General features: G+C 43.7%; 6 protein-coding genes and 1 long non-coding RNA gene across 14 annotated transcripts; 2 read left to right on the forward strand and 5 right to left on the reverse strand.

Moving 5' to 3' along the window:
• Positions 1-328: 328 nt before the first annotated feature.
• On the reverse strand, positions 329-329606 carry ADAMTS12 (ADAM metallopeptidase with thrombospondin type 1 motif 12). Its single transcript, XM_073343691.1, has 24 exons — positions 329356-329606; positions 317465-317826; positions 221613-221787; positions 164431-164624; positions 152660-152743; positions 149016-149140; positions 144361-144510; positions 142351-142494; positions 141251-141395; positions 134929-135021; positions 125729-125874; positions 124484-124653; positions 103716-103849; positions 85112-85232; positions 80514-80758; positions 79041-79182; positions 58254-58380; positions 39599-39809; positions 33244-34395; positions 30857-31009; positions 29064-29237; positions 10259-10405; positions 3758-3911; positions 329-1782 (listed from the first exon to the last, which is right to left on the reverse strand). The coding sequence occupies exons 1-24, from the start codon at positions 329480-329482 to the stop codon at positions 1568-1570; spliced, it is 4890 nt and encodes a 1629-aa protein (XP_073199792.1). The 5' UTR covers positions 329483-329606; the 3' UTR covers positions 329-1567.
• Positions 216323-218558, reverse strand: LOC140911189 (myb/SANT-like DNA-binding domain-containing protein 2). The gene is made up of 2 exons (XM_073343690.1): positions 217469-218558; positions 216323-216879 (listed from the first exon to the last, which is right to left on the reverse strand). Exons 1-2 carry the CDS (start codon positions 218025-218027, stop codon positions 216728-216730), a joined length of 711 nt encoding a protein of 236 aa, XP_073199791.1. The 5' UTR covers positions 218028-218558; the 3' UTR covers positions 216323-216727.
• A 14831-nt stretch (positions 329607-344437) lies between the features above and the next one.
• On the forward strand, positions 344438-346869 carry RXFP3 (relaxin family peptide receptor 3). The gene has a single exon (XM_073346162.1). It carries the CDS (start codon positions 345122-345124, stop codon positions 346394-346396), a length of 1275 nt encoding a protein of 424 aa, XP_073202263.1. The 5' UTR covers positions 344438-345121; the 3' UTR covers positions 346397-346869.
• Positions 346870-366906: 20037 nt separating this feature from the next.
• On the reverse strand, positions 366907-398232 carry SLC45A2 (solute carrier family 45 member 2). Its single transcript, XM_073343692.1, has 7 exons — positions 397793-398232; positions 396745-396921; positions 388842-389164; positions 383463-383606; positions 381730-381853; positions 379072-379277; positions 366907-368384 (listed from the first exon to the last, which is right to left on the reverse strand). The coding sequence occupies exons 1-7, from the start codon at positions 398172-398174 to the stop codon at positions 368157-368159; spliced, it is 1584 nt and encodes a 527-aa protein (XP_073199793.1). The 5' UTR covers positions 398175-398232; the 3' UTR covers positions 366907-368156.
• A 1073-nt stretch (positions 398233-399305) lies between these two features.
• Positions 399306-424016, reverse strand: AMACR (alpha-methylacyl-CoA racemase). Of its 4 annotated transcripts, XM_073343695.1 has the most exons (7): positions 423671-424016; positions 418537-418680; positions 416676-416836; positions 409895-410081; positions 404801-404916; positions 403689-403735; positions 403139-403298 (listed from the first exon to the last, which is right to left on the reverse strand). In XM_073343695.1, the coding sequence occupies exons 1-6, from the start codon at positions 423918-423920 to the stop codon at positions 403718-403720; spliced, it is 876 nt and encodes a 291-aa protein (XP_073199796.1). In that variant the 5' UTR covers positions 423921-424016; the 3' UTR covers positions 403139-403298; positions 403689-403717. The 4 variants fall into 4 exon arrangements, with proteins under 4 accessions (XP_073199795.1, XP_073199797.1, XP_073199798.1 ...); XM_073343696.1 differs by lacking the exon at positions 403689-403735 and having other exon boundaries at positions 403101-403298; XM_073343697.1 differs by lacking the exon at positions 404801-404916 and having other exon boundaries at positions 403101-403298; positions 423671-424015.
• Positions 424017-429687: 5671 nt separating this feature from the next.
• LOC140911194 (uncharacterized) lies at positions 429688-475832 on the forward strand. Of its 2 annotated transcripts, none has more exons than XR_012158861.1 (4): positions 429688-429873; positions 438913-438963; positions 439568-439748; positions 475766-475832. It is a non-coding gene; the product is annotated as an uncharacterized lncRNA (long non-coding RNA). The 2 variants fall into 2 exon arrangements; XR_012158860.1 differs by lacking the exon at positions 429688-429873 and adding an exon at positions 434090-434513.
• Positions 453765-475968, reverse strand: C1QTNF3 (C1q and TNF related 3). Of its 4 annotated transcripts, none has more exons than XM_073343700.1 (6): positions 475574-475968; positions 469330-469441; positions 465094-465248; positions 461642-461771; positions 459771-459870; positions 453765-456294 (listed from the first exon to the last, which is right to left on the reverse strand). In XM_073343700.1, exons 1-6 carry the CDS (start codon positions 475823-475825, stop codon positions 456135-456137), a joined length of 909 nt encoding a protein of 302 aa, XP_073199801.1. In that variant the 5' UTR covers positions 475826-475968; the 3' UTR covers positions 453765-456134. The 4 variants fall into 4 exon arrangements, with proteins under 4 accessions (XP_073199801.1, XP_073199800.1, XP_073199803.1 ...); XM_073343699.1 differs by having other exon boundaries at positions 475535-475968; XM_073343702.1 differs by having other exon boundaries at positions 475742-475965.
• Positions 475969-576716: the final 100748 nt, after the last annotated feature.

Raw genomic sequence — 576716 nt, forward strand, 5'->3', positions numbered from 1 at the left:
ATTGTTTAATTGGGTTCAGTAGGTGCTGAAAGCTTGGTTTTAAAAAAGGTTGAATACTGCATCATGAGAGCATAAAATATCTGGTATAATTTTAATCCTGAACATTTGTTCTTTAGGTCGTTCCAAGATATTTGCACCAACAGAACCATGCTCAGAACTGTGTACTTAGGAGGTCTCCTTCAGAGAGTCAGTCGAGTGTTTAACTTTTTTTCTTTTAATAAAACATGCTGACTAAACTGAGTCTTTGAATACAAGTTCATAGCTACCTATGAGAAAACTCCACTAGTAATTTTAGGTTAATAGCCTTTTAAAGAGACAGCAATAAACTAGCAGTTTTAAGAGACGTTGTCAACTCAAACAGATTTAAAAAAAAAAAAACAAGTTTGTACAAAACCTAAGGGCCCATGGTGAGGATCTTCAGCTGTCCCTTTGGGGGCGTCAGCTTTACAGTCACTTTGTACCACTCTGGCAGTGCAAAGTGACTAATATAAAGAAGGAGCTGGCTCAAAACATGCTGTAGAGCTCTGTGTTATAGTGTGATGGATTTGCTAAGAAGGAGACTACAACTCCCATTTGCTCTCTCCCCATTCCCTCCTGGCCAGGTAAGAGAAAAGCTCCTGAACCAGGAAGTAGTCGAACTCTGTTTGGAAATGGTGGCTGCCTGGCAAGCAAGTTGCTGCAGGGAAGCTGATTTCAGAGCAAAATCCCCAGGAACCATTTGCAGAACAGGCTGTGAATGTCAGATGATACAGCTGAATGCAGCTCTGTATGCAGAGACTGATGGGGGAACAACCGTGGCTGGGCAGGGAGCCAGAGCAAAGGGGCCCCAATGTGGAACACTAACTCATCCTGGCCTAGAAATCTCTAGGTGCCTATTTACTTGACTAGAGATTGGACTGGAGACAGCACCCCAGGCAAGTAGACCTGAAGAGCCCTAACTGTCCATTGGGCTGTCCCAGGGAGCCAAACAAGAACCGCGATTGCTCACTTTGAACTATAACTGGTTATGCTTCTGTACCTAGGGTATTTGCAACCTTTCCCTTTCCTGCCAGCCCTTTTCCTTGGCCATGTGTCTGAGTAGTTATTGGGGTCCACTATGGCTAGCACCAGTGAGGCCTAGCTGATGAAGCACCTACAGTGCTTGCCTCCAGGTTGCAGTATACTCAGCATGCTACTGGCATCCTAGGAGGTTGTGTACAGGGAAGCCCCAGTAATTACAACAGACAGGATAGAATAACTTTGCCCTTTGGAATCTGGGACTAAATAGTGCTATGTACAAGTGCCAGTTATTATTTTAATACTGTTTTGGGGGAACAACAGTTTGTTCTTCCACTGTAAATGGAGAAAAACAAAAAGCACAACATTTATTTAAAGACCAAATTAATCCTGTACGCATGTCCTGAACCTGTGTTCCATACATGCATAAGAAGTACCAGGAACAGGTGTACATTGCAAATCACAATGACAAATTTGTGGCTGTCTTAAAGAGAAGGCTGGAGAAGCATATTGGGATTGATTGCCCTAAAGGATGTATTTTCCCAATTTTGATAGTTCTTTAGGTTTCCATCTATAAAGAATGGATCGGACGCAATTTTCTTCTGGGTTTGGTGTAATTTTGTTCTTTGAAGTGCTGTTGATTTCCAGATCTTGTTTTGTTAGGAATTCGGGGCCTGTTACATGTGATGCAGCACTGAGTCTGCATTGATGGCACCAAACATTTGCCAATCTGCTTCAGTCTCTGGCAGAAATGAATGGACAGCTTGTCCTTGTGGCACGGCAGGCCTATGGTGAAAAACATGATGAAAGTTAGTTATAGTCTGAGCGTCTAGATGAGAGTAACCTATGTCCATGTCTAGATCTGTGTGAATGCATGGACAGAATAGCAGGGAAGCAGAGTATCTGAGCTCCAAGGCAGCACCTGCACCAAGGACCTTTGATGAACAAGGCCCAAACCACAGTGTGTTACACCACTCTCAAAGATACCACATTTACAGATATGCATTGCCTCCCTGTCCCACTGCACTACCAGTGATTGCTGGCTAGCTTGGGGAGGGGACTTCTGAAGAAGCTGTAGGAACTTACTTTTCTAAGAGGCCGTGTTGACTGGGAGGAGCTGGTGGTAGCTTTCGAATAAGGCAGGAGGGAGCAGATACTCGAGTGCAGCAGTTCAGACCCCATTCTGCCCCCTCACTTTCTGTAAAGAACACACTGACCCATTCCTGTGTATTATCTTGCCATCTACCTGTGCTCTGCTCAGCATTCTCAGTCCCACATTACTTGTGGCCTCTTCAGCCTACCCATATCCGGTGTTTGATTACAGTAGAACAATGTCCAGTAAAAGGCCCATGTATCAGCATGCAGCCACCTGACTGGAGGATCATACCCAGAATCTTGATGCAGCTTTGGGCCTGTGCAAGCAAACCCCATGATAGCTCCTCAAAGAGGAACCTCAACCTGTACCATGGTATATCTAAGCAGCTGCTGGCCAATCATGGGACCAGGAAACCAGGCAGCAGCGCAGGGAGAAGATAAAGGAGCTCAAGGTGACGTACCAAAAGACCAAGGATAAGAATTCCAAATCTGATACTGCCCCACCCACCTGTATGTTTTATGGTGAACTGGACTATGTTCTGAGCAGTGCCCCGAGCACAGAGTTTGTGGAGAAGAGGCACCGAACAGCCAGCCCAGAGAGGGGTGGCCCCAGGTTTGGGAGAGGACTGGCCCTGAATCATAGAATCTCTTCCTCGATCTGGGCCAGTAAGAGCACAGCAGATGGAAAAGAAGCAGGGGAGGACACAGTATCTAAACTGGTTAATATTGGCCCAGCCCTCTCTGTTAGTATTACGAAAGATATGATGAAATATTTGGGCAGGTTTTACCCTATAATCCTAGCTGCTGCTTCCATTATGAGTGGATGCTGTGCCGTCATACACATCTAACTCACCCGCATCCCCTTTGCTCTCTCCCTGCAAGACTATTTAAAATGGCAGAGGAGTGGAGACCTACTTGAAGAGTGACTGTCTCACTATCAGTGCTAAGGTGGGTAGTTGGTGATGACCTCTCCTTAGCTTCTGAAGGCGAATCCAGTACCGGTCTCTGATAGAAAATTCTGTCGGTGCGTATGGTAGCGGCGCTGGCAAAGGGAGTTTGTGTGCTATCAGAACCAAGGACTCCAATAGTGCCAAAGGAGGTGGTCGGTGCCAGGTTTCTTGGGGCAGGCACATATGGTGCTGCTGTTCCCCGTGTTGGAATGGATGATGTTGAGGTGCTTAGTACTGGCATGCTCAGTGCTGAAAACGAAGACTTCCTTGGATTTTGATACTGTGGCGTCAGCACAGGACTCCACTTTAAGACTGTGGGAGGAGAGAGTCTTAGGAGACACTTGCAGTCCTTGTACTGCGGCGGAGAATCAGTGCGGTCCCTGGAGCAGAACTCCTTGTGCCCCTGTATGGATTTGTCACTGGTGTGGCTGGCAGGAGGGTCTTATTTAAAGCAGCCAAGAAGCTCAGGGCACTGGTCACGTGAGACTGAACCGGTACCTGACACTTCTATGAAGGTCTGTCCAGAGTTGATGCTGCCATTGTGGATCTTTCCAAGAGGAAGCACATCAGCTTTGCCTCCCTCACCATTCAGGCATAGTTTTCAAAAGAGGTTAGCACTTGCAAATGGGGACAGATTTTCAAGAGAGCTCAGCATGTTGGATGCATGTTGGGTGCTGAGCTATTTTGAAAAATTTCACCCAAGGGTATTAACTTACCTGCACTTTTCCTGCATTCTTGCGTATTGCATTTCTGAGATTCTGGAGGCTTGAACTCATGCTCACACATAGTTTGATCTTCGGCTTTGTTATCTTCTGTATTGATGCACTTTACTGTTCTTTGCTGAATGCCCCCTCCACAAGAAGCAGTGCACTGAAAGAGATACAATTAATTTATCCCAAAGCCTTCTGAATGGGGATTGTGTAGTATGCTTTTAGCATGTTCATCAATTAGCGCAAAGCAGCTCTAATCTTTGAGTTGCTAAGCAAGGGATGCATGACCAAGATCTAAAGTACTATGTACCTTTCAAGGATTCCCAAAGATTTGCGAATATTTTCTACTTGTATTATTATAAGAGCAATAAGGATATCAACTTCAGACAAAAGGAAAGCAAGGCAAAGAAAAGGTTTATCTATATACTCTACATACACATTCAGATCTTTTCCACCTGTTTTTTCCCATGAGATTGCCCACTAATAGATTTGTGAACTGCATGCCCAAAATGCCATCTTCCTGTATAACTAGATGTTAATGCTATACTGTTGTCTGACAAATCCATGACATCACTGGACCTGCTATTACAGTCGCCTTGCTGTTTAGTCCGAGTCTGTGTACCTATGGTAAAATGGTATGGGTTTCAAATCAAAATAAGCATCTGATACCTTGCTGTTACCTTGTTCTCTATTTATTATTAATGTTCCCTTTTATGGCACTGTACAGCACTGTGGAAATCTACAAAGAAAATGTTTAGAGTAGACCCTCAAGAATAATAGACTGTACTTTATCTTACAGCCAGTAAAAAACAGAACAAAATCTCTAAAAGGTTGTAACCATCTGTAGAGCACTAATAGAAGATATAAGCTAAACCAAATATATGAGGCAAATTTCAGCTCCAAACACAGAGCCATCTAAGGCTACTCCTACACTAGGAGCTAGAGTTGTGATTCCCCTGCTCATGTGCATATATACTCACACTAACTCTCACTGAGATAATGTGAGCATAAATAGTGTAGTCACCGCTAAGGCACAGCAGAGATGTGCTGAGTACAAACGCCGGGTGGGTATATACTCGGCATGGCTCAGCCGAGCCTCCGGTGCTGCTACCCTTGCTCCTGTGGCTACCCTGCTATTTATACTGATACTAGCTCGATGAGAGTTAGCTTGGGTACATGTACACAAGCAGGGGAACCACGTCCCTAGCTCCTAGTAGAGATGTAGCCTAATGCAGCTAGTGAGCGTAAGGAGAAACTACACACGACTAGCAGCCTCATCAGACAAACCATGTTAATCCTTGAGCATGTTAGGCATTCTGATCAGGAGAGACTGACTGCTGTAGCATTTTGGAGTGGGCCAGTGAAATAATTTTCTAGGTGGTCCTTCCCTAAAAATTGGTGTTGGTTGGAAGTTTTCTCTCTAAACTGTTTTTGATGGAAAATTGGGGTTTTGACAAAATGAGATTTTTTTTGGTGAAAAGGATCTGCTTTTTGTGGAAAATTTTGACTCTTGGTTGAAAACAGAACACTCTAAAACTGAAGAGATTTTGATTCAGAGACATCAACACGGTGCCTCATGGGAGTTGTAGTGCAGATGCCTCATGCCCCCATTCTTCTCTATAGGCCAAGTTTCCCAGCCAGGCTACGGCCAGGTCTACACTACAGACCTATATCAGCATAACTACTTCGCTCAGGGGTGTTTAAAACCCACATCACTGAGCGACATAGTTATACCGACCTAACCTCCACACATAGCGCGTTTAGACAGCTATGTCAACAGGAGAGCTTCTCTCGTCAACATAGCTATCACCTCTCTGAAAAGTGGATTAACTATGCTGACAGAAGAAGCTCTCCAATCGGCACAGGTTCATCTTCACTTAAGTGCTACAATGTTTTAAGTGTAGACCTGCCCTACATCTCCCAAATTGCACTATGGACAAGCACTTCCACAGGGGCTCAACAACAAGGGGGATGGTGGTGCATCATGGGAGATATAGTCTTGCTGGGGAACCTGGGTCCTAAAGGAGAATCCATGAGGGTCTGAACTACCACTCCCATGAGGCATGGCGGTGGCATTTCTGAGTCAACATCTTTGGCTTTTAGCTAAAAGTTTTCAGTTTCAATTTTTTAATGCAACATCAACATTTTCAGAGGGGAAAAATAACCATTCTCCAACCAGCTGTACTAAACATAACTAAATCTACCGTGATCGCACCACTATGGAAAGGCCTGGCCTTAAGGTTTTGGAAAAGCTGAATGAGTGGCTTCCTTGAAGATATTTAGGCTGCCAGTATCTTTCTTTGCTCCAGGACAACTCCAGCCCAACTCTTTCTCTTTATCCAGATGCCAATATAGAAAAATGTCTTCAAGATACAATTCTCCAAGTAACTGGGGTATAAAATAATCTACAACTATTCATCCGTCAAGGGGTTTTGTGTGCATTCTGGTCAATTTTAGAGGTGTTTCCCCCCTCTTCTCTTTGAATATACAGTAGCTAGCAAGATAAATCATAAATCTTGAAAATTACCACTTCATGTCTTTTCCCTAAAACTTACAGAGCTATAGAATGTCCGCCAAGGCTGTACAATTATTAAAAGTGGGATGTGTACCTCTATTCAATTCTGCAAAGTATCCTCTTTCTAGTCTCTCTCTCTGTCCATAAAGGATTTTGTTGTAATTAGTATAAAGTATATAAACGAGGCCCTAGACATTCAGTGGCAACTTCCAAAATTTTTAAAATTGAGGTTTTTATTGAATTAAATAAAATTAAATTGAATAATACAGTCAGTACAGTAGCCCAGTGTTATTTTGATATTAAGTTCAGTTTATTTTATCCTGTTCCCCACATTTTCAGTATAACTCAGATGTCATCTTTACATTTTAGCATTAAACCTCATTTAGATGAATAGGGCAGTTCATACTTCTCATCTATTGTTTCACGTGGTCTGCAAACTCAGGAAGATAACATTGGTCTATTAAATTCAGGGTTTGTCTACAATTTAAACACTGGAGTGGTGGAGTGGGAGAGGTTCTGCTCCTGGCCCAGGTAATCTACCTCTCCAAAAGGTGGTAGCTAATTCTCCCATTGACTTGGTGCTGTCTACACTGGGGGTTAGGGTGGTATAACTGTAGATCAGGCCTCAGTTATGTTCAGACATGGGGGCTAGAAATATAGAAAATGAAAGCTGAGGTTCTGGATCCCAATTCTGCAGCAAGGGATGAATTTCTTGACAGTGAAATCATGCAATATGTGAACAAAGTCTATATGCTGCAGAAAACACCCCCTCACTGAAAAGACAACCTACTTGGCATTCTCCATCTCTAAATTTTTATTAATCTATAAAGGTTTCTATTTTATACAAAAATTAACTAGTATTCTGATAATCATTTAAAATGTGTATCATCTTGAAGGAGCTCCAGAAGAAGTCTTTATATTAGAGTTAGGAAACATCATTTGAATTGCTAGAATTTTTCTAAATGGTAGAAGTTCATAAGTGGTCCCCCATTCTTTATTGTTACATTTCACTCCAGAAGTACTATTCTACAGCTAATCCTTATTCCAGTGTCTCACCTTATGTTATTTTAGGGGGTTTTTTTAGATGAAGCCTTTTTATTTTGCTACACGTGATTTTTTTTGTCAAATTCCCATTTACTAGAATTTGTTTTGAGCCAGTATAAATGTAAAACTAGATTGAAAAAGTTAAGGCAATTTTTGCTTGACTGAGCTTGTAATGAACAGTTAAAAAGATCAAAGCCACAGCAGTATTACTTTGTAAATCCTGCCATAAAAAGCTGAATTACTGTACATTTTGAAAACAAAACATCTATTTGATTGACTGCTTTGTATGATATCTTCTCCCGTACTAAGAATGCTGCATCTTAGCTTTGGAAGATTTATTTCATGGTTATGTAGCAGAAAACTTAAAGTGGAACAAAAACAGAACATACCATGAGTTGACTTTAATAAACCAATTACTTTCTGTTACATGAATTTGATGTCTGGAACAATGTTAATGGAAAAACCTACCAATAAATAAGACTCATAGAATATTCAGGTTCCATTTTATGGCCTTCTGCTGAAAAATTAATGTATCATTTGCTTTTTTTCTCTTAGCATCAATGAAACATCAGTTGGAGATTTGTATTGCACACTGCCCCTCATGGCTTGCCATTTACTATTGTAATTTATATTTAAGATTCTGTTTTTAAAAATTTTTTAAAACAGTTGGTGGGATGTTTATGCAACATACCTTCTACTTTGAAAAATATTTGTAAAGTAGTATTAGGATATAAGAACATAGGAGAGAAAGGGTTATTGTGCATATGCCCCTTCTCCAGGATTGCACATATAATGTACATATATACGTACCTAATATTTGAGTCTTTATTATAGTTTCAATCTATTTGCCTGGTACTAAAGTTAGGTTTACTGGCCTGTAATTGCCAGGATTGCCTCTGGAGCCAAAGTTAGCACATGTGACTCCATTTTGGTTTGGGGCCCACCATTGTCTAAAAGCAAGCACATCATGCACCAGGAGGAGTGTTCCTTAGATACTGCATTCCTGTGAAAATCCTCCTCCTTGTTTCCAGCCTGCCTTGACTCCCGGTATCTGTTCTTTGTCTGTCCCTAACTCCCTATCTCCTGGCCTTTGATGTGAGGCCTCCCATCCTGATAATAAAAGTTACTGATGCATGGCTTTAGGACCATGCTCTGTAATTAACATACTAGTTTAGCACGAGGAATGCACCAAGCAGGGATTGGTGGTAGATAAGAAAAGGGTGTGTTTATTGGCTAAGGTTTCCGATGCACGAGGGCAACATGCTTTGCTAAGAGGTATATAACCTTTGTATAATCTGTATTTGGGGTCCCCTCCTGGCTAGCAGGTGGGCACCACGCTCGAGCATAATAAACTTGGTGTTTTTTGGGAACTCTGCAGTTGTGGACTTTGTTTATGTGCCTCAGCTAGATTCGAACTGTGCGTGGCCTATCAGGTATAATTCGCAGCATTTGTGTGCGTGTCCTACCAGGTGTAATTCGTAACAAGCCTTTAAAACAAAAAACTGCTAATATTAGCTATCCTCCAGTAATCTGGTAGAGGGGCTGATTTAAGAAATAGATTACCCACCAGAGTTAGTAATTCTGCAATTTCTTATCTGAGTTCCTGCAGAGCTCTTGGGTGAATGCCATCTGGTCCTGGTGACTTATTACTATTTAATTTATCAATTTGTTCCAAAACCTTCTCTACTGACACCTCAGTCTGGGTCTGCTCCTTAGATTTGTGCCCTAAAAAGAGTGGCTTAGGGTGGGGATCTCCTTCACATCCTCTGCACTGAAGACCAAAGGACTGACATACTCACAAGAAGGGGTGAGCAGAGACTTAGGGGAGAGAGCATATAAGGCTTTTAACTGTGTTTCCTAAAGATCTGTGAGTTGTGTATGCTTTGACAGTAAAAGTTACAGTGGTATCAGAAACTCCTGTGCAAAGACCTGTGCGCCTTATTTTATCTGCCGTATGGTCCCTGAGGAGTTAAATTATGAACCAGAGCATCCACGGATATGGTGCTCTGGGGGAGTATGCATATGTGACTGGAGAGACCTGGGAGGTCTGAGCCACTGGCCTACGGAGTTGGATGGAGGAGTCCCATATCCCAAGGAAAGGGGTTAGACAGGGTATCTGCACCCATGAGTATACCAATGGGCCCAGAGCTAGAAACAGTGACCAGATGCTGCCTAGGCCCAGATGGCTTGGACACATGCGATCCAAAGACTGGGTCCAATTACAACAGACTGGTGACTCTCCACCAAGGGGACTCAGCCAGGTCTGTAACAGAGTGTGTGCTTTACACAAAGAAGCAGAACTCTTTTTTTCCTTTACTGCTTTGCTCTTCTCTTGAGACTACCTGAATCCATATCTAGATTTGCTGCTTCTACTACCCATGGAGCTTCCCTATATAGTTAACCTGCAGTTTTTGCCTACAGTGCTTTTAAAGCAAATATCATGTGGATGAGAATAGGTGGAAAATGATAAATCTTCAAACAGATACAATTACAGTATCACAACTGTGGTAAATTCACTCCACAACACAGCAACTAAAAATATAAATATATCTGCATGGTGAGCTGGCCTTTCAGTACTTTTTGAGAAGACCCTTGTTCTAGTTTTATCACTAACTGTGCACTAAGAACTGGCTTGCCATGTATACTGTACCTCACAAACACTGTACATAATTATTAAAGGGCCTGACTTTGCTACCCTTGTTCTCATTGACTAGTTCCTTACTCCTTGAGCAGTACCACTGATTTTAATGTGAACAAGGGTAGCAGATTTAGGCTTTAATTTATCAAATAGATTCTTATTGATTCATTTTAACCAGATAACATTGGAGAATTGGAGTTAATTAGCCAAATCAGGTTCTGTGTCTGAAGTGGATGACTTTTTAGTTGTGGTGGTGTATATTTTACTATGCATTTCTCAAAAGCCAAAAAAACCAAGGATTGAATCCTACCGAATTCCACGTCCCATTTATCCACTGAGTACAAGGCTGCCCATTGCAGCGTGCCGTGGAGTTAGGCTTTTTCGTCCAGTCACAATAGTCCTCTTCTGGGCAGTAGATGTATCGTTCTTGCAGACCACCGCCACATGTTCTCGAACACTAAAATAAAACAGCACACCAGAAAAGAGTAAAGTGAAAGCAATTTTGGGTGGTCAAAAAAATATAAACAGGCTGCAAAGGAAGTAGAGAACATATTTATTTGAGAAATGCATGATCATTGAACAGTTAGTAAGAAGCATTTATCTGAAATAATTTAGGACATTAGCAAGTATAGTTTAGCACATACATCAAGTCTGATGACCCAAAGTTGAAGATAATGACTGCATAATGTATTTCTTTAATCTTTTTTAATGACACAGATGGGAAGGGGCTGTTATTAATCTGGAGTAGGAGGCAGAATGTTATTAATAAATTCACTCCTAACATTCATAATGAAAGCAACATAATATTACTCAGATTTAGTGTAGGGACAATGATTCATGTCATAATGTCAGAAAGCAAGTCATGTTTCTGCAGGTTTAATCTGCAATATTAATGTAAGACTTTTGCTCACTGGGACAAATTTACAAGATGCAACCTCTCACTTTCATGAGGCTGCTTGGGGATATTGAAAATCCACACGGCACATACTAAACCTTTAGCTACAAAAATGGCAATAATCAACCATCATACAGAAATATGGACTGAGGATATTTTTAAAACTTTCTTTCCAAACCTGTTTTAAAAAGTGATCATGGTTGTGACGTCTTGAAATGCACCAAAGGCTTGATACACGGCTGGGAATATAATGGGCCAAAAATATTTTGGATAAAATTTTGTTCTTGGGCTTTCCTGAAACTTCCCCTATCTGATGATCTGCTTTCTGTAAAAGGAGCTGCTCTCTCCCTTTAGGATAAGCAGAATATCAGAGTTGAGGACCAACTTGCAGGTCTGAATCAGAATGTTATCCTTAAATCACAATTTGGAGTGATGTGTCACAATATCCTCAGTGTGAAAAGAGAAGCCATGGATGAACAAGAGGGTTTAGTAGATTTATTACATAGGCTAATGTTGAAAACTTTTTGCCAACCCTTACCTCCCCCAAAACAAAACAAAACACACAACTTTGGTGGTATAAATAAATAGAAATTGTATTCAAACCACACATTGGATTTGGTTTTGCAAAAGTAAATCCAGCAAATGAGATTTTTACAAAACTAAAACCAAACCTCTGCAGCTCCTCTCTTATTTTAGGCATGGATTTTCAACAGATCCTACGGCAGTTAGATACTCCATTTCAATATTGTTCTCAATGTTATTGTAGCTGTGTAGGTCACAGGATATTACAGAGAGATGGTAGGTGAGGTAATGTCTTTTATTGGAGCAACTTCTCTTGGTGAAAGAGACAAGCTATCAAAGAGTGTAAGCTTGAAAGCTTTTCTCTTTCACCAGCACAAATTGGTCCAATAAAATGATCTCACCCACCTTGTCCCACTGAATTTCAATGGAATTTAGGAAAGTCCCATATGCATGTTTGAAAATCCCAATGTTGAAGCTTAAAGGAAAATTCTAAACTGGTCATGGCAGAAAGACCAAACAGAATGGCAGGAGAAGGTAACAAACAGAGTGAGTCTTGTTTCCTGGTCCAATATGGTACCCGAAACAAACCCTGTTGAGGCTTCTCTAAGATGATCTCTTCTGCTGTACATCAGGGTATGGAAATTTGGGGTGTTCTGCATTGCATAGTACCCGCAGGCCCACGTGACGGATGCCAGCACATCAGTTCTCTCCATGCTCATGCTTGAGTGTTCACGCTGCATTGTTATGTCAGGCTCCTATCTGTGCCAACGTGTCCATACTGCGCTATGTAGACATGAGTCAGGTGCTGTGGCTTTCGGGGGTGTATCCCAGGGACCTTAGCAGCCTTGCTAGCTGTAGAAGCTCTAGGGCTTGCTTGGTTCATGATGTATTGAGGGAGAACATGTCTGTCCATCCCATAGCACTTGACCAGGAGTGTGCTTAGCCCACCAGCACATCTAGCTGAGCCATTTTTTGGGTCTGCAGGCTCTCTGCAACTGGAGTCAGTAACATGGTGTAAGACCTTTTCCTGATCGTGCTTTCACTGCTATTTTGGGAATCAGGCAGAGCATCTGTGAAATGCTGGTGGACATTTTGGTGGCAGTATTTGGCCTATTGAAGGCGCTGTCACAGTTCAGGACAAATGCACTTGTATTTCACCTCAGTGGCACAGCAAGGACACCCACTCTTGACTTTCAGCTCCCCAGCTGTTGTCTCTCTGGAGTGGAGACATGCATCTCTCTCCTTTCTGACAGGGTATTCCCAGGCTAGACAGTTTCCTTGCCTTCGCTGTGCATTCCCAGCACAGAAGAATACTCTAGGACACCTGCTTGCTCTCTCTTCAGAGACTGATAACAGTGTAATTGCTACAGATATAAAATACCACACAGATGTTTCTAAGCAAGCCGACATTCTTTTTAAGATACAAAGCATTACAGGGAAAACATATTAAAAACCTACACACATGCTAATAAGCTTACTAGCATTCATCCCATCTCTCACATGGTATAGCCCATAAGATTACTTTGCTAGCTATTATATCCTACTAATCCAGCAAGCTGTATTAAATAATATGTTTCTCTTTCTGAATTAATCCATTTCATATATGATTCTTATATTTTATCAGTATTAATTCCTATGAAATTAGGATGTGTTGAGGCATGTGATATGTGTTTCCTAATAATTATATATAGAATAAGTTTTGCTGAAATGCAAGAAGCCTGCCTGCCTGTATCCAGCTAAATAGCTAAAAGTATGATTAGTTAAGAGTAAGTCAGCATAAAGGCGGACAACCTGTGGCACAAATGAAAATGGTCCCTGAACTTTGGGGAACCGAAGGGAGGAACTACATACAACACTGAACAGGTTTATCTGGCGTCTGCAACCGGTTGGTAACTGCAGGGCACACCACAAACCTGGAAGTCGCCAAAAAAGCCTACGTTGGAGTGAGATAATCCTTATTAATATGCAAAGAGTAAGTGTCATAATCCACTAATGTATAGGATAAGGGTACCCAAAAATTTCTTAAGGTACGAAAACAAGATTTGGGTATAGTACGTTGGGCCTGAATTAAACAGTGTAGGGATCTTATAAAATACCATGTAAGAATATCTTAGGAAGCTTTTTCTTTTCTTTGTTCTACCATATTCTACATCTTCTATCATGCTATCAGCTCAGCTTGTGTAGTATAGTATAACTACTCAACATTCCTAACTATTGGGGAAGCCAGATCCATCGTGTTATGGGATATGCCAGGAGTAAGGCTGGTCCTTCACCTCCTATTACCGGGTCCCCAAGGAAGGGTGTGAGTATGTTAGGTTAAGGTACTTATAATATGAATGTTACCACCAGGAGTTTTGGAATTCTTTTACTGTTTTGCAGTCATAAGTTTCACAGCATTTATTATTCTTCTGTTAATCTCACTAAAGCTTTTGTCAATTTGGTATTGTCCTCACTGTAAGTGTTTTTGCCAAGCACCCTGAGAGTCCTCTCCCGATATAGAATTCTCTGAGTTCTTGGACCCTGTAGTCTGAATTGGACAAGAACTTATAAATCTTCTGGTCGGATGTGAGCAGCGGCGAACCATAACAACTAACCCATAAAATTCAGGTCAACAGGTTGGCGAGCCAGCAAGAGTTTCAAGGTGTGCATGGCAAACACTTATTTAAGAGGTTAAAAAAAACTTATTTAAGAAATTAAAAAGCAAAACTCTTTGTGACTTAGTCACTGGGCACAGTCTGGTAGCAGTTTCCTTTGATAACAGATGAATTCTGGGCACCGATCCCAGAGAACTTATAATACTTCCTTTTTTTCCCTCTTGCAGCTTGTGAGTCAAATGGTTTAACTGTTTCATGTCTGTTTGTCTGTTTTATATGGCCAAATATTGGGAGTAATGGTATTGCGTGATAAGGGGTGGGGTTTTTTGCGTATTGAGCAGGCAGTCGCATTGGGCCCAATGAGCCATACTCGTGGTGGCGTTGGAGTTGATTAATATTTTAAGGGCCGTGGTAGCTCAGAACTTGTATGGTTCCAGTTACCCCTTTGTAGTCCCCTCAACTCCCCTGGGTTGCCCCCTTGAGCTGTCTCTGAGCAGTATTTGCCCCTCTGTTCAGTAGGTCCCGCCAGGACCTCTCGATCTGCTAATACACATTGGCCATCAAAGGAAGGGAGAGATCCTACTCCTATCCTTTCTTTTTGGGACTTGTTTGAAGTATTGTTGGACTGGTCTGGGGTATATATAATTTTTTATTACTATTATTAGTTTTGTAAGGCATCTTTAGATCTCTTTAGATTTAAGATTTAGAGTTAAGTTACAGTGTTAAGTTTTTCTCCTTGTTATTTGAAAGGTTAAGTATAGTCAGTGTAAAAAGCAAAAATGAGTGAGGGAAAGGCGGCAGAGCCTGTAGAGGCTGCCTGGGATATAGCCTTAGAGATTTTTGTTAGAAGATGCATTGGGGAACATGGAGGCGGTTTGGAGGAATTGAAAGATAGGGAAGTTCTCTCCAAGCATAGTAACCTGTGGGGTTTTGTAAGTCAGGTGATTGAAACTGAAACTGAGAGAAAGAAAAGAAAAGATAGTGAAGTGAAAGGGATTGCAATGGAGTGTTTGTTGACAGCGTGTGGTCTTCTGGGACGGAAGTTAAATGTGAGAAAGGAGCTGCTCAGGAAGGCACATAAAGCTGTGAAGAAGGATAAGGAAATTCAGGAGTTAAAGGAACAGTTATGCACTGCTTCTGAAGAGCAGTTCTCTCTTTTCTGTAAAGGAAAAGAGTTGGAAAGGAAGTTAGAATGAAGTCAGCATCACGCCCATGAGGTGTGTGAGGAAGTGTATGGGTGGCAGAAATGAGCAGCTGCCAGTTTAAAAATAACTGGAAGGTTATAAACCGACCGTGGTCAGTTGTTGAACTTAAATACCTATGCCCTTTTAGAACCACTTCTCCATATGTTAGTGCTCACACACATATTTTCTCAATTTACACATAGAATGCCACTAACACTAGTGAAAGCTTTTGTAACAATCATATCTTATTGCTCATGCCTTAATGCCAGACAGTTAGAAGGCAGCTGTGATTCACTCTGAAAGGATAAGGCAAGGTGTATGGCGTCGAGCTATATGGGAGAGACAGGAGATGAGTCAGCAGTGGTTTCTATTCCTATCGGGTTAGTGGAACCAACAGAAATTGATCAGCCCGTGGAGCCAGTAACAAGAAGGGGAACGAGAGAGCTAGCTAGTGCAGAGATGGCTTCTGAAGCCGCTAACGCAGAGAAACAGCCCGGTGAGTTACAAGAGGAAGGTAACAGTGAAGTAATGGGAGCCAGTGTGCCAGCAGAAAAGGGAAGTCCTCCGGCCATAGTGCTAAAAGAGGAATTAAGTGAACCAGACACTGTCATCCTAGAAAAGCAAGTGGATGTTGCAGAGGGAGAGAGAAGGAGATTCTGAAGAAAAGACTGTCTCAGCTCCTGGCAGAGCAGGAGAAGCGCCTTTGGAGGTTCAAATTGCCTAGAAAATGAGGCGTGCTGTATAAGAAGTGGTTCAGGTATCTAATACATGTGATACAATCATCACCAGGATTCAGGGGAAAGAGAGAGAGAGCAGCTTAGAGATGTAATTCCCCCACCTAATGTGGTAGCACCATCCAGTTCAGGAGGCTTTTCAGGATCCTCTGATGGGGGCGGTCCTTTGTCATGGCAACCAGGCCAGTCACCAGCACCGCCCAGGTTCCTGGAATATCTAGGAACTCCGACTCCAATAGCCCTGTGGTATGTGTTAATGTCACTATGTGTGCCAGCGGAACTTCAATCCGTAACTTTCACTGGTATAAGGAATATGTCAGCACGGTATGAGAGTGCCCTCCATAGAAGTTATTCAGAACACTACACTAACCATATATTTCCTAGGTTCCACTCAAGGGATATATCTGATCGTTCTGATGAAGGAAGTATTGACTCGGATAGGAGAAGGCCCCCAGGTTTTGGGGGAGACACTTCAAATACTAAGTATCTTCAGATACTGATTCCAGTGGCTGCCCAAACTCTCCAGATGTAATTCCTGACTGTCCCATAGCAGTGATTATAGATATTAGAACTCTGGATTTAGTAGCTAAACAAGTAGGAATGATGGAGGATTCCTCCGTAGCAGTACAGGCACAGCGTGTTCAGGAAACAGGACAAATATTTGGTTTGCCAAGTGATGATTGGGTTAAAATCTTACAGCTCACAGTAAATCGAGCCTTATAGAGCACCTTGCTCCCAGAGTATAGGAAGGGTGAGAAGTCTTTTTCAGAGACAGTGCTGTGCTTGAGCATAATCAGCATCCTGGACAAAAGCCAAATGAGTCTTCCCACCAATTTCATCTACGGTTAAGTCCAGCCTGGCGCAGTCACATGAAAGAGGACACAAATGAACCACAGTATGTTAGCTTGTTGGTTAATAATTCTCTTCCCTACCTACAGGAAAGGGTTAACATGCATATCCATGATGGGACCTTCCTGGATGAGGCCCTGGTTCTTCTAGCCAAGGCCCATACCCAGGGAAACCCTAAAGCAGGTTGGCGTGGAGACCCAGTTGCAACCCTACAAAAGCCACAGGCTACTACCATAGTGAGGATTGAGGGTCCTACCAGGACATCTCAAGGGCAGAACCAGACTAATCCTAGGTCCCCTCAATCTCAGTGCTGGGCCAATAATTTCAATTCACCGAACAATCAACAAGGATATGCATTCGGGCCCCAAGGGGGCCTCGAGATCGTGTTCCTTTTCTTGCAGGTGCTGCGCAGAACTCTTCTCATCCTCAGGGTTCTAGATTACCACCGTCTTATCAGGAGGAGGATCTCTCAGTAGTGTCAATGTTCAAGACAGTGCAGCAAATCCTGGAGACCCAACAGCAGGATATCCGAGAACTCTGGACATGCCTAAATGAGTTGGTGTTGGGAGATCAACGTCAAAATCCTTTAAACCAACCAGTGGCCTCTGTGGACTCAACCCCTCCTCCCAATTGAGTGGCTTATTCTCATGCAGGGTTACCCCTGAGGAGGTGGAAGAGCCTGAAGGCTACCCGCCTATCTATCCTATAGATTACTCCGCATGATGCCAGCAGGCCCCAAGGAGTGTCATAACCCCTTTGGGAAGAGATGCAAGTGGAAGACCCATGGTATCTATAGTGGTAGGGAACCGCCACCTAAATTTTATTGTAGACACCGGAGCAGCAATCAGTATCATCCATGTGAAGGATCCTAGATCCTCTGTTTTGGCATCTGGAAAAACAAAGATGCTATCAACGTTTGTAAACTACCAAGTTATGGCCATGCTATCTAAACCTATCAAAGTACAAATTGGTCACCTGCACAAGACCCATGTCTTTGCGATGCTCACATTGTCAGACCCAAAAGGTAATCTGTTGGGGTCTGATTTCCTAGGTAGGCAGGAATGCGTTACTGATTTGACTAATCAGTTGTTGTGTCTTACTGGAGGACAAGAGTTGGGTTGCCTGCTAGTGGTCATACTGGAGTGTGGTATGGTCACTCCAGCAGAGGGGCCAGAAACAGATGAATACCACCTGGACACGTTAATAGCCAAACGCACTCTATCCAGAGTTACAGGCCATACTTCGCAAACATGCTGATGCCTTTGCTAAACACAAACACGACTGTGGGTGCATGGCAGTCACTATTGTTGTGGAAGGGGGAGATACACCTGCTCAAAAACAATATTCCTTTCCAGACCAGACCACACCTTACGTAGCCAAGGCTATCAAGTCATTGCTGGCCTGGAGAGTCCTGCGTAGATGCACTTCTACAGCCAACTCCCCGATTTGGCTTGTTAAGAAACCAGATGGTTCTTGGTGCCTCACCTTCGATTACAGATGGTTAAATCAGGTCACCCCTACTTGTGCCCCTACTGTGGCAAAGATGCCAGACCTCATACAGTCCTTTGACCCGGAGGCTAAGTGGTTCTCTGAGCTAGATATCAGTAACAACTTTTGGACTTTACCAGTGGCCCGGGAGTCGCAATACAGGTTTGCATTTAGCTTCCAGGGGGTCCAATGTTCCTGGACCCGATTACCACAGGGATATAAAATAGCCTGGCATTGTTCCACGCTCAAATGCGTCAAGTCCTGGCACGATTTTCTAAATCGTCTATATTATTCCAGTACATAGACGACCTTTGCTTAGCAACTCGCACCAAGGAGGAGTATTTGGCAAAGCTGGACGAGATCCTGCAAATTCTTAAGGAAGCGAAATTAAAGTGCAACCCTGCCAAGGTGCGAGTAATGAAAACCATTATCTCTTTCTTAGGTCTTACTCTGACAAAATGGGGTCAAACTCCCTCACAGCAAAAGGTGGAGGCAGTCCAAAAGTTGCTGATACCGGAGGACCTAACAGTGTTAAGATCCTTTTTGGGCTTAACTGGGTTCCACAGGGGTTTCATTGCTAATTTTGCTTCCATTGCAGGTCCCTTGTACCAACTGCTAAAGAAGGATGTTCCGTGTGTGGTTCAGTCCATTCCCACTGAAGCAGTGCTCCAGCTGACACAGGCCCTTGTCATGGCTCCTGTGTTGATCACTCCAAATCCTGAGACACCTTATCACCTGGAGGTGGCGTGAGTGTTAATGCATTAGTGGCTGTTGCTTCCCAAGAGAGGCATGGGAAATTCATATGCCTATGCCTCATGTTTAATGTCTCCAGTAAAACTTAAATACAACAACTGTGAGAAGTACTTAGTGGCCACTAGTTGGGCCATACAGCATTTTGCTTTCCTAACTGGCCTCAGCCCAATCATATTATACTCATTGCACACACCCCTTCAGTTTCTGCTATCTAATCAGGTTAAAGACGGACAGGTTTCAAATGCCTCCCTAGTCCTTTGGGCATTGTTGTTACTGGGGAATGATATCACAGTAAAACTTGTTAGGATGCCATTTTTGCTGCCCACAGCCTTACTGTATCAAGGAGAGCCCCATGACTGTCCAGACACAAACAGAGTCCAAAGGGAATGGTAGAAAGTCTTCTTCCTGCCTCTAATCCAAGAGATAGATTCCTTTAAAGGAAACCACTTCTTTGTGGATGGATCAAGCTGTCATGATCCTCAAGGGAATTCATGCACTGGCTTTGGGATTTATATCATTCCTCCCAAAGGAGAGCCTTGGGAAAAAGCATACTCATGTACCCCACATTCAGCCCAATATGCTGAGTTAGCGGCGGTGGCTTGTGTACTGAAGTACTGTGTACAGGACTCCCTTAAAACCTTGTACCAGCGTATTGGTCTGTTTTCAGACTCCACTATGCGATTGAGAATGAAAAGGCCAACAGACTAGTCAGAGAGGGAGCTCGATCAGGGGAACCATGGAAAGAAAAGGACTTAGAACATTCCTTCATAACCCTTGGTTCGAAGTGTTTAATTGCTGCTGCCAAGGTGGTAGAGACTGACATTCCTGACTTAAAGGAGATGCAAGCATTAGACAGAAATATAGTGGAGATAATTTGAGAACTCTCCAAGACAGAAGGAGAATGGTCATCTATATTAAACCCTGTATATGGGAAATACAAACAATATCTACAAGTGGTGGATAAAATCCTCATGTACACGGGAGGCCTTTTTCCAGTGTGGGTGGTTCCAACCTCCCTAAGAAGGGAAATGATATACATGGTCCATGATACTCTAACAGGAGGACATCAGGGAGTAGACGAAACTGTCCAATGTCTCTTAACCGTGTGATGGTGGCCTCTTCTTAAATTAGATGTACAACAGTACCGTAACAACTGTTTGACTTGTGCCCAAGTCAACCCAACTCCTTCCAAACGTAATGCACCATTACAATCTCAGGTGTATGAAAGTCCATGAATGGCTTTGCAGATTGATCTCATAGGCCCTCTACCGCGAACCCAAAGAGACAACCAATACCTCTTGGTGACTGTTGATCCTTTCTCAAAATGGGTGGAGGCCTTTCCTTTGAAGACCAGTACTGCAAAGGCCACAGCCAAGGTCCTGGTAGAACAAGTCTTCTCTCACTGGGGGATCCCTCCGAAAGTGGAATCAGACCAGGGATCACATTTCACAGGGCAGTTCTTCAAAGACTGTCTTAAATGAATGGAAGTCCCACAGAGACTACACATCTCATACAGACCACAGTCATCTGGGATGGTGGAACATACAAATCGGACCATAAAGGTAATGTTGAGGAAACTGGTGGATGCCAATGGATGCAGCTGGGATTCCCTCATGCCTCTAATTCTCATGGCACTAAGGGCAACTCCTGCTGCATCGACCGATAAGACACCCTTTGAAGTAATGACAGGCCGAAGTATAAGGTTGCCAGAACACCTAATTTGGCACACAAGTGGTACTCAATTGGAGGGAATCAAAATGGACACCTATCTGCAAAATCTGCAGGCACATTTAAAACATCCATCTTTAGGTAGCCACTAAATTGGGGAAATCAAAATGAAAGGCTAAGGCCTACTCTGATAAAACCCAAAAAGAAAATACTTGTGATCTAGTAATGCTGTTATCCTACAAAGCACCAGAGCACAGACTGTGTAATTGGTGGATTGGACCTTTCCGAATCATTGATAAACTCAGTTCAGCAGTGTACAAGATTAAAGTAACAGGAGGCAAGCATACTAAAGATAAAATCTACCACGCTTAATCAGTTAAAACTGTAATGATCATCCAGGTCCCAGGAGCAGCTTGCTTCCCAGGAGCTAGCCGAATTGTCTCCTGAAAACCCACCATAGTTGGAGTTCAAAGGATTGCAGTCATGAAATGGACATTGAGATTTCTGATCTGCTACTCCTTCATCTTTGCCCTGAGGGTAGGACTAAGCCAAAATCAAGACTTTGGGACTAGACTCCTGCATCAAGTACGCCAAGCTGCCCAGGACCATAATACCCGACAATGCCTCCACACTCAGGTGTTTGAACATTGAAAATGTATTGCCCTGCCAAAGAGACTGAACAAATCATTATCACCAGTCAAGGCAATGAACTTACTTTGAAGCTATATGCCAAGTTGCTGGCAAATGACTCTATGGATTCATTCCCACATCTTGTAAACATCTTACGTGTTAATGTGATGGTGAATATTATTTGTGGTTGGAAAGAGGAGACCAAGGCTAAATCTTCACCTTCACAGGATTCAAAGTCAGAAGAATATGAGGTAATCATAAATTGGCAATACACACAAAATCAGGGAAAACTGGTCATAGCAATAAAACGGCGGACCAAACTATCCGCCTGGACTAATGACGCTCATAATAATGATCAACAAAAGAACCAATCATTAGGAAAGGAAATTATTTGCTCTGCACATGGGGACTGTGTCATTAACACAATCACTGAGGCATTGCAATCCCTAGAATTGGGAAGAATCCCCAATCTAATCAAAGATAAGCAATTAGTTAATTGGTATTGCCCTAAATGTTTTGAAAGGCCTGAAGGAGAGATCTGTATGTTTGAATGTATGTCCATGTATCCATTGGAATTATGAGACAAATGGGGTCTGTGACACCACATCCTAACCGAGACAGTTGTTTATTTTCTCAAAATTGTGTTGTAGCATGATCCTGGTATGTTTCATTCACAGCCTCTTTACCTGTGTTTAACTCAGACAAGGATGTATAAGCGGTTGGCTGCAGTACAGTCCATAGGTCACCTCAAAGACTGCATCTACCAGGAACGTGCCAGTGTGCCTCCCTTGGTAGTCTATCACACTCTAACCCAAACATGGAAAGTTCTGCAGATGGCCTGTTGCTCTAAAAAGGGGCCTCAGTATATATGCAGATGGAATGTGTTTCAGGCAAATACTATCTTGTGTGGACTGCAGGGAGAGCTCCAGAATCAATCATTGTTACAGTGTATGGTCCAACTGACCAGATGGAAGACTCCTACGGAGAGGATGACCTATGCTGGAAATAGCCAATTTTGCATAGTAACCAACTAGGAAAGGTTCCTACATGGTTCCTTGGAATGTCAGGTCACAGATCCAAACTTCTGTTTTACTCCTAAGCAGTTTACCTCAATTGGAAATCAAGTGATTTCCCCTATTCCTGCCTTTGAAAATACAACTGTTCTATCTGATCCCTCCTATCAGGATTTGACTATCCAATATACCTCAACATTTTTAGTACATATTCCCCCTCTGGGACTACAATTAAAACAATTGGTATCCCAAAAGGAAACCCACCTTATCCAAATTACAAATGACGTGGATAAGGCTAAACAAGCAATTGTCCAGTTATTAGCTGAGGAAGGCCAAGAAGTAGATTCTCCCTGGGAGGAAATTGGATTAAAGGGATGGATTATTATCCAAGGTATTGCAACCAGAATTGTTTTCATCTCTTTAGAATGTATGCAGTGTAAACTCAATAAGTTACAAAGGCAAACATCTCTGGTACAACCAACTGAATATGCCTCCATAATGCCCATGATAGAGATATATCAAGAAATAGAACCTATTCCCACACATGAACTATCTGTCCCTTCATCAGTGTGATGGGGTTTCTTAGTAATCACCCCATCAAAGGGGGGATTTGTAGCCCATAAGATTACTTTGCTAGCTATTATATCCTACTAATCCAGCCAGCCGTATCAATTAGTCATGCACCAGGAACTGCGTTGCCAATCTCTCCTCATGCTGGGCTGACTCCCTTTCTTTCTAGCCTTCTGTCTTTCTTCTCTGTCTGATAAACAAGCTGTTCATCAGTCTTGGCCAAAATGTCCTGCATCATTTCATCCCCCACTCTCTTCTAACCTGCATGGCAGTTGATAGTCTGCTCCCCAGGGTCCTGGTTCCATGTTTCTGTCCAGCAGACAAGGAAGGGCCTGCCAAGGAAACTGAAAGAGCAGACTGTCTGATCATTTGAGCAGGGTGGGGGTGGGGGAGGGAAGAGGAGGGAGAAAGAGATTTCTACATTTCTCCAGAGGCTGCATCCCTTCAAGGTCAAAGAATGATAATTTCTATCATTCAATTCTGTTTTATTCACACAAAATTCACTGTTCAGAAGTTCTTGCAAGCTATGCTTCAAGCCAACACACATTATGGTAAGAGTCACATACCCAAATCAATTACAATGATTTATAAATCCCCACAATTTTCCCTCAAGCAGGTAGTTCCTATGAAGGATCCTATTGCTAGCTATGGTTTTACAAACCTTGCAGTCAGGTCAAGCTCTGGAGGTCATTGTTATCTTGGAAGTGCCTGAGTGGAGATGAGAATGGAAGCTAGTGAATAGGGGTCAGCTAATGGTAGTTTGAAAGGGAGAAAGGGAAGAAGGAGTAGCACTAATTCTTAAGGTGAGTCAGTTTAATTTAGGTTTCAGAGTAGCAGCTGTGTTAGTCTGTATCTGTAAAAAGAAAAGGAGTACTTGTGGCACCTTAGAGACTAACGAATTTATTAGAGCATGAGCTTTCGCGAACTACACGTCACTTCGTCGGATGCATCCGACGAAGTGAGCTGTAGCTCATGAAAGCTTATGCTCTAATAAATTGGTTAGTCTCTAAGGTGCCACAAGTACTCCTTTTCTTTTTTTCAGTTTAATTTAGTTTTTCTTTTGGCTTGTTTAAATTTTACAGTGTGGTCTGTTGGGAATTGTGTGTTTGGGGACTGTGTGGGAGTGCGGGATCAGAGGCCTACTAGCTATTAGCTGAGTGTGCACTAGCAAGGCCTTTGATCCTTGATCATTCTTGATAACTGTGTTGAGCTAGGAGCAAAAGCCTTATAAACCAGATGCTAAGTGACCAAGGGGCACTAGCAAACAGGGGAGTTTGAGAAGGAGTTTGTAGGAGGGAAAAAGGATAAAATCAACATGGTTCAGAAAATTTACATCGCCAGTGCCAACACTGCTCCTAGCTGCTCCACCTGTACCTGTGTGCAGACAGAGAACCCAACCATGGATGCCTGTACCCAGGTCCTGGGGTGGATTTGCAGAGACTGTGGCCTGCATTTCCTAGTCATAGAAAGCCATGTTAGGGAGACCATCCAGCGTGAGAGGTGCCAACAGATAAATCTCTCAGGAAGCAGGTGGGAGAGCTATAGGAGGAGGGGCTAGGCTGAGAAGGATCCGAAAAGCCATGTACCACTTGCAAGAGGAAACAAAGGGTGGTGGTGGTTGATGACATGACTCCCTTCTAAGGGGGATGGAAGCATCCATCTGCCGACCTGACCAGGCATCCCGGGAGGTGGGCTGCCTGCCATGGGCCAGTATCCGGGACATACAGAGGACTGCAGAGGATCATCCGGCCCTCTGATTACTATCCCATGCTGCTCATCCAAGTGGGCATGAGTGATGCTGCAAGATATGACCCTAAGCAGATCAGAAGTGACTGCAGGGCTCTGGCAGTGAGGATGAAGGAGTTGAGGATACAGGTTGTGTTCTCATCGATCCTTCCCATCGAGGGTAGGGCCCCAGGCAGAGAGACACATCCTGGAGATGAATGAATGGCTGCATGGATGGTACCATCAGGAGGGCTTCAGTTTCTTCAACAATGGGATGCTGTTCTGAGAAGAACTGCTGAGCAGACATGGGGTCCATGTATGAAAGAAGGGGAGGAGTATCTTTGGATACAGACTAACCTAGTGAGGTGGCTTTAAACTAGGTTTGATCCGATCAGGAGACAAAATCCCACAGGTGAGTCCTGAACATGGAGACCTGGGTGGAGGGTTGAAATCTGGGAGGAATATGGGCAATAATAGCAGAGAGACAGAACAACAAGAGGGAATATAGATGGGAACTCTAATGAACACCTTAGATGTCTGTATATTAATGTAAGAAGTATGGGGAATAAACAGAAAGAACTAAAAATAGCAGTGAATAATCACAATGATGAAATCATTGGTGTCATAGAAACTTCATATAATTCATATGACTGGAATATTGATATAGAAAAGTATAGCTTGTTCAGGAAGGGGAGGCCAGGGGAAAAGGGAGAAGGTGATGTCTTTGATATCAAACATATATACACTTGCACTAAGGCTGAGATAGAAGTGAGAGGCAGATCTGTTGAAAGTCTCTGGGTAGGGATACAAGGGGTAAAGAACAAAGGTGATGTTATGGTAGGACTTTACAGACCACCTAACCAGGAAGAAGACGTGGATGAGGCTTTTTAAAAACAACTAACAAAATAATTGAAAACACAGGACTTGGTGCTGATGGGGGACTTCAACTACCCAGATATTTGTTGGGAAAATAACACAGCAGGGCACAGATTATCCAACAAGTTCTTGGAGTGCACTGGAGACAACTTTGTGTTACAGAAGGTGGAGAAAGCGACTAGGGGAGAGGCTGTTTTAGATTTGATTCTGACAAATAGGAACTGGTTGAGAATTTGAAAGTGGAAGGCAGAAGGTGGGTGAAAGTAATCATGAGACGATAGCGCTCATGATTCTAAGGAATGGTAGGAGGGAAAGCAGTAGAATAAAGACAAGGGACTTCAAGAAGGCAGACTTTAGAAGACTCTGAGAATTAGTAGGTAAAATCCCATGGGAAGCAAGTCAAAGGGAAAAAAGTTCATGAGAGTTGGCAGTTTAAGGAGATGTTATTAAGGTCACCAGAGCAAACTATCCCAATGCGTAGGAAAGATAGGAAGTATGGTAAGAGACCATCATGGCTTAATCAGGAGATCTTCAGTGACCTAAAATTCAAAAAATAGTCATACAAATAGTGAAAATTAAGTCAACTTATGAAGTATTAATATATAAAAAACAAAAAACCCCACAAGCATGCAGGGACAAAATTAGAAAGGCTACGGCCCACCATGAGGTTAAACTAGCTAGGGACATAAAGGGTAACAATAAAACAAATACATTAGAAGTAATTTTACAAATACATTAGAAGTAAGAGAAAGACCAATGACAGAATAGGCCCATTACTCAATAAGGAGGGAAAGACAATAATAGAAAATGCAGCAATGTCTGAAGTGTTAAATGCCTTTTTTGTTTCAGTTTTTACCAGAAAGGTTAGCTGTGATCAGATGGCTAACATAGTGAACATCGGTATAAATGGGGTAGGCTCTGCGGCTAGACTAGGGAAAGAACAAGTTAAGAAATATTTAGACAAGTTAGATATCTTCAAGTTGTCAGGTCCTGGTGAAATACATTCTAGAATACTACAAGAACTGGCTGAAGAGATCTCTGAGAACTCATGGAGGATGAAAGAGATCCCAGAGGAGTGGAAAAGGACAAATATAGTACTGATCTATAATAAGGGGAATAAAGATGACCCAGGGAACTATAGATCAGTCAGCTTAACTTTGATACCCAAAAAGATAAAGAGCAAATAAACAGAAAATCAATTTGTAGGCACCTAGCAGATAATAAGTTTATAAGTAACAGTCAACATGGATTTGTCAATAACAAATCATGAGACAAGGTGGGTGAGGTGTGATGTGAAGGTGATTTTTTAGCATTTGATGAATGACCAACACATTTACGAATGGAGGGGGCTCCTGAGCTGCAGAAGGGGCCCGTCTGAATTTAACTAGCTGTCTGGAATTCCTATTCCTTGAGAAGTTCACATGCATCACCAGCCAGAAATGGGTGAAAATGAAAAAAAAAAAATCGAAAGACTGATTCAGGATGAAGACACATTATAGCTTCCTTACAAGCATCCTGCATGCCTGCACTGGGACCAAGTAAATCCACCGCTACCATTTGGAGTGTACTAAATACATCCTCCACTACCATTTGGGCTAACAATACAGGTGGCCAGGGACACTTCTACTGAGGCAGATGGTTTGATGTGGCTGAGTTATAAACTGTGCTGTACTTGCAGGAAAAGGAATGTAAGCTCCATAAATGTTTCATACCCCAGCCATCTTTCTAACAGTAAGCATGTACCTAGTAAAACATTAATGCTAATTGCTTAACTTTTTATTCCATTTCTGTTTTGAATTGCACATGGTGCTGAGGAGCTGAGGCGCTAGAGAAATGGCACGGCTTATGCCCCCAGTGGGAGCACACTACAATGCCCTGCTCGGAATAAATAATTGTATAGAGAGTAATCCTGAAGTCCCTCCCACTCTTAATATTAATAACATAAAATGGCAGCCGAAACATACCAACCTCCAGCTCCAGAGCTTGTTGTACTGCTGTTTCAACTATGGGCTGTTCCCCTGAGCTGTCCCCAAACAGGTCCTCCGAATATGGACCCAGGATGTGATGTAGCTGCTCCAGCAGCGTAGTCTGATCCGGGAATGGCCTCAGCAGCAGGGTTACTTTAGAGTTTTGGTCTGGCGGCTGCAGGCTCTCCTCCGGTGCTGCCTGCGCTTCTGGGGTCATAAGCATGCCATTCCTGCTCAGGAGATTGTCATGCACCACTGGAGGCTGCGTGCTTGGCGTGGTTCCCAGCACCTGATCAAATTCCTCACAGAGGAGGCAAGTAGACAGGGTGTTCCCTAAGGTGTGGTTCTCATCCTTGGTTTGATAGGCAGTCTTGAGATGCTTGACCTGCTCCTGGCATTGATTGGTGGCCTGGTGAATCCCCAATGCTACCAGCCTCTCAGGGTATGTCCAAACTGCACACTAAACCTGGGCTCTGACTCAAGTTTGAGCCCAAGTCCCATTTCCAGCCACACAAAGATCAGTCTGATTCATGTGAGCAAGCACTCTGGAGCCAGGTCCTAGGTCCCTGCTCGGGGGTGGGTCATAGCCAGAGTTCCATTATGACTCGGGTCCAAACCCTGTCATTTTGCAGTGTGGATGCAGGTCAAACTACAGATCCGAGTCAGAAGGTCTGTGTAATGCAGTATGGACGAATTAGCATGGCTGCAAGACCCGAGTGCAGCAATGGTGAACCCATGTTTACAATGCAGTGTAGACACTCAAGCACATGCGGAGTCCACAAGCCAAGTTCCACAGACAGAGGCTAACTGTGCAATGTAGACAGACCCTTGAAGATTCTTGCATACATATGCTCATTTCTTGTGCACTTCCGCAAATCATAGGCCTTGCTCTCCTCACACCACAGATTTACCAGAATCCCGCTGCGTTCCTCTGGCCAGCTAGCAGCATGCTGGATGTGGGGCTTCTTCTTAGTGATGGTCATCGCTAACACAAGACAGAGTTGAGCAGTCCATGTGGAAAGGAAAGGTTAAATGCCAAACAGCTGTATTAGACCCAGGAGAGTGCTTCCCATTCCTGGGAACAGAGTAGGAAGTTTGGGTATAGAAGGGCTAGGTCACACAAGTCTAAGGAATTATGGGATAACATTGGCAGACTCTCCAAACATAAGCCTGGCAACCTGGACTTCCACTACATCCAGGCTGCAAAATAAGTTGGTTTGGATCAGTCCCAGAGCGAGACATGGGCTCAGACCTATACCCCTGGATGTGTCTACAGGCCTGCATCCTGAGAGGTTTCTGATGTGTGTCAAAAAGCCTTGTGTGTGGGGGGGGGGGGTGGGGGGGGTGGGATGGGGGGGTAGGGTTCTGTTTAAACCTGAATCTGAGCCAGGGTTTACTATGCAGTGTAGACATACAATATATACCCAGATCCTGTAAGGGTATGCCAATTTATGAGTATTTCAGATGTGGTTTACATTTATTATAAGTGATCTGAGATCATAAGCAGAAGCTGCAGATCCTGTGATTAGATAATAGCTGCATCTCGTCCTTTGAGAGTAAATTCACATAATAGCATGAGCAATAATAGCCACTTTAATAATTGACAGTTATTGGCTCACTCTAATTGCTTGTTTTATAGGCCAATACCTCATTCCAAGGCTCCACACGCCATTCCAAGCAGGGCTCTGTATTACAGCTAATGCTCACTTGTGGTTTATGTTCTAATAATTGGCAGTGAAAAGGCCGTAGAATTCGCTTATCACGAACATCAGTACAGTGAACGTCACGGGTTCTGAAACCACCACCGCAGTTTGTAGAGCACTGTGCACAGAATAGAAAGAAGCACATCTTTAAACCACAGACCTCTGACAGGCTAACATTTCCACATTCAGGGGGATGAATGCAAATGTTTGCCTCATGAAACATGACTGGAATTTCCTGTTCTTCTTAGGAGCAATGTATCATTAGGATGAAAAACTGTTTCTCATTGCAGCAGATCTGAATATGCCAAAATTATTTCCTACCATCACTGGAATGTTTGAAACATCCACCAGTAATACAAATGCCTTGTTAATTAAGAAGCCCTGACAGTTGGTTCCAAAAAGTCTCATAATAAGAGAGTAATAATACATCATAAAAACCATCCCCACAATTAAACATGCAATAGATTCTAAACTGCTTTGTTTATCAAGTAAGAAATAAGCCAATCACCATTCAGGGTTTGGAGGAAATTCCCACCATCATGTAATGAAAAACAAGGGCATTGTGGGGATACTACATGTTTCTCTGGAATGTCTGGTAACAGTGATAAATGCTGGAGGCAGGATGGACCACTGCTCTGGTACCTTATATTAAAATCCTAGAAACTTGTAGGTTCAAGTCCCCAAACAATGAAGCATACGCCTTTAAAAAAAACTGATTTAATCCAGCCTTCTTTATACTGCCCTGCAGTGAAATGCAGCAATATTATTGTGATGGGTTCTTTATAAATGTTTCTAATAATAAATAACAACAACAATAATAATGAGTAATGGGAATAATAACCGCCACTCTCAAAAATCCACATAGCAAACACATATTTTTATATACGAGAGAGTAATTTGGTTTGTAGCACTAGATTCCAAAAATAACAGGGTGGCTAATATGGCAGGAATTTTTATTACGAAGAGATTTTTACCTCAAATTAGCCACATGACATGTCTCATAATCCCTAAAATGTCTCTTGGTTACAGTACTTTATCACTAGCCTTCATTTTTAGTTTCTTTCTGTGATATAAACATAATCCACTTGTCACAGAACCAGTGACATTTATGGAGTGGAAAAAAGGGTGAAATTCACCCCTGCACAGAGGACTTGAAGGCTCTGGTAAGACTGAGGGCTGGGCGGCTGAGAGCCCTCTGCACATCTCCCTGCCTAGAACCCAGCTGCCTCCCAGAAGTGAGGGCCAGCTGCCTGGGCTTTTCGCCTCCCTAAGTGGGAGCCTCCTACTAGTGGGAGCCTCCTCCTGCAGACTAGTCAGGAAATGCCACTGCAGACACAAGAAAAATGAGAGAAAGCATGCATACAGCAGGTGGTAGTTTTGCCTCATGAGATCTCTGTGAAATACGTTGTAAAATACAAGAAGTGATCATTGCTATATTTCTACATGCAAGATGTAACCAACATGTCCCCCAAGTTCTGCAATTAAGAAAGAACAGAATTTGCAACATATGTTTAGCAAAGGTTACCCAGACCATAAACACAAAATGAAATTAGCTGTAAATAAGCTAGCAAGGAAATTATCAAATGAATGCTGAAAGATCAACCAGGAATCATGTGTGCATTCACTCGGTAAATTATTATTTTAAATAGTGAGACATTTTAAATCTAAGTATAAAACTGCATGGTTTCTGAATTTAGTTAATTTACTGCTAACATATATAGTGCTGAATGATGTTACCTTGCTCCATGATCCTGTTTTCCAGTTAGCACATGGACGGAGATGACATCTTCTTGCAGGGTCAGGTTTTTTAATGTGCTGACAGTCAGAGTCATTCTTACTGTTACATTCCACATGTCTCCAAAAAGCCCCCACACCACAGGTGGTAGAACACTGTACAGTTAAGAGATGAAAGGCAGAAGTCAGTTGCAGATTAATAAATCATTTGATAACTATGAAAGCAGGAAATGAATGAAACCAGATGTTGCATGTGATTTGAAACATCAATCATATTCACTGCAGAGAGCAATTAACAAAAGGTAATGCTCAGAGATGGGCATGGAATGAAGTACCTGCTGCCCACCCAGAAGCAGCATTAACTTTTCGGGCATGGCGAACAGTGCAGTGGTTTTCCAGCTTTTTCATATTGCTTAACACAAAGATCCTCTTGTGGATGACTTTTTCATTGTCCTGATTCCATAATGATTGGCCTCTGTCTTGCAAAAGGTCAGGATATTCAGGAGGCAGATTTCAAGTTACAGAAGCTGCCTCAGTTAACATTACATATAGCTTTTCTGCTTGGCTATGAAAATGAAGAGGAACAATCTTCTGATTTATAGCATGCACCACAGGCGCTGACTTCCCCGCTTTTCCCTGGGTGCTTGACCCCCGCAATCTGCCCCCGGTCCCGCCCCCACTCCACCCCTTCTATGAGGCCCTGCCCCGCCTCTTTCCACCCCTGCCCGGCCCCCATTCCAACCCCTTCCCCAAAGTCCCCACCCCAACTCTGCCGCCTCCCTGCCCCTATTCCAACTCCTTCCCCAAATCCCTACCTCAGCCCTGCTTCTTCCCCACCTCCTCTCCTGAGTGTGCCACGTTCCCGCTCCTCCCTCCTTCCTCCCAGAGCTTGCTATGTCACCAAACAGCTGTTTGGTGGTGGCTGGGAGGTAGGTGGAGGAGCGGGGATGCGGCACACTCATGGGGGGAGGAGGAGGTGGGTTGAGGGGGCGGGGAGCTTGGCTGACGGTGGGTGCAGAGCACCTACTAATTTTTCCCCGTGGGTGCTTCAGCCTTGGAGCACCCATGGAGTTGGCGCCTATGGCACTATTCTTCTCTGGCAAACTCCTCCCACTTAACTAGCCATTCCAAATCTGTAAGGGCAGCCCAGCATTTCTTTTGTAATTGTTCAGCCCTTCATTGGACCTCCAACTTCTGTTTTTCTAGGGTCAGTTGTCAACATGCCTACCCTCACTCTATTTCTCCTCTTGATTGCCAATACTGCTGGTGACTGAAGGAGATAATTAACAATTAGAATTGATTGTTTGATGTTGAAAAATTTGTAACTAGTGAATAACCAAACAGGAAGATGCGGCTGATTATAAAGATGACAAATTGCAATAGTGACCAAAAATCTCCATCATGTTGCATCTTTGGTGTCCTACATGGAATGAATTTGGTCATCCCAGTCCAGTTTCCAGGGGACATGAGTCCTCATCATCCACCAAAAAGCCAAATTTTGCACCTTGCAGAGAGTCCCAAGACTGAGTTGACAGGAAGCTAGAATTACTTGCTCACTGCTTGCTCACCCTCTATACCAAGGCTGAAGCACAATGGCAGGCCAACATGAGGAAGTTTCCACTGTCGCTGCCCGAACTGTAGCTGATCCGTGCTAAAAACAGTCAGTGAGAGGTGTGGGTTCAGGTGCCCAAATCTTAATGTAGGTGACATACTTCAGGCACCATTGTTTGAAAATATTGATATCAATTGATGCAAAAAAAAAAACAAAGGGGAAAATTCCTTTCTGACCCCAAATATGGTGATCAGTTAGACCGGAGCCACCAGCCAGACAGCTGGGAAAGAGCCCTCCCCATTTAGTGTCCCTTCTCTAGTCGTTGGAGATATTTGCTAATAGCAAACACATTGGCCATGTGCCATTGTAGATAAGTTTATTGAGAGGACGGTATGATGAGGTTATCAAGTCACGTTTTTTGTCCCCACTACTTCCCTTGGAAGTCTGTTCCAGACCTTCACTCATCTGATGGTTCAAAACCTTCAACTAATTTCAAGCCTAAAGGTATTGATGGCCAGTTTATATTCATTTGTTCTTATGTCAGCACTAGGCCTTAACTTAAATAACTCCACTCCCTCCTTAGTGTTTATCCTTCTGATGTATTTATAGAGACCAATCATATCTCCCCTCATCCTTCATTTGGTTAAACTAAACAAGCCAAGCTCCTTAAGTCTCCTCTCATAAGGAAGGTTGTCCAGTCATCTGATCATCTTAGTAGCCCTTCTCTGCATCTGTTCCAGTTTGAATTCATCTTTCTTAAACACGAGAGACCAGAATTGCACACAGCATCAGACTAATGAGTTAAGTCTCCACATCTTATGAGTTACAAATCACTTACCTCACTCCAGTTCCCCACTATCCAGTACACATCACCATGCAAAATATTGGAGATTCTTGCATAATCCAGTTCTGTGGCATTGGATAATTTCCCCTCAGAAACTGTACTGTGGTTCTTTGGAGCATCTTCAAGACTTGGAGATTTTGTGCTTTGGGTATAATCTATCTCGTCAGAGGGCTCCATTTCTGTTCCATTTTCAAACGGGACTCTTGATACGTTATCAAACATTGCTGGCTTTATTGTAACAAGCTCTTCTGTGGTGGCCTTTTCTGTGACAGGTGTATCTATTTGCACACGGATACTTTTTAGGTTCACTGTTGTTGAAGATGACAGTCTTTCTGCTGCTATGCTACTAGTAGACTGGGTAGAAGATTCATGTTGATAAAATGTTGGTGAGATTTTGGGAGTCGTAATGACATGAGACCTGATGTTTGGAGTTTTGCTCCTGGTTTTGACTGCAGGACTGCTTTCGCCTTTGTCACTAGGGATGTCATTGGGTTTGTCATTGCCTTCTATGGACCGATCAGTATTGTCAGTCTCTTCAGTTAAATAATGATAGCCTGGATTTACTTCTGGACTTCTGGTTAATGAGGTGATGCAACTAGCACCTCCTGTCTGAACAATGCCCTCTTCTGAAGCAGAGTCCAGATCTATGTTAGACACATTTTTGACTTTTCTTATATTTTCAATACTTGAACTATTCCTGACAGTACTATCTTGGTGTGACCTGTTTCCATTAAACACAAAGGGATAATTATAATCATTATTTGATCTGTTAGAATTATTTTGTAATGTTCTTTTTTCCATGTTGTCCTTTTTGGAAGAGTGGACAGGACTGGAGGAAGTAGAGTCTAAAGCAGTTGTGCTTTGGGACTCAGGTATTTTTGTTGTTGTCTGGTGTCTTTGGCCTAGTTTAGGGATGGGTATTCTGCCTGATGGGCCTCTTTTGGGATTAACTGCTGTCTTCCTGATTATGATCTTTCCTCTGTTGGGTTTCACTGGGGGTATCAATAGTCGTCTGGTGGAAGGACACTGCTGTAGGCCACACAGAGCCTTAGCATTTGGTCTCTTGAACATATCACACGGTTCATCATTGTTTTTGGCACAACTGATTTTACGAGTCCGTACCCCACCGCCACACGTAACTGTACACTGCAAAATGAATAGTCAGTTTTCAGTCCCTATCTCTTGATTCTCCTCCACATATTCATACACATCATTACCAAACGTGCATCTATCTATAAAAATCAATGTTCTTATCAAAATCAACAACAAAGTTTTCCCCTAGAAATAAGCATTTTGATTTTTACTAGGGGGGAGTTCTTCATGGAAGGGAGATTTGTAATACTTTCCCACATACTGTACACAGTGAATGTCACCCAAGGTGGACAGAAATGATACAGATTAAATGATAAAGACAGCATCTCAAAGTGGGATCATTCCATTGCACAGAAAGTCTTAGAGCACACTATTTTAAAGTCCTGTTTGCACAATCCCCACACGAAGTTTAAGAAATGTCAGAGACTTAAAAGGTCACCACCCAAAACATGCCTGGCCCGCTCAACTTTGGTTGCTCCCTGTCTCCCAGAGCTGCATTTTCATGTAATGTCCTTCAGCCTCCTCCAACTCCAGAAGCTAACCTGTGTTTCAAACTCCCCTACATACTCTTTGCTTCAATCACTGTCAGTCAGCATATTTTGTAAACGTTCTGCCTCAGTCCCTACCTTATTCTTAGTTTTCTAGATTCTTCTGCTCCCTTACGCCCTATGAGGAGAACCAGAAGGGGAAGGAGGAGTGTGGAGAGTTCCCTAAAACCTGCTGAATAGGAAATGGAGCCAAAACGGCATTCTCTCAATTTGCCAATAAATGCCCCATTAGCATGCTGAGCTAGCCCTGCTGTTCTGTTTTTTGTAGCATGGATTCATGAAGAACGGATGCCAAATTAATGGAATTGCATGAATACTTTGTTAATACTTTATGAGGAAACCTGTGTAAGTTATAACTTATTTTCTTTATCAGTCCAGTATGCCAGTTGAAGGGCACACTCTATGGCCTAATACAGAAAGATCCGTGAAAGGCCACGGGACCATTCCATCCAGCATATTATATGGGGAGCAGTCCCTGTGTTCTAATGAGTTCAGGGTCTGCAATTGTGCCTGGCCCTTATGCAAAGGGAGAAGAATACTCCTTCTACCTTCCTCCCATACCCACAGGCACAATTTGGTCCTCAGTGACTGTAGCTATGCTGCGGTTTTTCTGAAATTTCCCCACATTTCTCTAGCTCTACAGGTGCGAGCAATGGTGCTAGTGAAGACTGACAATTGGCAGTTTAACCACTGGTTCATCTAGCCCTGTTCAAAGCAGGTTGAGGTGGCATGATGGTAGAAACACCAGTGGCCAGGTTACAGAATCATAGAAATGTAGAATTGGAAAGCACGTTGAAAAGTCATCAAGTCCAGCCCCATGCGCTAAGACAAGATCAAGTAAAACTAGGAAAAACTCTGACAGGTGTTTGTCTAATCTGTCCTTAAAAACCTCCAGTGATGGGGACCTAACAATCTCCCTAGGTAACTTATTCCAGAGCTTAACTACCCTTATAGTTAGAAGGTTTTTCCTAATAACTAACCTAAGTATCGCTTGCTGCAGATTAAGTCCATTACTTCTTGTCCTACCTTCAGTGGACATGGAGAACAATTGATTAATATCCTCTTTATAACAGCCCTTAGCATATTTGAAGACTTATCAGGTCCCCCTCAAGTCTTCTTTTCTCAAGACTAAACATGCCCAGATTTTTTTCAGAACTTTCCTTATAGGTCAGCTTTTCTAAACTTTTTATCATTTTTGTTGCTCTCCTCTGGACACTCTCCAATTTGTCCACCGCTTCCCTAAAGTGTAGCACCCAGAATTGGATGCTGTATTCCAGCTGAGGCCTCACCAATGCAGAGTAGAGCAAGACAATTACTTCCTTTGTTTTACATATGACAAACCTGTTAAATACTCTGGAATCATATTAGATTTTTTGGCAACGGCATCACATTGTTGACTCATTCAATTTGTGATCCACTATAACCCCCAGATTCTTTTCAGCAGGACTACCATCTAACCAGTTATTCCTCGTTTTGTACTTGTGCCTTTGATTTTTCCTTCCTACATGACATGTTCATAAGCAAACTAGGGAAATGTGGCCTAGATGAAATTACTATAAGATGGGTGCAATACTGGTTAAAAAACTGTACACAAATTTTATAAGCATATTCTTCACTCTATTATCCAAGTCATTAATGAAAATATTGACTAGTACCAGTCCCAGGATTGACCTTGGCAGGACCCGACTAGATACACCCTTGACTCTTGATAACTAGTAGCATTTTGGAGGATAGGATTAGAATAGAAAACTACTCTTTGAGTAGTCTTTCAACCAGTTGTACACCCATCTTATAGTTATTTCATCTGAGCCCTACTGACTTGAATACATCTAACTTACCTAAATATTATTTTAAACTGTTCTTTCCCTATTCTGGCTTGCATTCCTTCCCTCTTGTTGTTAATATGAATTGTGTGGAGTACCTGGTCAACTTTTACCTTTTTAGTGAAGACTAAAGCAAAATAAACATTAATACCTCAGACTTTTTGATGCCATCCTTTCTTAGTTCTTCTTCCTCACTATATATAGGACCTGATGGAGCCATATGGGCCTCTTTCTAGTCTTCCTAACTTCCCTTCACATTAGGTAGTTTGCAGTTATGCCTTTAATATTGTCTCCTTGAGAAACTGTCAGCTCTCCTGAACAAATTTAATCCTGTGGTAGGTCACCTACCAGTTCTCAGAGTTTGTTGTTCTGCTTTTCTGAAATCCATTGTCCTTACTCTGCTGCTTTCACTTCTTCCTTTCCTTAGAATCATAAAATCTATTATTTCATGATCACTTTCGACCAAATTGTCTTGCACCTTCAGATTCACAACCAATTCCTCCCTGTGCATCAGAATCAAACCTAAAATAGCAAGTCCTCTGCTTAACTTCATTCCCTTTCTGAAACAAAAAGGTTGTCCCCAATAAATTCCAACAGCTTAAAGGAAATTTTGTGTTTTGCCATATTACTTTTCCAACAGATGTCGGGGTAGTTAAAATCACCCATTACTCCTTGATCTTGTGTTTTGGATATTTCTGTTGGTTTGCTCTAGAAATGCCTCATCCACCTCTTCTTCCTGATTTGGTGGTCTATAGTAGACCCTTACCATGATGTCACCCCTATTTTCCTCCCTTCTCTTTTTCCCCCAAATTCTTTCAGTTGGTCTGCCTGTCACCTCCTTCCAGACCTCAGAACCTGCATACACATTCTCCCTTTTTTCCCCTGCCTGTCCTTCCTGAACAAGCTATACTCTCTCTACACCAATAAAGCCATAATTTAGCTTATGTTCCACTACTTCCACTCCTTTCTGTTTATTACCCACACTCCTTGCATTTGTACAAAGACATCTAAGATGTTGAGCAGATTCCCCCACTCTATACAAGCACTATTCCCATTGCTAGCACCTGCTGAGCTGTACCATTACTGGAACTTTGGAATTTTTGGAATTTCCAAAAATCCTGAGTAAATAAGGCCAGTGAGCTTGATAAATGTCTACATATTTTCTCTGTAGATCACAGCTGCAACAATACATTTAATCTATAACTCTTTCTTTAAAGAACTTTGAAGATTACGTGTGGGACCAGATCCTGAGCTATGCTCATTTACTTCTGTTGAGGTTCTGTCCCTTTTAATTAATTTAAATGGCTAGCACAAGATTTTGATTAAGGATGAAGATGACAACTATTGGCATTGTATTCCTGGCTTCTGAAGAAACTAACTAGTCTCATTCTAGCCTTCTTACCAGTCTGACCCAGACATTTTGGCTGTGATTTTCAAAAGTTCAGATTATTTGGATCCTAATTCCTATTAGTTTTAATGGGAATTGGACGTTCCAAATTCAATTATTTTAATGGGAAATGGGACTCAATATATCCCATAAGTGGCTTTGAAGATCTCACCCTTAAACTGTGGTTGACACTCAAAAAGAATTTAGAATGACACGGTAGCTGTCCATATTTCTGTGTGCCTCTTTGAATGCTCTAGTCCTGTATTAAAATTAAAGTGTTCCCATTGATTTTAGTAGGATGAGAAGGTGTTGAACACCTTGCAGGATCAGGGTTGTGGATCTGCAGAGTTCTAAGGAGCGTGAAGTCCTTTGAGAGATGAAAGGCTCTAATAATGTAGATATCAAATGAGTTTAATGGAGTCACACATTGCAGATATGCTCTACTATTTTAAAACAAATTTGATAGAGCAATTTTTTGATGACCTCATTCTATGGTTCAACATCTGCCACTAAAAAAACTGTACATTATTTACTGACCACTTTAAGGATGTGCAGACAGTCTGGAGTTCTGACAGACAACTGTAGTCAAGGGAAACATAACAAGGTCAAATGTTGTTGCAATACAAGAGATACGGCTTACAAACGAGAATTAGAGCTTCGTGTGCCAATATAAGATGCTACAAAATCTCCCAGATCTGCTCCATAGCAGTGCTGATGTCTGGACTCTGAAAGGGTTTGAATATGCAGATGCTTGGAAGGCTCTTGCTACTTAGCTAGTCAATGTTTGTTAAGCGTGGCAAATATGAAAAGCACTATGTAAATGCTAAAGTTGAAATAGAAACAAGCCTCAAAGTTAAGAACTGGATTTGGATAGAAAGTTTGGCATGTCTATATCAAGTATTTGGTCAGGCTCATTTTTGGAGGTATTGTTATTGTTGTTATGGCTGATGTTACCACTAAGAAGCCAGCCTGCAAGACCCTAGAGATTTCTGCTACTGCTCAGCACAGGGGTGACACTAGTGTCTGAATGGCAACCTGGTGTCAGAAGAAGGGGCATCATTATCATTGCTTTTATCCATCACTCCTTTATTGTAGAGACAGGCCTGAAACAAATATCTAGAGCTATCTTTTTTTCTAGAGCTATCTTTTTTTCAGAGCCAACCCCCCCATCTTACTACTTCCAAACTCGAAATTCAAATTCCAAGTCTTTCGCCATGATTAAAATGTTCAGATTTTGAGTTAGGATTTGGCCCATTGTAGAGACAGATTTCAACTCAGAACTATTAATTGAACCTGGGTATAGACCAAGGCTTTGGTTTAGGTGTATAGCTGGTTATATAGGTTCATTATCAATTCTGGAGAGATGGGAACACTGGTAACTTGCGTCTCTTTCTTACATCTCCCTTCTGATTCCTTCTGAAGAGACGTTCCACCTTGAAATTTTAAGTCAGGTGGAGACAGAACAGAAGCGTTAGTTCTTTCGACTGCCATGCATTTACCTCAGTCCAGTTGCTCACTGTCCAGTCAGATGGGCATAGAACATCTCTGTTGCATGAAAAGTGGGTCTTTGGTTTAAGCAGATGCTGGCAGTCTTTAGCAGCCAATACCTGCTCATCAGATCCCACTGTTTGGAGGCAAAGGACAGTTCGTTTCTTCTCTCCTGTTGGGCCACAGGTGGTTGAACACTTCTGCCATTCTCCTGCCCACCATCTGCAATCCAAGTCAAAGGGAATGCAGAACATCAGAAGGACAAAAACATTAATCCATTGCAGGCACGCTAGATAAAGGTAGCTTTGGGGAAGCTCAGACAATACAGAAGAAGTAACATAATGAAGAGTTCTGGGCTTGTATTTAAGTTCTTCATAGAAAATATTAAGCACCTAACTTTCCCGCTCCGTTGTATGCCAAGTATCTGATGGGCAGTTCAGACACTGATCCTGTATCAGCAGTAGACTCTGAAGATTATTTTTCTAGAATACCTAAGAATATAAGCCATATTCAGGGGATTCTTCCAAACCTAACTATGACTGATATCTGTGCTGTCCAGGAAGTTTTGTATTTTGTTTATTCATTCCTATTGTTCACTTGATCATTGTTTATTCATTCCTATTGTTCACTTGCTCATTATGATCTTACTGAAAGCAAATGAGAACAAATCATTAGGTCCATAGTAATGCCAATAATTAGAACTGGAAGAGACTGAACAGGTCATCTCATTTGTTCCTCTTTCAAAGGATTGTTCATTATAGAACATTGTCCTGTGCTTTGTTTAGTTTTAAATGACAACATTCAGGCTTCCACTGCTTCCTTTAGGGCAATACTTCACATTGTAATAGACCTCACAATTAGATTTTTCTTTAGAGTCACCCTGCTTTATCCTTTCCTCAATTTCATCCAATTATTTCCTGTTATGTTTTCTGGGGCCATTCTATACGATCAGATACCTGCATGGCTGGCTTGCATTATAAGAGAGGGCAAAGGCCATCTGAGAAGCATTGACATTTTGTGATTCACCTTGAAGTACCTTTATTTGGTTTTGCAAAATGTATCTAATGAGCTCTGGGTGGCTTTACCATTTGCAGGGACCCAGGCAAGAAGGGGGCCACAAGTTGCTGAAATGGACATTTGGCCCAGCTGTGAACTACAAGTTAATGAAGGCATCATAAACAATGGCATGTGCTTCTTGGGCTCCAGGCATGCCCTCTGAAGCCTCACATTGGCAACTAAACAGATGCTTGCAAAGTCACAGGGACTGATTTAGAGGTGTAAGTAAATGCAACTCTACTGGAGTCAGTACACTTCAATGAGCCCTGGTTTTGACCTAAAATCTATACCATATGTTCGATTTCTTTCTTCTTAGTAATAGTTTCATAGTAAGACAATCACACCATTTTTCTACAATTGTCCTTTAATTTACAGACGTAGGAGGTCCCATATCTTCTCCTGGGTCTCTTTCCCTGACTATATGAGTTGCCACCGTCACTACCAATGAATAGCTACTAGGCCAGGGAAAAAGAGTGAGAATGGCTCTATAGCCTGATGGTTAGACTGCTCATCTAGGATAGGGGAGACCCAAGTACAATTCCTGCTCCAATGACTATTTAATTATTTATATATGGTAGAACACATTCAATAGGAGATATTGAGAGAGTCCCACACCAGGCTCGCTCCAGAGCCCTAGGGTGCTCTCCTGCAGCGTAGAAGACTGAAATGCAAATCCCTTCTCCACATCAGGCAGAGGGGGGAACTGAACCCAGATCTCCCACACCCCAGGTGAGTACCCGGGACTCAAGGTTGTAAGAAAGGCATAAAACATTGTGTGTCAACATGACCAAAACATTTTGATTTTTCTGTTTTGTTGAAGCTATGCAGCAAATTGAACGTGACCTGAAAAAAATCTGTGAATAGGTTTGGGTTGACAAGAACTTCATTTTTTGATGAATCAACTATTCACTGGGGAAAAAAAATCACCCAGCTCTCTACCCATCACATTAAAATATCTTCTTTCTTCACCCTAGGCTTCCCTTTCTGATTGTTTGCTTTCTGAATCAAATTAAAAGCTAAAATAAAATAGAAGTACAGCTCAGAACATGAACCAAGGAGTTACATTTTGTTCTAGATCATACAGATTTATATCTGGAATAATTCCAATGAAGTTAATACATTTGGAGTTACACTGGTTTAATCATGAATTTGACCTATTACTTGTTAAACTGACAGTACTACACAAGAAATGCTAAGAAAGAAATAAGGGCTTATTATCCTAGCATTTCCTGGTTTATCGTCTACCTGATTTTAAGACATGAGCAGGTATATTTAAGGACTAACACAATTCCAAAATCTGTAGGATTCATTGGTCTGTAGGTTTGTGAAGAATTATGCAGGCTTTGGTAGTGATACAGGTGTGCAGTACTGACTACATTTCAAAATAGCCATGTCCTGAGTCCCCAAAATAGCCAAGACTCAACAAGGAGGGTTAAGCTCTGGCTACCAATGTGGGAGCTCTCATTGACCCTCTGGGCAAAATGTAAAAGGATCCAAACTCATGGATGCAACTCCATTGGCTTCAGTGGATGAGCACATGCTTATACAAGGTCTAAATTTTCAGTAAGAGTGCATTATAGCCCGAAAGAAACATGCCTAGCTCATAAGAGATGGAATCTAAATGTACACTGAAATCTTTGAGAACAGCAACTGAGAGTGAATCACTAAGTACCAACATTAATTATTTGGGACAGAATTCAGCGAGTACCAAAATAATGCCATTTCCCACATACTGTGTAGTGAGGAGGCGTGGCCTCCTTCAGAGAGTAACAGAGAGGGACCACTACATGCCCCCTGGTGAGCTGAACCAGGAAAGCCATGTCCACCCTGCCGGAAGTGGAAAGGTGGGACAGGAAGGGGAAGTACAAAAGGCGGGCCATATAGCTCAGTTGTGGTGGAGCCACCAAAAGAGACGACGCATCCCGCTTGCTGCAGGAGCCTGCAGAGGCGCTACCGAGGCTGCCTTCTGAGGACTGGCTGGATCTCCCCGGACCTATGGTCGACCAAGACGCTGAGGAGTTGCCAGGGCTGCTGCCTGAGGACTAGCTGGATCTCCCTGGGCTGCCGGCCGACCGAGACGCTGAGGAGCTGCTGGGGCTGCCACCTGAGGACTGGCCAGAGCTCCCTGAGATGACAGATGCAGGTACACCAAAGGGGGACAGTAGGAAGCAGCCCAGGGAAGCCAGGCAACAGTCTGGTTGAGAGCTGGCCTGCTACAAGATCAGCTTGTTGCAGGCGGATCCCCTCCTCCCCCTCCTTAGGCCTGGAGACCTGCGCTCCTCAGGCAACCCTACCTGAGCCCCATAGACTCTCTTGGTGCTCACCCTTACCCGAGTCTCTAGACTTTATGGAGCTCACTCCTACTGGGGCTCATAGACGGCATTGTTGCTCTGCCCTGATTGCAGGCCAGAGCCCACTCATTGCTTTGCTGCCCTGCCCTGACTGGGCTTGGGGGCTCATAGACTGCCGCACTGTTCTGCCCAGCCAGAGGACCAGAGCACTAGATGAAGCTAATTCCCCACGTTGAGCACCTTTACAGGTACGCAACAGCAATGAGGTGTGGCCTCCCTCAGAGACTGAAAGAGAGGGACGACCACCCAGCCTACAACTGAAAAAGCAAAACTACTCAAATGAAGTTTAAAAGTACTTTAAACAAGATCATTAGGTGTACCTGAATAACTATCTGTGGTTTAAGAAAATGTTCCCACAATTCCACTTTTAATCTTGTTTTTAAACAAAAACAAAACAAAATAAAACCAAGCACCTCTATTCAAAAAAACCTTGGCTGCTTCATATGGACACAGAATTAATATTTTGAATTCTAGTATACAATATGAAACAGAACCAATGTCTACTATACTAATTTAATTACTGTGTTCTACCTTTGATATTTCTGTACACACTGCTGACTGTATTAAATGTCATTCTGAAAGCACTTCAATTCACTCTGACTGAACATCTGACTTATTCAATTACCTGATCAGGAGATTTCAGCTGTGTCACCAAAAAGCGATAATGTGCCTCTCTGCTGTCACTTCTTACCATTTCCTCTGTTAGTCACAGGACAAATATTTGTATCAGTTCATTACCTCTGGGAAGCTAGCTATTACTTTTTACATCACTGTGGGCAAAATATTGCTTAACACAAAAGCAGATTAAAGGTAAAATAAATACTCCCATGTTAATAAATACATAATAAATGATTATGGTGTCAGGTTTCATTCTTTTTCTGCCATGCATCCTATTCTGCAATACATCATTCTTTGCATTTCTTACCTCCCCCATCCTAATCTTTTTCTCTAATTTGGCTCTTCAGTTTCCACTCCCATCCTCTATCCCCTGATAGGTTTCAGAGTAACAGCCGTGTTAGTCTGTATTCGCAAAAAGAAAAGGAGTACTTGTGGCACCTTAGAGACTAACCAATTTATTTGAGCATGAGCTTTCGTGAGCTACAGCTCACTTCAAAGTCTGCTACAGTGTCCACGGCATGCATCCGATGAAGTGAGCTGTAGCTCACGAAAGCTCATGCTCAAATAAATTGGTTAGTCTCTAAGGTGCCACAAGTACTCCTTTTCTTTTTATCCCCTGATAGTTTCACTCAACTGCAAAAGGGCTGTCACTGATATGGGGGTGGCTGACAGCTATTTATTTATAATCATACAATTAAAAAAAGACTCTGAGCCATCAAGCTGTGCACACTTCTAATTTATGTAACCATCTGTTCTCATCACTGGTCCTCCTATGTTCCCTTTCCCATTCCCATCAATTGTTTGGTGCATTTTCTCTTAAATTAGATAGTAAGGCTTTGGGGCAGGAACTCTTTTCCTACATGTTTGTACAGTACACTGGGACCCCAATCCTGACTGAGGCCTCTGGATCTTACCACTTCTGTGCTCCTGCATCTTGTCTCTAGGAGCTTCATTTCCCCTCCATGCAGGTACAAACAGCAAAGTGAAATTGACAAGTTGTTGAGAAGACGCTGCCAAATCTTCTCAGTGGAGCACAGCAGTAAAGTAAAGAAAAATACTGAATCAATTCACTTTGTACGATGCTCTCACTTCCCAGATCTTCTTTCCAGCTCTTTTTTGTAACCTCTACTGTAAGGCCCTGATCCAGCTAGGCACTTCAGCACCTGTGCAACTTCAAGCATGTGAACAGTCCTATTTACTTTAATGGAACATCTTGAATGCTTCACGTTACTTATGTGAAGTGCTGAGTGCCCTTCATTCCCACAGACCTCAGCAGTATTCAGCACCTTGAGGGAGCGCTTAGCAGCTTGCAGGATGAAGCCCTAAATTCTTAGTGTCCATCTTTCCCTTCTCACATACACACATTCTATTGCTGATACTTCTTCTTTACTGGGTGGCTCTTGCCACCACATGTTATCAGCTTTCAATATAAAGCAAAAAACGTCACCCATATTCCATAAACTGATACATTGTCAAAGGACATAGCTAGATGTGGACTAGTAACATGTAAGTAATAAGGTGTTACACATAAAAAGCTAGGTTAAAAGAACATTATGGTTGCAAAGTCAAGCACTCCAGTTAGGAAATGTCAGAATGAAGGTTGCTGGTGCATCCTCAGTTTGGCTCCCTTGTACATATGCAGGACAACATAGTCTTTAATTACATCGAGTCATACAGTCAGAGTTCAAGGACAGAAGGGACCACTAGATCAGCTAGTCTGACATCCTGTATATCACAGGCCACCAACACCACCCAGCACCCACACACTAAACCCAACAATGGAAATTAGACCAAAGTATTACAGCCCACAGAGGACTAGACTATTATGTACCATGGGGAGAGAATAGGAGGGACCAAGGTGCACCAGTGTCTGAGGCCGGAAATGATTAAATGAGATATACCCAGATAATCCTGGCAAGTGACCAACACCCACATGCTGCAGAGGAAGGCGAAACCGCTTCCCAAAGTCACTGCCAGTCTGATTGCGGGGGGGAATTGCTTCCTGACTCCACAGTGATCAATTAGACCCCGAGCATGTGAGCAAGAACCAGCCAGCAAGCACCTGAAAGAGAAAACTCTCAGTGTCACTCAGAGACCTGGCCCACCCTGCCCAGTGTCCCATCTCCACCCGTGGCCATCCCAAATACTTTAGAGGAAAGAAATAAAAAAACCCAGAATACACTGGTGGTGGTGAGGAATCGCTTTCTGACCCCAGGAGGTGGCTGACTGAAACCTTGAAGGATGAGCTTTCAGGAACATAAAACATAAATCAGAAGGAAGCCCCAGGGCTGCTGAGCTCTGACCCCCAACATCACAAGCAACCTCATCACACAATAGCACTCATGAATTTGTCCAGCTCTCTCCTAAAACTAATTAAGTTGTTTTTTGATTTTATACTATTTTTCCTGTGCATTGGTTTAAATGATTTTCCTGCCATCACATAGGTACTCTGTGGCAGCGGCCTGGATAGAATCCAGCTCTCCAGTGCATCAACCAACTGCCTTGGTCTTGAGACCCACCCTTTCTTTTCCTGCAATCCCCTGCCTCATTCACTACACACCTTCCAAATTTTGCAAGAAATGAGACCGGGGTCCTACCAACAACAGCCTCACTCACTACACGACCCTGATCCAGTTCCATCCAGTGCACTGAATGAGGCGGGGTCCTGTGGAATAATAGTATTGGGCCTGTGTCTAATGTATCATAATGCATATGCACAAGAGGGCCGAATTAAGGTTGCACAGGCAATTTTCTGCTTCCACAAACTGAGTAATGATGGCCATGTTAAGACACTACACTGGGACGTTGACAATCTGAGTTCTATTCTTGTGTGACCCTCAGAAATCACTTAATTTCTCTGTGCCTCATTCCTCACCCAAAAAAAAATATTGAAAATAATAATGCTTCCTTTTTTTTAGCATTTGACTGTCTCATGTGTTTAGATTGTAAGCACGTTGACGGAGAGATTGTCTCTGATGGTGTCACGGATAGCACACTAGACTAGAGTGCAGGAGGTCTGGGTTCAATTCACATTGACATTGGATAAGTCACTTTCCTCCCTGTGCCTCAGGGATACTGCCCTCCTTTGTAAAGCATTTTGAGATCTACTGATGAAAAGGCATAGGTATTACTATTACCATGTTTTTGTACAGCACCCAGGACAATAGGGCCCCAATCTTGGCTGTGACCTCTAGGGATTATTGAATCCAAATCATAACAATACTCTCTGTCCTTTACAATTGCTGGAATTTACTAAGCAAACTGTTAGCAGTGGTTAAAAAAGTTTTTCTCCTAAAAGCAGCAGCAAGCTTCCCTGAGAATGTCAGAACACCGCTGAGATGGCGGGAAATTGAAGACTTCAAATTATCTATTTATGGGCATTCTGTCTGAGCAGGTATTCATGTCAAAAAAGGGCCAGGGGAAATTTTCTTTAGACAGAAGGAAAAAAATTTCTGTTCACTTGGTATCATAGAATCATAGAATATCAAGATTGGAAGAGACCTCAGGAGGTCATCTAGTCCAAACCCCTGCTCAAAGCAGGACCAATCCCCAACTAAATCATCCCAGCCAGGGCTTTGTCAAGCCTGACCTTAAAAACTTCAAGGGAAGGAGATTCCACCACCTCCCTAGGTAACGCATTCCAGTGCTTCACCACCCTCCTAGTGTAAAAGGTACAGAAGAGAAGAAAGTAAAGAAAATACATTGTTCTTTCCTTTCAGGACAATACAATGAATTTTATACTGAGCATCTATAAAGATAAACACCTGCTTACCAACCAAGCAATATAATTGTAAGTTACATTGGTTCATACCAGTATCTTTCTGTGCTGATGCCTGTCAATATCACTCTAGTTAATGGGGCTGTCATAACTGCATTTCCATCAAATGCTACCTCCCCATTGTAGGAGTCAACCATTTCTGTTCTACTCTGATTTGACACTTTACATATTTGTGTGCAATAAAATATTTTAGAAATGTCTTATGTAGCTCCAGATTATTTAACTAGAGAATGGGCAAAAGAGTTTTATCACATGCTCCCAGTCACCTAAGCAACATGAATGTTTGGACTCTGACTTCTCAGAAACCTGTGAGTTAACCAGTTTCCAACTTCCTGGAGTCTATTAGCTGAGAAGGTGGAAGTCAAGACATGACCCTGAGCGACTTGCAGCCATGCTGGTGATTATGTACATTTTATCAAAGGTAAGCTGCACAGCTATAGAATGGAATGTCTTCCAGTTCCTGTATGATTCAGTTTGAATTCATAGTCTGATGGCTAATCTTGTGCTCACGTGTTTTCAGTCCATGGGATCCAATAGATGGTAAGGAAGTTATCTAAAAAAACTTCCTCATGACTGCTTTAGATAATATATTTCCATTGAGAAATTGATCTGCATGTTGGAAGGTGGATGACCAGCTAATAAAAGCATTGCCTTTGATGGTAACTTAGTTTCGGGGGCCAGGAAACCCAGGGGTATGGTTACATAGCCAACCAAAGGTCCATCCATGACTGCATTGTGTTTGACCCTCCAAATCCCTTCTCAGTTCTTAACAAGGATTGAGTATAGTCAGGCCTGTATCCCTAGAATCTCTGACAGATTCAGCAAGTGAATACTTCCCTGTGCACCCTATTTTCAAGGGCAGAAATGCCATCTCTCTCTGTCACTCTGATTTTCTTCAAAACAAAGAAACTGCTTTACTCCTACTTTACTTTCCTACTTTGAACTGCTGTCATGCCTGCCATAGGCGGATCCAGAAGAACTGCATCACGCCACTGAAGATGCCATCCATCGCCTGGCTAGATGACTATGCACATGCTAAACAAATAAATACTCTGCAGAGAGGAATCTCAGCTATCCTTCTGGATTGCAGATGACACAGCTGTAGGGGCCGAGCTGTAGGTTTCAAAGCTTTAGAAAATAATTGCAATAGCTCACTATGAGTTCATGGCTAGTGTGTGTGCGCGCATGTGCATGCATCACTGGCCATTGTGGAATGAAATGTTAGCACTAACTCAGTCTGTGATCATACTGCCTTGTCACTACATATTGCTATAAGGCTTGATAGGGAACAGCAATCCCCCATTCGCTCAAGGAGCAGAGCTCTGTGTTTTTAGAACAGGGGCTCCTAAGTTCCATGTTTCATGTGGTGTGTGTGTGCTTTAAATGCAGCTACAGATTTATTATTCTGTTTCTTACTTATTCTTTTTTAATCATCAGAAATCATGGCTACTCTATGATTTTGTGCTGATTTTCCAGGAGCTCCTGTACATCACAGGCAACTAATTACCACAACTAAGAAGAGATAAATAAACAACCAAACCCCTATCACTATGTTTTATGACTCTCCTGCATTTTACTTTATCAATATTTTACTATTATCACTATTACTCTATAAAGGACATTTACCAAAGGAGACAGAAAGAACTGTAAATGGTTTTAGAATAGTCAGTCAGACTGGGATTAAGCTAGATCATTGCTTCAGCAGTGTGCAAAAAACTAGGCACAACAAGGCATATTTAACATAATTCTATAATCACTGAGAGACGATTTACAGCAATCTAATTTCCTACAGCAGGTTCTGACTGCTATTGAAGAGAAACAGTGATTTCCAAATGAAAGCAGCAGAAGCTAGATAATATGGTATTTAAGGATCTTTTAACTTCTGAATAACCCAATCATTTCTCTTTGGGACTTTGGAATAAAGAGCTTAATTTATATTTTTTATAAATATAAATGCTCCTGTGTGTTCAGTTTAGCCTCAGCTATTATGGAAGCCATTAGTTAATAAGTTTCATTCTACTGTCAATTGACTTCCTTGGCAATTTGCACAGATTTACAACCAAGCTGCGTGCTTTATACTTTTAAAATGATTTACATAGGCTGTAACAGCATTCCCCCTAGATATTTCCCCAAAGAGACATCATACATAACTGTGAACTGCAGGAACAAGTAATAAAACTATTAATCCCCCTAACATCTGTACATTATTTACTATATAAAAGCAGCAATATCCATCATGCAATTCAGTGCTGACAAATGCAAAGTTATACATAGCAGAAGGAATAATTTTGACTACTCCAGCCATGGCTTGGGTTCTAAATTCACTGGAACCACTAAAGAAAAAGCCTTAAGAATCATTACAGTCAGCTCAATGAAAACATTTGCTTAGTTACAGACCGTTGTCAAAAATAAATAAATAAAGCAAAAAAATATTTGGGTATGTAAACAGTGAGATAGAAAACAGTACTAAAAATTATGCATTACATATAAATCAATAGTCTGCTCTCACCTAGAATACTGTATTCAATTCTGGTTGCCCCATCCCACAAAGAGATGTAGCAGAAAGGGGGGTGCTCCAGAGACAGACAACAACAACGCTGAGTAAGAATTAACATAATGCAGTAGGGACATGGGAAAACTTCCATATGAGTAGAGAATGAAAAGATCAGGACTGTTTAGTTTAGAGAGAGTAGACATATAAGTAGGGACATGTCATAAATATAAAGGGAAGGGTAAAACCCTTTGAAATCCCTCCTGGCCAGGGGAAAGCTCCTCTCACCTGTAAAGGGTTAAGAAGCTAAAGGTAACCTCGCTGGCACCTGACCAAAATGACCAATGAGGAGACAAGATACTTTCAAAAGCTGGGAGGAGGGAGAGGAACAAAGGGTTTGGGGGTCTGTCTGTAGTCGTCTTGGCCGGGGACAGAACAGGAATGGAGTCTTAGAACTTTTAGTAAGTAATCTAGCTAGGTATGTGTTAGATTATGATTTCTTTAAATGGCTGAGAAAAGAATTGTGCTGAATAGAATAACTATTTCTGTCTGTGTATCTTTTTTGTAACTTAAGGTTTTGCCTAGAGGGGTTCTCTATGTTTTTGAATCTAATTACCCTGTAAGATATATACCATCCTGATTTTACAGGGGGGATTTCTTTATTTCTATTTACTTCTATTTTTTATTAAAAGTCTTCTTGTAAAACACTGAATGCTTTTTCATTGTTCTCAGATCCAAGGGTTTGGGTTTGTGGTCACCTATGCAAATTGGTGAGGCTTTTTATCCAACATTTCCCAGGAAAGGGGGGGTGCAAGTGTTGGGAGGATTGTTCATTGTTCTTAAGATCCAAGGGTCTGGGTCTGTAGTCACCTAGGCAAATTGGTGAGGCTTTTTACCAAACCTTGTCCAGGAAGTGGGGTGCAAGGTTTTGGGAAGTATTTTGGGGGGAAGGACGCGTCCAAACAGCTCTCCCCCAGTAACCAGTATTAGTTTGGTGGTGGTAGCGGCCTGTCCAAGGGGTAATATTTTGTACCTTGGGGAAGTTTTGACCTAAGCTGGTAAAGATAAGCTTAGGAGGTTTTTCATGCAGGTCCCCACATCTGTACCCTAGAGTTCAGAGTGGGGGAGGAACCTTGACATGGTGGCACAGTGGTGGGATTAACCTGAAATCATTTTGAGATCCAGTTGAGATTTTTTGAACTAGAAATACAGATTTTAAAAAGGAATTTTTAGGAAGTCCAGAAGGCAGCTTTGAAACTGAAAGCAGCTTGGTTTCTCTCTGCTTTGTGGCCAAGCAGAGACAAAAGGGGATTATCTTGTGAATTGCAGATTTTCTTTGCCTGGAGGCAGGGTACTTAACTCCTGCAGGGAAATTCACAGTCTTCCAACCCAGAGGTTTTTTTTTTTTTTTTTTTCTTTTCTTCCTAAAAGTAAATAGGGGGTGTGTGCTCTACCCATTTGCCTGGAGACAAAAGTGGCAGGGTTTTTTTTTTAGGATTTTGATTTTTTTTTTTGTTTGTTTTACAAGGAGCACAGGTTTGAAAAGAAATTTTTTTTTCTTCGTTGGGCTGGGTAAGCAGGTTTCCAAGTAGTTGGAGGTTTTTTGCTTTAATTTGGGCCCAGAGCAGAGACAAGGGAATTGTCTTTTTCTGTAGGCTGACAATCACTATCAGAGAATAGGTATTCTATTCCAGCACAGCAAAATTTTACAGCCAAGTTTTGTTTGTTTATTTCTAAACCTCAGGTGTAAAGTTAGTTAAAAACAGAGAGGTTAGAATGACCAAATCCTCAGCTCGACTACAGCTGGAATTAGCCAAATTTCAGGCTGAGGAAAAACAAAGGGAACATGAAAGACAGATAGAACTCATGCAGCTGAAGAAGGAACAAGAAAGGGAGGCAGAACAACACCAAGAGGCTGCCCACAAGAGGGAAATGGAGGCAAGGAAGCATGTGGAGGAGGAGAGGGAAAAAGAGAGGAAGCATGTGGAGGAGGAGAAGGAAAAAGAGAGGAAGCATGTGGAGGAGGAGAGGGAAAAAGAGAGGAAGCATGTGGAGGAGATGGAGAGGATAAAGGCCCAGCAGAATATACCAACAAACCCTAGCAATCCTTCTCCAGGTACCACTTCCCATCCCAGAAAGTTCCCCACCTACAAGGCAGGTGATGATACTGAGGCCTTCTTAGAAAACTTCGAAAGGGCCTGCCTTGGGTACAACATCTCTACTGACCAATACATGGTAGAGCTGAGGCCGCAGCTCAGTGGACCCTTAGCTGAGGTGGCAGCTGAAATGCCTAAAGAACACATGAACAAGTATGAACTGTTTAAATCCAAGGCGAGAGTCAGAATGGGGATAACACCCGAGCAGTCTCGTCGGAGGTTCAGAGCCCTAAGGTGGAAACCAGACATGTCATTTACCCGACATGCCTACCACATTGTAAAACATTGGGATGCCTGGATATCAGGAGCAAGTGTTGAATCTCCAGTAAATTTGCCCTTCCTAATGCAAATGGAACAATTCTTAGAGGGTGTTCCTGAGGAAATAGAAAGATACATCCTAGATGGGAAACCCAAAACTGTAATTGAGGCAGGAGAGATTGGAGCCAGATGGGTGGAGGTGGCAGAGAAGAAGAAAACTGGTCGCAGTTGGAGCGGAGACCAGAAGGGACCACCCCAGACCACACCCTATTACCGGGGGCCGCCCAAAGCCCCACCTACCTCCCAAAGAACCCTCCAGACCCCTTATCGTCCCACCACCCCGTTCTCCAGCAACCCTCCTCGCCCCGGTGACCCGTCAGCTGGACGATGTTTTAAATGTAACGAGCTGGGGCATGTAAAGGCCAACTGCCCCAAGAACCCCAACAGATTACAGTTCATTGCACCGGAATCACACCAGAGGTCCACAGGCCCAGATACCTCCCAGATACCCTTGGAGCGGAGGGAAACTGTGAGTGTGGGTGGGAAGAAGGTCACCGCGTGGAGGGACACCGGAGCACAAGTGTCAGCTATCCATGCTTCCTTAGTGGACCCCAATTTAATCAACCCAGAGATCCAAGTGACGATTCAACCCTTCAAGTCCAACTCTTTCAATTTGCCTACAGCCAAGTTGCCTGTCCAGTACAAGGGCTGGTCAGGAATGTGGACTTTTGCAGTCTATGATGATTATCCCATCCCCATGCTGTTGGGGGAAGACTTGGCCAATCATGTGAAGCAGGCCAAGAGGGTGGGAATGGTCACCCGCAACCAGGCTAAACAAGCCGTGAGGCCTAGCTCTGTTCCGGAAACTTCTATCAGGACCCAGTCAGAGGTGATGGACCTGGACCCCAGGCCAATGTCTGCAACAGCAGTAGTGGATCCAGTCCCAGAGACCCAGACGGAACCAGTCCCAGAACCGGAACCAGCCAAACAACCAACACCAGACCCCGTGTCAGCACTGAATCCAGTACTTGCAACCTCAACACCAGAGGGCCCCACCGAACCTGAACTGGCAGCAGCCGATAACCCTACACAAGAGGCTCAGCCGGAGCCTGAATCCCAACATAGTGCACCAGCGGAGAGCGGTTCACAGTCAACAGAAACAGCTCCATCCCCTATATCGCTTCCACAGGGACCAAGCCTAGGTCCACAATCCCATGAGGAACTGATGTCTCCAGCATCAAGGGAACAGTTCCAGACCGAACAGGAAGCAGATGAAAGCCTCCAGAGAGCTTGGACGGCGGCACGGAGCAACCCACCGCCTCTCAGCTCTTCTAATAGATCCAGGTTTGTTGTAGAAAGAGGACTTTTATACAAGGAAACTCTTTCTGGGGGACACCAGGAAGACTGGCATCCTCAGAGACAGTTGGTAGTTCCAACTAAATACCGGGCCAAGCTCTTGAGCTTAGCCCATGATCACCCTAGTGGCCATGCTGGGGTGAACAGGACCAAAGACCGTTTGGGGGGGTCATTCCACTGGGAGGGAATGGGCAAGGATGTTTCTACCTATGTCCAGTCTTGTGAGGTGTGCCAAAGAGTGGGAAAACCCCAAGACCAGGTCAAAGCTCCTCTCCAGCCACTCCCCATCATTGAAGTTCCATTTCAGCGAGTAGCTGTGGATATTCTGGGTCCTTTTCCGAAAAAGACACCCAGAGGAAAGCAGTACATACTGACTTTCATGGATTTTGCCACCCGATGGCCGGAAGCAGTAGCTCTAAGCAACACCAGGGCTAAAAGTGTGTGCCAGGCACTAGCAGACATTTTTGCCAGGGTAGGTTGGCCCTCCGACATCCTCACAGATGCAGGGACTAATTTCCTGGCAGGAACTATGAAAAACCTTTGGGAAGCTCATGGGGTAAATCACTTGGTTGCCACTCCTTACCATCATCAAACAAATGGCATGGTGGAGAAGTTTAATGGAACTTTGGGGGCCATGATACGTAAATTCGTAAATGAGCACTCCAATGATTGGGACCTAGTATTGCAGCAGTTGCTCTTTGCCTACAGAGCTGTACCACATCCCAGTTTAGGGTTTTCCCCATTTGAACTTGTATATGGCCGTGAGGTTAAGGGGCCATTGCAGTTGGTGAAGCAGCAATGGGAGGGATTTACACCTTCTCCAGGAACTAACATTCTGGACTTTGTAACCAACCTACAAAACACCCTCCGAACCTCTTTAGCCCTTGCTAGAGAAAACTTACAGGATGCTCAAAAAGAGCAAAAAGCCTGGTATGATAAACATGCCAGAGAGCGTTCCTTCAAAGTAGGAGACCAGGTCATGGTCTTAAAGGCGCTCCAGGCCCATAAAATGGAAGCATCGTGGGAAGGGCCATTCGTGGTCCAGGAGCGCCTGGGAGCTGTTAATTATCTCATAGCATTCCCCACCTCCAACCGAAAGCCTAAGGTGTATCATATTAATTCTCTAAAGCCCTTTTATTCCAGAGAATTAAAGGTTTGTCAGTTTACAGCCCAGGGAGGAGACGACGCTGAGTGGCCTGAAGGTGTCTATTACGAAGGGAAATGTGCTGGTGGTGTGGAAGAGGTGAACCTCTCCATGACCCTTGGGCGTATGCAGCGACAGCAGATCCAGGAGCTGTGCACTAGCTACGCGCCAACGTTCTCAGCCACCCCAGGACTGACTGAACGGGCATACCACTCCATTGACACAGGTAATGCTCACCCAATTAGGGTCCAACCTTACCGGGTGTCTCCTCAAGCTAAAACTGCTATAGAACGGGAGATCCAGGATATGTTACAGATGGGTGTAATCCGCCCCTCTGAAAGTGCATGGGCATCTCCAGTGGTTCTAGTTCCCAAACCAGATGGGGAAATACGTTTTTGCGTGGACTACCGTAAGCTAAATGCTGTAACTCGCCCAGACAACTATCCCATGCCACGCACAGATGAACTATTAGAGAAACTGGGAAGGGCCCAGTTCATCTCTACCTTGGACTTAACCAAGGGGTACTGGCAGGTACCGCTAGATGAATCTGCCAAGGAAAGGTCAGCCTTCATCACACATCTCGGGCTGTATGAATTTAATGTACTCCCTTTCGGGCTGCGAAATGCACCCGCCACTTTCCAAAGACTTGTAGATGGTCTCCTAGCGGGATTAGGAGAATATGCAGTCGCCTACCTTGACGATGTGGCCATATTTTCGGATTCCTGGGCAGACCACCTGGAACATCTACAAAAAGTCCTTGAGCGCATAAGGGAGGCAGGACTAACTGTTAAGGCTAAGAAGTGTCAAATAGGCCTAAACCGAGTGACTTACCTTGGACACCAGGTGGGTCAAGGAACTATCAGCCCCCTACAGGCCAAAGTGGATGCTATCCAAAAGTGGCCTGTCCCAAAGTCAAAGAAACAGGTTCAATCCTTCTTAGGCTTGGCCGGTTATTACAGACGATTTGTACCGCACTACAGCCAAATCGCTGCCCCACTGACAGACCTAACCAAAAAGAAACAGCCAAATGCTGTTCAGTGGACCGGAAAGTGTCAGAAGGCCTTTAACAAGCTTAAAGCGACACTCATGTCTGACCCTGTACTAAGGGCCCCAGACTTTGACAAACCGTTCCTAGTAACCACAGATGCATCCGAGCGTGGTGTGGGAGCAGTTTTAATGCAGAAAGGACCTGATCAAGAATTCCACCCTGTAGTGTTTCTCAGCAAAAAACTGTCTGAGAGGGAAAGCAACTGGTCAGTCACTGAAAAAGAATGTTATGCCATTGTCTACGCTCTGGAAAAGCTACGCCCATATGTTTGGGGACGGCGTTTCCACCTGCAAACCGACCATGCTGCACTAAAGTGGCTTCACACCGTCAAAGAAACTAACAGAAAACTTCTTCGGTGGAGTTTAGCTCTCCAAGATTTTGATTTCGACATCCAACACATCTCAGGAGCTTCTAACAAAGTGGCTGATGCACTCTCCCGTGAAAGTTTCCCAGAATCAACTGGTTAAAATCGTCCTTGAGATGTGGAAAATATTGTTAGTCTTTATGTACTTGGTAGTATATTTAGAGATGCATGTGTCTTATTAACTCTGTTTTCCTAGAGCTCCAGGAAGAAATCCCAGCCAGTGTTTCACCCTAGCTGAGATTTGGGGGGCGTGTCATAAATATAAAGGGAAGGGTAAAACCCTTTGAAATCCCTCCTGGCCAGGGGAAAGCTCCTCTCACCTGTAAAGGGTTAAGAAGCTAAAGGTAACCTCGCTGGCACCTGACCAAAATGACCAATGAGGAGACAAGATACTTTCAAAAGCTGGGAGGAGGGAGAGGAACAAAGGGTTTGGGGGTCTGTCTGTAGTCGTCTTGGCCGGGGACAGAACAGGAATGGAGTCTTAGAACTTTTAGTAAGTAATCTAGCTAGGTATGTGTTAGATTATGATTTCTTTAAATGGCTGAGAAAAGAATTGTGCTGAATAGAATAACTATTTCTGTCTGTGTATCTTTTTTGTAACTTAAGGTTTTGCCTAGAGGGGTTCTCTATGTTTTTGAATCTAATTACCCTGTAAGATATATACCATCCTGATTTTACAGGGGGGATTTCTTTATTTCTATTTACTTCTATTTTTTATTAAAAGTCTTCTTGTAAAACACTGAATGCTTTTTCATTGTTCTCAGATCCAAGGGTTTGGGTTTGTGGTCACCTATGCAAATTGGTGAGGCTTTTTATCCAACATTTCCCAGGAAAGGGGGGGTGCAAGTGTTGGGAGGATTGTTCATTGTTCTTAAGATCCAAGGGTCTGGGTCTGTAGTCACCTAGGCAAATTGGTGAGGCTTTTTACCAAACCTTGTCCAGGAAGTGGGGTGCAAGGTTTTGGGAAGTATTTTGGGGGGAAGGACGCGTCCAAACAGCTCTTCCCCAGTAACCAGTATTAGTTTGGTGGTGGTAGCGGCCTGTCCAAGGGGTAATATTTTGTACCTTGGGGAAGTTTTGACCTAAGCTGGTAAAGATAAGCTTAGGAGGTTTTTCATGCAGGTCCCCACATCTGTACCCTAGAGTTCAGAGTGGGGGAGGAACCTTGACAGGACATGATAAGGATATTAAACAATAAACAGTACAGAGGAGGTAAATTGGGCATTCCCATTTACCCTCGCTCATAATACCAGAACAAGGGAACATTCAATATAACTGAAAAGCACAAGATTTAAAACTGTTGAAAAGAAATACTTGTTTCAAACACACAGTGAGAAATTAATCTTCATCACAAGATATCAAGACTAAGATTCACAAAATTTTTTAAATGGTTAGATATTTATAAGCATTACGTGTACATCAGTGGTCCCCAAATGTTTTCTGTTGCACCCCCACTCCACCCGTAATGGAACCTGTCCGCACTCCATGGGGATCCATGGTTGGAGTCTGGGGCCGGGAGCCACAGTTGGGGCTGGGGACTGCAGTCTGAGCTGCCGCTGGGGCCACAAGTGGAGCAGCAGCTGGGGCCGGGGTGGAGCTGGGGGCAGAGCCGGGCTTGGTGGCGCTCCCTTCCTGCCCCTGTGGGGGCTAGCCTGGACCCCACTACACTCCCCGCAAATGTTCTTCCGTGCCCCTCTAGGGGGGCATGCCCCACAGTTTGGGAACCACTGGTATACATCTACAGCTTTATTAGATAGGATAAAATATTTGAGATATACACATAATCATGCTTCATTTCATAGACTATCGATTAACTGATAGTAAGAAACTTCTCTTAAGGGCAAATAATTCTGAAATTGTCCTTTACAGGGTTTCTTTCACTCTCCCCTAAAACACCTGGTAGTGGCCACTATTGGAGACCACTGCTCTGAACTGTTGTTGCAATTCCTGTGTTCTTTGCCTCCCCTGAATACTATGTTTGAATTAGAATACAACACACTGAATAGTGCTCCTGTACAGTATCCTAGTATTCACAGCATTTGTTACCTGGGTGGACAATCCTTTTCATTGCATTTCTTTTGTCGTCCGTTTGGCTGCATTTCTGGGTCACAGAAGGAGTTTTTGATCACACTTCCCCCCCTTTTCACACATTGGGCTGTTTGTCGCTGAACACCTGTGAGAATAATAATTTCTCCGTGCATATTAAATCCTTACACCTTTGTGTTTAATTCCAAATGGACACTGATCAGGTTGGCGTACCAGGCCCACCCCACTTCGTGGCAGAGTCTGTGGTGTTCAAAACAAAAAGGAAATGGCAGTAGTGGTTGTTTGAAAAGCAACACTTGTGCTGTACTAGTTTTGTTTTCAAAAGGAGAGGACTATTCCCTCCTAATTTAATATTCTTGGTCACATTAGAAGCATAAAAAGCATATAGCAGCACTTGGAGTATCTTAGCCAATACACAACAGGCCACATCTCAGAAAGTTGGAAAAAATATTTCCATCTTTTTTAAAAAAAAGAGATACAGCTAAAACAGATACCAAAGGCTCAAACACCCACTGGGAAGATAAACACGGTCATTGCTTTGATTGTGTGCTCTGCATTTGTTACTTGCACTCCATTCCTCTGTACTGGAATAAAGGATTGTTAGGATATAGATATTCAGGCCTGTCTGTAAAGGCCTATACTCTAAGAATGTAGGTGTATTCTTATCACTTGGCTAGTGATAGAGGTATAAAAGAAAGAATCAAAATCACTGTCTGCCAGTGTAAGGTCTTTCTCTTACTGTGACAGTCTGAGGCCCTGTTCTTAGGCTAAGGCCTTTGGCTGAGCAACAGAGGCAGCCATAAACTGGGAAGCGACCGGTCGCATCCTCACATTCCAAACTAGTCACATTGAAATAAGGTGCTATTGGGCTGTTAGGAATACAATCCTGTCCTGATAGTGCCTATCACCTCCAGAGAAAGGGATGTGCCTAGAAAATGTAAAAGGAAACTTAGTTTGATAGCATCCTGTCTGGCAAGACCTCACTTATCAATAGCTGGGATGTGAAATCCTCACTTCTGTATTGTTTTGTCATTATAGTTCCCATTTTGCTATTTGGCTGTATAATCTCTGTCTGGTTTTGTGATTGTACCTGTCTGCTGTATAATTAATTTTGCTGGGTGTAAACTAATTAAGGTGGTGGGATATAATTGGTTACATGATCATGTTACAATATGTTAGGATTGGTTAGTTGAATTTCAGGAAAATGATTGGTTAAGGTATAGCAAAGCAGAACTCAAGTTTGACTGCAGACTATATAGTAAATCAGGAAGTGGGTGGGTGTGGGGGGGAAATGGGAACAGGGAATGGGGGTGGGGAAATTGGAATCATGTTTGGCTAAGGGCAGGAATGGGAACAGGGATACAGGTGTAAGGCTCTGTGGTGTCAGAGCTGGGAAGGGGGACACTAAGGAAGGAAACTGGAATCATGCTTGCTGGAAGTTCACACCAATAAACATTGAATTGTTTGCACCTTTGGACTTCGGGTATTGTTACCAGGGAAGTAAGTGGGTAAAGGAATAAGCCCCCTAACAAGGATGAACAAACACAAGATACTCTCTCTCCATTGACCCACAGAGGAAATGCAGTGTTATTGTAGCGGTGTCAGTCCTAGGATAGCAGAGAAATACTGGATTAATGGCTTATTACAACAAGCTATAACCCACTAACAACTCCCTCTCAGCTGCTTCCCTGCCACTTCCTTTCACCCCCTGTGGGCATGTCTACACTACATTACTACAGGGGTTCATGTTCATCCCCTCCTTCTGTCGCTGATGCGCATCCTCACCAGGAGCACTTGCACTCACTTAAGAGGGGTAGTGTGGGGGCTGAAAGCCCAAGTTTCTCAGCTTGGTGCTGAGATCCCAGCTGCAGCCAGGCTGCCGACTGGGCTCTCAGCTCCACACTCTGCATGGAGCTTGCTCCGTGGGGAGTGAGAACCTGGGTAGCAGCCAGGCTCCAGCTGGGAGCTCCATGCGGAGCAGGGAGCTGAGAGCCTGGGCTGAAGCCAGGCTCCAGCTGGGAGCTCAGAGGGGAGCCCACAGCCCAGGCCCTCAGTGTTGGGCAGTGAGGCTCCAGCTGTCAGCACTACTGGGACTCACAGCTGGAATACCCTTCCCCCCACTTTCAAAAAAGAGATCCTATCAGCAGTGAAATCATCAGCCGTGCTGACAGCCAACAGGCGATGTAAGAAATGCAGTGTCTATACAGACACTGCGTCATCTGACCTTCATCCACTTAAGCCTCATGCATCTTGTCCAGGTGGATTTATTAGGTCGACATAGCGGATGAGTTACAGTGGCAGCAGGAATACTGTAGTGTGTACGCCTACTTACTTTGATGTAAGGTGCCTTACGTCAACTTCACTTTGTAGTGTAGACATGCCTTATGACTGGAGGGCTCTGAATGGGCCACTTCACCTTGAATGGACCCTTGGAATGTGTGTTAACTACTTATGCTAAACAATCTGTTCCACCTTGTATTTAGCTGTGACACTGCATACTCTTCCCAGACCTGAAGAAAAAACTCTGTGAAAGCTTGTTTCTTTCACCAACAGAAGTTGGTCCAATACAAGAAATTACCTCACCCACCTTTCCCCCCAGAGGAAATGAAAGTTTTGTGGCATGGGGATGAACTGCATAGACCCACTGGTATAAATGCCTACATGGGGATTAGAGAGATAAGGCGAGTGAGGTAATTATCTTTCACTGGACCAACTTCTGTTGGTCAGAGAGAGAAGCATTCAAGCTACACAGAGCTCTTCCTCAGGTTCAGGAAAGGAACTGAGGGCAGGCCTACATTTAAATGCTGCAGCGGCTGCTACCTATGCCTCTGGGAGGGCTTCTCCCATCAGTGCAGGTACTCCACCTCCGTGAGAGGCGATAGCTATGTTGAAGAGAGAAGCCCTCCTGTTGACACGGAGCTGTCTACACCAGGGGTTAGGTTGGTATAACTACGTCACTCAGGGCTGAGTAATGTAGTTATATCAGTTTAAGTTTCAAGTGCAGACCTGGCCTAAGGTTGCCACACTGGAATACCAGGTTGAACAGATAGTTTAGCATAAGCAGTTAGCATGCATTTTAAAAGCGACTTGTTAACACCCCTAAAGTCATAGAACGAAAAGGAGTTAGTGGGCTACAGATTGTTGTAATAAGCCATAAATCTAGTGTCTTTATTAAGACCATGATTTTTAGTGTCTAGCAAAGTTATGAATTTAAGCTTCTAGGCTCATCTTTTGAAAGTGTTGAGCAGGTTTACTTTGAGGATTATAGAATCATAGAATATCAGGGTTGGAAGGGACCTCAGGAGGTCATCTAATCCAACTCCCTGCTCAAAGCAGGACCAATCCCCAACTAAATCATCCCAGCCAGGGCTTTATCAAGCCTGACCTTAAAAACTTCTAAGGAAGGAGATTCCACCACCTCCCTCGTGAACCCATTCCAGTGTTTCACTACCATTCTAGTGAAAAAGTTTTTCCTAATATCCAACCTAAACCTCCCCCACTGCAACTTGAGACCATTAGTCCTTGTTCTGTCATCAGCTACCACTGAGAACAGTCTAGAGCCATCCTCTTTGGAACCCCCTTTCAGGTAGTTGAAAGCAGCTATCAAATCCCCCCTCATTCTTCTCTTCCGCAGACTAAACAATCCCAGTTCCCTCAGCCTCTCCTCATAACTCATGTGTTCCAGACCCCTAATAATTTTCGTTGCCCTCCACTGGACTCTTTCCAATTTTTCTACATCCTTCTTTTAGTGTGGAGCCCAAAACTGGACACAGTACCCCAGATGAGGCCTCACCAATGTCCAATAGAGGGGAACGATCACGTCCTTCGATCTGCTGGCAATGCCCCTACATATACATCCCAAAATGCCATTGGCCTTCTTGGCAACAAGGGCACACTGTTGACTCATATCCAGCTTCTTGTCCACTGTAACCCCTAGGTCCTTTTCTGCAGAACTGCTGCCGAGCCATTCGGTCCCTAGTCTGTAGTGGTGCATGGGATTCTCCCGTTCTAAGTGCAGGACTCTGCACTTGTCCTTGTTGAACCTCATCAGATTTCTTTTGGCCCAATCCTCTAATTCGTCTAGGGCCCTCTGTATCCTATCCCTACCCTCCAGCGTATCTACCTCTCCTCCCAGTTTAGTGTCATGAGGATGAGGACTGATAGGTCTGATATAGAGTGATCGCTTTGTGTTCACCCACAGGTGATATGGTGTTTTTGTCTTTTTTCATTTTCATGTGTGAAAGAGCGTACTGATTGTCTGGTTTCACCCACATAGTTGTTACTGGGGCTTTTAGTGCACTGGATGAGGTACATCACATGTTGTGATAGGCACATATAGGACCCATGGATCTTGAAAGCTTAGTAGTGGGGGGTGTTGACCATGGTAGTAGTGGAGATATGTCTGCAGGTTTTGCATGTGTTGATGTGGCAGGGTCGAGTGCCACTTTGAATTGGTGTGTCCTGGTTTGTGGGGAGCTTGCTTCTGATGATGAGCTTGGAGAGATTGGGGGGTTGCTTGAAGGCCAGAAGAGGGTGTTTAGGAAAGACTTCTTTCAGGATGGAGTCCCCATCGAGTAGGAGTTGTAGCTGTTTGACGATACCCCATCTGGGTTCCAGTGTGGGGTGGTAGGTGACAACTATTCATGTGAAGTCACAGGGGGTTTTATTTCTAAAAGCAGATTCTCTTACGGTATTTGGATGGCCCATTCCATGATGTGATCTACTTCTCCGGTGGAGTGTCCCTGTTTAGTGAAGGTAGTTTTGCGTGTGTTAAGGTGTATATCCCAGATTTTCTCCTCGGTGTATATTCTGCAATATCTGAGTGCCTGGCTGTAGATAACAGATTTCTTGGTGTGTTAGCGTGGTTACTGGATCTATGAAGGTCGGTGTTGTGATCCATGGGGTTCTTGTATATAGTTGTCTGGAGGTTTCATTGTTGAAGCCGATGGTCGTTTCCATGAAGTTGATGCTAGTGTGGGAGTGTTCCAGACAGAGTTTTATGGACAGATATTGGTTGTTCAAGTTGTGGTGGAAATCTATGAAGAAGATTAAGTCATCTGTCCAGAGGATGAAAATATCACACATGTATCTCAGGTATATCATTGGTTTCGCATTTGTCCAGAAATTCTTCTTCAAGTTGGCCCATGAAGAGGTTGGCATATTGGGGAGCCATCCTAATACTCATGGCTATTCCCATGGTTTGGGCAAGATGTTTGTTGTTGAATGTAAAATTGTTATGGGTGAAGATAAAATGGATGAGTTTGATGATGTCTTTGGGGTGGATATCTGAGGTCATCCATTTTCTTGTAAATATTTGAGGCAAGCAGCTATGCCATCATTGTGAGGCACGTTGGTGTATAAGGAAGTGACATCCATGGTAAGGATGGAGTTCTGAGGCAGGCTCTTAATGTTGTGGAGTTTGTGGAAGAAGTCGGTTGTGCACTGAAGGAAGCTGGCCCTTTGTATGGTGAGCGGTTTGAGGATGGTTTCTATGAGTCCTGATATTCTTCAGTAAGAGTGCTATGGCCAGATATTATGGGTCTGCCTAGGTTCCCTTGTTTGTGGATTTATAGCTTATTCCAACAATTTGTACCATGCTAACCCCCCTTTTTGTCATATGGCAACAAACTGAGCGTTTCACGTTGAATGGTCCCTTAGAATATGTGCTAACAACTTATGCTAAACTGAACTTAGACTATAGCTTAGGCTATGGCTACACTACTACTTATGTCAGCATAAGTTATATCGCTCAGGCGTGTGAATTTGCCACTCCTCTGAGCGATGTAATTTACACTGACCTAAGTGCTGGTGTGGACAGCACTATGTCAGCTTTCAAGCTTTACACAAAGCTTTTCTTCAGGTCTGGGAAGAGTGCTACTCAGAGTAGTGTCTCACTTTGTGTACATTTCCCAGACCAGCAGAAGAGCTCTGGGTAGCTCAAAAGCTTGTCTCTCTCACCAACAGAAGTTGGTCCAATAAAAGATATTACCTCACCCACAGGTATGCTAAATGAAGAGAGCAATTAAGCCCCTTTATGTAGTGAAGTAGCTGGAAACAACAGAAACTGCTGCCGAAGGCAAAGCACTGGATGTTAATGCCTGCTAAACTAGGTGCATTGAAGAGTTTCCTGATTGCAAAAAGCTGGGTTAGGGAATTGGTTGACAAGCTGTATGAGTGTGAGAGGCAGAGAGCCAGAGAGGCAAAAGTGAGCAGTCAGCGAAAGATGCAAGGATGAGCATGGCCTTCAGAGGGAGCAGAGAGCCAGAGTTCCTTGGATCATAAATGAGAGGAGAGGCAGACTTGAAAATTGTGAGCAAAGAAACTATCTACTGTAATGTGTTTCTATTGTATTCAGGAAAACACAATTTTGTGTAAACAAATAGGATTGCTAACCTCTTGGGCCAAAAGAGCAATAATATTGTATCACTGTGATTTTTATCCTACCCCTATATAGGCTGTTGAAGGGGTCAAAACAGAATATGCTACTCTGGGGTCAGGGATAACTGTTGTATTTTAGATAAAGAGGTGTCAAGTTTGCACAGATTCTTTAGCAGGTTTCAAGAAAATAAATTTAAATAGAAATCTATTAGTAACGCATAATAAACAACCCATAAGCTTTGGGAAACAGATTAGTTTTTCCTAATATTTCACACTTTCCCCAATATAACCATTGCACATATAAACACAATTTAAATATTTGTTTCCTAATATTTCACATAAGAATTCTAGTTATTTTTTTCATGGAATACCAGAGCCCTTCCATTTCACTTATCCATGAAGTTACGCAAAAGGGCTTAAAAAGATGGACATAGAGAAGATAGGATGCAACTGGAAAATCCAAAGAAGGAAATTAAAGTAGGTTTTGATGGTGGCAATGGTAGCAGTAGATTGGAGGAGGGTTGACCATTGTTGAAAAATGCCAAGAGAATTTAACAGAAAATGATACACTTTCTAGCAGTATTTGTGTCATGTTATAGTATTTAATGGACAACTGTAATTATTTTTATACAATTCTATAGGATGGCTAAATAAGGCCTACGGCAACACTATTAAATTCAATTTTTTATAGATAAGTTTCTATAGAACCCTCTTGGTTTCCTCCCTAATCTGTTCTATGCAACTTTTCCATTATGATGTTTGTTTTTTGCTTTGGAAATCTAATCTGAGAGTTTGGCAAATGTCACTGCCAGTTGTAAAATGAGGGACGTTATCAGAAATGCTTCTCTGCTCCTTTTCAAACTCAGACATGAATTATTCCCCTATGATGAATTATTTAGCATAGTTTCAGCTGCTGTAATGCATTACAAAGCAGAAGTCTGGTGATAAGGTAGCCTCTTCAAACATGTACAGAAGCCTTGTTTACAGTGTGTGTGCTCTTATCCCTGCCCTGACCACATGACATCATCTATTTGAGTCTGGTCAGTTGTTTCAAGATGTAATCACACAAATACCATTCTTAATAGGGGCCTTAAGTGGATTCACTTTATTTGCAGAATCTCAGAAAGTTCTGGGATTGTTCAGAAATTAAAGGTGGATAGGTCCCTAATTTTTCCATTATGGATGTGCATAACTCACTTCAAAGCCAGAGGTACAGAGTAACGTGCACATCAAGATGCAAATAGATTCAATGAAACAGTCTTTAAAACAAAACAAACAAATATTGTCATATTTGGCAACTATAAATATCCAATGTTCTGTATGAAGCAAGTCAGAAATATCTCACACTGGCCCTGACCTATTCCACACTTAAGCACATTCGTAATTTAAAACACAAGCCCCACTGAAGTCACACATAATAAACATACTTAAATGCTTCTTTCAACGGAGGCCTCTAACAATTTTTATATGGTGGTCCTGATTGCACCCAGCTATTTCTCCCTGATCACAGTGTTGTAGCCCTGCTCCTTGTCAGCAACGATTTGATGTGGCACTGGTGGACACCCATGTAGCTGCCGGGCTGTATGTGTGTGTGACAGCAGTCCATGGGATGAGATCCCTACTGCAGAGACCTTGCTCTATGTTCAGAAGCTAGAACATGTGTGGGAGTGTCTCCAGGAAAGAGACCTTTCTGCTGGTGAAGCAGCCTCCCTCCTACACCTGACCTCTCACTGCTGGTCCCACTGAGTGATCACTTAAGCCAGGTCTACACTAGGAAATTAGTTTGCTATAACTGCGTTGCTCAGGGGTGTGAAAAATCCACACCTAAGAGAGACACAGTTAAACCGACCTAATCCCCTGTGTAGACAGCACTAAGTCAATGGGAGAATTCCCCCACTGACATAGCTACTGCTTCTTGGGGATGTGGATTATCTATGCCATCAAGGAAGCCCTCCTATCAGCATAGGCAGAATCTTCACTGAAGCTCTACAGAAGTATATCTGCAGCATTTTAAGCATAGACTTGCAGTCAGCTGCTTGAAAATCATTCAGTTTCTCATTCTCCCAATCCTTCCATGCCTGACAGTCTCTCTCAAATAAACAAAACCACTATATACAGAAGTGGCTGAGCTCGCACTTCCAGTGCAATTGAGCTTTTTTGCATGCAAATACACTCATAGGGGCATGAATACCCAACATTTGTGCAAACAGAACGTGTCTGCACAAATGTTCACGAAAAAGCAAACAAACAGTATCAACATGGCCAGGTCAAATAGTGATTTTTCCACAAACAATTTCCCCTGCTCTTTGCCTATCTCAGATCAACCGTGAGCTGGAAGGACTATTTTTGATGGCAGAGTCCAGTTCATCTTCCATGTCCATTCAATTCTTGATTCCTCTGGTAAATTTACCAACAAAAATGCCAGTTAGAACATGGTTGGGTTGAGCTTTTTCGGCTATTGACTCAGAGGCTGAACACTTCCATTGACAGTGTCATCAAAACTAAAAACTGAAAATGTAGATCAGAAGGGTCAGTGTTGGAAAAAATCAGACGTACAAAGTGTGTGTGTGTGTGTGTGTGTGTAAAAGTATGTGTGTGATTGTGTCTCTTTGCAACAGACTTGAAATTGATTGTGTGCATGAGTGCATGCGCGCACACACTCACGGTGTTTTACCTTGCCCTTTGAATGCACAAATAATCATATTAATTATATGCACAAATTATATACACAATTATGAAGGCAACTGTATGTCCCTAACTTTTTGAAAATCAGCATCTAAATCCAGACAGAAAAACACAGTGACCACTAGTTTGTAAAATTAATACCACAACTTTTGGATTAAACTAGTACATATGGAATTAAATTTGCCATGCTGAAGCTGAAAAGGGATTTAGTGGGTATACACTAATTAGTCCCAATAGGAATCTTGTGGCTAAATCCTTTTATTAGCTTTGAAAATTTACCACTTGCTTGTTATTTCTACAGAGAGATCAACTTTTGCATTCTGCTTAATGCTATCTTTCAACCAAGAGGCTGCCCTCTATTAGACAGATTATGTTCAATGCCACTTTAATCTAATTCTGAGAAACATGATTACGGCCTTTAGAAAGGACTGAATGTATTTGCAATTTTTTTTATCAACAATTATTTAAAGAATGATATGCAAGAAAAAGCAAAGTAAAGGTTTATGCATCTTTACATCTCAGAAGTACAAGTAAACCTTCATTTTAAACACGTTTTATCCCATCTCACACTCAAGGGGATGAACCCTGTCTGGAAGTCTCTCAAATGACATCAAGTGTTGTAGCCCCTGAATTTGACATTCCTTCGTGTACCCCAGAATTTGACAGTGCTGCAGTCAGCCATCTTGTGTGTTCAGCCTTGCCAGTGTATGGGGAGATTTTGGCAAACCAGTAAAGGCCTGAAACCACTACTGCTTATTGCTAATGGTAGCCAAGTCAGCAGACCGTACTGAACCACTATTGCTTGTTGCTAAAAGAAGCCAAGTCAGCAGGCTATAAATTGGTCATGCAGTGGCCTTAGCATAACCAAGGCAGGAGGGGAGGGGGTTGTGGGTGCCACAGACAGGACAGCTTGACCTCGCGACCTTCCTGCTAAGAATGTTGAATTGCTGATATATGTGTTTTAGAAAAACAGGAAGTCTGTCTATATGTGCCCCCGGGAATGTTTGTCAGGGCCCCAAGGCATGGAGACTCTGAAAAAAAGCAAAACAAAACCCATATCTGGTTAAATTGATGATCGGAAGGAAATCTCTTGCTTGACCTTTAAAAACTGCTTGCTTAGCAAGCTTTCTTTATGTCATTGTATTACTAATGTATAAATAAGAGGGGAAAGTCTGAGGTAGTGGGACTTCTGAGAAGGGGCTCTTCAAGGATGCTCCCTCTGGACGCATCTTGGGGTCCCCACTGGCAAACGGAAGGTTGGCCAGCTGAAGCCTGTCATGGTGCCACTCAAAGGTCACACTCAGCTTCAGTAATTATCAAGTGTTGGGGGTATTTTACTAACCTGTTGTGGACGTTTGTAAGTGTTTGAGACTAAATAAAGTTTAGCTTTAAGTGAAAGCACTCTTGTGTTATCCTGTTTGTGCCAGCCATCTATCGGTCAGACGGCTGTGTCTCCCTTGATTTATTTCCTGACACCACAACGCACAGAGTAAAAGTTACCAAGAGCTTTGGGTTTAAAGAAACCCAGGTAACATTAGCTGAAAACCAAAGATCACGTAGCTAGGAATAATCCACGCAGCTGCATGTTTGCAGCTCTACTAATCAGAATAGGAGGTTGGGACAGGGAGTTAATGTTCCACAAAAATAGAAAGAATGTTTAGACAGCCAACCTTGGTTTTAGGTGCCTCTGACATGTAAGTTTTATTGTTGTTATGACTAGAAATGCTTTGCTAAGAAGAAAGAAGAAAAAGCAGCAGCAGCAGAAGAAATTGATATTGGCTGTTGCTAGGCAAATTGATAGCCTATGAGAGGCTGTCATCAATTATGGGCTTTGTCCAAATAAAATTTATAAAAAAATTAGTTTAAACATGTGCTTTAAAGCAGTCTGAGGAAGCTTGTCTTTGAGCAAGGATCTGACATGTAAAATTCCCCATCAGCTGGATGGAAGGAAGGCCCCCGGAAGCCCCGATGGTAATCACTCCAAAACATTTCAGATTTTGGTAAATATAAATGTTTTGAATGCTCTGAACCTATTGCTGTGGCGTGTGTGTGTGTGTGTGAGAGAAAGAGTGTGTAAGACCTAGTGAAAAAATAGTTTTAGGTAAAAGCACTCTGATTTGTATCAATCATATATCAGACAGAGTAACTGTGTCCCTATTGATTTATTCTTGACATCTCCTGGAGAGAAACAGTAAAGTTACCACTGCTTTGGGTTCTGAAAACCTGGTAACAGATTTGGTGAGCCAGCCACGAGTGATAGGGAGGAAGGGGATGATTGGTACAAATGGTTTGCTGTGCTGTGTAAGAGGAGAGGACTGTGGGGCAGAGTAGCCACCTGGAATTTCCCTGTGTTGTGGTCTGTGAGTCAATTTATGGATACATTCCGTTACTGGGGCTCAGGGCTCAGGCTGGTAGCCTGATCGACTGAGAAAATATGTCAGAAGGAAAGGAAAAATCTGGGAGAAAAGCACAGTTGAAAATAATTTTGGAAAACAGCCTGACTGATTTGTAAGGAGCATGGTAATGGTTTTTAGAAGCCTGGATGCTTTACCAGCCCTGGGGAGTTCCTGCAGCTCTGTAAGCAGATGGTAGCGATGGTAGTAAATAAAGAGATGAGTTAAAGGCAAAAAAAAAAATCCAATCTAAAGGCAGCATCAAATACCCTCCGCACCACCAGCTTGATTCAGGCCTCACAGATAGTGGCACTGCAGAAGGAGGGGTGTGACGGTGAGCGAGAAAGTAACAAGCTGGAGCAGGAGGTATTTGGATTGAAACAGCAGACAGTGGAGATGGAAAGAACTGTTAGAGCCTTACTGAAGGATTCCCAGGATAAGAACCAGGTAGACCATGGGGACTGTAAGACATTATTTGACCTATATGGATGCATCAAACCTTTATTATGCTTTTTCTTGCACATCATACTTTAAATAATTGTTGATAAAAAATTGCAAATACAATCAATCCTTCCAAAAGGCTATAGTCATGTTTCTCAGAAAGCCTTCTAGAGTTTTTGTACCATAACATAAGAGGAAATGCCAATTATTTATTTTTATTTTATATTTTATAAGTATATATTTATATAATATAAGCATATATTATTTATAATATCATTAATTAAAATAATTATAAATTATATATTTATAAATATCATTATACATTAGTCTACTTTTATATAATTATATTATATATAAGTATATATAGTATATATTTACATAATTTTATATTATTTATTTAATTTATATGGGGGCGGGGGAAGTCAATTTCAGGGTATAGCTCTTATCTCTCAGGTTCTGTTGTTGCAGTCTAATCTGATCCAGTTTCCTTTTTTAGACTAACCAAGATAAATCCATACAAAGGAGAGAAGAAAAATAACTAGAACAATACATGAAAATGCAGTTTCTGTTTCTAGTTTGTAGTTTTGTTGCTGGAAGCCCACAGCATACGACTTCTTTAGCCATTTATGAACCCCCAGCTCCGCTTCCTTGGCTCCAGAAAATATCTGGTTGGATTGTTCTGATTTTCCTCTAACCGGGCTGTAGGAGGCAGAACAGATTAAGGCCACTTGATGTTGATTGATTGTGATAACGATTATTATTATGGGTCTGATCCAACGCCCACTGAAGTCAATTGGAGTCTTCCCACTAACTTTAGATGGGCCTTGAATGAGGCCCTGAGTTACCAATTGATCCCAGGAAAGAAAATATTCATAAGTGGTGGCAAACTTATCCCACTGGATAGGCCAATCAGATAATTTGATAGTGCCTATATAAATAATTGGCACTTCCTCTTATATTATGGAATAACTAGTCCTTCATGAAAGCAAACTATGACCACAAAATCCTTGAAGGTCATTTTACCACCACATTTTAGTCAAAACAAACCTAACTCCCATCATTTCTTTGACTCCATTTTGGACACCACTTGTTACACCACTTGTAACTTGTTACAAACACCACTTGTTATATAATATGTTTATTAGTATACTATGATCTTTTAGTCAACTTTAACCCACTGCAACATAGCAACACCTGTTTCAAAAATACCAAGATGGCTTGGATGTAGCACAACATCTCTGTTCTTGTCAAGGACATTCAATTCTGAGTCTAAAAAGTGCTAAAAAATAATCATGGTCTAAACCAAGAAACTAGTTTTATGGACGCTCAGAGAATTGTGGTATTTAACACAGTTTGGAAATAGTATTTCATACTGGCCTATCGAACCCACTGACGGAAGAAAAAAGAGTGTCACATTAGCTTCATGTGTAATAGGTCAATTCTTTTTGGTCTAGAAGGTCAACAATTAATATAATTCCTATTATAGGTAATACGTGTTTAGAGTAACAATTTCCAGTTTTCTACACTGAGAGCGCGCTGGCATTTCCCAAGTACACCAACAATGGTGCTGCCATCTAATTCTAGAAAACAACATCACAATCCGCCCTAAGTAAGGGGGCAGAGCAGAGAAGTGCCATCACGGGAGCAGAGGAGGGTTGGAATTGTGATTCTCGTTTTCTCTTTGCTACAGAGGTGTGGTAGTGGGAACAACTGGCATAGATAAGCAGCAGTTTACTTCCTGCTTTGTGCCAAGGCTCCACTGCCTCTGGCTGCCCACCTGCATATGGCAAAACTAGTGGTCCTGCTCAAGTTTCTTTCCCCACATATCATGACCTATTATGACTCACCCCCTATGTTAGGATATAGATTTCAGGCCTGTCTATAAAAGGCCTATACTCTAATTTAGGTGTATTCTTATCACTTAGCTAGTCATAGAGGTATAAAAGAAAGAATCAAAATCACTGTCTGCCAGTGTAAGGTCTTTCTCTTACTGTGACAGTCTGAGGCCCTGTTCTTAGGCTAAGGCCTTTGGCTAAGCAGCAGAGGCAGCCATAAGCTGGGAAGGAAACGGTCACATCCTCACATTCCAAACCAGTCACATTGAAATAAGGTGCTATTGGGCTGTTAGGAATACAATCCTGTCCTGATAATGCCTATTTCCTCCAGAGAAAGGGAAGTGCCTAGAAAACGTAAAAGGAAGTTTAGTTTGATAGCTTTCTGTTCGGTAAGAACTCACTTATCAATAGACACAGCTGGGAAACCCTTATGTCTTTATACATATAGTTGTGAAATCCTCTCTTCTGTACGGTTTTGTCATTATAGTTCCCGCTTTGCTATTGTTTATTTGCATGGTCTCGGTCTGGTTCTGGGATCGTTTCTGTCTGCTGTATAATTAATTTTGCTGGGTGCAAACTAATTAAGGTGGTGGGATATAATTGGTTAAATAATTATGTTACAATGTGTTAGGATTGGTTAGTTACATTTCAGAGAAATGATTGGTTAAGGTATAGCTAAGCAGAACTCAAGTTTTACTACATAGTCTGCAGTCAATCAGGAAGTAAGGGGGTGGGAGGAGTGGGAACAGGGAATGGGGCTGGGGAATTGGAATAATGTTTTGCTAAGGGGGGGAATGGGAACAGGGACACAGGTAAGGCTCTGTGCTGTCAGAGCTGGGAAGGGGGACGCTAAGGAAGGAAACTGGAATCATGCTTGCTGAAAGTTCACCCCAATAAACATTGAATTGTTTGCACCTTTGGACTTTGGGTTTTGTTGCTCTCTGGTCATGCGAGAAGGACCGGGGAAGTAAGTGGGTGAAGGAATAAGCCCCCTAACACCCTAACTGCCCTGATCAGCCATATAGTGGCAGAACCCACCCTATATTTCAGTTTCCACCTTTGCAGAGAACTAGAAGTGAACTCTAGTAGTTGAAAAAAGACAAATAGTAAGTGGGGATACCATTTGTTTGTTAGAAATCAACAAACAAAAGTAGCCTGGAGTCATCTATTTCAGTGATCCAGCCTGTAGTCCAAAAAGCAAAGTCAAAGAGCACAGGTGTTATCCAACCAGCTTTTCAGAAGGTGTTTCCCAGGATTATAATATTTTTGCAGGAAACACTTAAGAAAACAGTTCTGCTAATGTTAAAGAAAACAAATCAAGCAGTTCAATAAAACATTAATCTCATTTCATTGTCATGCCATTCATTAAATTAATCAAACATCAAACATTATCAGCACTTACATACTACGGTGATTGATGGGGGTTATACAAGCACACTGCATAACATTTAATCCAAGGGATTTAATTGTTTCAGATAACCCCTCAAATTTAATTATTTTTTTTCTGCTAACAGGAAAAGAATACTGTGATTTATTGATTGACAATACCCCAGTGTTCTGAGAAAAGTAGGAGCACATAATTAGCATGGAAAAAAATATCACATTGACCCCAGGCATTAATTACCTAAAATGAAAGTTGTAACAAGCCAGTTCTTCAAACTATGGAAAACAAATAACCATAGTTGTTTTCTTCATAGGGAAGATTTAAACACTAGTACTAATGTTTGTCTTTGCTGCCTTAATACATTTGACTTCACTCTAAATTTGTTACAAGGTTTTTTGTTTGTTCATTTAATACCAAAATCTCACAGAATGAAATTAAAGTAACCAATAATTACCTCCCAGCACTTAAAAAAACATAAAAATTAGAAATGGAAAAGGCCAATATCCTCTTAGCAATCCCCTTGCAGGTGCAAGTTTGTTCCGCCACTACTTAATGTAGTCTAGTTATTAATGACGTAGGCTATGGGATTCCTACCACATCGCTCAGACTTTTCTGCTATCTAATAGATCTTATTGAAATCAACAAATCCAAATACAAACTTCTTTAAAGACCATTACAAATCTACTGAAAAATCAACTGACTTTTTACCATTCATAACATTCTTCTCCAAAAATGTATTTTGTGTTTCAAAGAAAAGACTTGAAGCCTCTGTTTTGTAGAACTCCCCTGGGATCTTCACTATTTTATGCTCAGTTTCACTTATCACTGCCTTCGGTTCATTAATCTGTTTAAGATGATATTCCTTACGCTTTACTTTTCTTATCAAAGAAATTTCTGCATCTCCTTATGTTTCTTATTCTACTTTCTACACCAAACAATTTTTTGTCTGATTTACAATTCTATACAGAACTAAAACAACACTGTGATTTTTTTAAGTCACGATAACGTATAAAGAATTAAACAGATACAAGTTCTACAAAATGATTTCACATTAGCTGATTACTAAGAAATGTTTGGGAAAACACTGATTCCTATTAGTGCAGTACAAAACCGAAGTAAAAAAAATTACTTAAATGTATTAAAAAAACCAATCGGTTCTGGTAATACAAAAAACCCTGTATACTTTTAATAGACTCCGTTGGTGGTATACAGGATCACTACAAGTGCTAGCAATTGCTTCAGTGGAAAACACTGTAAAAATGCATTTTCAGCTTGGTTTGTAGAAAAGGATGAAGTTCAGGCTAGATGTTATAAAAACCCATTTGCTGCCCCCTAAGCAATTTTAATAGATTTTAAGGCCACAATGGACCATTGTCATTATCTAGCCTGACCTCCTATATCACGGAGACTAAAGAACCTCACCTCAATTTGGCTCTTTGATAATTAGAATGCTGTTAGGATAACATCCTTGGAATTTCTGAATATTATAGATGACAATTTTCTAACAGTACAACAGTCCAAGGGAAGTGACAGGAATCTGATTGCTTGAGTCCTTTATAACTAGAGTACATAAACTCGGAGGGAACAAACTTATGCCAACCAAGTAACATCAGCATTTTCCATTTCTACTTGTTATGGTTTTATGAGTGCAGTGTGATAATTATTGGTTTCTTTAATTACATTCCAAAACAGGGAAACTCTATATTAACCCTCCTCTTAACACATTAAGAAGAACTTATCACAGACCTACAAATTAATGGTAGCTTAGGTACAAGTGATCATAATTTGATCACATTTGTGAGGTGCCATACAATGAAGGCCAAATCAGAGAGATTTCAGAGTAACAGCCATGTTAGTCTGTATTCGCAAAAAGAAAAGGAGTACTTGTGGCACCTTAGAGACGAACCAATTTATTTGAGCATAAGCTTTCGTGAGCTACAGCTCACTTCATCGGATGCATACCGTGGATACTGCAGTAGACATTATATACACACAGAGACCATGAAACAATACCCCTCCCACCCCACTGTCCTGCTGGTAATAGCTTATCTAAAGTGATCATCAAGTTGGGCCATTTCCAGCACAAATCCAGGTTTTCTCAAGCCTAGATCTGTGCTGGAAATGACCCACCTTGATTACCATGCACATTGTAGGGAGAGTGGTCACTTTGGATGAGCTATTACCAGCAGGAGAGTGAGTTTGTGTGTGTATGGGGGTGGGGGGGGGTGAGAAAACCTGGATTTATGCTGGAAATGGCCCACCTTGATTATCATGCACATTGTAGGGAGAGTGGTCACTTTGGATAAGCTATTACCAGCAGGAGAGTGAGTTTGTGTGTGGGGGGGTGGAGGGTGAGAAAACCTGGATTTGTGCTGGAAATGGCCCAACTTGATGATCACTTTAGATAAGCTATTACCAGCAGGACAGTGGGGTGGGAGGGGGTATTGTTTCATGGTCTCTGTGTGTATATAACGTCTACTGCAGTTTCCACAGTATGCATCCGATGAAGTGAGCTGTAGCTCACGAAAGCTCATGCTCAAATAAATTGGTTAGTCTCTAAGGTGCCACAAGTACTCCTTTTCTTATTATATACACAGAGACCATGAAACAATACCTCCTCCCATCCCACTCTCACAGCCCCCCAACCTGAAGTAAATATTCACCAACAACCACATACCACACAACAGAACCACTAACCCAGGAACCTATCCTTGCAACAAAGCCCGTTGCCAACTGTGCCCACATATCTATTCAGGGGACACCATCACAGGGCCTAATAACATCAGCCACACTATCAGAGGCTCGTTCACCTGCACATCCACCAATGTGATATATGCCATCATGTGCCAGCAATGCCCCTCTGCCATGTACATTGGTCAAACTGGACAGTCTCTACGTAAAAGAATAAATGGACACAAATCAGATGTCAAGAATTATAACATTCATAAACCAGTCGGAGAACACTTCAGTCTCTCTGGTCACGCAATTACAGACATGAAGGTCGCTATCTTAAAACAAAAAAAACTTCAAATCCAGACTCCAGCGAGAAACTGCTGAATTGGAATTCATTTGCAAATTGGATACTATTAATTTAGGCTTAAATAGAGACTGGGAGTGGCTAAGTCATTATGCAAGGTAACCTATTTCCCCTTGTTTTTTCCTACCCCTGCCCCCCAGACGTTCTGGTTAAACTTGGATTTATGCTGGAAATGGCCCACCTTGATTATCATACACATTGTAAGGAGAGTGGTCAGTTTGGATGAGCTACTACCAGCAGGAGAGTGAGTTTGTGTGTGTGTGTGGGGGGGGGGTGAGAAAACCTGGATTTGTGCTGGAAATGGCCCACCTTGATTATCATACACATTGTAAGGAGAGTGATCACTTTAGATAAGCTATTACCAGCAGGAGAGTGGGATGGGAGGAGGTATTGTTTCATGGTCTCTGTGTATATAATGTCTTCTGCAGTTTCCACAGTATGCATCCGATGAAGTGAGCTGTAGCTCACGAAAGCTTATGCTCAAATAAATTGGTTAGTCTCTAAGGTGCCACAAGTAAATCAGAGAGAGTGAGTTTGTGTGTGTGTGTGTGTGAGAGAGAAAGATAATAGAGATAATTAATGTACTTAGACTTCTGTAAGACATTCGATTTGGTACTGCATGATATTTTGATTAAAACACTAGAAGATACAAAATTAACATGATGACACACATTACGTGGATTAAAACCGGGCTAAATGATAGGTTTCAAACTGTAATTGTAAACAGGGAATCATCATTCAGCCAGTGTGTTTCTAGTGAAGTCCTGCAGCGATCAGTACTTGGCCCTATGCTATTTAACATTATCATCAATGACTTGGAAGAAAAAATAAAATCAATGATAAAGTTTGCAGATGACTCAAAGACTGAGGGGGTGATATATAATGGAGACGACACATCAATGATGTAGAGCAATCTGGGTTCCTTGGTAAACTGTGTGTAATACATTTGATATGGCCGAGTGTAAAGCTATACATCTCGAAGCAAAGAATGTGGGACATACTTACAAGATGTAGGACTCTATCCTGGGAAGCCGTGACTCTTAATAAGACTTGGGGGTGGATCATAATCAGCTGAACATGAGCTCCTAGTGCAATGCTGTGACCAAATGGGCAAATGTGAACCTTGGATGTATTAACGGGGAAATAGGCAGGAGTAGGAAGGTTATATTACCTCTGTATTTGGCACAGACGCACATGGTGGTCAGAGGAAATGCTACAAAGACACACTGAAAGCGTATCTTAAGAAAACTGATGTGGACATCACAAGCTGGGAAAAGCAAGCCACCAACCCACCGCAATGGCGCCATATCCTCCATCAGGCAGTGGCCCGCTTTGAGGAGAAGCGCCTTGTCCTCAAAGCTGAAAAGAGAGAGGGGAGGAAGGAAAAAGAAATAACTTTCTCCCAGCAGGCCGTTGGCCTGCCACAAAATGTCTGTACCTACTGCAGGCAGATTTGCGGTTCCAGGATTGGACTCCTGAGTCATCTCAGGACCCATATGTAAATCCAAGGTAGAGATCATCCTCAAATTGAGGGATCGCCAATCAATCAATTTGGCACAGATGCAACCGCTGCTGGAATACTGGTGTTCACAATTCAAGAAGGTTGTTGGTACATTGGAGAGGGTTCAGAGAAGAGCCAAGAGAATGATTAAAGGATTAGAAAACATGGCTTGTAGTGACAGACTCAAACTAAACAGACTGAGGTCCTTAACATAAAGAAGGTTAAGGGGTGACTGGATCACAGTTTCTAAATATCTACACTGGGAACAAAAATTTGATAATGGGCTCTTCAGACTAGCAGACATAGGACTAACAGGACTGAATGGCTGGAAGTTGAAGCTAAAGAAATTCAGATTGGAAATAAGGTGCAACATTGATTACCCTCACTGTTAAACTCATTTTTTCAGCCTGGTTTTTAGAAGAGGATGAAATTCAGGCTAGATGTTATAAAAACCCATTTGCTGCCCCCTAAGCAATTTTAACAAAGGATTATGGTGGATTCTCCATCACTGGCAATTTTTAAAATCAACATTAGATTTAGACATGTTCTAGTTCAACAGGAATTAATTCAGGGCAGTTCTATGGCCTGTGTTACACATAGGCTTGGAAAGATTAGAAATGTATCAGTAAACATTGATTTCACCATACAAACAAAAACCTACGAAAAAATATTTCCATTGATGATAACTGAAATCTATAGATAAAAAAGTAAGAAAATGCTACTTGTGAACTTATTACAGTCCCATCTGAATGTATATAAAACATGCAATGAATACTGCATAAAACATATTTACAGCTCTGTTAAAACAGCCAGTTTATAAATCTTTAACTTTTTGAATCTCAAGTATATCGTCATTATATACCTATTGTGTGACACTCCCACCCCCAACCAGTAATTTCCCACAACTGTGAAAATTAACTCTATACAAATGGGGGGAGGGGATTCTTAAACACATCAATATTATCTGTCAAATTATTTTAAAAAATAAGTCAAATTCTGCCAAACCTAGCTGTGCAAGAGGTCAGACTAGATAATCACAGTGGTCCCTTCATAATCTATTAATCTATAATAAACAGAGTAAATCAGATGTCAGAGAATGAAAAGGATGATAGAAAAAAAGCATGTTTTTTAACCTCTTCCACATGTCACACTGCAATCCGTCCAGCCTCCATATTGCCAAAAATATTCTGGGTCCCCTACTTCATTCTCAAGGCTTCCTTCTTTACGTATAGTATATTCATACTTTATTCCCGGGTTATTTTCCTGAAAGAGTAGCTAAAAAAAATAGATGTGATTAAATTATGTATTGGCTGTGATTATAACACCCTGGCCCACATCTTCAAGAGTAGAGTTCAAAGTGTCTGCAGATATTTACAGGCACCCAACCTGGGAACATATGACTCTTGAAGGATGCCTGCCCTTGAGAAATGTATACATCAAACCCTCACTTGTGTACAGGTATGGGGAGGGAGTAGGTGCATTTAAATGTGGGGTGCGCTAAAGCAAGCAAATACTTTTGCAAGCATACTTGTGAAAATTTGGGTCAGAGTATATGGTATCCTATCAACTAAAAGACAAGGCTATGCAAAATAACCAAACTGAGATAATTGAAAATGGACATTTTATTAACACCTATATTTATATGCAAATTTTATAAACGATAGTGTCCCAACCATATGGCAGCTGTTCCTTCTAGTAGCTCAGCAGATAGCAGCATATTTATCAAAACATTTCTTTAACATTGTTTTTTAACATGTCTCCTTAAATAAAGAGGAAAATTCTTAGCAGAAACAGGCAGTAAGCAAGTCAAATAAATTGTTCATTTACTTTTGGCAGATAACAGAGGCGGGGAAGGAGTTAATCTTTAGGGGATAAAATACTGAAACAATTCCATAAAATGGTTTACTCCTACCTAACCAGGCAACATTGAACACTGACAGAAATCTTATTTCCCTGCTCTAAGTCCCCTCTCTGTGCACTGAACATGGATCATCCATTAAAATCACTTGGATACATCCTTCCCATAAATTCAAGATGTGGGAGTCGTGCACAAGTAGGTTCCATTCCTTCCTCCCGTTTTTCTATGGTCTTATGTTTAATATATATCTATGACATACTAAGTAAACAGGAAAAAAAGAGCAGGATGGATACATTCAGAGAGACAGACAGCAAAAGGGAATACAAGTACCTTCCCCAAGGTAAATATTAGTTTGATATATTTAAAGCTAGACTGGATAAATCAACAGAACATATATCGTCGGAGCACTTTTAGGTAGCGGGGATTGAATGATTAAATAGGTCTTTCCCTCTCTGGATTTTTGGCCCCAGTTCATCAAGGTACTCAAGCACATAGCTAATTTTAAGTAGAGTAAATGGGAGTACTCATGTTCTTAACGGTAGGCATGTGCTTAAGTAACTATTGAATCAAGGCCTTCAGTCATATGACTACATTCAATGCCAAACCAAGATAATGAAGGATTTTTTGTTGGAAAATTAATGGAGTAAGTTATAAAAGTAGAGTTATTTTTTCCTGCCTTGTTTTCAAAGCTCCAGATCATTCTGCTTCCAGCCAGTTATCAGCTTCTGCTGCTGATCCTTTACTGTACCTGTATCCACACTGACTCATTGGTGGGTCCAGATGCTGTCAGATTTTCGAGATCTCCTTTTCTCTCATATTGAAATGTTGTTCCTGCCACTTTGTATGCTCCATTCCACTGAATAATAAATCCCCCATTTAGGTAATACTTTTCTGGGTCTTCGCTCCGCACTGCGAGGAAATTTCCTGCTTCTGCCACTTCTACTACTCTTATGTCCCTTGCTCCTTTTGGAATCAGTTCAATGTCAACATAGCCTATGGAGACAAGACAGATTCATTTAAATGATTATTGTTACAATAGAAAGTGATTATGCATTACTTATCTTTTTAAAATACAAACATCAGCCACACTTGCAAATATGTAAGATGAGCATACTATCATACGGTTTAAGTTTCAGTGTCTCTTTTTAAATCTAGTTAACAGTGCCTTTCAATGCAAAGTTTTCCTAGGTTGCAAGAATCAATTAGAGGACAGGAATACGCTTATTATTTCGGCTATTAGAAGACATATTGAGATTCATTCTTCTCTGAAGTACATCAGAGTAAATCTAGAGGAACTCCATTGAGGACGGAATAGGTGGCAACATCTACCACATATACTGGGACATGGGTATACGTCAGCGGAGAAAATCTGTGGCAGTTGCATTACGTCATGATGCCTCCTATGGGGAAGGATTTTTGAAAGTTGCAGGGAACGTTATCAGCTGTCATCAGTGTATGAGAGAAGGGATACAGTGCTTTGGGCACTAGCCTGAGACTTGTGAGATCTGGATTCAAGTCCCTGTTGTACCACGAACTTCTTGTGTGACCTTGTGAAAGTCACTTAGCATCTCTGTCCCTTCGTTCTCCCTCTGTCAAATAGGGGCAACAACACTTTCCTGCCTCACAGGGGTGTTGTGAGGGTAAATCCATGAAAGACAGTCACTCAGACACTGCAGCGATGGGGGCCAAGTAGAGAGGTTTGTTTTCAGCCAACAACAGAAAGTCCAGTTTTTACTGACAGTACTCAAAATTGAGTGTGGTCATGTGCTGAAATAAGGCAAATTTTACCAGTAAAACTTCCTAGTGTAGACCAGGATTTAGAATTAAATTCTGCTTGCCTTACTCACACAAATAGTCTTAATGGCCTCAGCAGGTCTACTCATGTGAGTTAGGCAAGCAGGATTTGGCTCTAAGCCATACTGAGCAATCTTTAATATCTATCTTAGGTGCTTATCTGACACCCATTACCGTGGTATCGGAGCACTTCAGTCTCTAATGTATTTATCCTCGCAACACCTCTGTGAAGTATGGAAGTGCCACACAGTAAGTTTGGATTCAAGCTTCTTTAGAATAATGTTTGTTAAAATTAGTGTTAAAAATAAAAATTTAACAAAAATCTGTCAAGCAACAACTCAACAGATACAATTATTTGGGATGACCCTTCCAGTGTAGCTCAAAAACTTGGTTTTAAAGTATACTGGGACAGCTTGATAATGTATTTTTGCATTCTGATCTTTGTATTACATTCATTTTCTTTTGACCAGCTGAATTATCTCCTGATTTCCCACTGGGTTCTGCTAGGTTCTTTGGGTTTGGCTCCTCCTTCACTGGGAGCAGGGGAAAAGTGGTGCTTTCTTTCAAGCCCGCTTGCTCATGGTACCAAATTGAGCAGATCTTCATAAAATAATCGTCCCTCTCCTTTTTTACATGCACCTGGTGAGCAGTGAAATAGTTCACTGCTGGCACAGGGTATCTGAACTAGCACTCTCTGAGATGAATGAGAATAACATAGAACATCCAGGGAACAGCTCAGGCATCCTCTATGGACCATTACATTATCCAGAGATCAACCCAGCCACACCCCTTCCTGCTGCCTACATGGGGAAATGGGCTGCAAATGGGCAGATAAAACTGATATACCTGGATCTATGGCCACCCAGGGAATGAATCCCCAAGTTTCCCTTTATCTAGGGCCTTGGTTTTCTGGCCCGCCATAGCACTTCTTCAAACTCTCCTCTGCTTCCCTCCAAACTGCTCTCCTTCAAACTGCTCTCTGCTCTAACACCAAACCACTCTGCTTCAACTCCTCCAACTGTCTGATTGAAGCTGGGTTTTTTTTTTTATCAGGTGACTGGCTTCAGGTGCTCTAATTAATCTATAGCAACCTCTCTTCCCTCTACGGGGAATAAGGCTCTCATCATCCTGGGGCTTACATATCTCCTCTCTATCACCCTCCTGCTGACCTCTGGGCCATGCTGTATCACATATTCTCCCCCCGCAACCCACGCTCAATGCCATGGGGTTGGGCTACTTGAGACCAGAGGCAGTGCTGTCGTGACAGGCCATCAGTGTTGCCGTGTTGGCTTCCGGCTCTATGCTGTACCTGGAAATGGAAGGGTTGCAGGGATAGGAACCGCCTAGTCACTCTTGCGTTCTTCTCCTTGTTTCTGTGCATCCACTGGAGCGGGGAATGGTCTGTCATGAGGGTAAACCGTCACCCCAGTAGGTAGTAGCGGAGAGTCTCCATGGCCCATTTTACTGCCAGACATTCCTTTTCAATGATGGCATACTTTTGTTCCCTGGGGAGGAGTTTCCAGCTGAGGTACAGGATCGGGTGTTCCTCCTTCTCTACCATCTTTGAAAGGACGGCTCCTAGCCCTACCTCCGAGGCATCTGTTTGTAGGACGAATTCCTTCTCAAAGTCTGGGGCTATGATTACTGGATGACAGCAAAGGGCTGTCCTTAAATCTGCGAATGCTCCTTCTGCCACATCAGTCCACTTTACTACCTTGGGGCCCCGGGCTTTTATCTGGTCAGTCAAGGGCCCTGCTCTTGTGGCAAAATGAGGGATGAATCTCCGATAGTACCCTACTATCCCTAGAAATGCTCTGACCCGCTTTTTTGCAGAATGGTCAAGGCCAACCCTGTACTGCCTCCACTTTGTTCCATTGGGGTTTCACCAAGCCTCTCCCTACTACATGCCCGAGGTATCTGGCCTCAGCTAGCCCTATCATGCACTTGGGAGGGTTGGCAGTGAGGCCGGCCTTCCGCAGGGTGTCTAGCACCGCTTCTACTTTTCCTAGGTGCATTTCCCAGTCAGGGTTATGGATGACTATGTCTTCTAAATAGGCGGTGGCATACTTGGCATGGAGTCGCAGCAATTTGTCCAGTCTGGGGGTAATCTGCTGTAGTCTCCGCGGCCATATCGTAGTAGACCTTCTGGGCCTTCCCACACAGGAACGGGGCAAGGATACCAGACCACTGATCTTGGGGCCAGGCCTCCCACAGGCTGCTCTTTCAAAAGCCTGGAGGTATGCCTCCACATCATCCTCCCATGTTATTTTCTGTAGGCAGTGGCTGGTCCATATGGTCCGGGTCCCATCGCAGTTGCGATTCAGCTCCATAAGGGCCTTCATCTGGTTCACCAGCTCCTGCAGCAGGGCTCGGTCCTGGGCAGCCTGACTCATCAACAGATGATTAGTCTCCTGCTGTATCCGAGTTGCCTCCTGTTGGGTGGTTGCTTGGACCCAGGTAGCCTTCTGCTGGGCCGCAGTGGCTTGTATTAGGGCCTGGACCACACGGTCCATCTTAGGGATGGGATGGTTTTGGCTAACCCTGGTTTAAGTGCACAGCACGGCAATCCCACCCCGACACCACGTGTGGCAAATTGCCAGCACTACTATGAGGGGTCCCGCGCTTTCTCTTCTTGTGGGGGGCATTCAGGGCACCATTTCTCACCCCTGAGAAACTCTGGGGTATTAACTGTCCCACTAGTATCCCAAAAAAGGGGAGTGGAGAGGGAGGAACCCGGGCCCACCCTCTACTCTGGGTCCCAGCCCAGGGGCCCTAGGGATAGCAGCAAACCACTTGAACTAGTGATTCCTTCCCCTGAGCTACTTCCCTCTTCAGCCCTTCAGCTTGTGGGGCTTCCTGCCCTCTCTCTGCTTGGGCCAGGTTTCTCCCAACCCCTTGTGTCTGTGAAGAACCTCTGCTCTGCAGAAGCCGGGTTTTCCTTTACCTAGGGTCTTGGTCTTCTGGCCTGCCACAGCACTTCTTCAAACTTTCCTCTGCTTCCCTCCAAACTGCTCTCTGCTCCAACACCAAACCACTCTGCTTCAACCCCTCCAACTGTCTGATTGAAGCAGGGGGGTTTTATCAGGTGACTAGCTTCAGGTGCTCTAATTGGCTTCAGGTGCTCTAATTAATTTATAGCAACCTCTCTTCCCTCTACAGGGAATAAGGCTCTCATCATCCTGGGGCTTACATATCTCCCCTCTATCACCTTCCTGATGCCCTCTGGCCATGCTGTATCACAATACCTTTTGCAAATGAGCTTGCTGGCTATTTATTATCTGGGTAATTTGCAGTGAAGGCTGTTGACATCCAACATCCAGGAGGCAAAACTGGTATTTAATTGGTCAAGGTGCACTCAAAGCCATTTCACAGTACAGGCTAAAGAATCGTCTTTGATCCAAAACAGACTACGCAAAGCCTTCAGTGAGGAGTCTCCACTGGTAATTTGCCATTCAGATTACTCACCAACTTGAAATGAGAAGAATTTTTCAAGCCTCATTATTTGCAGAAACAGTCTCAGCAAGAAAAGAAGAAAAAAAAGCCCCTCTTTACCTAATCCTTCACTCTGATTGAACATCATCTTCACCGTCTGACAAGCAGATCCATCTCCTAGGCAAACTCCACATTGATCTTCAGTTGCATTGGAATTTATCTCATAATCACAGCCAACAGTCTAAAAGGAAAGACATTTTCAAAATAAATATTCTATCTATAATGAATTGCTCCAGACCTAATGTATCACTGACTCCGGTGTCAGCTTCTAATCAGCTGCTTCAGAAGGGGAAATGAACTGATTTCACTGAATACAACATATTTTATGTGCACACACTTAATACCAGAGACTGTCACATCTTATTTAAGTATAAAATCATGCACAGTGGACAAGAGTGACAGCCATTATTTGCACTGTACATGCTATGAACCATGCAATGGTTACAAGAAGTCATTATTTTAACAGAAACACACCTCTCAATTGACCTTCATTGTCCAGCATGTCCTGGATTCTTCTCTACTTTTGTATGGCATACAGATATCCCAGATTTCCCAAGCAAGTGTTTTGCCCATTGGTCTAAAAAGTAGCAGTGTTAGTGGCCTAATTTTTATCTACTAACCTTTGCAAGTATATCACTAACATGAACATTTTTTGACAGACTTGAAAGACACACTCATTATAATGAATGCTTGGAACTTGTACGAACATTGGTACCCAATGGCAGTTTAATGCATATTTTGGGGATTCAGTTGTAGAAAATGCTGAGTTTATGCAAGCATGGCCACAGAACAGCTCTAGAAAGAATAGGTCAGATGCTGGTTTCTGCTTCAGATTCTTTGTGCCACTCAGGTGGTACGAAGTGACTGGATTCTGGCTATAGCTGCCCAGCAGAGAAATCTGCTAATGGAGAATAGCTCACCTTACCTGATCACTCTTGTTTCAGTGTGTATGGTAAATCTCCCCACTGTATTTTCCACTGCATGCATCCAATGAAGTGAGCTGTAGCTCATGAAAGCTTATGCTCAAATAAATTGGTTAGTCTCCAAGGTGCCACAAGTCCTCCTTTTCTTTTTGCGGATACAGACTAACACGGCTGCTACTCTGAAACCTGCTAATGGAGAGGAATTCTCTGCTGGCATAAAGCTTTACACCAGTGAAGCCAGCCTCTGCACCTCCCCAACACAGAGGAGCATGTCAGAGGGCCTGGAGGTGAGGTATGGTGGAATTATGCCCAGCCAATCATCCATCCATATATAGTCCCTTAGGACCATATTCCAGTGACAGAAGGTAGAACAATCCAGTTTGCTTTAGATCAGCTTTGGGGTAGTGCAGGGCAGCTCACAGGTTCAAAGAGCTGGAACTTCTTTCTCTTGCACGGAGCAGAACTTGGATGCAGGAGAAAATCTGACCCTATGCGCCTCTAATGGCCATAAGAAAAGGATCCTAAAATATATTTAAATAGACTATCTCAGAAACAGAGGAAAGAATTTAGTACTAAAGAAAAGCTAGAATGTAAGATACGAAGGATGCAATGCTTTGGAAACATGGACTATTCAAAGACCTATATTAAGATATGACAGATGCTAAGGACCCATAGAGTATTCAAATGCTACTGTATCAAATTTATAAGTGTTATGTGTAAATGTATAGGTTGGCTAGTGATTGTAGCCTGGCTCAACAGATGAACTAAAGGATATTTCCTGCAGGAACTAAAGCCATTAGGGGTAACAAGTCTGTGGAATGTTCACCTTCTGTGGGAAATAGCACAGAGTAGTTTGATCTGGTTCAAGAAGTCTTGCAGACAAAGAACTGGAAACTCTATAAAGAGACAATCATGATCTGGGAGACAGGACACTCACAGTAGGTTCAAAAATTGATGTGAAACTGGGACCAAGACAGAGATCCTGAGGAAAGAACCTGCAGTACTTTAACCCCATGTGGAAGATGAGTGACTGCATGATATGTTAGAATTGCATATAAATAGTTTATTGTTTTCTAAGATAGGTTTTCTCTGTAACTTTTTTTATTCTGAATAAATCGTACTTTGCTTTATGAAAGCTGGCTGGTCACTGGTTAATCCTGTCAATGGTTAACAGTGGTGAACCTGAAGCTGGTCAGACCTGCTGAATAATCACAATGAATTGTGGGTGTCTGAATCCCAAATCCCCTGTCTGGAGGGACTGGATTGCAAACTCCTGTTCTGAGAAAAGGTAATAGCTAGAGACCTGAGACCTTAGTGTGGTGCCCATCCAGAGGCCACAAAGGGGTCAAAGATATAGTTATCTCAGGAACTGTGACTTAATGTAACATTTAACTTTAAACTTTTATTTTGTATAGACAATTACTTCTGAAGATGCAGAGCCTGCCACCTTAACTGTGGCACAGGGAATTTAAGATATTTGTTATTACCAGAGATTTAAAAAAGAACTGAATTTTACATACCATTGTCACAAGTCATTTTAACAAATGTTAAAACATATCAATAGTGCTTCGCTACCACAGTCAGATGTAATCATTATAGAAGGGCTGGTGGCACGTAAAACAAGGATTCAACCTCTTTATGTATGAAGAATACAGTGTGTATCCTCCCCAAAATTACTGTACAGCACTTCCCCTCTGGGCACAAAATGAATTTTGGGGAGTCTGGTAGCATGCAGAACATGCAGAAAATTTCCATTTCTGGTCTCCTGAAGTTGAACTTTTTTTACATTCTTCCCCTCCTGTGAAAACCTGTGAATTACTCACCTTTCAGCCTGATTCGGGATGAAAGCTTTTTCATTTAAAAAAAAAAAAGAGAGGGAAAGATTTTTTTCCGGACAGCTCTAGGGGCTATTTTGAAAGAGGGCATCTTAGCTGAGGGCAACTTGTTTTCTCAATCCCAATGAGAACATTGGGAGATGGCAGCCAATTTCAACGGGCATGTCAACTTAGGGCACCTAAAATGCTCTCAATGCTGCCCGAACCATGCATTGCCATAACTTAATGTGCTTGGATTTCTTTAAAGACTAACCTTAACTCTGAATGTCCTTGGTTAATAATGTTTGTTTGGGAATTACTACAACATACCAGTAATATAGTTCACTCTACATTGCTGATATGTACTCTCAATCTTAATGTGGTTGTGCCTGGAAATATAAAGAGAACTACTATTGTAACATGGTTCTGTTCAAGACAGATTTTCAGACAGCAAATAAAATTTTGTAAGGATTAAAAAATCTGATTAACAGGCCAAATTCATCCCGGACATAACTAAACCAAGATCAATTTTACTTGACATAGTGGAAGCATTTTGCCCAATGTTGAAACTTATTCTGTATCTTGAAAAGCTAAACCTTAATTGTTCATTAAAATACTATCAGCTAGATTAATATAAAGGGAGTTTTCCATACCAATAGCTTCCATGGGTAAGCACAAATAGACAGTGCCATGCTCAAGAGCACTCATTTCTGTCTGGCCTACCTGCCTAGTGCTCATCCCTGTGGTATCTGAGCATCTGCAGTAGCACTGTCCTTTCACTCCTCAGAGTTTGTACACTCTGTTTAAGAGGGCCCCTTGAAAAACGATTAGTCATTTCACGTCATGAAATTCCAACACTGGGTTGCCAAAGGAGGCAAGAGAGAAAAGTTGCAACAATTTGTTTTCTATTCAAATTATTCAGAAATGAAGGGCTACATTATGCCTTCCCCATAGGAGGAAGAGAGTATATAGGGTGCCATTCCCCCTCCTAGCAATAAAACGGCTCCTGGTGTGTTTTTGTGTGCAAGGGACAGAGGAGAGAGGCTAATTTCTGATCAGAGTCACCTTCACTGCCTGCCTACTGGGATGAATGTGCTGGAAGAAGCGCTTGCCGCGCCATTTAAAAAAGTGTAGCAAGAGTCACTTCACACCGTGTTCCTCCCCAGCGCTCAGAAGATATTATGCCTTACAGGGTTAATTCTTGGGGCTCCTCCTTCCTATCCTTGTGTGACTCAGCATCATGAAACTGTGCTCAGGCTCTGTGCCACATAGTCTGTCACTTTCTAGAAGCTCAACCACCAGGAGGCCCTGAAATGCTGATTGTAATTCAAGAAGATGGGCTAAAGTTACAGAAAGTAAACCTGCCGCCAACATGCTTTGATGATAGTAATGGTTTTAAATTATTTTTGTTAAGGTAGCTGGAGGCCTTCGGCCAGGCCCCACCCACACATTAAAATAGATTATTGTAATGTTGATGTGTTATTTTCTCTCATTGTTCTACTCATGTAAAACACCCTTTCAGTTGTGGTACTAGCTAACTTCTCTAACACTATCTTGCTGTATGAGATTGTAACCGAGTTCACTCATCGCTAAGTGCCCCCTCATGGCCAGGTGTGGTATAGCAGCTCCCTTGAAGAGCTAGTGCCCCCTGCTGACAGTCACTCTGCTGCTGTGGCGATTTTTCTGTCAGAAACTCAGCTGGGCAGCCAGGTCACCATCTTAAGTCCACGCTTTCTGGGGTCACAGTTTCCAAACTAAGAGTCCCCAGAATATCTTTAATACAAACAAAAATCCTTTCCCCTCTCTGGGGGCTCTTCCACAACCTGTTGTCCCCTGGCTGGGCTCAATAACTCTTGCAGTGGGCTTGTACACCCCCTTCTTGGGGGCCAGCAGGAGTATCCAGTCCCAGCCCCTACTCTGGGTTCCAGTCCTGGGCCTTGTACTGAACAACTAGTTCTGCTCCTCTACCTGTGCTGCAGTTTTCCCCAGGGCCACTTCCCACACAACCTTTAAATACTCCTCCAGATCTCTGTCTCTTCTTTGCTTAATCAGGGTTCCTCTCAGGCCTCCTTGCATGGAGATATTTTCCCAGTCTCTTCCCTCTTTCATCAGGGTCTCACCCAGGCCTTGAGAGTTTTCCTTACTCTCTCATCTTACAGCCTGTCTCTCCCTCCAGCCCTTTCCCCAGTTGGTCCTTATCACCAACCAGGCCATTCAGGCCTGGCTCTTGTTCCCATTACTGCAGCCAGCTTCTCCTCTTTATGGGGAATTGCTTGATCCTGCTCAAGTAGGGCTTAGTCTGTAATCAGGGTTGGCTTAGCCCCAGGCTCTCCAGTCCAGAGGCAAGCCACCCCGTTATAGGGATATTGTGTTCCCTTTTGTTCTGTTTTTTATTTTTATTTCGATCTAGCACTAGCTACCATCAGATAATCAGAGAATCATAGATGTGTAGGACTAGAGAGATCTCATTAGGTCATCTAGCCAAGTCCCTGCACTAAGGCAGGACTATGTAATAACTAGACCATTGCTGCCAGGTGTTTATCTAACCTGTTCTTAAAAACCTCCTATGATGGAGATTTCACAAACTCCCTAGGCAATTTATTCCAGTGCTTAACCACCCTGACAGTTAGGAAGTTTTTCCTAATGTCCAACCTAAATCTTCCTTGCTGCAATTTAAGCCCATTGCTATTTGTCCTATCCTCAGATTAGCGAGAACAATTTTTCACTCTCCTCCTTGTAACAACCTTTCAACCACCTTGAAAACTGTTATGTCCCCCCTCAGTCTTCTCTTCTCCAGGGTAAACAAACCCAGTTTTTTCAATCATCCGTCATAGGTCATGTTTTCTGGACCTTTAATCATTTTTGTTGCTCTTCTCTGGACTTTCTCCAATTTGTCCACATCTTCCCTGAAATGTGGCGCCTAGAACTGGACACAATACTCCATCTGAGGCTTTATAATCTACAGCTTCCTGATAAGATGATCCATCTGTCAAATTAATCTAGACGGAGAGGGACTTTCCCTCAAATTTTCCTCTAGCCCTTAATGTCTAGAAACACCTTTCCTCCAGGCACCAACTATTAAAAAAGCCATTACAGTATTTGCAGTAGTTATGCCGTGGCAGTGGAAAGTCCCAGATTGAATAATTATGTTAGACTATTAGGCTTGGTCCACACTACTGAGGTAGATTGACGTAAGGCAGCTTACATCGACCTAATTATGTCACTGTACATAACAGTCTTGCTCCCACCAATGTAAGTGCCCTACTACACCGACATAATTACTCCACCTCCACAAGAGGCATAAGGCTTATGTCAGTGTTGTTAAGGTAACACAGTGTCTGTGTAGGTACTGCATTACTTACATGGGCTGTTGGCTGTCATTCTTGTCAATTTCAGGACTCCATGCTGGAGCCCTGAAATTGACAAAGCCCAGCTGTCCCTGGGTTGGGTGGGGGTCTCCAGCTGCTACCTGGGCTGCCCGCTCGAAGCTAGGCAGTACCTGCCTACTCCCCACTTCCAGCCAGGCTACTGCCCGGAGGCTTCCAGCTCCCCGCCAACTGCCCAGGAGCCACCTGGACTCCAGGCATGGCATTTGCAGCCAGGAGCCCAGCTTGCAGTGGGGAGAGGGGAGCTGAGAGCCCGGGGGACAGCCTGGCGCCCAGTGGGGAGCTGGGTGTGGAACTGAAAGCTCAGGTTCTCAGCCCCATCCACTGCCCCTCTTCAGTCAATGGAAGCACTTCTGGTGAGGACGCGCACCATCGATAAAAGGAGGGTAGTGTGGACATGAATCACTGCAGTAATTACAGCGGTGGTTGTAAGTAGACCCAACATAGGTTGACTTTTTTAATGTAGACATGCCCTTAGACAGACAAGGTGGGTGAGGTAGTATCTTTTATTGGACCAACTTCTGTTGGTGAAAGAGAGAAGTTTTTGAACAACACAGAGCTCTTCTTTAAGTCTGGGAAAGGTATTCCATATCACAGCTAAATACAAGGTGGAACAGATTGTTTAGCATAAGTAGTTAACACACATTGTAAGAGACCTTTTAAGATGAAGTGGCCAGTTAACACCTCTGCAGTCACAGGACAAAAAGGCATAAGTGTGTTACAGATTGTTTCAATAAGCCATAAATCCAGTGTCTTTCTTAAAACCATGATTTTTAGTGTCTAGCAAAGTTATGAATTTGTGAACAGTGTTTGCCCCCGGATGTTAGGGTGTTTTTGTCTTTTATCCATTTTCTGTGCGAGTTCATTCAAGAGCATAGTGTTTGTCTCGTTTTACCCACATAATTGTTATTGGGGCATTTAGCGTATTGGGTGGGGTACACCACATGTTGTGACCCATGGATCTTGAAAGGCGTGCGGTGAAGGGTATTGATCACAGAAGCAGTGTTTGCAGGTTTTGAATCTGTTACGGCAGCGTCTAGTGCCACTTTGAGTTACTGGGTACTGGTCTGTGGGGATCCTGTTTCTGATGATGAGCTTGGCAAGGCTGGGGGGCTGTTTGAAGGTCTCAGAATACGTGTTAACTACTTATGCTAAACAATCTGGTGCACCTTGTATTTAGCTGTGATATGGAGTACTTTTCCCAGACCTGAGGAAGAGCTCGGGTATAGCTCAAAAGCTTGTCTCTTTCACCAACAGAAGTTGGTCCCATAAAAGATATTACCTCACTCACCTTGTCTCTCTAGTATCATGGGACCAACATGGTTACACCAACATGGCAAACAAGTATATTAAACTATGTCTGTGATACCTTGACATTAAATGACTAACCTGTGCAAAACAAGGTTTGTGTCAAGAAGTTCTGCAGTAACCTTGGCTTCTCTTTCTCTCTTTGGAGAAGATTAAATTTTTTTTAAAAAAAGCAAAAATTCTCTTCACTGCTATTTAAGGCCTTTTAACACAAAAATACCTTAGCATTCAGAGTGCCAGGCTTAAGTTTATGAGCAGTGCAATGTGTTGCAGAGAGATACGCAAATGCAGTGGGTAGCTCACGACCCCACTCTTGCCTCCCTGCATTATAGTTGTTCTGTCAAAGGTAGTGCTAATAAGGTGTAGGAAGAGCTTAGATACCACAATGATAAGCCCAGTATTGCCCTTATCCTCTGAGGTGCTGAGAACTTACGACTACAACTGGAAGCAAAGGGAGTGGAGGACGCTCAGTACTTCATATTTAGCACACCTTCAATAGATAGAGTTGGACCATGCACCTAAGTCTATCAGAGGACATATTTATTGCATTCTAGGCACCTTGAATAACTAACTATCTGTTCAAGGTTAGCCAAATCAAAGTTACCAAGTTTACCAGGCGGGGACCAGATTTTACATTTTGCAGGCAATGCCATGTGTTCCAAAGTTTTATTTACTGTTCAAAACTGAAGCAAAAAAATTTGAGATTTCCTGCTACACGGTATTTTTTTTAATTTATAATTTCAGGTTAATTGGAATGTTTTGTTTTATAAAAAGAAAACATTTCATTCCAATTTTGACTTTCAAAAAATTCATAATAGAATATAATTTATTTTAAACATTAAAATGAACATTTATTTCAAAGAGGAAAATGGAAATGTTCCTCTCTGAAAAGTTTATTGAAACATTCATATTTCTTTTGAAATCAACTTTTGTCAAAAGCTGCACATTTCACAAAATGTTTCATTTTTAAGGAATCAGCATTTTCTGACATTCCATCCAAATATTTCCAAGCAGCCCTAATTGCTATTCATTGTAAATTGAGTGGCTAAGCAGCAGTTCTGCAGAAAAGGACCTGGGGATTACAGTGGATGAGAAGCTGGATATGAGTCAGCAGTGTGCCCTAGTTGCCAAGAAGACCAACGGCTTATTGGGCAGTATTAGTAGGAGCATTGCCAGCAGATTTAAGGCCCGGCTTGACAAAGCCTTGGCTGGGATGATTTAGTTGTTGTTGGTCCTGCTTTGAGCAGGGGATTGGACTAGATGACTTCCTGAGGTCCCTTCCAACCTTAATATTCTATGATTCTACCGGGAACACGTTTCTTGTTTCGCTGTTTCAGCTGCTGCTGCCCAGAAAGGATGTATTCAACTCCTGCTTTTTAATCAGTGGTTCAAAATCAGACATCACTGTCAGCTATTGTAACACTAATGGAGTCCCTGTGCCTTCTCAGTTATCATACTAGGAGCCCACATTCCAGTTTCCCCCGTCACTGAAAATGCAGTTCATAGCTCCAGATAGTTATTCCAAAGTGGTCAATCTTCTGTCTCTCATTAAATAAAACCTTCATTTTAGTCTCCTCTTCCTATGCCCCACCCAAATTCTGCCAGACTGATATCTTCATGATGGCTTTGGACATTTCAGCTATTAAAGGTACAACTTCCTTTATAGCTGCCACTAGGCTGCCATGTTACAACTGCTGCACTCCAAGTTAGCTCAGTTGGTGGCATAAGTTTACATGCATGCAGCATGCCATATTCACCAGAATAAGAGGAAGTGTTTGCACCAAAAAGCTTGATAACAGACGTTCCAAGACAGTGCAATATATTAGACCAACTTTAAATTAGTAGTTCCCAGGCCATGTTTTACTTTCCCCAGAGAGTATCAGAGCACTTCCTTTTATTTTTGTCATTAATCACTTTTATTTCTAAATCCTTCATCCTGTCTTTTAGCTGCTGTCCTCATGTTTTCGATCAAAAAAAAAAACAGATAAAAGCCAAATTTTCTAAAATAACTTAATTTCGTGCCTGAAATTTTGTGCCCAAAATTTTGTGCCCACCATTGATTGTGGCAGGAAATTTCGAGGTCAGGCCCAGGTTATTAAAAAATTTAAAAAACCCACCACACAATACACTAGTAATTATGTTCAGCTCCTGGCACACTCTTGCTTCCCTTTGCAGTACTTGGCCAGTGCAAAGTGGGACTTAAAACTACCTAGGACAGGCATCTAAGAGTTCTCCCACACTAGTGGAATCCTTGGTTGGCTCTATGCCACCCAATGTAAGTGGTGTACCAAAGGTTGGCAAAGATTACCAGAAGGTTCTGTGCTCCAACAATCCCTCATCTGGCAGAGAAGTGCTTTGAGGGCCATAACAAATTGGCATAATTCCAAGCAGCCCTTCAAGCTTCGCTAAATTCCATGGCTAAGCAAACTAGCTCTCAGCCAGCCCCAGCAAAAGGGATGAGGACAAAGAGTTATATGAAGTCCGCCTTGTCCCTCAAGTGCTACTTTTACACACCTCAGGGTTCAGCCCTTGATGTTTAATATCACTGTTTTATTACTTGCCTCACCACATGGCATAACATGTGTGTAATCAGATATACATGTGACTGTAATCTGAAAGCCTTTCTACAGGAAGGAAAAACAATTGATGTCCTGCTGCTCAGTGTTTAAAAAGAAAACAGCCTGGAGTGTTTTCCTTTTGTTTCCTGCTGCCATTTCCACAAGACGAGACCTGGATGTCTGCCTGGCAGCAGAAGGCCAAAATGAAAAATTCCTTCTTTAGTTGAGATGTGGTCACAAAAACTAACTGAATTTTAACATTGCTTGGGCGGTACATTGTGCCTTTAAAGCTTCTCCTTTCACTTGTGTCTCCTACTGCTACTCCAACAAGGAACTCATGATCCAGTCATCGTGGCTACAGTATTGTCCTGAATGGAGAAAGAGACATATCCTGATGTGTCTATTTATCTTGTTACATATTTAGCCTGGGTTGAACTGATGTCTTATTGGACTGTCAGTGGAAGGGTAAAATGTGGGGGCAGTAGCATTAAAGAACTGTGTTGCTATAGTAAGATTGAAACATGCGACCTGATGTCTGACAAGTTAAAACTGAAAACAGACCAACCAACCAAAAACCAAAAACGAAGCCTACTTTCCTTTTCCATTCCACACAGTATTATTATTCTCCAACACGATGGTATTAATAATTCATCTATGGTAGCAATGCCTTTTTATTACTAGTAATAAATATTTATGTTATGGTAGCACCCAGACGTTCCAATAAGGATCAGAGCCCATTGTGATATGCACTTTAATAACAACATAAACACTTGCCTACCTCACAGGGGTGTTGTGAGGATTAAAAATTGTGAAGTGCTTTGACATCTAGTGATGAAAAGCACTATGTACAAGTTATGTTTCATAATAAAACATAACTTGTACATAGTGCTTTTCATCATTAGATATCAAAGCACTTCACAATATTATCAGCATCATCCACTCATTTGTCAACTGCTTATATAAGCATTTATGTCTTCAAACCTGCCCTTACACTTAAGATGTCCTCCTTGAACAGATGTCTTCCGTCAGATTTCACCTTAAGACCCACCTCTGCTGTGATGCCTGCCAGAAACCAGACAATAAATAATAGCTTGGGTGGAAGTTGGGGAAAATTGGCACTTTTTTTCCCATAGTTACACTTAGAAAAAATGAAAAATGTATCTCACAATTGTATACATTTGACCATGTCCCCCTACCGCCAGCCTTCACACACTTTTCTTTGTGGATTATAAACTGCATGGAGCAGGCTTCCCAATGCTTATAGGAGAAGTTGACAAATGAGTGGATGACGCTGGCAATACTGTTTTGGAATCAGCACGAACAGATTACTGACATCACATTTACATGGCTTCACTGGGAGCAGCTGCATGAGTGGCACTTTAGAAAAATCAGTCACATATGGGCATGCTGGATAAACAGTGTGTATCGGGAATTGTTAGTGAATTGCTGTGATACTAGCACCAACGCTGGTGTGCGTTTGTTTTGCCTTTGTACTAGATACTGACCCTGGCAAGGTAAGAGAATTCAACATATTTTTCAAATGTAGATGACTAAATGTAGGCATCTAAATCCATGTTTAGGCATCTAGATAAAAGTGATTTCCATGGGAGTTGTGTATTCACAGTAAAATCAGATAAGTTTCATTTAGGTGCCTAATATATGGATGTAGGAGTGGGAGAAGGCAGCCCCTTCATGGGGTGCCTTGCTGCGGCAGGCCACAGCATAATCTGCTTCAGTTTCCCCTTTCTTTTGGGGTACACACACTCTTTCAGACTATACATAGCCCTTTGCAGGTTTAATTTATTACTAAAGGATCCAGAACCACCATCCAGAATTCCCAAGTCCAGTCCAAACAGCACATTCACTCTTTCAAGCCCCAATAGTCCATCAACACATCAAGTACAGCTCCAGCATCTCTCACCGTGCTGCAACTCTCAAGTATGGCATCCAGCACACCTCACCTCAGCTGCTGTAGCTGGGGTGCTTTTCCACCCGGTTTCATTCTCAAGTCTGGCTCTAGTTCTCACCTGGTGAACTCACTCTCCATCAATCATTCCCCTGCTTTCAGCTCTCTATGGTCCTCTAGCTTCAGCTCCCCACCTCAGAGAGCCAGCAGGCATCCTGCTGCTACTCTCAGCCCTACCTGGCTGTGGCTCTTTGGCCTGGGGACGGACCTCCCGACCACCTTCCTCTTTCACCAGCCTGATCTGGCTCCACTGCTCAACTAGGAAACTCTCATTGCTCCCTCCTTCAGTGGCATCCTCTCCTTGCAGCTCTCAGCCCAGCTCTGCTCTTCTTCTGAGTTCTCTCCATTGTCAAGACTCCAGACTCTCTCCCTTGCCTTTGGGCTGTTTCTCATTTACAGCTCTCTGGGGCCACGCCACCCTCCTCATTACACCAAAACTAGGGCACACCTGGAGTGGAACAGTTAACCTATTACAAAGTCCTTGGCCTTAGGTACCTACATTTGAAAACACTGGCCTTGGTCTTTAGCCTTGTGCCTCAATACACACCAAATACACATGGGTAACAGATACAACATCACAGAGTACCTTGCCACTGTTACCTCTTATTATTTTGGCCAAAAGAAAATAAACCAGAAGCATTTCTGTGAGAAATTCAGTTCCTAAAATGTATTTCAGTACCTAAAATGTCTGATTAAAAACTTGAGTAGAGCTTGATCGGGGCTTACTATTTACCTGTAATGTTTAAGGACTCCTTTTTCAAGTTAGCAACCACAATATTCATCTATTATTACAGTACCAGAATTAGCTGTGTAGAAATAATTAAGTGTATTTTCTAATTCACTTGCCGAGAACCATACAATATGTACTGCATTCACTTGGACAGAACTAACACCGTGCTAAATTATTCTGAGAGATGTTTGAAAAGGTTTTTTCCCCAAGTGGGTATGCTGTGTACACATTTTATATAAAAGTATGCTACCATTCAGAGAAGAAGCCTACTTTAGTTACCTATTAATCATTTCTTCTAGTCCTTTGGACTGCCAGATTACATTGTTCATCACATGATCCTGGCTTCGATTCATTCTGTTTGTTGGATGAACTGAAACTATAGCCTGAATGTAAATGGACTGCCAGCTTTATTCACGATAGCACAAGTACACTAATTTAAAAACAACCTTGATTCTCCTTAATTGTTTATGATAATACATATTGTTGAAAGGAGAAAAATTGTTCTTGTTAACCTCTGAGAATAGGACAAGAAGCAATGAGCTTAAATTGAAATAAGAGAGGTTCAGGCTGGATATTAAGAAAAACTTCCTGTCACGGTGGTTAACCACTGGAACAAATTGTCCAGGGAGGTTGTGGAGTCTCCATCATTGGAGATTTTTAAGAGCAGGTTAGACTATATGGTCTAGATAATACTTAGTCCTGCCATGAGTGCAGGAGACTGGACTAGATGACCTCTTGAGGTCCCTTCCAGTCCTTTGATTCTATGACTAATACCTACAAAATGGCCCTTGAAAACAATCATATACATGAACAATTCAGAACTTCATTGGTTCATGTACCATCCTCTGAAAAAAATTGAGGTTTGAAGTATGTGAAAAATGGCCAAAGCTTTTATGGTGGGTCCCATGCTTTTCCTTTGTGTGATGGGTCAGGTCACTGCCTCTTGCCCCTATTCTTGGGCTTCCTGCCCTCTCTTCCCTTGGGCAGGGTTTCTCTCCATCCTCTGCACCTGGGGAGTCCCTCTGCTCTGCTTGAGCAGGGTTTCCCTTCCCCTGGTACTCTAGTCAACAAGAGTACTCCTCCAAACCACAGTCCCTCTCCTTCCCTCCTGGCAGCTGACTGAAGCTGGGTTTTATATTAGGTCTCTGGAAAGGCCTTAATTGGCTCCAGGTGGTCTAATTAACCTGTAGTAACCTCTCCTCAGTCCACAGGGAATAAGGCTCTGATCATCCTTGGGCTTATATACCTCCCACCCATCACTCTCCTGATGCATCACAAGTACCATATGCACATTTTTACTGTTTATACACATTTATTTTAGGCCTTAATAGACTTAAGTATTGAATTTGCCTGGCTGACATCTGCCTGGGGGAAATTAGACAAGATGGTAGTTTGGAGGGGAAGTCTGAGTTGGAGGGTTGGAGGATAGGAAGTTAAGAGCTGATTGGGAATTTTAAAACAAAACAGGGTTTTCATCAGAAATGTGTCAAAACTGAAATTGTGTGAGAACCTGTTGGTTTGGATGAAACTTTCATTAGGAAATGTTTCTTAGGTGCAGGATGGAATTTCTGGTCAAAACCAGAGACATCAGAATACCCTGGTGGTCAGCACACTCACCTGGGTTGTGGGAAACTCACATTCAAGTCCCTGAAGAAGAGCTCTGTGTACACTGAAAGCTTGTGTCTCTGGTCCAATAAAAGCTATTACCTCACCCATCTAGTCCCTTCTCTGTCTCATTCAGTTGAGTGTGCAGACTAGACTGATCGTGACTACTCTGGGAAAGGTGGGCCTCTCTTGCTGTGTTGTTGTGAAAATGTTGAGTGGTCTCCCTTTTATCTGGATGCACAAAGGGAATTTTTTTGAAATTACAAGAAGTTTCACAAGATGGGAAAACAGAATCCATCTCAGCACTAATGAAGTTAGACAGAGTAGGGATTCTGGATGGAGTGAAGGGGGGATTCCCGTGGTGTCTGCAGGAGTGTAAGTATAAAAAAAGGCGAGGAAGGGCTCTGGAGGTATGGCGGGGGGGGGGAAGAAGGGCAGAGAGGGCTCTAGTGTGTGTGTTGGGGGAGAAGCAGGGAGGGCTCTGGTGGTGGGGGTGGAGAGGAGAAGCACAGGGGGGGCTCTGCTGGTGTGTGTGTGTGTGTGGGGGAAGTAGGGAAGGCTCCGGTGGTGTGGAGGGGAGGAGGAGGACAGGGAGGGCTCCGGTGGGGTGTGTGTGTGGGGAGGAGGACAGGGAGGGCTCCGGTGGTGTGGGGGGGAGGAGGAGGACAGGGAGGGCTACGGTGGTGTGTGGGGGGGGTAGGGAGGGCTCCGGTGGTGTGGGGGGGAGGAGGAGGACAGGGAGGGCTACGGTGGTGTGTGGGAGGGGGTAGGGAGGGCTCCGGTGGTGTGGGGGGAGGAGGAGGACAGGGAGGGCTACGGTGGGGTGAGTGTGTGTGTGTGTGTGTGAGTGAGAGAGAGAGAACATGGAGGCTCTGGTGGTGTGGGGAGAGAAGGACAGGGAGGGCTCTGGTGGTGTGTGTGTGGGGGGAAGTAGGGAGGGCTCTGGTGGCGTGGGGCGGGAGAAGGAGGACTACGGTGGTGGTGCGGGGAGGGGGAAAGCAGGGGAGGTGGGCAGGGGAGGACAGGAGGGGTGTGTGTGTGTGTGTGTGTGTGTGTGTGTGTGTGTGTGTGTGTGAGAGAGAGAGAGAGAAGGGAGGGCTCAGGTTGGGGGGGAGAAGCAGGGGAGTTCCGGTGGTGTATGGGGGGAGGGGGAAGGGTAGGGAGGGCTCTGGTGGTGTGTGAGGGAGGAGAAAGAATGGGAGGGCTCTAGTGTGTGAGGGGGAGTGGGAAAGCAGCGGGGGCTCTGGTGTGTGTGTGAGGGGGAGCAGGAAAGCAGCGGAGGCCCTGGTGTGTGTGGGGGGGAGAAGGGTAGGGAGGGCTCTGGAGTGTGTTGGAGGAAGGAGGAAAGGCAGGGAGGGCTCTGCTGGTGCTGGGCTGTGTGCGTGTGGAAAAGAAAGGCAGAGTGGGTTCAGAGGGGAGAGGCAGAGTGGTAATGAGCCTTGACTGGAATTTCATGGCATATTCAACTGCAACTCACCTTGCTTGAGGGCTTCAGGTTTCTGAATCTCCTCCAGTTTCCTTTGAACCAGGGTGCTTTGCTAGTCCCACTGCAATCTCTGGCCTCTCTGGGAAGTCTTTTCTGCTGGTCTCCTCCCCCTCAGACTCACAACTCCTTCCTCATAATTAAGGGATTCCACAGCCCCCTTCCACGGGGTTGTGACATGATTTAAGCAGGCTTCCCTGGCCCACCAGAATCCGGGTTCCAGTCCCACTGCACAGAGCCTCCTTTGGTCCCTGAACTCACAACTCTTTCCTCTTGGGGAAAGAATTCCACAGCCCTCCTTCTTGATTCAGGAAGGTTCCCCAGCCCACCTGTCTCCCTTCTGGTTCCTCTCTCAGGGAGCCTCTTTTCTGACTCAATGTTCCCCTGCAATTCTGCCCTCTTGGCGGTCTCTCCTCTCCCTCTTAATCTTCCTGTAAGCTACCAAACAGCTGGATTTTATCATTCTAAGGAGGCAGCTACCTGATTAACATCTGGATCCCATTCCTCTGTTAGCCTGCTGCTCTCCCCACCCCCTTTCTTTTTGAAAGGTTTTGTCATGGAATAGGGGTTGGCTTGCTCCAGGCCCCCCTGTCCCTTCAAGGAGACACAGTAACCTTTTGCCACAGACCACTTCTCACATGCTCACGTACCACAGTTTGGGAATCTCTGATCTACATGGCAGAGCTTGCTTTCAGCAGAGATGTATCAATTCATCCTCACTGATTCAAATGCATTTTTAAAAAACCCGCTTTTGTATAAAATAGATGTACATTTGTAGTGATGTGTGAACTGCCAAAGCTTGTGGGATTCAATATGAATAAATATTCAAAAGCCTGAAGTTTAGTCATCCTAATCTCAATCTTTTTGGTTTAGAAATCAGAGTGAAACTCTCATGAGATGAGTGCTCTTATAAAATTGCAGATACTATTGGAGCTGGATCAAATATACCATGAAAATAGCCCTCTTAATTCAGTATTCTGCCTCTCTTAGATCATTCCTGCCTGAAGCCAAGAAGCATAGAGATGAGCAAAAATTAGGGTGACCACATATCCCATTTTGGCTGGCACTGTCCCTTTTTTAAGCCCTGACCTGGATGCCCTGACTTTTTTTTGGGGGGGGGGTGAAAGTGGGCATGTGTCCCACTTGCTTTTGCTAACTTGATCAGTTGGCAAGAGCAAATGGGACAAATGCCCACTTTTGTCAAAAAAGTAGGGTGTGGAGAAACATACGGGGGGGGGGGGCAAGTGGCAATGCCAGCCCCATGCAAGGGGGGGAGGCAGGGCTTGAGTGATCAGTGACGCCAGCCCCAGCCTTTGGGAAATATGGTCATTCTAACTAGCGTGTGTGTCACTGCTTGCTCAAGCCTTGCTAGCCCCCGGTGTGGGGAGGTGGGCTCAGGCAAGCGGCTTCGGCCAGCCCTGTGCCAGGGGACGGAGGCTTGGGCCAGCCCTGTGTGGTGTTCCGTTTTCCCTTTGGGAAACATGGTCACCGAAGCAAAAATATACATTTGAAAAATTTACCAAACATGTTCATATCTTAAAAGGTTTGTTTCAGTATATCTTCAAGTATGACTATTCATAGCAGTTTCCCCTGCCCGTCCCAGCTCCCACTGAAGCCAACGGGAATATTTTCACTGACTTCAATGGGAGTTGGATCAGGAACTCCAGCTTATCCAAAGAATTCACTAGTTCAACTGTAGGTACTGTATAAAAAATTAAGAATTAACCATTTTGTTGCTGTTCTTTGATGCACCAACAATTCCACTGGAAAGTTAAATCTTCGGAGTGGACACATAGCAAGTACATGACTTGATATTCAGGTGGTTAAAGTATGCAGCTATCAAATGGCCCTCCAGGAAGATGATAAATTAATTTCTACCAGCAACTAACTAAGTGTTTTCTAGTCCTGCTTTTGCTCCCAATGTCATCAGTGGCCAAATTTCCTTTGGGCGTCAACAGGAACAGGCTCTGAACCTCATATTTTCAAAAAAATAAAACTATAGATAAAGCTATTCCATACCACAAAAACATACTCCAATGCATTGCTATCCTATTGGAAAACAAACCATCGACTATGGGATTTCCTTATCTTATAACTATGTAACCATAACCCAATATTGCAGGAACTGCATGTATTTTCAGAACACACACAGAATGTTGTGAATGCTGGGCACGCTCTAGGTGTAGTAAGGGTGACCAGACAGTAAGTATGAAAAATCGGGACAGGGGGTGGGGAGGTAATTGGCGCCTATATAACACAAAGCCCCAAATATCGGGACTGTCCCTATAAAATCAGGACATCTGGTCACCCTAGGTGTAGTGGAGAATTATGTCAAAAGAGTAATGTTGTTATAATTAAAATACACATTGTTACATGTATTCTCATTTGTTTGCTTTGGTTACGTACAGTAAATTTCATGCAGATTCACTGCTTCTAAGTCTGAATGTCCTTCTGTATGTGATTAAATATTACAAGTACAATGGATTTAATTCTAAGCCGATGAAGAACATGTGGTTTCATAAAATTAGGATCATGTTTTCAAAATGTAGCTGTATGAAATGGTTATATCTAATTGTGGCCCCAAAACCATATAATCCTCTGTGAAAACAATATCGCCATAGGAATAGAGCAAATAGACATTCTTTAATTGGTTCTGATAACAAAAGAAACGACAACAACCAGGCCAATCTGTTCTGTAGAAAGGGTCAAAGTTATTCTAATATCCATTTAGAAAAGCAGTTCCACTTTAACTTGTTTCTACTATAATTTAAAATACAATTAAATCAAATGCCCCGGGCTGGCATCTTCTTAAATAAGTTGGTAAACAGTTTCCCCTGATAATACAGTCCCATGAAATTTTAGAGAAGGAAACATACAAACATACCCAATACCTTACACATGCCATTAATACAGATATCTCGGATGTTTCTGCCTTCAAAGCAAGGAGTACCATCATTAACTGCATCCAGCATTTTCTCTGAAAACTGGCCATCTACAGGACGGCAGTGGAGCTCACAAGGATTAGCTGAAGGAAAAAAACAAACACACTTTCTCACTGTAGCAATTATAATATGTAGTAACCAAAGTTCTGAAGTAAAATATGCAGAACTCTGACAATCTGTGGTACATCAAGGAATTTGCAAGATGAAACACATGGAGAATATCTTACATCTCAAAAAAGTGTATTAGAGTCAGCTATGGACTTGAAAATATTTAAAATGAATTTAGTACTCATGAAAAAATATCAAATTGACAGTTCCACTGCTGAACAACAGTGGCTATTGTACTTCAGATTTGATCTAAGGCCCCAGTCAAGAAAGCTTCAACTTCCAGCCATTGGATCATGTTATACCTTTCTCTGCTTGATTGAAGAGCCCATTATTAAATATTTGTTCTCCATGGAGATACTTATAGACTGATCAAGTCACTCCTTAATCTTCACTTTATTAAACTACATAGATTGAGCTTCTTAAAACATAATTTCTAATCCTTTAATCATCCTCATGGCTCTTCTTGGAACATGCTGAAGTTTATAAAATTTCTTGAATTGTGCACTCCAGAACTAGGGTGACCAGATGTCCTGATTTTATAGGGATACCCCCGATTTTTGGAGCTTTTTCTTACACAGGCACTTATTACCCCCCCAACCCCGTGTCCCGATTGTTCACACTTGCTGTCTGGTCACCCTATCCAGAACTGAACACAGTCCAGTGCCAAATACAGAGGTAAAATAATCTCTCTATTCCTACTTGAGGTTCCCCTGTTTATACACCCAATGATCATGTTAGCTCTTTTGGCAATACTGTTGCACTAGGACCTTTGCTGGATTGGGGGTTTAAATGTGTTATTGACAGGCCCATAAGAAGTAAGTCAACCAAGACATCAAGATATTTATGTAGTTTACATATACATTTATTAAATATTTTAAGGAATATTCAACTGTGCTATATACCCATCTCTGCTGAGTGAGGGCCTGAACCAATGCCTATTGAAGTCAATGACAATCCTTCCCTTGACTAAAATGGGGAATTGAGTCAGGCCCTTCCTGCATAATTTTATTGTTGTGACCACTGTCTTTCTTTCCCACCTCACTGTTTTGTTGCACCTTCATTGTGTCATATATGCAGCTGTATTCAAACTTGGCAGGGCAGGGCGTTTGTGCACTTACATGTAATGTGAGCAGTGCAATTTTTGGCACTGTTTAAAAACAAAAAATATTGTACTTATAAATGATAAAAGAGCAAGAGGGTAGCCCAGTCTCTATTGTTGTTTGAACAGCATGGGTAATATGTTTGGCTCTGTGTAGCACACAAAATAAAAGCTGTCCCTTCCCCCAAAGAGCTGCAAGGTCCTAGTCTTGCAAAAACTCAACTTTGGGCACTTGAGAAGTCCCACTCAAGTCAATACAGTCTTTGGAGAATTGGGGTCTCAAAGACAAAAACAGAAGATGGGACATTCTGGGAAACCCAGAAACTTAGCTGTTTTTTGGCTAACTGTACACAAAGGTAAAAGTTGATTTTTAAGAGGGACTTGAGTGAAAAGAAGGCGGTGGCTTGGCAAATTGGGATGAAGGAGAGCATTCCACTTATAATGGGCAGCATGGAGACAGGCGTATGCAGACGGTAGATGGAATTGGGCTTTGAAACTGGCATCATTCAAGGAGGTAAGTGGTAGGAGTTAAGGTCTGAGATGTAGACGGGTGGAATTATGAATGACTTTGAAGGCTAGGATGAAAAAATGAATCCCCATTCAATCCTTATCCAGTCTGTAAAGTTTGCTAACTGGGGCAATCAATCAATTTCCATTTTGATAGCGTTTTTTGTGATATACAAAAGAGGTATGATTTTTATTTTATTTCATTTAAATTCATGTGGGAGATTTCTGCCTGCTGTGGTTAATTTCAGTATCTGGTGTTAAAATTAATTTAGTACTTATTTCTGCCCCCCTGCACAATTTTTCAATAAAAAGAACCACGTTTTCTAGGAAGCAAGGATTCCAGAATTCCACCTAGTATTTGCCTCCTGCTCTAAACTGATCCTGTCTAACACGAAAATTGTGCAAAACCGTTTTTCTACTTTCAAGCAGTTCCTAATGTGTAGAACAGAAGTTTGACTTCCCAATGGAGAAGTGCATGGGATTGTGTAAAAGTCACCATGGTGTCCAATTTCATTTCTGGAAGCGCTGAGCATGAAAGAAAGCACAGTGGCAACTGCTAAAAAAATGAAGCAGCCCTAGTGGGCATGAACAGAAAAATTGCCAGTTTGCCACTGAACTTCACTGAAAATAAGAGCAATTCCTGCTCCTACCCCACGGTGTCAATTCATTATTCAACAGACAGGCACATTAACTCCAGGAATGATGTAAGTATTAGGCTTTGGACTTTCACATACAGACAACTGATTATGGGATGGATCACTGCAGCCATTGAGGAAATTGCCTATTATCCCAGCCACCTTACTAGCCATTTGTTTTCCAGATTATTATGTGTATTACTGTTGTGTCCAGAGGCCCTAACCAAGATCAGGGCCCCTGACAGGGTTCACTCCCCATTCTGAATTCTAGGGTACAGATGTGGGGACCCGCATAAAAGATCCCCTAAGCTTATTTCTACCAGCTTAGGTCAAAAACTTCCCCAAGGCACAAATCCTTCCTTGTCCTTGGGTGAGTACTGCTGCCACCACCAAGTGAGTTAGACAAAGATTCAGGAAAAGGACCACTTGGAGTTCCTGTTTCCCTAAAATATCTCCCCAAGCCTCTTCACCCCCTTTCCTGGGGAGGCTTGAGAATAATATACTAACCAAATAGGTAAACCAGATTCTTAAAAAACAGAACTTTATAATAAAGAAAAAAAAGTAAAAGAAGCACCTCTGTAAAATCAGGATGGAAGGTAACTTTACAGGGTAATCAGATTCAAAACACAGAGGATTCTCCTCTAGGCAAAACTTTAAAGCTACAAAAAACAGGGATAAACCTCCCTCTTAGCACAGGGAAAATTCACAAGCTAAAAACAAAAAGATAACATAACGTGCCTTGCCTTATTTACTTATTCTTTTTGCAATACTGAGACTCATTTTAGGATGATTTTAGGAGAAGGAGTTTTCTGACCCGATGCTTCTCTGCTTCCCCAGAGAACACACGAAACAAAGCACAAACAAAGCCTCTCCCTCCGCCCCACACATATTTTAAAGTATCTTCTTTACCCATTTGTCCTTTTGGTCAGGTGCCAACCTGGTTATTTGAGCTTCTTAACCCCTTACAGGTAAGGAGGAATTCTAGGCTACCCTTAACTGTATGGTTATGACAGCCCCATTATGCCAGTGTTTCTCAAATGCAGCCACCAGGGCCTTTTCTTGTGGCCACAACCTCCTGGATGGTGATGGCTGCCAGCGGGGATTGGGCCTTGCCCCTTCTGGAGACACAAACACTGGAGGAGCAGGCAGCCAGTGAGTTCTCCAGCTTCCCAGGGCAGAGGGGTCGGGATCAGCTCTGGCCTAGCAGGCAGCTGGCTCCAGCTGTGGGACTTCAGGCTCCATCTTCAGGCTCTGGGGTCCGTCACCCAGGCCCTATCCCCTGGGTGCAGGGCTTCGGACTCTGGCCCTGTGCACACCCCTGGTACCTGATGCCTCCCCCAGCCCCCGATACATCGCTCATGGCCCTGCTGCCTCCCTACGCACCACCCCATCCAGGGCTTAATTTGTCCCCCAGCATCCTGGGGCCGAGTAAGTCTGCTGTGAAAAGTGATGTTTGTTCATATCATTTGTCATAGTAGACTTGGTAGTTAGCTGGGAAGCTGTGAAAAGTGATATTAACATACAAGTATCACTTTTCACAACATCAGACTTACTCGCCAGCAAGTCTAAAATAAAAAAAGCAACCAGAAAAGCAAAAGAAACAACAAAAAAAAGACAAGAATGTGCAAAGCACCTTATTTGTGTTTCTATTTTATTTAGGTCCAGTAAAGAATAGAGACAACTGTACATTATTTTTATTATTGAGTCTGCAAAACCCCCCACACAAATAAATTACAATGATTTGGACATGCATTTATGCATATTTATTTGTTTTTCCTAAAGTTAATTTAAGTATTTTAGGAAAAATTGTCAGAGTGGCCATCAGCAAGAGTTGGTGGCTGCACTTTGAGGCCACCAAAAAAATGTGTTATGAGAACCCCTGTGCTAGACTCTCCACACAGACTTCATAAAAGATAATCACTGTCCCCAAAGAGCTTATATTTTAAATAGGATAGAAGAAAGTAAGTACTATTACCCTCCTTTTGTAAATGGGGAACTGAGGCACAAGGAGATTAAGAGACTGCCCAGGTCACACAGAAAACACACAGAAAAGCCAGATATTGAACCAACATTTCTCAAGGCTCAATCCAATGATTTAGCCATAAGATCATTTTTTCGCTCAGTAAGAACATGAACATTGTTCGAAAGAGCATTTTTCCTTAAAGCAATTTTCTGCCTAGGTGAATTTCACTAATTAATAATGACACTTTACCAAAGAAGCTGCCATCTTAAGTATTGATAGGCCAGTATATACACAGCGATTCTTGTAATGCAAAATATTCATAAAATAACAGATCTGATCCTGAAACATAGACCTTAATTTTGCAAAAGACCTTTCCTTTGACTTTCTGTAGGAGTTTTGCCTGAGAAAGAACTGAAGGATCAGGCCTTAAATGTATTCCCTCAAGCTGAATGGAGATTATATCACAGACTTCAATGGGAACAAGACTGAGTCCTTAATACAGAGGCAGAATGGATGTAATGGAATTCCAAGTAGAGCAATCTATTAAGAAAAGTATCTCTTTTACTGCAACTAGTTAACAATAAATTAAAAAACAAGAACTTTCAAAATATTAACACTATAAGCAGAAGAGAAGCAGCAAATACCAAGAGGTACAACCCAGCCAATATTCCTATTTCAGGTCATAAAAAACATCAGAGGGTCTGATTGTGTTTTTTCCATAGGAAAGGTGCAAAGAGACGGTCCTGGTGGCAGGAAAACTTCAAAAAAATTTCTCCAAATAATTTTAGGGGAGATAGGAATTTCCCTCCTCAGAATCTGTGGGTCTCAGGGGTTCTGCAGAAGGAGTGAGTGATCTGCCAGGAGGTTCTGCTTTCGCTCCTACAGTGGGGCATCCCATTTCAATGTAGCTCCTCAGCAGCTTGTCTTCAAAGGGCACCCAGTGACAACAATGGGGTTTCTCTGAAAGTAATCATGGCTTGTTACATAAGGACTACGCAAAAACCGACAAAATTTGGCCCTGTGGGGTAGTCCCCCCCCGTATGTGCACACAGGAATATCTACTCAGGCAGTGTAAATTGAACTAAATGAAGCTAATCACAGGGAAAACAAATTCTTTCTCAATAGCAGAAATATTAATAAAGAGGTTTCAAGTGTTTTCTTCAAAGTTTACTCCATTAATTTACATCAAAGTACATCTACACTCTTGAGCTGGAGGTGTAATGTACATTTGCTAGTTTTGATCAGATCAGTGCACTAAAAATAACAGTGTAGCCATGGTGGCACAATCAGTGCGACAGGCTAGTCGCCTGAGTAATTACCTAAGGTTGCAGGTGCAATGTTACTCAGGACAGCTAGCCTATTCCACCACCCAGCCTTGCCACGGCTCTAGTTCTATTTTTAGTGCACTAGCTTGATCAAAGCTAGCATGTGTATGTCTACCTGAGCAGGAAATTATACCTCCAATGTAGACAGACTCTTAAATAAAGGATGTACTCTCACCTGATTAAGTTGGTGTTTGACCAATGTGTGCTGCTGCCTAAAGACAGGATTGCAATATTTTTTCCTACTACACAAGGAGTGATTCTGTTGAACTCCTGGTTCCATTGAACCAGGATTTGGCTAAGGGAAGGCTGTAGCAGAAAAATCAACCAAATAACCCCTTCCCCTACCCCAAGCACCCTAGTCATAAGAAGGGGGCAAAAAAGGGAAAGAATAAGAAGGCGAGCAGGTGCTTTATAACATCAAGCAATCCTTGCAACTTTAGTTTCTGCCTGATTTCAAACTAATGGCAATAGGAGGTTCTGACAGCTCAGCTCCAGAAAATGTAGCTGTACAGATCTGATCTGAAACAGAGACATATTGCCTTCTGAAGACATATGAGATCCATCACAGTTTAGTTACGTAACCCCTATCCTCCAATATATGAGAGGAGGATAAACAGACAGGTGAGCCCATCACTGTCACAGACTGATTAAATATAATGTATCCATATAGGATTATTTCTCTTTCTAGCCTTTATTCCATAAACTCAGTGTAGGCCTCACATTGAAATACTGTTCTCCAAGAAACTAGCAGATTTAGATAAGCTAAACTGTACTCCCTTGAAGAAAATAAATTAATAAAGTAAGCAAGCCTGAGTATCTCTCCCTTATCACAGCTCAGTAGATTTAATACCATAAGGATTAACATTTTATCCTGGTTTAATTACCTCTGTCACAGCGGCACTAGTCTGCCAGTTTCAAAGAGAATTGTCTGTGGAAAATGAATAAGGCTTTTTTAACTTATTTTTTTCTTCAGTGTAGGGTCAGATATTTCTGTATTTGTACTTCTTTTTTATATAATGCTGGAGAAACTGTAACTAGATGCCCAGTACTAAGAGAAACAATCTCTGCTGGGTTTCCTGTCTCTCTTCAAATCCTGGAATCATCGGAGCGCTGAACCGAAGGCGGAATTGGATGAATTTTCTCACATAAAGATGAAGGCTTAAGACTAGTGAACAATCTAACAGCTAGGCAACTATATGCTCCTTCAGTGTACAGTAATGAGCCACCTGATACTTTTCAAATCCCGTCTCTTGTCCCCTTTCTTCCTCATGGCCCATACCCTCTGACCCTCCCATCAAAACACTTGGCCCACAATTTTCAAACTAGAATATCTAAAGTTAGGCATCTGCTACTTGATTTTCAGAGGTGTTGAACCCCCACAAACCCAGTGAAGTAAATGAGAGCTAGTGCGGTTCAGTGCCTTTTAAAATCAGGTTACTGTGGTTTCTGTTCCTAATTATGGATTTGGAAGCCTAATTTCAGGCCTCCAAATTGGAAAATTTGAGCCTAAAATCCTCTTTCCACGGCTATTCAGTTGCTCCAGGCTCAGTTATTCTTCCTGAAATTTACCCATTATATCTTTTTTCACTTCTGCCTATGCCCAACTAGAGAGGCCTACCGCCACAAAATTAATCTGTACCATACAGTACCCCCTTACTATACCGGGGTCTGCACTGATAGATTGGAACGGAGTCTGAAGCATTTAGTTTAAAAGATGCAATTCAAAAATAAATCATTGTATTATTTTCCCCCTCTTTGTTCACATCTGAAGAAATCTAGATAGTGAGCTTCATATTGTGCAACATCTCCTTTCACAGTAGATCTTATTTATAAATTTACACCCAATAGACACTTTAGTTCTGATTGGTTCCAATTGTAAACATTTTAGGCAAAAGCCTCCCATGTTGCACACTGCTGGTGGGGAAGAAGACATAGCAGCAAGGAACTGCCTCAGTCCCAGCAGCACTAGTCTGCCAGTTCCTGTATTTCATTCAGGTGTTGTTTTTGGAATAGTAGCAACATTCATCCACCAAGCCTGCCCCTTCTTGCCCAGCCCTGGTAGTATGGGGCAAGAAAACTCCATAAGCCTAGCACCACTACACTCCCTAGCTTCCTTCCTGGCTCATGAAGATAGCAGCTGGATTTTGCATTTTGTCATCCATCCTTCCTTTCTTCAGCTCCCCTTCCTCCCTCTCTCCTGAACGTCCCTCTGCCAAGGATGACCAAACATCCCATTTTAGCCAGGACAGTCCATTTTTTAAGCCCTGTCCCAACCTTTTTTTTTTTTTGGCAAAACTAGGCATTTGTCCCCATTGGCTCTTGCCAACTGATCATCAGTTGGCAAGAGAAAACTGGACAAATGCCCAGTTTTGCCAAAAAAGTGGAGTGCGACCCCTAGCAGAGCGTGGAGGAACGTGTGCGGGGAGGGAGGGCAAGCAGCAATGCCAACCCTGCATGGGAGGGAGGGTTCAGGAGAGTGGCTCGGGCCGGGCCAGCCCCATGTGGGCAGGACCCATGCAGTGTCCCGTTTTCCCATTGGGAAAATATGGTTACCCTGATCTCTACCCCTTCTTTCCTTTTCCTATGTCCTTCCTCATGTTAACTCCCCTCCCTTCCTGCTATTCCCCACACATCCCACCTCTGTCTCCATCATTCAATTTAAAATGTGTGTGTGTTGAGGGGAGAGGGAAGCAAAATGATTTGGAACCATCAAGTTGTGCATAGTAGCCTTTGTAACCACGGGATCTCATTACCATTGCTACCCTTCTCTTTTTCCTCTTATTATTTATGTCAGTTTTCTTAAATTAGATTGCAAACTCTTTAAGGCAGAGTCTGTGTCTTCCTCTGAATTTGTATAGTGCCTAGCACAGTAGGTCCTCCAACCTAATTAGAACCTGTGGGCTCTATAACAAATAAATAAATAAATTAAATAATTATTAATCAGCACAGGAGTCCAGAAGCTCTAGACCGTTTCTTTTGTTCACAGTTTTAAGGACAGAAGGAACTATTAGGATCACCTTGTCTCCTTCAATATTTAAAATGCTTCCTTCAGGGTGGAACCTAAAAAAGATGACAGAAATCCACAAAGATTCTGGCTCTGGATTTCATCTCACTGACAAAGGGTTTCCACAGAAAGCTGCATTTAGTATTTGGGAAAGCTTCATGATAGGAAATGGGGATTTTTTCACCTAAGCCATATATGCCAATGGAGAGTTTTGAAAATACCTGTTGATAAAACAATAAACTAAACTCTTAAGGACTATTCTCTTGGCAGCAAGCTAAAATGAGGCTGAAATTCCTTTGAAATGAAAAGAAAAGAAACTGAATTTGATTAGTCTCATAGTCCTGCGAAAGGAAAGATAAGGGATTTGACACTCATCTGATGTAAACTGAGACAGTTCCTTAGACTTCAATGGATCTACACCCATTTATACCAGCTGAGGATTTGGTCCAAGAAGACTTGTTACATCAGCACTTTATTAATCCTTTGTTTAGAATTGTTTTGTTCTGGGTCATGCAGTAATTAGGAAGGTAAGTAACTAGCGAACTGCCTCATCGCCTCTCATCTGATTTTGCACACAAGTCATGAAAGAAATACATGAAATTACCCAGAGAATTGTGTTATAAACCACAGGAGAGCTGACACTCTTGTTTAAGCAATGCATGTAGTTAAAGTTTCATGAGTATTCCTTCACATAAAGGTTGTTGTTTGTAACTTTCTCAAAGTTACTTTTTTAGCTGCTGTCACAGCTCCTGGTATGTGGCTCACAACTTAGAGCCCAATTTCAGGACAGACTGTCAGAAAACAGTCAGAAAACAAGGCAGACGCCCCAAACTGGTGGCATATTCTATAATTAGATTTAACCAAACCAGAAACAAATGTGTGCTCCTGGACGGCTATACTAGCTTACCATGGAGACACAAAAGTCCCCTTAGACACTCCAGCTATACTACAACTCAGACAAACTGGACTTCTGTGATGAAAGGTTATTAAAACCAAAACTCACCACATATTAGGTACTTCCTGCCCTAAAGGGCCAGTCACTTATGCCCGGTTCAATGGATGCTCAGGATCTCACAGCAAAGACAACGCTGCCAGCCAATTTCTTTAGTAAACTAACTAAAGTTTTATTAGCTAAGAAAAAGAAATGAGAATTAGAGGTTAAAGCAGGTAAAATATGTTAAAGGTGAATTTGAGTTTGCACGTTCAAAATGATAGCAGGGATGTTAAATCTGCTAGTTTTCTGTAAGTCTCTCTGGGTTGCCCAAATAGTTTTTGCGGATCTCAGTCCTTTTGTTCAACATTTCCCCTTTCAGAATTCACTAGTCCAAAGATGGAGTAGGAAAGAGGTGGCCAGGAGCCCTTGTTCTGCCTTTTTTATATCTTGACTATTTTGGCTGGAAATATCCTTGGTGTGACATGGGGTCAAGCAATTCCCTGGCGTATGTGGCTTTGCCATCAGTTCTTCAGACGAACTGCAAATTTTTGCTTGCAACTTCTGTGTACGTGCCGTTTGCGGTGTCTTCGGGAATGGCATGCAGCAGCTCGTTCATAGTTCCATTGTTATTCCTGAAGAGCTCACCTGTGGGTGTTTCTCAGCCTCACAGCATGTTGGAGTTACATACATATGCCACAATTTCATGGCTCCACACACACACAGTGTCGATACACACATCATAACAAGATAATAATACTCAGCAGATTATAACTTTTCCAGTGATACCTCCCAAGACATACGTTGTACACGATTTATCACAATTTTGTGAAAGTGGTGCCCATATTAAAGTAGACGATCACCTTCCCCTTTAGACAACGCAAAACAGATGTAGGAATGGACACCACTGACACTCCTGAACACAATTCAGGGTTCCTCCATTCTCAACAATGCATCAGCAACTACATTTTCCTTTGCCTTGTTATGAACTTTGTCCATGTCAAACTCTTGCAAGGCTAAACTCCAGTGGAGTAACCTTGATTTGGTTCCCTTAGCTTTGTGCAGCAAAATCAAAGGGGCATGGTCACGTAATACAGTGAATTTTTTGTTACCCAGATAGGGTTTAAGGTGTTTAACAACCCAGACTACGGTGTAGCATTCTCTCTCAATCGTGGCATATTTTTGCTCAGTTGGGATCAATTTTTCACATAAGTATGCAATGGGGTGTCTTTTACCCCCTTCTGCATCTTGCATTAGTACAGCACCCAAACCAATATTAGAAGCACCTGTACACAGCAGGAATGGTTTATTAAAATCAGGACTGGCTAAAACAGGCTCCTTAGACAAAGCATCTTTTATATTTTGGAAGCCTCTCTCACAGGCCTCTGTCCATACCACCTTGTCCAGTTTTCCTTTTATAAGGTCTGTGATGGGAGGTCACAACAACATTTACAAACCTACAGTAATAGTTGCCCAGACCAATAAAGGATTGGACCTGCTTCTTTGTTTTAGGGCCAGACCAGCTTTCAACGGCCTCTACTTTTAAGGTGTCAGGGCAGACCAGCCCACTGCCCACCTGCGTCCCAGATAAGATACCTCTGCAGCCCCCATTTTGCATTTGGAGACTTTAACAGTGAGGTTGACTTCTTTTAGTGTTTGCAGCACAACACCTACATCGGGGTGGGCAAACTACGGCCCAGGGACCACATCCAGCCCTCCAGACATTTTAATCTGGTCCTTGAGCTCCCACCAGGGAGTGGGGTCAGGGACTTGCTCCACTCTGTGCAGCTCCCACAAGCAGTGGCATGTCCCCGCTCTGGTGCCTATGCACAGGGGCAGCCAGGGGGCTCCGCACACTCCCACTGCCCCAAGCGCTGCCTCTGCAGCTCCCATTGGCCAGGAACCTGGCTGCGCCTCCACATAGGAGCCAGAGTGAGGATATGCCGCTGCTTCTGGGAGCTGCTTGAGGTAAGCGCTGCCCGGAGCCTCCACCCCTGCCCTCTCCCATGCCCCAACCCCAGCCCTGATCCCCCTCCCACCCTCCGAACCCCTCAGTCCCAGCTCTGAGCACCCTACTGCACCCCAACCCCTCATCCCCAGCCTCACCCCAGAGCCCACATCCCCATTCAGAGCCCTCAATCCCCCCCACACTCCAACCCCCCACCTCAGTCTGGAAACCCCCCTCCTCGCACCCTGAACTCCTCATTTCTGGCCCCACCACATAGCCTGCCCCCCCAGCTAGAGCCCTCACCCCCTCTCACTCCCCAACCCCCAATTTCATGAGCATTCATGGCCTGCCATACAATTTTCATACCCAGATGTGGCCCTCGGGCCAAAAAGTTTGCCCACCCCTGGTTTGCCCACCTACATGGTACAGGTGGTCTTGCCAGGTGCTACAGAAAATGGTCAAGTCATCTACTTCGGCTTGAGCAAACGTTTGTAACCTATGCAGCGCCTCATTAATAAACTGCATAAAGATCACTCTGGAATTCATCAATCCAAAAGGCAAAAACTTTAAATTCATACAGTCCAGATTCCACAAGGAAAGTGGATCTAAGGGAATTTGCAAATACCCACAAGTTATGAATTTTGTAACACCCCCCCCACTGGTCCAATTTGGGGTATGGGATATGGATCAGGCTAGGTGATAACATTTTTTCCCTATAATCCATGTAAAACCTCATGGTTTTATCCCTTTTAGCTACCACTACAAGAAGGGAAACCCATGGGCTTTTTGATTCAGTGATTATTCCCATTTTTAGCATGCTTTCCACCTCTTCTTTGATCGGTCTCTGCAGTTCCCCCTTGGCCTGGTATGCCCCGCTAGGAGCTGGGTGAGGCCCTATGGTGTAAATGGAATGCACAATCTTGTTAGTTAAACATGTGGCCATGTTTACACTAGCGAGTTTATAGCAGCACAGCTGTACTATGCAGCTGCCCTGCTGTAAGATCGCTCATGTAATCACTCTATGCTGACAGGAGAGAGCCTTCCGCTGACATAATAAAACCACCTCAACGAGCAGCAGTAGCTATGTTGGTGGGAGAGGTGCTGTGCACACTACCACTTATGTTGGTGAAACTAACGTTGCTCAGAGATGTGTTTTTTCACACCCCCGAGTGATGTAAGTTTTGCCAGCATAACTGGTAGTGTAGTCCTGGCCAGCATTTCCTGCCTTTGGGATAGAGTTAAGCTCTCCCAAAATTCAATGCTCCCTAGTGGAGTTTCCTCCTGGCTTTCCCTGACCAAATCAATTAAGGGAATAGACAACCTCTCTTCATAAGCACAACAAATCATATTGACTGCTAACTCCCTTTCATGGTAAGTCTGCGACCTATTGATGTGTACTGTCTCCATGGCTCCCCTGCCATGGGGCTTTCTGACATTATATGCAACCTCATTTACTTCTTCAAAGAGCCCTTTCCAGAAATCTTAAATTTTGTTCTTCCTCACAGGAATTAGTAGGAGCACCATATCTCCAATTTCAACCTCTCTTTTATATGTCTGTCACATCAAGCTTTCTGACTTTCCTGACTTTTCTTAAGATTTTGTTGCACCAAATCCATCATAACTTGCAAATTTCCCTTAAACGGGGAAACACATTCTCCTACTGGCTGTTCGGTTTCCTCAGTACTGCCCTCCTAAGAATCACAAATTAAATTTAAGGGTCCTCTGACCTGCCTCTAATACAGGAGATCAAAGAGACCAAAGCCAATAGATTCTTGGGGTACACTTCTGTATGCACACAGTAACAAGGGGACCAACAGATCCCAGTTGCCCTCATGCCTGGATACATACATCCTAAGCATGGCTTTTAATGCTCCATTAGTTTCTGAGTGGTAGGACGCAGCTTTTATATGCTTCACCCTGCATAACTTCCACAACTTCTTAAAGACAACAGACATAAAATTTGTACCACGGTCTGTTAAATTCTCTCTGGGAAAAGCTACTCTGCTGAAAATAGGAGTGAATAAAGCTGTAGCTACCACTTAAGCTTCAATATTACACAATGCTGTAGCCTCAGGGTCCCCAGTAGCTGAATCTACCACCACCAGAATATATTTCTTTCCATTCCTGGAAGGTCTAGGGAAAGGTCCCACAAAATCCACAGACTCTCTGGCAAATGCCTCCCCAATAATAGATAAAGGTTGTTGTGGGGCGAGTACATCCCTCTGCCCCCCCCTTGCAGCCCCCTAGCTAGGTCTAGCTGACTGCCCTTAAGCTCAGGGCAGTCTGGCATAGAGGTCTGAATCAATAGGGTCGCCCTCCCTCACAGGGCTATGTTGCCTAGTGGCCAGTGTCAATAGTTCTGCCCTCTCTCACAGGTCTGTGCGACCTAATGGCCAGAGCCAAATGGCTCCCCTCTCTCACAGGGCTGCACAACTTAGTGGCCAGAGTCAACATAGATGCCCTCTCTCACAGGGCTGTGCAGCCTAATGACTGGTGCAGGGGTGGGCAAGCTTTCTGGCCCGAAGGCCACATCTGGGTATGGAAATTGTATGGCGGGCCACGAACGCTCATGAAATTGGGGGTTGGATATGGAAGGGGGTGAGGGCTCTAGCTGGGGGTGGGGCCAGAAATTAGGAGTTCAGGGTGTGGGGTTGGGGGGTCTCCGGATTGGGGCAGGAGTGCGGATAGGGGTATGAGCGTGCAAGAGGGTGCTCAGAGCTGGGACTGAGGGGTTTGGAGGGCAGGAGAGGAATCAGGGCTGGGGTTGGGGTGTGGGAGGGCATCAGGGGTGTGGGCTCCGGGCGGCGCTTACCTCAAGCAACTCCCAGAAGCAGCGGCATGTTCCCCCTCTGGCTCCTATGCGGAGGGGCGGGCAGGCAGCTCTGCGTGCTGCCCTGTCCGCAGGCGCCGCCCTGCAGTGCCCATTGGCTGCGGTTCCTTGCCAATGGAAGCTGTGGGGGCAGCGCTTGGGGTAGGAGGAGTGTGTGGAGCCCCCTGGCTGCCCCTATGCATAGGCACCGGGAGGGGGGGCGGGGGACATGCCGCTGCTTGTGGGAGCTGCACAGAGTGGGGCAAGTCACTGACCTCGCTCCCCGGCAGGAGCTCAAGGGCCAGATTAAAACGTCTGGATGGCCAGATGCGGCCCTCGGGCTGTAGTTTGCCCACCTCTGGACTAGAGTCATTACAGCTGCCTTCCTTACCAGGGCTGTGTGGCTTAGCACCCAAAGTCAATACAGCTACCTTCTCTTGCAAGGCTCTGTGGCCTAGTGGCCAGAGTCAAAACAGCTGCCTTTCTTAGCAAGGCTGTGTGGCCTAATAGCCAGAAGGCATGGGCCACCACCAGAGGAATGGTGACCGGGGTAGAGGGCCCGGACCCTCCCTGCTCCACCAGGTCCCAGCCCAGGGCCTTGTCAGTGCCAAGCATATTCACCACTGGATCAGCGGGGAAACGACCAAAAAACACGTTAACTTATTGCTCAGTTCTACAACCAGACCAATGTTCAATTCCCCTGGGCTACTTCCTACCATGTCTTCCAGTGGCATGATCTCTGGATCTCCTGAGTCTCTGGCCTGTGAAGCTCCCAGTGGTTCCACCATCTCCTGGGTGTCCAGGGGTAGCTGAGTATCTGTCCGGATCCCGGTGGGCTTGGCCTTTTTGGTCTTGGGCTCCAGCAGCTCCCAGGCAGGAACCTGCAGCATACATCCTCCTTCCTCGGCAGTCAGCCCAGACTGACCTGTGCTACTCTCTTTTATACTGCTGTTCCAATTGGAGCTTCTTCCTCAGCCTACAGTGTGATATTAACGCCTCCTCGTCAAGTGAGGGGCACGTACACCCCAACCCAGGCACCTTACAATGTCTCTTTTAAGCCCTTAGCTTCTGACACAAGTTACAGCTTCTGTAATAACTGTTAGCTGTCTGAAGCTTATGGGTCCAGTAAAAGTTTCGCTTCAGTGGGTCACAAGTTTTCTCCACTCCTAGATCACCCGCAAACGGCCCATCATGAGCTAATAAAGCAAAACTCTCCTATACCTCTCAGGCACAACTATTTGCTTGCACACTTCTTCAGGAAGCTGCTTTTTTCCAGAAGGAGCTTCCCCAAATAATACACCATTTTGAATAAATAAAACTGACCTTTCCTTCCCCAGGAGGCGTCTGATCCTGTGTAGCAATCCTAGTCTGTTCCAAAGTAATATCACTTGACTGAGCAGATATAAATTCTTTCGGTGTTTCACTTAAACCTGGAACAGTCTCCGGTACAAAAGAATCCTCAGCTCCTTCCTCAGCTGGCAAGCTGCTATTCTCAACAAACAATAGCTCGGGGGGGGGGGGGGGGGAAATTCCCCCTCACCTCCAGCTCACCTCACTGACAGCAGGCAAAGTAGAGGAATCAGATCCATGCTAGTGTCCAATCAGGTTGTCATAACAGTTATAATGTCATTACCTATCAACATATCAGCAGGTAGCAAATTCCTAATACCAGCTACAATATCATCCTTAAATTTTTTCCACTCAGGTGGATTTTAGCCAGAGGCACAGTCATTGAAAACTCAGCCAAAGCTTGAAGATTTATACTTCAGCCAGGCAATTTATCTTTTCTCACAAAACTTTCTTTAACCAAAGTAATATAAGATGCAGTTATCACGCCACCCGGTACATTCAACCCCATTTACTTTTACACTCTTAATGAATTGTTCACTATCATCCCACGACTCAGTTCTAATATCATTCAGGAGGCCATTTTCCTCTCCCACGATTTCCTCTGTGGCTAATGTGGTAGCATTAGCACTTATACTGGTAGCACTGGAACCCACAAGAGGGGTTGCGGGTGCAGGTTGTGACCTTTGAGCAATTTGACTTTATATGGCCAGGGATCCCACCTTCATGGCAAACAACTGGCTTCCCCTTAGGGTAAGAAGGCTTTAAAATCTGGGCTCCCTTGAGGTTTTTTAACACAGCTGGGGTTAGGTTTATTCTTAAATTCTTCCTCCCTTGTAAACTGGAGATTTCACCGCTCTCGAGCCCTTGACACAACATACTCATCAGCAATTTCTGCTGCCATCAAAACCGTGGAAGGTTTTTTGTCACAAACGGCTGCTTTGACATCACTGGTGACCACCCATAATAACTGCTCTTGCATCACTAAATGTAACAGCTTATCAAAGCTGCCATCACCACCCACCCCTATTTTTTTTACATAACTACGCAGTTTATGCACATATTCCACATGAGTTATATTGTCAGACTTTTTAAGATGTCTCAATTTTAAACAATAAGACTCAGGGGTGATTTTAAGCCTTTTTAATACAGCTTCTTTAAAGCTCTTATACACCATAGCATCTTCCCTCTTCATTTAATTAAATACTTGTCTGGCTTTTCCAGTCAATCTGGTTAAAAAGATTGGCATCCAATTCTCCTCTGGAATCTTGTGGATTTCACACAGTCTCTTAAAGGTGGATAGGAATTCCTCTATGCAATCAGATTCACGATAAATTGGGCAGGCTTTTTCCCATTCCCTGCTGTTGAGAGGAGGATGTATCCCAAGGCTGAGGCGGCTATTCTTTTTGCTTGTCCAGGATGTAGAGCTGCAGTGTGAGAACTTCCGCCTCTCTCTGGTGTGCTTCTTTCTTAGCTTCCAGCTGCTCCATGCACTTCAGTTGGGCTTCCTTGGCTGTCTCCTCAGCTTCCTTCTCCATCTCAGCCATCTGGGCACCTTTGGTGGGCATCCGTCTTTCCATATCATTGATTGCTTGCTTCTTCCTCATTCAGAGTTCCATCATTTTAATTTCATGCTCATGTTGTTGCTTGGTTGCCAGCATCTACATATGGATCACTTCTGCATCTGGGGCATGGGGTTGCTCAGGCACTGCTTTTTGGTCATAGTCCATGAGCATAGTTCTCAGTTCCTGATCTGGGGTATCCTTCTTAATGGTTATCCCCCTTTCTTTAGATGATTTTTAAGCTCTTTTGTGTCAAGACTCTCATATGATTGTAAATCATCCGTTGTAACTAATCTTTAAACCTTAAAACTCTCAATATCAAATTTTAACATCAAATAGTATTGGGTTCTGATCTTAAAGCCCAATTGACCTGTGACATGTGAATCCTGCCAAGTACACCAAATTGTCATGGTGCCTGATACATGGCTCACAACTTAGAGGCCAATCTCAGGTCAGACTTTCAGAAAACAGGGCAGACACTCCCAACTGGTGGTATATTCTATAATTAGATTTAACCAAACAAGCCACAAATGTGTGCTCCTGGATCGCTATTCTAGCTTATCATGGAGCCACAGACAATCCCCTTAGACACTCTAGCCTATGCTACCACCAAGACAAATTGGATTCCTGTGATGAAAGATTATTAAAATAAAAAAAATCATCACATATTAGGTACTTCTAGCTGCAAGGGACCGGTCACTTACCCCCAGGTCAATGAATGCTCTGGATCTCAAACCAAAGACAATGCAGTCAGCCAAATTTTTTTGGTAAACTAACTAAAGATTTATTAGCTAAGAAAAAGAAATGAGAATTAGAGGTTAAAGCAGGTAAAATATGTTAAAGGTGAATTTGAGTTTGTACATTCAAAATGATAGAAGGGATGTTAAATGCGCTAGTTTTCTGTAAGTCTCTCTGGGTTGCCCAAATAGTTTTGAGGACCTCAGTCCTTGGTTCAAAATTTACCCTGTCAGAATTCACCAGTCCAAAGACAGAATACGAAAGAGGTGGCCAGGGGCCTTTGTTCTCCCTTTTTAGATCTTGACCCTTTTTGGCTGGAAAATCCTTGCTGTGTCATGGGGTCAAGCAATTCCCTGGCATATGTGCTTTCCCATCAGTTCTTCAGATAGGCTGCAAATTTTTGCTTGCAACTTCTGTGTACATGCCGTTTGCGGTGTCTTCGGGAATGGCATGCAGCGGCTCATTTACAGTTCTGTTGTTATTCCTGAAGAGCTCACCTATGGGCGTTTCTCAGCCTAACTGCATGTTGGAGTTATATACATATACCACAATTTCAGGGCTCCATACGGAGTGTCGATACACATATTATAACAAGATAATAATACTCAGCAGATTATAGCGAGGCATACTTTGGACAAGTTTTATCACAATTTTGTGAAAGAGGTGACCATATTATTGTAGGCAGTCACCTTCCCCTTTAGATAGCATCACAGCTGCATGTGAGTATGCTTGCTCTCAGTGAGGGAGCACCTTTATTCCAGACACTTCCATCAGAAATGATTGAATCATTTTCAAGTAAAGAAGGAGTGAAATAAAAGACAGTTTCTCTGATAAGAGAAAATTTTGGTGACTTTTTTAAAAACACCTCAGCGGAAGGTGATAGAAACTTGGGATTTGGAGGGATGTAGTCAAAAGATGTGCCTTTAATTGTTCCATGAAAAACTGAATTAGATTCAGATGAATTATAAGAGTTTTTTTAAACAAGAACATACTTCATGCATGTACACTGGAACAGTAAAAAATAATTCTCTCCCAAAATTCCACAAGCACTGGCCCTGTGTGTCCATTTTCACTAAGTGGGTGATATATCCAGATTCTATTGAATGTACACATTGTGCATAACAAAATGGAATAGAATTTCAGTTTTCTTACATAAGAAATTGCATAATGTGACCTGTGAATGTATGTAGTTTTTGTGTCAGGCCCCAAGTGCTTTGTGTTTATTGTGGTTTGTTTTTATTGACAAACTCTTTCATAAGATACCTAATCACCCTTATTTTCTTCGTTCAAGCTAAGGAAACCACTTTGATAATGCTTTCCTGGACTACTGCTTGTTCCAATCTTATCTTCAGTAGTATATTTATTCAATGAGCATGACACTAGGTGATATTTAAGAAGTTTATTCATAGCTGTCAAGCATTAAACACACAGTAAATTTGATGACAAATGCTACTGACAAGAAGTATATCTAAAGTTAAAGCAAAGTGTCAACCTTTGAGCGTAACTTCTCTAAACAGTTTATTGTTCTTAGGTGAAGGAACAAGTAATGTTGGTAATTCTTGCTGGATAGGCTTTTGAAGTCCAGTGCTAACAGTAGAGATAGCTCCTGATCACTAATTGCTTTCAGATTTTTTTGCCTGTTCGAATTCCCCAGACCCAGTTCCCCACTTGCAGACTCCCTGCCAGTTGGCAATGTGCAGGACGGGGTAACTGCACTTGATGGCTGCTGCAGCTGTGGAGTGGTGGAATGAGATGGGCAAGGAGCCTGCCAAGACCATGGACTGATGCAATGACAGGACACTGGGAATGAGGTTGAATCTGTACTGGCCCCTCCTGACCCACTCCCACTGTGTGTGCCAGGCACCCCTTCTTCTCCCCATGCCCTTCCCTCCCTGAGTGCTGGGCACCTCCTTGCCTGCTCTTCTTGAGTGTGCTGGGTGCTCCCTCCTCCCCTTCATAACTGGGTTCTGGGCATCCTGTCCCAGCCATGAAAAAGATACTTTGAAAAAAACCACTGAGACCCTACACCACCCAGGACTTTCGCAATTCATACTGAAGCCCCTTACAGAGTTGTAGGGTTCAAAGCCAGAAGGGATCACCCCTGTTCAACTAGTCTGATCTCCTGTATATCACAGGCCACCATCACCTGCACCCAGCACAGTCAACCCAACAACCACAACTAGACCAAAAGTATTACAGCTCCAGGAGACTGGACAGTTGCATTCAACTGCCAGTGGATAGAAAGGACAGAGGTGCACCCGTGCTCAAGGCCCCACAATGGCAGGGAAATGGTTAAGTGAGCTATATTAAGTGTAACTGCACAAGTCACCAGTTGTAAACTGTTTTTAGAAAGAAGTTTAATTTTTGGAATGGAGATTAGCGATAGGAGTTTATTGCGTATGAAACCATTAATTGTCTTTATTTGTTGCTTTTTTCCTGTCCTCCCAGCCCCCAATATTAATGCCAATATTTATCCAGAAAACAGTAAAGCTAATTTTTGGCACTGATTTCCACCCGTTTTTAAATTTTTTGAGATAAACACTGATTAATTCCTGGGAAAGTAAGCAAACAAAAAACAGAAATGAAGGGCCTTATTTATAGGACCTGAAACTTCAACCAGAACACATGTGGCCTTCAAAGTGGTATTTTTCTTAGGCAAGTCAAAGACTCACGTTCATTTACTTCCCTTTCACACATTATTTATCTGTAAGTGCTCTGAATTTGACTGTGTTACTTCTTACCTGTGTTATAAACTGGAATCCACTGGTAGAATTCATTCTTGTAGGGAACTGTGTCAAATTCACTGCATTGCATCTGACGAAAGGTTGGTGTGTCTTGTCGACATGGGACAATGTTACACATGCGGTAGCGTTTCCTTTCTCCAGTGCAATACTTTCCGCCAAACTGTGGCCTAGAAATAAAGTGTGAAGTTTTGTGGCTTTAGAGTCTGTACAAAAGTTAAGTGTGTTTTATTTTAAATAGTGCATTCATAACAAGGTGCCGAACACTGAAGTCAATGGGGACTCGACTTCTCAGTCACTTAGGGCAAGCCTACACTTAAAATGCTGCATCAGCACAGCTGCATTGGTGCAGCTGTAGCATGACAATAAAGACACTCAGATGGGGGAGAGTTCTCCCATTGGTATAATCCACCTTCCGAGAGGCAGTAGTTTTCCCACTGACGTAGCGCTGTCTACAAGTGGGGTTTGGTCAGTATAACTATATCACTCAGAGGGGTGGATTTTTCACACCCCTGCGTGACAGTTATACCAATATATGTCTGCAGTGTAGACCAGACCTTAGGCATTTTGGAAAATGTGACACATAAACAAATACTAAGACAGTAACATATAGATAGTTCATCATGAGCTCAACCATGTCAGGAGCTGATCACTCCTTGGAGTTAGGCGCCTAACTACCTTTGAGGATCTGGGCCCTGAGCGTTTCTGTTCTTTTTGAAAATGGGACTTGGGCAATTTTAAAAAAAAATGCCTTTTACATACCCATTTATCTGGATTCTAAGAATCCATCACCAGGATCTCTAAGACTTCAAATGGTTTAGGATCAAATGTGATTTGCAAGTACTCAGCAGCTCCCAGGAATAGGCCACTAATTTTTACCCCCACATAGTTATTGAGAATATTGCAAATTATCCAAAGTAGTATCATTAAAACAATGTTTCTGATGTTGTACTAATCCTGCAGGTGAAGATTTCGTCTCTCTCTGGTAGAAGTAATTTCCATAGAAGGTAAGAAAGACTGAGAAGCAACATGAAAATTGTAAAAGGCAAGGTGGGTGGATTCTAGTCAGGGGTGTTTCTATGGGGAGCAGTGGGTTTAATGGTTGCCTTGCTGCAGTAGCTGTTGATAATATGGTGAGAAACAAAAGTGTCCCTATCCTCACAAATACCCAGACATCTCCAACACCTTGCATTACATAAAAAAACGCATTGAAAGGATTGGTGATGAACTATGCACACAACTTACTCTGGGTTATTGCAGTGTCTTTCTGCGCTCTGAACTCCTGCCCCACATGTCCGTGTGCAATGAGACCAGGAGGACCATGTGCCCCATCCACCATTTATCATTTCTGGATTCTTTCCCACTCTAATGCACTCTGCGTTGAAGCACCACTGAATAATAAAGAAAAAACAAATACAGAGGGTCAGAAAATTATCAGAGCAAAAAAAAAATGCAGACTGGTGAATGCTTAAATAAAAATCTAGTCAGCTGTGTGTGCTGAAAACCATTTAATCAGCTTTGTTGGTCTAAAGTTGACCTAGAACAGTGGATCTCAACCAGGGGTACATGTACCCCTGGGGGTATGCAGAGGACATCCAGGGGTATCTAGATATTTGCCTTGTTTTACAACAAGCTACATAAAAAGCACTAGTGATGTCAGTACAAACTAACATTTCATACAGACAATGACTTGTTTATACTGCTTTACATACTATGCACTGAAATGTATGTGTAATATTTATATTCCAATATAAATTTATTTTCTAATTATATGATAAAATCAGAAATTAAGCAGTTTTTCTGTAATAGTGTGCTGTGACACTTGTGTATTTTTGTGTCTGATTTTGTAAGCAAGTCGTTTTTAAATGAGGTAAAAATTGTGGTATGCAAGACAAATCAGACTCCTGAAAGGGGTACAATAGTCTGGAAAGGTTGAAAACTACTGACCTAGAAGAGGTAAAATCCCCTCATTCTGTCATAGACTGTGTCAAGCAACATTTCCTCAGCAAAATTCTATTGATAACTGTTGGTCATAACTAAACGATTTGGTGGTTCCTTCTGACCTTAAACTCTATAATTTTCAATGTCATTTGTATTTTGTATGTACCTATTGCTAGAAACGTAGGCACCTTCCATCTATATTCTATTGGAGATGGAATGGAAAAGTCCTTTAGTTAGAGGCCTATGGTGATAGGTCACTGAAAGGAAGCGTGTGATGAGTTGAGATGGGTTCAAATTCAGAAGAGATATAAATTGTGGTGTAAGCTACAAACGGGGCACGTAAATGTAACATGGCACAGCTAACCAACAGAAGGTTCTGTAATAGGGAAAGAAACCAAAAGAGAATGTATAAAGTATAAAATAAAGCAGCTCCTCTCTTCCCACACACAAGGTCAAATTCTGATCTAAATTATTCTAGTATAAATCCAGAGTAATCTTATTTAAATTCTGCTTCATCCACTGTACATCCTGCATATAAATAACTGTCATGGGTTTTGGCATAAATAGTTTCTACTGCTTATTATTCTATGTATCTATCGGCTCAGAAAAATGTGTATGATATTATACTGTATTATTTGAGAAATAGTAAATGACCTTGTATTTAAAGGCTGTGGTTCAGATTTTCAGCAGATATAAATCAGCATAATTCCACTGACTTTAACAGACCTAAACCAGTTTACGCAAGCTGAAGATCTAATCCACTGTATCACAATGTGTAAACACGAGAGCAGACTGCTCAACTGTGCAAAATTAATACAGTCAACAGTTTTTTATGGACAGAAATGATCTTTCACAGTATTGTTAGTACGAGTGTCAGAATCATATAAATAGAGCAGGAGTTACATTTGCAGGTAAAACTAAGTTTTTAAAATGTACCATACATATTTTCCCCCAAAAGCATTTTACAAAAACTTAAACTAATATATAGATTATCCTATGAGAATTTCATCTTCCACTGATAGGCCTCCACCTCTGAGGTGACATGGAAGCAGAGTACCATATCCATATGAAATCTCAGGGTGGATTTAGGTGAACACAGGGCAATTACCTGAGCTGGAATTTGGCTATAACACTGTGGTTAACACAATTTTTCCTCCAAAAAGTGCCATGTTAACTTTAATGACCTCAGTCTTGGCTTTTCTATTCTATTAGGTTTCCATAATTTGCTCATCACTGTACTACTTTAGCACCTTCCAGTAGGACATAAGCAACATGACTGATATCTATCACATGTTCACTCTTTTGCCCAGGGTTTGCAGGCCATCTCTGCCAGGCCTCAGGGGTGCAGAAGAGTCTCAGAGAGGAGCCACTGCAGTGCTAGGTCCAGGTGGTTGAAACCAACAAGCTGTCATATACCCACTCCAGGGGTGGGGAGGATGAGGAGGAAAAATTACAAGTCACTGCTGTGTGAAAAGGAATCAAAATTAACGTTATATAACAAAATGGCTGGGAGAAACTGAGCTACTGCCTTCTTTCACCGCTGGAGGCAGAAAATCTGGTGGCCTGAACTGAAGAGTGGGGCTTAATCTTGGAGCCTCCAGCAACAACTTTAGAGCTCCTCCAAATTCCGCAGATGGGAGGTATTGCCCATTAGTGGTGATTGAGAAGAGATACTGTGCAACAGGTTTCAGAGTAGCAGCCGTGTTAGTCTGTATTCGCAAAAAGAAAAGGAGGACTTGTGGCACCTTAGAGATTAACCAATTTATTTGAGCATAAGCTTTCGTGAGCTACAGCTCACTTCATCGGAGGCATACTGTGGAAAATACAGAAGATGTTTTTCATGGTCTGTGTGTATAAAAACATCTTCTGTATTTTCCACAGTATGCCTCCGATGAAGTGAGTTGTAGCTCACGAAAACTTATGCTCAAATAAATTGGTTAGTTTCTAAGGTGCCACAAGTACTCCTTTTCTTTGTGCAACAGAATTGACTTGAAATGAAGCAAACAATTTCTGCTCAATTACATTATAGCCAATATCCTGTAGTTGCTTAAATAAGTAATTAAACAAGAGAAAGTACTGTCACTGTATCTTTCAATCCCCTTCTCTTTCTATGAGGATGTCTAGCTAGGTCATATTCAGTATTTATTCGGATAGCCTTAGTTTCCATTCTACACGCCACTAAGCTTAGTTGACAACTTGTTCCGTGTGTTTACTATACTTGGATTTAAATAATCCAATGAATTCTAGGTTCTTTAAGGATCAGAAAGATTTCTCCTGGTGTCCACCATAGAAAGACCACCCTCATCACAACAAACAATATCCTTTCTCCTCCCTTCTCCTCAGAAGTGCTTCCCATCCATTTAGACTAGATTCCCAGCCTTCCCATTGAAAATATCTGCACGAACCCACTATTCCCCCAACCTTTCCTTCTTTTCCCTAGGTCATTGCCAAATCTCTACTTTTGAAGAAAACCCTCTCTCCTGTGGTCACCTGCTCCAATCCACTACTAGTCCAGCAGTCATTAGCCCTGTACTGATTCATGCCTTATGCTACCCTGACTCAGAGGCATCCTAGAGTGAATTTTGCCACTGGCAAATCACCATGCATCATCACCACCACCAAGGAGCTGAGTTAGCATTTGGTTATTTTTCCCTGCCAATGGAGGATTTTTCCCTACAGGATATTTAGTGGTGCTTTGAAATGTAAATATCCCACCACACTGTTCATCACTTCCTCTGAGAAACTAATCCTCAGCTAAATAGCTGCATATCATCTCACTGGTCAGGAAAACTTTCCTGATATTCTGCTTTTAAACTTTCCCTTTCTTTCATTTCATTCCACTCCTCTCAGTTTAAATTAGTTTCATTCTATGAGTCCTAATGTTGAACCTCTCAACAAAGGTTTCCTGTTGAAACTATACTGTGAGCTAGACTGTGGTGCCTTGGTAGGGTCCCGCTTCATCAAAATCCTTGACCTGCTAGAACAAGAACATCAGGTGGGTCAAAACTGAGTATCTTTCATACAGTGTGTTATGAACAGGGGGCTGTAAACTTTGAGGGCTTGTCTACACATGAAAGTTATTCCAGAATAAGGTAGGTTGTAAATGTAAAGTGGAATAACTATTTGGGAATAACTGTGTAGACAACCGCTTATGGGCAGTTTGAGGGGGAGGCAGAGGGAATGATCTACTTTGCCACAGAATCACAGTGCACAGACTTGTTCAGGTAATGAGACTTTAGTAATGGAGAAGAAATGGATTTATTTCATGAAATCCCGATTAAGGACATAATCCTGAGAGGATCTGAGCACTCATGGCTCCCACTGAAGTGCTTGTCATGTTTTAGGATTGAACCCCCAAATCATTTAATAGCTATTCATTTCACATCTTCCTTTACAAGACAGCTAGCACAATTACTACAACACTAGGGAAATTTCACCAGTATGGAGTCTGAGGGTGGTGCTTTGGGTTCCAGCAATGCGACAAATTCAGAACAAGACTCAGGTGCCTAACTCCCTTAGCGAGCGAGGCTGTGGACGGCATTAAGAAGTACTGAGGTCATACCTTACAGTCCCTATGAACTAGGAAGTTGAGCTCCAGCTGGCTAGCCAATAGTCATGGATTGAAAAGAAAGCTATTAGTCCTCTCAGCTTGAAGAAAAACAGTAAAGTAATGATAATAAAAGCAAGCGGAAAAAGGTCAGGGTTTAAGATTAATATCAGAAAAAAAACCACTGCAAAATCCTACCCAGCGCCTCATCGTGGTGCAGCGGTGACCCTGGCCGTCTGACGGCTATGGTAACAGGGTGTATGCCCTGGCAGGTCTAACCATGCTACAAAGGTGTTGGACTACCCAATCCAGGGAACAGGATTGCTCTCTCAGAGGAAAGAGCAGTTTTCCTTCTCCTTAGAGGTTGAAGGCTAGCTAAGCTTGAGGAGGTACGCATGCCTGCCCGCCCAGCCAGTGGGATGGCTTGAAGTCAACGGCTAAAACAACATGAGTAAATGGGCCTCAGTTTCCTGCGCGTCATTGAACTGTTCTTCAGTAGTGGAGCGGAAATCAAGCGTTGAGAGGTTGCTAAAAATGTCAGGTGCTAGGCCGACACAACACCCTCGCTGTGTGTACTTACAATTGTACGTCGCTGGCAAGGGAGGAAATGTTAAACCATCTGATGGAGAAGAAAAGGATAAGATGCGACATCCTCGGTGTCTGCAAAACCCGATGAAAGAAGGAGTTGGAAGTCAACTGCAAGGATGGAAGCGCTGTGAGGCTCAGAAAGGGAGATGGCGCTAGAAATGTTGGAGGAGTTGGATTTATCATCAGTAAGGATTGGTCTTTGAAAGTCACATCATGCCAGCTAATATCATCATGTATCGGTGTGCTGCATCTTCAGATGGAGTCAAAAGCTACCCTCAAGGTCATCCAGGCCTACGCTCCCACAAGTGCAAGTGAGGATGAAGAAGTGGAAGAATTCCACCGAGAACTCGAAAGAGCCCTCGTGCAAAAGTCCACTTACACGGTCACGATGGGAGATTTCAACGCCAAGGTTGGGTGAGGGAAAGCTGGCGAAAAGTTCATAGGAAGATACGGCAGTGGCAAAAGGAATGAAAGAGGAGAAAGGTTCGTAGCAATGGCAGAAATGAAAGAACTGTACATAGCAAACACCTGGTACAAAAAGACAGCTGCAAGGAGGTGGACATGGATCGCGCTAAATGCAAAAAGCAAGAACAAAATCAACTACATTTTAGTCAATAAAAGGCATATCGTCCAAGATGTCTCTGTGGTGCTGCCTTTCAACACCGGCAGTGACCATTGCCTGCTTAGAGCAAAGTTGATTTCTGACAAAGCGGTGGAAAAGAAGGCGCTACAGATGACAAACTGGAAACAGCAGCCAAAGACCTTTGATGAAGCAAAATTGAAGAAATCGATTTGTGGGTTTGACTGGAGCCAGACGAAAATGTGTGATGAGGACTATAGTATCTTTGCCAACAAGCTGAGACATTGCATAAAAGCAGCTGAAATTGAAAAGCCAAAGGAGGCAAAAGGAAGATTGTTGAACGAAACAAAAAGCTTGTTGGAAAATCAGAGAAACATGAAAAGGAGCTCAGATAACAACCTCGAGTATTCCATTCTGTGCAAGCTTATACAGGAAAAACTGAAGGATGACTGAGAACTTCCAGAAAGAAAAGCTCCTCAAAACAGCTGAATCACGCAAGAGCCTCAGGACATGCAAGCAGGAATTGACGCAGTATAGATTGAGTGTAACAGCGTTGAAGAATGAGGATGGAGAGATAGTAATTGACAGAGCAGAGATGGAGGAGGTCTGCAGGGACTTCCATACAGAACTGTTCAAATCAAGAATCAAATGTCCTTCTCCCAATGCTCCAAGAGTCAGAAGAACGCGCCAACCCCCCCCCCAATAACTGTCAGTGAAGTCTGAAGCGCACTACATCAGATGAAGAAGGGAAAAGCTCCAGGCAAAGATGGAATAACATCAAAAATTATTTCTGCAGGAGGCAAAGAACTTTGGAAGGCCCTCGCTTTAAGATTCAGTCGATATCTTGAAGAACGAAGAATACCATCAAGCTGGAAGGAGTCGAATACCATCTTACTGCACAAGAAAGGCGATTGAGAAAAATCTTAAAAAACTACCGCCCTATATGCCTGGTCTCTCACATCTACAAGCTCTTTACAAAGGTGATAACGAACCGACTCTCACAGAGTCTGGATGAACAACAGCCGAGAGAGCATACAGGATTCCAAAGAAATTTCAGCACCATTGACCATATATTTACCTTTAGCCAGCTCCTAGAAAGAGCAAGGGAATACAAGCTCCTGCTGTGCATGGTTTTCATTGACTATGAAAAAACCTTTGACAGCGTCGAGTTTGAACCAATATTAAAGGTGCTCACAGAGCAGGGCATTAACACACACTACATCAGTTTGTTGAAGGAAGCGAATACCGGATACACAACAGACTACTCTCCTCAAAACTCCCCTCCACATCCCAATCGAGAAAGGTGTGAAGCAAGGAGATAAAATTACACCGAAACTATTCACTGCCTGCCTCTAAATGGTTATGAACAAGATCAATTGGAGGAGTGGTGTCAACATAAATGGAGAACGATTATCTCATCTCAGATTCGCAGACGACATCATGCTAATTGCCAAAAGCACTAACCAACTGCAGAGCATACTACGAAGACTCAACAAGAAAAGCAGTCAGGTCGGCCTGAAAATGAACCGCTGTAAAACGAAATATATGCTATCAGACGTCTTACGAAAAGCCCGAACAACAGTAGCAGGAGAAAAAAATCGAAAAAGTGGAACAGTACATATATTTGGGCCAAGAAGTCAATATGCGCCAAGACCTGAATGGAGAACTCTCGCGAAGGATTCGGGAAGGATGGTGTGCATTCAATTCCATCAAGGACGTCCTCAAGGGAAAAACCGACAAGACCACACGCGCAAATATCTTTAATTCAACAGTGCTGCCAGTCATGTTGTACGGCAGTGAAACGTGAGCACTGACGAAGAGAGAAGAGCAGCGGCTGTTGGTAGTTGAAAGGGCAATGGAATGAGCCATGTTGGGAATCTCCCTTCTGGATCACATCCCAAATGAAATGATCAGAGAACGCAGCGGTGTGAAAGATACCATCATGGAAAGCAGACCTAATAAGATGCAATGGGTGGGCCACACAGCATGGCTCAAGGACAATAGGTGGACCGCAATCATAGCTGAGTGGTACCCACGAGAACAGAAAAGGCCACCTGGCTGGCCTCCAAGAAGATGGGAAGATGACATTGTTAAACGCGAGAAGAATGGCAGCCGTGTTGTGATCGGCGCAGTCTTAACGACAGCTGAAAACTGTTGGATGTTTTCTACATTTTCAAATAGATTGATTTCAATTACAAACACAGAATACAAAATGTACAGTGCTCACTTTATATTTATTTTTATTACAAATATTTGCACTGTAAAAATGATAAACAAAATAAATAGTATATTTCAATTAATCTAATACAAGTTCTGTAGTGCAATCTCTTTATCATGAAAGTTGAACTTACAAATGTAGAATTATGTACAAAAAATAATTGCATTCAAAAATAAAACAAACAATGTAAAACTTTAGAACCTACAAGTCCACTCAGTCCTACTTCAGCCAATTGCTCAGACAAACAAGTTTGGTTACAATTTGCAGGAGATAATGCTGCCCACGTCTTGTTTACAATGTCACCTGAAAGCGAGAACAAGCATTCACATGGCACTGTTGTAGCCGGCATCGCAAGATATTTACGTGCCAGATGCGCTAAAGATTCATATGTCCCTTCATGCTTCAACCACCATTCCAGAATATATGCGTCCATGCTGATGACGGGTTCTGCTTAATAACGATCCAAAGCAGAGCAGACCGATGCATGTTCATTTTCATCATCTGAGTCAGATGCCACCAGCAGAAGAAGGTTGATTTTCTTTTTTGGTGGTTCAGGTTCTGTAGTTTCGGCATTGGAGTGTTGCTCTTTTAAGACATCTGAAAGCATTCTCTACACCTTGTCTGTCTCAGATTTTGGAAGGCACTTCAGGTTCTTAAACCTTGGGTCAAGTGCTGTAGCTATCTTTAGAAATCTCACATTGGTACCTTCTTTGCGTGTTGCCAAATCTGCTATGAAAGTGTTCTTAAAACGAACATGTGCTGGGTCACCATCCGAGACTGTTATAACATGAAATATATGGTCGAATGCGGGTAAAACAGAACAGGAGACATAAAATTCTCCCCCAAGGAATTCAGTCACAAATTTAATTAACGCATTATTTTTTTAATGAGCACCATCAGCATGGAAGCATGTTCTCTGGCATGGTGGTCAAAGCATGAAGGGGCATATGAATGTTTAGCATATCTGGCACATAAATACCTTGCAATGCCGGCTACAAAAGTGCCTGTTCTCACTTTCAGATGACATTGTAAATAAGAAGCAGTCAGAAGCATCTCCCATAAATTAAACAAACTTGTTTTTCTTAGCAATTGCTGAACAGGAAGTAGGACTGAGTGGACTTGTAAGCTCTAAAGTTTTACATTGGTTTGGTTTTGAGTGCAGTTATGTAAAAAACAAACAAACATACATCTACATTTGTAAATTACACTTTCATGATAAAGAGTTGGCACTACAGTATGTGCATGAAGTGAATTGAAAAATACAGTTTCTTTTATCATTTTTACAGTGCAAATATTTGTAATAAAAAATAATACAAAGTGAGCACTGTACACTTTGTATTCTGTGTTGTAATAGAAATCGATATATTTGAAAAAGTAGAAAAACATCCAAAAATATTTAATACATTTCGATTGGGGTTCTATTGTTTAACAGTGCGATTCAGTGATTAATTTTTTTAAATGTAGCTAATTTTTTGAGTTAGTTGTGTGAGTTAACTGTGATTAATCGACAGCCCTAGTAACAATTCATACTTTCTGATCTTCATTTTTACACAGAAGAAGCCCATAATCACCTTTTTTTCTCCACATCTAGTTCCATCTGCGGCAGCATCCAGTTTTGAGCGGCAGGATCCTTTCACTGAGCACCACAGTGTCTGGCAAATATTCTGTAAGAAAGAGAACAAACTGCAGCTACTTTCAGAAGAGCTGAACTCCCAGGCCACGATTTTCAAAAGTCATTAATGATTTTGGGATATCTCAATTTGAGATAGTTTAAGGGGCTTGACTTTCAGAGGTCAGGATGCTTAGAACTTTTTGAAAGCGAGGCCCCTTTAAAGTTCTCTCAAAATCAGATACTCCAGATCTCTAGTCACTGTTTAAAATTTTAGCCACAGAACAACTTTAAATTTACTCCTCATTAGTGTGTTGTCATAGATCTGTGCACAAATACAAAACTGTGAACATATTGTATCCAGCTGACTGAATTCAAGTTCTCTTGAGAATTTAAAAGTTCTCCCGATTGTCTGAACTGACATAACTCTCAAGCACCCACTGTTAATTGGAAAAATTTCTTTACAAAGTTTGGGGCACATTGTCCATGCAGAAGCAGCCTCAAGAGGGGAAAACATACCATAGCCCCTGACTGCATTTTCTCTTCATTAATCATGCTATTGGAAGTGTGGTTGACTTCTCCTTACAAGTGTCTCACCTTATTGACAGAATATTATTGCTGCAGTACCTGCAGGCCAAATCCCCAAATCTTCACTCAGTCTTAATCAGACAAGCACCTATACATTTCAGTGGGCATTCATCTATAAAAAGACACTTTAAAAATAAATTAGGACCTCAGGATTGGCTGGTAATTCTGCTTTTGGAATTAGGTTTCTTTGCACTATACATTTTTCATCGTTGCCTAATGTCTGTAATTTAGATTTAATCCTATGCACCTTAATTTTCATCCCCTTTTGGATTTGGTATATTGTAGGTTTTTTCTTCCTATTGTACATTGAGCAATTTACAGTGTGTGTGTGTGTGTGTGTGTGTGTGTGTTTACAAAGTATAAATAGGTTTCAAAGTAGCAGCCATGTTAATCTGTATCCAAAAAAAGAAAAGGAGTACTTGTGGCACCTTAGAGACTAAGGAATTTGAGCATAAGCTTTTTGTTCACCTGCACATCTAACAATGTGATATATGCCATCATGTGCCAGCAATGCCCCTCTGCCATGTACATTGGCCAAACCGGACAGACTCTACGTAAAAGAATAAATGGACACAAATCAGATGTCAAGAATTATAACATTCAAAAACCAGTAGGAAAACACGTCAATCTCTCTGGTCACTCGATTACAGACCTAAAAGTGGCAATTCTTCAACAAAAAAACTTCGAAAACAGACTCCAATGAGAGACTGCTGAATTGGAATTAATTTGCAAACTGGACACCATTATGTTAGGCTTGAATAAAGACCGGGAGTGGATGTGTCATTACACAAAGTAAAACTATTCCCCCCACCTCCACACACACACACTGTTCCTCACACGTGCTTGTCAACTGCTGGAAATGGCCCATCTTGATTATCACTACAAAATACTTGTTTTTTTTCTTTCCTGCTGGTAATAGCTCACCTTACCTGATCACTCTGGTTACAGTGTGTATGGTAACACCCATTGTTTCATGATCTCTGTGTATATAAAATCTCCCCACTGTATTTTCCACTGCATGCATCTGATGAAGTGAGCTGTAGCTCACGAAAGCTTATGCTCAAATAAATTTGTTAGTCTCTAAGGTGCCACAAGTACTCCTTTTCTTTTAACATATAAATAGCAACTTTATATACACACACACACACACACACGTGTTCCTATTTTGGCACTTAAACAACAGCTAGATTTTCCAAAGGACTCAGCACTTACCAGTTACCATTGTGACACTCATGATATCCAACATGACAAGTACTTTTGAAAATCTGACCCATAGGGTCTACCAGCCACATTCAGATATGAATTTGGATTCCAAAGTTTGGATCTTGGGTTTTGGCATCTCTCTGTTAAACTCATTCACAAAAAGTTTGTTTCAAGAGAGTTGCTTGTTATTTATCATGTGTATTGTTTGTGGGCTCCTATTATGATCACATCTTTAGAACACTGGGAAAGAAAGATGACGACAGAACTGCTCAAAGTATTCTAAAATCTTCACTCAAAGCATGGTTTTAGGTGAAGCAAACATGCCAATGGCTGCATTGAAGTTCCCTATTTATAATTCAATACTAGCATTGTTTAGAGCAGGGGTTTCCAACTGTGGGCCGTGGCCCAAAGGCGGGCCACAACAGTCCTGGGAGGTCTGCCAGCACAACTGCATTTGCCAGTCAAGTTCTTAGTAAATCTTTAATTCCGCGTGACTCATGTAATCGAAGTCAAAGCTATATACATGTAGTGTTTTGAGCTGTTTATGTTGGACAGAGTATAGGAAAAAAAACTTTATTTTTTAAAAAACAAGCTGTACTATGTCAAGTTTAATTCTCATGAGAACAATGGTACATTTTACTGCAAGGTAACCTAGCAACATACACTCAGTCCACCATTTACAACTGTAAAAAAAGGCAAGCAGTATTGCAATCTGACATGGATCAATCTCATTTTCGAAAATGAGAAGGGTGCACTGGTGAAGAAGATAAAGAAGTCCCAAACCATCTACAGGAACATGAAATGAACCAGCCAAAAAAATAAAGAAAGTGGTAAGAAAATATGATAAAACATACTCAAAGTTTGGATACTCCTTTACTGGATCATCAGAGTACCTGTTGCCACAGTGTAGTATAAAGTAACTGTTATTTTATATTTTTATTTACAATATTCAATTTTTTTTCTAATTAATAGAGATTAGGGTTGGGTCTTTACTTACACAGCTCAGAAATTTAGATTTTACACTAAAAAACTTGAAAATACAAAGTTTTCAAAGCTGGACAGCGATTATGTTTTAAAATCAACAAATAATAACACAATGTGTTTAACAATTTTTTTAACATTGTTGTATTGCTTATTGTTCAGTTTGATACATTTATACATTGTGTTTTCTGTGTCTGCATGCCACATTTTGCTCTCAACATTATATAAAGTGCAGCTTTACTAAAACGGTTTGGTTTCAAAGATCTTGAATAATATCTTTGAGTGCATATTGCTAGGACTTTCTATCATTACACGTTTACATTAACATGAAAAGGAAACCTACACTGTTTATTTACTGTGTTATAGTTTATGTGCATGTAATAATTAAAATTAGTAAGTGGGCCACAGTGCCAATTGCAGATGCACAGATGAGCCTCAGGGGAAAAAAGTTTGGGAACCCCTGTTTAGGGGGCAGTTGGGGACACTATATTTTCAGGATGTAGTCGCAGAGTTAAAATCTGTTCTGGCTGAGTGGTTTTCTACTACTGTGTATGGAAAGTTTTGTTCTTTATCCATTATATATGAAGTATGTTTTGTTCTTTTTCAACTATTGGATGGGTACTCCGCCACTCTATTTCCAATACTCAAGAAGAAATACACAGTTGGTAAATGTACTTTTAGCTTTCATCCACTAGAATAGCCTGTTTGATTGCTAGAACAGGGCTTTAAGATGAGTACATCCTGCTGCTGGCAGTTAGATTTTATAACGAAGTATTTTCTTCCATTGAAAAAGTCAGGGATTTATGCAGGAAACTCATTAGCTTTAATAGAAGTTATCCACATAAATCTCCATCATTAATAATGCTAGGTTAAAAAAAGGATACTACACACACCATAGAAGTAGCATTGTTCAGTGGGCAAACGTGGGAGCAACAGTCAGAAACTCATGGCTCTGAAATTGATACAATGCATGACAAGTCATTTATTTTATCATCAGCAATGTGCAAAGCACTTTACACACATGTATGAAATCAGGGTCTCTGCCTTGCAGAGCTTGCAATCTAAATAACCTCTAACCTCATAAGCTAAGCACCAAATTCCAATCTCATTAAAAATCAATGGAAGTTTTGGAGATAAAGGTTCAGTGACAAGGGATTCATAATCAGAATTTCAAAGGTGCAGATCACCTGCAGCTCTCATTGCATCAAAGGGCCAAATTCAGATAAATTTAGCTTAGTGTAAGCAGACGCATCTCTAATGGGAATTCACTAGACCTGTAAACAGTGGGGTAAGTTATACATTGAGTGCAAGTTGGTCAAAAAGCGGGAGTTAAGTCAGGAGCAGCAAAAGCTCCCTAAAAGTGGGGGAGGCCACAGATGCCCGAACCATGGCCCCGCCCCCACACTACCCCCTTTCCCGAGGCCCCGCCATTACATCACCCCGCCTCCTCGAGCCTTGCCCTAGCACAACCCCTCCCTCCAATGTTCTGCTCACCCTCTGCCTCTTCCTCCCCCTCCCCCCAAGACCCAGCCCCCCCGCTCACTCCTCTCCACTCCCTCTCCCCATCACTCACCCTTATGGCTGGTAAAAAGTGGTCTTTGGATGTCCTTGTTAATTTTATTTGATGGAAGCCTATTTGAAAGGATAGTTTTCAACTTGTGCCAATATACCAGTAGAGTCAAGGGTGTGTAAAATTAACTTAGGTTACATCTGGCATAGCCCTCCCACTTTTAAAAGTGATGGGCCCATGGCCCCCAGCCCCGGCCCCATTCCGGCACCCCTGTGTTAAGTGGCAAGGCAGTGTAAATCTCACCCAGCCCTCTCATAGAATACACTTGGGGGACTTCTATACCGCATGCTTCTTTCAGCGGCATAGGAGTACAGTAGAGTACATATACAAATAGTGCCCCCTAGCATGGGTATAGATAGGAGGGTAGACTGTGAAGTGTGGCTGAGGTGAGTAGAATAAAGACATGCCTGAAGGGTGTGGATATGTACCCGAGTATCTACCCTACATGACTTTCTTCCAGCCCAAGCTGTGCCTCCTAGCTACACTGTTTTTAGCAGTGTAGTCTCCCATTGCCTCCCTGCTGCTGAAGCCCTTCCCTGACACAGGGAAAGGCTCTGGCAGCAGGGAGTTACTGAAGCCTTTCCCTACAGCTTCCCCCATGCCATAGCCTTTCACTGACACAAGGGGTTATTCATCACACAGTGTGGCTGCTGCTGGCCTTTCATTGTGGCATGTAGCTATACATCTGTTGATCGCTTTTGATGATTACCTGTTCTGTTCATTCCCTCTGGGGCACCTAGCATCGTTGACAGTGCTGTGGGGTGTAGACGTAGCCTAAGTTAATTTTACACACCTTGAGTCTTCAATCTGTGCCAATATGCCGGTAAACTATCCTTTAATATAGGCTTGCATAAAATAAAATTAACAAGCACATCCAAAGACCATTTCAAAATAATCAGTGTAAAATACCTCACTTTTTGTTGATTTCATTGTAGGATTTAACAGAATACACAATTCTTTGCTTGTGCATTATTACTTGCAAAATGAAGGCTTGCAGTAAAAACGCTACAAATTGATTTGCTGACATATATTTACTTATAATTTAACTAGTCAGCAGATGCGAAATGCAAAGGCATAAAGACATAGTAGCTTCACATTCAAGCAGAAACAGAATTAACCAACACAAAATGATACTTTAATTTCCTATCTGTACAAAAAGATAAAATGACAGCTGCAAAGAACAGCTGTGAAACATGTAATGCATTCATTACGTCTACCCATACTGTTCATTCTGATTGAGAAGATTAATCAGAAATGTACAATACCACCAATAATAGTCAGTAGATGAGGATATACATAATGATCATAATGAAAAAAAGCAATCTGGAGGATCCTGGCAAACCACCGTTTCTAGGTCATTATGGACTGAGGTGTGGACAAGTGGAGGCAATAGGTGATTTACCAAGTAAGGAGTCTATCAAGTGCCTCCCTGCATATGCAAATTAAGGTTTTTGTAAGCATACCTATTGTACACCCACCCTAAACAATATGGCCCATAATAAAAGTGGGCAAACGTATGACATACAGGACCAAATACTGTTCAGGTGACTCTCACAGAAGTTAAGCAAATGTATCCAACTGAAGAATTTGGCCAAATGACAGCTAATGGGATGGAGGCTCCAAAATGCTTAACTTACTTTTGAAAATAAACTTTTAAGTCATAAAGACACTTTATAATTTTACCCAAGATCTATAATGTACATTTAAAAATGAAACCACTTCACCACTGAAATGCAGTCACCTGTGCATGAAACATAGTAACCTTTCATAATTCCCAAGACCACTACAAAACAATTTAGGATAGCCATATTCATTTGAAACTGGAGAAGAATTTTATGTAGGCAGAATAGAATTTCCCCAAACTGGAATTTGGTCAGGTCACAATAAGAACTAAAAGCTTAAATTCTTGTTAGTAGAATAGATGAAAACAAATGGCACTTACATCCACCTCTTCACAGAAAGTAGCAGTGGGGCCGTACTGCAGCTGGCATTGGTGATGTACATCATAGATCACTCCAGGGGCAATGAGTGGTGACTTTAAATCTTTCTTTTTTGGGATATCATCTAGACAGAACCCCCATCCTCGGCTAAAGATGAAAATTGGAAATTTAAAAACCACACAAATATGCTTTTAATTTTAATTTTGAATTTTTTTTTAATAACTCACCTTTAAAATTCTAATCATTAATGGCACTTTTCCAAGTGGTCTTTAGGAAACAACACTTCTAGATTCTAAGTTAAGCATGGGGAAATTTGCAAATAACTTATTTCCAATAATGTTTTAGGAACCTCTGATAAGAGCAAAGTACTTCAAAAAACCTGGGAGTATCTGCCATTCAGGAGCAGCCTGAGTATTAATGTATCTGGTATCTTGACCCACCCATGGCATATAGAAGGGGCCCTGAAGTCTGCAAAGGCAGCAGAATGTGTGTGGGTCTCCTTTGTGGTGTATCATGACTCCTGTGACCTTCTTAGCAGCTATTTCCTTCTCCTGTGAATTATAAAGAAGGGCAGCTCTCCCCATTTCACCTTGCAGAGGAGTTTAATGGAGGCCGAATGTAGTTTGGTAAATTAGAAATAGATTCAGTCTTTGGAATGAATTCAGTGAAAGCTGTAGACACTCAACAGTGTAGAAAGTCAGACCAGAGGTGTCTGAAGTTGGGCATCCAAAATTTGAGGCCCCTTTAATAAGAGGTCACTTGTAAGAATACAGTGATTTGTCCAAGGTCTCATAGGAAATCTGTGTCAGGCCCTCTGATGCTCTGCCACATACTTTAGCCAAAAGGCCATCTTTTCTCCCAGTAACCATATGATAGCTGTAGGTTACATCAAGTTTTGAACTCGTATTGTTGAAATCTAAGTCCAGTTTGAACATTGCACAATGTAACAATTCTTCCACTGTTCACTGTATCGTACTTGGTCAGATTTGGGTGTGCCATGACATGGGAACCAACAACATACCTCAAGGATCCTCAAAGGAAAAAATAATTAAGAATTTCTCCTCAACTCTGTGTCACCTCACATAGTATTCTACTCACTCACTCTAGGAAACGTGTGATGTATTCCTTGCTGCACGGTGACCAGGTGAGTGGAGAAGGATCATACTTTAGCTGCCGGGACATAATGTATGGATGTCTTCCAATGGGCTCACAGTCATTCTCTTTTCCATCATGCTGGATACCAAAACTAAAAGAATTACCAAGCACAGAAAATAGTCATTATAGCTGATAGTTACATAGCAACTTTCTTCCAAAGATCCCAAAGTAATCAGGAAAACATATAGGTATCACTTCATCCATGAGCTAAAAGTAGACAAAACCAACAGAAGTCAAGACTCTTGTTGCCTTCAGTGGGCATTAGATCAGGCATACAATGCACAACAGTGCCCCCAGGCAGAAAATAAAGAGTAAACTTCCCTAGTTGAAACTCTGGGAGAATTTTAGGGAGTCAAAACATAATTATCCAATTTGACTTTTGCCAAGCCCCATAGTTTACACCCAGTGCTTAATTTTTAATGAAAGAGGTGTCAGGAATCAAGCAATTAGGTGCTGGGAGTCAAGCAATATTTTTACTTTTATAACTGAGGCGGCAAGCCCAGATGTGCTGGGACTATGAACTGCCATGCATAGAGATGTTAGGGTTCAGCCCTGGCAAAAATTAAGCACTGTTTACACCCTGACTCTTGAATAAAGTTCCAGGGCATTTTTAATAATCATAGGTACTCATGCCTCATCCACACGGCAGCGCCCTTTAGTACCCTGCAGTGAAGATAATTTGGTAATGATTCAGAGGGAAGGATGCCACCTGGAGAACGCTCATACCACTTTCTGCAGCACCTTGCTTTTCAGGCCAAAACCCATCTTAGACTATGAAATTGGTTGAAATCACAGTACTAAGCAACATGGCTACAAGTTTGGGGTTTGCAGTGAGGGACTTTCAAAAGGGGAGGACTGCAAGTGCTGGAAGTCTGGGACAATACTGAAAACAAATCTCATAAAAATTGTAGGCCAAATTTTGCCCGATTAGTGTGCTGTAAATCAAAATAACTCCATTCACTTCAGTATAGTTATAGCGGACTCAGATCAGAATTTGGCCCATTAATCTTCTCTTAATAATTTATCTTTACAATACTTTCTAAAATAATTTCAAGGATGTCACTTTTTATTGATTTAGACAGAGGCATTGCTTCCCACATTGTCATATATTCATGAATGGATTGATGAATTAGCCTCTACTCTCCTCCCCATCTCTCTCCCCAGTTAACAATACTGTGCATTGTAACAGACCTTCCCCATAGCAGGTCCTCCCACAGCTGTTCATAACTCAGTCTTGTCTAACCTCTACAAAGCTTTTGTCAATCGTGGTAAAAGATTTACTACTCAATAACTTTTAACAATAATAATCAAGCACCCTGCTGAAAGACCAACATGAAAAAATTGCCACTGTAGCTCAGTGCAGCACCACACCCAGCGACTGTGCAAGGAATCAAAAAAACCCCCAATTACTTTAGACAGGTTTATTTTTCGGAAACATCACTGTTAAATCATCCCAGTATTTCAAAAGCTTTGGTGGCTCTTTCCCTCTTCCACAACTTTGTTTTTTTTTTTTTTTTTTTTAGATTTATATAAGGTGATCCTCCTCACCCCATCTCTGGGGGTGTATGCAAAAATGAAGGTCGAAATCACGTAGGCAAAGCTGAAAATCTCTATCTAAAACCACATGCCTTGGGGTACCAAAAATGACTATGACTGTCAGGAAGAGAGCTAGAGCTGGTCAGGAGGTTTCCATCTGAATGATTTTTTGACAGAAAATGCAGTTTCTGCAAAACTGAAATTTTCTACCTGATAATTTTGATTTGCCAATTTTGTTTCAATAGTCATTGTTACAACCAAAAAGAAAAAAAAGAATCAAAGAGCTATGGTCTGTGCTACACCAGATGATCACAATGGTCCCTTTTGGCCTTGGAATTTACAAGGGAAATACAATTTTAAGATAAATGTCAAACATTGCATTAGACCAGGCTAGACTCTGCATTCTACCTGTGTACTGTACCTGTGTCCAAGCTCATGTGCAATAGTGAATGCCAAAGGCAGCCCAGAATCTTCATTAATATTACAGCTCCGGTGAGGTTGGCACATACCAGATAGATGAGACAAACCTAAGGTTTCACAAGGACGATTCATGCCAGCACAGATGTCTTTTCTGTAAACACAGTGAAGACTTGAAGGTAAGAGAGTTTAAAACTGCATGTAATGCAGCTTACATTGGATAGTAAATCTCCATATCATCATATATTTGTTGTCAATCTGAATTTTCAGCAAAAGACGGTATGTCTAACACTTATACCACAATGTACGACTTATTATTTATTAGTCAATATTTATATTGTGATCATGCCCAAATATCCCAGTCAGGATTGGGGCCCACTTTTTCTTTATTGGTACAGTGCCTGCCACAAGAGACGTCCCTGTGCTGAAGGCCTCACAATCTCAGGACACAGACAAAAGGCAAGGGATGGGGATACAACAGACATGCAAATGAATATGGTAAAGAATTGGCATTGCTTAATTAGATACATGGATTGCAGTTGTTTGTTTGCGTTTTAATTGGGGATACAACTAGGGAGGAAGAGAGTAGGAAAAGGAAAGAAGGGGAAGAAAAACAGCTGCAGTTTGTCATATGTGTAGCTATGCTCATCAGCCTGGGATTTGTAGGATTTGCAGAGTCGATTCTTAAGGAGGGAGCTGAAGGAGGATAAAGCAGTGGCTGTTCAGTTTTTAATCACAAAGTTTTTCCAAGGCAGGCAGCATCAGACAGCACATTGGTGTGTGAGAAGCTGACTGGTGGTAGCCAAGGCAGGAAATGCCAGCAGAGTGAAGGTGAGGGTTGTCGTCATTTTAAGTTGCTAGATCACCTTGGCAGCAGGAAGCTAAATTATAAAGGGACTTGAATGTAAAGACTTGATTGATTGGAAATTACACCATTTTTTCCAGGCAAGCGGTGTGCCAATCCTTGCTCTTGGCTCCAAAAATTCAGCTATTGTGGAACAGAGTTTTCTATTTGATGCCGAGGAAAAGATAGAATGTGCACATCTGAGATTCAGAACAGTGAAGGTAAATCTTCCTTCCCCGCTCATTTTCCACATCCTTAAGATCTTCTGCACTAATCGGTTTGGATAGAGTTCCTCCTGACTAACAGATGAAGACTGCATAACTAAGTCCTTTGATTATATTATTCTCTCTCCCTTTATGGGTTTGTCTACAGTGCAGCTGTAAGGTGCAAATGATGATCGGGTAGCCACTCTGAGTACAATTCCATCTGAGATTTCAGGTATGTACTTAGGCAGCTAGTGCCTCCCACCGCTCACACCAACAAGGGTAAACTTCTGTTTTTAGCACACTCGGTTCAATTAAGCTAGCATGAGTATATCTACTCCAACAGGAAATTATACCTTCCAGCTCCAGTTTAGGCACACCCTAAATGGAAGTGAGCATGGGCTGATTATGAAGGGAGTATTATCCCAGTCTCTTCTTAGACAAGGACAATACCTTATTTTTTGCAATACGTGGCAGGGATTTTTAACCTTTTGGAAATGCAGGAGAGTATGACAACTGAATAATAAAGGTGCAGGGAATACTCTATGGAATACTGTCTCTTGTAGCACCCAGGATCCACTTATCCATTTACTCTAGGCCCATGCAATGAAGAAATCTTTAAATCTTCTGCCTATGATGGCATTCTGTGCACGGCTCTGTGCCTCTAATTGACATTGGTGAGGCCTCATCTGGAGTACTGTGTCCAGTTTTGGGCCCCACACTACAAGAAGCTTGTGGAAAAATTGGAAAGAGTCCAGCGGAGGGCAACAAAAATGATTAGGGGATTGGAACACATGACTTATGAGGAGAGGCTGGGGGAACTGGGATTGTTTAGTCTGTGGAAGAGAAGACTGAGGGGGGATTTGATAGCTGCTTTCAACTACCTGAAAGGGGGTTCCAAAGAGGATGGCTCTAGACTGTTCTCAGTGGTAGCAGATGACAGAACGAGGAGTAATGGTCTCAAGTTGCAGTGGGGAAGGTTTAGGTTGGATATGTGGAAAAACTTTTTCACTAGGAGGGTGGTGAAGCACTGGAATGGGTTACCTAGGGAGGTGGTGGAATCTCCTTCTGTCATAAATATAAAGGGAAGGGTAAACCCCTTTCAAATCCCTCCTGGCCAGAAGAAAAATACTCTCACCTGTAAAGGGTTAAGAAGCTACAGGTAACCTCACTGGCACCTGACCAAAATGACCAATGAGGAGACAAGATACTTTCAAAAGCTGGGAGGAGGGAGAGAAACAAAGGGTCTGCGTCTGTCTGTTTGCTGCTTTTGCCGGGGACAGAACAGGAATGGAGTCTTAGAACTTTTAGTAAGTAATCTAGCTAGGTATGTGTTAGATTATGATTTCTTTAAATGGCTGAGAAAAGAACTGTGCTGAATAGAATGACTATTCCTGTCTGTGTGTCTTTTTTGAAACTTAAGGTTTTGCCTAGAGGGATTCTCTATGTTTTGAATCTAATTACCCTGTAAGGTATCTACCATCCTGATTTTACAGAGGTGATTCCTTTACTTCTATTAAAAGTCTTCTTGTAAGAAAACTGAATGCTTTTTCATTGTTCTATGATCCAAGGGTTTGGGTCTGTGGTCACCTATGCAAATTGGTGACGATTTTTACCAAACCTTCCCCAGGAAGTGGGGTGCAAGGGTTGGGAGGATTTTGGGGGGAAAGACGTGTCCAAACTACGTTTCCCAGTAAACCCAGTTAAAGTTTGGTGGTGGCAGTGGAAATCCAGGGGCAAAGGATAAAATTAATTTGTACCTTGGGAAAGTTTTAATCTAAGCTGGTAAAAGTAAGCTTAGGAGGTTTTCATGCAGGTCCCTACATCTGTACCCTATAGTTCAGAGTGGGGAAGGAATCTTGACACCTTCCTTAGATATTTTTAAGGTCAGGGCTTGACAAAGCCCTGGCTGGGATGATTTAGTTGGGAATTGGTCCTGCTTTGAGCAGGGGGTTGAACTGGATGACCTCCTGAGGTCCCTTCCAACCCTGATATTCTATGATCTTCATGGTGATTATTTGAAGTTTGAGGGGTTCATCCCTGGTAAAGCATCACAGGAAGAGTCATTTTCTTCTAACACTGAACAGGGATTTTTATTAGAATAAGGTAAAGAGTGGTTTCAGAATAGCAGCGGTGTTCGTCTGTATTCGCAAAAAGAAAAGGGAGTACTTGTGGCACCTTAGAGACTAACAAATTTATTTGAGCATAAGCTTTTGTGAGCTACAGCTCACTTCATCGGATGCATTCGGTGGTAAAGAGTGTGATCCCTAAAGCTACTCTCTCACTGCTCCACTGTAGGCTTTCTGTTTAGAATTTTTCCCAGGCATCTAATTGCCTGGATTCCTGTTTAGTTTTAGGGAAAAGATGTTCACATAAGCTCATTAAAATGCCCAAGACAATTTCACCTGGAGCACAGCACAGGGCCCACAGGTGGTTGGCAACTGATGTGGTGTTACAGAGGCAGCAGCAAGCCACAATAAAAATATTAATGGAAGGCAAATTTCAAAGCCACGTACAAATATTTATGCAGCAACTGAATTTTTAAATCACGTATGAGAATTTGTGCCATAAGCGTTTGTGTGCTTATCCAACTGAAACAATACCACAGGCCTTCTCTGACCAATTGCAACTGAGTAATCCACCTCAAATAGTGAATATGCACAGGTAACCAATTGAGAAATATTTTATCATCTTTATGAACTGTGAAAACAAAATTGTTGAATACTTTTGAACGACAAATATATTTGAGGCAATCACGATCTTCTGATGGATATTCAGCAATACAGAGAAAGAGACAAAATCTGTCAGACCCAATAACTATCCTGCGAATTATTTGCACAACTATAGCGGCCCATTGGAAATGTCTGCTTACCCCTCTTTCTATACATAATGGCTGAGACCCACCACTATGAAATATGAATGAAAAGATATCAAGACATTTTTGCATGTTTACAACCATTTAGCTAGAAGTCTGAAAGTAAACTGTATTACTCAAACAGCAAGATATTCTGCTATCGTGAAGTGTAGTTATTTGTTATTGTAGTGTTTTGTAATTAGGGGGCTGCTGATCTACAGGCTGGGCTTTTGGCCCTAATATTTTTTCCTTGAGAAAATAATTGATTGAAGCAATCAACAAGAGATGGGCCCAAAGTGAATCTTAATCTCAGCCTTCCCAAGCACTGATGTTTGAGGACGTTTACATTTGGATCTGATTACAGATCTGAATTTCCTGGCTATGACCCATGTCTAATAAAACACCTACAGATACGAATAAAACATTATATAGGCTTTGCAAACAGATGTAAGCAACCCTCTACAAGGTACAGTGGGTCAGTTTTGACACCTTCCAGCCTTAACAGTGTACTTTTATGTAACCGCTCATAAACTCCACCTGTACTAGCATCTGATATGCTCATCAAACAAAGTTATTTTTGTACTAAAACTGTCCTTCAGAAATTACATGTATTCATCAGGAACAACAGTATATGAGACGTGTCTATGTGTTGGCGGTGGGGTGGGGGGGAACCAAAAGGAGGCTATACGCATGTTCTCAGTGAAAGAAATATTAATAAAATAATATTTTGAAGCTTCTCTCCAGGGTTGTGACCATACCTAGTTAGAAGTACAGCTACATCATGATGTATTGGGTTGACATCATTTTTGGGATTGATGCTTTTCTGCCATTTGCAGAAGCTGGCTAATGTCTTATCTGCGTGATGAACTATTTTCAAGCCTTGCTAAAGGAAAAAAAGAAGAAAATATTATTACAAAGACTGCATTGTATTGCTAGAGCACAGCAGCAACATTAATTATCAGGCTCACTAAAGTCATTGCCCAAAGCTAGAAACATTAGGAGCAATGACCGTTATTTGCCTAATATCCCAAGTATTAAGTTAAAACTGTCATTTTTGCAGCTAGTGTAACTAGAGAAAAAGTATATCAAAAGAGGAAATTAGCGTTTTTGGGAAGAAGCCTTCATAAAATGAAACTAACAACTGCATTTTTCAAACAACAATATTTTATTTTACTCTTGGAAACTAGTATTCTTCCTGACACAAAGATTAAGATTAATTTGCAAGTAATCTGGAGAAAGCTACCTTCCATCATGTTTATCACCTTTAATGCAACATGAACAATCTCATGATGAGGTAACATTTTATGCTTTCATGGATACATTTCCTTCACTTCTTTTTTTAAAAGCTGAAAAAAATGTACAACAGTCGTCTTATGATCAGAGAGAACAAACACAAGTTGAAGAAAAAACATACTTTGCAGTGCAAAATAAGCTCTAGCAAAAACATATTTCCCTCTTCCTTGGTTTTGCCACAGAGCCCTGGTCTACACGATGGGGTTAAGTCAAATTTAGCTGCGTTAGGTCGATTTAAAAATGACTGCATCCACACAACCAACCCCGTTCCGTGGACCTAAAGGGCTCTTAAACTCAACTTCTGTACTCCTCTCCGACGAGGGGAGTAGCGCTAAAATCGACCTTGCTGGGTCGAATTTGGGGTAGTGCAGACGGGTTTGCATCAAGGAGAAACACACATAACTGTCACACCGTAGCCTGGCCAGTCATGAAACTGGTTTTCAAAGCCTCTCGGATGCACAGCGTGCCTTGCTGTGCTCTTCTAATCGCCTTATTGTCTGGCTGCTCAAAATCGAATATCAGGCAATTTGCCTCAAGTTCCCACCCCGCCATAAACGTCTCCCCTTACTCTCACAGATATTATGGAGCACACAGCAATAACAATGGGAATGTTGGTTGCGCGGAGGTCTGGTCAACAGCGCCAGCGAGCTTTTAAACGTTCAAAGGCACATTCTACCACCATTCTGCACTTGCTCAGCCTATAGCTGAACTGCTCCTTACTACTGTCCAGGCTTCATGAGCCATGGGAGCAAGAGGTAGGCATGACTGTGCGGTGCTGCCGGCTGGGAGAGCAGCCTGAGGCAGAAGCCTCCAGCTCGCAGGAGAGCAGAGTTGCGGTGGAGACGTGCACCATGCCTTGGAGGTTGCTAGGAGCTGGGCAGGGAAGACATTCCCAGAACCCCTGGCCAAGCTACATGTCCGATGAGGACGGTTACCAGTCCTACTGCACTGTGTGCTGCAGAGTTGCAGTGGAAGCGGAGGAGCCGTACACCATGGACGAGGACAGCTAGCAGTCCTACTGCTCCGTCTGCTGTGAAGGCACCCAGGAGCTGCTGCTGTGTAGCAGTGCCAGCTGCTGCAGGTGCTTCTGTGTCGAATGCTTGGAGGTCCTGGTAGGGCAAGGTGCCTCGGCCAAGGCAAAAGAGCAAGAGCCCTGGAGCTGTTACATGTGTCAACCACAGAAGTGCTATGGGGTGTTACAGCGCCTACCGGACTGGAATGTACGGCTGCAAGACTTCTTCACCAGTGACAAGGGACAGGAAGATGATGCATCTAAAAAGGCCCGCACATTTCCCAGAGTCACTACCCTTGATAACAGAACGTCAATGATTGCATTAGCTACTTGGATCACAGCAGTCCCCACAGTAGACTTGCCCACAACAGCAGTGGTGACGGTGAGCTGAGCGGGCTCCATGCTTGCCATGGTATGGTGACTGCATGGGGAACCAAGGAAAAAAGGTGCAAAACAATTGTCTGCCGTTGCTTTCATGGAGGGAGGGGCAACTGACAACATGTACCCAAAACCACCCACGACAATGTTTTTGCCCCATCAGGCATTGGGAGCTTAACCCAGAAATCCAACGGGCAGCGGAGACTGTGGGAACTGTGGGATAGGTACCCACAGTGCACCGCTCTGTAAGTCGATGCTAGCCATGGTAGTGAGGAAGCACTCCACCGACTTAATGCGCTTAGTGTGGACATACGCGATCAACTGTATAAAATAGAATTCTAAAAATTGACTTCTCTAAAATCAACCTAATTTCGTAGTGTAGACTTACCCTTACTCTGCCTCACTCCTAGTATATTATTATTTAGGGTAAAGTTTTCCAAAGCACTGAAGTGCCATAAGCATCTACGTTCCTTTTTCAAAGGTGCATTAGGCATTTAGGGGCCTAAGTCTCATTGAAAGTCAATGAGTACTTAAAAAGAAGAGGAGTACTTGAGGCACCTTAGAGACTAACCAATTTATTTGAGCATAAGCTTTCATGAGCTACAGCTCACTTCATCGGATGATGATGTAGCTCACGAAAGCTCATGCTCAAATAAATTGGTTAGTCTCTAAGGTGCCACAAGTCCTCCTTTTCTTTTTGCGAATACAGACTAACACGGCTGTTACTCTGAAATGAGTACTTAAACTCCCAAGTGTTTAAGTCAGTTTTGAAAATGGGCTTTAGATGCTTTTGAAAATTTTACCCTTGATAACCTTACCCATCGGGTTAGCTGGATAAATCAGGCTCCTATTTTGAAAATTATTTCACCTGTGCAGACACTAGCTCTCACGTGGAGACCAATTGACTTCAACAGCCCAGGTCTCCACCTGGTGTAGGATTAGGACCTTTGATCATAAGTCCATTTGGACAGAGACCTTATTTTAAGGCTATATCCACAGAAAGCCTTGCACAATTATGGCGCTATGAAAATAACCATTAAAGTTACAATAATCGGCATTCATTTAGGGGTGGTTACAGCATTTATGAGACATGGAACATGCAATCACCTCCATGTGGTTAGTTCACAACAATGAACATTTTATCAGCCACTGTTTCTCTGAGTTTTGAAAAGGAGCTTATGGGGAAAATAACCTGTCTTGCAGACATACAATAGTAGATCGGCTTCTTCAGAAAGCTCCACAGGCAGCTGCACTTGCTTTATGAATATGCTATGCGATCAGACGGGGGATGGTTCATTTGAGCATCCTGTACATTTGAATCTCTGCTCCGCAGCAAGCCTCCTCAATCTTTGAAAGTCCTCTTCTGGTGCTGAAGAGTTTTCCCCTCACACACAATTATCCTAATGTTTGAACATTTTAACTAAGTTTCCTTTTGGAAGTTTATGCAGAAACACCTGCAGTTATGACCTAACCAATGTGCCATTTAGAGCAGCAGTTAGGTTTAAAACAGCTGTGCCAGAGTTAATAGATTAACAGAGGAGTGAAATGAGCAAAATATTTTAAACAAGCAACCCTTCCCCCCCCCCGCCCACACACACACACAGTGGATGCACTCATTACTCTCTTTAATGGTAATCTAAATACCCTACCAAAATCTCTCTTCAGTGCACTGTGTGCCCAACTTTCTTCACTGTAATCTTGGGGGAAACAAAATCTCACCTCTTCCTCTTCAAGAAGAATAAGGCGGACAAGCACGATGTGGATTGCATTGCCAATGCTTGGATCATGGAACAATCCTGTGACCTGTGTCAGAGCCAGGAGGTAAGAAATTAATTGATTCCTCTACAGCAAGACAGAACTTGAGAGAGGAAATATACAGGTTATTTCAAGCAGAGTGCCCTCTCTGTTTTTTTTCCCCTCCTACATGTTATTGATATTCACTTTGCATTCTGAAATGCAATAACTGTGATGAACTACTTCAGCAATTAACAGAAGTTAAGATGTTATGCAGCAAAATTTACAATCCATTAAAAAATTACTTTAAGTTAATTTTTTCTCGTTTAGGGTCCAATCCACTATTGTGTAGTCGTTTACATCAGTGCAAGACAGGTGTAAAACACTGCCAGTGCACAATAGTAGCATTTTACATCCACTTTGTACTGGTGGGAATGACTACCAAAGGTTCAGGGCAACAGCGAATGAGGCATTAATTGTTGGGTTCTGTAGAAACTCCATTAGGATTCGGCTGGCCAAAGGAAAAAGAGAAAGTCAATACTAGGCAAATAGAAGCGAGGTGAAAAATATATACAGTAGTACCATCAGCGTAGAAGTGGAAGCTAAGGGTTTGTCTTCACTACTGGCTAAATCGGCACTGCTGCGATTGATGCAGTGGGCATTGATTTAGTGGGTCTAGTGAAGACAGGATAAGTTGATGGCAGAGCGCTCTCCCATCAACTTCAGTACTCCACCTTCCCAAAAGGAGGAAGCTATGTCGACAGGAAAGCAGATTAGACACTGCTGTAAGTCAATCTAAGCTGCTTTGACTTAAGTTACGTAACTTAACTAAAAAAGAAAAGGAGTACTTGTGGCACCTTAGAGACTAACCACTTTATTTTGTTGTGGCACCGTAGAGACAAACAAAATAAATTGGTTAGTCTCTACGGTGCCACAAGTACTCCTTTTTCTTTTTGTGGATACAGACTAACACGGCTGCTACTCTGTAACTTAACTAGCGTAACTTAGATTGCTTAACCACATTAGTGTAGAGCAGACTTGAGACTAAAGATAAAATGACAGAGGGAGCAGTTAGACTAAAAAATAGCAAAGGGCCCAGCACTGAACTCCAAGTCCTCATGCCCCAAATGGTGGTGTCAGTATGCATACGATTAGACAGGCTGCTTCTCAAGAGCATTACTAGTAAAAGGAAGAGATGGGGGGAGGGGGCAGTAGGAGCAGAGCTGACACTTAAGCCTGGTCTATACTTAAAATTTAGGTTGACTTTGCTAGGTCACTCAGGGGTCCTGAGCATCATCGTTAGATTGACCTAAGCCCCAGCATAGATGTGGCTAAATCAACGGAGGAATTCTTCTGTCAACCTAGCTACTGCTGGTTGGGGAGATGGATTATCTGCATAGATCGTAAAACCCTTCCATCAGTCTAGGAAGTGTATACACTGCAGTGCTGTAGTATATGTCCTTAGTCACAATAATCTGCCAGAGGAAGTCATTTTCCTCCTCAGCCGGGAAGAGTTGCATCTGTTGTTTGAAAAGAGCTTCACTCTGAGTACAAAAATTGATCAGTTACATTGGGCTCTGTAAACAGTTACTCCAAAACAATACAGTATTGATGGCTACAAAATGAAACAGAATTTCAAGACTTTTGTGTGAATCCATTGCAGATGTGTCCCATTATTGCAAATTATATAATCAAAAACCTAGGAGACATCTGAATTGCCTTAGCTGAATACCATAGGATGGAAAAAATATATTGTGCTGGCTCTTAATTCTTCAGAAATGTCTCAGCTGAAAGATAATTATACTCCTTAGCAGCTGCCAAAAAAGGCTGTTCCTAGTGGGGGCTGGTTAGTCTAACAAAGTCTCAGTCACACAAAGGACTATTGAATTATGATGTACTTATGGGTTTTTTTAAGTGCATGTCAGATTTTTTCTTGGGCTATTAATACAGTACATAAATATTACATTTACAGTACATAAATTAGTGAAAAAAAGGATTTTACATAAGAACGGCCATACTGCGTCAGACCAAAGTCCATCTAGCCCAGTATCCTGTCTTCTGACAGTGGCCAATGCCAAGTGCCCCAGAGGGAACGAACAGAACAGGTAATCATCAAGTGATCCATCCCCTGTTGCCCATTCCTAGCTTCTGACAAACAGAGGCTAGGGACACCATCCCTGTCCATCCTGGCTAATAGCCACTGATGGACCTATCTTCCATGAATTTATCTAGTTCTTTTTTTAATCCTGTTATAGTCTTGGCCTTCACAGCATCCTCTGGCAAGGAGTTCCAAAGGTTGACTATGCATTGTGTGAAAAAAACACTTCCTTTTGTTTGTTCTAAACCTGCTGCCTATTAATTTCATTTGGGGCTCCCTAGTAATGTTATGAGAGAGTAAACAACACTTCCTTATTTACTTTCTCCACACCAGTCATGATTTTATAGACCTCTATCATATCCCCCCCAAGCCATCTCTTTTCCAAGCTGAAAAGTCCCAGTCTTATTAATATCTCCTCTCATGGCACCCGTACCATACCCCTAATCATTTTTGTTGCCCTTTTCTGAAAGTTTTCCAATATATCTTTTTCAAGATGGGGTGACCACATCTGCACGCACTATTCAAGATGTGGGAGTCTTATGGCTATATATAGACACAATATGATATTTTCTGTCTTATTATCAATCCCTTTCTTAATGATTCCCAACATTCTGTTTGCTTTTTTGACTGCCGCTGCACATTGCGTGGATGTTTTCAGAGAACTATCCATAAGGACTCCAAGATCTCTTTCTTGAATGGTAACAGCCAAATTAGACACCATCATTTTATATGTATAGTTAGGATTATGTTTTCCAATGTGCATCACTTTGCATTTATCAACACTGAATTTCATCTGCCATTTTGTTGCCCAGTCACCCAGTTTTGAGAGATCCTTTTGTTGCTCTTTGCAGTCTGCCTGGGACTTAACTATCTTGAGCAATTTTGTATCATCTGCAAATTTTGCCACCTCACTGTTTACCCCCTTTCCCAGATCATTTATGAATATACTGAATAGGGCTGGACCCAGTACAGACCCCTGGGGGACACCAGTATTTACCTCTCTCCATTCTGAAAACTGACCATTTACTCCTACCCTTTGTTTCCTATCTGTTAACCAGTTACCATGAGAGCTCTTATCCCATGACAGTTTACTTTGCTTAAGAGCCTTTGGTGAGGGACCTTGTCAAAGGCTTTCTGAAAATCTAAGTACACTATATCCACTGGATCCCTCTTGTCCATATGCTTGTTGACCCCCTCAAAGGATTCTAGTAGATTGATGAGGCATGGTTTCCCTTTACAAAAACCTTGTTGAACACAATTTATTGGGGGAAAAGTCATCTATGTGTCTGGCAATTTTGTTCTTTACTATACTGTAGTTTCAACCGGTTTGCCCGGTACCGAAGTCAGGCTTACCAGCCTGTAATTGCCAGGATGACCTCTGAAGCCCTTTTTAAAAATTGGCGTCACATTAGCTATACTCCAGTCATTTGGTACAGAAGCTGATTTAAATGATAAGTTACAGACTACAGTTAGTAGTTCTGCAATTTCACATTTGAGTTCCTTCAGAACTCTTGGGTGAATACCATTTGGTCCTGGGGACTTATTACTGTTTAATTTATCAATTTGTTCCAAAACCTCCTCTAATGACACCTCAATCTGGGACAGTTCCTCAGATTGGTCACCTAAAAAGAATGGCTCAGGTTTGGGAATCTCCCTCACATCCTCAGCCGTGAAGACCGATGCAAAGAATTCATTTAGTTTCTCCGCAATTGCCCTTTTAGGCCTTCCTAATTATATTTTTACACTTCATTTGTCAGAGTTTATGCTCCTTTCTATTTTCCTCACAAGGATTTAACTTCCACTTTCTAAAGGATGCCTTTTTTGCCTCTTTTAATTTGTTGTTTAGCCATGGTGGCACTTTTTTGGTTCTCTTACTGTGTCCTATGTACTGACTCCATGGGTGCTCCAAGGTTGGAGCACCCACAGCAAAAAAATTGTGGGTGCTGAGCACCCACTGGCAGCCCCACTACCAGAACCTCTCCCTCCCCCCCAGCGCCTCCTGCCCATCAGTGGGCCCCACTGATCAGCACCTCCCTCTCCCTCCCACCTCCCCCTCCCTCCCAGCACCTGTCGTGGATCAGTTGTTTCGCAGCGTCAGGACAGGAGGTGTGTGTGGGGGTGGAACTGGGCAGGAAAGGGGTGGGACGGGAAGAAGCAGGGAGGGGATGGGGCCTGGGCAAAGCCAGGGAGAACACCCCCATGCAGTTTAGAAACTTGCGCCTATGTATTATGTTTTTTAAATTTGGGGTATACATTTAAGATGAGCCTCTATTAGGGGGTCTTTAAAAAGTTTCCATGCAGCTTGCAGGGATTTCACTTTTGGAGCTGTACCTTTTAATTTCTGTTTAACTAACCTCATTTTGGTGTAGTTCCCCTTTCTGAAATTAAATGTTACAGTGTTGGGCTGCTGTGGTGTTTTCCCCGCCACAGGGATGTTAAATTTAATTATATTATGGTCACTATTACCAAGTGGTGCAGCTAGATTCACCTCTTGGACCAGATCCTGTGCTCCACTCAGGACTAAATCAAGAATTGCCTCTCCTCTTGTGAGTTCCAGGACTAGCTACTCCAAGAAGCAGTCATTTAAGGTGTCAAGAAACTTTATCTCTGCATCCTGTCCTGAGGTGACATGTATCCAGTAAATATGGGGATAGCTGAAATCCTCCATTATTACTGAGTTTATTTTAATAGCCTTTCTAATCTCCCTAAGCATTTCACAGTCACTATCACCATCCTGGTCAGGTGGTCAGCAATATCTCTCTACCGCAATATTCTTATCATTAGAGCATGGAATTACTATCCATAGGTATTCTATGGTACAGTTTGGTTCATTTAATATTTTTATTTCATTTGATTCTACGCTTTCTTTCACATATAGTGCCACTCCCCCACCAGCACAACCTGTTCTGTCCTTCTGATTTTGAAGGGGACGAAGGCAAGATTTGATGATTTATTCAAAGTATTATTGTAATTAGAAATCAAAACCTCAGCTCCTTCACTCCAGCTTTGAGAGAATCCAGAATCAAACCCTAGATCCAGATTTTGCAACTGGCTGCTGCTGCTGCTATCTATAATGGACCAAACCAAAATGTGGGATCTAAATAATTCTGAAATCTGGATCTGATTTTAGAGGCCCAGTCTAGCTTTATCTTCCTCCCAAACTCCTTTTTCTAACAATTACTAAGGTTCCCATCGACACTGATGAAAGTAGGACATGAACATCTGATGACAGAATCGGACACTGGGAAGCATCTTCATTAAGAACCGAAATTAAAATAGAGGTTTCAGACATAGGCCAGGTCTACGATAGAAAATTAGGTCAGTTTAATTACATCGGTCAGGGGTGTGAAAAACCCAAACCCCAGAGCAGCATTATGAAGCCAACCTGAATCCTCATGTAGACAGCACTAGGCAGACAGAAAAATTCTTCTGGTGACTTATCTACCACTTCTTGTGGAGGTGGATTACCTTTGCCAATGGGAGAACCCTTCCAGTGGGTGTAGGTAGTATCTACACCAAATGCTACAGTGGTGCAGCTGTGCCGCTGTAGCATTTTAAATGTAGACAAGCCTTAAGAGAGAACTTGTACCTTGCTTACAAGGAATAGAAGCATAGGTCTTTTCTCACGTCTCATCCCTAACTATGGGCTACACCAGTTTCTATATATTGGCTGCCCCACTGCGCAGGAATGATGTGATGGCTTTGGAGCTGTTCTATATTAATTCAGGAACAATAAATGTTCTGTTGGTCTGACTGTTGTAAGGGCATACTGTCTACAAGGGGTTAATTCAAGCAAGCGCTGGTTGCACTGTGTAGGAAAGACGACAACAGCTTGAGATAGCTACCATTTAGTTACACTTGGGAGACAATACTAGACATTCACTTTGATAGCCCACTTCTTGTCTCCCACTGAGCTCAATGGACCAGTTTGTCAAGACAGGAGGGGTCCCAGGTTGTAATAGGGTGGCCAAAGAGGAAAAAGTGTGAAAAATCAGGATAAAGCCTCGAATGTCAGGACTGTCCCTATAAAATCAGGACATCTGGTCTCTCAAGGCTGTAAACACTGAAGAACCAAAATGCCAGGAAAGCAAGACAAATGTCTTCTGAGGGGATAAAAATGGACAGTCTCAAGGGAGGGATTGCTGGGAGTTGCTGATGAGAAGTGGTTCTCATAGATCCTAGAAGTCAGAGGTCTGGAGCAGAGGGACCTCTGCCAAGGGCTGGCAAGCCTCTAGGTAAGCTAGGTATGTATTTAAGAGAGTTTAAAACAATATGAGGCCTTTTTATGATGCTTTGCTGGGTTCCTACTGTTAAAGTTTAAAAAACACTTTGTTTTAAGAAAGCTGCCTGGTCACAGTTGCCCAGAGGGAGACTTGCAGGTGCCAAACCCAGTTGGGCCTGGGCCTGGTAGCCACGATGCAATAGCTTGGGGACTGCGTGAATTGTGGGATTCCACCTGCAGAAAGGTAAAGGAGCAAGGCCTAACACCTGAGGGGATGCGCTCAGAGAGAAAGGGGTCCTGTAACTGGCACATAATATGAGTAATTTCTTTGGACTCTGTGAAACACCAGTGATGAACAACCCTAGTTTTCCTTCCTCAAATGCTGTATAATATGCTGTTTACTCCTATGGCTACTACCTAAATATAGTTCAGTAGAAAAGGAAAGGATGCAATGAAACTGAAGTCTCATAACTTCATACACATCTATCATTCACATTAATATTATCAGTAAAAACACACCTACAAATGAAACTAAAGGCCAGATTCTATTACCCTCACTCATAATGATTAGCACCTTACTCCTCAAGTTGTCCCACTGAAATGAATGGAACTAACTGTAACAATAGTATGAGTAAGGGTATCTGTCCCTATGCTTGTAAATCTAAAATGAAAGTCAGGAAATGCAAAAAAGTTCTTCTACATAAAGTGCTTCCGCCGACGTGCACGGGCTGAAATTGTGGAAAAGCAGCATCACTTGCCCCACAACCTCAGCCGTGCAGAACACAATGTCATCCACAGCCTCAGAAACAACTCTGACATCATAATCAAAAAGGCTGACAAAGGAGGTGCTGTTGTCATCATGAATAGGTCGGAATATGAACAAGAGGCTCCTCGGCAGCTCTCCAACACCACTTTCTACAAGCCATTACCCTCTGATCCCACTGAGAGTTACCAAAAGAAACTACAGCATTTGCTCAAGAAACTCCCTGAAAAAGCACAAGATCAAATCTGCACAGACACACCCCTGAAACCCCGACCTGGGATATTCTATCTACTACCCAAGATCCATAAACCTGGAAATCCTGGGCACCCCATCATCTCAGGCATTGGCACCCTGACAGCAGGATTGTCTGGCTATGTAGACTCCCTCCTCAGGCCCTACACTACCAGCACTCCCAGCTACCTTCGAGACACCACTGACTTCCTGAGGAAACTTCAATCCATCGGTGATCTTCCTGATAACACCATCCTAGCCACTATGGATGTAGAAGCCCTCTACACCAACATTCCACACAAAGATGGACTACAAGCCGTCAAGAACACTATCCCCGATAATGTCACGGCTAACCTGGTGGCTGAACTTTGTCCTTACCCATAACTATTTTACATTTGGGAACAACGTATACCTTCTAATCAGCGGCACTGCTGTGGGTACCTGCATGGCCCCACAGGATGCCAACATTTTTATGGCTGATTTAGAACAACGCTTCCTCAGCTCTCGTCCCCTAATACCCCTACTCTACTTGCGCTATATTGATGACATCTTCATCATCTGGACCCATGGAAAAGAAGCCCTTGAGGAATTCCACCATGATTTCAACTATTTCCATCCTACCATCAACCTCAGCCTGGTCCAGTCCACACAAGAGATCCACTTCCTGGACACTACGGTGCTAATAAACTATGGTCACATAAACACCACCCTATACCGGAAACCTACTGACCGCTATGCCTACCTACAGGCCTCCAGCTTTCACCTGACCACACCACACGATCCATTGTCTACAGACAAGCTCTGCAATACAACTGCATTTGCTCCAACCCCTCAGACAGAGACAAACACCTACAAGATCTCTATCAAGCATTCTTACAGCTACAATACCCACCTGCGGAAGTGAAGAAACAGATTGATAGAGCCAGAAGAGTTCCCAGAAGTCACCTACTACAGGACAGGCCTAACAAAGAAAACAACAGAACGCCACTAGCCGTCACCTTCAGCCCCCAACTAAAACCTCTCCAGCACATCATCAAGGATCTACAACCTATCCTGAAGGACGACCCATCAATCTCACAAATCTTGGGAGACAGGCCAGTCCTTGCTTACAGACAGCCCCCCAACTTGAAGCAAATACTCACCAGCAACCACACACTACACAACAGAACCACTAACCCAGGAACCTATCCTTGAAACAAAGCCTGTTGCCAACTGTGTCCACATATCTATTCGGGGACACCATCACAGGGCCTAATAACATCAGCCACACTATCAGAGGCTCATTCACCTGCACATCTACCAATGTGATATATGCCATCATGTGCCAGCAATGCCCCTCTGCCATGTACATTGGTCAAACTGGACAGTCTCTACATAAAAGAATAGATGGACACAAATCAGATGTCAAGAATTATAACATTCATAAACCAGTCGGAGAACACTTCAATTTCTCTGGTCACTCGATTTCTGATCTCAAAGTGATTATCCTTCAACAAAAAAACTTCGAAAACAGACTCCAACGAGAGACTGCTGAATTGGAATTAATTTGCAAATTGGATACAATTAACTTAGGCTTGAATAGAGACTGGGAATGGTTGATTCATTATAAAAAGTAACCTCTTACCCCCCACCCCCCCGCTGTTTCTCAGACGTTCTTGTTAAACCCTGGATTTGTGCTGGAAATGGCCCACCTTGATTATCATACACATTGTAAGGACAGTGATCACTGTAGATAAGCTATTACCAGCAGGAGAGTGGGGTGGGGGGAGAGAAAACCTTTTGTAGTGATAAACATCCATTTTTTCGTGGTCTGTGTGTATAAAAACCATCTTCTGTATTTTCCACAGTATGTATCCGATGAAGTGAGCTGTAGCTCACGAAAGCTTATGCTCAAATAAATTAGTTAGTCTCTAAGGTGCCACAAGTACTCCTTTTTCTTTTTTCATATTAACATCCTGATTATTAAAGTTCACATGTACCACTTTAGCCACAGCACTGCTGGATTTAGCTGTGAGAAAGCAGCAAGCATATGTTATAAGATCCTGTGCTTTACTTTGTGTTTTATTGTATAGGTTTTAAATCCTTCTACATTGTAGCTTCAGAAGTAGACTGGCTGGAACGGGCTGCCTCTCTGCTGACATAAGAAGATAATACCATAGGAGGTTCATGTCCAGAAGGTTTCCTTGACAATTATAAGAGCTAGAAACCCCTCCCCCACCCCCCCGCAAGGGAAAACTTAAATGCAGTAGACACTGAATCAGTCAGGGGGTCAGATTAATACATCAAGGGGGACGGATCTGGGAGTCTGATAGCTGTGGTTTTGTTTATACACTGAGTGAGTGGAGAAGGAGGGAGAAGATAATCTCAAATGGCTAAACAAGGTCAATGCCTAAAGTTCCGCAGATGATATTGTAATACTGGCAGACCAGGTGCCCTCTTATGCCAAGGACCAGACCTCTCTGAAAACTGACAAATACATGGGTGGAAACCAGCTTGGCTCACCTATGGGTTAGTATAGTTAAAACAGATATTAGTGATATAAGAATGTGTTTAGTGTCCAGACTTTGTGGAATGCTTGTAGGATGCTGCATGTATTAATTTTACATATAATGTCTGTATCCCATAGCATAAAGTTACATTGAGTGTTTGCACTGTAAACCTGTCAGTCATTGTGCAACTCAAACAGGAAAAGAAACATTGATTAAGGTAAAGTGCACATCCTGCGCACAAGATGGCCCTTTGAAGGCAAATGAGGCACCGTGTGACATCCAAGGGCAGAAACCTTGTTGATTGCATTCCTTAGTCCCTCCATGAAGGGGAGGCATGCGAATGAACTCATCCCATCAGCTTGGATTCTGAGGTGAAGGGAGAAAAATCCCTGACAAGGAGGAACTGGGATCTTTATACTGTCTGGACTCTGAGGGGTAAAGATGCCTAAACATAAGCAAGAGACTTGGCATGGGTCAGCCCTAAAGGACATGTAGAGCTGGTTATTATAGAAGCTTATTTTACCTTTTTAAATGTAAGACTGTAACTCATGTGTTTATGTTTCCTGTTTTAACCTTGTGAATAATTCATTTCTTTTCTTAGTTAATAAATCTTTAGTTAGTTTATTACAGGATTGGCTACAGGCTTTGTCTTTGGCTTGAGATCTGAGTGCAAATGACATTGGGTAAGTGACTGGTCCTTTGAGAATGGGAATAACTTGAACATTGTTTTGATTTTTGGTGTAAAGTGCCCACCCATCACATAGTCCAGCTTGCCTGGGTGGCAAGATGGACTGGAGTGCTGAGGGGTCTGTCTGTGACTCCATGGTATAACTGTTATAGCGTTAGAGGAGTTCACACTCATTAGTGGGTTGGTGAAATCTAATTATAGAACATACCATCAGTTTGGGGCTTTTGCCCTACTTTTTGACAGTCTCCCCCAAGATTGGCACTCATGGTTGTGAGCAACTTCAGACAGCGTGACAAATATCACAAGAAATAACTTTTAAGTTATTACATTTTGAAATTTGCTCATTTGGAGATTTGAACTTAGACACATTTTACATTTTTAAACTTAGATTTCGTTATATGTGGGAAAAAGCACAATTTGTCTGAAAAAAAATTAATTGTCCACTTTAAAACCAGAAGTGACAGAGGAGGAAAACATATCTGAAAATCAGCCCCAGTAATACAAGCCTCTACAATACAACTGATTGAACCATTTCCTCTGAGTGTAAAACCCACATGATAATTGTTTTGACTGAGTCTTAATAAAGCTAGTAAAACTGCACAAAATCTCTACACTACACCATTTTCACAATATCAGCAGTGTAAATCAGGAGTAACTCCATTTCTCCCAACAGGGGTTGACCAGTGTAAATGAGATCAGAATCAGACCAAATATCTAAGAAATTGATCAACAAGCACCGGGACACACCAAGATTTTTATTTTTTAGATAAGGGAATTATGTCTAACTGAACAGGGGAATCCCTGAAAATTTTCCTCCCCGCTCATACACAGACGGGGAAGTGAATCCATACCACTGATAGTCCACAGCTCTCCTGTTCTGCTGCATCTAACTGCTCTGTCACATTATGTTAATACTGCTGCCTAGGAACATCAACAATCAGTAGATTGGAGAAGGTGCATGAGATTCAGAACTGGTAATTTCAGTGGAATGAAAGGTCCTGTGTAGTGCACATACAGAGCTAGATCATATGGATGTCATGATTTAGCACTGTGGCCAGAAATCACTCTGACTTAAAACCTGTAGAGGAAAAGCCCATTCTGCATGAAACAACAGAGAAGGACTTTAGACAAACACATAAAAATTATTCCACTTCTTTAAATGACAGACCGTTATGACTGTTTTCATGGTGATTAACAATGTAATCAAGTTTGCTTCTATTTATATAATTTATCTAACTGAAAAATAATTAAATACGATCACATACCATATTTATTATAGTGAGGATGTAGGATTCCACATTGTCACTTCCATGATATTCAATCATCTTACTGTCTGCAACAACCAGCGTCTCCACCCATCGTTCCTTGCTGACAGAACGCCGAGCAATCGTTTTGGCTGCCCTGTGATTTGCTTCCCACCTCTCCCTCCGATGTTCTTGTTTGAAAAAGCTGAAGGTATCTGGAATGTTAAAGGGCATTGATTTCATTTTACATGGAGATATTTTCATTGTGTTTCAAGGTCACTTTACATTTTAAGTGTCTCGTTGTAATACTTACAGAGAAGTCAGAGCTCTACAGATTGGATTAAAATAAAATGGATCCAAACTTTACCAAAAAGTCAGGAATGTTTGGATCCCAGGTATTGATTGTGCTCATCATAGGGCTAGAGGCCAGCTGCAAAGTTTGGATCAGGGTATCAACCTTCCCAACATTCAAGAGATTTTGAGGTCTGTCATTTTGTTTCAAGACCATCTCTAATTACAGCAGTTCTTGCTATAAAATAAAGGGCTTATTTTCCCTATAACATATATGCTCAATTCCTATCAGGGTGGTAAGTTGGATCCAGTCCTTCAGGGGCATGTGGTCTGTCCTGTGCATGAACAGGCTGGGAAAGATTCCCCGATCGAACAGGGGATGGATCACTTGATGATTACCTGTTCTGTTCATTCCCTCTGGGGCACTTGGCATTCAGAAGACAGGATACTGGGCTAGATGGACCTTTGGTCTGACCCAGAATGGCCATTCTTATGTTCTGAGCAATGAAACTGCTTCACCAGCAGATGGCACCTATACTCCACTGGGGCATAATAGCCGCTACCTACCACAGCTGTCAATTAGAGACAAGGCAAGTATTTAAGTGAGGTAATATCTTTTATTGGAAGAACTTCTGTTGCTGAAAGAGACGGACTTTCAAGCTACACAGAGCTCTTGCTTTTGAGCTACACTGAAGAGCTTTGTGTAGCTCAAAAGCTTGTCTCTCTCACCAACTGAAGTTGGCCCAATAAAAGATATTACCTTGCCTAACTTGTCTCGCTAATATCCTGAGACCAACATGGCTATGACACCATACAATCAGCTGTCAGTGTAACCTGTCTGATTGATGGATGAGGAGCTCTGCGCTGCAGCTATAGCTCTGTGATCTTTGCTTCTTGGTTGCTCAGGGAAGTTTTTTCCCCCCCTTTTCTCTTTAGTGTTGCTAACAATTTAAATCATGGCAGCTTCTCCTGACTGACTTCTAGCTTTGAAAGCCAGAGCTGCCTTAGCAGGGAAATGATCTGTGGGGGAGTTGTGAGATACCCAGGTGGCAGTGACTGGCACAGGACACAGTAGAATGCCTTTGTGGTGGTCATAATCTCCTAGAAATGCATATTATTCATATATTAGTAGTAGTCCTCGACAGAGCCCCAGTCATGGCCTAGGACCCCATTATACTAGGCACTGTACAAACACAGAACAAAAAAGATGATCCCTACTCCAAAGAGTTTACAGTCTACCGTGTTTATCCCAACACCAGCCTCCAAGCATTACTGGGACATGCCGACCACACCTCCAATTCACCTGGTCACACCTACTTTGGGTGAGTGCCTCTGGCTGTGCCTCAAACCACTTGTGTTCAGAGACTACAAGCTACAAGACTACAAAGACAGAAGACATTTGATCTGTGTCCTGCACAGGAATAGTGAGGGTGTGAGGGGTTTTCACGCTCTCTTCTTTCCCGAAAACCTGCACAGGGTCAGGCAGAATGTAGCCAGATGTGTTCCTATGACTATAACACATCCGGATCTTCTGACTATTCATTGTATGGATACAGTACATCTTTGCAACATACAATGGTTAACATTATGTTTCATGGTATAGCTAGATGCATAAGCTTCTTTAAAGAAAGCAAAGGCATTCAAGAACAATTCTGCACTAAACCAGAGTGTTGGACTGTGTCCTTTTTTGCTCAGAACCATGCTCTGAGGTCAATATGAAAGCTGACTAGTAACACAAGTAGTAAAAACAACAAGGAGTCTGTGTGGCACCTGTCAACATAGGCAATCCAACTCCCCGAGAGGTGCCAGCTAGGTTGACAAAATAATTCTTCCATTGACCTAGCACTGCCTACACCAGGGGTTAGGTCGGCTTAACTAGGTTGTTCAGGAGCGTAGATTTTTCAGACCAGACGGAGCTGCGTCAACCTAATTTTTTAGTGTAGGCCAGGCCTCAGACCTGATGTGGGGACAGCGTTCCCATGAAAGACAACACAGAGGCGGCAACGGTGCTGAGGTTCCCCACTACTCGGTGAAATCACTGGAACTGAAATCCCTAGAACTGGGCTAGCTGGGTTGGTGGACCCTCAGAACACGGCACTGCTGCTAGAGTCAGAGTGGTAAGAGATGCAGCAGCAGCAAAAGTGCCCCCTCCCCAGCAAATTCTAGAACTGGGATGGCTAATAGCGAGACAAAGAGGTCATGGCACTGAAGGACCAGAAGGATTGGACCAGACCAAGGATGCAGCAACTACAGCGGTGAGCAGGATCAGAGGCAGCTGCAAGCACAGGCAGCGGAGATAACATTGAGAAGCGGCAGGGGTGGTAGCAGCATAGCAGAGGCATCACTCACCCACATCTACCCCAAGCTGGAGGTAAACCCACCTGAATGCAGCCCTTGGACTCTGTCCTAACCTCGGACAATCAACGGTGAGTGGGATGCAGCGGAGGGAAAGGGGAATGGCATGTTAAAGGGACATTCATCCATTGGACTTTCACAACACAAGGTGGAAAACTGAGGCAAAGGCCTACTGCCCAAGATACAATGGGGCAGGTGTTTTACCTACTGTCTGCATGCTTCTGAGTCGTTATTGCTGTGTTTTCCCAAATTAATTCTGAGTTCCCACTCCAATTAATAAAAGTTCTATTTTGTTATACATACACTTGGTGATTATGAGTGGGGAAGTATTGCCCATGATATCCAGTATGGGTTCCCATCTGGGGTGGTAGGTGACACCTAAGGGTATCATCAAACACTACAACCCATACTGGATAGGGTCCCCATCCTGAAAGAAATCTTTCCTGATGTCTGGTCTTCAAACAACCCTCGCATCTCTCCAAGCTCACCATCAGAAGCAAGCTCCCCGCAGACCAGGACACACCAACTCAAAGCAGCATCAGACCTTGCCAAAACAGATGCAAAACCTGCAGACATATCTACACTGCTACAATGATCAATGGCTCCCGATAAACATTTTCAAGATTCATGGGTCGTACACATGCCTATCACAACATGTGGTGTACCTTCTCCAATGCACTAAATGCCCCAATAGCAACTATATGGGTGAAATCAGATAATCACTGTGCTCTTGAATGAGCACATACAGGGAAATGATAAAAGACAAAAACACCATGTCACCTGTGGGTGAACACTTTTCACAAAGCGATCACTCTATATCAGACCTCTCAGTCCTCAAAGGAAACCTGTACAACACTTTCAAAAGACGATCCTGGGAACTTAAAGTCATAACTTTGTTAGTCACTAATAATAATGGACTGAAGAGAGACACTGGCTTTATGGCGTGTTACTATAATCTATAAGGCACTACCAACCTCACACCCCCAGCTGCTTCCCCCACCCCACCACCACCCTTCCTTTCCTCTCTGTGTCAGGAGGCTATTAAGGGGCCACTTCACCTTGAATGGTCCCTTGAAGTGTGTGTTAACTACTTAGGTTTAACATTCTGTTCCACCTTGTATTTAGCTGTGACACGCTGAGTTAGGGCAGGTCTACACTCAAAATGCTGCACCAATGCAGCTGAGGGCACTTTTACATGAACAGGAGAGCTTCTTCCGTCGGCTTAGTTAATCCATCTCCCTGAGAGATGGTAGCTCTGTTGATGGGAGAAACTCTCCCATTGACATATTCTGACCTAACCACCCGTGTGGACAGTGCTAACTAAATTGCTCAGGGGTGTGGATTTTTCACATCCCTGAGTGACATAGTTTTACATATTTAGGTCTGTAGTGTAGACCTGACCTTAGTTTCCTAAACTGAAGAAGAGTTCTGTGTAAGCGCAAAAGCTTGTCTCTCTAATAAAATATAATACCTCACCCAACTTATCTCTCTAATATCCTGGGACCAACATGGTTACAACAACAACAGGATGTCTTATGTCACCCATGACCTTCCTACTGGTAACGGATTGGGTAAGGAGAAAGACTACAGAACCACCAAGGGGTATACAATGGATTTCCACAAAGAAGCTACAAGACCTCGACTTTGCAGATGACATCAACCGGCTGTCCTATACCCACAGAGATATGCAAGCTAAAACAAATGATCTCCAGATCTATGCAGTTAGTAGAGTTGAAAATCAAAACAGAAACATTCAAAACGACGAGAACAAGAAACACCAGTAACACTTCCTGGGATTGACAGTAAAAAAAAAAAGGGGGGGGGGTGTCTGACACCTCACATATTTTGGCAGCATCATAAGCAAAACAGATGGAACGCATGAAGACATTAAAGCCAGAATAGCGAAAGCCAGACATGCCTTCTGTGACACACTGTACCTCAAAACACCCCGTACCTCCAGATCCACCACTGTTATAGGATTATGATAACTATGCCTTGTGAGGTATCACTGGAAAAGTTATAATCTGTTGAGCATCACTACCCTGCTAAAATGTGTATATCATTGTATATAAAGTTATTAAATGTTTCTATATGTTTGTTACTGAAACATGTTGTGAGTCCGGGAAATGCTCACAGACTAGCTCTTCAGTAACAAAGAAGTGACCAACACCCACCCAGATGTTAAGTGGCATCACCAGCCATTCACCAGCAGTGGGAGTTCTAAACAAGAGATTTACAATTCATCTGAAGGACAGTTGCTCAAGCATGTACACTTTGAGGCTGCCTAATCCCATGACACAGCAAGGATCTTTCCATCACCTGGAGGAGAGTATAAAATAAGGGACAGCAACACCACGACCTTACCTCTTCTCCCCCACCTACCCTGAAGGCAACAAGATCTGGAAGATAAAGAAATATTTGAACTGGGGGAAAGTGGTCCTAACTGGAAAAGTTTTCCAGTTAGCACAGCCTGCTGTAGGTTTTGTGGTAAGAGAAACCTTATTACTTCAAACTGGACTCAGCTTAATAAAGTTGAGGAATTAGACTGTGATTTTATCTTTTATTCCTTTTTGTAACCAATTCTGAACTCCTATGCCTATACCACTTATAAATAACCTAAAATCTATCTTCCTATAGTTAATAAATCTGTTTTATATTTAATCTAAACAAATGTGATTTTGGCTGAAGTGTTTGGGGAAATCTACTCAGGTTAGAAAGGCTGGTGATGTCCACTACCCTTTGACGGAGTGGCAAACTAATTAATGTGCTTGCATTGATCAAGAAAGTCTTGAAACAGTGTCAGACTCACACTTCTGGGGTGCAAGGATGGGGGGGATTTGCTGGTGTCTCCCTGAATACAGTTCATGAGTGGCTGGGGAGAGCATTCATGTACTTTACTGGGTATGCCTCTGCACGCTGACGGCTGAGTGAACAGAGCGGGAGATGGGGGGTGGAAGAGAGGGGGCAGTTTGCTGTTCACTAGCATAGCAGTGTAGAAGACAGCCTGAGCAGGAGAGTTAAAGGTTCCAAAGTTCAGATTGCACCCTGGGGGATGTCACACCTTCCCAACCCTAAAGCCAATCTAGAGAAACAGAAACTTAGATCTCTGAATTAAACATTGTAAAATCTGTTTTATTACATGGTGCTGAAAGTCGGAGACTTATCAAGACCTTATTATCTAAATTCCAATTTTTATAAACTGCTGCCTTAGACAAATCCTCAACATCAGATGGCCAGAAATAAATCACAAATAAAGAGCTGTGGAGGATGAAACTGATAGGACAGGAAATTATGGAGCAAAAATGGAGATGGCTGGAACACACATAAGGGAAAGAACCAAACAACATAAGATGGGTGCTCAACTGGAATCACCAGGGCAAGAGGTGCCAAGGTAGACTAAAGACAACTTGGAAGTGCACAACAGAAGCAGAAATGAATGTTATTTAAATGAGATGGGAAGAAGCAGCAAAAGACCATCAAAAATGGAAGGCAGTGGTGAAGGCCCTATGCTCTGCATGGAATAAAGAGGCATAAATCAAGTAAGTAAAGTCAGGGCTGAATAATACACAAAGAGTAATTATACCAGATTAAAATGATGTTGCTCTCATGTGTGCAGGAAATCATATTCCCTTTGTGACAATGCAGGGAGAAAACAGTTGAGCCTTCACTCTGCTCACTTAGATAGCAATTAGTTCACCAGGGAAAGCTGACTGAGGTAATCAGATTATCAGGCTGGCAGGCTGGGTGGGATAAAGAGCTAATTAGCCCATCAGCCCAAGTCTGATAAAGAGTCACAGGAAGGAACTGCTAGGAGAGGGAGTAGGGGGATCAGTTAGTTGAGCACAGCCACAGAGAGACCTCAGGGAGGGGAGACCTCTGTTCTCGTCAGGTCTTGATGAGAGGACCAAAAGCACTGTGAATGCACAACGACTGAGGTCTGCACAGTTTCTGTGGGACAAGATGACAGGAGTAAAGGTGTGCCCTGTTAGACCCTTATTTAACAAATCAATGCAGCTTCCTATTAGATTTTGCTAAGTAATAGAATTACATTGCCATCATGCTTGTGCCAGATCCCTCTTTCATATAATTTATTTTCCAGCCAGTAACACTGATAGTTTTACTTTTAAATAGATTTAAATTTACCTTCAGTTTGATCACACTCTTCAATCCCACAGCTTCAGCAAAACAATTTGTTAAGTCTATTTTTCTGCAAAACTCCTTTCTAAGAGAGGATCGGATTCCCCTGACATAATGACATTTGGTATAATTTGCCTGTCAACATCAAGGCCTCTTTTTCACGTTCTCTCTTACAGATTGTGCTCAAGGAAAAGTGCATTATGTGTGCAGTGTACCACTGAGGGACCTCAGTGTGCTGACAGCCCAAAAGCACAACCAGAGTCACTAGGAGTTAAGATGCATTCAACACCTTGCAGGATATACTCAGCTCCTCATAGGATCAGCTCAAATATGCCTCACTACAAGAGTGAGCTCTTGAACAGATTAGAATGGGTTCAGGGCAAACACTAACATAGGCAGCATGGAAAATGTCTAGATGAACTGATCCTTTTCTCCTCAATTTATTTCCACTTCACACAAACAAAATAGTCTCTCATATTTATTATTTTACATGGTTCACACCAGAAACACAATCATCAATCTGAGACGATGGATCCCATACCATTCAAAGCATCCTGCATTACTGTTTTACCTATAATCCTCATTTGGGGTTTTTGTCCCACTCTGTCCCTAATTTGGGTTTAGGCAAGAAGTACTGTCATTTTGGAGGTGTGGTGAACCCTCCAAGAACTGAATAATTCTAATCCTCTGTCACAAGCCTGGGTTTCCTATGATCCAGTCTTAGAAACCTGCTGCCACCATCAAACTTCTCAACTGGAACTTTAACCTTGAGGCACCCCTCTCCCCTCTTTACAAGGATTCTGTCCCCAGGAACGCTGGTTCACTGACAGGTATGCAATGCTTAATTTGTAATGAAAGAGGTGCCGGGACTCAAGCAATTAGGTGTTCGGGATCAAGCAATTTTTTTACATTCATAATTAATTCAGCAAGCCTAGAGGTGCCGGCAGTATGAACTGACAAGCCTAGAGGTGATGGGGCTCAGTTCTGGCAAGCCCTGGCACAAATTAGACACTGCAGGTATGATAGGTGTTCTTCAAAGGCAGCTGCAGAAGTCACCATTTACCATATCCCTGCTGTAGACCAAATGATTGCATTTGTAATTTATTATTTACAATTAAAACCTATGAGTGAACTCTGGTACTGACCATCTTGAAATGCCCACTGTTCTTGTTCTGGAAAATCAGATACAGATGACAAGCATGTCTGCCACTCATCACCACTCCTGGTGAAGGATTGAAAGCATAAAACTGACAAACTGTTGGCCTCAGCAGCTATAAGCAGAAAAATGTTTAGAAAATAGTTATAGCTAAAGATGGTCAAAAAACAGTACATATATTTTGTGAAAAATCTGAACACAACATTTTTTATTTGAAATTTTTCTTTTTTTTTTTTAAATTTTCTGTTCCTGGCCTGGTCTCCAGCCTACTTTGAGTGACAGGTTTCAAAGTGGTAGCAGTGTTAGTTTGTATCAGCAAAAAGAATGAGGACTACTTGTGATGAGGACTACCTTAGAGACGAACACATTTATTTGAGTATAAGCTTTCATGGGCTAAAACCCACTTTATCGGATGCAGTGGAAAATACAGTAGGAAGACACACACACACACATGAAAAAATGGGTTTTTTGAGTGAGTGAGCCTGTGTTGGATTGCCTATGGCTGTTCTACAGAGTACCTGCACAGGGGGAACTCTCCCCTGGCTAGCTAAGGGATTTTTACGGCCCCAGTATGCCCTATGCCCCTGCCTTTTGTTAAGGAAAAGTTAGCACATGTGACTCCATTTTGGTTTGGGGCCCACCATTGTTTAAATGTCAGCACATCATACACCAGGAGGAGTAATCCTTAGATATTGAATCCCTGTGAAAATCCTCCTCCTTGTCTCCAGCCTGCCTTGACTCCCAGTATCTGGTTTTTGTCAGTCTCTAACTCCCTGTCTCTTGGCCTTGATGTGAGGCCTCCCATCCTGATAATAAAAGTTACTGATGCATAGCTTTAGGACCATGCTGTGTAATTAACATACTGGTATAGCACGAGGAATGCACCAAGCAGGGATAGGTGGTAGATAAGACAAGGGTTTGTTTATTGGCTAAGGTTTCCGATGCACGAGGGCAACATGCTTTGCTAAAAGGTATATAACCTTTGTATAATCTGCATTCAGGGTCCCCTCCTGGCTAGCAGGGGGGCACCACGCTCGAGCGTAATAAACTTAGTGTCTTTTGGGAACTCTGCAGTTGTGGACTTTGTTTCTGTGCCTCAGCCTAGATTCGAACTGTGCGTGTCCTACCAGGTGTAATTCGCAGCACTGGTGTGCGTGTCCTACCAGGTGTAATTCGCAGCACTGGTGTGCGTGTCCTACCAGGTGTAATTCGCAGCACTTTGTTTTGGTGGAGTCAAAGACTGGTTCTGCTCTGTAAAGAGACTCTAAAATTGGTATTATGAAATTCCATGTTTTTAGTCCCTCAGTGACTTCCACATCAAATTTGCTGAGGATATAAGATAAAAAGATAGTTTCCTTCCTGCCTAACTGCTTGGGATCCAGAAGATAAACCAGGGATTGTGGGTTAGAGTCCCATCTGGGGTGCCATTCTGTAGCCTCTGTTTAAATTGAATTAATAGTTCTGTCCTAAACCACAATGTCCCTAGTAAGTCCAGCTCTTGTGTTGCTATAGTTTTAAGATCAACAAAGTGATAGTTACCCTTAATGATTCTCTTAGGTTGGGAGACTCTAGGAGTACATGAAGAACAAATACAGTGACCATCACCACAGTTACAAATAAGTCTTGTTTGTATTACAAGTTACACTCACATGCAAGTATACAAAACTTGAGAAGGTCCACATGATGGCAAAGGCTGTATTTATACTCACATACCCAAAGATATCATAGGGTTTGGTGGATTTCTTAACAGATGGTGTTACGATGAGTGACTCACTTCTGCGGTACCTCCTGCTGGCTGGCAGGGAATTAGCTTGTTTTCCAGCTCTGGAGCACCCTCTGCAGGCCGGTGCCATCGCTTCCGGACCCTGGTGCCCCTTTTTCTGGGGGTTCTGCCCCAGCAGTGTCCTCTCAGTCTCTGAGTCTTCCCGCTCTGGGGAACCCCCAACCCCCTAATCCCACCTTGCCTCAGTGCCTACTGCCAGTCATCATTTAGCCCCTGCAGAACAGCCTCATTTAACTGCTCTATTTTCCTCCTTAATTTCGTTCCACAGTACTGCATACAACATATATACAATCCAGTGCTATATCCTTCACCTCATGAGATTTTTTCCTTGATTTTTCTTTCTCAAAAATACATTAGGTCCTATGGGTTTAGGTGGTCTATGTGTACGGGGAGACTTTGACAAACCAGTAAAGTGCCTGAAACCACTATGGTTTATTGCTAAAAGCAGCCAAGTCAGCAGGCTGCAAATTGGCCATTCAGCATTCTCAGTTTGACCAAGGCAGGAGGGGAGGGGGTTTTGGGTGCCACAGAAAAGGGCAGCTTGATTCCATGTCCTTCCTGATAAGAATTGTGTTGAAGTTGCTGATCCTGCTCTTCTAAAATGCATGTATGAGCCCCAGGAATGTCTACTGAGGCCTCAAGGCTGCAAACTCCAGAAAAACCCACACCTAGTTAATCAATAATCAGAAGGAACCTCTTGCTTGACCATTGAAACTGCTTACTTAACAAGTTTTCTTTAAGGGACATGTCATTCTATTACTAATGTACAAATAAGGGGGGGAAGTTTGAGGTAGTTGGACTCTTTTTGGACTCTCCCTCTGGATACATCTTGAGTCCCAATCGGCAGACGGAAGATTTGGCCACCAGAAGCCTGCCACTGTGTCACTCGAGAACCACACTCAACTCTGGTAATTATCAAGGGTTGGGGGTTGTGGCAAATTGCCAGCACTACTATGATGGGTCTTGCGCTTTCTCTTCTTGGGGAGGGTTCAGGGCACCGTTTCTTGCCCCTGAACTGGGGTATTAACTGCTCCACTAGTGTCCTAGAGGAGGGGAGTGGAGAGGGAGGGACCCAGGCCCACCCTCTACTCCGGGTCCCAGCCCAAGGGGCCTAGGAATAGCGGTAAACCGCTTGAACTAGCGGTTCCTTCCCCTGGGCTACTTCCCTCTCCTGCCCTTCAGCTTGTGGGGCTTTCTGCCCTCCCTCTGCACAAACCAGGTGTCCCTTTACCTAGAGTCTTGGTCTTCTTAGCCCACCGCAGCACTTCTCCAAACTCTCCTCTGCTTCCCTCCAAACTGCTCTCTGCTCCAACACCAATCCACTCTGCTTCAATTCCTCCAAACTGCTCTCTGCTCCAACACCAATCCACTCTGCTTCAACTCCTTCTCTTGTCTGATTGAAGCAGGGGGGTTTTATCATGTAACTGGCTTCAGGTGCTCTAATTAATCTATAGCAAACTTTCTTCCCTCTGGCTCCCTTCTAACACTCTCCTGCTGCCCTCTGGCCATGCTGTATCACAGGGTGTTTTACTAACCTGTTGCAGACATGTGTAAGTGCTTGAGACTAAGCAAAGTTTAGCTTTAAGTGAAAGCACTCTTGTGTGGTCCTGTTTGTGCCAGCCATCTATCGGTTGGACAGCCGTGTCTCCCCTGATTTATTTCCTGACATCACCTTGCACAGAGTAAAAGTTACCAAGAGCTTTGGGTTGAAAGAACTCCGGGTAACATGAAGGTTTGGCTGTCCAGTATCTCTGCTTCCCCTCCACCAGGGGTTTTGATATAGTCCTGCCCAAAAGGTATGACTATATGTGGTACCACTGTATCACAATATCCCCCTTAAACATTACTCATTAACAAGACAACTTATCTATTTACTATAACTACCATGTTTACGAGAGGATGTAGATCCCCCTTTTAATTTTCCCTTGAGCTCAGTTCCTACAGCATAATACGTAGACAGAGAAGAAAAACCACAACAATGATGCAACAGCAAGCACACAAAAAACTCCCCTGGAAGTTCCCTGTTTTAGGTACCGTGAGTGTGACGCAGTCCTTCTACCTGCATTAATTCCGACAAGGATTTGTTTTCATCTGACTAAGTCCCTTAATCATTCCCCTTTTATCCTAGGGTAGTCTCTACCCTTCCCTCTACCCCCGCCATTTTTTTTCCTTTGTGCCTTCTAGAGTCCTGTCTGGGGAACCACTCTGGAGCCTCTATTTTAAACTGAATTGATAGTTCTGTGCTAAACCACAGTGTTCCTAGTGAGTGAGTCCAGCCCCCGTGTTGCTACAGTTTTAAGATCAACAGAATGAAAGTTACCGTTAGTAAAATTACCCAACTCTTATGTTGGGAGGCTCTAGGAACACACAAACAATGAAACACTGACCACAAACACACTGTGGTCCAGGTAAGGAATCTTGTTGTTATTATAAGTTTTACTAAGCAGATGATTAAGGTTACAATCACACACAAGTATACAACAGCTGAGAAAGCCCATGCAATAGCCAATGCAGTATTCATGCTCACATACCCAAAGATATTGTAGCATCTGGTGGATCTCTCAACAAGTGGTCATTGATAGAGCAGTGATTCCTGCTGGGGTCTTCCCACCCTGTCCATACCAGGGAACCCCTTTTATCCTGTTGTTCTGACCATGCATAACACCTTATGCATATGCATAAGGGTTCCAACCTCCTTTTCCTTATCTGTACTTCCACATCCCATACATTTTGGACTGCCAAACATCACCTATTGGCACATTCTTTATAGTAATTTTGTAACTTTACTGGCACAGTTTTATCCTAGGTCATCTACTTATGTCAACCCTCCTTAAGCCTGAGGCCTCATATGGCTATGCTGAAATCTGACAGACCTCTCAGCCTGTAGCCTTGCATTACAGCCTTGCTTTACTTATATTCCTAATTCACACTCATCACTGCTGAATATTTACCAATCTTATACTCCAATAATCCTATCCTACTTATATGTACAATTTAAATCTATTCTTCACACATTACCTATGAAATAACATGTGAGTTAACCACAATAGAAAACACAATTAAATGATAAAATAAACTAATTGGCTGCCAGATTGAGTGTTTATTTCTTTTGGTATAATTACTAGACACAAGCTCATACCAAAACCCTGGCTCCTGGATCATTTCTTATAAACTGCTAGAGATAAAATTCAAGATGTTTGCTCTACAGAGGTATTTCCTTCAGATGAACACAGAAAAGGACAATGTTATCTAAGCAGGAAACAAATATTCAGTGTCATCATCTCAGAAGACAACAAACAACCACCTTCCCTCTCCACTACATAAAAGCCTACAGGCATATTTCACAAGGTGAAATAGCCATATTTCCAACAATCTTCACTTAACGTGAAAACTGCTCTGCACACTTCCACTACCTCAGATCCAGGCGTAGGAAGCCACTTTCAGAGGTAATGTAAATTTCCTAAGGAAATCAGTAACTTCCACACTAAGGAGACAGAAGGGAAGAATTGTAACAGGAGAAGCAACAGAAAGGAGGAAGTTGTGAGATCCAGTTCACCTTCCACTGACCCCCAGCATATGCATTACACTGTCATTGACTCACTGATCTGTAACACACCATCATTTACAGCACTCCTAAATTTGGCTCCACAGCATTTGCACATAAGTAACTCCAGAATTTTGAATAATTACATCCTGCAACATAACTTCTATTAGTAATTTTGCCTTAGAGAAGTTATTATCCAGCATGCACTACTCTACAGCACAGAGCTCACTTCCTGCTGTCTGAAGCAGCCACATTGCCAACTGCAAGGATTATCCTGCAACCTTTGTCAAATGGTTTTAATAATTAACAGCATTTGGGGGGGGGGCACACAGGAAGGACATGCACAAATCCTATTAAACCATGGGCCATGCATGGCTTTAAAAAAATTAATTTACTGATTTTCATTATTAAAGCTGATTAGCCTCACTCAAATCAAATCCCCTCTGGGGTCTTCTATAGTATGAACACTTAGCCCTGGTCTACACTACGAGTTTAGGTCCAATTTAGCAGTGTTCAATCAATTTAACCCTGCACCCATCCACATAACGAAGCCATTTTTGTCGACTTAATGGGCTCTTAAAATCGATTTCTGTACTCCTCCCTGACGAGGGGATTTGTGCTGAAATCAACATCACGGGGTCGAATTTGGGTTAGTGTGGACGCAATTTGACAGTATTGGCCTCCGGGAGCAATCCCACAGTACTCCATTGTGACAGCTCTGGACAGCACTCTCAACTCGGATGCACTGGCCAGGTAGACAGGAAAAGCCCCGCAAAATTTTAATTTCATTTCCTGTTTGGCCACTGTGGCGTGACCACACAGAGCTCATCAGCAGAGATGACCATGGAGTCCCAGAATCGCAAAAGAGCTCCAGCATGGACCGAACGGAAGGTACTGGACCTGATTACTGTATTGGGAGACAAATCTGTGCTATCAGAACTCCATTCCAAAAGACGAAATGCCAAAATATTTGAAAAAATCTCCAAGGGCATGAAGGACAGAGGCTACCACAGGGACCCACAGCAGTGCCGTGTGAAACTTAAGGAGCTCAGGCAAGCCTACCAAAAAACCCAAGAGGCAAACACCCACTAGGGGTCAGAGCCCTAGACATGCCGCTTCTATGATGAGCTGCATGCAATTCTAGGGGGTGCCCCTACCACTGCCCCTCCCCTGTACGTGGACTCCTGCAAGGGAGTCTCACGCAACAGGGATGAGGATTTTGGGGATGAGGAAGATGATGAGGAGGGGGAGGTTGAAGATAGCACACACCAGGCAAGCGGAGAAACCATTCTCCCCGACAGCCAGGAACTGTTTATCACCCTGGAGCCAATACCCTCCCAACCCGAGCTCCCGGATCTTGAAGGCGGAGAAGGCAGCTCTGGTGAGCGTACCATTGTAAATAAAATACATGGTTTAAAAGCAAGTGTGTTGAATGATTAATTTGCCCTGAAGACTTGGGATGCATTCACGGCCAGTACAGCTACTGGAAAAGTCTGTTAACATGTCTGGGGATGGGGTGGAAATCCTCCAGGGACATCTCAATGAAGCTGTCCTGGAGGTACTCCCAAAGCCTTTGCAAAAGGTTTCTGGGGAGGGCAGCCTTATTGCGTCCTCCATGGTAGGACACTTTACCACAGCAGGCCAGTAGCACATAGTCTGGAATCATTGCATAAGAAAGCATGGCAGCATGTGGTACCAGAGTCACTACCCTTGATAGCAGCAACTCAGTGATTGTGTTGGCTACTTGGATCACAGCAGCCCCCACAGTAGATTTGCCCACTCCAAATTGATTCCCAACTGACCGGGAACTGTCTGGCGTTGCAAGCTTCCACGGGGCTATCGCCACTTGCTTGTGAACTGTGAGGGCTGCTCTTGTCTTGGTATTCTTGCGCTTCGGGGCAGGGGAAAGCAAGTCACAAAGTTCCATGAAAAAGTGCCCTTACGCATGCAAAAGTTTCGCAGCCACTGGGAATCATCCCAGACCTGCAACGCTATGCCATCCCACCAGTCTGTGCTTGTTTCCCAGGCCAAGAATCAGTGTTCCATAGCATGAGCCTGCCCCATTGCCACCAGGATGGCCAAATTGCCAGGGCCTGTGCTTTGAGAGAAGTCTATGTCCATGTCCTCATCACTCTCGTCACCGCACTGCCATCGCCTCCTCGCCTGCTTTTGCAGGTTCTGGTTGTGCATATACTGCATGATAACGCACGAGGTATTTACAATACTCATAACTGCCATGGTGATTTGAGCAGTCTCCATGCTTGCCATGGTATGGCGTCTGCAGGAAAGCAGGAGAGCAGAGTTGCAGGGGAAGCGGTGGTTGGATGACCAGTTTTGCAGACCTACTGCACCGTCTGCTGCCAGGACACAACAGCTGAGGGGGCTGCATGCTTGCCGCGGTATGGCGAGACAAGAGCAGCTAAGCAGAGTTGCAGTGAAAGTGGCCCTGCGAGACCACCAGGAGAGCAGAGTGCCAGTGGAAGCGATGGATGACGACAATGATTTGCAGACCTACTGCATCATCTGCTGAAAGCAGTATGACGCCCGCACAGAAAAAAGGTGCGAAACGATTGTTTGCCGTTGATTTCACGGAGGGAGGGGCGACTGAGGACATATACCCAAACCCACCCGTGACAATGTTTTTGCCCCATCAGGCATTGGGAGCTCAACCCAGAATTCCAAGGGGCGGCGGAGACTGCGGGAACTGTGGGATAGCTACCCACAGTGCAACGCTCCGAAAATCGACACTAGCCTCAGTACTGTGGACGCACTCCACCAATTAAATGCGTTTAGTGGGGACGCACACAATCGACTGAATAAAATCACTTTCTAAAAAATCAACTTCTATAAATTCAACCTAATTTCGTAGTGTAGACATACCCTTCAAAATGTCTGGCACGCTTCATCCTTTGTACATTACCAGAAACAGCTCATGAAAAATTATTCATTGAAGTATGCTGCTAAAACATTTTCATTTCAGTCATTACTGTGGACATCTAATGTAACGGATTGCCTCTTTCCTCACTGTCAGGCCAAACTAGCTCCCAGGACCAGCAGAATGGTCCTGCCATGGCTTATGATCGCCCATCTCAACGGCTCCCACTGCCCCTTGTTCCCCGTACAGAAGGGTACGGAGGCACCTGCCACACTCTGACCTGGCTTTCACACCCCTTCCCATTAAATTGTGTTGCCTTTTGCTTTTGATGTGTGGCATATCTCTATGTGCAGAGCTCAGCAACCCTTTTGTTCTCAGAGAATTGAGTCTAACTGCACAGAGGATACACACTGAGCTCCTCCTTTGCTCTGTGTATGTGAACCACTCTCCTAGCTCCCTGCCAGGGAAGGGCACTCACCACTCCCAACCACACTCCTATTCAGCTAATCAGATAAAATAAAATTAAATCTTGAGCCCAACAGGATTTGAACTTATGTAGCCCAGGAAGAGCAGCTGGCCCTGTTATCTGCAGTGCTGCACTGCAAGGAGAACGGATAGCTTCTTACTTACCTGACAATAGTTATTTTCCATTTCCTTTTATCATTTAGATACTTAATAAAGGTTTTTCACATTTTAAAAAAAGTAGCAATTTCAAGGGTCAGCTTTGAAAATGGTTCATTTGCTTGTTTGGTTTTTGAAGGGCTTGAATGTTTTTTTTTTCTTTCAAGATATGCACAGACTGGATATCAGACCCACATGCACAGCTTCATTATGCATGGAATAAGGCCTTTTAGCCACTTTGCTGAAATCACTAGCCAAATGACTGGGGTCATTTTCTCTGTAGCCTATTCTCTATAGCAAGGGAAGTCAATAGGCAGACCGCAGGCCAAATCTGGACTGACAGATGCTTTTGAACAGACTGTGAAATATTTTTTATGTACTTATTATTATTATTATTGCTATTATTTTTGCATTAATTTCTCTGGAGTCTGAACCTTGATTATGCCTTAACTAAGAAATTTGGACCTTGATAAAAAAATAATTGATTACCCCGATATATAGTATTTCCTGTGTACCAGAACTCCCTTTATGTTTACCGTAATACCATAGCTAGATCACAGTTGAACAGACAGACTCATCTAGATCAACTCTTTCAGATTTAAAAACATATTTGGAAAAACTCACCTAATACAGTTTTTCACGCTTGGGTTTTATAGAGCTCTCCAGCTGAAACATGACATCCACACTAAAAAGCACTGGGCAGAAACAAATAAACTCATATCCAAGACTGAAAAGAGACTGCAAAAACTCAGAACTTCTGAAAATAAAGCTTTGGCTCTAGTCAATCCAAGGACTAACTTCTGTCACAAAGACTGTTACAAGAAATAATTTGCTCTCCATACCCTGAACAAGTAACAAATAATTTACTTGTATCCATTTACTTATAAGGCTTGTCAACACCGTACCACAGTCCAGACTCTAAGGGCCCCATGTTATTTTAAAGTAATTGGTGTCCATTTAAATTTGTTTCTATTTTCATTTGTATGTTGTTTACTCAAGACAGTCCCTTTCACAGGAGTAGGATGCACTGAAGAAATATCTGTTACAGGATTTCCTTGCAAATGGTAATTTCTGCAAACAATTATATACATGTGAGCTAGAGGGAAACACACACTACCCTATAAAAGAGTCTTTCATGACCAATGAAACCCCTTTAACAAGTTAAGTAAGAATTTCCCAAGAGTCTAGTTTTAGGCAGCTCATTGTTTTCAATTATTTCCTGTCTAAACTGTTCACCGCTAAAGAGGCATGTCAAAAATAATGTCCTGTACTCCAACCCGCAGGAGATGTGAAGGCCTTTGGCAAAGTCTCAGGCCTGGTCTCCACTACAGAGTTAGGTTGACAGAAGTCACCTTAATTCGACCTAATAATGTGTGCATCTACGTTGCCAGGTCCCTTCCTTCCTAAGTTGACTGTAAAGTTGACTTCTGTACTCCACCTCTGCAAGAGGCGTAATGCTTAATTCAACATCCACGGGTCAATATAGGGATAGTGTAGATGCTGCATTGTGTAATTCGAATTACTTGGCCTCCAGAAGATGTCCCACAATGCTCTGCTGTGACCGCTCTGAAAATCACTTTCAACTCCACTGCACGTCAGCCAGGTAAACAGGAAACAGCCCCTCCCCTGTTAGAGCCCTGGGAACTCTTGAATTTTCATTTTCTGTTTGATCAGCATGGAGAGCTCGCCTGCACAGCTGATCATGGAGCCTCAATGCTCCAAATGTGCTCCACCATGGACTACACAGCAGGTGCTTGATCTTATTTCTGTGTTGGGAGAAGAGTTTGTGCAGTCACAGCTGAGATCCAGCCGAAGAAACGCAGACATCTATACAAAGATCACGCGGGACATGCGGGGGAAGGGCTACACCAGGGACACGCAGAAGTGCCAACTGAAAATAAAGAACTTTGGCAAGCATACCAGAAGACAAGGGAGGAAATAGTTATTCTGGTTCTGCCCCACAGACATGTTGCTTTTACAATAAACTTTATGCAATTTTTGGTGTCAACCCCACCACCACCCCAAAACGCAGCGTGAATACCTCCCAGGAGTCTGAGTCCCAGCCCACCTCAGGCAACAATGAGGAGGGCAGTGTAGAGGAGAAAAAGGAGGAGGAGAATGGGAGACAGGCCCTAGTAGCTGATCCATTCTCCCCAACAGCCAGGAGCTGTTTTTAACCACGGAGCCCAGCCGGTCGCAGGACAGAATGGTGGTCGAGCACAATGCTAGGGAAGGCACCTCTGGTGAGTATACATTTCCAGTGAAACTGAAGGGGTTATATGCTAATGTATTATATGTTTAATCAGAACAAAAACCGACGTGCAGAGGGTATGTGCTTCCCAATGGCCACTCCAGCTACGCTGACGGTGCTCCCTGAAAGAGACTGTTTATGTGCACAGGGATGGCCCGAGAATCCTCCACTAAGATCTCCAAGAAACTCTGATGTAGGTACTCCACAATCCCTTGTAGAAGGTTTCTGGGGAGGGCTGCCAATCATTTCTTCCACCGCAGTAGGACACTTTTCCTTACCACTCCAGTATTAACTCATTGTGGCACACAGCATTGCAGCATAAGGACCAGGTCTGTACTCAGACGATTGCAGCATCTGCTCCCTTGCTGTCTCTGTCACCCTCAGGTGACTGATATCGCATAGAGTCACCTAGGGAATATGGGGGAACTTTACAGTACAAGTACTCAACCCACAAACAATAGAACAAGTGATCCACCCCCCTACAGTGAAATCCGGGTCCCATGGCCACACGGTCCCTAACGGCGCTGTTGTTGTGGTTGGAAAGGATTGCCATATATTACATGCAGCATTAAGCAAATGGGATGGGGGAAGTCACACAAAGCCGCGTCCACCACTGGAAAAAAAAACAAACTATTTGGGACGCTTAACACTGGTGCCTGTTCTCAAGCACCGTCCATGTTGCTAGGGGGAGGGGGTGTAGCTCAGCTGCCCAACTGTGCTCCCGATGCAGGTTTGTCAAAAGTTGCAGCACAAGGCCTGTCGCCCATGCCTTGGAGCCATACTCAGCATGGCTGGACCAGCGAACCAACTCATGGAATACCTAGGGATTCTGATTACATTGTGGTTTACAGTGAAGTGTAATATGGGTTTATTTTTTTACATATCAACCTTGCACCAGAAACATTCTATGCACTGATAATGGTTGCCTGGTATGCTTTACAGCAGAAAGCTTGTCCTTTGGAGCATCCTGCACACAAGGAGAGAGGCTTTCCCAGCTTCGATGGTAGAAAAAGAGGACTCGGTATGACATGTTCAGTGAGATAATGAACGCCTTTGGGACAGCTGAGATAGAGCTCAGGGCATGGATGATTTCACCCTCCGAAAAACTAGACATGGGCATGGAGAGCATCCCAGGTGCAGGAGCATGCCACAGAGGAGGAGATACTGTGTATTATGAAGGACCCCAATCAGATTATGTTGAGGCATCTGGTTAAGCTTCAAGAAAGGCAACTGGATGTTAGACTCCCTCTGCAGCCAATGCAGAACAGCCTGCCAGCCAGCATCACCTTGTTCACAATCCTCCTCTCCCAAATATTCCATGAGGCGAGTGTGAGGGGAGTTCAGTATCCCTTCCACTCAACCCCAGGGGAGGGTACAAAGAACAGAAGGTGCCCATTCCAAGACCTTTGATGGTTAGGAGTGCAAACAAGCTAACTCGGTTTCTCCCCTCCCCTAGCCCGAGGTTACCTTAATTTTCTTTTTTTCTGTGTCTGGTGTGTGCATAATAAAAGAAAACAGTTTGAGAGGGAAAATGCTTTTTATTTATTCCACACATGCATGGGGGAGGTTTACTGGGGAACTAATTTAATGGAGGGCATAGTTTGGGAAGGCACAGTACAGATAAATGTCACATTACTGTGGCTCATTGCTGAAACGGGTTTTCAAAGCCTCACGGAGACACAGAGCCCCTTGCTGGGCTCTTCTTATTGCTCTGGTATCTGGCTGCTCAAAATGAGCTGCCAAGCAATCTGCCTCCACACCCCAGTCCGGCAGAAACTTTTCTCCATTTACCTCACAGACATTATGTAGCACACAGCAGGCAGTGAGGACAATGGGAATATTGTATCAGAAGGGTAGCCGTGTTAGTCAATATCCACAAAAACAAGAGGAGTCCGGTAGCAGCTTAAAGACTAACAGAATTATTTGGGCATAATGAGGATGTTGCTTTCACTGAGGTTTAACCTAGGCCTTGTCTACACTACGAAATTTTGTCAGCAAAAGTTATGCCGCTTTAATTAACGCACTTTAATTAAAACTGCTGTTGCATGCCCACACTAGCTCCTTGTGTCAGCAGAGTGCATCCACGCTAACAGCTCTTGCATCGACACAGAGAGCAGTGCACTGTGGTAGCTATCCCACTGTGCAACTGGCCGCAGGGTGCTTTGGGAAGGGTTTGTAGTGCCTCATGGGGCAGATACTGCAATACATGATGCAGGTTTCTCAATCCCATCGTTCCAGGGGCATCCTAGTAGATTGTAAACTGCTTTTTCAAGTGTGTTGGGGGAAATAGAGGAGAGTGGTGTGTCTGGGTGGGGGAGACAGCAGGCTGACCGACCTATCCTGAGGCAGTGGGAGGGAAAACACTCACCCATGTCAATCCCCTGGCTCTGCTCCGCACAACAGTCTCATTCTGCTTGCCTGCCTATGATTCTGTGATCCTCAGCAGCTCTATGAGCAATCTGTGCTGAGGAATGTCAAAGCAGCACAGCAGTCTCCCATCCCCCCCGGCCAGCTCCCTGCCTGCTGCTGTGTTCCTAGTGCAGGGCAGAACAGGAGCATTCCATGCTAATGATTTGCTCTTTGTTCCCCAAAAGGAGCAGCTGTCAGATACTTCCCAGAGCTTTGAAGGGGGGAGGGGCGCATGCCTGCAGGGCAGCAGAGATCAACATAGTGAGCAGAGCTGTCATGGCAGGCACTGTGGAATAGTGGTGGAAGCCAGTTATGTCAACAAGACAAACCGCAGTGTCTACACTGAAGCTTTGTTGCTTTAACTTTGCCGCCAAAAGCTTTATGCCTCTCATTGAAGTGGCTTTATTTTGTAGGCAAAACAGCAGAGTTTTGCCACCAAAAGTAGCTTTGTAGTGTGTACACCTCCCCTGTTTTGTCTACAAAAGGCAGCTTTTGCCGACAAAACCTTGTAGTTTAGACAAGGCCTCTCGTAAGCAAACTGCACCAGCAACCTTTTAAATGTTGAAAGGCACATTCCACCACCATTCTGCACTTGTTCAGCCTATAGTTGAACTGCTCCTTACTGCTGTCCAGGTGGCCAGTGTATGGCTTCATGAGCCATGGGAGCAAGGGGTAGGCTGGGTCTCCCAGGATCACAGTTTCATTTCAACAACATCAATTGTTATTTTGCAGTCTGGAAAGAAAGTCCCTGCTTGCAGCTTTCTGAACAGACCCGTGTTCCTTTCCTGGTGTAACCCTTCTGCCTGTCAGAGTTGGCAGCAACAAGGGCCGGATTCAGTATCTAGGGGTTCCGTTTCAATAATGCAATGCAAAACTGGCTCAAGCCCCCACCCAGTGACCTGGGATTATTACATACTTCCCCTCTCGCAAGCACAGAGTCTGAGTATAGCAAAAACCTTTTAATAAAGAAGGGAAACAATGCAGCATTATGTTGGGGAAACACCACAAACAGGATTCATAACACCAACTATGAGCAAAAGACCCACCCCCAAGTAAGTTTGGCAGTGTCCTTTTCCCCTCTGGGTCTTAAGTCCAGCAAGCCAATTGTTACAACCCCCCCCCCCCCCCCCCCCGCAGTTTCTGTCCTTGGTCAGTGCAGCCCCCCAGAGTTCAGAAGTTCATCTGTAGAGTTTACCTCCCAGCCTCAGTGGAAGTGGAGGTATGGGGGGCATCTTCCATGCTCTGCTGCTCGGGTTGATGGCTAAGTGCCACACCTCTCCATGGGGTTCTGCTGCAATCTTCACCACCAGCCATGCTTCTCAGTCAGCTGCCCTGCTACCCACTCCGCTCTCCACAGATCTCCGCTAGCTCTCCTGCTGTCTGCTCCTCTCCGCCAGCCGCCCAGCTATCCGCTCCACTCTCGCCATCCTGCTGTCCACTCACCAACTTGTCTTCAACGCCCCTCCCCCCATCCACTACTTAACACAGCTCTCAGCAACTTCAGCTCTTTAGCAATTTCAGCTCTCAGTGATTTTTAGCTGGTAGCAGGGGGAGCCTCAGTGCTGGTGCACCACCAGCCCAAAGGGCCAGGTTCAGTAGGTGGCAGTGATTTCAGCTCTGCAGCAGGTAACAAGACTCCTAATAGAGCCAAAATTAGCTCTGTTATTACACCATAGAGAGCAGAAGGGTCAAAGTAGTGTTTAGGGCTCACACTACCAGGTACACATACCTTTCCCCAGCCTCTCTCAATTCACTGGGTTTTGGAACTCATGTCCCTTGCCTAGCAAGTGCTACTTAGTTGAGGGCAAGTCCCTCCATCATAAAATGCCAAGTACAGTTCTATTGTCCTTGATTCACATAACCAGGGTAACAACCCTTTACTACTCCTGCCCCAATAACAGAGAGATTGGGGAGCCCACAGCAGCCAAAGTGACAAATTTGGGCAAGCAGTCCCATCATGCTAGGCAGGGTGGGTGTGCCCATGCAAACGAGATCAGCCCCTGAAGTCCTTTTGCACAGCTCACCACCAGATGTCAGGGTAGAGCTCATTCTGACTCTGCTTACACTGGCCATGCCATGTTAATGTCAGTGAAACAGCCCTTGTGATCCACCAGCACTTGCAACACCATTGAAAAGAATCCCTTTCAGTTTATGTACTCTTTGACAAAGTAGTCTGGTGCCAAGATTGGGATGTGTGTGCCATCTATAGCCAATGCGCAGTTAGGGAACCCCATTGCAGTAAAATCATCCACTATGTCCTGCATGTTGCCCAGAGTCACTCCCCTTCTTAGCAGAAGTCTATTAATGGCTCTGCACACTTGGATCACAACAGTTTCCACAGTGGATTTACCAACTCTGAATTGATTCCCCACTGACCGGTAACAGTCTGGCGTTGCAAGCTTCCACAGAGCAATCGCCACTCACTTCTTCACTGTCAGAGCAGCTCTCATTTTAGTATTGCTGCGCTTCAGGGCTGGGGAAAGCTCTACACAAAGTTCCTGGAAAGTGGTCTTCTGCATTCAAAAGTTCTGCAGCCACTGCTCATCATCCCATAGCTGCATAACGATGCAGTCCCACCAGTCAGTGCTTGTTTCCTGGGACCAGAAATAGTGCTCAACCATGCTCAGCTGATGAGTGACTACCACCAACAATTGGGAATTGTTTCGCTCTACGGCTTGCAGCAGGGCTGCTTGTGTGATATCACACCTTTCCGCGTGGCGGCTCCTGTCTTGGCTCTGGACATACTGCAGGATAAGACGAAAGATGTTTGTAATGCTGCTGCCAACAAGAGTGCAAAGCTGAGCAGGGTCCATGCTTCTTGGTCTATGGCATAAGCGTAATTTAAAAAAAAAAAAAGCGTGAAAAACCATGGGTGGTTTGCCCTTGAGATCAGGGAGAGAGGGAGGAAATTGCATTAAGGGAGGCCAAAGCCGTGTTCCCATTACCACCTGCGACAATGTTTTGGTCCCATGAGGCATTGCAAGCCCTTCCCAAAATCCCCTGTAGCTAGTTGCACTGTGGGATAGCTACCCATGGTGCACTGCTCTGTGCATCGATGCATGCACTGCTAGTGAGGATACACTCCGCTGAGACAATAAGCATGGTGTGGACATGCATGATTGATTTAATTAATTTGGAGGCTCGATGTCGACTTACATAAAGTTGACTTAACTTTGTAGTGTAAACATGCCCATAGTCACACAGACAAGCAGTGGAACTGCTGCTGTTCTACTGTGCTTAGGGCCTTCTGTAGCAGTGGAGAGCAGGGCAGGATTTACCCAGCAGGCTTTTGCCTGAGGGGTGAGCGCTTCATTTTGTTCAGCGACACAGTCAACTCAGGGACACTGTCAACTCAGCAACGTTTTCATCCATTTGGTGTTCTGTAGCTGTGTACGTGCACCACGAGCTTTTAACTGAAAAACAAATACAACGCAAATATTCCCGTGCTGGATCAGCAGATTAGTGCATGGCAGAAGTGCTAGGTTCTCCTCCCACTGCAATCCCAAAGGATGTGAATTTTCCCTCCCTCGTTTTCTAATCAGCTTCTGTCCCCACCTAACAAAACAACGCAAAGTGCGTCACATGCGGCAATTCTTCTGAGAGAAGGGATGAGCTGCCCTGGTGATACAACCAGCCGTTACTCATGGTGGAAGAGGAGGGACTGCACCCCGGTTACTCTGCCCTGAGATCAAATGGGTCTGGAGGAGGAGAAGTCCTGGCTCAGGCACATTTCCCACCAACACTAAGTGCACGTGATAGAGTAGGTTTCTCCATGTAAGTGCAGGGGCAGGGGACGAAATAACTTAAACTCCCTCATGTCCTCATACCTATGGTGGAAGAGTGGAGCAGAGCTGTTTAACACAGTGCTGTCAATGCGAGTTTCTCAGTCACGCTGAACTCTGTGAACCTTTATGAAAAGCATTACAACTATCTTATTATTCCTCAGCAGATCACAGAAAGGCTCCTAGCACCTCTGAGCACAGTTGGTCCTGGGCAGTGGGGCCCAGTGCTCAGTGCTCCTCCCAGCTCTCCATATCCATGATGAGCCCGTGGCAGCCTCCTGTCATTTGTGACCCACTTTCAGCTGTAACAAATCCACACCCTGCAGACACCTATTCATTTTGCACAGGATACACGGTCTTTGAAGCCTATCCACACCCTTTTATGGTTGCATTCCTCAGTCCACATTCTCAGCATCTGCCCGAACCTGGATGCCTTTTGCTGTACTGCGCCTCCTGGATGGGTGAGGGTGGAAAATGAGAGAGATGCTCCCTCTAGGATCCATTCTAAATATGGAATCTGCCTCGTGTAAGTGGCAGCACCTAGCTTGCGGGGTCACAGTACTTCCACTCAGTGATGAGCTGCCAAAATCTTAACAACCGGTTCCCTCCTCACCCCACGAGGGGGTGGTGGCCCACCCCCGCCCCCCGGGACTCCTACCCCATACAACCCCCCGTGTTCCTTGATGGACCCCCCCGGAACCCCTGCCCCATCCACTCCCCTCCCCTGTCCCCTGACTACCCCCAGAACTGGGCAGGAGGGTCTTGTGGGCCACCGTAGGGGGGGCGTGAAGAAGCAGAGTGGGGCGGCGGGTACAGGGGAGGAGGCGGAGGTGGAGTGGAGGTGAGCTGGGGCTGGGCGGGACGGGGAACTGCTGGTGGGTACTCTGCACCCACCAAATTTTCCCCATGGGTGCTCCAGCCCCGGAGCACCCATGGAGTCGGCACCTAAGGCGCCACTTTTGGCCGGTCGTTAAATTTAGAAGCCCTTTTAGAACCGGTTGTCCCTCATGGACAAGCGGTTCTAAAAGGGCTTCTAAATTTAACAACCGGTTCCAGCGAACCGGCTCCAGCTCACCACTGGCTCTGCCAGTGTTTCAAGCATATTTTCAAACTACTTCAAGGAAAATGCTTCTCAGACACACGTACCTTTATTTTTGACTCTACCTGGGGAGTGGAATTTGGAATTGCCTGGAAACTTATGTTCTTCTACAGAATAGATGCAGAATGAGAAGATTTGTGAAAGTGTACAATAACTTGACTTTAGAAGAAGCGCCCATTCCCAATAGATACTACACAACTTCATGAGGAAGTTAAAATAAACAACTTGAAATATTTAAGAAGCAAAATTGGCGTGTTGAGATCACACGTTAATTGCCAATGGGGAAGCTGCAGACATAGATCAAGGGCAACCTACATCCCTAAGGATGTCACAAAGCAAACTTTCCTGAAGTTCTGAAATGCAAGAAAGAAGGAAGCCCAAATATAGGTCCAGTCTGTGACCCTAAACTCAGATCGGTGAATTGTTGCAAAGCAGTTTCAGTGAAGCCATCAGGGTTCTTCGCTGGTGTAACCGCTCAGCAGTGCAATGCGGGGGCTCATAATCTAGCCCTTACACTGAAGGCAAATTCATGGTAGCAAACATCGCCCCACAGACTATACCCAGGCTACATCTTCTCCACAGCACATGGTTTACTTTTATCACAGTCCTTGTGCTTCGCCAAAGAGAGTTTACTCTTTATTTTTGATTCCCCCGCCCGCCACCCCAAACATTTTGTTTAGCTCAGAGTTTTTCCAAAACCGGTTTGGCCAGGATACCCCAAATGTATTTTGTTTCAACTGTCTTAATAAGGGGGAAGTGCCTTATAGGTTTGCTTGGATATTTTGGGGTGGGTAGAGGGAAATTAAGACATTACCATAAAAACAGTGCATGACGCCTCACACTAGAGACAGGCAGGAAAGAGATTATTTAAGAGCTTGTTATACCAGGGTTACAAAGGGGAGCCAATTAAATACTGAGGAAAGGGAAGAGGAAGTTGTTGCCCAGCTATGGGGTAAGGAAGCAAGTAGGGCCTGGGAAACAAAGATAATTGTATCATGTTTAAAAGCCTTATAACACACCCACCTTCTCCCTCAGCTGAAGCAAACTGAACCTCGCTCTTGCTTGCTGAGGAGTTTTGCACCTGGCTGGAGGCAGCGCTGATTCTGACTCGCTGCACATTGGGCTGGGGGTAGAGAAATGCTCTGTACAGAGGTACGTGTGCCTGAGGTGGTAGGATACAGTATTTTGTCCCCCGCTGCCTCCCATCTCCCTTTTCTATTACCTGTAATGACAGCCTCGGCCACACTTGTACACAACTGTTGCCACATGCATACAGAGCAAAGATTAAAATTGTGTTAAAATGTTTGTGAATTGGCCTGGTAATGACTTCAGGACAGGTCTGAAAAGGGAGGGAGGAATGTGATGGGGCAAGAGTATGAAAGTCAGGTAGAACTGGAACAGACATAGACCAGATGGAAAGAGGTGAGCTACCTGAGCCCTGGGTACAACAATGATGGGTGCTACAGAAAACCACAAACCAGGTTATAAAAACCTATTCAAGTAATCCATTTTCAATAATCTCCCACCCAATCAATTATCTTGACCTTTTGGGGGTAAAATGGAAGCTGGGTAGTTGGGGCAGCCTAGTGGGGCAGGCTTGAGTGATGAAGTGGGGAGAAGGCTGGTTCCCATAACTGTTCCTTTCCAAGTATCAGAACATGTTGAAGTTATTTAAAAAGGTGTCAAACTAAGAAAGTAACATCGTTTGCAGCTGCCACTGCAACTTCATTTTGTCTTTTAACAAGAATTTTTTTTCCCGTTTGTAAACAAATAAGAGCGTGGCTTCTTTAACTGACTGTCAGGGAAGTCTAACATTTCCCAGCTAATAGCAGGGCTCTGATCAGCAAGATTTGAGGTTTCCACTATGAAATCAACGTTACGGCTCTTAAGGTATGTCTACACTGCACACCACTGGCAGCGGCAGGTAGGGTATGTGCAGCTGCATCCACACTGCTGCAATGAAAGTCTCTGGTGGGGGGAAGGCAGCAAAGAAAGGTTCCAGCAGCGGGACACTACACTGCTAAAATAGCAGTGTAGCCATGGGAGGAATTGCTCGGGCATGTAAAGAGCCATCATCCAAGGATTCAAATGTATCTTTACCCTGCTGGCGTAAGCAATGCCTCACCATCTACACTGCTGCTTATACCTGTGCTGGGGAGCATGCAGGGTATGTACTCTACATGCCTCCAGAAGGAGTGTGCAGAGCAGACATACCCTTAGAGAACTTACAGCTTAGCAACAATTCTGAACAACAGATCTGTGGAAAAGTTAATACATTAAACGATACCCACAGTTTTTTCCCTTGCTTAGCAAGAGGATTTAACATCACACTTGTGCCTATTGAAACGCTGTGCCTTTCTTTTTTAGCACATAACTTTTGAAGCCAAGCTGAAAGCAATGTATTAAAGAGACGGGAAAAGAAGAAAATTAAAGAACATAAGTCAAGATGGGACCAGAGTTAGTAAGGAATTTTTGACAAATCATTATTTTTTAATCAAAAAATGCCAATTTCTTGAAACTGACTTCACAAAACAGAGTTGGGTTTGATGGATTTCTCAACCCCCCAAAAAAAATGCTGAAAAAAAATTTAGAAGTTGTCAAAATATTTATTTCAACACTTCTAAAACAAAAAGATTAGCATTTTCCCTTTCAAAATGACATTTTGGGTCAAAATTTAAGCTAATTAGATTGATAAAAGGTTAAAAAAATTAAAAAAGTTGAAAACAAAATGAAATATTTCAAATGACCACAAACAGAAACATTTCAGCTTGCAAAGGTTTTTCTTCACATTATAAGAGGAGTATAAACAAGCCAAGACTACTGGAAAAGCAGTAGTAGCAAAAGAATTACATAAAGCAATAAAGAAATCGCAAAGGTTGAACAAGCAAAAGTTTCAGAAAGAAGAGCGTCAAACAACTAGAGGAGGCATCAAGAAATCAGGATATGAAAATATCCAAGAAGGCTAAGTTGTAGGGAAACACAATCAGGACGATGCAGTGGTAAAAAAAGCTACTGGTGAACAGATAAGAAAATGCCCAAGAGATGTTGGAAGTATGGAAGGAGCATTTTGACACAGAACTGAACTGTGCAGTTCATCCAGATGTAAGTGTTCTAGACAAGCTAGATGAACAGGGAGGCTTGCAAAGTAGCACGGATACCAGCACTGAACCACCAGCGGAAAAAGAAATAGAAAGAGCAGTGAAACCGTTAAAAAATGTGAAAGCAGTAGGAATACACTTGTGATGCTGGCAGACCAGGTGTCAGCTCATGCCAAGGCCCCAGGCCTCACTGAACACTTACAAATGCATATCTGGAAACCAGTCTTGCTTACTAGTGTGTTAGAATTATCAAAATGGGTATTAGATGTTAAGATGATAAGATGATAAGAATGGTGTTAGGATATAGATATTCAGGCCTGTCGGTAAGGGCCTGTACTTGAAGAATTTAGGTGTATTCTTATCATTTGGCTAGTTATAGAGGTATAAAAGAAAGAATCAAAGTCACTGTCTGCCAGTGTAAGAGCCTTCTCCTACTGTGACAGTCTGAGGCCCTGTTCTTAGGCTAAGGCCTTTGGCTAAGCAGCAGACGCAGCCATAAGCTGGGAAGCAAACAGTCACATCCTCACATTCCAAACTAGTCACATTGAAATCAGGTGCTATTGGGCTGTTATGAATATACTCCTATCCTGATAGTGCCTATCGCCTCCAGAGAAAGGGAAGTGCCTAGAAGATGTAAAGGGAAATTTAGTTTGATAGCATCCTGTCTGGCAAGAACTCACTTATCAATAGCTGGGACGTGAAATCCTCACTTCTGTATTGTTTTGTCATTATAGTTCCCACTTTGCTATTGTTTGTCTGTATAATCTCTGTCTGGTTCTGTGATTGTTCCTGTCTGCTGTATAATTAATTTTGCTGGGTGTAAACTAATTAAGGTGGTGGGATATAATTCATTACACAGTCATGTTACAATATGTTAGGATTGGTTAGTTAAATTTCAGGAAAATGATTGGTTAAGGCAAAGCAGAACTCAAGTTTTACTATATAGCCTGCAGTCAATCAGGAAGTGAGTGGGTGGGTGTGTGGGTGGGGGAAATGGGAACAGGGAATAGGGGTAAGGAAATTGGAATCATGTTTTGCTAAAGGGAGAAACGGGAACAGGGAATGGGGGTGGGGAAATTGGAATCGTGTTTTGCTAAAGGCAGAAACGGGAACAGGGAATGGGGGTGGGGAAATTGGAATCATGTTTGGCTAAGGGCAGGAATGGGAACAGGGACACAGGTGTAAGGCTCTGTGGTGTCAGAGCTGGGAAGGAGGATACTAAGGAAGGAAACTGGAATCATGCTTTCTGGAAGTTCACCCCAATAAACATCGAATTGTTTGCACCTTTGGACTTCGGGTATTGTTGCTCTCTGTTCATGCGAGAAGAACCAGGGAAGTAAGTGGGTGAAGGAATAAGCCCCCTAACAAATGGGTTTAGTCTTCATAAAATGCTCAGGATGCTGCACGTATTGATCTCACTTATAACCTCTATAGTCCATGGTATAAAGTTACATTGAGTGTTTGCATTGTAACCCTCTGTAATTGTGTAACTCACCAAACAGGAAAAGCAGCATTGATTAAGATAAAGTGGCCCATTTAAAGCAAATGAAATATTGTGTAGCATCAAATGACAGAGATTTTGTTGATTGCATTCCTAACTCACTCCAGGAAGGAGGGACCTGCACATGAACTCATCCTATCAGTTTGGACTCTGGAGTGAAGGGGCTAAAAATCCCTAACAAGAAGAAACTGAATCTCTTTCATGTTGTCTGGTCTCTAAGGGGCAAAAGATACCTACATAAGCAAAGACATCCCCATGTTACTTGGCATGGGTTAGCCCTGAAAGACACTTTGAACTAACAGATTACTACAACTCTGTCACCTTTTGAATCACAAACTAAAATTCACTTGTGTATACATGCTTGCTTACTTTAACATGTAAACAACTCTCACTTCTTTTTCCTAGTTAATAAACCTTTAGTTAGTTTATTGCAGGACTGGCTATAGGTGTTGGCTTTGGGGTGAGAGCTAAGGTATAAACTGATCTGGGGTAAGTGACTAGTCTCTTGGAACTGGGAGCAACCTGAATATTTTGTGATTTTTGGTGTAAGTGACCATTAATGACAAGTGCATCTTGCTTGGATAGCAAGATAGACTGGAGAGCTCAAGGAGTCTGACTCCAGGATAAGACTGTTACAGTGATCTAGGAATTCACATTTGTTACTGTGGTGGCGAAATTTAATTATAGAACATACCACCACTTTGAGGTGTCTGCTCTGCTTTTGACAGTCTGTCCTGAGGTTGGCACTCTCAGTTGTGAGCTAGAATGACAGCATGACAACCATATAACAGCTGAGCTGCTAAAAACTGGCTGGATAAGTGCTATCAAAGTGTTAGAAAAAATATACTAGAAGGTATGGGAGCAGGAAGAGGTACAAGATGATTGGTTAAAGGCCATATTTGTACCAATCCTGAAGAAAGGAGATTTGTTATCTGAATAATTAGAGATATAAGCTTACTGTCAGTACTGGGAAAAATCACAATGAAAGTAACTGTCAACAGATTAAGGCCAGTTTTAGAGGAAGCAGTAGTAAACCAGACCAGACCAGGCCAGGCCAAGGTTTTCACACTGACTGTCAGTGGGGAAAAAGTGAGAATGGGGATTTAAAGATTAAAGCTATTTACAAAGCTTTCTGCCACGCTATAAAAGAATTGGTGGGAAATTAAGCAACTTGCTGAAGTCAAGGTTTGGTGCAAGACAAGGGGGCATGGCCTCACCTTCTCTTTCATCATTTTCTTAAACTGGATATTAAGAATGTTAGATGAGTTGGAGAATATGACACTGAATCATCTAGAGTTAAACTCCTAGCTTATGTACATGACATTGTATAACTGCCAGACATGTTTGAATTCATGATGATTCTCTTTGCTACCTTTGAAAATTGGTGTACTCAACTTGGACTTACAATAAATGCCAAAATAACAAAGTGGTTGCATCTTGGAAAGGGAACAATAGATAAAGTGTTGAAATGCAGAGGCAGGGAACAAGCAGAATTTTATGTACACCTAGGAAGCTTGATAAGTGTCAGTGAGGATGAGGTTAAAAGGAGATGTGCTTTAGCCAGGAGTGCTGCACAGAAATTGACAAAAGTATAGACTGATAAAGACATAAACTCTCGCTTTGATACCAGATGTAATCAGACCTGTGTAGTATCAGTATTACTTTATAGTCTGAAAGCAGCTGCACTAAATGAAACAAACATCAGAAGACTGGAGGCTGTGGAGATGAGAGTTCTTTGAAAGACGTCAGAGTACAGCGAAATGTTTTTATGGCAAATGAAGAATTCAGGAGAGTAGGATGTGAAATCAGGGTATGGGATTGGCTACAATCAAAATGATTAGATTGGTGGGGACACTGCAGAAGACAAATGAATGATAGGATGCTAAAGCAAATAATGCAAACACAACCAAGGTCGATTCAACCTAGAGGCCAACCACCGACTAGATGGTGGGACATTGTACACAGGGATAGGACCAGGCTGGGCTTAATGGTGGAAAAAGCCATGGACAGGAATGAATGGTGATGCTGTACTGCTCCCTGTGTCTATTCCCCCGGATAAAAGAATAATTTCAAAATTTCAAATTTTCATACTGATTCAATACAGAAACAAATTTTGAACTCTTGAAATAATTGGCAGATGAAAACCATTTCCCATCCAGCTGTAGCTGGGACTAACATGTCAGCATTATTTGCAGTGCTTTAACTCCCAAGAATGAGATCCAGAAATTATACAAATAGAAAAGGATTTCTTTAGGTTTTGGGGAGGGGGAGGTTGCTTGAAGAGAAGTGCAGGAGACAAGGAAAATGTACGACAGGGTTCTGTACTTGATGGGATGCAAAGTAGTGATAGCATTCCTACCACACAACATTTTTGTTATAAAAACTTAAACTTCCTGAAATTTACAGGACCCAATGCTACACATTTTTAACCAAACCTTTGAAAACAAAAATAGAGTTGTGTTCATATCAAGCTGTCATAAATATAAAGGGAAGGGTAAACCCCTTTGAAATTCCTCCTGGCCAGGGGAAAGCTCCTCTCACCTGTAAAGGGTTAAGAAGCTAAAGGTAACCTCGCTGGCACCTGACCAAAATGACCAATGAGGAGACAAGATACTTTCAAAAGCTGGGAGGAGGGAGAGAAACAAAGGGTCTGTGTCTGTCTGTAGTCCTCTTGGCCAGGGACAGAACAGGAATGGAGTCTTAGAACTTTTAGTAAGTAATCTAGCTAGGTATGTGTTAGATTATGATTTCTTTAAATGGCTGAGAAAAGAATTGTGCTGAATAGAATAACTATTTCTGTCTGTGTATCTTTTTTGTAACTTAAGGTTTTGCCTAGAGGGGTTCTCTATGTTTTTGAATCTAATTACCCTGTAAGATATCTACCATCCTGATTTTACAGGGGGGATTTCTTTATTTCTATTTACTTCTATTTTTTATTAAAAGTCTTCTTGTAAAACACTGAATGCTTTTTCATTGTTCTCAGATCCAAGGGTTTGGGTCTGTGGTCACCTATGCAAATTGGTGAGGCTTTTTACCAAACCTTGTCCAGGAAGTGGGGTGCAAGGTTTTGGGAAGTATTTTGGGGGGAAGGACGCGTCCAAACAGCTCTTCCCCAGTAACCAGTATTAGTTTGGTGGTGGTAGCGGCCAGTCCAAGGATAACGGGTGTAATATTTTGTACCTTGGGGAAGTTTTGACCTAAGCTGGTAAAGATAAGCTTAGGAGGTTTTTCATGCAGGTCCCCACATCTGTACCCTAGAGTTCAGAGTTGGGGAGGAACCTTGACATGGTGGTACAGTGGTGGGATTAACCTGAAATCATTTTGAGATCCAGTTGAGATTTTTTGAACTAGAAATACAGATTTTAAAAAGGAATTTTTAGGAAGTCCAGAAAGCAGCTTTGAAACTGAAAGCAGCTTGGTTTCTCTCTGCTTTGTGGCCAAGCAGAGACAAAAGGGGATTATCTTGTGAATTGCAGGTTTTCTTTGCCTGGAGGCAGGGTACTTAACTCCTGCAGGGAAATTCACAGTCTTCCAACCCAGAGGTTTTTTTTTCTTTTCTTCCTAAAAGTAAATAGGGGGGGTGTGCTCTACCCATTTGCCTGGAGACAAAAGTGGCAGGGTTTTTTTTAGGATTTTGATTTTTTTTTTGTTTTACAAGGAGCACAGGTTTGAAAAGGAATTTTTTTTTCTTTGGGCTGGGTAAGCAGGTTTCCAAGTAGTTGGAGGTTTTTTACTTTAATTTGGGCCCAGAGCAGAGACAAGGGAATTGTCTTTTTCTGTAGGCTGACAATCACTATCAGAGAATAGGTATTCTATTCCAGCACAGCAAAATTTTACAGCCAAGTTTTGTTTGTTTATTTCTAAACCTCAGGTGTAAAGTTAGTTAAAAACAGAGAGGTTAGAATGACCAAATCCTCAGCTCGACTACAGCTGGAATTAGCCAAATTTCAGGCTGAGGAAAAACAAAGGGAACATGAAAGACAGATAGAACTCCTGCGGCTGGAGAAGGAGGTACAGGAGGCTGCCCACAAGAGGGAAATGGAGGCAAGGAAGCATGTGGAGGAGATGGAGAGGATAAAGGCCCAGCAGAATATACCAACAAACCCTAGCAATCCTTCTCCAGGTACCACTTCCCATCCCAGAAAGTTCCCCACCTACAAGGCAGGTGATGATACTGAGGCCTTCTTAGAAAACTTCGAAAGGGCCTGCCTTGGGTACAACATCTCTACTGACCAATACATGGTAGAGCTGAGGCCGCAGCTCAGTGGACCCTTAGCTGAGGTGGCAGCTGAAATGCCTAAAGAACACATGAACAAGTATGAACTGTTTAAATCCAAGGCGAGAGTCAGAATGGGGATAACACCCGAGCAGTCTCGTCGGAGGTTCAGAGCCCTAAGGTGGAAACCAGACATGTCATTTACCCGACATGCCTACCACATTGTGAAACATTGGGATGCCTGGATATCAGGAGCAAGTGTTGAATCTCCAGTAAATTTGCCCTTCCTAATGCAAATGGAACAATTCTTAGAGGGTGTTCCTGAGGAAATAGAAAGATACATCCTAGATGGGAAACCCAAAACTGTAATCGAGGCAGGAGAGATTGGAGCCAGATGGGTGGAGGTGGCAGAGAAGAAGAAACCTGGTCGCAGTTGGAGCGGAGACCAGAAGGGACCACCCCAGACCACACCCTATTACCGGGGGCCGCCCAAAGCCCCACCTACCTCCCAAAGAACCCTCCAGACCCCTTATCGTCCCACCACCCCGTTCTCCAGCAACTCTCCTCGCCCCAGTGACCCATCAGCTGGACGATGTTTTAAGTGTAACGAGCTGGGGCATGTAAAGGCCAACTGCCCCAAGAACCCCAACAGATTACAGTTCATTGCACCGGAATCACACCAGAGGTCCACAGGCCCAGATACCTCCCAGATACCCTTGGAGCGGAGGGCAACTGTGAGTGTGGGCGGGAAGAAGGTCACCGCGTGGAGGGACACTGGAGCACAAGTGTCAGCTATCCATGCTTCCTTAGTGGACCCCAATTTAATCAACCCAGAGATCCAAGTGACGATTCAACCCTTCAAGTCCAACTCTTTCAATTTGCCTACAGCCAAGTTGCCTATCCAGTACAAGGGCTGGTCAGGAATGTGGACTTTTGCAGTCTATGATGATTATCCCATCCCCATGCTGTTGGGGGAAGACTTGGCCAATCATGTGAAGCAGGCCAAGAGGGTGGGAATGGTCACCCGCAGCCAGGTTAAACAAGCCGTGAGGCCTAGCTCTGTTCCGGAAACTTCTATCAGGACCCAGTCAGAGGTGATGGACCCGGACCCCAGGCCAATGTCTGCAACAGCAGTAGTGGATCCAGTCCCAGAGACCCAGACGGAACCAGTCCCAGAACCGGAACCAGCCAAACAACCAACACCAGACCCCGTGGCAGCACTGAATCCAGTACTTGCAACCTCAACACCAGAGGGCCCCACGGAACCTGAACTGGCAGCAGCCGATAACCCTACACAAGAGGCTCAGCCGGAGCCTGAATCCCAACATAGTGCACCAGCGGAGAACGGTTCACAGTCAACAGAAACAGCTCCATCCCCTATATCGCTTCCAGAGGGACCAAGCCTATGTCCCCAATCCAATGAGGAACTGATGTCTCCAGCATCAAGGGAACAGTTCCAGACCGAACAGGAAGCAGATGAAAGCCTCCAGAGAGCTTGGACGGCGGCACGGAGCAACCCACCGCCTCTCAGCTCTTCTAATCGATCCAGGTTTGTTGTAGAAAGAGGACTTTTATACAAGGAAACTCTTTCTGGGGGACACCAGGAAGACTGGCATCCTCAGAGACAGTTGGTAGTTCCAACTAAATACCGGGCCAAGCTCTTGAGCTTAGCCCATGATCACCCTAGCGGCCATGCTGGGGTGAACAGGACCAAAGACCGTTTGTGGGGGTCATTCCACTGGGAGGGAATGGGCAAGGATGTTTCTACCTATGTCCAGTCTTGTGAGGTGTGCCAAAGAGTGGGAAAACCCCAAGACCAGGTCAAAGCCCCTCTCCAGCCACTCCCCATCATTGAAGTTCCATTTCAGCGAGTAGCTGTGGATATTCTGGGTCCTTTTCCGAAAAAGACACCCAGAGGAAAGCAGTACATACTGACTTTCATGGATTTTGCCACCCGATGGCCGGAAGCAGTAGCTCTAAGCAACACCAGGGCTAAAAGTGTGTGCCAGGCACTAGCAGACATTTTTGCCAGGGTAGGTTGGCCCTCCGACATCCTCACAGATGCAGGGACTAATTTCCTGGCAGGAACTATGAAAAACCTTTGGGAAGCTCATGGGGTAAATCACTTGGTTGCCACTCCTTACCATCATCAAACAAATGGCATGGTGGAGAAGTTTAATGGAACTTTGGGGGTCATGATACGTAAATTCGTAAATGAGCACTCCAATGATTGGGACCTAGTATTGCAGCAGTTGCTCTTTGCCTACAGAGCTGTACCACATCCCAGTTTAGGGTTTTCCCCATTTGAACTTGTATATGGCCGTGAGGTTAAGGGGCCATTGCAGTTGGTGAAGCAGCAATGGGAGGGATTTACACCTTCTCCAGGAACTAACATTCTGGACTTTGTAACCAACCTACAAAACACCCTCCAAACCTCTTTAGCCCTTGCTAGAGAAAACTTACAGGATGCTCAAAAAGAGCAAAAAGCCTGGTATGATAAACATGCCAGAGAGCGTTCCTTCAAAGTAGGAGACCAGGTCATGGTCTTAAAGGCGCTCCAGGCCCATAAAATGGAAGCATCGTGGGACAGGCCATTCACGATCCAGGAGCGCCTGGGAGCTGTTAATTATCTCATAGCATTCCCCACCTCCAACCGAAAGCCTAAGGTGTACCATATTAATTCTCTAAAGCCCTTTTATTCCAGAGAATTAAAGGTTTGTCAGTTTACAGCCCAGGGAGGAGACGACGCTGAGTGGCCTGAAGGTGTTTACTACGAAGGGAAATGTGCTGGTGGTGTGGAAGAGGTGAACCTCTCCATGACCCTTGGGCGTATGCAGCGACAGCAGATCCAGGAGCTGTGCACTAGCTACGCGCCAACGTTCTCAGCCACCCCAGGACTGACTGAACGGGCATACCACTCCATTGACACAGGTAATGCTCACCCAATTAGGGTCCAACCTTACCGGGTGTCTCCTCAAGCTAAAACTGCTATAGAACGGGAGATCCAGGATATGTTACAGATGGGTGTAATCCGCCCCTCTGAAAGTGCATGGGCATCTCCAGTGGTTCTAGTTCCCAAACCAGATGGGGAAATACGTTTTTGCGTGGACTACCGTAAGCTAAATGCTGTAACTCGCCCAGACAACTATCCCATGCCACGCACAGATGAACTATTAGAGAAACTGGGACGGGCCCAGTTCATCTCTACCTTGGACTTAACCAAGGGGTACTGGCAGGTACCGCTAGATGAATCTGCCAAGGAAAGGTCAGCCTTCATCACACATCTCGGGCTGTATGAATTTAATGTACTCCCTTTCGGGCTGCGAAATGCACCCGCCACTTTCCAAAGACTTGTAGATGGTCTCCTAGCGGGATTAGGAGAATATGCAGTCGCCTACCCTGACGATGTGGCCATATTTTCGGATTCCTGGGCAGACCACCTGGAACATCTACAAAAAGTCCTTGAGCGCATAAGGGAGGCAGGACTAACTGTCAAGGCTAAGAAGTGTCAAATAGGCCTAAACAGAGTGACTTACCTTGGACACCAGGTGGGTCAAGGAACTATCAGCCCCCTTCAGGCCAAAGTGGATGCTATCCAAAAGTGGCCTGTCCCAAAGTCAAAGAAACAGGTTCAATCCTTCTTAGGCTTGGCCGGTTATTACAGACGATTTGTACCGCACTACAGCCAAATCGCTGCCCCACTGACAGACCTAACCAAAAAGAAACAGCCAAATGCTGTTCAGTGGACCGGAAAGTGTCAGAAGGCCTTTAACAAGCTTAAAGCGACACTCATGTCTGACCCTGTACTAAGGGCCCCAGACTTTGACAAACCGTTCCTAGTAACCACAGATGCATCCGAGCGTGGTGTGGGAGCAGTTTTAATGCAGAAAGGACCTGATCAAGAATTCCACCCTGTAGTGTTTCTCAGCAAAAAACTGTCTGAAAGGGAAAGCAACTGGTCAGTCACTGAAAAAGAATGTTATGCCATTGTCTACGCTCTGGAAAAGCTACGCCCATATGTTTGGGGACGGCGTTTCCACCTGCAAACCGACCATGCTGCACTAAAGTGGCTTCACACCGTCAAAGAAACTAACAAAAAACTTCTTCGGTGGAGTTTAGCTCTCCAAGATTTTGATTTCGACATCCAACACATCTCAGGAGCTTCTAACAAAGTGGCTGATGCACTCTCCCGTGAAAGTTTCCCAGAATCAAGTGGTTAAAATCGTCCTTGAGATGTGGAAAATATTGTTAGTCTTTATGTACTTGGTAGTATATTTAGAGATGCATGTGTCTTATTAACTCTGTTTTCCTAGAGCTCCAGGAAGAAATCCCAGCCAGTGTTTCACCCTAGCTGAGATTTGGGGGGCGTGTCATAAATATAAAGGGAAGGGTAAACCCCTTTGAAATCCCTCCTGGCCAGGGGAAAGCTCCTCTCACCTGTAAAGGGTTAAGAAGCTAAAGGTAACCTCGCTGGCACCTGACTAAAATGACCAATGAGGAGACAAGATACTTTCAAAAGCTGGGAGGAGGGAGAGAAACAAAGGGTCTGTGTCTGTCTGTAGTCCTCTTGGCCAGGGACAGAACAGGAATGGAGTCTTAGAACTTTTAGTAAGTAATCTAGCTAGGTATGTGTTAGATTATGATTTCTTTAAATGGCTGAGAAAAGAATTGTGCTGAATAGAATAACTATTTCTGTCTGTGTATCTTTTTTGTAACTTAAGGTTTTGCCTAGAGGGGTTCTCTGTTTTTGAATCTAATTACCCTGTAAGATATCTACCATCCTGATTTTACAGGGGGGATTTCTTTATTTCTATTTACTTCTATTTTTTATTAAAAGTCTTCTTGTAAAACACTGAATGCTTTTTCATTGTTCTCAGATCCAAGGGTTTGGGTCTGTGGTCACCTATGCAAATTGGTGAGGCTTTTTACCAAACCTTGTCCAGGAAGTGGGGTGCAAGGTTTTGGGAAGTATTTTGGGGGGAAGGACGCGTCCAAACAGCTCTTCCCCAGTAACCAGTATTAGTTTGGTGGTGGTAGCGGCCAGTCCAAGGATAACGGGTGTAATATTTTGTACCTTGGGGAAGTTTTGACCTAAGCTGGTAAAGATAAGCTTAGGAGGTTTTTCATGCAGGTCCCCACATCTGTACCCTAGAGTTCAGAGTGGGGGAGGAACCTTGACACAAGCAGTGAAAAATGATTACTTGATCCAGCTCTGTCAGCACAATTCAACTGCTATGCCATTGGTTTCTGTGTAGTGCATCTGTAAATCTCTAAGGATTCTGCTGTCGGCAGAGACAAACACTCATTTTATGTTCACTTCAGTACAAACTGTTTCAAAGAGAGGCTGTGTGTGCTCGTCGAAGTTTTTTATGTGTGCACTCTGTTGTTCTTACTTTAAAATAAAGGTCATTCTGACTGAACATACCCATTTACTTTCTGTGTATGGCAAATATATAGTACCTCTTCTACAGAGTATTAAAGAGTTCTCACATAAAGCAAAGTATCAGGGAGAATGATGCTCCTTCCTCTACATTTATCACATCCCACTTGACCCCTGCAATGCAATTTGTATCCCTGAGCCTTTTTTACTGGGAGTTTGTCTTAGGAAAGAATGGGCTTGGTGTTTTGGAGAAGCTAAAGAAAACATGGGACTGACCAGGGTTTGATATGGTTAAACACAGAATGTACAATTGCTGGGAATGTCAGTGTAACTCCTTCAGCAGATAAGCTAGTTATATAGTATGCAGCACTGTGCTGCTGGCCAGCAAGACTGTTTACATTGGCTAAGCCTAATAGTCTTCCAAAAAAGAAAGAAAAAAAAAAAAAAAAAAAAAAAAAAGCAGGCCATCCTTTGAGAATAAATGAGTGACCTGGCTTCTTTCATTTCCAAGGAGTTAAACAAATAACTGCACTGTCAAAAAGCCACAACAAACAGGTTATGCCATACATTTAAGGAGAAAGTCTTCTGATGGTAACAAGTTAATCTTCAAAAAGAATCCCCATTATTCAGTAAAATCTTACATTCAAAAAGTTATCCTGTAGAAAGTACAAAGGTCATTTAACTGCTGCATTTTGGGGGCTTTTTATCCCATGCTATAACAGTTATTCTGTGAAGTGAGCACTGGAGAATTTTTTTTGTAGTTGCTTTCTGCACAAGATGTTGCTCTGTCTTGGCACAAGCTCTAACCAGTGTACCCACCACCCCCTCTGCATTCAGGCATGGCGGCTCCAGTGATGAGCTGCCAAAATCTTAACAATCCTCACCCCAAGAGGGAGTCGTGGCCCGCCCACCCCCACCACCCGGGACTCCGGCCCCATCCAACCCCGCACATTCCTTGACTCACCCCCCCAGGACCCCTTCCTCATCCACCCTCCCTCCCCTGTTCCCCGACTGCCCCCAGAACCAGGCAAGAGGGTCTCGTGTGCCACTGTAGTGGGTACCCACCCTGTCCCGCTCCTAAGAGCCAGAGGCACCTACTGGGGCGCGAGGTGGGGAGTCCTGGAGGTGCTTACCTGGGGCAGCTCCCAGGAAGCATCCGGCAGGTCCCTCTGGCTCTTAGGGGTGGGGTAGCACAGCTAGGGGGGAGCAGCCGCTCCCCCCACTGATCACATCAAAAGTGGCACCTGAGGCACTGACTTCGTGGGTGCTCCGGAGCTGGAGCACCCACAGGGAAAATTTGGTGGGTGCAGAACACCCACCGGCAGCCCCCCACCCCACCCTGCGCCCAGCCCCAGCTCACCTCCACTCCACCTCCTCCCCTGAATGCGCCGCCCCGCTCTGCTTTTCTGCCCCTGCCCTGGCTTCCCGCGAATCAGCTGTTTGTGCAGGAAGCCTGGGAGGGCTGAGGAGCAGGCGGCGACTTCGTGCTCAGGCCCAGGGAGGTGGAGGTGAGCTGGGGCGGGGAGCGGTTCCCCTACGCCCCCCGCCCCGGGTTACCTGCTGCGGCGCGGGCAGCCCTCCTCGCGCCCACCCCGCCCCAGCTCCCCTCTGAGCGCGAATCCACCGCCTGCTTCTCAGCCCTCCCCGACTTCCCGCGCAAACAGTTGATTCGCGGGAAACCGGGGGGGTGGAGAAGCAGAGTGGGGTGGCACGTTCAGCGGAGGAGGCGCAGGCGGAGCGGAGGTGAGCTGGGGCTGGGCATGGGGTGGGGAGGGGAGCTGCCGGTGGGTGCTCTGCACCCACCAAATTTTACCCTTGGGTGCTTCAGCCCCAGCGCACCCACGGAGTTGGTGCCTAAGGCACCACTTTTGGCCGGTTGTTAAATTTAGAAGCCCTTTTAGAACCGGTTGTCCCGCTTCTAAATTTAACAACCAGTTCCAGTAAACCATGTGAACCGGCTCCAGCTCACCACTGGGCAGCTCCCAAGCCAGCATTCCAAAAGGGACTCTCTCCTTGCCATTGTCCCCACAAGTGCTTCCAGAACAGACACAAATATCTAAGATCTTGTAAGAGTTCAGACGTTCTTGCCAACTGCTGGAAATGGCCCACCTTGATTATCACTACAAAAGGTTATTTTCCCCCTGCTCTCCTGCTGGTAATAGTTCACCTTACTGGATCACTCTCGTTATAGTGTGTATGGTAACACCCATTATTTCATGTTCTCTGTGTATATAAATCTCCCCACTGTATTTTCCACTGAACGCATCAGATGAAGTGAGCTGTAGCTCACGAAAGCTTATGCTCAAATAAATTTGATAGTCTCTAAGGTGCCACAATTACTCCTTTTCTTCTTATGAAGTTTCCGACCTATGTATGCAGACAGGAGGTGGATCTTTCTGAATAAGCATCTGCTTATCCAAAGTAACCCCAAACTCCGAAATGTTTGCAGTTCTTTGAACAGCAATTTCAATGCCAAAATGAGGGCATAGGACAAGATGATTTTTGCTTCCATGAAGTTCCTCTGGACAGAGTAGTCAGTTTTAGCATCCTAAGTCATTTTGCCTTAGCTTTAAAATACATCAGGTTTCTGCAGTCACTGAGGGTATGTCTACACTGCAATTAAACACCTGGGCTGGCCTGTGTCAGGTGACTCGGACTGATGGAGCCCAGATTACAGGGCTGTTTAATTGCAGTGTAGACATTCAGGCTTGGGCTGGAGCGTGGGCTCTGGGACTCTCCTCCATTGTGGTGTTCCAGATCCCAGACTCCTGCCCAAGTCCACACATCTACACAGCCCTGTAGCTGGAGCCCTGCGAACACAGGTCAGCTGACATAGATCACCCGCAGATGTTTAAGACTTAGTACAACAGATACTGAGCCACCCAGGCCTCCAGCTACTTTCACAGCAACTCCACTATGCTACCAGTCCCTGTCAGTCACCCAAGGAGCAAGAATCCAGAAGTCTTTCCCAGATCTGTCATCTCCATGGTGTTGAGCAGGAAGGTGACTCTTATAGAACGCCACTAGCCGTCACCTTCAGCCACCAACTAAAACCCCTCCAACGCATTATTAAGGATCTACAACCTATCCTAAAGGATGACCCAACACTCTCACAAGTCTTGGGAGACAGGCCAGTCCTTGCCTACAGACAGCCCCGCAACCTGAAGCAAATACTCACCAACAACCACATACCACACAACAGAACCACTAACCCAGGAACTTATCCTTGCAACAAAGCCCGTTGCCAATTGTGCCCACATATCTATTCAGGGGACACCATCACAGGGCCTAATAACATCAGCCACACTATCAGAGGCTCGTTCACCTGCACATCCACCAATGTGATCTATGCCATCATGTGCCAGCAATGCCCCTCTGCCATGTACATTGGTCAAACTGGACAGTCTCTACGTAAAAGAATAAATGGACACAAATCAGATGTCAAGAATTATAACATTCATAAACCAGTCGGAGAACACTTCAATCTCTCTGGTCACGCAATCACAGACATGAAGGTCGCTATCTTAAAACAAAAAAACTTCAAATCCAGACTCCAGCGAGAAACTGCTGAATTGGAATTCATTTGCAAATTGGATACTATTAATTTAGGCTTAAATAGAGACTGGGAGTGGCTAAGTCATTATGCAAGGTAGCCTGTTTCCTCTTGTTTTTTCCTACCCCCCCCCCAGATGTTCTGGTTTAACTTGGATTTAAACCTGGAGAATGGTCAGTTTAGATGAGCTATTACCAGCAGGAGAGTGAGTTTGTGTGTGTATGGGGGTGGGGGGGATGTGAGAAAACCTTGATCTATGCAGGAAATAGCCCGACTTGATTATGTAAAGAGTTGTCACTTTGGATGGGCTAGCACCAGCAGGAGAGTGAATTTGTGTGGGGGGGTGGAGGGTGAGAAAACCTGGATTTGTGCTGGAAATGGCCCACCTGTTGATCACTTTAGATAAGCTATTACCAGCAGGACAGTGGGGTGGGAGGAGGTATTGTTTCATGATTTCTGTGTGTATATAAAGTCTGCTGCAGTTTCCACGGTAAACATCTGATGAAGTGAGCTGTAGCTCACGAAAGCTCATGCTCAAATAAATTGGTTAGTCTCTAAGGTGCCACAAGTACTCCTTTTCTTTTTGCGAATACAGACTAACACGGCTGTTCCTCTGAAACCTGTCTTATACAACAAGATTTGATTTTTGTTCAGAGAATTTCACAAAGTTCAGCATCTAGCAAAATGGGCTCCTGCTGCATGACAAGGACCCCTAGGTCCTATAGTAATAAATCATTCATTTTGAAGGATGCATTTTTAAACGGCAGCAGGATCCATACTACAGTAAACAAAAAGTAATGGATGAAAGGACACACACACACGACCAGAGTCCCAGAAAAATCTGTCATTTACTCTGCTGAAGGCCAGTGCCAATCTCTCAAAGTTATTTAGTTACCTCAGGCTACTGGAAAGTTTGTGAGGGCAACTACCATAAACACGATTCTCTTTTTGCTGTTTTCCTGCCAGGCTTACATGTGAGTGCAAATGATCAAAACAATTTTACTCATATTTTTAGGCCACTTCACTTGTCATTTCTCATACAAGTTTGAAATGACATAGTAAGCCAGCCACTTGCCATATACAAGAGTACAATGTAGCAATCATAATGCAGTTTTCAGGAGTAGCACAGAGCTATTAAAAATGAGTCAGCTCACAATTTCCGAGAAAGCCGCAGTAATGAAAATGTACATCACATGCTGAAATTTCTAATTTACATAATGCTATCACATTCTTCATTTCTAGCAGCACTCTGGTTTGTGTCAGAGGATGCGAAAATACTGAGGCTGTTGCAAGCCACAAGTTAGTTTATACCACTATTGCCAGAGCACAGGAATGAGATTGATGCCAATGCATAAGTGATTGCAGCATTTTTCCTAGTGTATAGAACGTAAGTAGGGAGTGAAGACACTCATTGATCATTCAACCATCCTTCCCAATATAGCCATTCTGGGAGGCAAATCCACTGTAAGGAGGGTGGAGGGAAACCCCATGTGTGCCACAGACCTGTGCTCTGTAGCGAAGTCCTGCACCTCAGCACACAGGGTATTAAGAGGAAGTGCCACTGTCCCTACTTTCACAGCAGTCTTGTAAAGACAGACACATTACAAAAAGACTGTCCGGTGCTCAGCCACTACAGTGGGTCATAAAATGATCTAAGATAAAGAGATGGTGGATTTCACAACGGTCCTTTTGCACTCAGCTGCTACTCTGTGCAGTGGACTGAGCAGCACTGATTACCAGTGTGACTGTCCTGAATGGGCATTCACCAGGCTGCTATACTGGACATAAACCTTGTGTCCCAGGCATATGCTCTTGGCTTGCAGAGGCAGGGCAGAGTTTAGGCACTGTCTCTCTGGCTGTGGACCACCAGGCACACTCTCTAGCTGCAGACTTTGTGTCTGACATCCCGCTTGGCAGTAGGGACCTGCAGTCCAATTGCCTAGGCCCTGAAACTAGTGCCAGCTCCCCCAAGCCTCCCCAGCAGCTACTGTGCATGTTCAGAGTTCCACTGAAGCAGTGGACCCTCTAGCTTACTGCTTTCCTCTTGGGGAACATAGACAGTGTCAGTAAACAATACACAAAAGAGAATTTCTAAATTCACACACACTTTACACAGAGAGAGCACAAGAGATGTACAAATCTACGAAAACAACAAAAACTTGCATGCAAATCCTTACCTCACCATCCTCTGGAGCCAAAAGAAGGTGAAACTATATACAAAAGTATAGATTTATCAAACCTGGGTTCTTCCAATTCTTTCATATGGATATGAAAGATGGACATTGCTTAAACAAATATCAGGAGGCTTGAGGCACTTCATATGCACTGCCAGAGGTGACTACTGGGTATGTGATGGCTTGACTTTATCAGTCATAAGGTGAAAAGAAAAGGAGTACTTGTGGCACCTTAGAGACTAACCAATTTATTTGAGCATGAATTGGTTAGTCTCTAAGGTGCCACAAGTACTCCTTTTCTTTTTGCGAATACAGACTAACACGGCTGTTACTCTGAAACCAGTCATAAGGTGGTATCATTGATAACAGGCCTCAAGAGGAATGACATCATTGGCCACCACTGGCTGGCTTTTTGGTCACGTTGCCCACCTTGGAAACAAAGTCCCTGAATGTCGGACTTGAGGTCAGAAGGGCTCACTGACCCATCATGGAATGACAACTGTTATATGGTCACTCGTGATTAATGTGGCTGCAATAGATCAGTAATAATCCTGTGAAGCTCGTAGATGCCTGGAATACAGCCATACATTCAGTGCCTCTGACCTTTGCTGTCTAAGCGTATTGTTGTTGTTTCCTCAACATTCCAAGAGGCCCTTGGGATTTGGTTAGTGTCTATTTAGGGAGCCTAGGATTCTCCCCCTCCTCCTGCTTAACCTTGTCTTCTGGTTCTGGTCTGCTTCCCTCTCTGCCTCTCTCTGAAATGGCTGATGAAAGAGCATCCCTTTTATAAAGTTTAGTCCCTTTTGTCAGGTGACCCCTACCCCAGTGACTTCAAGTCCCTCATCAGGTGACCAACTGTCTGATTACAAGGCCACCTGGGAGAACAGGTTTCTCTGGGCTGTAGCTAACTCACGTGGAAGGGAGCTTCCATTTGAATACAAGATCCTGCAGGCTAACAGCCCTTGATTGCTCTGCATTTTTCCCCCTCTGGTAATGCCTCTGGTAATTCCCAGTCCAGGATGGAGGTAAAGAGACAACAGTGAAGGCACACCGCTATAGTGTTACTAACAAAAAGGTGTTCCCAAAACAAACAGGAGTGTGTAGTTTGATATAGGTTATGTCTACACTTATGGTGGCGTGTAGAGCACAGGCACTACCCGTGTACCTACATGTGACAGTGAAAGGCTCCAGCCCTGGGGAGGCAGTGGGACAGTATGCTGCTAAAAATACCCGTGTAGACATGGGAGGTACAGTTTGGGCATGTAGAGAGCCCGTGTAGGGTATATACCATGGGGGTTCAGCCAGAAACGTAGGGCCTGTGACTTACTCTACTCACCTAAGCCGCATCTCACTAGCTACACTGCTATTTATACCCATGTTAGCCGGGCGTGCAGCATCTGTCCTCCTCCAAATGTAGACATAGTCATAGATAGAAGCATACATTAATCCATCACAAGCAGGAACCCCCATTCTTTTATTTTTTAAATCCATGTCTGATATTGTCCCAATATATTTCCATGATAATTCTTCTAAAAAACCACCATAGGTAGTTTGAACTATTTCCGAGAGGGTTTTTTTTAAAGTCTCCTAGGAATTTAAGACTTTTTAAACACACAAAAAGATTTTCTAGAAATGTATTATTCCTGAGACTTACGACAGTAAAGTTAGCCTGGCTTAAAATGGTTCAGTTTTAAATATTTCTTTCCACAAACAAGCATCTCCATGATTATTTCTTTGCCAAATCTGTCCAGACAAGCAGAAAGTCCTCTTCTATAGGGAGACTACTGGATATACTGAAATATTAGTGTCATAGGGGACTGAACCAACTCCCATTGCCATCCGTGGAAAGGTATCTATAGACTCCCATGGGAGTTAGATCAGGCCCTAGATTTGGGCTTCGACAATTACATTTCCTCTTGAGAGAGTCTCCATGTTCACCGCAAACTAACTCATGATCTTTGAAAAAAGTGTGCATCTAGTGAGCAATCTGCCAGTGTAAGAAAACTTTGCTCAGCCAAACCACCGCATAGGTGCTGGAACTAAGGATGCTGAGGGTCCTGCTGCACCCCCTGGCTTGAAGTGGTTTCCATTATATACAGGGTTTTCAGTTTGGTTCAATGGCTCTACGCACCCACCACTATACAAATTGTTCCAGCTCCCCTGACCATAGCTAGAAAAAGCAGCTTCCATTTCTACAGTCAGTTAGAAAGAAACAGCTGGTGCTAGTGAGTCCTCACAATGAATACGTTCAGAATCTGAGATAGAGGAGACTGGGAAGCTTAGTGGAGGAATTATTTTTTTCCCCTCTGCAGTAGAGATGGCTCAAGTCCAACCTAACGTTTAACTAGTTTGAAGGAGAATTTTGGACAGAGTAAGATACACACAGTACACCCCCCTATACATTCCATCACTTAGAACAGAAGAAAAAAGACGTACGTGGCTTCCGGCTCCTGGTGCTATAAAATAGTGAACTCAGCATGCAAGTCCTAAATCTTATTTTCATGTGAAATTAGCTGGGAAGGTGACTGGGAAGGCAGGAATGGTAGAGAAAAGATTTTCAGCAGTATTCTAACACATTAAGACTATGCTTTACTTAATGTTACACACAAAAAAACTATGTTAAAAGAAATTATGGTTGCAAAGTCAAGCACTCAAAAGTTAGTAAATGCCAGAATTAAGGTTGTCGGTTTAGCCTTAATTTGGTCCCCTTCTGTGTGCCCATTCTGCGACAGTCTTTAATAACATGATTACATACTATTTTTTTTTTCCACACACACACACACACAGGACTCCACCTCATTCAGTGCACAGAATGAACAGTGCTCACTTAATGAGAGTGATTCGATATTTCGCTTTCTTCTCATTGTTCCATGGATAGCCTTAGGTTATAGGGTATGTCTACACTACGAAACTAGGTCGAATTTATAGAAGTCGGTTTTTTAGAAATCGGTTTTATATATTCGAGTGTGTGTGTCCCCACAGAAAATGCTCTAAGTGCATTAAGTGCATTAACTCGGCGGAGCGCTTCCACAGTACCGAGGCAAGCGTCGACTTCCAGAGCGTTGCACTGTGAGTAGCTATCCCACAGTTCCCGCAGTCTCCGCTGCCCATTGGAATTCTGGGTTGAGATCCCAATGCCTGATGGGGCTAAAACATTGTCGCGGGTGGTTCTGGGTACATATCGTCAGGCCCCCGTTCCCTTCCCTCCCCCCGTGAAAGCAAGGGCAGACAATCATTTCGCGCCTTTTTTCCTGAGTTACCTGTGCAGACGCCATACCACGGCAAGCATGGAGCCCGCTCAGGTAACCGTCACCCTATGTCTCCTGGGTGCTGGCAGACGCGGTACAGCTTTGCTGCACAGTAGCAGCAACCCATTGCCTTCTGGCAGCAGACGGTGCAATACGACTGGTAGTCGTCCTCGTCGTGTCCGAGGTGCTCCTGGCCACGTCGGCTGGGAGCGCCTGGGCAGACATGGGCGCAGGGACTAAATTTGGAGTGACTTGACCAGGTCATTCTCTTTAGTCCTGCAGTCCTATTGAACCGTCTTATGGTGAGCGGGCAGGCGATACGGACTGCTAGCAGTCGTACTGTACCATCTTCTGCCAGGCAGGCAAGAGATGAGGATTGCTAGCAGTCGTATTGTACCATCTTATGCCAGGCAGGCAAGAGATGAAGATGGCTAGCAGTCGTACTGTACCATCTTCTGCCAAGCAGCCATGAGATGTGGATGGCATGCAGTCCTTCTGCACCGTCTGCTGCCAGCCAAAGATGTAAAAGATAGATGGAGTGGGTCAGAACAAGAAATAGACCAGATTTGTTTTGTTCTCATTTGCCTCCTCCCCTGTCTAGATCACACTGCAGTCACTCACAGAGAAGGTGCAGCGAGGTAAATCTAGCCATGTATCAATCAGAGGCCAGGCTAACCTCCTTGTTCCAATAACAACGATAACTTAGGTGCACCATTTCTTATTGGAACCCTCCGTGCAGTCCTGCCTGAAATACTCCTTGATGTACAGACACACCCTTTGTTGATTTTAGCTCCCTGAAGCCAACCCTGTAAGCCGTGTCGTCAGTCGCCCCTCCCTCCGTCAGAGCAACGGCAGACAATCGTTCCGCGCCTTTTTTCTGTGCGGACGCCATACCAAGGCAAGCATGGAGGCCGCTGAGCTCATTTTGGCAATTAGGAGCACATTAAACACCACACGCATTATCCAGCAGTATATGCAGCACCAGAACATGGCAACGCGATACCGGGTGAGGAGGCGACGTCAGCGCGGTCCCGTGAGTGATCAGGACATGGACACAGATTTCTCTGAAAGCATGGGCCCTGACAATGCATGCATCATGGTGCTAATGGGGCAGGTTCATGCTGTGGAACGCCGATTCTGGGCTCGGGAAACAAGCACAGACTGGTGGGACCGCATAGTGTTGCAGGTCTGGGACGATTCCCAGTGGCTGCGAAACTTTCGCATGCGTAAGGGCACTTTCATGGAACTTTGTGACTTGCTTTCCCCTGCCCTGAAGCGCATGAATACCAGGATGAGAGCAGCCCTCACAGTTGAGAAGCGAGTGGCGATAGCCCTGTGGAAGCTTGCAACGCCAGACAGCTACCGGTCAGTTGGGAATCAATTTGGAGTGGGCAAATCTACTGTGGGGGCTGCTGTTATGCAAGTAGCTCACGCAATCAAAGATCTGCTGATATCAAGGGTAGTGACCCTGGGAAATGTGCAGGTCATAGTGGATGGCTTTGCTGCAATGGGATTCCCTAACTGTGGTGGGGCCATAGACAGAACTCATATCCCTATCTTGGCACCGGAGCACCAAGCCGCCGAGTACATAAACCGCAAGGGGTACTTTTCTATAGTGCTGCAAGCTCTGGTGGATCACAAGGGACGTTTCACCAACATCAACGTGGGATGGCCGGGAAAGGTCCATGATGCTCGCATCTTCAGGAACTCTGGTCTGTTTCAAAAGCTGCAGGAAGGGACTTTATTCCCAGACCAGAAAATAATTGTTGGGGATGTTGAAATGCCTATATGTATCCTTGGGGACCCAGCCTACCCCTTAATGACATGGCTCATGAAGCCGTACACAGGCAGCCTGGACAGTAGTCAGGAGCTGTTCAACTACAGGCTGAGCAAGTGCAGAATGCTGGTAGAATGTGCATTTGGACGTTTAAAGGCGCGCTGGCGCAGTTTACTGACTCGCTTAGACCTCAGCGAAACCAATATTCCCACTGTTATTACTGCTTGCTGTGTGCTCCACAATATCTGTGAGAGTAAGGGGGAGACGTTTATGGCGGGGTGGGAGGCTGAGGCAAATCACCTAGCTGCTGGTTACGCGCAGCCAGACACCAGGGCAGTTAGAAGAGCACAGGAGGGCGCAGTACGCATCAGAGAAGCTTTGAAAACCAGTTTCATGACTGGCCAGGCTACGGTGTGAAAGTTCTGTTTGTTTCTCCTTGATGAAACCCCCCGCCCCTTGGTTCACTCTACTTCCCTGTAAGCTAACCACCCTCCCCTCCTCCCTTTAATCACCGCTTGCAGAGGCAATAAAGTCATTGCTGCTTCACAGTCATGCATTCGTTATTCATTCATCACACAAATAGGGAGATGACTACCAAGGTATCCCAGGAGGGGTGGTGGAGGAGGGAAGGAAAATGCCACACAGCACTTTAAGCACTGCACTTTAAAAGTTTACAACTTTAAAATTTATTGAATGACAGCCTTCTTTTTTTTGGGCAATCCTCTGTGGTGGAGTGGCTGGTTGGCCGGAGGTCCCCCCACCGCGTTCTTGGGCGTCTGGGTGTGGAGGCTATGGAACTTGGGGAGGAGGGCGGTTGGTTACAGAGGGGCAGCAGTGGCAGTCTGTGCTCCAGTTGCCTTTGCTGCAGCTCAACCATACACTGGAGCATACTGGTTTGGTCCTGCAGCAGCCTCAGCATTGAATCCTGCCTCCTCTCATCACGCTGCCGCCACATTTGAGCTTCAGCCCTGTCTTCAGCCCGCCACTTACTCTCTTCAGCCCGCCACTTACTCTCTTCAGCCCGCCACCTCTCCTCCTGGTCATTTTGTGCTTTCCTGCACTCTGACATTATTTGCCTCCACGCATTCGTCTGTGCTCTGTCAGTGTGGGAGGACAGCATGAGCTCGGAGAACATTTCATCGCAAGTGCGTTTTTTTTCTTTCTAAGCTTCACTAGCCTCTGGGAAGGAGAAGATCCTGTGATCATTGAAACACATGCAGCTGGTGGAGAAAAAAAAAAGGGACAGCGGTATTTAAAAAGACACATTTTATAAAACAGTCGCTACACTCTTTCAGGGTAAACCTTGCTGTTAACATTACATACATAGCACATGTGCTTTCGTTACAAGGTCGCATTTTGCCTCCTCCCACCGCGTGACTACCCCCTCAACCTTCCCCCCTCCCTGTGGCTAACAGCGGGGAACATTTCTGTTTAGCCACAGGCAAACAGCCCAGCAGGAATGGGCTCCTCTGAGTGTCCCCTGAAGAAAAGCACTCTATTTCAACCAGGTGACCATGAATTATATCTCACTCTCCTGAGGATAACACAGAGAGATAAAGAACGGATTTTGGTTGAATGCCAGCAAACATACACTGCAATGCTTTGTTCTACAGTGATTCCCGAGTACGTGTTACTGGCCTGGAGTGGTAAAGTGTCCTACCATGAAGGACGAAATAAGGCTGCCCTCCCCAGAAACCTTTTGCAAAGGCTTTAGGACTACATCTAGGAGAACCGCAAATGCCAGGGCAAAGTAATCCTTTCACATGCTTGCTTTTAACCCATGTATAGCATTTTAAAAGGTACACTCACCAGAGGTCCCTTCTCCGCCTGCTGGGTCCAGGAGGCAGCCTTGGGTGGGTTCGGGGGGTACTGGCTCCAGGTCTAGGGTGAGAAACAGTTCCTGGCTGTCGGGAAAACCGGTTTCTCCGCTTGCTTGCTGTGAGCTATCTTCTTCGTCCCCAAAACCTGCTTCCGTATTGCCTCCATCTCCATTGAAGGAGTCAAACAACACGGCTGGGGTAGTGGTGGCTGAACCCCCTAAAATGGCATGCAGCTCATCATAGAAGCGGCATGTTTGGGGCTCTGACCCAGAGCAGCTGTTCGCCTCTCTGGTTTTCTGGTAGGCTTGCCTCAGCTCCTTCAGTTTCACGCGGCACTGCTTCGGGTCCCTGTTATGGCCTCTGTCCTTCATGCCCTGGGAGATTTTCACAAAGGTTTTGGCATTTCGAAAACTGGAACGGAGTTCTGATAGCACGGATTCCTCTCCCCAAACAGCGATCAGATCCCGTACCTCCCGTTCGGTCCATGCTGGAGCTCTTTTGCGATTCTGGGACTCCATCATGGTCACCTGTGCTGATGAGCTCTGCATGGTCACCTGCAGCTTGCCACGCTGGCCAAACAGGAAATGAGATTCAAAAGTTTGCGGTTCTTTTCCTGTCTACCTGGCCAGTGCATCTGAGTTGAGAGTGCTGTCCAGAGCGGTCAGAATGGAGCACTCTGGGATAGCTCCCGGAGGCCAATACCATCGAATTGTGTCCACAGTACCCCAAATTCGAGCCGGGAACGTCGATTTAAGCGCTAATCCACTTGTCAGGGGTGGAGTAAGGAAATCGATTTTAAGAGCCCTTTAAGTCGAAATAAAGGGCTTCACTGTGTGGACGGGTGCAGGTTTAAATCAATTTAACGCTGCTAAATTCGACCTAAAGTCCTAGTGTAGACCAGGGCTTAGTTACTGCACACTATTCAAATCCTGCTCTGAAGACAGAATTATTAAATTTTCTCCAGGGCTTTTCTATGGTGCTCATCCCTATACTATCCAAGTGCTTCACAAACTTTAACCTTCATAAAACCAGGGTGAGACCAGGAGATACTATGCCCATATTACATATGGGCAGCTGAGGCACAGAGAGATTAAGGTCCAAAGTAGCCACTAATTTTGGGTGCCCAATTTGAGATGCCTGGGAACCTGGTTTTTCAGAGTACTTAGCAATATAGAGCATTTTAGATATTCAAGCACAGCTCCCACTGACTGATGGCTCATGTCAGCAAATCGCAAATATTACTCAAGGTTTACAGCTGTAGAGGTATGTGTGGGGCCTGAGAGAAGAGGGAGAGACTGTCTGCTCCTTTTACTCCATAATTAGCAGTACATATACTTAAAACTTCAGCAGCAGTCATGGCTCAGAAAGACAGGAGTCCAATTATCAATCGGTTTTCATCCCTGGAAAAGAATTAGCCTTTTTAACCACTATAGTTTCAAACATATTCTCAAGCTAAATACACGGCAACTCCACTTCTAGAAATGTATGATTAACCTAGCTGTAGTCCCTGTAGCACAGGGGTGGGCAAACTTTTTTGGCCCAAGGGCCACATTGGCATTGCGAAACTGTATGGAGGGCCGGGTAGGGCAGGCTGTGCCTCCCCAAACAGCCTGGAGCCTACCCCTTATCCACCCCCTCCCACTTCCCACCCCCTGACTGCCCCCCTCAGAACCTCCAACCCATCCAACATCCCCTGCTCCTTGTCCCCTGACCGCCCCCTCCCGGGACCTCCCCGCCCATAACCACCCCCCAGGACCCCAGTCCCTATCCAGCCCCCCCACTCCCTGTCCCCTGACTGCCCCCCTGACCCCTATCCACACCCCCACCCCCAACAGCCTCCCCCAGGACTCCCACACCTATCCAACCCCCCCGTTCCCTGACTCTCCCAACCCCTATCCATACCCCCACTGCCTGACAGGCCTCCACCCCGGGATTCCAACGCCCCCTGTTCCCTGTGTGCGCCACCCCCAGAACCTCCGCCCCATCCAACTGCTCCCTGTCCCCTGACTGCCCCCTGGACTCCCTGCCCCTTATCCAACCCCCTTACCATGCTGCTCAGAGCAGCGGGAGCTTGCAGCCCCGCTGGAGCCAGCCACACCGCTTGCACTGCCCAGCAGGAGCGGCAGGCCAAAGCGCAGGCAGCGCGGCGCACTGAAGTGGCAGGGGAGGGGCGGGGGACCAGCCTCCCCAGCCGGGAGCTCAGGGCCGGGCAGGACGGTCCCGCAGGCTGTAGTTTGCCCACCTCTGCTGCAGCAGATCGCCGACTCATCGGCACGGTCTCCTCCTGCTGGTTGTCCAGGAATTAGCTCAATTCCAGCCTCAAGAGCATCTCCTGCTGGCTGGTGCCTTGGCTGCCGCAGGCCCCGCATCCCTCCTGGACCCCAGTGCCCTCTTATCTTGGAGTGTTGCCCCACAGCAGTCTCCACACTCTGGGTCTCCCCTCTGAGGGGAACCCATACCCCCTATGCCCACCTTGCCTCCATGGTGACTGCCAATCATCATCTAGCCCCCTTTCTCTGGGGCAAATTGTAGTCCATAATGACCACTCATCCTTGGCAAGGGGGTTGGACCAGCTGCCTTTGCCTATCCCTGGGCTGCATCTCAGCAGCCCCAGTACCCCCTTAGGCCTTTAACAAGGCCTCAGCCTGGAGAGTTGCCAGGCTGGAGCTCCCCAGCTCCACTTGCCTTTCTCCAGCACTGTTCTGCTTTGGGTACCCTGTGCTCCCAGGCAGCTAGGCCCTTCTCAATCCAAGGCTGGAGTGAGACTGACCCAGCCCTTCCCTTCGCCCTTGTTATACTGGCCCAGCCAGGCTCTGATTGGCTGCCTCAAGCCTGCTCATGATTGGCTCCCCGTGGCAGCCCTTTCCCAGGGCTGTCTTTAACCCCTTCCAAACTGGAGCGGGGTGACCACCCCGCTACAGTTCCCTAGTCAGACTTCCTGCCAATTAAGGATTTTTTCCCATAGTACATTTACTAATGTTTTGTCCAGGCTAGATTTAAAATTTTCCAAATGGCAAGGAACAAATGCAGTTGGTGAAAGGAGGACAGACAGCATCCTAATCAGCAACATATTACATACTGTAGTTAGGGGAGAGCAAGAGCAACCTACAGATATGTTCCTTTATTCCAGGGTCTTCTAACCAACAACAAGAATCGTACTCCAAAGAGTCACAGTACTGTAAGAACATTTAGATCATCTAAGTAGCTCCTCATATAACTCGTATTGTCACAAACAATACCTCAAAAATTGTTACCTAGGACAAGGCACTACAGCAGTGGTCCCCAATCTTTCTGTTGCTATCGCATATTCATGTTCCCAGAAGAGTGTGGCAGGCGCCGGACGACCAGCCGCCGAAATGCCACCAAGAAGCAGCGTCATCAAGAAGCGTTGGTTGTCCGGTGGCTGCACTCCTCGGCGGTGGGTTGTCCGGCGGAAGCGCTCCCTTGTCAGTAGGCAGGTGCACATAAATGCCCTGGCGGGTGCCATGGCACCCCCATTGGGGACCACTGCACTAGAGGCACTTTAATACAGCCAGGTACAGGGCTTTAGATATTCCAATAATAGTCATGTGGAAACTTGAAATATTGATACTCACCACAGAGATGATACCCAGAACTGATATAACTAAAACATGGCATGGTAACATTCTGTTTAGTTTTTCTGATAGTGTGAATGGAAAGTTGGTATCATTAAACCCAGAGGGACAGATCCTCAGCCAGTGTAAGTGTACGTAGATCCACTGAAATGACTGGGGCTCCACTGATTTACACCAGTTGAAGATCTGGTCCCAAGCATCTGGACCTATTTGAGTACTGCCTGGTGTGACTGGCAAAGGGCTGTAGGGCTCTGCGTAGAATGGATCAGATGGATACTCACAAGCTTCACCTCTTATGAAATATAAAATTGAAATTACACTAGGGTTAAAATACATATAGGAAACCCTGAAAATCACTCACAGTAAGCCACAAAACTGTTCTTATGGAGCTCCTAATGCACTGTACTACTAATTCCTGACTTCTATGTTAATAGAAAGCTGCCAGTTGGAAAAGAAGGGTGTAATTATTTGTGAAGGAAAGGCTGGGTTAAAAAAATTTAGCAACCAACAAGCAAAAAGCTCCAACAAAATTCATACCATTCAATCCACAAGCTTGTTCCTTGTCTGTTGTGGTCTCCCGCCGTTGCCTTAAAGCATTTTGAAGGATATTTGCCCTGTAGATTATGTGTGGGTATGCTATTCCCTCTTCCAGTGGATGCTTTTTCACAGGCTCAATGAAGTAGTCCCCATGGGGCAGACGGAAATATCCAGTCTGAAAATAAGTACATAAATGTTAATTTCAACTGCACCTGTCCAGCACTCTGATTCAAATCTGAATGAGTCTGGATGTTCCCTCACATCAGCAGCTTTGGGCTTTTCTGATAAGTTAGCCATGTTTCACTCAACAGCTTTAAATTAAAACAATAGGGTTTGTTTGTTTTTTACTCCTTTTTTTTCTTTGTAACATAAGATACCAAAAGGGAAACTTTGAAGTCTTGCTAGGAACTCAGAACTTGAGGGTAATAAAAATGGAGGATGTTGCTATGACAACTCGCTAGCATTATAGTCCTGCTGGGCCCAGCTTACAAGAGTTGCTCACATGAACTCCTTTCTAAGAAGCTCTGCCCCTCTTTATCATGGCAAAGGTTGTCAGACTTCAACAACGCTGACAAAGTTAATCAGTCAAAATGCTGCATTCATGATACAGTAGAATAGTCTTTTGTTTTCCTAGGGCTGTGCACCTGTGCCCTAGACAAGAAAACTTGTATAGAGGCTGTTGCACAATGGGGAAGAATAATACCCTCCACTGAAGGAATTACAGGATGCAATTTCATGGCCAGTATTATACCGAAGCTCAGACTAGATGGTCCTAGTGGTCCCTTCTAGTCTTACAATTTATGAAAGCGTTACTCTCCTCTGACTTCACAGTGAAACAGGGTGTTTTTTCCATAGATTTTAAGGCCAGAAGGAACCATTATGATCACATAGTCTGACCTCCTGCATAACACACGCTGTAGAATTTCTCCCAATTTCTCCATCAACCTCATAACTTCTGGCTGAGCTAGAGCATCTTTGATTAAAGACATCCAATCTTGATTTCATGGGATTGTTTTAAAAACAGGACAGCACAGCCACTCACTTCAGCATACACATTGGACCAATAGCAATTCTGCTTATAGACGTGCTTTAGATCCAACACCAGCTGCACATCACCAGGCGTGTGGTAGATTGATGATCCTCCCCAGCTATCCACCCTCCCTTTTTGTCTCATTCTGGTCCCTGAACTCTCCTCCTTTCCTAGCTTCATACAAGGAAGGCAGAAAAGATCACCTGGCAGACACACTCCAGTCTTGCATAGCCAAATTCACAAGAAAGGACAGACACACGTGAAAGAAAAATCATCATATTCTCAATTCCCCATGTCAGCAAGAATAATTAATCATGAGCTATGTGTATTACCTGCCCCACTAAGAAGTCCAGTACGGATCCAACAAGTCCTGCTCCAAGGTTCACCCTTCTCCAGACACTTGCTACAAACCTCCAGTGCACAATCCACACCTCTTAATGTCCATAAATATCTTGAGTTGAGGGATTGGGGTGCAGGTATTCATAGCCTGTTTTTCCTTGTGCATTCCCCAAGGGGAAGGAGGTGGGAAGTGAATTAAATGAACTTTCCTCTGAGTTTTTGTTATCTGCATCATTAATGCCTCTATTGCAGCATCTTTCCCTCCAGCCCAATTTCCATTGCAAATGAAAGTAAAAATACCAAGGTTGCCCTTCTTTTAAAAAAAAAAAAAAAAAGCCTTGTGATTTTATTGAAGATGTCAATATTAACTTCAAGACCCCGTGAAGGTTTACAGATTCTGGATTAGGGCTCAAGTTCACAAAGGTTTACTGATCTGGGTTTAAATGAGAATATAAATAATAAAAGAGTCAGGAGTCCCAGTTTTTAGCATAAAAACAAAATATACAAATCAGCTCTTCATGAGATACCATAAATCAAGGCTATTTTTGAAACAGGAGTCTGACAAACAATATTAAAGTACACAAATCCTAGCATTAAATCTGTGGTCAACACAGATAAAGATGTCAAGCAAGCATGAGTCCAACAAATAGGAATGCAAAGGAGAGGCTATACAAGGTTAGGATGTTATATCAGGGTTGTATTAAGGCTACTTACTTAGTAATGAGAGGCCAGACTTCTCTTAAAAAGAGTGGGTTATAATGACAGTACTGCCTCCAAAACCCTAGTTCCAAACATCCCAAATTCTTGGAGAGTTTGGATCTCTATCTGAGCTTTATGCTCGGGCCAAATAATGTTGTATATAGTATAGAAGTTTGTTTAGGCGCTAGTAAACATAGTTAACACAACCTGCCCTCAGGCATCCCCACCAAAAACCATACTTTTTGCTGTGGATGGAGTATTTGTTTTTGGAGTCTTCTAGCTTCTCACTGTAATAAATTGTCCCAGGTCACCTCTGTTTTGAAACCTACAAAACTTGACAATAGCTAGACAGCTGGTGTGCTGTGATCACTACTTATTAGGCTAATCATAACAATCTTCTGCCCTCCCATAACAGTTTGTTGCAGCCACCTGTTGGGTCTCATAAACTTATGTTCAAAGCTTTATGAACCAGGGAGTCTTATTTGTGTGTGTGCACGCAGTGCCTAGCTAAACCCATGAGAAGAACCTCTATGAGCTACCACAAAAACAAACAATCAGGAGGTCTCATGGCAAGAGTTGTACAAAACTTTGGTAAATGAAACCTGGAGAAGGTTACTGGGTTCAGAGATTTGTTACAAAACTTGAATCTCTCAGAGGTTTGCAAACCTTTTATGGGAACTGAGTCAGCCCAGCAAACTACCCACCCTCTATCTCTCTCTCCAATAGATCCTGGCTCACCCTTACCCTTTGTTGTGGTCTTCAAGGTGGTGGGACAGTTGGTCTGCAATCCTCTCCAAAGTCTTCAAGTAGTGGCAATCTTTAGGGGCAATGAAATGGCACACTCTCATTGAGTCCTCAGGAGGCAGAGCACATGGGCCTGCTCTTCCTTACCAAAAAGTTGACTAGTGTCTGCAGGAGGGGAGGGAAGGAGTCATGCCAGTCCTCCCTTTGTACAGCAGTGGGACTATGAACTCCTCTGGTCCTGCTGCTGTTACTACTATTCTGTTCTATAAAAGTTCTTATATCACCCTCAATCACTATATAGCGTCTGAACACCTTAGAGTAGTGCACTGAAGTGTGACTAACATCTCTCATGTATGGTTTATTCTCCCATTCTCTCCTCAGGGGGAGAAGTGTGTGCGCAGTGTAGCGTTGTGCTAGAATATGATTTTTTTGTTTTACTTACACCGCTCCTCTCTTAGAGAAGGCAACATCAAAGAGGTACACCTTGTAATTGGAGTGGGAGGTGGTAAGATTTGTAACGGTCTTTTGTTTCTAAGAGAGTTTATTCCAGTGTGTCGGATCTGCCCACAAGAAAGCTTTGTCTCCTACCCAGATGACTTTAACCCTTGTGATAGAAAGTTCCATTGTGCGTCAGGAGTGGAGCTGCTGATCACCAAAGCTTTAGTAGGTCTTTAGATGTACTGGGCCCAGGCTTTCGACTGTTTTGAACATAAGGATCAAGACCTTGAACTTGACCCGATATTCTGTGGGAAACCAGTGTGGCAAGTGGAGGACAGCTTTGATGTGCTTGTGATAGCCCATGTTGCTGCGGAGATGTTCTGGCCCTTACACAGAGTTGCTGACTCATGATTTTATCATGAATCTTGCAATAGCTGGTGTTTGTCTTAAAGGCCCATTTCCTGGAATCCTTATACTAAGGGAGAATCTAATAAAAGATTTCATGAACTCTCAGTTGTAGAGAAAAGTTTGAAAAGGCTCAATACACAGCAGCCAAACAAGAACTCAAAATGTATTTTAAAATAATCTACTGATTTATTAATGCCTGGGTTTGTCAATATTGCTTATGTTATTCTGGGTTGACAGACCTCAGAAAACAGTTGTCACTGAAAGGGAATCATGAGACTCACAGTAATACTAAGGTTTCAGAGTAACAGCCGTGTCAGTCTGTATTCGCAAAAAGAAAAGGAGTACTTGTGGCACCTTAGAGACTAACCAATTTATTTGAGCATAAGCTTTCGTGAGCTACAGCTCACTTCATCGGATGCATACATGAAGTGAGCTGTAGCTCACGAAAGCTTATGCTCAAATAAATTGGTTAGTCTCTAAGGTGCCACAAGTACTCCTTTTCTTTTAGTAAAACTAAGGTTTCAGAGTAGCAGCCATGTTAGTCAGTATCCGCAAAAAGAAAAGGAGTACTTGTGGCACCTTAGAGACTAACAAATTTATTTGAGCATAAGCTTTCATGAGCTGCAGCTCACTTCATCGGATGCATGTAGTGGAAAATACAGTGGGGAGATTTTATATACACAGAGAACATGAAACAATGCCACTACATGCATCCGATGAAGTGAGCTGTAGCTCACGAAAGCTTATGCTCAAATAAATCTGTTAGTCTCTAAGGTGCCACAAGTACTCCTTTTTTTTAGTAAAACTAAGGAGTACTATAGCCATCTGAACTAAAATGACTTATAAATGCATTAATACTGAAGCAATCCAAGATCTCAGAGCTATTCCCAGGCACAGGGAAAAATGTTTACTTACTATATGTAGTGACCTTACAGACATATTGAGAGGATTAATGTTTGTTCGGCACTCTAGGATCTATTAAGCGTTCAGTTATGGGTCATCTGTGTCAGGAGACATTTTCTCCCATTTTCTCTTGTCTTGCAGACTTACGCTCACCAGCCTCTGGACCATATTGATAGTTAGTTGACTGCATGACTGCAATGAAATAAAATGGCTGAGATGAAACTGATCTACTGTTCTACTGCCAAGGGATTGAGTAGAATGTATTATATTCACAATGCAATGAATTTGCTTTTTGACAAGGAGAAAGGTCATGTAGAGAGAGTCAACTTTCATCTGCTGTAACAAAAATCAATTTGATCCACAGCAAGTATTTATGAATTTTACATTCTACTAACTTATTGGACTTGTCTGAACCTTCTTGACAAAGCAGATATGCCGGATCTCGCGGGGGGGCTCCCCTCGGGTCTCAAATACAGTCTCCTCCTGAGGTCTTTTTCCCCAGTTTATGAACAGATGGCAGAGGAGAGCTCATTCAGACCCTGGCTTACACGTGACTGGTCAAGTACTCTCATGTGGTGGCCTCTCTAAACCATTGCCCATATCTAATGAGATGAAAGGAGGCACTATGCTGGGACCAATCCTGTTTGCTCTCTTCACAGCTGTTCTGAATTACGCAACTGACAAGCTTTATAATGGCATCTACATGAGGTACAGAACTGGTGGAAAAGTCTTCTGTCTCCAAAGGCTCATGGCAAAGACAAAAAAGTCCATGAGAAACTCATATGTGAAGTCCTTTTTGTGGATGATTGTGTTCTACTTTGTCACAATGAAAGCAACCTACAGTTTATTCTTCACAGGTTATCCAAAAAAACTAAAGAGTTTGGAATCACTATCAGTCTGGAAAAAACTGAAGTCCTCTTCCAATCAGCCCCATTAACCACTACCACGGAGCTAAACATCACCGTTCATAGTATAAAATTAAAGACCATCAATCACTTTACATACCTTAGCAGAACCATCGCAAGTGACGGCTCCCTGGATCAAGAAATATCGAACAGAATGCAAAAGGCAAGCCAGGCTTTTGGAAGACTCCAGCGTAGGATACTCAACCTGCATATCAAACTGTCAACAAAACTCAACTGAAGAAGAGCTCGGTGTCACTCGGAAGCTTGTCTCTCTCACCACCAGAAGCTGGTACAATAAAAGATATTACCTCCCCACCTTGTCTCACTAACAAAACTGATGATATACAGTAAAAGCTGTGTTATCCGGCCCTGTACCAACCAGAAAGCTCTATAAACCAGCATTTCTAAGCTTCATAGAAGCCGTAATTGGCTCAACGTGGCTCCCCAGAAGCGGCAACATGTCCCTGCTACTCCTAGGCGGAGGAACAGTTACGAGGGATTTGGAGTGTGGGACATGGGCTCTGGGAGGGAGTTAGGGTGCAGGACGGGGCTCGGGGTGCCAGATTTGTCCTAGACGGAGGTGCAGCAGACAGCTCTGCATGCTGCCTCCGCCCACAGGTGCTGCCCCTGCAGCTATCATTGGCTGCAGTTGCCAGCCAATGGGAGCTGTGCAGCCAGCGCTCAGGGTGGGGTAGGGGCAGTGCACGGAGTCCCCATGGCAGTTCCTCCACCTAGGAACAGCAGGGACAGGTCGCCGCTTGCAGGGAGCCACCCATGGTGAGCACCCCCCAGATCCAGCACCCCACACCCCTTCCCATGCCCCAACCCCCAGCCCCACACCCAAATTCCCTCTCTCTTAGTTAACTGGCATTTTTCACTTACCGGCATCCCCCATTCTCCCAACACACTGGATAAAAAAGATTTTACTGTACAATGCCTCAGTGATTGTGTCCCTTTTATACTGGTATGAAGCATGGACAACTCACTGCAGATACATCAAGAAACTGGAAAAAGTATCACATGTGCTGTCTTCACTCTATTCTGAAGGTCGGCTGGCAAGACAAAGTTTCAAACATTAACATCCCTGAAAGATCAAAAACAACCAGCATCGAGACAATGATTAGCAATGATCGGCTTAAATGATAGCTCATGTTACCAGAATGAGTGATGAAAGACTCTCAAAAAAGTCTTCTTCAGTAGATTGAAACATCTTTAAGCAGAATCTCAAGTCATGCAGTAAAAATATTGATAATTTCAAAGACACATCCTAAGACAGATCTGAATTGAGAACATCTTTCACTAAGATCGTAAACACTTTGAGAAAGACAGAGGCAAAAACGTGATTGAAAAAAGGGCCAAGCATCATGCCAACTCTTCAGTGACAGCTTACACCTCCCATCTGACATCTGTTCAAGACCTTGCTCCTAAAACAGCCACAAGAGAACACACATGATGCAACTGTCAGATATGACAAAGCCCTGGCTGGGATGATTTAACTGGGAATTGGTCCTGCTTCGAGCAGGGGGTTGGACTAGATGACCTTCAGGGGTCCCTTCCAACCCTGAGATTCTATGATTCTATGACATATAACCATATAATACATATGCTGTTACCCTGAAATCAGCGCATGGGTTGCTCTTAGGTCTATCTTAATGGCAGTTTGTATCACTGCCACAACATGATGATTAAACATGGGATGATTTAACTGGGAATTGGTCCTGCTTCGAGCAGGGGGTTGGACTAGATGACCTTCTGGGGTCCCTTCCAACCCTGATATTCTATGATTCTATGAAGAGAAAGCAAACAAGAGGAGCAGATAAAGGAAAAAGGTGGGAATGGCAAAGAAGATTCTTATGATGTAATGCAGATTCTCTTGACTGGATTCCCACCCCTAGAAATCAGTCAAAAAACTGAAAAGTGAATCACCAACATCTTCCACACCATTCTGCACATCTGGCACAAAGATGTTCTCTTTTTTGTTCAACATCTTCATTAATGATCTGGATGATGGGATGGATTGCAACTTCAGCAAGTTCGTGGATGACACTAAGCTGTGGGGAGAGGTAGATACACTGGAGGATAGGGATAGGGTCCAGAGTGACCTAGAAACATTGGAGGATTGGGCCAAAAGTAATCTGATGAGGTTCAACAAGGATAAGTGCAAAGTCCTGTACTTAGGACAGAAGAATCCCATGCACTGCTACAGGCTGAGGGACCGACCGGCTAAGCAGCAGTTCTGCAGAAAAGGACCTGGTGATTACAGTGGACGAGAAAGCTGGATATGAGTCAGCAGTGTGCCCTTGTTGCCAAGAAGACTAATGGCATATTGGGCTGCATTAATAGGAGCATTGCCAGCAGATCAAGGGAAGGGATTATTCCCCTCTATTCAGCACTGGTGAGGCCACATCTGGAGTACTGCATCCAGTTTTGGGCCCCGCACTACAGAAAGGATGAGGACAAATTGGAGAGAGTCCAGAGGAGGGCAACGAAAATTATTAGGGGGCTGGCTTGTGAGGAGAGGCTGAGGGAATTGGGCTTATTTAGTCTGCAAAAGAGAAGAGTGAGGGGAGATTTGATAGCAGCCTTCAACTACCTGAAGGGGGGCCCAAAGAGGAAGGAACTAGGCCGTTCTCAGTAGTGGCAGATGACAGAACAAGAAGCAGCGGTCTTAAGTTGCAGTGGAGGAGGTCTAAGTTGTCTATTAGGAAAACCTATTTCACTAGGAGGGTGGTGAAGCATTGGAATGGGTTACCTAGGGAGGTGGTGGAATCTCCATTCTTAGAGGTTTTTAAGACCCGGCTTGACAAAGCCCTGGCTGGGATGACTTAGTTGGGGTTGGTCCTGCTTTGAGCTAGGGGTTGGACTAGATGACCTCCTGAAGTCTCTTCCAACCCTAATCTTCTATGATTCTATGAATTTTTTAGTAACTATCTAGAGAACGATGAGCCAAAGTTCTTTTGGGGAGGATCTCTCTCTTCTCCACCACACACACAGTTGTTTCACAGAATCCATGTTCATTGATGCTAATCAGAATAATTTTCCCTTATGACAAACTCTGTGCTTGAATAAAGAGCAACTAATTTACTATCAAGCACTTTTCCTTCTGAACCTCAACCCTGTCAGTGCCAAAGTAACCTCCCTGCTCTCTAGCTTGGCTGGAAGTGCATTAAACTACACTGAATTAACGCCACTTTAGTTTTGAATGTGTACACACACACACACACACAGGTTTAATGCAGTTTAACTAATCCACTTTAAATTCATACCTTTAGGTGAGTGTCCCCATGTAGACAAGCCCTGTGAGAGGAGGGATTAAGTGGGAACATGTCATACTGCCTTTTACATGTTATCTATTGTTGCCTCCACAACAGCTGTTGGTCTCTTTTTACCATCAGTTCAGTGGAGAAAGGAGACATGGTGGGAAGAGGCAGCAGCCCATTGGTGTTGCACATGAAGGCATCTTTTCTCAGGCTGGGAGCCATCACTAAAACTATATTGCTGTTAGGTGGGCAATTTAATGGGCATACCTCAGTGATGTTGGCCCTAGTAGCAACAGAGTTGAAAGCATCCCCTGTTATCCAATAGCAAAGGTTACGGATGGTGGCCCAAGATTTGTAGATCTTGCAAGAATGGGACATTGTCAACGCCCTACAAACTTTTGTTTTGCACGGAGTCTTAATACTGCCGTACCAAACAAAAATACACAAGAGGCCTATCCTGGTTTCCAGCTCTACATATTAGGCTCCACCCACACGACGGTGGGATTCCCAGCTCACATACACGTACTCATAATACATCAATAAGAGCTAATGCAAGTATAAGTACCAGCGTAGCAACAGAGACAGCAGCAGCACAGCTTAGCCACGCCGAGTACAAACCCACCTGAACCCTGCGGATACATACTCAGCACAGCTAAGCCATGTCCCTGCTGCCACCACCCCTGCTACACTACTATCTGTACTTGCGGTAGTTCTCATCAAGCTACTGCGAGTAAATGCAAGCTGGAGATCACATGCCTGGCTCCTAGTGTAGACATAGCCATAGATTCTATGGTTATGGCTGAATGAGTAACCAAGACAGACACCCAAGTGTGTAGTATCCTACACTTCACCATTTACAGATGGCAATACAGTGTGTGCAGACATACCAGAGATTTAAAATGTTCCCCCTTTTTTTTTTTGTCCTGTTTGTGTAAAGTAGAGATTGACAGGCCAATTTTGGAAGAAATAAAAGCCCCTTCAAAACTTTCTTCTTGTACTGAACCATTTTGCATTTTCTAACAATGATCCGATAAACTTATCTCATTTCCACTTTTGAACTGTGACAAGAACTGGAGGTGCCACACTCCATGAGAAAAGGTGTTCTCGTGCCATTTGCAGCTGTCACTGCTATGACAAGTATGGGTAATCATGAGCAAAAGGCTGCTCATATGAGATTTCCTGCAGTCTCAAGAGGTTTGGGAGCATCCACATGATTTGTCCATCAAGAACAAGCTTTACCCATCACTAGCTCACTTGTCACTGGTACCATTTGGTAAATGACAAGCTGTTTATTGAGAAGAATGAAGCCATCTGTCTCAAAAATCGAAGAAAAAACAATGAAATACTCTGAAACACTAAGTAGTATTTTATTCACAATGGTCCCTAAATCTCACTTCTTTCATAAAGTCTTTCTATAATAACCCAAATTCATAAATCTTTTAAAACTAGACCTAGGAGACCCAAAATATTTCAGATAAAGACAATGCAATGATTATCTGGGGCTAACTGTATTCATGTAGGAACTATGGTTTTCATACGTGCACAGCATCATGTACGCATATAAGAGCTATATGATGGCTGAATAAAGAACAATGAACACAAACACAGACTCCTATTGGTATGTGACTAGTTTATTATATATTTCTCTGTGCTAATAATAAATATCAGCACACTGTACATTAGCAAGAATAAATAAGATTATATCACCTTTTCTACCCTCAGGTATATCCATGATATAAAAATGCTATTTCAATACTAAAAACTGGATACATTATATTTCAAACACAAGCCCTCTCAGGGGAACAACTGACATAAAAGGAGTTTGATTACCTGTTCCCCATGTTAAAAAAAGAAAGGCTGCTTAAGTAATTTTGAAGCCAAGTTAATAAATAGAAAAAAATATACTGTCCTCAATTTCCTGTTAATTTCCTTTAAATGAAATGTTGTTTTCTGTGTGCATCAATGCTGTTTGTGTAGAAGAGATTGTCCAAACAGGTTTTCCGCTTAAAGGTATCTGCTGATGGCTCACACAGCTGCCATAACACATTCGTTAATTAATATAATATACTGTGGGATCTGTATAGTATATACGTCACGAAAGGTAATGATCTGCACTGAATAGAAGAAAGCTTTAATTATTCTTCAACTTAAGAGCTTTAGTTTGTTACCTTTTTGTAGTCAGCATTGAGAAAATTTCCTTTGCTATTATATGAGTTATATATAGTGTTCTTGAAGGTTTGTTATTTCCTACCCTTTGTTGTCTTCTGAATCATGAACGTAAAAGCAATGTAACAAATGAAGGTGAAGAAACTTAATCTAGAAGCCCAGCAGAGGTCAAATTGATAAGTGAAACGTCATTGCAAGAACACATGTGGTCTGCTGCTTGCACCACACAGTTTGGATGACAGGATGATGAACTCTGCTATCTGAACTGAAACGCATTCACACTGGAGGTGCCCTATTTGTGTTCATTGCCAAACACCTGTCTCAATCTTTTCCCAAGAAAAAGTGATACTGTAGTACAACTGGCATTATTTAACTCAAGTGTCTTTGTGAAAAACTACCGCATGTAACTGGAAGAGAGCTGGCTGGGAAAAGGTTACTGCCTTCTACTCCTCTCCTACCCCACCCAAGGAATTTTGGAAATTATTTGACTTTTCAGCAAAAAATTGAAAACTGAAGTCGAGCTGGGGAGCCCAGCACATAGAGGAGAATGGAAGCACAAGCTACCAAAACGACAACTGCCAAGAGACACTGCTGTGGCAGATCTGAATCAATGGTTTTGGCTGGCGTTTTTCAGGTGTTTAATTTTTGACAATAAAAAGGACAAAATGAAAAACCATAACACAACCCCAAGGATTTTCCATGGAGAGCAGAGACGTTTCATGAAAAATTTCACTTAGTCAAAGATCCAATTTTCCAGCGAAAGAACTTTCACAGAAGATTTTTGACTGGCCCAAAATGGGAACCTGAAGTAAACTTTTCCCTACTGGGAAAAAGGAGTGGGGAGAACAACAACTAGGTCCCGTCCAGCTGTTGTATCAACATGCCAATAACTACACTCAACTCTGTTTCGTCTTTTCATCAAGCCTGGACAGAACAGCTTCTCTTCTCTTCCAGAGCCTGGCAGAATAGGCAGAGAGTGCTTGGATGAAAGTTAAGTGGTTTACATTAACTCCAGTTAAGATTGATCAAAACAATTGTAATTCCAGTTTATCTGCATTAAAATAAACTATGAGAAAATGGAAGGGGAAAACAAAGACAGGGTAAGTCCCATTCTCACTGATGCCCAAGCAACGTACAGCTGTTACACACATTAATATTCATGGCCAACATCATTTGGATATCATCTGTCCTAACCCACCAAGAAACTTTCTGATGGGCTTCCCAAAGCGTTGAAAGCAAATGTTTTTTTTAAATCCTCACGCTGAAGAAGTTCATTTAAAAAAAAAAAGACCTTTGTTAACTCTAAGCCATGGCTTCCTCTTTTATTAACTTTCACATATCTGTCTAGCAACAATGCCATCATCCTTTAAATGCACTGGATATTACTGTTCCATTGTGGGAGCTGTTCCACATAATAGTCACTTATCCATGTGGTTATGATTGCCCTACAAGCCATTGCTTGAAGATCTGTATCAGTCTCACAAAACATATTGCCTTACTGCTTGTCCTCATGGTATACAATTGTCGGTGGATGAAGCTATCCACAAAAAAAGGTAGATAATTGTCATTTGGCCATGTATCTGCTTGGAGCCACATTAATTTCTGCATGGACTTCCGCTTGGAAAGCCACAGGATTTAAGGGGTTCATGCCATATAGAACAGCTGCTTCTTCAGCCACCACACATCTTTGACCACACATAGCCACAGTTGTGTGCTGTTCATGGTGTCACATATCCATAGCTCCTCCCCTCCACTTTCCTCATTTCCTCTCCACACTGTCCAAAAGCTGTTAATCCTTCTTCACTTGAGCCAGAACTATCAGCCAGCCATGGGTATGACCACAATCAGCCCTTGTTTCATCTAATAATCTCTTTACCACTGCACAGCTACCATGAGCCTAGTTTTTAGATTCATTAACACTCCCCAGCATGCAGAACAGAGCCTCCTTTGCATTGTTTGGTGTTTCTCCCTTACAATAATTGCTACTATTCTGCCATCCTCAGAGGATTTTCTCTTCTTCCTCCCTCCCACCAGTTCACATAGTTTGTGGGTCAGAAGATCTGGAACTGTTGATGCCAATTAGCTCCACAAAAAATGCAGACCCCTTTTACAGATGAGGGATATTTGCTTTTACTAAAGAAATGAGTGCAAAATTCTTGCAAACTTCGCATACATTTGAAATTCCAAAATAACTTAGCAATAATAGTTCTGAAAACAAAAATTGTTTAGTTCCCCTCCAAAAAACTCAGGTTGGAAAAGTAGAAGAGTACAGCAGCTGCTCCATTCTAGGAAAATCCTCTCAAAATACCCAGTTTCTCTCTTTTGATTAGGACTGCTCCAAGAAGCCTGTAAACTGAGGGGACTACTTGTCCAAATGATTTGTTTCTCATTAATTCCAAAACTGTCGCTTATGCAAATGGAATAAATGTAATAAAAATGGTTCTGTACTTAGACTCATAGACTTTGAGGCCGGAAGGAACTATCATGATCATCTACTCTGACCTCCTGCATATTGCAGGCCACAGAGCCTTACCACCCACTCCTGAAGTAGGCCCATAACATCTGTCTGAGTTACTGACGTCCTCAAACTTTGATTTAAAGACTTCAAATTACAGAGAATCCACCATTTACTCTAATTCAAACCAGCAAGTGACCCAGGCCCTGTGCTACAGAGGAAAGCAAAAAAAAAACCCAGACTCTCTGCCAATCTGACTTGAGGGAAAATTCCTTCCCAGTCCCAAATATGGCAATCAATTCAACTCTGAACACGCGGGTGAAGCCCACCAGCCAAACACCTGAGAAAGAATTCTCTGTAGTAACTCAGAACCCTCCCCATCTAGTGTCCCATCACCAGCCATTGGAGATATTTGCTAATAGCATTCACAGATGGGCCATCTGCCATTGTATGCAATCTCATCATACCATCCCCTCTATAAGTTATCAAGCAGAGTCTTGAAACAAATTAGGGTTTTTTACCTCCACTGCTCCCCTTTGAAGGCTGCTCCAGAACTTTACTCCTGTGACGGTTAGAAACCTTTGTCTAATTTCCAGCCTAAACTTGTTGATGGCCAGTTTATATCCATTTGTTTTTGTGTCCACACTAGTACTTAACTTAAATAATTCCTCTCCATCCTCCATGTTTATCCCTCTGATGTATTTATAGAGACTAATCATATCTCCCCTCAGTCTTCATTTGGTTAGGCTAAACAAGCCAGGCTCCTTAAGTTTCCTCTCATAAGGCAGGTTCTCCATTCTGCTGATCGCCGTACTAGCCCTTCTCTGCACCTGTTCAGTTTGAATTCATCTTTCTTAAACATGGGGGACCAGAACTGCACACAGTATTCCAGATGAGGTCACACCAGTGTCTGGTACAATGGTAATAACACTTGTCTATCTTTACTGGAAATATCTCACCTAATGAATTGTAGGATTGCATTTGCTTTTTTCACAGCCACATCACATTGGTGGCTCACAGTCAACCTATGATAGACCAATACACTCTTTTTTCCTCTGTTGCGTCCAACTGATAAGTCCCCAGTTTGTAGCAAAAATTCTTCTTGTTAGACCCTAAATGCATAACCTTGCAAATTACACTATTATATTTCATCCCATTTCTATTACTTCCATTTTCAAGGTTGTCCAAATCTTCTTGTAGGAGGGCTAGTCCTCATACACCAATGCAGCTGTGTCTCTGTAGCGCATCTGTTGAAGACACTCTATGCCCTCAAGTTTACAGATTCATTTAAAATCCTTGCTATTGGCCTTGCAATTTCATGTGCCATTCCCTTTAATATTCTTACTTGCTGTAATGTGGCTCGACTCACCAAACTGGCACCTCCTGCTGCCTATCTTGGAGATTAGCTCTGCAGCTCAGTATACCCTCTCCTGATGGTGTCTCACCTGCTGACACTTCTGCTCCTGGACCCACATCACTCCAAGAATCACAGTGTCCTCTCTGTGACACGGCCGGAGGTGAGTTCTGCAGTCCAACTGTCCTGCCACTTCCCCAATGGCATCTGCAGCCAGTTGTCCAGCCACTTCCCTGTGGCCCCAGCACCCTCTTTGCCTTTGCCTCAGGGCCTCAGCCTGCAAATCCCAGCAGCCAACCAGGAGCTCTCTCTAGCTCCCCCTGGTCCCTGCTAGCAGCACTGCTTTGTCCAGGGTGCTAGCTTTCATCTGCCTGCCAAGCACCCAGTTCTCCCTCCTGGAGCTCCAGGAAATAACTGAACCTGCTCTGCCCTGCAGCTCTTCTTATATGGGCCTACCAGGCCCTGCTTGGCTGCTCCTCCCAGCCCCTCTCTAATTGGCTGCCTCCTGCAGAGCCTCCCTAAGGCTCTATTAACCCCTTAGAGGTCAGTCTGGGGCCAACGCCCCATCACACTTGCCTGCGTGAGAAATTCCTTGAAAGACCATTAATAACCTGAGGAGTTCTAGAGCTTTGAATTGGGAGACAAACTGTTGCAGTTTGCAAAGTAGATCAAGTTTTGACTCTAAAAGCAACTCTAAAAATGAATACCATACTGAACAGATCAGAGTAAATGTCAGTAAGATAGTAAGTCCTTTCCCCAAAGAGTTTACTGTAAGAAGGCACGTGTGAAATAGAAATAAAACAGAACACACACTGAACGGAGTGTGGGTTTTTAATCCTAGAGATGAGAGTGTACTAGGAATACTTTAAATTATTGTTCACTCATATTCTAAAACCAACCTCTGGTCAGTATTCATGTCTTTGTGAATATTCAAGACCTCAAATATTTATGACTACTCAGTAAAAGCAAGAATCAATTTCTTATTGTATATTTGATTGAAGAAGTCACAATACACCATGTTTTGGTTTACTACATATGTAACAGGCTACTCATTGGAGACAGGTTTGTGAATTTTGAGAACTGTTTGGAGAATGAGAAAAAAAGGGCAACATTTGTAAAATGAATGATTTATTGTAAATTAGTCACTCACACCTATTTTATACAAGAATACTCTATATACCAGGGCTATAGGAAAGTCTGAGATACATTATCAGTGGGATTTTCTTGACAGAGTTTACCTTCTGTAGCAGAGACTTATACAGCTTGGCTTTAGGCCCATCCATTGGCTCACCTAGCCTAAGGGGAATTTCTCTGCTTCTCCTCAGATGGTCAACCACTAGCTCCCATTGCAGTTAGGTCACTGGGGTGACTTAGCACTCCAGTAAAGTCACAAGAATTCACTCCTTCCAGAGTTACATCAAAGTCCAAAGGAAAACACCAAAGTCAGTCCTCTGCCCTGGACCCTTGCCAGGCAGAGCCCTTCATCTAAGGGTCTGTCCCCATCCCCAACATTCTTTAGTCTTTTTGTTGACTCCAACTTCCAGTCCTCCTAGTTTCCAATCAATCCTTTCTCCATCTACTGGTACAGAGATAGCTATACACCTCAAGAAGAGGCAGAATAGGAGGACCCTGCACACATCTTTCCATCATTTCCCACCCATGAGACTCTACGTAGTTGGGCTATCAGCCCCTGTAACACGAACGGACCTGTCTTTCTTTCCTGGCACCCCTTCCTATGGGATCAGCCTGGCCCCTTGCTAGCCTCTGCTCATTAATAAGCCCTCTGCTTATCTCCAGGTCCAACCACAGGCTGCTCTTACATCTTCCAGAAGGCCACTGTGATTCGTAATCACATGCTCGCCCTTGTCACATGGCCCCTTACATACCTTCCCTTCACCCGGAGAGGCACGTTAGATGAGCACAGGTGAGAGTGAGCCCCAGCCCCCTGAACGGGCCATCCTGCAACACCCTCATTTTCTGCTTTCTGTATAACTGCACTTTCTCAGTGTAGCAACAGAGTTTAAAATGAAAGAGAGTGCAGGGAATCACCACTCCCTCTCTATAGGCAGAGAGCACATTGCACTCCTCCCCCTGGATCAAGGAAGCACAGCTGCCCCAGAGTTCCCTCTCCTTACTGGCTCACAAGACAATGACCCACAATGGGTCTGAGCAACAGAAGAAGTTGGTGCCTGGTTGAGGAGTTTCTAGGGCTCCCAGAGGCAGCAGCTGCCCTCATGACAGAAGGGGTTCCCCACCTGAGAGTCCCTCATCCACCCTCTCTCTAAAGGAAGACCTGTCCCCCTTACACCCCTCTTGGAAGAGTGCAGCAAAGGGAGATCATCAGACCCTGAGCTTCTTCACTCTGCAAAAGCTTGATCAGCTCCAACATGCAAGAAGAAAAGGAGTACTTGTGGCACCTTAGAGACTAACCAATTTATTTGAGCATGAGCTTTCGTGAGCTGGTTAGTCTCTAAGGTGCCACAAGTACTCCTTTTCTTTTTGCGAATACAGACTAACACGGCTGTTACTCTGAAACATGCAAGAAGGATTTGAGAGGCAGGGCTGATCTAGACTGGACTACACAGATCCATCAGTTGACCCCTGACAACCTCACCCCAACAACACACACAGGTAGAGAGGAGTAGATAGAATTGCAGGATCTGCTTTAGGCTTCAGTGGTAGTTTTTGAGCCAGTGTACTGCAACTGTCCAGTCTGGGGGCAAGATTTCTTTCCTCCTTCCTCTCAACCTCTCAAATCCCTGGTGGTGCATAGGGAATGAGACTTGCCCACTAATGAAGATCACCACTTTGAAGGGGGTGTGCCATTGCCTACCATAACTTGCCACATCAAGATGGTCTTCCATCCAGCCCTAGCACTAATTACCTCAGTCTGTTATTAGTTTACCATTCTCCCAACATTTTTGCACAAGAGATCTTCCTAGCTCTTGCTACGTCCTGAAGGCTAATGATGGGGTAAATGGTGATTCCGGTAAAAAAACATCCATCATAGCTTGTCATCACTGTGCCGGTGACACTTTCTGCTCAGCGCAAACAAGAAAAATGATGGCTTCTGCTTAGTAGTAGTAGATTGCAAGATACTTTACTTGATTCCCCTGGTGCTGCAAACAAACAGCTCTATTCCTTCTGCATTACGTGGCATGCTGACAAAGCCATGCTGGAATTGCTGCTTGCTGCATTGTTTGCACTGGGGAGGAATGAAGGAGGAGGCAAGTGGTGAAAAAAAAATAAGTGAGCAAATAACTTACTAAACTGGAGAATGCATTCCCCAGCTGAGGCCAACTACAGAGTGTTAAGATATAAACCAAAGAATGTAACGCAAACTGGACAACATACAACACATCCTATTTTGTACTGTTTGCCAAAGGATATCTTTAAAAAAGGATTGAGGATAAAATATGAATAGGGGAAATGAGAGAAAAAAATAAAATTGCAAGGGACAGAATAAAATGTAGTAACAAAATTTTGAGAACAAAGAAAAAGATGACAGGACATAAAACTGTAAGCTCTTTGGGGCATGGACCGTCTTCATTATAGAGTGTACAGCTCCTAGCGTGATGGCACTCAAGGCACTAACACAATACAAATAATAAACAACAAGACAGACAGGTTTTAGGTAAACTTCTGCTTGTCTCAGGCAAATAAAATGTCACTCATTTTATTTTCCCCTTCATTATTCCCCTCATGGTAAGGGTGGATTAATAGATTTGGGGCTTTGCTGACACAATCTCATAACAATTGTGCAAAGCTATCTTAAACTACAAAATACGGATCCAAATCACAAACACCTCAAAGATCAGATCTTTTCAAATCCAGCATGTATCCAGTGATTTTAGTTTATTGTTCATTTATGGTCTGATTTTATAATTAACTAACATGTTATGTCATGTACAATCATTATATGTTAAATAGGGTTAAATTGTAGGATTATAGAAGTATAAGATTAATTAATAGTTAGAAAGGATAATTATGTATTATGTATCTAAGTGAAACGCAAGACCTACAGGTTGAGGCCTATAAGACGTTAGCTTAGCCGTACTAGGCCACAGAGTTAAGAAATGCTTGACATAAGTAAGTAACTGAAGAATGATCTTATGCCACAAGATTACGGGAAAAGATGTACCCATGGGTGATATTGCAAAAAATTAACGGTAAGAGTAATTTTTTGCTTACAAGATACCCAGTAGTTACATTTTTCTAACACATGCCCTACCCTCAGGGTGGCGCTATATGCATAAATGCTAATGAGGTATAGTCAGAATCACATTATAAAAAGAGGGTGCCCAGATTAGGAAAATTGAGCTCCCTATGGGAAACTCCAGCAGGAACAATTGCTCTATTGATAATCAATCCATGAGAGACTCATTAGATCCTAACACTATCTAGGAGGATGTGAGTATAACTATATTTGTAACTTGTGCATAGATCTGTATAAAATTTCTATATGCTTGGGTAATCATAACTTTAACAAAACTTGTGAAACAGACTAAACCTTGTACTTGGGAAATGTGCATGTGGTCACTACCTTTGGATTTTTATGTGCGCCTAGAGACTAAATCTGAAACAAGTAGCAGATGTGACTTTCACTCCGTCAAGCTTGAAACTGTAGCCACTGTAGAGCCAAACCAACACTACAAAATTCACTTTAAATAAAATAAAAGGCTACAAGCATTAGGATGACCCAACACTCTCACAAGTCTTGGGAGACAGGCCAGTCCTTGCCTACAGACAGCCCCGCAACCTGAAGCAAATACTCACCAACAACCACATACCACACAACAGAACCACTAACCCAGGAACTTATCCTTGCAACAAAGCCCGTTGCCAATTGTGCCCACATATCTATTCAGGGGACACCATCACAGGGCCTAATAACATCAGCCACACTATCAGAGGCTCGTTCACCTGCACATCCACCAATGTGATCTATGCCATCATGTGCCAGCAATGCCCCTCTGCCATGTACATTGGTCAAACTGGACAGTCTCTATGTAAAAGAATAAATGGACACAAATCAGATGTCAAGAATTATAACATTCATAAACCAGTCGGAGAACACTTCAATCTCTCTGGTCACGCAATCACAGACATGAAGGTCGCTATCTTAAAACAAAAAAACTTCAAATCCAGACTCCAGCGAGAAACTGCTGAATTGGAATTCATTTGCAAATTGGATACTATTAATTTAGGCTTAAATAGAGACTGGGAGTGGCTAAGTCATTATGCAAGGTAGCCTGTTTCCTCTTGTTTTTTCCTACCCCCCCCCCCCCAGATGTTCTGGTTTAACTTGGATTTAAACCTGGAGAATGGTCAGTTTAGATGAGCTATTACCAGCAGGAGAGTGAGTTTGTGTGTGTATGGGGGTGGGGGGGATGTGAGAAAACCTTGATCTATGCAGGAAATAGCCCGACTTGATTATGTAAAGAGTTGTCACTTTGGATGGGCTAGCACCAGCAGGAGAGTGAATTTGTGTGGGGGGGTGGAGGGTGAGAAAACCTGGATTTGTGCTGGAAATGGCCCACCTGTTGATCACTTTAGATAAGCTATTACCAGCAGGACAGTGGGGTGGGAGGAGGTATTGTTTCATGATTTCTGTGTGTATATAAAGTCTGCTGCAGTTTCCACGGTAAACATCTGATGAAGTGAGCTGTAGCTCACGAAAGCTCATGCTCAAATAAATTGGTTAGTCTCTAAGGTGCCACAAGTACTCCTTTTCTTTTTGCGAATACAGACTAACACGGCTGTTCCTCTGAAACCTGTCTTTAAAGATATAGACTGCCTGAAAAGTCTGGATCTAGCTCTGGCCACGGATTTCAAACACCCACAAAGTTTGGGTATGCTTGGATCGAGGATTTTGGTTCTGATCCATTTCTATTGTTTTAGGAGCTGTGAGAAACTTTATTACACATCCTGTAAAGATGCCAAACTCATCTGGATTTGTGTATGCCAAGGGGCACCAAAATGATGAGAAACCTCTCAACTGAGCCTGAGATGATTTATGCTTTTGCATCAAAGTCACAGAAAACTCAGTTCGTTCAAACTTAAGCCTCACCTCAAAGTTTTGAGGGAGTGAATACCGATGAACTGAAACAAACGAAAGGATGGCACAAACACCATGAACTAAATAACTTCCTTTTGCTAAGATTAACATAATAGCCCTACCATTAATCATTATTCCAAACCCTTTCTGCTAGGCTACAAGCTGATCTGCTGAAATACTGAGTTCCTCCTGTGAGGTGCTGAATGCCTTCAGTTCCTATTGAATTGAATGGGAGCTCAAAGCATAGGACACCTTGTGGAATTAGGCCCAGAGTAAATTTAATTCTTCTTGAGTCACCAGCCACACAACAGAAGATTAGATCAGGTGGGCGTACTGGCCTGCTGGGCAAGAATGACAAGTACTGCTTATCAACCATGAACTCCAATTATATAGAGAGAATAACAACATCTCAGATTCAATGATTTTCCTACAGTATACATCATTGTCTTGGTGAGAAAATAATACAGTGTGCTGAATGCAACATAGGGCAAGCACAAGAGACATCCTGTTCACTTAAATTCTGCCACTATGTGCGCACTTGTGGTAGAGGAATTTTTCTCAATGGCTAATCTATAAAACTTCAGGACAAGTTTGTGCTGTTGTTGTGCATAATATCTCTCACACATGCATACACTTCCCCCACCCACCCCATGAAGTCCTGGCTATCCAAAACAATAGGGTATTTATTTGCAAAATTATGTCATTTTGGAAGGGTGGGGAGATGTATTTTTCCTTAACATGATGACACATTTTCCTTCGGTTGAAGGAACGTGGCTGTCTTTTCTCCTCCCTCAAGAAAAATTGAGTTTTGCCTTCACAAGTGGTATGTTTTTTTTTAATTGCTGAGCCGGATTTTCAGAGGCACTGAGCTACTGCAGGTCACACTGACTTCAAATGGAGTTATCAGTGCTCAGCACTTCTGAAAATCAGACCCGTTGTCTTTCCAGGAGACATGTTGCTCTTCATGAGAAATAGATTCCAGGGGCAGGGGTGAACATACACAAAAGTACAGACTTCTGCCTTTGAGCAGCTAAGATGGGGACTATTCTCAGATAAAAGCTGCCTTTATGAAGACATGATGGTGCTTTTGTAGGAAAATATTAGTGGATTTAATGGAAGACGAGCTTACCTAAGGCCCAATGCTACAAGGTGCTAAGCATCCTCAACTCCCATTGAACAAGATTCTCACTAGACTTGGAGTAGTGAAACAAAATCACAGATCAGGGAAATTAAAAGGCCTAATCTTGCAACCCTTTATCAGAGGAATAGTGCTACTGAAGTCAACAGCAACTAATTACATGTGGGAAGAGGAGTGGTTAGGAGCCATCATGCCGGCTCAAAACCATGTATGATCCCCATCCAGGGGGCAGATCCAGCTTTAGGGCCACCTGACAATCAGTGATGGGGAAACATTGCTTTTTGGGGCAGGGAATATGCTTGGTTCTGTTTATACAGCACCTAGCAAAACAGAGCCCTGATTCATAACTTATATACCCCTATGAGCTACTGTAAGACACATAATAATACAGACTTGGCCAGAATGCTATGGATTCCCCCTTATAATGAAGAGAAAAATAAAAGGCTATACATACTAGATGAGATCATCCCTGGTGTAACTTCACTGACTTAAACAGAATTTAATATGGACTGTTATGTTCACAGCATACCCACAAGGAAGTTAGATAAAAACAGAGAATACTCTTGCTGGAAGGCACCAATGTACACCTTCATTTCTTAGAATCCAGAACCCTAACACATAAGAACCAAAAAAGAGAAATAGAGGAAGCAGGCTGATCCCTAAGACAGAGGCACAACTCACCCCACCTGATTCCTGGCTGACTTTTTGCAGACCGACTGTTGAAGACCCAGATCTCATACTCCACTACATGGCCCCCTAATCGGCAAGCAGAACCAGGAAACACCTTACACTTAAAGTGATAGCTTGTAATTTTAATACAGTTTTTAATACACCACAGGGACAAATTTAACCACTTATGTCCTAACAAGCCTTGTGTGTGGTCAGAGTGAAGAATTTACAAAGAAAACTAATTGGTGAATACTTATGAATGCATTAGCAAAAATCAGGATGGATTCACCAGTGATTCGCAATTCCTCCCCCGCTAAAAGGGATACATTCACAACAAACATTATTTGCAATAAATAATTCATACAGTGCTAGTTATTGTTAAATGCTCAGAGGTTTAACTAAGATATTAAAGTTTGGGAACTTTAAAATTTTGCAGCGGAAATCCTTCGAGATGGGAGGAGAAAGTGTGACATTGACAGTTGCATATTCTTTTTTAAAAAAGACTCCATCAAAGGAATACACTGCACCATGACAGAGCCAAATGTTGCCTTTAACTTTTCGTTTTTAGCTACGCTGTAACGTTATTGAACTGTATCCAACTTTTATTTGCCTGGTGATGACCTTAACAGAAGCCCACAGATCCAAGATGGCATCACACCTTACAGAACCTAGGTATCTAATGAACCAATGGGCAATACCACTATCAAACTCTACAACTACGCAATGCAGGGCCAGAGTTCACATTAGGCACAGCAGGCACGTGCCTCGGGGTGTCAGCATTCTAGGGGCACCTCAAAATTCAAATGTTGCTGCTCCCGGGTTCCACCGGGGGCAGGGCCAGCTGAGGGGGAGACGGCCCCACAGAGCCCTGCTGGAGCGCTCCTCGCTCAGCCCAGTGGACAGTCACCTCCCAGCAGGGCCGGTGAGTGCAACCAGGGGGCAGGCCATAGGAGAGTGGGTTTGTGGGGCGCTGTGGACAGTGAGGAGTGGGAGGTGCTGAGCAGTGGGGGAGGTCTGTGTGTGTTGGGGCACTGGGGGTCTGTGTGGGGCACTAGGTAAGATTGCACAGGAGGTCTGTAGCAAGACTGGGAACAGAACCTAGGTCTCCTGACTAGAGCTGGTCAGGCAATGAGGTTTTTTTTCCCTGAGAAAAAAAATGTGATGTAAATTAAAACTTTTCATTTTCATCTTTTTTTTTTTTTTTGCAAAAACCAAAATGTTTTGGTTTTTGACAGCCAAAAGCGGATTTTTTTTTTGTTTAAAACCCAAAAATTTTCAGTCATTGAAAACTGAAAATACTTTTGATTTTTGGTGTTTCAACAAAATCATAAAAATTCTTGAAAAAAAAGGGGAGAAATTTGGGCAGAAGTTTCCATTTAATCAAAAACCCAATTTTTTGTCCAAAAAAGTTTCAATGGAAAATTTTCAACTATATCTACTTCCAATCTACATAACCACAGCACCTTCCTTCATCCCTCCTAGTATTAATGAAAAGAGGAGAAAACACGGAATCCAATTCATCCCTGCTATAACTTCATTGACTTAAATAGATTTATTTGTAATAGGGACACATTTGACAACCTGTGTGCTACATGCAGATTCAAACTACAGTGAACAAGCCCCTGTAGACTCATATAGAAAATACAGGTTTTGGCCACTTGTCTTCCTTTTGTGTTACATTATTATGTGTGTGCTCTTATTCTGGGGCTTCTACTCACAGGCATTAAAATTGCCTGACAATTTTTTCTGTAAGAACATTGTGACATTTGGGAAAAAAGTAAAGAACTTAGATGAAGGGCACATTAGTGGTAGATTCCATCCTCCAAAATAATCATTTCCTTTAAAATACAAAGGATCTTTAGTTTTTCCTTTTAAAATATACCCACTCCTGTCATCACTCCAACAGCACAACAGAGCCAAATCTTCCTGAGGCAGCATCAGAACAGCTGACATTTTATGGTGACGGCAGGTCCAATTTCTAAGCCTATCCTTTGCGTTTGCATTTCATTATGGGACCAGCTTCCAAACTGTGAAAAAGCTGAGTTGGTTTTGATTTGATTGATTTTAGTTCAATGCTGCCTTTAAGCATTTTTGGATTAAGCAGCACTCAGAAATACTTGTGAACATAAGATATGTTTACATAGTAGCTAGGTCACCTTCTTGCTCGCTGTCAGTTGTTGGAGGATTGTTCCTAAAACTCTGCCTCAAACTTCACTAATTATTTCCCAAAACCTTCAGCAAGTGGGAAGGTTTATTTGATTATGACAACGCCAAATGACGACATTTGTGAGGCAACAAGGGTGACGTGGAATTACCATTGGGTCCCACACCTTAAATATTTGTGTGATTCTTGGCCTTGGCCATGTAAAACACAGGAACCAGAGTTGACTTCCCAGAACTAGAGATACAAATTAGGTCTTGGAATAAAGGACAGAGTCAGTCTCTTAAAAATCAGGGATACAAGGGCTGAGCTACGACAAATGATCGACAGAGAGAATATAATTCAGAACAGAACTCTTAAAAACGGGCAAATTCTACATTAATTGTTGAAATTCAACATGTGTCATTTCAGACTAACAGCTGTGAGCCTTGTTTGCCTCTTTCTACTGGAAGTTTATAAATATGGATTAGCAGTCATGCATGTAACATTTAACTCAAACTGTACTTCGTGAGAGGAGGTTGCTCTAAAACATCTGTAGAATACCTCCCTCCCACACACACACACACCCCTTCAACACGGATAACAATTAATAATCCCGTTGCAGGCTTGTTTGTAGAATTGCATAAACTTGTATGAAGTTAATAAGGTATATTCAAGTTTTAAATGCAGATTGTTTTTCTTTTCTAAGGTCCATATCCTGCAAACACTTAAGTCCAATCATAACTTCACTTCAGTGGGACTAGTCACATGACCAAAGTTATACACCTACTTAAGTGTTTGCAGGATCGGAACCTAAATATGATATTTTACATCAGGGATCGGCAACCTTTGGCACACAGCCTGTCAGGGAAATCCGCTGGTGGCCCGGGACGGTTTGTTTACCTGCAGCATCCGGAGGTTCGGCCGATCGCAGCTCCCACTGACAGCAGTTCAACGTTCAAGGCCAATGAGGGCTATGGGAAGTGGCGTGGGCCAAGGGATATGCTGGCTGCCGCTTCCCGCAGCCCCCATTGGCCTGGAACAGCAAACCGTGGCCAATGGGAGCTGAGATCAGCCAAACCTGCAGATGTTGCAGGTAAACAAACCATCCCGGCCCTCCAGCGGATTTCCCTGATGGGCCACGTGCCAAAGGCTGCCAATCCCTGTTATACATACTTTTATAAAGTCACACTATATGAAATATTCTAGATTAAAGCCTTTCCCCATATCACATTCAAGTTATTTTAATTAACAATTAGAAAATGTAAAAAAGGAAAATTCTTTCCATTAACACCCCCTGCCAGGAAAATCCATTCCATTCACCTCTTCCTATAATGATAGTCCATCTTACAATGTTATTTTCTCCAAATATATCATTATTCACATTCTTGTAGAACGCACACTGTGCTAAGCACAGACCATCTCCACAGGGGAAAAAGAACAAGCAGAAGACGAAAGTATGAGAGAGAGAATTTTAAAGAAAAAAACATTAGGCAGGCATGTAAAAAACAATAGAATACTTAGTTTGGAGGGAGAAAAAATGATGAGAAAAAAAAATCCCAAAAGTATATAGAAGAAAAAGTTGAATTGAAGAAAGCTGTCTGAAAAATTCTGAAGAATTTTCTCTCAGGTCTTGTCAAAATTTTGACATTTTCTTACTGTCCCTCCTAATGAATATGAAGTTGTAAGCATGTGCAGAGAGGAACTAGTTCCTTTCAAATTGAGAGTTTTAGAATAAATGCTGTGCATTTCTACTATAACAATACTGTTTATTGGTTTGGTAATCAGCTTTGCAGCATGGATACTTTGGCATAGTGTGTAACAGATGAAGCAAGCCAGAGCTGACCTGCTTTGCTTTCAGTAACAAATAGCATGCCATTAGGGGCCATGTTTCTATACTTCTGTATGCACAGTGAGATTCCCCAAATTCTGAGATCAGCCAATTCCTGCATGTAAATATTTACCACAAAGTCCAAGAATAAATATACTGGATGAACTTTTGCTAGCTCCCTGCAGACAAGAATGCATCTGTACTATTTTAACCATTTTGTTAAATTAAGCTAAGGTGTGGAAGGCTTTAGAGTCAGAATAGATGAAGCGACCATTATTTGAACTTATAATTATTGTAAGACATCAAAAATATCACAGACACTTTTAGCTTTAATAAGTTATTTTAGGGAGTAAAAAACTGAAGAAACTTCTGCCCAAACAATCATGAATTCTATTTTTCTGTATACAACACTGAAAAATCAGTCAAAAGCTGTGTATATTCTTGGTGTATACTTTCCTGTTCTATCCATACAGCAATGATTTACCCACCCTGCTGTCTGAAATCAGGCTCTTGCTTTAATTAATAGGGGTATGATCCCCCTTTCCAGACTTTTCTGCCTGATTCTGAAGGCGTAAACCATCAATGCACATGAACCCCTGCATCTGCACAGATGAGCAATGAAAGGGGCAGGGATCCAAAAGTGCAAGCAGTTTGCAGAAATGGGGCCAAAATGTAACTGACACAAGCACAAGAATTTGATCTTATTTCCTGTCTACAAAACCAAGAACATACCATTAGATAAGAAAATATCGTGGCTGTTATTTTCACTCTCTTATTGTTTGGTGTGGAGTCCATTGGAATGTTTCTACTTTTGTTTTTTAAAAGCAGAAATCCAAGAGGTGAAATGTCACCAAGACAGAGAGGAAATCTTGATAATATGCTGTACAAATAGCAATGGTTGAGAACATGACAATAGCTCTGATTCTGCTGTCGCTGACCTAAACCAAAATCCACTAATGCTTGCATTTGTTCAGGCCAATTTCCACAGAGACTTATTTGCCTGTAAATTAGATGAGATCCCAAGAAACAACAGAAAAGCCCTGCTTTGCATAGATAAGAGGAACTACAAAGGGGTGCCCTACTGGAAGAGACTGAAATCATACTTAAGGCATTTTGGATTTGGCGGGGAGGAGAGAGGGAAGCGATTGAGATAGGAGGACACCATATATAGAGCTGGTGGGAAAACGGATTTCTCCCCCCTCCCCATCCCCCAACACACATACACACAGAATTTTCTGCAGGAAAAATCTCTCTTAAAACTTTAGCCAAAAAAAATTTATTCCCTATGAAAAATTTCTAAATGCAACGACAAAAACTGTTACTTCATTTGGAAGATACATTTCGAAATGAAAACATTTTTTGTGTGGACTTCAAATGACATTTTGTTGTGTTTTTAAATAAATATTTCTTTTAAAAAAAACTTTTAGGTCCCCAACTGCCCTTTTAGCCTCCCCCCCTTTTTTTTCTCTTGGAAAAAGAGGGAAAGGTTAAAAGAAGTGTGGCAGAATGGGAAAACCTCACTTTCTTTACCTTTTGCTTGTTTGTGGTAATTGTAAAAGGTGTGAAAAGTGGGGTTTTTCCCACTTTCTGACTGTTGTCTAAATTTTGCCAGTTGGAACACAGTGTATTGGAAAGTAGAGGTAAAAAACTGTTTTTAAACAAAAACTAATTTTGGGGGGCAATGAGGTATGAAATTTTTAAAATGAAAAGTTTCAATAACTGAAAAAAATTTCCCACAAAAATTCATTTTCAATTAAACTCTATTTTCTGACAGAAAACTTTTTGTTGGCAACATTTTAACCAGCTGTACCCGGAGCTATATAAATTTGGATTTAGATTGTGAGGAAAATGAAAACCATGGAGTAAAATAAGAAGCACGTTCCTGAAGTGCAAAGAGACAACCAAACAGAAAAAGATGGTAAATAATATCACTGTTTACCTCTTATGTCAATCAACTGAATAAAATAAATTAAAATCAATAATGATAAAAGAGTATATTCTTCTCTAAAGCTTATCAAATCTCCTAGGACTATCACTGTGTATTTAACCTGAGGGTTTCTACTATTTGTAGGAAAGAGATCAAACATCTCAAATTATCTAAAACAAAATTAAATTTAAAAAAGGCTTAGGCTAATATCATTGTATTAAAATGACAAACCTTCATACTACTCTATTTATATTGCTAATGCTGAAGGAACATATTTATTTCAAATTATCTTTGATACAATGTTAAACTGAGGACTTTAGCTAAGGATGTCCATTCTCCAAAAAAAGAGATAATGACACAATGAGATTCCACTAAAGTAAATGGAGTTACTCAGGTGCAACTGAGTAGAATTTAGCTTGGAATGATTTCCTCTGAGTAATCAGTAGTGTGGAACAGATTTGGAGTAGTGTGGAACAGATTCAGAGCAATGTGGGTGGGAGTCCCTTCTCCTCCAGTGCAAGTTGGATTAGTGGAAATTCCACAGATGTGTATCAAAAAGAGACAACAGGTGGGCTGGGCAGAGCATGGGAGAGATCTGAAACTCATTGGCGTTTGGATGCCGAAAGGCTGGTCTACACCGGAAACTTACATCACAGTACACCTCTCAAGAGTATGAAAAATCCACACCCCTGAGCGACATAGCTATACCGACTTAATCCCCAGTGTAGACAGCGTAGGCCAATGGAAGAATTCTTCCCTCGACCTACCTGCCGCCTCTCAGGGCGGTGGCTTACTCACACCCACAGGAGAACCTCTACCGTCGGTGTAGGTAGTGTCTACACTGAAGCACTACAGCAGCACAGCTGTTCTGCTTTGTGCCTTTGAAAATCTCCCTTCAGAGCTCCTTTAACCCTGGTCTACACTAGAATATTAGGTCAGTTTAACTATGTTGGTCAGGGGTGTGAAAAAATCCACACCCCAGAGAGCATAGTTAAACCAACCCAAGTCCCCATGTAGACAGCACTAGGCTGACAAAATAATTCTTCTGTTGACCTAGCTACTACCTCTCAGGGAGGTGGATTACCTATGTCAATGGGAGAAGTGCTGCATTGGTGCAGCTTTGCTGCCGTAGCATTTTCAGTGTGGACAAGCCCTTAGTGTTTTGGACTTAATTAACTGAATGCTGAGTAGGAAAAGACAGGTGGATTCTTAAATGACAGGGTGTTGGTTCCATAACATTTCCTAATTTGAATTTTGGGTTATTTGTTTACATTTTCCCTTTATAATATTTGGATTATAACGTACAACAAAAACAGAAATAAAGCACTGCCTGCCTTATGGCCAGGAAAAGTTACATGCACCAAACTATATTTCTAAGCTTCAAACTGGCCAACAGAACAGGATTATCAGCCTTAACATTTGTAAACAAGTGTTTGACACTATTGAATTTCTCCTTTTTGGGTTGCAAATTCACAACAGCGAAGGCTCATTGTGATCAAAATGTCATGTATATCACATTTCTGTTCTGCCTGAAAGCCAGCCCATCAATGGAAGTGACTGGGTTTGCTTTATTTCAGCAGGCTATGGAGTTAAAATCAGCAGATCCAGGCAGGAAATGTGATACTGAGCTAAATGTATGTGTGGTTTAATTTCACTGACTTTAAAACAGCAATACAGGAATGAATTTGGCTCATAGTCTCTGGACATCTGGCACCTGGGAGCAAAAAAGTGTCAGAACACTGTTCTTCTATTGCCCTGCCCTATTTTCTTTAGGGAGAAATACACTAGCTAGCATGCCTTCTTGCTTTTTCTTAGTAAATCTAGAGCTAAGGTACAAGATTTATAATCTTGGAAATGAAGGAGGGGTTTGGAGTGGATGTCTGATGTGGCGGGCTGAGGGTGTTGTTGCTGTTGCTGGGTTTTTTTGTTTACTTATTTGTGTGTTTTGTTCTTTTGTATCCAAAGAATAGATACAACATGGATAGTGACACCAGCTGATCAGTACAGAAGAAGTTGCAATGTATTTCAATCCCGTCCTGGAAGGACATCGATGGGAGACAAGGTGCTTCAGTCTCCAAGCCCTTTTCAATACGTGGCCTCTATAAGGAGTACCAAAGGGTGCCAGACTCTGCTTTTTGTGTCAATGATGGGTTTTTAGGCTGTTCCGTCTGAGGTCTCCACTGTGGGTCAGCTCTGGCAAGACAGAACCTGAGACAGCAATCCAGCTACACTAATTTCTACGCATGGCTTCTTGCAAGTTTTCTTAATCCTCTCTCTCCATTTTATATTAGTATGATCAAATCTACTGGGTAGTTTCTAGTGAGGAATTTTCCTGCACATTCCATTTTTATCTATGTCTCATGTGCTGTAAGATTTTAGCCATTAAGTGCTCATTAATGTTATAAGTACAATTCTCTTTGACTGCATTATACTCTAAGGATGTATCCCCCTCAGCATCTCCCAGAGGCAAACTGCCCTGAAAGAGAGTCTATGTATATGGTTGTCAAGGTTCCTCCCCCACTCTGAATTCTACGGTACAGATGTGGGGACCTGCATGAAAAACCTCCTAAGCTTATCTTTACCAGCTTAGGTCAAAACTTCCCCAAGGTACAAAATATTCCACCCGTTGTCCTTGGATTGGCCGCTACCACCACCAAACTAATACTGGTTACTGGGGAAGAGCTGTTTGAACACGTCTTTCCCCCCAAAATACTTCCCAAAACCTTGCACCCCACTTCCTGGACAAGGTTTGGTAAAAAGCCTCACCAATTTGCCTAGGTGACTACAGACCCAGACCCTTGGATCTTAAGAACAATGAACAATCCTCCCAACACTTGCACCCTCCTTTTCCTGGGAAATGTTGGATAAAAAGCCTCACCGATTTGCATAGGTGACCACAGACCCAAACCCTTGGATCTGAGAACAATGAAAAAGCATTCAGTTTTCTTACAAGAAGACTTTTAATAAAAAAAATAGAAGTAAATAGAAATAAAGAAATCCCCCCTGTAAAATCAGGATGGTAGATACCTTACAGGGTAATTAGATTCAAAACATAGAGAACCCCTCTAGGCAAAACCTTAAGTTACAAAAAAGATACACAGACAGAAATAGTTATTCTATTCAGCACAGTTCTTTTCTCAGCCATTTAAAGAAATCATAATCTAACACGTACCTAGCTAGATTACTTACTAAAAGTTTTAAGACTCCATTCCTGGTCTATCACCGGCAAAGACAGAATATAGACAGACACAGACCCTTTGTTTCTCTCCCTCCTCCCAGCTTTTGAAAGTATCTTGTCTCCTCATTGGTCATTTTGGTCAGGTGCCAGTGAGGTTACCTTTAGCTTCTTAACCCTTTACAGGTGAGAGGATTTTTTTCTCTGACCAGGAGGGATTTTAAAGGGGTTTACCCTTCCCTTTATATTTATGACAATGGTGGAGAAAGCTGATCGTATGCTCAGCTAATGAGGCAGAACTAGCTCCAGCAGGGAAGCATATTAATAACAAACCCCCAGGGCACACTGAAATTATTCTCAATCCACCACCACTAAGGAAACTGGTACAATTCAGCAATGCTCATTTACATATTTTTAGAGGAAGTACAAGAATCAACTAGGACCACCAGTTTTCTTAAATGCCCCTTCTCAGCTAACCCCACCGGGAGGCACCTGCCATACATCTCCTCCCCCATGGCTCCCTTCCAACAAGGCTGCTCTGCCTCCCTCTTCCTGCACTCCACAAAGGAGCCCATCATCCACATTCTTTCCATTTCCCTGCTATTTAAAAGGAGAAAAACCTGTTTTATTGCCAGAGGTGATGGTTTAGGGAATCTATGTACAATTTATGAATTCTGTTTCCCATTATGAACTCTCCATAGGTATCTATATCAAACTCATAGATTCATAGATATTTAGGTCAGAAGGGACCATTCTGATCATCTAGTCTGACCTCCTGCACAACGCAGGCCACAGAATTTCACCCACCACTCCTACAAAAAAAATCTCACACCTATATCTGTGCTATTGAAGTCCTCAAATCATAGTTTAAAGACTTCAAGGAGCAGAGAATCCAGCAAGTGACCCGTGCCCCATGCTACAGAGGAAGGCGAAAAACTCCATTCTGATAGTGAGGTAGGGCTGTGTCTTCTTTTTTCCCCCTCTATCTTGGACTGAAATTCCAAGGGGTATTGACACAGGGATCACAATGGAGGGTTATCTAACCTTGATGGGCTTCTATTCAAATGACTGGCACCCTAGGTCAGTGAGCTGGCTACCACCCAGAAGAGCTAGTCTACCCAGGTAGGCTGGTAACTAAGCAACTGATCACATGATAGGGGTTTTGACTAGGTAGCTCACCTCACAATGGGGACTGGAAGTCTTTGAAAGGAAGGTGCTCTCAGCTGCCATTTTAGAGAGGGAGAAAAGAGACCAGAAGGTTGAGGTGAACAGGAAGAAAGAAGAAGGAGAGGGGCTTCAGCAGAATCCTGGACTCCCTGAATAGACACAGACCAAATCCCAAAGAGCTCTGGGAATGCTGAGGAAACTGAGGCAAGCATTTGCTTGCCATCTATGTTGTTTTCCCACAAATCTGTACATCTCTTATGCTGCCTATGACTAAAGTGTGATTGGTTCAGAATTTCTTTTGCAAAGTCTGTGCTCTTGCTTCAGCTACCATCAAGAAGGCTGAGGTGTTTTGCTTCAGTCTTCACTACAAAAGTAAATTGTGACCAAATACTTAACACAATTAACATTCACAACAAGGTGGAAGGAACACAAGTCAAAATACAGAAAGAACAGGTTAAAAAATATTCAGATAAGTTTAGGGTTGCCAACTTTTTAATCACACAAAACCAAACACCCTAGCTCCACCCCTTCTCCGAGGCCCTGCCCCCGTCCCACCTCCTGCTCACTACATTCCCCCCTCCCTCAGTGGCTTGCTCTCCCCCACCCTCACTCACTGGGCTGGGGCAGGGGGTTGGGATGTGGGTTCTAATTAGGGGTGCAGGCTCCAGGGTGGAGCCAGAAATGAGGGGTTCAGGGTACAGAAGGGGGCTCCAGGCTGGGGCAGGGAGTTGGGGTGCAAGAGGGGGAGAGGGTTCTGGGGTGGGGCTAAGGATGAGGGGTTTGGGGTGCAGGAGGGGGCTCCAGGCTGGGGCCGAGGGATTCAGAATGTGGGGGGGGGATGCAGGTTGAGGCAGGGGGGTGGGGTGCAAGAGGGGGTGTGGGCTCTGGGCTGGGGTACAGGTTCTGGGGTCAGGCCAGGGATAATGGATTTGGGGTGCAGGAGGGGGCTTCAGGCTGGGGGTTGGGGCCAAGGGATTCGGAATGCGGGAGGGGGCTGCGTGTTGAGGCAGGGGTAGAGGTGCAGGAGGGGGTACAGGTTCTGGGATGTGGGTGCGGGCTCTGGGTCTGGGGATGAGAGATTTGGGGTGGAAGAGGGTGCTCCAGGTTTGGGGGGAATGAGGGCTGGGACGGACGGCTGAGGTTCAGGATTGGGGTGCGGACTTACCTCAGGCAGCTTCCGGTCAGCAGCGCAGTGGGGCTAAGGCAGACTCCTTGCCTCTCCTGGCTCTATGCTGCACCCCAGAAGTGGCCAGCAGGTCCGGTTCCTAGGCAGGGTGGGCAGCAGGCTCTGCGTGTTGCTCTTGCCCAGAGGCACTGCCCCCCAGCTCCCATTAGCCGTGGTTCCTAGCTAATAGAAGTGCAGAGCCAGTACTCGGGACAGGGGCAGTGCGTGGAGCCTTCCTCCCCCTGCCTAGAAGCTGGACCTGCTGGCCGCTTCTGGGGCACAGTGCGGCACCAGGACAGGTAAGGACTAACCTGCCTTAGCCCTGTAGCACCACCGACCTGACTTTTAACAGCCCAATCAGCGGTGCTGACCGGAGGAACCCTAGATATATTAGATCAGGGGTGGGCAAACTTTTTGGCCCGAGCGCCACATCAGGGTGCAAAACTGTATGGAAGGCCGGGTAGGGAAGGCTGTGCCTCCCCAAACAGCCTGGCCCCTGCCCCCTCTTCGCCCCCTTCAACTTCCCGCCCCCTGACTGCCCCCCTCAGAACTCCCCACCCATCCAATCCCCCCTGCTCCTTGTCCCCTGACTGCCCTCTCCCGGGACCCCCGCCCCAACTGCCCCCCAGGACCGCCCCCCATCCAACCCCCCTCACTCCCTGTCCCCTGACTGCCCCCCCCAGAACCTCTGCCCTATCCAACCGCCCCCCAGAACCCAACCTCCTGACCGCCTCAAACCTCCACCCCATCCAACTGCCCGCTGCTCCCTGTCCCCTGACCGCCCCCCCCAGAACCTCCGCCCCATCCATTCGCCCCCTGCTCCCTGTCCCCTGACTTCCCCCCAGGACCCCCTTCCCCTTATCCAATCCCCCGGCCCTGGCCCCCTTACCATGCCGCTCAGAGCAGCACGTCTGGCCGCCGCGCCACAGCCAGACATGCTGCCATGCTGCCCTGCATGAGCGGGCAGCCCAGCCACCCAGAGTGCTGCCCGCATGGCAGCATGGCTGCAAGGAGAGGGGGGACAGTGGGGGAGGGGCCGGGGGCTAGCTTCCTGGGCCAGGAGCTCAGGAGCTGGGCAGGACAGTCCCGTGGGCCGGATGTGGCCCGCGGGCCATAGTTTGCCCACCTCTGTGTTAGATGTATTCAAGTCAGCAGGCTCTAATGAAATTAACCCTGTGTATCTTAAGGAAGAAGCTGAAGCAATCTCAGCACCATTAAAAGCTATCTTTGAGAACTCGAAGTACAGGTGAGGTCCCAGAAGGCTGGAGAAAGGCAAACACAGCACCTATCTTTAAAAAAGGGGAACAAAGAGAACCTGAAAAATGATAGACCAGTCAGCTGAACTTCGATATCTAGAAAGATACTGGAACAAATTATTAAACAATCAGTCTGTGAGCAGCTAGAGGATAATGAAATTATAAATAATAGCCAGCATGGATTTGTCAAGAACCAATCTATCCAAACCAACCTAACTTCCTTCTTTGACAGGGCTACTGGCCTAGTGGATGGAGGGAGCTATAAATGTTACATATCTTGATTTTAGTAAGGCTTTTGACACAGTCCCACAAGACATTCTGATAAGATAACTATAGCAATTTCATTTACACCACATTTCCCTAAGGTGGGTGCAAAACTGTCTGAAAGACTGAACTCAAACAATAGTTTCCAAGGGGTTGCTATCAAACTGGTGGACCCTACCTAGTCAGGTCCAACAGGGGTTTGTCCTCTGCCTGGAACAATTCAATATTTTCATTAATGACTTGTACAATTGAGTGAAAAGTATGCTTTTAAATTTGCAGATGACACCAAACTGGGAAGGTTACTAGCACTTTGGAGGACAAGAGTAAAATTCAAAATGACCTTGACAAATTGGAGTACTCATCTGAAATCAATGAGATGAAATTCAATGAAGACAAGTACTACACTTGGGAAGGAAAAAAATCAAATGCACAACTACAAAATGGGGAATAAGTGGCTAGGCACCAGTACTGCTGAAAAGGATCTGAGGATTATATGAATCACAAATTGAATACAAGCCAACAATATGATGCAGCTGCAAAAAAAAAAAAAAAAGCTGGCATCATTCCAGAATGTATTAAAAGAAGTAACTATCCCCCTCTACCTGGGGCACTGATAAGACCTCAGCTGGAGCACTCTGTCCAATTCTGGGTGCCACACTTTAGGAAAGATGTGGACAAATTGGGGAGTCCAAAGGAGAGCAACAAAAATGATCAAAAGTTTAGAAAACCTGACCTATGAAGGAAAGGGTAAAAATACTGAGCATTTTGAGTCTTGAGAAAAGAAAACTCGAGGGGAACCTGGTTATAGTTTTCAGATATGTGAAGGGCTGATATGAAGAGGAGAACAACTGATCACCATCCTTGTCTGTTGACGGCAGGATGGGAAGTAATGGGGCTTAATCTGCAGCAAGGGAGATTTAGATTAGATATTAGGAAAAAATTTCTAACGAACTGTTATAGGAATCTGGAATAGGTTTCCAAGAAAGGTTGTGGAATCCCCGTCACTAGAGGTTTTTAAGAACAGAACACTTGCCAGGGATAGTCTAGGTTAATTTAGGCCTGCCTCAGTAAAGTGGGCTGGATTAGATGGCCTCTTGAGGTCTATTTCAGCCCTATACTTTTATGATTCCATGACCATGAGTCCCTGAAGGGTTAAACTGTAAACCCGAGTGTCCACAAAGTAGAGCTCTGAGAAAGGAAGTTTTTAAACTCCTGGGGTGTCTTTAGAAGAGGCAGGGGGTCAGAACTGATCCTGGGATCCTGGGGCAGCTGGCCCATTTCCAGAAGGGGTACCAGACAGAATCTGTGCCAAGGGAGTATGCCAGAGAGGCCAAAGAAAGAGATGGTGACTGAAGTCTGCCTAGACAAAGGGGAGCTTAAAAGCACATGGGTCAGGATGTGGGTCCAAAGACAGCAGCCTGGTGAGTGTTAAGTACGGGGGACTTGATTAGTGTTGTGACACTGATGCCCTCAACTCAAGCACTCTGGCTACCTAAGAGACACCGCAGGCAAGAAGTGCCACATGCAATTGCAACCCACTGATGAGTGTGTGTTACAGGTTCCCATCTGTGTCTGATCCACAGAAGATGGGAGTTGTTACAGTACCAGTTAGGGAGTTCTAGCTCTTTAGCTCAACATGTAGCAGCTTATGGTTTTGGCTCTGGAGGTTCCTAATTCACCCTCTGGTGTATCAGCCAACACACAACCATACTACTTGCACATCCCTAGGACTAGCTCTGCTACTGAAGTAAAATGTTGCGTCTGGCAGAGCTTCAGTCTGCATTGAACCACGTGCTGGATGGAGAGGATAGTGAGGCATCACAGAAAACAGTCTGTGGTAGGTATAGACACCTGTCGGCTAGGATATGGATTGAGACTACCACTTGTTTTAAAGTACTCCCGCTCCAAACAACCAACAGCTTATTAGTCTTTCCTTATTTTTAAAGTGTAGCACCTCTTTTAAGGCAATATTTATCACTTACACTTTTCTTTTGCAGTGCTGTCAACTACAGTATTTTTACATTTCCTGAGGTGTTCAATTATGCCCATTAGTGGATACTGACTGCTATTTTTCCTGATAATTTAAAGTCAGGCTTCTCTGTGAAGAGAGAAAAGGATAAGGATTTCATAGGAGTCCTGCTGCTATGGAACAGTCTGTGGCAGGAAAGCACAGATGACGACTGAATTCTGCAAGATAGAAATGTACAATGAAGATAGATTGTATAATAATGCTGATCTGTAAACATGTGAGAGGGGCACTTGAATTCGCTCCTCCCAGACGTGTGTCTGAGTTAAAGTCTAGCCATTGGTTAGATGCAACTTTCAGGTCCCAAAGCAGACTGTCCCAGAAGGCTTGAGAAGCTGAAAGCATCCTGGCCCGACTGGTAAATGAACTGCATTTTTGCCTTGAGGTAAGGTATCTTATTAGTTCCTAGGGACACCATATACCATATATACAGCATTGTAAAAAGAGAAACTGATATGAACTCTGCTCTTAATTTCAATGCAGCCAGGATTTCATCCAAGAATTCCATCCTTTCAGTGATGCATCACTGATTTTGCTACTGGTAGCCCTCACAGTTCCTGATGCACAGTTAAAATCACAACATTCTGATTGCCATCTCACCTCCTTCCACCCTCTTCAATTCCAACCAGATTTTGAGCTATTTTGATAACCTTTCTATCCAAAACCTTCTAATGCCAGCTGTCAAATGGTACCAAACACAAATCTATTACCCTAGGAGTTCAAGGGTAACTGCTGCTAACACATAGGAACTAAAGGCAGTGGGCAGCAGGAATCAGCGGCCTCATATTACAGTCTCAGTCACCTAATTTATTAGCCATGGGGTTATATTTCCACATGTTATTGAATATGAACTTCACAGGTGTTTCACAAAACTTAAAGCATTTTTATATTTGTACCTCAGATTGTGATTCCCTTTCTCAACACACCATGAAAGGCCAATTGAGCCCCATGCTGCTGCTGTTAAAACAATCGTCTTCTGTTACCACATTCCGAAAGAACTACAGCAGCTCCTCTTGAGCATGGAGACGGGCACCGCTAGTGAAGTTAGCAGAGCACTCAAACAGGTCTCAGACTTTGTCTGAAAAAGCACAGGATCAAATATGTATATTTTTAATTTTGTGAAATGCCTGAAGCTTTACAAAGTCAACATTTGAAACTCAAAGAAATTGAGAAAAAAAATTAGGAGACATCCACACATTAAGGTCTAATGTTTCATGACTTGCCAAAGCAGAAACACAACTTAGTGGGCTAGTACAAATGCTTTCAGGGCCCATAATTTCTTCTAACCATCGGTTTGGGGCAGTGATCAGAAAGAAACATTTTCCACCAGCAGCTCCCATCAGCACCAACTCACCTGCATTGAAGAACCGGACTGAAGGTTGGGGAAGGCCTGCATTTAGGGAAAGGGAAAGGACAGTTTGTCTCTGCTTCAATTTCTTCTCCCCAGGGCCTGCTGTTTCATTCAGGATTGAAGCTAAATGCAGTTTAAGCTGAACAAAATGAAACTTTATTAAACCCTGTGCACTGCTCTGTCCCTGTGCTTCCAACTTAACTCCCCACATTCACTGTTTTCCTGGGTCCCAACAATAACATTCCCCCTTGGGAACATGGGCCCTCAGACTCCAGTTCCACTGAACATGATACATCTCTATTTTGAAAACATTTTAATATAAACATTAAAAACAAATAATTGACACCCAGACCTCATCACTGGGCTCTTTGGCCACATGTTGCTAGCACATAGGTGAGTTCAAGTCTCATCTATATCAGACTCAGCAGGTTACATAGCCTTTGAGATAGTTTGGTCTTCTCAGTAGGCAATCATACCAGGAGTGACCTCTCTGTCTCCCTGTCACTTGTCTCCAAGTCTAATAAACGCTTTCTCTGGGAAGTCTCCTCCCTCCCTGTGGGGTTGGCCTCTGGATGGTCCTTTGTCCCTCCATTCTGTGATGATCGCTGTATCTCTGGGAAAGTCTCTGGGTGTTGTGACTGCTAGTTCATAAATGCCTCCTGTTCCTTCAGATCATTTGTTCTTCTTGCATAGTCACCTCTTATGATCTGGTTCCCAATGCACCTCTTATGACTCCTTGACTTCACTCCTTCTAGTGTTCCTCTAATGGCTGGATCCTCACAGGAGCACCTGTCTTCAGAGACAGATGGTTCTTTTCATACTCTACTGACTGCTTTCTCTGATGGTTGAATAACATCTGGAATTCCATTTCTCATAAAGTGGGCCTTCAATTTGTCAGTCACTGATTTGCTTCTTGTACCAGGCAGGGCATTGACCTCCCAAGAATTTGAATAGTAGTCCACTGTAATCAAGTATTGCTTTTCACTGAACGTAAATAAATCCACTCCCATCTTTTCCCACGGTCAGGTGGGCAGCTCATGTAGTAACGGAGTCTCCTTCTGCTGGCAGTCGTCACATGACTGGCAGGTATCACACCCTTCTATCAATGAGCGGAGTTATGTATTCCTTCCCAGCCAGTTAATACACTCTCAAGCTTGTCTAACACAGCTGTCAATCCCCACGTGTGAGCCATGTATTTTTTTTGCATGACATCCCTATGTAATGAGGTGTGGACAACAGCTCCCAGTCCTCAAAATATGATTCCATTCTGCACACAGAGCTCATCTTCAATTTGAAAATGTCATTTGGCTCTTTCTGGTACTTGGCTTTTGTCTTCTGACCAACCTACTAGTTTTGTTCTCCTGACTACCTGTAGTTGGATGTCTGTTTCCATAGCCTCTTTGCTTTCCATCAGCTTCACTTTGAAACTGGAGATTGAATCCATTAACATGCTGCATTATGTCCTGGTCCCCTTCTCCCAACTTTCTGATGGTGGGTATACATGCCTTGCTCAGGGTGTGAGCTAATACTATGAATAGTCCTAGACAATATCTGATCTTTGACTGGTAGTCCTGGAGGAAAATCAATGTGTACCCCAATCTCTTTGGAGTACTAACAAGGGGCTTTGCCATGATTGTCTCTAGGGGGTTGTGGTCTTGTACTAAAGTCTGACAATCTTTCTGAAACCTTCCTCTGCTCTTCCATGCACTGCTAAAATAGCTCAACTTGCCCCATTCCTTGGGGTGCTGTTCCAGGGTGGGGCACTTCTCCCTTATTCGCTGTCTCCCACAGTAAACGCATATCACTGTGGGCATGGAATGCTGACCAGCTGCTCTCCTTTGCTGTTGTCTCTCTGCATGTACTTCTGGGGGCGTTGTACCTCTTGGTGCTTTCATCCTTTCTCTTGAGGCTTCCACTCAATGCCCAACATCTAAGCATCTATCTAATGAGAGATGCCTTCCCAGAGCAGCCACTCCAGCAGGAGCTGATCCCAAGAGCTGCAGACTATCCTGTCAAAGTCCCCCAAATTACATGTAGCAGCCAGTGTGCATAAGGCAGTAACATAGGCCTCGTCTACACTACAGGGGAAATTCGATCTAAGCTACGCAATTTGAGTTATGTGAATAGCGTAACTTAAATTGATGTAGTTTAGACCTACTTATCGCGGGCTCCACACTACGCAATGTCGACGGGGGATGGGCTCCCATCGACTCCCCCTACTCTTCTCAATCCAGTGAAGTACAGGAGTCGACAGGAGAGTGAGCTGCAGTTGATTTAGTGGGTCTTCACTAGACCCGCTAAATCAACCGCTGATACATTGATCACTGCTCCTCAATCCCCTGGTAAGTGTAGACAAGCCCTTAGTCTATCCCCTCCTCTTCAGATTGGTCTCTAGTGAAAAACCTGTGTCGCTTCCATTTCTTTTTGCTTTGGGGAGCAATAGGTCCCGAGGGATCCCAGGACTGCTGTGAGGCTTGAGGCAGTGGTGAGTTTCAGAGTGATGCAGACTTCTTTACTTCATTCCCTAATAAGGCAAAGCAGCAGTTTCACTTTCCTAACATAAGCGGGGGAATAGTCCCACTCTTGTGGGGAACTTTCCTGGCTTCTGCACTACCCCGGTGAAGTGGGCTAGCGAAAGGATCTGAGTCCTCGCTCCCACTTCCTTTACCCAGTGGCCTCCCTGCCCTGTAGGACTCCCCTTCCACTCTCCTGTCTGGCAGAGTCCTCGTAACCCCAACAAGGCTGGGCCCAGGATTCCTGGGGGGCTTGACCCCCAACCCTGCTGTGGTCACCTAGGACAGGAGCTAGGGTGTCCCCACTCGGGGGTACTCTCTCTACACTGGGCACTTCTCTGACCCACTTCAGACCAAGTTCCATGGCTCATGCTGCCAGCTGCTGCACTGCAGAGAACTCACAGCTCAGACACTGCCACCAGATTTCATTTGCTACGCATGAACCTGAGTGCTGTGTAGGCTGAACAAACAGAACTTTATCAAGCCCTGTGCACTGCTCTGTCCACATGGCAAAGCTGCTTCCAGCATAACTCCATTTTCCTGTACAACTGATGTTCCTCTCAACAACAGTCCCTCTAGTGAACATGGACCCTCTGACTCCAGTTCTACTGATCATGATACACCTGTGATTTAGCGTCACGACCCACAAGCCCCAAACCTGGATCCACAGGAACAGCCATGCTTCAACCCTCCACTAGGCAGCCTGCTGAGAACTCAGGAAGCCCAGATCCAGTCTGAGGCTCCGCCCCTGACATCCTATTGGCAGAGTCCCAGAGCAGCCGATTGGACCGCTGGCCTTACTGAAGCCAGAAGCAAGAACAGCAAGATATCTGAACACACCCTGCTCTGGACTGCATACCTTGTGCTTCCCATTCCCCTGGCTTGACTTCCTGGTACCCTGACATGGGTTGGCTCCTGACCTCTGCCTTGTGGTTCTGATCTCCAATTTGTTTCTTGCTTCTGATCACCTGGTATTCTGACCCAGCTGACTCTTGACTCCCGATTGTGGACTCTTGCTCTGACCACTAGACCCGGCTGCCCATGACCCACCCTTGACACTTAAGCCATCCCAGGGCAGACTGGCTAACTACAGATCTGGAACCTCCTGGCATTTAGCCAACTGGTTAGTTTCCCTACCTCTGTCCTTCCAAGTTAGCTAATTTGTTATTGTGTGCATTATGAGCATATGTTCTCTCTGATTTAGGGAACATGCTGCTTGCTTTTAATCAAAACTATGCAAAGGGCAGCATGTTTTATTGTGATTTATAAAATGTGCTTAGCCCATGTCTAGGTGCATATAAATACGTGCAATGATTAATAACATAATGAACAGAACTAATTAATGGACCACAGTATCCCTGCCCCAGTAATGGCCTATAACTAATGAGATACTTCAGAGGGATCTGAAAACCTCCTGTGCAGTGTAAGAATGCAAACTGTGCAATGCCAGACCATGATAGAGATTTATTTCCCAAACCCAGTTGGCCATCAGTTTATGCCCTGACTGATAACCCTTGAAATGTTTTTTCATTGAACAGTAAGGGTCTTATTTATTCTGTGATTCAAATTCCTGTACAAACCATATTTCATGAGATGCTTCCTGGACACTTGATCTAAATCTAGTTTAGTGCAAAAATCGTGTCATGTCAGTGGGAAATTTACTCCGATTGATTGGCGTGATGATAGGAGGAATTCTTGAACAGATCCAATGGTTCAGTGACCACCACACATTAAAATAAAGTTGTACAGGTACTGCCAAAAATGCCCTGAACCATAGAGGCACCCGTTAATTAGCAAGGCTTCCTGCTTCTGTATGTATAAAAAAAAGTATAAAAAGAGAGAGAGAGCAAATGCCATCAGATTACTGAGTTCAAAAGAAAGAAACTATGCTGCTGCAATCATCCACAGGAACCTGCTGTATGATAGCAAGTCTGCCACAGTCTCCAAAGGTGACTGTACTCAGAAACTGCCAGGAGTAAGTCACTCAGCTGTTCCTGCTCAGTCTCCTGGCAGCCTAACAAGTCAGCCTAGCTGACTGATGGGTACTGACAGTCAACTTCATCCATATGCCTATTATTTTTGCACACTATCCCTGGCAGAAGAGAATTATGATATACAGAACAAGGAACAATTAGCTATCAAGGCAGCATCTGAGAACAGTGCCAGCTACTGGAGAGAGCCAGGCTCCCTGTCCAAGTACTCAAAGATCAGAAGAATCTGGAGAATCTTCAGATGGCCAGACACCTCAACCAATGGCTGATCTTCAGGTCTCTTGACTTTGCTTAGTTTGATTTCATAGTCATCTCTTACCCAGGAGCTGACAACCTGTCCTGTAAGGCCAAGTACTAGGAACTGAATGAGAATATGCCTTCTGTGATTCAAAAGGCATCCAATTTCATTAATGGCACAATAGAACACAGCCAAAAGGAGCCAATTCATGCTTTGTTACTCAACGACCGCTTCACTGCTCAGCTCCACCAGACTCTGGAGAATGCCAGTGCCTCACCAGCCCCTGGGTTCAGTTTCCAAGGTGGGCTACCATTAGGACTATATCTACATCCCAGCAGAGCAACAAAAGCTGCAGGTTCTTAAGTTATGTCATAGTGCGCCCTTGCAGGGCACTTCAGCCACCTCCACACCTGGAGCCTAATCGCAAGGTGTTTCTTGTGACCAGGCTTGCACATCTTAGTCAAGAGCTACATCAGATCCTAGGACCTGTGTGCCAAGACCAAGTGCCCCCGCTTGAAGCCAGTCTGCCTTCTCCAACCATGGTTGTCCCACCTCAACCACGGGATATTATATCCCTCAACTTTACTGTGCCACCTTACCAGGGACATAAATGATCTTAGTCATGGTCAACCTATTAATCGAAATGCCACACTTTGTCCCCTGTTGCACCATCCCTACTGGCCAAGAAACGGCTCACCTCTTCCTGGAGAACATCTTTTGTCCTCACAGATTGCCCTCAGGCAGCACGTCAGACCACGGTTCTCATTTTGTTTCCCAGTTCTGGCAGGAATTTCTAAAACTTCTAGAGATTGAGCCCCTCCTCTCATCTACCCACCATCCACACACTAATGGACCAATGGAGCGGGTCAACCAGATTTTTCGAACAATAGCTGCACAGCTTCTTAAAGTATCATCAAGACAACTGGTTGTCTCTGCTCTCATATGCCAAATTTGCTTAAAGAAATGTCACACATGCCACCACCCAGCCATGCCCTTTAGAAAAACCTAGTTTTCACCCCCACTTTCATTCAGACATTCCCACAAACTCCCCAGTACTTGCTGTCACAGATCTAGCTACCCACCTCCACCAAATACACAAATAACTCAAGGAGCACTTCAAAGCAGCTAACGAAGCATATAAATATCACTCTGACTGGGACCGCCAGGCCACCCCTGACATTGCCATAGGAGACGAGGTCCAGCTGTCCACCCACAATCTTAAATCAATTCACACCTTGGCCGGATTGGACCATCAATAAGTGGGACCTTTCAAGATTGAGGCACAGACCCAGTAACATGCAGATTGCAATTACCCGAGCCCCTGAAGATCCATTCTGTATGTCATGTTTCCCTTCTAAAGCTGTACGCAGAAAACCCCCTCCTGCACCACTCCGGCCCTCCGCCTCCACTTGTAACAGTCCCAGGGCACTATGAGTATACATTTCAGCAAATCCTTCACTGCTGAGTTAGAGGACAACTCCAATAGTTGGTGGACTGGGGAAGTTTACGGCCCAGATGAACGATCCTGGAACTTGCAAGTCACACCCTCGCCCTGGATCTGTTGCAGGCATTTCACAGAAACCAGGCCTTGTGGTTCCAGGAAGGGGAGGTAGGCTTACTGTCAGGAGTAAGGCCCTGCAGCCAGAGGTGATGCGTAGCTGTGGCAAGTCGGGGGAGGAAGGGGCACAAATTAAAGGTTCGGGGGTGGTCACGTGCCCCCCTAGATTTCTCAGGATGCCTCTGGCATGGTTGCCTAGCAGCAAGGAGGCCACACTGCCCCTTGCAACAGCACTCAGTGTGTCCATGCAGCACAGGGAGAGAGGAAGCAGCAGGCTGCCAGCTGAGCTCCTTCCCCGCCACATGGGGCTGCTTCACCTTCCTTGCTGCTGGAATCCCACACGTTGTCTCAGCCTCCACCCCTAGACTCACCTCGCTGGATGGCCTGCAAAGCAGGCAGCAGCACTGGGACTCCAGCAACAGGGAGGCAAAGCAGCCCCATGTGGTGGGGGAGGAGCTCAGCCTGCAACTGCTACCCTGCTGCTTCCTCCCTCCCCTGGGCTGCAGGGACACAGGGAGAGCGTGGCTGCTATGGAGAGTGTTGCCTCCTCAATGCCGGGCATCCCAAGAAATCTGAGGGGGGGCACATGACCCTGCATCCCCCACACATGCGTCACTTCTGCCTGCAGCTGTACTTACTCAGTCTCCCGGTTGCCTAACCAGCCAACTAGGCTGCCAGACGGACCGCCCTGCCTGATTGGCTGAGGAAAGGCCAGTTCCTAAGCCCAGCAGCAGCAGCTTGCTGGCTGCTCGTTACACACACCCCTGGGTTCTCTGCCTCCCTGTGCTCATCTCACTCCAAGACCAGCTCCTGCTTTGCTCCTCCACGGCTCCAGCCTAGTCCCTGCCCTGCACCCTGCCTCGCTCTGGTTTAGACCCCACTCTGCACACAGCTTTGTTCCAGTCCTAGCCCAGCCGTGATCCTGCCTTGGAACCAGCTCTGTTCTTGCCTTCCCTGACTCCAGGTAATCCGGTTCTGAGCCTTAGGTCTGGTTACTGGTTTTGACTCTGTCTCGACCCTTGGCTCTGGCATTCGGACTCTTACTTTGGTTCTGACCTTCAGCTTCAATCCCTGGCTCTGACTCCACTTTGACCTTGATCTCTGACATTTGGACTCTGACCACTGCCTGACTCCTGCTCTGGCCTGGTCCCTTACAGAAATACTATTCAGTGGATCCTATAAACAGTGAACTATTTTGTGGCTACATATTAATTGCTACAGAATGGACTGAACTGCCACCAACTAATAGTGTTTCAGTCATCTGTTAGTTTAACCACATAAGCTATGCTTACTTTAGCCAGACGTGGGGGAGAGCTCTTATTTTGGTTCATGCTTAAGAAGACTTTTTATTTTTGTTTTTCTCCCTATTCATTTTATTTTTTTATTTTCTGAAGTTTTAATTTGGGCTCCAGCAAGTGGCAAAATTGTGTAAAGATGAATTTCGGCTTTGTCTACATTAAGGGCCAAATTCTCCCTTCTTGAAGAACCATAGACATTTGCGATGGAAAAACTTATCAGTTCATCCAACCCATCTCTTTACCAATACAGAGCAGAGTTCGGCTCAATGAGTTCCATCTTCAGTAGTCCAAGTCAGCTACGGATGACTAAGGACAATGCTGCACTGTATAGACAAGCCCTAAGAAAGCGTGCCTGAGGTGGTGTGATTTGTAAAGCGTTCTAACATGCTGCGCTCTAACTACCTCCTGCAGACTTTGCTGGTTCACTCTAAAAGCTCCCTAGTTTGTGTTAACATAGTCACGTTCAAGCACTTTACAAATCACACCCCTCTAGTTCTCTTTTTTTATATAGTCGATCGTGTGTCCCCCCACACAAAATGCTCTAAGTGCATTTTAATTCAGCAGAGTTCTTCCACAGTACTGAGGCTAGCGTCGACTTCTGAAGTGTTGCACTGTGGGTAGCTATCCCACAGTTCCCGCAGTCTCCGCTGCCCATTGGAATTCTGGGTTGAGATCCCAGTGCCTGATGGGGCAAAAAACATTGTCGCAGGTGGTTCTGGGTACATGTCATCAGGACCTCCCTCCCTTCCTCCCTCCCTCTGTGAAAGCAACAGCAGACAATTGTTTCGCACCTTTTTTCCTGAGTTACCTGTGCAGACGCTATACCACGGCAAGCATGGAGTCCGCTCAGCTCACTGTCACCCTACATCTCCTGGGTGCTGGCAGACATGGTACTGCATTGCTATACAGCAGCAGTAACCCATTGCCTTGTAGTGGCAGACGGTACAATAGGCCTGAAAACCATCCTCATCATGTCCGAGATGCTCCTGGCCGCCTTGGTAAGGTCGGTCAGGAGCGCCTGGGCAGATATGGGTGTAGGGACTAAATTAGGAGTGACTCGACCAGGTCCTTCTCTTTAGTCCTGCAGGCAGTTCTATTGTACCATCTTATGGTGAGCAGGCAGGAGATGTGGATGACTGGCAGTCCTATTGCACCATCTTTTGCTGAGCAGCCAGGAGATGTGGATGGTTTGCAGTCCTTCTGCACCGTCTGCTGCAAGCCAAAGATGTAAAAGATAGATGGAGTGGATCAAAACAAGAAATAGACCAGATTTGTTTTGTATTCATTTGCTCCCCCCTTCCTCCCTCCCTCCATGAAGTCCTGCCTGAAATACCAGAGTGAGGGACAGCTTAGTGAGTTGAGCATTGGCCTGCTAAACCCAGGGTTTTGAGTTCAATCCTTGAGGGGGCCGTTCTGTTTGACAGTTGTTTTTGTTTCTCCTTGATGTAAAGCCACCCCCTTTGTTGATTTTAATTCAACAATGCAGGAGGTAGTAAGCCATGTCATCAGTCGCCCCTCCCTCCATCAGAGCATCGGCAGACAATCGTTCCGCGCCTTTTTTCTGTGCAGACGCCATACCACGGCAAGCATGGAGCCCGCTCAGATCACTTTGGCAGTTAGGAGCACATTAAACACCATGCGCATTATCCAGCAGTATATGCAGCACCAGAACCTGGCAAAGCGAAACCGGGCGAGTAGGCGACGTCAGCACAGTGATGAGGACATAGACACAGACTTCTCTCAAAGCATGGGCCCTGGCAATGCAGGCATCATGGTGCTAATGGAGCAGGTTCATGCCGTGGAACGCCGATTCTGGACTCAGGAAACAAGCACAGACTGGTGGGACCGCGTAGTGTTGCAGGTCTGGGACGATTCCCAGTGGCTGCGAAACTTTCGCATGCGTAAGGGCACTTTCATGGAACTTTGTGACTTGCTTTCCCCTGCCCTGAAGCACATGAATACCAAGATGAGAGCAGCCCTCACAGTTGAGAAGCAAGCAGCAATAGCCCTGTGGAAGCTTGCAACGCCAGACAGCTAAGGTCAGTCGGGAATCAATTTGGAGTGGGCAAATATACTGTGGGGGCTGCTGTGATGCAAGTAGCCAATGCAATCAAAGATCTGCTGATATCAAGGACCCTGGGAAATGTGCAGCTCATAGTGGATGGCTTTGCTGCAATGGGATTCCCTAACTGTGGTGGGGCTATAGACGGAACCCATATCCCTATCTTGGCACTGGAGCACCAAGCCGCCGAGTACATAAACCGCAAGGGGTACTTTTCAATAGTGCTGCAAGCACTGGTGGAAAACAAGGGACATTTCACCAACATCAACGTGGGATGGCCGGGAAGGGTACATGACGCTCGCATCTTCAGGAACTCTGGTCTGTTTCAAAAGCTGCAGGAAGGGACTTTATTCCCAGACCAGAAAATAACCGTTGGGGATGTTGAAATGCCTATAGTTATCCTTGGGGACCCAGCCTACCCCTTAATGCCATGGCTCATGAAGCCGTACACAGGCAGCCTGGACAGTAGTCAGGAGCTGTTCAACTACAGGCTGAGCAAGTGCAGAATGGTGGTAGAATGTGCATTTGGATGTTTAAAAGCGCGCTGGGGCAGTTTACTGACTTGGTTAGACCTCAGCGAAACGAATATTCCCACTGTTATTACTGTTTACTGTGCGCTCCACAATATCTGTGAGAGTAAGGGGAAGACGTTTATGGCGGGGTGGGAGGTTGAGGCAAATCGCCTGGCTGCTGGTTACGCGCAGCCAGACACCAAGGCTGTTAGAAGAGCACAGGAGGGCACGGTGCACATCAGAGAAGCTTTGAAAACCAGTTTCATGACTGGCCAGGCTTTGGTGTGAAAGTTCTGTTTGTTTCTCCTTGATGAAACCCCCCGCCCCTTGGTTCACTTTACTTCCCTGTAAGCTAACCACCCTCCCCTCCTCCCTTCGATCACTGCTTGCAGAGGCAATAAAGTCATTGTTGCTTCACATTCATGCATTCTTTATTCATTCATCACACAAATAGGGGGATAACTGCCAAGGTAGCCTGAGAGGGGTGGTGGAGGAGAGAAGCACTAGGAAGGGTGGTGGAGGAGGGAAGGACAAGGCCACACAGCACTTCAAAAGTTTAAAACTTTAAAACTTATTGAATGCCAGCCCTCTGTTGCTTGGGCAATCCTCTGGGGTGGAGTGGCCGGAGGCCCTCCCACCGTGTTCTTGGGCATCTGGGTGAGGAGGCTATGGAACTTGGGGAGGAGGGCGGTTGGTGACACAGGGGCTGTAGCGGCGATCTGTGCTCCAGCTGCCTTTCCTGCAGCTCAACCATACGCTGGAGCGTATTAGTTTGATCCTCCAGCAGCCTCAGCATTGAATCCTGCCTCCTCTCATCACGCTGCCACCACCTCTCAGCTTCAGCCCTCCACTTACTCTCCTCAGCCCGCCACCTCTCCTCCCAGTCATTTTATGCTTTCCTGCACTCTGACATTGTCTGCCTCCACGCATTCATCTGTGCTATGTCAGTGTGGGAGGACAGCATGAGCTCAGAGAACATTTCATCACAAGTGCGTTTTTTTCACCTTCTAATCTTCACTAGCCTCTGGGAAGGAGAAGATCCTGTGATCCTTGAAACACATGCAGCTGGTGGAGAAAAAAAAGGGACAGTGGTATTTAAAAAGACACATTTTATAGAACAATGGGTACACTCTTTCACGGTAAACCTTGCTGTTAACATTACATACATAGCATATGTGCTTTCCTTCCAAGGTCACATTTTGCCTCCCCCCACCATGTGGCTAGCCCCTCACCCCTCCCCGTGGCTAACAGCGGGGAACATTTCTGTTCAGCCACAGGCAAACAGCCCAGCAGGAACGGGCACCTCTAAATGTCCCCTTAAGAAAAGCACCCTATTTCAACCAGGTGACCATGAATGATATCACTCTCCTGAGGATAACACAGAGAGATAAAGAACAGATGTTGTTTGAATGCCAGCAAACATACACTCCAATGCTTTGTTCTATAATGATTCCCGAGTACGTGCTACTGGCCTGGTGTGGTAAAGTGTCCTACTATGGTGGACAGAATAAGGCTGCCCTCCCCAGAAACCTTTTGCAAAGGCTTTGGGAGTACATATGGTCATTTATAAAACTTGGGAGTACTGCAAGATGCTTTTAAATGACCTCCCCTATTTTACTGTAAAGTTTTGAAACCCGTACCAGAGAGTCTCTATTTATAGACAATGTAGAACTCAGACTACGCAACCCAGATATTGCTGCTCCAGGACAAGAAAGGATGGTGGAGGACAGTCGCCATTGGGTGAAGACATTTCTAATTAGGGTGCAGGAATGGGATAAAGCAGGGGTCGACAACCTTTCAGAAGTGGTGTGCCAAGTCTTCATGTATTTACTCGAATTTAAGGATTCGCGTGCCAGTAATACATTTTAACTTTTTTAGAAGGTCTCTCTCTATAAGTCTATATTTTATAATTAAACTATTGTTGTATGTAAAGTAAATAAGGTTTTTAAAATGTTTAAGAAACTTCATTTAAAATTAAATTAAAATGCAGGTCTGATCAGTTTAGTATGATCCTTGCCCTTGCTTTTCTTTGCTGAGTTTTCCAATGTCTGGCACGTATTTTGATAATTTAAGCTGCAGACAGGTTTCTGAGTGATCAGTTGTTAACCGGCTCTGGGAGGGACAGAGGACAGATTTCATGTGTGAAAATACCTGTTCACACAGATATGTGGATCCAAATGCTGAAAGCATTGCAAACGCAATTTTCTTCAAACCATTAAAGTTCACTGGCAGGGACATCCAGCAGGTCAGAATAGAGGCCCCATGATCTCTCTCAGTAGCTTCAAGTGCACTCCGCAGATCTCCAAACTTTGATGCCCACAATTCTGAGCTTTTTAACTGCATTTCGAGCTGCATTTCGAAATCTTTAACACCCATCCACTGAAATACAGACAAATCGAAGTAGCTTTTGTTGAACTTTTTAGGTTTAATTAGAAAAGAAAGCATTGGGCCAAATCACTGGAAATCTTGAAATCTGTCAGCAAATTCTGATTTCAGTTCTTGCACGTACATTCTAGTCTCATCGACACTGACTGTGCAATGTGTCGATAGCTCTTTTATGTGTTGGAAGTAGCAGAAAGTCAAAGTTCGAATATCCCGAGAAAAAACTGCTAGTTTTACAACACATGCCTTTCAGGCTTCATAGAGATCCAGAACCATTTGCCCTGCACCCTGGAGACAGAGGTTGAGTTCGTTTAGCTGAGCGGTGATGTCAGTTAGAAACATGAGCTTACACAGCCATTTGTCATCATCCAGTTAGGGGTAGTTTTGTCCTTTTTTCTGACAAAAAGGCCTTGATTGCATCAAAACAGTTTACAAAGTGCACCAAAACCTTGCCATGACTTAGCCACCGAATGTTGCTGTGAAGTGGAATGTCGTTATAAGCACTGTCCATCTCATCTAGCATTGCTTGAAACTGTCTGAGTCAAAGCAGATTGAGCAACAAGGAAATTTACAGTTTGCATCACTGTATTCATCACATTATTAAGCTCTGAATTAGAAATTAATTTGATCTTCAAACTCACAAATCCCTTCTGTTTTCTGACCATGGCAGGAGCACCATCTGTTGTCACACAAAATATTTTTCTGATGTCAACTCCTCGTTTTTCAAAATGGTTTACAAAACTTTCCACTATATCTTGTGCCATGCAGGGGTTTTAGGCAACAAAGTTCCACTTGGATTTCATTGGAAGCACAGTATCTTGCAACAACTGCCAAATTCAAATAAACTGCATCATTTATATCCACGCTCTCATCAACTGCAACACATAACACTGTTGTGTTTTTTAACGCAGTCTGCTTTTCATTAATGTTTTCTGCCATTTCGCTTATGCGTGTCTCAACTGTTCTGGTAGGGACAGGCAGTTCTTTTATTCTAGATACGATCGTATCTTTATTGGCAAATCATTGAACAAAACCTCCAAACTGCTGAGAAAAACTTCTTTTATATATTCCCCATCTGTAAACAGCTTTCCGTTTTTTGCAATGCACTGTGCAGTCTTGTAACTTCCTTCTGTAGCTTGATTTTTACTTACACTCAAGCATTTTAAAACATTGCTTTGCTTCTCACATCCTGCTACTGCCTTTTTGATCAATTCAGTCTTGTCTGCTTCGTCAAGAAAGGTTTTCTCGTGCTTTGTTTCAAAATGTCGTCAAACACGATGTGCGACAAACAACACTTTCACAACAGAAAGCACAAACAGCACGGTCCTTCTTTTGAATAAATCCAGATGTGTCTGTCCAAGAAGGCTGAAATGAATGGACATCTAACTTTGCTTTCTTAGGAGCTGACATTTTGTCAAATGTACCCCTCAACTCACAGTGGGGAAAAAAATCGCGACAGACGGCACACACAACGTCAAATGCAGTGCGCTGTTCCATGTGGCCTGATATAAGCAGAAAATCAGTACTTAAAAATATCTCAGTGGCGCTGGAACAATTTTTAAGGTGGGGGTGCTGAGCTGAGCACCCTCTTGCCCCTGTCTGCACTCCTCACTGCTGCAGGGCCACAGCTGGGGGCAGCTGCAGAGCAGTGGGCCGAGGCCAGCTGGGACCCCAAGCCAGCAGCGGAGCCCCCCGGACCGGTGGCCGGGACCAGCAGCGGGCTGAGCAGAGCCGGCGGATGGAACCCAGGCTGGCAGGGCGCCGGCGGCCAGTACCCCAGGCCAGCAGTGGTCTGAGCAGGGCCAACAGCCAGGACCCTGGCTGGCAGGGGGCCGGCGGACTGGACCCCAGGCTGACAGCGGAGCCCCCGGGAATAGTGGCTGGGACCCGGGGCCAGCGGCCGGGACCCCAAGCCAGCAGCAGAGCCCTGAGGCCGGCGGCCAGGACCTGGGCAGTGGGAGTGCCACTGAAAATCAGCTTGTGTGCCGCCTTTGGCACGCGTGCCATAGGTTGCTGACCTCTGGGATAAAGAATCAGAAAGTTTTCAGTCTCTGGATTATTTTCAGTTGCAGTAACTCTTCTTCTACTCCACTAATCATGCATTTAAAACTGTGGCTCTTGGGAAACAAAGTCTGTTTCACTAAAAGACACGCGCAGTAAAATCCCAGTACCTGAGCAATTTATGAACAGCTGCAAGTAAACCTCCAAATTTGCAGGATCAGTTCAACCTTCTGGACACCTAGCTAGACTTTTATGGGTCTCTCCTCTGTGATCTTTATTAATATTACGATATATCATTCCACAGCAATAAAGTAGTGCTGCCCAATGCTGACGACAGCATGCTGGACTAGAGATGGGCCATGGGTCTGAGCCACTATAGCAATTCTTATATTTCTATGTAAATATTTTCTGGTAAAAATATCATTTATCCAGAAAGTGCTACCCCCCCACCCACTATTCCTATACCCCACCATATCTGCTGCAGTCAAAGCCCAAGAACCTCTGTTCCACCATTCAACTCCAAGGGCAAGCCTAGCTGAGTTGCTTTGCTAATGACCACAGCGCAACAGAAGACAACAAAATACAAACGTAATCAAATGAACAATCTTGAATCAATTAATGTTCATGGCAAGTTAGTAAACGCTACATGAAGTTACCTTAAAAATGATTTCAACTAATTACTGTTATTTTTACTAACTGAAATAGACAATGCTCATTAAAAACCGCTCAAACCTCCTTTCATTGCTCAGTGACAGGAAACTTGATTTACAGCTGACGGTACCGATATCATACAGTACCAATTCCCAAAGTGTGGGGTGCATCCTCCTGGGAGGCATGAAGGATTAGTCAGAAGTGCAGACTCCACCTTTCAATTACCCTCCAAAGGCTTTCATTGTTTTATAAAGCTAGACTTTAGCTGTTCTGGTTGTGGAGGAAATCCTCAGTGTGTGACCAATGAAGCAACATATGCCTCAGTTTGAAAAGCGCCTGGAACAATAGCTCTGTGGCGTGATCTTTCCTATTCATTTCAATGGGTATTAACTCAAATGCTGAGAGGCATACATTAAATGTCCACCTTGTTAATGATTTCATTGCTTGTCAAAGCATATAAGAAAGGAGAGGGTCTCTGTTGGTCTAAAGCTCTACAGCAATGTTTTCCAAAGTGTGAACATGCCCCCCAGGGTGTGTAAAGAACTAGCTGAGGGGGCAAGGGCCCAAGATGATTATATTAAGATGGTTAGGTCTGATACTTCCTGGGGGTACACAGGGTTATGAGGCATTTTGCTACCATCTGCGCTTAGCATGAGGAAGCCTTTTCTGTGCCTGCTGCGGGTCAGTTCCCCAACTCCACCAGCCTCTGGCGACACAAGCATGGCCTTCCTGGCGTGCACAGGCCCCACTCTCTCGTTACAGGTTGACAGTGGGTACACTTCAACCTCCGAATCCTCTGAGTGTCCCCTGAAGCGCCCAACCCCAATCCAGTGGTCCTACACAGAATTCCCATATCCTCTGCTCCCAAAAAAACAGTACATCCCAGCTTACCAGGCACATCTTAGATCACAATTCTGCTTAATACACTGTACTTAGATGTGTCTATGGTAAAACCAGGATGTTTATTTAACAAAAGGACAGATCTGAGAAGTATAAGGAACAGAACCCAGGTCTGCAGAGCCTAGGGTAGCTGATGTTCCCACAGTGCCACCATGCAGAGGCACAGCCAGGGAGCACTATGGAGAGTGGGCACCACAGGAAGTACCGCCCAAGAGACCCATAGTGACAGTATCCTGCAGCGATCTGATTGGCCAAGTGCCCCTACTTAACCCCAGAGATTACCCCAGGAAGTTGTCTGGGCAAGAACACAGACTTTGGCTTGCCACAGTGCCAGACTTTGCCTGATCTCCTCGTCTTCTGACTCTAGCTGACTTTGACCCTGATTCCTGCCTCTCAGTTCTGATCTGGCACTACCTCTGATCTCAGGTCTCTAACTCCAGCCTGACTGACCCTGACTCTTGTTTATGGGACCTGGCCTTGCAATTCCTCCGGCCCAGCAATTCCTGTCCCTGATGGGCAGACCTCAGCCCAGCTGTGACCGCTAGGCCAGACCACCTATGCCCCAGGCCCTTACAAGGAGAATGAATGGAAACAAATGGTTACATATAAAATAAAATCATAAGGTGCTTTCTAGAGCCTAATCTCAACTAACAAGACATTCTCCTGTCTCATAAAGGTTAGCTCACCTAAAGTTTCTCTCCCAGCCTCAAACAATCAGACCGGCTGTGATCTCCTATTCACAAGACAAGCCATCTGGCAGCTTGTCCTGTTGATGAAGGATAATTGGGTGTACCTTTGTAGCCTCAGATATAGTTCCAACAATCCATTATCATCACTTGTGTCATAAATATAAAGGAAAGAGGTTAAGAAGCTCTGATACAGTATTATAAAATCCTCTTACCTAGAAAGGGTTAAGAAGCTCAAGTAACCTGGCTGGCACCTGACCAAAATGACCAATAAGAGGACAAAATACTTTCAAATCTGTGGAGGTGGGGAGGCTTTGTCTGTCTGTGTAATGCCTCTGCCCGGGGACAGATCAAGGAAGCAAGCAATTCTACTCCCATAGAGTTAGTACGTAATCTAGCTAAAAAATGCGTTAGATTTTTCTTTTGTTTTTGGCTTGTAAAATTCGTTGAGCTGGAGGGAATGTGTATTCCTGTTTTGTGTCTTTTTGTAACTTAAGATTTTGCCTAGAGGGATTCTCTATGTGTTAAATATGACTGCTTGTGAAATTATCTTCGTTCCTAATTTCACAAAAAGAAAAGGAGTACTTGTGGCACCTTAGAGACTAACAAATTTATTTGAGCATAAGCTTTCGTGAGCTTTCGTGAGCTTCGTGTTAGTCTCTAAGGTGCCACAAGTACTCCTTTTCTTTTTGCGAATACAGACTAACACGGCTGCTACTCTGAAACCTCTAATTTCACAGAGGTGCTTCTTTTCCTTTTTTTCTTTCTAATAAAGTTCTGTTTCTTTTAAAAGCCTGGCTGATTTCTCTATTATCCTAAGACCCAGGGGTCTGGGTCTGTAATCACTTTGTAACCAATTGGTTAGGATATTATTCTCAAGCCTCCCCAGGAAAGGGGGTGTAAGTTTTGGGGGAATAGGAAGTCCAAGTGGTCCTTTCCCTAATTCTTTGTTAAATCACTTGGTGATAGCAGCGTACCCTCCAAGGGCAAAAAGTTTGTTCCTTGGGAAAGTTTTACCCTAAGCTGGTAGAAATAAGCTTAGGGGGTCTTTCATGCAGATCCCCACATCTGTACCCTCGAGTTCAGAGTGGGGAGGGAACCCTGACATGGTGGCAGAGGTGGGATCATTTTTGAACCAAAAGCACAGCAGGATTTTTAAAAGGACAAATTTTTCTCTCTGTTTGAAAAAACAGAGAGGGTTTTTTAAAGCCAATTAGAGCTACAGGTTCTGTCTCTTTACCTGGAGACAGAGCAACTGCATAACAAAAGGATTTTTCTGTTATCTGAGAACAGCTGGAGGCAAAGGCATCAGATTACAGCACAGCAAATTGGGAATTCACAAGCAGGGTTTTTTTTCTTTTTAGCTCTTGGGTAAGCTAGGTAAGCGGAAGCTAGGATGACAAAACGCCACATCCAACAGCAACTAAAATTAGCTAAATTTAAAGCTGAAGAGAAACAAAAATTAAAAGAAAGTAGAATTGGTTTCACTTTCCAAGAAAGTTTGGAAAATACCACTCTATAGCATATGACAGCTACACCACTATCATCCTGCCCTAATCTCTTCAGTGCCATTCATTATAAACTGAGACTTGGTGAACTAGAACTCTTTGTCCAGTGATACCTCAAAGCCAACGAGTGTCCATAGCATTACCTCCAAGGGGTGGTATTCACTTTCATATAACCAGAATAAAGAGGATTTTCTGCTATGTATCTACCACAGGTTTTATTATGATGATAGTATCCAAGCTCTTCCCCTTCATTCAAATACATTCATTAAGGCAACCTAGTAGTCAACATTTGCATTAATTTTCATCCCCATTCTGATTTTCTTCCTCAGACGGAGTAGCACCTTCCTCCTCAAATGAGACTACAATCTGAGCAAGGGGATCCGAATCAGGATTAAAATGAATGCTGTGCTGCCCAGTTCAATGTTGACTAACTGTTTGCATTACAGCTAAATACTTCTAACCATGCTTGTGCTACAGATTCCTGTCCTTGTGTGTAATCATTCCAGCAAACGTTTTACTGGTTGCAGTTATACCTAATACGGCATTGAGATCAAGGTTTTGCTTCATGGAACTGTGCTAAGGGCTATTTCTGTATAAATTTTGCTTAATTCAGCCAAGTTTTAAAACCAATAAAAAGAATGGTTTTTTTTATCAATTTAGATTTGTGTAAGAATTATATTTTCCTTCTGATTATCTAAACTAATTTATAAGAATTGCTCAACAATTCTGGAACATATATTAATAAATTTATTGATAGTACACGGAAAACTAGCTAGCTTGTGAGTTCTTTAGGACAGGGGCTGTTTTCTTGTTCTGTGGTTGTACAGCACCTAGTGTACTGGGATCCTGGTCCTTGACAGAAGTTCCTAGGAACTTCCACAATATAAATAACGGGTTCCTGATTATTTTCCTTTCATGTTCAGAGTTGTAACCATAGGATGATGCATAGGACTAGATTCTCCCGTCCATTTGTGCTGCTTTGCCATCCAATGCAGGGGAAAAAAGAGAGAATGAGGGTGTATGGCATAACTCCACTTTGATACCTATCCTCCAAGTTACAGTAGCCTGTTGGTTGCTCTAACTACAAGAGCCAGGGTGCACGGCACCAGAGAGCCACAACCAGATCTCAACCAATCCTCCCATCCCACCAGGTGACTAGAGCTCAGACATGAGGAATAACTGAGTCCTGAAAACTGTGATGCATAGCTTCAGTTATTTTTATTTCATTATATGGATGTCAGGCATGTTTCTTTTGGCATTCCCAAGAAAAAACACACACGTTTGGCCAGCAAATCTTTGAGAATCTCAGTTTGTACATGCTCAGCACAGACCTGTTAGAGTTTGGCAGCTGAATTCTCTGGATTCTATCTGCACTGTGCATGCTCCAGCCCAGGGTTGCAGGGCTGGAAAACTTTCTCAGTAATTGCTGCTTCTAGCTGCTGAAGGCCACTATGGCGCTGAGCACAGGAATGGAGACTGTCTCTCCTGTGCTCTTAGTGTTTCCCCTGCTGGCACCTAAGCAGCCTGGAGAAAGAAGCAACCTGATGGAGGATGTAGAGGGGACAAGAACTGGACCTGCAGTGGCAGAGGGAGAAGATTGGGACAAGGAATTTGGGGTAAAGGCAGATACAGGGATTATGAGCTGGTAGGGATTGGGGAGACTGGGAAAAGGAGCCCAGTTTCAAGGGAGAGAGTGAGCCCATAGGATGTAGGGATGAGGGGAAGACTAAGACTGGCTGAGGAAGGAGTAGAGTAGGATGAGGAGTTTAGGGAGACAGCCTGGGAATCGGAAACGTGTGTGGGGAACAACCAACTGGGATTTGGACATGAAGCTTGGACACTGGGACTGGCTGAGCAAGATGACTGGGACAAGGAGCTGGATGGAGAAGGAGGGAAAGAGACCAGACTGGGTCAAGAATAAAATGGCTGAACCTTGGGGTGGGGGAGGGAAAACAGGAAAAGAACAATCTGTACCCACCAGGGAACACTCTAGTCATAAGAACGGTCATACTGGGTCAGACCAATGGTCCATCCAGCCCAGTATCCCGTCTTCCGACAGTGGCCAATACCAGGTGCTTCCAACACCTGGAATGGAATAAAAGATTCCAGAATCTCATCCTTCCTCTTCAGTCAGCAAATATTTGTTTGAAACCCACTGACAAAAATGTGTCTCACATCCCCCGCCCCACACACACCCCGACCCCCACCCCAGTGGCCCATCCACAGTGGCTGGCAACTTACTATTGCTGTCAGTTACCCTGTTAGCTCAAGTGACAAGAGGTCTGTGAGGTGGAGCTAACAGTTCCAGCCCTGTTGATTAACCATGCAGTTGTCAATATAATGCCACAGGATGGAATTTTGGGGAGGTGTTCAGTTTTCTTTTTTGAAAACCCAGGAAATCACACTAAAACACACCCCTACATTAAAAGAACATTGCTTAGATTGCAAATTCAAGCACTGAAAAGGTAAGGTATATCAGAATTAAGTTTGCCTGTCCATAATGCATGCACGCACAGAGGCCCAATGAAAGCTGTGTAGGCACCTGTAATTTTGGCATTTCCTAACTTTTTAGTGCATAAGTTTCCAACATTATGGTTTCTACTGGTTTTCACAAGTAATATACAATAGGTATCAATTTACCAAGCTTTGTGGGAGGGTATAATATTTCCTAGATTTGGCTACTTCTCACAAGAGTGATATAAGAATTAATTAATATTTTGCAATCTTTTATATCTTCAGAATGCACATACAGGGATGGCCATTAACAAGAGTTGGCACTCGGCAATATCTGACTGTAACGTTCTGATCAATAAAAGCCCTCACTGCATTCCAAAGCTGCACACTTATCTCTGCTCTTCTGCCATCCACAGAGAGCTCTTCCCCATCACAGGGTCTCCTCTCATAGCTGTCTCTCCCTGGAGTTTAGCATTCTAACTCTAACTTCCTTCTATTGCTAGTGTCTCCCTGGTTTTGAGAGAGAAGGCAGCCTATGTACTGCCCTCCTCCAGAGAGCTCCTCCCAATTGGCTGGAAGAGAAGGGAGCCCTGCCCCACCCAACATTACAGGGCTCCTGATCTCAGACCCTTAAAAAACAGTATCCTGAGGCTTCCCCCCCATCCAACTCCTAATTCCCTAGAAGCGCTTCCTCTCTTCCACTACCTAGCCATTACTCTGGCCTTTTTTCATTCCAATTCCTTGGAACGGGGTCTTCTGGCTCTCTCTACTTTTAAAGAGCCAGTATGCCCCATTACACTGACATCTGTATTTCCCTATAGTTGAAGTAAGCAAGTCTGTGATACCTCAGGTGCCTTGGGTGGTTACTGTTGATAAATGCTGACTCTTCCATGGTGAATACTGTCAATGCTCAGAAGTGTTATAAAGCTGCAGGAGAATAAGGGCAGTTTCTGTATATACAGGTAGCAAGGTTTGTTTGGGTTTTTTCCTGTGATGAGGTATACGCCACTTAAAAAAAAAATCAATCAAACTGTATTTTTAAAAGCAAAAGAAGATGGAGGAGATAGAGTCCATCTTGCTGCTTCCTACCAGGTGAACCCTACTTTTAAACAGGAGCAACTGGCGATCCTAGCTGTTGAGTCAACATCAATGTTAGTTCTACTATTCCTCTTACCACTTTGTCCTTGAACAGGCTTTAAAATTCCAGTAACCTTTCGAGGGTGGGGAGGGACACTCACTTTTGTTGTTATCTAGCCTAAATCTGTCCTGTTAATTGTTTTGTATTGACTTTCAACGACTCTTTTCCTGGAGTCTGAGGAGATCATATTGACACAAGTACTCAAACTGTGATAGATCCCTCCTCAGGGTAAATAAAAGGAACCTGGTCTCCTATGCTTATCGTGCTCACCTTTCTGTCTTTTATAGACTCTGCTTTCAAATATTCTGCACTGAGAAAGTACTGAGTTCCAAAAAGAAAGAAAAGCTTATCCCAGACAAATACATTCTGAGGTGAGGTTCAGCATCTTCTGGTGATTGTTGGGTGCTTCCAAGTCATCTCCTTCATTTTCTTTGTGTCTTTCTCTTATTGAGTACAGTAGGAACACCAGAAAATGGAATTTACTTTTTTATATTACATGCTGTATTTCCTGCCATTTATGTAAGAATAGAGTTAGTAGTTAGTTGGGGATTGGTCCTGCTTTGAGCAGGGGGTTGGACTAGATGACCTCCTGAGGTCCCTTCCAACCCTGATATTCTAGGATTCTATGATAGCACTGGGACCTGTGTGCCATGCAGCATGGTCTTGGTATGGGAATGCTTACATTCTAGGGCCAGCTCTGCTGCTGACTTCCTGTGTGGTTTGGGCAAGTCATTTCAGTGTGAGTTTCCCTACATGTAAAATAGGGATAGCACTTCTGTACTGGACCCCAGCCAACAGCTATGTCTCCTCCAAGATTACACCTGTCACTTCTGTGGGAAAATCTGCAGGGCAAGAACTGTGCTCCTCAGCCACTTAAAAACTCACCAATTAACCCTTTTGGCAGACGTCATCCTCACATCAAGGGATAACCAAAGAAGAGATCTTCTGCTCCACCTGTGCATTAGACTCCTGTAGACTCACACTCACTTACTGACGTGCAACGAACAATCCTTCATGCTCTATCTCTAGATTTATTTTAAACTTGCAGTCAACCTGTCCTACTAGTTGCTTTTCCTTCTAAATGCTTCTCTTCCTGCCTGTTGGCACATAGCTACAGCAACGTAGATTCCCTTAGACTCCGTTGGGCCAGATCCTCTGCGGTATAAATCGGTGTAGTACCACTGACTCCAATAGAGCTATGCTATTTATACCAGATGAGGATCTGGCTCATTGCCTCCAATGCTGTTATTTCAGATTCACACTAAGAGCTGAATCTGGCCCTATCTCAATAGATTAATAATACCCTCCCTCACCCATTTCATGCAGAATCACTTTCGTTTAAAAATGCTACATAGTTTATGAAGTAAAAAGGGGTTATAAAGAGCTCCCAGAAAATAAAACCCCATGATAAATTGGAGGAAGTGGGGGAAGGTAACAATACATCACCACTCATTTAATACTTTTATATACTTATTTTCAACCTATGCCGATCCCCAACCATCCAAATCAAGATACAGATCTCACACACATTGCATTTTAACATGCCACGGTTCTTTTGTTTTCACTCCTTAAAACACCTGTCAAAATAAGGTTCAAGCGGACTGTAGGCCGATCCAGAAACACAAAGGAAGATACAGTACCTGCACCAAAATTGTTTAGGACAAGGCTCAACAAGTTCATATAACAATTAAACAGGAGAGCAGGAGGGATGGAGAGACAACAATATATCATAATAAAATCACACGGTTACACAAGTTAGCTATTGGAGAACTTGATTGTTGAAGAGCAACTAGCAAGGCTCAGAGGAACTGAAGAACAGCCAGAAACAAAACACAAAAACAACCCAGTGGTTAACTTGCAAAGAGAGTAATTCAGTATCACATGTTTTTATTCACATGGCAATTTTCACTTTGAGCTATGACCTCGTACTAAGCAAAATAAATAATTAACAATACTAAATAAATCATCATCATGATGTTACAAATCGACACTCAGGCTCTCATTTTAGACAGTACATATGTAACTGATGCAGACATACGCAGTGAAGATTTTCAGGAAACATTAGGAATCACTTCCGTGCCTGCTTGCTCTACAGTGTTGTGCAGGAAACATGCATTGCTGGGTGGCGTGTGGTCATAACCAATAGTCCAGGTGTCCGGGGGAAGGAAATTATTTTTTTCTCCAAGTTGGAAAGGGAGAGGTAATTCAGGTATAATATCATATTCTGAAGGGCCACAAACACTCAAGTTAAGGGAGTAAATTCTGAAGTCCTAACTTGGTCAAAGCCTCCCATTAAGTCAATGAGTGTTTTGCCTGCATAGGGATGGAGAGAAAGGTAAGCACCTTTGGATTTGGTCCATGCTAAGAAGGTGGAGCCTAGCACAGCCTAAAAGCAGAATGGGACAATATAAAATACAGAAGGAGTTGTAGTAGCTTCATCACTGTTTAGAAGCTTTAGCTTTCATGCTCACATAAATCAGAGACTAAGAGCTCTGGCAATAGTGCATGTAGGCACTGTACTTGCTCCTCCATGCAGCTCTGCTAATGCGCCTTACTTCTGTCCTGAACCTCATAAGAAGAAATTGCCGATCATGTTTCATTGTGACATTTCATGGGGTGGTTCTCGGAATTGATCAGATGGTCATGAGAAACTCTAATGAGACTTATAACCAGAGTTCACTCAGGACCCAGGCAACACTCATCCCTCATCAGACTGCTGCACAGAAGTTCCCCTCAGTGGCGGTTCCCTGAGTTTTTATTATAGATGTTCTTATAAACCAGACAAGAATTCCCATTCTATAAAAACACAACCATAAAACCTGTAACATTCTGAAGCCACACGTAAATGTGACAAAACAAAATGAAAATATGTACAAGGGAGAGGAAGAAGAGAGAAAAAAACTGAATCTTTTCTCTAATTGCACAGTATGGGATTAGATGTGAAATGCATTACCCCACCACTACAAATAAGCTAACACCAGGCATCTAGGTACTTATGTTGTTTCGTGAGCACCGACTAACTGCATAAAAATAGACCAGTATCTATTGTACCAAAGGCCCACTCTTCATTTTCCTGTTTTATCTTAGTTATGCCCGATATTCATTCTGCTCTCCAGCGGGCACTCGAGAACATCTGTGTCGCCTACAGTGAAAAGTCAAGGTGTATGTCTGCTACTGCAAGCCCTGTATAGCTACTGAGAATGACATGACTAAGAGCATGAACTGTTCCAGTCATTAATCTCTTTGCATCTAACTGTTAGGGTTTTGGGAATTGCCATCATCTGTTTTTGACAAAATTAAATCTAAAATGGTCATGTACTTATTTTCTAGGAATGACTCCCAAATTAAAAATATCTTTTTGAAATACGCTCTGTCCCTCGAACCACCATAGATGGAAAGAGAAATACAGAATGGCTGCTTTGAGAAGAATAGTGATTTTCTTCTATCTCCCTCCTGTGATGATTGCAATCCCAGCTCTGCAGCCTTTGAGCACCTGGTCCAATGGCGCATTTGAAAAAAACACTGAACTTTTAAAGATTTGTCTGGATTATTGAGATGCAAACATCTGCCATATAAACAGTTAAATGTAATTAAATTCAGACTTTTAAACACAAGATGGTGGTAATTACCATGTACTATTGATCTTTCTACAACCACCATAAAGTTAAGTAGGTATTTTACATAATACGTAATAAAATTCTGTGCTACGGGTGCATGTTTCCTACTGTGTCTCTCAGGGTTCCCGCCCCACTCTGAACTCTAGGGTACAGAAGTGGGGACCCGCATGAAAGACCCCCTACGCTTATTTCTACCAGCTTAGCTTAAAAACTCCCCAGGGCACAAATAATCCCTTGTACCTTGGGTTTAAGTAACGCTGCCACCACCAAATGATTTAACAAAGAACCGGGAAAAGGACCACTTGGAGTTCCTCTTCCCCCAGCAATCCCCCCCAAGCCCTTATACCCCCTTTCCTGGGGAGGCTTGAGAATAATATCCTAACCAATTGGTTACAAAATGATCAAAGACCCAAACCCCTGGGTCTTGGAACAATGGAAAAATCAGTCAGGTTCTTAAAAGAAGGATTTTATTTAAAAAAAAAAGAAAGGTAAAAATTGTCTCTGTAAAATCAGGATGGAAGATACTTTACAGGGTATTCAGATTCAAAACACAGAGGATTCCCCTCTGGGCAAAACCTCAAAGTTACAGAAACAGGAATACTTGTGGCACCTTAGAGACTAACCAATTTATTTGAGCATAAGCTTTCGTGAGCTACAGCTCACTTCATCGGATGCATACTGTGGAAAGTGTAGAAGACTCTAAGGTGCCACAAGTACTCCTTTTCTTTTTGCGAATAAACTAACACAGCTGTTACTCAGAAACAGGAATAAACCTCCCTCTTAGCACAGGGAAAATTCACAAGAAAAACAAAAGATAAATTAATCCACCTTGCCTGGCTTACCTATACTGGTTGCAATATTGGAGACTTGGATAGGAATGGGATGGAGAAGGTGGATTTCTGTCTGGCCCCTCTCAGTCCCAAGAGAGAACCCCCACACAAAACAAAGAGCGCAAACAAAACCTTCCCACCTACCAAGATTTGAAAGTATCTTCTTTCCCCATTGGTCAGGTGCCATCCACGCTATTTGAACTTCTTAACTCCTTACAGGTAAGGAGGAATTCTAGGCTACATTAGCTGTATGTTTATGACAGTGTCTTCTGTCAGTCAGTGAGGAGGGAACAGACATATTGTGCTGTAATCCTAGCTCTGTAATCTTCATCATGGGTCAGGCACATGGACTCAATAGCTCCAGAAAGGGAGAAGGATAATTCAGTGGTTAGGGTGTTAGCCTGATATTTGAAAGACCTGGGTTCCATTCCCTGGATGCTCCATCAGACTTCATTGTGTGACCCTGACCAAGTCACTTAATCTCTCTGTGCCTCAGTTCCCCCCATCTGTAAAGTGGGGATAATAGCACATCCCTTCCCACAGGAGTATTGTGAGGATAAGACTGGGAGATGCTCAGGTGCAACAGTAATGGGGACATACAAGTACCTAAAAGAATAAAGTCTGCCACCTGTAGCTTGCTAGTTCAAATTTCGTCCAGTGACTTCAAATTGTTACCATCAGATAGATTCTTGGTAGTGTATAGTATGTGAAAAGAATTTGGTGGTACAATTCTGGGGCCAGATTTTGTCACCCTTGCTCACACCAAATAGCATCCGACTTCCTCAGAGGTCAAACTGATTTCAATGGTACTATATATGTAGCAAGTAGAGCTGTGTGGAGAACGGCAATTCTGCTTCACAAAGCAGTTTGACCCTGCATCTTGGCAGGGAGTTAGACTAGATGCCCCTTGTGGGGGTTCTATCATAGGGTTAGAAGTTTTGAAATTAGGTTTTATTCTGATTTGGAAATACTCTGCGAAAAGGAATGGAGCCCAAGTTTCGAGGCAGGCTGCCCTGGAGCCATGGCCCCTGAGAGCCCATACTGATGAGGATCTGGAAGCCTGGAACCTGGCCCTCCCAATGTTTCCATGCTCACAGCTAACCATCTGGTCAAAAGAAGGGGAGCTGGGAGTCTGCACGTCCTTGTGCTTCCAGTTCTTTGACAGCCTGCCTAGCAAGTTGTGGAGGAAGGGGGACTTGGAAGCACCGCTCCATGGCAGCCCAGGTCCCGCTGCAACATCATCAAAGTCTAACAGTCTCTGCAAAATGTTCAATTTTGATGAACCATCATTCTAAGAGAAAAAAGTTTCATTGAAGAATTTCTGATCAGCTCTCATAGTAAGGAACTACTCATTGTGAGCAAAGGCGGCACAATCTGGCCCTTTATGAAATTTTCCACTGCTTTTTTTGCATTTGTTGCGAGATTTATTGCTCAGATGTGTTTATTTTTCTTAGTCTTTGACAAAATCTCTGTTCTCACCAATATCCTGGATCTCTAGGGGGACATATTACAGATCTGTTGATGTGCTATGTTTATCAGTGTTTGTAAAGAGTAACATCAGCTTGAAAAAGCTGTACAAACAAACATATTTTGCATTTAAACAGCACTGCCAATCTACATTTCTCAAATTAAATGAGCTTTACAACATAGGGAACTATTACACCCATTTTACAGATTGACAAACTGGGCAAGTCGGTAAATCTGTGCCTCAGTTTCTCTGAGTCAGTAACACATGGGAAAATAACCCAAGAGTTCTCACCCCTGGTTTTCTGCTCTAACTATTGGATGAAACTATCCCTCTGAGTTAACCTTTGGTCCTAAATCAGGTAATAAAACACAAACAGAAATGCTGCATTAAAGCACTATGTTCCAAGCCATCCATTAAATTTACACTTGCTGCAGAAGAAAATGGGTGCTCTTTCCACAGAGCTGTCTGTGAAAGACAGATTTGGATCCACTTCAAGAATATTTTCTGTGACTTTGTCAGACACACACACAGTGAAGAACTCTTGCTATTAGCCTCCAGTTTGCCTCTCCCCACAGCCCATGGAGCAAGAATCAGCCTTTGGAAGGAAAAAGAAGAGAGGCCACATAATATGCATTTCCTATGCTATGTGACTAAAAACTATGTGAGCTGACAAGGAATGGAGTCTGAGCCAGAAATTAAACAGTTTGTCACGGGACTTATTTTCCCAGAAACTTCTCCGGGGGAAAGTAATTGTGAGAGCCTTTTCCAGGCCCAACAGAACCGTAAGAAAGTATTTCTCTAAACAGCAAATTACTTACATTGCAGCATTTAGCATATATGTTTCTTGGGCTTGGGACTAAGTTTTCCTCTATACAACCTTGTGCACAATGACAGCACTAAAAAACCAATGGGTGAAAGAAAGATCCACTGCCCCATTTCATCAAAGAAGAAAGAAGTCTGATGATAAAGTCAACATTATATTCATGTCAGGGAGATACTAGTTATTACTATTAGACACTACAAATGCTAGGGTAGAGGTAAGGAAGAATGCTGGCTGGAAGCTACAATGCATCTCAACAAACAACATTCCCAGAAAAATAACAAAATTAGCAAACAAGCAGAGAAGGGGTTTTAATATTTATTTTTAAACGTGTATTGAAATGTTACTGTATGAGCAGGGCTCTGTATATTCCGCAGTATGCCAGAGCTGAATTCTCCAGCAAATCCCTGCTGATTGCTGCAGTAATGTTTCTTGGATTGCAAAATTACCCAACAACATGTGATTTTAATGCTTTTGTTTTACATCCAGCAATTCTAAAGAGTGCCCCATGGAGTGATTATGTAATAATAAATACTTGAAAGCATTTTTTATTAAATGCTGTCAGTTTCCTTGGTGCTGAAGGCCACAGAGTGGAAGACATGGTCCCTGTTTTCAATTGCTATCTATCTAAAATAGGCCAATAAAGAGGCACTTGCATGAGCTCGTCTCATCTCAGAACAGGGCAGGCTTTACATATTTTAATGAAATTGTTGAAAGGCTTCCCAGATATAATGTGTTGCTATATGCTTCCCTCCCTGAATCTAGTGTTTGCTATTCTAGTTCTCTCAATAAAGCCCTCCCTCCAACATTTATTGTCCTTTTGCTTTTTTCTGCTCCAGTTCCCGCCGCACCTGCAGCCCACCCATATTCTGTGCTATACATCCTTCACTTGCCACTGCTCTGATTCTCCTTACACCCCCTTTCCCACTGCTAGACCCCACATACCCCATGCTTGTGTCTGTCCTGGGAGAGGAGTCTGGTAGGGGGAGGGGTAAACCATCAATTAAGTCTGAGGTCTGGGAGAAGGTTTGGGCAAACGGGTTTATTGAGAGGAGTCTCACCCCTCACCAAGAAATGTTTCCCTATTTCATGCTCAAAGCAAACATTTAATTCTCGTTGCACAAGAGACAGAGGCTCAGCAGCAGAAAGGACAAGCTGGGAGAAAATGATAAAAAAATATAGGATTTGTGTGGTCAAAACAACATTTTCTGAGGTAACTGGAGGGGAGAAGGTTGATTCAGTGGCAAATTCCATAAATTTGAAGTTGTGGAATCCTCCACAAAGCCCTACCTTAGGCTGAGGGAGGCAGGAGCCAGGGGAACTCCTGGACAGCAGAGCCCTGTGAGGACACTCAGGCAGCTCTTACAGGACTTCTAAAATTCTGCTGCAAGGATCCTAAGTTTGTGCACTGCCAAATCCAACCCAATGGCCATGGAATCTGCTCTGCATGTGTAACCCACACACCTCCTGGGTGTGGTGTTCTGTTCCCTCTAGTGGCACCGAGACCACTTAGATATTAATGAGTCTGCTACAGCCTTAGCTAAGAGCCATGTGGCTTTTAGCTCATACAGTAGAGGCTCATGCATTTACTTCCAAAGATCCCAGGTTTTGATCCTGCCTGCCGATGACTGGGGCCTGCCAGTGTTACATATGCCTTGGCCCAGTATCCCCCAAAATAGACTTATCCCACTATAAGTGGGCCATCCTTACTGTATTTCACTCAAAACACCACAGAGAGCTCAATGTCTGGGTGTGATAGATTCCAGACTATCGAACTTTATGGCTGCCAAGAAGGCCACCGCTGTGGGGATCAACACAGCTACACTTTTTTTCCTATTTGAGTTCTGTCTCTCTGTTTCTGCTCCTCCTTTGTTATCTCTTTTAGGATGTTAATTCAGCTTACTTGATAGCGGTCTCACCTCTGGGGCAGAAGGTCATCAACTGAAGTTCTAGGAGTTGGACTCATACCAAATTCTGACACTAGAGTGAAACACTGTACTGCTAAGCCCCTTGTGGGCTAGAGAACTGCATTGATCCTACCCAGGAGGGCTCGTCCCTGTGGGGATACTCAGGAAATTTAAGACAAATTAACTAAAAGGTGTGATGTTAAAGCACATTGAACCAGTTTGGACACACTCATTCACAAGTAAAGTAATTGAGTTTGCTTTAGCCATTTGAAAGAGGATTAAGCTAAAGCAACTGAGGCCTTGATAACTAGACTGTTTTACTGCAGATGGGTGCACAGTGACTTTCCTGTGCTCATGAAGATAGTCTCTGCCATGACTGAAAGCCAGCTCTTCCTCCTCCCAGTCCTACAGTTTACAGAGAAGCTTAACCCACTATTGTGCCTTGATTGTTATTCCATGAATTTTTCTGATTTGGATTGTAAACTCCTCCAGAACCTTATCTGGTTATATGCTTTGTGAAGCACTGTGTACACTTATAGTGTGCTAGAACTATCTTAGGGCTTTGCACTGTAGTCTCTCAACTGAAACATATTCTCCCCCACCCACCCTCCAAAAAAAGATGTATCTAACCACACTTGATGTGACTTCATTGTTCAAAGATTCATAGCAATGGGAAATGCTAAGCACTTGTCAAAGCAAGCATAATGCCCTTAAATTTGTCAGGCTTCAGTTTCCAAAGAATACTAGAACATAATTAACTCAGCCAGTTTATATTTCAAAATACATCACCATTTTTCCAGCTCTTTAAAGAACAGATGTCTTGCTGGCATAAGACATGTAATTATACTAATTCCACATGGAACAGCAAATACCACATAAGAAAATGTTCACAGGCATAAAATATAAACATTGATACCCTGTCTATTTGCTGAAAGAAAACATGTTAACTATATGAACATGGCCACAGGGAATGAATCCAACACAACACGCTCCCCACCCCAACCCCGAGGCCCGGCAAAACCAGAGATACTCAGCTGGGGTAAGTTAGTGTAGCTCCAGCTGAGGAGCTGTCTCCATGTGTTCTCAAAAGAGGACTGCTCTTAGTGGCATCCTCCCCACAAAGAACCTGGTGTGCAGTACAGTAGTAATTACACCAAGTAATGGCTCTGTCTGTAGTCAGCCAGTGCATTACATTTAAATTACAGTCCCCAATTAAAAAAAAAAAAGGAGTACTTGTGGCACCTTAGAGACTAACCAATTTATTAGAGCATAAGCTTTCGTGAGCTACAGCTCACTTGCATCCGATGAAGTGAGCTGTAGCTCACGAAAGCTTATGCTCAAATAAATTGGTTAGTCTCTAAGGTGCCACAAGTACTCCTTTTCTTTTTGCGAATACAGACTAACACGGCTGTTACTCTGAAAGTCCCCAATTAAGTATACTATTCCCTTTTTAGATTTGCACTCCCTTCTGGGAACTGTATGTAACCATTTTTAATAATAATTCTATTTATACAGAAAGACTGTTTGCTTTGTCATCTGGCAGGCTAAGAAGAAAGGGCTTTCTGGGACATGCCCAGCAGAGAATTGGGTTTCTTACTGGTCTTTAGGATCCAGGTTCTTAAAGGAACAGTCTAAGACCTTTATCTCCATTCTCAAAGACCCTGAGGATGTTGCCCTTTAATTTATATTCCTGCACAGAGATTTGCCTTCCCATGAGACAGAAAGAGAGACAGGTGGATGGCCCATGTTTTCTTTCCTCTAAATTGCTGTAGTACTCAGACTTCCCAATCCTTCCCCAGAGCAGAATGGAATTCATTTCCTCATTTTAAAAAAAGAAATCCCCATTTAACAGGGTTAACAGGATAACTGAGTGGAATATTGGATCTTCAGCTTGGCTTATGCTAGGAAAAGAAACTAGCATTTCTCATCAGAGAGTCTTATTTTATTAATGTCTTTTTTTCCCCCAGCTACAAAGACTGACTGTTACCTGACAGGAAATAGTTGCAGTTTCATCTCTCCAGCTTGTTTCAAGAAGAATAAATCTGTCTGCCGCCGCCTGATAATTGGCTGTAATTATTCCCTAACCAGTCCACTTGTGGCTAATTGAACAAGTCAGAGACACAGCAATAACCACTCAGGAAGCACCTCAGAGGGCATGCTGTAGAATAGCCCTAGAGGAGAAACATTTTTTTCCTTTTTAGTTAGGAGTTCTAAGGAGGAAGGAGATAAGACTCCAGTAAAATCCTCATGGGCTGAAGGCATGAATCTGAAACTGCTCTGAAATTTAGAGATCAATTCCCCCTTCCCCCCATTAATTTGAGGTGTTGTATAGTCAGAAGTCCTTGCCAAGACTGTTTTGTCCAAATCAGACCCTGTGTGAGGATATGGACAGCACAGGACATGATGAATTAGTCTGGAAGGAAGAGAGGTAGAGGGAATTTAAAAACAAGTTGAAACCTCTGTGTAGTAATGACACGTGAGTGCTGTCTCTTCCACCACAAGCAGAACAGAGGGGATGGAACCCAGTGGGACTTCCATGAAAAGGGCCTCCCTGAACAACCAGATACCCAGCACTAACGTTTGATGCTGCTCTGAAAAGATCACCTGGCTCAGTGAAGAAAAATCCCACCTTCCCCTGCCAGATCAGCAGGGCTGTCAACTGTATCATTTCATTATTATTTGTATTGCAGCAGCATGTGGGCTTCCCAGTCATGGACCAGAGTCCCATTGTGCTAGGCACTGTACAAACACAGATCCAGAAGATGGCCCCTTTCCCAAAGAGCATAGATCATAACTTTCCTCTGGATTTTCACTATGTTTTCCAGTGAGGAGTTCAGATGTCAACCAGCCAATATTCTATTTCAGATGGAAATCACAGTAAATTCCAAAATTACTTCTTTAAAACAATTAGGTTACTGAATGGCAAACCCAAGCATTCAAAAGCAAGAATACAGTAGTTAAAGGAACCCTAAATCTTACACAGCTCACATTATTCTTATCCCATATAAAATAATTCACCCCGTGTATATTTATATTTCTTTTTCAAAGGGATTGTGACTTGTGTTTATATTCCCGAGATTACTCAGAAGGTAATTTGGGTCAGAGGTAAGGTGACAAAATATGCATTACATCCTGTTTAATAAGAATTATTTGTTTCTTTTGAGGGCAGTGCATTACTTATGATACCTCTCCTCACCAAACAACATACAGATATTAGTCTACAACAGGGATTCTCACCCTGGGGAGTCATGACCCCCAGAAAGGTGGCAAACAGTTCCGGAGACGCTACAAGGGTTAGGGGTCCTGGCTGGGGTATCCCTATATGGTAAAGGGGGGGTGAAGTATAGAAAGGTTGATACCACTACTCTACTACATTATGAAAAACTGGCAGCATATAGTTAACACAAGGACTTTTATGCTCCCTATTTATTATTTTACATATTTAACAAAATATGAAGACTGGAGGACATATATTTTTCAGGCTTGCAAACAAACACATGCACATGAGTAACCATGAGTATGAGTACTCCTATTAATTATAAAAATTACTCACCTGGGTACATGTTTACAGGATCAGGCCTATAGCCTGTAAGGCCCAAATCCTCAAAGGTCTTTAGGCTCCTAATTTCCCGTGATTTCAGTGTAAATACCTTCAAGGTTCCAGACCTTCACTTTTTCAGGCAGTTTCCACGTCTTCCTATGTGTCTGTACAGTGTCTAATGCAAATGGGCCCTGATCCTCTGGGCACTACTGCAATACAAATAATGATGGTCAATCTTAATAATGGTGGGTTAGTGAAATGAACTAGAAGGAGGGGAATCAGTTTTCATAAACATATAAGTGAAGGGTGTAACTGAACTATAACAATTACCAGGGCGGTGGTTATATAGTCAGATACCCTAGACATTAAAACTGCTCCTTACAGTATTAATATTCGATCCATGATTCTGCACAGCCCAAGGACTGAGAGGTGATGACAGCAAAGCAACTACACACCAGGCTGCCAAGTGGGACTACAGGTCAGGTCTGACATGCGCAGGGCTGTGACCAGGATTCCTTGTGGACCCACATGCTTCACAGTATGAGGAGGCCTTGCCTTCAGCCGCTTCTTCAAGACCAATAAACATTCCCTTCTATGATGACACCAAGGCTGGGAAGCCTGCACAATTCACCTCCTGGGCATTGCCATGTGCCTTTCCCTTCCTGTGGGCCAGGCTGATGGGGCCCATCTTATTCACTGATGTATTTCATCACCACCCTCCCGTCATATTTATCAGCACCCTTACTACAAACATACTGAAGTTTGTCAGAAGTGATGCTTATATGACAGTTCTAATAGAGTACATGAAAAAACAAGGCTCAGAGTCCTGCATATCTTACAAGTGTGATACTAAAGGGCAGGAGCAACTCTATTTCTGCTTGTTGCATTTGTTTTCATGCCTTATGGATAAACAGAGCCAAGTGCAATTTCTGATCCAGCCCCATGCTTCATTCAGTTAGAAAGTATGAAACATGACACTAATCTGAGACAGTACTGGACAGCTGCAATTTAGTGACCATGAACTAGAGGTGGAAACTAGAACAAAAAGTACAATGCAAGCCCAGAGGGGAACAACTGTGCAACTGCTTTGCCACAGAAGAAATTGAAATGATGAATGAGTCACTTTCTATCCCAGAGTCCAAAATACAAGGGAGAGCAAGAAATGTATTTCCACTAATCAGCAGAAATTGGGATTTTCCAGGGTTTTTTTTTAAAGTGCCAAGGAAAAACTGCATTACACTCTGGGTAAGGTCCTACAGTTCTTTTGTTTGTTTGTTTGTTTCCAGGCATTGATGAGTGTTTATTTTAAAAGGGGTGAAAAATCAGTACAAAAAACTAATTTCACAGTTTCCAGGTCAATATCAGGGTTAAATACTGGGGAAAGGGAGGGCAGAAAAATAAAACAGCAAATAGAGAAAATTAAATTGTTTAGGAAACCATTCTCTCTAATCCCCATTACAATAATAAAACTTCTTTTTAAAACAAAAACAGTTTAGTGCTGGTGACGTGTGCAGTTACGCTTGCTAGAAGGGGTTTCTGTGTGAATTCCAAGAGTCCTGGGTTATCGTAGCTTGCACCAGTTTTTTCAAAATGTCCAATGCTTTTTTCACCAGGGCTCAGAAAGGGTTTCCTCCAGTAACCAAAACTGGGTGACTATCCCCTGAAGGACACTGGAGAGAACAGACAAAGAAGGAGTACTTGAACAGAACCCTCATCACAAAATCACCATCTTTCCTGTCACAGAGGTGGGACACAGAGGCTGGGAGCCAGAAGAGAGCAGCTCCCAGTCAGTGAGTTACAGACGTGTGAGCAGCATGTCCTGTTCCCAGCCTGGGGGCATTAGGGGGCTCTGTCTGGCGGGCAAAGCGGACAGGGCTCTTCTCCAGGCAGTGACGCGTCCCAGGGCACACATACTCACAGGGGAAAAGGGTGCCTACCCAGAAGTGGAGAGGGGTTGGCAGGACGTGTACAGGGATCTGTGCCCTGGGGCTGTGCTGAAGTGCTGGGGTCAGGAGGGAACCAGTACTCCCTGCAGCCTGACACTGCAACAGTCCACAGTCTCAGCAGACTGACTGTCCATCTCTTTCTCCCACTATCCAGCTGCAGCAACCACCGACTGGCAATTACCCTCCCCTGTGCAGCCGTGCTGTGCCATGCAGCAGGGAGTCTGCAATCAGGGAGCTGGGGATGGAGGGAGGGTTCAGCAGGTACAAAATCTGGATAGAAATCAGAAAAAAAATTGGAATACTGGATTTTTCAATACCGGAGAATTTTTTGGAGGCTTTTGGTAGAAGCCAAAAATGAAGGGTTTTAATCTATGGGACAAGTCATAGTGAGATGCTGTGTGTAACTGTATCAGGAATGGACAGGTGATGAAGCCTCAGACAGTACTGAGCATTTCCATAATATATTGTCCCTGTCACTGCTACATGCTCCAGGGGTGTCGCTATAATTTGGCAACACTTGTAGAGCTCGCCATGTCCAGAGCTTATTTCTGAATAAGAAGAGCTACAATGACAGCGTTCGTGACTCCTGCCTTCCCGTATCTCGCCTCCACAGCGGGGAGAGTCATTCTACTGCAGACTGGAAAACATACGCCAGTGTTAATTTCTGGCTATCCTCTGGATTATATTCTGCTACATCCTATCCATAGAGGGCTAGTGCCAATTGGCAGACTAACCCAGGGTGAAGGGCAGTGCATTGCTGTGCGGTCTCCAGGTGGAGATTGCAACTCTTTGAGTTGCAGTCTCTTTCCCTGTCTCCGCGTTGCTCTGGGTGTGAGTAAATTCTGATAGGTCTGATGCACGATATGCTCCCTGATGTACAAGTCGAGCTACACCACCAGGTGCACTGTGGGGGTGGAGTCAGGGTTCTCCTCCCTCCTGTTCATCTGTTATTTCCTATGTGCAAGCAGCACTAGTCTAGGGCCCCAGTGCAAGGGAATAAGGACGTCTTATGCAGGCATATAGGCTGGACCACTATCTAGATCTTATATAGTGATTCTAATAGCACAGTGCACTGCAAAAACGAGAGCAGCTCATTGATTCTCCTGACTTGTGTCCCAGAGTGACCACAGCTGTTCCTTGGCATGGAGTTTTACTTCTCCTGGCCTAAGGGTGCTGGGCTCATTTTAGATTGTGTCTGTGCATTTCTGAACAATGCTACAAATATAATTACACAGGAAGATGTATTGCTCCTTTCTGAAGCTAGAGGTAGAAGTAACCATTTAAGGGACGGTTATTGACCAAATTATTGTGTCATCCCGCTCAGAGGTCAACTCGGAGACCTTACTGAAGGTCAGTAAGGTCTGCGAGTTGACCTCTGAGTGGGATATAGATTATTCATTAATATAGAACATGACTTTAACTCCTAATAATCCAAGTTAAATTTACATCTGATTGTTCAGATTATTAAAAACTTGTATTCCATGAGTGTGTAAAGCCCTAACCAGGATCAGGGGCCCCATTGCATAAGGCACTTTGCACACATATATGAACAAAATATTGAATATATGTCCTATAAGTAGCTTGTGTAGGGACAGATTGCTGCTTAGGAGCTGAAGCAGACAGTGCCGAGATTAATGAAGCAGAGTCAATGGCACAAAACCAAAATCTATTTTAATTAATGAAAACATCTCTGGGTCCCCTAAATTCTAGCATACTTGGCCTATCAAGGCCTAACATTTCAGAGCGTGGTATCTTATGATACTAACATCTAGTAACTGATCAAATACAGATAGTGCTGTCCTCCTTAAAATACTGGTACCTTGACATGTGGGGTCAACAGGATTTTCAGGTTCATGAAATATTTGAGGACTTTTGATTGCTTTAAAACCAATTATTATCAGAGACTTGAATAGCTTTGATAAGAACTACAGTGACAGAAAAAGCACTTTGGAAATTCCAGTTAACAAGTTTTAGCAGATAGAATCTAGTTCTTGTCATTTTTAAGGAGTTGTTTCTGACTACAAATCATAAATCAGTCACTAAATTACTCCTGATATAGTCCAGCCATACATCTGACCTATTTTGGGTTGCAAAATGCCTAAAATACTATTAGAGACAAGGTGGGTGAGGTCATATCTTTTATTGGAGCAACTTCTGTTGGTGTGAGAGACACAAGCTTTCAAGCTACACAGAGATCTCTGTGTTGTTTGGTAGCTTGTCTCTCTCACCAACCTCATCCACCTTCTGTCTCTGATATCCTGGGACCAACATGGCTGCAAGAATAATGATTTGCAGTGAATTCTTTTCTGCACACCTGGGAATTACAGACCATAAACACAGACACTAGCCTACTCAGATAATCCACACACCATCACAGAAGCCAGCATAGATATGCGCATGGGTCACTATGTGTCACAAGGTCATCTTTGTCCTTTTACACTGATCTGGATTCACTTCCTGTACACACGTCCAGAACCAAAGCCACACAAACATTAGTGCCTTGGAGAAGGTAGCAAAAATATAAATAGGTGTTAATTAAATAGGCTTGAGGGGTTATTGTAATGTTTAGAATTTTTAAATGAACTGTTCTTTTAAATTGAAATAAGTACCTGGTACTCAGGAGACACTTTGTCTGCCAGAATTTTCAGGGGCAGCAGACAGCAGCAGATTAAACCAAAGATGAAATATTACCAGTGGATGCAGTTTCAACCCTGATAGACCAACTGTGGAGTCTTCTAGCTGGCACCAATCGTTATTACTTAGCAGGCATGCTTCTGTTACCATTATAGAAACATGCATATACCTAATGAGCCAGAGTTTTTACAAAAGGAAGCCAAAGTATTTGTCAGTTGGTCTCACCAAAACAAGTAGCCCTTGTTCTCAGAGACTTAGCCAGTTTGCCTGATATGACCTGAATGAAAAAGATATTTGCATGAATTACTGAGATTCATTTAGCTCTCTGATTGAGTCCCATACAATCATGTTGCAAAAGAATTGTTAACCAACACATATGTTAGGTTAGTACATACCACATCATACAATGCCTGGCAGCCATAAGAGCTGACCTAGCCTATGTTTTTCCCAGAGTTCTGTTCACTCATGCTAAGCTACATCCCACAACACCCTGCAATACTACAGCTCAGCACTTGGCATAAGCAAATAGGAAACTTGTCAAAATCAAGATACATTTGTTCTATGTCTTAGTACAAGCTAGGGAGATGCTTTGTGGACCAAAACCTAGATAAGGAAGGTACAGAACAAGAAGTTAAGGAACTGGTGCAAACCGATGGGTTAGATTTTAGTGACATGTAAGAAGTTTTATAGCTTGTATAAATCAACCTAAAAATACTTGTAGCTGAAATGTGTAACTTTGGGAGCACACCTTCTGTGTAAGGAGAATTTATCAACGCTGCAGAAGATGGCTTCCCAGAAACTGGTAACATGTTGAACCTTTTTCATGTACTATACTATTTTTTACTTTTAGCAATAAACCTGACCGATATTGGTAAGTTGGTGTCTCGGGTACATATCAGAATGAACCAAAGTGTGGTCAAACAATTGACTATCCAGTTTATCCACAGAATCTATAAACTGGATGCTCTGTTCACGGCAGTCTGCATGGTATTTATGTTTTGAAGTCTCCGTTTTATTGAATATATTAACCGTAGCTGGTTATTTTTTTAATTTGGTTGTCTCTTATTTGGCTCCTTTTGCTACACACACTGTTCTGATGAGAGAAGCATCCAGTTTTATACCTCAGCCATTACAATCCTCCCAATCATAGGAACTCAGACCAGCTGCAGACCTCAGGCTAACACAGAGCCAGATCATTTACATAAGGAAGATAAACATCCTGTAGCCACATCGCCAAATACTCACAGGATCCCAGACAGTCATTTCCAGACAAGACTGTGCAGGAGAAATGCCTTTAGTAGCTTTGTGACAATTTATTGCACCCAAATTAATGAAACTGCTAGAGAAGGGTGGAGGGAAAACACACACACACACTCACATCTCCTCCAGTTAAGTGGACACTCAAAAAGTTCAGGCCTATACTATAAAATGTGGATTTTTTATGGCTGTCAATTAATCACAGTTAGCTCACGCGATTAACTCAAAAATATTAATTGCGATTAATCGTAGTTTTAATTGCATTGTTAAACAATGGAATACCAATTGAAATTTATTAAATATTTTGGATGTTTTTCTACATTTTCAAATATTTGATTTCAATTGGGCAGATGTACTTTGGAATGTTTCTATGCAGCCACTGAAGCACGATCAGGAGTAGATTAAGGCAATGAGAGGACAGGATATCTTCAAGCCATATAAAAATAAAAATTCAGTATTTGCAGAGAGAAAAAAAATGATGCTATTTTGAAGAACCCAGGTGCAATGTTCTATTGCCCTTACAGTTTACTACTAATATATTTATTTTAATCCATCCACCCTAATAGTTCTATTGAAATGCTAGATTTCTGGACTAACCCCTTGATATCGGTCAAAGGTGACATCTCACAACTGGAGTCATGTTACACCATCAGCAAAGGCAGCTGAACTCACACATACTGAGAACTCCAACAAGGTTCATCTGGTTTCAGAGTAACAGCCGTGTTAGTCTGTATTCGCAAAAAGAAAAGGAGTACTTGTGGCACCTTAGAGACTAACCAATTTATTTGAGCATGAGCTTTCGTGAGCTACAGCTCACTTCATCGGATGCATACCGTGGAAACTGCAGAAGACATTATATACACACAGAGACCATGAAACAATACCTCCTCCCACCCCACTGTCCTGTCCATACACACACAAACTCACTCTCCAGCTGGTAATAGCTTATCTAAAGTGATCATCAAGTTGGGCCATTTCCAGCACAAATCCAGGTTTTCTCACCCTCCGCCCCCCCTCACACAAACTCACTCTCCTGCTGGTAATAGCCCATCCAAAGTGACCACTCTCTTCACAATGTGTATGATAATCAAGGTGGGCCATTTCCTGCACAAATCCAGGTTCTCTCACCCCCTCACCCCCCTCCAAAAACCACACACACAAACTCACTCTCCTGCTGGTAATAGCTCATCCAAAGTGACCACTCTCCCTACAATGTGCATGGTAATCAAGGTGGGCCATTTCCAGCACAAATCCAGGCTTTCTCACCCCCCGCCCCCGGAAACACACACACACACAAACTCACTCTCCTGCTGGCAATAGCTCATCCAAACTGACCACTCTCCAAGTTTAAATCCAAGTTTAACCAGAACGTCGGGGGGTGGGGGTTAGGAAAAAACAAGGGGAAATAGGCTACCTTGCATAATGACTTAGCCACTCCCAGTCTCTATTTAAGCCTAAATTAATAGTATCCAATTTGCAAATGAATTCCAATTCAGCAGTTTCTCGCTGGAGTCTGGATTTGAAGTTTTTTTGTTGTAAGATAGCGACCTTCATGTCTGTGTGTGAGGGGGATGAGGGGGTGAGAGAACCTGGATTTGTGCAGGAAATGGCCCACCTTGATTATCATACACATTGTGAAGAGAGTGGTCACTTTGGATGGGCTATTACCAGCAGGAGAGTGAGTTTGTGTGAGGGGGGGCGGAGGGTGAGAAAACCTGGATTTGTGCTGGAAATGGCCCAACTTGATGATCACTTTAGATAAGCTATTACCAGCAGGAGAGTGAGTTTGTGTGTGTATGGACAGGACAGTGGGGTGGGAGGAGGTATTGTTTCATGGTCTCTGTGTGTATATGATGTCTTCTGCAGTTTCCACGGTATGCATCCGATGAAGTGAGCTGTAGCTCACGAAAGCTCATGCTCAAATAAATTGGTTAGTCTCTAAGGTGCCAAAGGTTCATCTGGACTGTCAGCTGGGGTGTTCCTGCAGACAGATGGGAGACAGACATCATTGGAGCCATTGAAGGTATCAGTAAAGCTGGGGTTTGGGCACTAAGGAAAGGAATGAACTCCCAAGAAAATGTTAAATAGAAAAAAACCTGCAGTGAATAGTGGTCCTACAGTTATGAACAACAAGAAGGTAACTTCTTCGTATCTATTAACACAGTAAAAGAAACATCTCTAGAAACCAAGCAACAGAGAAGGCAGGATAAAAAACACATGCACAGGAAACTCCACATTGTATGGGATTTTTTTCTAAGAGTACGTTTTTCTATATATGTAGTGTGTCTAACTGACAACAGAAAATACACGGCAGATATATAAAGGGGACCACTTAGTGGTTCCCTTTCCACATTTTGATTTTTTTTTTTTTAAAGCAGCACGAGACTCAGAGTTTAAAGGCTTCTTGCGTCCTGGCCAGGAAACATTCCCATCTGCAAACAAAGAGAGTTTCCAGGGGGCCTCGGGCCTTCTAGGGTGGCATTTTTCAGGCTCTCACAGTTATTTCCTTCTTCCTTGACTCAGCAAATCAAGGTTGCTGCTGTCCCATAGGTGCTAATGAAATCTAAACAAAGAGCTCAAACAGAATGGGGAGGTGTGCTGGCCTTCCATGGACAACCAGGATCTACCAGTTAATACAAAGGGTACAGAAACGTCACATGAGGAGGTAGGAGACTCAGTTTAAATAAATTTCATTTTAATGGAATGGGAAGATTTGGACAGAAGCCAAAAAAAAACCTTTTCCAGCTTTTTGCCCATTCTTAAAAGTGTAAGGAGCAGTTCCCTTAAGGAGAATGGGAAAGTGTTTGTGGTCAAGCAGAAAAGTAACCATTGCAAAAGTAGTTCTGTCTGGGTGAGAGGACCAATTATGATGGTCGCTGTACTCCTTAATAATGAGATACATCTAAAAGAACAATAATAAGGGGGGGGGCAGTATTTTAGAACTGCTCAGCACCCACAATTGGGGCATTTCTCTCAATAGGAACAGCAGGGAGCTGATTACTTTTGAAAGGTTTACCACTACGTTATTTGGTATTCTTTCAGGTGAAGGTAAAATGGAGAGGAGAGAAGCCTCGGGGGACGGGCGTGTGTGTGGTTGATCTGAGAACATAGTCCATTTCCTCAGGCCTAGCACTGGGGAGAGGATTTGGCTCTTTGACAGTGTCTGTTAAATAAGGATTTGTTCTGACACAGCAGTGTCTGCTCTTTTCATTTTCAAATGTACTCTGCGGCTGTGAAGTTCCATGTCAGTGAGCAAGGCTGAATTCAAATTGAGGCGGTCACTAGGGCAACATTTGGTGGGGCGGACAATGGGACCTCGACTCTGGTATAGGATTTGCTGTCAAATGTTTACTCATCTGGGGAAAGAGGAAATCATTAGCATTTCACAGAAACAGATTTACCATCAGCATACATTTCATAGCATTTTGCAGACAAAGAAAGAAGTTGTCGATTACCAATGTGTAGGCAGGACTGACAGTGCTATAGTGTGTGTGTGTGTATAGTCTTGCCCAGATGTCAAATAAATTATTACCAAGGCAACTGCATCACAGTTATTTTACCCCAGGATACACAATAATCTTTTTGCACTTCATACTATGTTGCTAAGTGTGAAACATTCCCTACAACCCTAAGCTAACATTCGGGACAGAGATACTATTGGTAAGCTACTAAATTGATTAGATTGTTTTCATAAATTATGGTAACTAAGAACAAAGAAAAAAAGTGAACAACTGCACCAAAGAGTGCTTCAGTGATGCTATATATATTTAGTGTGGGAAGAAGGCTGACATTGTGATGAAGGCACAGGACCTCTAGGTGGTACAACAGACCAGCTTTCCCTGGGCCACTTCCTGTACTCTCTTCAGTTTTGGGGGTGGTTGTGGCACTCAGCTTCCCTCTCAACAGAGTGTTGCTCCTACAGTCTCAATAGTTCAAACACTCTTCCCAGCTCACTTTCCAGTGTCTACCTGCTCCCCTTTGTCAGAGGGAAGGAGGGGGAGGAAAAGGGGATCAGGGTCTTGGCCTCCCAGTTGGGTCTTATCCACAGTCCAGACTCTTCCCAGAAAAACACACACATGCCTGCCTCTCCTTCACTCTCCCCATTTGCCTGTCAGCAGCTCCTTTTTTAGCAGGCCCTCCATTTCGAACATGCTTTGCAGCTGCTGAGGGGCTGGGCCTTCTTGGCCCAGTACTGCTCTATTACATCTTAAGTCTTAGTGAGGGGTCTATAAACCCATCACAGGTGGCAACACTACCTCCTCCTTCTGCTCTGATTTTGTGAATGAAGTTTTCAATTTTCCTTTGCTGTTAATTTAAAAAGTAGTTAAAAGGCTCAAAATTTAAAGAAAACATTCTGTTTTGGGTCAAACAAAGCATTCCGTTCAACCCAAAACAATTTTTGTTTTGGCACAAAAACCAAAAATTGTTTGTTTCAGGTGATCCAAAATGAAATTTTTCAGTCCAACCGGCAAATTAAAACAATGGATTACTTGCACAGCTCTAGCTTGCAGTGTCTCCCTGAGCTGAAGCTATCAGGTGTCGCTGAGCCTAGTGAGTCTCAGAACCTTAAAAGGGGATGGGCCAGGCTCAGAAAAGGAAGTGACAGCAGTTGGTTGGCCATAAGCCACCATAGAGCATTCCACAGGCACAAGAATGGATATTTTTATTTGATTTGCTTGTGTTCACAGTTGGTTTCTGTGTCATGTGTGTTGAACAAGAACCCTTTAACTAAATGCAAAATCTGTGAGAGGTCTGGGGGCAGGGGAGTGGAAGAGAGAGTTAACTTGGGTCTCCAGTGACATTTCTTTCTAGTTGTTCAGAACCTGGTCCTGCATGGCTGGAGTAACTTTAAAGAAAGCCTATTGCTTTATCTCTAGAAAAGAACTACAGCTATTTAAACCCCCCAAGGTATTATCTGTCAGGCCACAGATAGGCTAGACTCAAGATATGAAACAGTAGCAGCACTGGTTTCAGGTAAATATAAAAACAATTCTGGAATGATCAACTCATGAGAACACATGGCATTTGACTCCAAAGATTCTTCCCCCTAGCACAAACCTCTGAACTGTGAAGCTAGAAAATGTAGGATTGTTATTTAGTCCATGCTTCCCATTCACAACAATTCAGGAAATCATTTGATGACTATAAGAGCTCAGAAATCAAGAAAGTCAAATTTGTATAACAAACCTACTGATGTGTAAACCATCACAATTCACTTATGTAAACAAGACCACATCACACACACCTGCCCTCTGACGCTTCCACTGTCTCTCCTTTCATTGAAGTGTCCAGTTCAAAATTGTCACACTAATTTTTAAGACCCTCTGTGGATTTACTGCAGACTTTCTCTTCCCTGCCCTCTCCAGTCATCTGGCCCATCTCATAATTGGTAAGAAAAATCTTCTCTCCTCACTTACTCCTGTCATCTGAAAGTGTCTTCCTGGGGAAAAAAAATAATCTTTGCCTCATCAATTCTTCATCTCTGTAAATTTCATCTGAAGACTTTCTCCACTGCTTATACATCCTAAGGGAGGAGTGGGGAAATTAAGTCCGATGGGGAGTTATTCCACTCTGTAAGCCATTTGGGGATGCAGAGTGTACAAAAGATGCTAAATATAAAAATTGTAATGTAAAGTATAACAAAGTTCTTAGTACTTGCCACATTTCTCCATTGGTATGTACTGTAAACAGAGAAAGCATGATGGCATTCTGATAAAAAAAACAAGCAATATATTGTCGTCCTGGAGGAACACTGCCAGCAATCAGGCAGAAAGTTGTTTCGCATACATGGGTAATTAGAGAACCCTGCTACTTTATCAAGGCTCTTAATATGATTCACTCAATAGGTGCCCTCTGAAAATTACTAGAAAACTGATCTCCCAGCAGCAGATGGTTTATGTCTATATCCACTTTTTTATGAAGAAATAAGACGACTCCCAAAATGTAATGAATAGAAATGAATAGTAATAGCAATGTCATTGTTACATGAAAGAGTGATAGGATACATCATTTTAAATGCAGAAATAAGCTTCAAAGTAAAAAAAAACACAGGGGAGCTGAAAATCTGCTCCTTACATTTTCTCTATTTCCATCTATGTTACATCTGTATGATCTTTATGACAGGACATAAATCCAGGAGCATTTGTGCTCAGTGTGGTGAGGATTTGCTCTGATTACATTATTATCTGAAACTCGGAAAAACAGTAACTTACAAAAATGAACTGAAACTTAAAAAGACCTGATAGGAAAGTAAGTTCTTCTAGAGGCAAAGTTCATGAGTAGGAAATGCAGGTGTTAGCTGGGTAGAGGTCAGGTGCTTCTTTATGGCTCTAGCACTGTAGTCGAATGGTGCCTTACTCCATTTAATAGAGACTGTCCTAACTAGACAACAAGCATCTATTTTTGTTATTTCCTTGATTCCTCCAGAATCAGTAAAGCCAGCCAGACCCTTGGCCAACTCTAACACATAATTCGTCTCTCCACCAAATTGAAGATCTACAGTGCAGTGGTCCTAACATCTCTTCTGTATGGTTCTGAGACATAGACTCTTTATAGACAGCACATTAAACAGCTTGAGCAATTTCACATGTGCTCCCTCCACTCATTTGCTGGCAGGACAGCGTGACTATAGTGACTTTTAGTGGTTCTTCCCTGTCAGCCTCAGAGGGAGGTCACTACACCTCTCTACGCCACCTAGCATGCTAATCCCCTGTCAATTTGCTTTGTGTCAGTAAAGAGTCTAGGGCCCTGGCCCCTTGGGGCAGGGCAGGGCAATCAGCGGTCTTTAGCCCAGCTTCCTGGCTGAGGTAGATGGTAAACAGTCAGGCTAAAGCCCCCACAAAGCAGCAGTAGTCAATAATCCAGCACCCTGACTGGGGAAGACAGCAAAAAGAGGCAGGCTCAAGACCTCTGGGCAGGGCAGAGCAGTAGTGGTCTGTATAACCCAGCTTCCTGGCTGGGGCAGAGAGCAAACAAGCAGAGGCTGTCTGGTGTTGGATAAGTAGGCCGCCACCCCAGGGGTGGAGTCGCAGCAGAAGGTAGGGGTACCTGGGGCCACCCTACTCCACTGGGTCCCAGCCCAGGGTCCTACCAATAGCAGGTGATCCTGCCACTGGGTCAGTGGGGATCCTACCAAAACATACTAACTGTGGTTTCAGCAACACAGCCGAATGAATGTCTGGTTTCCCTGGGCTACTTCTTATCCCTACCTGTTTGTAGGGCTCTGTTGCTTGCAGATCCTCAGTATCCTCGGGATACGCAGCAGCCAACAGTCCCAGTAGCTCCTTGGGGTACTCGCCTGGCGCAGTCCTGGCAACTCCCCAGGGTATTCAGCTGACATAGTCCCAACAGCTCCCCTCCCTTGGAGTTCTCCTCCAGGGGCACGGGTTGGCACATATCAGTCCCTGGTCCAGGAGCCAGCAACAGGGCAGAGCATCTGCCTCCTTCCCTTGCTCTGATCCAACTGAGCTGAAGGCCCCGCCTCTTATACTTCCTGTTCCACCCCACTGCTTCCAACGCGTGGGGTGGGCCCAGCCTAGCTCCGCGCACCGGGGGGGAGTGATTCCTCCCTGTCAGCCTCGGAGGGAGGCCACTCCAACTCACTACTGTGACCAATATGAAGGTCCTTGAGAGACCAAACACAACCAGCATCAAGGAAATGGTACTGAGAGCACAATTTGACTGGACACTTCATCAGAATGGAGGACCACTGCCACCCAAAACAGCTCCTGCATGGGGAGCTGAGGCAGGGCAAAAGAAAGAAGGACCATCCCTATAAGAGCTTCAAAGATAACTGGAAGAGCAGTCTCCAGTGCGCTGGTATCAATCTTACAGAACTTGAGCAAATGGCACAGAACAGGACTCACGGATGGTCTTTGACAAGATTAGCATGCAGCAGGTTTAAGCGGGATCGATGAAATCGTCTCCAGGCTGCACGTGAAAGACGCCACAGAGCCACATTATCAAACATCATGGATACAGACTCCCCACGTCCTCAATGTGGCCAACTCTGTGCATCAGGATTCTGACTTTAGAGTCATATGTGAAGCCATAGATGAGAATTGGGTCAGTGATGGACTACTACTACTGTAAGTTCTCATTTGTCTTGCCAAGCTACCCAGAACATTGGCAGGCAAAGAGCACCACTGGTATTACTGTTCAGTATTCAGCTCATTTGAAACCTAAAATGTTATTCTAGCCAGACAGTGGCTTAGTCATCTACACTCTTGACCCCTTCCTCCCAAAGATACAAGTCATGGCTCTGGCCTTCAGGAGTATAAATTGAGTCATAGGTAGTTTGCTCTGCAGTACTTTTGGATGAGGAGTAAAATTTTCCAGAGTGCCTAAGGCCCAGAGGCACAAAAGGACTTAGGCGTTGCAATGCTGAGCATCACAACACCTAACTTTGAGGCACCTAGAAGATCACAGGAAAAACACTGAGTGATCACAAAGTCCAAGTTAGGCACCTAGACTCCCTTTGCAATGCATGGGGAGAGACAGGCGCCTAAGGATGCAATCCACAAAAGCCAGCGTACTAGGCAGGGAGCTGCCTAAGCTAGCAATGAGAGATGCTGACAAGAGGGGTGTGTGCTAAGCCCCATTCCTCTCTCAGAGTTCAGTGCCTTAGTCCAGGCTGCAGAGAGATGCCTATCTCTGCTAGCAATCCACAACCAGGAACCCCTTTCCCAGCATCAGGCGACTTAGTTGTTTCAGGTAAGAATGAGTTTGGTGCTTGCCTAGCTCCAAGCAAAGTTGCCGGAGGAGGTGCCTCCCTCCTAACCCTTAATCCAGGGCCAGTTCTAGGGGTGGGCAAGCAGGGTGGTCACCCTGGGTGCCATCTTCCAGAGGCCTCTGTGCCACTCAGGTTCTGTTTGCTTGTTTTCGGCTTGGGCTCTGGGGAGGAGGGGGCTGAAAACATTTTTATCCTGGCCAGGTAAATAGCCAAGGCTCCTCTTTTTGCCCTTAGCCCAGTGGTAGGCTACTCACTGGGATGTGGGAGGCCCCTAGTTCAAGTTCCCTCTCTGTCTGATGAGGAGAAGGGATTTAAACAAAGGTCTCCCACCTCTTGGTGAATGGCCTAACCACTGGACTACAGAGTAACTCGCTCTTTTTCTGGCCCAATTAATAGTTAATTATTCAATCAACATGGAACAACTTCAATAGAAGAGATTGACAGAGACCCACCTAGTTCAGTGGTTGGAGCACTCACCTGAGAGGTGGGTGTGACATTGCACCCCATAATGCTTTATAGAAATATGCTTATGAGTGTAAATATGACCTACCTGGAATATGTTTTATGCTAGATATGCCATGTAACATATCTTTGCAAAGGTTATGTTCTACTGAATGTATTCATCCTATTTGTATGCATGTATCATTTTTATATCTGAAGTTATGAGCATTGCATCTGTGCTTGTATTTAAAGTGTTTGCTGTAGGAAGCACATGAGGCAGATTTGGTCAACATAGTGTGAAGGAGTTATTCTAGTACAGTCAAACCTCGCAATATCTCGCGATAACGCGAATTCGGATATAATGCGATCATCAGTTGGCTCCCCTTTAAGGCCGTAATACTGTTCGCGTTTTGCCGGAATACTTTTTTTACGACATTTATAAATAAACCGCGTTCTTCCATTATGGATACAACAGTTCGCAAATGCAAGTCGTTTTCTGCCCAAGAGAAATTGTATGCCATGGATCAAGTAAAGAAGGGCAAACAAGAAACTCAGCTTGCTAGAGATCTAGGAATTAGCGAGTCCACTCTGCGGGGGTGGAAAAAAGAAGAAGAAAAGCTCCGTAGTCTACCCTGCATTCTTGAAGAGGAAACTGGTTTACAGAGTAAAAAGGTCAAGTTTGCTAATGACAAAAGCCTGGATTCAGCCTTGTACCAATGGTTTCTCCAGGCTCACTTAGCAGGAGTTCCCATTTCTGGCCCTATTCTGAAAGCTCAAGCAGAGAAATTTGATCTCCTTATCAATGGAAATGAATCCAAATTTAAAGCGAGTAACGGCTGGCTGGACAGATTCAAGAAAAGGCACACTATAAGCCAAGTTCTTGTGTCTGGGGAAAGCCGCTCAGCTGATAAAGAGGATGCCAATTCCTACCCAACTGAGCTTAAAAAGTTGCTGGAGGAAGGTTGCTACACAGCCGATCAAGTTTACAACTGCAATGAGACTGGTTTATGCTTTAAAATGTTACCCGATCACACCCTCGCAACCAGGACTGATAGTCAGAAATGAAATGAGAAGGCTTTAAGCAGAGGAAGGACCGAGTCACTCTCTTGTTTTGTGTCAACAAGTCTGGCAGCCACAAAGTCAGACCTCTGATGATCGGAAAAGTGAGATCTCCCAGATGTTTTCATCATGTTAATATGAAGGCCCTTTCCTTTGAATACACCAACAGCAAGAATGCATGGATGAATATCTCCATATTTCAAGATTTTTTCCATAAAACTTTCGTGCCAGCCACTCGGGCTCATTTACGAAAACTCAAGCAGGAGCAAAAAGCTCTCCTACTGCTGGATAATTGCCCTGCCCACCCCCCAGTGGAAAATCTTGTCAGTTGTGACGGCAAGATTAAAGTCTCTTATCTCCCGAAGAACACTAAGTCATAAATCCAGCCACTGGACCAAGGCATCATATCGGTATTTAAGCAAAACTATCATCGCAAAATGATCAAGCAGATGGTATCGGATAACAGCTCCTCCGTCAATACATCAACTCCTACCAGGCCTGACACACTCACTATACTCAACACATTGCTTTCATAGTATTTACCCAAAAAGGGTCATGTGAGATGTCTAATGGAAGCTTATCTCATACTGATCCTCCTAAAAGTTGTGGGATGTATGTAGGGGTGATATTTAAGAAGTTGTATGGATGTACTGAAATGTGTTTAGAATCTGTGTGCCAGGCAGGGTTCACAAGTAGGTTTTACCAGACAAAGGGCAATCCACTTTGTCTCTGATGTGTGTGAAGCAAACACAAAACATGTAATGTCTAAAGGAGAAACAGGTTGACATGGGGACATGATCTCAACATTGCAGCAGGGCACCAGGAAGGCATTTTAAAGGACTATTGAACTATAACAGGGGGGTGGAACAACACTCCATTATCCATTTCACGGAGGAACACCCTTGGCAGAGGGGGGCAATTTGTGAAGGAATGAATCCTAGATTGACTGAAAACCAGCAAGCTCTGCCAAAAAGCTTTGAGGGTAAGAAACTGCTTTAGACAAGGGTTGTACCCTAGCAAGTGTTAGTCTCTAGAAAGCTTGTTATATTTTTGTTTTATTTGTAATCACTTCTGTTTTCATTAGTCTGACTCAAAACTCACTTGAATCTGGGGATCTCTGTTTTTTGTTCATAAACCGATATTTGTTTTCACTATAAATAGACATGTGTTGATATAAAGGTCCTGAAATCTCAGCTGTAACTGTCCACCTGTGCGTATATGTCTCTTTGGGGGGGGCTCCATAGTGGGGCTCCATTCTGAGAGTGTCCAGTGCCAGGAGCTGAATGCTACCAGGGAACACTCTTCACGGGGGTTTCAGGGATTGGGGTACGTCTGATGTTAACCTGCAAAGCAAGATAGCAAAATAGGACTGGTAGAGTCCTGAAGTGAGTGCTTGAAAAGCTGGTGGTATACAAGAGCTGACATCCAGCTACCACAGGATAAACACCCTCATGTTGAAGGCAAGGGGATAACAAGATGACAAGCACCCCAAAAAAGCATCACACCTAGGCACTTAGGGAACCTTTATCCAGGAATTTTAGGCACTGACTGAGTTTAAGCACCTACATGGTTAGGCAGTGGCAAGAGGGGGTTACAGTGGTGGCTAAAATTGGTGGCTAAAACTGGCTAAAAAGTCTGGGGTTTAGGTGCCTACATAGGTTTGTGGATCTGGGCCTAAGTAGCTTAGAAGCCTAGGACCATTGGCTTTCAATAAAACTTAGACTCCTAAATCACATAGACACTTTGGAAAATTTCACCAGAGACTTACAAACCAGGACCTTGTCTGCTCTGCATGGACATTAAATATCCTGGTCGCAGCCCTGGACCATTGTGGGGTCAACCTCAATCATGGAGTAAATCAGAGCACCTCCCAGGGCCAGTTCCAGCAGCAGGGAATTGTTGTAACATAGGCGTACCTTAAGCTTGCCCTCTTTTCCCCAGACACAACCCTGGCACTCATGCTCAGAAGAAACAATAAACATCAGAGCCCAAGCAAGGACATTTGTCCACTGACCTGCTAGGCAAGTTTAGGGAAGCTTTGCATTATCAAAATCATAAGCATTGCCAGACTAGAGCAGACTCAATATCCACATAGACCAGTATCCAATCTCTGACGATGGCCAGCATCAGATGCTTCACAAGAAGGCGTAAAAAATCTGCAATAGGGAGACTTGGGAGAATCTGCTCCTCACATTAGGTCTTATCCTGATTCCTAATAGTTAGAGGTTGGTTTAAGCCCCAATGCATGAGTTTCAATATCCCTTCCGAAATGTGCTATAATTAGGACAACTCCCATGCAGTCTTGGATAGTGACCCAGCACATCTTGTTCATTTTAAGAACACTTTCACTGCAGATTTGACAAAAACGCAAAGAAGGTACCAAGGTGAGATTTCTATAGATAGCTACAGCACTCAACCCGGGGTTTAAGAATGTGAAGTGCCTTCCAAAATCTGAGAGGGATGAGGTGTGGTGCATGCTTTCAGAAGTCTTAAAAGAGCAATGTAGTGGGGCAGTTATCCCGCTCTGGGGGAGGGAGGCTGGGCTGATTGGGGAGGCAGCTACAGCTGGGGCCATGCCCCAATCAGGCCACACCTGGCCCTGTTATAAGGGCTCAGGGAGGAGCTGGGTCATAGTCTCTCTCTAGCTGTGGAGAGAGAAGGATCTGGTGGCCTGGGAGCAGGGTACCAGGTGCAGAGCAGTGCTGGGGAAAGGCAATAGAAGCTGGGGAGCTCCAGCCTGGAAACTCCCCAGGCTGAGGCCTTGGGTAAGGCCAAAGCAGGTATTGGCATTGCAGAAGTGCAGCCTGGGGCTAGGCAGAGGCAGCTGGTCCTACCCCCTTGCCGATGATGAGTAGCCATTACGGACTGCAGTCTGCCCCAGTGAGAGGGGGCTAGATGACTGGCAGTAGTCACTGAGGCAAGATGGGGTTAGAGGGATGGGGGTTCCCCAGGGAGGGGAGAGCCAGAGGGTGGGGATGCTGTTGGGGCAGAACCCTGAGGTAAAGGTCACTGGAGTCCTGAGAGGGACATGGGGCCTGAGGCAGGTGAGACACTGGCCAGCAGAGGGCGCTCTGGAGCTGGACATGAGCTAATTCCCAGGACGACCAGCAGGAGGCGCTGAGCCAGTAAGTCGTCGTCTCGCTACAAGCAAAACTCTGATGCAGAAATTACAGAACCTGAAGCACCAAAAAAGAAAATCAACCTTCTGCTGGTGGCATTTGACTCAGATGATGAAGATGAACATGCATCGGCCCACGCTGCTTTGGATTGTTATTGAACAGAAACCCGTCATCAGCATAGATGCATGTCCTCTGGAATGGTGGTTGAAGCATGAAGGGACATATGAATCTTTAGCGCATGTGGCATATAAATATCTTGCAACACCAGCTACAACAGTGTCATGAGAACACCTGTTCTCACTTTCAGGTGAATTGTAAAGAAGAATCAGGCAGCATTATCTCCTGCAAATTGTAACCAAACTTGTTTCTCTGAGTGATTGGCTGAACAAGAAGTAGAACAGAGTGGACTTGTAGACTCTAGAGTTTTACATTGTTTTATTTTTGAATGCAGTTTTTTTGTACATAATTATACATTTGTAAGTTCAACTTTCATGATAAAGAGCTTGCACTACACTACTTGTATTAGGTGAATTGAAAAATACTATTTCTTTTGTACAGTGCAAATATTTGTAATAAAAAATAAATATAAGGTGTGCATTGTACACTTTGTATTCTTTGTTATAACTGAATATATTTGAAAATGTAGAAAACATACAAAAATATTTAAATAAATGGTATTATATTATTGTTTAACAGCACAATTAATCGCAATTCATTTTTTTTAATCATGCGATTAATTGCGATTAATTTTTTTAATTGCTCGACAGCCCTAATAGTCATATAAATTTCCAATCCTTTTTAAAATTTTGCTAAATTCTTGGCTGCAATGAGTTCCACTGTCTAATTATGTGTTGTATGGAAAAGTATTTGTAACTATCAGTTTTGAATTTGCCACATTTTAATTTCACTGACTGTCCCCTTGTTCTTTCCATTTTATAACACAAAGCTCCCAACCTACTTTCTGTGTATCATTCATTTATTTGATACACTTGTATCATATTACCTCTTATTTGTCTTCTAAGGTAAACAATCTATCAATCTCTGTTCATATGAGAGGTTTTTCCATGACCCAAATCATTCTTACAACCCTTCTCTGAACTCCTGCTAATTCTACAATTCAAACATATGTCAGCTTGGTAATGTGTACAATGTGGTGCTAAGCAACCCTGTAATTTATAAATGTTATCTAAACTCAGCCCAGTATAATGCAGGTTCGTGACTAATTCAGTAAGCAAAACAATACAAAAAAACAAACAAAAATCCCACATCGCACAATGTATTCCCCAAACAGGAGGCTTCATAACAAATATATTCAATCAAAAATTTAGAACCCATGACAACAAACTCTGATGAACCTTAAAGTTCCAAAACCTAAAACTTGTTCATGCTGCTTTAGTTCTCAAAACTAAAGACTTCACGCTGTCAACCTTACCTCACAATTGCTCAGTGGGACTATTGGTGCAGGTTACTATTCAGTGTAAGAATGGAAGAATCAGACACAGAGTTCATGGACAAAAGTCTATGTTTCCGACATGGCATTAACTTGAGAACCTTACTCATACCCCAGTATGCAAGAGAATAATGCATTAGAATACCATTTTTCAAAAGCACCTAAATCCCATTGAGTTTCAATGAGACTTGGGCTCATACGTGACTTAGAACCTTTTGAAAATTTACCGTACATTTATATACTGAATCTTTTTAAAATGCACACCAAAGGACATCTTAGCATGTTGTTGGAGACAGCATATTTGGAAGGAAATCGGTATTCAAGCCATAAAGAATTAGCATTTCACTCAAGTTGTACATCTCATGGATATTAATGTAAAATTGCTGTGGAGGTAAAAGACCATTCATCAAAAGAACCTAATTGCTTTTGACTACCTTTTCCTATCAGACACTCTTCTCTATAGCCTAATTGTCGCTTCATATTTCTAAAATGCTCCAAAAAGACTTTGACAATCCGACAGACAACAATCTCTGCCTTTTCACTGAGCAATATTCCATATCTTATTTAAACATATAGCATTGGAAAACCTATTTTTAAGAAGAGTGCAGCTGTTGTTTTTCAGTACTCTGTCATGTGCTACTCCAAGGACTCCAATTTTATCTGTAGGAGACCAATTTTCATGTGTGTCCAGGCTATGTTAGAAGCCCACAGGGGTTTCTAAAGCTTTGGAATAGCAAGGAATTTCTTTACATATCAATAGACTGGGGAAGGGGGAGGAAATTCTTCACAGATGTTTATCTTGGCACAATTCATTTTGCAGAAACGAAAGAATTCAGGCTTGAGAGTGAACTCTGGTCTCTTGTTCTGCAGGCCATTGCAGACTGAGACATGTTGCTCAAAGTTCTGGCTACCATTGTTGTCTTTCAGTAAACCAAACAGTCCTGAAGAATCTTACTCTGCTGCCTGTTTGATTTCCCAGTTTCAAATAAGTTAAACCCTTGCAGATTAAATTCTGCACTTGGATGCGGACACCCAGCTGCCGCCAAAGTGAATGGGAAAAATATAACAATTTATTTGTCCATTTTCCAAAGCTTTCATGTGTTACCCAGAAAGATCAAGAAGGTCATGGGTACCAGAGGGTTGCACACTGTTGCTTCTGTAGACCAAGCTCATTGCAAAGACCATGGACTCTTTGCATCCCTCCATTCACCCCACAAGCGCACAGTATGCCAGGCTCCCATTCCCCTCTATTTCAGGGACTCCCAACAACCCATGCCCCTTCCTTCATGACAGGGGCTCTCTGTGGCCCCCAATTTCCCTCTCCCGTCATACCAGAAACTCTGAGTATCCCCCTTTCTCCCATTCTCCTCACATGTCAGCAGCTCTCTGTGCATCCTGCCCCATTTCCTTTCTCCTCTACCATGCTAGGGGCTCTATGTGTCCCCTCATTCCTCCCTACTCCTCTCTTTCCCTGCACCATTCTCATTTTCTGACTTGGGGGGGAGAAGCCTCCCAAGGTGTTCACTCTATTGAAACAATGGGCAGAGTAGAGATGGGGAGTCAGCCAGTTCTTTGACCTATAGACAAGTCCAGAGATGGTGGAAGCTGCTGGCTCCGCTAACCAGATCCAAGGAGCTCCACGTGCCCCCCACGTCCTGCTTGTGGTTTTCCATTTTTCACCAAAATGAACAGGATTCTTCCCACTGATGCCTAGAACACTCCCTGAAATTTTGGAATTGGTAGGATGTGGCATTCAGAAGTTATTGCATTACAGGCAGACAGAGAAATGCCTTCCAATTGAGCACAAACCCTTGCTTTGCTTATCTAATAAGCAGCCAAAAACTGAACTAAAGTTCAGCTGAACCTTTGGACATTGAATGTCAGCGTGGACATTGAATTAGAAACCCCATTATACGCTCTCATGAAATTTCTGGTGCATCTGAGCTTCAGCAGTGCTAAAAATATTGTCCAACAAGAATAAACACTTCACCTCTCAGACCTAATCTAAACTAGAGCGTGTAGAGAAATGGGAGATTTTAAAAAGTTGCAAACTTTTGTACCTTTCCCACCCTACAAAAAAAAATAGCTTTAGATTTGGTTTAAAGTTTGTGTGAAAATTCAGGCTGGTTCTTATTCAAGTGATACATAAATGCAAGTTATTTTATTCAGACTAGTTCATCTAGTGTTTTAACCAAACACATGCACACCTCTGGCTCACTTCCAAAGAGATCAAAATCATCATGGCACCACGATGCAAGACCACATCACTTACCAGCCCATTGCAAGTGCTGATCACTGCTGGTCCATTCCCAGAATTTGGCTGCAAGACTGTACCAATGAGGTGACATGAGGTTCCTGAGTAAGGTACAATCTTTGCACCAGTGTGGTTCCCGTATCTCCTTTCCAGTACATAGTTAGCAGAAAGGAATCCTTGATGGACAGTCAAGTTAAAAAACAGATCCTTCTCCTTGTGGTTAATTTTATAATACACAAGGTTTTCCTTTCTACTGAAGTCTCTTTTCCTCCTGGCATCTGAGGTGTGATGGTGTAAACTGTAAGAGAGAAAATGGCCGCTTGCATCTACTTTTGCAGGACCAACCATGTGGTATTCTTGCAGTGTCCGGATAAAGTGCTCTGGGAAAAAAACAAAGGGAACATTTTAGCTTTTCATAGAATCAAAGGCCTGGGAGGGACCTCAAGAGGTCATCTAGTCCAGTCCCTGCGCTCATGGCAGGACTAAGTATTATCTAGACCATTCCTGACAGGTGTTTATCAAATCTTCTCTTAAAAATCTCCAATGATGGAGATTCCACAACCTCCCTAGACAATTTATTCCAGTGCTTAATCACCCTGACAGTTGGGAAGTTTTTCCGAATGTCCAACCTAAACCTCCTCTGCTGCAATTTAAGCCCATTGCTTCTTGTCCTATCCTCAAGAGGTTAAGAAGAACAATTCTTCTCCCTCCTCCTTTTATGTACTTGAAAACTGTTATCATGTCCCCTCTGTCTTCTCTTTTCCAGACTAAACAAACCCAAAATTTTCAATCTTCCCTCATAAATCATGTTTTCTAGACCTTTAATCATCTTTTGTTGCTCTTCTCTGGACTTTCTCCAATTTGTCCACATCTTTCCTGAAATGTGGCACCGAAAACTGCATACAATACTCCAGCTGAGGCCTAATCAGCACGGAGTAGAGCAGAAGAATTTCTTCTCGTGTCTTGCTTACAACACTCCTGCTAATACATCCCAGAATGATGACTGCTTTTTTTGCAACAGTGTTACACTGTTGACTCATATTTAGCTTGTGGTCCACTATGACCCCCAGATCCCTTTCCACAGTACTGCTTCCTAGGCGGTCATTTCCCATTTTGTATGTGTGGAACTGATTGTTCCTTCCTCTTAAATGGAGTACTTTACATTTGTCCTTATTGAATTTCATCCTATTTACTTCAGACTCTTAGGATATAGATATTCAGACCTGTCTGTAAAGGCCTATACTCTAAGAATTTAGGTGTATTCTTATCACTTGGCTAGTTATAGAGGTATAAAAGAAAGAATCAAAATCAGTCTGCCTGTGTAAGTTCCTTCTCTTACTGTGACAGTCTGAGGCCCTGTTCTTAGGCTAAGGCCTTTGGCTAAGCAACAGAGGCAGCCATAAGTTGGGAAGCGACCGGTCACATCCTCACATTCCAAACTAGTCACATTGAAAGAAGGTGCTATTGGGCTGTTGTCATAAATATAAAGGGAAGGGTAAACCCCTTTGAAATCCCTCCTGGCCAGGGGAAAGCTCCTCTCACCTGTAAAGGGTTAAGAAGCTAAAGGTAACCTCGCTGGCACCTGACCAAAATGACCAATGAGGAGACAAGATACTTTCAAAAGCTGGGAGGAGGGAGAGAAACAAAGGGTCTGTGTCTGTCTATATGCTGGGCTTTTGCCAGGGACAGAACAGGAATGGAGTCTTAGAACTTTTAGTAAGTAATCTAGCTAGGTATGTGTTAGATTATGATTTCTTTAAATGGCTGAGAAAAGAATTGTGCTGAATAGAATAACTATTTCTGTCTGTGTATCTTTTTTGTAACTTAAGGTTTTGCCTAGAGGGGTTCTCTATGTTTTTTAATCTAATTACCCTGTAAGATATCTACCATCCTGATTTTACAGGGGGGATTTCTTTATTTCTATTTACTTCTATTTTTTTATTAAAAGTTTTCTTGTAAAAAACTGAATGCTTTTTCATTGTTCTCAGATCCAAGGGTTTGGGTCTGTGGTCACCTATGCAAATTGGTGAGGTTTTTTATCCAACATTTCCCAGGAAAGTGGGGGGTGCAAGTGTTGGGAGGATTGTTCATTGTTCTTAAGATCCAAGGGTCTGGGTCTGTAGTCACCTAGGCAAATTGGTGAGGCTTTTTACCAAACCTTGTCCAGGAAGTGGGGTGCAAGGTTTTGGGAAGTATTTTGGGGGGAAGGACGCGTCCAAACAGCTCTTCCCCAGTAACCAGTATTAGTTTGGTGGTGGTAGCGGCCAGTCCAAGGACAACGGGTGGAATATTTTGTACCTTGGGGAAGTTTTGACCTAAGCTGGTAAAGATAAGCTTAGGAGGTTTTTCATGCAGGTCTCCACATCTGTACCCTAGAGTTCAGAGTGGGGGAGGAACCTTGACAGCTGTTAGGAATACAATCCTGTCCTGATAGTGCCTATCACCTCCAGAGAAAGGGAAGTGCCTCGAAAATGTAAAAGGAAACTTAGTTTGATAGCATCCTGTCTGGCAAGAACTCACTTATCAATAGCTGGGATGTGAAATCCTCACTTCTGTATTGTTTTGTCATTATAGTTTCCACTTTGCTATTGTTTGTCTGTATAATCTCTGTCTGGTTCTGTGATTGTTTCTGTCTGCTGTATAATTAATTTTGCTGGGCGTAAACTAATTAAGGTGGTGGGATATAATTGGTTACATAATCATGTTACAATATGTTAGGATTGGTTAGTTAAATTTCAGGAAAATGATTGGTTAAGGTATAGCTAAGCAGAACTCAAGTTTTACTATATAGTCTGCAGTCAATCAGGAAGTGGGTGGGTGGGTGAGATGGGAACAGGGAATGGGGGTAAGGAAATTGGAATCATCTTTTGCTAAAGGGAGAAACGGGAAAAGAGAATGGGGATGGGGAAATTGGAATCATGTTTGGCTAAGGACAGGAATGGGAACAAGGACACAGGTGTAAGGCTCTGTGGTGTCGGAGCTGGGAAGGGGGACACTAAGGAAGGAAACTGGAATCATGCTTGCTTGAAGTTCACCCCAATAAACATTGAATTGTTTGCACCTTTGGACTTTGGGTATTTTTGCTCTCTGTTCATGCGAGAAGGACCAGGGAAGTAAATGGGTGAAGGAATAAGCCCCCGAACACAGACCATTACTCCAGTTTGTCCAGATCATTTTGAATTTTATTCCTATCCTCCAAAGCACTTGCAACTCCTCCCAGCTTGGTATCATCTGCAAACTTTATAAGTGTACTCTCTATGCCATTTTCTAAATCACTGATGAAGATATTGAACAGAACCAGACCCAGAACTGATTCCTGAGGGACCCCACTCATTATGCCCTTCCAGTATGACTGTGAACTACTCAAACTACTCTCTGGGAACAGTTTTCCAACCAGTTTTGCACTTATAGTAGCTCCATCTAGGTTGCATTTCCCTAGTTTATTTTTGAGAAGGTCAAGCAAGACAGTATCAAAAGCTTTACTTTTATACTCCAAATCTTTTATCATTTCAGAACTCACATACATGAAAGGGAAACTTGTGGGGGAGGGGCTGATTCTCCACACCATTCCACAGGCATAAGGGGGTGCTGTGCAGTGCAAAATCAGGCCTGACTACTTCAACAGCTTCTCATTTGGGCTTTTTACACTCTCCCTCCTTAACACAAACCTTAAAAGCTTTAAAACATTTCTCCCATTCACATCCTTTCACATTTCAAACTCAACATCAATTCTCTACCCTACACACACACACACACACACACACAGAAGGGGGAGGGGGAAGACATAGAGAACCAAGTGCTCTCTCCTGAAGTTTAATAAGTTTTCATATTTGTACTGGTGGATTTAATTTAAGCAAACAGAGATTTAGAATTCACAGAACACCCACCATTAGCTTGAGCTGTTAAAAATATGGCCTAAATTACTCTGAGGTGAGCCCAGTCTTGCTCCCACTGACTTCAGGAGCACAACTTCCACATACACCAGTGGGAACAAGAATGAGCGCACTGTCACTATTATCAGACTCCAGAAGGGGGAAGAAGTGAGAGGCAAGAATGCTGTGAATTAATATCCAATACTAAGCAACAGCTACTACCTATTTACTACTCAAATTGAGGTAACAGCCAGAGGCACCAATCAAATGATATTCAAACATATAAGACACAGTCCCCACCCTTCAGTGCTTACACATTAAAGGTGAACTCCACTGGTGGTATACATTGCCTTTGAGGACATTAAGCCAATTTACATCAGCTGTTGCCCGAAGACTCTTTCAGTCTAAAGGTTTGAAATCCAAAGGATATTGTCAGAATGAATGTTCTTCTGATGCCCCTCAGCTATTATTTCCTATTCTAGAAACACCTATTCTTACACATGAAGCAATTAGACCCCACTCTGCCATACTTTGGTGTGTTTCTATTCTCTTTATTATAAGAAAATATTGTCTTTGATAATCCCATGGCCCTATGAATTCTGTTTTACCTTTATCATCTTATTGTCATGATTTTGTCCTGTTCATTAGCATTACCCACTTTTGTCATTTGGCCTGGCCTATCCTGTTTTTTCTCCTTTGTCATCATCATGTACTAACACAACTGACTGGATTCAACCCATCCTGGAAGGTGCAACATTCCCTCAGCTCCTACTGATTCCAGCAGCGGCGGAAGGGGCTCAAAATTTCTAAGGAGCTGCGAGGCACCTTGCAGGATTGAAGATCTGTGTTTGTACCTTTCAAATGATACAATGAAGTCTTCACTCAATAATGACTCTTACTTGACTGCATAGGGGATGAAAACAAGGTGAATATTTGGACTATCTTCTTCAGGAAGGAAGGAAAATAGCTCTAAAATCTCAGCTGTCAGCCATGCCATAAAATTAGAGAAGTTTACACCATCCCCAGGTGCTATTTAAGGACTCATTTGTGAGTGCTGCCAGCCAATTTAAAGAAGCAATATGCAACAACAGAAAATACTGGAATAGACCTGCAGATATTAATGCTGAAAAATTATGTAATGGACCAAAGAGAGTGAGTTAATAACACACCAAAGTGTAACTAGAGGGGGGTTAAACGTATTTCTCACCAGTAATCAGTACAACTAAAATACTGATCTCTTGGTTGCTAGAAAGGGATTACCACAGGCACTATCAATACTGGAACACTTTCTTCAGCTCTATGTTAAGCCTCATTTTATTATTAAATCTAAAACAAAGACAAGAGGCACAATATCACAGTATCTTGTTGTTGTTCTGCAGTACAGTACTCCTAATGAATTCTCTAACAATGTCAGGCTGGGGAACGAACAGCCAGGGACGTATACTACTTCTAAAAACTATATACAGGCAAGAATGCCTTCAGGCTATTATCTTTCTATATCACCCCCTCCAACTTTCCTAAGGTAATATTTAATGGGTCCACACACAGATGTTAAAGGTTCTCATACAAATGTAATACTCTGCCCCCACCCCTGTTAATTCTTTTCTTTTAGCAAACTGTGTGAGCTTAGAGACCACAATGTTCACAGCGGCGTGGCATACTTCATTAGTACAGAATAAGATGTAATGTCAGGGCCGGCTCCAGGCACCAGCTCATAGAATCATAGAATAGCAGGGTTGGAAGGGACCTCAGGAGGTCATCTAGTCCAACTCCCTGCTGAAAGCAGGACCAATCCCCAACTAAATCATCCCAGACAGGGCTTTGTCAAGCTTGGCCTTAAAAACCTCTAAGGAAGGAGATTCCACCACCTTCCTAGGTAATGCATTCCAGTGTTTCACCACCCTCCTAGTGAAAAAGTTTTTCCTAATATCCAACCTAAACCTCCCCCACTGCAACTTGAGACCATTACTCCACGTTCTGTCATCTGCTACCACTGAGAACAGTCTAGATCCATCCTCTTTGGAACCCCCTTTCAGGTAGTTGAAAGCAGCTATCAAATCTCCCCTCATTCTTCTCTTCCGCAGATTAAACAATCCCAGTTCCCTCAGCCTCTTCTCATAAGTCATGTGTTCCAGTCCCCTAATCATTTTTGTTGCCCTCCGCTGGACGTTTTCCAATTTTTCCACATCCTTCTAGTAGTGTGGGGCCCAAAACTGGACACAGTACTCCAGATGAGGCCTCACCAATGTCGAATAGAGGGGAATGATCACGGCCCTTAATCTGCTGGCAATGCCCCTATGTATACATCCCAAAATGCCATTGGCCTTCTTGGCAACAAGGGCACACTGTTGACTCACATCCAGCTTCTCGTCCACAGTAACCCCTAGGTCCTTTTCTGCAGAACTGCTGCCGAGCCATTCGGTCCCTAGTCTGTAGCGGTGCATGGGATTCTTCCATCCTAAGTGCAGGACTCTGCCCTTGTCCTTGTTGAACCTCATCAGATTTCTTTTGGCCCAATCCCCTAATTTGTCTAGGGCCCTCTGTATCCTATCCCTACCCTCCAGCGTATCTACCTCTCCTCCCAGTTTAGTGTCATTGGCAAACTTGCTGAGGGTGCAATCCACACCATCGTCCAGATCATTAATGAAGATATTGAACAAAACCGGCCTGAGGACTGACCCTTGGGGCACTCCACTTGATACCAGCTGCCAACTAGAAAAGGAGCCATTGATCACTACCCTTTGAGCCCAACAATCTAGCCAAATTTCTATCCACCTTATAGTCCATTCATCCACCCCATACTTCTTTAACTTCCTGGCAAGAATACTGTGGGAGACCGTGTCAAAAGCTTTGCTAAAGTCAAGGAACAACATGTCCACTGCTTTCCCCTCATCCACAGAGCCGGTTATCTCGTCATAGAAGGCAATTAGATTAGTCAGGTATGACTTGCCCTTGGTGAATCCATGCTGACTGCTCCTGATCACTTTCCTCTCCTCTAAGTGCTTCAGAATTGATTCCTTGAGGACCTGCTCCATGATTTTTCCAGGGACTGAGGTGAGGCTGACTGGCCTGTAGTTCCTAGGATCCTCCTTCTTCCCTTTTTTAAAGATGGGCACTACATTAGTCTTTTTCCAGTCGTCCGGGACTTCCCCCGATCACCATGAGTTTTCAAAGATAATGGCCAATGGCTCTGCAATCACATCCACCAACTCCTTTAGCACTCTCGGATGCAGCACTTCCGGCCCCATGGACTTGTGCTCGTCCAGCTTTTCTAAATAGTCCCGAACCACTTCTTTCTCCACAGAGGGCTGGTCACCTTTTCCCCATGCTGTGCTGCCCAGTGCAGCAGTCTGGGAGTTGAACTTGTTCGTGAAGACAGAGGCAAAAAAAGCATTGAGTACATTAGCTTTTTCCACATCCTCTGTCACTAGGTTGCCTCCCTCATTCAGTAAGGGACCCACACTTTCCTTGACTTTCTTCTTGTTGCTAGCATACCTGAAGAAACCCTTCTTGTTACTCTTAACATCTCTTGCTAGCTGCAACTCCAGGTGTGATTTGGCCTTCCTGATTTCACTCCTGCATGCCCGAGCAATATTTTTATACTCTTCCCTGGTCATTTGTCCAATCTTCCACTTCTTGTAAGCTTCTTTTTTGTGTTTAAGATCAGCAAGGATTTCACTGTTAAGCCAAGCTGGTCACCTGCCATATTTACTATTCTTTCTACACATCGGGATGGTTTGTCCCTGTAACCTCAATAAGGATTCTTTAAAATACAGCCAGCTCTCCTGGACGCCTTTCCCCCCCATGTTATTCTCCCAGGGGATCCTGACCATCAGTTCCCTGAGGGAGTCAAAATCTGCTTTTCTGAAGTCCAGTGTCCGTATTCTGCTGCTCTCCTTTCTTCCCTGTGTCAGGATCCTGAACTCGACCATCTCATGGTCACTGCCTTCCAGGTTCCCATCCACTTTTGCTTCCCCTACTAATTCTTCCCGGTTTGTGAGCAGCAGGTCAAGAAGAGCTCTGCCCCTAGTTGGTTCCTCCAGCACTTGCACCAGAAATTGTCCCCTACACTTTCCAAAAACTTCCTGGATTGTCTGTGCACCGCTGTATTGCTCTCCCAGCAGATATCAGGATGACTGAAGTCTCCCATGAGAACCAGGGCCTGCGATCCAGTAGCTTCCGTGAGTTGCCAGAAGAAAGCCTCATCCACCTCATCCCCCTGGTCCGGTGGTCTATAGCAGACTCCCACCACGACATCATCCTTGTTGCTCACACTTCTAAACTTAATCCAGAGACTTTCCGGTTTTTCTGCAGTTTCATACTTGAGCTCTGAGCAGTCATACTGCTCCCTTACATACAATGCAACTCCCCTACCTTTTCTGCCCTGCCTGTCCTTCCTGAACAGTTTATATCCATCCATGACAGTACTCCAGTCCTGTGAGTTATCCCACCAAGTCTCTGTTATTCCAGTCACATCATAATTCCTTGACTGGGCCAGGCTTCCAGTTCTCCCTGCTTGTTTCCCAGCTCTTCCCGCTGCAGCGGCTTTTGGGCAGCAGCTCCACCGGTCTTGCGGCGACGGCAGCAATTCGGCAGCGACTGCTTGGGGCCGCACAATGGGTAGAGCCGCCCCTCATGTGCTACCATGATATATGTTCCATGGCCTTATATCACTTACAGCCTAAGTCATTGGTGTAAGTGGCCACTGACGCAGAATAGCTGGGCAGTTCTAGCTTGAATGGCTTTATATTAACTAACAGAGGTGGGAAACTGAAAATAGAAAACTATTTAAAAAGAAAGGTGGATACACTCTATTGCAAAACCCCGCAATCCAACTTTCCCTTTCAACACCCCTACTGAACAAACTTCAGTTATGGGAAGGCTAAGGCCCAACATAATTTCTGTGTTTGTTTGCTACAAGTCCTGAGCACCCGCTGCTGACTGCTGCTGACTGTGAGGCCGAATGCTATGGGTAAAGGACTCCAGTGATGGAGTGAAATGACTGAATCTCTGTGGAAGGCGGGATAATGTGACACCTCCTCTAAACCATGACAGGAGTTTATCCAGCTCACCTCACAGTTTCTTTCCTCCTAGATGAGGTCAGGGACCAAGGTGCTACTGAGGAGGGCTGGATACACCACTCCCTCTGTCTTGGTGAGGGGCTCTCCTTTTGAGCTCTGGCTTGGCATTTTCCGGCAAAGTCCTCACCAAGAGCATTCAGGATCTTAAGTGCCTCATGTCAGCAGCAGCAGAGTCTGGACTGGGAGAGCTATGGTGGAGCCACTCCATCTGACTCTCAAACTTCTCCTCAGCTTTCCTCTCCACCCTCCCTTCAGAGAGAAGTTCCTGGCTCTGATTCTAAGCTGGCCCTATCAAAAGTCAGAGCTCAGGACATGTAGGCCAGGAGAGGAAGAACAGAGGTAGCTTTATGGGATTCTGAGGGTGCTTGGAGCTCTTTTTAACCACTTCCTGAACAGACGGGCTCATGTTGCTGTGGTAACTAGAGCCAAAACTAGAAGTCCAGTCAGCAGGCACTATGGTCAATGTATGTCCTGGGGGCACTGCATCTAAATGAACCCTTTTGGCTTTGAAAAATTGGCAGGGGTGATCAGCAAAATGGTAAATCCCATGGGGGTTACATAAACAATTAAAAAAAAAAGCAATTTAAAGTCACTTGAGCTGCAGCATCTGCAGATAAGCCTCCCTGCCAACTTGTGGTTTTACAATCACATTGTCTTGTGTTTAAAAATGTTTTTGTCTCTTCCATTCTTGGGGGGATTCAAAGCCACCTACACAAAAGAGAATACTTCTTATAGAGAAATTGAGGACATATAAAAGGCTGCCCACCGCACACAGCAAACAAACTAAAATAAAGAGAGTAATATATTTTTTCTCTAATAGTCTCTGTCATCTCTTAGTGGTGACACTTACAACAAGAGATGGTTAAAGACTTTCAGACAGAAATATAAATACTTTTCTAAATAGACGGTGTCCCTTTAAAATAAGAGACAGTGTCACCTGCCATTGTTGCATCCTGGCTTCAAGTTCTCTAAATCTGCCTCCCAGACCATTTGGTCTGCTTTCAAATGACCCCTCTGGATAGCATATGGATTGCAGTTCTCAGCCTCTGTAAGGCACTTCTTCTGGGCCAAAGGAAGACCCTGGTTCTGGCTGTATTTGGTGGAATCCCCAGGATCAGAAGATTCCCCCAAAGGGAATATTAATTTAAATACACTTTCAGAATTTAACATTGTCTCTTCTTAAGCATAAGTTTCCCCAATAAGCCACTTTCCTATCGGACACTCACTGAATAGACCATTTAAAGACATTTCAGCTTGATGAGAAACCAGGATTGTTTTTTTTCTAAAGACCACCTTTTTTCTGACGGCAGCAACATTTCATATTAACATTGCATCAATACACTCAATAAATAAAATTCCTTTGCCTTTGCTAGGACAAGGAACCTGCCCGGCAACTAACCACAGAAAGCAGGTTGAGGTGCTAATTTATTCAAATCTCTATTTTTAGGCTCCTGATGGGCCCTGGAGCCTGCAGTGTATAGAAAGAGAAATTAATTCTACATCCATTTCCAGGCAAATCTACAGCAATCATTTGCTGCTCCACTTCCTTTTATTATATTGTCACAAAGACCAAAATAGTTTCTGCTGATTTTGTTTAAAGGGAATGAAAAGAGAAACTCCAAGGTAGTTTTTGTTCACCGCTTCGCCATCTTATTTAATCAGTTTTCCTTGTCTTGAGCATGGGGTGACCAGATAGCCAGGGTGAAAAAAATGAGACACTTTTTTTTCTGGGGAAGGGGAGGTAATATAGTTGTGTATATAAGACAAAGCCCCTAATATCAGGATGGTCCCAATAATATCAGGACATTTGGTTACCGTACTTGAGCCCCCAGACTAGGTGATTTTCTCCCTCTTGCCCAAACTCCTCCACTGTCAGGATGAAGGCTCCAGATTAGACCAAAAGGGTTTTTGTCAAATTTTCTTCTGCACTTTTCAGGTCTCTCACTCCACAGCTATGCAGAGGCTTTTGCAAAGCATGGATTATTCCAACCATGTCCTGAGTCTCTTTCAGTGAACAGAGGGATTTTTTTAGGATTTCTCCAAAACTTGAAAAAATATGAAATCAATCAGTTACACAAAGGAGGCCAGATCCTCAGCTGGTGTAAATCAGGGTAATAGAACTATATCAGTTTAATCCAGCTGATGATACAGCCCAGTTTGGGGGATGGAGACAAACAGACAGAAATATAATCCAGTGGTTTAATTCCCTCCCTCCACGAGAATGAATAACTCCAATTCATTTTGTATCCAAGGGGAGGAGAACTGAGCTCCAGATGGCAATGGCCTTTAAGCCAATTTTGTGTTGCTGTATCACAACATAACATTAAAGAGTTGCTACTAAGAAGAAATAGTCTACTTCCAAGACTCTGAACTGCCTACATTTTGTAATGAGAAATGAGGTGGGTATTTACAGGCCCGTTAAGAGTAAATTTATAATGAATATAGAGTTCAACAATGAAATTTTGAACTGAAATCTAGCCTAATTGCTTCTGGAAGGCAACAACATGACAGTCTGAGTTGTCTACATTGTGCTTCATTGACATCAACATTAAAATCAAGTTGTCTGCTACAGAAGCATAGCAAGTACAGAGCTGCAAGTTCAGACTCCAAAAGATATGAGCTGTTGTAGCCAGGGAGACATTTCTGCACTGAGGGGGGGGGGGGGCGGGGAAGTAACTAGCACAACACTGTAAGGTTTGCACTCTCTAGTGTGAGAAGCAGAAATGCTGATGTGGGGAAAGTAAATCAGTCACAAAGCTGCATGGAAGTTAGATTCTGTAAGTGAAACTTTGTGTAAATACAGACGTGGAGATTACTCCATACAAAAGAATAAACTGAATATATTTACTTAGATCTTGGTGACCCTAGTTTATTTAGATCAGAGGTGGTGGGAGAAAGGACACAGAGTTTGCATCTATTAAGCATAATTTTAATTAAAATGAGAGAAGCCACTGACCTTGCCTCTTGTCTGGAAAGAAAAATCTGCCCGGTGGAGGATTTCTGCCATAGCAGAGCGCTTGCATGAGAAGGAACTGGACCCAAAAGGAAAAGTTGGCAATCCAGTTTCTCTGCACACATGGCATGTTTTAGCTGGGGGAAATCAACTAAATGTATTCAGCAAAGTCCTAGCTGGAAAGAAAACTGTAAAGATGCATGGCCAAGGGAAACTAATGCAGAGAGAGAGAGAGAGAGAGAGAGAGAGAGAGAGGAGCTTCCTCACAGAAAGAGCAGAGAAGCTTTTCCTGAAAAGGGGAGTGATTAGGAGTTCTGGTGTCTGATTTCTGCAAGGGGAGGAAGGAGGGTTCAGCAAGGAAGTTGCTTCCAGGGAATCCCTCATTCACACAAACAGCAATGTTAGTGTCAGTTCCCATGCACCCCAGCTCGACCTTCAAACCCTCCAGCAGTTGAACTTTCCCTTGACAGAGATAATCTGGGACAAGGGCTGCCCAAGCTGCCCCCTGCCACAGCCTCTCTGTCTGAGATTCACTCAGTGCTGCCCCACTCCCATGCACCTATTCTGCCAGTTCCCATCCTGTTGTTGCGAGGGGAGGATGTCCCAATTGAATTCTAATGCCGGTGGTTGCACCCTGACTCCTTACGTTCCAAGAACACAGCAAGCATTCCGGACTAGAACTGTAACACATTGTGAGAAATAAATCAAATCAAGGTGTTTGCAGAAAGCAATTTCATTCTCTTGTAGATGCAGCCCACATCCTCCCCACCACCTTCCCTGCACAGCCTCCCCTCTATTTTTGTACTTCCTCCTGTGCGTATGTCCGAGTCAGATTATAAACTCCACAGGGCAGGGCCCATGTCTGTAAAGCACATAGCACCCATTAGGGTGCTATGTCAATACCCACCTGAACAGGGTAGTCTTCCCTTCCCCTATGGAAGCTTTTGGGCAGTGTTGTGTGAAATAGCTGCTCATTTCACTCCAGAGGTGGCAGCATTTCATTGCTAGGCGAAATGATCCCATTATTGCTTGCACATCAGTGTGGCCGGCTGACAAACAGAAATACCTCCACATCCCTTAAGTTCTCTTTACACCATCAATCTTCCATTTCCAGGGCTCTGCCTTTTCCTGGTCCTTTGGAAGTGTAGGGTGGGGGTGGGCGGGGAAGGCCCAAAGTCCCTTTTAATAAACAAAACTTTCCCTCCCAGAGATTACTTTCCCCCTTTCCTGCCTTGCAACAAGATTCAAAGTAAAATAAGGTGCTCCTCCCATGGGTTCTTTTCCACATCAAAACCACAGGACTCAGACATATTGTACTTCCCTGTCTACAGATCTCTCCACAGTCTGGCCTCTTCTACAGGGAAGGGAGCTGCTTATATAATCTTCCTAGCATGTCTTGCTGCAGTGGCCTATAACTCTCCGATGCCCTCGAAAACAATAATTCCTAGCAGCCCTTGTAGGGTTCCCTTCACTCTGCCCTCTAGTGATGTCATGCAATAACCATACACTCTTATTAAGATATTTTGTGTTTATGAACCCAGATTACATTAAACTGATTTTTTAGACTTTTTTTTCCTCCTAGTGTTTTTTCTCCACGTTTTATCGTCCTAGTGTCACTGGAGGGCAAAGCTAAGGTTGTCTGGGTGCCTTAGCATCTTTGGATTTCTTTCTGGTTTAACCCTCATTGTGAATTCCAAATGCTTGTTTTAGGGACAATTGTAACATTCTTGTCATTTGTTTTACCCTTCACTGATATCTACTCTCAAACTTCACTCCAATTTCATATCATTTTTATCTGATTATAGTTTCACCACGTTGCCCCCTGTCTACTTATACACACACTTCCCCAAGGCAAAGCTTTAAGGCTATATTGTGTCATTCATTTCCAGGCAGAGCGCCTCGTTAATTTTAATGAACACTTCTGTTGAACACTGATGGTGCAATATGGTGCTTAATGATTTTCTGGCAATTTATGCTTATTATTGCTTATTAGGGAGACAAGGTGGGTGGAGGAACATCTTTCATTGAAGCTGTTTCTGTTGGTGAGAGAGACGCTCTGGAACTGACACAGAGCTCTGCTTCCAATCTCATTATCACTTATTTAATTCGGTGTGAAACAGGCAAAGCCAACTGAGAGGAAAATAGTCACCTCAGTTTAGCTGTCTAATGAAGCTCCAGAGAATCAGGCCTTAGGAATGTGTTAAAATACAAGCTTTCAAGCCAGTAGGAAATGCAGCTCCTTGCAGTCATGAGACTGGCAGAAACAAGACATGTTTACAAAGGAAAACCGATACTTGATTACTGTGTATTTTGCTAGTTAATGGAAATGTACAATGAGGCTACATAGAAGAACTGCAATATTATATAGTATCTGATCATCATCAGCATTCCTGAGAAGGTTTGTTCACTATAATGTCATTTCTTTATTTTGATACATAGCTCCTGACAGGTTGCTGGAACAATTTATAGGGGGTTGTGGGGTGCTGGGAGCCATTGAATCAATCTGTAAGCCCTGTATGTGATGGGAATCACTTCAAGCCAGGGGGTGCGGTAGCTCCCCCAGCACCCTTAGTTTCAGCACCTATGGCTCCTGATCTGTTATATATAAATAATGTATTTAGACTGCAAGCTCCTTGAGGGCAGAGACCATCTACTACTCTGTATTTGGTTGGCCCTTAAGCATTAATGTAATAAACGTGATTAATAAAATAAAATAGTAATAATGAAATATCGTGTGGTATAATGATGACTACTGGGGCCTAGGAGTCAGAAATCATGGAAGATTCTCTCTTGCAGCTCTGCCACTAATCTGCTTTGCAACACTGAAAATTTCATTTACGCAGCCTATCCCATTGGTTACTCGTCTCCAAAATGAATGTAGTAATAACTACCTGCTTCACGGGGGCCAGATGCAGTTTGCAGTGCTCAAAGTTCTGACAGCACATACAGACTGTTGGAGGAAACACACCAAACACGTCCCCATTATTATTCTAGAATTATTTGGTTGGAGAAAAGAGAAGACTGCATTGAAGTGTAACCCTTCTGCCCATCAGAGCTGGCAGCAACAAGGGCCGGGTTCAGTATCTAGGGGTTCCATTTCAATAACACAATGCAAAACTGGCTCGAGCCCCCACCCAGTGACCTGGGACAATTACATACCACCTCCCGGGTGCCTTTAAGAGGCAATACTTCCCCTCTCGCAAGCACAGAGTCTGAGTGTAGCAAAAGCCTTTTAATAAAGGATGGAAACAATGCAGCATTATATTGGGGAAACACCACAAACAGGATTCATAACACAAACCACAAACAAAAGACCCACCCCAAGTAAGTTTGGCAGTGTCCTTTTCCCCTCAGGGTCTTAAGTCCAGCAACCCAAAATTCACCCCTCCCACAGTTTTCTGTCCTTGGTCAGTGCAGCCCCCAGAGTTCGGAAATTCATCTGCAGAGTTTACCTCCAAGCCTGGATGGAAGTGGGGGAGGTATAGGGGCATCTTACATGCTCCACTGCTCATGTCAACAGCCGAGTGCCCACGCCTCTCCATGGGGTTCTGCTGCAGTCTTCATCAGCCATCCTTCTGACCGCTCCTCTCTGCTATTCACTCACCAATATGTCTTCAGCCCCCTCCTACAGTGATTTCAGCTCTTAGTAACATCAGCTCTTTAGTGATTTCAGCTGTTAGGAGGAAGGCCCCACTGATAGCACACTCAGAACCACTAGCCCAAAGTAGGTCTAATGCTTAGACCTAGGTATCAGTGATTTCAGCTCTACAGCATGTAACAAGACTCCTAATGGAGTCAAAATTAGATCTGTTATTACATAGTGGAGAGACACAGCATCAAAGTAGTGCTTAGGGGCCTTAAAAGAGAACCCACACTACCACATATACATACCTAACCTCTCCCAGTTCACTGGGCTTTGGAATCCAAGTCCCTTGCCTAGCCAATGCTACTTAGTTGAGAGCAAGTCCCTCCATCATAAAATGCCAAGTACAATTCTACTGTCCTTGATTCACATAACCAGGATAACAACACTTTATTACTCCTGCCCCAATAACAAAGAGACTGGGGATCCCACAGCAGCCAAAGTGACCATTTGGGCAAGCAGTCCCATCATGCTAGGCAGGGTGGGTGTGCCCATGCAAACGAGATCAGCTCCTGAAGTCCTTTTCCACAACTCACCACCAGATGTCAGGGTAGAGCTCATTCTGACTCTGCTTACAGAAGTAAATGATCTAAAGTGCAAGAGGACAGCAAGATGAGCAGAAGCAAGGACTAGAAGAGGAAGCATGGCCCAGTAGTTAGCATGCTAGTGCTAATGTTGAAATTGGAAGATAGAAGATAAAACTCCCTGCTCCACCACACATTTCCTGTGTGACTTAGGCATAGGGCTGTCCCTAGGGCGGTGCGGGGCCCGGGGCGGAAGAGATGACTGTGTTGGCCAATCACACTGGCCCATGGGGCCCCCCAAAGCATGGGACCTGGAGCGGTCGCCCTGATTCGTCGTACCCAAGGGACAGCTCCGCTTGGGCAAATCTCTCAGTTCCTCACACTGTCACATGGGAAAAACAGCACTTCCCTACCTCACTGGGTGTTGTGAGCATAAATATGTTAGAGACTGTGAGGTGCCCCAGCACCTTAGGAATGGGGATCATGTAAGTACCTCCAACAGACTAGCTCCTTAGTAAGGGATGGGAGAGGTGCTGCAAATTAGCTAGTTAATGTTGTCCGAATTGTGCACTTCTCACGCTGTATTTGTAGACCTGTTAAGTATATAATAGACATATACATCACCACTTGAGCACTGAAACTGCAAACCAGCCTTTTTCAGGGCTCTCTAATTCTAATCAAAAAGCTACGACTAGGAAGAGAGAGGAGGGGAAGTCATGAATTGTTGAAGGAAGCAGCAGGGAAAGGCATGGATCTTTGAAGACAGGAGTTGGGGGAGACTAAAAAGCATGTTTTGTTTGAGAATCAGCCAGCAATGAGGCAGTGAAAAGTGAGTCATTAGCTTGAAAACAAGGATGAGTAAGAAGCAACAGGAGCTTGCCTGAGAGTGCTAGCCTCGAAGGAGAAAATTCTTTAATTGCCAGAAGAATAAAAAAGGAAAAGCATATCTAAATGCATGAGCTAGTCCTGTAGGCAAGAAAGACTTGCTCACATGCTGAGGGATGAAACACGACAGAGGCTAACATTCAACAAATATCACTCACCTGAGATCACAAGGAGCATCCACCAAAGAAAGGACATGGCTGAAGTTGGAAGCAAATCATGAAATGCCCCATTGCTGAAAGAAGGCTTTTGATGGCCTTCAAGAAATTTGGCTCCTTGTCCCAGAGAAAATAAAGGACTGGTGCCTCCATGGGCAATATGAACATTTCTAAAACTTCAGTCCCTTTCTCGATGTGAAGTCATATGTATCTCTTGGTCTTGCCCTTGGTGGGGTAGTTTCATTATTCTCCATGTATTATTACCCTGTGTTGATTTTTGACTGATTGTGGTCTTTTATTGTATTTCTGTTGTATTACTTGTGATTAATTATATACCTCTGTATAATGTTGTACCTCTCTGTAGATGAATGGAGTATCTGTGCGGCTTCTTTTGGTTTGGCATTATGTTTAAATAATTTGCTTTACTGTTTTTGACAAACAGCATTCAGACCGTGATGACCTGTGAAAGTTGTGGAATTTTGATGGCAAGCAATAGTTGCAGAGATAGACAAAACCTGCACGAGCTATATATCAGTACAGGAAGAGAGAAGATGATGGTAACCTAAACAGAGATGTTGCCATTAGAGAAGAGCAGTCATTTATAGTTAAGACAGTACTGTAGATACTGGGTGGATATGATGAAAGTTAATCAAAGACTTGGGAAGAAGTACAAGGTAAGAATTTTGAATCTGAGGGTAGCATGTGGACAAACATGTGCCTGAAGCAAAGATCATATTCCAGTTCATGCAGCCTGTAACCCTTCTGCCAATGGCAGCAACAAGGGCCAGGTCCTTCTTTCTAGGGGATTCTCTACAATTTGCTTAACTCTAGCTTGAGCCCCCACCCAGTAATCAGGGAAGCTATATCCACTCTGGGTGCCTTTGATGGCTCATCTGTCCCCACGTGCAACCACATTCAATAGAGGTCTCAAAAAAAGAACTTTATCTGGGAAAGGAAAGATACAGGACAGGGTAAACTTGGACAAACTTGGACAAATAAAGGGAGGTCAGAAAAGAGCAACTAAAGTGATCCAGGGAGTGAGTGGACTGGACTGTTTATGAGAAAAGATTAAAACAGCTTGTCAGGGCTGATTCCCCACCCTGGCACTTTGAGTGCAGAAGGTGGGGGCCCGCAAGGATTCTAAAAATTAATCTGGCCACTCCAGGCTGGTATTAAACTCCCAAGGTTACAGCTTTTCTCTGATCTTAGATGGGTAGATGCTGCCATCACACAAATGCAAAAACCCCTTTTTACCCAGGAAGGTGCACTTGGGAATTCCTCCCTGTGGGGTACCCTCAAGCCCTTTCATCACACAACCCCCAGAAGAAAACAAAGGAAATTAGCTGTTGCCACCAGCTAATTAAACAACATATGCACAAACCTATTTGGACACAAAAAACCAAATCCTGTTCTTTAAAAAGGTAAATTTTATTAAAAACAAACAAAAAAAGAAAATACATCTGGAACTTAGGCTATTGCTAGATTTAAAAAGAGCAAATATAATAATTAAGCATCAAGAATGGTTTCTTGAGGTCCAGCTTAAAGGTTACAAGCAAAACAAAAGCACCTGGGGTTCTCACAGAGGTGTTCACAAGCCAATGAGAAATAAAAGAAATAACCCTAATCGCATCTTCCTAGACATTTCCTGATCTACTTACATGTCTTCAGTTTAAATGAGTAGTTGTAGGTATGATCTGATGGTTTTCCATACCTGGCTCAAAGCTCTTACAGCATAGCCCTAGCCCTGTCTCTGCTCTGTCCCCTCTCTCCGGAGAACAACAGACAGACAGACAAAGGAAACGTTTTTTCCCAATTTTAAAAAGTTCTAGTCCTCTGATTGGCTCTTTTGGTCAGGTGCCCACTTCCTTCCTTTTACCTATGGGCTTTTTTTTTAACCCTTTACAGGTAAACCAAGTAGAGAACAGCTACTAACAGAGATTTTATAGCTACTGGCTGGCTGGGTGTCCATAAAAGGGAACTACCTCCCTCCCCTTCATTTATCACACTGCTAAATATGGATAGCATGACAAGGTGATAATTAAAGGTGTGGGAGGGTGGAATCTGGTAACCATCTACAGATTTGGAAGGTGTAAAACTGAAGGGAGAAGAATTGTTCTCAGAAGAAACAGGGTGAAAGGAAGCAAGGGAAATGTAAGTTGAATGTCAGTTCAAACTTCTTGGTAGTAAAATCTATAGGGCTGGGATAGTCAGCAAAGGGAAGTAGTTGAAGCTTCATCCTTGGAGACTATGACTGGGGTCCTAGTGGGGCATCAGCTGTGGTCACTCAATTTGGGTGAACTGCAAAGAATGGGGCAGACAATCCCCATAAAGCTGGTGGATATTCCAATACTTAGATTCACCAACCCAGCACAAAACAGCTTCTTTATTACCTTACTGGTTACTCAGAAGTCCAAACAATACAGTTCCCTTAAAGTGATCCAGCCTCAGGCCCTCATCCAAGTACCCACATCAAAGATGATGAAAATGTCTGTAATTCTTATTTCATCATATAAAAGAAAAGGTTCTACCAATCCCAAAGGATCGGACACATTACCTCCCAGATTAATGAAAGTTTCAGATCTTACCCAAATACACACTACAGCCAATTGTTATTAACTAAACTAAAATTTATTAAAAAACAAAAGAGAGAGTATGGGTCAAAGACCAATGTACATATAGACATGAGTTCAATCCATTGAGGTTCAGATTCATAGCAGAGATGGTGAGCTTTGTAGTTGCAAAGAATTCCTTTAGAATTTAGTTCATAGGTATTAGTCCAATGTCCAAATATCATATTCAGGGCATACCAGCATAACTGGAATCTCAGTCTTGAGACTCAGACTTCCCCTGATGAATCTTAAGCAGATCTGAGATGACAAAATCAGGACCCAAGGATCTTTTATACAATTTCATGTCCTCTTTGACAAGTTGGGATTTCCTTGTGGAACAAAACGTAATTAGGATGACTTTGAAGGAGGTCCATCACTGGTATTTAGATATGCTTTTTTCCTCCACCATTCACAGTACATTTCAAAGAGAGATGAATACCGAGATATCCCGTGTTCACAATTAATTTAAATGCTAGGATCTTCTTTTGATCTCTGAATTATCAGAACACAGTATAGAGAGGGACTGTCGATTACATTGTCAGACCCTACTCATACATATTTAAATACACAAAAACACAAACATTATCTCCCCACATGTCTTCTGTGGGTTATATATTTTGCAGGATGTTTAACCCTTTCTAGCCATGCATCACAGAGACATTTAAAATTAGACTGGACAAAGAACCAGTGTCATTTCTATTGTTCAATAGGGAGGAGCTACTACAAAGTGAAGGTCAGAATTAGTGTCCATTGAATCAGTGGAAAGATTCCCATTTACTTCAATGCTGGCCCTGGCCCTAATTGTACTAAAGAGGTGGACGGAGGTAGAAGGCTCCTTTCCATCACAAGGCCTATATAACAGATTGTCTGGATAATCAAATGCATCTATTCTTCTTTGAGATCCATTTAGAGAGAAATTTTGGGTGTGTTATTTTTTAATCTTGTTTCCTTATTCTTAGTTGGGGACACTACTGCTTATGCAACACAACCAACATCTGGCAACTGCAGGGGATGGATGCTGGTAGATCTCTTTCCTTTCTATCTTCTGTTTCAGTGTTGTTCGTGAAGGACATTGGAAAGGACATTGGTAGCTCATCTGCGATGATTCTAAATACTCTCAGGGCTGAGTAAACAATTTACAAATTTGCACAATTAATAATTAATGTGCAAAAAAGTTAGCCTCGTGTTATGCTCATGAAATATTTGTGAGCACATTCAAATAAATGGGGGAGAAGAAAGTATTCAGTGAGATTTTGTAACTCAGTGATCAGCTAATCCTCCATCACTGTTCAAGCATTGTTGGTTAGTTGTAAATGGTTACAACTAAATTAAGTCACATGGTGTTATTTTTGTTCTCTGCTTGGATGAATATGAAACCCCAGCTGACAATATTATTCATACTTGCAAATTTAACTTGTGTTTCCAATTCATATTACCTCGGGTAGCTGTGACATTAGCTACCCAGAAAGATTTATGCCATTAAAACTTGTTTACATGAATGTTCCTATAAAGCAGAGACAAAAGGGGTGTGAATGTAACCAAAGTAAATTAATTTAACAATTAAATATTCAAATAAAACTTTCTGCCAAGTTTTACTGCCAGTGTCCTCTAAAGTGCACCAAGAATCCATTTCCTGGGATATCCTGATTGCCATCTCATCTTGGAGAGAGGTTTTGTATTGAACACCTTATGTACATTTCCTTTCTATACCCAAAAACGGAGCTTTTGGGGGTGAAATTCATCCTTGTGCCAAGAACTTATTGCACCAAGTCCCACTAAAACTTCTGGCCCTTAACGGGGGAGGGGGAAAAGTGGAGTTTTAACATACAGATGAGTGGTAAAACTTCAGCTGTTAACAATTATTGCCTTAGTACAGTCAGGACAGAGAGATCAAAGCTTCTCAAAGAAGCCAGAGACAGATCAGATGAGTCCAAGAAATAAGAGATGGGAAAGTAGAGAGCCGTATAAATAAAAAAGGTCCCTTTCTTTTAAATAAAATAAATAAATAAATGCTAGGGAAATTGCCATTAAAGGAGTTATTCATAGAGCAGAATTCTATGGAGAAAATAAAACCTTGAATTATTCAGATCCCATCTGTGCAACCTATAGTAATTACTTTTTTTAATTAAGTCCATTCAAGACCTTTAATGTTATTACTTTTTTTTTTCTATAATGGGAGGAGGAAAGCAATCCTTCACAGCTATAAAAATGTCACAATAAGCAGTCTCTGGGTGGCCTAGCCTGTTAATTTTTTGTATTTAAATATAATGACAAGTAATTATAAGCAATTATAATAATAAATGCCTAGTCCTTGGAGGAGGTCCAAAAGAAAGTGGAAAATAGTAGGAATCCTTCAGGATAAATAGTATGAAAATGACTATTGTAAACAAACATATTTAAAGCATATTTGAAAGCCAATTTTAAAGCATAAAATGGATAAAAATCATCTCTGGTGTAACTCCATTGATGTGAATGAGCCAAATTCGTCAGCTCGTGTAAATCAGTGTAAGCATCATTGGCTTCAGTGGAACTATGCTGATTGACATCCACTGAGGATGTAACTGAATGGGGTAGTCCAGAGATTATTTTATTACTTTAGCTTTATAAAATTATGGACCGAAAAGCACAGTCCTTAAAACTCTAGGTACCTTGGACTTAGGTTTGGGAGCTAAATAATAAAACCAGCTGCTTACCTTGCCGCACTAGCTGAAAGACCCCTACAAAATTCTGCACCCTCAAACAAGCCTCCCTTTCCAAAAACCTTAGTACATAGATACGCTTTGCAACGTTCCCTGCATGTCAGTGGGCTTGCACTGTTTCAGACCCTGGATTCTGCAAATTGTTATGCACCGGAACATTTATGGGACTACTTACATGTATCAAATTAAGCTTGTTTGCAGGATTGGGGGCAGTGGCATCTTTAATTATTGAAAAGAGAAGTTTACATATGTCTGATCTTCACTCAGCCTGACAAGTACAAAATAGACTAGACTGGTTATGCACAAGTTACTACAAACTACACGGCTATGCTGATGAAAAAGCAGCACTACAAAAAAAAAGTTACATGTTCTGAAAGGTTTTGAATTGCATTACTGCATGTGAAGAATAAATGAACAGTAGTGTCTTCTGGACAGGTTAGAATAATAATCAGGAAATAATTTATCTGATGAATTTTGCCATTTTTTTTAATTAAATGTGATGATTTTTTAACAAAATTTCCCCCAGGTATAGAAATGGGCTGATTAATGTATTTACAAATAATTCATTCACTACTTTCAAATAAATTATTCATTTTTTAAATTATTCTTCCAACTCTAGCATATTCCTTTCGCTAGCTCTAAAAATGCTTCTCCAAGGTCAAAAAGAGATGAAAGAAGAAGACAGAAGCACCCGAGGCTACAGGAAGTCTGTCGGGGTGAAACCTGTACAGAGGACAAACATAAAGTCTGTGTAACCAGCCATCCTTACACGCAGAAATGGCAGCGCTGCCAAGAGATGCTTTCACTCATATTCAGTTGACGCAACTCCCACATGCCTTATTTGACTGGCTAGCATTATGAATACACTCTGAAACAATGCCCTGGATACAGGACTAAAGGATTTGCACTGCCAGAAAGGAAACCTTGACTTTTCACAAGATCAGACTTGCGCTGGCCATATTCAGACCTAGGCATTTCCACCTTCCCTATATAATGTTCTTCTTCAGTTTCCACTATAGAAGGTAGCCTTCTTCTTTTCCTGTCCTACGATACTTTGAAACACTGTTAAACATCTACTGGCTTTTACCCCAGAAATGGCTTCATTTGTTGGTGCCTAGTCGGTGAAGTACTTTGGGATTCTTCTGACTAAAAGATGCAAATTAAGTTTTTAATCATGAAGAATATTACCTGGATGTAGCCCCATTCCACTGACCATGGGAGAAGGTGAAGAGATGTAAAAGAAATAAAAGGAAACACTTCTTTACAGGGCATGTCCTCAGACTGTGGAATTCTCTACTCTAGAAGGTCAAAGGGTCAAACACGGTAACTGAGTTTAAAGGGTGCTGGATAATTTTGTAGGAAATAACATTTGGCCAATGCTAAGGCAAGATAATAAAACATCATGTTTGACAATGTCAGAATAGTACCACGGATGTCAGGAAAGAATTTTCCCCAATATACAGCAGTGAATAATTGACCAAGTACATTACAGAGAGATTTTGACTATGTTAGAACCTGCAGCGCTGGAACCCGGGAGCATGGGGGTTCTGACACCTCTGCATCACCACAGGAGGGTTTGGCTAGGCTCCCGCAGGAGGACCCTGTGAGGTTGGGCTTGGCAGGAAGTACCACCCTGCAGGACCTGAGTGGCAGCCCCTCATAGCCCACTGCTTGGCTGGTACCAGTACTTAAACCAGGAAGCCGTGAAGAGGAGCTATCTGAGTAACAACACAGACTATCTGCCCATCTCTGCTCCAGACCCTGCTTGTGACAGACCGTAGACGCCAGCTTCCAACCCTGGTTTGTCCTCAACTTCGCTATTTGATTACTGTCTGTAACCTGGTGCCCAACCCCAATCTCCTGGTAATCTGACACTGCCTGCCTCCTGACCCTTGACTCTCAGTTTGCCCTCTGGTCTATCTTGGACTCTGACCTACCAGTAACCTGACTCCACCTGCCTCCTGATTGTGCCTTCTGACTTATCTTGGACTCTGACCTCCTAGTACCTAACTTAGCCCGACGCCTGCTCTGACCACTAGGTCTGACTGTCCATGTCTCAGTCTAGACAATCACGCCAGATGGAGAGAAAATCGGATGCATCATTTGCGTAATCTGTTAGTGGAAATCCGATGTTCCTAAATGATGGGAAACATATACCAATGCATCTTATTATAGAGTATTTGCATTTTAGTAGTGCCCAGACACACCAATACCGATTGGAACCACATTATATTAGGCACTGTACATAGATGAAGACACAGCCACTGTCCCTCAAGAATTTGTATGCTAAGGCCCCTATTCTTCAACTCAGAGTGTACAGGCAGACTATTGCACTTACAGAGAGCCCCACTGAATCTATGCAGGTGCTGCAGTCTGCCTGCATGCTATCACTTTCAGGGTTAGGGCCTAAGAAGACAGGCAGTACACCAAGGGTGGCCAGAGACACAATATATACTATTTTATACACATATGCCCACTTGTAAACTTTTAAAATAAGATTCTAAAAGCACTGACAGTTATCCTTATATACCTCTTGACCCTTTATTAATTGGCTTATTTTTTATTTTTTACAGAAACCAGTGCAGCAGTGGGTCTTAAGTAAGCTTCAGTTAGGAAAAGACATTCCATGGCTAAGGGGCAGAGTGTAAGAAGGTACAGAAATGTCTGTGTAGAAAAGTAAATCAGATCACATTGGTTTACAGACAATGGGGATAATACTTGACTTGTTTAAGTTGCTCTGGTGCTCTTCAGATGTTTGATTTAGAATGGATTGTGGTCAGAAAAATAACTGAAAATTTTCAGACCCGGTTCCTAACCCCCTCTCGCCCCCCACACATACTTTCAACGTATCTTTTGCCTAGTTTGTTGACAAAAATATTTTACTATCTTAAAAACAACAGAGACAATGAACCCTTGCAGCAGAAAATGCTGTATTTTATTCTGCCTCATGTGCAATATCAATTCGCAAACAAAATGGCCAGCTTAGTTATTTTCCAGAATCTTTTATTGTTCCTGATGACATATGAAACAGAAAGAACAGAGCTGGGTTTCCAATACCGGGGGGAGACTGCAGTACTAGCAGTGAGGGGCGGAGATGTGGTTTGATTTGTGTCTTGTAGGGAGAAAATTTGACATAAAAAGGGGAGGTTGCTCAAGCGTGACACCAGATGCTACTTCCTCTTAAACTTTTCCCCAACCTCCCAGGGACTACAACAATGAAATATGGACATGAGAGTTTTATTCAGTTCAAGGGCTCTGGTCAAAGGTAAACTTCTTGTCAACTCTTGGTGTCTGTAAGAAGATTTGTCTGTGGCTGCTGTTTTTCTCTACACCCTTATTTTGTTATGCATTATTTTCCCCTGAAACCCCAGAGCCCTCTAGTGGCGAATGTTAAAATATTCACAAGGATTTTCTATCAAAGGGTCTGCGCTTTTTGACGTCAACGGCAAATGTCCGATGGACTTCAGTGGGAGAATAGGACCCAAAGCCAGGACCATCTACCCTGTCCAATTTCCCTTAGCAATCCTCTACTGCATTCTTTCCACCTTACAAGGACCTAGTATCTAATGTTCATCTTTACTGTTTTCATATAACTCATTTCAAATTAAGAGATAAGGATCACCACTACATTCAACCTTTATTTTTAAGGAGACAAAGATTTGTAGTCATTTAATATTAATCTGTGGTTTTAACATATTTACCTTTCATTATAGAAAAATAATTCTGAGACTTTTCGAGTTGTATTGCTTGCTCACAAAAAAAAAAGGAAGAGGGGAAGAAAGATCAAATAATTTTAGATTCATTCTGTAGCTAAGCAAAACGTAATACCACATCCCTCCAAGGAATCCAGGCATTATGGGAACATTGGATAATGACAGGTTGGTTTGTTAATAATCCAAAACATTTCCAAAGCTTTTCATTAAATTGCATTGTCTAAACCCATGAGAATTTAAGGACTCTGGTAGATTGAAATGTCTTAAGGTGGGTGTAAAATATGCAAACAAAATAACACTGGAAATAAATATTGTACCTCATTATGAACAGAATTAGTTACACAAGAGAACAAAATAATAGAGATGTACATCAGTTTTTTGGCACAGACAAGTTGAATGATAAACAAGCTCTGTGCTTGTTTAAACTAAATGCAAATGTGCAACTGTACTACAGATTTTTTTAAAAAGTTTTGATGCACACAGGAGGGGCTTCTTACCAGTTTCATTAAACCAAGATACATTTCACTATACATTTAAAATCTGTGTCGAGAAAGGAAGTGTGGGATGGTTTCCACTTCCCATTACATTTTCTACTTTAGGATAAATAGAAAAGATCGGTGCGCTTTAAAGTTTGGGGGACAGAAGTGGAGGGCTTTTTAAAGTGGGGAGGGGCTGCACTTCACACGATCTTCCTCTTCTGAATCTCAGATACCATTTAAACGCAGCTAATCCCAACATATGACATTCCAGCGCTGGGGAAAAGACAGTCCGGGGGGAGATTCTCCAGGAAGGGGAGCTGAGAGCGCGCTGCGGGGCAGAACCGCGTGCTGCGGGGGGAGTGCGAGCTGCTCGCGCCTTCGGGTGCCCCGCAGAACTCGGCAGCCGCTGACGCGAGCTGGCTGGGAGGCAGGTTGGGAGAGCGGGCACTGGCCACCGCCGGGGTTGGCCCCCGTAAGGACCTCGGAGAGCTCCGGCCGCTGCGCACGCACCTCAGCCCGCTCAAGCGGGGGCACAAGGGGCATATAACCCGGGCGAGCCGACGGGAGGAGGCAGTGAGGGCTGGGAGCCGCGGGGAGGAGAGAGGCTCCTAGAGAGGCAGCAGCAGCGGAGCACAGGTGGGCGCCTCCCGGACGGAGACCTTCACTGCACCAGCGAGAGGCGGCCTCTTGTCCCACCCCAGCCCCGCCGTGCGGGAGTCTCCCTCCCTCCCTGCCGGCCGGGGCAGCGCCGCCCGCTCCCGGCGAGTCTGGGCTTGTTCCGCTCAGCCTGATGTGCCCCACGGCGGGCGCGGGCACGGGAAGGGGCGCCCCGCCTGCCAGCGCCTCCCTGCGGGTGCCGCCTGCGCTGGGCACCTGGAGCGGCAGCCGCCGCGCTGGGCTTCGTCGCTGCCTGAGCTGCCGCGTCCCGGGCTGGACGAGGCGCTGAGCATGTGCTTTGCGGGCGAGGGGGACCCCGTGCCCGCCACCGGAGCGTAGCTCCTGATCGCAGCCCCTGGGTGGGAGGAGAGAGACCGGCTCCCTCCAGCCTCCCCTGGCCATGGGATGGCCGCCCCCTGCGAGCCCAGTTACTGCCCGCTCGCCCTCAGCCTGGAGGGAGCGTCCCTGGCCGGGCAGTTCGGCAACTGGACCAACGAGTCCCTGCAGGAGCTTTTCAGGAGCGTCAACCTGGAGCGAGCCGAGGGGCTGCAGGGGGACAGCTCCGCCATCCTGCGCATCCTCATCTCCAGCGTCTACTCGGTGGTGTGCGCCCTGGGGCTGGTGGGCAACCTGCTGGTGCTCTACCTGATGAAGAGCAAGCAGGGCTGGAAGAAATCCTCCATCGACCTCTTCGTCACCAGCCTGGCGCTCACCGACTTCCAGTTCGTGCTGACGCTGCCCTTCTGGGCGGTGGAGAACGCCCTGGACTTCACCTGGCTCTTCGGCAAGGCCATGTGCAAGATCGTCTCCTACGTGACGGCCATGAACATGTACGCCAGCGTCTTCTTCCTCACCGCCATGAGCGTGGCCCGCTACCACTCCGTGGCCTGGGCGCTGAGCCGCCGGCGGGGCGGCCCGGGGTGCCGCTCGGCCAAGTGGCTGTGCCTCCTCATCTGGGGCGCGGCCATGCTGGCCTCCCTGCCCCACGCCGTCTTCTCCACCACCGCCACCGTCTTCGGCGAGGAGCTCTGCCTGGTCAAGTTCCCCGAGGGCCGGGGCAACAGCGCCCAGTTCTGGCTGGGCCTCTACCAGGCCCAGAAAGTGCTGCTGGGCTTCCTGGTGCCGCTGGCGGTCATCAGCCTCTGCTACCTGCTGCTGCTGCGCTTCCTGGGCGAGCGCCACGTGGGCCGCGCCTGCGGCGGGCCCAGGCGGCGGGCCCAGGTGACCCGCTCGGTGACGGTGGTGGTGCTCTCCTTCTTCCTCTGCTGGCTGCCCAACCAGGCGCTCACCGCCTGGGGCATCCTGGTCAAGCTCAACGTGGTGCCCTTCAGCCCGCAGTACTTCCTCTCGCAGGCCTACCTCTTCCCCGTCAGCGTGTGCCTGGCGCACTGCAACAGCTGCCTCAACCCGCTGCTCTACTGCCTGCTGCGCCGCGAGTTCCGCGCCGCCCTGCGCCGCCTGCTGCGCCGCCTGGCCTCGCCCTCGCTCACCGCCACGCGCCCCTTCACCGCCACCACCAAGCCCGAGCCCGAGGAGCGGGCGCTGCGCGCCCTGGTGCCCGCCAGCCCGCTGCCCTCCGCCGCCGCGCAGCCCGAGCTCCTCTACTACCCGCCCGGCGTGGTGGTGTGCAGCGCCCGCTGGGACCCGCTGCCCAGCAGCTCCGCCGAGCAGCGCTGCTGAGCCGCGGGGGCGCCTGGCAGCGACGGAGTGGGAGGCTGGGGGCAATGCCCACGGGGGGATGGGCTCCAGGGGGTGTCCCAGCCCTGGGAGCGGTGGAGCGGGTGTCCGTGGGTGATGGGCTCTGGGGACCGTCCCAGCGGTGGAGCGGGTGTCCGTGGGTGATGGGCTCTGGGGACCGTCCCAGCGGTGGAGCGGGTGTCCGTGGGTGATGGGCTCTGGGGACCGTCCCAGCGGTGGAGCGGGTGTCCGTGGGTTATGGGCTCTGGGGACCGTCCCAGCGGTGGAGCGGGTGTCCGTGGGTTATGGGCTCTGGGGACCGTCCCAGCGGTGGAGCGGGTGTCTGGGGGGGATGGGCTCTGGGGACCGTCCCAGCGGTGGAGCGGGTGTCCGTGGGTTATGGGCTCTGGGGACCGTCCCAGCGGTGGAGCGGGTGTCCGTGGGTTATGGGCTCTGGGGACCGTCCCAGCGGTGGAGCGGGTGTCTGGGGGGGGTGGGCTCTGGGGACCGTCCCAGCGGTGGAGGAGTGACTGAATGTTCTGGCCTTAGGAGAAGTGGGGGGAAGGGAGGGTCCATGGGGGATGAAATTGCAGCTCTCCCCTCAGCTTTGCCAAGAGGCCCAGCCTTCGGGGTGTCCATGGAGACTGAGGCTCCATGTGGCCAGGCTACTGTGCATGGAGGGGCCGGGTGGGCTAAATGGAGGACGAGGACGCCTGGGAAGTGGAGGGCGCTTGCGGACTTCGTATGAGGAGGTTGCGGGAGCGCTGGGTGGTGAGACTGCAGCTGGAGCGGTGCCATGTCCAGGCACCGTCGGGGTGTCCCTTGCCTCCTCACTGCAATCTCCCAGGCGCAGAGGAGGTGGCTGAGGTGTGTGGGAAGCAAGCCAGGACTTTCCACCTGCCACCACAGAGCCCAGGTTGGGGGGGACCTGGCTTTGTTTGCCCTCTCCTAGCACTGAACTGAGGCACCAAGCACAACTCACTGTAAATGCAACTGTAGCTCTGGCTCTAGCACAGCTCCAGAGAAAAGGCTGTTTGTGGGGCGTTCACTGCAGCACTTCATCCTCTCTTAGCCTGTTGCCAAAGCAAAATGATTCTCCTTGATAAACAAGAACAGGAGTAACTGATGTTTGGGAACTGGGGGCTGCTGAATAGGGGAAGCGGCTTTTTCTATTTTATTACCTGTAACTAGAAACTTTGCCCTAGCGGTGAAATGTTATGTCCAACCATCAGCCACTGTTGTAGATCATTTGTGGTTAATGGGGTACTGTATCTGTAACTGACCATTGCTTAGAAGGAATGAAACCACTGCACTGCCAATTTTAAAGGGGCTGAATATTCAGAGCCCAAGACCAGAAGGCACCATTGTGACCATCTGGTCTGACCTCCTGTAGAGCATAGAACTTCCCCAAAATCATTCCTAGAACACATCTGTTAGAGAAACATCCAATCTTGATTTAAAGATTGTCACTGATGATGAATCAGCCATGAACCCTGATAAATTGTTCCAATGGTTAATTAACCGCACTGTTAAAAATGTACACCATATTTCCGGTCTGAATTTGTCTAGCTTCAAAATTTCCAGCCCTCAGATTGTGTGTTACAACTTTCTCTGCTAGATTCAAGAGCCCATTATCCAATCATTGTTCCCCAGGTAGATACTTAGAGGATGCAGTCAGCCAAGCCACCCGTTTATCTTCTCTTTGCTAAGCTAAGTAGATTGAACTGCTTGAGTCTATTACTGTAAGGCAGTGGTTCTCAACCTTTCCAAACTACTGTACCCCTTTCAGGAGTCTGATTTGTCATGCGTATCCCAAGTTTCACTTCACTTAAAAACTACTTGCTTACAAAATCAGACATAAAAGTGTCACAGCACACTATTACTGAATAATTGTTTACTTTCTCATTTTTACCATACAATTAGAAAATACATCAATTGGAATATAAATATTGTACTTACATTTCAGTGTGTAGTATAAAGAAAAGGAGTACTTGTGGCACCTTAGAGACTAACCAATTTATTTGAGCATAAGCTTTCTTGAGCTACAGCTCACTTCATCGGATGCATTCCTTTTCTTTTTGTGAATACAGACTAACACGGCTGCTACTCTGAAACCAGTGTATAGTACATAGAGCAGTATAAACAAGTCATTGTATGAAATTTTAGCTTGTACTGACTTCACTAGTGCTTTTTATGTAGTCTATTATAAAACTAGCAAATATCTAGATGAATTGATGTACCCCCTGGAAGACCTCTGCTTACTCACATACCCCTGGTTGAGAACCACAGCTATAAGGCATGTTTTTTACTCCTTTAATCATTCTTGTGCCGCTTTTCTGAATCCTCTCCCATTTATCAATCTATTTCTTGAATTGTGGGTACCAGAACCGTATACAATATTCCAGCTGTGGTCACAACAGTGCCAAATACAAAGGTAAAAGAGCCTCTCTACTCCTGCTCAAGCTTCCCCTGTTTATTCATCTCAGGTTTGCATTAACTTTTTTGTCCACAGCGTCACATTGGGAAGTCATGGTCAGCTGATTATCCACCCTGACCCCAAAATCTTTTTCAGAGTCACTGCTTGCCAGGATAGAGTCCCCAATTCTGTAAGTATGGCCTACATTCTTTGTTCCTAGATGTATACATTTACACTTAACCATATTAAACCACATTGCTTGCACCCAATTTACCAAGCAATCCTGATCACTCTGTATCAGTGACCTGTCCTCTTCATTACCGACCACTCCCCCACATTTTCTGTCATCTGCAAACTTTATCGGTGACAATTTTATGTTTTCTTCCTGGTAATTGATACAAATGTTAACTAGCATAGGGCTAAGAAAACATATCAACTTAGTTTGACAAGATCTATTTTCATAAACCCCTGTTGATTTGCATTAATTACTTTACCCTCCTTTAATTTGGTGTTAATCAAGTCTCCTACCAGCTGCCCCATTATCTTGCCCAGGATCAATATCAAGCTGACAGGCTTATAATTATCTCGGTTATCCCATTTACCTTTTTTAAAATGGGCACATTACCTTTCCTGTAGTCTTCTAGAATTTCCCCAGGGCTTCAAGTCTTCTTGAAAATCAACATTAACGGTGCAGCGAGCACCTCAGGCAGCACTTTTAAAACTTTCGGATGCAAGTTATCTGGACCTGCTGATTTCAAAATGTTTGCTTCTAGTATTTTCTGTTTAATATCCTCCAGAGACACTAGTGGAATGGAAAGAGGGTTATCATAAAATGAGACATCTGTTTTTTTTTCCCCAAATACAGACAAATATGAATATAGAGGTACTTGGCAGTGTTTCCATGTGTCCATTTTTGTTCATATCTGCTGCTGTGGATTTTAGATTTCCAAAGATGCTTCCCTCCATTGGGCTCTGTATATAAGATGTGCCACAAGAGATCATTACATGCCTCTGGTCACAATTCATACATGCTAACCCATGTGAGAATGATGGGTGGGGATGACAGGGACAAGACCAGTTCCAGGAGTTTCAGCTTGTGGAGTTTCCTACTCATCCGTTCATCTGGGGGGACAGGTTTGTCCCTCTGCTGGATGGAGGGGTCCACTCCTTTAGCATGACCATGAGATCCACATTGATCTCAGGAGATTCACAGAAGACAGGATGCAGATGTTGTTGCCTCCATTCTATGCTTGGCCCCACACCAGCTCCTGTAGGATCTATGCTTCTAGGTGCTCCCCCTACACAGCAGCCTTTGGAACCTAGAAGAAAAGGAGTTCTACGGGGCTAAGGGGGGAAAAGGGGAGAGACTAAAGCACAAGGTCAGGCGGAATTACTTTGCATTTCTTTCTGCTGTGGGTTTGGAGGAGAGAATCTGGAGGAGCCCCCTTCTGCCGCTGGTCTGACCTCTACAACTCATGAAGCTGGAAGTGCAAGGGGAGCACACAGAGGAGTACTGTGGGGGTGGGAAGGAGCAAATGAGAGTGGTAAAATTTCCTTCTCTCTATGGATTCTTCTAGTCTAGAGGTTTTGCTCCTGTTGTAACTCAAGCTGTTATTAGTTATTAACTTGAGCTAATTAACACAATTGTAAATTGGATGCCCCAGACACTGCACAGCAGTTTAGTCCAGGACCCAAGTGTTTGTTGTTCACCTTTGGGTTTAGCCTACAGCAAACATTCCCTCTGAAATTCACTCCTGTGACACTGAAGTGGGTGGAAAGGGGGAGGGGAGCGAGGGTATTACATAAAATGGCATGGGGGGGGCGCAATTTTCCTCCATTATGGACACAGATTAGAGCATGAGGCCTTCAGTTTTTGTCCAGAAAACCTTGCATTGACTTCAATGGGAATTTTACTCTGTCCTTAAGGAGGTACAGAGTCCTTCAGGATTTGGCCCCATGCTCTCTTCCAACCCGAATCTATGATTCTATGCTGTACATGCCTATGAAGTCCAGGATAGAATTAAGACTTGCTCCTGTGCACAGGCTGTAACTGGGTCAGGCATTTGAACCAAAGCACCATTATTCTGTCTCAAGACAGCTGAGACCTATTGTAGCCTTATAATCCTGAGCAGGGCGATAGAGACATAGGGCAGTGTTCAGAAAGAAACAAAAATTATTTGGAGGAACAAATTGATGACGAAGGATTCAAAGATCCTGGAGATGACTGAGTGGGGACCTCAGCTATGGTAAGTGAATAAAACAGCAAGTATGGGGTAGAAGCTGCTCAGAACAATCTGGTTTTTGTTCAGAGCAGTGAGCTAGATTACACTGTTGCCCAAGGAAAGTGCCAAGAGTACAATCACTAGGACTGTAGGCAGGGCAGAACTTTAGAATGTGTAGGGAATCATCCTGCATATGTAGTGAAAGGGACTGGATTCAGGAGGGACTGGATTCCATCTGTAACTTCCACGACACGGGAAAAAACATCTTCAGCACAGCATCTTTGGGCTCTTTCTTAGGTTGTTTGAGCAACATTCTTCAAATAATTGCATGAATGCAGAGCTGACTGGTTTCCTCCAAATGCCCATGTTTGGATTTATAACAAAAATCCTCTTTTGAATCAAAGTAAAATGTTTATATAGCTCTATGTGCAGGAGCAGTCAAAAAGCTAACAGAATGTTAGGAACCATTAGGAAAGGGATAGATAGTAAGACCAGAAATATCATAGTCCCTCTATACAAGTCTATGGTACATCCACACCTGGAATATTGTGTGCCGTTCTGGTCACTCCATCTCAAAAAAGGTATGTTAAAATTGGAGAAGGTACAGAGGACAACAAAAATGATTAGGGATCTGGAACAACTTCTGTATGAGAAAGATTAAAAAGACTGGGACTTTTCAGCTTGGAAAAGAGATGACTAGGAGGAGATATGAAAGAGATCAATAAAATCTTGACTGGTGTGAATAAAGAGGTGATATTTACTCCTCTACATAATATAAGAACCAGGGGTCATGCAATGAAATTAATAGGCAGCAGATTAAAAACAAGCAAAAGGAAGTACTTCTTCACATAGCAGACAGGCAACCTGTGGAACTCATTGGCAGGTAATGTGAAGCCCAAAACTATAACAGGATTCAGAAAAGCATTAAGTACATTGCTGGAGGATAGGTCTATCAATGACTCAGCCAAGATGGTCAGGAATGCAACCTCAAGCTCTGAGTGTCCCTAGCCTCTGTCTGCCAGAAGCTGGGAGTGGAGGACAGGGATGGATCGCTTAATGATTGCCTGCTCTGTTTATTCTCTCTGAAGCATTGGCCACTATCAGAAGACAGGATACTGAGCTAGATGGACCATTGGTCTGATCCAGTATGGCCATTCTTATGCCTAGGTGTATAACTCCCATTGATTTTAATGCTAGCTTAGGTGCTTTTGGAAATCTCACTAGGCACATATCTGTATCTTTAAATGCTTAAATAGTCTGGCTGCACATAACTAGCCAAAACTTTAGAGCAACCAAGACCTCAGATTTTATTTCCTACCTTCCCTTTGAAGTATTTCTCTGGTAGTGACATTACTTAACTTTCTCCTAGTATGCGTTGTATGCACTGTCGTCGTAGCCATGTCAGTCCCAGGATATTAAAGACACAAGTATGTGTTGGCACTCTCTCCATCAGGAACAAAATCTAGTTGTTCCCTTGTCCCCACTCCTTACATCATTATTGTCTCCTTTAGGCCTTGATCCTCCAAGTAATTCCCTGTGCAGACACTCCTACAGCCACTGGGGCTCCACTAAATTCAAATGGGTGCAGAGTTGATCCACAAGGAACCATTTGCTGGATTGGGACCTTAGATTTAAAGCTTTTACTAAGAGATATTTCCCTCCATCTTAAAGAGAGATTTTGTTACTGATCCAGATCAAGGGGATTATTGACAATCTGGTTATAATGAAAATTCCACTGTCAGAGTTCTCTACATCACACAAGGTGTCAGAGGTGGCTGGTAAAACAAGTTCTACAAGAAAAGACTGGTTGGTGGATTAAATAGTTCCCTTGACTCGGCACCGGTAAAAATGCATTAAATATCTTGTTGCTTTTCTCTAACCACTGTCCAATGTCTCAACTGCAAGAAGATATGTTCCTTAGAACATTCAAAGCAAGAAAATAAATGGATTCTTAAATTCATAAACATGTACATATATGCACACATTTCTCAGACTGGATATGGAAGCAGCCTCATAGCTGGAACCACACATAAGGGCCCACAGATCTGACAAGGCTAAGAGGGAGTCGGGGATTATATTTCTCCTTCTGCATCATCAAGAAAATTGTTTAGTAAGTGCCAATCAGTGACACCAGTGCAAACTCAGTGATGGAGATGTGGGTTGTACAGCTGTCAGTGAGTTCCTAATCTGAAGGCAATAGGGATTCCACAACTCAAAGTAAGGCCCTAATTTTCCCTGTTGCCCCTATATGGCAGGTGATTACGTATAAGAAAAGAACCTAGTTAGCCTCTTGGATCCTAGGTTTCAGAGCTGTCATTATGAAAAACAAGTCTTGGAATTTGAGCACAGGTGATATGGAATCATAAAGGGAAAGGTCTAACTCATTTTACAGATATGTAGTGTGGTTCTACTATGAAAGGTGTAAGTGCTTTCTCCTGGGGACTGTAGCAGATCACTGACTCACCGGTGCGGCACCTCCTGCTAGGCATCTGGGAATTAGCTCTCTCAGCCCTGGAGCACCCTCTACAGGCCGGTGTATCGCCCTCTGTTGCCTCCCCTCTGCAGTCCCTTTATCTCCATCATGTATAGGCCCCACATCCCTCCCAGACCACAGTGCCCCTTACCTTGGGGTGCTGCCCCTCAGCCAGGGAACCCCACTCCCCTGAGCCCACCTCACTTTAGTGACCCACTGCCAGTCTTCATCTAGCCCAGATGCAGGGGCACACTGCAGTCTGCAATGGCCACTCATCATTGGCTAGAGGGTTGGACTTTCCCTTCAGCCCCAGTACCTCCTTAGGCCTTCCTGTCAGGCCTCAACCTGGGAGGTCACCAGGCCTGAGTTCCCCTGCTCAGCCTTCCCTGGCACTGCTCTGTTGAAGGTACCCTGTGCTCCCAGGCTGCCCAGTCCTTCCCACCCCAAGGCTGGAGTAAGACTGCTTTCCTCCTAACTCACAGCCCTCTTTATACAAGCCCTGCTGGGCCCAGACTGGCTGCTACCTGCCTTCCCCGATTGGCTCCTCGGGGCAGCCCTTTCCCAGAGCTGGTTTTAACCCCTTTCTCCCAGGAGCAGGGTGCTCGCCCCACTACAGAGACAATTATGTCTTTTCTAAACATATTGTTGCCAACTCTTGCGATTTTATGACAAGCCTCCCATTATTCGGTGTTTCTCTTAAAACTCCAGCTCCTAGAGTTAAGAGAATCTCAGACACATGCGCACACAAAATTAGCCCTGATGGTTGTGGAGAATATTATGAAAATATAACTCCCCTAAAGGCTGAGAAAGCAGAAAATGAAAAGAACCCACAATATATTTTTTTTTAAAAAAATTCACATGATTTCTAAGCAAATCTCATGATTTTTTGAGACCTGATTCAAGATTTTTGAATGCTTGAGTTTGGCAATACCCTGAATGTTTTTCTGAAATTCAAAACTTAGGCCCTGACTCTGCAGTGAGGTCTCTGTGCTCATGTACAACCCCAATGAAGTCAATGCAGATCCCTGCACCCACATGAAGTGCATTGACTTCAGTGAGGCTTTGAACAGGTTTAGGGGGTTCCCTGCATGTGGCTTGCTGTCTTACTTTTTTATCAGTAACATTCAGTTGCTAGAAGTACGTTTAGCTTATTGTGTACTCGATGCTAACTTCAGCCAGCTACTTCTTTTGCTGGAGTAACAATTGCAGACTCAGGACCAATGTGATACGTAGCTGCTACCTGGGCAAAATATCAGGAAAATATCTTAAGCTAGCTAGGGGATAGAAGGTGAAAGAGAGGACAGAGGCACTAAATAGGGAAAGACAGCTTGCCAGCCGGGAAGGTTAGTTTATTACTTTCCAGTGGAAAGGCACTATTTTAAAATCTCTGGTGTCTGATAACTCAAAAATTCCTCTTTGTGACTGGGTTTTTAAGACTCAGACATATGAAGAAGAGATTTTTCTGAGCATATTTGCAGCTTTATACCATGAGATGCTAGCCAAAGAACTCTAAAACCAGAAAGGGGCACATGGTTTTCTTGACTTGGATGATGTATATTTATAGTGAACCTTCAGAATTGGACAAAAGGGAGTGGGACACTTATCAAGCTAGAAGCTGATAAGGGAAGCTATTCACAACATTCTTAAGAAGTATTGTTTCATTGGACACTGGAGACCAACCAAGCATTCAGGCTTTGGGGTGGGAGGAATTCGCCTGATTTTTAAGAGAGCTACAGCCCAGCCTCCCATTATAGAGGCACAGTCTTGTGCTCACAAATAATTGTGCCCACAAAAAGGTAATTTTTAGACAAGATCTCCTGTCTTGAATGTGACAAACCAGATCTATCTGTGTCAGTTCTGCCAGGCTAACAAAAGTGGAAAGCCGTAAGCATTTATTTTTCCCACTACAGGCAGCATTGATTACTCTGAAGACACACAGGGAGCAGACCTGTGCCTTTCTTCATAGATGTTAACTTGTTTTAATGCCCCTACAAGGGCGTAGAACCAATATAGTTACTACACAAGGGAGATGTTAATATATGGGGGAGGATTTAATTCTCCTAAAGAAAAAATTAGGGAGATCCATATAAAAATAACTAAAAAATTATGTACTATACTGGTTACATTGTAGTGAGCTGCAGAGTTAAGAAAAGTTTAATAGTTTAGGCTGGGAGGACTGTTTCAAAATTTTTGCTCCATGGGTACACATAGAAGCACCAGTTAGGTACTGAGAAATGAAAATTTCCAGAAACTTAGGGGGGAGAAGTGTGTGGTATTTGATAGCTTTAAACTGAGAAAGGCCACTCAAAGTAGTTTTACAGCAAATGCCATCATCCTTTTCCTCCACTGAGCTAGCCACCTACAATAGTTAGGGAACACCAAGCATACGCTCACTAGGTCTCCTCTTGACAACCACTGTTCCCCCAACATCTTTTGACAAGACTGAAGGGATCAATGCTGGGGAGATAGTGTGATTTTTCTGCAAGCATTGCCAAAGTCAAGACTTTCTGTTTGCTTTCTGAGCTGCACATCTAATCAAGGAGAAAGCATTTCACACAAGCTGCTTGAGTTGCTTGTTTTCAAGGGAACCAAATGGGATTATGAAAAATAGGATGTAAATTGGGATGATGAGCATGACATTACTAATTCTGTAAAGCACTTCTAAGCAAGCAAATAAATATCCTTATTTTGCATTTTTTGATTTAAGTCCCATGCTAGTCTGTGAAACAGGAAATAAAATAGTATTTCCTGAGGGAAAGAAAAAGGAGATGAAGGGTCAGCCTAGAAAATTAACAAGGCTAACCCTTGTTTTGTGCACTGATTCATTTAGGCCATCGCTATTCCCATTGAGGCTGGGGTAGTTGCTCATCACAGCATGCACTGTATTCTAGTGGATCAAGCTGGGCACTAGGACTAAGGAGACCTGGGTTCTATTCCTAGCTCTGCCACTGGTCTGCAGGGGGACCTTGGGTAACTCCCTTCCCCTTTCTATGCCTCAGTTTCTCCATCTGAAAAATGGGGATAATGATACTGACCTTGGTAAAGTGCTTTGAGGTCTAAGGATAAAAAGTGCTATGTGAAGAACTGGTCTGACATCAACAATGAAATTCAATAAAGTATTTAATTTGGGAAGAAAAAAATCAGGTGTACAAATACAACATGGGGAATAACTGGTTTAGATGATAATACTACTGAAGAGGATCTGGAGGTTATAGTGGATCACGAATTGAATATGAGTCAATATTTTACTGTTGCAAAAAAGGCAAATACCATTCCAGGATGTAGTAACAGGAGTGTAGTATCTAAGACCTGGAAGGTAATTGTCCCACTCTGGTTGGCCCTGGTGAGACCTCAGCTGTAGCAGTGTGTCCAGTTTTGGATGCCACACTTCAGGAAAGATGTGAACAAATTGGAGAGTCCAGAGGAGAGCAACAAAAATGATAAAAGGCTTAGATAACATGGCTGCAAAGACAAATTTGAAAAGGACTGGACATGTTTAGCCCATGTTGAGAAAAGAAGACTGAGGGATGGAGGAAGGACCTGATAACAGTCTTCAAACACCGTCTGTTCAGAGCTGCTATAAAGAGGATGCTGATCAATTGTTTTCCATGTCCACTGAAGGTAGGACAAGAAGTAATGGGCTTAATCTGCAGCACAGGATATTTAGGTTAGATGTGAGGAAAAACTTTCTAAGAATAGTTAAGTACTGAAATAGGTTGCCAACAGAGATCACGGAATTCCCATCATTGGAGGTTTACAGTAACAGGTTAGACCAGTGCTTTTCAGCTTATTTACCATTGTGGGCCGCATATGCATCCACACTATATATTATTCCTGGGGGGAATTCTGTGCAAAAAAATAAAAATTCTGCAGCAAAAAAACAACAATTCTGCCCAGAATATTTTAAAATTCTGCATATTTTATTTGTCAAAATACAATTATGCCAGCTTCAATTATTTTGGTAATTTATTTCAAAATACCTGTCAGCAAATATGTCTGTAACAGTACAGACCTTGGGAGATAGGCCAATCCTCACTTACAGACAGCCCCCCAACCTGAAGCAAATACTCACCAGCAACTACACACCACACAACAAGAACACTAACCCAGGAACCTATCCTTGCAGCAAACCCTGTTGCAAACTCTGTCCACATGTCTATTCAAGGGAAACCATCATAGGACCTAACCACATCAGCCACACCATCAGGGGCTTGTTCACCTGCACATCTACCAATGTGATATATGCCATCATGTGCCAGCAATGCCCCTCTGCCATGTACATTGGCCAAACCGGACAGTATCTACGCAAAAGAATAAATGGACACAAATCTGACATCAGGAATCATAACATTCAAAAACCAGTAGGAGAACACTTCAACCTCTCTGGCCACTCAGTAAAAGATTTAAGGCTGTCAATTTCGCAACAGAAAAGCTTCAAAAACAGACTCCAATGAGAAACTGCTGAGCTTGAATTAATATGCAAACTAGATACCATTAACTTGGGTTTGAATAGAGACTGGGAGTGACTGGGTCATTACACATATTGAATCTATTTCCCTAAAGTTAAGTATCCTCACACCTTCTTGTCAACCGTCTAAATGGACCATCTTGATTATCACTTCAAACGTTTTTTTTCTCCTGCTGATAATAGCTCATCTTAACTAATTAGCCTCTCTCAGTTTGTATGGCAACTTCCAACTTATCTGCATGTGTGTATATATATAGATATAGATATATATCTTCTTACTATATGTTCCATTCTATGCATCCGATGAAGTGAACTGTAGCCCATGAAAGCTTATGCTCTAATAAATTTGTTAGTCGCTAAGGTGCCACAAGTCCTCCTGTTCTTTTTGCAATACAGGAATGTATTTCTTGCACCCCTCAGAAGCAGTGCAAAGGCTTGGGGGAGTTGGAGTAACAGAGGAGCTGAGGGAGAGGAAAGGAGCCTGGAAGTGAACCTAGAGGGTGTGTGGGAGCAGTATAGAACAGACATTTTTTGGGGGGGGGATTGTTAGGGAATTGTGGAGCCTCCCCCATGCAGACACTTGCTGATCCCGAACCTCTCCCATTCAGTTGGACACATCTGCCCCTCTTCCCCATGTGTCCCTGCAGCTCCCTCCCCCGTGCCCGATGTGGCCCTGCAGCACCCCTCCCATTCAGCCCCTGGCTCAATTCTGTCAGTCCACTAGCTCCTGAGCCCAAGCCCTAGTCTATCCCCCCAACTAGCCACTCTGAACCCCAGTCTGTGACCCCCAGCAGCCTCGTGTGCCCCATTCTGTCTGTTCTAACCTGGCTCAATGGGCAGGGTGCTCTGATGAATGCAGGCAGTTGCTAGCTGTTCTGGTGCCACAAAGGCCTCTAGTGGGTGAAAGGCAGAACTGCAGCATTTCTCAGGTAGAATGTATTTTCTGTGGAAAAAAAATTCTGAACTGGTCATGAATTCTGCACATGCACAGTGGCACAGAATTCCCTCAGGTGTAAATACATATTCTACCTGTATGGCCCTGAGGATGTCACATGGGTCGCAGTTATGTGATGATTGGGCCACAAGTAGCCCACAGATCATGGGTTGAGAACAACTGGGTTAGACAAACACCTGAACAGGGTGCCTGCCTACACACGCCTACACACACACACACACATACACACCTACACACACACACTCTCACTCTATTTGGTTATACTCCACATCAGATCTGTATATATTGGATCCTATTTATATCAGGGTAAAACTGGAAGACCAGTACCAAGCTCAATGTCTTCCTAACTTCATAGCCCATGTTATTCAGTTAAAAGCACCCATCAGTCTGCTATTAAATGCAATAACTGATCCTATTTATAATTTGGTCCATGCATTGAAATAAAATTAAAAGGACAGAATTGGTGGAACCCTTGAAATGAATGGTTCTACAGTGAACGTGTTTAATATCTGTGACATTTTCAAAGCACTGAAGCAAACCTTTGTTTCCTGCTTAGGACCTGTAATATTTAAGATTGGTTTTGGTGCCATTTAAAAGTTTTTTTCCATAAGATGCACACACCTGGAATATTTCCATTTTTCTAATCAGAATATTTGTATTTCTGGGAGGATGCCTTTTTCTGTAGGAGATGCTTCAGCAGGAATATTATTCTGGAGTCTTAAAGAAGCAAGGGATGTGTTTTAGTTTCTGTCCAATCCCTGACTATGGGAGCTCAAATGCAACATAGTATTGGTAAATGGGCTTCAGCAAGATCAGATCGGAGGGGAGAGCATGCTGCAGAGCTGACAAGCCACCCTTTGAGCCCCTGAGCCTGATTCCACTGGTATTTAGTGCTCTCTCTTCATAGTCAAACAGCAGAGGTAATAAGGGAGAGAGATTAACAGGCAGCAATGCAACAGGGGAGTCTGTCCTGAGCTTTGCTGTCAGAAGGGATGAGAACAATGTTGGTGGGGGGGGGTACACCATGCAGATGCCCAAGGATGGAGACTGGAATTCGCCAGTATGAGTCTTCACTGAAATCCCAAATGTCAGCAAGGAAACACATTTGATAGTTGACCTCCAAGGGCTTACTGTTGGGTGCTTCCCTGTGGCTAGGTCAGGGGATTAGCTCCACTCAGGTCAGATGCCCTCCTTCCGACAATTGTTCACACTGCATCCTCCACCCCTTGCTCTCCAGACTCGCAGCTCTCCCTCTTCATGTCTCAGCCCTCTGGCCAGTTCCCTGTATAGTCTTCCCTTTCCGGGGTATCAAAGTCCCACTGAGTCAGCTGCCCACATGCCATTCTAGACAGTCTTCTGCTCCAAGGCCAGGTCCTACACTACTTTCTCTGTGGCTGGCAGGGAACCCAGGCTCATCCCCTACTCCGGGTTCCAGTTCAGGGACCCTCTGTCAAGTAACTCCAGGCTGCTTGCTCCCAAACCCTCTTGCTATTTCCATAGATTCATTCCTTCTTCCCTTCTCTATCCTCTAGCCCCCTCCTCTGGGTCTGCCGGCCCAAACTCCCTCCTCCCAGGGAGTAACTAGATTACTCCTTTCTTTGGCTTCTTGCCAGACACTATAGCTCCAGACACACCTCCCTTTTCCCAGGGAGAGACAGCATGCTACTTTCCTTGCAGCCCTCTTCTGCCCAGCTGGGATCCATCATCAGTTAGCTTTTCAGGCCTTGACTGTCTCCGAGGTGCAGGCCAACAAGCTGCTCGGCCTCGTGTGGGGTTGCACACCTCGCCACAATGACAGGGAGAGTGAAAGAGAGATTAATAACTGAAGGGTTAACGTTTAGCTATTCCACCTGGAAGCAGGCGGGGCACACCCTGACTGTTTCCTAGAAGCAATGCACACATTGCTCTATCCAAGGACAAGGGCTAGATATGAACCATGAGAACTTGATTGTTTGGACAGCAACTGTGGGAGGCTTTTTTAGCCTGGGCTCAAGGCCTGAGAACCAGGATTGTAGTAGATAGAGGATGGTAACTAAGTATATGAATTAACGTCATACATTCCTTTGTGTAGCAGTGTGTAATGCTTAGGGGGAGAAATATAATAAAAGGAGAAGGTGGAAGGCGGGGGGGCAGAACAGCCCATCTCCGCTGACCAGCCTGTCTGCTTGCATAAAGCTCTGTGCTGTCTTGTCATTGAACCGCCACAACTGGCACCCAAACGTGGGGCCCTCAGCACTCACCTCGCCCGGCAAGGGTTTCAGACGCGTCACTCATCCGCTTCGTGGATCCCGGTGAGTATTTTTCGTTGTGGTAAGTATGGGAAGCTCCCTCTCTGCTTTGCAAGTGCAACACCACAATGAGCTGCAGTATTTGCTGCGTAAGGCTCAGCATGACTGCCTGGCTCGAGCACTTACTCTCCTGCTACAGGAGGTGCGTGCCAAGTGCCCGTGGTATCCTGAAGCCGGAACCCTTAAGCTAGCGGACTGGGAGCGGTTGGGCCAGACATTGCACGAAGAGCCTCAGGCGCCCGTGCAGGCTTTACATGCCTGGCACCTCTGCCGCGACACGATACAGCGTGTCGCCTCGGACAGGCCCTCCCTCGCGAGGCTGGTGATCTCGCCACGCCCGTCTGCTCCTGCAGCCATCCCTCCCCCTGCTTTGCCCCCAGTGCCTCTATTACCACCGCCTCCCTGGCCTTCCCCACCGGAGCTGGTGTGTGATCACCATCCCACCGTGGTGCCCCATGTTCCGGGGCCCCCCGGAGGGTCGTCCGCGTCTGCTCAGCGGCTTTCGCTGGTGCAACAAATGGTTCATGCAGCGAAGACTCGCTCAGATCTTACAGCAGAGGAGCTTGCTGATCTGGTCTCAGTTTGTCCGGTGACCTGGCAGGATGATGGCCAGGGCAACCAGGTTGCAAACTGGGTCCGTTTGCCTTATTCGGTGATCAGAGATGTAAAGAAAGCGATTCGCGAGTTCGGCCTCACTAGCACGTATGTACGTGGTCTCCTTGAAGGGCTAGGTACTGGGTACACCCTGGTCCCTGAAGATTGGAAGGCGCTGTTGCGCATGATGCTGACGCCCAGTCAGTATGTTATTTGGCTTAGTGAGTATTGGCAGATGGCGGAACGCCAAGCCCAGGTATATAGAGAGCAAGGTGTCATTTATGAGCATTTGGCAGGGGAGGGCCTGTTTGCTACTGTTCAGATGCAGTCTCAACTCCCTCAGGCCGTCTTCCCCATTATTTCCACCTGTGCCCAGCATGCTTTCCGGAAGGTCCCGGATTCAGGCAAGCCTACCAAAAGCTTTGCCAGTATCCATCAGGGTGCATCAGAGTCCTTTATGGATTTTACCAACAGATTGCAGGAGGCTATCCTCCGACAGGTGGATAACCCTGCGGCAGCTCAGGAGATCCTGTTAAAAATGGCGGTTGAAAATGCGAACGAGGATTGCCACCATGCTCTCCAGGCAGCGCAAGCCTCTGGAATTCTAGAGCTGTCGGACATGCTGCGGGCATGCCAAAACATCGGCACTCAAGCACATAAAGCTGGGGTTCTGGCTGCCGCCCTGCGGAAAAGCAGGAAGGATGGGAAGCGTTGTTATCGCTGTGGTAAGGAGGGTCACTTTCAGCGGGAGTGCCGCTCATCGACGGCACCCGCCCGCCCCTCAAAGAAGTGCCCCAAGTGTCGGAAGGGCTATCACTGGGCTAATCAGTGTCGTAGCGGGTCGGGAAACCGCACGACGGGTTCCCCCCTAACCCAGGGCCAAACAGGGGTGTTTCCCACTCAGACAACTGTTCCTCTGCTTTAAAACCCATAGACTCCATGAAGGCAGCGACTGCCGGAAGTGCAGGGCTTGATTTGATTATGCAGGAGGACGCTGATTTTCAGTTGCCGGGGGAGGTTTGCGCCATACCTACCCAGGTGACGGGACCTCTCCCTGCCGGATTTGTGGGTCTGGTTCTCCCTTGCTCACATGCTGGGAAACAGGGCTTTTTTGTCATCCCAGGGGTCATTGACGCCGATTACAACAGCGTTATTAAGGTTCAGGTGTGGACCCATCTTCCGCAGTTGCTCCCGCGTGGACGGTCAATTGCGCAATTGATTTTAGTCCCCTATCAGGTGCCAGCTGCAGAGGATCGAGCCCGGGGCGGAGGCAGCTTTGGATTGACTCTGGCTCAGTCGCCATCTCACAACACATCCTCTCCACTTGTTGCTCTAACAATGTCGGTCTGCCCCTCGAAACCTCAGTTAACACTTCTCTTAAATAATGTTCCTTTTACAGGGCTGGTGGACACTGGAGCTGACGTTACGGTGATTCGTGATTCGGAGTGGCGGGTCGGTTGGCCAACAGTTCCTTCTAAAGAGTTGTGGGGGATCGGGGGTAGCAAACCCGGGTGCCAAAGTTTGTCTTGGGTCACGGTCTCCAAACCAGGAGGCCGTGCCCTTGCTACAATCCGCCTTTTTGTACTCCCTGTCCACCTCAATATTTGGGGCCGTGACTTACTTACAAAGCTGGACACCACCCTCGATATTAATATATAATGGCCCGAAATCCTCCCTCACCCACCTTGCCATCCGCATTACCATTAGTATGGCAATCCTTAGAGCCCGTATGGATTGACCAGTGGCCCCTCCCCCTAGAAAAGCTGAAAGCGCTTCATTCACTTGTACAATAATATTTGCATGCACAGCGCTTGGAGAGCTTTACTAGTCCTTGGAATTAGCTGCTGTTATTTTGGCCTTTTAACTTTTTGCTGATTGTCCCTTTAATTTGATCGTGGACACGCATTATGTTTATCAGGTAATTGATCATTTACCCCTTGCCCTTATTACCCCTCAGGTTGATGCGGACCTCCTCCGCCTGTTTTTGTCCTTACAGTATCTCCTCACCACTCGTAATTTCCCTTATTTTGTTGCTCATATTCGCAGTCATACCCCTCTGCCTGGACTGCTTACAGAGGGCAATGCGCGCGCCGATTGCGCGTTACGTGGTCAGGTAAATTCCCTTTTTTCTGACCCCATTGAAAGCCATTCCTTTTTTCATCAGTCTGCCTCTGTTTTGGCCCGACAGTTTCATATTCCTGCTGATCATGCACGTTCTATTGTTCGTTCTTGCCCCCACCGTGCCGCTGCTGCCCCTACCCTTTTTTATGCCATTAACCCCAGAGGTACCGCAGCGAATCAGCTGTGGCAAATGGATGTCAACCACGTGCCACAATTCTGCCCCTATTCGTTTTTACATGTTTCCATTGATACCTATTCAGCATTCCTCTGGGCAACCCCACAGCGTGGGGAAGCCACTCCCAAAGTTGTTCACCATTTGCTAGCCTGTTTTGCTGTTATGGGTCGCCCGAGCCAGATAAAAATAGATAATGCCCCAGCCTACTGCTCCACAACCCTTTCCACCTTTTGTGTCCAATGGGACGTCCGTCTCACACACAGGATCCCTTACAATTCCATGGGCCAAGCCATTGTTGAACGTGCAAATCGCACGCTAAAAACCTTGCTCGACAAACAATTAAAACAAGGGGAGCTGCGTCTCCGAACCTTAGGAGACATTCAGCAACAATTGCATATCCTTTTGTTCACTTTAAATAATTTAACACTGAATGCAGATCAGCAGACCCCTGCGGATCGGCATTTTCACAAATCTGAGGTACTGGAAAGACCGCGTGTCTTTTACCGTCAGCTGCCCGATCCACAGTGGCTGGGCCCAGTACCTCTAATCACTTGGGGTCGGGGATATGCTGCTGTGTCTCTCCCTGCAGGACCGTTGTGGGTTCCAGCTCGGTGTGTGCGACCGGCACTTAAACAACATGGCGTGGCACCAGGGACTGTCGAATCCCATACCAGAGTTTCAGCTGACCTTGGAGGAGACCGCGTTGCCCCCCGAGTCGACAACGGCGGGACGGAAACGGAGGAAGCGTAGCGTCCCAAGCCAGCCCGTGACATGGGGAGCAGTAAAAGCATTGGTCGCCACGGCTCAACGAAGACTGGCAGCAGATCAACAGCCAAAGACTCCTGAGACTTTGTTTGTGGCGATTCTCGCCCAAATCACTGCTAATTCTGTGATGATTGTGTGCCTTTTGTGCCTGCTATTTCCTGTAGGGGTTGGCTCGGAGGCGCCTCCCCCGTTACAAGCCCGAATGACATATAACATATGGGAAAGATTGGCTTCAATAGCAAATGTTACCCACTTTTGTTTATTTAATTTTGTAGCAGCCGGAGATTTGTTAGGTACATGCCTTATTCCAGTATGTCATCATCCTGAGGAGATGGAGAATAAGACACTGTTCTCTGCTTATGCTAATCTTTCCTCCTAGTACTCTAGCATGGCTAATTGGGGCCCGGCCAACTATACTCTGCCTCCCACGGCTATATCCCTCCACACACCGTACCCGGCCGGGGCTCACAATGTCACCTGTGCGCGTGTAGTTAACTGCACTAGTACAAAGGTGCCCTTGGGCTGTCAAAAAATTTCTCAACCCCTTTTAAATTGTTCCCATGCTGTTAATGTTTCATATAATTATGGCCATATCATCCTACCATCAGGATGGGTTTTTACTTGTGGTTCATGCACCTTTAATTATATTCCTGCAAATTTAAGTGATGGCACCCTTTGCTGTCTTAGTAGAATGACACTTATATTGCCTTTTGCTGGTCACAATTGTAGTAAAAGAAGTGTACCCCTTTTAGATGATTATATTGCAGATGTTAAGCTTTTGGTTATTTTGTGTTTGTAATCATTGGGCTTATTTTTTTGCTGCTGCTGTGTACAATGTATTCCTTCCTTGTTAAGACTTTGTAAAATTTTGCCCTGGAAAGCTCCCCAGGTTATGTCCTTGTCTGTCTGGGAGTTAAATAGCATGACAAAACAAATTGATGGCTACCATGAGATGGCCAACTATCAATAAATAAAAAACGGGGAGATGAAGGGTTAATGTTTAGCTATTCCACCTGGAAGCAGGCGGGGCACACCCTGACTGTTTCCTAGAAGCAATGCACACATTGCTCTATCCAAGGACAAGGGCTAGATATGAACCATGAGAACTTGATTGTTTGGACAGCAACTGTGGGAGGCTTTTTTAGCCTGGGCTCAAGGCCTGAAAACCAGGATTGTAGTAGATAGAGGATGGTAACTAAGTATATGAATTAACGTCATACATTCCTTTGTGTAGCAGTGTGTAATGCTTAGGGGGAGAAATATAATAAAAGGAGAAGGTGGAAGGCGGGGGGGCAGAACAGCCCATCTCCGCTGACCAGCCTGTCTGCTTGCATAAAGCTGTGTTCTGTCTCATCACTGAACCGCCACAAATAACATTATGGGAAACGCTTGGCAGAGTCGAAAAACATAAAAGAATGCATCAAGGTGGCATGTCAATACAAAAGCACCCGAGCACTCACATCAAAAACTGAGCAACACGCACAGGGTTGTCACCTCATGCTGTTTGCTGGTACTTCGCTGTGTGATGAAGTCAATAACACATTTGACTAAATGGTGTTGGTCAGAACCGTACCATACTTTTTAGAAAAAATATCTGGCAACGATCCCTTGCTGTGGGATTGTGTAATAATATTGCATTAACAGAGGGATTCATGTGGCTTAGCACTTAACATGGGACATGGATAGGAACAGCACCAGAACAGAAGATGCACACCACAAATAAAGACACTTTGCTTTAAAAACAAATGCCTAACTTTGGAAGCAAGCAGCTCAATGCTCCTTTTGGATACATTTTAGCCAGGAATACATCTTAATAACAGATCTGGTCCAGTATTTCTTAAGTACCCCAAACGCCCATTGACTGCAGTTAGTAAGGAATACAGAATCAGGTCTCTATAGCTCATTCAGATATCTTAAATCTTAACCCTTTTATGGTCCAATTTGAAACTGACTTGAATCTAGATGGAATGATTCAGGAGAAGTTCCCTGTAACAAATTCTGGTGTTTTAATGTAAATAAAGATGCAAGCTCCATACTCAAATACAAGTAGACTGGTTTGCCTACAGGATTTAATATATTGGTTTGAGGTGTGGATATGGAACAATTTACGGTAATGCTTTCTGGAACTGAATTAAGTTACAATAATATTCTGTCGAATGCTGTGAAAGAAGCAAAACAAGAATTTGATCAAGTTAGACTCTTATGTGCAAAAGAGTAGGGCAAACAGGTCTGAATTTATTCAGTTAAGGTAAGTACCATACCACTCAGCTTGAACATTTTAGGTGGCTCACAAATTTTAGGCCAAGGTTTTTTAAAATCTTGTTCAGACATTTAAACAAGTGGCTAGATTTTCAAAGCAGTTTTCCCAGCAGTTTCCCACTGACTCTCTATTTAGGTGCCTCAATATGGATTTAGGAGCCCATCTCTAGGCACCCCTATTTGATAATCTTGTTCTGTGTTTTTGCTTCACATTTATATAAGCACAACATTCCACATAAAGCTGTCCAGTAGTGGGATATACCTTAAAGCAGGACTTCTCAATCTTTTCCACACCAGGATCCACTTTTCCATACAACTCCTGCTCCTCATCTAGCCGGAGCCCCTGTCCAGTTTGGCAATATTGGAAGGACACAGTGGTTGTGACCAGTGCTTAATCTGTAATGAAGGTCCTGAGGCTCAAGCAATTAGATGCCGGAGCTTAAGCAACTTTTTTAATTTTAATAACTGATGCGGCAAGCCTAGAGGTGCTGGGGCTATGAACTGCCAAGCCTAGAGGTGCCAGGGCTCAGCCCTGGCACAAATTAAGCACTGGGTGTGACTCCTTGACACCTCCTTGGGACCATGATCCCAGGTTAAGAACCCCCATCTTAATAAGAACCCCCATCCTTGGAGTTTGGGATCAGTAACCCCAGTTTTCATCCTTATTGGATACATTCTTTTAGCCACACATTTCAGCTCTTCTCTTCTCCAGCTTGGCTAACGATGAGCATTACCACTAATGATGAGGAGCATTACTCTGCCATGTATGAAAGTGGCTTATATGTTAACACAAAATTGGGGCAGAGGAAGGAAAGCCATGGAGAGATCTTACAGCTTGAGAAGCGAAGCCACCAATATTACCACATATTTCCACTCTGCGGAGAAATAATGCCCTGGAATTTTAACCACTCCAGCCAATGAAAGAAGAGGGTGCTATAAAATATCAGTGTAGAAATTGCACCCAATGGATACAGATCAAGAATGACAATGTTCCCATGGGAATTTCTTCCTTCATCTATCCACTGTTCTATTCGACAAACTGAACAAAAAAAGCAACAAAGCAACAGCCTGTTAATGCCACAGCAGATGCACAAATCACAACCACTATTACACTGCCCGCAGCACTGACCAAGAACCCTAGGCCCCCTCCAACAATGATCTGTGCCAGCTGCACCATGCAAGTGAGAGCCGCGCAGTCAATTCCCTTTCCTCTTCCAATGGCCTCAGCTTCTCCTCCATGCTGTTCCTTTTGGCTCTGCAAATAAGCATAAAATGAAACCCAATCAAATGAGACAACTGATTAATATACAATAATACCTAGCTCTTGTATAGCATTTTTCATCAGTAGATCTCAAGTGCTTTACAAAGGCAGTCACTATCATTCTCCCCATTTTACAGGTGGGGAAACAGAGGCACAGAACAGAAAAATGATTTGCCTAAGGTCACCCAGCAGCAGAATTAGGAATAGACCCTACGTCTCGAGTCCCACATCAGTGCTTTAACCACCAGACTACAGTGTTCTGAAGGGAAACCATTGTACTACATGCAGCTATTGCCAGATCATCAGATAGCTGCTGCCAACAATGGATGCTGGCTTGCTTGCGCTCTCTTTATTCTTCTGGTGTAGTAGTTACAGAATGAAAACAATCATTCAGATACAGTCCTTACAAACAATGACAAACTCTCCAAATCCCTACACAACCCTCAACTGTCCCATTACCTTCTCCCTCTACAGGCACGCCCAGCCAGGGGGAAAATGGACCTTGCAGCATGACTTGAAGGTCAGCAGATTCAGCCTCTGGCAAACCAAGGCAGGAAGAGAATTCCACAGTAGAAGACCATGCACCAAGACTGCCCTGCTTCCTGCTCTGATCGCAGCACTCACAGTAAACATATGGGAGAGAGGGGTGTCTAGACTAGTCCACAACGTATTTAAAAGTTTCAGTGCCAAAGCAACAGCCTTAATTGCACCCAGGTGAGGTCTCCTAGGCAACAGGCAGGGCTGGCCTTACCATGAGGCGAACTGAGGCGGCCACCTCAGGTGCCAGACTGTGTATGTGTTGCGGGGGCGGGCGCCACTAGGACCCAGAGTGTAGAAAATTGTGTCTGCTGCTGGTGCATATGTATTCTCTCTGCTCGAGAAGCACAGAGATGGTGGAATGCTGTGCTGGAGGAAGGAGAGCACAAGAGATATAACAGGCAGGCAGGAGAAAAGGTGAGAGGGAATAACAGAAAGCAGCAGGAGCTGCAGGGAGAGAGAGGAGGAGGAGAAGCCTTTTATGTACCTCTCTAGCACCTCCAGGAGCCTGGACTGATTAACACCAGATTCTCAGGGAGCTTCCTGTTTCCTGCTGCTTCCCTGAACCCACTTGAGGAGAACAAGCAGTCAACTGAAGTAGTAGGAGCCAGTTAGGCCTTTAAGACGCTGATATCTTCCCTCACTCAGGCCCTGCTACCAGCCTGCTTATTTGTCCCCTTCAATCAAGTGTTGAGAGCCACTATAGCTGGCACAGAACAGCAGTCATGAGTAAAAGAAGAAAACGCCCCTCTGGGACAGCATTCAGAAAAAGGAAGCAAGCAAAGGAAGCTTTTCTATCTAAGCAGGAAGGAGCTCTGCTGAGATAAATAGACACAAATGTTCACAGTGAGCCTTCCAGCCCCAGTGTAGATGTGAGTGGTGAGGAGATGCCTGATCTTCCAGTTAGTCAGAGTGCAGGTGACCAGGTACTGCAGCATCCATATCTCCATCTCAAATGGATGTAACCATGCACATTCCTAAAGAAAAGTGTAGATCAGAGAAGAGTGTGGTGGAGGTGCAAGAAACAGCTGCTGCTGAGTTTAGTTCCTTAAGTCTAGATTATCCAGGACTGTGGACCCACTTGAGCAATAACCTGAGGGACTTCCTTGTACTGCATGGACCACTCCAAGTGGAAAAACTTCATGTTCCCCAAAGACAATGAAAACAGAAGTTTCCATCCCACACATTACTGGCGTGAAATCCCCAATAGTGACAAAGTGGAGAGGCCATGGCTTATATACTCAAAAACCCAGAATGCTGCATACTGGTTTTGTTGCAAACTCTTCCAGTCTAATGTTCCAGCCACATTGGGTTCTACAGGAACAAAGGACTAGAAAATTCTGGCTAGAAATCTGGCATGCCATGAGAAGGCAGCAAATCACCAGAGAGCATTCCATAGGTGGAAAGAGCTTGAGGTGAGACTAAGGTTAAAAGCCACCATAGATGGTCAGCATCAAGAGAAGATTGCATCAGAGTCTCTTCACTGGAAAAATGTTCTGAAAAGGCTCATTGCCACTGTGAGAATGCTTGCTACCCAAAACCTAGCACTGTGTGGCACTTCAGATCGGCGTATGTGCCAAACAATGGGAACTTCCTTAAAATTGTGGAGCTGATGGCTGAGTTTGATGCTGTACTCCAGGAGCATCTAAGAAGAGTCACCACCCAAGAAATGTACACACACCACTACCTTGGAAAAACAATTCAAAATGAGATCATACAGTTACTGGCAACAAAAGTCAAACAGAAGATTGTGGCAGATCTGAAGTCAGCAAGATATTACTCTGTTATTCTGGACTGCAGAGTTGACATCAGCCATATGGAAGAAATGACTTTAATGGTGCGTTTTGTAATAACAACTTAACCTAGTGAAAATGTCCCTGCAATGGTGACTGTCAGAGGGCATTTTCTAGAATTTATTGATATTAATGATACTACAGGAGCTGGTATGATAAATATGCTTCTAAAAAGCTGGAAGGTACGGGACTTGCGATAGCTGACATGAGAGGCCAGGGCTACGATAATGGTGCCAACATGAGAGGAAAGAACAGAGGAGTGCAGACACAGATCTGAGAGTTAAACCCTTGAGCTCTTTTTGTCCCATGCAGTTCTCATTCATTGAACTTGGTGGTCAGTGATGAAGCATCAGCTTCTAGTGAGGCTGCTGAAGTTTTTAATGTAATTCAAAGCATCTATGTATTTTTCTCTGCATCAACTCATCGATGGCAAATTTTGAAGCAACATCTGGGAACATCCTCTCTGACACTGAAACCACTGAGTGCCACATGATGAGAAAGTTGAGTGGAGGCGATAAAGCCTATCAAACACCAGATTGGGAAGATAGATGATGCCATAGTTGCCATTATGGAGGATAATGCTATGACAGGAACTGTTTGTGGGAGAATAGTGGCAGAGGGAAATGGAATCAGCAGAAACATACATAACTTCAAGTTTCTTCTGTGGCTTAGTGTTGTGGCATGACATACTTTTTGAAATAAATGTTGTAAGCAAGAGACTCCAAGGTGTTGACCTTGATATATCTGGAGCAATGGAACAACTGGACAAAGCAAAGTCATACGTACAGTCTTACCGGTCAGATGAGGGATTTCAAAACGTTCTGAAAAGTGCACAAAAGTTGGCAGAGGAACTTCACACTGAAGCTATTTTCCCACCCATTCAAGAACACAAGAGTCACAGAAGATGAAGACATTTTGATTACGAGGCACAGGATAATCCCATAAGAGACCCTAAACAACAATTCAAAGTTGAATTCTTTAACCAGGTGCTAGATTGTGCAATACAGTCAGCTGAAGAACATTTCATGCAGCTCAAGGAACACAGCAGTGTATTTGGGATGTTGTATGATATTCCAAAACTCCTCACTATACCTGAAGAAGACCTACACCAGCAATGCAGGGCACTAGAGACACTGTTGACACGTGCGGTATTGATGCAAGTGATTTAGGTGATGAACTGAAAGCCCTTTCAAGATACATTTCAGCAGGATTAATTCCAAAGGCTGTTCTGGAATATATGTGTACAAATAAGATGATCATTCTCTTTCCAAATGCTTTTGTTGCTCTGCACATACTTCTAACACTTCCTGTAACAGTTGCCAGTGGAGAACGCAGCTTCTCTAAGCTGAAGTAAATAAAAACACATCTACGCTCCACAATGACACAGGAGAGGCTGGTCGGCCTTGCAACCATCTCAACAGAGCATGAACTGGCCCAGACTGTGGACCTTCAGCAGGAAGCAGTTCAAATCTTTGCAACCAAGAAGGCACGGAAAGCACCACTTTGATTATTCAAACAGATAAAAATGCCAGTGTTTACTATGCAGACAAGAAAAGTTACATTTGCTTTTCAGGCATTTGAAAGTTAAGTGTTACTTAAAATTTTTGAACAAGGCATTTTAAGTTGTTAGTTCTCCTTCACTGGGATAGGCAGCAGAGCAGTACCATGAGAGGAGTAGAACAGGAAGAAGGCAGAATTGAGACCTTTCAAAGTTTTGGCCCAAGCGAGGCGGCATGAGGGCATTTGAGCTCCCCACCTCAGATGCCAAAATGTTGTGGGCCGGTCCTGGCAACAGGAATCCTACCCATACACACACACGCACTCGCACCAGGATCCCTCATAATGGGGTACCATGGTGAGGAGTGCACTTTGGTGGGCCTCTGAGCAGTCCATACCACAACCTTGCCGTGCCACTAGTTAGTGCTTAATGCTGAACAGCAGCCATTCTCCCTTCCCCAGCCGTGCACCAGCATTGCACATGGCTGGATTTAGCCCTTCATATCTGAAAACCATCTATAGTCTGGAAATCTTCTGCATAACAAATACTGTTATGAACTCTGGGGGTCAAACAGCTGGTGCAAAACCATAAAATCCTTTTATTTCTAAGTAGCAAAACACAAGATTTGTCTTAATTCATATGTGTGGACTGCATTGTGAAAGAATTGTTCTGCTTCTCTTTGTGATACTAAAATTAAATGATAATTTATTGTGACAAAGTTCCTCCTCTACTTTGGTGGGTATTGCGCTTATTGGCGGATTTGCTCGCCTTCGAGCTTCACAGCAGCCCTCAATTTGGCAGTTTTCGTGAATCCACAGTCCAGATCAACTCCTCCTGTGTCTGACCAGGAGCTGGGAGGTTTGGGGAGAACCCAGGCCCGCCCTCTACTCCGGGTTCCAGCCGTCTAGAATGCCTCCTGGAACAGCTGTGTGACTGCTACAACTCCCTGTGCTACTTCCCCATGGCCTCCTCCCAACACCTTCTTTATCCTCACCATAGGACCTTCCTCCTAGTGTCTGATAATGCTTGTACTCCTCAGTCCTCCAACAGTCCACGTTCTCACTCTCAACTCCTAGTGTCTCTTGCTCCCAGCTCCTCACACGTGCACCACAGACTGAAGTGAGCTCCTTTTTAAACCCAGGTGCCCTGATTAGCCTGCCTTAATTGATTCTAACAGCTTCTTGATTGGCTTCAGATGTTCTAATCAGCCTGTCTACCTTAATTGTCTCCAGAAGGTTCCTGATGGTTCTGGAACCTTCCCTGTTACTTTACCCAGAGAAAAGGGACCTACTTAACCTGGGGCTAATATATCTGCCTTCTATCACTCTTCTGTAGCCATCTGGCCCAACACTGTCACATTATAGATTCACTTTGCCCCTCTTGCAGACTCCTGAACACAGAGGATTTGTGGTAAGCACTCACTGCAAGATAAAAGAACAAGAGATAAGGAGAGTTTCAGTGCTTTGTGGTGGGTGGGCAGCTTGCTCAGGGAACACAACACCTGTGCTGTTAAGTATGCTTGTTGATTTCTTTAAGTTCTTTTCATATTGTATTTCAAAGTGCTACTCAGACTCAATTTTTAAAAAACTATGGGAAATTGCTACATGACATCATTCTGGAGAGCCCTCTTGTGGTGAGGGCCAACCTCAGCTTCCTCAGAACACTCTTCAGCCTATTCCCACTGTAGAGGTGACGTGGCCCTCCCACTTGGCTGCCTCCTATCCCTGTAAGTGCCTAAACTCATTTGGTGCCTAACTTTCCACTGCCAAAGTTCCGTAGATACCTATGTTTTGGACCATGTGCACTGCTGCCCCACTCTAAATGCCCAGATGCCTATCTCCCAACTACGCTCCAGAGTGATTCACAAACCAGGGGAAGAAGGGCACATTTGGCCACCTAAGTGAGGTGCAGGGCCTAATCCTGTAGGCAGCCTCTGAGCATGCCTACCAGATCAGGTCCCATTCAAAATGGAGCGGGAGGAAGAGGCACCTTATAACTTTTAGCCCACTGGATAGAGTACTGGCCTGGAATGTGGAAGACCCAGTTCAATCCCCCACCTCTGCCAGAGGGGGAAAAGGGATTGGAGCACAGTGGGTCTCTCACCTCTCAGGAGCATGCTCAAACCAGTGAGTTCTGGGAGAGTCTGTAGTGCGACTGCCTTAGTCTCTCCTGTTGAAGCTGTTCCACTTTGGATTAAATAGTGATTGGAGCAGGGGGACTGGACCCAGGGTCTCCTACATAGGTGTCCTAACCACCAGGCTACAGATTCATTCCCTCGCTTGCTCACTCCCTGGCCCAATGACTGTGGATAAATACCTAAATAGTCATTGGGCCAGAGGGAATTATTCTCTAGTACTCGAACCACTGGGTTATAGGGTGGACATAACCTCCTCCTCCTCTTCCACATTCATTCCCATTTAAAGTTAGGGGCTGTGACTCTCAGCACTACAACACCTATGTCCCATCATGGATCCTACCCCGAGTGTCTTCCAAATCAGCTACAGATAACCATACTCAAATAACAGGGAACAAGCGAGCTTTGTGCTCAATACGCAAGTGGAATTGAGAGGCCAATAGTTTACATCCTGGTGCAGTTCTGTTTTCACAGAAAGCCCATTGATTAAAAAGGTCTGCTCTTTGTTCTATGCTGGTCTTGAATAACATGATCCAACCACATTTATTTTTGACTACGTCATGCAAAAGCAAGTCATCTGGGGCATTTTGGCCTCAAATCATAGTTTTTATTGAAATGGTGAATGTTTTACTGGGCTGTGCTTATTCTCATGATGTGCCTTCGGTTCCAAAGACAAGTACGTCAGTTTTTGAACAAATGCAGCCAACTATAAGATGCTTTTTCATTACTCTATCTTGTATATTTTAGAAGGTTTGAGATTAAAACTAACTTTGTTAGTGTCAGAACTGGTGAAATCATACCATCCAACAGCGTTAATCAAGAAGCAGGCATCAAAGTAGAAGCAACTGGTTCTCTTCTGATTATCTCTTTGAGGACATTGGCTTATTAAATATGAACTACACATTTCCACTTGACAGCTTTTAATTCAGTTACGTCTAGTGACGGATGGGTCTGAATCCAGCATCCCTGAACCTGCCCAGAACTAGAGTTGCATTATGCATCTCATTCCTATCACCATAATGGGTTCAATTTCCCTTTCCTCTCCTCCCCCACATTTTAGCTTTGTGGTTCATCCCCATTCCTTATTAAGTCTTTCTAAAATACTTAGTGACAACTGATCTGGGCTGCTAAGAACAGAGAAATTAACTGGCAAAATTAAAAGTCAATTCTGGGAAATGTTCCATCACATGAAAAATACCCTCCAAGGATTCATTGGAATAAGAGCTTTCTATAAGTCCTCTTTCAACTGTCGGTTTGCAGTTTCACTTGCTCTTATCGTTGCTGTACTCTCACTGACTCAATCTAGCCTGGCACTGCTTGCAGCCATATATGTTGTATTATGATTTGCTTTGCTCACATTTCATTTATTCATCTCCCCAAAGTTTCCAGTTCCAGCCTATATTGAAAACTTTTCAAAAGATCAAGTCCTCCAAATTCTTATTCATGTTTCAGATTCTCTCGCCAATTTAAGACACTTGAGAAAACTTTTCTTTAAAGAGCTTAATACCTTACTCCGGGTTCCAGCCCAGGGCCCTGTGGAATGCAGCTGTCTAGAGTGCCTCCTGGAACAGCTGTGCAACAGCTACAACTCCCTGGGCTACTTCCCCATGGCCTCCTCCCAACACCTTCTTTATCCTCACCAGAGGACCTTCCTCCTGGTGTCTGATAATGTTTGTACACCTCAGTTCTCCAACAGTCTGCGTTCTCACTCTCAGCTCCTAGTGCCTCTTGCTCCCAGCTCCTCACATGCACACCACAAACTGAAGTGAGCTCCTTTTTAAAACCCAGGTGCCCTGATTAGCCTGCCTTAATTGATTCTAGCAGCTTCTTGATTGGCTTCAGGTGTTCTAATCAGCCGGTCTTAATTGTCTCCAGAAGGTTCCTGATTGTTCTGGAACCTTCCCTGCTCCCTTACCCAGGGAAAGCAGACCTACTTAGCCTGGGGCTAATATATCTGCCTTCTGTTACTCTCCTATAGCCATCTGGCCCAATCCTGTCACACTTATCTTACATGACATGAAGGAACTGCTCTGCAGAGTAAGACAATATAATTGAGCATAAGAAATGAAGTCCTTTCAAGGGTTTTCTTTTGGAATTGTATTTTCCACTGTGCAGGCTTGCACGCAGATTCCAAATATTTGTATGGATAATGAGAAGCTATACTATACAGGATAAAAGCAGAGGATGACACACATGCTTCAAGGCATGAACCAACAACTTTCACAGAGGTCAGGAAGAAATGTCACCAATGGTAGGGCATGCCATAATTGTCCACTATGGGATTTCTTGTACCTTCCTCTAAACCATTTGGTGCTGGTCACTCTCAGAGACAGGATGCAAGGCTAAATTTGATCTGGTAGGGCAATTATTTTATTACTAGCATAACAAATACCTTATTTTTGTTTTCAGATAATTTAATGCTGAAGTGCATAAAATTCCATTTCTTTTAACAAATCATTTGTATAAAACTTTTAGTTAACAAAGCTATTTACGTTTCCTTACATGTTTTGGTTATATACTTTAGGGACTCAGCTGCATCCTCAGCTAGCATACACTGGCCCAGCTCCACTGAAGTAAATAGAGCTTCACTGATTTATACAAGATGAGGATCTGACCCTCAGTCTTGCTTGCAGTAACAGAGTTGTGCACAGACCTAGCTTGTAAAACTGATTATGTATGTCGTATATGATTGATTGGTATGATAGCAGTTCTGGGAGCCCCAATCAGAGATTAGAGCCCCTTTGTGCTAAACACTGTTCAAATATGTACCATACCTCGGTTTAAATAACATGTGATCATAAACAAATGCCATTCTCAGAATGCTGAATGTTTTCCCCTCCTGCTCATGGGGAAATGTAGTCTAGTGGTTAAAGCACAAGATGGAACCACAGCTTGTAGGTTATATTTGCACTCCATCTTTGACTACTTATGTGGTAAGTCACTTAGGGCTTGTCTACACATGGAGTTATCCTGGAAAAGCTATTCCACTCTAAATTCATACCCAACCTTATATCAAAATGACTGTCTTGTGTGGACAAGCTCTTAAGATACAATCCTGCAAGGAGCTCTGTATGGACAATCAGCCTGTCTACCTAAAAGTATCCCAATGTCAGAGAGCAAGGGACTCCCTGATATCTGGTAGAGAGTTTCAGCTGGTGTGACCAGTTCAGTGTACCCCAACTCTTTAATGTAATAAACTGTATATGTATCATGGAAGGTATCACTGGAAAACCAACAACACACTGATAATTAATATTCTTGTGTGGACTATGCACAGTAAATGCTTAAGGGCCCATACAAACATGAAGAAAATGTGAGACTAAAATCTGTTTACCAGATAAGTCTGGGGAGTTTCTCCCAGACCAAAGACAAGCCAACACCTCCAGCCAGGTATCATTGGAATCGATTGACAATCACATGTCAAGTGGCCATTCATTTGCAGCAGAGGGGGCAGAAACAGATTACTTTGCATTATAGCAAACAACATCGGGGAAGAAACCAGCATGGAATGTCCTTAGCCACCAGATTCCATGTCTCCTTCCTCACAGCTTGAATTAACTTTATTGGGGGGGGGAGTAACCTTCAGAAGAATACATTTCAAGGGTTCACTGGACTATAAAAGGCGGGGGGGCAAAGATCCTCAAATGAGCTGTCACCTAAGAAGACACAGGAACCAAGCACTTTGGGCTTTGTGGGAGATCCTGACCAAGGGGTAGGTCAGCCATCTTGCTGGAAGAAAGTGTGAGAAGAACCTTACTTTGAACCAAAACTGTAGTTTTGGTAAGCCTGAGTCACTGGAAAGCTTATTTTTACTTTAGTTCATTTGTAACCCTTTCTAACTTTATTCCTTCTACTTGGTATCACTTAAAATCTTATCTCCTTTAGATAATAAACTTGTTTTACTTGTAAACTAAGCCAACCCAGTGTTTTGTGTGAATCAAGGTGATTGTTAACTCCAGTTAAAGTGATAAGCTGAGCAGTTTGTCTCTTTAGAGGAGCAAACAAACCGTAATATTTCTCTGAATGGTCCAGGAAAGGGCTGGAAATTGCGAAGCACAGGGTTTGGGGAAAAGTTGGGACTGGGAGCATGTTGGAGTCACTTGGCTAGTAGTGACCAAGGCTGGTGGAGACCAGAGCATAGCAGGCTACTGGAATTAGGGTTGCTGAACCGGAGTGGCTTAATACACAGACACTCCGTGCAATGCCTGTCTGCTGCCTACTAGTGACCAGGCTGGGAGCCAGAGCAGCAGAACATTTAAGGCACCCAGGGTTACAGGTCAGGCAGTGACATAATCCCTCACTAGTCTGGATTGTGCCCCACAACATGACAGACACCCTTTGCAGAAACCCATTGATTCAGTGGGGTTCCATGCAGACACATGGGTTTGCCTGTGTTGAGTGACTTGCAGGATTGGGGCCTCAGCCTCAGTTCCCTAAACTGATTCAGGCCTTCCCTCTCTCACAGAGTTGGCACAAACTTCATTTATGTTTCTCAAGTTCTTTGAGATGTTCAGGTGACTTTATAATGGCAAATGATTTGTAATATTAGCATTGTTTATCACCACACTCTTGAAGCTCTGTACATTTGAAACTCCACCTCCCTCCATGACACCTGTGCTGCCACAAATAATCTGAAATGAAAATAAAGCCCCTTCTCCCATTAAAATGGACAAAACAAGGCAAATACCAATTCCTTCTTTACCTAGACATTAAACTCACCTCTTCCTCCCTGTGATATTCTGCAATGAGGTTGAACGGGACAGTATACAGAGTGCTGGACATGACTCCAAAGAGCGAGCACAGAGCCAGAGTAGAATATACCTTGGGAAACAGTCCAATAAACCCAGTGCCTATCCCAAAAAGCAGGTATCCAATGAAATAAAGTCCCTTTAATCCTACATAAGGCAGAAGAGCTTTTTGCAAATCTGTGAAAAGAAAGGGGGGAAGGGGGGAAACTGTTGAGACTAAAAATAACCCAACCTAGTAATTGCAATAGTATTTCTTCCAAGCATTTAATTATAAGAGAATCTCTTTGACAAGCTGGGATGAAGACAAACAGATCCACAGTTTGACATCAGGAGCATTTGACATCAGTTTTAGACATTCCTGTTGGAGTTGAAGGCGGTATTACACAAATATCTGCAATTGAGAGCCAAGAGGAAAGGATCCACACAGGATTACAATAAGGCCATTTTATTAGATGCATAGTTCAGCCCCCCAAAAGTCTACTCACTTTTTTGCCTACAGAGAAAGTGAAAGCTTTTTTAATGTTTTTTTTTTATATATTATTCCCTTATCACCATGCCAAGGGCTAGTAAGCAGATTTTTGGCCCTGGGCTAACACATTTACACAATGATATTGCAGGGTGAGATTCATTTTTATCGCAAGGTCTTGCAATACACTGTGATGACTTTCTCTTGTGAGGAGCACAGGTGGGGAGAGGCCATGAAGAGATGGGCGACAGCTGCAGGATTGCTAGGTGAAACAAAACCTTAGAACTATCCTCAGCATATCCATTCTATCTCCAGCATTCGCCTTTGGGGTCATTTTTAATACTTATGGGCCACCTCTCCTGTTGACTAGTACCTCACTCCCTGAGTAGTCCCACTGCAATGGAATGAAAACTTGGGCTCAGAGCCACAAAGGGTAGGCACCTAAATCCCAGATTTAGGGTTTGGGCATCACTGTAATCCACAAAACCCCGTTCAGCTGCTACCTAACCTTGTAGGCCCCTGAACTCACTCGGCACTTACATTTCTGCTGTAAAAGTTCCCTAGGAGCCTGGACATTCGCACTGCTGCATCACTGTAGTTGACTGGACACCTCTCTCATACCTAAGCTTCAGTGCAATCCATGGACTGTAGGAAGGCACATGCTCCTCTGCCTACCTTGCCTGTGGGGCCCAATCTGGTAGTCATGCTCAGATAAATAGAGTCCCTGGACCCTAGGTCTCCCACCTCCTAGGTGTATGCCCTAACCACCAGGCTAGTGTCATTCTCCTTCTCTGGCACAGATGCTGGAGCTAGGAGTGCAGGGGGTCCTGCAGCACCCCCAGCTTGAGGCAGTTTCCATCATATACAGGGTTTACAATTTGGCTCAATGGCTCTCAGCACTCCCACTATACAAATTGCAGGGTCTACGTAGCTACACGCTGTAGTGGAAAGCAGGCTGTGTCCACACTCACTGCGGCGTGTAGCTACAGGGGTCAGTGAAAGGCTCTGGCGGGGGGGAAGAACGACACAGGAAGCTGCCGGAGCTTTTCCCTGCTGCCTCCTCTCTGCCAGAGCCTTTCCCTGCTGCTAGAGTCTTTCACTGCAGTGGGGAAAGGGGCCAGCAGCTCCCTGCAACAGGAAAAGGCTCTGGCGGTGGGGAGGCAGTGGGACACTACATTGCTAAAAATAGCAATGTAGGTGGCAGAAGCACTGCATGGCCATGCGGAGAGCCACGTAGGGCACACGCCCTAAGGTTCTGGCGCGTCGTCACACTACTCAGCTAAGCAGTGCCCATCAGCTACACTGTTATTGATACCCAGGCTAGAAGGGCGTGCAGCATCGGGACTCAACACGCCGCTATACGTGGACATAGTCTCTCTCTTTGACCCAGTGACTCAAAGTCTTTATCCAAAGTGGAACAGCTTCAAACTGGAGAGAAAGAGGATGCCCCACATCAGAATAGCTAATAGCCCTGTAGATAGAGCGCCTCTCCTGAGAGGTGGGAGACCCCTGTTCAGATCCTTTCTCCACCTTAGGCAGAGAAGGGGTTTGAACCTGGGTCTTCCACATCCCTAATCACTGGGCTGATGGTTATAAAGTGGGCAGCAACAGCACCACCATCCCTCCTTCTTCTGTGGAGTTAGGTGCATAAGCCACCTGACTTTAGGAGGGGAGGGTCCCAATCATGGACCAGGTGCCTTTCTCTGAGCGAAAGGTGAGGCTTAAGACCCACCCCTCTTGTCAGCATCTCCCATTAGCTAGCTAAGGTGCCGGCTCTTTTGAATCACAGTTTATCTCTCCCCATTCATTGTATAGGAAGTCTGCACATCAGGCTCAGGCTTTGTGGATCCCATTTTTGTTCCTGTGATTTGCTAGATGCTCAAAAGTTAGGCATTGCCATGCCGAGGTCCCTTTGTGAATTTGGTCCTTGTAATATCTCTGAAAGGTTTTAATATTAAAAAACAGTAGATATTCTCTCTCATCGACGGAAGTTGGTCCAATAAAAGATATTACCTCACACACCTTGTCTCTCTAATGTCCTGGGATCAACACAGCTACAATAACACTGCACAAAGTAGATTTTTTTTTTAAACATGGGAAACGATGTACAGTATCAAACCCATTCTAAAACACAAGTGCCAGAGTACATTCCCAGGTACTTACAGGAATAGAGCGATGAAGAAATTGCATTGATGCACATGCCCCAACATCCAATCTCTACTCCTCTTTCATAGGTAAGGTAAGCGGTGGAGTTATGTGGTGCATAAGGATTTCCGTGGTATACTATCTGAAATACACAAAGTGCAGGTGAGTGCTCTGCATTCACGTAGAGTCTCAGGTCCAAAGGAACCTGAGTTCCCAGTGTAGGACCTAATACGCTTCAGGCAGGGAGAGAACTAGAGACCAATCACACAACTCTCTGTAGCCTTCAAGCTGTGCACGACCATGCACTCTGTTTTTCTTTTCTTCTTTCCCTTCTCATTTCCATTTTCCTCCCTATTATTTTCTAACCTGTTCTTGCCTCTTCCCACCCACTGAGACTCTCCCTCCCTCCCAGATTTCCACCATCTCTCTCTTCCTCTTCTCAAGTTCCTCTCCCTTTTCCTTATCTCCCTCAGCTAGCTCCCCACAGTCATTCTCAGACTTGCCTTGTGTCCTACCCTTCCTGTTGCCCTCTTCTTCTCTCTGGATTATCTGTTCTCTAAGGCTCTGTTTTCTCCTTTTTCTCACTTTGCCTTTTGCTTCCTTTCTTCCTTGTCCTCCTCCCCTCCTCTCTTCCCAATCTGTCCCTCCCCTTTTTCAACCACTTATCTCCCTTCACTTGCCTACAGTCAGTCATTCTCAGTCCCTCTCTGCTGCAGTCATTCATTCTCTCTCTCAGACTCATCCTTACACTCACTCACCTATACATACTCTTCCTTCCATTCATTCTCTGTCACACTCATTCTCTTATTCACCTCTCACCCATTCTCTCCCATGCTGCCGTATATTCACATGCACATTCCCTGGGAAACTCACACTCCCTCTCCCCTAGTGACACCTAGCAAATGGTTGGGGGCCAGAAGAAAACAGGCTGCTGGGTGGGAGGTGTTGGGATAAGCAGTGGGAAGGGCAGCGGCTGCTGGGGGTGTAGTCAGGAGCCTGACTGAAAAGAAGCAGCTGGGACCAGAGAGGCAAGAAGACAGGAGAACCACATGGGTAGGGTAGAGCACGGGGAGCCCCTGGTTTGGAAACTGCTTGGAGGAAGGGAGAGCCCCAGGGGCCCTGAAGGGAAGGAATCACTGATGGCAAGGAGCTGATGTCATGCTCCAGAGAAGGCATCACAGCACAGTCTAGAGGACATGGCAGGGGAAGCCTGTTCATAAAGGGGGCAAGAGGGCTGAGCTGCAGAGGGTTGTACTGCCGTAGAGAAGCTTTTCTGTTGTGCTTCCAGATGAAGGGTGCACATGGTGACTGCTACTCCAGTGCACCACAGCAGAGCCTATTACAAAGCAGCAGCAGGTCTCTAATTAGCACACCTTCAGTGAACAGCCTTACAGTCAAAGCAGAGAACGGGTGTGTTTGCAACAGATCTCTGTGCTTTGTTCTAAATAGTCACATGGGAACGGATGTCCTTGCAAGTTCCAGGAAACATGATTAAAATCATTATTTCATCTCTTGTAGCCAAATGTGCATCAAAAGGCAGGAGGGCTTTCCTCCCTCCCCCTCTGCTACCTGACAGATCTAGTTCTATAATGAGGACCTGAGGGCATTCATCTGTCCTTTACAAAACTCTCAGTCAGTTGTTCTAGCAGTTACTGACCCTGACATCATTGTCATAGCATAGGCAAGTGCTTAAAACAATCCCATGAGAAGATTATTTTGGGGGGATGTGAGGAGATGTGTACATATCTTACCTGTCCCATGAAGTCAGTGAAGAAGAGCATGTTGGAAAGGAAAGCTGTCCACCCGATGAGGTGGCTGATGCACAGACAGCGATAGTGGGAAGGCATGCTTAAAACTGCCTTCAGGAGGCATTTAATGGTCATCCGTGTCTGAACCTAGAAGGAAGCAATTAACAACAAACAACAACAACAGGGTTGCTGCTTTGAAAACTAACAAAACAGCTGACAGCAGGTCAGCAAGACCTCAGCTTTTTTCAGTTCTGGGCCTTTTCCATTTGTTTCACTAGGAAGGGTCACTGCAATCTTGACGGTCCCTTTGTTAAGTTCAGTAACTACATATTTGTACCTTTCTTTTCTATTTGGTATCAGCAGAACTAGTGCATTGGTTAGCTGGCATTTAAGGAAGTCAATGGACAGACTCACAATGACTTTGATGGGAGCTGGAGTAGCCCAATACGGTAAAGTCTTTCTTGATATTAATATTACTATTTATTTCCAAATTTTCTGTCAAACTGTTTTTTAGCAGAAGATTGGGTTTTCGACTAAATGGAATTTTTCACAAAGTGTCAGAATTCACTTTTTCCTTGAAAAACTGAATAGCAGAAAATGAAATGTTTAATCTGAAAGTCAAAATATTTCTATTGTGAAATGCTACAGTGGTGCCTCATGGGAGTCGTAGTTCAGGTGCCTCAGGTGTTCCCATTCTCCTCTATGGACTGGTCTCCCCACCCAGACTTCAGCTCCCATCACACATTGCTGCCACGTTGCCTGTATACATCACCTCACCTTGAGGGGACACCACGATGCCTCATGGGACATGAAGTATAACCAGGGAGCTTGGCTTATAGAAAACAACGAGAGCACAGGGTACCTGAATTACAGTGTCCATGAGGCACCATGGTGGCAGTTCAAAATTTAAATATTTTGGGTTTGGCCAAAATATTTTCCCCAAAACTCAAAATGTTCCATAGGGGAAGAAAAAACAAACCATTTTTCTGAACAGCTCTATTTATTTGTATTACAGTGGCACCTAGGGCCCCAACTGAGATCACGGATCCATTGTGCATTCAAGCACTGTACAAGTACACAATGAGAAAAAGTCCCTGGCCTGAAGAGCCTACAACACAGGGCAGATTGTGTTAACTTTATTTGTGTTGAGTAGTGTCTTATATCACAAATAACCAATGGAACTACCCAATGAGTGAGATACTACTCAGCATAGGTGTCACAATTTAGCTCTAAATAGACAAGAGGTGACAAATGGTGGGAGAAAGAAATATTATTATCCCATTTGACAGACGGAGAATTGAGGCACAGAGAGATTAAATGTCTGGCCCAAGCTTACACAATTTGTGGCAAAGCTTGAACTGAACCCAGATCTCCTGAGTACCAGTCCAATGCCATAACTACAAGACCATTTACAAAGAGAGGTTTTCTTACAGTCCACCTACAAAAACTGTTTTATGTGAATCTGAAATAGACTTTATGTTATAGGCATCAGTACCGTGGTTTATTTGTTTGTACAATGCAGAGCACTGTATTGGTGGGCACTAAATAATAAAACCCATGAATTTACCAAACAGCCAAAGGTTAGGCAATTAGGTTTGGCTAAAATAATCTTTCCCTCACTTATGTTTCTCCTGAAATCTTTGTAGCTAATTAAAAAACTTAAGTGGGCCAAAATCTGCCCTTTCATGTGAATGGTTGGGCGGGGTGGCAGGCAAATTGGAGTTCTTGGGGAGGAGACATCTTCCCCTCTCCCCCACCTTTTGCAGAAGGGTTGGCAAAGCTGGATACCATTGTAAAATACAGTGACTGCAGTAGTATGTGAAAGATGGTGGAGTGAAACACTAAATAAACTGCACCGTGGTATCTTTTATAGAAAAGGTCTCTGAGCAGTCTGTGCAAAGCAAAGAGGACAGGAGCCATGGGGCCCCATCACATGCACCTAAATGTGACCTGTTTTTCGAAAGCACCAAACACTCAGCAGGTCTCAATGAAATCAATTTGAAGTCAATGGGATTATTCATGGGGATAAGTGCTACTCATTATGGCTAAGGGTTACAGAAGCAGGCCCTAAACGATCTGGCAACGAGTTGGAGGACAAGCATTCAGTCCAGATGTCTAATTCATATTATAACAGTTTGTCATAAATATAAAGGGAAGGGTAACCACCTTTCTGTATACAGAACGATAAAATCCCTCCTGGCCAGAGGCAAAATCCTTTCACCTGTAAAGGGTTAAGAAGCTAAGATAACCTCGCTGGCACCTGACCAAAATGACCAATGAGAAGACAAGATACTTTCAAAGCTGGAGGGGGGGGGGCGGAACAAAGGGTCTGTCTGTCTGTGATGCTTTTACCGGGAACAGATCTGAAATGCAGCTCAGAACTCCTGTAAAAAATTAGTCAACAATCTAGCTAGAAATGTGTTAGATTTTCTTTTGTTAAATGGCTGTTAAAATAGCTGTGCTGAATGGAATGTATGTTCCTGTTTTTGTGTCTTTTTGTAACTTAAGGTTTTGCCTAGAGGGATTCTCTATGTTTTGAATCTGATTACCCTGTAAGGTATTTACTATCCTGATTTTACAGAGGTGATTCTTTTACTTTTTCTTTAATTAAAAGTCTTCTTTTAAGAACCTGATTGCTTTTTCATTGTTCTTAAGATCCAAGGGTTTGGGTCTGTGTTCACCGATGCAAATTGGTGAGGATTTTTATAAGCCTTCCCCAGGAAAGGAGGTGTAGGGCTTGGGGGGATATTTTGGGGAAAAGACGTCTCCAAGTGGGCTCTTTCCCTGTTCTTTGTTTAAAACGCTTGGTGGTAGCAGCATAGGGTTCAAGGACAAGGCAAAGTTTGTACCTTGAGGAAGTTTTTAACCTAAGCTGGTAAGAATAAGCTTGGGGGTCTTTCATGCAGGTCCCCACATCTGTACGCTAGAGTTCAGAGTGGGGAAGGAACCTTGACACAGTTCAATCACCATGAAGAACCATGAGTTTAGTCAAAAGATTCATAATAAATACTGAAAGTGTATGATTGCTTTTAAGGTATCTAATCTTGGAACAACACACCAGCATTAATTAGATTAGCTAATTCACTGGTAGCCCTTAAAAAACAAAGTAATTGCTTTTTGCAAAAATTATGTTAACAGAACTGCTTCTCTTTTAGTGAAAGGTCTTTATAAAGCAATTTGCAAGTGCTTTTTTAGTTTATATAGTATTTCCAATTTTGTAAACGTAGGGTTTTTTTTAGTGTCGTTCAAGGATCGGTGTTGAACTCTCACAAATTTTCACAGAAGCTTTCAGCAACGTCAATTTATATTTGATATAGAACACAAATCAGTTGAAGAGGGAATTGCAAAGATAATCCAAGCCTGTCTCATTGAAAGCACACCAACCTGGCTTCAGGTTGATACCTCTTGCAGAGACAATAAATATGCAAGAGCATGGTCCTTAGACTAGAACAAATATGAGCCTCAAGTGGTGCTTGTTTAGAAATAAAATATAAAAGGGGGACAGAACAATAGGAAGCTAAGTGGTTTAGCAGTGGTAGTAAATGAACTTGGAAAACATTCAGTGGATATGGCATGAGACAGACAGAAGATGTGTCTCTAGGGAGGCACTGGAGTGGTACACACATCTGTGGCAAGGCGAGGGTGTCTGGACTGATACTGCTAAGCCAGGCACATCAAAGAAACATGAGATGCATAAGAATGCTATGAGTCAGGTGGAGGAAAGGAAGATGACACAGAGACACAAGACCCTCAATACCAGCATCTGGGTCTCTGGCAAGCTGCTCAACTGAATGGTTAGAGAGGAAGACAGTGAAACAGCAAGAAAAGACAGGTTGGTTTTTCTGAAGTATCATGTGTGATTGATTCACTGGCATTAGCTTGTGTGGTGAGAGGCTAGCTGTATTATGCAGCTTGATTATCATGTTCTTACGTGACCCGCTTTCTCTATTCTCAATAAATCTCCCTTTCTGAGCACTTCTGTGGCCAAAGGGAGTGGTGGGTGTTTGGCACCTTGGACACTCTGGTGAGCAATGGCGGTGAAGGATGTTGACTGCTGCAGCTGGGCTAAAGGGATGGCAGGGGTAAAGCCGGGAGACATTGTAATGTATAAGTTCCATAATTCTGACAAATTACTTATTTGTTGTTTGTCTCTTTCTTTTTGTCTTCCCTCCAAGCAGGGCCTATCATCCATTCTATGTTCATTCAGTTCCTAGCACAATGGGGCCTCAAGGTGCTAGCGGAATATAAACAAATAGTAATACACCTAAAATCAGGCCACTTTTATTTAGGAACCTAAATGAGGATTTGGGTACCTAACTTTAAGCACCCGGATCTGAACATTTTGGCCACAGGATTTAGCTAGTTTCCAAAGATTTAAACCAGAGACACTTACACAGAATGGAAGCAAAACAAGCAGCTCACTAACTCAGTACCCGTGGTTAGGAACAAACACACAGATGAGCATTTCATTTTCCTAGGGTACCACAAGAATGCAATGAGGATTCTGAACACTTGTAGTCAATGTAACAGCAAAAACAAAAGCCTGCCTGTCTCCCTTGGCTAGCATTATGCTGGAGATACAATGGTCCCATGGTTTTCAGAGAGAATCATCTCAGCGATTTTCCCAGTTGCCTTGGCTTGAAAAAATGCCTCAATGCAATGTACAAAATGCAGGTGCCAATTTACAACCCTTCAGCACCCGCTCCCGCCTGGGGAACACTGGAGAAGGGATAGGGATAAAGCCCCTAAGTAACAAAACGCAGCAGCCAGTTGTTTGCCACTGACTCACAGGTGGTGTGTCTGATTGAGGAGCAATTACAACACAATCAGTATTGCCAGGATTTACTTTTCCAAGATCTGAATACCATACTTAATTAGAGCAGTGAACACAGGTATTTTGCCTTTGGTGCTTCCATGTGTATGTGCCATTGACTTCAACAGGAGCTGTTCATAGGTATTGGAGCGCAGCTGGGTTTCTAGTTCTTTCTACACAGTATGGTGTTAAAGCTCATTATGAAGTGGTATACTGCTAACCTCATCTGGAGAAATATTGGGAAACAGTGGCTAAGAAATTTGCCTGATCTTATATAATTAATCCATGGAAGGGTCTAGAATAGAAAACCCAGATTTCCTGCTCCTCAGTTGCCTTCCCTAAGCACTAAACAATGCTGCCTGTCCTGTAGTTTTCACCAATCTGGCTGATAATGACAAACTGAAGAAAAGTAACTCTCTCTAGAAGAATGCTACTGCTTCCATGTTACTTTTCTAGAGGACCTGAGGGTCTTGCTGATCACGTCACCTGCCATTGCATCATAGGCTCCAGGCTTGTAGTATGGCTATGACCTTCCCCAAATGGAATGTTACCGGCTACAAAACAATTACCTGTGTCTGTGGTGTTTCGGTGGATTTCCCCAACTCAGATAAAGTCTTTTTTTCAGCATATCCTGGTTTTAGATAACCATTGTTGACACTCTCGATGGAACCATACGCAGAGGGTCCATCCACTTTCAGCAAGAGCTTAGTTTCTGTACTGTCATCTCTGAGAGGGGCTTCGGGAATGCTGCACAAGTGTACAGTAAGACAGATTAGGAAAACCAAAGCCGCAATGATGCACATCGCCTGGAATTCCGATCCCAAAAATCTTCCTAGTACAGAATTCCCCCAGTCCATAGCACCTGTTAGGTAACCTAGGGCACCACCCAGACCTGGAGAGAGAAAGAAAGAAAACTCCACTGTCATTTAGTAAAAACAAAGCAAAAACCTAACCTCTAATAAGTTACTGAAGAATTATTATTAAGATGTCACAATATCTATGAGGGAATTCCCGGCATCACAAGAAATTAGAGCTTTTAGTGAATCCCTGTGTGACTGGGTGTATAAACCCCTCACGGGACAGCAAAGGATTCAAGAGCAGTTCTGGGCTCAGGAGGCCCCACTCCTCCGTTGGTGGTGAGTGGGTTTAAAGGGGAGCTGGCCAGCTCAGTTGGGGGTGAACAGAACAGGGGGAAGGACCAGCTCTGGAGGATGACGCAGCCAGACCCAGACCGGGAGGAGGAGCGTCAGGGGGCAGTAGCTCTTATGGGCTGGAGATGGGTGGGCAACCCATGAGGTAGGACATGAGGTTTGCCAGGACAAACTGCAGCCTGCTGCAGGGAAGGGGGAGCTAGGAAGTGACTCAGGGAGGCACCCCAGGGTAAAAGGCATGGGACAGGCCTTGCAGGGCTCTGGATTGGAACCTGGTGGAGCAGAAGGGCCAAGGTTCCCCTACTCCCCTAGCGCAACCGCTAGGTGGGGTGACCATGAGAGACTACAACCACAAGGCGGGGTGACCACCAGACACTGCAACCACAAGGCCATGGGCTCTGGACTCATTCACACCCTGGCATAGATAGTTATCAAGTCATGACATGAAACAGCTTCCTAAATTCTAGTTCGTCTGGATATAGAAATCCAAATGCTTACACAATAGCTTGTTGTTGTTTTTAAAAAATGAAATGATTTAATGTTCATAAGAGATGCTGAATTGACAGCCCTGGGTACAAAGTCCTCCCATAAGCAGTACAGGCTCCCTCACACCCCACCCCAATGTTCTTCAAGCCTGATTTGGAGGGAGCATTTCAAGAGGCTGAGATAGGAGATCATTCCCTATGGTCCATTCAGCCCCAGTCCTGTAGACTGAGAGTGCCATGATCTGAATTAAATCTAATACTAGCACAATAAGCATTGTATCCATCACATTCCTAAATGGTGAGTTAGTTGCAGAAGTGCGAGGATATGTTTTTAATAATCAGTTGTTGCTCCAGCAGCCGCTTCCTTCCACTGCATTTTGCTACCACACAGGCAGTCACACCACACAGCTAACAAAGGGGAAAACAAAAACCACCCATTAAAATAAAGGCTGTATTGGCAGCTGCTACTTCATGCCCTGTGGCACGCAGGCACTTAGATCTACATGTGTGTTTAGTCTCCCTTTCAGTTTTTGATTTTTATTGAAATTGTCAAGGTTCCTTCCCCACTCTAAACTCTAGGGTACAGATGTGGGGACTAGCATGAAAGACCCCCTAAGCTTATTCTTACCAGCTTAGGTTAAAAACTTCCTCAAGGTACAAACTTTGCCTTGTCCTTGAACCCTACACTGCCACCACCAAGTGTGTTAAACAAAGAACAGGGAAAGAGTCCACTTGAAGACGTCTTTCCCCCAAAATATCCCCCCAAACCCTACACCCCCTTTCCTGGGGAAGGCTTGATAAAAATCCTCACCAATTTGTACAGGTGAACACAGACCCAAACCCTTGGATCTTAAGAACAATGAAAAAGCAATCAGGTTCTTAAAAGAAGACTTTTAATTAAAGAAAAGGTAAAAAAATCACCTCTGTAAAATCAGGATGGTAAATACCTTACAGGGTAATCAGATTCAGAACATAGAGAATCCCTCTAGGCAAAACCTTAAGTTACAAAAAGACACAAAAACAGGAATATACATTCCATTCAGCACAACTATTTTACCAGCCATTAAACAAAAGAAATCTAACGCATTTCTAGCTAGATTACTTACTAAATTTTTACAGGAGTTCTGAGCTGCATTTCTGATCTGTTCCCGGCAAAAGCATCACACAGACAGACAGACCCTTTGTTCCCGCCCCCCTCCAGCTTTGAAAGTATCTTGTCTCCTCACTGGTCATTTTGGTCAGGTGCCAGCGAGGTTATCTTAGCTTCTTAACCCTTTACAGGTGAAAGGGTTTTGCCTCTGGCCAGGAGGGATTTTGTAGCACTGTGGACAGAAAGGTAGTTACCCTTCCCTTTATATTTATGACAGAAATAAATAAGATGACTTAATTGGGACAGCAGCCGGGTTTGAAACCAAGATCTTCAGAGCTAAAAGCAAGAACCGCCTCTTCTGGAGCTAATGTGGTAACACTAACAGGGATGGACACATTGAGTGAAATCATGGCCCTGCTGAATTCAGTGGGAGTTTTTCCATTGACTTCAGTAATGCCAGAATTTCACCTGTGTAAGAATAACAAGAAATTAAACTGACTTCAAGCAGTGGAGACTTGGGTTAAGAACTGAAGGTGCCAGGTTCAAACCCACAAACAAATAAATTACATTTTCACTTCTTTAAGGGCCTTCCTTCTGGGAATTTCAATGCATTCGTAAACATCAATGAATTTAGCCCAACATTATGCCAACATTTTTATGGCTGACTTAGAACAACGCTTCCTCGGCTCTTGTCCCCTAACACCCTTACTCTACTTGCGCTACACTGATGACATCTTCATCATCTGGACCCATGGAAAAGAAGCCTTGAGGAATTCCACTAGGATTTCAACAATATTCATCCCACCATCAAGCTCAGCCTGGACCAGTCACACAAGAGATCCACTTCCTGGACACTACAGTGCAAATAAGCGATGGCCTCATAAACACCACCCTATACTGGAAACCTACTGACCAATATACTTACCTATATGCCTCCAGCTTCCATCCAGGACACATCACATGATCCATTGTCTGCAGCCATGCTCTAAGATACAACCACATTTGCTCCAATCCCTTAGACAGAGACAAATACCTACCAAGCATTCTTGGATCTCTACCAAACATTCTTAAAACTACAATACCCATCTGCTGAAGTGAAGAAACAGATTGCCAGAGCCAGAAGAGTACCCAGAAGTTACCTACTACAGGACAGGCCTGATAAAGAAAGTAACAGAACGCCACTAGCCATCACCTTCAGCCCCCAACTAAAACCTCTCCAGCGCATCATCAAGGATCTACAACCTATCCTGAAGGACAATCCCTCACTCTCACAGACCTTGGGAGATAGGTCAATCCTCACTTACAGACAGCACTCCAACCTGAAGCAAATACTCACCAGCAACTACACACCACACAACAAGAACACTAACCCAGGAACCTATCCTTGCAGCAAACCCTGTCCACATATCTATTCAAGGGACACCATCATAGGACCTAACCACATGAGCCACACTATCAGGGGCTCGTTCACCTGCACATCTACCAATGTGATATATGTCATCATGTGCCAGCAATGCCCCTCTGCCATGTACATTGGCCAAACTGGATAGTCTCTACGCAAAACAGTAGAGTCAACAGTGTGCCGTTGTTGCCAAGAAGGCCAATGGCATTTTGGGATGTATACGTAGGAGCATTGCCAGCAGATCGAGGGACGTGATCGTTCCCCTCTATTCAACATTGGTGAGGCCTCATCTGGAGTATTGTGTCCAGTTTTGGGCCCCACACTACAAGAAGGATGTGGAAAAATTGGAAAACGCCCAGCCAAGGGCAACAAAAATGATTAGGGGACTGGAACACATGACTTTTGAGGAGAGGCTGAGGGAACTGGGATTGTTTAGTCTGCGGAAGAGAAGAATGAGGGGGGATTTGATAGCTGCTTTCAACTACCTGAAAGGGGGTTCCAAAGAGGATGGATCTAGACTGTTCTCAGTGGTAGCTGATGACAGAACAAGGAGTAATGGTCTCAAGTTGCAGTGGGGGAGGTTTAGGTTGGATATTAGGAAAAACTTTTTCACTAGGAGGGTGGTGAAACACTGGAATGCGTTACCTAGGGAGGTGGTAGAATCTCCTTCCTTAGATATTTTTAAGTCAGGCTTGACAAAGCCCTGTCTGGGATGATTTAGTTGGGGATTGGTCCTGCTTTGAGCAGAGGGTTGGACTAGATGACCTCCAGAGGTCCCTTCAGACCTGATATTCTATGATTCTATGAAAAGAATAAAAGGACACAAATCAGATGTCAAGAATTATAACATTAAAAAACGAGTCGGAGAACACTTCAGCCTCCCTGGACACTCAATTACAGACTTAAAAGTGGCAATTCTTCAACAAAAAAACTTCAAAAACAGACTCCAACGAGAAATTGCAGAACTGGAATTAATTTGCAAACTGGACACCATCAAATTAGGCCTGAATAAAGACTGGGAGTGGATGGGTCATTACACAAACTAAAAACTATTTCCCCATGCTAATTTCCCCCCGTACTGTTACTCACACTTTCTTGTCAACTGTTTGAAATGGGCCACCCTGATTACCTCTACGAAAGTGATTTTTCCTCCTGCTGATAATAGCCCACTTTAATTGAATTGTCTTATTAAAATTGGTAAGGCAACCCCCATCTTTTCATGTACTCTCTCTCTATATATCTTCCTACTGTATTTTCCACTCCATGCATCTGATGAAGTGGGTTTTAGCCCACGAAAGCTTATGCTCAAATAAATTTGTTAGTCTCTAAGGTGCCACAAGTACTCCTCGTTATTTTTCCTTTCTAATGTATCTACGCTGGATCCTTCATCAGGATTCAGTCAGAGGCTCCTTTGCCCGTATGAGAGTCCTACTGAGCTTATTGGGACTCCACATAGGAGGAGTCAGATCGAAGCAGATCCCAGTGCAGGCTTAGGGCCTTCATATCTATTTGTATCTCTACCCTTTTTTAAATGGATTCAGACCTGATACAGGGCATGTAACTGCGTGTCTAGTTCTCTATGTATATAAAATCTCCCCACAGTATTTTCCACTGCATGCATCCGATGAAGTGAGCTGTAGCTCACGAAAGCTTATGCTCAAATAAATTGGTTAGTCTTTAAGGTGCCACAAGTCCTCCTTTTCTTTTTGCAGATACAGACTAACACGGCTGCTACTCTGAAACCTGTCTAGAAATACAGTAACATTAGAAGAAAAAATGCTGGTCCAGAGATTATTCATACTAATCTTTGCCATATATACTGAGAGAGTAAAAGATATTTTCATTCTTTACCCACGGAAAAGTATGAAACAGCAGGGATGTTTAATATTCTCTGCTGCCTGTTCTGCTTTTCCATTCATTCATTAACGCTCCTTCCTTTTTTTAGTTGGCAATTCTGTGCACAGTTAAAAGGAATCAATGTTTCCTTTACTAAGAACAAACGTCCATCTCGAGTTAACTAATTTTCCCTCCACTCCTGGATGGGAGAAGGGAGACTGTACTCCAACTTGTGATCAATCTTACACTGTAATATCTCAACCTAATCATCATTGAGGAATTAGAATTCTGTCTGGCTCTTAATACCAAAATTGACTCCTGCAGATCTCATTCCTGTGAATAATTCTGACTAACATGAGTAATCCCATTGACTTCCATGGCCTGCCTGTGTGAGCAAGGATTGCCTGTATGAGTAAAGGCTGGCAACACTGAGCTCTACAATATATTAACTAATCTGAACCAGAGAGAAAAAACACCAGTATGCACCAACTCATTAACCATTACAATATTCCTATATGCTAGATACTGTAATATGTGGGGTTTCTCCTCTGCTCTACTCAAGTTAGAAAAAATAATCTAGAGATTTCCTCAAAAATGAAAGAGCAGGTATGCAAAGAAACTCTGTAAAATGACAGAGTAAACATTTAAATTTGTGTACCGTTACATTAATGTGTAATCCTTTGCAGAGTAGTGTGATAGGAGTCTATTTTCTTTAGAGGCTGCTAAAATCCAGAGTAGAATTTTCTTTTACTCTAGTTTTGTGTTAAATGATTTCAACCAAAAACACCACATTTTTTTTCCTGAGACAATACCTAGTAATTAGTGAGTCTCCATGAATCAGTTAATGTTTGTAATGTACTCGAAGATGAGAAGCTTCACAGAATGTAATTATTTGATTATTACTACTACTGCCTACAATTTTTGTAAATCAAGCTTTCAGAAAAATCTAAGATCAATAGAAATATTGCCTTGGAAAAAAATTCCAAAGGAAGCTAGTTTTTAAACAAATAAACATTCTTTTGCAGTCCTCACATCCCAAACATGTTAGCACGAGACCAAAAACTTTAAGGGACTATCAACAAAAAGTGAAAACGACTTCACTGATTTTCATTATCCCAGAGGAGAAAAAGGCTAAAGATAATGTGATAAACTCAGGACAGACAGCTGCAAGGGGGGGGGGGGGCAGGGTAGAAAACAGTCCCAGGAGGGATAGGAGTACCAGAAGGGGGGGGGGGTAACTACAGGTCAATCAGGTTCAGCTGAGAAGAGAGTTCCCTGAGATCAATTAGGATCAGCTGATTCCAACTAAGGGCTGCCTGAGACCTTTTTTTAAACCCTCTATTGTTGGGATAAGCGGGGGAGGGGGAGTCAAGCTGCCAGTAGGCAAGGAACAGCAAGCCTCACCAGGAGGGGGGCTGCATTCCGTCCCATAAGGGAGAAAAAACAACCTAAAAGACTGGCTGAGAGAAGGAGCGGACTGCCCCTGTGCAGCCAAGAGGGACTGTTTTACCCCAAGCCCGTCTCACCAAGGCTAAACAGCTGAGTCTGGTGAGACCAGGAAGGTGCCTTGCCACAATAAATAAATAGCATAAGCAGTTCAAAGTACGTTGCAAATGAAATCCTGTCTCCACTGAAGTCAACAGCAAAGCTACCGCTGACTTCAAAAGGATCAGGAGTTACCTTGAATTTTTAAAATTCTCTTATTTTTTTAGTACTGTACAGTATTATCAGTAGCATAAGGTAAATGTGTTTTGCTAACACAGTACAAGGCTCTGATCCTGCAAGCTGATCTATACAGGCAGACCTCCTATGCCGTTACTTACCCCATAATGTGATCTTACTGTTACCATTGTCCTTCCTTTCGCTCCCTTGACTGATTATAACCCTTATTCACTGTGTTATGTTGACTTTAGACTGTGTGCCTTTTGGCACAAGGATTGTATCCTTGCTTGATCTGATCCTAAAATACTTCTGGACACATGAAATATCACAGATGATAATGATTAAGCTGAGAATGTCTTTTTTGAGGAAAATGGTCCTCCCTCTTGTGCAGCATTGAATAAGATTAATATTTGGAGTCTGTTTCCTCACAGATCAGCATCACTCACAAATGAGACTTGCAACTGCACAACTCAGCATTTGGCAATTAGGCAGGGGGGCAGATGGGAGGAATCAAAACAGGCTGCAAAACTCAATATGTCTTTTTTAAAAGTGGGGAAGGGAGAATGTTGGACAACTTTGTTCAGTCACCCTTAACCCTAGGTAGGAATTTTTGCAAATGTCACTTTTCAGTCTATGCCTGGAGCTTTTGGCAGCAGAATCCCTGCAGCTCTAGTCACAAGCTGACCTTTGCCAGAATAAAAGCCCAGCAACAAATCACTCGTGACTGAGGCATAGGATCAGATGATCAGTTCATTCAAGAAGATTAGAAGTGCAGTGAGAGGAAAAAACTGTACCGCTCACTCCCTGCCCCCAGAGACAGTGAGTGAGAGAAGGGGCTCTGCATACCTGTGAGGAGAGCATGGTAATGAAGACCCTTCTCTTTATCCTGATGAGAGCAAACATCAAATAAATATGCTTTGATGGGACCATCGATAAAGTCAGCTGCAAAATCAAAGAGCACTACGCCCAGCATGGTTATGACTATGGCCCAGGTCCGCTGCTTGCCTCGCTCAGGGCTCAAAGCTGCAAAAAGAAAAATAAACTGACTTTTACAACAGCCTCCCTACTTTGCAGTAGTTTATAGACTAAATGCAACAGAGCTGTGATTGTGAGAGTGATATTTTATTTCTCCCTCAGTGCCTGCAAACAGTATCTTCATATGGGCAGACACATCCCAGTTAAACCAGCTCAATGGAAAGCTACCAGCACAGCAGACACGAGTTTCAAGAAATGAACTCTTCTCCTGAATAACCCATTATAATAGCAAAGGTAGCTTTCCACCTGGGCTGCTAAACTTCAATAGCTTACATCCTGAGCTGAAACATAGTCGCCTCTAGGATGTTATTCTTACAGAGTTTTGCTCAAGATTTCCAATGCAAAATAATCCCCAAGGAGTTGTTTCTTATCTATTATTCACCAGCACTACACGTTCCTGAATTAAACACAGGCATGAATAATGACTTTATTTGCTATGAACACCAACTCTGGTTTCGAGGTTTTGGAGCAGGGAGGTGGGGAAGGGCAATACTTATTCAGTTGCAGATGTCAGATTTGAACCATACAAATAAAATCTGTCAAATTAAACGAGTCATGTGTTAGCTCTTTAAATCTGTCTGGGCCTGGACATTATTGAGATGAACTTTGAAGCAACCGCACCCACATACAATAAATTGTACTCGCACAGACAGAGTACAGAACAATCTGGCAAATAACAGGCAGCATTAGGGTGGAACCTGGAAAAGATCATGTTGTTCCTCAGTTCTTTCAGTGAGACCTAGTCATGTGATGCTCCTGTTCTCACCTTTATTTACAGACAGAAAAAAACCTCTTTTCTTTCTGGTTCAAGAAGCAGGATGAGCTTTGTCTATTCGCTCAGCACATGCAGCTCACTCACCTGAGACCATCATGTCTCCATTGAGGTACAAAGCCATACCCAGCAACATCATAATGCCCAGAGCCAGGATGTAAGGGCGCCGCTTGCCCCAGCCAGAGGTGCAGTGGTCACTAGCTGATCCCACCACAGGCTGCAGCACAAAGCCCAGGATGGGGCTGATGAGCCACACCAGGCTGTAGAGGCTCTTGGGCAGCCCCACACTGAGCAGCACCGGGGTGACAAAGGCAGCTTCCACTGCATAGCAAAACTCCCGGCCAAGCATGGCCATGCTGTGCATAATCAGCCTGCCCGTGGGCTTTTTGACAGGCTCCACTGATCCCAAGGGGTTTCCTCCTGCCAAGGATTCCAACACAGCTTTTTCCTTCCCTCTGATGCTGTCCATGCCAGCAATTCACAGCTCAGATGGTGGTGGAAGTCCCCGACTGAAATCCTGTTTCATTAAAGTCATTGGACTAGCTAAGCCTGAAGTTCCTGTAAGTGGCTCAGAGAAGGTTTGTTCTAGTTCTGGATGACAGGGAGCCTGGCTCACATACTGAGAGGGAAAGGTCTGGGGTGGAGGAGGGGCTCACATACTTTCCTGCCTCTAAGATCACAAGTTAGGAAAGGAGGGGGTGGGGAAGTGTATGTGAAGATTAGCAGAACTGAGCTTCTGGCTATCTGGAGAGCTCCCAACTATCCATGAGTGAAGGATTATCTTTCCAAGGAAAGAAGAGATAATGGGTGCCCATGTCTCGTGTGCTGGGGCATAGGTTTGGCCTAAAAACAAAACTACTTTTACTGCTATAAGGCACTTATGATACAAAGCATGTAGGCCCACATCCTTCCATTCAGCAAACAGCCTGAATACTGGGTTGTGTGCTCATTCTCCACGGTAGTGGGAAGCCTGCTGAATAGCTGTAAAGTCACTTACGCTACTATGGGCCTAACATGCCCCCTCCAGAGATCCAGAGAAGAAGGATCCACAGAGCCATCTCCACTGTTCCTTTGACAGAGAACTGCTCCAGAACAGAGCTCCGTGTCAGATAGGTATTGTGCATGTCCTGCACAGTCCTCCCCAAAACTTGCACTCCCCTGGCTTTAAATGATCCACACAGGTTCTGCTGTCTGGAGGACCTCGGCACACACCCGAGGGGGGGGGGGTGGTAGAGATTTGCTCAAGAAATCACCTTTCCTGGTATGATTTCAAAGCACTTTACAAAGATAATTGTTATCACTGGCTCATAACTTGAAGTGCCAGAGCTGGGAAACAGAACCCAGATCCCTTGACTTCAAGTCCTGTGCTTTAACCACAAGGCCTTGCTCTCTAAAGGGAAAGGAAAGTCATTTCAAAAGTTTCCTTACCTGTTACTGATCAGGGATTATACACTGAAGGGATATTCCACCATTCATGTTTGCTCACATTTTGCATTTAAATAAACCATTTAGGGCAGAGACCATACTTCTTGTACCGAGTACACGACAGGCACTCTGATAATTTAAAGGAACTCTGTCAACTGGAAAAAAAACACCACACTTCTATCTGAATATTTTGTATTTATTATTGTTACAAGATCACTAGAAGTGAAAGAGCTATCTGAGCTACCAAATACAGGATAAATTAATCATAGAAATGTAGGACTGGAAGGGACCTCAAGAGATCATCAAGTTTAGCCCCCTGCACTGAGGCAGAATGAAACGAATCTAGACCATTTGTGACAGGTGTTTGTCCAACCTGTTCTTAAAAACCTCCAGTGATGGGGATTCCACAATCTCCCTGGAAAGCCTAGTCCAGTGCTTAACTACCCCTAGTTGGAAACTCGTTGCTAGGAAAGTTTTTCTTAAATCTCTAACCTAAATCTCCTTTGCTGCAAATTAAGCCCATTACTTCTTGTCCTACCATCAGTGGACATAAAGAACAACTGATCACCATCCTCTTTGAAAAAGCCTTTAACATATTTAAAGATTTATCAGATCCTCCCTCAGTCTTCTTTTCTCAAGTCTAAACATGCCACGTTTTTTAATCTTTTCTCATAGGTCAGGTTTTCCAAACCTTTGATCATTTTTGTTGCTCTCCTCTGGACCCTCTCCAATTTGTTCAAATCTTTCGTAAAGCGTGGCATCCAGAATTGGACACAGTACTTCAGTTGAGGCCTCACCAGTGCCCAGCGGAGTGGGACAATGACATCCCGGGTCTTACATACAACATTCCTCTTAATACACCCCAGAATCTATTAACCTTTTTTGCAACTACATCACGTTGTTGATTCATATTCAGTGTGATGCACTATAACCTGTAGATCCTTTTCAGCAGTACTTCTACCTAGCCAGTTATTCCCAATTTTTGTAGATATGCATTTAATTTTACCTCCCTAAGTGCAGTACTTTGCATTTTTCTTTACTGAATTTAATCTTGTTGATTTTAGACCAATTCTCCAATTTGTCAAAGTTGTTTTGAATTCTAATCCTGTCCTCCAAAGTGCTTGCAAGCCCTCCCATCTTGGTGGCATCCACAAATTGTATAAGCATATGCTTCACTCCATTATCTAAGTCATAATGAAACGATTCACTAGTACCAGACTCAAGACTGACCCCTGTGGGGCCCCACTAGATACCACCTCCCAGTTTAATAGCAAACCATTGATAACTACTCTTTAAGTACAGTCTTACAATAAGCTGTGCTCCCACTTTAGACTAATTAACTCTCCCATTTTTTTTCCCAATTAAAACAGAGAAACCCACACCACTCAACTATAAACTAGGTCAGCACAGGTAACAAATAAATTGAACTGTGGGACAGGAAAGACCTGGAATATTTTGTCTGTGCAGCTCTTTATAGATAGTTGAGGTCTCAATGTTTTGTTTCTACTATCTGTCTGTAATAGTACGATCATAGAATCATAGATTAGGGTTGGAAGAGACCTCAGGAGGTCATCTAGTCCAACCCCCTGCTCAAAGCAGGACCAACACCAACTAAATCATCCTAGCCAGGGCTCTGTCAAGCCGGCCCTTAAAAACCTCTAAGAATGGAGATTCCACCACCTCCCTAGGTAACCCATTCCAGTACTTTACCACCCTCCTAGTAAAATAGTGTTTCCTAATATCCAACCTAGACCTCCCCCATTGCAACTTGAGACCATTGCTCCTTGTTGATACAATGGTGGAAAAGTATAAGCAATACAAAGCCTAGCAAAGATCTGCCAAAAGATGTCTGGGACTTATTTCTGCATCCATTTCATGTAGAACTAAATCAAGGTAGACATTTTCATTAGTGCTAAGAAATCAAAGGTGAAGTTGCTTCAGAATCTCTCAATTTATTGAAAGAGAGTCTAAAGAAAAACTTCTTACATGAAAAAGTAATAGGTCTGAAGTGAAAACTGAAAATTTCAGTAGAAATCTGTACTTGATATATCAACACCACTGATCAGGTTTATATCTGAATTAGGGATCTGTTCCAAAATCCAGTGAAGTCAATGTGAGTCTTTTCATTGACTCCAGTGAGTTTGGATCAGGCCCTAAATATACACCATAGATTGTTTCCTCAACTTGATCACATTTATAATTCCCTGGCTTGACCAGAAGGATCTGAACTAAAGTAAATTATTATTTGATCATGGATATGGATTAGAACACTTTCAGACAAAAAAAATATCTTCCAAAATGTGTTTAAAAAACAAGGATTCATTAGGATTATCATCATCCAGGGACCCAATGCATCTTTTGTCAAATTTGTCTAATTTTTTTTTTATCATAACCCTGTGTTTATAAAAGTTTTCCCAAGCCCATGCAGCCATTAAGTACCAAAAGAAAAAAAAGTTTTCCACAGCAGTAATGTTGACTACACAGAGGCCAGATGAGTTACAGTATACCTCAGTTTTAGTAAATACTGAATGTAATCCCAAAAGAGCAAACACCCCCAATGAGCATTTAAGGTCTCACTAAAATATTCTGATGCGTCATATTCCAAGTATAAATAAGGAAAACGGTTACGAAAATACTTACTCTTAGAGGCCACAGCCTTTTTTAAAGTTAAAGCAACTAGACCACATGATGCGCGGACTGTCTGACTTTAAAACAAACAAACATTCAAAACCATTTGCATCCTAGGTGCAGAGGCACTGATACAACGTATCTGATCCTAGAATGCAAATGGTTTTGAATTGTGTTTTTTGGTTAGCTTTTTAAAGTCAGACAATTAGTGCACCATGTGATCTAACTGCTTTTGGAAAAAATGCATAAAGCTGCCAATTTAAAAGAGGTTGTGGCATCTATGCAATACCGATTGTGGTAACTATTTGCTTTATTTATACTTAGAATAAGACATGCCAGAATGTTTCAAGTGTCAGGAAGTTTCAAATGGCCACTTTAACTTTGAAAGAGACTATGGTCTACATGCAGTAACTATTGTTTATTACTCATATGGTTAAACCTATTTTCCATTTTTTCACAACCGGATGAAAGGGCTGCTTATTGGCAGACACTTTAATATATCAAATTTCAACCCAGGGCAATTTTTCCAGCCAAATTAAGACTCCAAATGTCATGGGACTAACAGTACTACAGAAATGTAGCCAGGCGTTAAATATAGTTGCTCTGCCATGGTATTTTAATGAATATTCTGGGAGGATAATGCAAATGAATTTTATATCAATACTGTGAAAATACAGGCAAAAGAGCTCTCTCTCAAATTTATAAATGAACAACACAGCAACCTGTTTATGAAGTATAACAGTATTTTATAAAAATCATTGCCTTCAGCTAATTATAACATATATTAAAAACACAAGGATTAAAACAAGCACACATTTCCTATAATACACTTATTGAAGGAAACATTAAAAATGACATAAACCATTATAACAAGCAAATACTGCATATCTTTTCAAAACAAACACCCCCAGGACAAAATTTCAATGGTAACATTCTATAGGCATTCTAATCCAATTAGGAATACAGTTTGTATATTTAGTCCTCAATTAATCCATTAATTTAACAGTCACACACACACCCCGGCCCTGAAAAAGTGATGCTACATTAACATTTCCTCATGTAATTCCAACTTTAATGCACAAAATCTTATTGTGATAGTTTGAAACTTTTCTGATTTGCATGGCTAGATATTACAAATTTGCTTTTGGCTTATTGAATTCAATTACTTTTTCAGAGTGAAGTTTAGCAATCTCTTCCTTGGTAAAGCCAAATTCTAGAAGTATCTCTTCTGTGTGTTCTCCTATAAAAGGATCCCTTCTGGGAGATGGAGTAGCTGGAGTCCTTGAAAGAAGAGGAGATGGTCTAGGACTTATCTCTTCCTGATCATTCTTGATAAAAGAACTGCGCTCTTTGTTATGCTCGTGTAAGGCAACTTCATCCAAGGATAAAACAGGTGTCACACAGGCATCTATGCCATCAAAGATCCTGCACCATTCTGCTTGTGTCTTCTTGGAAAATATAGCTGCAAACATTTTCTTCATTTCAGGCCAGTCAGAGAAACTCAACTGATTGGGAAGCTTATCTGAATCTAGCCCCAGTCCTAAAAGGATAAAAACAAAGTTTAGATGTATTGTACTTTAGGCATGCTAATAAAAATAGAGTAAATGTTTTTTCTGCAGCCCATAGCTCACCCTGCTTCTCAAGCATATTTATTGCAGGCAGCCTGAGACAGCATAAGGGTCATGGCACATTAGGCTTCAGTTACAAGTGGTTTCAAAATTTATTACAGGGCACATAATTTGAAAAAGGAAAGGAAAACGACCATCCCTGGTTCTTGCCATTATATTAAAGTGCATCAGATATAGGCTCATAAAGACAGCACAAACTGGGCACAGAGTTAAGAGCTATATACCTTTGACTTGATAGCTCTAAAACAGAGGAAAAAATAATGTAGAAAAGATAGGGATAGAGACCCTATTGCCTAACAGACCTTCTCGATCTTTAGCTTCTGTGGTTCTATCATTTGTACTGTGACGCCTTTAACAAAAAAGAAATAGAAACATCTTTTTAAAATGAAACCTTCCTGGAAAATGCAGCAAAAATTTGGAGATCCCCTACCACTTTACTTTGATGCTACATCACTTTCTCCCATTTCTTTGCCTCCATTTTGCCTGCTAAGGGCTTGTCTACGCTTGAAACACTACAGTGGCACTGCTGCAGCGGTCCAGCAGATGGAAGAATTCTTCCATCAACCTAGCGCTGTCTACAGGGAGTCGGGGGGAGTCAACTTGACTACTCTGCTCGGGATGTGGATTCTTCACATCTGTGAGTGATTTAGCTGGGTCAATCTAACTTTTCAGTGTAGACATGGCCTTAGATTGCAAGCACTAGACTTCATGTCTTCCTGCATGTTGGAAAAGCACCAGATTGCACCATACAAATAAGAAAACCACACAAATCACAATTTTTTACCCATAACATTTTGGTGGAGAATTGCGAAAGGGAGAATATTGGTAAAAATCCTCAGTTATTGTAAATATTGGTGTGCACACCGCGAGCTCTATTGAGCTCGGCATTTCTATTTGGTTAACCAGCCTTCTGGCCTCCAGGAGGCAGAGGTAAAATATACAGAGCTCATATTACTAAGCTACGATTACAGAATCCAAGTCCTATTGTTCACCAAAGTATCAGGGGCAACAAGAAGGCCTAAGGGCCAGGCAGTGCTGCTCGCTGGAACAAGGAGTAGCAGGATCAGAGAATCTAGGCTGTGTCACTCGCTGACCTGTGCCAGGTGTGACGAGGAAATTTGATAAGCTACGATTTCAGAATCTAGGCTGTCACTCGCTGAGTAATACCAGGAGTGACAAAGAGATTGAAATACCCATGTTAAGATGTTTAAAAGAAAACAGGGTAAGCCAGTACCAGAGTGAGGAATGGAGTCAGAAGGAACTCCAACCTCACCTTTTGTTAAAGAAATTACACCTTTTAAACAAATCCTTCAAAAATCTGGGCACAGTCCTTGGACTAAATGAGCCCTAGCTGATGTCTGCACTATTTCGGACCTAGAAGATAGATTGGCTCAGTATATCCTCATATACAAACCTTGTCGTGCTGCCAAAAGAGATGCAGCAGCAATTTGGTTGTTGTGGGAGGCATGTAAGGATTCTTCCCTCCGCTTGTCTTCATGTAAAGGGGAAAAGGCATCTTTACAGGAAAAGCTAAACCAAATGGAAAAGGGAGCAGACAATTGGAAGGTGTTGGCTACAAATAACCAGAGTCAGCTGAAAGAAAAGGAGTACTTGTGGCACCTTAGAGACTAACCAATTTATTTGAGCATGAGCACACGGCTGTTACTCTGAAACAGAGTCAGCTGGAAATAGTGAAAGAGGCACTCCAGGAATGCAGAGAGAGAGAGAGAGAAAGATTCCTGGCAGACCAAGCTAAATCCTCTGAGAAAATTGAAAGAGAGACAGATGTGCTCAAAAGTATGGTAAAGAAATTAACCTTGAAGCAGGGAAGAGCACCTGCAAATCATAGTCATCATGAGTCACTAATTAAGAGTCTGAGACAAAAATTGGGCTTTGCCACTTAGCAGGTAGCAGCCATTAGAGCGGGTGAAGTGGGAGAAGGTCATATGTACGGCACCCCCAGCCATAATTACGAAGAGAAAAGAGAGTGAAAAGTTAACTCTGTGGAGGCTGGAGGGAATTAAGCAGTTAAACTTTGTGAAAATGTTAAAAAGGAAAAGTGTTAGAGAAAGAGAATTCTTGGTTTCTTTGCAGCCATTCTGAAGGAAAAATGGGCCTTTTTCCAAAGGAATGTGTGTAAATAAGCCAGGGAAAAATAAACTATCTGATTGAAATCATTTGACTATGGACAACTTAAGTCAAATTTGCTAAAAGAACATAAGGGGGTTCTATTGGAACTTAACTGCCTCAAATGTATAAAGGGAATGTAAGATGTAAAAAACAGAGCAGGGTGGAAGGGATGTTAAGGAAAAGAAAATGTGTATGTATCTGTCTGTGTGTGTGTAAATATGTAAAGTTCTAAGGACCAACTGGTTTTGTTTTTGTTTTAAATAATGCCACTAAAAATCCATTTGACACTTTAATTCAAAGTTGCAAAACTGGCAGACCTTTTTGCTAGACACAGGTGATTAGTGTTGCTTGGCTTTGGCATTTAATCCTTAAGAGGTAACTCAATGCTTTTCAAAATTTAAAATGTTTTTAAGTAATGGCTGCAGCAGGGCAGTCAAAATCAGGAGAACAGGGAGAGAGTCTGGATTCTTTTTATTTGTTTTTTGTAACAAAATAGCAGATAAGAGCTGTGGTAAAAGAATAAGAAATTAAAAAAGACCGTGCCCCTCTGAAGCACCAGCAGGGGTGAGGTGCTCAAAACAAAAAGAAGCAATGTTAGAAACACAGAGCCTTAAAATGGCTCTATGTAATCAGACTGTCACTTGGATAAAGAAAAAGAGGACTTGTGGCACCTTCGAGACTAACCAATTTATTTGAGCATAAACTTTCGTGAGCTACAGCTCACTTCATCGGATGCATTCAGTGGCATCGGATGCATTTATTTATGCTCAGATAAATTGGTTAGTCTCTAAGGTGCCACAAGTCCTCCTTTTCTTTTTGTGGATACAAACTAACACGGCTGCTACTCTGGAACTTGGATAAAGGTACATGAAAACTCTGTAAGCACAAAAGAAATAGTCACACCTTATGTAAAAATTGATATGGATAATGTTATAGAAGTTAAACTATGGAAGGAATGTGCATTTGCCCCAGAACATGTGCAGTGTATATTGTAGAAGGGGCAAAAGAAATGCAAACATACCATGCTACTGAATTAAAATGCTCGTAGGGCTCCAAAGGGAGCCATAACAGGTTGGGTTTTCTTTTTCAGATTGCTGTGCGTTTTGGAAGCAGAAGTTAAATATAATCAAAACTCTGGTGAAAGCTGATTGTGTCCCTTTTAAGATGTTCTCTATGTATATGAATCTCCCCACTGTATTTTCCACTGAATGCATCCGATGAAGTGAGCTGTAGCTCACGAAAGCTTATGCTCAAATAAATTTGTTAGTCTCTAAGGTGCCACAAGTCCTCCTTTTCTTTTTGCGAATACAGACTAACACGGCTGCTACTGTGAAACCTTTTAAGATAGAGAGTCTCTGAGCTGCTGATGGCTTTAAATCCAAAAGCAAGCAGGAAGTGTCTGTGAAAATGCAAATTACCTAACTGGTAAAGGAAGGAAAGAACTACCTGCAGCTCCTTTGTGCTGCTAAAGGACATACCTGGTCAGCAAACAAATTGTCTAAATAAAAGGATGGTATAACAAGATAACTTTAATACATTTAATGATAATAATGATAATAAGTACCCCTGTAACAATGTATATAGTGTGTATGATTTTTGGAAAAATTCTTTAAGATCATATTGTGCTTCTCAGCTATTACCTGTAAATAAACTTAAAGCTTAACACAGCAGGAAAAACATTATAAACTTGGTCTGCTGTATAAAAAGGGAAAATGAGGTACCCCACCTCATGGATGTAATGACTAAACAGTGGGATAATTTCCCCATAACCCTTAAAAGACAGAAGCCATTGAAACCTGGCCTGCCTATAGAACAAACACAGGAAAATATGGGGGTAATTCCTCTGTTTTGCCTGCAATCAGCAAGGATATTTGTAAAAGAAATATTTTAAGCAGTAATCTGCCACCCCAAAAGGGGTAGAAACATGTTCTTTGTGTCTTTCAGAAAATCAGGAAAAGCTGATGCCAGCAGAAGAGCAACCCAATACCATGAATCTACTGTCACAATAGAAATTGTGTTTTGTGTTCTATGTTTTGTCTTGTTGCTAGCACTGTTGTGTGTTTAAAAAAAATACTGCAGACCTGATTAAGAATAAATTAAGCTCTCTGTCCCAGCTACAGGACAGCCTAATACAAAAACAAAGGGGGGAAAAAAAAGATCACTGTTTGATACTTATCAGTACAAATGGATGCAGTATGTTTCTAGCATTGTAAAACCAGACCTGTTAATTGGTGAAATTGTTGTCAAAATTGCACACCAACAGTCTCTGGAGGCAAAGGTATGGAAGGTTAGCCCACTCCCCATATTACACATGGGATCCTTCTGGCTACCCCGAACCTCGAGCCAGTGGGCTGGAGTGGGAGGGAAGCTCTTGGACACTAGAGGTTGTACTGAATGGACTCCTCAAAAGTGGGTGTGCCTCACCTTTCCTGTTGCCCCAAAACCTTGTAGTAGGATCATGTACGTGGGATGAACTGGAATCACAAACTCAAATTGCCTCACAGTACCTTCTCTTGAATAGGCTACATAGAAAGTGACACTGACGATTAGCAAAAAGAAAAGGAGTACTTGTGGCACCTTAGAGACTAACTAGGTCTCTGTGTGTATATAATGTCTTCTGCAGTTTCCACGGTATGCATCCGATGAAGTGAGCTGTAGCTCACGAAAGCTCATGCTCAAGTAAATTGGTTAGTCTCTAAGGTGCCACAAGTACTCCTTTTCTTTTTGCAAAGACAGACTAACACGGCTGTTACTCTGAAAACTGACGATTAGAAATCTTAGTGTCAAAAGGAGGATTATGTTGGATGATATTAAAGAAGTTCTGTATTAAAATCACAAATGAGTTTGATTCCCCATAGTTTAAATTCCAGGGTATTACTAATTAAGAGGTCTCTTGGTTTTTGGTCTCTTGTTTTTACTGTTTCTCTCCCTCTCTGTGTGAAACTTGCGAGCTGCTAATTGTGTTCCTACATCCTAAGACAGAGTCTGTTCTCAAAGCAATACTTTGTAACAACTACTCCTCACACAGAGACTCCCCGCCCCTTTGTTGTATTTATCTCGCTTTGTTAACAATTGTGATTAAAATAGAGATAGAGGATGTGTGTGGATAATAACTGAATGATCAGGGAGGTGCCAGCCGAAGAATCCAGTGTCCATCAGCGGAAGAAGGCGTCAGGTGGAAACAACCAGAGGACCCCCCCCCGGAGGGCAGACTGGAATCCACGCAACAGCCTCAAGGATGGGAGAACCAAAGAACAACACAGAGCCATCAGGAATGTGCCATCTGCTGATTGATTCAGCAAAAGCATGATGAAGCAATTCCCATAGACTGGCATAGGAATAAATTTCTATAAAAATGGACTATAGAGACTGAGAACTTTGGGGTCTGATTCTGCAAACCAACTTCCAAGAGCATAAGCATTTGACCCTTCTCGTGTCTAGGCCACCTGGCCAGTGGCTTGGCACGAGCAACTCTCAGGCTGGTAACTAGGATAACAACCTTGCAGAACGTGTGTGTGTTTGTGTGTGTGTATAAATATGAAATTGAATGGAATGTTATAGCTATAACTAACTGCTTACTGTGATTCTTTCTGGATTCACAATAAATGTGGAGTCCCAGTCTTCTGACTAGAGAGAATGGAAAGGTCTATCTTGCACAGAAGGAACCACTGGGGAAGGGGGCAAGATGTGGGAAGCCAGGACCAAATCAGGTTTTAAGTGCAAGAGGAAAGTCTAGTGAAGTCTGGTGTTAATCATCTTTTATAAGTTTGTTACTTTACTTATCATGGATTTTTAGAAAAACTTGAATATAGTATTTGTCACGCTATTAATCTGTCTTGCAATCTGATGTCAGACACTACAAAGCTTTATGAAATTTGGCAGTACAAGTTACTTTACAATAGCCAACTTGTTTTAAAAAATCCAATTTAACCTTAAAAAGTGAAATGCTATTACAAACTATCTACACTGCAAGTGCATTTTAAAATAGTTTAATTAATTTATTTGAAAAATTGAAAGGTATTTTTTTAATTTGCAGTCTAGCCTAAAACCTTGCATTCCACCCACAATGAGTTTTTAAAGCAGATTTATAACCCTTTGAAAATAGTGGTTTACAAAGAAATTGTTCAGTAATTCAGTCACAAAACAACACAGTAGCAAATCTCCAGAAGAAAATCTGTAATTAAAAATATATATTAAAAAAACCCTACCCATTCAAATGTTACAAAAAATATATAGTTTATTCAAACTGGTTTCAAAAGGTGGTTTGCCTGTATAAGAAACCAAATATAATGGATTTCATGGAACAAAGATATCAAATGATAACCACACTTGGCTGAGGAAAGGCACGTGTATGAACCAACTGCTGAAAGTTACTTACCTTTTACTAGCTGCTCATAGAATTGTGGCTCAATGGCACCAACTGCCATGAACTTCCCATCTAGGGTCTTGTAGGTCTCATAAAAAGGGGCTCCGCTGTCCAGCAAGTTCTCCCCTCGAAGTCTATTCCAAAGGCCTAAATTTTGTGATTTCCACAGGAAAGAACTTAGATATGCTGCTCCTTCTACCTTAAAGATTTATTTTAAAAAATAAATAAATAAATAAAAAGTTTAGAGTTACTGGTGAAATCGCTGGCAATTCCACACAAACAAGTATTCATAAACTTACAATTAAAGTTATACTTAGTTAGGATTCTGAATTGTAATATTCTTGTTAAATAGTTGGTTTAAGGATTATATCATTCATAACAATCTTGCCTTTAAAGTTATGCATGTGATGTTTTCTAAATTTAAAAGGAGTAAAAAGGAGCCCTGAAAGATAATATCAGATTGGCATAAGACATATTAATGTACTGGATGGATAATGTTTTTCTTACTTTATCAAGCTCCCAGTGATTCCAATAGCAAAGAAATGAGTTGTAAGGTGACAGGCCAAGCTCAGTGGCTCTACAGGACAGTAACTGCCTCAGCACTTAACTGGCTGAGATAAGACTGCTTGCAGAAAATGTGAAGGAGTTCAAAAGATAAAACCTCTCTCTAGTTCTCAGTACCCAGAAAACTGAGATGCACACAGAGATCACTATGTTAACCTGCCTATTCTCCCACAGCTCTCTCTAATCTGTGGAGCTCCCTGCTTCTCACTGGCGAGCACACTTTAGGAACCCTACAAGATAGCAGAGATGGTGAGGGTGTTGACATATGGATGTAGAGCTCCGAGCATTGATTACAGTTACATCAAGGAACCCAAAAGGTATGTCTGACATTGAGCTTATTAAACTTATGTAAGAGGTCCCCTAAAAGAAATGGAAAGGTATCAACGGAATTGTTAGGAGTATGCACTGTGCCTTTAAGAGCAGAGCACATGTTACAGGGAACTGGGCGAGAGAAAACCCAAGCAGTCTGAAGTCAGGTTCAGCAGGTATGTAGCTAGGAGCACATGGCTCTCCTTTGTCTTATGTAACTCTGTTTTAGTTCTAATAAAGGCTTACTTCTAAGAGTCTAGACTATACCTTCTTCTTATGAATCCACAAACAACACATGGTACCAGAGTGAGGTAGAAGAAAGGACAAAGAAAAGTGGTGAAGAAGTCACCTTGGAGATAAAGAAACTAAAAGTCCCCAAAGAATTGAAACTCTCAGGTAATGCAGCAGACTCCTGGTCAAACAGAGATTATATATATGCATGCATGCATGCATGCAAGCAAGCAGCTAGCTTTGGTGAGAAAGAAAACCAGCAGAAAATAGCAATCTTCTTAAATACTGCAGCACCTGAGGCACAGGAGTTGAAGACATGCATTACATCAGGCCAAGAGGGTGAGTTATGACACAACTGTGCAGAAATTTAAGAATATTGCATACCTAAAAAGAGTAACATTTGAAAGACACATGTTTTACCTTAGAAGACAAATAGAAGGATAATTTGAAAAATTTCTAAGAGCGGAAGCTAATGAGCCAAACCTGCAACTATGGATTAACAGATTCAGTTATAAGTAAGGCTGCGAGTTTGTCATGGATTCTGTGACTTTCCATGACCTCCGTGACTTCTGTGAATTTTTGTTTACTGCCTGAGAACCTGTCCATGACTTTTACTAAAAATGCCCGTGACTAAAAAGTAGCCTCAGTTATAAGAGATCAAACTGTAATTAGAATCAGAGATCCAAAGCTGCAAAAAGGACTATAAGAAGATCTGACTCTCACTTTGGATAAAGCAGTAAGACTGTGTCAGGCAGCTGATATCACTCTGAACAGAATAAAAAAAAAACGGAAGGAAAACAGGCCACTGCCACTCTGAATAGAGTAACAAGAGAGAGAAAAAACTGGCAAACAGTAACTCAGTATGGAGCAAAAAAACAGAGAGAAGCATAAAACAAGTAAAGCACAAGAATTTGCAAGGGGCAGCTTCAAGGACTGCACAAGATGTGGACACAAACACAGGCCTCAACAATGCCCAGCTTTTGGTAATCGCTGTAATATTTGTAAGAAATACAATCATTTTACCGAAGTCTGCAGTCAGGATCAACAACTGCAGAAGAGGAAGCAAAGCATGCATGCTGATGCCATAATCCAGAGAGAGCACAAACAGCAGCACAGAAGAGTTCTATCTAGGAACTGTATTTGAAGAGGAAGGAACAGATGAATGGACAATTTCTTTAGAGACTAATGGGACTCTAAACAACCTGCAGATTGGATCCTGGCGCTCAGATAAATGTTTTTTCAGATATTAATGTTAAAAGGTTAAAGAAAAAGACAGGGAACATGGCAACTAACATGTTAAACTGAAAGCTTGCAACAGAGAACTCTTTCCTAGTAGAATGACAGGTTTCAGAGTAGTAGCCATATTAGTCTGTATTCGCAAAAAGAAAAGGAGTATTTGTGGCACCTTAGAGACTAACAAACTTATTTGAGCATAAGCTTTCATGAGCAACAGCTCACTTCATTAGATGCATTCAGTGGAAAATACAGTGGGGAAATTTATATACATAGAGAACACGAAACAATGGGTGTTACCATACACACTATAAGGAGAAAAGGAGTACTTGTGGCACCTTAGAGACTAACCAATTTATTTGAGCATAAGCTGTAGCTCATGAAAGCTTATGCTCAAATAAATTGGTTAGTCTCTAAGGTGCCACAAGTACTCCTTTTCTTTTTGCAAATACAGACTAACATGGCTGCTACTCTGAAAACTGTAAGGAGAGTGATCACTTAAGATGAGCTATTACCAGCAGGAGAGCGGGGGCAGGGGGGAAGAAAACCTTTTGTAGTGATAATCAAAGCCTAATCACATTAGCCACACTATCAGAGGCTCGTTCACCTGCACATCTACCAATGTGATATATGCCATCATGTGCCAGCAATGCCCCTCTGCCACGTACATTGGTCAGACTGGACAGTCTCTACGTAAAAGAATAAATGGACACAAATCAGACGTCAAGAATTATAAAATTCAAAAACCAGTCGGAGAACACTTTCTCCTTACAGTATGTATGGTAACACCCATTGTTTCATGTTCTCTATGTACATAAATCTCCGCACTGTGTTTTCCACTGAATGCATCTGATGAAGTGAGCTGTAGCTCACGAAACCTTATGCTCAAATAAATTTGTTAGTCTCTAAGGTGCCACAAGTACTCCTTTTCTTTTTCCTAGTAGAGGTACATGAGTATTAGAAGTGAAGGTAAAAGATCAAAAAGAACAGATATCCTTTGTAATAGTTAAAAGAAATAAAGCCCCTTTAGAGGGTTTAAAGACATGCCAAGCCCTTGGACTGATCCAAAGAGTGCACATGGTGGAGGAGATAAGGAACAGTATCAGGATGTTTTTGAGGGCATAGGAAAATTAGCAACTGAATATAGAACTGAACTGACAGAACCAAATTATCCCATCATACAAGTCCCTAGAAATATTCCTATAAGTATGACGGAAAAATCTCAAAAGAAGAACTTGATCGTTTAGTAACAAATGATGTAATTCGAAGAGCCTACAGACTCACTAGCAAATAGTAGGGGGGGAAAGAATAGAACACTGAGATTATGCCTGGATCCTAAGGAAGAACAACAACTATATCAAAAGAAAACACTTTCAGTTATATATCAGGGAAGACATTTGGGGGGATATGGCTGGTACAAAGTATTTTACTTTTTTAGATGCAAAATCTGGATTCTGGCAGATTCCCTTAGATGAGAAGAGCTCCAAATTGTGTACTTTTATTACACCATATGGAAGATATTGCTTTCTCAGATTCCCGTTTTGTCTAAAATCTGCTCCAGATATCTTTCATAGAGCTGTGCAGCAAATATTTGAGGAAACTGAAGGCACAAAAGTGTATATAGATGACATTTTCCTCTGGGGCAACACAACAGAGGAACATAATTACAGGTTAGAAGCATTGGACAGGGTTAGAGCAGTAGGTCTGAAGCTAAGCAAATAAAAGTGTAAATTCAGGCTCAGAGAAATAACCTATTTAGGAGAAAAGTTAACTTTATTGATCCTAGCAGAACACAAGCTATAACAAATAGCCCACCCAGAAAATAAGAAGAAAGTACAAGGATCCATAGGAATGGTTAATTTTGTTGGTAAATTTATACCTAATTTGGCTGCACAAACCAGCAACCTCCATGCACTCACGCAAAAGAATAGTCAATGGACAAGGGACGCTAAACTGGACAAAGAGTTTGTCAACCTGAAACAATTGATTCAGAAATCCCCTGTGCTAAAGTATTTTGACCACAGAAGACTGACCAGCTTGTTCACTGATGCCTCCAAAGGCGGCATAGGGGCAACATAGCTACAAAAATATGACTACCACTGAAGACTAGTGGTGTATACATCCAGAGCTCTTACAGAACAGAATGCCACTATGCCCAAACTGAAAAGGAACTTTAGCCCTAGTGCATGTTGTAAAATATTCCATGTGTTCAAACAGACCATATCAATTGCAATTAAGGGGTTAGTTGACACTCCGCCCACAGTATGACGACTGTTTTTCCAGCTCTAATTGTATAATTTAACAATTGCATATACTCCAGAAAAAGAGTTAGTGGTAGTGAACACATTGTCCAGAGCATTTGATAAAACTGTAGGAGAAAGAGAGGTGGAGTCAGACATAGTGCATGTCAACCTGATGAAAAAAAAGAATTTTCTTGTCTCAGAAAGGAAGTGGAATGAATTTGCTGAGGCTACAGCTAATGAGGAGACTTTACAGAGGTAATTAAAGCTATTACCACAGGGCGGCCAGGACATTACATACCAAGTCCATATTTCCAGTTCAAAACAGGTCTGTTACTGATAGCATATTGTTTACAGGAAACAGAATAGCAGTGCCCAAGATATAAAAAGCTTACAAGCTCACAAGAATACATGAAGGACAGATGGGCATGGAGAAATGTAAATGCAGAGCCAGAGAGATACTTTATTGGCTACAAATGAATAATAAAATAGGAAAAAACAGTTAAAATGTATTAAACGTGTCAAAAATACCAACCTAAACAGAGAAAAGAGCCTATGTTGATAAACAATGAACAGTTAAGGGCATGGTCTAAAGTTAGTGTGCATTTATTTACGTATGTAGGTAACGACTATGTTTTGATTTTGGATTATTATTCTCACTAACTAGAGATTGTTATATTAGAAACTAGTACATCAGAATATGTTTTAATGCGCTTAAAATCCATATTGTCCAGGCATGGAATCCCTGAAAATGGTCAGTGCTTTGATGGACGTGAATTTAAAACATTTGCTAGAAGAGTATGGGTTTAAGCACATAACTTCAAATCCCAGGTATTCTCAATCCAACAGTTTTGTAGAAAACGGTGTGAAAATCGTTAAGTGACTTTTGAAAAAGGTCGCTTGGCAGGAAGTTGAGAACAAGACTCCCTTTTGGCGTAGACATGACAAAGGGCACACTAATCTATGAAAGACTGAAATGCTATGAAAAGTCATTGTGGGGACATGAGAGGAAGTTAAAAAACTATTTCCTCTTTTCCTCCTTAAGAAAATCCCACCACCTGAAAGAGTTCTTAATATGATGCAAATGTCTGTAATAAGTAATGTGCCCTTTAAACAAAAATAGGTTAAAATGAAGTGACAGTTCAAATATTGATAGGTTGTGGTATTAGTTACGTTTAAAAAAGAAAAATCTCTTTCCATGGGTCAGAGTTGGAAGTGGAACCAGACTCATCTGTCTCAGATTATTATTTAACTGTCTTTGCTGCTGCTGCTGCTGATGGTGCATGTATGTGCTTTATCAGCACTTTCCTATGTAATGTCTGTTCAACTGAATGGAACATAATGTCCAAATGACACTACCCATTGTATTACTATATTTTTAAGAAAGGTCAAGTTTTAAACTAAATTGTACAGTGTTCCTTTTTAAAAAAGGAAAAATTAATTTGAAAACACTATTATGGAGGCACCAATTGTGGCTCCATGGCTAAGGTTGTCTTCTGTAAGAGGTTTAAAGTGGGACGTACATTTTTGTTTTTTTTCTCCTTTCGATGAGAAATTTCAGTGTTCATTTTTAAGTCCTCTGAATTTTCTGTGTAGTTTTTGTTTATTTTAAAAAAATCATGAAAAGAAATCAAAGTGTTTGAAACTCATCTGTTGTTGAAATTCATCCATGGCAGTCTGACTTGTTTTTTGGTTTTGTTAACTGATATATTTTCAAAAGACATCGTCTATCTAAACAAAAATTGGCAGACAGATGAAACTTTGATAGATCTGATGCAACAAGGAGACTTTTTAAAAAGTAATTTTAAGGATTAAGGGTCATTTTTTGCCATTATGCATCATTTTGGGTGCATGTGAGGCATAAAATCTTCTCATGGCATACCACCTTCCAACACATCCTACCACATCATCATCTTCAAATAATCAGATTGAGAGGAGGTAGTTTGTTAAAGGGTGTGTCAGACACTGGCATCCACGGGCGGCAGAGGTAAGATTGCGGTCTATTTTCTGTGGTGTAAAGGAGTTAGGGCAGTGGCAAGGTGTGATAAGACGTTTGCCGGTGGGTGAAGGAGTAGAGGTGTCCCATTAGGTAGCTTAACTTTTCATTTCCCTAACTCCCAGTGCTATGCCTTACCAACAACTTCATCCTTTTTCCCTTTTGTAGAGTTAGAGTTTAAAAACAAAAAACTACAAATAAACAAATTTCAAAAACTTACCATACTTGCATCAACGACTTGCCCTTTGCCAGATTTTGTACGTTCATAGAGGGCCATAATTATACCCATTGCACACATGACACCTCCACCAGCAAAATCAGCCAGAAGATTTACTGGTGCATAAGGATTTTCATCTTTTCTACCAAGTTTCGACAGCACACCTGAAAAACAGTGCAAAAAGCACATAAATTTAATCAAAAAGTGTATGACCATTAATGTTAGAAAAATGAAAACTAACATTTCTTCAATTTATATACCTTAACCAAGGTAACTACAGCATCCCCTACATTCCAAGAGAATCCTCAGCTAGTGGTTTAAGACAACATTATGGCCCCTTTACACTGCAGGAGTGACAAAAAAGGGCTGAAGCAGAGCCAAGGATCTGGCATTGTTTTTATTTGGGAAGGGGCTTCTAGAGTGCTAGCACTCTTTGCTCCCCTAAACAGCCCCCTTACCTTCATTTTGCTCTCTCGTTTCCCCTATAACGACTCTCTTTCCCCTCCTCCTGCCAGTGGGGCAATGTGGAGTTTATCAGCCCTGCAAAGCCACATTCCTCCTAAGCCATCAGCCTAGGATCTGAGTCCTGCAGCTGAAGCAGTGTACAAATTCAATGCATCCTAAAACACTGCCTGGCGCTGATATATTGTTTAAGTAACTCACACACCAATGTGTGTTTTCTAAAGTGCACACAAGTTGACACATGGTGTTAAGAACTCCACTGAGCATGCATGCAGAAAACTTCTCAATAACTAAAATCTGCCATTCAACAGTCGAATCGGTGTCATAAGCACCAGTACATGAATATATTAAATCTAATTTGGACTTTCTAGGACAAGTCATTTTTGGGTTACAGCAAACCAAAACCATAAGGAAAATTTCCAAAACATGAGATCACCTCATTTTTGAGCAGTCACACCTCCCAAATGCCTTGTCTAATTTGTTTTAAACTTGGCAGAAATAATCTATCTGGCATGCCTGTGACATTTCAGGCAGATTGGTTTTATTTTAGAAAATAGTTTGCCAAAAACTAGGATTATCATTTACTTTGGGCTGTTCTGGCAAAAGCAGTTTGAGAAATACTAACTCGGAATCACATAAGAAGTGTACTGCTAGATCTGTAAACATTCCATACACTTGTCTGATATTTTTGCCAACAAACTCTGATAAAACTTGATTTGTTGAAAAAAGAGTTAATTGGTGCAAAAGCATATTTTACATTTTCTAATTCAAAGGACCCCTCTGCCCCCCCAAAAGTGTGCAAAAATACAGGTGTTGCTAGCTGAGGTTTTCTTCTTGCAATAGGCTGCCAAGTTACGGTAATAGCTGCCAGGAACCACACAAAATGGTACTGATTAAAGCGGATTTAGGAAGAAAATTATTTTAGCAGGCAGTGTGGACTTTGTTCTACAGTCCAGCAATATTAAAGTCAATAACATCACTTTGTTAGCTACTTTCCTCTGGGCTGGCATTCAACATAAGGATATGTACAGCACTCAGGCAAGACAGAGCTCACAAAGGGCCTGGATCCTGCAGCTTTCACTTACCTCAATAATCCAGTCTCACACAAGTAAACCTATTGATTTGTAGTTTCATGGGACTAACCATGCAAGGATTGCCCAGGTGAGTAAAGGTTGGGGGATCAGGCCCAAAATGAAAAGATAAACCTGAAGACTATCATAAAATTATATTTACCTTTAAAAAAAAAAGAAAAAACTTTATCTAGATTTTTCTTCTTTTATCCTCTTTTACCTGAAGATGACAACACTCAGGTAATTTAAGCCATGTACACAAAGTACCTGCTAATACAATTCTTAATTAAAGCAAAAATAAAGTTAATCTAATAGGAATTTTTACAGCTTACCTGACAAAGCCAAATAATTGATGTCATGACCTGCAGACTTGGCATATTTTCCTGACTGGCCAAATCCAGTAAGTCTAGCATAGATAAGTTTTGGATTTTCCTTCAGAAGGACCTTTGGACCAAGACCAAGTTTTTCCATGACACCTTAACAGAAAAATAAAATGTTTAATCCCAAATCAAATTTTTGCTTTTAATCTAGATTCAAAACAAACTTGATTTGAAATGAAAAACAGTAAAATGCATTAGTCATTATGAACTTGAATTAAAGCTAACATGCTGATTATGTTCAAAAAAGCCTAAACTACAGTAGCCATATTAAAACATGAATTACCAATATTTTTTAAATTAATAATGTACTAAGTTTATTTTATATGTTGAATGCATCAAATATAAATTTAGTGTAAAAGTAGTTTAAATGCACTTTGTTTCTCCCCAATTTCAGACCCTTCATGATCATTCTGACCAATTTCCTCAACTGTGGACCACTGAACATAGCTGAACCAAAGAGACAGCTCCCAGGAGGTCACGCACCATAGTAAAAAGAAAGGCAAACTTTTGGCTAATACACTCCCCCATCTTTACAAGGCTGAACCTCTGCACAACTTTCTCAGGACTGCTTCTGTCTCTTATCAGAATATAACTCAATGACATTTTCCTTGCTTACCTGCCCAATATATTTCCCCTTTCCTTCAGTTTTGGCATAAGACACTCCATTTTATCCTTACGTTGGCCTACCCATCTACTACTATTACTTTTTATCTATCATAAAAACAAGAGCAGACTGGGGCAATTATACACAGCAAATGATTTGCAGAAACTGTACAAACAAAAGTTTCTTCTGTAGGTTCAAGCTCAAGAAACTTTTGCAAAATTAAATAAATGTAGGTTTGGTCAGTTTTAATTTACAGGGATGAAAAACTGTATAAATTCACATTTTGAAATGTTTTCCTCCCTTTAGCACCCAACCCCCACAAAAAGTGTCTTGTTTTTGTTTATTTTTTCCAGGTGAAATGTTTAAGCTGTGTATAATTTGTAAAATGGACTTTTATCTGTGTTTAGCAAATTACAGATAAACTTTGGTCAGAAGTATGTCTGATAAACAGTGCTGACTCCGCAGAGCTACACGATCTGATATGGAGGGGAAAAGAGAAATACTGGATTCTTAATTCTTAAAATTGCTTTCATACCTTCTTCCACATTACATTTTATGAATGGAACACACCTTCCCCAAATTAATCTATAAAATCACAATCCTATCATCCTTCAACTCCTTGAAGACCCAGGTCCAGCATGACACTGACTGAGAAGTGTCAACTGATAATGGCTAGGCAGAGAAACAGAGAGATTTGCTGGTATGTATGTATCAGCATACCATCATGTATCAGCATCTGTTTAATAATATATATATAATTATACAGGTCTGGATCTTCAAATTTCCACCTGCCCTGAAAGGTGAACTGCATTGAATAACAGCAAATTCCTAAACGGACAAAAATAAATCCACCCCTTCCTGCAAAAATGAAATTTTTAAGTTCCATGACGGTATATTATAAATACAAATTGGATCCACCCACATGAAACCATATTGATGAAGCTCTGCATCTGCATAAATGCAGTTGAAGGATCAAAGTGTAAGAATCTTAATCTGGAAATAACCAATTTTAGCTCCGTCAATGTTAACTCAGTATTGTAAAGCACTTTCAACATAAAGAGAACTATTATGAAGTCAAAAACATACCCTATTTATAGACCCCTTTTCTACGACCAAAGTTATAATACAGCCTCACAAAACTGTTGTGACAATTTACTAGACAAGGCACAAAATTTATTTGCTTGCTCTTACCACCACGGACAGATTTTCAAAAGCCCAACTCCAACAGATATCACAAAGAAACTAACTGAAAGCCAATGGGATTTGGATGCCTAACTTCTCTTTGTGCCATTTAAAATCTCCCCACGTATCACTTGGGCCCCAATCCTACAACTGGTTCTATGCCAGAAGATCCAAACCAGTGTTGAGACAATTTCAGGACCAGGTCCATGAGATGCATTATCTAGCTATAGAATTACAAAGAACCACAGATGGAAATTTACCCTTAATAAGACACTAGTCTCAACTCATACTTGCACCCATATTTAAACTTTGTAACTAACTTTTTACAAAACCAAAGGACAATAGAAATTTCCATTATATTAACTGTACATTTCCAATGGAATTTGTCACTTTAACCAAACAATCCCACGGCAACCCAAACATTTCAACACAGAAAATGTGAAACTAAAAATTAAAATGAAATTGGATTCATTGATTTCCACTGTACAGCCTATGAGAAAAAAAACACATACAACACGTCAAAACCCAGGAATACACAAAGAAAAGCACACCAGATTTAAGAAGTTCCCAGTTTTAATGTTCACAGGTGTTATTAGTAACGCAGATAAATGAGCTGATTTACAATGATTGATGTTTAAAATGATAAAGTGACCCTTTAGTCCTAAATCTGGTATGGCCAGAACACAGCACATGAATACTTCAGTGAATCCTTAATCTTTAATACAGAATTGCAGCCCTAAGGGAACAACAGGCATCAACATGTGACATGCAACTTGAAGCTGAGCCTCCTGCTAAAACTTGCCATATTTGCGGATCAAGGGGTTAGGAAACAACAGAGCATGCTGGACCTGTTGTCTCCACGGGAATTGCACCTCCATATTAAAAACTAACGCCCCAGACATACAAAGCTTCACATGCTTGATAAACTGTACACACTGGGTGTGCAAGTGTTTAAGCCATTTGTATGTGTATGCATGTCTTTGCAGGGTCAAGGCTGAAGCATGCCACAATTTGCCCCATTATACATCCATTGGGGTCATCTATGGGCTCCTGGACAATTGTCAAAGTTGTTTGAGGCTTAATGGGCCATTGTTTGGATAGGATACTTTAACCCTAAACTCTATTCTGTGGGTTGTTGTGTCCCATAAATCTGGGTTTGCCCCATGACATTTGCACCAACCACACTATTTTGCATCCAGCCAGTTGAGAGTTGTCATTCCCTAACAGCAGCTCCTATCTCCCACGTGGGGCAACGCTACCTGACTACTGCCCTCTATTCACCCGTCCTTCCTCCTCTATAGCAGCATCTTCCCCAATTTTACTCCTGGCACCCAGCCCCCATTCTGCCTCTTCTCCCCTGTAGAGCATCCCCAGGATCCCTTCCCTGGCACAGCACCCCCACCTCTGATCCGCCACAGACACACCTAAGCCTTGCACCCTAGTAGTCCCCCAGTCAGCAGGACCCCTCCCACCAGAGGCACCCATCCCCCTCCCCGCTAAACCCTGCGCCCAGGGACCCTCCCACCAGTGGCACCCATAGCTCTCCCCAAGCAGCACGCGCACCCCTCCCCCAAACCCTGCGCCCAGGTGCCCTCCCCCGGCAGCACCCGCACCCCTCCCCCCAAACCCTGCCCCAGGTGCCCTCCCCCGGCAGCACCCGCACCCCTCCCCCCAAACCCTGCCCCAGGTGCCCTCCCACAGCGGCACCCGCACCCCTCCCCCCAAACCCTGCCCCAGGTGCCCTCCCCCGGCAGCACCCGCACCCCTCCCCCCAAACCCTGCGCCCAGGTGCCCTCCCCCGGCAGCACCCGCACCCCTCCCCCCAAACCCTGCCCCAGGTGCCCTCCCCCGGCAGCACCCGCACCCCTCCCCCCAAACCCTGCCCCAGGTGCCCTCCCCCGGCAGCACCCGCACCCCTCCCCCCAAACCCTGCCCCAGGTGCCCTCCCCCGGCAGCACCCGCACCCCTCCCCCCAAACCCTGCGCCCAGGTGCCCTCCCCCGGCAGCACCCGCACCCCTCCCCCCAAACCCTGCGCCCAGGTGCCCTCCCCCGGCAGCACCCGCACCCCTCCCCCCAAACCCTGGCCCAGGTGCCCTCCCCCGGCAGCACCCGCACCCCTCCCCCCAAACCCTGCCCCAGGTGCCCTCCCCCGGCAGCACCCGCACCCCTCCCCCCAAACCCTGCCCCAGGTGCCCTCCCCCGGCAGCACCCGCACCCCTCCCCCCAAACCCTGGCCCAGGTGCCCTCCCCCGGCAGCACCCGCACCCCTCCCCCCAAACCCTGCGCCCAGGTGCCCTCCCCCGGCAGCACCCGCACCCCTCCCCCAAACCCTGCCCCAGGTACCCTCCCCCGGCAGCACCCGCACCCCTCCCCCCAAACCCTGCGCCCAAAGGTCCTGCCGCCGGCGGCACCCGCACCCCTCCCCCCAAACCCTGCGCCCAGGTGCCCTCCCCCGGCAGCACCCGCACCCCTCCCCCCAAACCCTGCGCCCAAAGGTCCTGCCGCCGGCGGCACCCGCACCCCTCCCCCAAACCCTGGCCCAGGTGCCCTCCCCCGGCAGCACCCGCACCCCTCCCCCCAAACCCTGCGCCCAAAGGTCCTGCCGCCGGCAGCACCCGCACCCCTCCCCCAAACCCTGGCCCAGGTGCCCTCCCCCGGCGGCACCCGCACCCCTCCTCCCAAACCCTGGCCCAGGTGCCCTCCCCCGGCAGCACCCGCACCCCTCCCCCCAAACCCTGCGCCCAAAGGTCCTGCCGCCGGCGGCACCCACACCCCTCCCCCCAAACCCTGGCCCAGGTGCCCTCCCCCGGCAGCACCCGCACCCCTCCCCCCAAACCCTGCCCCAGGTGCCCTCCCCCGGCAGCACCCGCACCCCTCCCCCCAAACCCTGCCCCAGGTGCCCTCCCCCGGCAGCACTCGCACCCCTCCCCCCAAACCCTGCCCCAGGTGCCCTCCCCCGGCAGCACCCGCACCCCTCCCCCCAAACCCTGGCCCAGGTGCCCTCCCCCGGCAGCACCCGCACCCCTCCCCCCAAACCCTGCGCCCAGGTGCCCTCCCCCGGCAGCACTCGCACCCCTCCCCCCAAACCCTGCCCCAGGTGCCCTCCCCCGGCAGCACCCGCACCCCTCCCCCCAAACCCTGCGCCCAGGTGCCCTCCCCCGGCAGCACCCGCACCCCTCCCCCCAAACCCTGGCCCAGGTGCCCTCCCCCGGCAGCACCCGCACCCCTCCCCCCAAACCCTGCGCCCAAAGGTCCTGCCGCCGGCGGCACTCACCCGCCCGCCCAGGCCGGCCCCTCACCGTGGCGGAAGGGCTCCACGAGCACGTCCGCCCCCCGGCAGAGCCTCCTCAGCGCCGCCGCGCCGGGGCCCTGCTTCAGGTCGAGCGCCAGGGAGCGCTTGCCCCGGCCCTGCACGTCGGCGTTCATGGCCGAGCGGGGGCAGCGATCCACCCGCACCACCTGCGCCCCGAAGTCGGCCAGGATCATGCCGCAGAGCGGGGAGGGCGCCAGGCCCGCCAGCTCCAGCACCCGCACCCCGCGCAGGGCCATGGCCGCGCCTGGCTCCGCCGCCTCCTGCCGAGCGCCGAAACATCGAGCGGCCGCCGCGGCCCGGCCCCCAGCGGGCCAGACACCCGGCGGCCGGCGGCCCCGTCCGCCTCCCGCGCGGTCCCCGCCCCCCGCCAGGAGCGGGCAGGGCCCTCGGCACGGGGATGGGGGGACACGGGGAGACTCAGCGGAAGGGGGAGCAGGGCCCTCGGCACGGGGATGGGGGGACACGGGGAGACTCATCGGAAGGGGGAGCAGGGCCCCTCGGCACGGGGATGGGGGGAAACGGGGAGACTCAGCGGAAGGGGGAGCAGGGCCCTCGGCACGGGGATGGGGGGACACGGGGAGACTCATCGGAAGGGGGAGCAGGGCCCCTCGGCACGGGGATGGGGGGACACGGGGAGACTCAGCGGAAGGGGGAGCAGGTCCCCTCGGCACGGGGATGGGGGGAAACGGGGAGACTCAGCGGAAGGGGGAGCAGGTCCCCTCGGCACGGGGATGGGGGGAAACGGGGAGACTCAGCGGAAGGGGGAGCGGGCCCCTCGGCACGGGGAGACTCAGCGGAAGGGGGAGCGGGCCCCTCGGCACGGGGATGGGGGGACACGGGGAGACTCAGCGGAAGGGGGAGCAGGGCCCCTCGGCACGGGGATGGGGGGACACGGGGAGACTCAGCGGAAGGGGGAGCGGGCCCCTCGGCACGGGGATGGGGGGGAACGGGGAGACTCAGCGGAAGGGGGAGCAGGGCCCCTCGGCACGGGGATGGGGGGACACGGGGAGACTCAGCGGAAGGGGGAGCGGGCCCCTCGGCACGGGGATGGGGGGAAACGGGGAGACTCAGCGGAAGGGGGAGCAGGGCCCCTCGGCACGGGGATGGGGGGACACGGGGAGACTCAGCGGAAGGGGGAGCAGGGCCCCTCGGCACGGGGATGGGGGGACACGGGGAGACTCAGCGGAAGGGGGAGCGGGCCCCTCGGCACGGGGATGGGGGGGAACGGGGAGACTCATCGGAAGGGGGAGCAGGGCCCCTCGGCACGGGGATGGGGGGACACGGGGAGACTCAGCGGAAGGGGGAGCGGGGCCCTCGGCACGGGGATGGGGGGAAACGGGGAGACTCAGCGGAAGGGGGAGCGGGGCCCTCGGCACGGGGATGGGGGGAAACGGGGAGACTCAGCGGAAGGGGGAGCGGGGCCCTCGGCACGGGGATGGGGGGAAATGGGGAGACTCAGCGGAAGGGGGAGCGACAACACAGAATTGGGGGTACAGGGGCTTGGGGGAGCAGGGATCCTCAAGACAGGGGGCTCGGGGAGCAGGGCCCCTTTCTATTGAAGGTGCTTCCATGGTTCCCCCCATGATGTAGTACTCTATGGATTTTATGACCTTTATACCAGATTTTGTACTTTGGGATAATGGAAGCATTGCAGCCTGATGTACAGACACTCTTTTCTTAACCTGTGTATAAGATAATTTTAACATTAGCTTTAATAACATTTTTAAATCTGAGCCACTCTCCCTCTTTGGTGTCTGTAGGGACAGTGCAGTCCTATGACCCAGGGCAGGCCCATTACAGGATTGACACTATGGAGATCCTAACCCGTGGGAGTTTTTAGAAAGATAAGTGTAGAATTCTTTATGTTTGCCCTTTAAGTTCTGAACGTTGGGGGTAAGTGGGGAGCCAGGATTTATTTTATGTATTTATTTTAGTAACAAGGAGGGCAGCAGTCCAGTGGGGGAGCTAGCAGCAATGCTAGCTTCCCTGTGCATCCAGGTCAGTTTGCCCACGTGGAGGGATGTAAGGGTTAGGTGCAGGGGTTGGAGCACAGGAGGAGGCAGGTTTTGGGGTGAAGGGGGTATGCACAGTGCAGGGGTTAGGGGCGCAGGAGGGGAGTGCAGGGGTTGAGGTGAAGGGGGCACAGTTCAGGGATTAGGGGCACAGGAGGGGTCAGAAGGGAGTGAAGGGGTTTAGGTATTAGGGGTACCGGAGGGGGAGCAGGCATTAGGGGTGAAGGGGCACAGTGCAGTGGTTGGGGGGAAGGGATGGTGGGGAGCCAATGTGGGGTGCCACACCCATGGGGGCTAGGGGTACCAGAATGCAAGTTCACCCAGCCTTGAGCAAGGTGCCCAACATCACACAGGTACTATGTAGCAGAGCAAAGAATTAAATCCAGGTCTCCCTGCTTCCACACAAATCTGACTATTTCTTTTGCTTCTGCAGATGTGGCCCTGAGGGCCAGCTCCTACACACCAGTGGAGCACCTCCATCAGAGGAGGCGAACAAGGAAGAGTTAGAGAGGATATGTTTCGTGAATTGCTGCAATCATCAGATTGGGCAGATAGCTAGCACTGAGCATGGAGAGAGACAATAAATGAGCAACTAGAAGTGGCGAGCTAGGAGAGGAGATGGGCAGGAGTGGACAATAAAGCTCATGGAGGAACAGAGATGCTGAGGTCTCTAATTATGCTGCAGGTGGAGCATATGTGCTTGACTGTAAAACTGCCTTCCTTGCCCCTCCCCAGACACATTCCTGGCCCATCACAGTACCCCTTGCACTCCACCCCAGGGACATTTTCCATAATGACATCTGGACTTACTTCAGAGAGTGCTGCTCATTGTCATGTCCCTTGTAAGAAATGTTAATCATGTATTGCTGTTTAATAATAATTTAGTCTTACACAGACAGTGATTCTTTATTTGTGTTCTACACAGGGTGGTTGCAACAGAAATTCATACATTTACAGACTACAGTTAACGCTCAGGCAGGAATTATTACCAGGGTTATTCAAGGTGGCAAGTAAACAATGCCTAGCTCAATTCATTACAAAGAGACACATTACTGGGGCTCATTGTCAAAATGCTGCTTCAAAGCCTCCCTGATTTGAAGGGCCCCCTGTTGAGCCCCTCTAATAGCCCTGGAGTCTGGCTGCTCAAAATCAGATGCCAGGTTATCCACCTCTATGCTCCACCCCTGGAGAAACTTTTGCCCCTTGTCTTACAAGTGTTATACAGAGCACAGCATGCTGCTATGACCAAGGGAATATTTTCCTTATTGAGGTCTAAACTGTCGAAAAGGCAGTGCCAGCAACCCTGTAATCTGCCAGATGAACATTCTATGGTCATTCTGCACCTGCTAAATCTGTTGTTGAAGTGCTCCTTCCTGCTGGTGTAAGGCTTCATGAGCCACAGGAGTAAGGGGTAGGCTGGGTCTCCCAGGATCTTTATGGGCATTTCCACATCTCCCATTGGAATCTTTTGGTCTTAAAAGTCAGTCCCTGCATGCAGCTTTCTGTACAGGCCACGTTCCTGAAGATGCACGTATCCTGCATCAACCACTCCGCACTGATGTCAGTGAAACAATCCCGGTGATCCCCCAGATCCTGCAATACCATAGAGAAGCAGCCCTGTCTGTTGATGTTCTCGCAAGATGGTCTGGGGCTAAAATTGGGATATGCGTGCCATCTATTGCCCTGACGTAGTTAGGGAATTCCATTGCTGCAAAGCCAGCCGCTATTTCCTGCGCATTGCCCAGCATCACAGTCCTTTGTAGCAGGAGGAGATTAATGGCCCGGCCCACTTGCATCACTGCAACCCCCATGGTGGACTTTCCAACTCCAAATCAATTTGAAACTGACCAGAAGCAGTCTAGAGTTGTCAGCTTCCACATAATTATCACCACTTGCTTTGCCACCCTTAGGGCTGCTCTCATTTTGGTGTCCTTGCACCACAGGGTAGGTGTGAGCTCCGCATACAGTTCAAGAAAGGTGGCTTTGAACATACAAAAGTACTGCAGCCACTACTTGTCATCCCATACCTGCATCATAATCTGATCCCACCACTTGATGCTTGTTTCCTGAGCCCAATAGCGACGGTCCACCTTGTGCAGCTGTCCTGGAAATGCCAACAATAATCTTGAATTGTTTCTTTCCGTGGCACACAACAGGGCAGGCAGCATAGATTCCTGTTCAGTGGATCAGTTGTCTTGTATTCATAATGTTCATCACACGACTGGGGAGCAGTGCAGGATCCATGCTTTCAAGCAGAGATGGTGGGTGCAAAGGTTACAGGGGCAGCTGAAAAACGGTGCAAAACACAGTCTGAAGCCCTTGGAATTATGGGATGGAGAAAACTCCATAATGGGGGTAGTGATCACACCCCCACGATGCACTGTGATCCATTACCAGAACTCCTAGCAGGAGAAGGTGGCAATTTGCACAGTGGGATAGCTACCCCCAGTGTACTGCTCTCTCTGCTGGTGCTAGAGCACAAATTATGGATGTGCTGTACCAAAACAAGGAGCATTGTGTGAACATGCACAAGCGATGTAATTACAGCACCTTATGATTGTCAATGTAACTTACGTTGACTTAACTGTGTGGTTTAGACATGGTCTCAGTCACATCCGTATTGGTGCATTTCTTTTCCCTTATGGAAAAGGTTTAACAAATCACACCACAGACAAACACTACATATTTATAATGAGTACTGTATTAATTAGTACCCGAGTAGCAAAATGTGGAGCAGGGCACAGATCCCAGAACAGATGTTTTTTAAAAGGTGAAATAACTTCAAAAAGGGGTGATTTTGGAAAAATTATTCTCTCTGTATCAACTTAATTTCCATCAAACTACCAATTAAAAAGTCAAATAGTGCTCACCCTTTACATTCTCAGATTCATTTTTTATTTCCATTTCAATGAGGTTCTTAACAAAATAAAGATCTAAGCCTCCTGTTTAACTGGGGAATGTGTGCCTCAAACTTAGCTAGATGTTGTCCTGACCTGTGCCTCCATAACAACTTGGTGAGCAGTTACATGTAAACAGGAGTGTACATCAGTTGACGTACATGATAAGTATATATATATATTTTTTACAGGAATCTCCAGTATTAGAAGTTTGGTTGTTTTTTAATGCCAGGTAGACTAATCCTGACTTCAGGCCATCATCATAAACAGACAAAAAACCCCACAATCTCTGTAAAGTTTGTCTAGATCAGGTGCAGTGATTAAGTCACTCATGTCATGCAGTATAAAACTCTTCCCTTTATGGTTAGTAAACCTTTGCTTCTTTTCACTTTTAAACAGACTTTTGAAGCTTGTTTACAAATCTTTCTGAAGTCATTGTTTGATATTTGTAGGTAAACTGGTTAATTTAGTTTCAGAAAGGCCATTTAGGGCACTAGTATAATTAAATGATCTTTGTTCATCCAACTCCTGAACACTGGGAAGAAGTTTTGTTTTAACTGAAACATCAAAAAAAATTCAAACAAAGATGAGCTGTAATCTATTGGGACCGTGTAACAAAGATTTATACAGGTTAGAAATCTCAAACAAAGTCTATCAATAATTGTTTTAAAACTGTTGTATCCATGTGATTTTTTTTATGTTCAGTTTCCATGGTATTGTATTTCTTTTTTGTTTTCCATGTATCCCATGATTTCAGTTTATATATTATTGAAAACATATGGGAAGAACAGTGCATGCCACATCAGCCAATTATATTTTTAATAAATAAGGAATCTACTTTATGATGTCAAAGAAATGTTCTGTATCAACTCCTAACTCTCTGCAAATATATGTAGAAATCTTTGTTCTGCTCAATATTATTGTGATCTGCAGAATATTTTCCATAAAATGAGTTTGATCCACTTTCTATTTTGCAATTTGGTTTTAAATCAGTTTCATTTGAGACCATATGTTCTCTATAGCCGCATTATTAGACGGTGAGGAGAATCAGTGCTCTGATACATCCTTATTTTGCCCATTGCATCTATGTATTTTGCAACTGCTAACCAGAACTGTTTCACGTGACTGTTCTTCATGCTCCTCCTTGGACCTTTACTCTGAAGCATTTTATGTAGATGCAGCTTGCCAGGATCTCTGCTGTACAGAGAGAAAAGTTGCTAACTGACGGAGATTAATCAAGGACAGAGACCACTAGGATTCACCCTCTTGCATATTCAAAGGTAATTGTGCTTCATTTATTTTCTTAGTTCAGTACGTAGCCCCTGCATTTTACAGATATTTTGGCATATGTGGAAGAAAGCTAGCATTTGGCTTTTAAAAAAAAAAGAAAAAAAATCCACTTGACTTTATAGTCAAAAAGACACATGCAGGGTTCTCTCTCCCCCAGCTACAAGCCACAAAAGGAGGTTCATGTTTGAAATACAGCTGGTTTCATTATCTTTTTAAAACAAGCTCTTACAAAACATTGGTTTAACACGAAGCTTAGCTGAATTGGCAGTTTCCATCTGAAACAACTTGTTAATCTGTTGATTTCCTGGAGACCAGGCTGCAGGGAACCATGACATGGTCCATTTAACAGACTTGGGAACCAAATAATTTTGCATTTGTCTTTTGAAAAATGGAATTGTATCACTGTGATGACATTTTTAATAGTTAGGCCTACAAATTTACCCCATCTGTGAACTGACTGTGGGAAAGTGCATAAAAGTTTGTCAACTGTTACAATAACCCCTAACAATAAATATTGATGGGGAAAGGTGCGGAAGGGAGACAAAAAAAAAAAAAAAAAGTCAATTTGGAACTCCAGGACTGTGATAAGAGATGTGTGGGACTAGAAATCAATGAACCAAAACTGTTGTGTCAGAAATTAAGCCTATTGGTGGACAAGGTAATGAGGGGATGGGCTATTCCACCCATCACTTCCTTTTTTGGGGTCCTTACAAGAAAAAAGATTTTTGGAAAGAAGATTAGTAGGGGGAGGTAAATGCTAGTTGACTGTGAGAGGAGAGAAGAGGAATCATCATCATGGCTGCCAGCCCGCACCAGATTCTGCAATTGAACATGAGGCCATTGTACCTTCTTCATCCTAATCCTGAGAAGTGTCCTGACAAGGTCAGGGCAGAGAGAGGGAGCCAGATGACATCACCACCTCAGGCTAAATCCCAAATACCACCTGGGATAAAATTATAGGGTTAGAAGGGACCACAAGGGTCATCTTGTCTAACCTCCTCCCAGAGTTAGACAGGTGATTATCTAGCCTCTTTTTGGAAATCTCCAGTGATGGAGCTTCCACAACCTCCCTAGGCCGTCGGTTCCTACTGTTCATACAGTAAGGACGTTTTTCCTGAAATTTAATCTAAATCTGCTATGCTGTAGTTTGAACTCATTGCCTCTTGCCTACCCTTTTTGGCAAGAGAACAACTTTTATCCATCTTTTTTATGTCCACCTTTCAAGTATTTGAAGACCACTATCATGTCCCCACTTAATATCCTCTTTTCCAAACTAAACACACAGTTTCTTCAGCCTTTTCTCATATGGCTTGTATTTCATCCCTTTGATCATCTTTGTCACTCACTTATGGATTCTTTCCAGGTTTTCTACATCCTTTCTATACATTGTTGGCCGAAACTGGGCATAGTACTCTAGCTGAGGCCTAACCAGCGCCAAGTAGAACAGTGCTATCACGTCCCCTGATTTGCATGCTATGCAACCTAAAATTGCATTTGGGGCTTTTTACAACAGCATCGCATTGTTGACTCATGCCGAGATTGTGATCCACCACAACTCACAGATTGTTCGCAGCAGTGCTGCTGCCAAGCCAGTTATCCCCCCACATCTATATTAGTGCATTTGGTTTTTCTTCCCTAAGTGTAGCACCTTACATTTGTCTTTGTTGAATTTCATTTTGTTATCTACCACCCAGTTCTCCAATTTAATCAAGATCTCTCTGAACTTTAGCTGTATCCTCCAGAGTGTTTGACAAGCAGCAACTCCCCTAGCTTTGTGTCATCTGCTAATCTGATCAGTATGCTCTCTATTCCTACATCCAGGTCTTTAATAAAGAGGTTAAACACTGGATCCAGGACAAATCCTTGTGGAACCCAACTTGAGACCTCCCTCCAATCTGACATCATTCAATTAATAGTTACTCTTTGTTTGCAGTTGTTTAACCAATTATGTATCTACCTAATGGTAGTTCCGCCGAGCCCACATTTCTCCAGTTTACTTACCAGCATGACACATGGGACTGTGCCAAAAGCCTTGCTGAAGTCCAGGCATATTATATCCACCACATTCCCCCAATCCTGTCATAGAAGGAAATCAAGCTGGTTTGGCATGATTTCTTAGTAAATTCATGCTGACTGCTAGTGATTACCCCTTCCTCCTCCATGTATTCACAAATTGCATGTTTATACATTGCTCTAGTAGCTTCCCAGATACTGAAGTCAGGCTGACCAGTCTATAGTTTCCTGGCTCCTTCTTTTTAGAGATGGGCACTATGTTAGCCCTTCTCCAGTCTTCTGGGACCTCTGTCATCTATGAGTTTGCAAATATTATTGCCAGTGGCTCTGAGATTTCTTTGGCTAATTCCTTTAGTACCCTGGAGTGAACACCATCAGGCCCTGCTGATTTGAATTCATTCAAATTGTTCAGAAGATCTGACATATTTTTTACTTATCCCAATCTGCCTCCCTTCCCTTTTATTGTCTATGGTAACTTTGCTAGTCATCCAGTAATTTTTTGTGAGAAGACTGAAGCAAAGTAGGCATTGGGCAGCTCTGCCTTCTTATTAGCTTCTGTTACCAGCTCACCTTCTCCATTGAGCAGCGGACCCACACCATCTCTGATCTTTGTCTCACATTTGTAGAGCCCCTTCTTGTTGTCTCTAACATTCCTTGCCAGCTGTAACTCCTTTGCCTTGGCTTTCCTGATGTTGCTATTCCCATGCTTGTGCTATTCCCATGTATGCTTCCTGGGTGACATGCCCCTCCTTCCATTTCCTGTATGTATCCCTTTTGGTTTATAGATAGCTAAAAAGATGTGAGACTGTCACTCAGTCACACTATGTCATTTTCCTTCCCCACTTTATTCTTTTTCCTGTTTAATATGTTTGGTTTAGCCAGCCAAGACTATATATTTTGCAACACTGCCCATGACCAGAAATTGCAACTGGAAGCAATGCCCTAAACAGCCCGACACTGGTACAAGTTTGCTGGGTTATGGAGTGGCTGATAAAACTGTGTACCTGGCCTGTGTTTTTTCAGCCGTGAGGTTGCAAGAGAAAGTCAATACCAGAGATAGAAGCTGCAGCTTCTATCTTTGCTGTTCTCGTCTTTTCCCTTGTGTGCATTTGTCTTTTATCCTCTAGGCTAGGGAATGGAATTGACTGAACAGCAAAGCCAACAAACACAACAGTTCCAGCCTACCTTTTTCTTTTCCCCAAAAAAGAACAGTTACCATATAAAAAGACTTAACAAAAGGGGATCTCTCTAGCTAGACAGAAAGGGAACAAGGATGTTAAAATGAAAACTGTACTTAATACTTTACATTTCAAAAGCTTTAACTGTTTTTCCTCTTTTCTGTATCTTTAATAAAAGGTTAAGAAGGATTTTTGATGATGTGATGGCCATAATACTAAGCAGGTTATGGTCTCTGTATATCAAACCTCAAACCTTGTTTAACACTGTTTAATGCTGGACAGTGACAGGGTCATGTTAACACCGTTAGCTCTTTGGGTCCATGTATTCTATCTAAATTAATACAGAAGCTAAGAGAAACCCAGAGAGATGGGAAGATGGGGGAAAAATTACATGCTTGTCATCTTTGCCTCAGGTGCAACACTGTAGACAATGTATCAGGAGTAATACGTTTTATCAGCGAGTCTACTAAAGGAAATTCTCCTTGAAGACAGTGCCAAATGTTAATAGTATCCATATTGCAACTGAACTTCTAGATGCCAATTTTGACAATCTGAGGGTGAAATTCTGGCTCTGCTGAAAAACAGATTTTGATGGGGCGAGGATTTCACCCCAGTCTCACAGGTGATTGACCTGTTCAGCCTTTTTGATACTGCTGAGACCAAAAGAGCAGAAGTAGAAAGTGCCAGTAGAGCACATCACCATACAGCCTCTCTCAAGGAGAACACTGTAAACAATAAAGTGGAGATTCTAGAGAATCAAATAATAAGTGCTAGAATAATTGGCCTCCCTGAAGCTACCAGAACAAATGGCCTTTTGAGGTTTTTTTTAAATGCATTATGGCTAGTGGAAGATTCAATAAATAGTAATATACGAGTATGAAAATGTATGGGAGAAAAAGTGTACTACCCCTTTAAAGGACAGGCTGTAGACTCCAGCCTGCCGCTAAGCTATTTAAATACAGGAACAGGAAGCTAAGGAGAGAGATGAGGTAGAAGGCTGTAGTATGTGGTGGTTTTTCTTTCAGGTAGCTGACTCAGACTTGGGTTTGGGAATGTTATTTGGGAGCTCCGAGCCACCGTGCTGATGAAGTGGTTGTTGTAGGACTGCTGTCCTGAAACCTTATTAAAAGGTGACCTGGCATTTGGTTAATGTGTTTTGGCTTTTCCTTTCCCTGGGCTATTAAGATGAATCTATTGCTGCTCCACTTGGGGAAATTAAGGTGGAACACACCGGCAGTGCCACACTGAGCCACAAGGGAGCGTGCAGGGACTGCCCACACCTTTACAAAGAGAATAAAAGACTGAATCTAAGATCTCTTGAGTTGCATGTCAAAAAACAAAACAAACAAACAAAAGCCCACACACTATAAAACAAAGAATTCTGGCTGAAACTAAGACTAAAGGATATTTGAAGATTCTGGACATGAACTTCTGGCTAGGTAAGTGGTGTACGAAGGAGAGTTTTGATTTTGTGGAACATTTGTTCTAATTTCCATGCAGAGGGGGGCTGTATAGTTTGGATGGCCTCTAGCGCCATAGAAGAGGGACCAAATTCCTCAGGGAAGGCTAGCTAGAATAGTCAGGATGGGGGTAACCTAATAGCAAGAGGGGAGGGTAAAAAGAGGGATGATATGAGCATTCAGAACAAGAAAATTTGAAACAAAATTAATCAAGGAACCAAAAGGACAAGAAGAAAAGGAATTACTGAGTTGCCTATACACCAATGCTAGGAGCCTGGGTAACAAACAAGAGGAAATAGAATTGCTCATTGATGAGTATAATTTCAGTCTAGTTGGTATTACTGAAACCTGGTGGGATGATTTGCACAATAGGAATGACCAAAATCAGTGGTTAAAAACCTGTTTATGAAGGAAGGATCAAGTGGGCAAAAGGGGAAGGGAGAGGCCGTCTGTCAAAAATGGCATTCCCTATTTCTGAATCACTGATCATTCAGAAGAAAGTCATTTGAATGCTTATGTATCAATGTCCTAACACGGAAAGCCCAAAATGGAGTTGGTTGGTGTCTGCTATAGACCACCAAATCATAATAGGGAAAAGGATAACTGCCTTCCTATGGACCTATCTATAAAGTGTTGGGGGGAAAAGCTGCGTGATCATGGGGACTTCAGTTTGAATGACATAAGCCAGTACTAAAACATCATTGGAATATTTAACATTAGAAGTGACAGTTTCTTAATTCAAGAAGCGTTACAGCCAACACAAGGGAATTCTTTAATAGACTCCTAACTGATAAAGAGGAGCTGAACTAAAAGTTAATGTTAGCTTAGGTACAAGTGATCATGACTTGATTACATTTATAATGTGCAAACAGAATGAAGTCCAGAACAGTAATATGTCCTTAGTGCTTTAAGAAGGCCAGTTTCACAAGCTGAAAACAATTATGAGCCAAGTTAGCTGGGAGGAAGAATTTAATCAGAAAAAAGTGAATGATAGCTGGAATGATTTAAGAACATTTTATTAGATGCCCCTCCCCCCCCCCAAAGAAAAAAGAAAAAAGGCCATAATAATTAAAAATCCAACCTGGTTTAGAGGGGAAGTGAAGGCAGTATACAAATTAATATACAACAAATGGAAGAAAGGGGAAGTTGATAGTGATGAATAGAAGTCAGAAGTTAGGGACTGTAGAAAATTGATAAGGACAAAAGGGGGGAGTCTATAACCAGCAGACTTAAGGACAATAAGGAGGTTTTTTTAAAAATATATTGAAAACAAAAAGACTCCTGACAATACTATTAGTCCATTACTAGATGGAAGTGGTAGAATGATCAATAATAATGCAGAAAAAGGCAGAAATGATATATAGCTGTTCTGTATTGGGGGTGGGGGACAGATAAAACTCTTTCCATTCCACTCATCTCTGGAGGGTATTAAACAGAAGCTACCAAAAGTAAACATTTTAAAATCAGCAAGTCCAGATCACTTGCATCCAAGAGTTTTAAATGAGCTGACTGAAGAGCTTGCTGGACCACTAATGTTGCTTTTTCCACTATGTCTTAGAACCCCTGGGGAAGTTCCAGAAGACTGGAAGAAAGCTAAAGTTATGCTAATTTTTTTAAAAGGATAACTAGGATGACCAAGGTAACTCTAGGCCTGTCATCAGTGGTAGGCAAGATAATTGAGTGGCTGATATGGGACTTCATTAATAATGAACTAAAAGAGGGTAATGTAATTAATGCAAGTCAACATAGGTTTATGGAAAATAGATCCTATCAAACTAACTTGTGTTTCCTGATGAGATTACAAGTTTGGTTGATAAAGGTAATACTGTTGACATAACCTACTCAGACTTCTGTGAGGGATTTGACTTTGTACCACATGACATTTTGATGAAAAAACTAGATGGCATAAATTAAATGGATTAAAAACTTGCTAATTGATAGGTCTCAAAATGTAACTGTAAACATGGAATTGTCAAACAGGTTTCCAGAGGGATTCCATGGGGATTGGTTCTTGGCCCTACACGGTTTAAGATTTTTATAAGTGACTGATAATCACTGATAAAGTTTGCAGATGATACAAAAATTAGGGAGTGGTCAGTAATGAAGAGGACAGGTCACTGATTCAGAGCAATCTGAATTGTCTGGTAAACTGGATGCAAGCAAACAATATATGTTTTAGTATGGCTACATGTAAATGTAGCCATCTAGGAACAAAGAATGTAGGTCATACTTACAGAATGGAAGACTATCCTGGGAAGCAGTGACTCCGAAAGAGATTTGGGGTTTGTGGTAGATAATCAGCTGTCTTGAGTTCCCAATGTGACTCTGTGGACAGACGAGCTAATGCAATCCTGGGATGCATGAACAAGAGAATCTCAAGTAGGAGTAGAGAAGTTATTTTATCTCTGTATTTGGCACTGGTACGACCCCTGCTGGAATATTGTGTCTAGTCCGGGTGCCAACAAATCAAGAAGGATGTTGATAAACTGGAGAGGGTTTGAAGAGGAGCCATGTGAGAATGATTAAAGGATTAGATTAAAGGGATAGCCTTCTTTGCTAAATTAAAATATATTGAGCTCTCTGAGTCTAAGCGGTGGCTTGATTGCAGTCTAAGTATTTAAAATGGGCTCTTAAATTTAGCAGAGAAAGGTATAATAGTCCAATGGCTGGAAGTTGGAGTTAGACATACGCCAACCGGAACCAAGGTCGGAATTTGACAGTGAGGGTAATTAACATTTGGAACAATTTTACCAAGGTGGTGGATGCTCCATCTCTGAGAACTTTAAATCAAGAGTGGATGGTTTTCTAAAAGATGTGCTGTTGGAATTATTTTGGGGAAGTTCTGTGGCCTGTGCTATGCAGGAGGTGATCATCTAGTCTGACAATGGTCCCTTTTGGCCTTGGACTTCTATAAACATACTACGTGTTGTTCTTCCCATGTTTAAGCCAAAGAACACATGCAAAATGGAGAGAATTTAGAGAAGCACTAACTCCTTTCCAAGCCAAACACTAGGTGCGGGGATGGGGAGTGGAGGCGGTAGGGAAAATATGTTTTCAGGTAGTGCTTCAGCACAAAAGACTTAGGCAAGCTACATATAGGAATCCATGAATGATGGATAATCAGAAATCAAAACGTAGAGATTTGGGGCCAGATCTTGCTCCCATTGAAGCTCCGGCAGAATTATACTTCTCACTGTATCTATATGACAGCTATTCTTGTTCGTCTGCTTTCTGTGCCAACCTTGGAACATTTTAAAAAATAGCTTTTTTGTTGTCACTAACCAAGCTGTGGACTAATGCTATGTTCATACATTTTGTTCAGTTTCTTGCTGATACTATGCCAGAAGCCAATATGGCTCAGAGGAATTTTGTACTGGTTTGAAGGAACAACCCTTCTGGGGGACTTGGGCACAGGGGTCATGTTACACAGAATATGAACACTCCTCCTCCCCCCAAGTTACTGAAGAATGTCTTTCAGAGTCTCAGAGTAGCAGTTGTGTTAGTCTGTATCCACAAAAAGAAAAGGAGGACTTGTGGCACCTTAAAGACTAACCAATTTATTTGATTCATCTGATGAAGTGAGCTGTAGCTCATGAAAGCTTATGCTCAAATAAATTGTTTAGTCTCTAAGGTGCCACAAGTACTCCTTTTCTTTTTGTGAATACAGATTAACATGGCTGCTACTCTGAAACTGAGGATCTTAGTAAAAGTGATTTAAAAAAAATGTTTAAGTGTGGTGGTTTCTATACCAATGCTGTGTTAAGCCTCTCAGAATGTCTAGCATGAACTGGATGCTTGCAGAAGTCAGAGCGGGGTCAGACTGAGCTAAGTGCTTGTGAAATTAGTAAGAGTGCTGTGCATCCTCTCCTAACAAACTCAATACCTGAGTGCTTATTAAACAGTGTGTAATTGTCTCCAAAAAAAAAAAATGTCTGGCCATCAGAAATGATTTTGCAGTGAAGTTCAAGACTGTGTCTGTGCAGCTATAAAATTGAATTCTTTGCCTGAAAAAAAATGCTATTTTAACAAACAAAAATCACTCAATGAAAAGAATTTGAAATATAAGTTAATTAAATAAGATACTGAAATTCCATCAGTGGGCAGTAACAGACTTGACACTTAAGTGAAACACTTTGTCCTGTTATTAGTAGCAGTATTATTGTATCATCTATGAGCTCTAGTCACGGATTGAGGCCCCATTGTGCTAGGCGATGTACAAACAGATGGTCCTTTTCCCAAGGAGCTTACCATCTAAATATAAAAAATGAGTCAGACTGATTCAGACAGACAGGAGCGTACAAGACATCAGTGAGACAAGACCATGATAGTTAGCCGTCTCTGCACACCAACAGCCTAACCATTGTCATGTTTTTTGTAGGCATCATGGAAAACAGGAGTTCTGAGGAGGAATCTGCAGGTGGATAATAAGGTAGTTCTGTGCATGCTTACAGGGAGTTCCTCCCAAGCATGAGGGGCAGTACGGGAGAAAGCACAAAGGAGCTTGTTTGAAAACGTAGCATGTGGGGAGTGGATGCTGGTGCCATGGACCAATCAGAGGTGGGCATCGACCGTGAGTGAAATTTGATAGGGAGGGTGAGGATTGACTGTGGAGGGCCTTGAAAGTAAACACAAACAGCTTATGTTTGACACGATAGAGAAGTGGAAGCCAGTGGAGGGATTCAAAGAGAGGGTGGTGTAGTCAAAGCGACAGGTGAGGGATGTGATCTTTGCAGCAGTATTCTGAGTTTATATGAGTTGGGCAAGACTACATTTGTCAAGGCCAGAGAGAAGGATGTCACAGTAATCTAGCTGAGAAATGAGGACATCTCGAACAACAGTGGTAGCTATGTGGATGGATAGGAAAGGCCATAACTTAGAGATGTTATCCAGAAAGAATCAGCAAGTTTTAGCTATAGTCTGGATCTGAGGACCTAGAGAGGTGTCCCAAAAGATGCATGCTGCCAATTCCCTTGCTCTTATACCAAGTGCAGCTGTGAAACCATGTTTGGCAACTTCTGCATCTTTTTGGTCAGTTTCAAAGGACACTCCAATTGAGCCAGGAGGTGACAAAGAAGTTAGTGACTGCGGCAGTGTCACATTCAAGAAAAAACGACAATCTTTCTGGAGCACATGGAAGTCGTAGTAGCCAGCACCCTGAGATTCAGTGCGGAGCGAGAGATCCAGAATGGTGCCTGACATTTAATTGTCCAAGTGGTGAGTACACGTAACACTGAAACAGTAAGAGGGAATTTAGGAGGGCAGAACACAATTATCTGACTTGCTGTTTGGCCAGGACACCAGGCGGAAGACACTACTCTTATGAAATGTACCATTGGGGTCTTGAAGACAAGTGGTCAGGACTTTCATTTTACAACTCGTCCAAAGACAGCATCATGCTGGGAGGACTAGTTCGGTGTTGACTCAAAAGGACACCCCCATTTCCTGCCGACACCATTATTGGTGCTTGTCCAGGGGTGCTTTCACCTCCACTGTCCCCCCCTCCCCCCCCCCCCACACACACCTGAGCAGGTGTTATGGAGAATCTACCTCAGTTTTCCCTTTTTGTTCAGCCAATCACCATTTAACCCCACCTGGTAGTTCCTTGTTATGACTCCAGCCTTACAGCCAAAACCAATAGTCTCTCCCTTCTTAGAGAAGGGGTAAAGAGTCTAGTGAGTCAGCAGGCCAGTAACCCTAGCAAAGGGTCCACAAACTCAGATCTCTTGGGATTGAGGCCCCTTGCTCGGCAGGGGATAATAATCCCTCTGCTAGGGTTGACAGGGGAACCCAGCCCCCACCACTCCAGCAGCTTCCAACCCAGCTCCAACCACTCCTCCAGGTTCCTATCCCAGAATCCTGTCCACAGCAACTGAAAACAGATACCCCCAATTCCTCGCTGCCTCCCTAATAGGCTGTTTCCCAGACTCACACTCTGTGATCCTCTTCCTCTGGAGATCTGGCTACCTGGGTGGCTTCTCACCACTCCATTGCTGAAGGCCCATGCTCTCAATGACTCTTCAGCCTCGCTGCAGCTACCCCTTCCTTCCCACCTGTAGCCTTTTCATCTCCCCACCAGCTGCAGGGCCACCAATCAGCTCCAGGTGAGGAGGCAGCTAGTTTCCCTGTTAACCTTTGAGGGTATGTCTACACTGCAATTAAACACCCATGGCTGGCCTATGTCACCTGCCTCAGGCTCATGGGGAGTGGGCTGTGGGGCTATAAAATTGCAGTGTAGAGGTTTGGGCTCAGGTTAGAGCCTGGGCTCTGGGAGCCTGTGACTGGAGAAGGTCACACACTCTGGGCTCCAGCCCAAGCCTGAATGTCTACACTGCAATTTTATAGCCCTGCAGTCCGAGCCCAAGGCAGCTGACGTGGGCCAGCTGAGGATGTTTTATTGCAGTATAGAGATACCCTATGTGTCTGGCACAGCTGGGAACTATACACACCATAGTGTTAGATTGTCAGCAGACAAGGAATTGATTTTTCACGTGAAGAAAAGCACAAGACTTGGCAAGTCTGGTCAACTTTTTTATTAAAATTCAGGTCACAACCCATTTCTCCCATGTACCTTGTTTGGCTGTCTTCATCCCTACCCAGAACACCCTGTACTATAGCACAGTCTAGGCACTCTATGGAATATCTTTGCAGCTTGTTGCATTGTGCGCACTAGAGCCGCTGGGCATAACTCATAGCCTTCACTATACAAAAGGACTCAGACGAATCACATCTTAACAATGACTCACATTCTTCAAAAAATTTATTAAAGAGAATTCACATCCGGTACAGTACAATTCACATCCAGTACAGTACAATTTTATGTTATATATACATGTAAAGCAAATCCATTTGGCCTCTACCCTTTGCATGTCTTGTTTATTTAGAGTTCCTGGAGGCAAAGACTCTCTCTTACTAAGTGTTTATACAGTACCCAGCACAATGGGGCCTCATTCTTGACATACAAAATGCTGGGTAATACAAACAATAATAATTCTTTTGTAATAACAAGACTGCCCCAGTTAATGGCCTGCTTTGTGCCTCTGGCTCCATTTCTTTTATTCAGTACGGCTTTCAATGCTATCAGTCACTGGACTCCTCTTCAGTATCTTAGGCAAGAAGTGGGTTTCTCTAGTACACTGTTCTGAACTGAATTCTAGCTCAGGATTGCTCAACCCAAAATTAGGTCGCCAGAATGTTTCAAAGGGTCGTGTGGCAACTCCTGTGGCTCCTGTCCCACAGAGCTGGCAGGGCTCACCTCCCTGCTCCAGGCACTGCAGCCTCTGGGGTCCCAGCGCCACTCAGGTTTGGCCCAGCCGTCATGATGACAGGAGTCCAGGTAGGCCAAATTTGAGTGAGTGGCCCTGCAACCCCATGAGCCAGATCACACAAATTTGGTCTAGTCAGGGAGACAGGGCCAAACCTGAGTGGCGCTGCAATCCCAGAGGATGCAATGCCTGGAGTGGAGAGCCAAGCCCAGCCAGCCCCACAGCACAGGAGCTGCAGGAGTTGTCACTGTGGGGTGAGTGGTGGGCAGGACCCAACCCCCTTTGAGGGGAAGGACCCAACCAAAATCACCCCAGGGCCTCTACCCCCAGACTATTTGCTGGATCGCAACAGGCCATAAACATTTACAAATGGGTCCTGAGCCCAAAAAAGGTTGAGAACCACTGGCCTAGTTTATATCTTTCCAACTGTTCATTTTTTTATTTCATTAAGTTAATCAAACTACAGATATGACAGAGGGCTGCAGATCTGAACCCTGACTTTAAGCTAACTGTGAAGTATCTAAAATAGAAGCTTGATTTCAAGAAACCCTCTTTATTTTTCAAATAGATGCCTGATTATCTCAATCGCATGTGCACTAACCGTATATATAGTGTTATGTAGCCAACGGCAAGGCTTGGTAGGGAGGACAATATGTGTTTTGTTTTGTTTTAAAATTCAAATAGAGCTGGCTTGTTTTCTTTATTGTTCCTTGCCCTTAGAGGGGTATGCTGTTTGAATGTTTGTTTCCATAGTTACCCATCACATTTGAAACATTTGTACTTTTACTCTGTTTCAATGTTGGATTTTCAATTTCCTCTGCCTCTTCTCACACTGAGGCTCTTGAAGTTTGTACCTGATTGGAGCAGGAAAATGATACTGCAGCTGTTTTTCTTCTATCGCCTTCTAAAATGTCATCCAAGTAGCCTTGGTTTGTCAAATTCCAGGTACCGCTATAACAATAGACTGTTTCTAGATCTTGCTGTCGTCTAATCACAGCAGCCCCTAGCTAATGGTTTCCATCCAGCTCCTAGTGGGCAGGTGACCTCATTAGAAAGCCCATCCAGCATCCCAACTGGCACTCTTCCTGGCAGTCATGGACTGCTCCAGTACATAACTAGAGGATTTCAGTTTCCAGAGATGTCAGACTGACACCTTTTATGAACACTGAATCCACTTCAAAAAAAGTGCCATTTGAAAGACAAACACCACATCATAAGAAAAGACATTTGGTGCAAAGGAGGAGTAAGACAGAGGAAAGTCTAAGGGTATGTCCACACGGCCATTAAACACCCATGGCTGGCCCATGTCAACTGACTTGGGCTCATGGGATTTGGGCTGCAAGACTGTAAAACTGTGGTGTAGATGTTTGGACTTGAGCTGGAGCTTTCGTTCTGGAACCCACCTCCCCTTGCCTGGTGTCAGAACCCAGGCTCCAATCCAAACCTGAACGTCTACATTTCAGTTTTATAGCCTCGCAGCCCCATAAGCCCACGTCGCTGACATGGGCCAGCCAGGGGTGTTTAATTGCAGTGTAGACATACCCTAAGTGGCTAACTGAGGGATTGTGGTGTGAATCCAGCACGCTCTCCGGCAGCAGCAAAAGTGTCCAGAAGAAGACAGATGATGAAAGCAAGGAAACTTTGACTCATCTAGTGGCATATGCTTGGAATAAGAACAGTGCAGTCCTCATAAGTAGATAGAGATTGTCATTTAATGTGCTTTCAACCAATCCCTTTTTTAAATTTTCCCTTCATTAAATTTATGGCCTCAAAGGGCTTGCTGGTGTAAAGTTAACCATCAAAGAGCTGGCTAAGAGAGGAGGAGGAAGGCACTGTCCCATGTGTCAGGAGATACGGTTCTATTTGGAATAGCATCAGACTTCCTTTGTGAGGTTCAGTTTGTCAGTGCAACCCAATGGCTGTACGATAACTTGTAGAACATATACACCTTATAGACTTCCATTAGTATCACTCACTGCATTCGAAGAACAGTAAGGCTGCAAAGTGAAGCACTCAAAAGTCAGGAAATTAAGTTAAGATTATAGGTGCAACTGAACTCTGTCCTCTTTTGCATGCACATTATTCCTGGTTAGTCTTATTACATAGTCACATGCTGTTCCTTAGTAATGCAATATTATATAGTTAATTTCTTTTAATAAAGCCTTACATGTAGATTTGTAGTATCTTGTGACAATGAACACGAGTGTGTGTGTATGAGATAGAAAAAGTGTATGCCAATCTCAAATTATCCAACGTATTATAACACATTTTATTCCAATTAGATACAGTCACATATAACACAGTATCATGCAAGATGATTAAAATAATTGTACTAGTTCAGTTTATCTTTGTTTTGTTGCATTCATGTACAAGTGAAAAACTGAGAGGAATAGTAAAACTGCTACTTTCTGTTGCAATATCTTAAAACTTGTACCAGGAATAGTGTTACAAGTCTATGAATATCTGAGTAATAGCCTTTGTTAATTCAGATAGAGCTGCATCAACCACCACCATCAATCAAGAATCTCATGTGGGTTTCAATGGTTCTTTTGCATTCTGTTTCCTGTGCTTATTGAAGATTTCACACTTGGATGCTTTACCTTTGATGACAGCTTTTATGCCATGTCAGACTATGGGCTGTTGGGTTCTGTCCTTACCCATCTTAACACCTAGTTTTCAGAGGAGCAGCCGTGTTAGTCTGTATCCGCAAAAAGAACAGGAGGACTTGTGGCACCTTAGAGACACTACGGTGCCACAAGTCCTCCTTTTCTTTTAACACCTAGATTGACACTGTAGATTTTAGTTAGCATTTCCAACCTCATGCTGTGCCCTTTGTACAGAGTCCCACTGGCTGAAGCAGTTTGATCTCTGTAATCCCAATATGTTTTTAAGATTAGAGGAAGTGCTTAATTTGTGCCAGGGCTTGCCAGAGCTGAGCCCCGGCACCTCTGGGCTTAGCAGTTCAGAGCCCCGGCGCCTCTGGGCTTGTCGCCTCAGGTATGAAAGTAAAAAAATTGCTTGAGCCCCGGTACCTCTTTCATTACAAATAAAGCACTGCTTGAAGGTGTATTCTCAGTGTTTCCCGCTTTCTTTCACACACAGACTCTCACACATGCATTCACTGTGAGTGTATTTCTTCCCCTCCCCGCCCCAACCCCAAAGTAAGTGATTTTAGCCCTTGTTGTTAATAAAAAGGTTTGGAGTTACAGCCCTGGGGACTGAAATCCACTATTTATCCAGAGATAGCAGCTGTACAAGCGTCCCCACGCTGACTTCCTATGCCTCAAACCAGATCAGAAGGCATTACAGGTAGGGGTAGGTGAGTTGTTCAGTCCATTCAATCCTTGGGGTGAAGTCCTGGACCCCGGAAAGTCAATAAGAGTTTTGCTAGTGACGTCAATAGTGTCAGGCGTGTTGCTGGCTGACCAGGTTCCAGCTCAGGCCAATGTCCCATGACCCGGTTGAACGCTGACAAGTACATAGCCTGAATCAGTCTGGCACACCTGTGTTAGTATTGTTAAAACAGGGATTAGAATTATAAGACTGGTAAGTGTTAAGATATTATATCACTGCATAAGTGAGCTCACTTATAATATTTGTATTCCATAGTGTAAGGCAATATTTGAGCATTTGCACTGTAAACCTTTGTAACTGTGTACCTCATCAGCCAGGAGAAAGACATTAACTAGTGTGACATGCTGGTCTCCAACAGAAGATGTTATGTGGTGCCTGACAAGGAAGGCCCATCGACATCATGGGCTAGAGTGGAGTATTAAAGAGGACAAAAGATTTTGTTGTTTACTGTCCCCCACCCGCCAGGAAGATGAATCTCGCAAATGAATTCCTCCCATTGGCTGAGTTTACAGCTCGAATCAGAACGGGGGTAAAGGGGAAATAAAACCCCCCTAACAAGAAGGAACTGGGCCTTTCTGCTGCTTGGACTCTGGGCGGCTAGGATTACTAGGCATAAGCAAAAGATCCCCAGTGCTTGGTCTGTATTAGACCTAAATGACATATAGAGCTTGCTTATTATAGAAGTTTCTATTACCTTTTGAAACTCAAGTTTGGAACTAATTTGTGTCTATATGTGTTTACCTGCTCTAACCTTGTAAATAACTCTCTTTTCCTTTCTCCTATAAACTAAATATTTAATTAGTTTATTATAGGATTGGCTACAAGTGTTGTCTTTGGTGTGAGATCTAAAGTGCAATTGACTTGTGGAAAGTGATTGGTCTGTTGGGAATGGGAGTAACCAGAATATTGCCGTGATCAGGGGAGCTGGAGCAATTTGTATAGTAGGGGGATGTTGAGAGCCATTGAACCAAACTGTAAACCCTTTATATGATGGAAACCACTTCAAGCCAGGTGGTGTCCCAGCACCCCTAGTTCCAGCACCTGTGGCTGTGATTCATGGTATAAGGGACTATCTATCACAAAGGCAAACTCACCTGGGTGGCAAAACAGACCAGAGTACCCAAGGGGACTCTCTGTGACTCCATATTAAGGATGTTCTACTGCCTGAGGAGTTTCCACTTGATAATTGGTTGGTGAAATTTAAGTATAGAACTCACAACTAATTATGCCATGGCTCTTAACAGTCTGCTCTGAGATTGGTACTCATGCTCTTGAGCCACTGCAGGACAGATTGACACCAGGATTTTACCCCCAGGTTATTCTGGTGAGAAGGAAAGAAAAAAATATGCAAATTACTTCTACTTCTGACAGTTTTTTATGGTCCCCTAGGAGCCGAACTAAATTAGTATTATTATTTTTCCTTTTTTCTGGGTGCATTGTCCTGGGTGAAAGCTTTATTCTGACTCCTTCACATAGGTGAAGAAGACCAGGGCGTTTGTCTCTGGACAGTGAGCTCATGTGGCCATTCAGCAGAAGATTAATATTTTCCTGCTGTTTCCTCTACAATCACTATTGCTGGTCCTGGAATGCTAGACTATCACCAGCAAGCAGTTCTCACTAGAACTAATGCCTTTGCACTGTAGTCTTCGGCAATTGTCCCAATACCGCTAGTGCAACTGGACAATATAACTTGCTTCACAACAGATTCCTGTCACATAGCAAGTCAGCCATTCACCAGAAACCCAGATGTAGCTGTGGCATATTTAATTCATAACTAATTCATATTATCGTTGATTCTGTGGATCACTGGTGAATTTCAGCACAGACACTGCCCTTTCTGAGAAGTGGTGTCTAATCTGAGCAGGAACAAAACATTGATCTGAACTGGGACATTCGCTGAAAGACTTTATTCAAAACTGTGACATTTCTAATCTTTAGTGTATGGTACAGTAGCTTGAAAAATGAGCAATAACCCCACCCCCCTCACCCCAGAAAAAACATTTTTTTATTGTTCATCCAGTAGTTAAAACTGCAAATCAATGCTTTTCACATGGTACAAGCTCTGAATTTTCACCTCCCGGACTGAGGACCCAATCCTGCAAAGTGCAGATCATTCTCAGTTCTCCTGGACTTCCATGGAGATTGATCGCATCCAACATGCTACAGGAAAGGGCCTGGAGTAGATTCCATTCTAAAGAATAAAGTTGAAAAATGAAGTCCTCAGAAGTCTTGAATGTTAAAGTCAAGGTTGCTATGGAAACCTTAACTCTGCTGTTTTGTGCACAAGCATTACAATACAGTCTTTAATTCCAGCATAACACATTTTTTCTGTCGGACCTCTGCCTCCTTCACTTTGCAATCTGGATGGAGCGCACTGAATGAGACAGCTGTTCAATGTTTATTTTCTGTCCTCACTGTCCAATACGTGGTTCCTTAGCTCATTCACTGAGAGCCATCCACCCGCTGCACCGAGTAAGGCAGGTGTTCTCTGGGAAAAATAGCACGTGGCCATGTACCATAAAGATTGGCTTGGAATGCATATTTTCAAGGAGACAGAGTTAAAGTAGTGTGGGCAGCTTTAACCTTGGCCTTTCCAGACTTCTGAGAACTTAATTTTGTAACTTTAGCATTCTTCTGATGTAGGGCATTTCTTAGTTCTTTTTAATTTATTATTTTGTAATAAGGAGGGAAATAGTAAAGAAATTCCATCTTGTGGAATGACTTGCTAGCCAACAGAAGAAAGCTCTATCCAGTTCAGTGTGGTCTGCCTCATTCAACATGCACTTTAATTGGTCAGATTTCAGTACTGAAGTTTCCCTGCTTTGTTTCAAATGCAACTTCACAATACTCACCCCATTCCATTATCACCTTCACATTCTTATCTCCTCTGACCCAGCTACTTGGTACCACTCAAACAGTGCCAAGAAGTTGCAATCTGACTATGTCTGGCCAGTCAAAATCAGGAGCCAACAGGGAGGAGCGTTCAGATGGCATAAAGCCAGCTTAGTTATCTCTTGCATGCATCACTCCTCCCAACTCAGCATACAGGGGATGTTGAGTGGATAGATGGTTGGGTCGGGTGTGAAGCATAGCTGTGTTCTGCTGAGTCTCAGCTGCCATGTGGCTCATTAGGGATTTGCCCATCTAGTGTAAGGTTGCAACCCCATTGATGCTCTAACTCACACTAGCGCCAGGTAGCTTGGCCCAAAGAATGAGGAACTATAAACTGCTCAGTGCAAGGGAGAATCTGGCCCTACATTATCTGAGCAGAACCCAAGGTTGTTTCAGAGAGCAATGCAAAAGCCAAATAAATAAAAATAAAGTAAATGTGATGCACACTATGTAGAATTCCTTATGTGATGTAGCTAGTTATTATAAAAAGAAAAGGAGTACTTGTGGCACCTTAGAGACTAACAAATTTATTTGAACATAAGCTTTTGTGAGCTACAGCTCACTTCATCGGTTGCATGCAGTGGAAAATACAGTGTGGAGATTTATAGACACAGAGAACATGTAACAATGGGTGTTACCATACACACTGTAACGAGAGTTTATTTCCTCCTGCCCCACTGTTCCTCACACGTTCTTGTCAACTGCTGGAAATGGCCCACCTTGATTATCACTACAAAAGGTTCCCCTCTTCCCCCCTCCCCCCGCTCTCCTGCTGGTAATAGTTCACCTTACCTGTTCACTCTCGTTACAGTGTGTATGGTAACACCCATTGTTTCATGTTCTCTGTGTACATAAATCTGTGTATTTTCCACAGTATGCATCGGATAAAGTGAGCTGTAGCTCACGAAAGCTTATGCTCAAATAAATTTGTTAGTCTCTAAGGTGCCACAAGTCCTCCTTTTCTTTTTGCGGATACAGACTAACACGGCTGCTACTCTGAAACTAGTTATTATCGGTTTGTCTGTCTTTCATATTGGTTAGTCTCTAAGGTGCCACAAGTACTCCTTTTCTTTCATATCTTGGTATCCCAGTATTACAGCCCAGCATGGAGCACTTTGACAGAATGCTATCAACTGAAACTGACTTGCAGATTTCCTTCTACAACAAATTTTAAAATCTGACCTGATACATTGTCTAGTTTTTGTTCCTCTTGGTTGCTGAAGCAGAACTAACTGCACAACCATTGTATTGATTAACAACAATAAATACACAATTTTTTCACACTAATTCAATACCCACTGCCTCTTCTCCCATCCCGCCCATTCCCCCTCACAAAAAATCTGTCCCTGTATGAACCTCTTGATTCTAGCACAAAATATAATTTTGAAATAAAAGCATCCTCTTTTGAGGAGATTTGGAAAATAAGTGAGTGGAATTGAAAGCTCTGATGGGAAATTTCAAGGGAAGATGAACATAGGGAAAAATTACATACACAGTACTGGATCAATTTAATTTTAAATCTGTTTTATTTGAAGGTATGTAATAAACTGGAGAAAATTTGTTTTTTTTTAAAGAAATCCCATAGCTTTTCAAATATTTCTGTAGAATCTATGAAGTGCTGAATTTTAAAAAATTTCCAATGCAATAACCTCACAATTCTGGTTAATGCATATTAGCTCTTTGGTCCCAGTTCAAATTGAACTGATCTTTTTAAAAGACACGTTAGATTGTTTCATACTGTTTTCTTGAAAGTGTTTCATACTGTTTCTTGAAAGTGCAAGGCATAGTTAAGGTTGTTTGGGTGCCTTAACTGTGCATTTCCACATCTTAACATGTTTGGATATCTTGTAAATTTAACACTAACTCTGAACTTACTGTGTTTATAAGTGCTTGTGTAACCCTTCTGCCCGTCAGAGTTGGCAGCAACAAGGGCCGGGTTCAGGATCTAGGGGTTCCATTCCACTAACACAATGCAAAACAGGCTCGAGCCCCCACCCAGTGACCTGGGACAAATATATACCACCCCCGCTGGGCGCCTCCCAGAGGCAATACTTTCCCTCTCGCAAGCACAGAGTCTGAGTGTAGCAAAAGCCTTTTAATAACAGAAAGAAACAATGTGGCATTGTGTTGGGGAAACACCACCAACAAGATTCATAACACAACCCATGAGCAAAAACCCCACACCAAGCAAATTGGGCCATGTTTTCCCTTTGGTTCTTGAGTCCAGCAACCCAAAAGTCCCCCAAAGTCCCAAAAGTCCAACAACCCAAAAGTCTCTGTCCCTGGTCAGTGCAGCCCCAGAGTTTGAAAGTTTATCTGCAGAGTTTTACCTCCCAACCTGGATGGAGATTAGGGGTTAAGGGGCACCTTACGTGGTCTGAAGCTGATTGCCCCACCTCTCCGTGGGCTCCGCTGCGCTCCACCAGCCATCCCACAAATTGCTCCACTCTGCCAGCCACCCCCATGAGCTGCTCCAGCCATCCCACAAACTGCTCCACAATAGATCTTCAGGCCCCCCCTACTTAACACAACAGTGATTTCAGCTCTTAGTAATTTTAGCTCTTTTGTGATTTCAGCTTGTAGTAGGGGAGCCTCAATGCTGGTGCACCATTGGCCCAAAGTGAATTCAGCTCAGCAGCCTGTAACCTTAGATCATTAGAAATACCATATAGTAACTTCCTCATTGGGTTTCTTGTTTCCTGTTCATGTTTGAAAATTGTAGTTAAAAAAAACACAAGGAAATTCCAAGACAAAATACATATAAAAATGGAGTTAAGATTGAGAGTACATATCAGTGATTTACACACACATAAAGTACAAGGATAGGGTAATTATTGCCAAAACAAGTGTAAGCAGAGTCAGGATGAGCTCCACCCTGACATTTGGCAGTGAGTTGTGGCAAAGACCTTCAGGGGCTGATCAATTTTCAAACATGAACAGTAAACAAGAAACCCAATGAGGAAGTTACTATATGGTATTTCTAATGATCTGAAGACATGAAGCATCAACTAACTTTTTTTTCAATTTTATTTTAACATTTAGGGTCAAATTCACCTAGGTGCCTTGGCTGTTTTATGCCATTCTGGACCTGCACAAAGCAGTAAGAGCATACTGGTCAGTTACACTGAATTTACAGCTGCTTTGTCTTGCCAGAGCAGCATAAGGTGTGCACAACCCAGTTTTTCCTTCTCACTTGCTTCCCCCTACATTCTCCTGCACACACAATACAATTTGCCTCTCCCTCCAGTCTTCTGTATTCCTTTGCACACTCCTTTGATCCAAATTCCCCCTCCAGCCATCCCTGTTGAGTAGATTTGGCACAGTGGTTAAATGTTTAAAAGATACATTTACGATTAATAGCCATTTTTGCAAATTGAAAGTTTCTCCACAAGCAGGAGGGAGTGCGCAAAATCTCCTTCAAGAACTCACCAAGAAATTGCTCTTCTTCAAAATAGCGACCTTCACCCAATTGTTCTTATTGGGACTGAGTCTAAAAGCTGACCTCACTTCAAATCTCTCATTGTACTCTGTGGGAGTGAGGCCACAGGGTGCCCTTAGCAAAGATGGCCACTTTCAACGGGTGTGTATCCAAGCTGCTTTCAAGGAAGATGGTACACCACTATCCCCCCCCCCTCCCCCCCCCCCCGCCCATGCTGCCTAGAAGCAAAAAAAGATCACTGTGAGGAGTAAATTAATGGTGGCCATTTTTGGAAAGGGCAGCTTGTGGCCTAAGTTCCATTGAGAACAATGGAAGCTGGCAGCCATTTTGAAAGAGAGGACAGTTCTTCATGAGTTTCTCAGAAGGACCATATTATTATTCAGCCTCTGCTGAAGAAGAATTTTAGGTATAAACAATAATGGGAAGAATTACCTTTCATGCTAAATATTTAGGTAAAAATCTACCCATTGTACTAGGTTTATTCAAGATTCAACTCTGCCAATTTTTGTGTGGAGAGATAATGCCTGAGCTAAGATCATGTTGGAGGAGGGTGGGAATTTTATGACAATTGTTAAATTTTTTAAGGACCTGATTTAAAATTAATTTATAAATTAACAATTTACTTGTAAATGGTCAAAAATCCACTCAACATTCAAGAAATATATGCTGTAATTTTGGGGAGGATACAGCTGAGGACATTATTCTTTCATTAATGACTTGGATAATGGAGTGAATAGTATGTTTATAAAATTTGCAGATGATACCAAGCTGGAAGGAGATGCAAGCACTGGATATCAGTTGGAAAAGTTGACTAGGTGGTAGTAATGAAGAAAAGGATCTGGGAGTTATATTGGATCAAACATTGAATATGAGCCAACAATGTGATGCAGTTGTGGAAAAGGTTAATATCATTCTGGGAGTATTAACAGAAGTGTAATATGTATGACATGGGAGGTAATTGTCCTGTTCTACTTGGCACTGATGGGGAATCAGCTGGAGTATTGTATCCAGTTTTGGGCACCACTCTTTAAAAAAGGTGTGGGCAAAATAGAGAGAGTCCACAGGAGTACAACAAAAATGATCAAAGTTTTAGAAAACTTGACCTATGAGAAATGGTTAAAAAAAATGGATGTTTAGTTTACAGAAAAGATGAGAGAGAGAGGCCTAATAACAGTCTTCAAATATGTTATGAGCTGTTTATAAGGAGGAACATAAAAACATAAGAATGACCATACTGGGTCAGACCAAAGGTTCATCCAGGACTGTGATGAATTATTCTCTATGTCCAAAAAGAAAAGGAGTACTTGTGGCACCTTAGAGACTAACCAATTTATTTGAGCATGAGCTTTCGTGAGCTACAGCTCACTTCATCGGATGCATACGGATGCATACGTGCATAAAGACAGACTAACACGGCTGTTACTCTGAAACCTCTCTTTGTCCACTGAAAGTAGGAACAGACGTAATGGGCTTCATCTGCAGCAAGGGAGATTTAGGAGAGATATTAGGAAAAACTAGCTATAAGGATAGTTAAGCACTGGAATAGGTTACCGGGGAGGTTTTTAAGAAGAGGTTAGACAAACACCTATCTGGGATGGTCTAGGTATACTTAGGCCTGCCTCAGTGCAAGAGGATGAATTAAATGACCTCAGAAGGCCTCTTCCAGACCTGCATTTCTGTGCTGTATGATTTCCATACATAACAAAGAAGTTGAATCGTACTTAAAGTGCAAAAATACATCTCTACTTTAACTATGAAGCTGCAAGCGGTGCCTCCATATTACAGTTTGTCATAGACTTTTGGGGACCTGATTCTCTGTTGCCCTGCACCTTGTGTTAGTTGTTCACTTTCCATCGTGTAAATGCAAAATTGGTGTAAAATGATATCAAATCAGAATGGTAGGGCTTGATTCTCATTTACGCTAATGCCACTTTACACCCCTTTGGCAAAGTAAATGAGACTTAAAATGAGTGTAAATGTACATTGCCAGTGCAGTATCAGTAGCCTTGATGTAAATGAGTATCACACCCATAGTTTTAAACCTACTTTGCATTCACTTTGCACAGGTGTATACAACTATACAGGATGCAGGGCAATGGAGAATCAGGCATTGGGTATTTAAATTTATTTTGACCTTTAACACTGCCTTTGTGCAGTCCACAAGCTAAATGAATGCTTAGGAGAATGTACTGAGACTATATATACTATTATCTCCTAAAGGTTAATGTACTTAGGCTGTTTTCATGTAACATAGTAAATATAGATGTAAATAACTCATTATAATTTTGTGACTATCAGTCTTTATTAGGTAAATGTATGTATAACAAAGTAAGCAAACATTCTTAACACAACCAGAAATGGAATTTTCAACAAACACAAAGGATTTTCATACCATGAGAGTTAATGGATCTAGCCATATGTCACATGCACCTAATGTACTTATTCCAAAAGAATAAGATTAATATGATTGTGTGGTATGATTTTTTTAAATTTTAAGGCATGCCAAAATATTACCAAAATACTATGTTAAAATAATATGGTTTTAGATTATGAAAACTCTTCTTAGTACAACACTGCACTAAATACACAGACAAAAGCTAAAGTTATCAGATTAATTAAAATCCATATTTTGTCAGTGTTTGATGCACAAAAATAAAAATCATGAAGATCTTATTGTTCAAGTATCAACATATTTTCCCATTTTAAAAAGGCAGTTTACATAGACTAGGAATGAGTACAAGGATATTTAAATACAGAGGTCAGACTTTTAAATGCATTAATCTATTGTACTGGTATTGGTAATCACTATCCTATAAAAGACATTCTAAGAAATATTGCTAGGATTCAGAATTTACACTCATGCTAATCCCACCTGTTTGCAATATATAAGTGGCACCTTATATCTGTTGCAAATCACCAGTTAAGATGCTTACCCTTTCATCAATGTGGGGGAAGAGCTGGAACATGCAGAAAAACCATGTATTCAGACATCATTATTAGGTTAGCCCATTTGGAACTGCTAGTAAGTTTTAAAATAAAAAGTTAATGGCAACACAGGATTTCAGGTAATGTAAACTTGAAGAACAGAGGGCAAATGTTAATGTTCATGAAGACTGTGGAATAACAAAAATGGCCAGAGCCAGGCTTAGTGTGGCCAGGTCTACTGAACCAGCTAAAGTTTCAATTTATCAGCTACATACTGTACTAGTGTAGCTACTTGTTTGCCATACCACAATGTCTTTTCTGAAATACTGGATGGATCTTCAAGGCATAACTTCCAGAAAAACTGGGAGGAAAATGGTAGCACTCCGCTGGTGAGTAAACTTGAGGGTATTAAAATGTACATCCTATTAAGAGCTCTATGAGATACATGCTTCCCCAGCTGGCGGTGCTGTTTGAGCATTCCAAACATAGACTCATAGAATATCAGGGTTGGAAGGGACCCCAGAAGGTCATCTAGTCCAACCCCCAAACATCTCTGGCAATATGCCCCAAGTCCTGAAATCTAGTACCCTGCTATACCAAGTTTCATAGATTAGAAGGCCAGAAAGGACCATTATGATCATTTAGTCCAGGGGATCTCAATCTTTTTCTCTCTGAGACTTCCCCCAACATGCTATAAAAACTCCACAGCCCACCTGTGCCACAACAGCTGTTTTTCTGCATATAAAAGCCAGGGCTGGCATTAGGGCGTATCAAGAAGGGCAATTGCCTGAGGCCCCACACCACAGGGGACCCCATGAAGCTAAGTTCAGGCTTTGGCTTCAGTCCCGGGTGGCAGGTCTTAGGGCCCCGGGCTTCAGCCCTGCACAGCGCAGCTTCGGCTTTCTGTCATGGGCCCCAATGAGTCTAATGCCAGCCCTGCGTGGCAGATGCCCTGAAACCTGCTTGTGGCCCCGCAGGGGGCCCTGGACTGGACCCCTGGTTGAAAACTGCTTATCTAGTCTGACCTCCTACATAACACAGGCCAAAGAACCTCTGCCTTGAGCTGCTGTTAAGCTAAGAAATCCTACTATTGCTTCCTAAAGCAGGTAAATACGTACTAGAAAACTGTACTAAAGTCCCCAACATCATCGTAAAAAGGTTCAAGAGGGTGGGGCAACTACCTGAATCCCTAAATACCTTTTTTCCACATTTTTTCTATTTGAAAAAGTTTTTCTAGTTCAGTATAAGCCTATTTCTCTAAGTCCTCTCTCACCTAAAATTGAGCCAACTCAGTTATTCACAGCCAGTTTCTATGGAGGACTGAATAAATGAATGAATCAAGGACTACGAATTTAGGATTGTATAGTTCCTGACATACTGAACAAAATCTATCTATACACCAAATTTGGGTCAAACTGCCCAAACCACTTTCTAAATAATTTCTTTAAAACCTTTTCTCCCCCTTTTTTCCACCAGTCCCCCCCCACCACCACCAATAGAAACAATGTAATGGTCCATTAGGTGCAACCCAAGTGACAATGTACCTTCAGAGAAATAACATCTATGTCATTTACTCAATGTGTTCAGCACTTCTGATACATGAATACTAACATAATGCATCAGGATAAGCCTTCCTGGTCCTACCTTGTTGAAATGTTATGCCACAGACCAGGAAAAAAAAGAAAACAGCTTGAAAAAAAAGCTGCCTAAAAGTGCACTTTTTTTTTTTTACTTTGTTTCAAAAAGAAGAAACCCAGCAAAGGTGGAGTAACGCTGGTGATCTCCATGGAGGGCTCCATTCCCCATTCGCAGCCAAACTTCATCTCCCTTGGCAAGTTTTAGCACCGCACTGTTTCCTGATGTGTCAGCTTTTCCTTTTGATTCATAGCTAGGAATGAATGTTTTACAAAGAGTTACGCTTTTCTTTGGTCAACAATGATCAAATAAGTCACCTAAAAGAAAATGTTGAGCCTAGAAAACACATGGTTTTGCTCAGGCACCAGCAAAGCAAGCACGTGCATTCCACCCATCCCTTTTTTTTTCGGGGCAGTTGTGCTCTCGGAGCTGCGCCACTTAGACGGGGCGAGGGCGCTGCGCCCCTGGCCGCAGTGGGAAGGGGAAGCCTCAGCCCCGGGATGCTGAGCTGCCAGGGCCCAGCCACTACATGGGGAGGAGAGGGCGAGTCCTGCCGGGGAGTCGGGGCTGTGCCACCTTCTCTGAGCACTGGCTGCCGCAGTGCCTTGTGCCACCCCTTATCTCGGGGCTTCTCTGCGCGGCTGGGGAGGGGAGGGGGTAAAGCCCTTGCAGGCGCTGGAGAAGGTGACATCACTCCCTCCGCTTCCAGCGCCGCCTGCAAGCCCCAGCCCCACCTGAGCTTGGGGCGGCAAAAAAAACCCAGAGCCGGCCCTGGTTTTGCTCAGTATATTATGTTTTAAATGGTAAAATCAAGGCAGAGTTGACAAGCAGGTGTTGAGTTAGACAGAAGAAGTTTATTCAGTTGTCTCGCAGTTGGCTATGTAAAGTAAGCACTGTAAGCCAACACCATGAAAGTCGAATCTACACATGGAGTAAACAGGGGAAAGGGATGGTACTGGCGGTTGTCTCTTCTCTGGGGTGGGGGTGGGGGACGGTGACAGGGGAATGAACCTTGAAGAATATAAATAGAATGCAGTGTGACATTTTGGCACCTATTCACTAAGGGAGGACTGGGAAGAGAAGGGGAGGTTCATGAGTGCTTGGATCCTGGTTTGACTGAGAACCAGCTAGTTCTGCAAAAGACTGAATCCTGGGAGGGAAATTACCTCATTTATCAGGAAAGGTAGCCATTGGTAAGTGGAGACCCAGGTTTACATTTTATGTTTTTGTTTTATAGGTAACTATCTCTGTTTGCATTGTCATCACTCACGCGCTCTTAAATCTTAGCCTTTGATAATAAACTTATGACAATAAACAATTTATTGCTTTCACTATAAGTATGTCTCAGTGCTCTTATGTTATACTGGAGCAGATCCTCAGTTGAATTAAACAAACTGGTGGGTGCACTGTTCCTTTGGGGACAGCTTACCTGGCAATTTCTGTGAGTGTCCTGTGGTTACAGGGGTGGACACTACAAGGGAAAGAGGGCTCAAGGATTGGGGTGCTCTTATTGTTAACCTGCAAGACAACATAAGGACTTGCAGAGCCCCGAGGAGATTGTATGGGTGGCTAACAATCTGGCAGTGTCTGGGAGCTGACATTCAGTTCAGCACAAGGAAATCTTCCTTTTGCTGGAGGTAGAGGGGTAATAAGGTGACTCACAACCCTGGGTACCCCAGGGAAGCATCACAGAAGGATCCACACATTTCTCACATATCTGGCTATCTACACATTCTGAACCATATGATGAACAAGTGACTGGGCTCAAAGTCAGTTCTTTTGGATACAGCCAAGAGCTTTTGATTCCTGATCGCATGAGTAAAATAAAGACTTCGAAATCTGCTTAGCTGAGATAAATTCTCTGTCACACATTGCAGGGCACAGTTTATAGCACCCTGGTCACTGAGGTTGGTGCAGCCCTGGGCAGAGTGCAGGCTTAACTGAAGTCAATTAATCAGTTTCTGTTGAGGATTACTGACCCTTGGGTGGCAGTTGTTGGCTTAATGAGGCAATCGGCTCTGTACTTGGGAGGATATAAAGAGGAGGAACAGGCAGCAGAGGGAAGCTCAGAGGGTGAGCCTGGGCTGAGGAGAGAAGGTTGTATGGAAGTCTCCTCCTGCTATAAGCCTGCAATATGCTCTGTTATACTTTGCAAGGGAATACTAAATACACAGGTGCTGAAAGGGTAATGAGCTCATGTGTGTTTGTGGTTAAGAGACTAGAAAGAGGCCATGCAATGTGGCACACCAGGTAGTGACCAAGCCACCCTGTGGCGCAATGACATTATGTACAGCACTCAGCCTTCTTACTATTTCATAGCACTGTAGCTGAAACGTCATCTCTCTTTAGTATAACTTGCTTTATTGTAACATTCAGTAAGGCTGTCGTTTAGATGGTATGTACTGTACATGCATCAGAATCAACCTGAGATGAATATTGTTATTTTAAGCTATCACCATATGTTACCATTAGATCACAACCCCAGATCAAAACTGACCATTTGGAGAATCTGTCTATGTACAATGTATAAATGCTGGCTGATGTCATGATGTGGAATTCACCATTTGCAGACAGGGACTGTAGCAGTCTCTGCCAGACCAGGGATAATAGTCAGACATTAAATCTTCGTGGTTGCCTATTCAGGTAGAAATGCCTTGAACAAAGGGCTTGGCTGAAGCAGGAAAGTACCCATCAGCAGAATAAAGAAACCAGGTGTTTGTAGGGTGACATATAAACATGAGGACTCAGAGAGACACAGTAGACACAGTAGACAGGAGAAAGGGGCATGATTTTGTAGCAGAGGTGTGCTGTTTAAATAAGGGTACAGCCAAAGTGAGAGAAAACTAGCTGACCCATAAAGGGGGAAAGGATTCTGAAGAGAATCCATGAGCTTTTGAAGAAGGATCCTGGTACAGCAAAGGACTTTGCTAAGGCCAAAGAATTCTCCACAGTTGGTGAGGCCCTTGAGGCAGGGAGATGGCTTCCCCCATCCTCCATACTGCTAAATAAAGAGTACAGATGTTTAGAATCCGGTGTAAAGTCTGTCTGTGTGTCTGTTTGCTTTCGCTATCATGTGCCCCTAAAGAGTTAAATTGTAAACCCAGAGCACCCACATGGCTGCCCTTCTGAAAGAGGGTGTGCTACAGGAAGCCTGAGGAGTCAGCACTGGTCCCAAGGGTTAGGCAGTTGGACTTTGGATACTCAGCTTTCAGAGGGACAACAAGGAGTCTGGTGGCACCTTAAAGACTAACAGATTTATTTGGGCATGAGCTTTCGTGGGCTAGAACCCACTTCATCGGATGCTTTCAGAGGGGGTGCTAAACAGAGGAACTGCACCCCAAGAATTAGCCTAGACTCCCACAGGAAGGGGCACTGCCTGGACTCTGTTCAGACTCAAGAGGCTTAAAGTACCCGGAGCCCAGTGAGGTGGATTCCAAACAACAGCCTGGGGAGCGTCCAGCCAAAGAGGAACTCTGCCAGGGCTCTGTGTATGTGACAAAATCACTAGCTCCTTCCCCAATGGTGGGGAAATTCTAACTAAGACTGAATTTTAGTCTCAGGCACATCTCTAGTAATGACACACAACTAGGAATCTAGGAAGGCAAACGTTCCACAGGCTATTTCTTTCTGATGTGTTTCATACTACCATGTTCCCTCCAAAATGTGTAGTAAGAACCGACATCCATGCAAATCTGTCTAGCGTGGTGAAGAGCACACCTCTCAACTTACCTATATAAGCTGAAAACTGTATTGCCATTGTGCATGAGGTACACATACACTTCCTCCACATCCTCATGTTTCATCATGCTGAAGGTGAAGAAATACACCCCTAAAAAAGATATCATGTGCACCATGCATGTGTGTTTTACAAAGTAAGTTGTAGGGTACATTCCACAGATGTGTTTGTGGGTTAGAAAAGGGAGGAGATTTTGCCAAACCCAGGGCTCAGTGAAGTCACTGGGAGTTTTCCCTTTAACTTCAGCCAGACCTAGATTTGATTCAGTCATCTGATTCTCCACTGAGCACAGGGGATCACTGAAGTCAAGTTCCAATTAAATAAATTTACTTAAAAATGGCAGAGCCTTCCCTCCCAGACTGAGAAGGAAATTACTAAAACACCCAGTCCAATGACCGCCCCCTTTCCCTTCCCTACTTCCTTGCTCCTATCAACTCATTGCTTTCCCCTCTTAACTCAGTCTCCACAACATACTTTTTTAAAATGTAGACAAACATGACACATGGCACTAATCACCCTGATCACTTTGTTTGTACATTGTGTCCCTTTAGTTCACCCTTTGTCTTTTTTAGATTTTAGCTCTTCAGGGCAAGGACTGTATCTTTTTCTGTGTTTGAAAGTACCTAGCTATATTGTGGATGCTATCTTGATATAAATAACAAACAACAATAATAAACGACATGGCCTGGAAAATAAAGTACGCTATGCAGCACTTCAGAGGCTATGGTCCCAATCCTGCAATGAGCTCTGTTTGGGCAGACCTCTCAGCTTGGGCAGAGATTGCTGCAGAATCCTGGGTGTGACTGGAAAAGTTAGCCTTGATTTCTGTGTACCACTGTGGGTGGTAGGTTCCATGTGTATACTGTCCTGCAGAGTTAATTTTGTTTTCACTCAGCAATCTGGCAAAATGACCCAAAGTAATTTCAAATTCCTCATCATACCTTCATCAGAAATAATTCCTGAATCACTATCATCAGTTAATAATCATTCCCGTATTCTTGTGATTTGCACATGTGATCTCCTTTCACTTTTGAGGGAGACAGGTATCTACAGGAACCCACTATGACTGACATCACTGTATGGTTGTAGAAAAGAAGTTAAGGATTAAGGACCTGATCCTGCAAACACTTAAGTAGGTGCATAACTTTACTCACATGACTAGCTCCATTAACCTCTAAGGGACACTGTTATGAGTAAAGTTACACATGTGCATAAGTGTCTGTAGGATCAGAGCCAAAACAGGTCCAGAGGGACTGATTTTCATGTACACTACTGCCACTTTTTGCAGCTCTGGCAGGGTAAAGGAGTTTTACAGTGAGTGGGAATGTGATTTGCACCCACTTTCAAGTACAGTTAAAACAGTACAACTTGTGTGTGTAGACCAGGCCACAGTGCAAATGAGAACCAGGCACAGAGAGCAAATTACGTGCTTATTCTTAAAAATTGTCCCTCCAGGTCAGGGGTGACGCACCTTGCCGGGACAGCGTGCTAAAATTTGCACTGCCACCTCTATGCTCTACTTGTTCTGTAGATAAAAGGAAGTCTAAGGTTATAAATCTTTCCCCATGTATAAACCCCGAAGTCATGTTTTAAAAACTCACCTCAAAGATTTGAATAACAATGAAGTCAGATAACAGTTGCTCTTATTTGAAAAATTACTACTTAAAGTTCCCTCAACTTTGTCTTGAATTCCTAACTTCCCCAAACGGAGGCAAAGCCAAGAGCACTAGGAGCTAAATTCTAGTCCTAGTGAAGTCAATAGCTAAACTTCCTTTAATTTTAATGGGACCAGATTTTTCTTTTAATCAACATCTGACACTTTTTCTGACCGAAATTTACACTACTTTGCTTTATAAATACTCACCATTCACTGGGGCACCAAATCTACCAGTCATAACATCAAAGAAGTTTCCAACATTGGTTTCAACACTACTGAAGATTATCCCACTGTTCTGATTGCTGAAATGGGTTGCCATAGAAGCCATGAATGCAATCTATAAAAATATACATCTGATTTAACCAGTGGTTAATGAGCAGGAAAAGGACAAATATAAAAACACAACCTACAGGCTTTTTCCTGACATGTGCAGTACATTTATTTTCCTTACAGAGATGTTCTTTTAGGGTCTGATCCAACTGCCGTTAAACCCCAGTAACAAAACTCCTATTGAATCAAATTGCAGAAGGACTAGGCTCCTTAACTTCAATAGAACTATTCATGTGTGTGTATATAAAGTTAAGCATATCATATGGGTAAATGTTTGCAGGTTAGGGTCTTAGTTTTCAATTGCACTTTTACTTTAAAAGCTTAAAATGATATGATAGAAAAGTTATAATGTAATGTATGGTATTTTAGCATAAACTTGATAACATTGGCTTGACTAGGTTCCTCAAATCCATTTAATTCAGTTACTGCTTTTAACTCAGTGTTAGCCATAAATAAGGCTTAGTAAACCCCATACATGTTATTGTGTCTTTCCAGCTACCAATCAGAAATGGCTTAAGCAATTCTGAGGCCGTATGATTAGGGTCCCTCTAGCTGCACTGTCCAAGGTTCAACATTCTTCATCCTCTACCACCTGCTCCAACTTCCTTTGCCATGCTAGCTCAGACTGCTTGGATGGACATAATGGGATGAAACTCAGAAAAGGGAAAATTTAGATTGTCAAGAAGTTTTTCACAATGGTCAGTCAGATATATTAGGCTGTGGAAGAATGTTCCAAGGGAAGTGGTGGATGTCCCCTCATTTGGGACACTTCAAACTACACTGGACAAGATACTAGAAAATGACCCATAGAAAACCATTTTGCCTAAGCAGCGAAATAGGCCATCTCTTAGTTTCTATGATCTTAAGGCAGCTTGGTACAGTGGACAGGGCATAGGACTGAGGGTTAGGAGACCTGGGTTCTAGAAGGCCACAAACTTGCTAAGCAAAACACTTAACTTCTGTGAAGTGCTTTGAGACATGTAGATAAGTGCTAAGTATTTATTATTAGCATTAAGTCTCACGGGAAAGGCTGTTTTCATGAGACCATGGCCGAACTAGAACCAGAAAAAAGACCTCTTCACAATCAAAGAATCAAAACCACAGGAGTAGGTTCAGATCCAGTGACTGAAATCCTAAGCCCCCACCAGAAATTCAAAGAGGTTCAGTTTGGGCTGATTTCCCTTTTCCAGCATGAATTTGATAGGTGGGAAAGCTGGTAAAACTGGACTCAGTTAAGTTAATGTGTTGATGTGAAGTAGTTACAGAATGATATTTTATGCAATGGATTAATTTTTGTCAAAATGCCATTTGAAATTCTAATCTGTCCTTCTGGAGCTAACCAGAAAAGCAAAAAATAATGCCTTTCATCCACCTTGTCTCATTTCAACATAGCAGATCAGAAATGGATTCATTCTCTTTTAAAATAGTCCTGGTTTTAAAAGCATTATACATGGGAACACTTTTCCCTTCTCTACATACCCCTCAAACATTCCAAAGCATAATCTAGTTTGAGAAACTATAGACTATATTGGGCTGATACTTTTTAAGCAAAACTATTTGTTACAAGCAATGGGGAAATTTGACGTAAAAACTGATGGCATGATATTCAGTTATTCAGCAACGTTTTCAATTACCACCAGAACATATACATTGGTAACAGTTCTGATAGCTAAGTTCAAAGTTAGAAAAATACCCAGATGGAAAATAATTGTAACAAGGATGTTTTTGAAATCATTCTACCATAAAATTCTTCCCAGCTAATGATCTTTAAAAGCATTCTCCAGCTATTTTGCTGTGTAATAAATGCCACTTAGTTTTGGAAACATTTCTAAGCTGCATTTTATTCAGTACAAGAACTCTATATTGATGCAACATTATGACTGAGAATTTAATTACAGGAAATTCAAAGTTATTGCCACCACACTGTGCATATGTAGCAATTAGTACTGGTGTATTTGCTGTTAATTTTCATGTCTTTTATGCATATGCAAAAACATAATTGAGTTATGGTTGTTATGGAACCATAACTTTGAATTAAAGATGGGCCCAAATTACAAAGTTCGGGTCTGTAAACTCATCAAACTACTCCCCCCGCCCCCCCCCCCAAAGTTCAGGAATGTTTGCATCTAGGGTTCCTTTTGTATATTCTACTTACTCCCTTCAGTGGTGCACAGGTCTTGTGCTGGCCATGCTGCAGGAAACAGTTTGGTGATACTGGATCATAAAGATGAGGGATGCTCTTAAGGCACAAAGGCCCAGATTTTTAAAGGAATTTAGGCATTGCTCCTCTGAGAACTGCAAGGCCGAGGTAATTTAGATAGCTATGTCCAATTTTCAAAAGTGACTTAAGTATTTTCGGCCCCAAGGCCCATTGACTTTCAACAAGACTTAGGGCTTGTTTAGATGGTCAGCTAGTGTGCAGCAAGCTGAGGTGTAAATCTACAGTGACTAGTGTGCCATCCACTATGTGTGTGGACTCTGCTACTGCACACTAAAAGTTTCCTAGTGCACTTTGATCTACTCCAGGAGTAGGTCAGTGTGCGCTAGAGAACTTTTAGTGTGCAGCAGCAGAGTCCACACAGTCAGTGCATGGCATGGTGGTGCACTGTAGATTTACACTCCAACTTGCCACATGCCACTTCTCCATATACACAAGCCCTCGGGCTCCTAAGGCACTTCTGAAAATGAACTTAGTCACCTAAGTCACTTAGGACCAAATTTTAGGACTATTTAGGTGCCTAAAGATGCAGATAGGTGCTTAGTGGGATTTTCAAAAGTGACTAGAGGCTTTTGATAATCCTATTAGGGGCATAACTGCATCTTTAGACATTTAAATACCTTTAAATATCTGTCCCTTATGCCTTGAAACACTGACTGGAGTAGCCACCTAAATAACTGTAAAAGTCTGGACTCTGGTGCCTCTTGATGTTGTTTTTTTAACCAGAAAGTACACCAATATGTATTTGATGCATGTTAATAAAAATGTGATTGTGTCATTTACTGTTCTTTCATCATGTGCACATTACCTGAAAACTGGCAATAAAGAGGTATTCCAGTTGGAGGGGTTTATCCTCTGTCCAAAACATATTTCTCTGTTTGCTTTTTACAATAAAGATAGATCATGACCTGGCAACACTTTTTCAGGATGACTCTGGCAATACTTGTAGGACATGTTTCTTAATAATGACAAATAGTGTGTATATCACACCATGCTTCTTGTTGTTCAGTTACGTGTGGGCTTGATCTATAATTGTATTGTGGTAATTGGGTGCTGTCTTTGAGAGGGGAAAGAAAACTACACTGTAAAACACATGCTAAAGACTTTGTACCTGAAGCTCCGGTGGAATCCCAGGGTAACCCTTCTCTCCTTTTGGTCCATGATGGCCACGATCTCCCCTTGGTCCCAGGTCCCCTTTGTCTCCTTTGTCACCTTTGGCTCCTTCATTGCCAGGTGCTCCATTATTTCCATTGTTTCCATGATTTCCTTTAAATAATCAAAGCTTTCTGGTCAGTTCAAATAATCTCTCTCTCTCTCAAATCATATCTGTGACAAGGTGCTTCCCTTCCCACCCCAGCTCTATAACAAAACTTCTTTTCAGTATAAGACCCATGTTTAGATACCAAGGAATAAAAAATGGCTATGGGGCTAACCTGGTGTACTTAAGAGATTTTAGGATTTTGGCGGGGGACTTTTAAAAAGGAAGTGCAAATATCTTTAAGGAATAAGGATCATGTGACCTAGGTGCTGGTGTATAAAATGCAGACTTCTCAGGCCATTGCTTGATTTTGGTGCTAGCTCTTAATAGTAAGGGACCTGGGGACTGCTAGGGAACAGAGTGTTGCAGGGCTGTCAAAAGTAAAGGTGGTTTGGTAGTTGAGTATACTGAACAGTTTGGATTTGTTTTGATTTTCCTTTTGAACTATTCGAATGGCTGTGTTTTTCCTCAAAGTAACCCCGAAAAGCAGCTTAATAGCCTTCAAATGCGTCGACACAATCAGAAGTGATTTGGGCAAAGAATTAGGTGGTCTTTGGGGAATTTTTCACAGGCCAGCTAATGCAGCCAATTCTGTCTGTTTCAGTCTATGGGTGACTAGTTAGGTTTGAAAAAGCTGCTTACGTTACTTTAGATAAGTGTAGGAAAAGGCAAAGGATCCATGATGAAACTCTGCTGATTCAATTTCATAATGATAACAGTCCCCCTTACATACACAGTAACTGCTATTTGTAACAATACCCTACACTTCCCAATATTTACTGGAGAAATTGCTGGTATACTGAGCAACCGAACCATCTATGGCAACTGACAAGAAAGCAAGACAAAAACACCATATCTGTGGATAAACGCTTTTCACAAAGCAATCACTCTATATCTGACCTCTCCGTCCTCATCCTAAAAGGAAACCTGCTGTCACAATTGGGACATGGGCAATCTAACCTAATGGTCAGAGGAGGAGTCAGACGGATCAGAGACCAGGAGGTCAGAGTCCAAGACAGGCCAGAGAGCAAAACCGACAGCCAGGAGGCAGGCAGAGTCACGTTACCAGGAGGTCAGCAGCAGGCACTGGGAGCAGGTTTGCTGGGGAAGCAGTCCTAGGCAGGGGAAACCCAGATCCACGGAGAACTTCCTGTTCCTATTATTGATTTAAATGGAAGGTGTGGGGAGGGAAACCAATCAAGACCCCCATGTGTTCCACTAATCAGATCCCAGGACTGGAGTCCTTTGTCAGAGTTCAGCTTCTATTCTGGCACCTGTTAGCACATCACTGGCTGGCAGGTTGGAACTTACTAGCTTCTGAGAACCTTGTAGACCAGCATTCATGACCCCTGCACAGCACCTTCAAATGATGAGCCTGGGAGCTTAAATTCATAATTGTGCTGGCTCCTAAAAATCATGGACTGAATGTATGGCTTATTACTATAATCTATAACTCATTAACCCCTCCCCCCAGCCTTTTCCCCCCTCTTCTTCCTCCCCCTCCCCCCCACCTTGAATGGTCCCTTGGAATATGTGTTAACTACTTAGGCTAAACATCTGTTCCACCTTGTATTTAGCTGTGACACTCTGAGTTCCTTTCCCAGACCTGAAGAAGAGCTCTGTGTGGCTCTAAGGCTTGTCTCTCACCAACATAAATTGGTCCCGTAAAAGATATTACCTCAGTCACCTTGTCTCTCTTATATTCTGGAATGAACATGGCTACAACACTGCATATAGCATTACCCTTTAATGTCAGTAAGATACTTATATGGACCCTACTGCTGTAGTACAGAGGTCCCCAAACAGTGGGACGCACCTCCCTAGGGGGGAGAGGAAGAATGTGCGGTAGGGCCCACACCAGCCCCCACGGGGGCGGTGAGGGAGTGTCACCCAGCCCCTCCCCGCCCCCAGCTCTGCTCTGGCCCCACCCCCAGCCACATCCCTGGCTCCCAGCCCTGGCCCTGGCCCTGTCCCCAGCCTCAGTGCAGCTCTGCTCCTGGCCCCGCACCAGCCCCCAGTCTCAGCCACTGGCTGCAGCTCTGTTCTCAGCCCGGGACTGAGGCTGGGAGTGAGTCTGGGAGCAGAGCTTCACAAGGCCACAGGCCCAGCTGCTGGATCCCACTGCAGCCTGGCTGCAGCTCCGCTCCCGCCCTCCCTCCCAGCCTTGGCCCCTGGCCACAGCCCTGCTCCTGGCCCCAGACCCACCCACAGCTACAGCCCCAGCCTCAGCCCCCTTAATCATGTCTGTGTCTTCCCAGGCCCCTCCACCCACTCCCCCTAGCCGTGGCCACGCTCCCCACCCTGGTTCAAAAGTTTGGGGACCGCTGCTGTAGTATCTGAGTGAATCACAATCTTTAGTATAATTATCCTCACAACACCTCTGTGAGGCAGGGAAATATTATTATCCTCATTCTACATATGAAGAACTAAAACACAGAATAGCTAAGTGATGTGCCCAAGGTCACAAAGGAAGTCTGATGGAATAGAGACTGGAACCTAGCTCTCCCAAGTCCTACTATAACACCCAAACAACTGGACTGTCCCTTTCCAGTTAATTTAATTAATTTATGCATCTTATAATCAAATCTCTGTGGTTGTAGTTCTGTGATTACAGTGGATAAGGCTGCGTGAAACACCAGCACAGATACAGTGACTCCAGTTAGGATTGCATAGGATGTGTTGTAAGTCAACACTGAGTCTGACCCCATAGGGTCTTCTTTTAGTCATATAGGTCCAACCCCCACAGAAGCCAAATGGTCAGATTCTGTGCTAATATCATGCAACCACACTGATCTAGCTGGTGTGATTGTCTGCAAATCAGCACTGAATTTGGCCAAGCTATAATTTCACATTAGACAAGGGCAGAAATAGGTCCATATTGCAAAATATAATCCTGTGTATTTGCAGTATACTGACTGGCACTGTTAACTGGGGGTGGGGGAGAGGGATGTAATGCAAAACATTGTACCATTTTCTAAGCTGCCAAATCTTTATGACTTTACTTTCCCTAAATACAAAGTTATGTTTCTGTATGACAGGCCTCACCATGACAGTTCCCCTATGTCTGTAGAGTTATATATGTAGAGTAAAGGGTTGATGGCTGATTCACATAATAAATCTTATTTACAACAGGCCAATGCCAAAAAATTTCAAAGTAACATTATTTTTTACATTTTTGCCAGCCACAGCTGCTTAAACAAACACACACCTCACCATTACTGGAAACTGCTACCACCAGAATATCAACAACCCATTTAAAGAAATATTTAATAGAGATACCAGAACCAGCGTTACTGTCAGTAACGTGTAGAAAGAGACAGAAAGAATGAAAGTAGTGAATGAGTAATTAAAAAGAAAAAAGCCAGGTTGTTGAGGCAAGCTGCCCAGACTGTGACACACTCCTATATGTCCCACAACTGTGTTATAAATCATCTTAATGAAGATAATTGCTCAAGCAAATCTAAACCCACTGACTAATCACTGTTTCCCCTTCCATATAGCTCCCTCTCTTTTCATACCCACACACATACAAACACTGCACCAAATTCTGCTCATTACTAGAGTGCTGGGTTTTTCTATGCACAAGCGAAATCATAATCTGGCTGTCAAACTGGTTTTTATTTTTCATTAAGACAGACAAGAAAGAAAAAACAAAAGTGAGTTTTCCATGGGAGAGTACAGTGCAAGTGTGTCTCCTTTGTAAATTTAGCACATCTGAGGCAGAAATTTACAAATCATCATTTGCAAAACAAAGAAAACAAAAGCAATATCCACCACAGGGCACATCCCCTTAATTTCAGTGGAAGTGTCACTCATATAACAAAGAGCAGAATTTGGCCTACGAGCTATAAGAAACACAACACTTTAATTAATGATAGATCCATTAGAGATTAATTTTATTAGCAATTGGTTTTGATTAGATTGGAACCTAAAACCTGACTCCAAATCCCCATGCAAGTTATGAGAAAGTTTGGATCTGGATCCAAATCCATATCCAAGCTCAGCTGCTTGCTTGGGCCAATCTCTGGTTTTCACAGCTCGCAATCTGCAGTTAGACTGATCAGAAGTCCATCAGAGTGACATTTTTACCTGGCATTCCAGCAGGCCCTGGAGGTCCTGGTGGCCCTTGATAGCCTCGGAATCCAAATTCTCCACGGCAGCAGCTACTGCAGTCTGGCTGTTGAGGTCCACTTTGAGGGGGCTGAGTGCAAAAACATAGGTTTTAAATAAACCATTCATAGAGTGTATTTGCTATACATACATCTGCATCTCGGTAGCAGGGTCTCCACTATAGCCCCCTGCTTGTACATGCTTACAAGCTTTCTGAACATTTCTCCTTTGAGACTGAAATCTTCCGTGTCTGGCCTCTCCCTAAAGAGGTTGGTTTTGAAATTTTTTCAGTTGTTCTTGAGTTACAACATCATTTTATATCAGTTTCCCCATCTGAAAAATCATTCTTAAATGAATAAGATCAAGTAATTTAAAACGGTAGAACTTTTAAACTTGGTCTCCAATCATGTATTTTGCTGTATGCAGGCAAACTACAATGCGGACATGAATTCTCAAAGACTTCAGTGGCCCTTGGTGTGGGAATGCTAGCCTGTATGCGAAGAACTGCAGAACTGGGGCCTTAGGCTTCAATGTGGAGAACTTACTCTACTAAATCTGAAGCAATAGGAGGCTGGATTTTCAGAACTATGTGCGCGAAAGTGCACATGTGCAAACTCGAATTCCTGCATGAGAAGTGTGCAGGAAAAGGATGTACCTGGCTAAATAAGGAGTTGCAAGTATGTGAGTCAGGCATGTGCAAGAGTACGCAGGCGCATCTGAAAATCTAAACCTCAGATGGAAAGATAACATTTGGGGCATTTTGTTATACTCTGTGTGTGTATGTCATGATGGAAATCTTATACAATATGTTATTCATATGATGAGTGCAACAATGTATCAGTGAAAATATACTTAGCATGAGTTATATACAGCAACATTTATTGTATAAGAAAGTTTGATAACACCGTATATTTTTATAGTGCTTTTCATCCCAAAGGAATTCCAATTTATTTTATGCATACACAAGTGGCTTCACATTCACAGACTGGTAGATTTCATAACTGCAAAGGGTTCTCATATCGATATTCATATTAATTCAGTAAAATTACAAGGATTGTGATAAATTAGTTGAAGTTGAGCTCCTCCTTTTTCTTTCCGGAAAATAAGCCCCAAACCCACAATCTGCAACTTGAAAGAATAGCAGCCCCGGAAAAAAGAAGCCCAAATACACTAATGATTGGTGGACTTGGCAACCCGCTCATGTCAGGTTCTTCAGTAAGTGACTTTGGTGTGTTATGTGAATTTCAACCAGAAAAAGCTGGCAATTCACATGGTCATTTGACACTGATATTCCAAATAGCGCAAAACTCATTTGTAATCTAAACACACAAATGCTCTGCTAGCCTATCAGAATTTTTTTTAAAATAGCGTCAAACAGATTAATCCTATGTTGGAAAAATAATGAATGTGCAATGAGGTAACGTAAAGAAATTCCATCCTGTTACTAAAGTGACAAATGACACAAATCTGGTTCAGTTGACTTATGTCACTAGAATCCTTAGTTTTTCCCATATGGCTGGTTGGTTATTAATTCTCTTCTTGTCAATATTTAGATGGGAGATCATAAAGAATTTTAAAAAGGTACTTCAGTAAGTGATTCTTTGGTAGGTGGAACTCTTCTCTCTGACCCAGTTCAGAACCAAACCTTAGCATTGAGCCAGGGGGCAGGCAAGATGCTGTCTGATACATGAATCTCTTCTGACCACTAGAGATCATTAAGGATTCCATGGCCCTTTTTATAAGACTAGTTGTGTTAGAGCCAGGATCTGAAATTCAGGTTGAATCAGTGAAGTCTGTTTACCTAAATTTCTCTCCAGTTTCCGATGGAGATGATATTTTTCACTTCCTGTCAACAACAGTTACGTGTAAGTGTGCAGTGTTGAACCTCTGCTATGTCCATGCAAGAGGTGGCTGCATTTCAGTACTGCAAAAGGTGGTTTCTCTATAGATAAATATAACTTCCTGAGCCATTTGGAATTATGGCTGTACGTTTTCCTGGTTCTATTCCACAAACCCACTGCTGACTCATTTGCTAACTCATATCATTTTAATCAATAGGATTAAAATGTGCAAAGTACCTGAGAAGGAAAGGCAAGGTAGAGAACAGGATAAAGGGAGAAAGATTAGAGAAAAAAAGGGCCTGGTGTGACTAACTTCTATCACATTTTCAGCACTCCATGAGTGCCTCATGTCTTAGGACAGAAGTAGAGAGAAGAAGCTGAGGGGAAAGGAATGGAGAGAGAGATGCAGTGTACTGAAAACTGTTAAAACTGCAAGTTGTTGCTTTAAATTTGAGCTGGGGGTTGTGGGCAGGGGGTGTTGACTCTGCTTGCAGGCTAGGGACTCTGTAGGGAAGTGTGCAACCTAGGCAAGCTTTAAGAGGGATAGTAGATTGCTGATATCCTCATGCAATATAATTATTCTCTCTCAGAGAATTCAACAGGACATTACATTTAAAATGGGCCAAACTCTGCTATGCTGACTTAAAAGTTGTCCTGTTGACTTCCGTGGAGTACTTGGGCAAGTTCTGACATAAGATTTGTCCTGTTAGATTTAAACATCTTTTGACATAGGAGTGAAAAATCTGTTTGTATTCAGTGCCCCAAAATAAAGAATTTTCAGATTAGGTTGTCTTAATCTGAGGAAACCCAGAGCTCCGTGCAAATGAACACGTTTTAAAGTAAAAGTCTGGAGATTTGAGACTTAAATGTGAATGATGAATAATGTAAAGCTACTTTCTCTAACCCTTAAAATGGGACCTGAAGATTCATTGAGACCCACTTGTCAAAGTCCTTATAAATTCTATTGCATGGCAAACCTGTGGAATTTTTTCCTAAAATTGAATTCAGTGGCTTGTGAAAATCACCTGTCACACAGATTTCCTAGGACAGACAGGAGGTTAGAATTAAGATATTTGCTAGATCTCTGAACATTATACTCTTGAATTTTCTTAGATTAACAGCTAGGAAATCTATCAGTTTAGGAGGCAGCTAAATAGTCAATAAAATTCCTCTAATTTGAACCTGTGGACCAATTATAACTGGAGACATAGACATTTTTCCATTTCCTGCTGGCTTTCGTTAAGGTTTTATTTTACTCTATCCAAAACAAGAAGTTAAATAAATACCTGCCACCATGGGTCCTGTTCTGAATAAGAAGGGGGCAAACTGGTGTACGTGGGTGGGGCAGGGACAACATTCAGCTGGCTCCCTCTTGTAGCTAGAGGTGTTGCCACAGCACCCTCCATCCTGTCCCCTCTCTTAAGGGTGCCTTGGGAGCCCCATATAGTCTTTTTCAAGATAATCATCAGCTCTGAAAATGGGTCAGCAGCCCAAAGTAATTCAAGATAGTCCTTAGTGTCCCAAATACAACATCCATCATAGCAACCCCATAGCTTGTACCCAAATCCAATGCTCCTGCCGATTGAGGAGCTTTTATTCTTCACAGCAGAAGCTTAGCTTTCTGGGTCTGCTTGCCTTCCTTTGTCAGCACACGTCCTGTTCTGAGAGGGAAGGCGGCATATATATGCCTCTCCTTCTGAGAGCTCCTCCTGATTGGCCAGGAGGGAGGGGAGCCCTGCCCCACCCCGATGCAGCAGGGTTCCTGATGCCAAGCCCTTAAAGTAAGTGTCTTGGGATCTTTCCAATCCACTGCTAATTCCCCAGGATCACCTCCTCTCCTCCGATTTTGGCCAGTTCCTGAGCCTGTGCTCACACCCCCATCACTAGTATGGGATCTTCTGCCCCCCGTTAGGCTTAAAGGGCCAGCACACCTCATTATAAAAGGGCATGGAAGTCCTTCCAGCTCCTTCTAGATTCACCTCATCTGGCAAAATAAAATAAATAAATAAACCAACAAAAACACTAGCAAAAAGCCAGTAAGTTGAGGAGCATTCTAAGTATATCAAGCAGAAGCAGCAACAGAAAGAAGATTGTATCTATATCTGTTCCATACATATTGTCAGCTACAGGGCTTGAGGCAATCATGCTACACTGCTCGTATGTTATCAGCAGTGTGGAAAATTTGGCATAGGGAGGGGCTTGCTTATTCTCTTTGGCCCCTCTTTGTCACTTCACAAGCTCCTTAGACATCTGGGGGATGAATTCTCCTGGCACTGTCATTGCATGAAACAGCTGGAGACATAGGGGGCATTCTAGGGGCAAAATATCCAAAAGGCATATGCAGCTACAGGGATTCTCAGCTGCTGCAGGTGGCAAAGCTGCTCAAAGGAAAACAGCTGCTGGCTGTTCTGCTTTCCATTGGGGGTCATACAAATCCTTGGAGCATCCCAAAATTGCGTGGACCTAAAAGCAGCTTGTTCCTCTCCACCTGAGAATGCATAGTCTCTAGTGATGGAAAAGACATGTTAAATCAGCCATTCCATGCTGGATTTCCCCTATTGTACAGTTGCTCGTCTTTCATCTAGTTTTAAGTGAGCCAAGAACTGGGATTGCATCATTGCCCATGGGAGATTATTTTCCAGACACAGGAATGGTGGACATGAATGACCTGCAGTCAAGTCAACTGTGTGCCAATTGGCTGAGTCCCTCTTGCTCAATAAGTAGTTCCATTACTGTAAATGTAAAGATCATCTTAATACGTGGTGCCAAATTCTATCCTTGGACATACATGCATCCCCTAATGACTTCAATGGTACTATATGTCAGAGGGCTGAATTTGGCCTTTTTTGTTAATTATAACAAATTTGTATTAAATTATATATTACTAAAAATAAATTAAAAGTCAGTTCTTAAAGCACAGGCCACTAGCTCTTCAGCTAAAGGAGAATCTTCTTTAATTATTAGCAACATAGGGTCTATGGTATACAGTTGCACAGTATTCCATCCAACCGCAAGAAGTGGAACACACAAACACTAGCTGGATCATTATACTATACCCCCATTGATTATACTGTTTATGGACACAAGTTCAATTTAGTGTAAATTAAATTTTCCTGATTTTGCTGGGAGAACAGGAGTTCTGTAACAAAGAAAGTTTATATGCTGTGCTGTACAACTATTTAACTATAGGAAATGTTGTTGCTGTATTTTGAACTTATTGGCATGTTTTGCCATATCTCGATCTGTTTCCATTCCTGAAGCCCATCACAATTACTTAAAATCAAAACTCATTTCTATTTGTCACGAAACAATTATTATCCATCCCACATCTGCCTCCTTCTGCTTTTGGGAATTCAGGATCCAGGGTTGAGACTGAAAAAAAATTATATAATACCATCAACTGAAATGTAAAGACTCAATCATTTGCATTCAGTAGGGGAAATAAAACTCTCATTTTGTTACTGACTATAAAACATAGTAGACAACAAAACCTCCAGCCCAGAGCAGATGTAAAACTTTCCATTTTGTTTACTGCTCAATAAAACTTCATCTTATCCCCTTCAACATTTTTCCTTTTTTTTAAAAAAAAATCTGGATCGCAGTTTTTACATATGACCAGGTGAGGTAATTTTCCCTTTGCTGAGAGCTAATGTCTAGAATATATAAAATGCATACGAAATTCCTAACAAAAAAGCAAACTCTACAGGAAATTTAAGAAGCATTAATTCCAGTTCTTTTTTCCCCATTAAAATAAAAAGGGCAGCAAATACACACACAGCATGTTATATCACACCTACTTGTGTCTCAAATGCAGTATTACTGCCAGGATTTAAAAACAAAACAAAACTCAACTTAGAGGCTATCCATTGCAAATATTCGCTACTGCTTTAAATTATTTTCTCAAGCTCAAAAGGATACATTTTTTCTATACATACATTTCAAGTAAACTGGGATTTTTTTCTCCCAGTCGAACAGTATCCTTCAGAATATCATCTCTTTACCAAAAATTTCATAATTTTTCTTCACATGCAAACAATGTCATAAATAGATTATAAAATCTTAGTCTGCTAGAAAAAAAAATATTCTGCAATAATTGAGAAACTGTATCTCACCATATCTGATTGCATAGAATCAAAGTTTCAGAACAGTGGGCTGCTGGCTGTGTTCTCACTGCCCTCACCCCACTGCTGGCTTTACCAGTTCATTAAAAGATTCTGTGAAGCAACCCAGTAGCATACAGACCAATAAGCAGCATTAATAAACCTCTTTACTTAAATGTATCAGTCATAATCTTAGAAAAAATCTGATTTCAAAGTTATTCTTAGAAGATTAATTCAGAGTACCTGGACTCTGTCTGAGGTAGTCTGTGCTACATCATCTACCTCTGGTCTCTGGGCTTTTTGGTCTGTAGAAGTGCTATTAACATCAATAGTCGACTCTATAAGTTGACTCCGCTGTCCCAAAATTTCCCTGCTGCTGGAACCTTTATGGCCAGTCTGGTGGTGACTTTGCAATATTTTGGCCACCGCTTTATTAGATCTTCTGCTCACCTCCATGTATTCATCTTGACACAGGCAAAATGGAATTAAAAACAAAGCCAGCAGATGCCAGGTGATGAAATCCTTCACTGCCATATTACTCAAAATAACAACTTCTCAAGAGTCCAGAAAATGTCTTTTAGAAGGAGAAGCCCGTTGACTGCATCAGTAGGTATGTGGTCCTTTCCACTATTTCCACTGTTAGGCTTGGCACTTAGACCAGTACCAAGTTTTATACGTTTGTGCGCAATAAATAAAACCATGAAAATGCCAAAGTGACAGGATCCTTCATCCAAAAATCAGTCATGCCTCCTTAAACAAACCAAGCATTATTCACCACAATGAAAATTGATTTGTATGCTGGAAATGGCCACCACATGTAACGGACTCCTGTGGTTTCTATTTGGGGGCATTTAAAAATGTGACACTTTTGCGGGTGGGGATGGGCATGTTTTCATTTAAGTGTGAAGAAATGTGATGGAAAGGGAGAACATGTGGCTAATGGTTTATATTGCTTGATTAGACATGGACATGCTATGAATTCACACTCTGAAATATCTTTCGGACACAGTCATCTTCTTTATTTGCCAGGAAACTCACATACACGACTGCGTCAGCTCAGTCAGAAAAACCATCCAAGAGCAATTAGGAAACAAAAAGTACAAGACAGCCTTTTGAACATGATTCAACTTGATAACTATTTCTGACTATGCTTTTCATTCACTAATAAAAGAAAAAAAAATAAATTTTCTATGTCAGTTCACCAACAGTGGAAGGTGTCTGGGTAAACAAGTCTGCCACACTAGGTTGAATTCAGGTTCACACTGAGCCCCAATTTTTCAGTTTGAACTTCCCACTCGGACAATTCCCCCCACCCCCCCTCGAGTTTCCAGTGTTTTTCTGAATGCCATTGCCAAACCAAATTTTACATTTTCACTGCCAAGTAAATATAAATTGCCACAAAGCTTATTTCACATTAAGAAAAGAGAACCAAATTACTATATACACGTAATAACCTAATTTTCATTTTTGAAACCATCCACTGATAGCCTCTAGAACTGTACAATTGCAGGAGACAGTCCTGCACATGTTTACGCATGAAAAAATTTACACACAGGAGTATTGTCCCTGAGTTCAAGTATAGTTACTAAAATGCACAAATGTTTGCAGCGTTGGGGCCACACAACCTGTGTTATGCAGTAAATCAGACTAGATGATCACAGTGGTCCCTTCTGGCCTTAAAAATCTAGCAGGCTATCAACCCAATCCTGCTCCCACTGAAGTCAAAGGAAAAACATCTGTTGGCTCCCATGGAAGCAGAACAGGGCTCACAAACAGCAAGGATTATGGAACAGTGGCTGAGGCTCCATAGCTACAGTTTGATAAATTCAATGAGGGATTAAGCCCATCAATACTGTTCAAAAACCTTGCTGACACTGAAAAGGCCGAGCAATTTTAATTTGCTGAACTTTGGTGATGATACTTGGTTCATATGTAGCTGAGGAAATAAACACTGTAAACAAATTACTCATTTTTTCAAATGCAAGCCCAGTTTATTATGCCTTTTTTCAGGATCCTGGGACATGTAGTACTTTGGAAGGAGTGGGAAGCAATCCACCATCATTGGGGGGAGAGGGGGCACAAACACAGGATCTAGATGTTTCTTCTAAAATGATAAGCAGTGAAATGGTTAACAGCATTGACATCTACATTGTCATCTTTAGGTTTCAGATTTAACAACACATTTTGATGAATGGGCAGCAGCCACTGGTCATTACAAGCCAATACAGCTAAGCCCCACCAGTAATGCCACACCTGCCAGCTACCCTGGAGATACAGTGTAGTGTGGCTGATGTACTGCAAAGTGCAATGCCACCTGTTTTCACTGTAGGACCCCTATGGGGATGGCTGGAGCTGCTCCAGCCCCTGAAGACTGCTGCCACTGGGGTCTCCCAGCCGTAAATCACATAGATTGCAATAGAGCAGAGGGAGGAGGCAAAGCGCAAGGAATACAGGCTTCTGTGGAGCTATTTCACAGCAGCATCCATCTCCTGGAGTCCTTTCATCACATATGCTGCAAATGGTGGAGGGAGGAAGTGCACAGTAGGGAATACAGCAGCCCACAGAGGGCGCCACTTTCTTCCCATATCCCTCCTTACCTCCCACTAAAATGTTTCCTTGTGACATCCCTGACTGCACTTTTCAGGATCGTTGTTCCAAGCTGTCTGCAGACTCAGGAAGATGGAACTGCATCAATTTGCACTCAGTTCATGAGATTTTTAAGTTGTCTTCAAAACCATAAGGACTGGGAACTTCATTTTATTTAAGGGAAATCTTAGATTCTGGAGCACACTTCTGCAGCAAGTTGCAGGTTCATTGGACTCCGAATTACTGAATGCATGACACCCTGATCATATTGGATGCCTGGGATAGGCAACTCATTGCTATCCAACAAAGTACCTGGTAAAGAAAGTTCACTGGCTTGTATTTTATAGCTATTTAAAATATTGTTTTTAAAAACTGCAAATTCAAATACAGGTATTCTGGTTATTTCATTGCAAAGGGATGGAGAAAAGAGACTTTACTGGAGGGGAAAGACAACAAGTCCCAGTCACTCTTCTGAAAATACAGCTCTAGATTTTGAAAACCCATTGCCACCTAAATAGTTTCTTTTTCATGGAGACAGAATTTTCTTGGTAGCAAAGGAGTTTGAAACCCTTGGAATCTATAAACATGGGAATGACTCATAGAAAAACATTAATCCATCTTGGCACTCAATAATTTGATTCAGCAAATGCTGGAGCAGCACAGAGGTTTTCAGCTGTCGTTGGTGTTTTCAGGGCTTGCAAGACTCTGTTCCAGGAGCTTCCTGTGGCATTAAAGAGAAAAATGTTTCCAACATGAGTAATGCCCATTCACAGCACCCATGTCCCAAAGGGAGGATGAATAAAACTAAGAAGATTTAGTCTTCCCAGCCTCCACCTATCGCTTCAAGTAAAAGCTGAAACAAGTATGTTCCTTGGCAAACACTTTGAAGGAAGAAATATTCCCTCTAATAACGTCCACCTACTTCCTGACCATCGTTATTTCAGTGGTTTGGTAGTGCAGACATTTTTTTGTACCATATAAATGGTTTAGTCTTTTGCACTTTGATATGCAATTTTTAAAGAAAAAACTGGGCACATTTAGTCTTGAGAAAAGAAGATTGGACCTATAACAGTCTTCAAAATATGTTAAGGGCCGTTATAAACAGGCTGGTGATCAATTGTTCTCCATGTCCACCAAAGACAATAAGAAGTACTTGGCTTAATTTGCAGCATTTAGGTTAAATCAGGGGTCAGCAACCTATGGCATGCGTGCCAAAGGTGGCATGAGAGCTGATTTTCAGTGGCACTCTGCTGCCGGCCTGGGGTGCTGGCCGCTGGCCTCCTGCCAGCCTGGATAGACAGAACCCCAAGCCAGCAGCGGGCTGAGCGGGGCCGGCGGCTGGGACCCCGGCTGGCAGGGGCCGGCGGACGGAACCCCAGACAGGCAGCAGGCTGAGCTGCTCAGCCCACTGCCAGTCTGGGGTTCCATCTGCCAGCCCCTTGCCAGCCGGGGTCCCAGCTGCTGGCCCCACTCAGCCCACTGCCAGCCTGAGGACATTGGAAAACTCAGCAAGGAAAAGCAAGGACAAGGATCACACTAAACTGATAAGATCTGTATTTTAATTTAATTTTGAATGAAGTTTCTTAAACATTTTTAAAACCTTATTTATTTTACATACAACAATAGTTTAGTTATATAATATAGACTTATAGAGAGACCTTCTAAAAACGTTAAAACGTATTACTGGTATGCAAAACCTTAAATTACAGTGAATAAATGAAGACTTGGCACGCCACTTCTGAAAGGTTACCGACCCCTGGATTAGATATTTTGAAACACTTTCTAATGATCAGGATAGTTACGTACTGGTGCAGGTTACCTTGGGAGGTTGTGGAAACTGCATCATTGGAGGGATTAAGAACAGATTAGACAAATACCTGGCAGGGATGGTTTAAGTATACTTAGTCCGGCCTCAGCATGGATGGATGGACTAGATCAGCGGTTCTCAAACTGTGGGTTGGGACCCCAAAGTGGGTCGCAACCCCCTTTGAATGGGGTCACCAGGGCTAGCTTAGACTTGCTGGGGCCCGGGGCTGAAGCCTGAGCCCCACTGCCCAGGGCTGAAGCCAAAGCCCGAGGGATTCAGCCCTGGGCGGCAGGACTCAGGTTGCAGGCCCCCTGCCTGGGCCTGAAGCCCTTGAGTTTCAGCTTTGGCCCCCACACCCGGGGCAGCGGGGCTTGGGCAGGTTCAGGCTTCAGTCCCCCCTCCTGGGGTCATGAAGTAATTTTTGTTGTCAGAAGGGGGTCGGGTGCAATGAAGTTTGAGAACCCCTGGACTAGATGATACCTCATGGTATCTTCCAGCCCTACATTTCCAGGCTCCTTAAAATTTTCTCTAAGCAGTAAACAGCCTACACAGTCTACCTTCCACCTGCAGAAAGTTTTGGGTAGGAACAACGTAGGAACTGATCCTCCAGTCTCGCACCTTGAGTAGTCAAATACACCAGTGAAAAGTGGATACCAAGTGAGTGTAAAATGATACCACATCAGAATGGCAGCTGTTTGAACTCACATTGTACTGGCATAAATGACTATAAAAGGCTCAAGACAGTAAAAAAGCAGGCCCTTGCAGTCTAGTGACCAAAGAAGTGTTGACATGAAAGGCCCACAGTTTAGTTACACAGGTGTAATGTTCATTATGGGAGTTATGCTGCTGTAACAGAGCAGAATTTGGTGCTATCTCGATACCTCTCAGCTACATATCTTTATACCCAGTTTTAAACCTACAGTGACTTCTGTCTTTGCTTATCTGTACACTTCCAAACTGTTGTGTTTATAACGCTGAAGTATATTTGGAGGAAGAGGGAGGGAACACATTTGATTCCTGATCTTTTAATTTTTAACACTATACAGCTCCTTGCTCTGCTGGTGCTGTTTGATTCCCCCTGTGGCTATGCCTTAGAGGTAGTTGTCTATGTTAGACTTTGTTGAAGTATTGTCTAAAATGAGATGGTTGTGCACAAGTTGCATGGTAACCTTTCAAAAGGCAACAAAATAAAAGATTAAAGAAAGAAGTGTTCAGTCATAGGAAGTGACATCAGAACAGTCACATTTGAAAATGGCTAGATATTTATATGGAGGTTTCACCATAACTTCATTTAAACCCTGTACAGTAGTGGGTCTCAAACTTTGGGATGGGCCTCCCAAGGGAGTCACGGGAATGTGTCAAGGGAGGCACGAGCTATGTGCTTTCCCTATTTATTTTTTTAAAGATCTGGATGTAAATTTTGGCTGGCACTGTTGCTTTTTTAAGTCCTGTCCTGGCAGTCCCAACTTTTTTGGCAAAAGTGGGCATGTGTCCTGTTTGCTCGTGCCAACTTGATCAGTTGGCAAGGGCAAACGGGACACATGCCCTCTTGTCAAAAAAGCGGGGTGCAGAGGAATGTGGGGGGAAGGGCGTACCACAATGCCAGCCCCATACGGGGGGAGCAGGCAGGGCTCGAGCAACCAGCAAGAGGCCTTGGCTGTCAGCCCCCGGTGGCAGCTGCAGTGCAGAAGTAAGGCTTCATTGTGAAAAGTGATCCTGACAAATAGTTTGGATTAGGGCTGTCGATTAATCGCAGTTAACTCCTGCGGTTAACTCAAAAAAAGTAATCGTGATTAAAAAAGTTAGTCGTGATTAATCGCAGTTTTAATCGCACTGTTAAACAATAGAATACTAATTGAAATGTATTAAATATTTTGGATGTTTTTCTACATTTTCATATATATTGTATTCTGTGTTGTAATTGAAATCAAAGTGTCGATTATTTTTTATTACAAATATTTGCACTGTAAAAATGATAAACAAAAGAAACGGTATTTTTCAATTGACCTCATACAAGTACTGCAATCTCTTTGTTCTGAAAGTGCAACTTACAAATGTAGGGGGTTTTTGTTACATAACTGCACTAAAAAAAACAAAACAATATAAAACTTCAGAGCCTACAAATCCATTCACTCAGTCCTACTTCTTGTTCAGCCAATCGCTAAGACAAACACATTTGTTTACATTTACAGGAGATAATGCTGCCCTTTTCTTATTTACAGTGTCACCAGAAAGTGAAAACAGGGATTTGCATGGCACTTTGCATTGCATTGCAAGGTATTTATGTGCCAAATACGCTAAACATTCATATGCCTCTTCATGCTTCGGGTTCCAGAGAACATGCTTCCATGCTGATAGCGCTCGTTTAAAAAAAATATTTATTTAATTAAATTTGTGACTGAACTTCTTGGGGCAGAATTGTATGTCCCCTGCTTTGCTTTATCTGCAGTCTGCCATATATTTCATGTTGCAGCAGTCTCTCAAAACTGGAATACTGCGTTCAGATGTGGTTGTCCCATCTCAAAAAAGATATATTGGAATTGGAAAAGTTTCAGAACAGGGCAACAAAAATGATTACAGGTATGGAACTGCCATATGAGGAGAGATTCATAAAACAGGATTTTTCAGCTTGGAAAAGAGATGACTAAAGGGGGATATGATAGAGGTTTATAAAATCATGACTGGTGTGGAGAAAGTAAATAAGGAAGTGTTATTTACTCCTCATAACACAAGAAGTAGGGGTCACCAAATGAAATTAATAGACAGTAGATTTAAAACAAACAAAAGGAAGTATTTTTTTCACACAATGCATAGTCAACCAGTGGAACTCCTTGACAGAGGATGTTGTGAAGGCCAAGACTATAACAGGGTTAAAAAAAGAACTAGATAAGTTTATGGAGGATAGATCCAACAATGGCTATTAGCCAGGATGGACAGGGATGGTGTCCCTAGCCTCTGTTTGCCAGAAGCTGGGAATGGGCGATGGGATGGATCACTTGTTCATTCCCTCTGGGGCACCTGGCATTGGCCATTGTCGGAAGACAGGATACTGGGCTAGATGGACCTTTGGTCTGACCCAGTATGGCAGTTCTTATGATCCAGCACATGTTCATTTTAAGAACACTTTCATTGCAGATTTGACAAAATGCAAAGAAGGTACCTATGTGAGATTTCTAAAGATAGCTACAGCACTCGACCCAAGATTTAAGAATCTGAAGTGCCTTCCAAAATTTGAGAGGGACGAGGCGTAGAGCATGCTTTCAGAAGTTTTAAAAGAGCAACACTCCAAAGCGGTAACTACAGAACCCAAACCACCAAAAAAGAAAATCAACCTTCTGCTGGGGACATCTGACTCAGATGGATGAAAATGAACATGCGTCAGTCCACACTGCTTTGGATGGTTATTGAGCAGAACCCGTCATCAGCATGGACGCATGTCCTCTGAAAGGGTGGTTGAAGCATAAAGGAACATATGAATCTTTAGCGCATCTGGCATGTAAATATCTTGCAACACCGGCTATAGCAGTGCCATGTGAACACCTGTTCTCACTTTCGGGTGACATTGTAATCAAGAAGCGGGCAGCATTATCTCCTGCAAATGTAAAGAAAACTTGTTTGTCTGAGCGATTGGCTGAAGAAGAAGTATGAATGACTGGATTTGCAAGCTCTAAAATTTTACATTGTTTTAATTTTGAATGCAGGGGTTTTTTTAAAACATAATTCTACATTGGTAAGTTCAACTTTCATGATAAAGAGATTGCACTACAGTACTTGTAGTAGGTGAATTGAAAAATACTATTTTTAATAGTGCAAATACTTGTAATCAAACATAAATATAAAGTGAGCACTGTATAGTTTGTATTCTGTGCTATAATTGAAATCAATATATTTGAAAATGTAGAAAACATCCAAAAATATTTAAATAAATGGTATTCTATTATTAATAGTGTAATTCATCGCGATTAATTTTTTTAGTCGCTTGACAGCCCTACTTTTCACATTAAAACCCTTACTTCTGTGCTGCTACTGGCTCAGCGCTACCTTCAGAGCTAGGCACCCAGCCAGCAGCTGCTACTGTCCACTCTTCCTTCCGAGCTGGGTGGTGGTATATGTACTTGGGGCGGGGGGGAAGGGCATACACAACTACAGTCACAAAGAAGGGGGGCCCAATCAAATAAATCTGAGAACCACTGATCTACAGTAACAACTCAACTGTGATGGGCAAAGAGATCATCAATACCTGACATTCCCCAAGCAAATTCCTCAATTCCTTTAAAGGGACCCAAGCCACAGGTGATGGGACAAAGCCCAGCAAACACTGACAGCTCAGATTCTGGAATTCGTCTGAAACTCCCAGGAAACCCAGGAACACTCTGATCTGGTCATTCTAACCCCTTTCTTTGCAAGGTAGTATGGAAATCATCTCATATGTGCAAGATCTAGTCCTAAAAAATCCCCCAAAGAAACAGGTCCCTTCTCTCAACTGTTTTCAAGGGTCCATGACAATCAGGCAGGGTGAGACTGCCAACAGTCCCAAACAGGATCAGCAGATCGTTTATCAAAGACACTTTTAGACCTGTAAATATAGAAATTTCATAGAGGTGTGTGATGGGGCTTGAGCCCCACCACTTGCAAGGCAAGGGAAAGGACCCACATAGTCATGCTCTGCACCTGGCAGGGGAGTAACAAATTGCCTCCTGGATAGAGGAGGCAGAGGTACTCTAGATAAGTAGGATGAGGGAACTGATTTGTGGAGAGACTGCAGAGGAGATAAGCCTGAGCTCAGGGTTTTGCTCTGGCGGAGAGGCCTAACAGGCCAGATACAATAAGGGAACTATAGTGAAGCCTGTGAGGAGTAGAAAGGCTATTCATTTAAAGCTTGTTTGTGCTACCCCGGAAGGGGCTTAATCTTGATTTGGCTGGAGAGTCAAACCACAGAATACCCTGAGGGGAAGTCAGGGGAAGATGTAAATGGAGAAAGGTGATTGCAGGTCCCAGGGAGAGCCCAGCTGGGTGTACTAGAGTCCAGGACCCTATGCAGTGCTGCGACCAGGGATGAGGGGATGTCCACAAGGTGAGGATATGTTCTTACAAAATGATAGCACTCTGGTACTGGAACAAATAAATTCAGTGTAACAAGCTTTTCCACATAAATTATCTCCTCTCTGATCTACATCATCTAATAGAAGAGCCAGAGCACACAGCTTTCCAAGAAGCAAGGGTGGGGAAAGAACAGCCTAGTGCCAAGACATGGCATTGATCAACATACTTGTATTACATATTAGATATTTTGGTTTGGATTAAACAACTAACCTGAGTGTCTGGCCACAACTTAAGCTACCTTTCCCCAGGTTCTAAAATATTCTGATTTCTTACTTTAAATTTTGCATGTCTCTGGACTTCTGTGTTCTGGCCATGACCAGAAGTGTAACTGTTTGAAATACCACAAGAGAGAGGGTCCATGGGTTTTGCTGCCCAACTAGAAATAGTGGACATTTTGTGAGAAATCATGGTCTCCTGAGATTTGCAGCCCAACTTGCGCAAACTCAAGAGGATTGGAGAGTTCAGATAAGATATGAATATTTTTAACTAGGAGTCCAAACCAGGCTCCAGGCCAATCAGTAATCACTACATTTTGCTCTTTTAGCATGTACCGTGAACAGTGTGTAAAGCTCAAATACTCACAAATGGTTTACAGAATCAGGTAGATGATGCAGAACAAACTCTACAACATTTGTCTACAGAGACCAGTAGCAGAATTGAAAAATAGAATATGGTGACCTGATCTCTCCACAGGGTCGTCACCTACCATAGGGAGAACTAACCTCAATAGCACACAGGTTCACCTTGCACTGACATGGTTCTTCAGCTCCAGAAAAGGGCAGGATGACTAAAAGGAAGTGACATCAAGTCCAAAATCAAGGCCTAGATGAACAATCAAACTCCTCCAAGAATACTCTCCAACATACCTGGGCATCCATATGTGAAGAGCACAGGGCTGATAAGTCATAATTTATGAATGCTGAACATGCCCTGGTTTTGGGGATAGTTACTGTGTGACTATAATGGGTTACCGGAATGTTTATTGTATGCACAGGCTGATTTAGTTTAATAGCAGGGCTGTTAGGAAATGAGTTGGGAGGCAACACAATAGCTTCAGATAAGCAACTTTCTGATAAACGTGGTCGGGGACATTAACAGACACGGCTTGAGCTATCAGCTGGGAAGATGCTACTTCCAAGCTCCAGCCAAAGTTATTGTTTTGTCAAGGCTGGAGGCCAAAAGATGAAAGGGGCGCTAAACTGTTAAAAGAAAAGGAGTACTTGTGGCACCTTAGAAACTAACAAATTTATCTGAGCATAAGCTTTCGTGAGCTACAGTTCACTTCATCAGATAGATGCATGCAGTGGAAAATACGGTGGGGAGATTTTATATACACGGAGAACATGAAACAATGGGTGTTACCATCACTCTCGTTACAGTGTGATCAGGTAAGGTTAGCTATAACAAGCAGGAGAGAAAAAAAATCTTTTGTAGTGATAATCAGGGTGGGCCATTTCCAGCAGTTGACAAGAACATGTGAGGAACGGTGGGGGGGGGGGGGAATAAACGTGCAGAAAATAGTTTTACTTTGTGTAATGACACATCCACTCCCAGTCTTTATTCAAGCTTAATGTAATAGTGTCCAGCTTGCAAATTAATTCCAGTTCAGCAGTCTTTAGTTGGAGTCTGTTTTTGAAGGGTTTTTTTGTTTTTTTTTGGAAGAATTGCGACTTTTAGGTCTGTAATCGAGTGGCCAGAGAGATTGAAGTGTTCTCCAATGGGTTTGTAAATGTTATAAATCTTGATGTCTGATTTGTGTCCATTTATTCTTTTACGTAGAGACTGTCCGGTTTGGTCAATGTACATGGCAGAGGGGCATTGCTGGCACATGATGGCATATATCACATTGGTGGATGTGCAGGTGAACGAGCCTCTGATAGTGTGGCTGATGTGATTAGGCCCTATGATGGTGTCCCCTGAATAGATATGTGGACACAGTTGGCAATGGTAACCCTCAGTGGGATCAGAGGGTAATGGCTTGTAGAATGTGGTGTTGGAGAGCTGCCTAGCAGCCTCTTGTTCATATTCCAACCTATTCATGATGACAACAGCTCCTCCTTTGTCAGCCTTTTTGATTATGATGTCAGAGTTGTTTCTGAGGCTGTGGATGGCATTGTGTTCCGCACGGCTGAGGTTATGGGGCAAGTGATGCTGCTTTTCCACAATTTCCGCCTGTGCACGTTGGCGGAAGCACGGTATATAGAAGTCCAGTCTGTTGTTTCGACCTTCAGGAGGAGTCCACCCAGAATCCTTCTTTTTGTAGTCTTGGTAGGAAGTTCTCTGTGGGTTAGTGTGCTGTTCAGAGGTGTGTTGGAAATATTCCTTGAGTCGGAGATGTCAAAAATAGGATTCTAGGTCACCACAGAACTGTATCATGTTCATGGGGGTAGAGGGGCAGAAGGAGAGGCCCCGAGATAGGACAGATTCTTCTGGTGGGCTAAGAGTACAGCTGGATAGATTAACAATATTGCTGGGTGGGTTAAGGGAACCACTGTTGTGGCGCCTTGTGGCATGTAGTAGTTTAGGTAGTTTAGTGTCCTTTTTCTTTTGTAGAGAAGCAAAGTGTGTGTTGTAAATGGCTTGTCTAGTTTTAGTAAAGTCCAGCCATGAGGAAGTTTGTGTGGAAGGTTGGTTTTTTATGAGAGTATCCAGTTTTGAGAGCTCATTCTTAATCTTTCCCCGTTTGCTGTATAGGATGTTGATCAGGTGGTTCCGCAGTTTCTTTGAGACCGTGTGGCACAATCTGTCAGCATAGTCTGTGTGGTATGTAGATTGTAATGGATTTTTTACCTTCAGTCCTTTTGCTTTGATGTCCATCTGTTTGCATTGGGAAAGGAAGATGATGTCTGTCTGTATCTGTATGAGAGATTTTTCATGAAGTTGGTGGATTTCCACTCCATATGGCTAAATTCAGTGCCTTGGGTCGGGGAGAAGTAGGGAGGCAGTTGCCAGGGAATTTTTCATGGAGAATGGACTGACACAGAAATGAACTCTGCTGGAGGGTCTGAAGAAGCTACGCCTACTTGGCCCAATACCACAGGGTAAGACAGACATGCATATAAAGCCATTGTTGTTTTAAAATCTTCTCTCTCTTGTATTGTGCTTTGCTCCTGCTAAGTTCAAACAGCACTTTGGTTTGATAAAGCTGTCTGGCCCCAAGCTCCAGATGGGAAGTTTTGCAGGTGCTGAGCCCAGTAGGGTTTGCTGAGTAATGATGGTTGATACACAGGGCACTCATTATAATAGTGGGAGAACTGCCGGATTCCTCCCCAGGTGAGCTAAAGTCCTAAAAGCCAGAAGGCACCATTGTGATAATCTAGCCTGATCTCCTGTATAGCAGAGGCCATAGGCCTAATTCAGGGAAGCTCTAACAGCTGAAAGGGTGCACTCAATGAGACCAGAAGAGGGGACAGCAATGCAGCTAGCCCTGTAACTGTGATAGTGTCTATCAGAATAATCCTAAAACTCAGTCCTGTTGTGACTATGAGGCCAAGTGCTCAAAACCTTACACAAGGGTCAAATTAAGACTGCATATTCAGGACTGGTGTCACGGAGTCCCCGGGCGATGCTCTGGAACTGCTCCCTATGAAGCCAGTCAGGATTCTGGGGAAGTCTCCTTTCTGTGAGCAGACTGTCTGCAGGACACACAGCTCACACAGCTTCCACCTTCCTGGGTCTGACCTCAGAGCATTCAGCATCCTCTCTGCCCCTCCGTTTGCTTCCCACATCGAGTCCGCCCAGGCGGGGTCCTGGGGAAGCCAGAGGACCCCGCCTGGGCGGACTCGCTGTGGGAAGCGTATGGAGGGGCAGAGGATGCTGAATGCTCCGAGGTCAGACCCAGGAAGGTGGAAGCTGTGTGAGCTTTTTGCCCTGCAGACAGGCTGCTCCCAGAGAGGAGACTTCCCCAGAGTCCTGACTGGCTTCGTAAGGAGCAAAGACTGCACATTCAGGACTGGATCTAAAGCAGATACCCCTCTTCTCCTCTACCGATGAGCCTTGAAATACTGAAAAGCCTGAAGGGATTAGGTCAACACAGGACATGAATTAACCTGAAGCCAAACCTCCACCTCATTTTCAGTGCTCCGGTCTAGGACAAGAGATGATTTATTTACACTGATAATTCAACAATACTCTAACCCTCTTTTGTTGTGTGCCTGTTTCCTTAGTCAAAACAGCAGTTTCTTTGACAACTAACACATTCACTCCCAGTGAAACAAGGCACCAAGATCCCTGCTTTGGATCTGCGAGCTTTGGAAAGTTCATTCCCGTAATACACACTTCCTAAGCTCCTACCAAATTTCCCTAGACCATCTGAATCTCCTAGAAATGCTCTACATGGTAACCACACCGGTCCCCAGGAGCTCAGAGCTCAGTCCTGGAAAGAAGCAAAAGATTTATCAGAACAATGGGAATCATGTCAGATGCCCACACAGGATATAAACCCACCAATCCTTAATTTCTTGTGTGTGTGTAATTATTTCTTCCCTTTCTTCCCCGCAGTAAAAAGTTACCTACTGTTTCCCAACAGACAGCTGCTTAGCCAGCTCAGACAGAAATGGCATGGGACAGAATTAAGAATGACATCTGGTGCTGCATGAAATACATTTGCAAGGTACACGCTGGCTTTCATTCACTCTTGCTTGCCTGTTCTGAGCTAAAAATGTTTAACGTATATCCTGTAATAATAACTGGGAGCAAACTGTCTGTCTGGAGAGGCAGAGTAATGTCTCCTGCCATGCTGGCAGCCTTTCCTGGGTAATAGTCCCACAAGCTTGAGTGGATTATAAAAGATAAGGATTAGCTTCCTGTATGGGAAAAATGTGCATGTCTCTTTCTAATTTGCTTTCTGGTTATTCATTTTACAAGGAGAAAGGAAAATGGAGAAAGGAAATCATATTCCTGTGGTTTTGTTTTTTATTGGCGGTGGTTGTAAGATATTTCTGACTTGACAGCCCTGGCGAATTATATCCCCTATGCATCCAGGGAACAGCATGGGCAGTAGCAGACAAAGCTTCTCCAGAGTGTCCTGCTAAATATACTTCATTTCTCACTTGAAGGTCTTCTGTAAGGTTAATACACTGTCTACTGCCATTCTTAGTCCTTTCCCTGTCTACTGAGACTGCTAATAAAGACTCCAGTCATGAGGGGATATACCGAGAACAGGGCTGAGAACACAGACCACTAGCCACCAAACAGCCATCAGTTTGAAACAGTTCTTAGTCACTGCTGACCGTAGTCATTTGGACTGGCAAAGCAAAGGCTCAACATTCAAGGCTCTGTGTACTTTGCAGCAACCCAGACCTAAATTCTGTGGCAGCAATCCAAGATTCTGTAGCTGTGTGGTGAAAATTCTCTAAAGTCTGCTGCTGACGTGTCAGATAATCATTTTAATTGGGTTTTCATTGTATTAAAGATGAAAGAACAATACAATTGAATAGCCCCTGTGCTATTTATTTTTAAATTAAATAGAATTTATTTCACACTGTCTCCACATTGAAGTTTTCCATATGTCACAGAATGTCTTAACATGTTAGACAACTAACCCACTGAGAAGAATGGGACAGTTCACACCTCTCAGAAGTATCGTTTCAGGCTCTCTGCAAACTCAGGCAGACATCAGTGCACATTCAGTTACCTTGTGATATTATCTTTATAACTATACAGGCGGTAAACATATTTTTAATGAAAACAGAGATTTTAGAGCTCAATTCAGTGGCATGGCATGAATTCTGAAATTAAATCTGTGACTGGTGAAATGTAGAATACACAGTGGCCTGCCTAGACTGTATTGCCAATCCCTTGAATCACCCATGCTCTTTGATATTTTAAAAATTAAACTTTATAAAAATGTTGGTTTATTTTAGATCAGGAGAATGGGACTGTAAAAAAAAATGCTGTGAGAATGACAGAGAATGTGTTAAGTGGAGGCAGAAATAACCAGCTGGTGGTGAGCTGCATAGATTCAAGGTCTCATGCTACGTATACAAGTGCTGTTATTGTTTAACATTTACATTGTGGTAGTGGCAAGAGCAAAACCAGGCTGGGGCCTGTCATGCTAGATCTTACAAACACAATAAATGACATTCTCTGCCCCAAAGAGTGGCCCACGCCTCTTCCTGCAGTTCCTATTGGCTGGGAACATTGAACCGCAGCCACTGGGAGCTGCAGGCGGCCGTGCCTGTGGACAGTCAATGTAAACAAACTGTCTCGCAGTCCTCCCACAGATTACCCTTATTTACACCACTGGCTTACAATCCAAAGCCTTGTGTATACTACAAAATTAGGTCGAATTTATAGAAGTCAGTTTTGTAGAAAGCGTTTTTATACAGTCGATTGTGTGTCCCCCCACAAGACAAGATACACAGGTGAATAAGAGAAATAGGTGAGAGTGACAGTTGCAGGAGAAGGGGGTAACAAAAATAGGATGTGCACAATTTTCAGCCAGTCAGGAGTAGTACTCACATGTCTGAAGTTTTTGAATTGCACATTCAGAGCATATGTCCTCAAAGTGAGTTATTCTACCAGGACCAAGACGGACTCCAATAGTTGTAAGTTATTAGTAACAACTAATACCACAGGTAGAGTCTGTCTTTAAGAGTAGCTGGGCTGGCACATCACATCTGGGTGACGAACCTCACAGGGTTCCCAGTCAACTGTCACGACCCCGCTCCCATCCAGCAGCTCACTACTAACTGAGCAGAAGAGACCATGAAACCTGAAGTTACATCAGGGAGGGTTTCCTGGGCCTGAGTGAAGGAACACTGAGCTCTGATTGGTCAGGGCTTCCTATTTAAACCCAAAGAGAGGCACCAGAAGTTGTCTGCACAATCTGTCTGCTACATTGGACCCTTCCTTCCTGACCTTGTTCCTGATTCTTGCCCCTGGTCTCCAAATCCAGCTCCAACAGTTGGCTTGACTCTGGTTTCAAACCTTGGCTCGACTCCCAACTCCAACTCCTGTTCCAACCACTAGACTTGGCCGCCTACATCTCTGCCCCAACAATCTGGACCTTTTTGATCAAAACGCAGTCTGTCACATTATTCTGTGTGACCAGGACTTTAAATGAACCACCATGGCTGCATTCTTGCCAACTGTATGCATTCTTCCAATAAAATACCGTGCTTCTATAACTATCACTTGAGTGTTTACCTATGTATCTGAAGATAGGTGAAAATATTAGGGCTGTCAAGCAATTAAAAAAATTATATAATAAAATACCGTTTATTTAAATTTTTGGATGTTTTCTACATTTTCAAATATATTGATTTCAATCACAACACAGAATACAAAGTGTACAGTGCTCACTTTAGAGTTATTTTTATTACAAATATTTGCACTGTAAAAAACAAAAGAAACAGTATTTTTCAATTTATGTCATACAAGTAATTTAGTGCAATCTCTTTATCATGAAAGTTGAACTTACACCCTACAAGTCCAATCAGTCCTACTTCTTCAGCCAATCGCTCAGACAAACAAGTGTGTTTACATTTGCAGGAGATAATGCTGCCTGGTTCTTGTTTACAATGTCACCTGAAAGTGAGAACAGGCATTCTCAGGCCCCGTTGTAGCCAGCATTGCAAGATATTTACATGCCAGATGTGCTAAAGATTCATATGTCCCTTCATGCTTCAACCACCATTCCAGAGGACATGCATCCATGCTGATGACGGGTTCTGCACAATAACGATCCAAAGAAGTGCAGCCCACACATGTTCATTTTCATTGTCTAAGTCAGATGCCACCAGAAGAAGATTGATTTTGTTTTTTCGTGGTTTGGGTTCTGTAGCTTCCGCATCAGTGTTGCTCTTTTAAGACATCTGAAAGCATGTTCCATAACTCATCCCTCTCAGATTTTGGAAGGCACTTCAGATTCTTAAATCTCGGGTCGAGTGCTGTAGCTATCTTTAGAAATCTCACATTTATGCCTTCTTTGCACTTTGTCAAATTTGCAGTGAAAGTGTTCTTAAAATGAACAACATGTGCATGGTCATCATCCGAGACTGCTATAACATGAAATATATAGCATAATATGAGCAAAACAGAGCAGGAGACATACAATTGTCCCACAAGGAATTCAGTCAAATGTAATTAATGCTTTATTTTTTTAAATGGGTGCATCAGCATGGAAGCATGTCCACTGGAAAAATGGCCAAAGCACAAAAAGACATAAGAATCTTTAGCTCATCTGGCATGTAAGTATCCTGTGATCATAGAATATCAGGGTTGGAAGTGACCTCAGGAGGTCATCTAGTCCAACCCCCTACCTGAAGCAGGACCAATGCCCAATTTTTGCCCCAGATCCCTAAATGACCCCCTCAAGGATTGAACTCACAACCCTGGGTTTAGCAAGCCAAATGCTCAAACCACTGAACTATCCCTCCCCCCAATACCAGCTACAACAGTGCCATGTGAACTCCTGTTCTCACTTTCAGGTGACGTAATTAAGACGTGGGCAGCATTATTACTCCCATAAATGTAAACAAACTTGTTTCTCTTAGCTATTGGCTAAACAAGAAGTAGGACTGATTGGACTTGTTGGCACTTTTTTTTGTTTTTGAGTGCACTTATGTAACAAAAAAACCTACATTTGTAAGTTGCACTATCATGATAAAGAGATTGCACTACAGAACTTATGAGGTGAATTGAAAAATACTATTTCTTTTGTTTATCATTTTTACAATGCAAATATTTGTAATAAAAAATATAAAGTGAGCACTGTACACTTTGTATTCTGTGTTGTAAGTGAAATTTATATATTTGAAAATGTAGAAAACATCCAAAAATATTTAATAAATTTCAATTGGTATTCTATTGTTTAACAGTGCAATTAATCGTGATTAATTTTTGAGTTAACTGCGATTAATTGATAGCCTTTAGAAAATATAGATCTAAGCAACTCGCCCATGGCCAAGCTCAAAAGAGTTAAGATTAAGGAGTCTTATCTGCCACTTCCTCTGCTATATATGGTCATCAGCAGATGACAATATCTTGTAGAACAGGAACAGATGCTGAACTTTTCTTTCAGATGAATGCTCTAAACTACTGAATAAAACATTAAAAAACTTTAACAATTGTGTCAGGTAGCCAGTGTTTGTCTCCAGCAATTATTTCCAGCCAGTATGTTCAGATTTTTCCTGTCAATATAAAATTAACTTGTCATTCACAACCACAACACTGCTGACTGTTTTACTCATTAAAAACCTGTTACCGAAAGATACCATTTCATTTTAATATGCTTTCTAACAGCAGTAGTCTTTTCTTGCTACAAGTCTTGCCAGCAAAAAAAATTGACTGATATAAGACTATACTCCTTTTCTTTTTCCTGAGTGAATTACTGCTGTGGTGGAAAAATTGACCATGCGTTGTGTTTGGATCAGAACCAAGCCTGAGGCTCCTTTATTGATTACAAGCGCAGGGGGGTAATAGCTCTAAGTAGCTGCCCGCCGATGCAAAGCACACACAAAACTTTTTAAAGCTTAAGACCACAGACAAATTATATATACTTTGGTCTTAATTACCTTATTTGGAATATAGCAAAGCAAGCTTTTTCTGTTATTGACAGGTGTTTTCTTTGTGGTTAACAAGCTTTTTTCTGTTATTGACAGGTTGTTCTTTTGCGGTTAATGTTTTTTAAGCGGTGCTGCTGCAATTGCCTTACAATGGAATTTCCCTCACTTTTCTTTTTATGCTTTATATACACACAGTTAGCTTGACTAAAGTTTTAGGCCCACTTGGGAAGTTTAGGCCTACCTGGGTCCACTGAATTTTTCCTTCGCACTGCTGAACTATGCTAATTAATTTGCTTTTCTGTTTTATCAAGAACCAAAATTCAAGAGGATATGGCTTCAAATATAATTTTGGACTTCTATGGATCCAGGCATAATCTGCCATTTAAATGTAACAAATTAAGTGTTCTGGATGTGCTCAAGGTAGACAGAGGCTATTCATTACACCTAAGATCCATCTGACCAACATGTGGACTCTGAGATGAATGAACAAAGTTACACTGTTACTTTAACACATCTGAAAAAATATCCTATAAAACTTTAGACCACAGTGACTGCTAAAACAGATTTAATGAGTGATTTTAATATTACACACTTGCAAAAGGGATTAGAAACCTAAAAGTTCAACAAAGTGACTATGTAAAATAGCTCAATTTTGTTCAACAGACTCATTCCTTTTGTGTATTCAGGTTACATCTCAGTATGTTACCAATCACAATAATTATTTTTTAAAAGTTGTTAGTACTGTGGAACCAATATAGCTCTGAAATGAATGCTGGCTTCTACTCAGGACCACACATCATCAAAGGATTATTAACTAATTGCTAATTACTGAATCATTATCACAGCTGATGCATAAGCTAGAAAGCCTGCCTGACGTTCATATTCCAGGCCGAGTTGGTCGGGCTCACATTTAGGAAAATCATGTTTATTACATTAGGCCTGGATCCACAAAGGTACTTAGGTGCCTAACCCCCAGGTTTATGAACCTAAATCCCACTTTTGGTGCTACTGCAATCCACCAAACTCCCCCTCACCTTACCCTGTAGGCATCTAAACTCACTTGGCACCTACAGTAAAAATTCCCATGGCACCTGTGCTCCTGAGCACACATGCTACTACCCCACTCAAAAAAAACAACAAGGAGTGCTTGTGGCACCTTAGAGCGGAGATGGGCAAACTACGGCCTGTGGGCCACATCCAGCCCACCAGCCATTTTAAGCCAGCCCTCAACCTTCCACTGGGGAGTGGGGTTTGGGTCTTGCCCTAATCTGGTGCTCCAACTGGGGAGCAGGGTCGGGGGCTGCTCCACGCTGCTCCCAGAAGCAGCAGCATGGCCCCACTCCAGCTCCTACCATGTAGGGCAGCCAGGGAGCTCTGCTCTGCATGCTGCCCCTGCCCTAAGTGCTGCCCCCGCAGCTCCCATTGGCCAGGAACTGTGGCCAATGGGAGCTGCTGCAGGGGTGGCACCTGCAGATGGGACACCGCACCCCCACCCCCACCCCAGAGCTCTCAGCCCACACTGTACTTCCCCGCCCCATCCTGGAGCCCCCTCCTGCTCCCTGAACTCCTCATGTCTGACCCAACCCTGCAGCCTGCACCCCTAACTAGAGGCCTTACCCCCACCCTTATTTTGTCAGCATTCGTGGCCCGCCATACAATTTCTATTCCCAGATGTGGCCCAAGGGCCACAAAGTTTGCCCACCCCTGCCTTAGAGACCAACAAATTTATTTGGGCATAAGCTTTCGTGGGCTATAACCCACTTCATCATAGCCCACAAAAGCTTATGCCCAAATAAATTTGTTAGTCTAAAGTGCCACAAGGACTCCTTGTTTTTGCTGATACAGACTAACATGGCTACTCCTCTGAAACCTACCTCACTCTGGGCCTCCAGATGACTATCTCTGGCCTAAGCCCCAGAGTGATCCATGAACAGGGGGAAGATGGGCATTCAGCCACCTAATTCACGTGCAGGGCCTGATCCAGTAGGTGTGCTGAGAGCCTGCCTATCTCCACGCAAAACAGCCAAAGGGGAGGGAGATCTCCCTTACAATCTTTAGCCCACTAGTTAGGGTATTCACCCACAATGTGTGAAACCACCAGTTCATGTCCTCCTCTGTCTAAGGGGAAGTGATTTGAACAGTGATCTGCCACCTCTCAGGCAAGTGCTCTCGCCACTGGGCTAGAGAATGAGTCTCACTTTCTGGTCCAATTAATATTTAATTAAAGTGGAACAACTTCCATAGGAGAGACTGAGGGAGAACCATATCAGAATATCTCAGTCCAGTGGTTAGACTAGCACTGTGCAAAACACAGAGTAGCAAGTAGTCCCTGCCCTGAAAATCTTGCAATCCAAATAGACCAAACAGACCCCCGCCCCCGCCTGACACCAGATACTGATTTTAAAAGGTGCTGACATCTGACTCCCCAGACATACATGAGCATTGAGCAGAAGTTTTCAGAGAATTATCCATGGTGATGCCTAGATCTTTTCCTTGCGTGGTAACAGGGAACTTAGACCCCATCATTGTATATTTGTAGTTGGGATTATTTTTTCCAATGTGCATTACTTTGCAGTTATCAGCATTGAATTTCATCTGCCATTTTGTTGCCCAGTCACCCAGTTTTGAGAGATCCTTTTGTAGCTCTTTGCAGTTTGTCTGGTACAACTATCTTGAGTGATTCTTTTATTGTCTGAAAACTTTGCCACTTCATTGTTCAACCCCTCTTCCAGATCATTAATCAACATGTTGAACAGCTTAGGTCCCAGTACAGATCTTTGCGGATCCCACTATTCACTTCTGTCCATTGTGAAAACTGACCATTTATTCCTACCCTTTCTTTCAAGATGCTTCATGAGAACACCTTCCCTATTATTCCATGGCCACTTAGTTTTCTTAGGAGCCTTTGAGGAGAGACCTTGACAAGGCTTTCTGATTATCCAAGTACACTATATTGACTGAATCACCCTTATCCACATGCTTGTTGACTCCTTCAAAGAATTGTAATAGATTGATGAGACACGACTTCCCTTTACAAAAAGCATGAATCTTCCCCCAACATCTATGCTCATCTATGTGTCTGATAATTCTGTTCTTTACTATATTTTCTACCACTTTGCCTGGTACTGAAGTTAGTCTCACTGACCTGTAATTGCCAGGATCACATCTGGAGTCCTTTTTTTAAAAAATATATATATCAGCATTACATTAGCTATCTGCCCGTCAGCAGGTAAAGAAGCTGGTTTCAGTGATAAGTCACATACCACAGTTAGTATTTCTGCGATTTCATATTTGAGTCCCTTCAGAACTCTTGGGTGAATACCATCCGGTCCTGGTGACTTATTACTGTTTAGTATACCAATTTGTTCTAAAACCTCTTCTAATGACACATCAGTTTGGGATAGTACTTCAGATCTGTCACCTAAAAAGAGTAGCTCTGATGTGGGTATCTCCCCCACATCCTCTGCAGTGAAGACCCAATGCAAAGAATTCATTTAGCTTCTCTGCTATAGTCTTGTCTTCCTTGAGCGCTCTTTTAATACCTTTGTCATTCAGGGGTCCCATTGCCTGTTTGGCAGGCCTCCCAATTCTGATGTATTTGAGGGGAAAAAAACAAAAACAACAACAAAAAAACCCCAGACACCTTACTGTTCTTTTTTGCATCTTTAGAAAGTTTCTTCTCAGATTTTTTCCTTGGCCTACCTTTTTTACACTTTTATATGTTACCTGCCAGAGTTTATGTTCCTTCCTATTTTCCTTATTAAGATTTGACTTCCAAATTTTAAAGGATTCCTTTTTAAATCTAATGGCCACTGTTACTTCGCTGTTTAGCCAGGGGGGGCATTTGTTTGGTCCTTCTACTGTCTCTTTTGATTTAGGGTATACATTTAGCCTGAGCCTCTTTATGGTGATTTTAAGTCATCTCCATGCTGCTTGCAGGCATTTTATCCCTGTGATTGCTCTTTTTAATTTCTGTGTAACTAGCATCTTCATTCTTGTGGTGTTCCACTTTTAAAAAAGTAAATGTTACTGGTTTGTTTGGTTTTTTGGTATTTCGCCTCCCCCTGCAAGGATGCTAAAAAACGACATTATTTAAATACATCGCTATTCCCAAGAAGTTCAGCTATAGTCAGTCACTTCTTGGAGCAGACCCTGCGCTCCACTGAGGACTAAATCAAGGATCGCCTCCCCCCTTGCGGGTTCCAGCAGTAGCTTCTCCAAGAAGCAGCCGCTTATGGTGTATAGACGGTTTCTCGCTGCAGCACACTGTGAGGGGACATGCACTGCGTCAACATGAGGATAGTTGAAATCAATTATTATTATTGTGTTTTCCGGGTTTGCATGTTCCCTAACCTCCCTTAGCACTTCACAATCCCGGTCACTGTCCTGGTCAAATGGTCGCTCGCATATTCCTACTGCTACACTCTTTTTATTCAAGCATGGAACTTCTAGCCACGGAGATTCTAGGGTACAGTTTGATTCATTTAAGATTTGGACTCTCTGCTTATTTTGGTTTTTTTAAAACAGAGAGTGCCGCCTCTCCCACCAGCATGACCTACACTGTCATTCCTACATCTTTTGTACGCTGGTGTTACCATGTCCCATTGATTACCCTCACTCCACGAAAGTTTCCATGATGCCTATTATGCCAATACCCTCATTTAATGCCACACGGTCTAGTTCACTCATCTTAGTATTTAGACTTTTACATTTGTGTATAAGCACCTGTCATAAATATAAAGGGAAGGGTAACCACCTTACTGTATACAGTGCTATAAAATCCCTCCTGGCCAGAGGCAACATCCTGTTACCTGTAAAGGATTAAGAAGCTCAGCTAACCTGCACCTGACCCAAAGGACCAATAAGGGAACAAGGTACTTTCAAATCTTGGGGGGAGAAAGGCTTTTGTCTGTGTTCTTTGTTTACATGTTTGTTCTCTCTTGGGACTGAGAGAGGCCAGACAGAAATCCATCTTCTCCAACCCATCCTAATCCAAGTCTCCAATATTGCAACCAGTATAGGTAAGCCAGGCAAGGCGGATTAGTTTATCTTTTGTTTTATGTGAATTTTCCCTGTGTTAAGAAGGAGGTTTATTCCTGTTTTCTGTAACTTTAAGGTTTTGCCCAGAGGGGGATCCTCTGTGTTTTGAAGCTCAATACCGTGTAAAGTATTTTCCATCCTGATTTTACAGAGGTGATTCTTTTACTTTTTCTTTCATTAAAATTCTTCTTTTAAGAACCTGATTGATTTTTCATTGTTCTTAAGATCCAAGGGTTTGGGTCTGTGTTCGCCTGTACAAATTGGTGAGGATTCTTATCAAGCCTTCCCCAGGAAAGAGGGTGTAGGGCTTGGGGGGATATTTTGGGGAAAGACTTCTCCAAGTGGTCTCTTTCCCTGTTCTTTGTTTAAAACACTTGGTGGTGGCAGCATACTGTTCAAGGACAAGGCAAAGTTTGTACCTTGGGGAAGTTTTTAACCTAAGCTGGTAAGAATAAGCTTAGGGGGGGTCTTTCATGCAGGTCCCCACATCTGTACCCTAGAGTTCAGAGTGGGGAAGGAACCCTGACAGAACCTCACTAGCTCCCACCTCTACTTCACCAACTTCTTTCCTATCCTCTTTACAAGGCTCTAGAGTTCCCCCTTTAATAAATTCATCCTTCGGGGAGATGTCCGCCCAAACTGTGTGCTCTCCCACCTCTGTCAGCTTTCCCCAAGCCTGTAGTTTAAATAAATCCTTCACAACATTTTAAATTTTCTGTACTAGCAGCCTGGGTCCATTTTGCTTAAGGTGGAGCCCATCCCGCCTGTATAGGCTACTCCTTCCACCAAAAGGTTGCCAAATTTCTAATAAACCTAATCCCTCCCCCTTACACCCTTCAAACACATCCTTAAATGCTTTGCTGAATAGGGATGGTTTCGTGAACTGGAGCTCTGTTAGCAGCATGAAATATATTCATATTGGCACTGATCCTGCAACTCACAATGAAGTCCAATGAGAATTGTAAGTGCTCAGTATCTCTTAGGAGCAGACCTGCTATCTGCTACAAATAAATTGTCTCAGGGGATTGTCTCAGATATAGGCAGGAAATCGAATTATCCTATCCACAAATATTCATCAAGGAGCACAGTAATAAACATCCTCACAGCTGGTCAAGAAGCAAAAAATATACATACATATTTGTGGGTGAATCAGAGAAATGCATTTTTTTCCTTTTCATTTTTTAAACCCAACAGAAGGATGTGGTAGAGCAGCGAAGGAGGACAGATGTACTGTGTCCATGTGACCACACTCTTTGGGGTCCAAGACAAACTAGAGGACAGACTCAATAGGGTGCAAAAATCCGTTGAGTTTATTGAGGCAGTTCCCAGATGCCCCCAAGCAGGGGTTTCCTGCAATAGTCTCATTAGTCCCCTCAGGCCTGTCCCAGACAGCACAGACAGTCTCCCAATAACTCTTTCTTTAGTAAGCCAAAGAAATAATCCCAAAAACCAAACCCAATAATCCTGTTCCAGGCTTACCTTCCTTCAGAGGGCTCGGACAGTCAGCAGTCTCTGCAGAGGGTCTGGGCTGGTCCTTTTCTCAGGAGCAAAGGATAGGAAGTCGAGAAGAAGGCTACTAGTTGCTGGACTCACACCCTTTGCCCAGGGCGGAGGTTCTCCCAGATCTGTACGAGTTGTGATTCCTGATCCTGAGCTCCAGTTCTAGTGGGTAAGGAACTATAAACTACCCCTCCTGGACCTTCCATGGCTTTAGGCATTTCATGTCATACATCTGTGTTGTCTTCTGTTTGTCCAGTGGCCTCCGCTCATAATTGACCTGCCTGATTACCTCAGAGGGCCCCTGCCACTTGGCTAGCAATTTGGACTCGGTACTTGAGTAGTAGCAGAATTCAGAGTTAAACACTTGTAGATGAAAGCTCTTGTGGTATGCCTGCTCCTGGGCCTGCTGTGCATTAAGGAGGTATTCCCTTGCAAACATGCCCAGAGCCTTGAGGTATGACTAGATTCTCAGCCATGGGGCCCTTTTCCTCCCACAATTCTCACAGAAGGTCTAGGGTTCCCTTTGCTGGCCTCCCATACAGAAGTTTATTACCCATGATGATTGGGAAACCTCCCTCACAGCAAACAAGAATGGGTGAGAGCAGCTGGTCCCAGTGGCAGTAGGTCCATTGCAATGAATTTCTTTAACATTTTTTCAGAGACTAATTGAGATGCTCAACCAACCTGTCTGTTGGTTTTAATTTTTAACATATACTCCTTCCTGAGCCATGACAAAGTTGGTTCCCCGATCTGCTAAGATCTCCAGGGGCAAAAACCTTTTACCAGCTTAGTCATGATGGTCTTTGCATTAGTCAATCATAAGGGAATCGCCTCCAGGTACCAGATAGCATAATCCTGGATTACCGGTGAATAGAGATAGTCTGTTGCACTTTTCTCAAGGGGCCCTAACAGGTCCACCCCATCCTCAACCAATGGGAGGGGGACTAAAGGAGACTTTGCCACTGTTTTGGGAGCAACAAGTCAGCACTTGGGACAAGAGGCACAAAAGTCGGCTACTTCTTTGTATATTCCAGGCCACAAACAGTCTCAAAATTCTAGTGTAGTTTTCTCCTTACCGAGACGGGACCAGGAGCTGTTTTTGATCTTCTCCAGTCGGGTCACTCTTTGAGGCCATAGAGTCCCTCTGCTTGGAGATAGAACCAGGGAACCTATATAAGACAAAGCCAAAAAAATATCAGGACTGTCCCTATAAAATTGGGACATCTGGTCACCCTACATATCCTTAACAGATTTTGACTATCCACGAAGAGAGTATTTGTATTTAAACTTTTGCTGTTAAAGAGCTGATTTTTAAACACTCTCCTGATTTATCTTAGCCCTCCCTGGGCTTTGAGCTGTGCCTTGTAGGGATAAAGGAAATCTGAAGCAAAAAGAATTCTGCTCCTGCCCTGCAGCCCAGCAGGGCACTGGCAAATAAAAACAGCAGAACAAAGCCCAAGGCAGAACTAATAGAAAACTAGTTGAGAGGGGGAAATGTATTGACTGTCATTCTCCTTCACTTGGGAGTTTCCTTAGAAATTGGATTATTGAGGTTTTAATGGCTAACCAGTTACCAGTATGGCTGCATTTTTTCCCTCTATTAAGCCTCTTACTGTATGGAAAGAAAGTGGGGTATAGAAAATTCAGTGCTTGGTTAACTGATGGTGGGAACTTGCTAAGATGTTTTTATTTGAAATATTGAGCCAAATTGCTCTGTTATGCCAATGCAAATCCAAAGTAACTCCATTAATTACTCTGGATTTACACCAGAGTAACTGATCCATTTGTCTCGGTAGATAAACATTGCTATGACTAGTTTCAGAGTAACAGCCGTGTTAGTCTGTATTTGCAAAAAGAAAAGGAGTACTTGTGGCACCTTAGAGACTAACCAATTTGTTTGAGCATAAGCTTTCATGAGCTACAGCTCACTTCATCGGATGCATACTGTGGAAAGTGTAGAAGATCTTATTATATACACACAAAGCATGAAAAAATACCTCCTCCCACCCCACTCTCCTGCTGGTAATAGCTTATCTAAAGTGACCACTCTCCTTACAATGTGTATGATAATCAAGGTGGGCCATTTCCAACACAAATCCAGGTTTTCTCACACACACACAACCCCCCCACACACACAAACTCACTCTCCTGCTGGTAATAGCTTATCCAAAGTGACCACTCTCCTTACATTGTGTATGATAATCAAGGTGGGCCATTTCCAGCACAAATCCAGGGTTTAACAAGAACGTCGGGGGGGGGGGGGTAGGAAAAAACAAGGGGAAATAGGCTACCTTGCAAAATGACTAATGACTAAGCCACTCCCAGTCTCTATTCAAGCCTAAACTATTACCAGCAGGAGAGTGAGTTTGTGGGGGGGGGGGTGAGAAAACCTGGATTTGTGCTGGAAATGGCCCAACTTGATTATCATACACATTGTAAGGAGAGTGATCACTTTAGATAAGCTATTACCAGCAGGAGAGTGGGGTGGGAGGAGGTATTTTTTCATGCTTTGTGTGTATATAATAAGATCTTCTACACTTTCCACAGTATGCATCCGATGAAGTGAGCTGTAGCTCACGAAAGCTCATGCTCAAATAAATTGGTTAGTCTCTAAGGTGCCACAAGTACTCCTTTTCTTATTGCTAGACTATCTGTCCTCTGAGTGCATTATATAGGACAACATGTGGATCTAGTAACATTCTCTGATGATCCTTAAGGAATTTTTCCCTTGTATACTGCTTTATACTGTACTGCTATTGCTGATGCTTTGAGATTCATGAGCAACACTGTCAAAGAATGCAGTCCTTGAATTGCTAACTTTTTAGTGTGTGCATATTTTGCTCTGAGAGTACTTCAGATGTGAAATATATATAAAACTTAACAATAAAGTGCATTAGAATGAAGAGAGCAAGGGATTAACAGAAAGCCACTAATGCCCTTCTGTTGCTGAACAAACTTGCTTCCTCTAGTCCCACTCAAACAGAAACAGCACCATCTGTTGCTCTCTGCTGTAGATCAAAGCAGCTTTTTCTCTGCGCAGATGACAGCAGGAAATGAATCATGTGCAGGAGAAATTAAAAAGAGACAAATGTTAATGTTAGAGATGGGCTAAGACTGGAACAATTTATCCTAATCCATCCCGGATACAGAACCAAACTACCCTTGGTTTTTGTCTTGCAAAAACAAAGCCCAAATGAGGAGGCTTTGCAAAACCAATTCTAGCACATTTGCAGTTCAGGAACTATCCTCAGAAGTTGAACTATAGCTACTAGGGATGGGAATACCCTTTAGGGCTGGTCCAACCCTTCAGTGCAGCTCTGGCTTTTCCCCTAAAGTATGCTGTCTTTGTCCAATCCAGTTAGTATTCATGATAATTATTTGTTCAGCTCAGACAATGTGTTTTTCAGCACTGCTTCCATGACACTTGATCTCAGCAGAGTTAGATGACAAGAGTGCTGAAAACCACACTGACAGCTGGACCCTGTTGTACAGCAGGGTTCTCATGCTGGTACAGCTAAACTGCTGCTAGCCCCAGTGGAAAGTTTTTCTCAGAGTTCCTTGGTGGGCCAAAGTATGAAGCCATGTCTGTGGAGAAGCAGCAGACATGGCTGCATTGTGGCTGGAATTTGAACACAAAGCTGTTTGGCTTCATTTCAGAAAGTGGGGCTACATCTGTGAGTTACAAATGGAAACTTCTCTTTGATGTTTAAAATTCCTCCTCAACAGTGGATATACTTGTACATCAATTCAATGAAAAATACAGTTCTCTCTCAATAATCCACTCCACATTCCAAACCCTTCTTGATGACTCAGGAGCCAAGACAAGCTCAGCCGTCTTTACTCAGGCACTCACATATTAGCTTCAGCAATCAAGTTTGATAAATATGGGATCATTTTCTGACTGTATTATGGGATCGGATGTAACTGAAGGATCTTATACTCTAACCGAGGTTCAATGAGGAGTTATGACAATTATAGTCTTAGGTTTTTAATGTTATTTTTCAGAATATGAAATGCACTACTCTAGTTGGAGTAAAAATGGGTAGGATAATGGTACATTGCCATCTACTAGCTACACATAATGCAGATGGGCTCTGGACAAATTCTGCAAAGGGCATTGAGGTTATGGGGACGGCTCGGAGAAAGGTGAGGTATAGCTACTGTGTTTCTCATTACGCAGATCCAGTAGCCACAAACCACCATGCTGTTCCTACTGTAGCCCAAGGACTGGAGTAGCAACAATGGAAGGGCTGAAGAGTTGCCCTGCTCCATGGCTGCAGGTTGGGTGTGAATTCCATATCCCACCTTCTACTCCCTAAATAATCCCTTGCACAAACCTAAGGCAAATATGAGTTTTTCATTTACATTTTGAAAACGAGAGTAAGAAGAATAAAGTAGTCTGTTTTGGGAGAGATGGGGAGTTGAAGGAATCAGAGGAAATTGGAAGCTGTCACTCTCCACCATGTCCAAGCTGTGCTCAGATGTAGTGGAGAATCAGAACCTTCAAGTTTACGATCCAAATCCCTCAAGGCTGGAGCTAGTTGAAAATGTGATTTCCCCCCCCCAAAAAACCAATTTTGATATTTTTAAGAAAATAAAATGAAATGAAGATTTTTTTTTTGTTTCAGGGTTTGAAAACTAGAAAAATATTATGGGTTGATTTTTTAAATATTTCCCCCCCTCACTTCTTTCCTCTTTTTTCCACCTGAAAATGGCACGAGGGTGAAGCAGTAAAATAGGAAGAAAAAGTAGTGGAGGTACTGGGGAAACAAAATGGTAATTTTCCTCCTCACACTTTGTAATTTTCCCCCTTTCCCCCCCATGGGAAAAAGTGAGCAGGGGGCAAAAAAAGGGCTGAGAAGGGGTGAATTAAATCTAAAACCATCATCATTTTTTCCAATTTTGAAAAGCAAGCTGAAACAAAAATTATTTGAAACTAAACCAAAACCTTCATATCATCACAACATCAAAGAATTGTATCAAAATCTAACTGTTTTCAACAAAAGCATTTCAGGGTTGATGAAACTTGCACTTTTTGATGGGGTGGGGAAACTTGGTCAAAACATTTCACCTATCCCTGCTTATGGGCCTGGAGCTTGCTGTGACTGCCTGAATGTTGCCACAGCATGCAAGGTCATCTGTTCATGTCACTAATGACATACCAGACTTGTCAACAGGCATTGCAGAAGATTTAGACATGATATATTTTATGACCACACCAGCTGATCCCAGCTGTTTGTAAGCCCTTTGAGCCCTCCCTTCGTATGTTGCTCTCCTCCAACTTCCCAGCCTGCAGTTATAAATTCTGCTTTAAAAAGTGCAAACCAAAATTAAGGCAAAGAAATCAGAGCATATCAGCCTGAGGTGCACAATGCAATCCTTTAGTGCTTTCTTCATCTACATGTGCATTGGTCAACATTCTGACTATGCAGTGAGCTTTTTTAGATAGCAGGCAGCAACAGAATAAAAAAGGAAGGAAAAGGGCAGTTAACTGCAGTTCTTTTGGTGGATGCACTCAGAAGCAAACATCTTAGAGAGTCAAGTTCTTCACATGCAAGAAATCAACTTGTTTCATGAAGGATTATTTTAATATATAAACATAGCTTCTAAAGAGGTAAGTTTGCAAAATCCTTGTCTTTTTGGCAATACTGTGTACTACCACTCACTTTTGGCTCACTTTTGCCTATTCTAGACCTTCACTGTACTATCAAGGAGGATGCCTCTGAATGCATATGCTAACAAACATGTCCAAATAACTCTACAGGCCTAAGCTATACAAAATTGTAAAATGAACAAAAAGCACCAGTATGTGAAAATAGTTTTAACAGTCTGACTAAACTCGTTTCAGTCCGGAGGTAGAAACTTCAGCACATGCAGGATGTTGGTGTCTACCTGCCATCTTTGTCCTAACACAGAGGTTGTTGGCTTTCACAGCACAAGATCTACAGTTGTTTCTTCAAGGTTTTCTGGCAGAGGAAATTTGAGGGAAGCTCACGTTTTCCAGTTGGTAGTTCTTTGTTATCAGTAGCTGCTTCTCATTTGATGGATGAATGTCTGCATGGGAGTTACAGTCTTTTGTATGAGCATATGACAAGTCTGATAGAAAAAAGGAAAGACACATGGGATTGATAAACAAGATGTTACAGCTGGCCCCACGAAGAGGTAATGGGTCCAGCCCCACCTCTCCCACACAGGTAGGGGAATATTAGTGTAGTCACATGACATGTAGATCATGTGGCTAAATCAGTCCCAAACGCAGGGCTAACAGAGAAGCCTCCAGAGCACCAAAGAGGGAAGGAGGGCCGTGTCTGCCTGCACCCACCCCAGAAGTAGGGCCCCCGTGGACTATGGGCCCCCTGAACCAAGGGGGAAGAGACATCCCTCAGCCCCAGAAGGAGAGCTGGGAAGATCCCTGAACCTGAAGGAGAATCTACAGGCAAGGGAGACCAGGACTGAAGTCACCTCAGTCCTAAGGAGGAGAGATGGGAAGACCCATCTACCTAAGGCTGATTAAACTAAATAAATTTGATCCCAGGAGAAAGACTATTGTTGAAAGACTCTGGGTTTCAGAAATAAACTGCTCAGATCCAAACAAGCTGAGGGTGGGGTGCCTGCAGAACCATGCCTTGACACAAGGGGATGGGATCTGAGACAGACCCCTCTAACCCAAGGGTTCCTTTCCCAGAGATGTATTTCAATCACCAATGTATATATACCAGGAAAAAATGTCTCTGCAGTCTTACTGACCCTTGTCAAAGACGTCTGCCTCAAAATAGCCATGCAAAGCAAAGCATGGCCTATGTCTTTCCAATTCTCTCCCGCTCTGTGGTGTAAGGCAAGTCTTATCCATTTTCTTATACCGCAGCATAATTTACCTCACAGGATTTTAACAGGACTGCCAGAGAAAGGGGAACTATAACCCTGCTCCCAAGGATTCAAAAGAGAGGCCAACTGTGAATTTTCCTGAACTAGCCTTGCCCCTGTTGCTGGGGCTGTTCCAAACTACAGATAAGTAAACCTGCAAGAGAAAGTCAATTTAGAATTAAAGAGATAAGGTGGGTGAGTTAATATTTTATTGGACCAACTTCTGTTGGTGAGAGAGATGAGCTTTCGAGCTACACAGAGGTATTCTCCCAGTGATCCAAAGCAACATAGCTAGGTCAACCTAAGTTTTAGGTGTAGACCAGGCTTAAGAGCAGTGGTTCTCAAACTTTTTTACTGGTGACCCCTTTCACATAGCAAGCCTCTGAGTACAACCCCCCCTTATAGATTAAAAACACTTTTTTATATATTTTACACCATTATAAATGCAAGAGGCAAAGCAGGGTTTGTGGTGGAGGTTGACAGCTCATGACCCCCAATATAATTGTAACCCTTCTGCAACAAGGGCCGGGTTCAATATCTAGGGGTTCCATTCCAATAACACAATGCAAACCGGCTCGAGCCCCCACCCAGTGACCTGGGACAAATATATACCACCCCCGCTGGGCGCCTCGCAGAGGCAATACTTCCCCTCTCGCAAGCACAGAGTCTGAGTGTAGCAAAAAGCCTTTTAATAACACAGAGAAACAATGTGGCATTATGTTGGGGAAACACCACCAACAGGATTCATAACACAACCCATGAGCAAAAAAAAAAACCCACCCCAGGCAAATTGGGGCATGCCCTTTTCCCTTTGGTTCTTGAGTCCAGCAACCCCAAATCACCCAAAGTCCCAAAAGTCCAATGCCCCCAAAATCTCTGTCCCTGGTCAGGGCAGCCCCAGAGTTCGAAAGTTTATCTGCAGAGCTTTACCTCCCAACCTGGGTGGAGATGGGACGGGGGTAAGAGGCACCTTACGTGATCTGAAGCTGACCGCTCGATAGTGGCGCTCCGCTCCGCCAGCCCCCCCCACAAACTCCTTCGCTCAGCTGCACTCCGCTCCGCCAGCCGCCCCACGAACTCCTTCGCTCAGCTGCGCTCCGCTCCGCCAGCTGCCCCACGAACTCCTTCGCTCAGCTCCACGGCCCACAAGCAGCTCCTGCCATCCACACACTGCGCCGTGTCGAACTGCTTCACCAGCCGTCCCGCAAACTGCTCCACAATATATCTTCAGGCTCCCCCACTACTTAACACAACGCTCAGTGATTTCAGCTCTTAGGTGAATTCAGCTTGTAGTAGGGGAGCCCCAGTGCTGGTGCACTGTCAGCCCAAAGTGAGCTCAGCAGCCTATAACTAGACTTCTAATGAAATCAAAATTAGCTCTGATATTCCACAGTGGAGAGAGGAGGAAGTGCAACTAGCATGTAAGGCCCTCACCAAGGGGCCCATGCCACCAAGTATTACTACTTATCCCCAGCCTCTCTCCATTCACACAGTTTTGGAACCCATGACCCTTGCCTAGCGAGTGCTACTTAGTTGATGGTGAATCCCTCTATCATAACAAAAGGCCACGTACAGTTCCAAGCACAGTTCCCATAATCAGGGAAATAACAATTTATTCTTCCTGCCCCAATAACAGAGACACTGGGGATCCCACAGCAGCCAAAGTGACCATTTGGGCAGCTATGGTCTCATTCTAGGTGTGGTGGGTGTGCCTATGCAAATGAGATCGGCCCCTGAAGTTCTTTTCCACAACTTGCCACACCTCACCACCAGATGTCAGGGTGGAGCTCATCCTGACACTGCTTACATAATAACCTCACAACCCCCTGAGGGGTCCCGACCCCCAGTTTGAGAACCCCTGCCTAAGAGGAAAGCCATTGAAGTGGATGGAGTTGCAGTAGTGTGAGCGGAGAATCAGGCCTGTAGATTTCAGTGAGGTAGGATAGGATAGGTTATAGCTGAGAGCAGACTTCAGCCTAAAGGGGAGCTAAGAAGAGTTTCCAGCCCAGTCTACACTCAAAAGTTAGGTTGATATAGCTACTTCAGTCTGGGGTGTGACAAGTCACACCCCTTACTGGAACAGCTAGGCCAACCTGAGCCCCATCCCCAGCCCCAGTGTACATGTAGTTATGCTGACAAAAGAACTCTTCGGAAAGGTGGTATTCCTACACCAATAAAAAGACCTTTCATCAGTGTAGGCTGCATCTACACTATGGGGTTATGCTGGCATAGGTATGCCAGCACAGTCTCTGTAGCTTAAACACAGCCAGGCCTGGAGGCATTAGTTCTGAGAGGAGTGAACTGTCCCATTCATCTCAATGAGATGTTATTTCCAAAACCCACTGTTTTTCCCTCCCAAGTAGATACACCCTGGCAACTGGGCCCTGGTCTACACTAGGACTTTAGGTTGAATTTAGCAGCATTAAATCAATGTAAACCTGCACCTGTCCACATGATGAAGCCCTTTTTTTCGACTTAAAGGGCTCTTAAAATCGATTTCCTTACTCCACCCCTGACAAGTGGATTAGCGCTTAAATCGGCCTTGCCGGATCGAATTTGGGGTACTGTGGACACAATTCGATGGTATTGGCCTCCAGGAGCTATCCCAGAGTGCTCTATTGTGACCACTCTGGACAGCACTCTGAACTCAGATGCACTGGCCAGGTAGACAGGAAAAGAACTGCGAACTTTTGAATCTCATTTCCGGAGACTGCGGGAACTGTGGGATAGCTACCCATAGTGCAACACTCCGGAAGTCGACTCTAGCCTCAGTACTGTGGAAGCACTCCGCCGAGTTAATGCACTTAATGCACTTAGAGCATTTTCTGTGGGGACACACACACTCAAATATATAAAAACGATTTCTAAAAACCCGACTTCTATAAATTCGACCTAATTTCGTAGTGTAGACATACCCTGGGATAAGTGGCCCCCTCCCTCTTCAGGGTATAAAGGAAACCCCTACTGTTGTTCCTGGGGAGAAAGGGGCCCTACCTCTCTTGTAGTGAAAGAGAGTTTCCCTACCTCCACCACTGCAAATTGGGCTGGAATCTCAGTGCAGGGCTGAGCCACAGGGGGCCCCATGTGACGTGGTGACCCTCAGGCCCCAGATTGCTTTAGTTTAGCTTTGACCATAGCTGCAGCCAGCCAAGCCCTCAAGTTGGAGTCTCTTTCAGAGAGGCATCCTCTACTCTGGAACTCACCACCACCAACTGGACTGGAAATAGACCAAATTTGCGGACACTCTGGAGCCCATCTATTTTTTGTGGGCTTCGAGAGAAGGGGGAAAGTAGTGAGAGCTTGTGTTCGTGGGAAGGGTGAGATATTTGGGATCAATTTTCTAGCAGTCCTATTCTGGTTTTGGGAGGGCTGCTGGATTTTCAGATATTTATATGACAAGTATTTTTAAATCTTGTTGAAGGAACATGAATACTAGATAGGTGCTTTACTTAATAGGATTTATAAAACAAAAAATAAAGATAATTTGTGTAAGGGTTGCAGGGTCTCATATGAAAAGGACAATGACAGAGAAGCTTTTCTTGTCTAAGTTGAAGAGGCCATTTTGCAACTCTAATGGGAAAACTCCTAGCAAAAAAAAACAAACTAGCAAAAAAACTCCTAGCAAAAAAAATTATGCTTTTCTACTTAACATGGAAATCTGTTCTCATAAACACAAACACAATGAAAGTGAAATGGTGTAGGAGAATACCTATGCATTATGTCCTGCTGTTGCCATAAAGAGGTCCAATGTGCATTAGAATAAGAGAGGGGGAGGAAATCTGTTATGGAAGTGTGTGGGAGTTAATATACCAGAACAGTCTATTGTGCAGGTAAGGATCTAGACAATTTAAGTGCATATTATTTATTTGATAACCTGTAACAAACTGGGAGGGGTTGGAATTCACCACTCTGGTGCCTCTTGCTGGCTGTCATAGGAATTAGCTCTCCTTGCCAGTGCGTCCTCTTCGGGTGGTGCCTCGCCGCCGTCTCTTCTGCTCTGGGACCCATATCACCCCCAGGATTGCAGCATCTTCAGTGACACAGCCCTCTGGCTGTGCCACGCTCTGTGCTCCCCCCTTCTGGGGGAATGTCGCAGTCCCTTATTCCAGCAACTTCCTCAGTGGCGAGTGGGAACACAGGGGGGACCCACTACTCTGGGTCCCAGTCCAGGGACCCTGTCAATGGCCACTGCTTGCAGCACCTCCTCAGTAGATTTCCCTGGGCCACTTCCCCGTGGCCCCAGCACCCTCTTTGCCCTTGCCTCAGGGCATAGGCTCCAACTCCGTGGGTGCTCCGGGGCTGGCAGCCCCCGTATCAACACCTCTCCCTCCCTCCAGCAGCTCCTGCCCACCAGCAGACCCCCGATCAGTGCCTCCTCCTCCCTCCCCACGCCTCCCACCTGCCACAGATCAGCTGTTTCACAATATCAGGAGGCATGGGGGGGCGGGAGGGAAGAGAGGAGCAAGAGCTCAGCACACTCGGGAGAGGGGGCGGAACTGGGTGGGAAGAGGCGGGGCAGGAGTGAGGCATTGGGAGAAGGGGTGGAGTGTGGGCAGAGCCTGGGGGGAGCACCCCTCAGCAGATTAGAAATTTAGCACCTATGCCTCAGGGCCTCAGCCTGCAAATCCCTGCAGCCCATCAGGAGCTGCCTTTATCTTCCTGGGTCTCTGCCTGCAGCACTGCTCTATCCACAGTGCTTGCTGCCTTCACCCTGCAAGGCAGCCAGTCCACCTCCCTCCTCAAGCTCCAGGGAGTGACTGAAGCTGCTTTGCTAGGCAGCCCTTCTTATATGGGCCGGGCCAGCCCTGACTGGCTGCTCTTTGCAACCCCTCTCTGATGGCTGCCTCCTGCACAGCCTCCCAAGGGCTCTATTAACCCCTTATTGCCCAGTGTGGGGCAGGCGCCCCATCACACAGACTTTTTGAAGTTGTGCCAGAGCAGTGTATATGTCCTTCAAGCACGGGCTGAAATGTAGATATTGTACTTCATAGACCATTACTGCCAATTTGCAACATTGTGCCAATCTGGAGTCGGGAGTCATCAAAAATAAGCGCTGTTGGTCTTTCCATTTGGTATTTGGAACAGACTCAAATTATTAAAATATTGCAAAATCATCTGCTATTCGTTCACTCTTCAAATCATACTTAATAATACCTTTTTCTCTTGCTATGGCAAGGACTCTAGCGCATAAGACATACATCTCTTGTATTATCAATAATGAATTAGCTTAGTTTGTGAATATTTTCCAGTAGGTCAGTTTATTCATCACAAGATACAGTGTTCACAGCAAAGGTCATTCTAAAATGCTAAGAATGCAGTGCTAGCTTCATTTCCAATAAAAGATATAAAACAGCCTTTGTGCAAAGGAAGTTTGATATTTTAAACTTTAGTGTCACTATGACTATGAATCAAGACACCTCCATATAGGTCACAGATAGAAACAAGCAGCTAAGTGGAAGAGATGTAGACCGAGCTGAATGTTTCAAACAATAACTGAAATAAAAACAGCAAACCATTGCATGTACATGGTGTCTTCCACACCAAGTTACAACAGGATGGCCAGCAAAGTGTAAGTAAAATGATCAGTGATACGAAAAATGAAGAGCAGCAACAAATAACTATGTCTTTAGATCAGTGTTTAAAGCACAGGTTCCCAAACTGTGGGTCACAACTTCAAAAGGGGTCGTACCATGAGCAGAATGGGTCACAGGTCCAATGGGCCAGATTCAGCCCCTGAGATGATACTCTCCGACCCTGAACCTGTCTGGACTTGCTCCACAAATGCCGCACCAGGAGGTCATCATTTTGAGCTACAAATCGCACATACAGTGCATGCAAGACCAAGCTGTGTAGAGGCCGCCATTTTGTAGATCACTATGGCAGCCCCCTAGACCAGCATTTGTGGAGCAGGTCTGGACTTGTTGGCTGTTTGGATGTCAATTTGGCCATTTGCACCATCCAGCTGTGCAAACATCCAGCTGAGGGACTTGAATACAAAAAATTCTTATCTGTGGGCAGCAGCCTCATCAACAAAGCATCCTTGTTCCTTGTGCTGGTAGGAACCTGTGCTTGCCTTGTCTGAGATGGGAATCTGCAGTGGCTTGTAAGCTCCTTAAGGAAGGGTCTATATCTTCTTTTATGCCACCTTGAGTACCCTACTGGCGCTCGATAAAGAATCACTGTAAGTCACTGTCTCTGTGCTCCCCTAATATCACCACCTATGCCTTCCTAAGTCCTGGTCCTCATTTGCTTAAGTGTGAATTCCTCTTTCCGATTTGTGATAAGAGGCACAATCGACTCATTTTTTGCAGAGTATCTGCTGCATCCTCCAACAGTGAATCTAGTGGTGAAGTAATGAATGAAACACAAGAGTGCAAGAAATGTGCTCACAAATATGAGAAGGCTTTCTCTGAGTACGGCTTCACCAGTGGTTTGGTCAAGAACAAAGACAGGCCAAAGTGCCTGCTACCTCACACACTGTTATTTAGAGAAAACATGAAGCCTAATAATCTTAAAAGACACTTGGAAACCGTTCACAAGGAACACATAAAAACGGTCATACTGGGTCAGACCAAAGGTCCATCTAGCCCATTATCCTGTCTTCCAACAGTTGCCAAGGTCAGGTGCTTCAGAGGGAATGAACAGAACAGGCATTCATCAAGTGATCCATCCCCTGTTGCCCATTCCCAGCTTCTGGTTTTCTAGGAAAACCAAGGTCATTTTTCCAGAATGAAGAATTTTCGTATCAACAAATACAATTCAAGAGAGAACAGGAGGACTTGTGGCACCTTAGAGACTAACAAATTTATTAGAGCATAAGCTTTCGTGAGCTACAGCTCACTTCATCGGATGCATAGAATGGAACATATAGTAAGAAGATATATATATATACACACATACAGATAAGTTGGAAGTTGCCATACAAACTGTGAGAGGCTAATTAGTTAAGATGAGCTATTATCAGCAGGAGAAAAAAACGTTTGTAGTGATAATCAAGATGGCCCATTTAGACAGTTGACAAGAAGGTGTGAGGATACTTAACTTAAGGAAATAGATTCAATATGTGTAATGACCCAGCCACTCCCAGTCTCTATTCAAACCCAAGTTTGCATATTAATTCAAGCTCAGCAGTTTCTCCTTGGAGTCTGTTTTTGAAGCTTTTCTGTTGCATAATTGCCACCCTTAGATCTTTTACTGAGTGGCCAGAGAGGTTGAAGTGTTCTCCTATCGGTTTTTGAATGTTATGATTCCTGAGGTCAGATTTGTGTCCATTTTTTCTTTTGCGTAGAGACTGTCTGGTTTGGCCAATGTACATGGCAGAGGGGCATTGCTGGCACATGATGGCATATATCACATTGGTAGATGTGCAGGTGAACGAGCCCCTGATGGCATGGCTAACGTGATTAGGTCCTATGATGGTGTCACTTGAAGAAATACGTGGACAGAGTTGGCATCGGGCTTTGTTGCAAGGATAGGTTCCTGGGTTAGTGGTTCTGTTGTGTGGTGTGTGGTTGCTGGTGAGTATTTGCTTCAGGTTGGGGGGCTGTCTGTAAGCAAGGCCTGGTCTGTCTCCCAAGATCTGTGAGAGTGAGGGATCATTTTTCAGGATAGGTTGTAAATCTTTGATGATGCACTGGAGAGGTTTTAGTTGGGGGCTGAAGGTGACAGCTAGTGGCGTTCTGTTATTTTCTTTGTTGGGCCTGTCCTGTAATTATCACTACAAAAGCTTTTTTTCTCCTGCTGATAATAGCTCATCTTAACTAATTAGCCTCTCACAGTTTGTATGGTAACTTCCAACTGCATCTGATGAAGTGAGCTGTAGCTCACGAAAGCTTATGCTCAAATAAATTGGTTAGTCTCTAAGGTGCCACAAGTACTCCTTTTCTTTTTTCCAACTTATCTGTATGTGTGTATATATATATATATCTTACTATATGTTCCATTCTATGCATCCGATGAAGTGAGCTGTAGCTCACGAAAGCTTATGCTCTAATAAATTTGTTAGTCTCTAAGGTGCCACAAGTATTCCTGTTCATTTTGCGGATACAGACTAACACGGCTGCTACTCTGAAACCTATCATAATTCAAGAGAGCCATGTCCATCTCTGACTGAGCTCAAAAGGCATCATTTGAAGTGCTACCTCATCGTACAGGCCAGGAAGCCTCATACAACTGGAGAGACTTTGATTTTGCCAACTCCAATCAATATGGTGAAAACAATGTGTGGGGAAACTGAGGCAAACAAGCTCAAAGCTCACACTCTCCAACAACACACAGAGTGAAGGAGTAAGGCAATAGCAGCAGATCAGGAAAACACACTGGTGGCGTGTCTGAAAAACACAGATGCTTTTGCTCTTCATGTTGATGTGAGCACTGAGGGTACTTCACACATGGGAGGGTGCAATTCTTGAAGACATTCTGTTGTGCCTCCCTCTTCCCAGACACTGGACTTCACAAGGAATATTCACTGTGCTATTTGGCTAAATACAAGACAAAAATATCCCATGTGCTCACATGGTGGGCTTTTGAACAGCTGGAGCGCCTTATGCGAGCCTTGATAAAGCAAATTGCTCCGTCTGCTTTGAGGATTCACTGCATGATTCACAGAGAACAACTGGCATCTAAAGCTCTGAGTTCAGAGCTAGGTGAAGTTTTGCAGCAGGTCTCAGCTATTGGGAACAACATCAAGATGCAGCCTCTTTGCATGTGTCTGTTTGAAAACTGTGTGAAGAAATGGGGTCCAATCGTGACATGTTGTTGTTCCACATGGAAGATCATTGGCTCTCAAGAGGAAAAGTAGTAAGACAATTTTTTGAACTGAAAGACAAGGTATATACCTATGCAATGAACGGCAAAATGAGTGAATCTGTTGATTTTCTATGTCACCAGAGGAAGATGTGCCTTCTTGCCTATATCACAAACATAACCAGGAAACTGAATGAACTGAATACAGGTCAGCAAGGAAAAAACACCCACATCCTTCAGCTGAGTGACTGAATCACAGCATTCATGAAGAAAACTGTTTTCTGTAAGAACACTCCATTGAAGACGAACTATAAGTCCTTCCCGCTGCTTTGCAAGCTCCTTGCTGACAATGAAATTATTCAGCCTCCCACACAGGTAATGGCTCAGCATCTCAGCTGGCGGGAAGAACAATTTGCATCCTTTTCTCCCAACTTGGATGTAACAAAGTCTGTTTGGGTGCGAAACCTCCTTCAGTGCAAGCCTGATGCTATGGATTTGACATCAGCTGAAATCAAACAGCTCATCAAAATTTCCAGTTCTTGCAAGGAACATATGGTCAACTGGTTCTCCTGGCATAGGTGACTGGTAACCACTGATAGTGAGAGGGGGCACAATGGCAGGTTACTCCCTCACCACCACAGCCATGGTCAACTTCCTGGTGACAGCCAAGGCACCTTCCAGCAACACCCTCTTGACCACAACGCCTCCCTGGCAATGGCACACTGGGTGGTTGCCCACGTCGCCCACCCTTATGGCCAGCCCTGCCAGGGTCAGCCTTAGGGAAAATGGCATCCTGGGCAAACCAATCACCCTGCCTCCCCACACTGCCTCCCTGGGTTCCATGGGTGGTGGGTGAACCATGGGCTCTGGGAAGCTAGCCCCCAGCTAGCCCGCAGCCTGGCCCACCCCTTCCGCCTGAGGCCCTGCCCCTCCCTCCCTTTCCCCTGATGAAGCCCAGAGTGCCCCCCCAGCCCTGGGCCTCCCAAGTGCCTCCAGCCCCACAGCGCCCAGCGGGCAGTGCACACACCCCCAGCCCCAGAGCACTAGACCAGCAGGCGGGGCGTGCCCCTCCACCAGCCCCGGAGCACCGAGCAGCATGCGGCCCCCCAGCCCTAGAGCGCTGGGTGGCCCCAGCCACCCCAAGTCCCAACCACCCTAGCCCCAGCCCCAGCCAGCTTCCCAGAAGAGGAGCAGCACACGTGGGCTGGGGCCAACTAGTGGCAAGCAGGAGGGGGGCTCTGGGAGGAGTGAGAGTGGGGGCACACAGGGCTGTTTGGGGAGGCACAGCCTTCTCCTGCCTATGCTACCCGCCGCCCATGCTGGGCTCCCTACCCCCCCATCCATCACCCCAGCCCCTGCTGCCTCCCCGGGTTCCCCACCTCCCCCATCATCCCGTCCCCCCACTGCCTCCCTGGGCTCCCCACCCCCAGCTCCCCAGGCCTGCTGCCTCTCCCCTGAATAGACAGTTTCATTTCCCTGCTCCTGGCACCACCTAGTGAGGATCAGTGGGAGCGCTTGTGGCTGGTGCCTTTCCCAGGAATATCCCTTCAGCCGTGTGCTCAGCCCAATTCCCACCTTGGCAGAAATCGGGGGCGGGGGAGGGGAGAATGTGACCCCACATACCCGCCCCGCCATGCATCACCTATCTTTCCTGGAGTTCTGCTTCACTGGAAAGAATCAATATCCTGCACTCTCAGCACATGCCTTGAAACTGATGGTGCCATTTGTGAGCACGTGTTTGTGCGAAGCTGGATTCAGCACACAGGGCCCTCCTTAGGCATATGCAGCATGCGCAGCTGCGTAGGGCACCCATGGGTCTTAGTGTCCACCCTTCTGCCTCTTCCTATCCCTGTTCTGACCCTTCCCGCAGGCTCCCACCACAGCTGGCTGCTGCAGCCCGGTGAGTCTTCCTTGGGAGGGGATCTAGTAACTTAAAAGTGAAAAAGCCTTCCAGCCCGCCAGACCTATTAGCACAACACTGAAACTGTTAAAGAGCCAGTCAAGTGGTAATGAAGCCATTTAACAGGCATTTGCCAACCCCCAGGTATATACTGGGAGGTTTCAGAGTAACAGCCGTGTTCGTCTGTATTCGCAAAAAGAAAAGGAGTACTTGTGGCACCTTAGAGACCAATTTATCTGAGCATAAGGTGACTTTATCTGAAGTCACCTACTACAGGACAGGCCTAACAAAGAAAATAACAGAACGCCACTAGCCGTCACCTTCAGTCCCCAACTAAAAGCCCTCCAATGCATTATTAAGGATCTACAACCTATCCTGAAGGATGACCCAACACTCTCACAAATCTTGGGAGACAGGCCAGTCCTTGCCTACAGACAGCCCCCCAACCTGAAGCAAATACTCACCAGCAACCACATACCACACAACAGAACCACTAACCCAGGAACCTATCCTTGCAACAAAGCCCGTTGCCAACTGTGCCCACATATCTATTCAGGGGACACCATCACAGGGCCTAATAACGTCAGCCACACTATCAGAGGCTCATTCACCTGCACATCCACCAATGTGATATATGCCATCAAGTGCCAGCAATGCCCCTCTGCCATGTACATTGGTCAAACTGGACAGTCTCTACGTAAAAGAATAAATGGGCACAAATCAGATGTCAAGAATTATAACATTCATAAACCAGTCGGAGAACACTTCAATCTCTCTGGTCACGCGATTACAGACATGAAAGTTGCGATATTACAACAAGAAAACTTCAAAACCAGACTCCAGCGAGAGACTGTTGAATTGGAATTCCTTTGCAAATTGGATACAATTAACTTAGGCTTGAATAGAGACTGGGAGTGGCTAAGTCATTATGCAAGGTAACCTATTTCCTCTTGTTTTTTCCTATCCCCCCCCCCCCCCGCCCCATGTTCTTGTTAAACCCTGGATTTGTGCTGGAAATGGCCCAACTTGATTATCATACACATTGTAAGGAGAGTGATCACTTTAGATAAGCTATTACCAGCAGGAGAGTGGGGTGGGGGGAGAGAAAACCTTTTGTAGTGGTAAACACCCATTTTTTCATGCTTTGTGTGTATAAAAAGATCTTCTATACTTTCCACAGTATGCATCCGATGAAGTGAGCTGTAGCTCACGAAAGCTTATGCTCAGATAAATTGGTTAATCTCTAAGGTGCCACAAGTACTCCTTTTCTTTTTTCAGGTATATACTGTCAGTTTCTGAATTTACTGACAAAAACAGTTGTGCATGACTGTAATATTTACTCAGAACATCTTAGTCTACAGGACCTCAGTTTAACATTTGTTTTAAAAATATTTCATTAGTGTGTTGCTGAAGATAATAAAATCACATCTCTAAAAATCCTTGCATAAATTTTTATATGCACAATCTGAGTATTCCTCTTTAGGCTTAAATGCTTGGATCTTCAGACATAAATTTTTAAATAAATCCTTCAAAAGACCACCCTTATCTAAAATACACATTTTAATTTTAATTACTATAGTACAAAAAACTTGCTTCCAAAGTCTTCCCGTCCTTTCTGTCCATCCCTTTCTCCCTTCACTCCCCTGTTGAAGGGAGCCTTTAAAGGGACAACACCCCTTTCCTGCCAGATAGCTGGACAAGTGAGTTTCCCTTTCTTTACTTCTGACTGTTTGATGAATTAGTTTTAAGAGAACCCTCTAGCAAAATCAGTATCTTAGTAAGATATAAAATCCTTTGTTATGCCTAAATCTTTTTATAGTTGGTGAAATTTCATAAACATGTATATTGTTATGGAGATCACACAAAGTAAATTACAGGTTTCAGAGTAACAGCCGTGTTAGTCTGTATTCGCAAAAAGAAAAGGAGGACTTGTGGCACCTTAGAGACTAACCAATTTATTAGAGCATAAGCTTTCGTGAGCTACAGCTCACTTCCTCAGATGCATATCGTGGAAACTGCAGCGGGCTTTATATATACACAGAGAATATGAAACAATACCTATTCCCACCCCACTGTCCTGCTGGTAATAGCTTATCTAAAGTGATTTCCAGCACAAATCCAGGTTTTCTCACCCTCCACCCCCCCCCACAAATTCACTCTCCTGCTGGTGATAGCCCATCCAAAGTGATAACTCTTTACACAATGTGCATGTGTATTATTTATTTATTATTATTTATTAGAGCATATTGTGTAAAGAGTTATCACTTTGGATGGGCTATCACCAGCAGGAGAGTGAATTTGTGGGGGGGGGGGTGGAGGGTGAGAAAACCTGGATTTGTGCTGGAAATCACTTTAGATAAGCTATTACCAGCAGGACAGTGGGGTGGGAATAGGTATTGTTTCATATTCTCTGTGTATATATAAAGCCTGCTGCAGTTTCCACGATATGCATCTGAGGAAGTGAGCTGTAGCTCACGAAAGCTTATGCTCTAATAAATTGGTTAGTCTCTAAGGTGCCACAAGTCCTCCTTTTCTTTTTACAAAGTAAATTAGTGTTCCTTTTTTCTAAAAAGCGATGAACATTGTTATGAACAAATTAAACCTCTGTGACTAATTAATTTAAAATAATGTCTTTGTTTCAGTGAGTTAAATATGAAGTAATTTGGAATGCTTATTTTATGAAGGCTTAAGAGTACATTTAAAATATAAAATCATCTTAGAAATACTGATTAAGAAATGTAAAACAGAGAAGCATCATGTATTCCATAATATTTAATGTTGTATTCAGCAGGAGAGCTGACTTGCCCTTACTACAAAGTTTTTGCAAATAAATCTCTGACAGACTTCAGGGTACATCAAAACACCTGTGACTGACATTTTTTATTTCCAAGTTTAGTGCTTTAATTAGGTACTTTCTTTCTGCATGTCCAGTCTTCACCTTCTGGCATGCAGTCAAAAACATGCTCTATTTTCTTTAGAAAGAAATTGCAGAAGAGTGTTTTTTTCAAATGTTATTTGCTTCATTTGGGTTCAGGGATTTGGCTGGAAGAGGGTGATCAGGGAGGGGGAGGGAAGAGAGGAGGGAGACAGTGGGGAGGGATGGAGCCTGGGCAGAATGGGGGTGAGGCTTGGGGCAGAGCAGGGGTGGAGTGTGGGTGGGGCCACAGGTAGAAGGTAGATAGACGTGGACTAGGGAGCTAGCCTCCCCAAGCGGCAGCTTCACCCACTGCCCACGACAGCAGGTAAGAGTGGGTCAGCTCCCGCACACCCAGTGTGCACTGCAGTCTCCTTAGGCAGGGTCCGTATTCACAGAGCCGAATGCATCGATGACATGCATTCTGCATGAGGGAGAGGGTGAGGGGGTCTCTGCAGGGAACTGTGATTCTCTGCTGCCGTGAGGCGGGTTGGGCAACGCGGTATCCTTTGCTGCCTCATCCTTCCCCCTGCCCCTGAGCTGTTACCCTGGGCTGCCATCGGGCATAGGGGCACCAGTTTAATAATACTGCATAGGGCCCCATAAATCCTAAGTACGGCCCTGTCAGTACACTTGTGTCCATCAAGTCTCAGTATCAATCTACCATTGGTGTCACATGTGCAGTTTCTACCAAGCTGACAGACTTCAGGAAGCTGTATCACAACACATAAGCCCATGTGTCACATTAAATAACGTACTTTACATGTAAATTCCTTGGATTCCTTGGTCACTGTGTTGTGGTCTGGAATCACAGGAAACAGTAAATCTCAAAATGGGATCAGAAAGGCAAAAACTTTGGGAATCTCTGATTTAAAGTGACTGTGAAGTGTTCCCCAGGGTACAACCTGGAACTGGGATACTGCTGTGCCCCCTTAACTCTCCAGCCGGGGCTGTCTCACAATGCTTTGCTAGTGACAAGCAGCAAACCCCTCCAGGCACTGTTATTACTCAGTACAACAGCACGTGAAGCCCCAAGCACAGCTAAATTGCATGAATGGTCCTTGAGCCACTCACAAATCATGGAGAAAGGCACCAGCAAATCTCCCAAGCCCTGAGCCTTGCACCCTCAGAATATACCATCTTGACCTGATCACAAGCCTGACCAGAGTAAGTTCATTAGCCAGTCCGCCCCTCCCTCAATGTGGAGAGGACATACAATAGCCTTTGTAAACTGAGCTGAGATTTCCCAAGCACTTCCAGCAAAACACACGGTTTAGATTTATTAACTACAGAAAGATAGATTTTTAAGTGATTATAAGTGGTAAGCACAAAAGGTCAGAGATAGTTACCAAAGAAAATAAAAATGCACAGTCTAATAAACAGTATTCAGATCAAGCAATTTTTCTCACCCCACTGGATGCTGTAGATAAGTAACAGTCCTTAATACACAGGCTTCCCTTTAATTCTGGGACCAGTTTCCTCAGTTCAAGTCTTTATCTTCCCAGCATTCTTGTTGCTTCCACTGTAGGTGAAGGAGGAGAAAGGTCAAAGCATAATGTCACTGTCTCCTATTTTATATCCTCAGTTCATGTGCCTGGAAAACACTAGCCCAGATATGTCCTGGCAGGCTTTGCTGAGACACAGAGTTGAGCAATCCCCCACTGTGTGATACTTGTGCAGCCCTCTTACAGCAGTAAATCTCCCAACTCTCCTGCTGATTAATGGTCACTTAACATCCTCCTGGGAGTGAATCACCACTTTTGTTGTCACTGGGGAACTAGCAGTAGAGACTCTCAAACTAACAACACATTTCAGTAACAACCATACAGCAAAATCTCATAACTTCATACATATTAACGACATACATACTTGGACAGAACAATGGGTTTCAGCAGATCATAATATCATACATGGCATTCTTTGTATGAAATATCTCATACATAAATGACAGGGGTGAATATAGGGGGTCCAGTTGCAGCTTCAAGGCACAGAGTGCCACAGTGACTTGCAAAGGATTTTCTTTTAAACTGGGTTTGTGCACTTTTAAAGAGAGCATGAAAAGTTGTTTAGGGGGAGAAGTTTTGTATTTGGGGGGGGATTATTTAGATATATAAGTGTAAGCAGTGTCAGGATGAGCTCCACCCTGACATCTGGTGGTGAGGTGTGGCAAGTTGTGGAAAAGAACTTCAGGGGCCTGTTAGGATATAGATATTCAGGCCTGTCTGTAAAGGCCTATACTCTAAGAATTTAGGTGTATTATCACTTGGCTAGTGATAGAGGTATAAAAGAAAGAATCAAAATCACTGTCTGCTGGTGTAAGGGCCTTCTCTTACTGTGACAGTCTGAGGCCCTGTTCTTAGGCTAAGGCCTTTGGCTAAGCAGCAGAGGCAGCCATAAGCTGGGAAGCGAACGGTCACATCCTCACATTCCAAACTAGTCACATTGAAATAAGGTGCTATTGGGCTGTTAGGCACTATCAGGACAGGATTGTATTCCTATCACCTCCAGAGAAAGGGAAGTGCCTAGAAAATGTAAAAGGAAACTTAGTTTGATAGCATCCTGTCTGGCAAGAACTCCTCACTTATCAATAGCTGGGATGTGAAATCCTCACTTCTGTATTGTTTTGTCATTATAGTTCCCACTTTGCTGTTGTTTGTCTGTATAATCTCTGTCTGGTTCTGTGATTGTTCCTGTCTGCTGTATAATTAATTTTGCTGGGTGTAAACTAATTGAGGTGGTGGGATATAATTGGTTACATAATCATGTTACAATATGTTAGGATTGGTTAGTTAAATTTCAGGAAAATGATTGGTTAAGGTATAGCTAAGCAGAACTCAAGTTTTACTATATAATCTGTAGTCAATGAGGAAGTGACGGGGGTGGGGGTGATGGGAACAGGGAATGGGGGTAAGAAAATTGGAATCATGTTTTGCTAAAGGGGGAGATGGGAACAGGGAATGGGGGTAAGGAAGTTGGGATTATGTTTGGCTAAGGGTAGGAATGGGAACAGGGACACAGGTGTAAGGCTCTGTGGTGTCAGAGCTGGGAAGGAGGATACTAAGGAAGGAAACTGGAATCATGCTTGCTGGAAGTTCACCCCAATAAACATCGAATTGTTTGCACCTTTGGACTTCGGGTATTGTTGCTCTCTGTTCATGCGAGAAGGACCAGGGAAGTAAGTGGGTGAAGGAATAAGCCCCCTAACAGGGCCAATCTCATTTGCATAGGCACACCCACCCCGCCTAGAATGAGGCCATAGCTGCCCAAATGATCACTTTGGCTGCTGTGGGATCCCCAGTGTCTCTGTTATTGGGGCAGGAAGAATAAATTGTTATTTCCCTGATTATGGGAACTGTGCTTGGAACTGTACTTGGCCTTTTGTTATGATGGAGGGACTCACCATCAACTAAGTAGCACTCGCTAGGCAAGGGTCATGGGTTCCAAAACTCTGTGAATTGAGAGAAGTTGGGGGGTAAGTATTAATACTTGGTAGCATGGGCCCCTTGGTGAGGGTCTTACATGCTGATTGCACCGCCTCCTCTCTCCACTGTGGAATATCAGAGCTAATTTTGATTTCATTAGAAGTCTAGTTACAGGCTGCTGAGCTCACTATGGGCTAATAGTGCACCAGCACTGAGGCTCCCCTACTACAAGCTGAATTCACCAAAGAGCTGAACTGACTAAGAGCTGAAATCACTGAGCATCGTGTTAAGTAGTGGGGGAGCCTGAAGATCTATTGTGGAGCAGTTTGCAGGACGGCTGGAGTGCCTTGTGGACAGGCTGGTGGAGCAGTTCGTGGGACGGTGGGAGCTGCTGGTGGACTGCGGAGCGGAGTGAAGCAGTTTGTGGGGCGGCTGGTGGAGTGGAGTGGAGCGGAGCGGAGCGAAGGCCTATGGAGCTGTGGGGCGGTCAGCTTCAGATTATGTAAGGTGCCTTTTACCCCTGCCCCCATCTCCACCCAGGTTGGGAGGTAAAGCTCTGCAGATAAACTTTTGAACTCTGGGGCTGCCCTGACCAGGGACAGAGACTTTTGGGGCATTGGACTTTTGGGACTTTGGGTGATTTGGGGTTGCTGGTCTCAAGAACCAAAGGGAAAGGGCATGCCCCAATTTGCTTGGGGTGGGTTTTTTTTTTGCTCATGGGTTGTGTTATGAATCCTGTTGGTGGTGTTTCCCCAATATAATGCCACATTGTTTCTCTCTGTTATTAAAAGGCTTTTTGCTACACTCAGACTCTGTGCTTGCGAGAGGGGAAGTATTGCCTCTGGGAGGCGCCCAGCGGGGGTGGTATATATTTGTCCCAGGTCACTGGGTGGGGGCTCGAGCCGGTTTGCATTGTGTTATTGGAATGGAACCCCTAGATATTGAACCTGGCCCTTGTTGCTGCCAACTCTGACGGGCAGAAGGGTTACATAAGTAATGTCAAGTTGGATCTTTCTTGGTTTGCTGGAGGTCTCAAGGATGTGTATTGTGAGTACTAAAAACAGATGAGGGTATTGAATCTTTAACAGAGACTTCCCTTAGCCAAAATATTCCATCGTGTTTGAAGTTAAATAGGTGTTAACATGACCAAGCAAAACCAAAGAGTTTTAAAATAGTTTTGACTAAAATCTCTTCTCTCTCTCTCAGTTCCTCAAATGTTCCACTCTTGGCTCTTACTAGGTTAACAATTCATTAGTTTTCCAGCCATCATAGGCCTAGTCTATACTGGGAAATTACATCTATTGAAACACCTGTTCATTAATATGATGTTCAACATTCCATGTAGACAAGCACTGTCATGTTTAACATCATGTCAGCTGGTTCTGGTTAAATCTAGAGTTCATTGTAGAGTTAATTACAACCAGATGACACCATGTGAAACATAATTGTCCCTACCTATATTGAGTGCAAAGTTATGTTTCACATTGTGTTGGTTAACACAATTAATAAACATGTATTCTAACTTTCAGTGTAGACCAGCGGACCCCAAACTTTTGAGGGCTGTGCCCCTTTTACCCCTGTCTGTGCCCTCTGCCCCCCTCCCCCAGAGCCAGGACCGGGCTGCAGCTCTGAGGGGGGATGTGGACAGGGGTAAGGGGGCTGAGGCTGGGGCTGGAGCTGGGGCTGGGAGCTGGACGGTAGCCAGGAGTCAAGGCTGGGGGTGGGAACGGCACCACAGCTGGGCTGTAGTGGGAGCCTGCAGCTGGGCCCACAGCCAGGTGTGACTCTGCTCCTGGCCTCATCCCCAGAGTCAGCCCCAGGCCGGAAACAGAGCCACAATCAGTGGCCGAGGCTGGGGACAAGGCCAGGCACTGGGCTAGGAGCTGGGGAGGGGTTGGGTCCTTCTCCCTCCCTGCCCCCGATAGGTGCTGGCCCGGGCCCTGCTGCACCTTCCTGGACGTTCCTCCACACCCCCCTAAGGGGATGCACCCTACAGTTTGGGGACTTCTGATGTAGACTAAGCCAGAGAGATTTTCAAGCTTAGACTCTACTTGAATTTCCAGCGTGAGAGACAAACAGAAATAACTAAAAAAAAACCCCAAAAAACTAACACACAACTTTTCAGCTCTTCTTTCTGTATTAAAAAGTAGCAGAAAAAGCATGGATACCCAGTTTTGTTCCTGTGCAGGTCATCTTTAACTGATGGAATGGACAAGGCATTCTGGCCATCAGAAGGAGGTGGACTTCATTGTAAATGGAAGCTTTGTTCTCGTACATACTCAGTAACAAGAAATGGCTGTGTCACATGGATGTTTTGTCACAGGAGAGCAAAGCAGGGGCAGCCAGGCTCTTGGGTATAGCAACAGCCAGGCTGGATTACCAGGCCAGGATTACCAGGCCCTAAGGAGCGGCTGGTTGAATGGCACACAGTTAGTAGTTACAGCCATGTGGCTGTCCTAGTGGAGGATTGCGTGTGCACAGCAGAGAAGCAGTGCACCTGCCTAGCATGAGATAGTGCGATGAATCAGCAAAGCGGTGGCTTGGACAGAACTTCCCAAGACTACCTAGTATAATGAGGTTTCAGAGTGATAGCCGTTATTTTTCCTATAAAGACAAGCATCAGGAGTTCTGTTATGGGGTGAACCAACCCTTACTATGACTGAAGGGATTAATATGAACCCACAGGCCCTATCAGCCCCTCCCCACAATACCTGCAGTCTGCCTCAAGCCTAGAGGGAGGAGTTAAAACCTGGTTCAGCTGGGAGTTGATGGGGGAAGGACACCAGATGTCTGGTTCTCGCTTAGCAGGTGTTAGGGAGGTAAGATGGACTGCTAGCAGACAGCCTCTCTGAAGGAAGGTAGGGAGATCAGCAACAGGGAGCTGAAGGAAAGCTGGAGAGGGAGTGAATGTGCCCAGGCTTCTTCATGCTGGTGGAGGGGCCTGCAGGAAGATTCCTTCTGCCAAGGGAGTAGAGAAAGCTTCCCTGAAGCAGAACCACCTGCCTGGCACAAAGGGCTAGGGAGCTCAGCGGTAAGCCTGTGCAAGAGGCTTAGACTGTATATACACTACAAGCACTACTATGCTGCTGTAGTGTAGACATTTGCCACCCTGATGGAAGGGGTTTTTCCGTTGCTGTAGTAAATCCAGCCCCTGGCAAGACAGTAGCTAAGTTGACAGAAGAATTCTTCTATCAGTGTAGCAGTGTCTACACTGGGGCTTAGGTTGGCTTAGCTACATTTCTCGGTGGGTGACTTTTTTGCACTCCTGAGCAATGTAGCTAGGTTAACTTAAGTTTTAGTTGTAGACCAGGCCTTAGAGAGAGACAGGCACTGATATACTAGGAAGGGGCTGTGGGAAAGGCCTAAGTCAAGGTCAGGCAGGAAGTAGTGTAGGGAGATAGCAAGGAGTATGTTGTCAGGCCTTGGCAGTGGAAGCTGGCATTTGGTGTCAACCCTGGCCCTGGCTGCATAGCAGCGAGAACTAGCTCTGGCCGCGTGGCTGTAGGCGCTGATCCCCAGGTATGCAGCCCTGGGCCCCAGCTCTGGACTCTGGCCATGCAGTGGCAGGTGCTGGCTCTGGGTGCTAACCGCTGGCTCTAGCCACATGGCGTCAGGGCACACACACACACACACACCACCACCCTGGCCCCCCACTGTCTCCCCCAGTCCCCCATCCATCCCATCACCCCTGCTGCCTCCCTCTCTGATCACCCCATCCAGGCCTTAATTTGTCCTGGGGCTTTCTGAGACTAAGTGTGCTGTGAAAAAGTGATGTTAACAAATTTCACTTTTCACAGCATTATTTTTATGGAGTCTGCAAAAAAAAAACAAAACCCTACATAAATAAATTAGAATGATTTGGATGTGTGTATTTATTTTTCCTAAAGTTAAGTATTTTAGGGAAAAGTGTCAATACAGCCACTTGTAAGAGTTGTTGGCCGCACTCTGAGGCTACCAAAAATAAATTTGTTGAGAACCCCAAGGCTAGTGCACAACAAACTGGAACATTCAGCTAAGAAAACAAGAGCCATGGGATCTTTTGTGTGCAAGCAGAACACAGGTTTTCAAGGTTTCCTTCAAAAAGATCCACATAAACAATTGCATTCAATGTACTTTATCTACCTAAGAAAAATGAAAGTTTGGTTAAAGCTGCTGAGATTTGAACATAAGTATCAGCAAGCCTGGTATTTCAAACAGAGGCTTAGTTTAGAAAGCCACTTTCACCTACAACTCCTCTTGTCATGATTTTCCATGCTCTCTCTATCCTTTCACTCCCTTGTTTTTTCATCTGTCTGTCCCACAAGAGGCTTTATAGCTCATTATGTTTTCTTTATTGGTTTGTGTTTACCTCACTGAAACATCTTCTCAGAGAACAGCTATTGAAAAGATGTTTGTCAGCTAGCCTTGCTCTGGTTTCTTCTAATTAGTGGGAACATTGTGGTAGGGGTCACAAGTCCTGGGTTTCAATGAGATGGGATTGTTTATAACAGGAGAAAATATTTTTATCTCACTTTCACTTGCTTTATACCCAGTCAGTCATTCTTTCTGAAGTCACGACAAACATGGTTTGCTCTTACCTCATGTGAAATATAGCCACATTCAGCTGTTGCTGATAGTCATTGTCAACAACCGTGAGGTAACAAAGCTCCTGAACAGACCTCCCCGCTATCTCAAGATTTGGTACTGAAAAATGGGGCATTAGTGGTTATTTCTTGGGAATAATTAATCCCAGTTCCAGAAGAACCACAAAATCACAAATGCGCATTGAGTTTAGTGTTTGCTAAACATTTGTTCCTCCTCCTTCCCTTTCCAGTATCCATTCCACCAAAAAACCTCACAGGGCTTCTCCCCAGAGGTCTGGTTCCTACCCTTGTGTCAGGGCCAGCCATAAAAGCTTGCTCTACCCCATATCTTCCAGATACCGCCACTTTCTAGTGCCCAGAGTGACTGCAGAGTTCTTCTCTGTCTGCAGTCCCTCAGTCTCCTGGCCAAATGACCCTTTGGCTTTATTATCCGTGTCTGTTGGGCTGCACTTTCTCCTGGCTCAGGACAACACACCTCTAGCCCCAGGCTTCCTCCTGCCTCAGGACCCTCTAGTTCTGACTCAAAGCTTCAGGTTTCTCTCAGCTTTTAGCCAAAGACAGGAAACATCCAGCTACCTCTCTCCTGGGTCTCATCTATGGCCATCTTCCCACTGCCCTGTGCTGCTTCTTTTGGAAGACCCAGTCCCTCCCCAGCTGGGTTTGATCACCAATGATGCGTAACACCCCACCCACAAGCTGGCCTCAGTGTGTTACCCCATGGTTAACTAGTGTGAGGCTTATACACCCCATTATACATGGGATGTGTGCCCAGGTTTAGTTACAATCACAGGCAAGTTCATCACCAGTGAAGACAGTGACTTTGGTAGGGCTTTCCAATAGGCTGTCCATGCTCAGTTCAGCTAACCTAGGTCTTCATACATGAGTGCTGATCGCCTGAGTTAACTCTGTAGGGAAGACATACCCTTAGAGCAATTTACATAAGGGGAAACCTCATCCTCCCAATCTGTTTATTAAGTACATGGTCACTATTGGCATTTGCGCAAATCCTTGTTTGTTATAATGGGAATAATTATAGCATTTCTTCCTTACTTTCAAAGGGAAATATGAAAGGAGACAAGACAATAGCCACACTTCGATGCCACACTGATACCTCAGGTAGAACTTTTGTCAATTTTATTCATTAGAAACATGGTGTTTTATACAAGCAGTCATGAGGATATAAAAGTATCACGTACCAGAGAAAAGTAGCTGTTAAAAACAGCATCATGTCTAACTTTCAGGCTCTGTATTATCTTCTCATGCTGTCTGGGTTATCCGAGAAGGTAATGACACTCAATGGGACTTATGCTGATAAATTACAATTGTTTTTGACAATTTTACTCCTAGCTAGTACACATATACATACAGTGTGTTTTCAATGGGCCAGCCAGTCTCTGCTTGTGTGGCATGGTGACATGGTAAATATTGTGCATTCAAGCAATGAAAGTTTTAAAAAGGAGCCACATGCCTATCTGCAACTTTCAATGGCTATAGGTTTTCACACAGATATCATCCTAGCTTTACAGTATCTGTTCTTATTGGGTAGGAATCACTTCCTCCAGGGCTCATATAACCGTTGTTCTCAGTGAGATTTCTTTTATAAACCCTGCAAGCCTGGTATTTCAAACAGAGGCTTAGTTTAGAAAGAAAAGGAGTACTTGTGGCACCTTAGAGACTAACCAATTTATTAGAGCATAAGCTTTCGTGAGCTACAGCTCACTTCATCAGATGCATATCGTTTCCACGATATGCATCTGATGAAGTGAGCTGTAGCTCACGAAAGCTTATGCTCTAATAAATTGGTTAGTCTCTAAGGTGCCACAAGTACTCCTTTTCTTTTTGCGAATACAGACTAACACGGCTGTTATTCTGAAACCTTAGTTTAGAAAGCCACTTTCACCTGCAAATCCTCTTGTCATGATTTTCCATGCTCTCTCTATCCTTTCACTCCCTTGTTTTTTCATCTGTCTGTCCCACAAGAGGCTTTATAGCTCATTATGTTTTCTTTATTGGTTTGTGTTTACCTCACTGAAACATCTTCTCAGAGAACAGCTATTGAAAAGATGTTTGTCAGCTAGCCTTGCTCTGGTTTCTTCTAATTAGTGGGAACATTGTGGTAGGGGTCACAAGTCCTGGGTTTTAATCCTTTTCAGTCAGTCATTCTCAGCTCAACATGTGTGGTTCCAGTGTTGGTGCCCCTGCTGTCAGCTATACTCTCATTAAATGGAGCCAGTGGATACTTCATGTTGTGTTTCATTTACAGCAGCCTGGGGTCCACTCGTGCTATTGCTGCTGGAACACCATGTCCAATTCTGGTGCCCACAATTCAAGAAGAATGTTGATAAATTGGAAAGGATTCAGAGAAGAGCCAAGGAACTAATGAAAGAATTGGAAAACATGCCTTATGGTGATAGACTCAAGGAGCTCAACCTATTTAGCTTAACAAGGAGAAGGTTAAGGGATGACTTGACTACAGTCTGTAGGTATCCACCTGGGGAACAAATATTTCATAATGGGCTCTTCAGTCTAGCAGAGAAAAGTATAACACGATACAGGGACTGGATGTTGAAGCTAGACAAATTCAGATTGGTAATAAGGCACAATTTTTTAACAGTGAGAATAATTAACCATTGGAACAATTTACCCAGGGTTGTGGTGGATTTTCCATCACTGACAGTTTGTAACACAAGACTGGATGTTCTAGAATTATTTTGAGGAGGTTCCATAGCCTGTGTTATACAGGAGGTCAGACTAGATGATCACAGTGGTCCTTTCTGGCCTTAGAATCTATGAAGTCTATTAAAACTCAGCTGCTCCTGTCCTTAACTTACACATTTAAAACAGACCCTGACAAATCCACATCTTTTTAGCTCTCCTGTGGATAGGATACATGTTGTTGAGGTTATGGTTCTCTAGAATCACAAGAGTTCTTCTCAGAGCAGCATGAGCCATGTTTGACCTTCCTCCAGGTGAGCCTGTTATGTTCACAGCATACATGCAGAGAACTCAGATAAAATATGTAGCCCCTTACCCTGAGGTGTGACTCAAGCCTCTCCCTGGTGCTTAGTATCTGGAGTAACTTCTTCTCTACCCTTGCATGTGTTGAGTCCTGGATTCTTTTTTGGATGCCCAGTACCTCCACCTCAGGTGACTCAACAACTGTGCCTGAGACACAAGGTGGGATGTCCCTTGGGAAAAGGGATAATGCTACCACTGCTGGCCAGGAGTATAAATCCCAGTATATAAATATTAAAGTACATCACCACAAACCCCCAGCTAGATAGACCCCTAAAATAATAATATAACAAAGGGGGACTTCATTGGGAGCAGGAACGTAGGCTCTGGGGAAGGAAAGGGTTAGGGTAAAATAATAAGTACTAAGCATTACCTGATTTCCTACCTCCCGACACTCACAACTTTTCCTATCCTGGCATCTTGTGAGGCAAATGGGGATGCCTCCTGCTGTGAGTGCTGCAACACTGTGAATGTTGGTCTGCTTTAAACAAAAAGGGTCCCCTTATTGTGACTTTTCCCCTGGGTGGGGCAGGATCCTCTCTTAGCCTCTACCAGGCTTACTGGCTCCCTGGTCTGGAGTCCTGGATGTTTTGGCAGATTCTCAGTAGCAAAATCTCTGCCAAACAAGACACTGGTCTTTGCAGGGCTGGAACTGCCTGATCCATGCACGGGTCCCACAGCAGCTCAGACTCCCTTTGTGTGAAGTGGGAGTTGGCCAGAGACTCTCTCTGAGCTATTCTGGTTCCCTTGGCTCCCAAGCTCAAAAGGCCCAAACTGAAAACTAGAACTTGTCTCTTCATCTAAGTCAGCCCCTCCCCTCTGACTTAGGGGGTGAGCAACCCTGGCTCATCTTTTGCCCAGTAAACGGCTTGTCCAGATCATCCCATGCAGACATTTCCCTACTGGCCTTAGCAGGAGTTTCCAGTTCATTCTGGCTGGCTCAAAACAAGCTGGGAAATAGCCTTGGAGGACTCTGGTAGCTGTTACAGTTGTTAGCCTCCAGTGGGTCTTACCCAAGGGACAAGTGTAGACTACAGGAGCTGGCAAACTCCAAGTGGGGGGTACAAACAAATACTCTAGCTGGAAGGTTACAACATAACACAACTGTATGTCTTAGAATTCAGAACGATAAACACACAAGAACCCAATCAAAGAGATAGAGAAACAGGCTACTACCTCTGGCAGAGAGGTACAACCCCCCCACTTCGCTTTAAGACGAGGATCTTCCCAAACTGGCTCTGCTTGCACACTTTGCTAGAACCCTCTCTCCTCTAAGCAGGACCTGGAAACCTCCCAGCTCTTAAAGTGATAGCTTTCCATTCCAACACAGTCCTCAATATACTCACAGAGCCTAGAAGAGAGGCCAGATGGAGGCACAGCACCCAGGAAATTCAGTGCACTTCATAGTGCAGATTCCCACAGGATGAAGGGGCAAAGAAGAAGCAGGCATGGTGAGCTTTTTCTGTGCAACCCCATAGAAGCAGCATGTGTAACCCACTCAGTGTGATGCTCCATCCTCTTCTAGTGATGGTTAGGCTACAGATGGAGATGGGTCTTTTAGTTCAGGCAGTGAAAGCTCATGTGTTAAGAGCCAAGGAACCCTGCTAACAACTGCACAGGGATGTGGTGTCATACATACTTCCCCCTACCAGCATGCCTTCCTTGGGAGCCTTGCTACCCCTGGGGCTACTGTACACACCTGGCTAATGCTTCCCTCTCCACACAGGCTACAGAGCTACAGTCAGTGATAAATAATAATTCATCTTACACTAGTCAGCTGGGAGGACACAAGGAGCCCATTATGTGAATTGCACCCAGGAACGATGCAGATTCAGGCCATTTCCTGAGCAGCCTCACTTAGCAAGGATCCATTGGAGTCTTAGCTGAAATTTAAATCTGCCCTCCCCTATCAGAGGACAGCGCAATATTTCCCCTGGAGGTGAGCCTCCCAGACAAAGTTGCCCCATGGGAATAGAGAGTTGCAAACTGCACTCCCACACCCCCCCGGAGTAGGAACAGGCCCAAGCATATTGCTTGGAAAATGTCGTAGCTTATCTTTCTGGTATATGTATCTCTAGACTTAGTTGAGCTAATCATGGAACTTGTGCAGTGGATGGGGATAAACAATAGCAGGCTACAGCAAAGACAAAAAAGTTCAGTCAATACACACATTTTTCTGAAAGCCAGCTAAAGGATGCCGCAGCTTTTCTTGGCTTGAATATAAAACACACACCACTAGATGGAAAACACAGTGGGGAGATTTTATATACACAGAGAACATGAAACAATGGGTGTTACCATACAGACTGTAATGAGAGTGATCAGGTAAGGTGAGCTATTACCAGCAGGAGAGCGGGGGGGGGGGGAAGGAAAGACCTTTTGTAGTGATAATCAAGGTGTTTCATGTTCTCTGTGAATATAAAATGTCCCCACTGTATTTTCCACTACGTGCATCCGATGAAGTGAGCTGTAGCTCATGAAAGCTTATGCTCAAATAAATTTGTTAGTCTCTAAGGTGCCACAAGTCCTCCTTTTCTTTTTGCGGATACAGACTAACGCGGCTGCTACTCTGAAACCACTAGATGGCAGTCATATGTCTAGAACAACAAAAGGCTGCTGCAAAATTCATTTGGATTAGCCTCTGTTGAAGCATAAATAATCTGTAAGGGCATATGCCAGTTATGATTTCAACATTATCTCAGTGTTTAGACTTGTTAATATTTCCTGTGAGGTAGTAATGGATAATTGCCCAATAAATATGTAATCATATTGGAGCATGATATAGGTTTTGTAGCTAAAACAGTTGTACTTTGTTCTTTGCATTCCTAATACTACCCACCACTAACACTTTTAGATGTATTTGATCCTTTTTCCTCAGAAATTTGATGTCTTTCACCTGAGCAATGATCATCAGCCAATTAATCCTCTACCAAAGGGAAATTATACCTACAGAAATGTAAGTATCAAATATCTGCTTTTTGCATGGAGACCTTTTTCAGTTTCTAATAAAGGTTCAAAACATTAGGCCAAATCTTGTTTTCATTTACACATGTGCAACCTGTGAGTGAATGAAAGCAGAATTTTGTACCTTGTTTAAAAAAAAAACAACACACTTGATTCACCAATGACTCACTTTGTGTAGCCGTTTATACCCATGAAAGGAGCTAAACGCTAGTCAGAGTAATTTATACCTCTTTGCACATATATAAACAACCACACAAAGTGCAAGAAAGGCTCAGTGACTTCAGTAAAGTAACTTGGCCCCGATGTTTTTTGCTTAGTTCATCTATGTCTGTTCTTTACATGAGCTCAATAACTAAGGGTATGTCGACATTGCAAACAGAGACCAGGAGAAAGTCTCCAAGCCTGGGTCAACTGACTCTGGCTCATGCTTTGGAACTAAAAAGACCAGTGTACATGTGGGGCTCAAGCTGGAGCCTGGGCTCTGAGACCCTCTCCCCTCACCAGGTTCCTGAGCCAGGGCCCAGCCCAAGCTCAGACATCTACACTGCTATTTTTAGCCCAAAAGCATGAGCCAGAATCAGGTGACCTGGGCTCTGAGACTTGCTGCCATGGGTCTTTTTTTTTTTTTTTTTTTTTTTTTTGCTGTGTAAACATACCTTAACAATGATATCAAAAACAGGATTATGTCTTCAAGTGATCAGTCCGGTAGGACACATGAAAGCCTAAAGAATGTCTACTCAAACCAGTGGGAATACAGAGAGGAAACACGATACACTAGTAGATCTATGAAAAATGAGCTATTCAAAATGTTCAGTGCTTTTAAAAGTCTCACCCAAAATGTTTTCTAAAGTTTCCATTCTGGCTTCAGACTAAGCAACCCACAGATCTAAGTTACCAGAATCATCCCCCTCCAGACCTGAAACATACCCATCTGCATTATTTATCTGGAACACAAGAGGCCCCAAAAGTTGCATTTCCAAAGCCAAGTCCCAGCTCTGACAGAAAGCTGTATAGTAAGTACAGTGTATCATGTTCAGCCCCGCTGTGACCCAAGCCAAAAATGAATATGCTTATGCCACCCACAAAGGCACTCAACAAAAAGACATTTACATGAGGAACTGAAAATAAACAATAGCTGCAAAGCTACATTCATTCATAAGAAGTGCTGAAAATAAGTCAGAACAGGTAGGTGTGGAATTCTGGGATCAGCCTTGATGGCATAATATTCTTTCACTGACTAATGTATAACAAAAATGTGATTGTTCCAGCAGCTACTTCCCCATCATACTGGTGGGTGGCTCATCAGGCAACTCTAATATGCATGTCTGTAATTTAAAATATGGCCAATTTAAAGAGATCATGGGCTAAATTTTGGAGTCTTTACTCCTGACTCAGGCAAACCACCCACTGAAGTTTTAAGTCTTGACTGACTAAGGAGTTACGACTTGGCCTCCTATTTGCATGGCCAGTTTGTGAGATACCTCTCCCCTCAAAAATTTAAGTCAGTGGGAGATGCTGGGTGTTCACCATGTTTGAAAATCAGGCATCTTATTGAAGGATCTAAATAGTGGAATTAGGACCCTAACTTTAGGTACCAAATTTTGAATACCTTGGCCCTATTAACAAAAATGGGAACACGAGCAGGGAACCACTCTGGTGAACATGCCTTTCTTTATACCATTTAGTCAGAGACACAGTACAGCATTTCCAATTTTTCTCAAGGCCTTTTCATCTCTTTTCACCACCAAGCTTTGGTTATTTGTAACTTTATTATATACGAGCTGTGATCCGGTCTATCAGGCCATCTCAGCCTCCTGCTGGAGGTGCTGCCACTCCAACAGCCTCTGCTTAAGGAAAACCCACTCAGGCAGGTTACCAGCAAAATGTAGTCCTCCAGAGGCCTAGAAGTGCCAGGAGGTGGCTTGAACCCATAAAGAGCCATCAGGCCAATTAAGAACACTTACCTGGTTCAGCACTTCTTCTGAGAACAGTGCTGGATGAGATAGGGTCAGAGGAGGAGCTCATCAGTGTTAACCCAGAACCCCTGGGACAGTTCAGGCCTGGTAGGTTTGCCAACCCTACAGGAGAAGCTCCAGGATTTAAAGATTAATCTTTAAACCTCCAGGAATACGTCCAACCAAAATTGGCAACCCTAGGTCCTGGGCTTAAAGCTCTGCAACCCAGTACCTGCTTTCTTGCTTGTTTATAGGCACGGATAGCCAGATTCTGAGTTGATTCTTGTTTAATTGTGCAATGACTGTACACTGAGCTTATGCCACAGGTGGCACTGCACAGCTGAGATTGCCTGCAACATCATGCCCCAATGCAAGGGGGCACAACAGCAAAGTGTGGAACTGCTTACAAAAGCCAAACTAATTATTATTATTTGTTAATTTCCCCATAAAGCAAAACAAATGAATTGTGTTTACAACCTTTTTTTTCTTTTAAAATGGAAAACATTTTTCTCACCAGCGCAGTTTTCCTTCGCAAAAAATAAAATTACATATCATGGTGGCCAGCTAGAAGCATAAATTTTGTTTGCTCTGACACCTTTTGGAAGGCCTGCATTTTCTTCACGTGATCAGAAGCCGCATGAGAGAGAACCCAGAGAGAAAGGGAAAGGGGTGTTAACAAAAATGCTGGGAGGGAAATGCTGCAACTGTTTTGCTAAGCTACAATGATCTGCCAAATTAGCACATTTTCATTCGTCCCCCATTTCTTTCTTGTATTTTGTGGGGAAAATACTCTGAATGCATTTTGGATTTGTTTTTGTTAGAGTGAGGAAAGAGGGGGAGAGAAGGGTGCGGCAAGGTGTGGTAGAATGAAGGACTGGATAGTGGGGAGCTCTTTGTACCATTCATTCTCATTTTGGAGAGGTACTTCAAATGTAATACATGGGAAATGGCAAAGGAGAACCAGATGCCTCAGGAGATCACCATGGCGATAATACAGTTAAATGGTGACTAAGGAGAGAGACAACAATGAGATTCAATAAAGCTCTTAAACTGTAAGGGGCCTCTCAAGTACAATGGTCACTCAGAAAACATTGCACTGTGTTGTGTGGTGAAAAAAATATAGAGAGTTGTGTATCCACATACTGGTGGCACTGCAGCCAAAACAACCTCACTCTCCATCAGCAGCCTCACCTCTGCACTGAGCAGAATAACCAAATAAATCCCTGAAAAAAACCCTTGGGCTAAGGGAACAGTTACCCAGCACCACTCTGGGACTACTCTAGAAGGTAGGAATGGAATCTCCCAGTGAGAGCCTGTCTATCCCTGCTAGGATCTGCAGTCACTCAACTCCACAGCACCTCCAGGTGAATGCTATCAAAGTCTAGAGCTGCTCAGAAAAATAGGGGTCAAAGGGAGGGTGATCAGATAGCAAGTGTGAACAAATAGAATATGGGATGGCGAGTTATAGGTGCCTATACAAGACAAATCCCCAAATACCAGGACTGTCCCTATAAAATCAGGACATCTGGATGAGGGAAAGCAGTGGATGTGTTATTCCTTGACTTTAGCAAAGCTTTTGATACGGTCTCCAAAAAGAAATCTGATGAGATTCAAAAAGGACAAGTGCAGAGTCCTTCACTTAGGATGGAAGAATCCCATGCACCACTACAGACTAGAGACCCAATGGCTAGGCAGCAGTTCTGAAGAAAAGGACCTAGGGGTTACAGTGGACGAGAAGCTGGATATGAGTCAACAGTGTGCCCTTGTTGCCAAGAAGGCTAACGGCATTTTGGGCTGTGTAACTAGGGGCATTGCCAGCAGATCGAGGGACGTGATCGTTCCCCTCTATTCGACATAGGTGAGGCCTCGTCCAGTTTTAGGCCCCACACTACAAGAAGGATGTGGAAAAATTGGAAAGTGTCCAGCAGAGGGCAATAAAAATGATTAGGGGACCGGAACACATGACTTATGAGGAGAGGCTGAGGGAACTGGGATTGTTTAGTCTGCGGAAGAGAAGAATGAGGGGGGATTTGATAGCTGCTTTCAACTACCTGAAAGGGGGTTCCAAAGAGGATGGATTTAGAGTGTTCTCAGTGGTAGCAGATGACAGAACGAGGAGTAATGGTCTCAAGTTGCAGTGGGGGAGGTTTAGGTTGGATATTAGGAAAAACTTTTTCACTAGGAGGGTGGTGAAGCACTGGAACGCATTACTTAGGGAGGTGGTTGAAGCTCCTTTCTTTGAGATTTTTAAGGTCAGGCTTGACAAAGCCCTGGCTGGGATGATTTAGTTGGGGATTGGTCCTGCTTTGAGCAGGGGGTTGGACTAGATGGCCTCCTGAGGTCCCTTCCAATCCTGATATTCTATGATTCTATGGTCTGGTCACCCTAGGCAAGGGAAGGGTTCCCTGTGGAAATTTTTGTCAAAAACACCAAAAAATCATGTTCATTGACATTTGCCATGGAAAAACTTGACTTTTTGGCACAACCACCACCACCAAAACTTCATCCAAAACCAAAAATATTTTTATTTGGAAATTCTGCCATGGTGCTTCATGGGAACTGTAGTTGTGATGTCTCCTGTATAGGCTGGGCTCCCTGGCCAGGTTACATCTCCTGTGATGCACCATTTTCCTCACATGACGAGGGAAGGTGTTTACATCATGGGAAACACTTGACATGGTGCATCATTAGGCCAGTTGGGAAGCCATCTCACAGAAGAGAATACAGACAGAGAAACCAAACTACAACTCCCATGAGGCACTGCAGCCAAATATCTGAATCAATAATTTGGCTTTTTGATGGAAACAAGTTTGCTATGGAAATCACACATTTTGCACAGACATTCATTTTGCCAAAACCCTAGCTTTCTGTTGTAAAACAATTTTGACAAAAAAGTTCAACCAATCCTATCAAAGTCTTCTGTTTTAAAAAAATTTGGCCTGGACAGCTCTCCCCGCTCTCCTGCCAGGAGGAGATCAAACAGTGAGACCAATGCAGTCTCCATACAGTTCCTAGGCCAAAATCCTTTCTTAAAAGAGTGCAAGAAATCCAAGAACTCCAGGTAATACAAACGTTTCTCAGCACAACCTTATCAATAATCTTGCCCCAGAACCTTAGCCAGTAAGAGCCATGTTAAGAATTTGTTTCTTAAACAAGGTTACAAATAGCTGCTTCCCTGAGGAAAGGTAGCACCTTGCTTTCCCTTAGAGTGATGTTAACAATCTAAACCAAGAAGGACTGTCTCAAAGGTTATGTTTCAAGTCACCCCTTGGGATGAAGGCAGGCACATAATTTAGCTCAGCCATCATTCCCTGGACAACAGCCATCTTGTGGTATGGGAGATCCCTCCATTCATACGATACTCAATCCCAATTCCATCAAGAAGGCAGTGAGAATCAGGATCATGGTAAGGTAAATGGAGAAGAGTCATGAGCAATGACACAGCCCTGCTTAACACTAGTGCGAATGATGAATGGTTCGGTCTCTGAGCTGTTGCACAGAATGGTGGCAGTCATCACATTTTGGAGTGGTCTGATGATGGAAATGAATTTCTGTGGACAGCCAAACCTACACAGCACCTTCCATAGGTCATCACGATTGATAGAGTCAAAGGTCTTGGTTAGGTCGATGAATGCCATGAGCAGTTCCTGGTGTTGCTCTCTGCACTTCTCCTCAATCTATCGTGCCATGAAGATCATGTTAGTTGTGCCTTGGGATGTCCTGAAGCCACACTGTGATTTGGGGAGGAGTTCCTCGGCAAGGGGGAGAGGGCAGTTTACTAGGATCTGGGCAAGGATCTTCCCTGTGATGGAGAGGAGGGCAATACCCCTGTAGTTCCTGCACAAAGATTTGTCCCCTTTCTTGACTATTGTAACAATGTTGGCATTCTTAAAGTCAGGTGGAATTTCTTCAAAGGTCCAGATTTTGTTAAAGAGTTGGCAAAGTTTGTGCTGGAGCATTGTTCCACCAGCTTTAAAAACCTCAGTGGGGTGCCGTCTGGGCCTCGTGCCTTGTGATTTTTTGTCTGGCCTCTCTGTTGGACTGCAACCTTGTCATGGTGAAGAGGCTTGCATGAGCTAAAGACCCTCAGAGCTACATCGTCTGGAGATTTCATACTTCTGTTAGGGTCCCCCTTAGCAAGCAGGTCTGAGGCAAGGCTCCTGACTAATCGCAGTCCAAACTTCACAAGACCCCAATGGTGGATCAGGTGCATAGAGGACCTTTTACTACTCTGCAGCTGTGAAGGCAGGTGAGGGCTGCAGCAGGAGGGAGGCCCCTGGTTGTCTTGGATCTCCTTGCCACTGGGTCAGGGTTTTCCTCTTGTCGAGTCTCATGTGGTCACCACCTGCGCAACGGGTTTTCCCACATTAAAAGGCTTCATGTGCATGCCTCTGCCAAAGGGCTCACACACACACAAAGCCCTGCGGCGAAGGATGGGTGGTGGTGAAGACAGGAGCAGTGATCTCTGGGAGTCTTTAGTCACAAATCGGCACACAGGCGGCAGCCGTGTGGCGATTGTCTTGTGCTTGGATGAGACAGAAATGCATTTCGGCAGCAGTGGCTGTGACTGAGCAGGCCTTTTTAGGATCCCCTCTGCTCACCCCAAATGGGGAGAGGTCTAGAAAAGGTGCCCCAAACATAGGCTGTCTCACACTCTTCCTATTGGATAGCTGCATCCAGTGGGATAACTTAATTCTGCAGCCAAAACAAGAGATATAAGACAATGAATTTAGCCATCTGGAATGTCCGCATCCTTATGGACTCTCAGCACAGTGAATGCCCACAAAGAAGAACTGCCATAATTGCCAGAGAACTGGCAAGACTCAACATCGATACAACAGCTCTTAGTGAGACCCGCCTGGCCAATGAGGGCCAATTTTTTTGGAAGGGAAAGCCACCTGAAAAGAGACACATTCACAGGATTGGCTTTGCCACCAAAAATAAGATCACCAGTCAGATTTTGGAGATTCCTCTGGGGATCAATGAGCATCTCATGACTCTTCAGCTCAAGCTCAGCAACAACCAACATGCCACAATCATCAGTGCATACACCCCAACACTTGATGATGAGGAAGAAGACAACAAGGAGCAGTTTTATTTCGCTCTCGATGCAGTCCTCACAGCCACACCTAAGACAGACAAACCCATCCTCCTGAGAGATTTCAATGCCAGAGTCGGATGGGACTCCCAACTCTGGAGCATCACCATAGGCAAAGAATCTGTGGGAAATGTAAACCCCAGTGGTATTCTCCTCCTCAGCAGATGTGTGGAGCATGACCTGCTCATCACAAATCCCATCTTCAGGCAGAGTAACAATTTTTAAGATCACCTGGAAACAGCCTCAGTCCAAACACTGGCACCTCCTTGACAATCTTATAGTCGGAGCCTAAGATTATGCCAATGTCCATATAACACAAGTAATGAGAGGTACAGATCACTATTGGATAGACCATCGATTAGTAAGATCAATCATGTACCTGCAGCTCGCTCCACCACACTGCGAACACCCAAAGACTAAGCAGTACATGTCAGAACACTCCAGGTGCAGCTGCAAGACGTTCCACCAACACCTGTCTGAGAAGTTCTCTAATTTGCCTGATACCATTATTGACATTCAAGAGCACTGGAATCAACTTAAAAATACCATTCACAGTGCATGTGCTGAAACTATAGGATATTCCACTCATGGGCACCAAGACTGGTTTGACGAAAACAATGAGGAAATCCTAGCATTAATTCAACAGAAAAGAACTGCATTCTGTTACTGGCAAAATGATTCCCTAACCAACAAAAACATGAGGCCTATCACCTGCTCAAAGCCGAAGTCCAAAGGAGGCTATGTGACATCAAAAATAACTGGTGTCAAGAGAAGGCCTCTGAGATCTAGGGTTTCATAAACAAGGATGACATGAGAAGCTTCTTTCAAGCAACAAAAGCTATATATGGGCCAAGCTCCAAGCAAAGACTCAACCCCCTTACTTTCCCAGGATGGCTCAACTCTCCTTAAGGACAATGCGACCATTAAACAACGCTGGAAGGAGCACTTTGAGAGCCTACTAAACCACGAATCCACGGTCTCTGAAGACACCATCGAGTCTATTCCACAACGCTCAGCAATGGAACACCTTGCTGATCCTCCATCTTCTGAGGAAGTCCAGGGTGCCATCACCCAGACAATTGCTACTAACCTTTTTGTGAATACTGAAACAAAAATGGCATTTAGCAATCCACCATTTCCTGTTATTGTTTTTTCCCTCCTCATTGAATAATGGGCTTACCCCGCCCTTGGTCTTCCTTGCTTCTAATGTATTTGTAAAAAGTTTTCTTGTTACCCTTTATGTCTCTAATTTTATCTCATTTTGTGCTTTGGCCTTTCTAATTTTGTCCATACATGCTTGTGTTGTTGGTTTTTTATATTCATCCTTTGTAATTTAATCTAGTTTCCACTTTTTGTAAGATTTTTTTTTTTTTTTTTTGAGTTTCAGATCATTGACGATCTCCTGGTTAAGCCAGGGTGGTCTCTTGCCGTACTTCCTATCTTTCCTACACAGTGGGATAGTTTGCTCTTGTGCCCTTAAAAATGTCACCTTGAAAAATTGCCAACTCTCTCAAACTATTTTTCCCCTTAGATTTGTTTCCCAGGGGATCTTACCTGCGAACTCCCTGAGTTTGCTAAAGTCTTCCTTCCTGAAATCCATTATCTTTATTCTGCTGCTTTCCCTCCTACCATTCCTTAGACTCATGAACTCTACCATTTCATGATCACTTTCACCCAAGCTACCTTCCACTTTCAAATTCTCAACCAGTTTCTCCCTGCATGTCAAAATCAAATCTAGAACAGCCTCTCCCCTAGTAGCTTTCTCCACCTTTCCAAGGAATTGTTGGATAATCTGTGCCCTGCTATAGTATTTTCCCAACACATCTGGGTAGTTGAAGTCCCCCATCACCACCAAGTCCTGTGCTTTGGACAATTTTGTTAGTGGTTTAAAAAAAGCCTTCTCCCCCTCTTTTTTCTGGCTAGGTGGTCTGCAGTAGACTCCTACCATGACCTCACCCTTGTTTTTAACCATTTTTATCCTTACACAGAAACATTTAGCAAGTCTGTCTCCTATTTCCATCCCAACCTCAGTCCAAGTGTATACACCTTTGACATACAAGGCAACACCTCCTCCCTTTTTTCCCTGCCTGTCCTTCCTGAACAAGCTGGACCATTGTATAACAATATACCAGTCATGTGTATTATCTCACCAAGTTTCTGTGATGCCAACTATGTCATAGTTGTGATTATTCACTAGCATTTCCAGTTCTTCCTCCTTATTCCTCATACTTCTTGCATTATTATACAGACATCTAAGATACTGATTTGATTTCCCCTCTATGTTTCCTCTTGTCTCTCCTTTGTCCCTGCTATAATTGCCCATTCTCCCTCCCCATATGCCAACCCTTCACCGAGGTCTCCATATTTTTGACCTACCTATGGGCGTTTGTCTTCTGTTCCTGTCAAACCTAGTTTAAAGCCTGCCTCACTCAGTTAGTCAGTCTGTGTACAAAGATACTCTTCTGCTTCCTTGATAGGTGGACCCCATCTCTGCCCAGCAGTCCTTCTTCCTGGAACAACATCCCGTGGTCAAGGAAGCTGAAGCCCTCCCAGTGACACCATCTTTGCAGCCGGGCATTCACCTCCAGGATGCACGTGTCTCTGCCTGGGTCCCTACCCTTGACCGGCAAGATCGAAGAAAATACCATCTGCACCCCCAACTCCTTCACCCTTACTTATTTGCATATTTAAGTTAACAGGAAAGGCAAATTAACGAAGGATAGCATGGACAGCATGGTGTCTGCACGCAGAAGAACAAACAGTGTGGGAGAGGAACTTTAGGGGGCATACGTCAAAGGATACATTTCAGAGGTTGACTAGATTGTAAGAAGAGGAGGGAAAAGATCTCATTGTGTGAGGCACTGTACAAACACGGAACAAAAAGACAGCCCCAGACCCAAAGAGCTTATAGCCTAAGTATAAAATAAGAGACAACAGATGGATACCAACAGAAAGACACTGGAGTATGAGGAAACAATGAGAAAACAGTGCTAAGGAAGATGGGCTGTGGCCTCAGCACACCAGCTACCCTTCAAATATTTCCTCTGTTGCAGACCAAGGGTATGTCTACACTGCAAAGAAAAACATGAGCTGGCCCATGCCAGCTGACTCAGGGTCCTGGGCTCAGGATGAAGGGCTGTTTCATGGCATTATATACTTCTGGGATCCTACCATCTTGGGTCCTAGAGCCCAGGTTCCAGCATGATCGCAGAAGTCTACACAGCAATTAAATAGCCCCTTAGCCACCCACGGAGTTCCCTCCCTCCTCCCCCAAACTTAAAGTCTCAGGCAGGCAGCCTGCAATGTAAGAGTTCTGCAGAGGAGACAGGAGACCTGCTGCTCTCTTCTTGCACCTCTGAGGCAGGGAATCAGAATTTTGTTTAAAAGCAGAGTGATTAACAGGTGATTAAAATAAGAAAGGGCTATTATGATGTTTCCTAAAGTTAAATGATCTGTTCCAAGCTTGGTGAACTGCAAAAAGTAAGTAGCCTAAATAACAGAAAAAAGAACAGGAGTACTTGTGGCACCTTAGATACTAACAAATTTATTTGAGCATAAGCTTTCATGAGCTACAGCTCACTTCATTGGATGCATTCAGTGTTAGTCTCTAACGTGCCACAAGTACTCCTTTTCTTTTTGCGGATACAGACTAACACAGCTGCTACTCTGAAACCTAAATAATAGAAAGTAATTGTAGATTTTTTTAAAATGTTTCAATTGTTGTATTCAAGAGGTGGTAACAAAGTTACTAATATCTTTCTTCAAGAAGATAACTGATTTTTTAGACAAAGGAAATGCAGTAGATCTAATTTACCTGTATGTCAGTAAGACATTTGACACAGTTTCACATGAGAAATTATTAGTTAAATTGGAGAAGATGGGGATTAATATGAGAACTGAAAGGTGGATAAGGAACTGGTTAAAGGGAAGAGTACAAGAGGTCATACTGAAAGGTGAACTGTCAGGCTAGAGCAGTGGTTCCCAAACGGGGGTTCGTGAACTGTTACAGGGGGTTCTCAGGAAAATTCTCTAATGGTGGATAGAGCTATCCCTAGGGACCCTGGGGCCAGCAGCCCAGAGCCCCTGGACTTCCAAGAGCTAAGCAGATCAAAGCAAGCATATCTATCACACTGACGAGATTTAAACTTCATTTTTAGGACGGGGACTTGACATTTTAGTGAAAGGGGTTCACAGGTTGTTAAGGTTTGGGAACCACTGGGCTAGAGAGAGGTTACTAGTGCAGTTCCTCAGGAAGCAGTCTTGAGAGCAACCTAATTTAATATTTTTATTACTGACTTTGGCTCAAAAAGTGGGAGTGTGCTATTAGTGTGCTGGAGATGACTGTAAGTTGGGAGGTATTGCCAATACCAAAAAGAACCGGAATATCATACAAGAAGATCTGGATGGCTATGTAAATAGAAGTAATAGAAACGGGATCATATTTAACTGTGCAAAGTGCAAGGTCATGCATTTAAGGACTAACAAGAATTTTTGCAAAAAGCTGGAGGCTTATCAGTTGGAAGTGACAATAGAGAAGAAAGAGCTAGGTGTATTGGTTAATCACAAGACAACTATGAGCTCTCAATGTGATGTGGCTCTGAAAAAGGCTAATGCAGTCCTAGGATGTATCAGGCTAGATATTTCCAGTAGACAGGGAAGTGTTAGCCATTATACATTATACCATTATACAAGGCACTGGTGAGACCTCATCTGGACCTCATACTGTGTGCAATTCTGGTCTCCCATGTTTAAGAAAAATTCATTCAAACTGTAACCAGTGCAGAGAAGGGCTACTAGGTTTGATCTGAGGAATGAAAAGCCTATCATATGAGAGGTTTCAGAGTAGCAGCCGTGTTAGTCTGTATTCGCAAAAAGAAAAGGAGTACTTGTGGCACCTTAGAGACTAACCAATTTATTTGAGCATAAGCAAAATTATCCATGAGAAAAGATATTAAAAAATTATCCAAAATTATCTTATGAGAAAAGACTCAAAGAGCTTGACTTGTTTAGTTAAACCAATAGAAGGCTGAGGGGAGATATGATTACTCTGTATAAATACATCAGAGGGATAAATACCAGGGATGGAGAGGAGTTTTTTAAGTTAAATGCCAATGTGGACCCCAGAACAAATACATACAAACTGGCCATCAACAAGTTTAAGCTTGAAATTAGGCGAAGATGTTTATCAGAGGAGTGAAGTTCTGGAGCAGTCTCCCAAGGGGAGCCGTGGGGGCAAAAAACATAACTGGCTTCAAGCCTGAGCTTGATAAATTTATAGAAGGGATGGTATGATAGGACTGCCTACAACAGCATGTGGCCCATCGGCAACTGCCTGTAACAAAAATCCCCAACGGCTGGAGACGGGACACTAGATGAATTACTACAGAGAATTCTTTCCCAGGTATCTGCTTGGTGGGTCTTTCCCACATGCTCAGAGTCTACCTTATCATCGTATTTGGAGTCAGGAAGGAATTTTCATCTGGGTCAGATTAGCAGAGACTGTGGGGGTTTTCACCTTCTTCTGCAGTATGGGGCAGGGTCACTTGCAGGTTTAAACTAGTGTAAATGGTGAATTCTCTGTAACTTGAAGTCTTTAAACCATGATTTGAGGACTTCAGTAACTCAGCCAGAGGTTAAGGGTGCATTACAGGAGTGGGTGGGTGAAGTTCTGTGGCCTGAAATGTGCAGGCGGTCAGGCTAGCTAGATGATCATGATGGTCTCTTCTGACTTTAGTAAGAGTATCTGAGTCAGAATATACATTACAATTTTAAACCTAACCAGCGTCCCATAAGTAACTTGCCACAAGATGTCAGAACATGTTAGTATTAGATCTGAATGGGTCTAATATTTATTTATATTTTTCTTTATATAGGAATTAGATACAATGCTCCTGTGAGATAATTTCTACCTTATTATCTGCAAAAAAATTATAATTTTCAGTTGCCTAAGTAGCCCCTGGAATCACGGTTAAAGTTGCCCTCCACCCTGAAAAATCTGAAATGGTGCCCCTGTGAGAAGGTACGGAATTTGTCCTCCCCCCACCATGAGTGACCTCATTGGCCTGGCTGGAGCCATCCCCCCAATATAGAAGACAAACCATGCCTATACCCTTAATCCCAGCCCAGCGAATCTGCGTCAGCTGGCACAGGCCAGCCACAGGTGTCTATGCTGTGTAGACATACCCCAAGATACCAAGATATGCCAAAATGACCTGTGAAAGTGATGTATGGGGAGAAGATGTTTAAGAGGCATTGTAAGATTTGTCCTCCTATTTGTTATTTGAAGACATTTTCTTACAAATATTGTTTAAAGTAACTTACATTAACATAGCCTCTTTGCCTACAGCCACTTACGGGATGTCAGCAGTAGGAGCACACCCTTTTCTTTTCTTTTTTTTATAGAATAGGAAGTGAGGAATAATTTTTCCACTTGTAATTACAAAGGGAAGTTTATGGATACCCAAGTTGGAATTTGGCCAGGGACACCAGGATTAACATTATTACTTTTACAAAAAACAGCCAGGGCATCTTTTTTAAAAATAAGTAATCTGGAGGACCCTGCACTTACATTTCTTTGCAAAGAAAGAACCACGGGCTGTGCAGTACCCCTTTGCATTATGCAGCAAAGCAACAGAAAGCCAGTGAAGGGATTTGAAGAGGGGCTGGAGATAGTCAGAGCAGGAATGGAAGATTATTTTTGCAACAGCATTTTGAACACACTGAGCCTTGGTCTACACTAGGAGTTGAGGTCGAATTTAGCAGCGTTAAATCGATTTAACCCTGCCCCCATCCACACGACAAAGCCCTTTTTTCCGACTTAAAGGGCTCTTAAAATCAATTTCCTTACTCCACCCCCGACAAGGGGATTAGCACTGAAATTGGCCTTGTCGGGTCGAATTTGGGGTACTGTGGACGCAATTAGACAGTATTGGCCTCCGAGAGCTATGCCAGAGTGCTCCATTGTGACCGCTCTGGACAGCACTCTCAACTCAGATGAACTGGTCGGGTACAAAGGAAAAGGCCCGCAAACTTTTGAATTTCATTTCCTGTTTGGCCAGCGTGGCAAGCTGCAGGTGAGTGCAGAGCTCATCAGCAGAGGTTACCATGCAGAGCTCATCAGCAGAGGTGACCATGATGGAGTCCCAGAATCGCAAAAGAACTCCAGCAGGGACCGAACTGGAGGTACGGGATCTGATCGCTGTATGGGCAGAGGAATCCGTGCTATCAGAACTCCATTCCAGTTTTCAAAATGCCAAAACATTTGTCAAAATCTCCCAGGGCTTGAAGGACAGAGGCCATAACAGGGACCCGAAGCAGTGCCGCGTGAAACTTAAGGAGCTGAGGCAAGCCTACCAGAAAACCAGAGAGGCAAACAGCTGCTCCAGGTCAGAGCCCCAAACATGCCGCTTCTATGATGAGCTGCATGCCATTTTAGGGGGTTCAGCCACCACCACCCAAGCCGTGTGGTTTGACTCCTTCAATGGAGATGGAGGCAACACGGAAGCAGGTTTTGGGGACGAGGAAGATGATGATGGTGAAGTTGTAGATAGCTCACAGCAAGCAAGCAGAGAAACCGGTTTTCCTGACAGCCAGGAACTGTTTCTCACCCTGGACTTGGAGCCAGTACCCCCCAAACCCACCCAAGGCTGCCTCCTGGACCTGCCAGGTGGAGAAGGGACCTCTAGTGAGTGTACTTTTTAAAATAGTATACGTGGTTTAAAAGCAAGCATGTTTAATGATTCATTTGCCCTGGCACTCGCAGCTCTCCTGGATGTACTCTCAAAGACTTTGCAAAAGGTTTCTGGGGAGGGCAGCCTTATTCCGTCCACCATGGTAGGACACTTTACCACTCCAGGCCAGTAGCATGTACTTGGGAATCATTGTAGAACAAAGCATTGCAGTGTATGTTTGCTGGCATTCAAACAACATCCGTTCTTTATCTCTCTGTGTTATCCTCAGGAGAGTGATATCATTCACGGTCACCTGGTTGAAATAGGGGGCTTTTCTTAAGGGGACATTCAGAGGTGCCCGTTCCTGCTGGGCTGTTTGCCTGTGGCTAGACAGAAATGTTCCCCGCTGTTAGCCACGGGGAGAGGGGAGGGGCGAGCCACATGGTGGGGGGAGGCAAAATGCAACCTTGGAACGAAAGCACATGTGCTATGTATGTAATGTTAACAGGCTGAAGAGAGGGCTGAAGCTGAAAGGTGGTGGCAGCGTGATGAGAGGAGGCAGGATTCAATGCTGAGGCTGCTGGAGGATCAAACTAATACGCTCCAGCATATGGTTAAGCTGCAGGAAAGGCAGCTGGAGCACAGACCGCCACTACAGCCCCTGTGTAACCAACCGCCCTCCTCCCCAAGTTCCATAGCCTCCTCACCCAGACACCCAAGAATGCAGTGGGGGGGCCTCCGGCCACCCAGCCACTCCATCCCAGAGGATTGCCCAAGCAACAGAAGGCTGGCATTCAATAAGTTTTAAAGTTTTAAACTTTTGAAGTGCTGTGTGGCCTTGTCCTTCCCTCCTCCACCACCCCTCCCAGGCTACCGTGGCAGTTATCCCCCTATTTCTGTGATGAATTAATAAAGAATGCATGAATGTGAAGCAACAATGACTTTATTGCCTCTGCAAGCGGTGATCGAAGGGAGGAGGGGAGGGTGGTTAGCTTACAGAGAAGTACAGTGAACCAAGGGGTGGTGGGTTTCATCAAGGAGAAACAAACAGAACTTTCATACCGTAGCCTGGCCAGTCATGAAACTGGTTTTCAAAGCTTCTCTGATGCACACGATGCCCTTCTGTGCTCTTCTAACCGCCCTGGTGTCTGGCTGCACGTAACCAGCAGCCAGGCGATTTGTCTCAACCTCCCACCCTGCCATAAACATCTCCCCCTTACTCTCAGAGATATTGTGGAGTGCACAGCAAGCAGTAATAACAGTGGGAATATTGGTTTCACTGAGGTCTAAGCGAGTCAGTAAACTGCGCCAGCGCGCTTTTAAATGTTCAAATGCACATTCTACCACCATTCTGCACTTGCTCAGCCTGTAGTTGAACAGCTCCTGACTACTGTCCAGGCTGCCTGTGTACGGCTTCATGAACCATGGCATTAAGAGGTAGGCTGAGTCCCCAAGGATAACTATAGGCATTTCAACATCCCCAACGGTTATTTTCTAGTCTGGGAATAAAGTCCCTTCCTGTAGCTTTTGAAACAGACCAGAGTTCCTGAAGATGCGAGCGTCATGTACCCTTCCCGGCCATCCCATGTTGATGTTGGTGAAACGTCCCTTGTGATCCACCAGAGCTTGCAGCACTATTGAAAAGTACCCCTTGCGGTTTATGTACTCGCCGGCTTGGTGCTCCGGTGCCAAGATAGGGATATGGGTTCCATCTATGGCCCCACCATAGTTAGGAAATCCCATTGCAGCAAAGCCATCCACTATGACCTGCACATTTCCCAGGGTCACTACCCTTGATATCAGCAGATCTTTGATTGTGTGGGCTACTTGCATCACAGCAGCCCCCACAGTAGATTTGCCCACTCCAAATTGACTCCCGATTGGCCAGTAGCTGTCTTGCATTGCAAGTTTCCACAGGGCTATTGCTGCTCGCTTCTCAACTGTGAGGGCTGCTCTCATCTTGGTATTCATGTGCTTCAGGGCAGGGGAAAGCAAGTCACAAAGTTCCATGAAAGTGCCCTTATGCATGTGAAAGTTTCGCAGCCACTGGGAATTGTCCCAGACCTGCAACACTATGCAATCCCACCAGTCTGTGCTTGTTTCCCGGGCCCAGAATCGACATTCCACTGCATGAACCTGCCCCATTAGCACCATGATGCCCACATTGCCAGGTTCTTTGAGAGAAGTCTGTGTCCATGTTCTCGTCACCACACTGACATCGCCTACTTGCCCGGTTTCGCTTTGCCAGGTTCTGGTGCTGCATATACTGCTGGATAATGCGCGTGGTGTTTAATGTGCTCCTAATTGCCAAAGTGATCTGAGCGGGCTCCATGCTTGCCGTGGTATGGTGCCTGCATGGAAAAAAGGCGCAGAACGATTGTCTGCCATTGCTCTGACAGAGGGAGGGGCGACTGATGACATGGATTACAGGGTTGGCTTACAGGGAATTAAAATTAGCAAAGGGGATGGCTTTACATCAAGGAGAAACAAAAGCAACTGTCACACAGAATGGCCCCCTCAAGGATTGAACTCAAAACCCTGGTGTAGGAGGCCAATGCTCAACCCACTAAGCTACCTCTCCCTCTGGCATTTCAGACAGGACTGAATCTCCATTAAAGTTTTCAAGGTGCCCCTGACAGACCTCACCATAACAATTGTCGGCTGTTGATTTCACGGAGGGAGGGAGTGGGGAGCAAATGAATGCAAAACAAATCTGGTCTATTTCTTGTTTTGATTCACTCCATCTATCTTTTACATCTTTGGTTGGCAGCAGACGGTGCAATTGGACTGCTAACCATTCTCATCTCCTGCCTGCTCACCATGAGATGGTACAATAGGACTGCCTGCAGGACTAAAGAGAATGAATCATAGAATCATAGAATCATAGAATATCAGGGTTGGAAGGGACCCCAGAAGGTCATCTAGTCCAATCCCCTGCTCAAAGCAGGACCAATTCCCAGTTAAATCATCCCAGCCAGGGCTTTGTCAAGCCTGACCTTAAAAACCTCTAAGGAAGGAGATTCTACCTGACCTGGTCGAGTCACTCCTAATTTAGTCCTTGCACCCATGTCTTGGGGTAAGATCCAAGTTACCCGGGAAAGAATTTTCTGTAGTATCTGGCTGATGAATCTTGCCCATATGCTCAGGGTTTAGCTGATCGCCATATTTGGGGTCGGGAAGGAATTTTCCTCCAGGGCAGATTGGAAGGCCCTGGAGGTTTTTCGCCTTCCTCTGTAGCATGGGGCACGGGTCACTTGCTGGAGGATTCTCTGCTCCTTGAGGTCTTCAAACTACAATTTGAGGACTTCAATAGCACAGATATAGGTGTGAGATCTTTTTTAGGAGTGGTGGGTGAAATTCTGTGGCCTGCATTGTGCAGGAGGTCAGACTAGATGATCATAATGGTCCCTTCTGGCCTAAATATCTATGAATCTATGAATCTATGTCTGCTCAGGTGCTCCTGACTGACCTTACCGAGGTGGCCAGAAGCACCTCGGACACGATGAGAATGGTTTTCAGGCCTATTGCACCATCTGCTGCCACAAGGCAATGGTTTGCTGCTGCTGTGTAGCAATGCAGTACCGCATCTGCCAGCACCCAGGAGACATACGGTGACAATGAGCCGAGCAGGCTCCACGCTTGCCATGGTATGGCGTCTGCACAGGTAACTCAGGAAAAAAGGCGCAAAACGATTGTCTGCCATTGCTTTCACAGAGGGAGGGAGGGCCTGATGACACGTACCAGAACCATCCGAAACAATGTTTTTTTCCCCATCAAGAATTGGGATCTCAACCCAGAATTCCAATGGGCAGCGGAGACTGCGGGAACTATGGGATAGCTACCCACAGTGCAACACTCCGGAAGTCGATGCTAGCCTCGGTACTGTGGAAGCACTCCACCGAGTTAATGCACTTAGAGCATTTTGTGTGGGGACACACACAATCGACTGTATAAAAACGATTTTTTAATTCTGAAACAACAACCACTCCCCACGTAGCACATTAGCACCCTCAGGTAAAGGACTTGGCTTGGGACCAGGCTCTTCCAAGCAACAAATCTCACAGGACAAGCTAGAGCCATTACATTTTCATTTCGACTTTGTACCTTTCTGAGTTTTTTTGCTGGGGGAAAGATGGATTGTTAGCATCAGATTCTACATCAGTGGTTCCCAAACTTTTTCTCTTCATGACCCCATTTTCAGATATATTTCTTCCCATGACCCCAGAGAGCATGGACTTTGCATAGCATGACCTCACACCATACGGAGAATGCCAAATTGCCCTACAAAATGGAGTCATCTGCAGAGTGTGACCTCGCATGCACAATATGTGCAAGATCAGTCAGTGTGGAGGATGCCATTTTACAAAATGGCATCCCTTGGGCACTTGGGATTGCCATGACCTCATCTGCTCATGAAGCAACCCCATTTGGGGTTGTGACCCACAGTTTAGGAACTGCTGTTCTAGTAATGAGGAGAATATAAGTACTAAACAGACCTTCGGGGATTATTGTGTGGAGTTGCATGCTTATTTTCTAAAATACCTTTGCTCTGTTTTTTACCTTCCCCAAATTTTATTTTTTTATAATTTTTTTGTTTTGTTTTGTTTTTCCTTGTATTGCTTAGAAGCCCACTTTAATCTTATAAGCAATTCCCTTGGAGTCAGCCCAATCCTTAAAACCACACCTATGACTCCACTGTACTTGCTGGCCAGGCCCACCATCATATGCTCCATAAATGCTGCATGATCCCACCACCTTCCCACCAATCTTCTTCTGCTAGTGATGTAGTCAGACTAGTAGAAAAGAGTGGTGCAGGTTTCTTTTGAGGATGAGGACTGAGAGGTCAGATATAGAGTGATCTATTTGTGAAAAGTGTTCACCTATGGGTGACAGGGTGTTTTTGTCTTTTACCATTATCCTGTGGAGTTCATTCAAGAGCATAGTGATTGTCTGGTTTCACCCACATTGCTGCTATTGGGGCATTTACTGCTGTCATAAATATAAAGGGAAGGGTAACCACCTTTCTGCATACTGTGCTATAAAATCCCTCCTGGCCAGAGGCAAAACCCTTTCACCTGTAAAGTGTTAAGAAGCTAAGATAATCTCGCTGGCACCTGACCCAAAATGACCAATGAGGGGACAAGATACTTTCAAATCTGGACGGGGGGAACAAAGGGTTCATCCATCTGTCTGTGTGATGCTTTTGCTGGGAACAGATCAGGAATGGAATGCAGCCTTACAACTCCTGTAAAGTTAGTAAGTAATCTAGCTAGAACATGCGTTAGATTTCCTTTTGTTTAATGGCTGGTAAAATAAACTGTGCTGGATGGAATGTATATTCCTGTTTTTGTGTCTTTTTGTAACTTAAGGTTTTGCCTAGAGGGATTCTCTATGCTTTGAATCTGATTACCCTGTAAGGTATTTACCATCCTGATTTTACAGAGGTGATTCTTTTACTTTTCTTTAATTAAAATTCTTCTTCTAAGAACCGGATTGATTTTTCCTTGTTCTTAAGATCCAAGGGTTTGGGTCTGTGTTCACCTGTACAAATTGGTGAGGATTCTTATCAAGCCTTCCCCAGAAAAGGGGGTGTCAGGCTTTGGGAGATATTTTGGGGGACAACATCTCCAAGTGGGCTCTTTTCCTGTTCTTTGTTTAAAACTCTTGGTGGTGGCAGCATACTGTTCAAGGACAAGGCAAAGTTTGTACTTTGGGGAAGTTTTTAACCTAAGCTGGTAAGAATAAGCTTAGGGGGTCTTTCATGCAGGTCCCCACATCTGTACCCTAGAGTTCAGAGTGGGGAAGGAACCTTGACAAGTGCACTGGATGAGCGTGGCAGGGGGGACTAGGTCCAGGGGCCCCCTGCTGGCGGCCTCCAGACCTGAATCACCATGTCCCAGATTAGATCAGGTTTCAGACTGGTAGCCATGTTAGTCTGTATCAGCAAAAAGTAAAGGAGTACTTGTGGCACCTTAGAGACTAACAAATTTATTTGAGCATAAGCTTTTGTGGGTTTTAGCCCACGAAAGCTTATGCTCAAATAAATTTGTTAGTGTCTAAGGTGCCACATGTACTTCTCGTTCTTTTTCCAAATTAGATGGGTAAGAAGTTGTCCAGGCAGCCTAGAGTGGCTGCAGAAGAGCAGCCAACAGAGGGGCTGCTGGAGCGACCAATAAGGGGCCAGAAGGGCCAGATAAAAGGCAAGCAGCAGAGCAGAGACTTCAGTTGCCTTGTGGAGCTCGACGCGGGAGGGCCGGGTGCCTGGCTGGCTAGACGAACAGCAGGACTGCAGATAGCTCACTGCAGAGAGCTCACCAGACAGAACTGAGCCCACCAAAGGCTATCAAAGACCAGGTGCCTGGCTGGCTGGATAGAATAGCAGCAGAGCTATTGAAAGTCAGTGTGGGTGGGCTGAGCCTGGGGCACTGAGCACAAAACCTGGCCAGACCAGATGAGGGTACTGAGATGGGCCCTGCTGGTCTGGTAGCAGACTGAGCTCAGGGAGGGCTGCTGAAAAGGACACCAGTTGAGGGTACCAAGATGGGCCCTGGTCTAGGTGTCTGAAGAATGCAGTGCCTCTGGGGAAAAGCCTAAGATCTATGGCCCCATACCAGGGTCATGATAAGAAGTAGGGACTGTGTGCTCCTGAAGGGGGAACAGCGTGTGCGGCTCAGCCGGAGGGCTGAGCTACTGAAGACCAGCCGAGAGAACCACTGGCTGGGGGGAGGGGGAGGGCGGTCATGAGAAAGAACAAAAAAACAAAAGCAGGCTCATACCTAACCGAGAGAAAGGGGGCCATCCATGGGAGGTGGGTGCCCCTCTGTGAAAAGAACTGTGTTTGCAACACAGGCGCTGACTTTCCAAAGTGCTGGGGGGTGCTAGACTCCCGGCTCTGCCTCAGGCCTTCCCCCACGTCCCCAGCCCTTCCCTCAAGGCCCCACTTTCACCCCGCCTCTTCCCACCCCCGCTCCACCTCCACCGCCGCAAACCAGCTGATCACGGTGGGCGGCAGGCGCGGGCGCCAGGGAGGGAAGAGGAGGCAATGATTCACAGGGCCTGCTAGTGGGTAAGGGGAGCTGATGGGGGGCTTCCAGTGGGTGCTCAGCACCCACCATTTTTTCCCCAGGGGTGCTCCAGCCCCAGAGCACCCACAGAGTCAGCACCTATGCTGTTCAGGCACTATCGGCCAGAGAAAATGGAGCACACAAAAGAGGCTGGTGCTGACCCCATTACAATGAGGTACACCACATGTTGTGGTAGGCATGTGTAGGACCCGTGGATCTTGTAAAGTGTGTTTTGGGGGGTGTTGATCATTGTAGCAGCGGAGATACGTCTGCAGGTTTTGCATCTGTTGTTATAGCAGGGTCTAGAGCTGCTTTGAGTTGGTGTGTCCTGGTCATGGGGAGCCTGGTTCTGATGATGAACTTGGAGAGACTGGGGAGGGGGTGGGGTTGTTTGAAGGCCAGAAGAGGGGGTTCAGGAAAGATATTACCTCCTGCCTTGTTCTATGCTGTGGGTTAGATTGCAAATTCACAAGCAGCATTCTGAAAAGATGAACAAATCTGGCAGTGCGTCAGTATCTTCTGCTGCGGTTGCTTGATGGCCAGAGATTCCATTAGTGCCCCTTGTCGTGTGACAATGGTAAAGTAACACAGACAAAGCCACTTTCTTTGAGCACTGAACCAGAGACTTAATTAGAATAGGGAAAACAAAATTATCCCTAGGGCTGCCTCTCTCCCCTTCACTGCAGAGTTTCTGTATGGAACCTTCCCCAGCCACACTTTCCTCTTGGGCTTCCTGCTGCACTTTCAAACAAACAGTGCACACATCCTCATATCTCCAACTGCTGCAGGGTTAAGGGAGCCAAGTTGTTCTGTTCCATAGAAGAAAGGTAGATGCTTTGGAGCGGAATTATTATTACTTGGTTTTTATAGATCCTCCTGAAAACTTCACAGTGATTCACAAAATTATCATTAACAGGCCAGATCCCCACCTCCACTGCACAGAATAGTGCAAAGCAGCCGCAAACAGCTCAGGACATGAAGTCAAGCTCTAGCTGGACAAAGTAGGAAGTTTTTACCCATAATAAAATTTGGTCAGGACATTGATTCAATTCTAACTTAGAAAGCAGAATGATACCAAGTGAAGTAGTGTAGCTTGGTGGATACAGTGGTGAGTGGAGAGTCAGAAGACCTCAGCTCTATTCCTGGCTCTGCTGTTAAGCTTGTGCAACTCAAGTCACCTGGTCACCTTAGTTTCCCCATCGGTAAAAGGGGACTAATGATAGTGATTCCTTGTAAAGCACTTTAAGATCTGTGGATGAACAACACTATATGTGAGCTAGGTATTATAATCCTCATTAGTGCATTGCCAGCCTCACATACTGTGGCATTCTGCTTCCAAAGACAGGTTTCAGAGTAACAACCGTGTTAGTCTGTATTCGCAAAAAGAAAAGGAGTACTTGTGGCACCTTAGAGACTAACCAATGTATTTGAGCATAAGCTTTCGTGAGCTACAGCTCACTTCATTGGATGAAGTGAGCTGTAGCTCACGAAAGCTTATGCTCAAATACATAGTGAGCTGTAGCTCACGAAAGCTTATGCTCAAATACATTGGTTAGTCTCTAAGGTGCCACAAGTACTCCTTTTCTTTCTGCTTCCAAAGACTGCACTTTGCTTGACATCTGATGAGATCACAGGCCGAAGTGGCATGGATACAGACTGATAAGGCCATATGTCAGTGGTAATTCCTTTAACAGACCACTGTTGAAGGCTGAAACACTTTAATGTAATCAAGGCTTACGGTTAGTGTTTCTGGAAGCAGACATGGCATTTGAGAATGCATACATGTTCTCTTAAATCAGCAGTCAATAAATGGTGGTGTAGTGCTATGGGTGAACTTACTAAGAACATCTTTAAAAACAGGGTTAGTTTTGTGCAGCTGCATTCAAGTTATTGGTATTCACATAACTAAAACCTTGTGTAACTCAGAATTTACCCTTCCTGTCCCTGAAGTTTATAAGGCAGTAAAAGAAAAGGTCAAGAAAAAAGAATCCAGCAAAAATAGCTTCAATTATTGTGTCAGAAACAAAGAAACTAGCAATGTAGGAAAGCATCAAAGCAAAGAAACAAGCAAATGAATCCTTATCTGAATTCTCCTCACGGAGATGGGGCACGCTGGGTGTTTCTGTCTCTGTATGTTTGACACGAGCGATTGTTTGTGGCTATGAATCACAACATTGCGACAAGGGCAGGAGTTCAAACTTTGATAAGTGTATGTGCAGGAACAGGGCCTGGGAGAGGTTACAGTCTACAATGCTGCATGCATAAGTGTGTGCTTTCAATGCAAGAGCTCTTTTTACAAACTGTGTCCCCACAATTTGTATGGCTCCTATTGGGGACGCTGAGGCTAAAGCAGTTGAAGAGCTCTGCATGTTAACACTTCCAGGCAGAAAGTTGTTTTGGAAACTGTTTCCTCTGCCAAATGGAAGAAAGGCATTTTACCTAAAGGAAATGACTCCTGCCAGAGAACAAGCTATCAGATCCCTTCCAGATGGAATCTGTACTTTGAAGCAACAATATATCCACAGAGACCGGATGGCATTTACCTGAAAGGAAATGGAAAAGTCATGCATAGATCCTTACACCACACCACTCAGTTGAAAGGTGAGATTTTTTTTTGTAATGGACTCATTACGCTTTTAAGAATTAAGAACAGGTATATGTAGGGGGCAGGGAGGCGCTGTCAGCGAGAGCACTGTTCAAAGCTTTCTGGGGTGTGTCAGCACGACTAGAAACAGAAAGGAGGCAATAACTAGGCTAAAGCTAAGTCAGATGATCCAGACTTGGAGGCAGACAAGTTGGGGCAGGAGACATTTATAATGGGAAAGAAGAGGAGCTGATCTCTGGGATGAAGGGCTCAGTCCATGCTAAGAAGGGGAAAATGGGTAATAACATCTGAGGCGGGAACCATTGCTCACTCACTCTATTTCTTCAACTCTCTCGCCAAAGGCCACTTCTCCTGGCCAGCAGGAACAAGGCATGAGATGGAACAACTCGGAAAACCCAAAGAATTAAGATGTGGAAAAATAAGAAATGCACAAGAGAAAATCCATATTGCTGTGTGATCTGACTTCCCTTGCAAAATGATGCTCTTCCAAGAACAACATTCCTTCCCCATTGTCTTCTCTTGTCTCTCCTGCTTCCCGTCTCCCTTACCCCAGCTCCACTGACTACAGTCATTTTGCATTGCTTTATCTGTCTAATTGAGATGGTAACTCCCCAGAGCAGGGAAAGCCTGCAAAGTGCTATGCACACCAATCTGCACGCCTGCAAAGTGCCATACCCATTACTAGTCCTTTGTAATTAGCTGGTCCTAAGGCATTTACAGGTGCCCATTCCAAAACACCTCATATTTCCTGCCCCAGGAAACAGTTGCCCTCGTTGATCTCTTCACTCTTGGGGGGCCATATGCTGTCTCATAAATGCAAAGAGCGTTTTTTGTAATGCTTTTGAAACACAGGCAATAGTAAAGGAGCTAGTTCTGCACTCAGCATGCTCAGTTTTTCCATGCACTGCACATTTGTTGGCTTTTTAATCAAATTAATCCACTTTACAACTTTGCTTTGTTTTGTTTTTGCAGCACTGACGTTAGCAGCAGCATTCTGTGAACAGACTAGTGTGACTTTTATGGAGGGGGGGTCAAATGTTTGACCTGCCAATTCTGACAGTGTTCTTTTAAGTACACATTAGGGACCCATAATTTTAAAACAGTAAACACATGAATTTAGGAGAATGCTGTCAAATGGTTGGATGTGGTGGAGTCTTAAACTAGAGTATTTGGCCTTCGCTCATTTTGGCCCCTTTGCCACTAAGTAGGGTGGAGACCCAAGCTGGCATAGAGCCAAGATAGCTGGCAACTGTGTCCCAGCCCACCTTTAGTCTTGGGGCAGATAACCTCTCATACTGATGAACATGAGAGCAGAAATATACTGTTCCCACTGATGTCAGTGATATGGGGTCTGGGCCTCTGCTGAGCTGGGAAAGTATTTTCTCATTTGGAAGGAAGCTGAATGAAATGACTGTGCATTACAATGACTAAAGTCTTTCAGCCACTCTTCAGGGCCAAAGTGAGATGGCTTTCTCCACCACCAGCCTCAGTGGAGACAAGGCTAAGGTGCTATTCAGCATCGGAGTGCTTGTGATTTTATCGTGAGTCTCACAATAGTTGATATTTCTATTAAAGCACCAGCTCCTGGAGTCAGATAGCTAGGTGAGAAATCCAGCTTTCATTTTTTTAAAAGTGAGTTTTCATCACTCGTGACTGTGCAGAAAAGGCAGAAATTGTGATCAAAAGGCTCAGAGACCAGAAGGCAAGGAAAAAGACTCCACATTAATTATTTTTTGAATATTTTTGTTTTTCAGCTAATCTCACAATTTGGGGGGCCTGACTTATGATTTTGAATGCTTGAGGTTGGCGATACTGAAACCTAGCCCTCAGTAATAATGTTGATAGGGACTCTTGTGGGTGGTTGAATTCACTGAATTATCAGGACACATTGATTACTTAGTCCATGCTATTAACCGGCTACCTTCAGCTGCCCTACCTCCATTCCCTTCTGCAGGTTTCCCTGGGGAACTGGAGTAGACTTAGCAAGGCACAACACATGATCCTAGAACTTCCTCAATACTTTTAGAATATCTTTCCTATTTGGGTTTTTCACATCAAATTTGGTTTGACATACGTTCTGACGACCTCTGCATACCATTGAAAAACTCCAAAGGATGTTTCCCCCCCTCTCTCTGCCTTAGCTGTAAATATCTAGCAGATGCTTTTTTAATATTTTTATATTACTGCCAGCTGGCAACTCTTCCGGCATGCCAAAGAATTCCAGACTACATAGCAATGCAACCTTTTTGTCTTTAATACTGGATGGCTTTCCCGCCCATATACCAGGCAAATTTTTAAGTTTCATGTTTTATTTTGCTTCCATCTACACTGTGACCAGGGGATAGAATCTACAATGCGAAGTAAAAATCTGGCAGTCTCACACTATTGTGCTTGTCAGAATGAAAGTTTCAATTAAACAAACAAATACAGCTGAGTCCTTATGAAGGAGTCCTATGGAATTTTATAGAGAGGAAGATTCTTTCTACAGAATTTCTAAACCAACCCATAACATTTTCTATTGCATTTCTTAGGTTTGGTTCAAAATTCAATAGAAAGGAACTAATTCTCTATTAAATGCTATATTTTGTTAGGTAATTCCTAGAGGGTCCTATTTGATTTCTATAAAACACTATTACTTTCATCCCTATTAAATTTCACAGGATTTTTCTATAAAGGAATATGAGAATCCTGGTGATGAAGTTAACAGGAGCTGTTAAGTCCCTGAAGAAGTAATTTAATTTCAATCATTGGTTCACAATTAAATGGAGAAAAATCCAAAGAGCTGTCACTTTGGGTATGCACACAAATGAGCTTGGGGGGGAAATATTTTGCATACAAATCATTTGTAGTGACTGGGAGAAAGGTGGTTCTGTCCATACTGACAGGGAAAGGAGGGAGAAAGACAGGTCTGGGAGGAAAGAAAGTGCATTTAAAGTGCATTTAGCAGTTTGAAATCCTGTTGGCACTGTGTACCGAACAGTTTGGATTCCAGGATCATCAATGCTGTCCACATTATTGTGGCTTGCTGTGCTCATCATAATCTTTGTGAAGCCAGAGGAGAGCCATTTGCCCCTGAATGGACTTATGACAGTAATGGATTGATGAACCAGTGCGCTCAGCTAGAAAGTACACCTGTCACGGCTGGAGCAGAATGCATACGAGCAACAGAAATCGAGGGTGGTTTGTGCGCCCACATTATGGACATGCATGGAGTGATGGGAGAGGAATACACTTATGGATGTATTTGTACAGCAATTTTTACAGTAAATGAAATAGTGTTGCTATATGCTATGAATGGGGTGAAGGGTTAATTGTCATGAATGCTTAATTGTGGGTCAGGTGACTGCTTATACAATGGGATGGCGGTGATTTGTGTGACATGAGCTGTGGAATTTCATTATAGATTGATGTGAATAGATGTGCTGAAAAATTGTGTTGGGATACAACGTCCCTGTTGTGCCTTATCAGGTCTTTATCTTTATTCATTGAAATACACATTATATGATGGGATGCTAATACACTTTTTCCATAAAGTAAAACCCTTTACCTGTGAACCTGGCTGTGTTACAAAAAAGAATCTTAAATCATTGTCAGGGACAGCTGCCATTACAACACCAAAACACCAGTAATAAACCAACTCTGAAACCAGTAATAAAATAAAGTACATAACACAAACATTAAACAGGGCAAAGCAGTGAAACCACTGCAAATAAATAATTCCCTACTTTTCCCCGGTCCCCGTTCTCCTTTCCCTTTCTAGCACGCACTTGGTGCCTCTGCATGGGGGAAAAGGACTGGAGTGGAGTGGAGGACTTCTGGGGGTATATTTGCCCTGTCCAACTAGCATCCAGCCCTGATTGCAGGGGCCATCCAACCATAGTATGGTCCAATGCGTGCCATGGAAGGGATTTAGGATGTGGTATGGGGGGAGCAGGAGCCTGAACTCCTGAAGCCATTAATGCCAGCAGCCTCGCAAACAGGTCCTTCTGCTGTGCTCTATCTTCCCCCCTCAAGTGATGTTCCAGCTTCAGAAAAAAAAACTGCTGCAAGTCTCTCCTTGTTCTGCCTGTCTGTGCCTTTCCACTTGCCATGAATCCTTTCCCCTTTGGTATTGCATCTGCTTGTTGGCCCCATCCAGGATGTCCACCATAAATTCATCTTAGAAACACTTCCTCTTTAACTGCTCAGTGACTGTTCAAAATCCCAGGCTCCTGCTGGAGAGTGGCAGGGCTGCAGAGGTGGAAGGGGGCCAGGAGACATGGAAGGGCCTGAACATAGACAACAAACAGTACATCATTGTTTCTGTACTTCAAAAAAAAAAAAAAAAGATTCAGTGCATCCTCAAAGAAAAGTGCCTGTGGAATCTCAAGGTCAAAAAAATGGTACTTCGTAAAACTGAGCGTCATTATATTCTTAGAGGAATGCTACAGTTCCCAGAAGCTCCGTGGACACAACTGAATTAAGTAGAGTGAAAAGAGTGCACAAACAATGCTAAATTGAAATTTACAAATGCTATATATTTAAAAATTGCAGATCATTCTAGCCTGGGCCGGGGGCGGTTGCCAGGGTATATTACCTAAGAATTGTCAATCCTTTCACATTCTGAAGGACATCACAATCCTGGAGGTTCTTGTATGGCAAAGGGACATTCTATTCCAAGCTACTGGTGGCAAGCCAGCAGTACATGCCTGAGAGTTTTTCAAGCTTATGCTGTCCTATAGAGGAGGGCCCAGAAAATATGCCCTTCCCCAAAATTCAACTACCTATCTGGAGTTCCTACTACAGGAAAAGTAGCTGGCAGCTTGTAGGAATTTGTATCTTTCACTCCTATTTTACCTTGTCTAATGAGATCCCTCCAAAAAAATCACTTGTGTAGGCTTGTCAAGAATGTTTTGTAAATCAGCAAATTTCTGACAGATGTGAACTATGTACACATTCTTACATATTCTAGGTTACAGAGTAGCAGCCGTGTTAGTCTGTATCCATAAAAAGAAAAGGAGGACTTGTGGCACCTTAGAGACTAACCAATTTATTAGAGCATAAGCTTCCATGAGCTACAGCTCACTTCATAAATTTGTTAGTCTCTAAGGTGCCACAAGTCCTCCTTTTCTTTTTACATATTCTATTGATATTAATGGACAGTCTGAAAATAATGGACAAAGTTCTAAGCTAAGAGGTAATGTGTATGAAGAAATTATCAAAGTATTTGTTTACAACTAGATGGTGAATGTGTGGAATGGTCTTCCAGCTTGATGTGGTGGAGCCAAGTTATATTCATGCATTTAAGCAAAAAATGAATGCCTCTTTGCAATCTAATAAGCTAAATAGTCAGGTTTGTGTTTGGAAGTAGCTGATTGCTTGTAGGAATTAGTTACACAGCATGCCTTCCTCCCTACCTCCATGGTGGTTGTAGAGACCAAATGTGTGTTTACACTACTTTGGCAGTCCCCAATCCCAAGGCTATTGAGGTGTGGTTTGTCTCCTTTCTCCCGTCTTTTCCGCACAGCCCTACTCCTGAAAAACTTAGAGCAATCTCAAGGCTCCTCTAACTTGTAATGGTAACAATCCCCAAGGACTCTTTAACCACTCAGTGACAGCTCAAAATCCCAGCTCCTGCTGGAGTGTGGCAGGAGCTGTTCTGCTAGTTGTGGATAGCTGGAGTACAGCATTGCTGCAGATACGTCCCCTGCCAGCATCCCGTACTGGGGTTCAGGGTCTGACCCATTATGTATTACATGTGAGTTTCCACACATTTGAATGAAATAAGGCAAAGTGGTCTTTAATCTTGCAAAAGTTAATCTGTTCCCATTTAGATTCCCTTCTTCTGAAAAAACTCTGTAGCTCCTCCACAATGCTATAAATAATGAGAGAGAAGAAAGGAAACATAAATCAAAGATATTTAAACGACCTGGATATGGGCCTCTTCTTCTTACGGAAGAATCTAAAATGCTTCTGTGGTCACAAGAACAATTTTCACCCCATGTTTTTGGACTGCATAACACATCATCAAAAGCACTGGACATCAGGACAGTAAGATTTCTTAATGGAAATACTATAGACTTGTAATTTGCTTGTGGTAGCAATTTCTTTAAAAAGACTTCTTACTACCCTAAAAAAAAACCAAAAATGTATGTTTCATGTTCATATATAAAGCACAGCCTTTATCAGAGAAAGGCCAGAAAATAACATGGAGTGTTATAGCAGCTATTGTGCTGTAGTGCTATCTTTTATTATGTTTGGAAGCAAGTACAAACACTATTGATCCTGATGAGATAATATACTGTAACAGATTTTTCTAGACAAGAAAATCACTTTAAGTTTGAAGTATTATGGAAACATAAATATTAAATAATTTCTAAAATTGGTTTCATTTGAAGATTGGATTCACCTCCAGGGCTAGAACCTATCATCATTAATACCTATGAAACCGGTGTCAATAGAATTTTATAAGATACAAATCAGCACAGCATTTGGCCTTTTGGCATGTCTTATGTTTTTGATACCATTAGACCAACTAGTTTGGCTGAGAAGGTGGGTTTACCCTTGTACTAAGAGGCCCTGAAACATAAAACCTTGTATCAGAGGCCTGGTCTGAGGCCTAAAGCCTGAACCAAAGTACTTCCAGGCATTGCTAAGCAAAGCTGGGCTGTGAGCCAGAGGCAGGCCCTAATTGAAGAACTTGGCAAGAACAGGGCTCCTAGAAAGCACAGGCTAATGATATAAGTAGTAATAAGAGGAACGTGTGCCAAGATGGCACCTGGACATCCTGATACCAGGACACTTCACAGAGATAACAAGGAACAGCCAGGTGCATTCCAAAGACAGGGTCAAAAGGACAGCATGATGGACACATCTGTTTGTTTGAACCAACATGATCAAAGAGGGAGACAGCACCCTAATGAGTCAAGGGGCTGTACCCAGTGATGAGCTGCCAAAATCTTAACAACCGATTCTCTCCTCACCCCACGAGGGGTCGTGGCCCACCCCGCCCCCCAGGACTCCTGCCTCATCCAACCCCCCGCATTCCTTGATGCCCCGCCCCAGGATCCCTGTCCCATCCACCCCCCTCCCCTGTCCCCTGACTGCCCCCAGAACCGGGCATGAGGGTCTCGTGGGCCACCATAGTGGGTGCCCACCGCGCCCCACCCCTGACAGCCAGAGGGACCTGCCGGGGGGCGAGGTGGGGAGTCCCAGTGTTGCTTACCTGGGGCAGTTCCCAGGAAGCATCCGGCAGGTCCCTCTGGCTCCTAGGAGTGGGCTGGAGCACCCACGGAGAAAATATGGTGGGTGCAGAGCACCCACCGGCAGCTCCCCACCCCATGCCTGGCCCCACTCACCTCCGCTCCGCCTCGCTGGGCCTGAGCGCGAAGCCGCCGCCTGCTTCTCAGCCCTCCCAGGCTTCCCGCGTCAACAGCTGATTCACGGGAAGCCAGGGGAGGGGTGGAGAAGCAGGGCTCGGCGGTGCGTTCAGGGGAGGAGGTGGAGTGGAGGTGAGCTAGAGCCAGGCACGGGGCGGAGAGCTGCCGGTGGGTGCTCTGCATCCACCAAATTTTCCCCGTGGGTGCTCCAGCCCCAGAGCACCACACAGAGTTGGCGCCTAAGGCGCCACTTTTGGCCAGTTGTTAAATTTAGAAGCCCTTTTAGAACCGGTTGTCCCTCGCGGGGCAACGGGTTTTAAAAGGGCTTCTAAATTTAACAACCGGTTCCAGTGAACCGGTGCGAACCGGCTCCAGCTCACCACTGGCTGTACCTCAATATGTCAGTAGGGATGAGTAATCTGTCCTGCAACTGTATAAAAATAGGTCCTGGAGCGCATATCTTTGTCCAGCCTAGGGGGCAGTGGAGTGTCCTGCCACTGACTGAGCTGTGTCCATTGCCAGGGGGCACATATTCGTAGTATGTCCTGTAGAGTCTATTGGAAACTATTCCTGTGCTTCGTTTGACAATAAACCTGGCCAGGTGACTTCGTACCTTACGAGAGTCTGTGGTCTTTGAGGGTTCTCTCGGGGTCTGCTGTGTCAGCCATCTGCGCAGAGCTGGGGCAGCACACAGGGGGAACACGCACGCAGCCGGCTGTTATCATCGAACCAGAGCAGAGCACCTCACCGGTGGCTACCGACAACAACCCTCATCTTACCCAGCTGGTGCTACTAGTGGTAGTGGTAGAATGTCACCCCATGGATAAGGAGGGTTTCTTCTCCAGGCCACACTTTGGATTGCAAAACAGCAGCCTCAGGCCACATGTAAATTTTCTGCCAGGATCTGAAGGACCTATCCAGCACATACTGAGATCAATCAGTTGAAAGATTCCCATTGACTTCAGTGGACGTTAAATCAATCCCTGAGTGCATAATTTAGGAACCATTGTTAGTGACATCTGTGAAGCAAAACTAGATAATTTCACACAGTGGATTAGCTTTTCAAACACTTTATCCTATGTTAGACATATAAATCAAGATGCATAGAAATAAGCTCCTAACCCCTTTGACATTATTGTATTATTGCATTATGTATCAATTGAATAATAATTACAAATTGTTAAACAATTGTACTCAAGATTTCCAAAAGTGACTAGTGATTTGGGGTGCCCAAACTGAGGCACCTTAAAGAAGCTTGATTTTCAAAAAGTTCTGAGCATCACCTTCTGAAAATCAGGACCCTCACATGTGTTTTAGGTTGGGCACCGAAACATTGAGGCACCTAAAATTACTAGTCAGTTATGGCAATCTTTGGTCTTCACTTGAGTTGGCTCAAACTAAAGAGTTCAGCTCTGCTATCAGATCCTTTCCCAAAATTCAGGCATGTTCAGAACAAGTGTTTGGGTTTGGCCGGTGACAGAGATGTGGTCAAACTTGTCAAGTTTGGATCCAGTGATTGAAACCTCTCCAGAGTTCAAGATGGTGGTTAGGCTCCAGGGTTCAGGTTCAGGAGTCTCTCTAATTTAAACCCTACATTTCACTATTTTACACAAAACAGCAATCTCCAAAGGGCTAGTTTGGCTGGTGACCAGGTCTAGAAAGGGGAAAATCTTTTCACTACTATGAGGAAGCTATTACTTGTGATTCAAGAAAAGGTATTTATGATAGGTATTCATACTAGTTTTTACCATTTTTAGATATGTTACAGGGGACTCTAAAGCGTTAATTAAGGAAGAGGAACAACACAGATACTAGCTCATCTATAGATGTGGATGACTAACAACTAAAAATTGGCTTCAGCAGAGATCATCCAAGTGTAATGCTGACAGTTCGTAAGTGGGTAGGTTCATCTGTTGGCATGGTTGTCTAGCTGACATAGCCTGTTTTCATCACACACAGCTCTTTTGTTCACTAATAAATATTTAGGCACATTTTTGGATGTCTGGAGTCTTGTCCAGGATTGTGCTCTGAAGCCTGGGATCCCAGTTCATAAATGTGTGGTGGCTGACTAAAACAATGTCAGACTAGAGCTGACCCTCATATGTGAACTTTTCACAGTCATTTCTGTGATGTCTGGGTCCTCTGGAATGCGAGTTTCCTATTTCACCAAAGCACCCGTGATTTGCACTTTGGGCAGAGAATCATATAAACACTATTAGAGGGCTGGCAGCTGAAATTTCATTTAAAATGCAGTAACATTCTGTGGCTTTAATTTCTATTTTATTTGGGAGGAATTAATCTGATATTATCCAAGACATAGCTTGCCTTTTGCCTTAAGAATTTGGGAACATTCCAACAAGCCATTTACAGGATGTGTGTTGCCTTCTGTTCAGTGCAAAGGTGAGGAAGATATTTGGTTAATTTCCACAACAGAAGCACTTTTGTTTGTATGTCATAAGCAAAGGATTGTGTACATTATCTAAATCTTACTGACGTCCAGCCCATGAATCATGATACAAAGATTATAAATACCTATTAGCAGAGATCTGGCAGGCATAACTCAAGGAACAAGTCTATTTCTTATTTGAGGGTGATGGGCTGAAGGGGTGTTATCAGTCTGCTTCTGGCACCCTCTTGCTGTTGATTGATGCTGCTGTTCTTTATGACCAGGCTCAGTTAAATCAGTGTAATGTCAGCACAGTATTGATCAGCTTCTAAATGGGCATGAAAAGAAATAGGGCTTCTTGATTGTCAGGGGCTGGAGGAAGATATGCTGACAAAGACAAAGTCTGAGTTTTTATAACTGTTGGTGCCTGCAAAGCTATGCTTCATTTTTGTATTGGTCAGTCTGTCCTCACAGCACCCCAGCCTATTACTGTGTGAGCACATGAAAATATTTGGATTTCAAAATATACACAGTTGACTCAGTTTTTATCCATCAATAAAGCGATTGATATGAGATGTATTCTTCTATTGTCCTTGAATAGTATTTCTTACAAATACATGCATTGGCTTACTTGGAACTACTCATGACAGTAAACAATACATTGGTAGCAAGTATCTGCAGGACTGAGCCATGGTTTATTGCAATACAATCTATGGGCAGTATGAGTTTTTTACACAGGTAGTGACTGATTTAGATGTGTCAAGGAATTTCTGATTTATTGTTTATTAAATCCTTACAGAACCTGTGATTGAACTGAATGCGGAGATGCACTTTTCAAAAATGCTTTTCCAGAATCCCAAGGAAAGATTTCTAAAAGCTAAACCTACTATGAAAATACAATAATCTATTTTTAATCTACCATAAACCATTACATGGAAGGACTACAGAACACTGGATACAAGGGGAGCTTTTCAACTGGCCACCAGTGATGTTCAATAATACCTAGTAAATACAGAAGAATTACTTTGTCTTGTTTTTTTCCTATTTCCATTTCAAAACACTTTCCACTTGATAATGGCGTAATACACCAGAAATGAAATGCCTGCTTGCGTCTTATTCTTACTTAAAATAAAATCAGTTTAATCCTTCCTCCCCTATACAAATTCAGTACCCTTACTGTGTCTGCATACTCTTTGCCTTGACTGTGGTTATGTATAAAATATCATGCATAACTCACTAGCTAATCACCATTCAGGATTCTATATGGCTATTTGGCTGAGGCTATTTTCTCATGCAGTTCTGTGAACACTGAGGAATTCTGATTGTCTGATAAAAAGGTTAAGTTTTGTCCTGAAAGATAACTATAACAGACCTCTTCGCAGAGTTATGTTTGGGGAGATAACAAACATTACAGAGACTATGAGCTGTGAATGAACCTGTAAGGGGTGAGCATTCATCAACTATACTTACCCAATGGGAAGGTGGAGGCACCTTTTAGGGTATAAGAAAGTTGTCTCATTTTTGGTATGGGTGCCTGAAAGCACTCAGTTTTGCGTTCTCTCGCTCATACCATTTATGAGACAGCACATACCCTAAGTGCTGAGGTGCAGGAACACATCAGAGTCCAAATGCTTTGGGTCCTGAGACTATTTGAGTCCAAAGTTCCCGCTCTGAGAATCTGATCCAGTGGAGTCAATGGAAAGCCTCTCATTTACTTAAAGGGGTTTTGGATCAGGCCTCATGGTTGTGGTGCCTACTGCATTCCCCCATTTCTGCAAGCAGCCATCTCCTTTAAAAGTTCCCCTCTTAAGCACCTCCTTCTGTGAGAAAACATCATTGTAAGATCTCTCAGGCTTCCATCTCAGCTAGGCCTGACCTGAGCAGTCACAAGCTTCTGTGTCAGACCTACAAGGCACTTGGGCATATGTGTCAGGAAAATGCTAGAAGCATGTGAAATGTGCACCGACTGTTTGGCTTGGTCTCAGCGAAAAGAAGACAGAAGGGGATGGGAAGTTGTGCCAGAAGGGAGACAAGTGATTGTGAATTAAGGTCATGGGAATGAAAGCCGAGCAATAACCCTCCCTTTCCACACTATGTACACACACACAGGGCCAAATCTTCAAATGATATACAGATCTTTTCCGATTTATTACAAACGCCCATTGAAATCAGTGGGAGTCTTTCCACTGACTTTAATGGGAATTGGACTGGGTTCAATTCCTTTCCCAAACCCTCAGATTTTAATTTTTATTTAGTATTTATATTGCAGGAGCTTCCAAAGTCCCAGTCAGGATAAGGGCAGGTCCAGTTGTGCTAGGCCCATTACAAACATAGTAAGAGACAATTCCTGTACCAAAGCATCTACAGTCTAATTGAAGGCCAGGTCTACACAAGGAACACGTTGCTGATATAGCTATACCAGTACATCATATCAACAAAGTGCTTCTAATGTGGACACAGCTTATACTGGCAAACTGCTTTTGCCAGCATAGTTTTTCCCCCCCAGCAAAATAAGCTATATCAGCAAAAGTGTAATTTTGTTGCAAAAGCCATGTTGAACTATGCCAGTCATAAATCACACCTCCTTACACCCCCGACTGACATAGCTATGCCAGCAAAAGTTTGCAGTGTAGACCTGGCCTAAGCTGGGGCACAAGAAATGGGTGTAACAGACAAACCAAGGGAATAGGATAAGGAGGACAAGGCAACAGTGATAAGAACACATTGCTACATAGACTAGTTAGATGTGCAATTAGCAAGTTACAGGTAAAAAAAAAAGATCTGAATAAAGAAATATTTTTGAATAATCTCTAATTAGGATTCTATTAATTGTTCATCTATATGATTTTTTTAAAGAGAGAACACTCCTAACATAACAAAAGAAAAGAAACTAAAGGAGAAAGCGATAGGGGAGTGTGTAAAGAAGAAACATAAAAAGAAAGGAGAGATACCCAGAAAGGAAAAGGAGGGGAGCGATTCAGGGGAAGAGAGGGGAAGAGAAGGGAAGGTTACAGGAGAAAAAGAAAAGCAAAGGAACAAGAAATGGCAGATGCAGAACCTGTATATTTTTCCATCTATGAGAAAACAAATGTCATATATCAGCATATAAATGACATCTGCTTTCACAAAAATTTATGTGACCACCATCTCCACATATGGTTTATCCATATATTCTCAACATTAGCAGGATTTAGTTGCATACTATATTCACAAACAGGATGCCATAAATGTACATGCATCCGTGCACACAGTGAAAAATTACTTTTGTGAATTTCTGTCATTTGCTATACAATTTAGCTGCTGTTGCTGCCTCATTTAAAGGTTTGGGAGATTAAGGAGTATTGGCATACACCATAATGTTTCAATACATTGGAGTCTTTGCTACAGCCTGTAGCTTGAAGTTCTGTTCTACTAGACTATGTTCCAGGAACAAATTTGCTCATGACGCAAATAGCCCATTCCCCTACTCCTTGCAAAGGCAAAACTCCTGTTGACTTCAATATTGGGATTTGCTTATGCCAAGAGCTGGGACCTTAGTGATTTCTTAACTGCACCCAAATCAGTTGCTGTCTTTAGACCATTTGTTCCAAAGGAACAGCCTTCTTGTGACAGAGGAAAATGCATTTGAATGCTGTACTTTCCAGCCAATGAGGTAGAGCAGTTTTGCTAGGTGATCCCTGTAACAATTACTCAGTCACTCATGTTTTTATTACTGCTTTAAAAAACCTTTACAAGGCACTCAGAATATAATCACATGATTGTAGAGTATATCTATCTCCCAGATTGTTATTGCTCAGTCAGAGGCAGAGAGAAAGAAGACAGAGAACAGCAACAGATGCAGGGAGAAAGAAGAAAAGGACTTTTGATTTTATTTAAACAGCTTCATTATAGCTCAGTGGTTTGAGCATTGGCCTGCTAAACCCGGGGTTGTGAGTTCAATCCTTGAGGGGGCTGTTTAGGGATCTGGGGCAAGTATGGGGAATTAGTCCTGCTTTGAGCAGGGGGTTGGACTAGATGACCTCCTGACGTCCTTTCCAACCCTGATATTCTATGATTTCACAAAATAAAATTAATAATAGCCCATGGATATGATTTTTTAAAAAATAAAATGTGTATAAAATGCAATTTCTCCTCAAATTCTGCTATGGGAACATAAGAATTTATAAATTCAATACAAAGCTGTCATCGTCAGGTTCAAGACTGCTCCATGCAAATGTTGCTTCCATTGAAATTTATCCCACTTATTAAGTTCTATTTTAATGTTGGTTAAAGCTAACAAACAAATCATACAGAGAACATTGTTGGGTCCTGAGACTCCTGCCATTCCTAGAATGTCCTGGTTTTTTAGAGCTCTTTGCCACTAAAAAAACCCAAAAAAACCAGCAGAAAGAATTTAATAAATTCACAGATTTTTAATGCCAGGAGGAATCATTATAATCATCTACTCTAGCCTTCTGCATATCATATGGCACAGAATGTCACCCAGTTACTCTCTTATTGAGCCCAATAATTTATATCTGGTGAAAGGAAATCTTCCAGACTGTCTTGAAAGCTTATGCTCAAATAAATTTGTTAGTCTCTAAAAAGTACTCTTTTTCTTTTTGTCTTGAAACTGTTTCCCTGAAAACTGTATTGATTTCCAAGGTCCTGATTCTCATTTACACGAAGGCCTCTTTATACCACTCTGACAGGGTAAAGGGCCTCAAAGTTGGGACAAGTATAGTTTACACCTACTTGAAGGTCTCTGTACACTGCCAGAGCACTGCAGTATAAAGGAGGGTTAGTGTAAATGAAAATCAGGCTCCAAAATGTACATCCCTCAAGTCTGGAAATCACTCCCTGCCTTGGGAGTTTTGCCATTGACTCCAATGGAGCTAAGATTTCACCCAGAGTCTGCTGCCTCCAAGGCACACTCTATGGCCCTTCAATTCTCCTGGATTTATGCAGAGGGGGAAGGAGGGACACAAAGGGGTCTGTGGCCAGGGAGGAGGGTAAATATTAGTAGATGAGTGTTGAAAGTATTGGAGAAAAGGGGGGAGGGGAGAAGAGTAGTTTTGAAGGATGGATTGTTCAGTTAATTAACAGAAGGACAAAGTATTGACTCCTGTGTGTCTCTTTTATGTTGTACTGTCGGTGTTCGACTGATTGTATATGTGCTCAGGGCTCAGATAGGCATGTTTACAAATCTAAATAAATAAAATATTCTTTCAAAAGACTAAAAATGGCCTGCAGCCTGGGACAAGCAGGGCCGGATTAACGTTTTGCAGGCTCGGCACCAAACACATTTGTAGGCTCCCATGCAGGCAATGGAGCATGGCGCAGGGAAGTAGGTCCCCAGAGTGAGGGACCGGCCAGGGGTATGGCATGGCAGGGATGGCCCCGCTCCGCCCAGCCCAGTACGAGGGCACTATTTACAAACCAGCAGTTGCCAGACGCAGAGTGGCCCGCCCGGCCCTGTGCTGCCAGCATGCCCCTTCCCCTTAGGGGTGGGCCCATGCCACACCACACAGCCGCCCCGCCAACACCCCAGAGACGCAGACTCTGTGGATGCTCCAGGGCTGGAGCACCCATAGAAAAAAAAAAGTGTGTGCTGAGCACGCACCGGTGGCCCTGCCAATCAGCTCCTCCCCATCCCCCCAGCGCCTCCTGCCCGCCGCTGATCAGCTGTTCAGCGGTGGGCAGGAGGCCCTGGCGGAGGGGAGGGGCAAGAGCAGGGGCAGGAAGAGGCGGAGAGAGGACGGGGGCACTTGGGGGAGGGTGCGGAATGAGGCAAGAAGAGGCGGGATGGGGGGGAAGTGGGGGTGGGAAGAGGAGGGGCGGGGATGGAGCCTTGGGGGAAGGGGTGCAGTGGAGGCAGAGCCTAGGGCAAAGCGGGGATCAAGCACCTCCAGGGAAATCAGGAAGTCAGCACCTCTGCAACACCCCCCCCCCGAATCCCTATGGCCAGAGCCCCCTGAACCTCCCTACAAATGCACAGTGCTCTGCACAACACCACCCCTGCCAGCACCCCCCTGCCCACAGCCCCACCACAACTGCTCAGCACCCCACACAGAACCTCCACTCCTTAGTGCCCCAGCCCACACACATCCTCCCCGCCCCTCACAGCCCAGCACATCTCCCCCCACAGGCCCCCCAGAGACCCATTCCCCCACGCCCTGCCTCCCGGCCGCACTCACCGGCCCTGCTGGGAGGCAACTTTGTCTGCAGAGCTGAGCCATGGCAGGGAATCACTCTGGCCCCTCAGGAGTGGCGCGATCAGCCAGACCATGGCCTGCCCCGGTCAGACTCCCTCTGGACTCACTTGCCTGGAGCGGCCCAGCCAAGCCCCCCGGCACTGTCCCCCTCCCCTCCCCCCACAAACTGGCCGAGAACTGGCCAGGCTTCTGCACCAGTCCCAGCTAGCTCCGGAGAGACAGGCAGGGCCCCACAGGTGGAGGGAAGCATAGACTGCATGGAGCTGGAGGTGCACCGGGGTCTGGCCAGGGGCCAGCGAGGAGCTCTCTGCTGCGGGCAGGCCAAGAGGAGCAAGTGGTGGGCGAGGGGGAGCCAGCGGGCTGGTAGGGTCTCGGGGCACAGTGCAGGCAGAGCAGGCCAGGGCCCCTTCTGAGCATGGGCCCAGCTTCATGGTGCCACTGGTGCCATTGTGACCCTGGTACTGGGGACAAGCTAAATCACATGGCTTCCGTTGTCCTTTCTGATGCATGGAGTGGAAAGGGGTCTGCCACCCCAGGGTAAAAATGATGGACATATTTGTGCAGACAGATACAGAGAAAGAAAATAGGCTGACAAAGAAAGAAAGGATGGTGCGTGGGGGGAGCGGGGGAAGAGATAAAGAGAAAAGATGGAGAGAAGATTATGGGGAAGAGAGACTGAGGAAAAAACAGAGAGTGGGGCAGACAGAAAGAAAGTAGATGTGGGGGGAGGCATAAGAAAGAAAAGGGGAGACAGATGCAGACAAAGAGAGAAAGAAGGTTGGGTGAAGACAGAGACAAAAAGACAAGGAGGAGGGGAGAAGAGAAAGACAATTGGAGAGAGTCATTTTGTTAATAATTATTATTAATAAAGATTGAGTGTATTTGTAAAGAATGAATCAGTTTACAGAATCACTTGAATGTTAAACCCAGAACACAATAAGGTTTTTAAGGCATGCTGTTTCTCTGCATGCAGTGCATACAACCCCCAGAGTATTCCCTAGGCAATAAAGGCAACTGTCAACATAATGGTATTTAATGGCTTCTCTTGACATTAGAATGTATTCCCTCAGCATTAGATTTATAGACCTGAGGGGATAGTCTGTCTTTGGAAAAGGAATCTTATATGGTGAACATCCATTTTAT

This window comes from Lepidochelys kempii, chromosome 5 (genome assembly GCF_965140265.1).
Source record: "Lepidochelys kempii isolate rLepKem1 chromosome 5, rLepKem1.hap2, whole genome shotgun sequence".
NCBI lineage: Eukaryota > Metazoa > Chordata > Testudines > Cheloniidae > Lepidochelys > Lepidochelys kempii.

Coding starts and splice junctions, on each gene's coding strand:
- RXFP3 (XM_073346162.1), top strand. CDS start 345,122: ATGGCCGCCCCCTGCGAGCCCAGTTACTGCCCGCTCGCCCTCAGCCTG.
- AMACR (XM_073343694.1), bottom strand. CDS start 423,920: ATGGCCCTGCGCGGGGTGCGGGTGCTGGAGCTGGCGGGCCTGGCGCCC. Junction 418,681..423,670: donor CGTGGAGCCCTTCCGCCACG/GTGAGGGGCCGG, acceptor TTTTCTGTTAAG/GTGTCATGGAAAAACTTGGT. Junction 410,082..416,675: donor AAGTCGTTGATGCAAGTATG/GTAAGTTTTTGA, acceptor TAAATCTTTAAG/GTAGAAGGAGCAGCATATCT.
- C1QTNF3 (XM_073343699.1), bottom strand. CDS start 475,825: ATGGCAGTGAAGGATTTCATCACCTGGCATCTGCTGGCTTTGTTTTTA. Junction 461,772..465,093: donor GGATTCCACCGGAGCTTCAG/GTACAAAGTCTT, acceptor ATATTTTTATAG/ATTGCATTCATGGCTTCTAT. Junction 456,295..459,770: donor ACAGTTTTCAGCTTATATAG/GTAAGTTGAGAG, acceptor ATTCATTCCTAG/CTATGAATCAAAAGGAAAAG.
- SLC45A2 (XM_073343692.1), bottom strand. CDS start 398,174: ATGGACAGCATCAGAGGGAAGGAAAAAGCTGTGTTGGAATCCTTGGCA. Junction 396,922..397,792: donor TGGAGACATGATGGTCTCAG/GTGAGTGAGCTG, acceptor TTCTTTTTGCAG/CTTTGAGCCCTGAGCGAGGC. Junction 379,278..381,729: donor TTCTTCATCGCTCTATTCCT/GTAAGTACCTGG, acceptor TTCTTTTCACAG/ATTTGCAAAAAGCTCTTCTG.
- ADAMTS12 (XM_073343691.1), bottom strand. CDS start 329,482: ATGCCATGTGTGCAGAGAAACTGGATTGCCAACTTTTCCTTTTGGGTC. Junction 221,788..317,464: donor TCAGCACTTGCAATGGGCTG/GTAAGTGATGTG, acceptor ACTTATTTTCAG/ACTGGATATTTCCGTCTGCC. Junction 31,010..33,243: donor TAGTGGGGAACTGGAGTGAG/GTAAGTGATTTG, acceptor TTAACTGTACAG/TGTTCTACCACCTGTGGTGT.
- LOC140911189 (XM_073343690.1), bottom strand. CDS start 218,027: ATGCAGAGCTCATCAGCACAGGTGACCATGATGGAGTCCCAGAATCGC. Junction 216,880..217,468: donor AGGCGGAGAAGGGACCTCTG/GTGAGTGTACCT, acceptor TTTCTCCACCAG/CTGCATGTGTTTCAATGATC.